We start from the raw sequence: 576,716 nt of genomic DNA on the forward strand, positions 1-576,716 counted from the left end.
TAATAAAAGGAAGCCTGTTTGATTTAAAGGAATTTCTAGATCATTTTAAAAGATTAAAATTTTGCTCTGCTGCAACACCAGCATTGCTTTTCCTTATTACAACTGAGTTCCACTTATTAGCGTAAGTAAGAAAAGGTTATTGTTGCTTATTCAGGGAAAATTATGAAAGGAATTAAAAATTTATGGAAATAATTTTTCCTAAGCAAACCTGAAAGCAAAGGAGGTAAAAATCTGGTAAAATTAAGTATTACCAATCCTTGTGTTCTGTAAACAAAAAAAATACTCCTTTCTTGCTGAAAGTAGGCTTTCTGGGAAAAAAAAATTAGCAACAGGTCAATGTTCACTATGTTTTAACTTGGAATAGTTCATTCAGTCCTTCATAATACTTTGTGGCTGCCAGCCTCTGGCCAAAGACAACAAAGACCTACTAGGCCTGTGCACATTACAGGTGTTTTAAAATAGTAAAGGTTCCCACCCATAAATACTACTTCTTCCTAAAGGTATAGGGAACACCCAACCCTGTCTTTACTGCCTGTGTTTCTTTGATGACTAGTATCGTCTCATAAGCAGTCTGGTCTGCTCTCACAAGAAGTAGAGAAGTCACAAGCAGCTTTTATAAATACGATCCTTTTCTTCCAAATAAAGCCCAGTGTCTTGTTTCACTGGTGTCCTCACAGTCTGGCACGACTCTGAGATCTGCTGGATCTGTAATGGAAACCAAAAACTTCATATACATTGGTTAGAATAAGCACCTATAACATAATTAGCACTGTAAATGATTACTTCATTCCCAGGGAATAACAAATGTTTCTGAATGCCTTGAACAGGGCAGAGATCACTGCATATAGAATGCAGAGTGCCCAGTTGTGGAGCAGGGACAGTATCACCAGAGTTCAGAGACTTTTCCTACACCATCAATTCATCATAGCAACTAATTGTTTCATTAACAGTTTATTTATGCCCACAGAAATATTAACAAATCTAAATGAATCTCAAAGCCATTTGTGGATAACCTGTAAGCAGAAAAAAATAATGAAGACCATCGAACAAAACCAGTCCTGGCAAGTAATTCAGACAGCTCTGCTCAGGGGTCAGTTTTGTTGAGAATGATGCTGTAGCACATATAGGTATCCCAGTTAGCACTCGTGTCACTCAGAGGCTGCCTATGCCTTCAGACACTCCAGGCATGCTCAGAATTAAATATGTCCTAGCACAGGCACAGCAGTCCACTCAGTGTCATTGGGTCTTGCACAGTCACTGCCTCACACATGAGTAATGTCGTATCTACTCCTCTATCAAGTCTTCATGAAAGAAGGAATGGGGTTTTTTTTCTGACTTCAACCTCATGACCAATTATGGCTTTCAGTATTGACTAAGGCTCATACAGTGTTATATCAATTTTGTTAATGTTGGCTTTGTTCCAGTTATACTTATTAGATTGGCATTTGTTTAGTTTGGGGTAACTGAAACAATAAATTTGTGAAATTCATCTTTCTTTAAGGTCATTTTCCTTACTAATGGGGGAGAGAGAAGTTGCTTTCCTTTCTCACTATGACTTTGCACAGATTTTAAAGAGCTCAAAAACTGCTGAGCGTTGAAATTATCTGGAACTATTTACAGAAAGCTCCGTTTCAATTTGAAGGGAAGTTTAGAATAATTTTTTATTTACTTGAATTATTCCTTGTATCACAGTAGATGCACAGGACCTGGACAGTCTCAAACACAGATTTGCTTCAAAAGAACTCAAAAGCATAATAAAGAACTTTGAGGAAAAAATAAAGAAAAGAAACAGTGACAGAAAAAACAATAATTTCTGGCAAGTTCTCAGAGCAGTTTTGTCCCTGCTTTAGACCTAGGTTCAGAAGGTGAATTTAAAATTCTGCATCCTTAGCATCAATATTCAGAAGTAATCACCCGAGTCCATGTGCATTTTTGTACTGTTTCAGTCTGGCAGCATGGAACCAGTAGAAAAGGTTTCCAACATGCAGGTCAAACAGGTGTTAGTCAAAGTATTTCTCAAAATATGTCTCTGCATGGTTTTAGAAAAGAAAAAACAGCTCTGAAGAAGAAAACACTGTAGACAAGAGTCAGGAAAAAACGTACCCACAAATCTAGCAGACAGGTTAAGTTTGTATTTACTATATTAGAAAATGAGTATGTTATTGACTAATAATAGTTTTCAATGAGAGAACTGGCTAATGTATTAACAAATTATCTGCGCTGATAAAATCAGAGAGAGTGATACCTGACGTTGGAGGGCAATGTGATGTCTAAGGAAATTTGTTCTAAGTATTTTTTGTGGCAGAGTATGTCGCTGAATTATATGAATTCACTTTTCTAGTGTAAAAACAGTAAGTTTCAAGTAGCAGCTACAGGTAATTAAGCACACAGCTCATTAGTACCAGTCCAAATGCTCTCCACTGTGAAGATAGAGGAGAACACCACTGCAGGTTCAGGCCAGCAAGCACAGAGAGAAGAGACCAGGAGTCTAGCAGAGCCTCTTTGCTGCTTCTTGGAAGGAGGAAGACTTACAAGCCCAGCAGCAGGAGGTCTGTCTCTGCGGCCCCGCAGTGCAAACCAGGTGCAGGCAGACTGCTCTCCTCGGCTGGGGAAGGCTCGCAGAGCTCAGCTTGCTTAGGCACACCCTTGACACTTAAGATTCAGCTCCAGATTAAAAAAAAAAAACAGAACAACTAAATTTAGGTGTGTACAGGCACACCAGATAAAAATTAAGGTGCCTAAACATAGATGTCTCTCCATGTGAGCTGTCCTAGAGTATATGAGACATCTGTATGGGGCTGTCAGAAACAATACAGGACCTACAGAGGTCCTGCACATCTCTCAAGCAGAATATCCCACAAAGCCTAAAATTACCTTAAACACCCACTGGGACAACAGGATCTCAACAGCGCTTCCTTGACTTCCATTGTTACTGATGGCGAGTCAAGACATCCAAGAGAGCTAGGCAGGGGACCTTAGACACCTAGCACATATGTAAACCCTTGCAGAAGGTGCCTCAACCAGCAGCTCAGTCTCCTACACCCTGTCCCCATTAGTGACAGCCAGCTGCTTGCACCCCTCTGTCATTCTGCTCACTGCACCAGCGGCAGCACTGGCATACTCAGCTTGGTGTGCAAGTGGCATGCCTGCAGCAAGCCTTACTAGTTAGTGCCCATGCCTGAAGAAAACCAACCACTTCCCAGGGCTAAAATACACTATTACTAATTAAGTGAGTTTGAGATATATTTCAAAACCTATTGAGCAGAAAGCTATGCTAATAAAAAATTTAAAGGGTGGACTTAATTCCCCTAAGGCAACACTTTCAGCTTTGAAAGAATCTAACTTTTTAGTCAATAGGTTCTGAAATACGTCTCAAAGTTGCTTAATTAGTCAGTTATAGCTGATTTTAGCTTAAAAAGGGGGCTACGGGGGCAGTCATCGAACAACTATGATAGGCGTGACTACGCAAAAGTGATGTTATAATGTTGATACGGAAGGGCCTCCGGCTAGTTGGTGTGTTAATTCTCTGAGCGTGCTTGTAAAGAGCTAGATATTTTCCAACAACTAAGAAGAGCTCAGGTTGTGTTTGCGTCTTAGTACTTAAATAAAAGCCTTACATCGTCTCTCCTGAAGATCTAAATTCCAAAAACCTGTCAAATGCTACATGCCATATTCTCATGTGGTGTAAACTTTAGCAACTCCTTAGCCTGCCACACAGCTTTCCCAATTTACATCACCTAAAAGGCCTGGCCAAGTGCCAAGATGGTTAGAAAAGCAGATCCTTTTCTTCTTCGGTTTCATTTTCATATACCTCTGCAATTCCTTTGCTCAGTTACAGACTAGAAACAGAAGAAACAAAGTACTCAGAATTAAAATGTGCACTTGCCCTATTTTTTCCTTAAGACAGCAGTGGAAATTTTGTGAGCTAGCCAGTCTTCTGAGACTTCCAGCCCAGTTTGGTAAATTCTTGAGTTTTGGATAATAAAATTATGAGACAATTCCCACAGGTATATTTTTCACCTTGTTAATATCTTTTATATGCTGTATTACTTTCATGTGATGTTTCCCACAGCTCTGCTCTGGTGAAACGTAGAAAATTCATTGAGTAACAGTCTCCTTACAAAAGCCAGCACTGGCACAGAATACATCTGTTAAGGATGAATCTGAGATCATCTTTCATTTAGTAAAGCACAGTACAGAAACACAAGGTGTCATTTTTGGACTCTGCAACCTAAGACTTTGAAAGTCTACACCTTGCCTGCTGGAAACCACTCTACTGTGGTCTATCTTGCAAATAAGCCTTGAAAATCCCCAGACCCCATTCACCAGGTATTTACATCAGCATGTGCAAGGAACACCTCTGTTGCGTTCTCTGACTCTAACACATGTGGGCTCAGCAGAAGACCACGTATGATAAGCCTGATATTTCTCAAAAGAGCAAAGACTTGATGACTGATACAAATTCTTCTACATCTATCAGAGGTACTTGATAGACTATCAGAAAGAAAAAAGACACAAACTTATTTCTCAAAACACCCACACATCCTTGCAGTTCTGCAAGGTGCCCCATCCTGGAGGCAGTCTGCCAGGTTGACATTGGTGTAAGCACTGCTCAAGGACATGGGCAATAGAAAGGGAAACACCCCATCTCATGTTGTTGCAAAACTAGACAGAAATGAGAGCGAAGGTGCAGCTGGCTAGCTGAAAAATTAAAGAACATAGCTCTTTCTATCCCTGGTGCTTCAGCGTAGCTCAGACAATTTTCTACGCAAGCCACCTCCAGTAAAAAATAAAAGAAAAAAAGAGTGACATAAAGCTCATTATTACCCTCTATGGAAAGCTTGGAGGTCTCCAGTCTCATATAGTCTCTCCTCTTCCTGCACTAGCAAACCTGGGTGCATCATCCTCCACAGGTGTCGGAGAAGGGGCAGAGCAGGTAAGGTAAGACAACATAGGTCATTACTGGAGGTCTTGCAGAGGGGTTGCCTAATTGGGAGGCACTAGAGGAGCGACAACAGTCTTGGAGAGTTATTTAAGGAACAGACATCCTTCTGAGAAGTGGGAGAGTGAACCATATCAGTGCATTTGTGCCTCAAAGAAAACTGGTGGACTGAAAAATGAGCTAAAAAATAGAATCATAGAATCATAGAATGGTAAGGGCTGGAAGGGACCTTAAAGATCATCTTCTTCCAACCCCCCTGCCATGAGCAGGGACATCTTCCACTAGACCAGGTTGCTCAGAGTTCCATCTAACCTGGCCTTGAACATTGCCAGGGAGGGGGCAGCCACAACTTCTCTGGGCAACCTGTTCCAGCGTTTCACCACCCTCATAGCGAAGAATTTCTTCCTAATATCTAATCTAAATCTGCCCTCTTTTAGTTTAGAGCCGTTCCGCCTTGTCCTATCATTACACACCCTGGTGAAAAGTCCCTCTCCGTCCTTCCTGTAGGCCCCCTTCAAGTACTGGAAGGTCACCCCGGAACAAAGGAAGTTCAATCCAGATATGTAGGATTTCCTGTATCTGCCCGTAACTCACATGTCTAAATATGCATAATGCCACATTACAGTTCAACTGACCAATCCCTATTCTTCATTTATTCGCAAGCATTTGCACTTGCTTCTTCCTTCTTACAATGTCCAGTTAAGCAAAATGAAGAACATTTTCCAACCTCCTGTGTATAGGTAACTTTTTGCATTAAATTATACTGCCATCAATTATTAAATGAATATTGTCATTAAATATTACAATGAAGAATATTATCAACATCGCTTCTGTCACAGATGAAAAAACTACATAGATGGATGGATGTAATCTGTTCATTGGTTTACAAACCCAGAGTTCTCTAGAGAGTGTCACTTATGACACAATATCCCCAAATGCTGGGTTTTGTGTGTGCTATATCTGAAAGATGTGCAAAAACAGATGTAACCAGAGAGCTCCCTTTGGTTGCATACATGAGGAAGCTTCACAGAGCAAGTTATTTTAGCTAAGGCTGGCTATAATTTATTCTGAATAAATTGCCTCTATATCTGTTTCAGGCAGCAGCGACATAGGAAGAACGTGAACTTTTTTGTTATATCAACTCAGTTTTGAGCCAATTTATGCTTCTTTTTGAGTATCCGCCATTGCAAACATAGAAGACATGTGGATCTAGATATTAGCACCTTCTAAAAGTTGGCTCAATAAAAGCTGTTTAGCACTTAAACATGGAAGCTGTTGTCAGCTTCACAGATGAGTAACTCATTCCAAATTTTGGAAATGGAAATTCTGATCTTATGTATACTTCAGGCTTATTAAGAAACTATATTTTCTAGACCACAATTCAGTTAAAATTAACTCCAGCTCCCACACTGTCACAATCCACACATGACTATGGAAGTCACAAAAAATGAATTTGTTATGGGTTCTTCTACCATAAGTGAAGGAAAATGCCCCTTGGAGCCCAGACACTTCATTCCAGGGAGCCGTGGCACAAAGAGAATAGCTAATCACACTGCCTTAGCTTGGAAAGATGATTAAAAAGAAGAATGTGTTAGACCTTATCCTAAGAAACACTTTTCCGTATTTCCTGTAATGCTATCAAACACTGCAACAGACACCGATAAAAAGATACCTTTGCATGTTTATTGATTCCGTATTTTTTTTTGTCCTCTAGACTTTAAAGAGAAATTGTAAGAAGAAAATAAAACCACCTCAGTGGACATAGCTTAAATCTGATTTGAGATACTTATTTTTGAGATATTAAACTTGAGAGTCTTTTTAATATGTCTTCTTTGCAATTTTTTTCTTCCCTCCAGAAAATCAGGTCTGCTGAAAAACTCTTGGTCGTTTTGAAAATGTGGGAATTACTTGTGCTATTCTTACCTCTATGTCTTCTGTTGGTCCAGATCTCACTTATTTGTATTTCCATGTGGTCTCATCACTACTGACACAAGGTCTTTTTCCCAGCCACACTAACCGGAACAACCTTCCTCTGTTTCTCTGCCTTCAAACCTACTTCTCTGAAATCCAGTCTGCAGAAATGCCTCTCCTGTTAATTTTTCTTATCTTAGCTCTAGCCCTATTTCTTATTTTTAACTCTAGCTTAATACAATCCTAATGAAGTTAACGAGAAGTCTTTCCTTTGACTTGAGCTGGACCAGGTAAATTCACAGTAAAAACTTCAGAGGAGATTATTCAAGTCTTCTAGCACACAGACTTAATGACTGAAAGTCAGTAACTTCACAGCTGAGATGTCAGCCAAGAGATTTCTTGTCCTCAGCAAGTCACAGCCTCAGGGTCCTAGTCTCCATCTTTGTTTGATAGGGCACTGGTTTATTATCATTACAAAAAGATGGGGTGAGGACATTTTAACTTAGCATACACCTGAGCAGCTGTGTGAAAATCTAAGGTGCTTTAGTGACTGGTAATAAAAATGTTTTTAATGCTATTAATAATTTATTGACAGTTGGCTGCCAGTCTCACGCTTTTTCCGCTAATTTACTCCAGATCCTTGCACATTTTGGTGGACTAGGGCCAGGACAGAAAACAAAAAAGAACAGAACAAAACCCATCCCTCTTGAACCCTCTGCCCTTTCCACTCTGAACGCGATCGTGCTCTTCTCTTTGCTGGGAACTGATGTTCACAGTGTGACTAAGAAAACGGTTCAGTCCTGAAAGCCGCCATGTGATTTAGCGAAACAAAGGGCTGACCTCCCCAGCAGCAGCAGCACCAGCCGCTCTTGAAATGTCTAAAAGGCAAATGCATTAGTATGTTCAGCCACCATGCTGGCTAATGACTAGACATTTTTGAACATATGGGATCATTATTCCAGCATATCATCAGTGAACTTTCCAGAAAAGCTAATTAAAGGGCCCTTTAAATGCTTACCACAAAGTTGGGTTTTATCACAGTTCCTCACTTGCATTTGAAGAATTAGCAGTTTTCATCTCCCCTGCTCTCTCCACCTTTCTATTTCCGGTGATCACTAAAGATGAGTAAAGCTAATTAAACAGATCTTTAATTTTTTAATCACAACTTACGTTTCATTTTATTTCTTATGCTGAAAGATTTCATTTCCCACTGACACAAAAAGAATTAAGAATGCACTGTGGCCAGTGTCTACTGATGGCTTGTCTTCCGAGCTACCTTCCTTCCTATACATCTCTACCGTAACTGCTTCTATTCTTTAATGGTTATTGCAAATGACATTAAAAGGTAATTTATAGATTGCAGGAAAGAAAGGTCATTTTCCTGGCCAATAACTCCTAACGAGGGGCAAAGTCTCAGGACAACTCTTCCTGCTGATCAGAATAATTTGCTAGATGTGTAGATGACCAAAATCTCCCACCAGACTGAATGTGGAAACAAGCTTTTCACTTCTTTGTGAAGCAATTTTGCTTTTAGGGGTGTATACTCTCAAGTTAAAAACAAGAACCTGCAAACATGAGGCAGGTGAAAAGACTAGTATCTATTTTTTGAACCCAAATCTGTGATATCTTTGAGAAGAAAAATCTTTCAGGATTTTAAACTGTGAATGGAGCATGGCCAGTGATGTGACGTCTAAGTCCATAAAAAATGCTCATAATGGAAGAGTGAGCTATTTAAGTAAATAAACCCAGCAGTGATAAATTGTGTCTTCATTGTTAGATATACCATTGCTTGTAACTTCAGCAGGAGCACGCATGCAGTTACTGAGCTTGTTGGATGCACTAGAAGACATTGGCATAGGCTGCACAGTGGATGGCAAGTGTGCCTTCCTCAGGGTGGTGTCAGGGGAAAAGGGTATCAGAATGACTGACAAAAAAGACATTTTCCCACCTTGCATTAAGAAATTAAAATTCTCTTTTGGAAGTTTCAAAAAAAACAATATTATTTTGATAGTTCCATAAATATGCTTTGCTGAGCCTTTCTACATGCCAGTGACCGCTTCCTATAATATGTACAATTCGACATGGCTACTCAGTGATATGCCGCAAATCCCAGAGTAAAATATGAGCTTCACGACACAGAGAAGAGATCGCGATCCCGGGGTTTCCCACAGCACCCATGTCAGCTGTAATGGGATAGCGACACGTAACACGAGGCAACCACTGCCACGTCCCCGGCAGCATGCGCAGCCACACCAGGCCATCTGCGTAACAAAAATGCCTCTGACGCTGGTGGTCAGGGCTCGGTGCAGTAAGCCCCAGGTCCTGTGAAATCAGCCATGCTATGGCACCGCACTGGCCAGGCTGCACATGGAGGGAAAGCGGTGTCAGCAGAGCAACACGCGGCTCCCAGGGCACTGCCACGTAACCTCGAACCCTGACTGGCATTTCCTGTGGAGCCACGCTAATGAGTGAGCAATGCTCTGCAAAGGAGCTTCTCCAGCAACAGAAAATGAGATAACAACAGGAATGCTGTCTCTCAGAGTGCCGAGGAGTATATATAATGCTTGTACTCATCCTTCAGATATTAGCAGAGAAATAGTTTAAATATCTTGCAGCTGGGTCTCTCTCAGCACATTTTTAAGTGGTAGTAACTTTTATTAGATATCTTGCAATAATAAATAACCATGAAAATAGACAAATTAAATGCTTGATCAAAAAAATCAGCTAATCATTTATTTAATACAATCTCTCTAGATTTTAATTTTTGACAAAAGTAATAGTTTGAGAAACCCTGATCCTCCATACAAATATTCCTTTAGAGTTGGAAAAAAACACTTTCTTCTGTAGTAATGCAATTTGTAAGAGCAGACCTATGCACATGCTGAAGTGTTTGTGGGACTGGGGACTAAATGTGTTAAAAAGAATCCGAAAGGATGGCACACATGCACCAGAAGATTTTGTATGTATTGCATCCTGTGGAATAAACATCCCTGTGTGGAGCTGCATTGCAGAAAGCTGTGCGTGGCAGATGGCAAGTAGACTGGAACATAATTCCCCCCGCCCCCACGCAAATGCACTGCCTGGTAAAACAACGACGCCAGTGTCCTGCCTGCTTCCACTTCAAATGAAGGTGATCATCCTGTAGAAATATCAGCATCCTTACCCAGAAAAGATCTAGCTGTAGATCAGAAGACATTTTGACAGGAAGCCATAATAGGTTTAGGACCAGTCAGATAGTAAAAAGTAGGAAACAAAATCGCTTCTTCCTTGTGTTGCTTCTTCGCTTGGTTTGTTTCCCTCGCGTTCTCAATCTTGTCTGCTTTGGCTGTGTCTGTCTCCTCCTCCCAGGGCAGGAGGAGTCCAGCAGGTCTTCTCCTCTGGAGCAGGTGAGATTGGTCTGATGTGTGCGCTCACCCTCCGCATCCCACAACGTCAATCATGTGTCCATGTATGTCACTAAGATGTACAGAAGGCCAAAATATTTTGCTGCTTATAAGCATAAAAATTTTAGCTATTCATGACAGGTCATCTAACAAATAAACGAGCCAGAGCAATGCTATGCAATATCAATATAGATCACGTCACAGTAAAAAATGTATAGGAAAACACAGAACTCCTCAAATCTGTATCCAGATATAGATAAACAGAATAATCTCACACATTCAGCAGTCAGAAAAGACGTAATCAAGGGAAATTATTTTCCTTGTGGATTGTCACACGTTTTTCTGACCTGTCAAATATCAAATACCTGCTGTTTTCTGATAAGCAGCGAGCATGCATCCTGATAGCGAGCGATGTTAAAATCTCTGTTACTTCGCAATGATCTGTGTATAATATGACTTTGCCTCCCAGAAGATTTTCTTCCATGTGGAAATGGAAACATGGTGACTCACAACTGCCCGGCCCAAGTTTGACATGGGTATGGGTAGCTCAGTATTTTTGTAGTTTTCAGAGCAGACTTTATCCAAGCTAATAAAATGCTAGTAAAAGTTTCTTCAACTTCACTTACCAATAACAAGATTCAAAAATGCAAATAAATATAAACATGAAGAAATTAATACTGGCATATAACTTGACACCTCAGCTCACAGGTCGGGCGGGTGCCGATGTGCCATCCTAGTCTCTGCCTTCATGGTGTTAGCCCTACATAACATCTATACGAAGCTTCCCCTGTCCCTCTGAGCATCCAGTAACCAATTAAATATTCCTTTGAAAATTAAATGATGGCTTAAAATACTGGAGCTAATCCAATGCACACCACCTGAGGACTGTGCTCACTAAGTGCCTGGAAAACTGGGGACGAATTAAAACAGCAGGAAACCCAGGTCATGGACCATGAGTGTGAGCATGTGTGGGGGGAGGAACATGGTGTCTGCAACCACTTAGAGACCTGGATGTCATTCTTTAGCTGCCTTTTTACCTGAGAGCTCAAGATTAAGACACCTGCTTTTCAGGTTTATATGAATGGCGCTACAGGCATGCTAGGGGCTTGACTGAGTTAATCAAGGATAGGCACTTGGTGCCATTTGGGATGCCTGGCAGTGTAAAGGCTCCAGCTGGGAGTCCAGAAGGGCAGAGATCTCCTAAAGGTCACGCAGTGGCTGCCCTTTGTGGAAGTCTCAGGTACCCAGAGGATCTCAGGCCACTTCAAACTCCAGACTGTAAGGAGAGTAGTTACCTCTCAGCCTGAATCCCAAATATATCTGCCTGTCTGTGTGCATTAAAACCAGAAGCACTATCGTGCTGCCTAGAGTACATTTGGTGAGAGGAATATTCAAAGACCCACAGTAGGACTAAGGAAGAATGAAAGCCTTGTTGCTTTGTGTGTTTGGCAAAAATAGCAGCCATTTATGAGAACTAGTAAGCGGAGTGTCCTCCTTCCCTCTTGGGATTGCATTCGAGGAAGAAATAGAGAAGGTGGGAGAAAGTCTGAGGTCTTCTACCTTTTGGGAGATACGGTTTTGTAACCAGGATACCAGTTCTTAAAATATCTCTGTTTAACAGAGATAATATGAATATATGAACTCACAGAAAAATAACTAGATTGAGTCCTATCCTACTTATTTGAATGATATTAAGGACATTGTCCTCTGTCTCTAGTAATCAGCTACAATCAATAATTTCTTTTGCTGAGAGATTTTTACATTGTTGCAGGACACAAAAGTGATACAGAGGCTCGCTAGGATTTATATGCTGCTCAAAGCCTTGGACATCTGAGACATCCACACAGACCTCGTAGATATGACGCACAACCTATGAGACTGGGAAAGGAGGATGACATTAGAGGTTAAATTCTGGTTGCACTGATTTCAGTGGCAACTCTCACTGACTGATGGTCAGGATTTCACCAAAAGAGCTTTAAATTAACACAATTAGCACGGTTGAAGAGCTCCCTCATTTAGTTGGCTAGTAGTTATTTCTGTCATCCTTTTTCCCTTTAAGACTAAAAGTAAAGATCTTCTGCATAATTTTTCCTGAGTCCTTCAGCAATGATCCCAAGCACCTATGGACAGAAATCACAGTCAAAGGATCAAATGCTACCATCACCACCTACTGATTCCCTGGAAATGCTGCACGGGAGAGAAGGTTACATGAGATCAAGGGTCTTGGGTGTCCAGCACCTCCCAAGAACTGCCCAAATACTCTGTGTATGCCTATATGTATATTCACATACTTGTTCAAATAATTCCCATTCCAGAAAGCATTTTGAGCAGGATGTTTTGTTAAGCAGAGTTTCCAGCATCTGACCGCAGTCCAGCATGCGCCTAAGTCTGCAGCACAAGAAAGAATGGACAATGAGGAAGGAAAACTTTCATTGAAAGACTTCTCTCTATCTAAGAACCCCTGTGGTTAAATAAAGCTCCATCTCTTGATATGGAAGTGTGAGAAGCAGGAAACTGTGTTAGAAGCAGATGCTGCATGGAGGCCTTCATCAGTTCGCAGGAACAGAGCTACTCCATGAGGCACCTGGTAGGGGCTTTTGTCCAGTTTTCATTAACAAGAATTCCAAGGAATTCATTCAAAGGGAAAAAGGAGGAACAACGATGCTCAAAACTGAGTACACAAAGAACACTAGTGTATTTTCAAAGCACAGATGAAGTACTGAATGCAAGCAAGTAGATGGGGTTGTGCAGCTTAGATGTACCACAGTACTCCAGATTGGCCCAAATCACTTCCATTAGGATTTCAGAGATAAATCATGCTCACATACACACCCAAAACAACACAATCTCTCTCATTCATCTGCCCATCTTCTTCTGGTCTGTTCCCCCAGTTTCCTATGAGGCTTTTTCTTCCCCATTTTGTTGAATAGAGAATGACCTACGTAGCCAACAATAAAATCAGATGGAGATGAAACTTATTGTTAATGATGTGGAGGCCAAATTATTATTTAACTTTTAAATATGAACAATACTTGGCTCCCAATCTCATTTAATCTTCATGGATATCAATTATATTTTGTCATTTCTAGACCTGTGAAAATTTCATTTCTCCAAATGATCTCAATAACTAACCCTCAGCCACTTTAAAAAAAAACCCTTCTATTCTCAGATTTTTTCAATATAGATTATGAAAACATTAGTGCAATGGGATTTATATGGCCTATTTGACATTCTTTTCTCTTTAGTTGGATATGAGATATTATTCAAAGCTGGGGCTCTTTCTAAATGCTAAAATATTTGTTGTCTGAATAAATCACCATATGTGTGAAAAGATCAGACATGGGTACATCTTTTGTATAGTAACTGTTCATTTACAATGCTATCAGTCTTGCGTTACATTATTTTTATTTTTGTCACAGTGTGCATTTCATTGCTGTGGATGACACTGCAATGTTTCAACGCAAAGAGACCTCTAGGAAAAGAATGCAAATATTTCTAAATCTCATATGCTCACCGCCAAACTCTTAGGAATGGGAAGAGTGAGCAGGACAAAGTCTTTAGGAGGGAGCTTACCTCTTGGAGGAAGTGCTCCATAGGAAGGTCCTTATCAGCCAGGCCCCATTTGCAAGGTGCTTGGAGGAAGAGGCTGCTTTAGGTGCCCGTATTCCTGCTTATAGGCTAGCACAAAGCCTTGCAATGGTGGTACACAAGAAGACCCACAGCGTAAGGATTATACTCTGCCCTGATGCAGTCCCTGGCCCCAACAGAAGCAGCATAAGACCTGCAGCCTTAACAAACCCAGGGCAGGTCTTAGTTCCCACCAGCCCACCCTGCCTTCCTCTGAGCAGTGAAAGAAACAGCCATCGGACACTGTGCAATACCACCAGCCTCTGCAGTCTCAGTCCCTGCTGGTTCCTGGCCCTGGGTTTGCCTCCTGACGTTTGTCTGCGATTGACTTCCCCACACAGCTGTAGAGCTGAATTCCCAGCCCTGAGTCCTGACACACACAGCCTGTTTTTAGGACTTAACAGTGGCCTCAGCTGGTGCAGAGAGGTGATGACTGGTTTTTTCCATCCACGGTCTGAATGAGCAGCTCTGAGTGAACAGCCTGCACAGCAGCTGTGCAGCCTGGGCCATCTCATGGGATGGGTTTTAATTTTCCCAGTCCCTCTTCATTCCACTCTCTTGGGTTTTATGCGGGTGGAGTTTTATTTCAGCCTAAATGTCTAAATCTGTTGCCCAAGACATAGGTGCAACCTGAGCCCCTTCCTGTATTACGTGTTCATCTTGCTGACCGCAAACACAATGGGTTTCATGGTGTTAAGGGCCACCTGTTGAACGTGTTCAAAGGCGTCCCCATCTACTTCCGCTCTCCACCGCCTGCTCTCCTGTCTGTGACTCAGGCGTCTCTCTCTGAGCCACTCGCCCAGTGTGTCGGGCTGCAATCATTGCAGCGCTGAACCGATTCAACATCTTGAAAAGCTAATTAACTTCATAAAAAATTCATATAGGCATGCAAATACTGTGGCCCAGATAAATAATTAACTGAACTCTTCCACACCAGCGCCAGCATGCTCCAAGGCTGCCCTCTCTTGCCAGGCCTGCTCAAAAATTATTCAAGACATGTGATGTGGACCGCGTTTGATGATTCTCTTCAAGGTGTAAACCTATGCGGCAGCTTAATAAACAACATACATTGCACAGTCAACATTCATTTACACATCTTCTGAAGAGATGATGCATGAAATAATCAGAAAAGTCAATAATGCAAGAAAAATGTATGGGCTTGAGAAAAGTAGCAGAAAATAAAATCAATGCCTTCCAGCTATTATCATCATGAAGTAGAGTTCATAATAGATAACATTAAGTTTGAACAAGTTGCATCATTCCAATACCTGCAATCAGCTGTCACTTCTGACAATAATTGCCAGAATTGTATTCATATATGTACATGCTAGCTCTACCTCTGCTGCTAAATGCATTTAGCTGAACAATCAGGGCAAACAATCTGACGAGCCAGGTATTTTATTATTCTGACATTAAAAAAAGGAGACTGCAGAGCCCATTAATCATGACCTGTATTGCCATGTACATACAAATATTGCACTGAAGATAGCCAAAAAGCTTGCTACAGACATACTGAAATAAGTACCGGAGGAAGATCTGAGGCAGTTGATGGGATCACCCTATCACTAGCTCTGAGGGATAAAATTCAACAGAAAGAGGTAGCTGACACTATCAGAGCACCTGAGCAACAACGACTCAGTCACACAGCATGGGCAACAATACACCTCAGCTTTGTATCTGGAGCTTTACATGGGACTTATCATATGGCTTTACATCAAGGATTTCTGATAGCCCCAGGATGCAATCAATAAGAAAGCAACATAAGAGAAAGCTCTGACCAGTAAGGGCTTGTCAACACAGGGAAGCTATTGTGAACCACAGGAGGGTGTGAATTCAGAGTACAATGGCTCTGGCCATGCTGGAAGATGATAGTCCGACACGGAGTAAAGTAAACTTGCACAACGCAGTCTGAGGGTGGAAGACATTTCTATACGGAGAGCTAGAGTTTAACATCTGTATCACAATAGCTCTCAAATCCACTTTTGAAAATATTTCTCACGGTATTTCAGTAGCAGTTTGTGTAACCTATGCCACTAAGTAAAACCAGGAGGAGTTGCCTTCGGTGCACAGGAGAGGCTGCCAAACATGGCTCAGGCTATTTGTGGAAGCAATCGCCCTGTCTGCTGCGCAGAGGGCTGGTAATGACAAACAGAGCCCCTTTGCTCCAGCCAGGGGGATGAATTTGGCTTCGGCTGCTCACGATCCAGCTTCAACCAATTGATAATTATTCAATGTCCATATAAAATACATTGGCAGACTCAATCCATCTCCTAACAGAACTGCAAAATGCTCACAAAACCACAACAAACAGTGGTTGTGTGCTTTTGTGAGCAGCAGAGATGCAGAGGGAGATGCGGTCCTCCTCCTTCCTACCAGGCAAGAGCAAAAGTAAAGCCTCACCAGGAGGTGGTGGTGTGGGGAGTCTATATCACTGTATCTACATTTCTTTTACCAGCATTGGGGAAAAAAAAAGAGAATAAGGATGACAAGGTGAAGGGAGCTTTGTGGAAACTGTGTCCTGAGTTGCAGTCAACGCAGTGAGCTGCTGAATGACCATCCCAACAAATTCATTTTCTAACCTTTTTTATTTGATCCGCAGATGAGAAGATGGTTTCAGCTGAGTTCTGTTTTGATTTTTCAGGGACCCATTCATCTCCCAAAAGTAGAATCCAAGCTCATAAAGCACAAACCCACACAAGCTGAAACCAATCAGTACCTTCCCCGAATCCCCGCAAAGCCAGGCCATTCAGTGCCACACTGCTCTGCCAATAATAGTAACAAGTAACACTACGCTCAGACTGTAATTTTTCATATTCAGTGTGCTGTTGTCATACGATTTACTGTGCTAGCGCTGAGAGCCATTGCCCAAGCCCTGTCTCTGCACTCCTCCTGATTTACTTAAATCTTTTTACTTTTATCAGCCACAGGGAATGGGGACACTTACATGTAACAACTGACAATTTGAACAGAAAATACAGAGAAAAGCTGTGTAAAGCAAGTGGCTGAGATTATAGCTGTTGACTTCTAATATTATTTGACAGATGAGACTGCTGCAATTATCCTCTGCTCATGGGTTCCATTACTGGAACAAGAAGCGCACAAAATAAGGGCAATTTCCCAAACAATATATAGGGCCACTTAACTTTGTCAAGAGCCATTTCTGCAAGTGAAGTCCTCCCTGGTTAAAGATACAAGGATAATGTGCTGGCAACTTCACATGAGCATTTAGTGCATTCCACGTTAACTGCCTTTTCAGTTGTTCTGTTCCTGCTCCGTTTGAACCAAATAGGATATTATTTCTAAAGGTATTTGTTTAAAGAATAACATTCTACTTACTGCTGTTCCCGCCCCCAGGAGTCTTTTTTTTTTTTTATCTTTTTTTTTTTTTAAAGAAGGGGTTTCAGAAAGCTTGTGGCTCAGCAGACCACTCTGTTTTTTTGCCAAGTCCTGCATCCCATACATCATCCTGTCCCTGTGCCCCCTCCACCTCCCTGCACTGTCAGGCAAGGCACCAGCTCCCCCTCCGATATTTCCCACTTTCTCTTTCTCCCTCTTTCTTCGGACACTCTCCTCCAGAGAGTTGCCCTGGCTGCCCCTCTCCACCTTGCAGCCCCCACCGTGCCCCTGCCCTGCCCCAGCCTGCTGCCACCCTCCCTCTCTCCTCCAATGGACCCAGGTCCAGCTGACACAGCTGGCGATGGGGAATGCCCAGCAGCGCTGGCAGGGGAAAGCTGCTGACACGGCCAAGCGCTTCCTCAGTAGCAAAAAATTGCCATTCTGGGGAAGGGGAATTTCTCACACAGACCACTCTGTATGCCCAAAAGTGAGCAAATAGTACCCAGCACACACATGTCAGTGCTTAAGCAGGTCTCAGAAGAAGGGTGCACGTTCAAGGTTTCCCTGAAGTAATATACAGCAAGGCAGCTGTCTTCTGAAGAATTCCTGTGCCAAATCTGGCCACTCTATCTAATCACTGGAGTGTGAATGAAGGAACATTACTCCTGCTTTAAGTTCAAACCTCAACACAGCCTTAGCAACAGAGTCACTACTGACGTCTCCATAATACATTTTTGAGGTTGCCCCATCGCTATGACTTGTGGAGCTATTAATAGACCAAAAGGAGCTTCTTTCTCCAGGAGGAAAAAATGCAATGAATTTTCTGAAAGCAAAGGTGAAAAAAAGATAATGAAAAGAAGAGGGCATAACCTGTGGCCTAGGCAATAGTTATTAATTCTTCCCTCCAATGCAATCTGGGCTGAACCAGAGTGGGAGTGAATTTTTTTTTCTAGCAGCCTTCCCCAGTCTCTCACACACACCCAGTATCTTCTCCCAGATGTGCCTGTGACCCGGTGCTGCAGACCCAGGTGCAAGAACCCCACAGGAGATCACTGCACAAACACTTTGGGCTAAGCCCAAGTTCCTGATCCAGCTCAGCTGGTGCTGATCCCCTTCGTTGGAGGACAAAGACATTTGTCGGTTTGGGGGAGCTTTATTTTTTTGTCCTATTCAATGTAATTCTGAAAGCTCTCATCAAGGTAACAGGCTTGGCTTTTCCTGAGTATTACTAAACTCTTGGTTTCTGCACTACCTTGTAGCAGTGAGTTTCCTGGTTCAGCCAAGAGCAGAATCACAGGCAATGTGAGTAAAGACAGACCTTGAACACAGACAGTAGAATCATAGAATCATAGAATGGTAAGGGCTGGAAGGGACCTTAAAGATCATCTGCTTCCAACCCCCTGCTCATGGCAGGGACATCTTCCACTAGACCAGGTTGCTCAAAGCCCCATCCAACCTGGCCTTGAACACTTCCAGCGAGGGGGCATCCACAGCTTCTCTGGGCAACCTGTTCCAGTGTTTCACCACCCTCATGGTGAAGAATTTCTTCCTAATATCTAATCTAAATCTTTTAGTTTAGAGCCGTTCCCCCTTGTCCTATCACTACACACCCTTGTGAAAAGTCCCTCTCCATCCTTCCTGTAGGCCCCCTTCAGGTACTGGAAGGCTGCTATAAGGTCACCCTGGAGCTTCTCTTCTCCAGGCTGAAGACCCCCAACTCTCTCAGACTGTCTTCGTAGGAGAGGTACTCCAGTAGTGCACTGCTACTCTCTATATCCAACAGCATGACTGCTCAGGGGAGAGATCTGGTGAGAGCAAAGATGCCATCACCTTCCCAGTCCACCCCAGAGGAAGGCTCAGACCCCCTTTCCCCAAAACACATCCCTCAGCCTTCACCAAGATGTGCCACCTAAAGGCATCCTTCAGGCTGTACATGCAAAATGTCCTCAGATATCTGGAAACAGATATACAGTAATTTTTGACACATTTCTATGAGGTGAATAAGATTTATGTCAATATTACAGAAGAGAAAATTAATCCCAGAAGTCAGTGGGAGAGAGAAGACAAGATGACAGTATTCAAATGCCAAACTCACAGACCCCAATAGCCTCTAGATTATACAATTTTCCTGTTGTTCAAATTACTAACTCGAGGCACCCAGAATGGAAAGAACAAAATACGTGCTGTTCATGAAATTTCTGCCTTTTACTTTCCTCCCTTCACCATGCCACTACATTTTTCCAAGAAGCGAGGTGGCTTTTTCCTGGAAAGTGACCTTTGCCAGAGGGCAGGCAGATGGCGGCAGCCACAGACAAGCCCAGTTCTCCTCCCCGACCATGTGTCACTCAGAAGCTTTGAAGATCTCTGTGCTGGAGACCCCAGGTCTCCTCCTGAATGTGGGTCACTGGCAGCACAAAGCCCTGCTGAAGGCACCCGTGTGTGACACAGGCCCAGCAAGGACCACTCCTCATCCCAGGGGCACAGCAATGTCCCAGTCTGTACTGTGTAATTGCAATAATTTGGGCTTCAGAGGCTTTTTTATTATTATTTCTTGTTCAAACCCTGAAGTCTTGGTCTCTTTAGCAAGGGTCTCCTCACAAAGACAAGCCCAGTATCAGAAAGCCTCAGATTTGCCCTCAGCTCTTCCATAGGCATTGATTAGGTGTCTTTTTTTTTTTCCTTTTAAAAAAAAATTAAAAAAGAAAAGAGACATGATTTAAAACTAAAATAGAATGAAGCACATTGTACAAAGGATTATTTCAAGTAATTCTCCTTGAAACTGTAACAAAGGAATGTTTCCTGGGGATTAAATGGACTGTCAGGTAATCAGAAAAGTTGTTTTAGGTTTTCCTCAGGAAGAAAAGAAGCATTTTGGATGGATTTTGTTTCTGGTGCTTTGTGACATTTGACAGCTTATTCCCTCATGTCACACCAGTTTATTTCATTATTCATAAACACGCTGAATGCCAAAATGATCTGAGAAGCTATGGGGCTTTTACGCGCTCAGCCACTAAGCCCTTTTCTCCCTGTCCCATTGCAAACACAAGGATCCAGCCCTCTTGCCATCCCTCCACGGGGATTTTTTTTAACCATTGCTCACGCTGCTACCTTGCTTTTTATGGGGGTGGGACTCCTGGTATTTTACACACTGTGCAGGACTCTGAGGTGGCCTTGAAGGGGAAATCACATTCAAGAGAGAATGAATTCGTTCCTGGGCTTGAAGCGCAGAGAGCCAGGACCCAAGGAACAGTCAGGGAGCCCCCCACACACACTCTGGGTGCAGTCCTTATTCCTCTGCGCACGGTACCTGGCGTGTGAACACTAAAGCCCACTGCCACCACCAGTCCCAGGATACCTTCCAGGCCAAGTCTCATCACACTCCTGCCTCTCTCGCTTCTGCGGGGGACAGGCTGCCCTTTCTCAGCACCAAGGCAGAAGCATCCATTTCCAGCACCAGACAGCTGCACAATCCTGCCTGACCTGCTACATAATTCACAGGGATGCCGTTAAATGATCCAGGTCTTTCCTGCAGGCCCATCACCAAAAGTCCCTACAAGTAGCTGCTCCTCAGCTGTTCCAGTCCACATCCACACCTGTGAGCTCAGCCCTCTCCACTCACCCTTCCCAAAGCCTTCAAGGGAGCAGGTGACACAACTTGGGGTGCAGATGTCCCCCACATCCACCACTCCACATCCAGCTCCACATCCTTTTTGTGCCAAGTGGAAAGAGTCCCCCTCCCGCTGCTTGGCCAGGCACATCCAGCAGCAAAGGTGAGCACAGCAGCTGCAGCAGAACAAGGCAGCCTGGACCAAAGGGAGGAGGTGCCGGAGATGCTCGCTGCCTCTGTGGAGAGAGATCCCCACCAGCTGAGGCATCTGGTCTCAGTTGCTATGCTGGCCTGCAGCACCAACATCCTTTTGGACTACTCGGTGCTGCCGGGTGCCCAAGCAGCAAAAGAACACCCACATCCATCTGTGCCTAAGCAGCCGGTTTCTGCTGTGGCAGTCAATCTTCTCTGTTGAAAAGGGTGTGGGAAAAGGGGGTTTAGGAAACACTACGACTGCACCTAGAATGGGGGCAGGGATGGCCATTGGTCCCACACTGGCTTTCCGGGTGTGACAAATCACTGCCCCCCCGTTTGGTAGTGCCAACCCAGGAGTGGAGTATTGGTCCCTATGCCACGAACAGCCTCCACTTCCCGTCAGCTCACAGGATGGGCCTCTCCGCATCATGCGTTATGCTGAGCCTGCTCCAGTCTGGGACAATTGCTCCTGCATGTGTGTCTTAATTTTACCTCTAAGTAAAGGAGCGGAAGATTTGATGCTGCTAATGGCCCTGGAAAATGATGATTTTTCTCTTTTATTCAGTGTAAGAACAGGGTATTCTTTTCCGTGAACTGCTTCTTTTGACAAGAATTTTGATTCCAATTATTCAGACACCTGCTGGTGTCCCAGCAGCCCCCCTGGCAGCAGTGAACCCTCTTGGGCTGAGCAGTTGAAGGAAATAAAGCCCAGAACAACGTTGTACAGGAGAAACAGTACACACACCAGAAAGCCGGAGAGCACAGCAGCAAGTGTGTTATTAGTCTGACATCGCAAGGGTCTGCTTGTTTGTTTGCTTTCTGCTTTTATATCCCGACGCTCTCTCTTGCCGTGCCACATGTTGAATTTTTCTTGATTAAGTTGAGACTTTTATTATGCAGGGTCCCCAGAAGAATTACAGAGGGGAAAGAGAAAACCAAACTGCATATGGCAAAGGCAGTGAGACAGATACTGGATTCTTCCAGCTTGAAATGACAGGCAGTACAAATAAAGCTCTTTTGTACCTGCTATAAGACATAGCATGTACCAGCCCATCTCAGCAAATACACCTTGGGAAACGCCAAAAACAGGATCAGAGATGCACAGCGAGGGAAATTTTAAAGCTGCCAGTGCACATTTCTTCAGATGCAATATGTTTGTAAAGTACCAAGCACCATGAAATGTTGATTCTGTGTAGTAATAATAAGTTCTTTGTTTATTGTATTTTTTATTAATACCGCCTGTATCATTATTATCACTATGATATCATGACAGCATCTCATACGCCTCTCCAAGTCTGTAACTTTAAATGCAACAGTGGCCACTGAAATTGTTCAAGCTCCTCTCAGCGCAGTGTGCAATGAATGGGATGGACCCTCTTGGCCAGATCACTGGGGCTTCATTTTCTGGCCTAGTTTCCCTCTTTCCAGTGAGGGTTGGGTTTTGCAAAAGATGGACAAGCCTCCAGACAGTATCAAAGCCACTATGGCAGGCTTTCCTCACTTGGAAACAGGCCTCAAGCAGACCTGTAAACTCTGTTCAAGTTTGCTTTGTGGTGCCAGAGCAGCAGAAAACAGCTCTAGCATCCAGCCTCAGGGGCTCAATCAGTTCTGTATGAATACTCATATGATGCAGTTATCATCGGCAAAGCTCATAGCTAAGCGCCTTGCCACCAAGTCTCATGGCTTTGATTTAAGAAGCTCCCAGTAATCTGGGACACTACAATTAACATATTTAATAGAGCGACTAATGGGAAAGAAAGAAGGGGGAAACCTGCATACAGCAGCTTATGCTGATGCTAGGATGGGAAAGGAACAAAACCCAGAAGTTTCAAACTACGAAAAGGGCACATTGAAACTGGTTAGTTTCTCCCTTTTATTCTGCACAACCTAAGGGAAAAAAAAGAATCACAGAAATTAATTGCCAGTAATCTCAGACAGATTGATTTATCTTTTCAAAGGTAACATACAAGGTTTAAACATTCACCTTGGGACATTTTGACAAGCCTGCTCATCAAAAGGCAGGTGATCTGCACTTTCTGGACACCAGATCCTTCCAAAATGTCTCACATGGTGGCACACAAATGATGCAAATCTGCTTTAAACACATACGTCTGTTCCCTACCTGCAGGAGATCACAAACTCTGCAGCTGGGTTTTTAAAATAGTTAGACAACAAATAAGGGTTCAATAAAGACATCTATAGATGTTCCAGGTAAGAAAATGGTAATGAAAGGGATCTAGTTAATAAACAGGATATAAAGAAAAGTAGAAGCAATCCCATAGTTATGAACAGACAACCTTATTGTAATTATGATAAATCAAACACAGCTCTTCTGGTCAGTTGGGGACTTACCGCATTGATTTCACTTGGAAACCAAGACCAGCTTGGAGCTGGCTTGGAGCAGCAGCCAACAGTCCATCTGATCAATGGCCAGGTAATAATAATATATTACATACCATAATTCTGAGTTGCAGTATTACAGTGCTACTACAATTGCCAGACACAAACTGTACCAAGATAGCTGTATGACTAAATATATATTCATCTTTTACAGTCTTTTACATGATTGTTTAATTATCCCCAACCCAAGTATTCTAAATCCAAGAAACAATTTCAAATTGTATTCAAACGGGTACCTAAATAACCTTAGTTCTGCCTTGGTTTTACCGTATGCAGTATAGCATATAGCACATTCATTGCATATGGTTATTATATCCAGTAAACATAAAATCATGACAAAGTCACTGTAGCAATTATGGTGCCAGATTAGATAAAATGACTCTTTGGGCAAGGTCTTCCAGCTTTCCAATATCATGTCTTCAGTTTATCCTCCATTGGAGAGTGAAGGCAAGCTGTCCTTAGAGAAGAGGTTAAGCCATGTTCAAAAGACAAAAAGAAGCAGTGGTCGTTTTTGCTTAAAGCATTCTGGAGTTTTATTCCTTCTAGAAACAATAGAGGAGGGAAGAAATGTTGAGAGATGGCAAGTCTTTAAGGAATTTCCTGCAGCAGAACATGATTTTTCGGTGTTGGCAAGAAACTATACTTGGCAAATAATGACACAAAATGGAAGATGATCGTATTTCTTTAACAACGTAACCTACAGACAAGAGAGGTTTTTCTGTCATTAAAATGTCATTAAATTAGGTGCTTACATAATCTGTTTATAATCAAGCTAGTTAATGGATTTACTTGTAAACTTGGACAATACATGAACTATTTAAATGGTAAGCGTAGCACTCCTCTAAGTTTACTTTAGTCCCTCTAAGTTAGGGATTGGGTGGATGGATAGGCTGGGCGTCTGGACTCCCTCACGGAGGACAGAAAGAGCAGCTCAGCAGTAGGGAGCTGATTTATTGGACAGGAGAGGGCTCTCACTCTCCAGACCTGACCAGGGTCCATATGCACACCTGGTTTTTAGCAATGTTAGACGCATCCCATACCTATTAATTAAGAGGGAATTATGATGTTTCCAATCCTTTGGCAGCAGCTTTGGTTAAGAAGTTTTCATCTCTGCCCCCACCAGCCCCGCTCATCCCTGCCATCTCCTGTACCCAAGAAGGGTTGGTTACACCTCTCCTTTGCACCATCTCAGCTAAGGCAGAGATATAAAATGATCTGGTTCAAAAGAACTTGTTTCCTATTATCCACCTATTTTTCTATGGACTTCCTAACATAATTTTTTTCTTAGCCATCTCATTTTCACTAGTCCAGGACACACCAGCAGTGGAACAGGCATGGCAGCAGAGGCAGCAGCCCCTTGCGTGGGGGCAGAGAGGGATGAGAGAGGGTGTTTTGAATCCACTGATGAAGCATCCGTAACACGGAGCCGCACCTTAATTCTCAAGAGGACACCACATTTTTGTGTTCATTTACACAACAAAGAGGCTACATGCAATACCCAACACCACCTACATCACAGAGCCACAGCATTGTCTTCACAGTAAGGGTAATTCGATCAGCCTCTTTCTTCAGTGTCCCCTTATCCCTGGTCCTCAAGTGAAAAATGTCTAAGAGAGACGGTGCACAAAGAGTCCTTCTCCAACTGGCCATCAGTGAGACAAGCTGCCACTGTCTTCTGACCTCCTCTGCACTGTTCCTGCCTTCCAACTGCTCTTTGTCACTTCTACAAGGTATAGCGTCCCTGGGCCTCTCCCACCACCCTCTGTCAGATCGTCCCTAAAAGCCTAGGGGCCAGGATATGCACATTCTTTAGCATTTCTGCATTGCTGCCTTGCTGTAGCGCACACTAACCAGCTTGGATTTTGCTGTCCCCCAGGGCACAGGAGCAGACCTTCTTCCACCCCGCCATCAGTCCCCTACCTGGATCAGACGGCTCTCCTGTCAGCTCTGTGCAGTCTTGTCCCAGAAAGTTTTATTCTAAAAATTTAGTAAAAGAGCAAAATACTTCCTTTGACATCCCACTGTTAACTTCGGTAGGGTAACTCCAGAGATGAGCTGAATACACTGGAAGAGGAAAAATTTAAGCAAAGTAGAAAAAAAACCCCAACAATTTCTCTACAGACATTTAGACACACACATACACATACAGTGGGATTTTACAACTTAATTTGCTTGTGAATGGCACTGAACTGATTCAGTGTGGTGCTACAGTACAAGTGTCCCCTAAACAGTAACTCTGTGCACAGAGAATTACGTTCGTTCGTGCTTCAACATTTTTGAGTTAAGATGCTTCTTTATTCCTAAGATTGTTGATTAGGCCCCTTTCAAAATCCGTATCCGCTGTCTGCGCCTTACGTGAATCATGTTCAGCACAGGGCATTGCTGACTCTCTGTCAGAAACAGCCTAGGAATAAAAGATCGGCATTTCAGTTTATTTTTCCTGCATCTTGTTAAAAAACGTACTAGGAATTTTGAAGAAACCTAATGCATAAATACATATTTTGTCTGATTCAATAACATATACAATTCAAATGACACCGCATTAGAAAACCAAGGGGCTGCTGTTATTCACCAACACTTTAAATATGAGCAATTTATTTCTTTACCTCGACATTATTCAGAGGGCCAAATCAGAAAGTGATGTACCATTACTTAACTGCCTGCCCCACCTTCCCCCCAACAAGCGACCCCTCTAACCGACCCCTCTAACACAAAATGCTATATCTTTAATCTTATCAACCATCACCTCTTCTGAGCAGTGAGGACAATAACAGATTGGTATTAGCAATCTCAGCCTTCTCAGACAGTTGGAGGTTTGCATATCTTAACTGATGTGCCTAATTAGATACAGCAGTGATTCAGCCTTCAGCTTCGGTTCTGTGGTTTTGCTTCCAGTGTGCATCAGCGTGCTTCGCATCACCTTGTGACTGAGGTGTTTACTCTTCATCACAACTGCTGTTATCTGTCAGAAGTGATACCGGACTGGCTTCCAAAGAATACTGCTCCTTCACTTATTTATTTGGAAGCACTTTCACTGGAAGGCTGAAGTTATCTTTGACTGAATGTTATTCCGGTGAAAGGTAATAGCCTGGAAATCTCAGTGTCTTCCAGCTCTGGACAGAAAAGTCTGCTGGGCTTTCTGGAGGTGTCACGGAGGAGTGCTTTGGCACATTATTCAGCCTCCATGGCTGCTCACTCTGCTTAGTGACAAGGAATGCTCCATCTCAGTGGTCGTAGGCTTGTGAATTCTTATCTGCCATGAACTGGATGAGATCTTTTTTTTTTATTAGGTGAAATGACTTTCAGTAGCTAGCAGCATGAACTAGAGATGAACTGCTGCTCTGGAGGAGAAAAGGTCTGTATGTCATTAACCCTGTCACCTTCTGCTGATATAACAGAGAATGTAAACAAAGAAATGTATCCCTGAGAACTAAAAATCTCGATGCTCAGTGTTTTCTCAGGCTTTATCCATAGTAGATTAGAAGAGCAAGAACATTCTCCACCAAGCTTCATAAGTGTGAAAGCCATGGTAGATAACACACTATATTTCCAGAATTAAAATGACAATAGTCCATAGCTAAGAATCGGGGAGCCACTTCTTCAGCTGGGGTAAAAAAGCACAGCTCTGCTGAAGGCAGAAGATGACACCTGCCTATCTCAGCCAAGGATGTTGCTCTTCAGTATCAAAGCTTATTTTCACTTCTACTCACCTGCCAACTACTACATTTAGTGCTCTGTTTTCCAGTGCAGTAGTAGACCCTTAAAGGAAGCTAGAAAATGCAACTCTATCAGTGATGTTTTCGGCTCTAATAGTAGATGTACAAGGCCCTGAACTCAGCTCTTTGTGAATAAAAAGACTTTTAATTCATCTTTAAGGAAACAATTAGAGATCATCCAGAGCATATAAATTAATCTGATTTTCCTTTCCTCTAGCAAGGCTATTATATATATCCTTTCTTTTTCGTCCAGGTTAGCTTCTATTTTCTCTCAGGTGCAACTGTAGTTTCCTAAGGCAATGAACTGAAAAAGAATCAGCAACATCTGGAGTTATCTGCACTTCTGCCAAATAAAATGAACACATCTGAAGAGGGCAGTTTCTCAGAATGAAAAGGGAAGTGATGACTAATAAGGAAACGCAGTTTGCCAAAAATATCTCATTTAGCCTTTTCTTAAATATATCAGCCTTGTAAGTCTCCCCCACCACCTAAAAGTCCTACTTGGCTTATGCAACATTAAAATTTGTCCAGAAAGAACAAATGTTTGGCAGTTTTGTTAGCTCTTTGGAGGTGCATGCAAGTTTACGGATCACTTGATGGTACCTGATAAACCATAGACTTCCCATCTGAGTTAACTTCCCTCAACTCCTTTTTCATCAGTAGAAAGAGGCAAGGTAGGATTCATCACACGTTTAACCAGACATCTAAAATAGTTCAGCTGAACTGCACCCTAAAAGCAGCAGTTGCTCTCATTTCACTGACAAGGAAGCTCAGGACAACTGCCTCAGCCATGTCATCTACATCTGTAGATGTCTAACATTAAGCGAGATGAGGGTCACTCCCCAATGGTGTCTTGCAGAATCATCCCCCATTGCATTCCTCCCCATCTTAGCTTTTCCTTGTTGTCTCTGCCACCCTCCTGGAAAGCAGGGGACTATCACCCATGGACAAGAGGGGCTATCGTCTTCCTCTTTAAGAACTTTTCTTTGGGGTCCTTAGTGAAGAGATGATATGAGCATAAGCATTTATTCAGTTTAACTTTCTTGTCCCTACTTCCAGGCCCTTAATGTTAGTCCTCTTTCCCATCCTGTTTCTTCTTGTCCCACCTTACATCCCATTCTCCAGTAGCCCTCCTTATTCAAGTCCCTCCAAAAAAATCATTCCTACCCTGTTAGATACATTAATTCTGACTTAATGGGACCACAGCTCTGCCAAACAGTTACTGGAACCACCCAAGTGTGCATCTTCCTTGAACAGCAGTTCTGGGATCTCATCATATACAAATTGTCCTGTCCTGAGTTTCACTTAACACCATGAATATGGACTAGACTCATCCCTCCTAACCATAAGTACTTGTAACGCCTGTGTTACCTGTGTAGTCATCTGGGTCAATGAAGCAACAATCCTCTGCAGAGGGGCCCTCAGATCTTGCACAGTTTTAATTGTCCAGGTGAAGATACCCATTTCTTTCACTAGTTACCTATAAGGAGGCCTAAGTGGAAGTATTCCTTGTTTTGGGTTATCTATTAAGTGCCAAAAGATAAACAGGGTGAACCCAAGCTTATATCTTTTCCTTTTATGGGTATACAAGTTCACAGTTTTTTCAATACTTGGAAATAATATATACAAGCAACTACAGAGGCCCAGAATTTTTAGTTGCTTCAGAGCAATATATCTTCCCTGAAGCCTATTCTTGCCCTAAGTTTGGAGATTCTTCAGCTGCTGTTGACGTTAAGGGGAGTGTGGCATCTGACAAAATTAGGCCTGTGGACATTACTGATGACCCTCACCAATCATCAATGCAAAGAAGGAAAAAATGTAACAAAGGGAAGGAAAAGGGAAATAAAGCCAGGCTTTATACCTTTACTAAAAGCCTGTAATATCATGCCTCTACTACTACAAAAGCCGAGGATGTTGCAAATCTGGATATACTCTCTGGAGTGCAATTTTCTTTTCTTCGATGCTGCTCATTCTGCTTGAAAGTAATCAAACCACAGCACTTTCCTCTTTTGGCCTTCAGTACAAACAGGAAAGAGATACATCCCAGCATGAAACCATGAGAGGTGCCTCGAGATGCCCATCTCCTGCTAGCTGCAGGGTGATGGGTACTAAGAGCAGGGACAGTCATCCCCAAAGGCAGAAGGGATTCAGAGATAGGTGAAAGGTCTTGGGGTGCAAGCCAAGGTCACCCTTTGGCAGCACCTCCCTAGGTGAGCAACGCAGAGCAGACATTAGTAACTGCCCCATCCTGAAGCAAATCTCTAGTCAGAAGGAAGACAAACTTGACAATTCTCCCCTTTGATTTTTTGTCATCTGAGGAATGCATGAGGAAATCACATGATCCATTTAACCTAACTCACATAAACTTAGAGAAGCATGCGGCTTGAATTTTATAGCCTTTTCTTATCTTTACTATTTTTCCTTCAAACCTCCACATTTCGTTGAGCTCTCAGAACAACAGCGAGGCCTGTCCTGCAGCTAATTTGAGGTCTGCCGATTCCCTGTGACTGCAAACAAAATCTGTAGCTTACTGGATAAAGTGTTTGGATTTCAAAAATAGTCAGCACAAATCCAATTAAAATGTTTCTTTTCTTTCAAATATTATATTGTTCTGAGCGTTTCTGTGTAAACAGGGAACCCTGGATTACATTCCTCTCCAGGGGATCCTAAATGTTTACACAAATCACAGTAGGCAGCATTACAACACTTCCAACTTTTGCCACATGCACTTTGTCTAAACTCGAACTCGGTCAGCAATCTGTCAGACTGCAAACTGTAAAAAAGAGAAATGAAAGGAAACTGTCTTATTTTTGTTGCTTTTGAGGATGTAATTCTGTTAACAGTTCTGTACGTCTTTTCCCCATCAATTTAATTACCGAGTAATTAATTCTTAGCAGTTTTCTAAAGACCAGCAAAATATCATCTGACCCAAAACATTTCACAGCGGGGAAAAAAGCCAAGTTAGATAAAGAGGAAATCCATCCTTTGGAAAAAATGGTGTTTAGAAGAACAAGCAAGAGTAGAAAAAGATCAGCTCTCCCTTTTCCTCAGCAAACACTTGTCGCTGCATGTCTGACATTTTAGATTTCACTTCTTTCCATTCCTATGCATCATGCCCCAGACTGATCTTAACTACAAACTGGTGATACTATATCTAAGAACTTACCCTTTTGTGCTTTTCCTTGCTTGAAGATATCAATGTCAAAGTGGCTGAGACACAGCCTTGGCCACGGCTTTGCCGTTGGTGTCATGCCACAGTCGTGGACCTCTTTTCAAATAGGCACACAAAGTCTAAACGTGCTTGGAGCTGCAACCGAGATGATTTAGCTTGTCCCTGAGGCCGAGGCAACTTGGTGAGAAATAGAGGGGTCTACATTAGAAAGCAGCAAGCTCTGGCAAAGATTACATTTATTGTTGCCGGAGATAACCCCAGGAATGGGTTGATTTTGCACCCTTTTCTGTGAGATTTTGTGTTGCTTCTACCAGGCAGGTTAGGACTGCCATCTGCTTACATTTATATTTTTATAGGGCCTTTTATCACAGGGCTCCCTAAGCACTTTACACACTTACACCTTGATTCTCTGTTATAACAGGAGGTGAGTTTAAATTAAAATAATGTGTAGATCGTAATCAAGGAATTGGGCTTTTGAGCCTCCTTTTTCACCTCTCAAGTGAGGTTGTTACAAAGCAGGTACAAAAAGCCAGGCATTTCAAGCCACAGAATGAAGATCAAGATATTTCTGAGAATGGAGAAAACAGAAAGACTTAGAATAAAGAAAGCCATGTTTTGCATGCATAGCTGATACAGCTCACAACGTAAAAGAGAAGCACATCGATGCCTTTGGTCACTGATGTGCAGAGAGGTAACACTGCTTGCCATGAAGAAAAGGAAGCATGGCTCAAACAAGCACCCATCTCCTTGTCCCGACACAGAGTTATTCGTGTATATAACAGGGAAGTCCGAAGAAAGGAGAAGCCTCCTTACAGCAAAGAGTTGCCCCATTTCAGTGAGGGGGAGCTGCTGTTCTCAGCTATTGCAGAAAGTCACGATGACAAGCCAGGAAAGGCACAAGATGCGACATGACCCCCCCCCACGACGGCAGGGTGTGTGTGACATTGCTGTGCTGCCCTTCCAGGGAAGGGGACCGAAGCCGGAGCAGCGCAGGAAGACGAATGCGGAAACTGCAGGAGTGGAGGACAGGAGTTTGTCTTTGGAAGTGCTTCCACAGGGTTAGCAAGTTAATTAGTCGCACAGCATGGGCCCAACCACCGTGCCATGAAGCTTTTTTTATTAAATCTGCTTATTTCTGGACCCACTGTTGCTAGTCCGACTGCCCCTGGCCAGGCCAAGCAGAGCGAGCGTGGAGCTCCTCTGGGCACAGGTGGACACCCACACGGCTGACACTTGCAGCTGAGCCAGCCACCCTGGGCTTCTTTACAGATAATGTGGAGAAATGTTTTCCTCAGGGAAACACTTCCTCTCTTCCTGAAATCGGTGGAAAATAGAACAAATGCTTTGCAACAAATAAGCACCTGTTTCACTTTGAGGTCAGGAGAAATGTTGTTTCTCTCACCCTTCACCCTGCAGAATAGGCCAGTGAATCCTCTCTAAGCAAATCAACTCCAAGAAGGAGCATTTTTTTTCAATATGAAGAGTTAAAATAAAAAAACTGAAGACCCTGTGAAAATGAGAGCTGATTGCATACAATTGGGTCTTCAAGACACACAGTCGCACATATGCTGACCGCTAGGAAGCGTAAGTAATCAGTTTGCACCACGGCACACAACTCAACTTCCCAGATCAAGGCACCTGATCCAGAAGGAAAGGCTGAGAAGCTGAAAAAAGGCTGGGAATAGGAAGTGAGAAGGCATGGGGTAAAGGACCACGAGAGGCAGAGAGAGCAGTGGAAAAATAGTATCAAAGACTGAAACAAAAGCAGAAGATGCAACCTTGGAGAAGTGGTTCATTCCCGACTCCTATTTTCACCCCAGGTTAAATCTTATCCCCACCCTCCCTGACCCTTCCTCCTACTCTTCCGTGGCTCACTTCATGCACCCACTGCAGCTCAGCTCACTCCCTCACTTGCACCGCCTCATCGCCACCCACAGAAAAATCCCCCAAGCATCAACCTAGGGTGCGTTCTGGAGGGAGGAGGGGGCCCGAAATAGCTCCCGCTGACACCCTGCCATTGCAGATAAATAACTCTGCACTCGCTGGAGCCGGAACTAGAGCCCAAGTCCTCTGGCAGTTTTATGAAACTCTAGCTGTTCCTTGCCTCTGCTTTTCAAAAAGTGCACAAAATGAAATGGCTCGTTTCGGGGCAAATGACACAATGGTGCTAAACGACATGATTTGTTTGTTTGTTTCATCCCAGGAGAGGAGGAGAAGGGAAGGAATGTATACTTGATGTGATCCAAACCATTTTTTGCTGTTGTTCTTTCTGCTAAGCTGAAAAAAAAAAAAAAAGGAAGAAAAATTCATCGCTCGAGCTGCCCTACACAAAAGAAGTTTGAGGGCAAAGACAGACGAGACCCTGTTTCTCTCTCATGACTCGTTTGACCCTCTGACACCCCAGCCTGGGAGGAACTCACTTACGAAACCCAGCGTTCAGAAATAAATTTAAAAAATAGCCCAAGCTGCCCTGCATTCAGGAGAAAAGCTGTTTATTTACTTTGTCTTCTCTTGCAGTGCCTGTGTGCTTGTGTCAGCGCGTCCTCTGAATTGCCCACTGACCTACATTCCCTGGGACGCGGAGCCGTGCCTCCCTGCTCCGGGGCTTGCTGGCACCCCTCGCCCCGGCCCTGCGCTCCCTCGCTGGGCGCTGCACCAGCTCTACCAGCAGCGCTGTGCATAAGTGGATAACATCTCGGGCCACTGAGGCATGCTTTTAAATGGATAGCCAGCCAAGTGTGTATTAATTAAACTTAAAAGTTCTATTTATTGCCAAACACAGGGGGATTACGCCGACAACAAGTGGCAGAAAGTACTCCAAAATGTTCTCACCCCTTTAATTACTGTGCTATACTTAGCCCAGCGAGCTGATGTATAATCAACACTGCTGTGCGCACTGTTTACAGCAAGCACTCAGCAGAAGCAAACTTCTTCCTCCACAGCCTCTCCGAGCAGCTGCGACATTTGGAGGTGCAGGAGAAACACAGAAGGCACCGAAGGGCCCTTTTATTTCTCTCGTCCCCAGCACCTGGCCATGCTTGCCACCCCCGGGGGGTCCCGCCGCCTGCCCATGCAACCCCCGGCAGCGCTTCCAGTCCATCGCACCAAAGCTCCCATAGTGCCCAACGTGGACCGAAATAGCAGAGCCTGCCACCATGGAAGTTTATTTCCACTGCACCACGCTTTGCTGCTGGCAGTTTTTAGAGCTGGGCATCTTAGGAGTTTGAATTTATTTTATGCTTTTATGTTCTCTGTGCTTACAGCCCATGCATTTCACAGGCGAGCCGAGCGGCCGAGTGAAGAAGCCAGGCGGACCTGGACTCCCGAAGGACTGATTCTGATCCCCTGAGTCTGTCACTGGGACAAAGCCCTTGAGTTCAGTGGGATCAGCACTAGATCCAGCAATGTGGATCTTTCTTAGGGCAGCTTGCAAGCCCTCACCAAAAGCGCATCTTCTTTATTAAAAATGAAGATGAAAAAGTCAGCAAAATATAGCAAAAATTTAATAGCTCAGTTTGAAATAGCCCTACTCTCACTCACACATACAACACACACAGAGTTAATAGCACTGACCTCTGTGCTCCTCTGTTTCCATATCTCCCAGCAGTGCCTTACAAGCAGTTAGGTTATTGCTGTCTCTTGCTACTCAACGTGGCTGCCTTCAGCACTGGCAGCTCATTTTCCTTCCCTGAATCCTTAACCCCCCAGTTCATTTCCAGGTGTTTTCATTGCAATAGTATGAAGAAGGCAAGATACGTGCACCTATGGGAATCTGGAAATGAACTCCTTGACTTTTGGGGGCGGTTGAGTTGATGGCAAGTTGAGTACAAGTCAACAGCGTGCCCTGGCAGCCAAAAGGGCCAACCGTGTCCTGGAGTGCATCAAGCACAGCATAGCTAGGCAGGTGATGGTCCCGCTCTGCACTGCATTGGTGCAGCCCCACTTCGAGTACAGTGTGCAGTTTTGAGCGCTTCAATATAAGAAGGACATCAAACTATTAAAGTGTGTCCAGAGGAAAGCAACAAAGATGGTGAAACCTCTCAAGGGTAAGACTTACAAGAAGAGGCTGAGATCATTTGTGTTGTTCAGCTTGGAGAAGAGAAGACTGATGGGTGACCTCATCACAGCCTACAAATTCCTCAAGGAGGGCAGCAGAGGAGGAGATGCTGATATCCCCTCTCTGGTGACCAGCAACAGGGCACGAGGAGATGGAATGCAGCTGCATCAGAGGAAGTTCAGATCAGACATTAGGAAAAGGTTCTTCACTGAAAGGGCGGTTGGACACTGGAGCAGGGTCCGCACGAAGTGGTCATGGCACCAAACCTGTCAGAGTTCAAGGAGCGTCTGGACAACCCTCTTAGTCATATGGTTTAGTTTTAGGTAGTTCTGCGAGGAGCAGGGAGTTGGACTCAATGATCCTTACAGATCCCTTGCAGCTTAAAGGATTCTATGATTCCTTGATTAGCAAGCCAGCAAAAAGAAAACCTTTCATCCTCTTGCATTTTCATAACTGATCACGATCCAAACAGCAACACGCATTTTCCATGTGACCCTGGGCCTATGTTTCAAAAGTCGTACCAGCTCCCAAGTACACAAATTTCCCAATCTGGACAACTTGAATAATACGAGGAACTGTGGGTAAATGAAGTCATGGTAAGCGTAGGAAACAGCTGAGTAAATCACATTACAGGACCACAAAGTCTGCCACTACTACCACACTTGTTACAAGCAGCCTCAGGCACCTTACACATTTAGTACCTCCACGCTCTTATATTAAGCAGCTCTTTGGACCGTACTTATGTTTAACCTTCACTAAAATGGCCTGACTCTGTCTTCCAGGACCTCAGGATCTCCCTCACAAGGCCCAGCAAGCTGCTCTTCTGCAAGGCAGAGTAGGCAAGGATACGAACGTACCCAGTTTCATGCTTTGGGCTTGTTTGTAAGCAAGATAATGTCTCTCTGACTGGCTACAAACAGCACCTGGGGAATCATCTGCAAGCCTAGGGCTGCCAAGGCAGAGAGTACTTTGGTCATTATTTCTTGTCAGCAATACCACCTGCCGTACTCTACCTCCAAAGGCTCTGATGCTCTGATGGAGATCAGGATGTCTAAGCACTTCAGGGTGATTCCAGAAAGACGGGATTTAGCAGCTTTCCTATTCCACAAATAGAATAACACGAAAGCCTTTTGAAGTAAAGCTGGTCAGAAATTTTCTGACCAAAAAATAGTGATTCATTCCTTCTCAAATGGTCACTGCTTTTCCAAACTCAGCCATCACCTCAGCTCTCTGGGAACCTCACTCCAGTATTTGGAGGTGAGCCTTAGGACTTGGGGTGCCGGTTCAGCACTCAGGGTCTCCTTTCCTGCAGAGCTGCCCTGGAGCCAGGGGTCTCCCACTGGCAGGGCTGCATCCCACTGTCCTCTCCATTCCACCGGCAGCGATAGAGCCTGCGGAGTTTTGGAAATTCTTCAGTCCTTCTTTGGTTTGCTTGCTTTAATACACATCACGTTTCAAAACAATGACATTTCTTTCAAACTGAAATCCCAATTTTTAGCCAGCTTTACGCTCAGTGTCTATATTGATAATCTCTGGGCCAAAAGGCAAAATTTGTAAGCTTCCAAATTACTTTGAGACATATTAAAAACTCCCTAAGACAAAGAGCTGGCAGATCAGCAAACTGAATATCCCCAAATTACACTGAAGTTCACGCATATGCATGCATGTGCATGTATCGCCTCACAAACTGTCCGCAAAGGTTCCCCGTCATAGGACCAGCGTTGCGTAAGTGGTATTAACACACAGAATTACTTTGTGTCTGCGTCTGGCACAGCTTTTGCTGGACAGATGACTCATATTCATTCTGCTCCTAATTGCTGAGTCTTTTGAAGTAAATTCTTACGCTGTTCTTTCTTTCTGTAATGGGCAGAAGATTAATTTCTTTATATATGGCGGTGTGTTTTCACATATGCCACTGCCAGGTGTTGCTGTGAACCAGGTGGCAGTCCATCCTGCTCTGAATCTTGACTGTGTTTCACAGGTTTCATAGGACTATGTCATGAAGGCACTATGAGATGCAGGAGGAAAGACAGTTCGCCTTTTCCTTGGAGATGAGCAAACACAAGTGCTGCCCAAAGAGTTGCTCTGTATCTGAGTGGTGATGTACTAAATGTACTCACTTGTCTCAGGGTTGTCTGCAGTGAGGGTGGTGGTAATGGTGGATGTTATCAGCCTCAGGGTGTGAGATGCACATAGCCCTAGAAGACCTTCCTCAGACATTTAGAAAGAGGTTTCACTCCCCGGGCACTGAGCCTGGCCAATATGCCAAAGACACCAGAGGGGCTCTGTATGCCTCATGCAGGTCTTCTGCCGGGCACAGCCGTGGGACCTGCAGACCCCCACAGCTGAGCTCAGCCCCCTCCGTCCATCGCTGTGGTCTTACTCAAGTGTATGCACATGGCCTTTAGGTTTGCAGTCCTCCTGTTTCCCCAGCGATCACTGTTCCTGCCAGTGTCTGGTTCCTTCACAACTCATTCCCTGCCTTTATGTCACCTTCAGCGCTGGTGCATCAGCCATGGCAGAGCAGCCAGCTCCTTGCAGAACCACCCCCAGATCCTGCATGTCCCACTTGTTCCTCAGGCCATTACAGAGGTGTCACGAACTGGACACTGAGTAGGGCAACACATGAGCCACACAGCACCCAGCACTGATCCAGCAGTTCCTGTGTGAGTGGTGGGCACTCTACAACCCAAATAAACAAAAAGTCTTGTGTATATACAACACACAAGTAATGCTGTCACTGATTTGCAGGTAAAATAGCAAAAGCACAGCTGGTTTGTTTTGTAACATTGAAGAGTGGCTTGAGATATGAATAAGTAGCTGTTTTGTTTCTGGTTTCACCCCTAGGACCAATGCTCCCTGATATTGATATTTAAAGAAGCACTTTCTTCAGCATGGCTACAACCCAGGCTGTGTGGTGTGGTGGGGTTTTTTTTCCTATGCTGGCTTCAAGCAAGCTGTGGGTGTCTGGGTGGGTGGGTTGAGTGACATATTAGTGAGGAAGCTTCCTCCCCTTTCAGAGCTACATGGAGAAGTCAGAAAGGCATCGTTTGAAAAAGTGACAGGCAGATCATGTCGGACTATTGCTGATGAAAAAGGGTTTAAATCCATCAAGAATCTTGAATTTGGAACTGCACTGCTACCTGGAGCAGGGTGAAGTGAACTTCACTAACCTCCATAAATATTATCTGTCTTTTAATTTCAGATTTGCTCCTCGAAAAGCCTTTCAAAATGTGCACTCCCTCTTTTCAGCTCCTGGCATCCAATCAAACTATCTATCTAACAACAAGGAGCAGAGGAAGTCTGTCCTTCGTCTCCATTTAGAAGTGAAAGATTCCCCGTTCCATCCCGCCCACCCCCCCACACTGGCTCTGAAGGTCTTCCAATTATCTCCTTTACCTGCCGCATTAAAAAGTAAAGCATATGAGTTGCCAGAGATACAGAGTCTGAGGACAAGCCACTGTGGCAAAGCCATGACATTAGAACAGATGGAAAACTTCTCAGGAACAAAATGTGCACAAAAAAATGGGTTCTGGCTTTGAAGTGTATATTCACGGTGGGTGCTTTCATGTCTTTTGAAAAGCCCTAGCTCAAATCTGACCTACTTAGGCAACATTCTTATTTATGTCTCCGACTAAGGAGCTGTATATTTAGCAAATGAGAGGAAATCATCCCCCTGTCATGTTTATAGATTGGAGCAAACTTTGCTGTTTAATTCTTCAGCAGATTTGTCTCCATAAAAGTGGATGTAATTTAAACACTGTTAAAAAAATCAATAAATTCCAGAATCGTAGGATAAATGGAATCATAATTTCAAATATATATATAGATATTATATATGTACAGCCATACATACAGAGAAAGAAAGAGAGAGCATTTATTCAGTAGACTGCAGTTGAACAGTATTTATTTAACTGGTTCAAGAGTAATGGGTAAGGCTGAGCAAAGGTGGAGACCGAATTATAAGACTTTGCCATTTTAATTGATGCTAAATGCTAACAATATTCTGTAAGATATAGAGGAACAAAGAAAATCTTAACTCTTCATAGACTAGGCAGGCTTATCTGGACTAAAACAAAAAGAAATTAAAATTAAAATAAAAGATTCTTAACTTCAAGAAATGGAAGCTGAAAGGCACCTCGGGAGGTCATCCAGTCCATCTCTGTCTCCCAAAGGCAAGATGAATTAGGCGCACGTTATTCTGCACTGGTATCTGTCTAACCTCCAGGGATGGACATTTGGTAAGCTTCCAAGCAGCCTATTTCCCCTTTTTGCAATTATCACTAGTAGTAGGATCTTGCTGGCATCTACGCTATGTCTCTCACTGTGGTTAAAGCCCATTACCCCTTGTCCCAGTAGACAAAGAGGACAGATTATTTCTTTCTGCTCTTCAGTCACCTTTCAAGACTTACCATGTTCCTTCTCTCTTCTTTAGTTTAGAAAACCCCAATTTGTTCAGTCTTCTCTCGTGGATCATGTTTCTAGTCAATCACAAGTGTGTCACCCTATCGAGTCACATTTCACTTGTAACCTCTTCTAATACGATCCCCTCCAAGGCCCAGATCCTTCTTTTCAGGACAGCTGCTCAGCCTGTCATCTGCTATCCTTGCACAAATGCCATTGAGTGTTCCTACCTCAGCAGAGCAGAACCTTGTAGCCATCCACACCCCACATCAGTCCTCCAACTTCTCCAGGTTAGTATGAATTTTGAACCCGTTCCCACCCAGCCCGCAGCCCATCCCAGCTTGCAGACCAAACAACAACCCTCTGCTTTCCACCATCCCACCCATTAATGACAACACCACATCATACTCTAGCCCAACAAAGATCTCAAAGCACCCCGCTCAGAATCCCCTTCCAGCTTCACAGTTAATCATCGGTAGCTGCTCTCTGACTGCAGTCTGCAAGCCACCTGTGCACTGACCTAAGATAAGAGTTTCTTCTCATCCTGTTTTCTCCAAGTTGCTTATGACAATGCCTTGTAAAACAGTATCAAAAACCTTATTAAAATCAGAACACGTGACAACCAATGCTTTTTTCCTACCCACAAGGTCTGTTGCCTTGTCTCAGAAGGAAAAGAGATTGGTTTCAGATTATTTGCTCCTGACAAATCCATGCTGGCTATTCTGCTCATATCCTCGTTACCTTCGAGGTGTTTACGATCGATTGTTTGATTGTTTGTTCCATGTATTGGCAGGTAGCTGACTTGACTACAAATCCCTGGATTCAGCTTTTTCTCCTTGTTACAGATAGACACTATCTCTGCCCTTTTTCCGTCCTCCAGAACCTCTCCTATCCTCCATGACTTCTGGGGATAAACACTAAACTTTCTGGGATTGTTTCAGCCAGTTCTCTGGCTCTTTCTACCCTGGGTTGAATTTCATAGGATCTGATGAATTCAAAAACATTTAGTTTATGTGAGTATTTTCTAATCTAATTTTTCTCTGCTATAGCCCAAACTATTATCCTAGAGTCACTGGCTGTATTAAGCTTCCAATCATACTTGAGCTTCTTAATGAACATTGATTCAGAAGCTGATAACACTATTTATTTCAGATAACACTATTTATTTTGGGGAAATAATCTAGTCTTTCACAACCTCTTCAGGCTAAATATTTCAGAAGTTCTCAGGTTGTTTCTCAGCTACCTGATGCTCAAAGGCCCCCTTTTCTAAATGGCAAGGAGTGCTTGGCAACTTACAAAACCAAGCCCAAAACTGAAGTTCTTACTTTGACAGAAATGGGGTATTTCAAGACAACTGTGATTCTTCCTGATCAAAGCTGATCTGAAAATACTAGAAGAATACTTACCTGGTTGCTGTTCCAGCTGAATACAGAAGGGCTGCGGTGTGCAGAAATGGAAGTAGGTCTTCAAAATCCTGCAACCCTGTCCACATTTCCACTGAGAGCTCCAAAGCATTCCTCTGCAACCCAACAATCTGGCCTACCTTAAACTCTGCTAATTCTCCCACCTCACCCTCTCCAGCCATAACATCATATCTATACTTGTCTCTTTAATACCTGTTTAGAGATCACCTACAAATCCACTGATGAAATTTAAAAACCCAAAAGATATATTCTCCCTTAAGATGGATTAAAACAGTGTCAGCTCTCTTGAAGTTAATGAATGAATACTATTCCTTAGAGCTGTTTTTATTCCTTCTGATATCCTAAATGATTCTGAAGCAGAAAGGGTAAAGTAACTGAAATCCGGATATGTTAGTTTCTGCTCCATTAGGAAAAGGAAAAATCAATTTGGCAAAACATAAAAGAAGAAAATCAATAGGGAACGAAATTTTATTTTCGGCTGAGGACTAAGAATATATTACAAACAATGGTAAGTGAAAATTTTTCATTGATTCGTATAACACCATTTACAAGCCCAAAAAGTGCTCCAAAGAATTATAGATTATCTAAATCTAAGGATCACTTACTGCCAGAATGCACATAGCTCTGGGGTGGAGTGCAGCTGCTACAAAATTGCACTAGAAAACACTACACCACAGCTTTACAGCACAAATGCTTTATCTGAAGATGCATCAAGGGAAGTTGAAAATGCAGAATGGAATTAACCAGGCTGGAATATGACCACACTGCAACTATATCAATCTCAGTTTAAGCTTAAACTCACAGAAGATAGGTCCATCAACCCATTAAGCAAACTTTGGTTCACAGAGTCCCTAAAATGCTCTTTGTCAGAAGCTAGGACAATATGCCAGAGGATGGGTCATTTTTTGTTTGCCCTATTCCTTCTGCTCTTTCCCTGGTCACTGTCAGAAACCTGATGACACTGGGCTAGATGGACCTTTGGTCTGACCTAGCATAGCTGCTCCTGGGTCCTGACTTAATATGCTGGGCTGTGAGCTACAGTGGCGCTGAAGCTCGCACAGCCTCGCATCTGCTGACTCGGTGGCAGGGCAGCCATTGCCGCAGAAGGGCAGGTGGTGCCACCGACCAGGCAGTCTTTTGTATTCTCCAGCATGAATCACCATACTCATCCGGAGGCATGCTAAATCCTCACGTTAAGCACACATTAAGTTGTTTCAGGATATGGGCCACATTTATAGCACTGTCATTAGTAGCAAGGGCTTGCACTGCATAAAATTACACAAAGTACCTTTTGTACCTCAAGATGTACTTAGCAAGCAAACTCCTAGGGGCAGGGAATGTACAATCATCTGTTTCTCTAAAGCACCTTATTCAATTACGGCAACATAAAAATGATTTATAACAATCTATTAAAAATACAACTCAAATGACTTATCACTCCTGGGGTCCTGGAAATATACTGTAGGATTTGCCATTTAATTTTAAATCAAATCTAGTGGCCAGTACCTCACATTTTAGAGAAGGATGAAAACTACCAATACACCTCACCAACTGCAAATGCAGCATGTCTTGAGTAACACGATCTTGGGTAATCACATGAGATATGACTGGGGGGGAAGAGGAAACACAGAAGAAAGCGGCAGACGTTTCTGCTCCCTGCAGTCTGAACCCCAACCAGTTCTTCTACTGATCAGGAAGCTTCCACCACTCCAGGGGCTGCTGCAGGGCAGGTGGGCAGGCCCACCAGAAACACTCACCATCACTGCCATCTCCCAGGGTGTTTCTTTTCCCCCTAGTTTTCTCTGGAAAGTCATGTTGGGAAAATCAAAGTCCAAAATAGCAGCAAGACAGAGTAAACAGCTTGCCTAAAAGGCCACAAGCTGGGCTGGAAAGAGATCCACAGAGCATCCTGCATACCTAGTCCTGAGCAACCTGCATTGCACAGGATGACCCAGAGCCCCGGAGGACAGCTGAGGTTATGGGTGGGGTTAGAAGAACAGCACCTGCTTCATCCCACCCAGTTCAACAACCCAAGTCTACCTGTCCCTGTGCTGAGAAGGACCAAGGAAATGTAATAAAAAAATCTCAGATTAGAAACCTGACCCCACTCTTCTCATCTTCAGAATAGCCAAGAGCTTATACAGAAGTCTGCATCAAAATCAAAACAGACACAATGTGCATCAGAGGCATGCTTCGTATTTGATAAAGATACTCCTAATTCTTACCATCAGCAGACAGGGATGGAAACTATTTGGACCCTGGGTCTGCCTGTTGTTGATAAAGCACGTTGATAAAGCTGTATTCATAGGAATGCCCAGGCCAGGGACTGACATATTTGCCAAAAATTATTTTCCTCTGCTTTTCCTGAGAGTCGCATCTACCAGCTCTTCTCATAAGCTGATAAAGCTGTACCTCAAAAACAATGCCAGAGCAGGTAAGGGAGGTTTACTCCTTCCCACAAAGCCACCGGGAGCTATCACAGAGCACGAGGTAAAAACTCACAACACACAGCTAATCAGAGATGTCCTCACCAGGTAAGACTAGCCAAGAACGTAACACCTAGGAAAAAATATTTTTAATTTTAACGTAATATTGAATAGAATTGATAGCTATTTCTGCACATGGAAAATGGAAGAGGCCTGTAAGAATACTAAATTCCTCTTTGTTTTCACACTTTTGTTCTACCAAGCCTCGGCTTCATCTGCTGTTTCTGTCTTCCACTGCTCCTTCCCCCAGTTAATGAACTCTGTCCCCATGGCTGGGAGAACTCTTAATAACATAGAATCGTAGAATCATAGAATCATAGGTTGGAAAAGACCTCTAAGATCATCAAGTCCAACCATCCACCCAGCACCACCATGCCTACTAAACCGTATCCCAAAGTGCCACATCTACACATTTTTTGAACACCTCCAGGGATGGGGACTCAACCACCTCCATGGGCAGCCTGTTCCAATGCCTGACCACTCTTTCAGTAAAGAAATTTTTCCTAATATCCAGTCTAAATCTCCCCTGATGCAACTTGAGGCCATTGCCTCTCGCCCTATCGCTAGTTACTTGGGAGAAGAGACCAACACCTGCCTCACTACAACCTCCTTTCAGGCAGTTGTAAAGAGCAATAAGGTCTCCCCTCAGCCTCCTCTTCTCCAGACTAAACAGCTCCAGTTCCTTCAGTTGTTCCTCATAAGACTTGTTCTCTAGACCCCTCACCAGCCTCTTTGCCCTTCTCTGGACACCCTCCAGCAACTCAATGTCCTTGTAGTGAGGGGCCCAAAATATCATTCCTTCATTAGGAAGATTCAGAGATAAAGGCCACTACTAGCATAAAATATGTTTCCTGTGCAACAAAATTGGCAATGCATTGCTTCCCATGGGTCTCCTTGCCCAATTCCCTAGCGATTAGCACAACACTGGTGACAGGTGATGCTCTTCCCACACTCAGATTTCCTTACAAGACTCCTGTGTAGATCCTCTAGTGTCTAATAACAGCTCACACTGTGCATTTTGCCCAGTGAGGGCACGGTCTCTTCTAACTAGCTGCCTTTTTTCAGAGAGCTTTTTTTCTTGAGACTACCTGCTCTTTGGTTATGTTTGGCTGAGGCTGGCCAACCAGTCCAAAAGTCACTGAGAGGACAGCTACACACCTCACCTCACCCACAGTGCAACACAGAAGCCTCATTTTCTAAGCAAATGAGGCTAAAAAACAAAGAGTGCAGCCAGACTCTTCTGGTCTCTCACTCCCTATGAATCTAATGTTCATTTTTGTTACAACCTCCTTCTGACAGGAATTGCCTTTATCTGTATTTTGTAAAGCTTTGAGCATATTGCCAACACTTTAATAATAAAATATCATAGGGAACCATATATCTGAATATTATTATGCAGAAAATATGTGCATGTTCACACAGACAGCAGATGTATAAAAATATTGAATATGCAATTTAAGGTTGTATTTGTGTGTAAGTATGTAGGTCAAACATAGGGCAAAGTCTTTTCTATTATACACAAAACCTACAAGCACACTGGACTGAAAGAAAGCACACAAACTCCTTTAATTCTGAATGCTAAAAGGTGCAAGTTCTAACTAGCGTTTGGATGGGTGATTTCCCCAGGGAACCCCAGGTGTCCTGGGCATGCGCCAAGCAGTTATTGCTGAGCACTGGGGCTGAGGTTCTCCTCATCTAACCTTAGCCATCTGTCTCTCCGTGGAGACTCGGGCACCTGCAGAGGGTGATACCTGGGAGGATGGGATGAATCACCCTGCCCAAGTCTCACTGCTGACTACAGAGGCAGCCCAGACTACTTGCTTTTGAATAACTACAGTTAGGTGAGATGAGTGCCAACCTTGGTGAATATTAGCCCGCAAATACCAAGTGAGTGGGAAGACTTCACGTCACGGCTGGATGAAAATAAGAAAGAGCAAACGATAAACCCCAGATTATCAGCTTCAATGTGGAAGCAAGAACTGGTTTACAATACCCGGAAACTTCTGCAACCGCATGAAGGGGTCTTCATAAGAACCAAATAAACATAGTTAAGGCAACTAACACTAGCATTTTAAATATATTTGCTGACAATGAAAGTTTGACATATTCTCCCTATATCTTTCAGTTACGGGAAAATCATGTTTATTGCTAGAAAATGGCAGAAAAGCAATTTCTGCTTTGGTACTGACTTGGGTAACTTCCCTTTAGCCACCATGAAAATCAGAATGAAGACCTAGAGGGAAAAACCAAATAAATCCACACAACTGGAGCTGCACTCTGCAGCAGAAGGCTCTAAATGTTCTATCTCCCCCACATTTCAGGCACAAAGTGTAACACATACGACCCACTGGGTAGTGGGTTTAAAAATTGCTAGTCGACCACTCACTTCTGCAGTGGAATTTGTTGGCTTTAGAGCAATTCTACTGGCTTCGAAGTTCTATTCCCCATTAGTGCTATCGACCATGAGATACTGTTAGAGGGTTTTTGTGTGCTTTTTTTCTACCTTCACTGGCTGGAACACAGCTTATCCCCATGTCCATTAAATATACATTTGAACAGCATTTCCACCTGCACTTTGTCACCTCGGGTTCTCAAGGGGTGTACCTCCACTTGGCTCTGAGCTCAAGGGCGCCCTTGATATCAGCCTGAGAGTGCCAACAGGCATGCTAATGCCCATTTGAAATAGCTTTTCCTTTGCCTCAGATGTTTTCATGCACTCAACGAATAAAAAGTCTCTGCTTCACTCCGTCTGCAGTGCTGTAGGACGACCTCACCTCATTCTGTCAGTGAGCTACAGTTGCTTTCAGGCATCTCCTAGACTTTGCTTCCCTTCCTGGAGTGTGTAGTCACCCCCACCACTTTAAGATCCAAGTTAGCCAAAGGCTGTGTGTGTGTGTTGATCCGAGCTTACCCTCTCGTAGACGCTTACCCCACTGCTGTTAATACTGTATTTCATTTCAAAATGTCCATGTTCCCTAGAAAATTTGAAACACCCTGTAATTATGACTTGCTTCTGAACATGAAAGAACTTAAATTGCAAAGAATGAACAAAAACCTGAACTTTCTGCAAAAGGAACTTTGTCAGTAACAATAGTTTGTTCCTCTGCTGTCAGTAAGAGGTGTCTATATGGGTCACTGAAGAAGTTCTTTACTGGGAATAAGTTAAATTCAGCATCTACCATCTTGTCCTGTGGGTGAAGCATGCTATCTCAAATACGCAATACAACCTAAACCGGGTGTCATCTTTTTTAAACTTTCTTTTTTTATGAATCGTTTCCAAGTCTTGGGGGTAGGACATCACGACAGACAGTTCCTCAACAAAGAACTGACTTGAGAACAAAAGCTATTCCTGAAGAGTTCCCAAAATAAAAGTGAGACAGATGAGTGAGGAAAAGTTGCATGGGTGTTTCTTCAAACAAGAACATGGTCAGAAAAGAGATACCAGAAAATGTAGATTCACTAAAAGCAAAATGCCTCACAAAATTGTCAGTTTTGCAGAAATTTGTTTTAGGGAAAAGGCACAAGAAGGCTCCAACACTGTGAATATGTCAGGTTTGGACACCTTCAGAGGTAATAATGTCAGTGTTTCAGCTTACAATGACTTCTCATTGCACTATACTTGTATAGTTTACACTCTAGAACCATATTTGATAGCAAAACCAGTACAGTTGAGTCAGAGTGAATCCTTCCTAGAACCATTAGGAATGGAACCATTTCCATTCCAACACTGCTTCAAACCTCAGCCCTCTGTTAACAGCTAAGTCAAATTTGGGAGATGCTAGCGTCCTTCTGAAAAATGGTTTCTGCTCAGTTTCCTTTTTCAATGGCATCTGGTGAATGCTGCCTTGCTATAAATCTGGACAAAAGCTGCTAAGTAGTTGTCCTGAAAAAGTACAAATAGTTAAGTACTTGGCTGTATTCTGGACCCTGGGCAATATCTTTCCGTATAATTATTTCTGCGGTTGTCATTAGCTCCGGCACTCTCGCTATTTATTACCATAGGTATTTCGAGACTCATAAAAATGTGATCTTACTCAAGGCTTAAGCAACACATGAAATAAATCAGCAGCACTGAACATTGGCTGACACTGGAAGAAACCTGGCGGGGAACAGCTGGATTGCTCTCTTGACTAAATATTTACAAAAGCCATGATTATATCACTGAGTGACACTGTGTGAATATAACAATTTATCAATCATCATGTTTAACTCAAATCCCTGCAGGAGGGGATGGCATTCTCTCTTAACAATAAGTATCTACTGTATGCTAATTAAGTGACTTATTTTGCAGCTAAGGTTACTTCAGGGATATGTGGGCTTTTTAACTACCCATTTCCTAAGCACCACTATTACTTCAGAGGCACAGAAAACACACAGTTCAGCTGGGCTGTCACCTGCACCGGTATCCATCCAGTAACACTGCTGGAATTACTTGGGGTGCATACCAGACCAGGGGCGAGCACAAATCAGCATACAGAGTTTATTTTGTTTTCCCCACTCCCCCTGCTGTTGGGTGCCCCCAGGGTGGTGAGTCCCACAGCAGCTACCCTCCATCCCACCACCACCGTGGGACCTGCCTCCCACCAGCCCCAGCCACATTGATCTCCTGCCTCCCACCAGCCCCATCAGTCTCCTGCCCTTGCACATCCTCTCCCAAGGAGCTGGCAGTGCTCACGGCACTGGCTGGCAGCTGCGCATCCAAGCTGGAACACCCGTGTCCCTAGGAGAGCCTTCCTGATATTTCTCACCCCACGTTCTCCAGGTTGGGCACACCTGAGTGTTCATTCACCCTGAAACAGCCTGAAGTTTCACCTCGTACCGTGGGGCTCCACAGCACCAAAACCAGCCTCGCTGACAGCATCCACACGAGTCTGATTGGAGCATGCAGGACAACCCAGCTCCCTGACAGCAGTGAATCTAGCTCCCTCAGAGCTGGTCAGCACTGACGGGGTAATCTCAAACCCGTAACTCCCGAAAAGGTCACTGGCTGCCGAATACAAGCCTACCTGCTGCAAGGAGAGCAGGGCTGGGACGTGAGGAGGCAAGCTGTGCCAAACTCTGGCACTGCCAGGAAACATAAGGATCAGGTTCACACAGATCAGAGCAGCAAGCAGACCTGATCAGGGCATCAGGAGGAGAAGGTTTCCTCAAAGATAAAGCCAGCACATATCAGACTGATAGGAAATGCATATTTGGGCACCAGAAACCTCGACCACATGGCAAGAGCTTTTTATAAATTCTTCCGCCTTCTGCTTCATGCCACATTAACTCTCGTGCACCAACAATGGCATGAGCAGTTCCACTACCTTCCTGTCTCCTTCAGATTACAGGTTTTAACATAATGCAAGAGAAAACATGAATCTCCCCTGTGCCAGTCCCACAGTGCAGACACTTAAAAAATTTTTCTTCAAAACGTCACACAGGTACATGGATAATGCAGCAGGTTTGTGTGGATCCCAGGCAAACATTCAAAATTAACAGGTGGCATCCACGGCTTACCTCTGGAAACTACTTTTAAACCTCGTCTTTCTTTCCAGGAATCGTTGCTTAAAAAGAACAAGGTTGGGGTGATGAAGTCTCTGTTCCCTTGAGATAGTGAGAAGAAAGTTTCCCTCATTTGGATCTTAGAGGTAGATTTTTCTTCCCGTTTTGTACATGTTGAGATTCTGCATAATAATTGTACTTTAGCCTTTGGAGCCCATCTGCCACCAAAGGGGAAATTTCACCTTCTTCCTTCTACCTACAGAGAGGTTTATAAATCAGTAAGCACACCGACATGGTAGTGCAGGACTTGGTCGCCCTTCCAGGAACCCTTAATGGCTCAGACAATCACAGCAAGCGCTCTTTTCAGAAACACGAGGAGGGGGGAGAGAAGTTATGATAAATTTAGTTTTCTTTTGAAGTTAATAACCTCCTACAAAGGCTTTTGGTAAAACACAGACACCTCAACATTTTTTTCCCCTTTCAAACAGCTTTTTCCTCTATTTTTTTCTCAGATGGTAAAATCTGAGGAAACCTGTCTCTTCAGAAGTAACTGCTTTGTGCGAATGACATCAGCAGACCACGAGGTTACCACTGGTAAGTTGGCACCCTGAGGGGGATGAAATGAAATCTCTTATCAGCCTACTTGCTCCTCTTCTTTTCTACATTTGGTGCCTTTTGTAATATGCAAAGCAAAGGGAATGTTTTACTCTCCTTGATATTTTTCACCTTTTTTTTTCTTTACCTCAGGAGAAGGAGCTTTCGTCTGCTTTCTCCAAAGTCTCAGCTGCTGCTTCAGGTCTGTTTTGTACCTCATTCAGAGGTGAATGACTTAGACCCCCTCCTGTTTCTGCCTCACATCAGACCTTCTCTCACCCACTACTGGGTTCTCCAGAGACTTACTTCATGCAGTTTGAAAACCCAAGGAAGCTTGCGTCCAAGGTCTTCCCAGGGGAAGAAGACCTCCATAATTGTGGCTAATGTTAGCTTTTGCAAACTCCTACTGCCACAGCTAAGGCACTGCTGTCTTGACTTCAAAACTGTGGCAGATACAACCTCTTATCAGTTTCCCAGCATGGATATCCTGTCACAGCTCGTCTCCTTCAGGCCTCTCTCAGGTCAGAAGATTTCAGAGGCAGAGACTGTTGGTGTGGAAGAGAGAGGATGAGGAGGAGACAATGGGTGAATGTGTGGGAAAGTGGCTACAGTACAAGGAGACTCCCATCCCTGCACATGAGGTTTCCAATGGGTGGAGTCAGTACAGCTACTACCTGCAAAAATCGAGGACTAACCTGAAAGGTTACCTCCAAGGTAAAGACAGCAAGAGGGAGGGACTAGAGCTTGATGCAGGAGAACATCTAAAATGATGAACCTACCACAACTCACTTTGCCATGGAGGTGTCTCCTGGTTACCAGCCATTAGCGCCCAAGGGAGTAGATGGCAGGGAGGGACTTTTTGCACAAGTCTTAAACAAGTCTCATGCATCCAGTAAGCACACATTCTCCTGCCTCAATGCATCCAGCAAAGCCAAGCAGCTTGTTAAAAGAAGAAACCAGGAAGGGCTGAACAGTAACAAACATTAGATTTCCTGGGGAAAAAAAGAAAAAGAAGTCTTTGCTGGAGACTGGCTGTCTTCATGCTAAGAATAGTTTAATCTTTCCTAAGCTAAGCTTAGAAACAAAGACGCTAAATCACTGCAGGATCCTGAATCTGGAGTACAGCAGGGGAGACTGGATGTCATCAGGAGGATTGCTCATATACTGTCACATGCAGCTCCTCAGCAAGTGAGGGAGTATGTGGAAGCAAGGAGAGGATGCTGGCCCGAGGTGGGCTGGAGGAGAACTTCCAAAAATCTGCAAGGGAAGATTAAAGGTTAAGGAGTGGAACTATACGCACAGACCTCTACTGCTTTTACAAAAAACATGCTTTTATAAACTGTGTAATAAAAAAAAGTCTATTTTCCTTTTTGAATAAAATGGTAAGAACAAGGTACATTCTGTTTTTGAAGAAGCTGTTTCTGAGTCACTACACCCACCTGACATCACTCGACACTCGCAGAGCAGAAGATGCCTGCATCCCCATGCACACTCTGAGAATACCCAGTGGTTCCCCCCAGGAAGAGGAGCAGAAATCCAGGCCCGGTTTAGGAGCCGTCAGTCAGTGAAGGACAAGAAAAGGTGTCAGCCACCTTGTAAGTCTGACAAGGGGAGGAAAATGGGCTTCCAGGCAAATGGGTAACTTCAGCACATGACAGAGACATGATAGAAAGGCATGAGGGATGAAACAGTGAAGACACTGTTTTCTGAAGGCTGACACAATTTAAAACAGAATGTTTGGTCAAATGTTTATCATAGTCTCTCCAAGAACCTCCACTGTTCCTGTTTATTAATTTTAATGGGATGGTATCTGAAGCTCCCAGTCAGAAGCAAGTCTCCTCTGACTCATGTGTGACAAAACGACGGGACCCTACCATGCACAGCGTACAAAGAAGGAAGATAAATAGTGCACCAAGAATAGATCAGCAGGATAAAACTATTCACATGAGTTTTGGAACCTTTGGGAGTCCAGATTTTCTTTTGCAGGAAATGATTCTGTTCCAAAAGACCTGCCTTCATTCCAGAAAAAGCCAAATATCACATCTGAAATTTCCCAAGCAGAATAAAAACCACTATAGTGTTGGTTACAGAGATAACATCAAGCCAAGTACATCTCAAATCTTGCTCTGAAAAGTGTAGTTTTCGATTAATCCATGCGTCCTGGCTCACCTGAGCAGTTCTGTGTACACTCATACACACATCTGCAGTTTTTAAAAATATAAATAGACATCCCCACCTGTCTCTCCATTTTGTTGCAGCCGTGTCCTCTTTATGTTTCGCCAGGAAAACATGTTTTGACACAAAAAAATATTCCCCACCTAGCAGCCTGCCTTGAGGTTGTGAAGAAACCTATGGATGCAACAGGAATGAAGCCAATAGCATTCCTGAGACACTTGGGAGAGGGACGTAGGACATACTCCTACAACTTGGAGTGTGCAACGCTCACAAGCACAGACTGTCAGCCTGCCCCTGGCAGGTTTTACCATTTCTGATGGCGACATGAAGGAAGACATGAAGATGTGGGGCTGAACTCACCTAGCTGTAACTCCCTGGAAGCCCAGGCAGCTAGAAGAGAGCACTAGTCATCCAGGCTCCCTTTATGCTCAGTGGAGAGCGAGCACTGACTCCAGAGAGGGATTCATCCCTTCCTAAGATGGATACCTGCAGCAGACGGGATGAATCACCCTCTGAAGGGTCTCTCTCTCCGCAAAGAGTCCCCCCCCACTGCAGAGGGGCCTCAGACCACGAGCCTGGATTTGATGCCTGTTACAAGCCAGATGAATCGAATCCCTCCCAAAGAGACTCTTTCAAAGCAGTGTCAGTGTCGTCTAAGGATGACCCAGCTCAGTCCTTTATTCCACCATGTGCTGTATCGTTCTGCCTCCTCAGTTTCTAACAGCTGGCAGAGAACGGGTTATTTTACAGCACTGGGAAGCACAGTGCCTCCATTGAAAAACTGCCTGTGCCAAAACTGCACCCCATTTTTGCAAGATGAATTATTGAGCCTTATTATTCTAGTTACTCTATCACCAAAACACTGCTCCACTGTTTAAACCTACATGACGTCTTTCTTGTTTTAACTCCAAAGTTGTGCCCAACCTGCTGAGGTTTCAGTGTAGTTTCACTATTTATTACTACATATCAAACACTGGCAAATCTTTGTGGTAAGAAGCAAAATCATTCCCATTTTTCTCCTGTCCTTCACTATAAGTCTGTCACATATTGGGAAATGCTGGCAAAGGAACCAGGGTTACTGTATTTTTTCACAGAGGTACGAGCTGCTAGGAATACATTAAATAACCCAACTTAATTTTACAAGTACTGGTCATATTCTTTGATATTTTCCACTTCAGGAACCACCTGGTTTCCTCAAGTCCAGTAAAGTAATTTTTTTTAATCTTCATGAATGCCAAAGGATTATAAAATGATTTCAGAGATTTAGAGGCAGGTAACTGTAGTGGATACAGCACGAGAAAGCCTGTCTTTCACCGTGAGTCCTGCCAGTGAGCTGCTCTCTGGCCTTGAACAAATCACTTCATCCCTCCTGTACTTCTGTTTTCTTGTCAATATTTTTGCCTGCTTAAGTGTGCGGTTTCTGGGACAACTTCTGCGGGTTTGTAGAGTGCCTGCCAGTACAGGATCCCAGCATCAAGCAGAGTGACAATGTAGTACAAAAAGAAGGACAGAAAATTTGTGAAGTATAGGGATTTGAAAAGAAATTTCTGCAATATTCTTTTAAACTCTGATGCTATCGGGGTCTCCAAGCTCTGAAGGTGTAGCAGTTTTTTAAAGGAATAAGTGCCTGTCATAGCTCATAATGGGGAAAAAGGTAGTCATCTGTGTTTTTATGACTGGCCTGTATTCTCCTTGCCTCAGTTATGTTTAATATCTGCAGAGCAGGTAATTTTAATAAATAAAAAAATAGAGAAAGGGAGAAAGTGTCAGCATGAGGCTGGATATGGAGTTATTGAGGAGTGTAAATGTGTCAAGGAAATCCCCAGTGATCCAAAGGGAATGCAAGTGGCTTTGCAAGCAGCAGAACCAAGCTGGAATAATTGTACAGGGGTCTTAGCTTTGCAGAAAGATTTTTATTATTCAGACTGTAAATCAAACCAAATTAAGTCAAACCTACGTTTCTATAGCACCTTTCACACCGGGCTCCCAAGGCACTTCACACGGAAGGCAAAGCCACTCAAGTGTTTATGACCGCAGCAGGTCACAAGAGCGTGCCTCAAGCCACAGCGCAGAGGCTGGGAGGACGGCAGCACTGGGCGATGGCCCAGGCTGAGAGGTCCCGGTGCCGCAGGGCCGGGCTCAGCACTCCCATCAGGAGGGCAAAGCCAGGGGACACCAGGCCGGGCACAGCCACGGCACACAGACCTGTACCCAAGGTGCAAGGCACTCGTAAGCCGTACCACCTCTTCTCGGGGCCTTGGAAAAGGCAAACTCAAGTAAGATGGCCACACAAGAGCTGGGTAACTGCTCCACAAGGACCAACACAGGCAGAGTGGAGAGGCTTTCCATGTCTCCTCCATTCCTCATCTACAGGGTACAGCATTGGTGCAAGACAAGGATGCCCCAAAATTGCACCAGCACGTGCAGCCTGGCGCCTGCAGCCAGCGGCTGCCAGGCAGCAGCCAGGTTTCAGGGCACACACTCTCCGCAGGCTGCCCACGCATACAGCCCACTTTGCAGAAGCAGAAAACTCTCCGGCCCTTCCCAGGCATCACCGTGGGAAAGGCAGCTGGCTGATGTGACCCCTCCACCATACCCAGACACCAGGCCACTCGCTGGACCAGGCTGGGTGGAAGCATGGGTGCAGCACCACCAGGGCAGTGAAACCTTCAGCTGCCATGGAACAGCTCTCTTTGCACCAAGATAAGAAACAAAAAAGCTCTTGGGTGCAAAAACTGCAAAGCCACTGAAATCCTTTCACCAGTGACTCAAGGCAGGCTCACCTTTCTAAGGTAAATTTCATCTCAGCTAATCCTATCAGTTAATATTGAAATCAAATACAATACAGTATTTGATATGACAGTCTCCTTCTTATGAAGTCAGCTGCAGCATTTTTTATTTGCGTATGATTTAATTACATTTTCATTCCGGGTCTTCCATTCCATGTATTGTGGGCAGAAGCACATGAATTCTGTATGACTGCAATGGTGGGAGATATTATAAAACTCAGAATAATGCTGCAATGTTAAGAAATAAGGAAAAGGAGTATTGCTGTTTTAGGAATGAGGCTCCAGGATGATGGGTAAAGTGAATGAACTGCACAGTCCCATTACTGTAAGATACAAAGCAACATTTCAGCTGTCCATATAATTTTCAAGATAGCCACAGTGTTGTTCTGTAAGATGCTTTGCCTTTTTTACAGGCTTGATCTAAACCAATACCTGGGAAGAAAAAGTTTGAAAAGAGCACAACAGCAGAACACCTCAATTCCAGGCAACATGCGACTATGGCATGGCTGGACTTACTCTCTACGTTTACAAGAGGTGCACTGCAGGTATGGGGTATCTCTGCTCTGGGTTCTCCAACATACATGTTTGCTCTGTAAGGTTCTTGCTCCCAGATTGACAAGGCATACTGGAAATCATAAAGAAGTTCTGCGTAGTCAGAATGGACAATACAACATTTGTAATAAAAGGAAACAGCCAAACAAACAGTTGGATTCTGTGCATTAGTGACCATTCCATATGGTCGATGGTTGTGGAAGGCATTAAGACCTCTCAGAGCCAAACACTGGCTTATTAGCGGAAGGCACACACACAACATTCAAGTGCAAAATAGCATCCCAAGCCACTTCTAAATAGCAGTACATAATGTAGAATAACCTCACTCTTTATCACTTCAATTGTAGCCATCAAGTGGGAGCTTGATGGAACAGCTGCAAGAAAGTGGTGATAAGAAGCAGCCCCTAGTTGTTTCACACACATGGGGAACGTTTTGCGCAGACTTGGGATACAAAATGTATTTCCAGATCCAGTCACTCATGTCCTCAAATACTGGCATGAAGAGTTACTGCTCAACTACAAATTTTTTTTTAAAAAAAAGTCTAAACTTCTTTTATGACACACGTTACTCATTTGTCTGCCACATCAAAAATTGTGAAGGGGAAGAAAACTCTGTATTCTTATATATCCAATTGATACAGTGGAATGGGCAGTGGGAAATATTTCTGGTCTTCTAAGTGCAGAAGATATTTTTCTTGTTCCTGGATTTTGTTCCTAGCTGAGTTCATGGTCTTCCAGCATTTACTACCTTCGTTTACCTATCAGTAGGCTGGACATAACGATAGCTCTGGTTCTTAATTCAGAGTTCATGTTTTCACAGTGAGCTGAGACAGAAAGAAGGTGCTTTACAAATGTAAAATATTACATTTTTTTCTCCAGTTTGCACAAGGTCTAGAACATTATACAGTAGCTAACATGCTCCTTGAACATAGTATAAACTTCCTTCTTTTCTGTAGCAAAAGAACATTCAGAAAGACAGATTTGCAGACAAAACCAATTCAAACAGGTCTGCCTCCCTATGAAGACTGAGGATGAAAAGCCAGTTTTGGTTATTTTGGTGTTCAAATGTTTCAGTCACAACAGTCCTTGACTCATGGGTCATTGGGCAGCACCTGTTGGATGGCATGGCACTACTAAGCTTTCTGTCTTTCTAAAATTTAAAAGGAATACAGTGTCTCCGATTCCTTCACAATCACAAGGAATATTTGTCTCTATTATCCTTGTTAACAAGAAGGTAAAGTCATAGTATGAACTTCCAAGTACTTATCCTTGAAAACAACTTTTTATTCATGCCAGACCTTAAAATGACTTGAAGTCAGTGCACCACTGTACAAAGCTTTCGGTGTTAATGTTTCACTAGTGCTAGGGGCATTTCATCCACTGTTGAAACTGTGAATACATGGAAGCAGTAAAGCAGGCCACAGTTGTCTCTGAGTTAGCCGCTTCTACAATGCACACGAAGGCTTGAAAAAGTTCTGGACCAAATACGTAAAACTGCTGCTTCCTCTGAGGACAAGGAAAGAAGTGATTAAGGCATAAACATGGAACAATTCCAATTAATGATGTAGATGAAAGATGTGAATAGCAGATTTCTAAGTGGTAAGTGGTTTTCTTCTTTGGAAGAAAACACAGAGTCTTGTATGTTCTCAACATCAGATCAGTTTTTCTTGACATTATGAACACCTCACACTCCTTTTCTGGAGCTATAATTCCAGCCCTCTATAGAGACGATATCAAGAAACTCTTCTTTTCATGCTCACAGGCATTTCAGCTTAGATACATTCACCAAGCAGACATGTGCCAGACATAGACAAGGTAGCACAACCCTCTAATGCAAATTCATACATACACATGCACACACACACACACACCCCAGAAAAGTTTCAGTACGAAAGGTGACGGAAAAGGAAATACTGCTTCTACACAGCAAGTTGATAGGCTAAACAGTTCATGCTCATTAATACTTCTGAGCTGGAGGGAGGTTCATAGCAAAATAACTAGTGTAGGTACTAGGAGAAATGACTTTCCAACAGCACAGGAGGGTTATGCAAGCCCATCAAGGACCTTATATGCACGTTTGCAAGGTTGAAGCCTATGCTCAAGGAGGCTTCACAGCTCTTGCTACCCAAACCAGCCCCAGAAACATTATAAAAGTTTCAGACAAAGGCAGATAAAGTCTCACATGTGTGTACAAGATCAGCAAGCTATGTACTTATGCTTCATGAATAAACCACTGTATATAATAAGCCGACCTCCACTACATAATTATCTCTACCTCTTTTTCCATGCAATGACTTTGCCAGATGAAAGCAAATCAGAGGAACTAGATTTTCCCATAGATGCTTCAGCCTTATAACAAGGAATGATTAGTCCCATCTTTCTCTTTCCCTGCTTCTCACAGCCCAGCACAGCTCTGCTTTTTACTGTAAAGTTGGCAGAGGGGTGTGAGTAGTTCTTGTAATTCAATCATCAAGCTTTAAGACTGCTTCCCAACGCTAAATGAAAGCCAAATCTCAAAGCTGCATGTGTCCTGTGGCCTACTGGGATCTAAATACAACTAATTTCTGTTGGCTGAACTGTAATAGTGAAGATTGTGAGTGCTCCGTGATGAAAATGGGGAGGCCTTATTAAGGCAATGGAAGTTATACCATGTGCAAAATCCTATTCCCCAGACCAAGGTGGAAATGCTGTTGTTGAATGTTGCAAGAATAAGACAGAGGAAGAGTATAATTTATGCATTATAATTGAAATCAAGGAAGCATTTCCTGCTAATGCTGTCATGCTTGCTTTGCAAGGCTAACCCTAATGACCAACAATTGTACTTTTTAATACAATTTCTGAAGCAAGTGGTGGCTAGGGAATAGTCCCATTGGAGCACACACCACACATGCCTCCCCTACATTTCTTCATGTAAAATTCACAGATGATTGCTTTGCAAGACTGTGGATGCACGACTTATTCACTCTGGAAGAGTGAAGAATCCCATAAAAGCATTTACTAATAGACTCTCTGGCAGGAAAATCCACCTCAGTGCAGTTCCAAGCCACTCTAAACTTTTTTTAATCACCTAATGAACAGTGTTTTCCTTTCGCTGTTGGGAAAAAAAAAAAAAGAACGAAGCAAAATCACTGTCCACAAATGTGGCTGAACTTTTTTTCAGTAGAAAGTAAACAGCCTGTGTCCTTCTAGTTCAAATAGGAATCGGACACAAATCAATTATTTCTTTGTATTTCTGACCCAGAAAAAAGCCATAATAAGAAATGTCCTAAGAAAACCATGCTGTCAAGATTTTCAGATCAAGAATTGCAGGCGCTTTAGCTCAAGGCTGAAGATGTTCAGGTGGCACATTTTCTTTGGGGATAATCACATGAAGCGCCAAAACCCATCACTATTTGCTGAAGGGATAAGAATGGTCACTTCTTACAAGTACTAGGCAGGGTAGTTTTGAGGAATGGGCTCATTCAGCTATAACCTATAGAAACCCTTAAATATCACACAAATGGAGCAAAAATTCATGGAGAACAGCCTGAGCCTTCCCATTCGCCTTTCTAATACCTTCAGGATACTACCAACAAGACATTTTACCTACTGGCTGGCGTTAGCTGCCTTCTCCTGCGCTCAGACAAGCTCTCCTCTCCAGTACTAGGGTCAGTCTGAGGAGGTACACTTACACACAAGGACCATCATTGCTAGGAGCCACATCCTCACATTTCCTTCCTTCTTATCACTTCAGTTTAGCCCTTTCTTGTCTCTCCAGCATAACTACTTACAGCAGAGTATTAGCAAATGATGTAGCAAATCAGTGACAAAAGCGACTGGTCATTAAAAGGAGGAGGCATCCTGGGTTTAAGCTCTAATAAGAGGGCATTAGCACTCTAATTACTGTCACATTAGGCCACATTAGTGCCACATCCATATCTGTGCCAGCCAACTCTTGGATACCCAAATCTTTTTTGTTAATTGTTTTTCATGATGCTTTTGTCCCTCATGATTCTCCTGACTGCAAGGCCGGCTAGTCAGGCTCTTCCCTCATTCCAAGCTCTTACGTGGAGAAGTGTGTTGGCTCCCAGCAAAGAGAATGCACTGAAGACAAAAAAATCCTAAATCTTCCCTAGTTCTTTTCTGTCTGAAAAACACACACGAAAGATTCATGGATACCTCCACACTAGTGTTGACATATCATAGAAAGCAGTAAGACAGCTAAGAGAAATTAGCTTTTATGTAGCTGCGTATGCCAAGACTAAAATCGTTTCCACCTCTAGTCACTAAGGGTCTTCCCAGAGTAAAATCCTTTTTGGATACTAAACTAGACTGCTTTTGATTTTATTCAGTCTAGTATAAGATCCTCCTTGCTCCTGAATGTAAAGATACAGGATCAGTAATTTCTTCATAGCAATAATTTCTACTCTGTGTCAGATAGGAATTGTTGACAGATGATGCTCCATCTGTCACAGTATTTTACAGTAACAAGCCAAAACACAGCAAAAAAAATACTGTAAACTGTACTGTTAGGAACCGCGGCAACAGAGCATCTTGGTTTCTTTGTAAATAAAAGTTATTAGAATGAAAAGGCCCCAATCCAAAGCTTGGATCCTGGGACAGGTATAGCTATTTAGTATCTTTACACAAAGGCTTTGAAATCTGATAGAGCCTAGCAAGGCACTATGTAAAGTAGATTTACACAGACAGACAACCACACGACTGCTGTCCTCACACTTGGAATTGGGCAGTGCAAGCTAGATCTCATCCAGAAGACATGCTACCACCCTCACATGGTGTCAAGCCCCAGCTGCCACCCTAGTGGTGTACTCTTACTGTCCTGGATCAATGTTGAAATGGAGCAGTCATGTAACGGTCTGTGTCTACTAATTCCAGCATGTGCGGGGCCACGTGTGCTCAGTGGGGTTAAGCCAACAAGTAGGGGGGGCAGGGATGGCAGATGATATGGAAAGAGAGTAACTTTGGGAGGGCCAGAGATTTGCAATCCCTGCAGGCACACCCTAGCAGCCGGTGGTGAGCAGAGCCTACGGTTCTCACCTTGTTCCTTTCTCCTCCTTTTCCCATTAGGGTGGTGATAGTCACAATGTATTCAGCATCTGGTTCCTCTGCAAGTGTATGGTCTTTAAAATGTACGATGTCTCTGTTTAACTTTACAGTGTGGCCCATCCTTTAATTTTAGTCTCGTTCAAGTTTCTAACCCCCACGTGCTTCCCCTTCCTTCCCAGAAAGTCAGAAGGTTGAAGGCAGAGAAGACGGATGATCCTGCCCTTGAACCAGCACTCATTTTCCAAGGCAGCTTTCTATCACAGGCTCCCTGCTAAAGCTGTTTCCCAATAAAACACAACGACGTGGACAGAAACAAAACAAAGCGCCTGATGCAGTAGAGCATACTGGAACATAATGCACAAATCAAAGATCGTTTCAAATTTAAAACTTCATGCAAGTCACACAAACCAGAATCACTCAGCTTTGCACAGTCCTCGATGCAGCTCTCTATACAAAAAGAAACAGAGCAAGACAGAAAGGAAAAAAAAAAACCTGCACAGAAAAAATTACATCAAACTTGATTTATTTTCTGTACTTGCTGGTATATTCTGGGCTTAATTCTTCTTGTATCACAACTGCTTTCCTCCTTTCCACCAAGCCCAGGCTGAATGGCACAGCTTCCTCAGTGTTTTCTCTGTGTTTGCTGGGTGAGCAAAGCCTTTTCATTTCACACATCATTTACAGCTCGCTGCTGTGATTTTAGAAAGTCAGTGGGCTTTTACCAAGCTAACAAGTGAGATAAACATTTTGTGTGTCTGCTAATTCTAAAAGTTCTGCAGATTTTCTGACAGTAGGTATGCTGAGCAGTCAGGGAAATTCATTGGTTTCATTTTGATTTGCACCACATGGCAAACAAGTTTGCCCAGAAGTCAGTAAATAAATCAGGAAGAAAGGGAGGGAAATAAAGAACAGACTTTTCACAGTCGTATCCTATTCCTATAATGCAAACCTAATTCCTTTCACCTTTCAATGCATTTTACGTGCCTCACTAAATTTATTCACTGGTTTGAACCAATGGAGAAAAGGTAAAAATTTATTTCTCTTTTTACAGTCAGTGAGCCAGACCTAGACATATTCTCCTGGTGTAAGAGAATGACTGTTCACTCAGCTACAGATACTGGATAATGCATCCAGCTGCCCAGCGCAGCCAAGTCAAGCTTATATTTTCAAGATCACTAGACATGAAAGACATGAGAAACTGGATGTCTAATCTGGATATACATGATTTTGTCTAGTACTCACCAAATACAATGGCAAAGCTCCTGTTTATTTTAAAGGGGCAGAACCAGAGCCCTATATGTGCATATGTAAACTGGGCAACTACATGTGCAGACAACAACATGATTTACAAAGGTAAAATATGGACACAAGTTAGGTGTATTTCTTTATGTATGTCCAGCTGTATGTCCAAAGCTCTTTAAAGTGTGGTTCTGTCTGAACAAAGGGAAACAGAAAAAGAGAAACAGAAAAAGTGAAACAAAGCAGAAAAATTGTGAATCTTTCCAGAGACCCGAGTCCACTCTTCTGTGCAGCCACAGATATGATCACTTACAGTCAATACACCACCTTATATTAGAAAAAAAAAAACAAAAAAAGGCATTAAAAAAAAGGTCTAAAAATTTTGCTGCGTGGTTTGTTGTGGTTGTTTGGGGTTTTTTTTTTTTCACATCAGTAGTAGCACCCTCCTATGCACAGTGAGCTTTGCCACTGCAAAATGACTAATTCCCTTCTGGATTCTTAGAATGTCGTCACCATCAAACCTCAATGAAAGAATTACACGTCTTACTTATTAACAACAAGAGAAGAAAGGGAATGGCAAAGCATTTCAACCTCCAGGCCAGTAACAGGCAAGCAAAGAGCCTGATTCTGCTACTTTCATTTAGCTTTATTTAACAGCATAATAAGGCATGATCATAGCTAGCAGAATTGGCAATAAAATGGCTATTCAAATTTAATCAGTATGGGAGAATAAGGACTAAAAAAAGGATGAGGGAAAAAATGGATGGATGCCTTCTATCTGGCATCGCAGTCCGGAGAGACTGGAAAGTGATGATTGTCTCATGTTCCTTATTTCACACAGCAATATGTTGTAAAGAGGATGGAACCAGTCACATATGTTCTGGGCCTGGCTGGGATGCGTCTGTTTTTTATGAGCATGAAAAGAATGTTTCTCCACATTAATAAGGACTTAAGGAAATACACTGCTACATCTTCCAAACCAAACAAGAGAAAGCCAGCATGAAGAAGACGCAACCTTCTGAAGCAAAGTTATGCTTAAGGCAAAACCTGAAGAAATTGGAATTGAGAGACCCCCCATAAAATTTAGCCTGCCATCCCCTTTGCCCTGGCAGTGCTCAGAGAAATGCCCATATTGCTGAGGGAAATCTCTTGCAAATACACCCCCAGGAAACTAAAGATCTAATTTAGGAAAATATTAAAAATCTCAGATCTTATACATATGCCTAAATTTAAGCATGTGCTTAAATGTGTTCCTGAAAGAAGCTCTAGTTGTGTAACTAGTTTATTTCCACTGTCATCAACCCTGAATAACTAAAAATTGAACCATCAGCAGTTTAGTTATATCACATCAGAGCTAATTTTTAAGTTTGTCTTTTGAAGGATGCTTGACTGCGGTATCTAAAACATCCAAGGTCTTTTTCTTTTGGAGAGACGAAATGTAGCAGATCAGGCAGAAATGCACTGGGGTCTCTGAATATTTTTGCTGTAGATTGCTGTGCAAAACCAATTATTTCATAAATTTAAAAAAGAATGTAAAGCAGGGTATTTCAAACAGGAAACAACACAAGTAGCACTGGTTTTGAGAGAAATGATCATGTTATTATGGAATACTAATCCAAGTAAGCTTCTTTATATTCCAAAATATTGTTTTATACATGGCATTTTGTATTCTTTTTGGTGTGTTTTTTAAAAGGGACGCAATATTTAGGAATTCAACTATTAGACCTCAGCAAGGCTGTTATCTCAGGAAGAGAAGGACTCATTGCCAGTACTTAAGACAACAAAACAGTGAAGTGAAAAATGCCTCCAGTGCCAAAGATATTTTTAAGATATTATTGGACAATGTTAGCAAAATTAACACTTGTAAAAAAGTGGAAAAGGAGCGAGAAGCAGGGCTCAGGCAAATGCTAATTGGGGAGTTTTTCAAATTCTAATTCAGGGAGGCAAAACAGTCTCCAGGGTAGAGCTCCCCTGGGATTCGGGAGGCAGGAGGTCTCTCCCCAGCCATCGCTCCCAGAATCCCCAGGTGAGCCTTGGTATTTAAAGCCAAGATGTTCCCTGATCTACGGAACAAGACCCATGAACTTTGTGCAGTGCTTTGAGATCTGCCACTGCAAAAGTCTGTGTCAGGGAAAGGTATTCCAAAATCTGCAAGTAGTTGTCCACCAGGTTATCGCATAAAATAGATCAGACGTTTCTACCGTCAGATTTTCTTTTGAAATCTGTTCATAATTTAAGTGTGCAATAGTAAGATGCCTGAGCCTTGCTCCATTACAGCCCGGAACCAGCAGGAAGCCCTCGTGGTGAGTTACTGCCTCTAATTTTTCACTTTAGTGTATACCAAATTCCCTGTATTTCAGTTGTTCTGAAGGCAAACATAGTAATATGTTTTAAATGGCATTTATATGAAGCCTTTTCTCTCCAAATACCTTTCCAGGTATTCACAGGTTGCACTTCATTACGTCTTTGGGAGTCAAATAACTGCAATGCCCATTAAAGGGGGCTGCGTGAATTCGGGAGACATAGCTTGCCCATATCCCCCAAAATGTGGGCCAAGGCAGAAATGGCTTCCAAACCTCTGAAATTTCCAGTGAAAGTATTTGTACAGTGAAAAAGCAGGAAAAAGCTCTGTGTCTCAGGGAAAAAAAAAAAAAAAAGTCTTTGTGGGTAAATTCAGGGTTGCAACTGTTAATAGTAGGTAAGAAATAAATTGCACAGGCCTTCATTTACACTGTGCAGCTGCAGCTCACGTCAGTGGAAGCCATCCACATACCTCGAGGACAGACTGATGCAAAAACCTCACACCTTCAAAGGCAGAGGAGTTTTTACTGGGCTTCTGGTAGCCCAGCTGGGCACTTGTGAAAATGTTATCCATAACAACATTTCTGCTGATGTAATCTGTTCGTGCACTTTTTTTTTTTTTTTAATGTGGGCACTTCAAACTTCAAGCAAAATGTACAGGTTAATTCTCCTTTCTCTTACTGGGATCTACAGTGGGTAATTTCTGAGAGTTCATAGCAGGGCAGAGAGAGAGAAATGGTAACTTCAAATTGCAGAAGAAACACAACATCTTATTTCTTAAAGTGAATGTGGTCTAAATGGTGATTCTTAGCTTTAGTGAAAAAGGTTCATTTTAAAGCTTGCCTACAAAAACAGTCTGTCCCCCTTCCTTATGGTAGTCTCCTTCTCCCTCATATCTTTCCAGCTGTGCTGAAGTGATGCATATTAGAACAAAGGTACCACTTATTTCTGGATTGAAAATTAATGTGGTCCCTCTCTTACGCATTAATTGCCAGGAATGGGATCAGAAAGAAATACTGACGTGAAGTCTAGATGTAAGAGTGCTAACGATAAATATTCCTCAGCTCTTTTGGCCTCAGACATAAGACTAAATGTCCCTATAACTCTTGACCTAATATCTCAGCCAAACCTATAGCACTGTGGTTTATAGTAAAAACAAGCTTCTTTTTTAGTTTCTACTCTTTTTCGCCACTCATTAGGCTTTGGGACTCTGAAATGGCCTTTGTTCCTGCCAGCAGTGTTCTCCCATCATCCAGATTAAGGATTCATGCACTTCCTTTACCGTAATGTGACATTTTATATCCAGTATAACCTTCTGACAATCGTGCACACTTGCTGTAGATGAGCAGAGATATTTTCCAATGTGTCTCTTCAATTATTAGCGTCATCTGTAGTGAACTATTCCTGTTTAATTGCAGAATTTGTCTCTGTTGTACTGTGTACAAAACACAATAGAACATTAATTTAAATAGCCAAAAATAATGTTTACAGCAATACAAAAAATATTCCAAAGCTGAGGGTGCTTTTTCAATTTGCTTCATTTGATGAGGTGATCCTTTTGCGAAGACCGTTAGACTCACAAACCTGAGGCACAGAGGGCTTAACACAGGAACAAAGATGAACACTCACACATCCATAAAAGAGTGGCACACCTCTGAATTACAACACAGCAAGTAACTCCACATCACAGGAAAATGTTCGAGGGCAAGTATTAGATGTTCAGCAACAGATGGATCAATGCTTATATCAAGCAATTTGGCAAAATCAAAAGTGGTATCTATCTGGGAGGTGGTACAGTTTACATTCAGGGTAGCAGTGTGGAGAGGCTGAAACTGCTGCATTCTCTTTGACTCCAGAGTCCTCGTCTTTCACCTTGAAGTGAAAAAGGCATCTTATATGCCTTTTTTTTTTCCTTCTCTCAAACTCAGTTGCCACATTTGAGCATGAAAGTTATTGTAACTTCAGCCTGATTTTTCCACACTGGTCAATTCAAGCCTCCCATGCCTTTAACAGTAGCTGCAGAGGAGCCAGTTTTGACTTCTACAGAACACAAGGGTTGGGCACACAATGACAGTGGCAAATCCCATATCACTGCGTGTTGCTGATGTGCTTGGGAGATAGTCTGGACAATATTCTACTTTCACACACACACACTCGCATTTTCCAGTCCTCTCCAAACCAAAAACCATTAACATTAAAGAACATACTAAACTGAGCACAGAGAAAGGCTTTTGAAAACACTGCTTTAACTCTTCAGTGCACCTTTTGTTTGTAAAATGGCAATAATCCTTGCATCGCTTTATCTAATTTTACCTAATGCCTCTCTCTGCAATATCCTGTAAGACCCAGGGATGACAGGGCCTATAAAACTATATTGTTACCCATTTTTCCTGTTAATGGAGTGCCACTTCTTCTGTTTGTTTCCCATCAGGAACATGGCTGTCCAATGTCATGTATAATGCATTTCTATAGCATGCCGCTGAGCAGCTCCCTTCTTCTGGCTCAGTCTCGCTTTGGAAAGAACAACTTGCCAGAAACCGCTAAGACCCTCCATACAAACAACCAGAAATTAAGGCTCTTCAGGGGAGCACATCGCTGCCTTACAGCAAGGAAATAAGAAGCTGAGCTACGGCCGCCCAGGAACCGATTGTCTTTTATCTCGGTTTAGTTGGCTATCCTCACAGCAGCTTTTCTATGTTTCCTATTCTCTAATTTTCATCCAGCAAAAGGGCTCCCATGGCTGAGGTACAAGGTCCTTGACACTCACGGCCTGTTAGCATCGTATCGCAAACCTTCTGAAGCACCACTGAGCGCCTTGTTTTCCCATCACCACCAAAGCAGTAATGGTCTCTCTCTCGCATGCATCACCAGCTAAGGTTAAGTGTTATATCTGTTTAATATCTCATGTACTTTCTACCCAGGACTCTCCTCTGGTGTCGAGGGATGAGCTAACTACTCACTTGTGTCTCCAATGTGTGTAAATTAGCATTTACACCATATAATTCCCCATCTGCACACACATTAAAGAGACACGTATTTCAAAGCCGCTCTTTACAGGACATTTATTGATTCACACCACACAAAGTCATCACCTCTCAGGGTAAGGGGTTTTGATTTACACATGACCCCACGGTGCACAGGGAGAGGTCAAGCTGCCATGAGCTACGATGCTGTCTGAAACCACCACAGCTCTGGAGGAATGGTGCTGGCCGCTCCCTCCAAGCTTGGCGCCTGCAGCCTGCTGCCAGGGAGGAGTGCAGTGAAGGTCACAGCCACACAGCCCTTTCGGGGCAATCCTTGCCATTGCCCTAAGGGAAACGTCCCTCTGGTCCTCTGTCTACAGTGTCTACCCTTTTCTGTAAGGACTTTCCTGAGCTTCACTCTTCCAACACAGCAACACAAGTTGCTGTATAGGTCAGTCATCACATGTCCCTCTCCGAGGAGAGGTTTAATAGTCCTCTTCTGACATCTTCTTTAATAAGCAGCCTGACAGGTTATACGGCTTCCAGTCGTTTTATTGCTACGAGCTGGGTAAAAGCTAGTGGAAGATGGTGGGCGTAACACTTCACCCTTTCATTCAGAATAAATTCAGAGAAGCCATTAAGGTTCTTTATGAAGCCAGATGTTTGAAACAATAATGATCTCCACCCCAAACATAACTACACGCCATCTCCCAAAACAAAGACATATGTGGACAGAGAGGTTTCACAGGCAATTATGTTGAGAGGGATTGTGCGTGACAGAAACAGCAAGACCAGAAAAGCTGAGGAGCAAGACAAAAAAAGACCCCATCACTATTCTGACAGAACGGGAAAGAATAAGCATCTAGATGAGCAGGGGCTGGGGCAGAGAGACCTGACCCTGTGTGTAAAGAGATTATCTTCTGCCTGATCCCCCCGTGGGTTCAAGGGAGCAGGTCCTCACACATTCTTTGCCATAATACAAGATGTCATCAAGACCACCTGATTGCCTCATCCATCTATCCTCCTAACAAAAGAGAGGCAGTACCCTGAACTTTGGCTAACTTCTCAGGTCAGATATGCATAACATCTAACCTAAAGCACTTTCAGTATCTATGCTCACACATATCATCTAATGAGTGAATTAAACTCAGACCGTATTCTGGGGGTTGGGGTTTTTTAACCACTACACAAGCTGTGCAAACCTCCACTGTCTCCCCCAGCCTGTACACACAATTCAGAGAAAAAACACCTGGCCCGGAAGGATGCTGAAGTCCAACATGGAGACTTGTTAAGTGTTTGGTGATCCCGGTTAATTTGCAGTCACAGTAAAATTTTGCATTTGCTGCCACAAAAACAATACGTACCTAATGGCTACTCAGATGTAATGACCGTATTCCCTCGCCAGTTACAAGCAATGGGTTACCATTTATTTAACAGACATTCATAATGGTCACATACAAGTTTTTAAGGTGAAAATGTGGAGGAGAGGGGAGAAAGGGGGACAGTCATTCTGCAAATGTATACTGTACACTCTTCGTGAATTAGCTGCTCTTATTGGTAGTACTTTTTTTAGCTGTTGGATGGATCTATTGCTATTCAAAGCCATGATATGACTGGTTCTATTCTTCTTCTTACAGCTCAAATGAGTGCAGTCTTAGGAAAGTAGCACTTTGGACCACTTTGTAGTGATAACAAAAAGGAGAGCGCATCCCAGCTTGCGAGCTATCCATGTACAACAACCGCTGACAACGCTTCTCCCTGTCTCACCACACTAGAGCTTGCAAAATTCCTCTTCTTCAGCTGTCCCAAAGCATCATGCCTTTCCCAGCCTCTTCCTACTCCAGTGCCTTCTCCCCATATTAGCCATCATGCTCTCTGCCCCTCTGCATCTCCTCCACTTTCTCCAAACAGCTCTTAGGAAGAGACAGAAACTTTGCTTTTCTCCATCCATCATGAGAGCAGTGCCCTTGATCTCTGATCCCAACCAGAAATAAACCTGTAACCTTTGCCTTTTTCCTCAGCGTTAAACTCGAGTTTCCCCATCCCAGACACCGCTCCCACCTGCAGTTCTGTGTGTGCATCTCGTCACTCCGCTCACTGGCTCCCTTCCCCGGCTTCTCCAGCTGCAGCCGGTTAAAAAGGAAGTGTAAGATTTTGTCTACAATTGATTTTAATTCTTTCCCTGGTGCTGCCCCTGCAGGCACTCGTTTGCCAGCCCAGCTGTGGCACCGAGCTCCATCAGCTCTCCCTCACACACATCCCTCCCTCAACAAGCTGTGACTGATCAGGGAGGGACAAACACACACGTACATTCGTATTCATTTCTTCACATGCTCTGGAGTTTTCTTACTGTATGACTCCTATCAGAAGAAAACATCTGCTTTGTTTGTTTTTTAAGGTAACTGTTTCCTCTGCAGCCCTGGAGATGCAAGCGCGGCAGTGCTCATCCTACTGCCAGAGAGCCTGAGCGGGGCTCCGACCTGGGGGTGAAACAGATGAGAGCTGTTGAGGTGTTCACGCAAAACGAAAATACAGAAAGCTTGAGAAAACAAAAAACAATGTTAGTGGAAGAGCTGATGGATATTTGAATACTCTTTTTGCTATAAGGCCCTAACGTGTTGTTTTGAGAGGCTGAATGGGAGGAAGAAATGCGAATTTTTGCTTCCAGCCACCAACTGTCCAGAAGAGTCACAATGATATGTGATGGATTTGGCTTGGACAGGAGTCTCGGCTTTCTTCTCTCCTGGTGCGTAACATTCCCCAAGTCCTCTCATGTGTCAAGTCACCTAATGGGTAAGAAGGCCACAGTGGTAGACCACACCTGGTAAAACATCTAGCATGGCTTTTGGCCTGCAAGATCAGCCCCAGTCACTCTGTTTACTGTCAGAGCCTCTCATTTCATGACCCCCAACCTAAGCCAAATGTTCTGACTTGAAGATCCTTTCATCCTCTGGTAGCTGCCTGCAAGGCCCAGCATCAGGATGCAGGCTACAAGTTATACGTCACGTCTCAAAGGAGTGAGATGAAGGCCACACAACGGAAAAGTCAGTGGTGTGTATCAAACCTGATTTAAGAGATTTCGCAGTGATATTTGAAATTGTAACAGCTAGGTCTTCTCCAGATAAGGTTTTCAGTAACAGTGAAACTGTATCAAGACCAGAAAAAGGTAACCCATAGGATAAACACATCTGCCATTTTGCAACAAAAAAATGAAGTCTTGATTACATGAGCATTACCCATGACAGAAGGAAATGAAGGCTAACACAAGCTGAGAACAGCATTCATAAACATCTTCTCTGTCTCAGAGTGAGGGTAAGTGCAGAGCCCTGGAGGACTTGTCAGTCAGTGACTAACCCGCAAGAGAGCAAGAACCAGGGAAGGTGCTCAGGAAACGGGTCCTGCAGACCTCCGTGAGGCCAGAGCTAGGAGCAATGAATGACAGGACAAAGCCTGCACAACAAAACCATGGGAGAGCAGCTGAAGGGTGCCATTAAAAAGCTGTGGATGGATGCATGGATGTCCAGAACACCCTACGTATTCTGAAACCCGATCCACAGAGCAAAAGAAAGTCAAGTGCCTGGTGATCCTGAAGAGAGGAGGCCAGAAAAGTGAGTGGAATAGCATAGAACTTGCTTTTCACAAATTGGGCCAGTGGAGGGGTGCTCAATCTGCTTTGTAAAACACATCATTTCTGTAACCGGATGGGGTAAACAAAAAGGTCTAACAAAAGCTTGTATTCTGTAGGAACTGATGATGCTACCTGAAAATGCTGGTATGACAATGCACCATGTCTCAGGCCAGTCCAAGACTTGGTCAAGACACAGGTTTAATATGGTTCTTATAATGGCATCACATCTAGCTTTACAAGTTGCTAAATGTTCTTATTTATTGTTGAAATAAGAAAGATTGTAAGAATTCATGGTGCTCAGCATGTGCCGCAATAGGGTGTACACATTCATTCAGTGCAAATGGTGATGTCTCCAAATAATAAACACAAACAAGTAAATAATTTTGCTACTTCATCTGTTGATCTCATCTTAGAAAGGGGATCTCACGGAGGGATCCCGCTGGACACTGACGGATCACCATGATTTAATGTGATGTACCTTATTCAGCAATTTGTCCAAAGACTCTCAAGAACCTTAAGAGCTTTAAAAAAGAAAACAAACTTTAAGCCTTGTTATATGGGAGCTGTAGTCATCTTGCTTTACTCCTTAGATCTTACTATTTGAGAGAGAAAAAATAAGAGACACGTTGGGGGAGAGGCAGCAAAAATAACAATTTGCAAATCTTCTTGCTGAAATGTATTTAAATCACAAATGCTGACATTTTACTGAAACTACACTTTTCCAGTAGGGGGAATGTAGAAGAAAGGAGGGCTGACCCTTCCTGTCTTGGACGATAAATATTAAATCTACTTGAACTCTAATAATTTACATAAGTTGAAGCAACAAACCGAAAAGGGCTGGCTGAACCTAAAAGAACTGGAACATTTCTCTGTGCTCTGGGAGCCCTTTCTTATTTCAGTGTGGCTCAGTGTCCTTGGCTACATTTTCAAGCTTTCTGAAGATGAAATACTGAAGCTATTCAGCATTTTGCTATGGTTGCAGAAGAACATGGAAAGAGGCAAGTGAAATTGTAGGAGCAGAGATGCCTTCTGTTATTGTGCTTAAGTTCTACTGTCATTCACTCCAATTTCAAAAAGCAACATTTGTAGCTAAAAGGAAAACTCTCTCCAGCACTTAAAACCAATCAGAAATAAACAGAAAAATATCGGGGAGGAAATACACAATCTTTATCTGAGGAGCAATTGCCAGCCTTAACTGCAAACGGGGAAAACTGATAGGTCACCCCTCAAATGAATGGCCATAAACCTTTTATCTGCTGGGAACAGTAATGACTGCCTGAATATGAATTAACTCTATTGCACGAAACTGAATTTCATGTTTACCACTGCCTGAGAATGAAAAAAGAAGGCAGTGTGTTTATCTACGAAGAAACTTCTTTAACTTTGAAGAACCACACAGCAAGATTATAATTATTAAAACGCTGGACCCAGCGAGATGCGGAGCAGTTGTCATTCCCACAGCAGTAGTTTACCACAGGGCACTTAAGAGGGTCAGCATGTCCCTCAAGACTGGTCTCTGAATTAGGACACATCACATCCTGACGTCTTCTGCTGAACCAGGCAATTGGAGCATGGGGATATATGTGTGCTAGGGAGGTAACCAGTATGGGAGTATCAGCTTGGTTTTCCTCAACTGTGGACTGGAAGGACGGGAATAGCAGTCAGTGGCTGGCAGGCTGAAGGAGTAAGTGGTTTACCCCATCCCTATGCGAACTCTTCATTATCATTCTACATTCACTGTGTGCCATACAGCTCCTGCCTGCTACGAACACCAATCTTATTTATGGCACATCATACAGCCCCTGCAGTAAGTGAGGTACTCTGGCCCTCAGTGTTTCATGAAAAACTGCCTTGCGCTGCATTAGCATGCAAAATGAATGAGGCAGGAGCCCAGCTCCAACATCTCCCCAAAATAATATGCGACAATGTAATTAAACTTTATTGTAACAATACAAGCGAGGAAACAGAATTAAGGCTGGGTAGGCAAGCTCAATTTTGTCATTTCCTTAGCCTTTGAGTGTCTGCAATTTGATAGTCTTGTCATGTCGGGCTCTTAATAGAATTTCGTCCATTTTTAGAAAATAAATTAAATGATGAACTTCTACGTTGTTCAGCTTTGCTAGGCCAGTACACAAGACCAAGGCAAAAACTTGTGCAACCTACTGGGCAAATTCACTGCTTCCATGATGGCTTTTCTATTGCAAGTGTCTAGTGGAGGAGCTCACTGTTCGTCCTCATTGTCTTGTTGGTGAAAGAGAGAGAGATTTCCTAAGCTACAAACGAGACCATGGTATCAGCGTAGTTTGGTACCTAGAAAGCAGAGCCTGCATACACAGAAAACACCTGTGACCACCAGCCAGTAACAATTAACTGCACCAGAAGAGCCGAGAGATACCTCAGAACCAAACACCAATCCATCCCCACATCCACCAGTTGTCTATAGGAACTGTCAAAATGACACAGTTGGAAGTGTCACTTTTTAAGAAATCTTTGCTCTTGTACCTATCTCAGCTTACACTTCCCAATTAAAAAATTGCTTCTGGGCTTGATATCAAATGCTTAAAATTGTAGCCAGAAACAGAAGCAACTCAAAATAACCCCCTTAGAATGGAAACTCTCATACAGCCTTCACACTGCTACGCCTGGAGTACTCTGCCAATAGATGCCTAAAAAGAGGGAGAGAAACTCAGGGTGGGAGTGAAGGAAAGAGGAATTAGACCGAAAAGGAATGAAAGGGAATCCCACGGGGAGCCGGCAGAAAAGCTCCAGACATTCTGGCGGTTCTGAGAGTTTGTTCCAGGTGGCAAAACAGACACTCACTTGAGGGGGACTTCTGATGAAAGAGGACCTGGGACTTCAGGGCACGGGCCTTAGGAGACCTGCAGTAACTCTCTGAATCTCTGCTGTATTGTCTGCTATGGCATATGATTAGCTTCCTGTGCTGTAGTGCATTGTAAAGCACTTTATAAAGCAATGAATTACACAGCTGAAGTGGAGTAACCACATGCAAGCAAATACGACAACCATTATGCTCTCAGCAACATCCCCCACGCAGCCACGAACATTTGCATTAGTACCAATTAATCTGAGGTGGTACAAACTCAGTGAGGCATAGGATTTGTTCTTTGGTGTGAAGGAGGAAGGGAGGGGAGAAAAATATCCTTTTGTCTTCAGAGAGGAAACATCTGTAGGAGTTTTCAAGGGCTTCGGTGACTCTGTTGAGCATGGCGCGGGGGAGCGTGCTATTGAGCACTTTGATCTCACCAGCAGGTGACACTGCAGCAAGTGGGAGCAGCTATAAAAAGTCTGAAGCATGCTAGGGACAAGTCGCACAACCGGCGGGCAAACGCGTTTTACGTGCATGACTCCCAGTTGCCGAGAAGTGGGAACATGCAGCACGGGCTAGTGTTTTGGTTTCAGCTTCTCGTTGTGTACTAACGTCTTCCCTTTCTGCTCGCTGCTCCCCACCACTGCTTTCAAACACCGGGGTGAAGCACAGCCAGGAAGGACACCGAGCCTTTTATCCCTGCTGCACGTGGAAATGCACATGACTAAAAGCAGCACCAGGGAAAACTGTTTAAACAGCCCTGCCCCTCGCTGCAGTCAGCAGGAAGGCCAGACCCCTTAACTTCAGTGTCGAATACCAAGAGGAGCCTACCAAGCACTAAACGAGGGGTTGTGCTTTTCCAACTCCACGTTTCAACCAGGCATTCTGCATGACAGAAAGTGTGATGATGCTGTTTGTGAAACATGTGGGTTCTCCTGTGATGTGTTTTTTCAATGCTATGGCGAATACAAAAGAAAGCAGATGAAATACTTGAGAATTAACAACAGATTTACCTCTCTAACCTCTCTGTCATGGCTGGAACTACCAGGAGGACTGACCCTGCTTAGCCCTGGGCTCTGGGACCTGTGTCACTAGGGGCCCAGGAAGATCAGCCTACTCCTACATGAAGCTCCAGCACCACTAAGGAAAACCCGTCCTGCAGCTGGATATCCTACGCACAAAAATTTGCAAGTGCTTACTTACTGAGCAAGGCTTTCCTCTGCAGATCCTGGTGAGGTCCATGGCTACTGCATACTGCTAAGGGAAGAGTGAAGGGGCTCTTATTTTTCTTCTTTTTTAGGTCAGTAGTCCCTCAGGTGCAAAGGGGATATAGGCAGGGCTGCCAAGTTTTGTTCAGCTCCCTGTGTGATTTATTGATTTTGTAAACGGGTTAATGAACTGATTCACCACTTTCTAGACAATTTGCATGCAGCCTTCAGTTGTACCTCCCAGTCAAGACACCCTGCTCCAAAAAGCTGCAAGGATTTCTTCCCAGATTTTTGCTGCTGTGCACAGGGGAAGCCAAGAGTCCTTCTGAGAGAGTCTAAACACTATTTGCAAGACATGATGGGAGGCTGCAGGGCACTGGCAGGCATAGGTGGGTACCCATGTAGGGTTTAACGCCAGAAGCATTTGTAACAGCTTGCACTGTCAGTCCTGCCAGTGCATGGCTGCTCTGCTCCAGGTGTTTGGTACAGAGAAAGCGGGTACCTGGTGCTGGTACCTGGCACGGTGTGGCCAAACTGAATACCTGTTGTCTTCCTGAAGCTCATGCGAATGTGTTAAAAACCAGCTGGAACATGTCAGACCACGACTGGGATGCCAAAACCAGGCTGGGCAAGAAGCACGGTCACAGGCAGTCCCAAATGGCTCCACAGATGGCTGACAGAAACACAAGGATTCAAGGCTCAGAAAGTGTTGATAAAGTGCTTCTACTTAAGCCAGTAAACCAAGGGATATGAATAACTGTTCCATAACATTTTACACACATCTTTGGAAATGTCTGGGTGGTTTTTTTGTGCTATTATCTGAACTAGAATGCTGCAGAGCATTAAAAGGATGCTCTCTTTGGAGAGCCAGAAGCAGTTTTAAATCTAATCACTTTAACAGAATACATTTGCAGCACTATACCCCCTCCTGTGTCCACTGCAAGTGCCCATAGTTTTACAATCACAGCTTCCCATCAATGTAGAGGGTCACACAGAGAGGGTAAAATGACAAGGATGAAGAAACTCAAAGCTGACTTCGAAATGAAAGCACACACCTAACATAAATCAGTCAAGAACCCTCATTTTTTCACCAGTTTCTTTGACTGGGAGCCCTTGGAGACATTATTCGTGACGACTGTATGTAAAAAGCCACGTGTTGTCTAACGTGTGACTCTTCCACTGAAGGTGTTCTCTCATTGACCATGAGATAGAGTGATGGACTTCAGACTGTTTAGCTTCTGCAGTGCAGACGTACCTTGTAATTTCTCATATGTATGCTGAAGTAGACAGATGAGGTTATGTATGCCCAATATGCTACTTCATGTACATTAAACTATCAGCATTACAAAACCACAGTGGAGATTGCCTGCCCTTCAAGTCCCAGAAAGAGAAAGAAATGGGCAAACAGCAAAAGGGCCAAGCAGTTTTTCTCTTCATCATTCCCACTTCCTACGTGAAAGTCTTACTGACAAAATTTGCTCCTAAATTGTGGCTTTTTGGAACAACACTCTCTAGTCACATAAGCAACACTTTATTTTTCCAAGTGTAGTTATTTAGTTTCTTCACATTTGAATTTTCATGTCACTTCTCTTCCTCTCTGTAGTTTTTGCTCTTTTAAACAGCGTGAACACGTTCCGTAATTATTGCTGACAGCCCAATATTTAATGGTGTTGAGCGTCTTTTACGGCACAGCGAGACGTTCGTTTGGGAGACAGCTGTCTCTGCTTAAAAAGTCACTGCCCCTTAACTATTCATCTCTGCCCCCACGACTCAGACGTGGCAAGTGTCCGTACCTGTGAACAGTTGAAACAGAGTCTGCTTCAACAGCCTGGAAGAGCCCACGGATTCAGTCACTGCACCTCGGCAGAGGGGAGCAGGAACAAATAGCTGATCAAGCAGCAACTTGTTGAAGCCCCACAGCTGTTTATCAAGCAAACATCCGACCGTGCCCTCGGAGGCAGCGTGGCGGCGCACACGGCGCTGGAAGGAAGGGAAGGGGTTCCCAAAGCCGGGAGACGCTGTGGGAACCGTCCCACATTCCTCCCCTGCCCCAGCTGAAAGCCGACCGCTGTGCCACAACCACGGCTGCTCCACTCGCTCGCCTGCTCCGGCTCCGAGCCACCTCCTGCCCTTCGGTCTTTTTTCCCTGCAAGCGCCAGAAGTGCCATTGCGTACTCAAAAGAGCAGCTGAACTTTTCTAACCGCTTTTATCTGCCGTTTCGCGGGAGCGCGGTCGATATGGCATGCTTCCCAGCTGTTTTCACAGAAGACCGGCCCAGGCAAGCACGGCTTTAGATAGCCTGGGTGTGACTGATTACCTGGTACACAAGTCAGGCGGTGATTTGATTGGCGCCAGACCCACGTAATGTGAAGTAACACAAAACTCATCTCTCACCATGCAGTACTTACCAGGTGAACCTTCATGAGGAAAACCTGCCTGGCCTGATAATACCGTATATTACCCCCAATAATTATGAGACTTAATACAAGTGCTGATTACCCACTGGGGAAGGGGAGGAGCGAGGGCAGCTGCAGCCATCTGTGTTTGTCTGCCTGAATGTTCCCATAAAATTGTTCCCAGAGTACAGCGTGCTCATAAGCGGCAGTCTTGAAAGGGCATCGGGAAACTATTCTGTGGGGCAGTGCGTTGTCAGACTACGCTGCCGACACTGCCAAAATGTTGTGAGCATCTTGAGATTCTTGAACTACAGCAAAAGAGGAGATGCGGAGTGTGTGAGAAACTCAGCCCTTTCCTTTGCTGAACAGAAAAACCTAAACCCTTGCCACAGTACTTTATATTGCAACAAAAACAACTAATACATTTCTGTATTGTCTGTTCTCTTGCTCTGCACTTCAGTGAAGTTAGTTTAGAGCAATTAGTGACTTTCCTGCACTGTCTGAAGGAGTAGACATTTTCTAGTCCTCTTTCAGCTTACTTACCGGAATTACTTTTTTAATTAATTCCTCCATTGTATCTGCACAGTACAAGACTGGCCTAATACTTTCACCATTTGTAAGTCAGCATATGATTTTAGACAATTTATATAATGCCTTAAGAAATCATAGAATCGTAGAATCATTAAGGTTGGAAAAGACCTCTAAGATCATCAAGTCCAACAGTCAACCCAACACAACCATGCCTGCTAAACCATGTCCTGCAGTGCCACATCCACACGTTTTTTGAACACCTCCAGGGATGGGGACTCAACCACCTCCAAGGGCAGCCTGTTCCAATGTCTGACCACTCTTTCAGTAAACAAATTTTTCCTAATATCCAATCTAAACCTCCCCTGATGCAACTTGAGGCCGTTGTCTCTCGCCCTATCACTAGTTACTTGGGAGAAGAGACCAACACCTGCCTCACTGCAACCTCCTTTCAGGCAGTTGTAGAGAGCAATAAGGTCTCCCCTCAAAACCTCCTCTTCTCCAGACTAAACAGCTCCAGTTCCTTCAGCCGCTTCTCATAAGACTTGTTCTCTAGACCCTTCACCCACCTCATTGCTCTTCTCTGGACACAAATGAAACATACCTGCTGACAGTATCCTATGCAAACACTTTGCAGGATTTTCCTATATCATTATGGTCAAAAAGGACCACTGTGACCATCTTATCTAGTCTCACCTACCATACAGGCGTGGCTTGAGTAGAGCAAGTCTTGACCTGAAGAGCTCAAATAACAGAGAATCCACTGCATCCACTGCCTTCCCTTAACATTGAAAAGGCATTTCTTCCACCCAACCTGCAGGAGAGTTCAGGAGCTATGTTTTCTGCCCTGAAAATACTTCGCGCAAGATCGTGTGTGTCACACAGCAGAGGAATACATCATTGCAACAGATTCCCCACTTCCCTTCACCTCCCGCCACACTTGCCTCCAACCTCGATTTGGGAAGTGTTAAATCCAAAAGTATTATAAAGGGTTTCTTTGACTCAACACTCATAATGTTTCACAGTGAAGACAATATTCAGCTTTTACAAAATTGCTCCTAAAATACAGAGTTGTAAAATTATGCTAGTCTCTTCTCATCTGGCTTTGAATCATCCCAGAGAGTTGTGTGGTGGAGATGGCATTTTGCTTTTACATCTGCAGGATTTTTCCATGAAGTTCTATATAAGTTTTTCATCAGTTTGCTATAGCTAGAACCAAACTGCACAGCTTTCTCCCTTCCAATGCAGGAAATTAATACTTTCATTTAATAAAACTGCCAAAGGAAATGCTAGGAAGTCCTCTTAAATATGATAAAATGCCCTAATAACATACATCTATAACGGGTGTTCCATTGTGAAAATTAACATTTGGAAACAAGGTCATTATAGAAAAAAAAATCCAGCAAGAAGAACTCTGCAATGAATCATCTTGAAAACCTCGACACCGTGAAGTGCTCAGGGCAGGAACCCCATGCTTCTGCCATAGCAATTCTGTGGGTAGCATGTGGTGTATATTAGTACCATTCTCAGCTGTGCCTGGGCATTTAGGAGTATTATCACAATAAAAATTACCAGCGCCATCACAGAGCTTTTTAAAAGCCATGGGTTTCACAAAGGAAAAGCTGAAAAGCTCCATGGGTATTCAGTTTACTCAGCAGAACAGCTGATAACTGATCCCGCAGTCCTTATTCAGGAAAGAATCCAGTTCCTAAGGGGAATTCAAGTGAGCTCCATTAGCTCAAATGCTCTTCACCAAATAACCAGTAGCCCCAGAAGACTGGAGACAGATAAAAATGCTCCCTCCTAAACCTAGCTGCCAAATGAAGCCAGCTGAAAATTTTCAAATGAAATTTCTACAAGGGCTTAAAATTAAAGGTATTTTTGTCTGAGTAGGACAGCAAAGTCATATCTCTAACAAGGCAAAGAGGCATAGCAACTTTTAAAGTTTTATTATTATCTTTGTCTAAATATCTTAGCATTGTTCAAGCCATTCTCCTTCCACTGCATGGGACTGCATTTTCAGAAACTGTGTTTTGCTGGTCTTGGTGCCTGGTCCAGAAACAAAATACCCCGCCAGAAGTAAATAAGTTATAGACATTTCCTAGCGTGTTATACACAGTATATTTCTGCAGTCTATGGAAAGAGGACAGCAGCAGTGTTGCAGGGCATTTAGGCTCATTAGTGTGGTTGGAAAGCAGGCAAAAGGAGGCTAGAGTTCAAACATTAAGAAGTGGCGGTTAAGGGAGCGTGCTTCCCGCCCCACTGCTGCACCCGCTCCTGCACTTCCCAGTCGTGCAAGCACACAGCTGATTTCACCGGCACTGACGGAACGGGCAAAGAGCAGTCTTTCCCAGAAAGCTGCAGGATTTAGCCCGAAAGCTGTTCTTCAGAGACTAAGTGAACTATTCCTTTTTTTCCCCGTGCATCATCTTCAAAGTGCAAATCAGTAGCAAATAGTCATGTAGGCCAGTCGGAGATGGGAAAAATTCTCCAGACCTTACAAGGGTGTCAAGTGCAGTTCAGAGAGGGCAAAATTAACGCCACCAGAGATGGCCAAAGTTCACCTGTGAGCATTTGTCTGATGGGTGACTGCTTCTTCCATTTTGCTTTTACAGGCTGTAAGGTGCACAGGTAAAATAAGATCATAGAGTGACTGAGATGTTTTGGCAAGTGTGGACAAACAAGGCAATTTTAAAGCTTTTCTGAGGTGTGTATAATTACAAGTGCATTTCAGATGTTGTTAATATGCTTAGGTGCTTAGGGAAAGCAATCTTACATGAAAGATAACCTTTTAATAGATTACTTTATTACAGCAGCACTCAGCTTCACCGCTACATTCAGGGTTGAGTTAGCCTCCCATGTTTTCTAGGGGTTTATAACTTAGCTGTAAAAAAATTGTCTGAACTGAATTTTCACTCCAGCTCATAAAATTTCAATGCTAATTGGCAAAAATACAAAACTGGTTAATTTTTTACAGATACGAATACCTACTGGCTAAGGAATTAAACAAGCTTTTTTCGGTTTTTTTTTTATTTTGGCAGTCACCTAACCTTCTAACCACTTCTCTGTAAGAAATATATTTGGCAAATGATTAGCATATATTGATTAGTTATTACACAGGAGAACTGTTCTTGCAGAGATTTTTTTTTTTAACTTAATCAAAGCTTGCATTAGACAACAGATTGCAAAAGCTCCAAAGGAACCATTAATAAAAGCTTTTTTTTAAAAAAAAAAGTGAATTTAATGCTTATGAAAGCAAGAGATCAGTGGAATTGGCCAGGGCCAGTGATGTACAGACTTCCTACAAGGCTTTGCCAATAAGTTACAGTCCTTGACTAAGACTTTCTTACTACTTATGTCGTGACTCCTTCCTGAGCAGGCACTGCTGTCTGCCACAGACCGCATGGCACGCCCGTGACATAGGACAAACAGTTTCTAGAATTACATTCCTAGCCTGGAACCAACCCTGCTTACCTCAGCCACGCAGTAGTCCTGCGTGACACCAGCGGGCCGACTCACATGGCTACATTGGCTCTTAGCTTCTCACTATGACTTCAGCTATCGCTTGAAGCCAGCTTCTCAGGACAGTTTGGCAAGCGTGCAGGCAGTACATCACGTGGATTTTCAGTGGCGCAGCTACAATACTTGATAATTCAGTTCTGCAGAACCATCCTGCTCACCTCCCTCTCTGAAGCCGTCTGTTTAAAATCAGTCGGGCTGCTGGCACAGGTAAAGCAAGCAGGATTTCCTCCTCAAGTTCTCCGCTTTCTGATGACATGGCTTGTCTTCTGTACTGTGTGAGGGAAACAAAACTCTTAGGACTTTTACTGGAGCTCTTTAAAGATCTTTAGGTTTTTACTTTCTCTCTTCTACTTATGTTGTGCATCAAATATTTTAAAAAATATTCCCCTGCTGGTGATATCCATTTCTGCACTTGTGTGTTGTAGAGTTTAGTGAAGACCACCAAAATACTACCACTTAAACACTGCTCCTGAACATACACATGCTTCCCCTGAGATAATATCTTAAATTTCCATACAAACAGCAGTATTATCTGACTACACTCAGATAAAATAAGCATGGTCATCTGCTTAACAGCAACAGTGCAGTGTGGGATAGATCTTGACCCCTTTGTTGCATGTGATGTCAAGCCTGTTTTGCATGCTGTCTCTTTTTTTTCCCCACTTCCAAGGTAAGGATGAGAGTAAAGTTTCTCCACCTTCCAGAGCTGTTGCCACGACTGATGTTGTCAAACACCATTTTGTGATGCTCAGATACCACTGCAAATACCAGCTAAGCATATAAACACTTTACATAGACATTTCTTCCCAACGCTTTGTCAGCCAAGAAAGAATAAGGCAGGTACAGCCTCTTGGAGCTTGTCTTTTCAGCTCCTTGCAAGTGTCCAAAAGAATCACTGCTGAGTAACTTCTTGGCTTCTTTGCTTCAAGAAAAACATGCTCACATGTGTCAATATGCAGACCTAACACACAGGAAGTCACACTAAGGCTTTTAACATGTATCATTAGCGGTTTTCATGTGAGTAGTGTAATATGTTAAATGGTACTCCAAGGGATCCATTACGTTCCACCAGTGCAGATTCACTTTCTACACAAAGGTTTGGCATGATTAATGATCTGTTATGGTCTATTGATTAAATATTACCTGTTACAGAATTGCTTAAATACATATTTACAAGATAAACTGGAACAGCTCACAGTCATTACAGTCTTTGTGGTAATTAATAGGAATGTTATGTAAATACACATTTAAGTGATTTATATAATAGGGCTCCAAATAAGCTGTTATAATCTATCATACTGTAATGAATTAGCTCCTTTACTGTAGGTAGGTATCTGACCTCTACTGGAGTATGAAAGACCTGCTTACATGTCTCGCTGCTCTCGCCTGGCTTCAGTAGGAAACCATGCCTGAAAAAGTTGCTACTGGAGAACAAAAAGAGAAAAAAAAAAGTGCATTAGATGTGGTGGAAGTGGTAAAACAAGCCCTAAAAAGCTCTGCAGTCAGCTTGGCTAGGGAATGAATGAATCCCACTTTGACTGCCTCACCTTCACCAGCAACAGGCCCAGGAAGGCTGCAGGAACAACTAAACCCCCAGGCAAAGAGTGTGCTGCGTAGGCAGAGGCTGCGTCTCCCTGAGGTGCCTTCCCTTCCGTCCCCTACCCGTGAGCACAGCAGTCACGTGGGAGCAAAGAGATGCAAGCATGAACATGGCCTAACTCTTCTGAGGAGCGTGAGGACCACCAAACTGGACAGGAGCTAGCAACCCGAGAGGGGTAAGCTGCTAGTGCTCCACGGGGCACAGCCACGCTGCGGTCCTGATGCTCGTAACGACAAAGCGTGGGGTAGTTTGCACCATTGTCCCTTAGCTGGTGCCCAATCCAGATACAGGTATCTCTCACAGTACTTCTCAGGAAGGGTATGGGAGAAACAACCTTTGGATGGGGACTAAATATAGGGATTTTCAGTCCCCTTCAAAAAAAAGAAATTGAGAAAATTACTAGATATCCCAGAATAGATGCCGGATTTAATTTTTAATTACAGCACTTGCCTTCAATTTGTAATTGTTATAGCTAATTGCATTCTCTAGACTTTCAGTATGCCAGCAAAATATTAAGTTACTTCTGCTAGTTTTGGAGTGTCTTCTTCACTTCACTTTGGGAGCAGCCTAACATGCAACAAGATGACTAACCCAGGCTCTCAGCTACACTCATGGCTTCTTAGGACCATCTTTGTTTTGTGCATGGAAGGAGTAAAACTATTGTCTATTCATTTTACTCCTTTTAATATCTTCTCCTTCAAAATATTCTCCCAATACATCCTCCAGACAAAGAGTCAAGCTTCCTCTGACCTCACAGAGTGTAGACAAAGACTTGATTCAGCTATTATTTACCTTGATGAGGCTATCTTTCATATGTTATTCAACTCACTGGGCAGGGACTGGAGCAAAATCATGACCATTATACCCTAATGGAAGTTGGACTTGGAGGGTCATTAGACCTTCTACGCAGCTACAGGTCTCACAGGCACAGAGGGTGAAGCATAAGCATATTTTGGCACAGCAGGGACACTCCCCCAGCCCCCAGGACAGCGAACTGAGGCAGTTCACCTGCACAATAATCTGGAAGACCCTGAGAAGGCCCACGTGTCTTTGGGTGTGCAAGGCAGCCCTGGGGCCATTTCTGCCTAACGAAAAGAAAGGAAAGATGAGTGGACATACGCCTACCTGCATCCACCAGTCACTGCCCACACTGTGCTGTGCATGCAGGACAGCAGAAGACACCTGCTCTTAGGGGTCCAGATGCAGCTCCTGGAGCAGCTCTGATGGAGAAGAAAGTGGTCCTCCAACGCAGCCACTTCTGAACTCATCCGAGCTCACCCTGGCGGGGGCAGGTTTGAGCCCTCAGATGTTAGGCAGGCACTAATGAAATCCATTAAACTGTCAACATTTAGGGAACACTGTTTTACAAAACCACTTAAACATACCACACAACAGACAGCTGAATTAGGCCTGTCTGCCTGTGTGGAGTCAGAAAGAGCCATGTTACTCTTCAGGGGATTGAAAACTACTTTGCAGAGCAGAGCCCTGTTTTTTTCATTGTACTTCTAGCAATTATTCAAATGTACCGAAAACGGACAAGTACATTTTTACTTCCTTCATAGTGAAAAAAATTAAAATAAAACCCCTCCTATCGGAGACAACCAGCACCTTCCAAAAAGAAACAAAAACCCAAGATGCAGGTACCAAATCGCCTTTGAAGAGGTGATAAGGGGAGAGACACCAGCAAAGGGGGTGAATGCCCGCGTGCCACTGGAGCTACATGGCAGGGAGTTTTAAGACGAACGGAAAGAGGTCACAGCCTATCGCAGGTGGGAGACAGCAACGTAGGCAGCCGGTGCGCAGGAGAAGCCACTTCAGAAAAAAACCTGAGGAGCCCCGGCCCCCCAGGCCCAGCAATGCCTGGACATACCCGACCCGCTGTCTGAATACGCTAAGGGAAGTTGTTTCCCAAAGGCTGTCTGTCTCATGGCTCATCTTCTACAGGAAAAGCTCAGGCAAGGGTGCTTTTAAGGAGCTTCCAACAACTCCAGGAATATTTTGGAAAATACACTCTGTTTACATAGAAATTTTCCTCTTCTCCTGTCCTGTTTCTGTCACTTCTCATTCATGTAAACCTATACACCAAATGAAGATGTTTGGGTTTTGTCCTGTATGGTTAATCTCACTACTGCTTATTCCTTTACCCAGAGCCATAAGTTTACCACCTTCCACAAACTGGACTAGGGCTGTTTCATTTTCCTGAAAGGTTGTGGATTTGAATTGACAGAGACAGAGGTGATTATTTAGACAAAGAACAGACATGATATTGAAAGCACAAGGCCAACATCAGTGGAGTCCTCATACCCAAATAAATCTGTGTCCTGAGTAAGGATGACCAGGAAACATGCTCTCCCATGATCAGGAACACTTGGTTTTCTGCAGTGGAGTTTTCAGCAGTGTGGCCATTTTGTGAGACATACACACAGGCACTGACCATTACACACTGGTTTTAGGTTCCATATGAGAATGACAGCCATCAACTAGCAACAACTGGTGGCCCAAGAGAAAGAAAGGTTTTATAGTCAGGCCCAGTCTCGAAAAGCATTCAGTCTTACAAGTCCTAACTTCTGTGACATCACTGTCATCTCCCCCAGCAATGAACAGTGACATCACAAGACAAGAATTAAAACTGCAGATCTACAATAAAAACCGTCAAAGCAGGTAAAAGAAAAAAAACACAACCAATTTTCATGCAAATTTCCCTAGTTATAACAAATGAAGGAAGGAGGAAAGCACAAAAAATAAATGATACATCTGCACAATTTGTTCTAAACAGGGTGTTTTTCAAGGCTCACCAAAAGACATCACTGACTCTTCAACATTTGCTTTCCCGCTAATTTGTATCCTGTCAATTTACATGCTGTTTCAAACACCACCTTTATTTAATAAAAATGCAAAGTACAATGGGGAGTTTATGTAAACAAGGTTGGCAAAATATCTTTGTAGGACATTCTGGAATGAGTCAGGAAATGAATGAAATAATAAATGAACATTTTAATAGTTCAGTGTAACTCGGATACAGTCTAAGCGAAACACTAGGCCTGACACTTTATTACCATATAAATATAAATATCCGTAGAAGTGGATTTTGACAGAGTAAAACAGTTTCGAATCAACTCTCTGGTGGGAAGCCACGTGCCTCCTAGATCTTTAAAAAAATCTGTTATGAGAGCACTACTAATTATTATTATTCAACAGTAACATCATAAACAAAATACTTTTACTCAAAAATCATTAAGCATTTAACAAAAAGTATGGATCGTTCTTCTTAGGTTATGAGTGGAAGATTATTGTCTAGATTTTGAAAAGCTTCTACTAATTTCAAATGTCTTAGCCAAGTTAGCATTTGAAGTTAAAATGACCTAGCTGGTCACAAGGCTTCTTGGAGTACAATAGAGAAAGAAGGAAAATTGGATTTTCTCCATGATGGATGAGACTAGGAAAGCCCCATGGGAATTATTGCCTAGTGGTTTTCAAAAGATTTGCTTTTTTATTTCATGATGGTGGACAAAGGAAGGCTATTCAAAAAACCAGCTTCCCTTCTCTGCCTGGTTAAGCTGTCCACAAGACTACAGTGCCCCATTATTTGGGTCCCCAAACTGAGATTCTTGTGCTGGATTGAAGTCAGCCCCAGCTGACTTGTCAGCAGCCATTTCAACCAAAGAATCCCTTCTACAAATATATCATGGCCACACATGATGTTCTGCAGATATAAAATTTACAAAGGAACAACACTTCTATGTTACAGAGGTCAAAGATGCATTAAAAGTACATGAGGGGGTGTATTACAGGCAGTTTTAAGCATTATTTAAAAAAAATAAAAACACCTTGTTGGACATTGTAGCAACTGATCAGTCATTTATAGAAACAGTTACTAGTTACTAGTCATTTGCTGGCCTTTTAGTAACTTTATACGTGTAAAGCCCTAATATAAGCTGTAGTTTATGCAGCTTCAAATTTCAAAAAATGAACATCATAAATTCTGTTCCCAGCTCCATATTTAATAAGCAAAAGGTCTCGTTTTCCAGATTGCTGAGTAGTCTGTAATTCTCTTCACTTCACTGGGAGCTGTTGTAGACTCAGCATTTTCCAAAGCAGGCTAATTATTTAGTTGCCCAAACATGATACAAGAAAACTAACTCACAGCTAACTACTACAAAAGTAACTGTCTTGCACAGAAGTGGACAAATCCTGGTTCTTCACAGGAGAAGGGAAACGAGAAATCCAGATCTCTGAGGGCAGTATGTGTGTCCTAGGGTATTATCAAGACGCATAGGCTGGGTCAGCAAACAAGTTAGCTGTTTTTATTGCGCTCTATGTTCCCACAGCCAGACTACTCCTTGCACCCGAACCAGCTGCTTTAAAACCACTGGAGGTGTCTCCATCCTGTTGCTCTGCCAGCTTGGCACACTCAGTGAGGGAGCGCGGGCACCCCTGAAGGGCTGCTCTGCTCAAAGGGAGCAGAAATGGAGACGACTTCACTGCCTCCCACACAAGCTGGTGCTGCGCAGGGAGTACATGGCTTCTCCTTTTAAAGACCACAGGGGATATGCTCGGTTTGCTCACCCCATCACACCTGTAAGCTGCCTTTCTCCTTCACAGACAAAATACCCGCATATATAACCTCTATTAGGCATTCGGATGTCACTGACATGAGGAGGAATAATTTGTCTCCTAAGCAGGAAAGAAGGCATTTCCAAGTGAGAATTTTCATAGCAAAATTCCTGAAAGCCTTGAAAGGACTGAGGAAGCCAAGTCCTAGTGGCCTTCGGGTTACTCTGAAACAGACTCTCAAAGGAGCTCAAATCTCAGACGTCAAAATAAGAGACAGGTTTCCAATAAGGCTCAGAATGCTGAGCTCATTTTAAAAAATCCTCATTTAATTCAGTGCCTGAATCAGAGTCCAACTCTTTCTGAGAAACGATGCCTATCGACCGAAGAATTTAGCATCGCTAACTGCTTTGCAAGATCTTCCAGGAATCTACTTTCCCTTCCTTGTGCTACCATTACTTCTGGCTTTAATGACAGACAGGTCATTTCCGGAGGAGGGAAATTCCGCAAAAGAATGGAAAGACTATTTTTTCACCAAAACGTAGTCCCACCCATGAAGGCAAAAGGTATCCCAAGCTGTGTCTCATATGGACCATCTGCCTGCATAGCACTGAAAAAAATCCAGGACATGTTTAGTGGAGGAGGGACACCCACTTTGCATTTGGGGGAAGAAGGGAGGGAGAGTTGAGACTGAATTAAGTGATCATATTATATTGCTTTACCTTACACCGAAAGTGTCTGCTGCCTAAGAAAACTCTGAAAATTCTTGCTGAAACATACACGAAGTCAGTTCTAAAGTGCCCTTTAAAGTGGAAGTCCTCCTTAACGATCTTAAAGAAAACTAAGTACAGCAAAGTTCCAGATGCTTTTCACAGACACAGATACTGTGTTTCCTCATTTAGTGTCTATTTTAGCACCGAGGGGGATGAAAAAGTGAGAAACAGTACACTTCCAGCAACAACTTCCACAATATCCAGTTTCCTTTTAATATCTGAAACAGTGTGGAGCACTTAGTCTGCACTGCTACCCTCTCCCATGCTATCTCAGTAGACACAAAAAGAAGTCCATAGAACAGAGCAGCTCAGATAACTGAGATTTCAGATACCTGTCAAAGTGGAGCACGGCTGAGTGAGACTGCTCAGGAGCACGGACAGCTGTCAAACAGCATGTCAGGCTTTTAATATAGATGCCCAGAAGACGAGGGAGCCATCACCACACGAGTCAAGTTCCACCTACATTTACCTGTTTGCCTGTAAATGCACGAACCCTGCCACTACCACTGATCTGGGCCTCAGTGCCATCCTCAATTACAGTCAAGACCAAGCCACAATCAACCATCAACTACAACACAGACACACACTCTTCTACAGGCACTGGTTCCCAAGCAAACATTAATTTATTCTGCATTCTCTCTGGCTTTGTCTGACTTTTATTTTTATTAAAGTTAACTGTGGTAGCTTTACCACAGTTTAAGCTAATGGTTAACCAGACAGATGAAATCTCACAAAATGTTGTTGTCGGACTGGCTCACTGAGACATGAGCAACTTCAGTGGAAGTACTGAGCCTTGAAGAAGACAGAGAAACGCCTTACTGCCTAACTCTGATGACGAGGAGCCTTCCTTCTACGCTTTCCTGCCACTAAACCCATGCTTGCTTTGTAAAGTTGACAAGTGATGACTGAGTATTAATAGGAAATCTGAGAAATCAGTTCATGTGTGTCCAAAGCCATGATGTAAACAGCTCTTCATATAGGAAAAACTAGCATCAAGCTCTGTATTCAGACCCAGACAACTGGATTAGTTAGGTGCATTAAACAAGTGCTAACCTAGTCATAGTGTAATTATGCCTTCATCTGTTTCCCCCTTTTTTATCTATTTGAAGTTATGGTTTTTCTTTCTCTCTGACAGAAGTACTCCAGGGAAGTTTGAAGCCTGATACCACACTGCTCTCCTGGCTTCAGTGGGGTCATGCCAGTGTAAAACTGGAGTAAACAGGTAGGAAGTCTGGTTTTTGGACACTGAAGTGTTTCTGAAAATTTGGGCTGTTTGGAGAAGACTGCCCATGAATGACTGGAGTAGGATTGCCATGAAAAAAGTTTTTTCATTACTATAACTTCATGTACAGTATAAGCTCATTTTGTATTACATTTCGTACCTGACACAACCCACAAAAATAAACTTTGTAAAGAATCCTTCTGGAATCTGAGCCATAATTAAAACTGTAGCTACCATGTGAACACAAACTAGGCCTGAACCCCAGTGCATTAGAAAGAAAGTTGAGAAACTTGTCTGAGTACTCCAGAAAATTCTTGGTCAAGCAAGTGGAAGAGAAGGGAAACACAAGGAAGCCCCAAAGGCAGACAAGTTCTTTAGGAATGAATAAAAGAGGATGGAGCTCAACTCATCCTCAGTCATAGACCTGGGGCTTGAATAAATGAGAAAGATGCCATGTCGGTAAATAGGATGTCAACTGACTCAATTCTAGCTCCTCTGCCCTAATTGTACGTCCTAATGTGGTCACTCTCTATCCACACACTTCTCTTTGAGCTACGTCATACAAAAGCATTTTAATAGATGCTTAGAGAAAGTTGCCACAGAGTAGGTTGGGCTCTATAAATTCGTCCCTTAGCATGTGGCAATTATTCTTCAAGAGAGGTATGACCTTGGATAGGTCACTTGGTCCATAAGACTCAACTTCCCACCCATAAAACTGGGATGAGAGTATGATTTCCTTCATCTGATGAGCAGGTTTCAGCTGCAAGCACTTTGGGCAGAAACCATAGCTTTGCCACATCCAAGCAAAATGGGGGCTCTACCAGCTACTGCCATAAATCCATCCACAGGCATGAGTTTGAAAGCACTCATTTATGTTTGTGATGACAGAGTTGTCTGAACAGATAACTTCAGATGAATGTCCTTTGTGTCCACACCTAGCCATTGACAAAACTAAGTCTAAATGATCCCACCTGTCCAAAACCAAACTCGTTACTTTTGTTAACCTGAGTTTTTGTATCCTTACTGCCCTACAGGGTTCCAAACATATTTTGGATTGGTTTTTACTTAAAATTTGACTTTCAGTCTTTTTTTTGCTTAACGTACTTCACCAGTTTCCACTTGCTGTTGCTGCTGCATAACCATTAGCAACAAACGGGTGTCAGGAGAGCTGTTGGACTCTACTTGTTGGGGTGCAGTGTCCCCTGGGCTTTGACAGAGCAAAACATGCATGCAGCTCTTAGAGTGATATCAAATATGGATCTTGCCACTAAGGTTTTGACAAGTTGCTTGCCCTTGCTCAAGCCCTATGTCTCTGTAAGTACACAGCATTAGAACTATGGAGGCTGCCACTTTCTTCCTCTGGGGAATCACCTGTACAATCAGAAGGAACATTTGCCATTACCATTACTGTACCTTCAAGAGTGCTGACATCCACCACATAACTCCAGAGGAAAAGAAAAAAAAATAAAGAAAAGGAAGAAAAGAAAATAAATAAAAGAAAGAAAGAAGGAAGGAAGGAGCTCTTGCTGGGACTCGGGAAAAAAAGGAGGATCTACCACTTATGGAAGTAAAGGCAAGCAACTCAAGTGGAGTACAGGGGTCTCGTTAGCTCGTGCAGAGAGGGAATTAGAAAGGCAAAAGCCCAGCTAGAACTCAGGCTGGCCACTGTTATAAGGGCCAACAAAAAATATTTTTACAAATACATCAACAACAAAAAGAGGGGCAAGGAGAGTCTCCATCCCTTATTGGATGCGGGGGTCAATATTGCCAACAAAGATGAGAAAAAGGCTGAGGTACTTTAACGCCTTCTTTGCCTCAGTCCTTAATAGTCAAATTGGTTATTCCCAGGGTAGTCAGCCCCCAGTGCTGGAAGATAGGGAAGGAGAGCGGAACAAACCTCCCATAATCCAGGAGGAAGAAGTTAATGACCTGCTATGTCACCTGGATGCTTACAAGTGTATGGGGCCGGATGGGATCCAGACAAGAGCGCTGAGGGAACTGGCGGAGAAGCTGGCCAAGCCAATCTCCGTCATCTATCAGCAGTCCTGGCTAACAGGGGAGGTCCCAGATGACTGGAGGATCACCAAAGTAACACCCACCTACAAGAAGGGCCGGAAGGAGTATCCAGGGAACTACAGGCCTGTCAGCTTGACCTCAGTGCCGGGCAAGATTACGGAGAGTGGTGGTGAATGGAGTTCAATACAGCTGGCAGTGGGTCATGAGCAGTGTTCCCCGGGGCTCAGGTTTGGGTCCAGTCTTGTTTAACAGCTTTATCAATGATGATCTGGATGAGGGGATTGAGTGCTCCCTCAGTAAGTTTGCAGATGACACCAAGCTGGGCAGGAGTGTTGATCTACTTGAGAGTAGGAAGTCTCTGCAGAGGGATCTGGACAGGCTGGATCGATGGGCCAAGGCCAACTGTGTGAGTTTCAACAAGGCCAAGTGCTGGGACCTGCACTTCAGTCACAACAACGCCATGTAAAGCTACAGGCTTGGGGAGGAGTGGCTGGAAAGCTGCCCAGCGGAAAAGGACCTTGGGGTGTTGGTCAACAGCCAGCTGAACATGAGCCAGCAGTGTGTCCAGGTGGCTAAGAAGGCCAACGGCATCTTGGCTTGTACCAGGAATAGTGTGGCCAGCAGGAGTAGGGAGGTGATCGTGCCCCTGTACTCGGCACTGGTGAGGCCGCACCTCAAGTACTGTGTTCAGCTTTGAGCCCCTCACTACAAGAAGGACATTGAGATGCTGGAGCATGTCCAGAGAAGGGCAACGAGGCTGGTGAAGGGTCTAGAGAACAAGTCTTATGAGGAGCAGCTGAGGGATCTGGGGCTGTTTAGTCTGGAGAGCAGGAGGCTGAGGGGGGACCATATTGCTCTCTACAACTTCCTGAAAGGAGGTTGTAGTGAGGCAGGTGTTGGTCTCTTCTCCCAAGTAACTGGTGACAGGACGAAAGGCAATGGCCTCAAGTTGCGTCAGGGGAGGTTTAGATTGGATATTAGGAAAAATTTGTTTACTGAAAGAGTGGTCAGACATTGGAACAGGCTGCCCAGGGATGTGGTGGAGACACCATCGCTGGAGGTGTTCAGAAAACGTGTGGATGTGGCACTGCAGGACACGGTTTAGTAGGCATGGTGGTGTTGGGTTGACGGTTGGACTTGATGATCTCAGAGGTCTTTTCCAACCTTAATGATTCTATGAGAAGGAGGAGAGGAGAGGAGAGGAGAGGAGAGGAGAGGAGAGGAGAGGAGAGGAGAGGAGAGGAGAGGAGAGGAGAGGAGAGGAGAGGAGAGGAGAGGAGAGGAGAGGAGAGGAGAGGAGAGGAGAGGGGGAGGGAGGAAAGGAAGGGAAGGGAAGGGAAGGGAAGGGAAGGGAAGGGAAGGGAAGGGAAGGGAAAGGAAAGGAAAGGAAAGGAAAGGAAAGGAAAGGAAAGGAAAGGAAAGGAAAGGAAAGGAAAGGAAAGGAAAGGAAAGGAAAGGAAAGGAAAGGAAAGGAAAGGAAAGGAAAGGAAAGGAAAGGAAAGGAAAGGAAAGGAAAGGAAAGGAAAGGAAAGGAAAGGAAAGGAAAGGAAAGGAAAGGAAAGGAAAGGAAAGGAAAGGAAAGGAAAGGAAAGGAAAGGAAAGGAAAGGAAAGGAAAGGAAAGGAAAGGAAAGGAAAGGAAAGGAAAGGAAAGGAAAGGAAAGGAAAGGAAAGGAAACCCCACTCAACACAAAAGCTTGAAGTTGGGACCTCAGAACCTGGGAACTGCTGAGCCATTAATTTCTCTGAAATGTCTCTGCCGTACAAAAAAACCCCATAGTCCATACGTATATAAGCAAAATATTCCCTTCAAGCTTCCTAAAGGAAGGATTGTTTTTTACTATACCTCAATGTGGTTGATTTTGTAAAACCCACATTAGAGCCTGAATTTTAAAAAAAAAAAAAAAAAGAAGAGAGAATGGCTTTGTTAGTTCAAAAAATACACAAGTTGTTGTTAGCAGGAGAAAAAAGTGTTTGCATTCTTGACCTTTAGAGAGGTAAGACAAAAAACAACTACTTTTTTATACTAATAGCATTCTGTGCCTGTCCCTTGTATATTTTCTTTTAAACTTGCCATTTTGCTGTTGCAGCTGGGCTTGTCAGTTTTCAGCACTAATGGGTTGTGATATGGTGTCAGGGGAAGTCAACAATCAATGCTGGAAAAAAGGGCTATCACTGCTGACACAGCCAAGGATGGAAACACAATGGCCTTCGTTTGGAGAGAAACAGAAGAAAAATCCTGAGTTATATCTTGCTTTGAAGATTAGTAGAGATTTAGCCCTCGCTGACCAAGCTATCACTTTCACCCCTTCCTGCCTCACCCTATCCTCCCACTGGCCTCTAACACTACTCCACACCTCACCCAAAAGACAGGATTTCAGTTTAATGAAAAAAGCAAAATGTTTTATAAAAAACGTTTTAAAGGACCATAGATCATTTTTTTGTTTATAGCTGTTACAGTTATTAGCTTTTAAAAAGACAAAAAAAAAGGCTGGGCTGCACAGTGCGTGCTTACGGAGCAGCATGGCAGAAAAAACATTTTTTATGCTTTTTCCACAGCCTCGGCATGAATCAGATCAGTGCTGAGCCCTCCAGCTCCAGCTGAACTCAACACAAGCAACGGACACTCAGCAGCTGTGAAATCAGGTGCCACGGACAGAATTATGAAAGATAGACAATGTTCAAAGTCATTCAACAAGAATAATGGCAATATTATTTATTTCCATAACTTCATGTCAGAAAACCTGACTAGTTTTAAGTCTCTCAGAGTCCTGAAGAGACAGGGAGAGAGTCTGATTATTTTAGTTTCCAGATGGGGAAACTGTGACAAGTACATTCTTTCAGATCACATCAGGATCTTACACACACAGGCAAGAACAGAAATCAGCAGTCATCAGCATAAATACATTACCAGACTTCACAGCTTCCTTCCCTCAAAACTGTAACTGTCCAGTGTCATTACGGATCCTTTAATATCAGTGGATAAAAGGTCAATCACAGATTTTCCTCTTCTTTTAATGAAAGAGACTGAGACTGATTTCAGAAAATTAAACTTCTCCAAAGCAGACAGGACTAACTGAACCTTGCCTCTTGCAGGCCAAGAAATTAGTTTCTCAAAGATATTTAGATATGCCTGACTCCACAGATAGCCCCAGAATATCTTTTCCAAATATAATTCCTTTTTCTAGCAAGTCATGGCCCTAAATATGGACTCACATTTACTCTTCTATTAATTCAAAATATAATTCTGGAATCACAGTCTACTTTCACTAAAAGCCAGTTGCACAGTGGGGTTTCTTCAGTTATGAGGACACTGCAGGGCCATGGCAATAAAAGCAAAGTGAAAGCTAAGTGTGGCTAAGAACAGAAAAGGAAGGAAAACCAGCAGCAGTGAGAGACCTGGGATGACAGTGGAAGGAATCAGGAGAAACCTCAGGAGATGTTGAGGTCTTTAGGGTGATTTGTCCCTACAGGCAGCATTTTCTTCTGCAGCGTTACTTTCTCCATCATCTATCAGACAAAAAGTAGAGCCAGGGAAAGAAACAAGAGGGAAAACATTTTTCACAATGTTTCTCCTCATTCCTGCTTCTTGCACTTCCCTCCCCTCCACAACCCTTGCTGCCAAAACCATCTGACGTCTAAAAGTTGTTTGCTGGCAATCACTATGTGCTGAATTCACAACGGCATTACTAAGCCATGTAATTCTAAGAACACTCCTACTACAGCACAGTTTTGACACCAGTACTTAAATAACAGCCAAAAGGTGCTTATTCTAAACACTGGTTGGCAACACATGTTTGTTTTGGCCAGAGCCACCAATGGCTCTGGTCAAACACAGAGCAGCACCTGGGCACCAGGCTGCCACAGGAGATCCTACAGGATACAGTACACACTGGAAGCACCTCAAAATTCATCATCTTGAATGCCTCCTCTCTCCCTGGGTGTCACCCTGCGCCAGGAGAGTGGATGCTTAAGGACCTGACCCCAAGCCCTTTGAAGTCAATGAGTCTCTTCCCGCTCCAGTGGGCTTCCAATCGTGCTGCTTGGAGAAGAGCTGAAGAGAAAGCGACGTCAGAGGCAGTTTCAGTAATGCTCTGCACTGTGTGTTTTTTTCATCATAAAAGTACAGAAAATAAAAATTAACTGATTTACATTCATGGAGTCTGTCTACGCAGTGGAGACACAGCCAGTCTCTCATGTTCAAAGCTAGATGAGGTCTGCAGAGAAAAGAGGAGCACAGCATCGTAAAACAAAGCGCTTAACAGATAACTGAAGAAAATAAGGGAAATGAGAGTGGTGTTTGCAAACATAAGCCTGAGAGAAGCAACAAAGCTTCACCCATCAGGCTGTGAGGGAAGGAAAATTATGACAACTTTAAAGTGAAAAAAAAATTTTTAAAAGTATTAAGACTAGAGACCATTTTGCACTCCAGGTTAATCAGCCAAAAGCAGACATTTCTCTCCCCGTATCACTGTAATTATTGCTACCTATGGAAACACAGGGAAGGAGCATCAGCCCCACCTGTGCTATGAAGGAAAAGAAGGAAAGGTCATGGAGCTAAATCCTACACACCATTTTAAAAAATGAAATGAGTCTCTTTTACAAAAAATCTAATTGAAATTGACTTGAAGCTGAGTCCTGTGCCCTGGGTGGAAGAGGTGGTCGAAGGACTGTAAGCAGTAGGTAGTGACGGGAGGTGATGTACTGAGCTAGTTTGCTGCAGGGGTATGCTTTGGGTCTGTTCTTATTTAATATCTCAATTAATGATCTGGAAAAGGAGGTAAATAGCACATTAATGAAATTCACAAATGACAATAAACCAGGAGGCTTGCAAACGTCAGAGAGGATAGCAATAATATAAATGGAAACTAACAAGATTAGATATGTAGGCAGGCAATAAAATGAGATTCAACTTGGAAAAATGTAGACTAATACACTGAGGAAAAATAATCAGAAACATGGGTAGTCCATGAGAAAGCAAAACCTGGACAGCATCTGTGCAGAAAGATATCTATGGGTGACACTGAGCAACAAATTGAAGATGAGTTCTCCAGGAGACATATCCATTTAAAAGACCAATGCAATTTTGGGCTGCATACACAGGAGAATAATGTCAGAAGAGGAAAATTATTGTCTATGCATCCGGGAAGACTTCTTCTGAATACTGCATCCACTTCTAGGCACCTCCATAACAGAAGGATGTCAGCATGCTGGAAAGGACTTCAGAGAAGAGCAACAAAACTGATTCGACAAGGAAGGGGATTGATTTATTAATCTAGGTGACAAGGGCAAAACGACAACTCTCTAGAAATATATGAAAGATGAACAGAGAGAATGGAGAGGAATTTCTTTGATGCTAACATGCAGTGGTGCAGCTAAATGTAATGGGATGAATGAAACTAAGGAAGAACAAAATTTGGACAGAGCATCAGGTGGTTTCTCAGAAACTGCGTGATTCAGTCTAGCGGGTAATTTTCAAATGGAGGATGAAAAGTCCCAATCAGAAAAAGCATTTGAAACCTGAGGGTAAAGCATTCAAAGGCAAACTGCAGTGCACAACTGTGCGCTTGCAGGAAGCCGAGCTACCTGGCCTAAGAGGTAATTTCCGTGTTTAAACTCCCCGGTTCCGCGACTGCCCTGACACATAGCCCCACCAGCGGCTTTTCTCTGTCACTGGGTTCCTACGCACAGTGGTATTTTCCAAGGGAATGCACATCACATACGCTTCAGTCCTAGTCCAAAGTCTAATTGCGGAGCGAAAGCTGACTGCCTGCATACAGTGGCTATTTAAAGTACTCAGAGACAAGCAGATGTGTGACTTGCTTTCATATAAAAAACACTTTTTTTTCAGCAGAGATGTTTTTTTAGTGACTTGATCCTTCAGTGTAAAGTTATTTTGTGCATTTGAAGGAAAATGTGATTATTTACTTGCTTATTCATGCCTACTGCCGTTTCCTTTTCACATTTTCCATACTGTAACATCTTTATTCATCCTCACGTAATGCACTTGCCTAGTTACAGTAGAGCTCTATTCATAGTGAAAAAGGAAGCTTTTCATGCTGAAGTGCATTGTAATGCTTCAAGACCCTTGTGTTAAAAGTAACAGGGGAAAAAAAGACTGAAAGTAGTAGCATGTAAGTTAAGAAATACACAGATACCATTTTCTTTTTACAGAAAAATGTGACTTTATCAATACAGCAATCTCTGTGTGTATTTACATGTACATACTTTACCAAGTTTCCCATTTTTATGCCACCCAGGTAAGTCCCCTTTTATGAATGCCTACCCTGGTCTTTACAAACACTGTTCCCGCATTCTTCCAAAGAGAACAAAGAGGTGAAAGGGTGTTCAAAGTTTTCCTGTCCTTCTCACTTCCCCGAGGGGTGGCTGGAGAGCTGAGGAAGGAGGAAAGCTTACTGAGAAGAAAGCTCCTGTTCTTACTGTAATAAAAGGTGGCAACCTTATCATGTATAGATGCTCAAATGATGTATAGACAAAGGATGTTTGCAGCGAAGATTGCCATAGGCAAAACAGCAGATCTAATCAAAAGCTCTACACGCATGGATGTAGCCAGCCGGTGGGAAACGAAAGCACTCGTAGTGCAGACTCTGGAATTGCTCTTCCGGCCCTCCACGGCTTCCCCACCGGAGCACAGGAGAAACCAGGAGCCCCGGAGTTTCGGACAGAGCAGCGCGCAGCCGTCGCACTGACTCTGCGACTGTGTCACAGAAAGCTATTAATGTAATAGTGGCTTTACTTTTTTTTTTGCACGGAAGCATGTGCTGCTAGCTACCTCCTCTCAACAAAGTCAGTAGAATGAGGCGGTGTTTGCATGGGAAGTGCTGTAAAAATAGTTCTATTGTACAAAATAAATTACAGACCAAACAGATATGTAAAAAAATATAATTAACCTTTAGAACATTGGCATTTTCAAAACTGTCAGACAGATGAATGTACATACGTCCTCAGGCTCTGAAAGATTACTGAAAGCCAGGACACAAACCAGGAGAAGTAAAGCACTCTCAGCCAAAGCTGTTGCAGAGCTCCTCCCTCGCACCACTGTGTGCAAGGTGCTAACCGAGGTGTCTGGGAACGGGCAGGGGCATTGCACAGTCTGTGTGCTCCATGGTCTGAGAACAGTGTGGCACAGCGAAACGTGTGAAGGTGCCGTGGCAGACACACCTTGGAATTCTTTCTGTTAATTTTTGCTAATTTGCCTGGGGGAGGAGGGTGTTTTTATCTAGCAACACAGGCATTTTAAATTGTGCTCTTTTCTGGAACTGTCAAAGAACAGACAGTCTGTAAGTCAATGCATGGGGCTTTTTTTGTTTGGTGCTTGGGTTTTTTTTCTGTGTGCCTCTGTCTCGTGCCCTTGCCTGCCTTGCCTACTTAGACTGTGAATTCCTTGGGTGGCAGGACACAGTACCAGGGTCTACACGGTGCCAAGCACAGTGGGATCCAGTTTTTACTGGGCTATGTGAACTGCCATGAAGCCACGACTAAACAATAACAACTTACCACACACCACTGCTGCAGAACCCTGCAGAAACCAAGGGCCAGAGACTCCAAGGAGATAAGCTGGCAGGAGGAAACCTCCACTGAGAGCCTCTGCCTGACAGGTGACAGCCTTTGGTTGCAGACACCTCTCCTCCTCCCAGCGTCCTCATCCTTGACATGTAACATAAAATGCATCCCCGGGCACAGACAGCAAAACTAACCTACCAGATCGACCCGGGCAGAAGCTCCAGCCCCTGCAGCTCCTCCAGGCGCCAGCACGAAGAGCCGTGCTCTCTGCCCGGTGTGAGACAGGCAACAGGATGCTTAACGGTCGACGCTGCCGTCTGAGTCAGACACATGAGCAGAAACTCTGTCTCTCCACATGCAACTTGGATATCTGGCAAGTCTCAGCGCGACACGTTTTCCTCTTGGCCTCCTTTCCTTATTTCTAGGCCCAGCGTTCATATTCAAGGGAGCAGAAGAGGGGGGGGGAACAGGGACGGGGAGGGGGGGCACAGCAAACAAAGAGCTGTAGCCTCCAGAGGCCCAAGGAAACCAGAGGGAAATGAAGATTTATTCTCAGAAAATATAAAACCTGAGAAAATTTGCTTGTCTGCAGCATAAAAACAGATTTGTAAGAGGTGACGGGGACTGACTAGCTCTCAGTATCACATCAGCTGAGGCAGGGAGGAGACATCAGGCAGGGGGCTGGGAAGTAGCAACCAGCTGCCCCATATGGTCAGCTCTTGGTAGGCAATTTGATTTTCATTTTCTCCGCTGATTGTGCTCATCCCTGTGGTATCTGGATGGAAAAACAATGGTGGAGATAATAGAACAGGATTGCCCAGGGCATTTTTAAGGGCTTGAGAGCCATTCATTCATAGATCAAATCTAGGCCAGGATGGAAGCAGGTAATCTGCTGACTGTTTGTTGGCTTATATGAAATGTTCCAGTGGTATTTCACAAGTATCCACATAAAAATTGAATAATTCACAACTTTCTTAGCATTCTCAGCAGATAGCTCAGCCTCCGCAGCCTCTCAGGACTCCACAGCCTCTTAGTACTAATGACTTAGCTCTACAAATAAATTTAAGCGCACAAGTCTATACAGGTTCCGGGTGTAATTGTGGTCTATCCCAAAAACGGTTTGAGGCAGTGAAGAGTAAGGTAAGGTGTGGGAAAGATCCCATGATTGTACCTGTTCTGAGAATAAAAGAAGCCCTTCATTCTCCTAGGCTATTAATCCGGTACCTTCTGTGAGCACAAGCCTAGAAGAGCTTATTCAGATACTCGACCTTCTGTTGTCTTCCATGTGTTTGCAGGATAATAACTGACAATGGCAGCTCACTATATCCCATATTCTATTGCATTTTGTCTTGCAGAAACAAGAGAATTTATTATTGTTGTCACCATCATTTTAAGATAAATGAATGTATCTATCAGGAGAAGAAATCCTTGTACTATTACGAAATAGTCATCCTCAAGTTGTCATGACCTCTAACACTGCCTTTCCACCAGTTTTCTCCAAAGACCACCGAAATAAAGATTAACTAATACACGGCCAAACACCTAGACAAAAATTCAGTCAAAAAAAAATCAGCCACTAAAGCAGGGTTGGTAGACCTTTTTGGTGTCTCCTGACAGATGCAAAAGAAAGGACGTTATACAAACTCATTGGTACCACTCACATATGTGCCAATGCCAAACCTGGCTCCGGTACCTATGGTTCAACGTCATTCCTCTCGGGAAGTGATCTTACAATGACCAGGTCTCACAGTGGAGTGAAAAAATGCATAACTAGAATGGAGGGAAATTATGACTAGTATTTGCCAGAACCCCCAAAGGTGTGCCCCAAAACATTTTTGTGTTTCCCATTTCTTATTCAGGACAGAGATCATTGCTGCTACTGCAATTCACCTGCTGATATGGATGTTCAAAGACCATTCAGTGGGACAACAGAGCCTACATTTACCTAGGAGTCAGGAGAACTCCGTGGCCTTAAACAAAACATCTGTGCTGGCTTTCCTCCCACTCTGTCTCCCCCTTTGAAAAGCTGCTTGTTAAAGAGTATCTGCACGATGCTGGTACCATGGTTCACACTCTGCATGGGACTTGTAGACACTCCTGGAACACGATTACCAGCAACAGTTCCGAATTACGCTGGAGAAGTCTTTAGCAGCAGCTAGGGAGAGCCACGGCAGAAGGCGACAACAGAAGAAGTGGTAACTCGGCAAGAAACTCGAGCCGACTGGAAGGTTTCCCATTCGGATATGGACGTGACCAGCACGGACCAGCAACGGCCGCTTTCTGTGACGGCAGGCAGCGTGTACTCCTGCCAGGAAGGTCCAGCCTTCCGGGTGGCGGCTCGTCTCCCTGCTCCTGGGCTGCAGTCCCCCTTTGTGCGTGTGCCTGGGTACACGAGCGCACGAATGGAAGAGGCCAGATTTGATTGCGACGTGCGGGGCGGGTGATTCAAGTCTTTGTGTAGGAAGTTGACTCATCCCCTTCTGAGCAAAAAAATGTCCGACACAATCGTAATGCCCTCTGTTTTCCGCGTAAGGTCAGGCAACGTATACCGAACCTTCCAGCTCGGTATTTCCTGAACAGTGAAGACGTGCTTAGAAAGTTTAGCTGTAGAAAACTGTGACGGCAACCAAACAGCTTTGCCCCTTCGTGCCGGGTGCCGCGAACCCCTGCGGCTCGGCAGCAGGCAGGAAGGGGGCGGGGGGAGAAGCAATTTGGCTTGGAGAGAGGCGGACGAGCGTTTTAGGCCTATTTACTAATGCCCCGGTAAAGTGCTCAGGCGCGGAAGCGCGGCGAGAACCGGTGTCACCGCTCGGAGCCCGCCGCTTTAAACGCGCGCGCTGCAGCCCGCAGCGCGGCACGAGCTGCGGCTCTGCCGACCGCCAAGGCGCGGCCGGGCGGGAGAGCTGGTGCTCGGCCTGACCTCCCGCCTCCCTGCCGGCTGCCTGCCGTGTTTGGTTACTTCTAAACACGTCGTGTACGTGATTAAAAAAAAAAAAAACACAAACAAACAAAAAAAAAACCCCAAAAAACACCACCAAAAAAACCACCACGTAGCGCTTTTGCTCAGCAGCCACTTCCTTCCAGGAGCCTACGGTCCTCTACGGACTGCCGTCACCGCGCTTCTCGCCCTGTCCGCCCCCTCCGCTAACGGGATGCCGGGCCGGGCCGCGAACCGGCGGCACCGCGGGGGCCGGGGGCTCGGAGCGCTCCCCGCTGCCCCCCCATCACCGGGGGGGGGGGGGTGGGGGGGGAATTCTTAGCATTTTTAGTTTTTTGCCAGTGTCGGGGAGAGAAGCGGTGGGAGGGAACGAGAACAAAAGAGAGAGATCTTTTTACCCGGGGATGACGTCAGTTTGATTTTACCGACAACCGCCGATGCGTGCGGAGCGGCGGCGGGCAGCCGCCCCCACCCCCGCCTCCCCGCCCGGCCCCTCTCGGGGACACAATGCCCGCCCCCGGCGCGGCTCCCCCACCCGCCGCGGGCCCGCAGGCACGGAGGGGGGGGACGGCCCCAGCGGGGGAACGGCGTTCGTTAGCGCGGCCTCCGATGGGACGCGGGCAGAGAACGCGCTCCCCGACCCCCGGCTCCCCGCCCGCCTCGGACCCCCGGCCGGCACCGGGGCGCGGGGCTCAGCGGCCCGGCGGAGCGGCGGCGGCCCCCGGGCGCCCCGCGGGCTGCCCGCCCCCCCGCGGCCTTCAGCGGGGAGAGCGGCCCCGCCGGCGAGCGGCCCGGCTGCGCGCAAAACCCGGCCTGGATCTGCCCGGCGCGCGGGGCCGGGAGGCGCCGGTCCCGGGGCGGGGGGGGGGCCTCGACGGCGTGAGGGGAAGGCGGAGGTGGCGGCGGAGGAGAGCCGGCGCGTATCGTCCCACGGCCGGTGGGCTGCAACTCCAGCAAGCCGCGGCGCGGTGGGGGCTGCTCGGGAGCGGGGGGCGAGGCGGCGCCTGCCCCGTGAGGCCTTCAGCCCCTTCTGTAAAATGGGCGCAAGCGTTCCCCTACACGCGGCGAAACCCGCCCGAGCCTGCGAAGGCTGGGACCCCGCGCCCGCCGGCGAGACTTGCGCGACTCCGTGGGAGCCAGCCAGAAGCCGCCCGGCCGACCGTTGCTGCTGTCGCTCGCCGTTGGCTTTCCCGGGGTTCCAGTGAAATGGGAGAGGTTTTCTGTGAGGACAGCGGCCCTCCCCGAGCTGTCTTCTCTCCTGTGCAATATGTTTCTTCCCTTACATATTAAATTTCATCCCCTAATTGACAAGTACACATCTTCCTTGGACTTCTGCCCGTTTTTGACACTGAGCATGTGGTTCTTTTTGAACAAGGTGTAGCTGCGATTTACAACAGCGTGCAATCTTTACTCATTTCATAAACGTGCTTTTCATAATATGGTGTTGTCAGGTCTCATGATTTTTTTGTGAGGCTGATGTTCTCTCGTAGAAATTCTGCAAAGCTCCAGTTCCACAAGTCAAGTAAGAATTTTGGCTCTTTCATCTGAAAGGAAAAAAGCCTGTTTCTGCTCCTCTTATTTGCAGCAGAAACTTACGTTGTGTGCTGTAGCAGCTCTGGAACCAAAAGGAAAAGAAACATAAATGTGTTATTACGACCATCATTGGTACAGTTTTATTTTGGCTCTCTCGATATTTGTGTCCCTGATTCTTTATAGCCTGGCAATACCTAATAGGAAACAGGGATAAACGGACTTGCGCAGCTCCGCTTGGATATCTCCAATATATTTTAAGGTGAGACAAATAAGCATTATTACTCACTGCTTACACCACTTACACTTACAACTGTGTCACACACGCACAGAGTCATGGTGGTTCTCTCTGCAAAATCAAGGTGTGTAGCTATTCGCGTGTTGCTCTGAGGGAGTGTAGTTCTGGTAGCTGAGTATATGATTCTGTCTGGATGATTACTTTTCTGTAAAAATAAGTCACGATTTTTACAGGTTGGTATCTTAGAAGAAGGCTGTGTTGTGCGAGGAGAGAGGCCATTTTCTCTGTAGCATGCCATAGCTTTTCACAGTTTGCCGTGGGAGAGATCTTCAGGAGTTTTTCAGCCCCTTTTTTTTCTCAGACATTTCCATGCAGAATCTGCAAGCGGAAGAGATGATTGCTTGCCGAGGTTTACTTTGCCTTATCTTAGTTCTCCATCATCGACAGATAGCCTGTTATATCTTTCCATACCTATTAAGCAATTTTTCCCTTACTGTTTTTTGCCACGAGAACATTCATCCGCCGCGTAGCAGTTCTGACTCCTCACCTTGCCACGGGCAGGCTAACGATCCCCACCTACGCGCGTACTCATACGCGTACTCCTCACCTTTCAGAAGACTCTTGCCGCATGCTGTGAGAGGGGCGGCCACCCTTTCTCACGGGGCTGCATTTCTGACGCCGCAGTTTGGGGCACCCGTCCATCGACCGCCTGAACGTCTCTGCAGTCGTGTTCCTGCTTCCCACTCCCTTGTGCCCCCCCGTTTGGCTGGTCGCAACGGCCGCCTCATCGCGGGCTCCGAGTTGTGCGGCAGAACCAGAGGAAGGGGTCGGTTCGCTCCATTGCAACCATGGCAACACTTTCCAAAGACGCAGCCTACAGTCCTTGCGAGTCTTCCAGTTTTCCATGGCAGCCTTGTTTCTCAGAGACTACGTCTACCCAGGAATACGCGTGTTGCAAAACCCGTAAGTCGCTCTTCAGTAAAATGCATCCTTCCCCTGTACAAAACCGTCTGAGCTTTAAACCAGAGTGGAGGGCTACCTATAATGCTGTGAACTTCATCTGAGAATTGAGCAAAAGGGAGAGGTGAAGAAGGTTCATTTAGCTTCTGCTTCAGAAAGGCCCTGTTCTGTTAAATCAGCCAAATTTTTAAAAAGCAAAAATTTCAGTTGTGTTCTCACTTATTGTCAAAGCAGCAGCGAAAAAAATACTCGTTGGTGTCTATGCTGCCTGTTTCACAAAGATACGCCATTCCTCTGAGGCCTCGCACTTGGACACCTGTGGGCCTAGGGAGTTTGGACGCAGACGGTTTGGTTTGCAGCCCTGCTGTAGCGAGCCAAATTCTCAAATCTAGGAGCTCCCGAATTTTAGGAATGTGTAAGTGTGACTTGAAAATTGTCTTGTATGCTTTAATAGGGCTTGCTATGCATGCATTCATATGAGAAATGTCAAGGGTTTGAAATAATGCACACAGAAGAGTGGGACTAAAACACCATGAGCCAAAAATTATTTTGTGGAAGAGAGAGATGAAGAAGGAAAACAAATTTTATGAAACCTTGCAGCCTATAGTATTGAAGGCAACAGCAGAGCTCCCGCTGCCCGCAGTGGTGGTGGATGTGGGCACTGACACCTGCAGTCAGTCTGTAGCCTGAAATAATACTGGATTCAGCAGTCGTCTTTTACAATGTCTGTGTAGATACTCACTTCCCAAATTCGAGATCTTGACCCATATTTTTATTCTGCATTTCTTCTGAGTTGAGCAGTGGAAAGACACTAGGCAGCCTCTCTTTCCCCTGATATGCATCATGCCTGGCTCGTGCAGCAGCGCCGTGCCGCAGATTTGTTCCGCAGGTACTACTGAGGTTTATCTGTCTTTTAACCAAAGTTGTTTCCACTGGAATATTTCTTTATGGAAACATTTCTATCACGATTAAGTCAGTAACAGATTATTTGACACAGAGCCTAAATTTTGCGCTAAACGTAGCACGGACCCTTTAAACTTACTTTATCTCACTTGTTTGCAGCCCTTCAGCAGGAGAGATTTCTTTTTCTCTCACACAGAACTTGTACATCACCAGCTTGTTTGAGAGCGGGAGATGTCGTTCCAGCTGGAGAAGTCAATGCTGTTGCTGTCAAATTAATTGGGAGCACAGTTGTTCTGTGTGCTCACACTGATTGTATGTGGGACATCTCGTTATACTGGGGGAAGTTTTGTTATTTTAAATTATGAAGGAGCTTAGTTTTCTTACAGTGTCCAGACTCAAGTCATTTGCTGGTGTGATGTGTTTTATTGTCTTTTGCTTTTCCCGAGGGAGAAAAAAGCTGAACGTCACTTTATTTGATAAAAGTCAGGATTCTTTCTAATCAGTAGAACTTCTGGTTAGCCAGCGCTGTGAAAGGTGTCCTTTCCACTGTACCCGTGTGTGCTGGGGAACACATCTGCTACTCCGGTACTTTTCGCAGTGGCACATTTTTGTCTAAGATGAAGAGGATCCACCAGTAAGTCCTGGACCGACAGACGTGTTCCTGAAGAAGAAATTACCCTTTCAATATATCCCCAAGAGCTGAGGTGAGGTATTCCCTCTGAGGGTGACGGAGCACTGGAACAGGCTGCCCAGGGAGGTTGTGGAGTCTCCTTCTCTGGAGATATTCAAGACCCGCCTGGACAAGGTCCTGTGCAGCCTGCTGTAGGTGACCCTGCTTCGGCAGGGGGGTTGGACTAGATGACCCACAGAGGCCCCTTCCAACCCCTACTATTCTGTGATTCTGTGTGATTCTGTGATTCTGTATCCAACCAAAGCATACTGTACATTTCTTGTACGTTGCAGCTTTGCCAACATTTGAATACAAGCCATAAATCAGTGGGAGCATAAATAACTTCCATTCAGAGAGATAGATGCTGTGGTAGCAGGCCAAATGGTAAGCCTTGTCAGTGCCTGCATTTTCACTTTATCGACCACACGGTATAATACGATGCTCCTTATTTAAATCCTCCATGCAGATGTCATATTGGGTTAATTGACAAGCAATTGGATTTATAATATGTATAACACTGTAGCATCCATTGATTCTTGGGATAGTGTGGATGTGCCTGTAGTGATCATGGGGTTATGATTCTCAGCGGCAGGAGATGAATAAGTCCGTGGGTCACAATGTAAATTTAAGCTGCCGAACGGTGAGCATTAACTTACATGCCAGTTTAGATTGATATAATAATTCTTTATAGGAATGGAGCATGATTGGCTGTAAAAGAGTTGTCCTTGTACCTGAATTGTTTTAGAGCTGCAGAGCTTTATGCTGAGTTAACAGCATGCTGTTAAGAATCAGTACCAATGTAAACACAGAGAATGATGGCTTTATGTTGGCTGTTATGTCATGCAGTATTTCACAGTTGTTGAAATCATTTCATTTCCAACCAGGTTGCTTTGGCTTTGTCAGTCCATCAGCAAAATCTGAGAGAAGTGCAGCACTGAAAATGAAATGAAACTCCCAGCTCTCCAGGTATGTAAGTGATGGCACTTCTGTTGAGCTGGAATTCTGTAAGAGTGCTTACTAATTTCAGATAATATAATACAAAGTAATTTGCTGTTTCACTTTTTTCTCTGAAGCTCATAGTTATATTGCTAAGCTTTTATATGAACTTACGCCACTCTAAGTCAGAGGGAGCAAGGAAAGGAGGGAAATAAACTAAGGGAAAGAGGAAAACAGGACACAGAAAGACTACAATGAGATGAGCATCGGGAAGGAGAAACAGGGGACATCAGAACAGCAAAAGATTAGGGAAGAAAGGGAAGAGTGTATCATAGGAGAGGCAAGAACAAAAACAAGGGGGATGTTACAAGTGTAAAATAAAATAGGGGAAATTAGTACAGAAGATGCAAAAAAGTAAGAAATATCTTTCATTTCTCGCAGGAATATTTTAGGCTCATTGGTAGCAATCCTCCTTCCTGCAATTCACTGCATTTGGCTCTTACCTTAGAAATACACCTCTATATAATGAGTTTCCCCCTTTCATTTTGGCACCTGGCTTGCTCTTGTATAGGACTAGGCCTCCAGAGGTCACTGAGGAGAATTGGTTTCTAATAAAGCTCCTCCATACCAGAGTTCAAAAGCTCTCCCACAGTGTAGTGCACAATGAAAATTGACACCGCCAAATGGCTTTAGTTTCCCTCTTCTCTCTCTGTTTTTTTTTAATGTTATGCACTTTTTTTGTCATCTGCATATCTGACTTTAATTTTGCTGCTGAATATTGAGCATATGGCATGAAGAAGTAAGCTATAACCAAATATATATGTATATATATATATAAAAACTACAGTGACATAGCTTTTTGTAAGGTGTTTTTTTCTGATTGTGTGAGAATAAGCAGATGTGAGACGCTTCCTCTGTTATGAACATTTATATGAGCTGTGTGGTCAGAGGTGCTTAGCAGTGAATTTGGCTCAGGGCAAGGGAACAACAGCAGTAATGTGAGGGGTGATTTACTCCTGTTAACACTTTTCAGAATTGGCAATAAAATCAGTTCAGTGCTCTTAAGATTGGAAGGGCTGGATTTTAAGCAAAATATGGAAGATATATTATCAACCCGAAAAGCGAGCGAGTGAAAAACTGTTTATTATTAATACTTAAAAAAATCCATATATATTTCCAGCAAGAGAATGATAATGAGAGGGCTGCTCCCTTTTCCTAGAAATGATTAAGTTTTCTTTACCCGTCTGGTTTGGCTGCTTTTAGGCTATTGCTTATGTAAAACAGAACACCTCCTAAGCCATTGTTTACTAAACAGAACCTCTGGCTTCTGATCTCACCCTACACAAGGAGGTGAATTGTATTCCATGTGAGGAGCTTTAAACGTGAGCATAATGGCAGGGGGATATTCACCGAAACAAAGATACAACACATACAGCAAGTTTCAGGTACTTAAATTTGAATTTTCATGGTTGAAAAGTAGAATTCAAACATGGAAAAAAAAAATCAACTTTCATTGCCCCCCCAGGTATTCAGTTTAGCAATTTATATTTTGCTTTTCTCCTCTCTTAGCAAACCCAGAGTGACGGCAGAGTTTGTTGACCAGAGGAGGACAGTTCTGCTCTGAAATGATGGAATGCTTTTCTGAGAGATCAGCTTCCAAAAGTGACAATCTGGGGGCACAGCAGGGACGCTGACTGCTCAGTCCCGAGTGCTTTTAAACGAGAGGGGATTCTCATAGCTCTGAGCCGGCAGTGATGAAGTCATCACCACATCCAGCTGTGCTATCAGTAAGATCGGTTGCTCGGCAGCATGGCTGTACCTGTGACATGTGAGCGCACAGGGTGCATGGCGTAGGCCTTAAGGGGTGTCCAGTCTTTCAGGCACACTGTTAAATTTGTGCTTCATTCCAAGGTGTAAGAATCTGATCTTCAAGTCTGCAGACCAACTCCACGCAAAAAGCAGCTGGTTTGTTAGATAGTGGTATCCGTCCCCCAATGTGCCATAAAGCAGGCCAAGGCCAAAGTGTCTGTATGCTGTAGATGGACAGAAGCAGCCAGCCATCAGCTGAGAGGAGGAACCAGCTCAGTCCCAGGAAATACAGATAAAAATGTAAGTGCAGTTCTTGCTCCTATAGGCACAGATAATTCATCTTGTCTGTCATATTCAAGCTGCTGAGAATAGCTACAGGGAAAGTGCTGCAATACAGGAATGACTCCAAGGAGTTACTGCAGTGGAGTTTGACCCACGCAGATGTGTTAGAGTTAGAAGTGCAAGGCCAAATAATAGAAAATCCATGGACAGTAGCATAAGAGACTGGACATAGTGTTGACCTGTTGGACACGGTTATTTGAATTCTGTTAAATTATTCTCTGTGATTTGCAGAGTCCCCAAGAATAAGCGGAGGTACAGACAAAATGAGGGCATGAATGGGGCCATTCGCTTTAGATCCTATGCTTTGGGGGTTGGCAAAGATCCCAACTCATTCCACCCTGAAACATACAGGGTCATCACCAAAACCATGCACCAAGCACATTGAATTCTGCGTGTTTGTCTGACTGTGAGATCTGCAGAGCTCCGTCTACTGATTGAGGGCACAGGGACAGCAATAACTTGCTTTGGGGAACTTGTAAGAGCCTCCCTCTGTTTACAGGTGGTCAGGGTTGTGTCACGTACTCTGAGGCTACTCCCTTGGCATTTGCCTGGCAGCCGTGTAGAAGGTAGTAGTGGTGTATGTCACAGCAGAGAACTACCTGCTTCAAGAAGGAGTGTGTTTTATGAAATTAGCCATTGGGATGTGCCAGAAAGGTGCTTAGCGTAGTCAGGAGGACTGGGCAGAAGCAAAGGGAAAATCAGTAACTTTTCTCAGAAATTATGAGGTAATTGCCTTTTCTCTCTGGAACCAGGCACGGAAGTCCCTGGCAGACAGCAATACTTCAGAAAGCTTTATAGTGAAAAAGCACTCATATTTCTTCCTGAAAGCAAAACAGCTGGAAAAAAGGATCAGCCAAAGGTACTTCTTCTAAGGAGCCCTTTGTGCAAATGTGCTTCACAATTAGACACTCAGAAGGCACCTAACAAGGTTGTCTGGAACCTATCTAAGAGAGGGACGGCGGGCTGCCTATTCTGTCCGTGGCAGAGGCAGGAATTGAGGCTCTCTCATGGGTGATCTGCAAATATCCATGAGAGCCCTCCTTTACACTGGGGGGTTAGAGGCCCAGTTAGTTAGAGAATAAACGCAGTATTTTGTGTGGTGCCATGTCACACGGAATATATTCTCCCCAGAGAGCCGTGCCTGGTACCTGTATTGTTTTCCTCATTCATCATACACCGGGTGTGCATTAGTGACAGCACCGTAGGAAATTGTATTCTTCATGCTAAATTGCATATATCTACCTGTCAGAAGCCCACATGTTGTCCCAATAAGGGCCAAGGCTTAACTGCCTCTTAGTAGTCTGGAGCAGAAGCGCACATTACACAACTACCCTCTGTGTTCAAACGAGCCGATACCTCAGACAGGAGCTGTTGCAAACCAGGATGGCAGCTGTCTGCAGATATAATCACCGCTGAAGACATACTGCCAGGGCTTCTGTGTCCTGGTTGCACAGCTAGCGGCAGAGCACTCAAATATTTCCAAAGCTAGATATGCAAATGCCTCTGGAATGAAGCCTTTTACAGTTCTGCTCTCATTAACCTGATTTGCATATGTAAATGACCTCTTGCCACATGATAATGAGGTCTGCTCATGCAGAGACGTTCAGCGTATAAGGAGAGGGTTTTCAGTGACAATTGGAGTATTTTGGCCAAAGCAGCTGGTACAGGGACAGGACCAAGAAAGAGGTAGACGCGGGATCCAGGGATAACAGGGCAGGAAGCAGAAGGAAGCAAAAGAAAATCAAATGTTGCAGATGCCTCTTCCAAATGCCAAGCGTATCTGCAGCCGTAGTGCCCCGTCCTTTGTGGGAGCAATTTCACAGAGGAGCCTGTGAAATGGGAGCAGCTGGAGGACACTGACAGTTGGGAAGTGACCTGTGGCTACCCGGAAGACAGCGGATGTCTGGCTGTCCTGGAACAGCAAGCGCATGGTCTCGCATTCACTGGCTGGTTTAAAGCAGCTTCTTCCAGCTACTCATGTGAGCACCATCACAGAGAATGGAGAGCTGCACAATTGGCTGGTGGGTCACTCCTGCTTTCAGAGCAGTCTCCACTCTAACCAGTTCTTTGTGAATTCCTCCTTGTCACTGGCACACTCAGCCAGAAGTGACATTTCTCACCACAATACGCTGATTAGCTTCTCATCAGGGATATTTCATACCTATGCCTTGTGTAGTGGAAGCAAGACAAAATCTTTCCTAAGTTACCCTCCTTGGATACTGTGCCACTTTTAGAGAAGAAAAGACTGCTCATCTCCCGAGATATCTGTCTTCCTACTCGCCATGTTTAACTCTTGGTTCCTGGTTCTGCTACAGGACAGCCAGCTGCTGAGGATTTGCTCATTCAGAGCTCTCCAAAACCTACCTGACCAAGCACCATCCTTATCCAGCTCAGAAAAAAGGCGTGATCAGTTCCAGTCAGACTCACCCAGTTCTCTCAGGTAGGAATATGGCCACCCTTGCAAAGGAAGAAACAGCTGTGGAGGCCAGGTCTTCTCAAAGCCAACTAGGAGCCAGTGTGTCTGGCAATCAATATCTGCTAATGCCAATAAAAAAATAAATAACTGATTCAGGATTTGCCCGCATAAAAGCTTTCATATGTCCAGTCAGTTGACTGCCAGTTTGTATGGGTACTTGGGAAGTCGGGTATGGTTGGTCTCTTTTCATCACTGGAAAAATAATAGTAGCCCGCATCAAATATCCAGGGCCCTGTTCATAGCTGGTAAGTAACCAAACTGCAGTTAAAAAAAATATATGGTAGGGATGCATGTCACAGTCAATAAACAAGAAGCTGTGTTCCCATCATTGTGAGCTAGCCAGAGTTAGCTAAATTACGTTAAAATAACAGTGAAGGCAAAGCAACTTGGATATTAAATTAATTTAGGAAGTTGAATTCAAGCCTATAGAGGAAATTAGTTCATCTCATGACTGCTTTTGGTTCACTCCCACTCGTACCGAAAGGAAGATAATGCATATGGGAGACAGAGAAACCTGACACACTTGTATTTCATTACCTGTCCACTGCTGACAGAACCATATGCAGCGTGACTACAAGTAATGGTTAACTTCAAAGCACTAAAAGCTGATTGTCGAACATGCCCCATCCTTTCTGCACATCAGTAGGCAGTTCCTGGAGCAGCCACTGGCCCAAGCCCAACTCATCTGTGTCCCACCCTTCACAATGGGGTCATTACATGGAGAAATGATGGTGTAATCCCTCCCCATCATGTCCACCAGCTTAAACGTGAGATTCAATCTTACTGTATTCACACAGTCAGTATTGTATTTCCCAGTCGGTAATATCATCCAGACTCATGACTGTCCCCTCCTAAAAAGCCTTCAGGTCTGGACCCTAATTTTCTAAGGTTACGTCCCAAAGCCCCCTCAACACTGAGTGCTCAGCTTGTAACAAAAGCAACAGTCTTGCATATCTATGCTAATATTAATTTGTTTGGTGGTTGTAAGGAAAGAATAGTGTGCAGAATGACCTACAAATGAGTAGTGTCTGAAGAGCATAGTCTGGGCCTGGTGGCTTATTCATATAAATAAATCAGCAGGATCTGGCAGAGCACACGGGGTCCTTTGAGTGTTTCTGTATAGCCTGTCTGAGCAACAAGCCCTTAACCACACACTCAAACAACCTTTGGGAGCACTCACTCAATTTGGGCAACTAACAACCTGTCCTAAAACTGAGCCTTCAAGCATTTGCCATTCAGAAAAGGCTGTCAGCCAACTAAGCCAAAAGCTCATGGAAATTCTCTCATTTATAAGGTGCCATCTTTAGAACACCTTTTGTTTAACTTTTAATTTTCAGTTGTTTAGTAGGCCGGTGCTTTTTTTCTCCTTGTTTGTAGGGACTTTAATCAGACAAGAGTTTTATGGGGCTATTCCGAGAGAAGGCATTAATTAATTCCAGACCTTTCTCTTCCTCCCTCTTTTGTTCAGCTTAGATACACCATCTACATACCTGTCTATAACAACTGAGGTAAAAATCCTACGAGACTTCTAAGAGGCTTGGTTCATCTTTCATCAGATCACAGCAGAACTGAACCATATCCTCTCGCTGGTAGTCATATTTTGAACTAGGCTTTTCCCAGTCTCACTGGGGTATGTATGTGAGCTGGAAAGCTTCACAATGCATTAAGATTTCATGAGGGCCTAATTCTGTTCTCTCTTACGCTGCTCTGAATCTTCAGTGCACAACGATTCCGCTTCAGCATCACGTAACTGAGAAAGCAGTAAGGCTCTGAGTAGCCATTCTCCACTGAATGGACCATCTGAAAAATGGTGTTCTAGCCACGCAATTTCAGATTTTCATCTTGAACAGACAAAAGTTTAGTGTCATTACTTCATTCCTATTAGATAAGTGTTTTGGAGACAGGAAAGACATTTTGGCTTACAGTAAAACCTTTTGTTCCAAATGTGCTCTTTTCTTTGTTTTAGGAAAAAAAAAAAAACACAACATGAAGAAAGCATTTTGAGAGATCTTACTTTGTATTAAATGGTCAATGTCTCTTCATTATTTTGGCAGGGCTAGGCTGCATCTGGTGCTTCTGTATAAAGTCATGCAAGAAGGCACAGAATTCTTCCCTTCTTGGTCTGTCCTGTGTCGGGATATAATTGCAGACTTTGTGCTTTCATGGGAGGTACCAGCTCAGAACAGGACCTGGACGTCTTGTAGACCTGGGATCAGAACAGACTTTTGCTCAACATACCACTATGCGAAGAGTACACATGACAAAAAATTACATCATAAAATCAGTTGCCTGCCCCCGCAAAGAGCTGTGGGCACCTCATTTTCTCCTATTCCTGTCTGTAGCATACAATTTAGTCACCAGAAAAATAAGTGCTGTGGTTTTAAGTAAAGTAGCTGATGAGAAACTGAGTAGATGGAGGAATTCTTAATTAAATAGTTAGACAAATAAGAGGGGGGAGGATTACATGACACAAAATGATGAACACAATAGCAAAAGTAGGTCAGGAATTTCTGTTCTCACTATATCGTGACGCAAGAACAAAATGACATGCAATGAAGTTCAGAGGTGAGAAATTCAAAACTAATGAGGAAATGGTGTCGTGTAACCAGTAATTCTGTGATGGAAGCCTTTCACTCCTGAAGTCCCTGATCCCAAGAATTTATCAAGTTTAGCGTTGAGACTAAACTGTCCAGAATTGGCATAGTTAGAGATAATGACAGCTTTACAAAGTAAATTAAAACTTGTTTCTTGTTTTAATCCAGTCTTCACTACGCAGGTGAACTCCTTCAGCTTTGACACCTTCCTTTGAGCTATCTGGTTAACGGCCACTGTCTGAGATAGGCCATAGGAGCAGCGGGATCTGAGTCAGCATGGTGATTGTTGTATTCTTATGTCCACAGAAAAGTCTCCTTTATATTTGGTCCAGGGTGCAGGACAAAGTCCCACCCCAGGGACATTTACAGGCTAGGCATGAGCTACAGCCCCCTACAAATGAACCTAGCAATGAACGGAGCTATCTGGCTGGAGGAGGAGTCGCCCCCTCGAACAAATACCGGCATTCTCAGTGAGATTTTCAGAGGCATCCATGTTACCTGTCTTGGAAAATGGGCCATCTGTCTGTTAATCTTTAAGCCACTGGGATCCTTCTCATGTCACCAGGAGCTCGAAGATCTGAGGCCTCATTATTGCTGCTGTTCCATCAGAGCAGATTTGCTTCAAATGCACATTTTTTCTGCACCTTACATATTATTGCAGACATTCAAAGCCAACTCTCTCAAGCTGACCCAAGTGTAGTATGGTGCCTTTAAATCTGATGTAAATCATAAATTTGCTGAGGACAAGCTGCTTTACATTTTCAGTAAACTTTTGGTTCATGTTTTTTGAGTGTGCTTTAGAGTTTTACACGCCTTCATCAAGACCAGGTGATTTGATTGTTTTCTATATTCATAGTACACCATTGCTTTGCCTGCGTTTTTACAGCAGCTATTAAAACAGATGAAAGTCACCATGTGCTTCAGAAGGATCGGGGTAATCACATCCACCAGTGAAATACATTAATTTTCAGCCCATTCCAGCACGAGACGCAAGAAGAAAATCATCACGAATCAAAACTACTGGATACAAGGGCTGGAGGTCTCTTAGAGCTGGTGATGACAGAGACTGACTTCTTGTCATAGTCGAACCAGAGCTACCTGATGAAACTGACAGCACCAATGTCAGTTCAACTGGCACTTAAATCCAGAGATTAATTCTATGTTCCTAAATAAATATATTTTCTTTCCTTCTGGAAAGAACCTTCCACACTGTGCAGCTCTGGGATTTACTTACGTGCAGCTTCCTGACATGGGATGCTGAGATGCAGCCACACAGTAAAGGAGTCTGCATTCTGTATTAATACGAAAGGGCGCATCTCAGCCAACACGAACAGAGTATACTTAAGGCAAACTAGGTTTGAATTTTACTTGAAGATTTTGAAAATGTCAGCATCTATCAAAGTAGGTATAGATTTGGGATTCTCTGTTGCAAGCACACAGTGGTGTCATATACTGAAAATACAAGCTCCCAACTGATAGAGAATACAGTCTTGAGCTTACCAGTGTTTTTAAGCCTCTTCCAGTAAGAAATAAAAGAAGGCAATTGACAAGGATCCAAACTACTGGATACAATTACAGCACCTGGAGCATAGAGATGTGAAACTATGATGATCTCATTACCTATAGGTATCAATTTAGTCACTCACAGTAATACCTCACCATGATAACTTTCTTTGTTGGCAGAAATTAAAGTTTGGATAAATTTTCATGTGAATGTTAATTATTTTGAAAATGAATTCACTTAAGAATAGAGCACTTACTCACACTGCCTGGCACCCTTTGTAAGTGCCTGCTGCCCTGGTGAAAGCCGAGACATTTAGGCTCTGTCTCTGCTGAGGAGCGAGTGCTTCACACAACATGCCTCAAAGTCCTGTTTCCACAAGTGTCCAGACCAGAGACTTAGCTGAAGCACACTGCATCTCTCTTCTAGTCCGTGCATTCAGATGTGCCTTCCTGGAAAATACAGGCATCAAAGTGACAGGAAGAGGAAGTGCCTGGTTCTGACCCTGATACCAAGTCAGGATACAGTTGTAGCGTGCACCTGGCCCTGGCAAGAAGTCCACCGCTTTTCATATAGCTATTGAAGTAAGCCTGGCAGTTTTTGTGATGCTAAGAGACATAGTCCTTTCCTCTGTTTCCTCACCCCCATTTCTGGCATGCAGTTGCATCCTCTCCACTGCACTACCACTTCCAGTCAACTGCCTACTTACTTAATTGGTTCCGGTCACTACGCTTCATCTTTTTCTTCTCAGTTAGTTCTCTGCCACTTTTGTGAGCTGGATGACTTGCTGACTGGACAGATGAGCACAGCACGGGCAACTGAGGGAGGACAGAACAGGGAGCGGGAGGAGGGAGGAAAGGAGCAGGATTTTCCGTCTTGGCAGCAGCAAGCTGTAGATCAGCTCACCTACAACATGAAACCTCACCCTACTACAGCTTTTCCTAAGGGCATGGCCAGTGGAAGAGCTTTCTAGTTTCACTTACAACTATATACCTCTCAGACTTTTCACCTTACGTACTTCTATAGTATGTTGTAACACAGCCACTTCATTTAAATCTAAAGAAGGTTTTTCCCCTTCCTAAGTGTGGTGAAAGCTTTGGAAAAACTTGTTCACAGAGGGGAGGAGGAAATTTAAAAAAAAAAAAAAAAGAGCAAGAGATGACACTGACCCGTAAAGGAGCAAATTATAGATGCTCTCCTTGTCCAGCATTTTAGAAAATCAAGGCTTATGTAAAAAAAATAAGGTTTAAAACAGCCCCCTAGCATTTCTTAACCTGAATAATCAACACTTCAACAGTAGGTCACTAGAAGTCTCGCTGACCTTGGCAGTCTTACAGGAGGGGGAAGGTGCATTTTCACACACCTCCCTGTTCTTCAGGAGGTTCTTCAGTATGAGGGAAACCAAACCGATCTTTCGTTAATAGAAGGCATACATATCTTTCCCTCCCTCTTCCCAGTCTTTTATGGTAATAGTAATTCTTGGTTTTTACAATGCTTTCCATTCCAAAGGGTCTGAAATCACTTTACAAAGTATTTACAGGAATCTCTTCACCACCAGTGAAATATTGCTAGCTCTGCAGCTGAGTGTAGCACCGTCTCCTTAACAGCTTTACAATGGTGTTACACTAAAATTTAGGAGGGAAAGAGAGAATCTTGTAGCCAGTTGAAAATGCTGTGAGGATTTATAATAGGTGGGTTGTACAAACTGATCTACCCTGGAAATCAGTTAGCACATTGTAGAAAACACTCCTAGCGGACAGAGGATTTTGAAAATTGGCAAGAACATGCTTCATTCAACTTTCTATGATTCTATGATTCTATGATTTGGAAAAATGGGACAGAGGGCAACCACCATTAGGGGGAGCTCTGTTACACACTCCCATGCGTTCCCAACCATCACCGGTTTTGGGGTGCTTTTTTAAACTTTTGCACCAAGTATCATAAACTCTAGCTCGACAATTTTAAAAAGATTCAGACCTCCAATTCTCTTTCATTTTAATCGAAGTTAAATCCCTGATTTTAAGGGATCAGAACTCCTTAGGCAGCTTGGAAAATTGCAAGGATGTTGTATAACAGCTTAATAACATGGTTTTGCATATGAGTAAACTCGGTGTTGTCCCAGATAAATACTATTGCAAGCACAGTCTTACTGATCATGCAATTAATTGCTAGAAGAAGGAGGTGAATGTGAGTTTCTAATTAGCTAACAAGTGTTTGAAAATATTTATTCTCCTGGTTCCTTTGATGCCCTTTCTTGCCCTTGCTGAAATTACTTGATAGGTATCTGTAGGGGGTTTTTTACTACCTGCCTGTATGAAGATGAATCTGTACAAGTTACCATTACTCCAGTGACAGTGCTGGTGGAAATGAAGGGCCTTCTGTAACTGTGTTGCCTATAAAATAAGCAGTAGTTCAACCATGGGCACCTGATCTATAGCATGTGCCAGGGGTTTTTTGTCTTTGATATTTTTGGTACATAATAGCAAGCTTAACTAATTCAGAAGGACTCAGCATGATGAACACTCAGTTGTTCTCTAAGGCATTATGAATAATCTACGTTGGCCAGTTCTTGGGATATTTACTGCACAAAACTTATAGATTTAGCTTAATCGAGGATAATGCTAAAAAAAAGCTTGAAGGAAAATAACTCAAGATAAACCATATCTCAGTAAAATACTTAAGTGTTGTTAAAAGACAATGCCAAACAGGGAAACAAACAGCAGCACAAGGTTAGAAGGCCTGCAGCGGTTTAAAGAGAGACTCTGACCAGAATGGCAACTGTTGGAGTTTTTTAACCCGATAAAAGCATCCACAGGCACGTCGAAAGATGTTAGTTTAGCCTGCAGGGTGTCAGGCCCTGGCCTTACAGTGAAATAAATGTATGCACTGATTTCTTGATACTTCAGCAACCAGTTATCTTCATTAAGTTTGTTCCTCCTGTGAAGCAAAAATAATAGCTTTCGTTACTGTCTTCTGCAGTATCACAGAATTTCACAGGAAAGAGACATAGTTTACAAATTGAGTTGGGAAGGTATCCTGGCTAAGCACAACCAGTATACATGGTGTGTCCATGAATCCCACCTGGAAGACACTAAATCCACGAGGCCAGATTTTTATGTGCAGCGTCATTCTCGAGACAAGATTTCAGCCACTGCATGTGCCAACTAGTTTTGCTCTCCACAGTGACTTTTTCCCCAAACTTTTTGACCACTCATGCAGCTTGTTTAAGATGGTTTCCAGCAATTCCTTTCATTTGCAAAGTTAAATATAACTCCACCAGTGTAAAGTGATATCGTAAGTAAAATCCAGCCTGCTCTAGAAAAAAAAAGAAAATGAAACCTGCTCTATAAAAATAATCTGTGCCTTCTGAGAGGTTATGGCAACAAACAGGCAACAGAGTGGTAAATAGAATGCCATGGCCATCTTCTACAACTCTAAGGTGAATTTCTGCCTTTGTGTATCCTCCTGAGTACATATTTGGTGATAACAGCTCTGCAAAATATTTGTAATGTCTTTGCTTTGGGCACCACTGATGTTATGCACATAGACAACCATCTGCACTTTTATTTCACAGAAGGTTCAAAAAAAGCGAGTGCCTCTGTTGTGAGCTGCATTATTGGTGAACAGAAGAATTTTCCAGCATTTCCATCTATGATTTCTAGTCCACATAAGATTCATTGCTGCTTCCAGTATACCTTGGGACTATGTCCAGCCCCAGAAATTACTTCAGCTGATCGAAACACCGTTCCATGAAATGGTTGCTTATCTCCGTTTCTGTCAAGGAATAGGAAGCAATTAGCACATTTAAGTGATATGGAAAAGCCACTCTAACCTTCAGATTGTGGGATTTTGAAGATGTCTTGAAAAGAGGATGCTCACCAATGAGAAAAATGTATGTGCATCTCAAAAAACTTTGTTAACCGTAAATTGAAAGATTTCACTAAAACATCCTTTTACAGTAGCTTTCTGTTGCTCTCTGTCTGTACAAAAATACAAACACCCATGCACATATGGGGGAAGGGAGAAATCACACTGCAATTTAGGGAGTTCAGTTACTCATTCCAGTTCATTCCATTCACAATTTTATCATGAAGGAATACTGTTTTGCAGAATTTTATTCCTCACCAGTGTTTCGATGTCTTCAAATGAGACTCATCTACAAGAATGTATTTCTAGTTTCTAGGCATGTTTCAGGTAGATTTTTGGAGTGAAGTAAAAAGGCAAAAATGTTTTTTCTCTCATTGGAATCTAAGTGCAAAATCAGCTTTTCTCTCAAGCACTGCAGATAATCATGAACAGCTCATCATCATGCCCACCAACAATCTCATTGATGGGCATGGGTTGTCCATTTCTAGAAAAGCTGAAACGAAGGAGATAGATAGAAATGAGTGGGAGAGAAATGTTTTATGTTGTTTTGTTTTCTTTTCTGCTAGAAACTGCTGTCTCTTTACATTTTCCTCTCCTGAAAAAGAGGTTGTGCTCAGTGGCTAAATCTGTCCTCTCAAGGGAGCATGCTTTACTACTGCAGCAGTAGAGGTGGAGGCAGCCCAAGCCCAGAGTCAGTCTCAGCCAGTAATCAGCCCTTTTCTTAATATCAAGAACTCAGTTCCAACTTCTTCTTGTTTTATTGCTATCTCATAACAAGGAAAAGGGAAAAAATAAATAAAGTTACAAAAACTGAATGATAAATTATGATTAAGCATATACAGCTGAGACAGAAAGAATTAATTACTTATTTAAAGATCTGCTAAGCTCTGTGCAGCAGTGTTCATGCTAACTTCTTATGCTGTTTTAACCTTCTTTGCTCTGATTCCAGGTCTGTAGCTTTGGAGTTTCCATAGTATTTTTTTTTTCATTAGGGTGTGATGACAACACCCATCTTTTCCTATCACAGAAACTTCCATCAGCCTTAGTCCTTTAGTTTTGCGCTATTGTCTTTTTCATCTGCTCACCTTTCCTACCACTTTAGAAGCTTGGCAGGGCACTGAGTAGGTGATGTAGAGACAGCTCTGAATTCTTCCATACCTCCTTTATTAAATGAAGCAAGATACTTAATTAGTTCATCATAAATGGTCTGGATGCAGCGTTCATCATTAAGTTTGTCAGCTGTCCACATCTGGAGGAGTACTCTAATGGCATTGCTTCCAGGGCCTACCAGCCCACAGGCTATGTCCTGTTATTCAGGGGAATTATGTCTCTGTGCCACTTCCCCTCTCTCTGTTCCCTTGAAGCTAGAATGTAAAGGCAACTGTGTTTTCCCTTGAACTTCCCTCAGAGGGGTATTTCCCAGTTGAGAAGAACTCAAGAAACATAATAGAGCCAGAGCTATATTATCTCCATGGAGCTCAAAAGCACAGAAGAAGAAGGAATCTGAGAAGTGCAGAGTCTGAGCAGGCACCCCAAAATGGAAAAGAAAATGACAAGGTGAGTCACAGAGACAGACTCTCCTGGAAACAGGCATGAAGTGAAATAACATAAGGAACCGGTAAGTGAATGCAGCCCACCTCCCAGTCCGTAAGCATTTCATTTAGCTACAAATGCTGTGGCACCCAAGCAGAATATGATATGACACAAATAAAAGCCTAGGGTTTGTGCAGTAATGAACAAATGTTATCAATAGTTTAGTGTCATGTGTGCTTAGTGACACATAGTACACATGCATGAACATAGTCCCAGATCTGGAGACCTAAAAGTCTAGTAAAGTTTCAGACTTTTGGTTTAGATGTTTATGTGAGTGAGTTTGATTGAGAAGCCTCTCAGGTTTTTGGGTAGGGCATGGTGGGGGTGGGGTGTGATGTAGAGAACAGAAATGTCTTGCAATTCACTACTCTTACTGTGTTTTAGTAGTCAAACTTCCATTATTAGGTGGAACATTTAATTGGGAGAGTGGGTGAAGTGACAACACAAAATCTGAACTAAAATATAGATCCCCCTGAAGACAGTGGGTAGAATGGGTGGGGAGGTCTAACAAACACTGACAGTCACACCTCCGTATGCTGTCTCTTCTACCATCTATATTCATCACTCTCATAAAATGAGTCTAGCTAGCTGTGGTGATAGTTGGGCAGCCCATCCCACAAGTATAGAAGTTGCAGCTATTTAACATGTGCATTTTCCAAGAGTCAGCACAGGGCTTGCATGGGTAAAGTGCAATCTATGTCACACATTCCTGCTAATGACCTAAAGGACTATGCTCTCACAGCAGAAGAAGGGAAAATTAATCTCCACCACAATTGTTCCATTTCTCAAACTTCTTTTCAGCAAAGATATAAATTGTGCCAAATATCTATCAGTTTTATGATGACAAGACCATCAAACTTGTTTCATTAAATACCCTCCCCCCTCTTACAACTGTCTAAACAAGATTTTTCCATTTAGTACCCTATCAATCCAGAGTTATGATTATTCAGTAACTGAGGGGATCTCTTGTGTTTAAATATTAATGTTTGTGTAGTTATTAAAGTATTTGATGATTTGTCCAGGGGCACAGTAAAATTAAATATAGCATGTCATTTATGGTAATACAGAGGAGAATAATAAAAAATCTTTTTCATTCTGGTTTTGTGTCTGGCTCTGCATCTTACTTTTACTGCTTATTTGATGGTTTGGAGTACTGTGTGTTTTTAAACCCTTCTAAATGTAGGATTTCAGAGCATATAGTTAGGAGCATATAAAAGATTATCTGCCAAGTTATTACTTTGTGTTGTTGTGTATGAACCGTTGTCTGACAGTTATACCGCTAAAGGGGAGGGCAGTTTTCCAAAAAATACTTATCATGTATTGGGTGTAGCAGTACAGTAAGCCCATAAACATTTTGGGAAGCTCACTTTGGTCCACGCTGTATTTGCTTTCAGAAATCCCCTCAGCCTAGCAGAGCAGAAATGTGTATATGTAATTGGGCTTTTCAAGTTATGTATATTTAAAGAACATAATTTAGGCACTCCACTGTGACTCCCTCATGCTATAAAGAACAAACGAGAGAGAGAGAGCAGGAGGGAGAGAGGCTTATTTGAGGCAAACACTTGACTGGCATTTCTATGTGTACAGGTGTGTAGCTTCTTCATGGATAGGTTTTTGAGGTGGGATAATGGAAAAAGAAGTGCCTATGTTTGGCCCATTCTGCTAGAAAACATCCTTCTGCCCATTTAAAAACAATAGTAGATAAAAATGACTTTCATAAGGTCACTCAGAAACAGAGCCAGGAATAGAAAGCAGGTCATATAAATCCAAGTCAGAGCACTTTCTATGAGACCAGACTGGTATTTCCTGCTGAAAAAAATGAAATGAGTTAAAATCTTGAATGACTGCTTTTACTGCACAACAGAGGGGGTTTGATTGAGGTCTCCTTCATTTTTTTTGTACAGGTCAGTGTAAAAAAATTCTGTGGCTAATGATGGACAGCTGTCACAGGATGAATCTCTTCTTGGTAAAAAGGTGTAGCAATCTAATATATTTTTAAAAATATGCCTGGCAAACTGAATGAATATAATTACAGCAGAAGCACTTGCTATATTTAAGGTTGATTTATTGTTTTCATTCTAAGCCTATTTTTAAAGCTGGTTATAACTTTCTGAGTGTGTATATATGTATGCATGTGTATAATGTGGCAAAGTTACAGTAAAACACCTTTGTTCATAAATTGCAAGCACGCAAAAGTCAGGGCATCCACTTATGGTTTTCAATGTACCAAAAATTCACCTGTCTTCTTAATACTCAGTACACAGAATTGCCATACTTCAAGTTAACTGTGATGGTAAGGCATTGAGTGCATTTTTTTTTCACTGGCTTAACTGGAAACACTTCACAGAAGGTTTGGGATCCTCATTATGTAACAGCAATTTAGAAAATTTTAATTAAGGATGTATATGCATGTGAGACATCCGGATTATGGTTCCAGTGCAAAGCCCACTGCAGGCAATGGAAGGACTCCCATCAAGTATATAATTTCCTTGATCAAAACCCAAGTGCTTACACTGGAAATAACACACAAATTAGGGTTATTGCATTTTTCAAAGGATAGATTAATCTGCACAGACCTCAGTGCTACCACAACAAGGCTGCTTCCCATCTAAAATGGGCTTGTATATGTTTACAGTACACCTTGGCGTGCAGTGTGGATATGCGCAACTAGTGTGCCCAGGCTGTCTGAAAGGGCTGGAATGGCAATATGGCAAAGTATCTGTAGCCTCAGGAGTGGTGTGTGGAGAGGGCTTTACCATGAGCAGTGAAGAATGGAGACCACATCGATCAGAGATGAACGAGGTATGTAAATCTTCACTCCCTCTCTGTGTTTCAACTGGGTCTTAAGGCACATATCCAAACACAGTGTTTTAGCTGAACACCAAGCAGGAGTGCAAGCTGCTCGTGCGTAGGGCTAAAACAGCTGCAAAGCACAGAACTGGGGTCCATGTCATGAAGGCCACAGAAAGTTCGTGTTAGAAGACAGTCCTCACAACCTCCTGTAGAACAGCCAAGAAACACAGGGCTTTCATCAAAGCATTTGAAAAACAGATGCTCTTACAGCCTTAGAACTGCAACAGCTTCTACCAAACAGCTCTATCAAAACACACCTGTCATCTTCTGTCTTGGCATTTCACTCCCGTCACCTCACTTCACTGTCACCGCATGTCCATACCTTGCATTTCACTTCAGACCCAAATTCACTTCAGTTTCTCTCTTCAGGGCTTATCCCTGTCTCATCCATCATGAATTCATATGGTAAATTACAATCCTTAGCTCTCATCTCATTTTTTACCAAAGGTGAAATGCTTTTCATCCCATTTTCTTACGAAGGTATTTTCCCCATGCCTCTACATCCGCATGTGAAGGAGACCTTAAAAACATCTGCCTGGTCATTTTGTCACCCTCCTTCAAATCATTCTCTTACTCTCACTGTTGCAATGACTAAAAAATTAACTGAGAATGCTTAAACAGCTGGTGTGCTATGACCACCACTTCTCATAGTAATTGTAATCCTCTCACTGTAACCTCGTGATGTCTCTGTCTCTTTGTTGCATCCATCTGTTGTCTCTTATCATACACTTGGACTGCAAAATAGCCTTTTTCACTCACACATACAAATTAACTTAGTGCCTTGCACCCCAGTATCCCCACCACCATCACTGCTGGGTTCACAGACTGTTACCTCAAGCACAACTAAATGATAATGATAATTTTTTGAGAAAATTGAGTGGAAGAGAATTATACACATACAAGTGATATATCTACTCTGCTTTCATATAAGAAATTACTAATTTTAGATGCATTTATGTCAGTGTATGGTATTCCAGACATATAGAGATACAGGCAATATATCAAACCTCAGTGCATTGATAAAAAGTTACTGGAAATGGGTGCACTGCACACCATTATATACCTCTAATATTTGGGTAATAATTCCCCACCTCACGAGGATGTTGCAAGGTTTAGTTAACAAACTAGTATTTATAAAGTGCTTTGAAGATTAAAAGAGCTATCTAAATGTGCATTATTATTATTATTAATAAACCGCATTCATTCAAACTTTTCAGAGTCACTAAGTATGCAAAATTTATCCTTTTTTTTTTAAACGTAGCAATGGAGTTCTCTGCATGCCAAGAAGGACTATGTGACGTTTTATTTGGCAAAAATGTTTCCCCAGAAGTATGGGCCCCTCCTCCTGCTACTTAGATATATAAGAAATGATCAGTAGGTTTTATTCAAGCTTTACATCTTTCTCTTTGTAGCCTCTAGAAACATCACCACCACCAAAGGTTACCAAAGAAGTACTGTCTTCTCTGTTGTAATTAGAGCTGTACTAATCCCAAGTTGTGATTCAGCAGGTGCAGAAGAGATTTGTTGTTTCAAGAACTCCTAGGAATGGAGAGGCAAAGAGTCATCATTCCACAGCTCATGCAGAGCAGTCATGAACATCCCGCCTCTAGAAGGTAACTCTCTCCACAGTAATTTCAAGTTTAGCCATGGGGGAACGACGGCATTGCAGTACGCATTATTCTCAGCAGAGGGTAGGTGATCTAAAGCTAAACGGTACAAGAAAACTGAAGCAAAACAATTTATAGCTAAGCGTGCACCAGCCCCAGAAGGAACTGCCCCCTTCCAAGCCCTTTCTAGCTTCTGCCTCCTGCACCCTCTGCTGCCATGGCCCTGTGGCTCAACTCCCAGGAGGGTGACAGCAGGCCTCAGGTGGATGTGTCCCCAAAGGGCAGTGACCAGAATGAGCTGCACCTCTGACCCCTCTGTTCTGAAGTTCAGTGTACAGTCACAGGGAAGTTCTGTGTGGAGGAGACACGCTTTTCCTCACCAGCTGCCTTTAAGCTCCAAACCTGGTATCCAGGTGAGTATCCTTGGTACTTCTGGAAATGTGCATTTGATCATGGTATTCTACTATGCAGCTGGGTAGCAGTTGGCATTATCAGACCTAAGCTGTCTAGACTAAAGCTCAGTGATGAAAGAAGCTAATGAAAATAAAGTATATTGATTAAAACGACATGTTTTGCCCTACCACCAAGGTTTATCATGACAAGAACAGTACAGTAATTTCCATTCACAGATAGGACACACACATATACAGAGCCATAGAGGAAGTTACAACACGCATATTGGGTAGGAAGAAATTAGTTGATCAAACCAAATGTTGGAGTGAGGACAGATCAAATGATGCCACATGGAAAATTATGGTTTGGAATGAAAAAGTGGTCCATTTAACAGTACATAAAGTCTCTGTAATATGCATAAAATCAGCAGCTAGCAGATGTTTTCTGACACAGTGCATCTGCATGAAACTGAGGACTATTCAATTCCACTGTAGTAGCAATGCACACAGCAGATATACTGGCAGACCCTCCAGACAGATGAAGGCAGCCCTTCCCTTCTTTAATAATAACAGTAAATAATAACTTGTATTAATTAGCAATTGGGAATTTAGTGATGGACTCAGATGCAGTTGTGGGAGGTATCATACAGAAGACGCAAGGAAAATCTAGCATCCATTGGTAACAGGATGAGGAAAAAAATTTCATGACAGCTCCCTGTTTGATAAGACCTTGCTTGAAAATATCACCTTGGAGGTTAAAACTCTCCATTCACACTTTGAGGCCAAAGGCAACTTCTTTTATATCTCAGGAAAATGTCTTTAGCCATTTTAAGTCTGCAGAAATGCAAAGGAAAATATTATTTCTTTATTTTAAAATAATATTGCATGTTTTATTTCATAGAGGTGGCTGAGTTTTGAGAAAGTACCTGTCCTGACTATGACAGTTGATTTAAAGAATGGATACATCAAAGACATTTTTCTTTCTTGAGGTTACTTGCTAGCTGGGAGCTCATGGAGGAAAATACAATATGGTCCTGTCTCAGCCTTCTCTGGTATCCTAAAAAGCCATTCATGCCTATCCATGACACAATATAGGCCGCTCACTGTAGAGCAGTGCAGGTCTTCATAATTCTATCCTTGTTCTTCGGTGGTTTTACCAGACATAGTAATACTTAATGACTGAGAGACTTAAACAGTCAGAATTAATGCTTAACTGGCCATGATTACCACAACTGATAAAAATATGGAAGTTCTCAATACTTTGAATTATTATTTCAGGTCATCAGCCTGCTCAGGCAGAGGCCAAGGTACAAGCATGACAGAGGTTATCTTAGAGTCCACCGCACTTGTGACAAATTGATTTATTTCAAATCAACATGTGAAGACTGAAGCCAATTGAATAGAGCGCTGCAGTGCCTGACTGGCCCAAACTCAGTCAAGAAGCATCCAGTCTTCCGCACAATGACATTGTGTCTTGGACACAGTACGGCCATGTTCGTGGCTTCCAAAGGATTGTATGCATCAGGGAAGGAGACTTTAAAAGCTTCCATCATGCAAAGTGCAGCTCTTACACTACAGAAATTGTGTATCTTCTTAAGCCACTATATTTAATGATTTTAAAGATTCTCATCTATTTTGAAGTGCTCTGTGGGACAGGTCAGAGAGAGTTAGGAACCTCTTCAGCCTACATAGACTAACATGACTTCTCAAGGCACCTCTCCGAAACAACTGTTGGCAACAAGAATGAGAGATGTCAGTAAAGGAAGCAGAAAGCTGAACATGGAACTATCTCCATTCTGAAAACACTGGAACTGTCGCAGATCTTCCTGCTATGAGACCACTTTTTGTCCAATAGACACAATGGCAGTACAATACTATAAATAAACAAATGCAATGCTAACTGCAAGATAGAAAAGTAGGAAAATCTGTGCATCACTGTTAAAGTATATTAGATATCATGGAGGTAAGTTGGATATAGCTGCCTTAACAAATAACATGGAGTAAGTTTTACCTGACAGTTTCACAGCAATGAAGAGAGAGAAGCTTTAACATGGGACAGGCACACCCCAGAATTTGTTGTCAGAGCTAGCAGTGAAAAATTAGCGTATGTAGAAAGCTCAGTTAAACTGAGCTTCCTACTAACTTTTTCTGGTTTGGACAACAATGTCTCACTTCTCCAGCAGTGTCTGCAGTATTGCCATTGTTGCACTGGCTGCCAATTGCCAAGGACTTTGTTAACAGAAATTGGAATCATTTTTACTCAGGACTCTTTATTCTTATTGAGTGTGATTTACTGTAGTGTTATTGAGAAGGTCTCATTGTCAACTGATCATATCTTTTCACAACCGATGAGATTACTGTCAGGGAGAAAGCTGCTCATTCCAAGCAACATTTGGTGACAAATTGATTACCGGCTGAATGCTGATACTTTACAAAAAGAGCAATCAATGAAATATCTGCCATTGCTCAAAGAGTCTTACATTAGAAAGGCACGCAAAATAATCACTAAATGATTGCGCATGGCGGCTGGGCTGGACTGTGTGAAATCAACTTAGACACACACAGGAGCATAAAATGTTTTTCACACACTTTGAAAGCCACAGTCTAAACAGCAATGACTGTAGATGACCGTGTATAATAACTGGGTTGTGAAGAAGCGTCTTGCTCTATCTCATTTTAAGCACAGCATACTCAGTACTGTTTACACTTGCAGAGTAATGGTTATTTTTAACCATCACTAATGAGCTGAAATATTCTACCCCACTATTTCACATTTAGTATTCCTTTTCAGATCTACCCTTCCACTGCCTTCACAAATTCAGAAGGCCCCTGGGAGATCTCTTCCTTGCCCTGCAACCATGCCTGCGGGACCTGCTGCTGCTACTCCTCTGGCACTAATTCCACTGACATCAAGGGACACACACATGGAAGTGCACCAGGACATGAACTCCACATCAAGAGAAATAAAGAAGGTGTGAAAGATCTCTTTTCTTACCCCTGCCTCCCTGTCTAAGCCATTGAGAGCTTTGCTCAACCAGCGCCTTCAGTCCTGGATGACAAAACAGGCTATGAGACTGTCTGCCAGTCAGACCAGGAGGCTACAAGAAGGGTTCCCCGGTGAACATTCCAGGCACAGATCCAACTGCTGTATCAGGGCAAAAGGGGAAAGACCCATCTCTGCCTGCTGCTGTGAGGAATCACCTGTTCACGCTTTTCTTCCCTTCCAGGAAGAAAGACTGCAGAAAAATACCCTCCCTCTTCCTTCTCCTCTTTTTTCTTTTACGCTAGAACTAGGTTGAGAATCTGGGTCTGGCTGGTGCAAGTTAATTTCCGTCCTTTTTTTTTTCCCACAATGAAAAATTAAGGTTGTTTACTTTGTTGAGAAGTATCATTGCCCAGTACTTGTGAGAAATGAAGCCCATAAATCCCCCTCCTCCCTAGAAATGGCAAAATCCATGCTGACTTGAGCTCTGGTTCATCACGGTCCAATGTTTAATTCCCCAATTTTAATACAACAGTGTAATTACCTTGAATTTTTTTTTTTTTTACTATTTGGGAAAATTAGCTAGCTAACAGCAATTAAACTGAACAGGCAAAGTTACAGAAGGTGACTCAGTGAAAGGCTCATCAGTGAAAGGAGTAATGCGGAGTGCTTGGGGAGTGAAGTGCAGGAGAGGCAAGGAGAGCACCTGCAGATTGTAACGGTAATGGCTGCAGGGGAGGCAGGAAACTGTGGGAGGAAAGCTGAGAAGTTGTAGGGTTAGCAGGAGAGGATGGATTTGAAGAGTCGTAGAGTTGCAATGGGTGCTCAAATACTAGGATGGGTCCTAGGAAAGGGTTTGAAAATAGAAAGTGCATTCAGTTTGTATACACAGCTGTTCCTAGCATGCCTCTGGAAAAAGGCAAGAGCAGGGTCAAAAGGTTGATGCGCCTTTTCATAGAGTATAACCATTTGTTTTAGGCGTAGTTTCCAGAAGTGATTTAACACTCCATTTAAGTGCTAGTTTTTAAACTGTAAATGGAGACACACCATTCTCCAGGAAAAGAAAAACATCAACAAGCAAGGAACTTTAGCACAAGGTCTGATCAGCAAGAACAAGGAGGAAGATGAGGACAAAAAGTCCAGTTAAAAGTTGCCTGTAAAAAGAGTAATGACAGACCTGTACACATTCACAGTGAAGACAGAAGTAGGGATGAAGAATGAGGGCCACTCCAAGAAGAATTCTTGGAGAAATCTGGAATAATCTTTAAATGAGGGATATATTATTGATTGTGAGTACTGAAAGCACAACTACAACTGTAATAGTAACTGTAATAGTATAGTTCTTTTCTTCCAGGTTTTTTTCTTCCAAATGTCCGTATTGTGTATTATCCTGATACACTAGCAGAAACAAAGAGGCCAGGTGATTAACCTGGTATCATGTACACCACTGATGGACCCAGACTTTGATCCCTGTACACAGGACTCCTGGTGTTGTCCTCTGTCTGTTTAGCTCTACTGCCGCGACATGGCGAGAGGCACTGTCGCACAACCCATTGAATATCTACCACTAGAAGCTGTATATTTAAAATTCTGTGGATTTTGAGTTTCTTCCATCTAGAAGAAAAGATATCCAGCAAGATTTTAGTTCTGCTAGTTAAGGGTTTCTTAAAAGTATCTACCCTGGATCCAGCAAGCACTGAAGCAGCAGGAGGTATTTTTCTCAGAAGGAGCTGAAAGTGCTGCACAGGTCTCAGTGGCTCCAACTGAAGCACAGCGATACGAAAACCATGTGGCACTTCCAGGTACTTGATGACAGATATTCTCTTGTGTTTGGCCACATACTTACAATACATTTATTCTTAGGATTATGTCATTGAGCATGAGCTGCTTTCAGCCATTAGATCATACACCTGGTCCTTCCTCAAATGCTGTTTTAACCATTTGCTGAAAGCACCAGTTGAAAGGATGATTTGACTAAGTGACTAATTTGACTGAATGCCTGTAACACTTACAAACTGTTTTAAGCCATTTAAAGAGCTTTGTCTGATAGATTTGGGCAAAAGCTGCATAAATTGTGGGTCAGCACAAAGCAGCAATTCACAGATCGGCCTCTGTAAAAAAAAACACACTATTTTTGGAGGCATTTGCTCCTGTACCAATTTAAGCTAGTACTATATCCTCTCTTTATTCTCGTGGATAAAATAGACAACATCTTCAGAAGTAAATTCATTAAAAAAATAGGTAAGAAGGGGAGATTTTCAAAGGTGCAAATGGGAGTTAGGTGCCTAAGTGGCCTTTATCGGGAATTTAATACTTGCATTCTCTGCTTTTTAACCACCATGCAAATAACGTACACAGGTACCTGGATAAAAAAAGTTTGAATGGTTCTAAGGAACAGTGGTTCCAGTGTACTCACTCATCACTCCTTTCCTTCACCCGAAATAAATTTCAGCCCATTTTTAATTTGGGGTAGTCATATTCTGCTCTGCAAGGGGATAAAAAAATGCTATCAGTTCAGCATCTGCGCTGATTTACATAGATGTTAACATCCGACAGCCATTTTCCATTGACTCCTGTTGGTTTACATAACTGCAGGAGATACAGAGTAACAAAGAATCAGGCACTTGTTTTAAAAACAGGCACTCCATTCCTGGCAGCGGGCAGGACAGCAAGAAAGCCTTTAATTTGAGCCTTTGAGTGTATCCACGCAACATAAAGTACAAGCGTGAGAGGAACATGCTGGCATTTCTGCATTATCCCTAACAGCACCGAGATGCAACAAGAAGGAAAATCTAAGTGCACGCTCATTTTATTAGAGAAACTTCCCACTGCAGCCAAATGAGGGTGCCATTTTGGATGAGTTGGTCCAGAGTACCCTTTCTGGATGGCCAGTTTCCACAGCAAGTGAGAAACTTTGCTGCTTATGTTGTGTATTATTTATACCATGGTTGTGCACAAAGGAATTCAGAGTGGTTTTACATGCTTGTATATGTAGCAATACTGAGTGACTGAAATGCAGAAATTAATTGTATCACAGAAACATCAGAGAGTAAAATTTTAAAAGTGTCTATGTTTAGGGGCTACATATGGAACAAGTTACGGATAGATTTCGGTAATATGGATTGTGAAGTGATTGCAGAAAATTTATATAAATTAATAAATTTCCCTGCCCAAACTGTGCAGAGAAGAATAAACAGATGTATTTAGCTGAGAGTGATATTTATTCTTTTTGAGGAGTCCTATGTATTCAAAAGTTAGGGGATGTATCTTATATACCACAAAAGCAGCCAACGGGCAATTGCAGCTCTTTGGTTTTGTTCTGTTGAATGAAAGCTAAAGGGAGCCTTTATTTTTCTATTATTTCTCATTTTCAGAAACAGTCTAGATGGAAAACAGTAGATTTTGTTCTTTGTGCAAGGGAAACATGGTAAAATCCAGGGCTAAGCAGACAGCTTAAAGAGCAGTTTTAGTTTCTGAAGTGATTGTTCCTCCCAAGGAAGACACAGGAGAGGAAAAATTGGGTCTTGACAACAGATGAAGTAGATTTCTAAAAGGTTTTTCCTTCCAGCTCAAATATTTTATGGAACTGGAGAAACGTCAGGCTCCACTTGTAAAAGGAATAAAATAGGAGGATAATGGATACAACAGTAAGAAAGATTACTTTGAGACAGTGTCAGAAGAAAGACTTGAAACAAGGAGAAGCGTCCCCGGTTAACCCATCCATTATTTTCAAGATCCCACCAGCCCCCAGGTTAGGCAGTTACCCTGTACCAACAGTAAGTAGCAATACTAATTTACCAGCTTTATTGTTCACTCAAATCATTAATCACTACAAAAAGCCTTAAAAAATATGGAGGATACAGAGGAACAGGAAACGACAGAGATTGTCTCAATATACAAACGACTGCTTGTTGTTTACCTGGCACCCCAGGTCCTTGTTATCAGCTGCCTCAGAGAGCAAGTGGGCTTAGATTCTTGATGCAGTTGTACAAATCGGATTTTGTTTTGGTACTGTTTCCAGCTGAAAGCACTTTCTTTATTCTAGTGGTAGGAGACTCTCTTCCTATTAAATGCTCCAATGGTGGATTTAAATATTTAGAGGATCCACATTACAGGAGAACTGTCTGAGAGCATCACAAAGAAACCATTAGTTAAATCCATTAAGGATCTACTTAAGTGGAATTCCCTGCTGTTACCTACATGATAGCCACATAAAAAGACACTGTGCAAAGAAAATGTTAGGGAAAATATTCTTCCTCACAGACTGTATCTGTAAAAAATCCAGTCTTACTGAGGGATCCCTTTTTTATTGTCTCAAGATTTCAGCTGGGAATTGATATTTTAGAGTAACGGGAACAATATGTCTCACTTTCAGTTGTGCTTTTCCCCCTCTCCTTTTCAAGTACACTCAGTTCGGACAAAACCTTTCGTCAGAGAAGAAGGTACGGGAATTCTTTTTGTTTTGGACACAGCATAAACCATCAAAGTTACATTCACTGTGCAAGACACATCAGGAATACAGAGAATCTTTATGTTGTCTGTTTTGAAATACATGTAAGCGGTAGTGGTACGGATAAGATCTTCTTTCCCCCAACTCCTAGAGAAAGGCACTTGAGCCATCTGAATTATAAAACTTACACCATCTTTCAGGTTGCTCTTGTTTTTCAAAAGGAGAAAAAAGCTTAACTCCATGAACTTGTTTTTCCATCCTCTACAATCATGGGTTTGATCCATGCCCAAGAAGGCAGTTATATTCCTCAGAATCTTTCTATTCTTTATCAGTTATGTAACATTTCAAATTTTTGAATGCTCAGGAATCTCTGATGTGATTTAGGCTTACGGATAAGATGAAGGCACTAGAAGCAGTACCTACAATGCATAAACATCCATATTGGTTGTAATATTTATATCCCTAATCTATCTGTAAATCAGCATATAGTGTCTCCGATCATTGATTTTCTCTCTGGCCCCCATTTTGAGTACATTTTATAAAACCCAAGAGAGAAAGCCCTGTTCTATAGCCAGAACGCTACAGTGCTGTTATATAGATGTAGCAAATTTCTTTCTAAGACATTAAACAAAATATTTCCTTTCTATCAGAGGGTGAGATACACACAAGTCTTGGTTCACTCACACGTGTAAGTGTACGTGCAGAGGACCACGCAAAACCAGTAAGCCCACTTTATCTTCTCAATTAGACTGGACCTGAGCGGTCCCATGTAGAAGAGAAAAAACACCTCAGCAAATCTGTTACTTCAGGGGTCAGCAGCCTACAGGAGGGAAGGAGCAGCGCTCAGGCAGTTTATCAGTGCCACAAAGCAAGGGCAGCAGCGTGAGCCCTGCCGATTTGAGAGAAGTGTCTGCAACAGGCAGTGGCTCCTGGCCTCAGAAGTCTGGACACTGGAGGGGCTGCCGCGTTCTGTGAGGGAAGATACTATCAACAGCCGGCCCGGAGCTTCACACCACTGTGAGCAGCAGCGTGTTCCCACATGCATGACACTCCTGTCCACACACAGAGCTACTACAGTAGGATATGGCCCAGTGTCAGGTACCATTGCAAACCCAAGGAATTACAAAATCAGGAGCCAGACCCCTTCCCCAGTCCACTATTATCCTAACTATGGGACTGAAGAACAAACAGTGACTGTCTGGGTCTTCTGGCATTCCGGCCATTGAGGGGTATAGTTCAGTAGCATTTCTAACCTTGTCACTACACACATAGAAACTTACTTTAAAAAAAAAGTAATAGAATTAAGATGTTTAATTTCTCAAAAGACTGCAGAACACTGGGTTGCTACAAAAGCATCACGTGTCACCACTGTCATCGTAACTTTACAACTAACTTCATACAGCACTGGCAACACGGGACAACACTGCCCTGTGGAGAAGCGCTATCATGACTTTTGCCTCGCCTGCTCCCGAAACCTGCATCAGGAAAGAAACAACGCCCAGCACACGGGGAATGGAGCAAAGATACACCACAGCCCTTCCATGCCTAGGGAGAAAACAGTTGCATTTTCATGGGGCCACACAATATTCTGAGAACTCTTATTACAGATGATTAAGAGTCTTGCTGTGTATCTACAAATTGAGCATTCAAGGTGTGATGACACCAATACTCTTGTGTGATCTCTCTATTGATTTTCCATTGATATTTGTAACCCTTTGAAAATCTAACTTCTGTGCTCTTTGTACCCCAAATAAAAATTTTACATCTTTTGCTGTTTTCTCCATTTATAATCCTTCAGAGTAACTTCAGAGTAATCAGCATGTGATTTACAACTCCTGTTCCTACAAGCGTTTCTCTACAGACAATAGGTTTGCCAAGTCCCACGATGTGGAACTGAAGCGGTGACAAACGCTTCCTTCCGAGCACAACAAGGGCTGTGTGTGCAGGTACGGGGGAGAACGTTGCCCCAAAAAATGAAGGCTGGAAGCCAGTGCTACCAGATCAGCAAGCGGCATGAGGCGCGCCACCTCCCCGCCGCTCCAGGGGCACCGGCCCGCCTGGCACAGCACGCTCCAAGCACGAAAAGGGGGTGAACGCCGAACACCCACGGAGGCCCTTAGCTCTTATCTCGTCTGATTAGGGTAGGACCAGCACGCGTCGGGAGGGAACGAACGACGGCCGGGGCAAGCGGGAGGAGGCGGCGGGGAAGCCCCTCCGCGCCCTTCCCGCCGCCGCCGGCGCGCGACATGGCTGCCGCTCCCGGCAGGCAGCGCGGCCCGTGCCTCCGCGGCGCGCGGGGCGCCGCCAGGCCCGCCAGGCGCGCGGCCACGAGGTGGCGCTGGGCGGAGCGGCGCGGCGTCCGCGTGCCCCGTCAGCGCCCGTAGCGGGCACGGCGGCCGTTTCGGTTAATTTGTTGTGTTTGTAAAGTGTTCTGGGCTCGTTGTGAGTCGCACCAGACTCAGGGCAGTTGTATTCCGCTGGACTGAATTAATTTAAAGATACATGTTGATTTACCCGCGAAACTTCGGATTCCATATAAATACTTCCTGTGTATTGTGACAGTCTGGGATCTATGTTGTTCACACTCCCAAAATCGTTGCGTTAAAATGACATTTTTTGTGGAGCCAATTTGCAACACATGAGTACAAGTGATATTTTAATTCACTGTTTCAGCCATCGTGGCTTGCTTTTTTTTTTTTTTCCTTCTTAATCTCCCTCTCGTCCGCCAGCAAAAGCAAACACAGCTCTAGCTGAGCAGCGCTTTCGTCTCCAGCAGAGGCTCTGGCGACAGCCCCAGAGCCCGTTCCTGGCCTCGGCACCTCAGCGCGGGGCTGTGTCACGCTCGCAGCCCCTCACCCTGCCAGGCGTCCCCCCCTTCCACCCGGGGCTCGGGCCCTGCCTGAGCTGCGCTGGGCCTTTGAACCCCCTCCAGCTCAGGGCCGAATGCTGGTGCACCCCTTGCCCCGTGCCCAGACCGAGCCAAGCGGCATCTGCCCTCCCTGGGCTGGGTGAAGAAGGTCGGTGGCAGGCAGCGCCGAACATGCCGGGCTGCAGCCCCCCATCACCGCCATGGCTGGCCCAGCACCAGCCCCTCTGGGAGGGAATCGGGGTCGGCGCTGCTCCTGCCTCCGCTGGCAGCTGAGCCCTTCTCCCCTGCCCGCGTCAGCCCAAATCCCCCGGGAAGGGCAAGCGAGAACGTGCAGTGACTGAGGCGAAGCGAGCAATTCGCCGCTCCCCAGGCTCCTGTTCCCAGCTGTGTTCATCTCCTCGGGGTGCTCATGCGGTTTCGAGCACCTCATGGAGAGGAATGTGTCCACCTGGGTCTTCCCCGGGCCGCCCGTGTGCCAGTGCCGTCCTTCCTGAGGCGTGGGGGCCAACCTGGGAGCAGAGGTTGTAATCTATTTTCCATTCCTCTGCTTCTCCCAGCCTCTAGCTGTGCCCGCCCCGGGGTGTGCCTGCACCCCTCCCAGCTCCCTCACCTTCCCGCCTCACCGCTGGTTCTCCATGTTTTCCCAGAGGAGGAGTGACACAGAGCACCACGCATGGCAGCTGCTGCGACGGGGCTCAGAGCAACAGGAGCGATGGTGGGACGGCTGAGCAAAGGGTCAGAGCTGCCTTGCTGGAAATAAGGAGCACAAAAGCCCTGTGGTGGGCGAGCACTGCCAACAGCACTGCGAGGCACGAATGGCACAACGGCGCAAGAGAGAGAAAGACAAGAAGCAGTCAGAGCAGCTAGGGCATTTTGCTTCCCCAAAACCCTCACCCCTCCCTCCCCACACGCGCTCCCTCGCTTGAAAACACGTCCCCCAGAATTGTTTCTGTAATCGCCTCCAAATTGTTTCTGGATGCCCTGAGGTTCAGCCTTTGAGTCCTGTTCCTTGGTGAGAAGAACAGCTGAGGTATGAGTGCTGCAGACGCAGTGAAAGCTCTAGCATGGAGCCAGTCACCGCTTCGACCAGGAGAATCGTTGCTAAAGCTGCAGATGCAGTGAAAGAGAAAAGCTGTGTCACAGTACTGGAAGGCTTAAAGAAGTTTATTGGGGGAAAACAAAAAAAGTGAGGACATGGAATATTGCAAAACTTTATTGAGGTGGAGTAAAGGTTGATTAGTGGTCATGCCCTTCCAAAATATGCAGCACCTAGACGTGAACTGTGAGAAGTAAGAGCTGCTGCAGCTCAGTAGAAGCTGCATCTGCTAGGCTGATGCCACAGCCGTGCACACCCACGTCCGAGGAACTCCCTGGAAATGGAGCCCATGAGCACAGCTGAGTAAAGAGTAACACCCACCTTCTGCACAGGCAAGGCTTGCAAGTGGGTCACATGGGCTGGTCAGGGCTGGCGCACCTGGCCTGCCCTTACAGACCAAAGCAGTGATGTTCCCTCCTCCCTGCTCATGGATGGAGTGCCAACTGTTACCAGCCTTCACCGTTTCCCCTAGGGTCTCTTCTCAGAGCTAGTTTATACCACAAAGGATTTTCCAGTATAGCTGCAATTACTAAAACCATGGGGTCAGTGCAATTTATTCCAGTGTCATTTTTGCCAGCATTGTTAAATCTTTGCTTCAAATGACAGAAACGGTTTTAGAAAAAGAACATTTTCGTTACTCATTGTTTCTTCCGACTTCGTTCAGCCTGATCTTTTCACACTCGTCCCTGACAAAACTATATTTGGCTAACAGATTTAGCCTGGACTTCTCCTGAAACTCTCTCTGCGCTCTCATCTTATTAGGTGCTGTCATGTACGGTGCCACAAAGCTGACAGTCGCCAGGGCCAGCTGTACACCCTTTCTCTGGCAGCGCCAACAAAATTGATCTGTTTAGGAATCATCGAGGGGAGTGCTTTGCTGTGAATGCTAAAATCCTAAGCAGTTTAGTGTGGATACATCTGTACTAGCAAAACAGTATTTTCTGCTAGTAGAATAAAACCATCTCCCACCACTGGCATAAAATATTATTGGTAAAAATATAGTTTTATGGGTGCAACTGTGCCTCTGCCAGAGGCTTCTGTTGACACAGCTATGCCTGTCAAGGCTGGCATCTCTTTACAGCTATGCTAGTAGATGTCAGTCCTGTGAATGTGATCTTGGTCTCTCCGAAAACACGTTCACCTCTTTTCGGCTCACAGTGACAACTCCATCCCACAACTGCGTTCAGTACAGTTACTCTTAAGACAGTAAATGCAAATGAAGATGCAAATACATGTTGTAATTCAAACCAGTGAAAACAACATCCTATTCTGCCGTTCCTTCCTTACAGCTACTTAATGCAGATTCATAAAATTTAAGGTCAGAAGATACCCTTAGGTCATACAACCTGAGGTATAACACAGGTCAAGTAATTTTATGTAATTAACCCTCATGATTCATAGATGAGCAAGCATCTTCTAGAAACCAATTTTAACTCAAAGATACCAAGTGAAGAAGTCACCATTTTCCTTACTAGCTTATGACTTTTACCTCACATTCTTGAATCCAGAGCCATAATATGATGTTTTGACCACAGCGATGCCCTCTTCTGTGCGGGTGTCCTTGGAGTTCCTCCCCTCTCTGATCCTTGATCATTCTTCGACTCCTTCTAGGTGCATTCTTCTAGGTAGCACTGTAATCCCTCCTCCAGCAGCAGAACTGCAATCACCCTTCCAGAGCAGCATAAACCATCAGGCTGACGCACCAAGACATATTCCCCCCACCTCCTGGTGTCCTCTGCAGGGAGCGGGAGAACACCCTTGTGACAGAATCTTGCTCAGTGGGTACTCTCAGCTCGGTGAGGGGAGTTGAAATACCATCAGCCGGGTGGTGTATATTTTTATTTTATATTTTCTGGCGGCCAAGTGTTTATACTGCGCTGATCTCCATGCTCTGCAAAGGTAAAAAGCATGCCTGGGCAATAACAACTCTGCATTTGTTAGGTCTGGGGGTATTTCACATATACAAATCTTAATAAGTTTATTCCAAAATACACAGAGTAGGGGTTTTGACTGATGTATATTTGTAGGTACAAAGGTACACTTCATATTAAATTCATATTATTAAAGCCCTTACAAGAGAATCAACCAAGCAGAAGATGACAAGCTTAAAAGAGATACCATTGTGATTCCAGAAAGACAAGAAAAACAAACAAAATTCCTCCTTACTTTCATTCTTTCTATCCCATAAAGTGTTTATGAGTAGCTGGGTTTAACTATTCCTGCCTTCACTGAAGTAATCAATAAGGGAACACCTTGTATAAAGAAGCATGCATTTTCTGCAGTTATAGCTAAACAGAACAGATTTGAACAAATTCCTAAGGATCCACTTTCATTATTAAAGAAGAGTCTGAATTTTCAGCTCTGCAAATAACCAACTGAATAGCCTGTAACTCGATTTTTATTAACATCCCGTTGTCTGTCACATACCTCAAAGTCCAAGTTTCCCTATGTATAGTGTTCCAGAGTACTTGACATCAGACAGCTGGCAATTTTCTCAATATGATGTATAACAAGTGACTTTATTGGGGTAATTTAGGACAGACCCTGTAGAACATGTAAAAGAGTTCTTGGCTGGGAGCTGTTTCTCCAAATCTATCTGAGAAATGGCTTGCAATCTTACTCATCTTCACAGGTGTTTGATGCCATTGATTTACAATTTTATATTGCAATTCTAACAGGTTAGCTGAAATAGAGCATACATGTATGAAGGACATTATTGAGTCCAATATCTCCGGCTCAAGAGAATGAGATAGTTCGCCTTCCCATTTAATCATAAATGTTTCTTTAGTGGGCAATAAAGAAAAAGCAATGGCTTTATACAATCACCCCACAATGTTCCGAGATTCATTGCTAAGGAATAAGATTTGCTCAGATAAAAAGGATTCTCTAATACAAGTAGATTTAACTTCAGACTGAATAAAGGAACTCCTGAACTGGAAGTAAAGAAGCAAAAAGGGAAGTCTAGCACGTTCCACCTTTGTTGTATTTCTAAGTGAAACATGAATTTGTTTTTACCGAAGGGTTTAAATAAATATTCCAAATAATTGAAATCAGTTGTTTCTGCAGTCTTTCGAGAAAATAGGAGCAAAATACACGATACACTTATAAAAAGAGGCAGATTACTTTTAAAGCTGCTACAGACATCACCCCAGGAACAGAGAACTTGGATTCAGCTCTGGTCCATAAAAAACACGGGTTTCACACCTGCCAGCTCATGACACCTCTGTTTTCAAAACCTACCTAGAAAGTCAGTTCCCCTTAGCTGAGTAATGAGCTGGATTTATACATCTGTAACAGAACCCACTGTACTAAAGCGGCTTGCATAGTGCTTTTAATGATTCCCTTTCCTGCCCAAGTAAATTTAGTAGTAAGTCTTTTAAACAGGATGAAGCACTGAATGGGGTGAAGTTCACAATAGTGAACTTCAAAACAGACATAAAATAGAGATCACCTAATTCATTCGTACTGAACCAACCTAATTAATCAGCAGTGCTCTTCAAGTACATGGCTCCACTGAGCTGTGCAAATAAGATCCCTGTATAAAAATGATACGTATTAAAATTAAATTGGCAAAGTGTTTAGTACCGGCCTCACTCTGCTCCTGCTGAACTTTAATTCTTCTGTCACAAGGTGCTTTGAAAATTCCCATTCAGTGGGACCAGCCCTTCAGTGAAGAGCAAAAAGGACAAGGCGATTTTGATGATTTTACATTATGTGGCCTTTCCCAGAACGAGTGCAGTCCCTGATCTCTAGCTGCTGAGAATCACCATGGATAGCGGTTCCCCAATTAGGCTGCTTTCTTCTTGGACACAGGCACAGTAAGTTTACACCCAGCACAGAATGGCGTGGCAATTTAAATTTAAATGTGGTTAAATGGAAACCACATTTGTCCAATCCTCTGGATGAGAAGAAAACAGCTGTAACACGGCAAAAAGATATGCACACATTTTAATTTTTTATGAAGTCTGCTGAAAAGACAAAATCAAGATTAGAAAAATCTTAATAGTATTTGTATATTACTTTCTTAAAAAGAGAGAGAACCTGGTATTCTTCTGTTCACTTACAATTTCCCTAAAATCCACCAAGAGAGATAAAATATTAGGAACGGTCTGTTTGGAATAAACAACAAATAGCAAAAAATTAATTAGTGTACAAAGCGAGCCTATTGTCAGTCCCTGAGCCTTTGCTGCCTCTGACTATAGCATCTGGGTTTGTTAATGCAGATGACTCACATTGTTAAGTCCTTGTTAAATAACTAGATGATATTTTGGATTAATAAAATGGTCACTCTAATTTTAATGACATTTCTTTTTAAATTTAAGCAAGAAGAAACAGATGTTTTAAACAGACCAATCCTCACCACATGGTAGCTGCTCAAGCCTGTCACTAAGTTTCATGGCTTAACAGGAGCAAGGACGACATGAATTAGTAACCGCTTCCAGGATCAGGCCCTTGACTAGCAACATACTGAGATTTTTTTAAAGCTGTGTATACTGAAGTAGTTCACATCCAGGATGTAGGAAAAAAATCTCCTCTTAGCTTAGTTTAGCTTGTAGCTGAATAAGAGAGCCCGCCATGGGGGATGCTTTTCTTGAGAAATGCTTTGCCCTCCTAACACGGATTTGATTGTGGCTTTGACAATCAGACGCGTCGTGGCGGAGAGGATGTGAAAGTGAAGCACCCGAACGGCAGTTGGTGGTGACGTCCTGTTTGCTGAGGACCGGAGCAAGCTCAACACGCCCGTGGGGACTGCGTCTGTAACCGACAGCTACTGCACCCCTCCGGAGCGCAGCCTTCTCCTGCGCCGGCTCCCTGGCAACAATGCCGTGGCTGCCCCTTCTCCAGCTGGCGTCCGGAGCGTCTTCATCCACACCAGCCTCTCTCCGTGAATCTAGAGGTCACAGGCATTTTGGCGGCCTCCTGTGCAAGGACCATTCGCACCTCGCATACTTAGGCTCACTTTTGCAGCCCAGAGGCTCCACTGAGCCGCTGTATGAGCAAAGAGGATGGACCAGCAGCCGTAACACAAGCCTGGGACTCTGGAGATGTATGTACAGTTCAGCACATGCTTCACAAATGAGCACCCCTGTGATGCAGTAAAAGTAACATAAATAAAAAATGGTAAGCTCCACACCCTGGAGCTTTTACTGCTCCAGGCCAGACATAAAAAAACCAGATAAACTCTCTTCACTTATGTGTAACTGCCTCTACGTCACCACAACCAACACTTAGGGCCCAAGTGGATGGGCTCCCCCAGTACATAAGAAGTTGTGCTTATTGAATAGGTCACTGCCACCTGCCAGCTACTTATATCTCTCTGCTGGAGTCCGCTGTCTCCTCAGATGTTGGCTCATTTCATCCTAATCTGAGTTAGGCAAACAGGTCTGAGCTAAAGCAGGTAGTTTGAATAGTAAATCTGGTAACCCGGCTCATTTAATCTGAAAAGGGTCAGGGAACACACGTAGGAGCAACTGTACCAGCAGATGTGAGGAGCATTAATACCTGGCAGGGACGACGCGGACAAAACATGGGGATGGTAACTTTTCTCACTGGCTCAGCCGGGCTTTGGAAGAGAGCACCTGTTTACGGTCGTAGGACATGCATTTCTTTCGACAGCAGTGCTGGTTAAACAGGTCCTGTTTATCTCCCCCTGCCTCCAAACCTCCTCTTCGGTCAAACAGCAAGAAGTGGGTAACAACGGCCTCGTGTGCTCTGCCCCTTCCCTCCCCCTTCCTGTTATGCCAGCACTACTGGTTGGACCGTTGGGTGAGTCAGTGCAAGGATCTGGATAAAAATAAGTTTTCTTTCTCCCCCTCGGGTTACCGGCACCCCATGCAGCTGCGCAGACCGTTGCACCAGCACCCCGGTGCCAGGTGGTTACGGCAGTCACCTGGAGCTGCTGGAGCTGGCCCTGCAGCTCAAACGAATGTTCACGAAGTCACCGCATTCCTCCCTTGTGCCTCACTTCCTTGAGGGCGAAGCGGGAGTAACTGGACTTCTCAGTTCGCAGGAGCGCTTAAAGGATAAAGGTATCAAAGCAACAGCTCTCAGACTAGGAAGTCTCCCCCTCGGGAAAGCACAGCACATACCAGGTTGGGTTGGAGAAAGCTCAGGGGAGTCTCATCTGGCCTCTCCAACCTCTTGCCCCCCTCATCCTCTTCCCACCGTCGCAGTTCCCCCCTCTCCTCACCGAGAGCGCTCACTTTGTGCCCCCTACGCAGAGGGGCCGAAGGCAATTGGCACTGGGGAGAAACTTGGAGGGCAGGATTCATCTGGAGAGAAAGCAGCAGCAGGAGTGATACTCAGGGGTGGGTGATACCGCGTGACTTACACTGCGAGAGGCTGAGCTGCAACAATTTGGGGTTACCCGGAGAGCGAACACGCGTGTGCGTGTAAAAGGGTGGGGAATGAAGATAAGGTGGGGGAAGGAGGGAGTTACAACCTATTACAGCAAAGGAGAAAGGTGGGGCTCCAGCTAAAAGACTCGGAGCTGCTGTGCTAGAGATTGTGAATGGTCAAATGCTACAGCAATGGGTCAGAAATAGAGTGCGCCAGGCAAAATGACAATTTTGTCACAATTGCAAATATTCAGAATTGCATACACACTATAGTCATAGAAAAGAAATTCAGCTCGCAAAGGCACAAAAAATTGTGCCATCTCGTATTGAAACCCATGCATTTCTGGCGGTACATAAAAATATCCTACAGACAAATTATTTTTCTTGGTGAAGACATGGAGGCCACAGTAATCTGTTCCTAGAAACAGCCACTGAGAAGTACTGCAGGCTATAGGTAATATTTGCATTGTGATATATAAAATGTGTAACTGTACTGCGGACAAAGTTTGAGAAAGAAAACTAGGGCTTTTTTTTTTTCCTTGGAAGACCCAGCCTGTTTACAGCTAAGGTAGCAATCTCCAGTATTTTATGAGTGTGAAAGCTGTGCGTTGTCAGTTTGACTGTTTCTTCGATGTATCAGTCAACTCTGCATGCTACAGCTGACGATGGAAAAGACCTCCGACCAACGTGTAGCTAACAGCAAATATTTCTTTTGGTTTCCCTTGTGTCTCTTGCACGTCAGCAAAGAAAAGATTTGTAAAAGGCAGGAGAACCGGAGAGAATCATTGGCAGAGAACTCTATGATCAGTGTTGTACTGAATGTCGTTTTAAGTTTTCTAATTTGTAAGTGAACGGGACCATAAATTATTAATTCAAAGGAAGGCTGGCCTTTTCCTAGATTTCTCCAAAATGCAATGATGTTCCCAGACAATGACGTAGGATCCAGAAATATTAGTGCAATTCAGGCTCAGATCTCACCAGTGGGCAAACCCAGAAATCAACAATCCCTACTGTTACTGCCAAGTGGAAGATTTTGTTTTGATTTAGAAAATTGGTTGGGCTGCTATCGGACCAAAGAACAGACTCAAGAGCTGTTTTTCTTAGAGGCCTCAGTCCACAGAAGCACTTAATCAGGGTTTAACTTTGAGGAAGTGAGTGATCTTATTGACTTCAATGGATGATTCGCATTTGTAAAATCGAGGTATTTAAACATTCTATTCAAGTGGTCTAAATCCAGCATGGAATAAAATTGCTAATGTTGCATTTCCATAATAAAATCGTGTATGACATTCTTGAGGTGGAGACGGTGATGTTTTGAAGTCCTTTTGTTTACACATTGCCAGAAGAAATTGATTAAATTGCCCAGGATTAGTGGCTGCTAAAGAATGGATTTTAATTAAATGGTAAAATGTGTCACTCTCGACACGTTTTAGGCCACAATCTGTTGGCATAAACTGTGTTTTTTCAAAGTTCATTATGACCAGCTACAATAAAATTATTACACTTGCCTACAGGCTTTACACCTAACAGATTCTGGCTTATCAGCTGGATATCAACTGCAATAGTTTACATATTACATTTGCGACTGAAGTGTAAATATTACGTAATAAAGAAAACACTACTATGTTATATTTATATTTATATGTTGACCACATAAGGGTTCTCTTAAAAGCAAAATCCCATTACTATAGCTCCAAATACCAAGCTAAAGCATAAAACTAAAGCTCTGAGCCGGCCGCTTACTTTTCTGTGATCTGATTCATGTCTTATTGAAATCAATTAAAAGATTTGCACTGACTTCAGAATGATTTCGATTGGATGTTTAACTAGTAAAAGAAGTGATAATTTAATAAAAGCCCACATACTTCTCTCTTTTTTCCTCATTAAATCTAACGCCAATCTAAAAGAAGGAAATTGAGAATTACAGTGGATTTGACAACTGTTTCATTGAACTGTGGAGTGGATTTAAACACAAAGCACAACAAGAACACAACAAAAAAGGGCGGGGGGGGGTGTGGTGTACATAGGGATTTCTCAGACTGTTGTGGGTACCCAGGTCAGATGCAACAGGCTCTTGAACCTCTGGCTGGACTTCGACCTCATCAAAAAAATTAGAGACAACGCTGTTTCTCCCAATACCTCTGAAGTAACACCTCACAGCTATTAAAACATTAGGTTTTTTTCTGTATCTCTCTTCAGTGTTACTCTTCGCGAGACTTCAAAGCCGCTGCTCTGACCAAGCGGAAGGACGGCTGCCGTGCTGCTGGGAAAGGCACCTCACTTCCATGGGGTCGAGCTACAGGCGCGTCTGACAGCCTAGAGCGTCTGTACGGACGTCGCAGCCAACGGAATAAAAAAATCACCAACAATAAGTTTACAAAATGATGTCCTTTATTCTGGAAAGGGATCCCAGAGCACCAGAGTTTATAATTGATTGGGAAAAAATCAAGAGAAAGAAACCACGCTAGGACAACTTTGGTCTATAGAAAATAATTAAATTGAAGAAACAATGAAAATGGAACTGAAGTTGAAACTGCACACTTGCGATATCAAATATCAACGCAATCATTTTGCAGCAGATAATATGCATGGCAATTAGAGCCTTTTTACATTATATTATAATAAATTCATAATTCATGCATACAACGAGAGCTTTTGGAAAGGAGCATTTGAATTTAACAAACACTACCACTCATCATCTCAGCAAAGATGGCAAAAGGAATTTCAACATTATTTGCGATCTAAAAAATTGAACCATCGTTGTTGCTTTGTGTTGTGCTTCCCTTGCACAGACTGCAGTGCCTTCTGTCTGCTTTAGGGTGTGGCATCTGCCATTGGGGAGGAAAAACTGGCATGTGTTGCCTTTTATAGCAGACTGATTTCATTGTGCCGAGGGCCTCTATTTTATAGCCTCTTAGTTCCAATCCTGTAGCCGAGTTGCTGAAACAAATGGGAGGAAAAGGAGTCAGTAGTATAAACTCTTCAGTTTAAAGCCTCATCCTTTTTTTTCTTTCCCGGGGAAAACAGTTCAAAGTAAATCCGCGTTAAACTTTGCGGGTTATTTTCCTGATCGGAAAGAGTTGCGGAGCGCGTCAGGAAGCGCAGCCAAGGCGCTATCAGTGCATCTTATCTGATTTTCTCTATATATATTTCTGCTTGAATATGGATGTCTTAAAGTATAAATGTGTAATTGATTTTGTATTTTATTTTGGAGTACACATGTAAATAAATACACACAAGTAGACACCTATATTTATATTTGCATATGAAAGACTTCAAAAAATCAACTTATGTGGTTTAAGGTGTATAATTAGTGTGCATTTGAATATAGAAAAGAAGAAAATCCAGGAGAAAATGTCAAAAAGGCTCACTAACAAAGATGTAGTATTCTCTTGGCAAAAGCTGATGAATGATTTGGCATGAATTCATCTTACAGTTCTGTTATTCTCTCTCCTGCAAAGATGATATACCCCTTTCTAGCAGTTTGCATAGAATTGCAATTTGTTGTTGTTACAGACTGTAATGACCCTTGGGTATGCACCTGATTCCCCCCACTAGAATTACTCACCATTTTTTTTCCCGCTCTGTGTTCTCCTGCTAGCCGTATAACATCTTTGCGCTCACAGAGTACCAAAAAAAAAAAGAGAGAAAAATGCAATTGTAACAGAAGCATTAGCAAGATGTACTTGACGAGCGCTGAGACTCTTCAAAACTAAGTCCATACTGGAAATCAGAATATCTCTTGACTTTTCAGACTGAACTAAAATTAACAGACACTGGAATCACACTGTTCATACATTTATCAATAATCTTTGCCTGTAATTCAACATTGTAGCATGAAGCTGCTGCTCGCTAATGTTTTCACAGCGGATTCAGAAAAGCCTACCTACTTATGACAGCATCTTTCCCGATACGCTGCGTTTTTCTCTGCTACTGTTACTGAAGCTCCTATTTATCCATTTTGAAATTTGAAAACGTTCTTGCCTTTAACAGAGCGCATATTCATTTAAAAGTGTGGTCTAGACCCTTACTATGTTGAAAACGTTCGCTGATACCCCAGTTTGCTACATTCATAGCCAAGTATTCGATCTCCCAAATGCTTTCGTTAGTTGAACGTAGCGCGTGACGATTACCTTTTCTTATCCCAGGGTATCATTCATATTAAGACTGTTATAAAAAACCCCTCCGAACCATTCTGAAGGATGGTTTGAAAATGTAGGTCAGCAGCTTTCCATTTGGAGCAAGAGTTACTCGGATGACGTATTTCGGGTCTTGCCTTACTACATTTTCACCAGTGTCTGGTGCGTACTGGAAACTACATTGTTGGGGGAAACAATCACGAGGCCGAAAACGTCTCGCTCTCCTTCATCAACTCTTCTCGATCTGTGTAAAAGCATCATCAGCGCAAATGACCGTTAGGATTCGGAGGCAGCTGGACAACGTGGACAACTGCCGCGATGCTGCCGCTGCAGAATTTTAGGTTAAATTCTACAAACGACCGCACACACAACATAAACCTTCGGGGGGGGGGGGGAGAAAAACAAGAGTCTTCTTTTTCCGTGGCACAGCGAACGTTTCCCGGCGCTCGGAACACAACGAGGCGGCGTCCGAGCACGGGGCCGGGGGGCAGCGGGCCGCCCCCCCCATCCCGCCCGGCCCCGGGCACGGCGCCCGCCACCGCCCCCTCGCCCCCGGCCGCGGGGGGGGGCCCGCCTCGCCCCTTCGCCCCGCAGCAGCCCCGGCCCGATGCCTCCCCTCCCCCGCGGCGCGCACACGCGTGGGACCCGGCGGCGGGCAGGGGGAGCCGAGGGGGCCGCGCCGCGCACCACCCCCCCCCCCCCCCCCCGCCCGCTGGGCCGCTGGCGGCGGCGGGGAGCGGGAGCCGGGGCCGCGCGGAGTCCAGTCCGCGTTTTGCGGGTGCGCGGAAGGAGCGGCCGGGGCGGAGGGGGCGATGGCTGCCGGCGCCGGCCCGCTCGCTCGCTCATGCCATGCTGGGCCAGCGCGGCTCCGGCTGCCGTGTGTCTACCCATATCCGGGTTAGAGAGGAAAGGCGGGAGGGAGGGAGGGAGGGAGGCAGGGAAGGAGGGGGAAAAAAAAAAAAGTTTCATTTAAACCCGAACAAAAAAACTTCCAACATGAAGCCCCGCAGCGGGAAGGGGCTCGGGCCGTGAGGCGTCCGGAGCGCCGCTGGCCCCCCTGGCGGGCCCGGGGAGGGGGAGCGCTGCGGCGCGGGGCGGGCCGCGGGGGATTCTCTTGGCTCAGCCGAGTCTCTTCCCCGGCCGCTTCTCTTTCTGCCCCTCTCCCTGCCCCCACCCACCCCGGCTCGCCCCCCCCCTTTTTAAGGTGGGGGTTGTGTTTTTTTTTATCTTTTTTAAAATTTTTCTTTTTCTTTTGGTAGTTACTGTTATCGGTACTAATTTCTCCGGACTCGCAATGTTGCGATGATCATGGCCGCGCAAGTCGCAGCGGCTCCGGCGGGTGCGAACAACAGCAAGGGCAAAGCCCCGAGCCTGCCGGGCGGCCTGGGCCCGGAGCGGGGCCCGGGGGGGGCCGGGGCCGCCGCCGCGGGGGCTCCCGGGCCGGGCGCCGCGCTGGGGGTCGGCGAGGGGAGCCCGGCCGGCGGCAGCCTGAATAATGTAGATCACCCTCTCCCGCACCGCCACAGCGAGCCGCCGAGCATGGCCAATAACGCGGCTCCCGCCGCTGCCGCCGGTAACAACAACAACAACAACGCCGGCGGCGGCTCCTCCTCGGAGCCGGCTCTGAAGGAAGGTGGAAGCTCCTCGGCGTTATCTTCGTCTTCTTCGTCTCCTTCTTCTTCCTCCTCCTCCTCCTCCTCCTCCAACCCGGGCTCGGCCATGGAGACGGGGCTGCTCCCCAACCACAAGCTGAAGAGCGTCGGAGGCGATCACCCCGCCGCGCCGCCCCACCACCACCACCACCATGCCCACCACCCGCATCACCATGCCCACCACCACCGTGCCCACCACCCGCACCACCACCACCATGCACTACAGCAGCAGCTAAATCAATTCCCGCCGCCGCCGCAGCAGCCGCCGCCTCAGCACCATCCCGTGCAGAATAACAACAGCAGCCTCGGCGGCGGCGGCGGCGGCGGCGGCAGCGGCAGCAACAACAACGGCGGTGGCGGTGGCGGCGCTGCTCAGCCCAGTGCAGACATGGAGCAGCAGCAACATGGAGGAAAAGACAGTGTTTTGGGCGCTCAGGCCGAGCCCCCCCAGCAGCCGCAGCAAATGCTGAATAAAGGCGCCGACGAGGAGGAGATGCCCGGCAAGATGGGCGAGCCCATCGGCGGCCGCTACGACCACCCCGGCTTGGGACCCCTGGGCGGACAGCAGCAGCCCCAGCAGCCGCCCCCGAGCGCTGGGAGCGGCGGCGGCGGCCTCGGCGGCGGCGGCGGCGGCGGCGGGAGCGGGGGAGGCGGCGGCGGCCCCTCCGCGGTGGGTGTCTCGGAGTTCAATAGCTATTATGGCAACGCTGCCCCTGCCCCTGCCAGCAGCGCTACGGCGAGCCGCGCCGGGCCTTGCTTTGATCAACATGGCGGACAACAAAGCCCCGGGATGGGGATAATGCACCCCACGGCGGCCCCCAACAGCATGGACCCCCTGCAAAACTCCCACGAAGGTTACCCCAACAGCCAGTACAACCACTACCCGGGCTACGGCCGCGGCCCCGGCGGCGGCGGCGGCGCGGGCGGCGGCGGCGGCGCGGGAGCCGTGGCGGCGGCGGCGGCGGCGGCGGCGGCGGCCGCCGGGGCAGGCGGCGGCGGCTACGGGGGCTCCGCGGCGGGCTACGGGGTGCTGAGCTCCCCGCGGCAGCCGGGCGGCGGCATGATGATGGGCCCCGGCGGCGGGGCCGGCCTCGGCAAGGCTGCTGCCGGCGCGGCGGCGGCGGCCGGCGGCTTCTCGCGGTTCTCCGGGCAGAACCAGCACCCGTCCGGGGCCACCCCGACCCTCAACCAGCTGCTCACGTCCCCCAGCCCCATGATGCGGAGCTACGGCAGCAGCTACCCCGACTACAGCAGCCCCAGCGCCCCGCCGCCGCCGCAGCCCCAGCCCCAGGCAGCGGCGGCCGCCCCGGGAAGCCAGCAGGCAGCGGCGGGCATGGGCATGGGCAAGGACATGGGCGCCCAGTACGGAGCGGCGAACCCGGCCTGGGCAGCGGCGCAACAAAGGAATCACCCGGCGATGAGCCCCGGGAGCACCGGGCAGGCCATCAGCAGGACGCAGGTAACCCCCGCGCTCGGGTGGCGGCGGCTCCGCGCCGGTCGGGGTCTCAGTTTCCTCGCGATTCACTTTCTTTCACTCCCCCCCCCAGCCCCCTCTCCTTTTTTGCTTGCTTTCTTTCTTTCTTTCTTTTTTTTTTTTTTTTATTTTTTTTGTTTTTCTCTTCCTCCGGGCCACTTCTGCTCCCCGTCGCACCGCCGAGCCGCGCACAATGCGCGGCCCCGCCGGGGCCGGAGGCATCGGAGCGCGGCTCTCGCTGCCGGGATCGGGCCGTTCCCGGACCCGGTTCGTCTTCCCGTCCCTCCGCCTCGGCGCGGCGGCGGCGGGGCGCGGGGCCCGGGCGGCTTGGAGCGGGGGGTGGGGGTGGGTTTGGTCACCGGAGTGTCGGGCCCGGGGGGCTCCCGCGGGATAACGTCCATTATCTTCCACGGGGCGGGTTTTTTTTCCCTCCCCCCCCCCGCCCCGTTCCCTTCCTCCTCTCCCGTTTCGCCGGCCGGTTGTGTCCGCACAGAGCGAGCTGCGCCGCGGCGCGCTCCTCGCGAATGAGTTTGGTCAGCGGCGGAGTTCCCGCAGCGGGATCCGCGGGGCGCGGGGGCCGGGCCCGCCCGCCTTTTTCCTGCGGGGCGAGCGCGCGTGCGGGGCGTGCGTGCGTGCGCGCGTGTGTCTGTGCCCGCGCCTCGGTCCCCGCGCGGCGTGCCTCGGTCCGGTGACCTTAGCGGGGGACTGGCCCGCCGGCAGCACGCGCGCGGCGTGGGTGCGCGCGCGCATCGCCGCGCGGCTCTCCCCGGACACGCGGAAATCCAAACCGGGGGGGGGGGGGGGGGCGGGAGGGGGGAAAAAAAAACACGTGGGGGAAAGAAAAATAAGAAAAAAAAAGAACGAGAAGTCCTTGGCGTCGGGAAAGGGGCGCGGGCACCCTGCCCCCCCCCCCCCCGCCCCGGCCCGGTGACTCCGCCGGCCGGCCGATCGATGGATCGATAGCGAGGCGCGGTGATGGCGGGGCGGCGGGCCGTGGCGCAGCGCCGTTCCGGGGCGGGCGCGGCGCGCGGAGCCGGGTAGGCCGTCCGGCGGCGGGCGGCCGGTGCCGAGGAGCGGCCGGGTCTCCTCCGCCAGGTTCGGAATTTGAATTGTGGAGGTAAACCGGCTGCAACCGTCTCCAGACAGCTGCCTCCGAGTTGACATCTAATCTGCCATCTGATTGGCTCCCCGCTCGCCATTGGGCACCTCGCGCCGCTGATGTAAATAGAGGCGCGGAGCGGCGCCGCCACAGAAAGCCCCCGCCGCAACACAGCGCCCGCCCGGCGCGCGGGGCGGCCAGGGGCGCGCGGGCGCCGCGAGAAGCCGGGGGCATCGCCCCCCTCCCGGCCCGCCCTCCTGCGGCGTCGTTACACGGCGCGGGGGTGCTGGGGTGGCTTTTTTTTTTTACACCCCCCAACCCCCCCCCGCCCCGGGCGTCGGTATATTTATTTATTTGCTCGGGTTTTCATTTCCGCGCTGACGGGAGGCGGTCGGGGGGCACCGTGTAACGACGGCGCGCGGGCGGGGGAGTCCGGGTCCCGAGCCGCGCTCGCGCCTCCGAGGACGTTGTGTAACGCCGCGGCTCGCCGATGTCGCGCGGGGGGCTAGGTTCGAAAGCAAGAGCAGCGACAGCAACGACAACAAAAAAGGTTTAATGCGTCCCCTGGTCCCGTTGCGTTCCCACCAGCTCGGCGCCGGACCCGCCGAAAGGAGCCGGGGCGCGCTGGGTGCCCGCCGCCGGCGGGAGGAGGCCGCCGCGTGGGGTGCCCAGAAGGGGAGACCGAGCCGTGCTGTCAGCGGCCGCGTTGGCTTCGCCTCCCAAGCGAGTCCCGAGATTTCGGGGGGGGGGGGAACGGCGCCTCTGCTTTCGAGGCGCTGTGTGAGCGCTCGGAGAAGCACCGGGAGTTGCTGGGCTCGTCGTCGTTCCTCTCCGCCGCTGTGAGGCCGGGCTTGAATTCTCAGTAGGAAAGTGGATTCTGTTAAATGGAGTAGTGCGTTACGATTTTATGGGTTTCTTTTCCCTTCGACAAGATCTTTCTATTAAGCACTGTTAAATCTTTTAATAGCTTTTCACAGCGAGGAGTGGCAAGAACAAATGCAGGTGTTACGCTTTTGGGGTCCTCAAACGGCTGGACCTTCACGTAAAGTAAGGAACAGAACCTGGAGAAAACGTCGCTTAATGTTGTGAACGGTGTGTTAATCCTGACAAGATAATAATAGAAGCCCTGGATGGACTGGCTCTGTGTGTGTTTTCTGTTTCCAACAGACCACTCCTGTCACGTTTCTAGTTTTTATTCCATTTCCTTTATGCGGCTTCCAGGGAAATGAGTTATTTTTTTGTGAGTGTTAATTTTTACCTGTTTTAATTTGCAGTGATAAAAGGGTCACTGGAAGCCGTAAGGTAATGAGGCCTCATATGCATAACCTTTCATAACAAATTTAAATATATTTGCATTCTCTGCTTGCTTTTGAACACAGGTAGTTCAGAATTTATGGCTTTAAAAGCTAGGAAAATCGTCATCGGAGTACTATTTCTTCACGGAAGAAACTGTTTGAAGTATTTTATTTTTATTGGAGGAGTGAGAGTAAATTCATTATGTCCTCAGTATGACCCTTAGAAACACTTCCTTACATTTACGGGTTTACATCCTCTTTCACAGATTTTTCTTTTTTTTTTTTTTTTTCCCCCGTAAGAAGTAGGATGCAGCTTAGAAAGAATATTCTGGCAAGGGCACAGTTTCTTTGGGGTTTTTATTATTACTACTTTTTTTTTTTCCCTCAAAATAATTGTCAGAAAGGCAAGTCATCAGTGTTCTTTGTATTATGGTTTTTCCATCTAACCAGTAAGTGATTGAGAGAAGATATTTTTTTAGACTTTAAATTAATATTTTTAATGTATAAAATAGGTTATGTCAAATTAAAAAAATGAACATTTACCATTAGCTTACAGAGCACAATTATTTTTTCCATTGTTTTTTGTTTTTAATTCCCATGTGCCAATCTCCAGGCATGCTGTATCATTAAGTAGAGAAATTGATTGCTTTTTGAAAGAGAAAACCAGACTGTTCAGTCCAGCGTTTGAACAGAAGGCTTCTCTTTATTTTTCTTAATAATCATCTGTGTGTACACTCTATATATGTGTATACACACATTAGAATATACTCACTCGTCATGTGTCTTTGCAAAGCAGATGATGATTGGCCCCCATGCCTGTAAGAAACTATTGTGCTGCGAACTGAGGAAGGGGACCCTCAGTAAGCTGCAGCATCTGTGATACTTGTTCAGGAAATTCTTGCTTCAGCATGGGTGATTTTTGTAATATGCAGAACTGTGGCGTCCCACTCTGAATTGACTTCTCTGTTTGTCCAGCCTGTTAAATTATTTAAGAAAATTCTGCTTCCATTTCATTTGATTGCCTTACCCAATTGTGAGAAGAGATGTAAGCTCAAAAAAGAGGCCTGTCGTTTCTGAAGAAGCACACGTTTTCAAAGCAGATGGATATTGCTCACGTGGATACATCGATCTGATTGTGGAGGAGTTATGTGATGCTAGTACAGTACCTCGTCATTCAGCTGTTTTGATTATTGATTAATTCCTTGGCAGTGTACAGATATTTAGAGTCCTCAGGCTCCTTTTATTCTTCACTTCTGATGTGCACTGCAGCAGCTTAACGCATTAGCTGGCCTCTGTGTGTGTGCTTTATACACATCCTTCTGCTTTGTGCACATGTGTGAGATTTACGTACACCTACACACAAAGAGAGAACCTGGGTCTTTTCAGGAGTACCCGCGTAGCGTAGGGCATATAGCACGCGTTAGGAAAAAGATCTGTCGAGCTGCTCTTAGTTTGTGTGTTTATCAGCCGTTTGTTTTGCAGGGGGGAAACTCGGAATATGCCCGATTCTGCAGCTCTGTGTATGCCAAATAGATTGCCAGTACTGGGAGTTCTGGCTAAGCCAGGGCTGGAGGATCATGTCCCGTGCCTGAAGGCCATTAAACAGCTGTTAGTGTGGGGAATAGATGCTTGATGTCTCAATGGGAGAATAAAATACATTTTTCCCTGTGCATTTTCAAATAAACAGTTTAGTATTCACATAGCTTCTATTTGGAAGTAGCAAATAGCAATATTCTCAGTTAGTAGCATCTATATATGCATTACGACCGTATATTTGACACTTTGTGGTTTGGTGTTCAGTTATTGGTTTCTGTAGTAGCGCTTATGCCTACGTGTTGAACAGCAGGACCCTGTGTACAAGATGCAATAAAGAAAGAAAGATGCAAACCTGCCTACTGTATTACTGCCCCTGTCGTGTCAGGATTCTACAACTAAGCAGTCGATTGCTGTCTCTTTGGCATTCTGATTAAAGTCTCTGTGGATGAAAACTAAGGCATTTAATCCATTGCCAAATTTTCTTGTTACGTAGGTAACAAAATTTTTGAAATTACTAAGCACGGTCTGTTGGGTGATGCTATTTCATTCTGAAACAGTATCTTAGTTAAAACTAGATGAAATTCAAGCAATGAAAACAAGTTTGAATAGCTACTGATAGGTCTTTCTTTTTCCTACTTTTGCACCTCGATTAGTTTATCATAGGTATACTGAAATTCTCATTGCTGATGTGAGAATGACAGTAGTTTATTTATGCTTGTGTCCGTAAGATTGTACCCGTGTCCCAACTAGTTACATTTCAGTACTTTTTTCAAAATGTGCCATTTATCAGGAGGCTTTGGAGATTCTCTGTGGATATGTAAAGTAGTGTTGCCACACTCGCTGCACATGCATGCTCAAGGCTGCAGAATTTCAGTAGCATGTGTTTGTGGTAGGCTAACTTACTGGAATACATGTTAGAATTGTAATTATTAAAGTACTTTGGAAAAAAACTTTTTTCTTTCGATTTTGGGGCTATTTACATAGTGCTAAATACATGTTTTGGTAGGATTGAATGAGGACTTTAATTAAACTTAAATTAAAAGTATACCTTAGTGGTTTTCAAATTTGTTTTGAAAACTAGCAATAGAAGAGTGGTGCTAAGCAGTGTTGGTTTTGTACTGCTTGGTGCTGAGAGAAGCAGGTAAAGGTAATACATGAAAATCTGGTGGAGCCAATCGTATTAGAGTAAAATTTATTTTAAAGAATCCTGACTTGTTAATAAATTTAAATATTATTGTTTAGTAAACCTGAAAGGTTTCTGTACATCTGATGTATGTTTTGCCTTTCAGATCGTAAGGTTGCTTTTTGAATTCCTCTGTTACCCAGTCGTACCCGTTCATGCTTGGTTTTACACACAAATGCTGATGTGCTGGCACAGGGCTGCAGTGGTTGTGTCGCGGGTGGGCTGGAGGATTTCTGTTGTACTTCCAGTTCTGAGCGTGTGGCATCCAGTGATCCACGAGGAACATGTCCGCTCCAAAAGGGCCAAACCCATCCAGGGTGGTGTTCCACTGCAGTGGAGGAATCCCGAGGGATGAATGTGTCCCAAGATAGCTGTGTAATTTGTGAACGGTGCGTTTTGGGGACAGCAGATGGCTAATTTGTAGAGGATTACTTTTAGCTACCTTTATTTTCTCAGTAACAATGTTCCAAGTGTGTTTGATCTTTACACTGTCTTTCTAGTGTGCCTTGCCACTGGAGTGAGAGACAGTTCTTCGTGCTGTACAGGGTGGGGAAACGGGGGCATGTAGCGTACACCTTCCTTCAGGCAGGCATGCCTTGGCACAGCTGAAAATAGAGGTCTCTTAGAAATAAATAGGGTCTTGGTGACATAACTTGAGCTTTTGAATAAATCCAGTCTTACTGTGAACACGCTCTGTTGTGGGAGAATTTAAGCGTTGCAGGCATCTATTCAGACAACCGAGAAGACGAATGACTGAGCGAAACGAGGGATTTGTCTGCTGTGTCAATATAGTCACCTTAAACTAAGGGCACCATCATCTAAAATTCAAGCGTTCCTTGCACTGTTTCATCATTACGTACTCAATGTCAGCTATATAAAGTCACCAGATTTCTTACAGAAATTATACTCTGAGGAAAATGGAGTTGAGCAAGTGCCCAGGAGCTTAGCTGGTGTTACAGAACTTGCCCTCTGATGAATACGATGTACAGAGCACAAGTACATGCTGGGGGGGTGCGGGAGTGCATGCACAGGCGTCCTTACCACCAAGGCCAGTTGTTTTATCTGGCAGATAAACTGTCTTGATTTTTACAGTGAACCATTTTGATGCAGAAATCACAACTGTTGTGCCTTGCTTAAAGATTGCTTTTCATATGGGAGTTGTTCTTTGCAAATATAAAGTACCTGTTAGCAAACTTTGTATTCCCTTTATAGGTAGCTTGCTTCATCCGAAGGCAACTGCAACTATTTAGAAAATTGTGTAACCTAAGACCATTATCCTCATGCTATTACAAAAAAGTTTAATTTATGTTTGTTAAATCCAATGTGAAAACTCTGTAAAATTTTTCAGTAGGTATGATTTGAAAGGGTGTTGATATATCTTGCATTTATATTCGATGTATAGTGGAAGCGTTAATTTCCTTATAAACTACCAAACCAAGTCGTGAGGCTGCTGAATTCCTGAATGGGTAGTGGCCAATTTGTAGATGTAAAACAGAGTTGGATGGTTCTGCAGTGTGTGTAAGGAATTGCTTTCATTATAGAGCTATCAGTGTTTGATCTACTTGCATATTACTTCTTGCATTTGAGTCATGGTGGGTTTAGTAACGATATCAGAAGGACTGAGCATGTGTAGAAGTATGTAATCTATTTATTAGTTTCCTTTCTCCAATTTCAAGAACTATTAGTTAGCTGATCTTTTGCACCTGAACTTGCCCAATTGCCAAATGGTGTTTTGCATTTAAGAATTCATTGCTATGCCTTGTCTTCCCCCTGTTTCATAGCCATCTCAGACTTGAAAAGATACTGAAGTAAGGTTTGTCATCTGATAAGTGTTTTTGAAGAGGTCCATCTCAGTGATGGGCCCTCTGACACTTGCGTCTTGTAGGGCTGTGTCACTGGTCTCCCCCGACACCCCCATCAGTCTCTTTCTGACCATTGTGGGGTGGGGAAGGAAATTTCTGCTAGGTTGTTTGTTTGTTTGTTTGTGTGTGTTGGGTTTGTTTTTTTTTTTAAGAAATTGGATGTACATGGGATTTTTGTTTGTGAACTGTTTTCTTTAGCATGTTGCTAAAAAAGGATGGTCATGAAAATGGGAAAAACTCTTAATAGATGACTCCCCCCCCCTTTTTTAGGGTGTAGTGTTAGTTGTGTTGCTGATAGGGTCTTGTAAGCTTCTACTTTAAACTGTTGCACTCTGGTTTTTTTTTTTTTCCTTAAGAGCTTTGTTTTGTATTTTTTTTAGGTATCCATTTACTCAGTAAGTCTTCAGTAACAGGGGTTTCTGTTGGGTGTTAGTAATTTTTTACCTGTATTAGTTACAAAATGGTTTTGATTCTGCCAAGTTACTGAATCAATTTATTTTCCCTTTAAAGACCATGTGGCCAGGTTCACTGTGAAGCTCTGTTGCTGTAGCTACATCGTTGGGATCAGGGAATTAATTGCATTGTTGACTAATAGCTGTTGTGGCAAACCCCTTTGTATTTAGCTTACCATTGGGGTGGTAGTGTATCTGCACTGGCAAAATAACAGCATTTAATAAGTAGCCTCTCCTGCGGGGTTTGCAGGTGAAGATAAACGGCTGAGTTTTTCGCAAGGTAGATAGTTCCGCGTGTTTTGGTCACGTTTTAAGGGAGGGCTGTCTTGCTGTTGCACCATCCCTGGTACAGCTGGCTTTCAGAGAAGGACCTGAAGTTTGAGCAAGGTTGGTTTTTGTTTGTTTGAGTGAAGAAAGAGAATTGGTTCAGAAAATCCCAAAAGGAGTGATGCTGTTTTAAAACATGATGGTAGTCACGTGTGCTGTTGCCAGTGTGGACATGGTTTAATTCACAGATTGACTGAAGTGGAATAGTGCCTTCTTTACACAAGAAGTGACTTCAGTCATGGTAAGTAAAGTGTGTGACTTCAGGAAAATGGTATTAGTAGAGGATTGGTGCAGGAATTCTGGATAGCCCTCTGCGGGCTGCGTGATCTAAAGGTAGCTGGTTTCACTGTCGGGTACCTCAGTTTCCCTGTGTTAAAATAAGGTTAGTATTTGCCATGTTTAATTATTTGAGTTGGATGTGCAGTTTTAATTACAGTGTCATGGAGAATAAATAGGCAGCCTAAGTACTTGCTGCGCGTGAAGATACCCAGCACTGTGCTGTCCTCTCTCTGTTTGTTTGGATGGGATCTGAGACTCGGTGTTCCCGACACTGATCATGCTGTTTGGTTAGCTTGTCAGACTTACTTGTTTGTAAGCAAGATACTGAAACATCAGCTCTGAAAATTTCTTTTGAAAGCACAAGGACAGGATTTGTAGTTCTTAAATTTTATTCTTTTAAAGTTAAAAATAAAGATAAGGAGGTTTGTTTTGACAGCATCAAAGGAATATGCTGGTTTATTTGCAGCCTTTGATTTGGGTGGAATATGTGGAGTTCTGTATTTTTTTTTTGTGTAACAATTTATGTTGTGAATATTTTGGATATTCTGTGTAGATGAAATGGTAGTATTGATGTCTTACTTTCAGGCATGATTTATGGAAAATAATTGCGCTTTTGCGATTTTTTTTTTTTAAATGCAGTGTTTCTTAGTTGCTTGAAGTTCCCAAGTCAAGAAAAATGAGTTATGTTCTTTAGAGCTGTTGCTGTTTTAAGATATTTACAGATGGTCATAGATAGAGGCTATTTAAGGAAGTGTTTCTGGAAAAATACAGGTAGGTACGTTTGAGGCTGCTTTAGTTGTGTACCAGCAATAGCAAAATAATTTTACTTGGCAGTCTGACTTGTATTTGAAAGTGCTTCCTTCCTATAAGCAGAAACGTGGACTTCTGCAAGGCAGAGAACTTCTGGGTGCCCTGCGCTTAGCGGTGGCGAACAGTGCCAGGAACGCGTAGGTAGCTGCTGGCCGGCTGCGTCCCGTTTCCCGCAGTTTGTTTCAGAGCTGCAGCCGCGCTCGGTGGCGGGAGGGGCGGGCCGGCGAGCGGGGCTTCCCCGGGGAAGGGAGGAGGGGAGCGGGCCGGGCGCCGGGGCCGGGGCCGCCGCGGCGCTGGTGGCGCCCGTGGAAGCGTCGCGCGCGACGCGAGCGCGGGCCCTTCCGCGGCGTCACGTGACCAAAATATTTTCGCCCTCGGCGCTGCCAGCAGCCGCCCCTTGCCGCTCGGCGGTCCCGCTGGTCGGGCAGCGGGCCAGGGCCGCGCCGTCCCTCACCGCCGCGGCGGGAGGGCCCGGGGCCCGGCCCGCCTCGCGGGCGGGTGGCGCGGGGCCGGGCTTCGCCGGGTGCTCCTGCTCGCTCCCGGGGAGTGACGCGGCCCGGTCGTGCCTGACCTGGGCCGGACCTTGGTTCGCCCAGCGACAGCCACCTCCCAGGGCCTGTCACCTGGCTGCCCTTCCCCTGCCGACAGCGTGTCCGGAGGTGTTCCGAAAGTGACGCTTTTTGACATTTAAAATTGTATTCCTCCTAATAAAGAGAGATTGCGTTTCTTTCTCTTGTGTGTTGTGTTTTTGTTTACAGTATATATACATATATTTCACTTTTAAGCTGTGTAGCTAGCACACATCACTTGTCATAGTGCCCCCCAGCCTGGCACAAAAGTAGTTTTTGCTGCTAACAAGCTGAGGAACTGCTACTTCAGTGACGTTTTTGGGATTTTGAATTTGTAAAGTACTCTTTTTGTTGTTGTCGAACACGTGGTATGCAAATACAGGGGAAAATAGTGCTACAAAGTATTTTGTTGTGGTTCTTTTTAAGTATTAAAAACACATTTTGCTTTTCTAATAAACCCCATAACCAGACCTTTTAATGTTTTGATATAAATAGCAATTACACTAACTGAGATCCAACCACAACGAAAAAAATGGCCTGTATAAAATCATTCAGAAGAAGGGCTCACGACTTAATTGAGCTCTTGCTTTAAAAAGGAGGGGCTGATCGGGCAGCGTCCGTAGCGAACTGTCTTGTGTTTTAGAACAGTTTTCTTGAAGTGCTCAAGATGTTGGCGTAGTTGCCAGCGTTTGAAAATAAAGATTTTTTTTTTTTTTTTTTTTTGAGAGTTAGCTAGGGTGACCACAGCTTAAGCTGTTGAGAGTTTTATGTGTGAATGCTGGTGATGATCAGAACATTTTCTGGGTGATTTGAGACCCTCAGTCAGTTTTAGGTTTAGGTACGTGGGTTGGTTGTCTCGTATATTGGGGTAGCACGTAGGGGTTCGGTTGTTCATGCGGAGCTTGCCAAATGCAGCACTTTGACCAAGCATCGGAGAGGGATTGCCTGCCCCAGGAAGACTTTGCATAGCCTTCCATTCCTCCTTTTTAGTTCTTCACAACTCATTTAAGTAATAATAGTAATAATAATAACAACGTGCACTGTTATTAGAAGGAAGGTCGGGGAGGGCCTGAGTGAGCTGTTGTTTTGCTCGAGTGTGGCTGGCAGAACAGCCGATGCGTTCCTCTCCTTTTTCTGGAGACACGAACACTATTATTTGTCAGCTCTGTTGTGGGATAGTGTTGCTCAAGGCCTGTCCTGCATTTTCTCCTGCAGGAAGTGAGAGATTTATTTGTGGATTATTTGCTGCTGTCTCACTACTTTCCTTCCCAAAGTTACATTACTTTCTTTTATCCAAATGTTGTCATCTTTCTTTTGATCCTTTGTCTTGTGATACTACTTTTTCCTCTGTAAATGTTATCTCCAAATTCATGGCCTTCTTGCTTTCCAAATCATTGGAGTGATGGAGAAGCCATGCTTATTGTCTTTTGCCGTTTTACAGTTGCGTGAGGGTGGGTAGTGTGACCATATATCCAGGGAGAAAATAGCTTTTGAGTGACCCGGGTACCCATCCCTCCCTGTGACTTGCGTTTGCTCCACTCTGTCCTCCAAGGAATCTGTGCACAAAAGAGTGACAGCAGGGGAAAGTGCATTTGCTGGGCAGCTTCCTGCGTAGGCTCTTCTACGGACTGGAGGGAAAGTTGCATTTAAAAAAAAAAAAAAAGCCACCAAAAAAATCAACTAAGCAAGCCCCCAAATCCAGGCAAGACTTCTTGGCAGTCTAATAGGAGGAATCACGCTAGTAGATATCTGTGGGTGATGGTGCTGGTTTGTTTTTAAGGTTCCTCTAATGCTGATCGTCCAGGTAATGGCAGACTTAGAGAAAAGAGGAGGAAAGAAGGAAACAAAGGAGACAAAACCAAGCTGGAATGTAAATGTTGACATGCACAGTTTCTTTACTTTTTACCTGGCATGGCAGCTGTAATTAAAAATCTCTCTTTCTATATTTGCCCAAAAGATATTTGAAAAGATGTCAGCATTAAAATGGAAATGTGGTGTTGCTATGTATGTGGAAAGTGCAGAAAGGACAGGAACTGAGGAGAGGAAACACTTTGCGTGTAATTGACTATATTAAGTAGTGGATGTAATGTGCTAGATGCAGTCTATGCGATTTTGTAGTACCTGATATTTCATTTAATAGATTTCTTTTCCTTTTAGTTTTCCTCAGAAGGTTGGGGATGTAGAGAGAAGCAGGCTGCCAGCAATGGCTGGTTGTTATTCTACTGTGTCGTATTTTCTTTGGGGGAATGTAGCTTGCTCAGATGGTGAATGAAGCCTGTTTAAAAAGTTAATTAAGGTTCTGTTGTTCTAGGAAAGTACCTTAGGAATTCAAAGAACAGCAAAGGCCAATTTCTTCTTGCATGGTAGTCTCCAAATTTTGTTGCTTTGCCGCTAAGATGACCTAGGATGCTTATTGGCAACAATTCTTGTCCCTTAAAAGAATCTCAGATTTACCTGTGATAGTTACTTGTCTTTTAGGTTTGAAAAAGCTGGGTCTGACTTACCCCTTTTGTTCCTTCTCTCTACTCCTACTTTTTAAAATTCAGTTTAAGGTTTTTCTTTGCTTGGGGTTGTCTTCATTGAAGAGATGGAGGAAGAAAGTAGATGCTTTTTGCTAGACTGCAGCTGGTTGTGGCATCATAACAGAAGGTTCAAATAATTATGATTTCTGATGACAGTTTTACTATCTTGAAGTCGTTGGAACTCGCATATGGTTGTCTGTCTTGCTCAAGGAAGTTGTCTTAGCCAGGGTGCCAGGAATAGGTAGAAATGTAGTTTTTCTCTGCAGAAGTGGGGTTGTATATCCTGTTGTAGACCGAAGAAGGCAATGAACATGACTTTTTTTTTTGTTCTTAGGGGTTTGTTCCAAATGTTTTATGTGATACTGAGCATTCAGTAGCATGTTTTGCCTGTCATTTTTAGATTAATACTTAGGAATAAGCAGAGAATATTATTTTAAAATCAGATTCATTCTTTAGAAGATCCAAGTTCGATCTTTCTTCATTCATCAGAAGATCCAAGTGGGTATTGCTTAAAAATGCAGCTTTCTTGGATATTAAGAATCAGAGGCTGAAACAAAGAGCAAATTAGCAGGAGAAAGGTTGTAACACAGAAACATATAGGAAAATGTGTTGAAATATATGGATGTGTGCCTTCTGTGTAGATACCACGGCAAGATTTTTCTGGGGAAAACTGAAGAAAACTTGAAAATCTAATTTGTTTACCTCTGCATTTTTCTGTAGCCTTTTGTTACACTCTTTTGGCACTCTTTCGAGTTGTGTGTTGCTAAATGATCTTACACCAAAAGGTGAGTCTAACGGTCCCTGAAGCTGCTCTAAGACTTCGTTTCTGCTGAAAGGACTGGTCCCAGGCTTTTATCAGCTCCCTGCTGCTTCCCTTGTGTCGTAAGGTGAGTTGCATCAGCTCGCTGATCTGTCTGGAAACCAATCCTGCTGGACAGAACCTGTGGATGGCGGTTAGCTCTCAGCCGGATCATCGAGCGGATCTGACTTGCAGCACAATCTTTCCAGCACGGGCAAGGGAGAGTGTGGCCAGTTCAGCTGAGGGTGGGGGTCAGGGCAGGACAACCACTTTTGGTGGTGGGACAGGCTTGTATCAGCTTAAACTCATCACGAGACACTATCTTGAGTGTAAAGTTACTCTGTAAATGATGACAGACATTTAATTTCTCAGCATTTCTCTGGAGCAGGGGATCATTGTTATCCCCCTCTTAAAAAGGAAAGAAGCTAAGGGAGAGAGTAAAAGTTTGTTGGGTTTTTTTTTTTTTTTTTGCCAAGGTGATAATTATACAGAATGCACTGATTGCAGTGGCCAAATAAGCCTTCAGTATCTTTGAAGTACTAGATTTCAAGGGTGGAACTAATCTAACCATATGTATTGTAGGCATTTATACCTGATCTTTTTGTGTGGGCTTTTCTTCTCTTTGGTGTAAAGAAATAGTCATTTCTTAGTGTGAATCATCTCATCCTAAAGTAGAGATGTAATGCAGGTCTAATGAATCATGCTCCTAAGGCTTTATGTGTTTTTTCCCTTGCTCTAAAGAAGTTTCAGCCAACAAGCTCAGGTGTTGATGTCGAAGGGCAGGTGAAATTAATTCCTTGCACTATTTGTAGTGTTTTCAAATCATACAGGTAAATGATTCCAGACTTCTGTTGAAGTTCTGAACTAACCTTCCTCTCGTTATCTTGCTAACCTGTTCAAACTAATGGTTTTAATACCTATTTCCTGTTAAGCTTGATACATTTCTTTTTTGTTGTCCTTTTTTTGTGATACCTATTCAGAGTTTTTCTTGCTGTTGCTTTTCTTTTGATATGTTAATTTTTTGCATGTAAGAACTATCGGTGTTTCTTTTCAAGCATATTTGCAGATGCGAGACACACTGGCAAATCTGAAAATATTGGGATGAATTTCCAGATCAGTTGACCTTAACGCTTAGGTACGCAATTTCCATGCAGAGGTGCAACCTTCTCATTTGGAAACGGGGTGGCAGTTTTGCAGTCTGTCAGAAACTCTTTGCTTGTTGCTGGCACTTCAGCTGCGGCACAGCGGGTTCCTCTGGGAAGGAGCTGCCTTGGTGGCGGCGGTGGTGGTGGTGGTGGTGATGGTGGTTCTCCTCGCCCGGCGCAGATGCTGCCTGCGGCTCGGCAGCCCTGCCACTGGTCGCTCCAGGGGCTCGGTCCGGAGGGCATCGCGCAGGGCAACCAACCCGGTGAGCGGTTTGGCAGGGCTGAGCGGCCGTGCTGGGCGTGGGGGGGAAGGGAGGGCCGCCCAGTTGGCGGGTCCCTGACGCCCAAGGGAGCTGGTGACTGTGGGAGCAAACACGGCGTGTTCGGAGCGCTGGGGATGTATTCCAAGACCAAAGCGATGAAACTCGATGTAATGCTGAGGGATGAAGTTGTTCAGAAGTACACAAGAAAACACAGGGATGCCCGTCCTGCGAAGTGCTCTTTTTCTGGCGCTGTGATTTTTCTTTTTTTTTTTTTTTTAACAGAATGGTTAAGAGGAAAAAAACCACGTTTTGCAAAAGGGATTTACCTATGAGTCCTGCAAAATGGTTACTGTAATCCTTAATTATCTATAGGGTTGCTTAACCTTTCTTAGCAGACTGTTTGCAATGCCCAAAATGAAGTCTTATTGCTATTAATAATTTCGCTGACATCTTTGTGATAGGGAGTCAGTGCTTTCCACTTTTTGGAGATCGGTGTAACCGATATTTTTGTTTGCTCTTTCCCACAAACAGTGACAATTTATTTGGCTTAAGCTTGGGTTTCTCAGCTCAACCTCTGAAAAGTTGCTTGTTTTTTCAAAAGATTCTGAAGAGTTTTTTGTAGTTTTATAGTTTCTGTATCTTTTATGGTTCTGTTTTATAGTTTGAAGTTCAACTAGTGGCATGTTTTTTAGATGTACCCCCCCCTTCCCCAGTGTGTACAAGAGGAGGAAGCATGGCTTCCTCAAGGTTGACTGAAATGTTTTAACTGCTATAGCAAATGAGGTGAGAATGAAATTGTCAGAAGGATAGAGACTAAATTATTGAAGCACTTGTCTGTTTAAAGTAGCTGGGGATGTACTATAAAAGGTGCGAGTCTAACAGTCAAATGTGTAAACAGCACCTTATTCCTTCCTTGTACCTGATTTCTCACCACTTGCTTTATATGATGAGAGCCTAAATCGGTGTGGGAGATATTGCAGCCATTCTCGAAGTGTTAGTTTATGATGCCTCCACCAGAAGAATAATCTATTGCCATGTAGGGTAGCAGAGAGAAAAGCATTTTCAAGGAAGATTAATTGAAGTAATTCATCACTTTAAAATGAAGAAGGTTCATCAAACAAAAATAAAAGCTAAGTATTTTATGCGCCTCTATTGGAATTTGATAACCATTTGTTTTGCTAGAAAATATATGTGGACTGGGCACCTATTGCTTGTCTACGTAAGGAAATTTAACAGTACGGCTATGTGCTATAATTATATGCTATAATTATGCCAATATAACTCCCTATGGAGACACTCTTATAGCAGAATAAGAGTTTTCATGGTTTATCTTATTCTGCTTCCAAAGCACATAAGCTTACATGGGAAAGGGTACTCTTATACTGGAGCAAGTTTCCACACAGAGCTAGTTATATTGGTATAATTATGCATTTTTTTCCTTCAGTGTAGACAAGTCCCTAGTGCCTTTTCAGCTTTGAACTTTAGTTAAGAATTTCTTGGTTGTGATAAGTGTCTAAGCATTTTCATAGTATATTTTTATAATGGGACTTGGGTATTTAAACCAATTACTTAGGCCAATTAACAGCTTCCTGGGTTGTGGATAACAATAGGATATAAAAAGGGATCAAAATTCATGTTCCTAGCTGCTTGGGTATATCTGCATTTTTTTTTTTCCCACCCCTCTGTGATTTTATAAGTACGCAGTGTACAGAGCAACAGGTGGAGTAGTATGTGGCTGTCTAATGAATTCTGTGTTGGACATGTTTTGTCTCCCGTTTCTCATTATTCCTCGAGTTTTTTTTGTGCTGTGGCTCTAATTGCATGCATCTCTCTGGATCACAGAAAGAAGCTTCCTTGATGGAGTTGAAAAAAATGCTTCAAAAAATGTTAATTGTTTGGAGAGTTGCTGAAATTTATTGATCTTCACACAAGCCAGTTAGGACCATAATTGTCTTGCTAGGCACAAGATGTACAAGGAGCTTCTCAAGTTGAATGCAAAGGGGAGGGAGGGTGTAGGTGTTCTTCTGATATGTGCTGCTGTCAGAGGAAGGGTGACGCTGTGTGGAAGATACGTTTGGTAGGGGTGCTCTTTCTTGGCTGGTTCAGTCAGAAGTGGGTAGCTAGAGAGGTGTTTACATGGACGGCACTTTGAAGTTGGCCATCTCCTTTGGTTCTCTTCTGCCCATATGTCCTTTGCTGCTTGGAATACAGCAGGCCTTGTCCTTACCTTCACACCTCCCCCAAAATAGGTATATGTAAACATTTCCTTACAATATTTTAGCATTTTCTGCAAATATCAACATAAATTCCTTAGAAACAGTTTTTCTTATGTGTCTTTTTTACTTCTTATGAAATGGCTGGTTTGAAAACATGCTGGTTTTGTCCTCTTAATTTGGTTTTGTCAGTATTTCTAGTACGTCTGTAGTGTTATAATGTCCATATTGTCTCATTGTGCTAGAAGTTCAGGATTATGACTTCAAATGAAAAGCAAATTGCAGAAACAGGAGAAGTGTTAAAAGAAAATGGAGATGATGTAATAACCTCTGAATTGTAGAAGAGCGTGGCTGGAAGGGACATCAGGCGGTCATTTAATCCATCCCTCTGCTCTGGGACAGGATAAGACAGACCTAAACCATTCTTGACAGATGTTGCTCTGTCCTGTAGTAGTAACACTGAGCAAAAAGGAATCATTTATACATACGCTCCCTTCCCAGCTTTGTGCAAGCTGAATTTGGCATAGAACAGGTGTGAGAGGGTATGTGGATTCATGCAGGATTACTTCAAGTATCCGAATTGTTGTTTCTTGTTTTTTGAAGAATAATGCTTTCTGTCAAAGTAATCTAATGATGTTTGTGTAGTTTTGTCTAGTCTTGTTGTTCAGGTGTATTTCTTCCTGAAATGATTCTTTTTCTGTGTTAGCTTTGTAACCAGTGTCTCGTCTTCTTGGGCATTGAGCAGTTTAGTTTAAAAGTGTGTAGCATTTCCTTTTCATACTTGACAGTGTTTCTGGTGTGTAATCAGTTTCAGTTTTCATTTTTTAAGTTCAATTTCTTTTTGTGTGAAAGAGCTGAGCAAAAAAAAACTAGGGGTGGGAGTGTAAAGGGAGAAGGGGAAGAATGTATTCAAGAAATCACAGAACTTGGCAGAAGAGCTGGGTTTAGCTGAAATGCCAGGTTAGACATGAAGTGGATAACGTGGCTTTAAGAAAAGATCTTTTTTATTCGAAGAATAAATAGAATGTACCTTTTGGAGTTTTGCACTTGGTATCTGCAGCTCTTTAATCCTAAATTGAAGTTTGCAAATGAGTGTCAGATGAATAACAGCTTTCTAAATTGAACAATACCTAAAAAAGGAATTGCAGATACCCTGTTGCTAAAATGAGTCTTTGGGCTTGTTTGCTCTATTTTGCCTTTTAGTTATATCAGCTGAGAAACATCTGTCTTTGCTGCTAAATGACCTCTTCTGACTAGGCCAAGTGATTTTGACAGAATGAACTGTCTGCAGCCCTCATCAGCTGCAGGAGGAGGCTGCTGAAATTTGCAGCCTTGGAGAACGGAGAAAGGTTAAATGTAAATACACTCAAATTGCTGTTGCTCTCAGAAATAGCTTACTCGGACATACAGGAAAGATTCTCCATGCCTGTACTGCTTCAGTGTTTATGAAGGCAGTCATTTCCTTCCCTTTCTGTCCATTTAATCTGATGGTTAATTTTATTTATGTTATAGATTTGGTAATTTTAGTAAATTGGGAATACTGTGTTTTGCGTTTTGCCCAAAGGGGGCTCATTAATCCTGAATATCCTCTCTAACAAATAAAGGAGTTTCTTTGAAGTGCTGTAAGGAAAGCTATGTTGGTGTTTTCATGTGGTGGCTGATGTGAGCTCTTAAAGACTGGGAAGTAAGAGGAGGGCATAGAAGTAGAAAGAAGCCAAGAGTTTTCAGGCAGACGGAATTTGAAAATAGTGGTTTCTGCTGTGGGAGAAGGGAGGAAATTCTATGAATACAGCATAGTCAGGTTTCCTGTTAAATTATGTTTTTTTGATGAGAAATACTGAAGAAGTGGATCAGCTTTCCTGCTTTCATATTTCTCAGACCAGATATGTCTCACATGTTGATTTTTAATTTAATTTTAAATGGTGTGATACTAGAAGAAAATCATGGTTGTATATTGGAAACACGTGCCACCTTTGTGTAGAAACTGAAAGTTCTGGATAGTGGGTGTACTAAAACCATGTACTTAACTCTGAACATGCAGGATAATTTGTTGCAGAGGTGTTCATACCGATGATTAATCATACTTCCCTGTTTCTGCACTTACCCATGTACATGTGTTATATGCATGTCAGACTGTGCTGAGATGCTCTAGGATGTCTCACAGTCTGATAGTGTTTGTGGAAGAATTTGTCCTTTTTGTAGCAATTGTGAAAAGAGCAGTGAAGATCTAGCAACTTTTGCCAGTTTTGAGTGAGAAGTAGGTGAACGCACTAGGGTTAAACCAGAACTTGAACTTCTTTAAACCCAGGTCAGATTTTTTTCCCAACTAAGCCATAGGGAACGTTGTATTAATATCTATATATGATTTTAGAGGTCTGTTTGGTAGAGTTCTTTGGGAGTCATTCTCAAATCTCTGCAAATTTTTAGATTGGTTTAAAACATGTGGGCAGTAGAGCTGATAATATTTTAAATCAGTGGAACTTTTCATTTTTTTGGTACCATTATTTATTTTGCTTACAAAATATGTTTGTACAAACACATATATGTTGATCTAAAGAGGAATATGGTTTTTTTTAGAAACTAAAGCTTAAACCAGAACAGATTCCATAGTAGTTTGAATTTTTGACTTGCTCTGTGTCTCTCTTAGTGTGGCTGCTGCATGCTAAATACACTAATACTTCTGGAATTACCCTGTTGCAGGGTGTTGTTGCCACCACCACCACCTTTAAAGTGAAATTTACAACTCTGGTGATATTTGTCCTTTGAATTTTCAAATCCAGATGAAGCGTAATCACAGGAGTGTTGTTTTGCTGTTGCAATATAATCTTTTTTTTCAGATGATACATGATTTAGTTGGAAACAAATTAGCAGCTATGCATGCCTAAAGAAAGCAATTTAATAAACAAGATTTTTGTAAGACCTAATCAGAATTGTAAAATGGTACTTGGGAATCAGTTACATTATACAAAAGAGCTGGTGTGAATGTAGGCATGTGCGTGAATTCATGGTTTCCAATCACATTGTTCTCTCAAGTAATACAAGGGCTTTGACCTTCAGTCTGGTGTTTCTTCTAATTTATTACTTAACTATTAAACGTTTTCAATCAGTAATGAAAATTTCCACTCATAACTGTGGTTTGTTCTGGTGGATTGATTTTAATTTTCATTTTAACTACTGAAAAAAGCTATTTTCTAATGCTTTAAATCACTGCTGCTGGTGATTTTTTTGTTTGTTTTTCTCCTTCCCAGCAAGGTAGTTCCATGCTCCTGACAGTGTCTGTGTTGATGAGGAAGATCATTATAAATGCAAAATAACCACAGCCAGGTAGTCACCAAAATTCTGTTGTTTCAGCTCGACAATGCGGATGTCTAGCCCCAGATTCAGTATCTGTGTCTAGTTGACCCTTGGACTGAGCTAACGCTGCTGGTATGTCTCTAACTGGGACGGTGGATTTTTATGATGTTCAGCCAGCATGATACAGGGACTGTTACAGAATGGTTGTAGATAAAGATGAACCAGCTAGCTTCCAGGTAACTATTAATATTTTGCACTATTTACAAGCAAGTTTTTAAAGCCTCTACAGGAAGCAGTTTTAACTTAGGAAATATGTTACAAGAGAAGCAGTTTCTTGGCAGTTGAAGAAGTGACAGGGCTTCTGTTAGAGCTGAGTTTGCCTTCTAGTTACTCTGATCCTAAATATATCCTTTAGGAATTTTGCATATATTGGCTGTAGCTAGGGGTTTTCCTCTGTTTTCTTATTTAATTAAGACCATTTCTTACCTAATTAAAAAGAAGTTAGGGCTGAAAAGAGAAAATGCTAGATTAGTGAGTAAGCTACCTGCTGTGGTGTTAAAAACCAACAAATACAGAGATTCAGTGCTTTACATTTCTTTTTAATCTCCTAATTTGTTATCACTTGGTGTGAGTAGGATGACTGATATTTTTCTTCTTTTTATGAGCTTTTTTTCTTCCTGGTGTGGCAGAGGAATATAGCTCTTAAAACTTCAGCAACCATTTTTTAGTGTGGCCAGAACTTTCTGAACTTCCCTTCGTTGCAATCTCATGTTGTGGATATGGAAAAGGGAAAGAAAAAATAACTGCTTTTGTTTGCCTGGTGGAGTTTTTCATTTGGTTACCTTTTTATGCCTCTCTATGCCAGTATCCTGTCTATTTTGTAAGTGGTTTTTGTGATTTTTTTTTTTCCTGATTTTATTCATTATGAATTTGGAGACCTGCAAAAAGAGAAGAAAATTGCATTAAAGTCTTCATACCAAAGCAGCTTATGCTGTGTGCATGGAAGAGAGTGGCAGGCCACTTTGCAGAAGGGAGTGGAAGATAATCTTTGACAGCAGTCTGGGATGAGAGTAGGAGGTAGAGGGTGGGAAGGGAAGAGGGGCTGTGTTTTCTAGAGTATCTGCTAGATTCTGGTGTTATCTGGGCTCTGATTTATTCTGAAATTGAGTTCTGGTGAGGTCCACTACAAATGCCAGTAGCAGGTATAATTCAGTTTTTCATGAGTTGTCATTTGAGGGTTTTTTTGTAGTAGTGTAATCTCAGAGCATGGCCTAGAAATTTTAAATATGTTTCGTTCAGGAGTACTTGATGAAATCTAGTGCATAGGGTTGAGTTTGAGAAGTCGAGGGGCTTATTTTTGGACTTACCTTAGAAATAGGTCATTTTCTCAAAGGCATTAATAGTGTTCCAGGTGATCTAGCAGAAACTTAAGGGGGGTGTGTGTGTGGTTTTTTTTCTGAAGAAAGATGATTCCAGACACGTTTTTCCTTTTGAAGGTAGGTTTCTGAAAGTTTAGAGTGCCTTGTTATATTTGAAAACCTTCTAGAGGTGGGGTTTTCTTCTCCTTTAGCCTAACCGTTTCTGACTCCTAGTCCTGTTTCTGGTTGGTAATGCCTGACATCAGTCTCCCCAAAGTCTTCGCGTCATGTTCCTTGTTAAGAGTGCATATAAAGCTTGTGATTATGAGAGTGAAAACCCAGTCACAGAAAGGTGAAGTGTTATGCTCGTGTTTGCCTAGCAGGTCAGCTGCTGAGCCAGGAATAGAAGGCCTGTCTCATGACTCGGTGCCCTAACCACTGGCCTGCGCTGCCTCTCCGGAGCACTGGTCTCGTCCAAGAATGGAGTAGTGATGGGATATGGAAGTAGCTACAGCAAGTACAGGAGCTGTGCTTCCAACTCCAGCAGGGCTTCAAGGCTTATACCTACCTTTTTTTCCAGGGGAGGAAAAAAGCTTTCTAAAGGAGCTGCTAGATCAGTTCTGTAAAGTTACAGTTTGCTTTGCTCTGTTTAATAACAAAAAAAATCTAGTTGAAAATAGCTTTCCAGAAGACTGTGGATGTGGGAAAAAAGTTCTATGTGTTTGACAGTCAAACTCTGCTCTACAAATAACCTCAAGAGTGGCCTGTGATTAAATCTTTTGTGTATTCAACAAACTCATTTTATGCAACCGCAACTATGATAAAATTGAATTAAATGGACCTGCCTCTAAGAAAAGAGACTGAATAGCTGAGTAGCGCATTATTCAATGAATGGAAAACGGGGAGGCTGGCTGAAATGGCTGGAAAGTGGTTTTAACATTCTATCAGGCTAAAGAGCAATTCTGTGAAATCACTGTATTTGTTTCCCCCCTACCTCCCCGCCCTCAATTTTTAAATAGCAGTGCTCTTCATACTGTCAGAATTCAGTGTTGTGACACCCCTACTCAAAAGTTATGACAGCAGTGTAATGACAGCTACTGCCTCTTGAGAATCAATCAGGCAATTAATTTTGTAAATGAAATGCTGATTATACAAAGCTTCACATGAGAGGCCCAGTGATTAAAATCAATTTAACAAATTGTTTCAGGTGGGACTTGATTAATAATTTGCCATAAATGTTGAGGATATATGACCAGCATACTTTTTTGTGTGTGTGTTAATACAGAAGTATATATGACACTTGGAGTGGAAAAAATCTGCAGCTAACTGTATGTACTTCTGGCTTGTGACCTAGTTGGGATTGGTTGTACCTTTTTGTGGGTACACTGATCTCCCCAGTGCCCATAATGTTACGTTCTCAGCTAGTGCTCTCTGCAGCAATTAAATGCATATAACCTTTAATTTTATTTTTGCTAATAAAGCCAAATAACTGAGAAAGTGTATTCAAATCTACTTGAATTTTTATTAGGTTTAGGAATATTTTTCTTTAAAATTTGAAGTGGATGTGGGATTCCTTTCATATATTTCCCCTGCCCCCCTTCTGTCACTTACTGGTTTTCAGGACTTTCTGCGTTTTCCCCTCCTACTCCAGTACTTCTCTGCAGGGAGCCTTCCTGCAGAGCTCCTCTCCTTCCATTTGAGGCTGCTCTCTGCTACTTGCCTGATGGACACTATTTTTAGTACATCCTTTTCTGTCCGTCTAACCCTGTGTTTGTGTAAGAGCTGTACAAAGTAGGTAAGGGATTTTTTTTTTTTTAGTTCCAGATGGCAGCCATGCATAGTGAGTGAAGGTGTTTACTTGTCTAGGAAGCCGAGAACCTCATTGCCAGGCAAAATAGAAGTAACTGGTATTCTGGGTGGGGCTTTTCTTTTTTTAACTTCCAGTTTTCTGGGTTTATGAATGGATTTTCTCTCCCTTGTTGAGCCATAGCGTTGGCTACTGAGGAGGCCTTAGGGCTGCGAGACATCCTTTGGTGAATCTAGCCCGAGAACTTCAAGATACTATCTTCCCTTGCTATCTGCCTTGCTGTCCTGCCAAGGGTTACTATTTCAGTAGCAGAAATGGCAGACTGACAACTGTGCCCATGTCTCACATGCTCCACTGCCAAAGCTGTTGTATTGGTGCAAAACCACCCTACACGGACAGTTTTAAGTTCAGATGCTGGACTGTGGGTCAAAATCTGGGATTGAGTAGGAGAAACAGCTGCAATCGAGACATGTTGTATGCGTACAGGTTTGCTAGAAGACATCTGTAAGAATCCCTAAGTTTTGCTGCACTAGGAATTACTTCTAACTTGCTGGGGAGCATTTTTTCTAGTAGACTAGAGCTTATTCATGCCTAAAGGGAGGTGGTCTCCTTTGTATGGAGCATCCAAGTTGGGGAAAGCAAATACAAAGACAGGAAAATAATTCCCCAGTACTCCTGGAAGAAGTCTGGAATTAGGAAAGTGGATTACGGAAAAAGGCTGAGTGTTCACGTGTGGTGGGGACAGATGTCACACCTTCACTTGACTCGGGAGCAGTCAGGGTATTACCTGTACACCAGTAGTTGCCAGTGACAAAGGCAACTTGAAAGGCAGCCCTTCTGAGCTGTATGGCCACGTGAGCTTGTCAGAAATGTGGGATTGTTCTGGCCATCAGGTGTGATAAATGTGTATAATTGCTTTTTGATGTCTTAACCTTTGCGTGCACTTGTAGCAGCAACTGAAGAGATTAGTTGTGTGTACTTCATTAAAAATGGGTTTCTCTGCTATGTTCATTGTGATTTGTTCTTTCAGTAGTCATTTAGGTTTATCTACAAAATAGTAAAAATAAAGAAAAATAAACTGACTTTCCAGTTGTCAGGTTGCATTAAAGAGGGCCCAGACGAAAACTGGAAAACAGGCATAGAGACATCCTTCTCTCCCACTCCTCAGAGACACTTGCTTGTGTTGCTGTTTGTAAATGTGCTAGTGGAGTAGTAGTTGTTTTTCGGTGGGGCATAGCTTTAATTTTTCTCTCTTTCTCCTTTTTAATTACTTTCTGTTTAGAGTGGGAAATTATCTTTCTGATGTCGCCCTGCAGCTGAAATCGGACAGTATGCAGAGCCTTTAAGACAAGGAAAATTGCTATTTTTGTTAAACCTCTGCTAGTATATGCTTCTTCATTCAGTGGATTTTCCTTCATCATAGGCTTATGTTGAACTTAGCTCTTTGTTTTTACTTATTCCTTGTTGTGTTTGTGCAACTGACATTTTTTTTTAAATTTAATTTTTAGTAAAGTACAGACAGTTATAATAGGAAGCATGTTTGCCAGTTACCTCTCAGATTCTAGTATTAACATAGGCCAGAATTTAATGCTCTTGATGAATACTTTTTTAGTAGTTTGTGTCTTTCTTAAATGGACATTTAAAAGACACATAACGAGAGTTGTGTTTTGATACTCAAGTTTTGTTGTGTAAAAATGTTGGCTGTGGAGTCCTTTTACATGTTCATACAAATGATGGCATTATCTTGGAATGGATTATCTTTTTCCCAGTTGCGTCCTCATGCCAGCTGTGTCATTGTATTATAGTGAATACTTGTGATTATCTCTAGCGATAAATTTGTAACTTGGTGCCTGACCTAGAGCTGAGAGCTCCATGCCCATCTTTCTTGGAATGTTGGTAGCTGATTGTCAGCTGTCTTTATTATGAGGTTTCAAGGCTTTGGTATTAATAAAGAGGCTTGGGGGTTTTTTTGTGTTTGTTTTTTTTTTTTTTTTTAATGTGGAGACAGAAGCTTTGGCTGCAGATCAATGAATAAACAAAGAGTTATTGTATTCAGTAGCTCTAGGAGTTTGAGGGCAAGCCTACTTGAGAGTGTTGAGTTCATGTTGTTTTGTTACAGGCGCAAATGATGTAGCATTAGTTGTTGGGATGCGCTGTGGCTTACAGTCCCTTTAAATTGTGGCGTTTGCTGTTGTCAGCCAAACCAAGGCTTCTTTCAATTTTTTTGTTTGTTTAAACAAACAAAAAAGCACACTTTCGCTTGAGGAGTAGTTACATCTCCTGTGAATACTCTTGTCTTGTAGTGAATTGCTGTGTCTGCCTTGTATTAGAGCTCTGTCGTCACATCTGAATCCTGCTGTGACCTTCGTAAAGTGTCTTGCACTCCTCTCTGCCTCGAGACTTCAGTGGTGGGGTTGTTTTTGGCATCTTTAAACAGTTAAGTCATATTTTGAGACTGACCATTGTTCATATTCATCAATGTCTTTCAAATAAACATTTGGTGTTAGAAGTGAATCATACATTGATAACTTAATAGAGTATGTGTAATGCATATGCAACGCTGGTAGTGTCCCAAAAGTTAGAGCCCATATGTCTTCGTCAGATTGCTGCTCTAGTTGCTCCAGTGTGCACCCTGCCTCAGAGCTAAGCAGAGACGAGGTATCTAGCAAAACACTGGGAGAAAATGGTCTTGTGTCGTGTCGCCCCCCCCCCCCCCCCCCCCCTTAGAAGAGGTAAAATTGAATCTCCAGGTACTTCAGGATGAGGTGATTTATTTGATTGTTTTGGCTAGGAGGAGAGCAGAAGCGGTGGTGATACTGAGTTTACAAGTGGATGTGGAATACTAATTTTTCCACTTCTGCATACAGCAGTGATGTTGAATTTATGCATTCTTTCACACAAAACATTGAAAAAAAGGAGCAGGCAACAGAAAAAGGTTGTCAGTTACTATTTGTAGGCAGCGTAGGCTTTTCTGCGTCCTACCTGAATGGTTGGACTGTCAGTCTAAAGACTGGGAATGAAACCTTGGCCCTGTTGAAATCATTAGCAAACCTTCCGTTGGGTGTTTTAATGCACTCACAAGGCGCATAATAGGCAAGGACTCTTATGAAATGCTCTGTTCGTACAAAGCCTGATAGTACGTGTTCAAATGAATCAGATACTGACACAAGATAGGCACTATAATAAAGGGGTTATAGATTACAATATTGCTGTGGACTGAAGCAAGGAACAAGACTGAGGTATTTTGAGGAACTGCAGATCTATGCAAAGTTTAAATGAAATGCAGCAAGTTGAAGAGGAGGTGCAGAATCAGAAGCAAAAGGCAGAATTCATTCAGGCTTGCCTGGCAGAATATGGCAGTAAAAATAGCATGGGCAAACACTAGCTAAACTGGTAAAAAGGTAATGTGTATACTGGGAGTAAAATAGCACTAGGGAAAAAACTGGACCCTTCTGTAATGGAAGGAAACGAAATAAGTGGATATTGATGACTGAAATTACACTAAAATAAAATTTAAAAAATAGTTAAAATTTTGCAGTACAACATGTAATGGAATTGAGTAAAGACACGGAAGATGTGAAAATACACACACCATCCGTTTGTGGTCATACATGCCCACTAGGCTTCAGAAGAATGTGATGCAGTTACAGCAATGCTGTCGTTTTTGGTGAATGTTAAAGAGCAGGTGTGAAGAGGTTGGTTGTTGATCCATACAGCGTGAAGAGGTTGATACTTGTCATGATCATCCTGTCACCCAAAACTTGTCTTTGAAATCTGTTGGAACCAGTGTTAAAGAAAATATGTGAACTTGTCAAAGGAACCTTCAGATAAGATTATAATACGTATTTCTCGACTAACAGCTCCTTCTGAATAACTTTTCAAAATGTTGTGGGTGAAAGAAACTCTTCCTATAAAAATGAAACTTTATGTTTAAAAGAATGCTGAGCTGAAAGCTGTGCATGGGTTAAAGATGGAAGACGTTACAATTAAACTTTTGCCTCCAGTGTACGGGACACAGAGTACTGGGTGAGCAGCTGTTTTTTCTTTCTGTTAAGTATATGGCTCCAGGTCTTTTCTCACTGTACACTGTTTTGAAGACGAAACTTGTTCTTTTGTTAGAGAGTTTTCTATGGTATTGATCATGGTCGTATTAAATTCTAAAATCACCTTTCTGGTGAAGAGGTGATGATGTTTTTCATTTTTAGAGTTGGGAAACTGAGGCATTGCTGTAGGAAGTTTGAGTGGCTTGTTTATGATGGCTGTAGATTAAATTTTCTGGACCATACAGCTTGTGAAAACACCTTCACAGCGCACATCTCATCAGATTCAAAAGCAGCTGCAGTTGTAGATAGGCAGCACTTTCTGCAGCTTAAATCCCATGATTTCAGGTCAGGAAATGAGGGATGCATTAAAACGTTACATTTTGAGATTTTTTTTTTGTTTCGGTGAAAAACTGTGGCAGAGGCAGGGGCGGACTGCAGTTCTGCCTGAGCAGCGTGCAGCCGCCTTAGTGGTGAGGCCGTCTTCTGCCTCGCTCGCTGCCCATGCGGGAGGCGCAGGATTCGGCCCAGCAGCGCGCGGCAGCCCCTTCCCTGCGCCGCTGCCGGCTGGTCCCCGGAGCGGGCCCGTCCGCTGCCTGCGAGGACAAAAGCACCGCTATTTAAAGACTGGTATGGTTATATCTGTGAAGGAGACGCGTTTAACGTTGCAAGGGCAAACTTAGTTCCAACAGCTCTTAACTTCTGCAGTGGTGATATTTCTTAAACCTGGGGAAGAGCGAGCAGTTTGGGTTTGGTTTGCCTTGCAGAAATGCGTTGGCAGCCCGCCAGTCACTGGTTGGTGTCTTCACCTTTAGCTGCGCTGCACAGACACTTGGGATCTGGTTGGAAAGGGAGTCAGGAACAGCGGTGGTGAGGTGCCACCCTCTCTGGGGACCGGCCAGTGCGTTGGATGGGATGTGCTTCCACACTGGGTCGGTCTTCTCCAGCCCCGAAGATGCCGAGAGTACGCCTCTATACTGCTCTTTCCCCGAGACTGTGGAGGGAGGAGGGAACAGGCAGCGCAGGTGGCTGGGGTTGATGTCTCTGGGTTGTCACAGTAGTTTGCATGGGGATATTTACCGCTTTCTGTCTAGCCCTCACATGTTCAGTATCTCCAGTCCTTGACCCTGTGTCTGCAGTCAGCTCTGAGTACGCCAGGGTCCCTTGTTACCCATACCCAGCAACCACAGCCCCGTTGGTGTCGGCATTGCGTGGGTCAGCTGCAGGCTGGAGTTACAGCGGTATCTCGGGCTCTGTATCCCTCCTGAAGTCAGCACACGCAGAGCCTCCGCTGCTCGGAGGTCGCCCGTCCAGAGGACGGAGGCTCTTCATCCATGTCACCTCCTGACCTTGTTTCCCCCTCTTCCCTTCAACTCTTCCTGCCCTGCTTCTGTCTCCACTGCTTTTTATAACCCATTGTCCTTCTTTGCTCGGCAAATTCGAGGTCGCCTCCGTACCCCCTTGATGGAGCCTCGGGGTGCTCCCGTTGTCCCCCCCCCAGGTGCTCCCTTGGCCAGGGCACGCACCTCACCTTCCCCCAGCGCCCGCTGTCACCTGGCAGATCAGAGTGCTCTGCCCCAAAGCATGGTATTCGAGAGGTATTTTTAAGTGTTTTATGTAGGAACATAAACGATGTATTTTTCTGTGACCTCATTCTAAGATGTAGCTGAACTGTTTCTGCTGAATTTTCCAGAGAATTTCAGCCTCGGGCATACATATGGCCTGGAAAAATTCAGCCTAGATGCTTGAAGTTTGGCAAAGTTTATATGCACCTGAAAATAGTCTTTGATAATGGAAAGTGTCAGACTGTTTTAGCTGTGTAGCTGTTTGCATTGTTTGTAATTATATTTAAATACTGCATGTGGAACAGAAAATATTACACTCAAAATTAATTAAAATTGATTTTGAGTAAATGTTGTTAATTGGAGTTGAGGTCTGGAAATAATACCCTGAAATAGAAGATGGTGGCCATGAACAGTGTTGTTGGGCTTCATGAGAATCTCGTGAAGGAAACTCAAGACTGACTTTGAACAAGGATTTATATTCGAGAAGATGAATGTGACAAGCGATGCACGGAATGAACATTAAAACACAGAAATAAACATAGATAAAGTATCTTGGTCTATAGGAGGAAATTTAATTTGCCTCCCGGGACCCTGTAAGAAGGAATCTCTGGTTCATCTGCTGAACCTTTGTGTTTGTGTTGCTTTTAGTTAAAAGGGTGGTGAGAGAGTGCATGATGGCCTAAAACGAAAAAAAAAAAAAGGAAGAGAGCGTTGTTACGGGTCAGGTGGCCTGGAGTGGTTGGGGAACCATTGATTTTGAAAAGTATGAAATATAAATAGTAAGTTACCAAGGGACATTTAGTGGTGAAAAATAGAAACTTCTAATCTGCCACAAAGAAGCCAAATAATAAAGGGAATTTTTGCTGAGTAATACTCACCCAAAAGTAGAAGTGAGTGTGCTGTTTGCTATGGTGGTAAAAAAGGGCAGTCCTCTTCTGAAGCGAGCGGAGATGTCGTAGGAGAAGGGGGTTATCGTTTCCACCTCCTCAGGTGTAGTGTGCCTGCGTTCAGAATGCTTCATTTGGCTTTGGTGGCGTTCCTGGCAAATCGGTATTGGTAAGGAGAGCCGGTGACACCAGTGAGAAGGTTTGAGTTACGTACCTGCAGGAAAGAAATAGTAAGAACACCACATTGGTGAAGCAGTGACTTCTTTGGAGAGCACGCACCTTGTGCATGTGGGGAGGGGGGGGCATAGTGTGTTAGTAGCACAAACAGCAATAATGAGAAGAAACGAGAGGTGTGTGTGATTTATTGTCGTAACAACTATTACATCAGAATATAATAGCCAGAAAGGAGGTGTAGAAGCTGTGTTACGTATGAGGCTTTAAAATGAAACTGGTCAACAGTACACTGTAGGAAAACATGTGCAGAATGTGCTCTGGGAAGGAATCCTGCTCTTGGCGGGGGGGCTGGCTGGCTGAATTAATAGGTCTTTTTCCCTGTGAGTAGGAGGTGGGGGATATGTCTCTTTCATGAAGACGAGATTGTGGTAGGCTTTTTAAAAGCTTTTTTTCCCCCCCTTTGTTCCGTGAATATAACCAGCGCTCAGGAATTTAAAAATGGATGTCATATCGACAATACAGTGCTGCGCTTGACAAAGTAGGATTTTTTTTTTCTGGTTCAGTTAGTCCTCAGTAATAAAACATGAGAGTAATACCACACAATGGTTGACACCCGTCCTGAAACTGTTACGGTGCTTGGTAAGTGCTGCCAAAAAGTCTAAAAATAAAACTTCCCTCCCTTGCCTCCCATCCCCCTCCATCAGTGACTGCAGTTTGCATTTTCTGAGGTCTATTAAGGAGGCAAATAAACTTTCATGTAAAATGTGGGTTATGACTTGCCTTATGATCTGCAAACTTACTAATGCACGCGATAGCAATATGAAAGCGATCTGTATGCGCTGCACTTCTTGGAAACTTTCTTTTCTTTCCACTTTCCCTTTTTTCAAGGTAAGGAAACAGACCTTTTCTCAAGGTTAAATGGCTTGCCCACTAGTTGTGTCTCTCTTGATAGAGATGGTTTTATTTGTGTTCACACATTAAAGTTAGTGATGCTAATTAGTTTACAACAGTATGCTTAATTATTTCTTAGGCTGAAATTTGCTGGACAGTTACCTTACTTCCTTTTTCAGTGGATAAGAGGCAACCTTAAGTATGAGTGCAGATTTTTTTTTAAGTGCAATGGAAGTCCCAAACTCGCTGCTCAAAAATTCGTCTAATTAATACAAGAACCAGAGTATGGTACTTTGCCTGTTCATACGTCAAGTCAATATTTGATGTATAACGCATTGAGAAGACGCACGTATAGTTTGCCCGCGGTAAGCATGACTATTCTGACCTTTTTCTCTCCATATCTTAAAAGTATTTCTTTGCTTGTGTTTAACAACAGGGCAGTCCGATGGATCCAATGGTCATGAAGAGACCTCAGTTGTACGGCATGGGCAATAACCCTCACTCTCAGACGCCGCAGAGCAGCCCCTACCCCGGGCAGTCCTACGGCCCTCCCGGCCCCCAGCGCTATCCTGTGGGAATGCAGGGCCGAGCCCCCGCCGCCATGGGAGGAATGCAGTATCCACAGCAGCAGGTTTGCAGAGGACTTTTCTGTCTTGCTTTGGCTTCCCTCCTGCCCTTCTCTCTTCCCTTCTGATGCTGGGGGAATACACAGGGTGCAAGAAAACAACTTCGGAAATAAGTATTTCTTGTGCAGAAGGAGGGTGAAGGACTGTTTTAAAAGTAAATATATTATGTTGACAGCGTGAATGTGTTCTGAAATCCCATGCAGTCAGAAGAAAGTTTACCTTGTTGCTGGTACCTTTTTGGAGAGAGAAGCATATCAAACGCCATCAGTTTTCTTATTTTTTCCAGTTGATGTCATTTAGCCTTGTATATTTTTAGTTTGGGTTTTTTTTTTTAAATTCTCTTTCTGTCTGGCTTAGATACATCTAAATTTAAGATGAAAACATAGAGCTGACATCGGTGCAGCAAGACAAGTGTTGTCCAGTGCATACAAAAGTGTTGCATATTTACAGCAGCTGTTTGTTGTTGTGGTGTTTTGTTTTCATTTCTGTAGTTTTGGTCCCCACCCCCCTTTTGGTAGGAGCCTCTAGCATTTCCTTTTTTTTTTTTTTTTTCCTTTACCAATTCTTTAAAGTCAGGATGTGGTGGTGTTTTTTTTGTATCAGAGGACACTTTTAAAGAAGATAAATTCTCAATGGTCATACCATATACTAAGGAAGATACAGTAGTTTTCTAGAGGGGAGGATAAACTAAGAAGTTAAGTTTTACTATTTTTTTTTTTTTTAATTAGGAATGTGAGTGTAAGCAGTGGGAGCTTTATACTTTGTTGTGAGCACAGCAGAGTAGTAACTTGGTCATTAATGGGAAAGAATGTTCGTTTTGTGCAATGGACTAGTTGCAGATTACCTTTTATTGTGTCATTTATTGTTAAATATGGAGAAGAAAAGGAAATTTTGGACTCCCTGGCAGATAGGTGCCTGGCTAATTCTTATCACTCATCCACCAGAATGGGATGTTAATCAGGCCATTAATTAAATATAACAGTTTCAAATATAGTAGTTAGGTGAATAGTACCATTATCAACAGTCTTAATTTTTATTCTTTTCTGTTTTTAAGTAGGTACTTTCTTGCTTATAAGGAAGAGATTATTTATTTTAGAATTGTCAGTACATTTGGTTGCTAGCTTCAGACAGCAAAGCATGTTGTCAGTCATAAAAGGAGGAATCGAAAAGAGGCGTTATTTTTCTTTGTGTGGCAGTAGCCAAAATGAAGTTATTAAAACATAGTTTTAGTTTTAAAATGGGTTATTCTGCGTTATATGGAGATGAGTGTTGAATTTTCACTTCACTTGCTAATTGCTTAATAATTGTAAATTACCCGTCACCTGGCACAGCGATTGGCTGCCGGCCCTATCCGTCTTCTCACAGCATTAATATAATTGGCTGAGCAGCAGCACAGTTCTGAGCACTAGTGCTCTTTGGGGAAAAAGTGAGAGGATAATTATGACATTGAATTTTTATTGAACGGACATCACCACCTAGTCATGATTTTGTTTTGGACAGCCTCCAAAGCTTCGTGTGTTTGGTTTGTGAACCTCTAATGATCTGAATCCAGTTCTTTTCATATTGCTCATATATTACCACCTTTCTATAAAGGATTAAAATGCAGGAATGCAGGTTTGTAAATTGAATTGCCAACTTACCAGCTGAGTGGTAAGTTGTCTTTGGCACAGGATGCCACAGTTTGATTCCTGGCTGGATTTTCACTCCTGTGACATGAATATTAAATAAGGAGAGCCTAGCTACGCTTGTTAAAATTGACTGTGTAGCATATAGCTACCTCTAGATATAACATACGTAAAATAAAAACTATTGCCAGAAGTTTCAGAAGATGAATCTCAGCACTTTCTGAAAATTGGAGTCCTTTACAGTGTCACACTGAATTTATCAAAACCAAAAGGCACTTCTGAAAACTTGATTGCTTGAACAATACTGGGCCTTAAACACGTACAGTGGTCAGATTTAAGTATTGTGCAGAGGTAGCATTGGGTAGATGGATTATGAGGCTGGAAGTGCCGCACTGTAGGAGGGGTGGGAAACATTGATGGAAGAGGTTGTTATTATTTTAAGTTATAGTCTGCTATTGCCCAAAGATAGCTGAGGGTGTCAGTTCTGTTTCCTGGGATGAAACAAGCAGGCTTTTTGTTAGACTGTGAAGATTTTTGAATTTTGAAGACCTTGAAATGGTAAGTCTGGCTCTTTGTCAGCGACTGTTGTGGCTTGAGGTTAGAACTATGGGACTTGACAGATTTTTAACTTGCGGGCTCTGCTGCAGGATGCTGCACATGAAGAAATAAAGATGAAAAACAACACCCTAATGATCCAGCTAAAATTAATGGAAGTAGTAGAAATGAAGATAATTGTCTAGATGTAGGTGGCTGGTCTATGTCATGTTGCAGCAGAGAATAGTGTGTTCCAGCCTGCAGCCCGGAATGAGCTCGTAGGAAGGGAAGCCCCTGGCATAAGCAGTGGAAGATGAAAGAGGATGAAAAAGATGAAATGTTATCAGGTGCAGTCATTCTGCATATCTGCAGCATGGGTGTTAAGCATTGCCTGCTAACCTGTTGAAAAAGTGATATCTACGTAATGCAGCAGACATTGTCTCACAGCTGCTGTTTGGTCTAGGCATGCTTGATACTGAACAGGAAGGTGCAAACAAACCCCTAGATTTTCTTAACATTCTGTGTGGATATCGCAGGATGTTGAAGAGAGTACGGAAAGTATGGGATATGTGCTGTGACATGGCTGCGAAGGATGCTGTGAAGAGAGAAACTGCATCTCTGAAGCATTTGAGCTTGGAAGTCATCTGTCATGAGTTATCAGCGATGAACCCCAGAACAAAACCCTAAGTCTTACATAAGGGGCAAAATTTGAAATACAGAAAAATCTTTTTGCATTACTTGCTAATATAACTAAAGATAAAGGGATGGAGATATGTATGTAGGCATGTAGGAAAGAGGTAGAACTGTGACGAAACTGATGGTGATCTGAGGTTTTCTCTCTCTTCTCCAACGTTTGACAACAGATATCCAGATTTATCACATGAAGATGGGTGATAGCTTATTGCAACAAAATACTAAGCAATTTGAAGAATGCTGCAGTATTTTGTCAAATTTTAAGGACATGTCCAGTTAACTCAGTGTGAGTCAAGTGTAGAAAGCGTTTGGACTGATTTGGGTAAAGTTGTCTTAATGGGTTAGGAAATCAAAAATAAATTATTCTGCACCTGTATAAAAGTGGAAGTATAAGAAAGGAAGGTGTTATTAAGAGTCATATACTTAATATAGGATTGCAGACTTGACAGTTTATGTCTGTTTTGTCAGTAGGCATAAATACGTATGGTGAATATATTACTTACAAAAAGATGTCTGTGTTGTTAGGAAACTTCTGGGTTTTTGTCTCTGTCCTGTCCTCTTTCAGTTGGAGGGGAAGGAGGCAAGGGAAAGCGGGGAGCGAGTTGACCTGTGCCTATGTTGTCAGTTTTCAACATGATTGAAACACAAGTTGCAACAAGGCCAATGTTTGCATCCCAAGGTTTTAAAATGCTGGTCTTGCATGTAAAGCTTAATATTGCTATCACATCATCTTATGTATTCTCTCTCCTGGTGCACATAGGATGAGTGTAACTTCAGGATTATTAGCACTCCTCACCCAGGGCTTCAGAGAGATCGCTGTATGTATGTAAAAACAGAAAGCATACTTTCAAGTTTAACTTTCAGTTTCTAATCTCTTAGATACTTCTTGGAATTACAGAGAGGTGATACCAAAATTGGAAAGCCGAGTATGCAGGGATACTTAGCGCCTGCAAACTTCAGGTTTGATTTTGCAGTGCATTTCACTATAGTGTAAGTAATGAGATCTGGTTATAAAGACAGTAGTTTCCTTTTCATTTAACTTCTTTCTCCTCCCCTCCCCCAGCTTTTGGACCTCAGTCAAACAAGTGGTGATGCCCTGATCAGTTTCTGGCTTTGGTTCAAATGCCTTGTCAAAGTGTTTCTGTGCTTTAGTGCTGTGTGCTCTAGGAAAGCCTGCTGCTACTTTGTACAAACGTTTTTGCTAGAACTAGTAATACCTCAGAGTACCTATTAAAATAAGTCTTTTCTGCCATTGTCTGATGGTGTTGCTTTTTCATGTCAATAGCATGTAATACTTTATTTTGTGCTGAATTGCATTGAGCTTAAAAATCAGCTCCTTGAAATACCCATGTATAGCTTTTGGAAGTTTTCAGTAAAATCTGAAGGCTTGGATTTATGAATATGTTTGAAGGAATTGAATGATGTGATGTGCCTGTTTAATCAGATGATCATTACTTAACTGATTTTTTTTTTAGGATGCATTAAAATTCCTTGTGTACTTGATGGACTGGAACAACATTTTATTGTGTAAATAGGATCGTGTTGCTATAATGCATAGTAAATGCTTTAGGAAAGGTAGTCATGTGGACATGTACAATAGCCATTCCTGATAGCTATTTGAAATGGAGTGTTTCAGTACTTTTTCAGTACTGATCATGCAGTTAGTTGCCTTAGTGGCTTGAGCGTGCTTGCAGTGAGGCAGTTATGAGGCTCGAGCCTCTGTCTATTCTTTCTCCCTTTTTTGCTATGGAAATACTATAAGATGAAAGGATGAGAATCACTTGTCCCTTTAACTTTTTTTTATATTCTTGATTTGCAGAATTAGAAAATAGATGTTGTCAGTGTCCTCATAGTTTTAAGAGTGGAACTGTAAATATTCAGAGAATCACCGAATCACAGAAACATTTTTTATTTTTTTAAATGTACAGATTATTTTAAGGATCAAGGAAAATATGCTGTTTTTTTCTTTTTTTTTTCTTACGTGGCAGGTTTCAACTTGGAGTAACCTTTTTTTTTTGAAGGGGTAGCAAAGTTGTAAAACCTCTGGGAATGTGCAGCAAGGATTTATTGTAATGGAAACTGCAAGTCAACCAGAACTATAGCAGCAGCAATGTGATTACCTCATTTAGAAAAAGGCTTACAGTGGTCATATTGGGTAATGTCCCAGATTGGAAATGTTGAATTTACGCCAAGGAAATCAATTGGCTCTTGGCTTGGCAGGTAAAGTTTTAAAGCTAGCAAACACAAATGTGTTTACTACTGGTGGCTGGTTGTCTGTGTTACTTTCTGAAATCGTTTTAATTCTGAGATTGAAGTATGCCCAGAAATTGAGGCTTTCTGTAATGTATTGCTCTAAACCATGAGCTTAAAATGTAGTGCATGCATACAGCGAATGGTAGTCAAGTGATACTTTTGTTGTCTTCTGTGTATATAATTGCCCTCATCAGCTCCAGAATACTGAGTAGGTTGCAGTTTTTGTGTTCCTAAGCAGCTTTTAGTACAGTTGATGTTAGTATTGGTTAAGGTAGCAGACACAGAAAATAAGCAGGTTTTCATTTCTTAGCCTATTTATTTTTCAAGAACAGAGAGTGAATCAATATGATTGAATCTCAAAAACAACAAGCAGAGGACAAAACATTGAGATATGTTGCGTTTTCTTAAAGATTGATAGGCGCATTTCATACATGCACATAAAAAGGGAGTGTGAAGCTTTGATCAGCGTGTGCTTCAGAAGTATGTTTATCCAGATTTTTGTTTGATTTGCCTTGGTTTTTTTTTTTGTTTTGGTTTGGGCTTTTTTTGTGTGTGTGTGTGTGTGTTTTATTTTAGAGTTTTTTTTGTTTGTTTTATTTTGTTTTGCTTGGTTTCCTGGGCGTTTAGTTGGAGCTCTTGCTAGTAGATTATGGACCTTCTTGGTAAATCCTGGAAAGCAGAAAGGGTGAAACTCTTAAAGTTGAAAAGATGAATCTTTTCCCAGCTTCCTCTTCTATTAAAAAAAAAAAAGTGTAAGAGCTTTGAATGAAAATAATTCCTCAGTAACAGTGTATTTGAATGATATATCTACCATCATGATGAACTGCTATAAACATCAGACAAAAAAACCCCAACAAAAAATAAGTAGAAGAAACACTTCCTGTAGAGTGTTAAGTTTGAATCCTTCCTTTTATAAATCAGAAAAAGGGGCGAGAAGTCACAGCTATTTGTCTTCCTTGTAAGGTCAAATGATCTTTTGATTGTCAAGTGTTAATAATTGCAAGGAAAAGTTGCTGCTCTTTGTCATGTAAAGAAACAGGATTTTTAAATTTCAGATTTGGGAAAATGCTAAGTACTGTGCTTGTGCAGACTGTAGGAAAATGTTTAGCGTGGTTCTTTCTTTTGGGTATACTAAGCCTCATTGACTAAATTGAAAAAAAAGGCTGCTACTTTAGTTCATGGCAGGATAAGGCTTTATGTTGTATTGTCTCCTTTAGAATTATCCTTTCTATTGAGTGTAATTCACTCTATAGAGGGAGGTGAGCACAGATTATAGATAATCACGGAATCAAATTTGTCATAAGTTTGGGGTCTTTATGGTAGCTTAGCTCTTCGTTTTAATGCTGGTCATCTGAGATTGTTTACCGAAGAAAATTCCTAAAGTGGCAGAATTGCATTATTATGGTAAATAGAAACATTTCAGTAGCTTCTATCATTTCTGTGAAACTGTGCGGGGAAAAATGTAGGATGAAAGGGAAACAGAACTGATCCCTCAGCTGGTGAGAGAAAGCTTGAAAATGAGACAGGGTCGACATTTTTATCTGTTCAGTTGCTATGTACTGATGTTCAGTAAATGCTAATTTCTGCATCCATCGTGGAGTAAAGGGCAGTCCACATTTGTATAGAAAGTGTGTAAGAATCATCAATGTACTATGCCAAATAAAATATATTTTCATCACTGCTAAATGATTGTATTTTAGTTTGAATATTTAGTAGCTGTAATCACATTTGTTATTCTGCTTGGAAGTGGGAGCATGAGAGGAAAACATGCAAACCCGATGTGTTGGTGTTCTGAAAAAAAGTCGCTGTTAAGGAAATGGCAGTTACTCTGTTGTTGAGAACTTGGTTTGCTAGCAGTATTAGTTGTCAGTCTACACTGGAGTTAGGTAGGAAATGGATTTTGGTGATCAGAAGTGGAGAACACAGGGCCGTTTGCTGCTTTGCTAGGAAGATACAGAGTAATTTACTTATGAACATCTCAGTTTACATGGCAGCAGGAGACATGAGTTTATTTACATTTAATGTAAAATAAGCCTCTTGATTTAAGAAAAGGCTACTGCATTACTCTATTCAACAGCTGCCATATAATGACTGTGCCAGGAGGGTGTTAAGGTATAGGTAAGGAATAATTAACTGTTACTCTTTAATGTTATAGTCGTAGTAGCTTTCTGTTAATAATATTAATCAGAGAATAATTGGCAGCCCAAACTACTCAAATGACATCCAGAGTCATCATGCGTGCGCAGGTCATGATTTTTGTAAACATACTTTCTGTAATGTCCCTGGGGGGGCAATTCAGCAGGGTTTTTTTTTGGGTTTTTTTGGGGTTTTTTTTTAAGTCTTGGTACCAAGTTTCTCAGAAGATGCTATCAGTTGTCCGTAAATTTGAACTTACTCAGAGGAAGCAAGGGGGGCAATAGAGTTTGCTTTTTTTAAAAATAGGGAGTGTGTTTCCCACAGCTGAAAATAGGGATGAAGATAAGAATGTGAAACCTGCCTGAAATCAGTGGGAGATGTGCTGTGACTTCAGTGGAGTTACGACTTCAATTGAGGGCCACGTTGTTGGGGCTGGGTGACTTGTCTGTAGTTGACAGCAGCGTAGGCAGAATCAGCCCTATAAGTCAGTTGAAGAGAATTTTGGAACAGGTCAGTACCCTTCACTTTGACCGTGGGACAGAGTCAGGTAGCTTTCTTCTTGGAACAGCAGACCTTTCAAGAAATACCTGATGTTTCAGTAGCTGAAGATTAGACTCCTGTTGCTACCAGCAGCTTTTTTTTTTTAACTAAGATTTATGTCCGATTTAGTTTCAGCAAAATTTCAGTAAAAATGAGTTTTACAGTAGCGTAGTAAGTACTGCAAAAAAGCAAAAGCATTTTCCATGCTTTTTTTATGTAGTCAGTCTTAAATGACGTAGGTCCTATGCAGTATAATCAAAGTTTTCTCAGCAACCTGCTTCAGTTTTCTATCACCTAAAACATTAAGATTTTTGTGGGAGTAGAGGAGTTATAAATTTTTTTTTTTTAAAATGAAATCTTAAATATGTTTAAGACTATTGACATTCTCTGTAGGTTCTATTTTCTAAAACTCATGTTTGTTTATATATTGCATTGCTCCTTTTAGCTGTTCTAACTGGGGGCATATAAAGATCCTAATGTAAGTACTTCAAGCTTTTGGTGTTCCATTGTGTTTAAAGACCAAAGAAAGAAAGGCTTAAGAACTTCAGGAATAACTTAAAGCTATAGCTCATTTAATTTTTGTAGGCTTTTATTCTTCTGCTACCTTGTATGACCCCATTTTTGGGTGCTTCTCTGGTACTTGTGCTGCTTATTCATTGCTTTGCCTAAAATATAACAAACCTGTTAAATGGTTGCATCCTTGCTGATAAGTATTTGGTCTCTGAGTCTTAAAATGTCTTTTGGGGATGAGGAAGAGGAGCAAGGAGAAAATCGGTGTCTGTTTTATTTCTTTGTACGCTCCATCCTTTTCCTCCTCTTATGAACGTTGTTTCTTAGTAATGCTTTTTGCGTTTGTGTGTAAAGAAAAACACCCATAACAGGTAATAAACAATTTAGTGACTGAACAGTATTAGAAAGCGTATTTGAATCTTATATTTAAATACACCTTTTGGAAAGTGAGCAGATTTGGCTTTGGTATATACATCAAAGGGACAAATTACGCTTGCTATTAGTTGGTTTCACAGAACAGCGATGAAGAGATTTCTATGTATTTCTTGGCAAACTGTAATACAACTTGTCTTTTGAGACAAGAGTCCAATCAAAATAAACAAGGCTTATATAGCCACTTAGGCAAGATGTTGTTTTAATTATAGAAGTGACATTACTTATCTTGAGTCTGTGTATGTACGTGTGTTTTACAGGCCATGTTGGCAAACACGTGTTTTACAGGACAGGTTAGCAAAACCGCCTTGTTCTTTTCGTGGGACTGTCGCGCTCTCTGTTTTCGTGCTGTGCAAGTGGTGCTCAGTGAAAACAAATACGTTAAGAGTCTGTGCCAAGACCAGATGGAGCCTGTGCACGGGGGAAGCAGGCAGGGCTGCTCAGCAAGGACCTCTGCTTGGAGCTCCTCCGGCCCCTCCTGAGTAACTCCACAGCTCGCCTCTGCTGTCCCTCCTAACTTTCCCAGCTGGCAGCACTGCAAATTGGAATGTGTTTTGACTCTTCCACTGTACTGGAGAGTATTTAAAAGGACGGAAGCAAATTGACTGGTTTTGTGTTTTTCATTGGTTTCGTTTTACTGCTGGTTGGCAAAACTGAAGAAAGTCAGAGGCCAAGAGGTCCCCCTGCAGATTTGGGAAGTGTGTACTTAATAGATTTATGGCCCTCTTACGTTTGGAAAGTTGTCCTAGAGAGGAAACTATTATTTCTGAAATGAACCTTAAGTTCTGCAGAAAATGATACTTTAGACCTTGCGTTCACCAAGGAAAAAAATCGTACCTGGTGCTGGAGAGAAGGCAGGTGGGTGTTCAGTCCTCTGAGGTGATTGTGTGAGAAATCCCATGTATCGTTCTCAGATTGAAGATTAAGTTTTATGACCTGAGTAAATTTGCAGTCTTGCAGCAAATGGTGAAGAGTAGATTCAGTAAATGCCAAGACTGTGCGGGTGCTTGGCCTTTCTTTTTTGATTTTGTACATTACAAGAAAAATAGTGTTTTCTAATATTGCTTTAGGCCTGTAACACAGGGGTTACAAGAGGAGCATAGCCACAAAAAGTAATTGAAGAATATCCAGGAAAAGATCAGATATACTTTGAGTGTATTTGGTATAGGCTTTTCTTTCTTCTTTCTCTTGTGTTTTGTCATCCCATTTTTCACTTTCACATATATAACTACCTAAAAATACTTTCCTATTCTTGGCATGCATTAAGATCTTGTATAGCAGAATAAAGACCTGACTAAATATCAGAACCATGTGTACTTGTGAGTTGCTGTGTTTCTACTGGAGTTGCTTTAGACTCGCTTGCAGGAACTCTGAAACTTCTGCTTTCTGTAAAGCTGTTTTTTAAAAAAGGGTATTTAATTTTTCTTTTTTTAGCCCAGAGGATAAAATTAGTTATTGTTATGAAACCTGGTTATGAGGCTGTTGTTTATAAGAATGTGGAAAGATGCACACTGCGTGTAGTGTTCTGCTTAGTGGAGACAACATATTTTTACTTGAAAAGTATTTTTTATGCATGGACCCGATCCTACATATTCCAATTCCAGCTGTAGGCAGGAATGACTGTGTCCTGAATCCTTCTACATAATACCTTTAACTGTCCTCAGGATTTTTATAAATGCTTGCTGAGAGAAAGGGCAACACACTTTGATGCTTGTTAATCCTGTAGTAATAATTTGTTGTGGTTTTGTTGGGTACTTTTTATTGTTTCCAAGATGCACAATTTCACGAGGTTATTTGTCATTTTCAGTAGTATCTCTGAAAAAGGGAGTAACAGAGTTTGGTAAAAGGCATGGAAAGGAGCAGGGGACTAGTAGAGAAGCAGTATCGGCAGTGCTAGTGCTGGTTGTACAACAAATGATCATCCGCTTCCCGTGTGTCAATAAAAATGCAGGAGAGCACCTTTCTTGACACGGGGATTGCTGAAACATCAGTGCTGTCTTTTTTTTTTGGTAATACTCCTGTGGATGTTTTTGCACAAAGTGGTATCTGTCAGAGCTTGAAATATTCTTGCACAGTTCCCTTTGAACAGGTAGCACAGGACAAGTTCTAGCACATAGCTGCTTGACATGGGGCCGCCTACCGCGGGGAAGGAATGCCTTGCTTACATATATCGGAGTTGATGTGCTAAGACCTTTGCCAGTCATTTTGCTGATTGCATACTGGGCTGTAAATAATTACTGAACTTCCATTTTGAATCACAGATTTTTTCTTTTTTTCTCCCCTGTTAAAGGAAGACAATACCAGTGGGGAATATTGAGGATGCCATAACAGTTTGTGATTAGCCTGGAGATATTTTTACAGTGAATGTAACATAAATCTGCACATTTTTATTGCTACACTGTCTTTGGTTTTGGAATGCAGTGTTTGCTCTCCCTGTGTTGCTTTCAGTAGTACTGTTCATCTAGTAATGCACGTAGTGTGCAATATGTCACATTACAACTGAAAACAAATATTGGAATGGCTTACCTAAAGGATGCAAGAAGGATACTAAATATTTTCCTGAAAGATATGTCTTTTCTTTGTTATTTTTGTACACTTGGTGAGAGATTGTAGCTGATGCTTGAACAGTGGTTGAACAAAGTGTAGTCTTGTTTTTGTGCACTTGCTGGAGTTCTTTATGCTGTTAACATCTTGTTTTGGAAATTGAGATATTCAGACACTGGAATGTGATATGCTGTGAAAATCCCAATTGTGCTGAAAAAGGCAGGATGAATTGGGTGATAGGGCCCCTGGAAAGGATGTGAATTCACTCTTGTCCCATTATTTTTCCTGCGGTTGAAGTCAGTGTAAGTGCCTATTGGAGCAAACAACATACAACAGTGTATTTGTGTGCGGTTGCCTTGAGGGATTTTTCTCCTCTTTTTTCCTTAAGATTTCCTGTCTTAGGGCAACTTTCTCTGTTTAGCTGCAGGTGAAATGAACTTGCAAATACATTTGTCAGCTTAGGCAGAGGTGTACACGTTTGCCCTCATCGCTACAGTAGTATTGTTAGTTACACTGTATTTGCTTGTGGAAAAATAAGTAAATAGCGGAAGCCTGAAACGTTGTGCTGGATAGAGCTGGTATGGATGCTTGGTCAGTCTTATGTTTGCTCTCCCCTCTGGTGGAGGAAACAGTTACTGGGGGGCTCCCTGTGAAACCCTGTTTATGTTTGGGAACGCCCCCACGAGCCGTTAGCTGTCCCGTTGGTTTGTATGATTTTTAGTGAAATTTGCCTACGGTTGTGCTATTTGTGTCAGTTTTGCCCTTGCGGCTGCAGTTTCCAGTGGGAGGCACAGGAGGCTTCCCATGTGGTGGGCAGAGCTGCCTTCCCAGGTAGTGGGAGAGGCTGCCAGCCCTTCCCGTGGTGACCCATCCCCTCTTGGAGGTACTTGGTGGAAACCTGCAGTGGTTATGAGCTGAGCTATCTCAAAGGTCTCCCTTCTGCTTGAGAGACGGTCGAGCTCAACAACAGCGACAGTAAGGCTGTGGAAAAATCTGAACCTGTGTTACAAGAAATACATCTTGATGCAGCAGTCATTTTGATAGCTATTGAGAGAAGAGTTGCCGTGTGAAAATTGGTGTGCAAAAGCAAATCTTAAAAAAAAAAAAAAAAAAAAAAAAAGTTGATAATATTTCTCGTGAACAAAACTGGTGGCAGTACTTGACTGGCCGTTGTGGTCTAGCATCTTTGCCTGGACTTGACTCCTTGTCATACCTTTGGGCACCCTACAGTACCAGTAATTTAGAATATGATACTTTCTGAAACGCTGCTGCATATTGAAGCAGTAGCTTCTTTTTTTCTGGTGTAGAACAAAATAACAGGCTATCTCAGAAATTCCAAGGTAGCAGAAGTAAGTGGACTAAATCCATGCTATGGGATTGGAGTACTTTGGAGCTGTGATGCTTGAATTTCTCCCCTGGCCAGAAAATACACCTAGACAGGCTTTTTGTGACCTAAAGAAAGGAAAGTACAGCTCACACTCTTGGGGCTCCTAAGACTCCCAGAAGATGATGACCAAGGGACTTTCTGAAGTTTCAAAACTTCCCATTAGATTGAAGAAAACCCATATTTTCCATTTATTGCAAGAAACCTATCCCTTTCCCCTGCGCCCCAGCCACATTTGGCTGTCCTGTTGGTTGGCTTTGGTAGAAGAATTCACGTTAGTAAGGTAGGGTTTTGATGTTAGTTGCCAAGAGGCTTTAAAAAACCTTTTTATCAAGTTGGCATGCTCAAAAAAACTTTCCTTCCCGATAAGCAGGACAGAAACAAAAGATCCTGGAAGTGATGCACTGGTAGGGTGAATAATTCAGTGTAACTGTTGGGGTTTTGGAGAAGCTGGTTATTGTCTGCAAAGGGAAGGGAGCGTGTTCTTTGACTGGGCTTCCTCCAGTAGCCAGCGAAGTGATTTGCTGGGGGGCACTTTGGCTTGGTGGGGTGGAAGGGCCCTGAGCTGGGGCAGCAGGGGTGGAGGGTATGATTACAGGAACACGTAAGCACAGGTTGAAATCCAAGTCATGGGTTTGTGGACAAAGGTGATCAAGGTACCCAGACATGACGGGGAAGGGGGAATAACCTATTTAAATTGCCTGTACTCTGATGCTGGCAGCTAATAAACAAGAGGAGCTGAAATTTCTCATTTACGATTATAAATTTCATCTGCTTGGTATTACTTGAAATCTAGTGGGAAGGTTCACAGGACTGGAATGTTAAAATAAATGGTTATAACCTATTTAGAGAGAACTGAATTGGTAGAAGGGGAGGGAGAGTGGTACTCTATATCAGGAGCGGTATTATGTATTTCTGAATCACTGAATACTCAGAAGCAAATGGTCTTAAATGCTTCTGAGTTACTGTCCTGGCAGAGAAGGCAGGAGATGAGGACACTAGCTAGTACCCACTAGGTACCACTGAAATAAAGTAGAAGCAGGATGGCGAGTCCTTTAAGAAGGTTACTTGCATTGGGTAGAGCAGGGGGAGCCAGGGACTGAACACCTGCTGACAGTGTTGAAACCCTTATGAATTTCTGTTAAAAACTGTGTGTGTAAACGCAGATGACAATTTGTCTCAAAAAGCATTGTATCTGGCACTGAGGAGTTCAAAGACAAATGAAGAAGAACTGATCATACAAGTAAATTAGTATTTATTAGTTGTAAGGACCATAGCCTGATTTAACTATGTTGTATGCAGAAAGAAATGAGCTCAAATAAGCAACAACATAAAATCTATTACCATGGATGCAGATACGTTGTGTGTACACACAAACATGTGTCTGTTACTTTCAGAGGGACAGCAACACAAAGATGCTCATAAGCTACATCGGCTGGGAGGATTTTGTTTTCTGTAGACGATGCTTGGAAATGGTTTAAAAGTTTTTTTTACTAAAAATTGAGGAAAAACTTAATTCTCTCCTTCTGTTTCTGTCTCCAGCATCTATCAGAACTTTAGAACTAGAAGCTTCACCTCTTGAAGCTATTTCTTGTTTTGTTTAATAAGGATATTTTGAATGTGGATCAAGTTTGTTTTAAAGTGGTTTTTATAACAAAGACCCATTTTAAAAGGAGTCAAATTCCTTCAACTATAAATGAGCACTAATTGCAAATTTAAAAAAAAGATCGGGTAAGAAAGAAATGTCTGTTTACCACTTTTCTAATGTAATAAGCATGTTAAATTTACGAACTGAATAAATATTTGCTTAAGTACATAATTGCTTAAATAAGTGTGTGTGGACATTTAAATACGTTTTTCTGGTTAGCAGAAAGATTTGTCAAGCGTAGTGCGAAAGCTAGAGCTAATAAGAAGACAAAACAGAACAGTTACCAATCAGTGAGACTAAACCTTTCTTTAAAAAAAATAACCAAAGAACTATTAATGCAACACAAGATTAAAGTATATTACTCATACCACATTTTCCTGCTTGCCAATTTAAATGAAGATAAGAGCATACTAATATACAGTAGTTTGATTTGAATATATCCACTGTGATCTAGGAACTAAAATGCAGGTCTCACTTACGGGATATTGCTTTCTCCTGGAAAAGCAGTGACAGAGAAAGCTTTGAAAGTTGTGGTAGATAATCAGTTGAGTGCAAGTTCCTTGTGCAATCCTGCAGTTTAAAACCATTATTGTGATACTTGGCTGAGTAAAAGAAAGTGATACTGGAAAACTGAATCTGGTTTTCAGTCCCTCAAAAATGGCTAGTGGAGGTGGAGCTCAGATAAAAAGCTAGGATAGCTGCAGTGAACTGGAGAATGTAAGAACTGGAGATTGTAAGAATTCCCGAGATCTGAATAACATTTTAGGTTAAAAGGAGGTGGTTCGGGTCTCTTGGCCTGAATCTGTGTATAAATGAGTATGTGGAACAAAAATTTTAAAGAAGAATTTTTCAGTCCACCGTACAGGTGCGTAGCATGGGCTGTACTTCCACAGACAAGGAAAGCACATTGGCTGGAGAACTGTGGCCGCATGCAGATGCCCTGTAAGGCTTGCTGTCTCCCTCAGTTGTTGCAGAACATCTTCAAACAATCAAAATAACCCCAAAAGATCTGAAAATTAACTTGCTCTTCAAAGTATTGAGTGACATGAATGAGAAATCACTTTCTTTCTGCATTATTGTAGTCAGAGTATTTGTTTTTCTTGCTGTAGTGAATCTCATGTTCCAACAATGTGGTCAGTTTATTAAACCTGTAGCACATAGATACGCCTTCAGAAACTAGGAACTTTAATTACTAAAAATAATGTAATGCGGTTCTTAATTTTGCAAAAGTGAGTGCTTTTGGTGGAGATGGGTTCTCTATGCCTGAGATGTTTGCCATCAGGCAAGAAATTAAAATGCATGTAGAAGGTATGAAAACGCCTTCTGGAGATGGAAGGCATTCTTCTTCTAAAGCACCCCAGGTAAACTGCAAGAGTTCAGAAGACACAGAAATGCTATTTTGGGTCTTGCTTGGAACCACGAGCAGGATAATCATAGAATCATTTAGATTGGAAAGGACCTTTAAGGTCATCGAGTCCAACTGCTAACCGAACACTGCCAAGTCCGCTGCTAAACCGCGTCCATAAGCGCCACATCTACACGTCTTTTAAAATACCTCCAGGGATGGTGACTCCACCACTTCCCTGGGCAGCCTGTTCCAGTGCTTGATAACCCTTTTGGTGAAGAAGTTTTTCCTAATATCCAATTACCTAAACCTCCCCTGGCACAACTTGAGACTGTTTCCTCTTGTCCTGTGGCTAGTTATTTGGGAGGAGAGACCGACACCCCCCTCGCTACAGCCTCCTTTCAGGTAGCTGTAAAGAGTGATAAGGTCTCCCCTCAGCCTCCTGCTCTCCAGACTGAACAACCCTACATAAACCAACTAAGGAATACCTGCGTCCTCCAGAAAAAACTTACTGCTGAGACAGCAACAAGCTGGCAGGCCGGTCTGTGGGCTGCTGTGGTCTCCGCAGCATGGGCGAACATGGCTGCAAGAAGCACTAACCAGCCGTAGCATGTAGGGAGGACTTCTGAACAGGAGAATCAGTGAATAGGGTACACACAGGTTTTTCTCCTGAATTTGACTTGGTTCGTTTCTGTAAAGCCTATTTAAACTGTGAAGCTGCTCTTTTTTTGGGCTGTTCTTTTTCTTCTTTCCCAAACGTGTCCCGCTGAAGGTCCTTGAGAGTTTCTCCAAGGAAAGAGGTTAGGTGTGGCCTTGCAGGTTTTACTGCATTTGTGTGAGGCACCTCTGGAGAATGAATTTTGCTTTTTTTATGTCGTTCAGCCATCCATCTTGATTCTCGCTGCTTGTTGTGAAACCAAAAATGTGCAAATAAAGAAGAGCTTACTTTACCAAATATCTATGCAAGAATGTGTGCAAGTGCGCGCATACTAAGCACTCCTCTGTATCTGTTCTTCTCTGTCTTGGCATGCTTTGAGAGTAAGGGTCTTAATAATGTTTGATTTACAGTTTACTTTCCAAAATTGACCACAAGGAAGCAAGTTAAACAGATTCATAAAACTATACAGTAGATTAAACTGTGACTTAATCATATCAATTTAGTCTGGCTCTATTAATAGCTAATAAATGTCTTTATATTTTTTTAATGCCTGGGAGGCATGTTACAATATACTCCAGTTATTATTTCAGATAATAACTTCTAGTTCTTCTAGACAATGAATAGACAGTTATTACTAAAATATAATTCTTCACTTTAGAACTTTTGGGGGTACCTTGAGAATAAATTAAACTTAATACACAATTTATTACAATTTTGTATGCAAGTTTTGCTTTTAATAGTTTGGTTTTCTTTCAGATTTCCGTAAACCTAATGAAAATGTAACTGTAGTTATATGTTTATGATAATTTCATTTGTGTGTGCTTTTAGTAATGCATGTATACTACATACTAATGAGCAAATGAGATAACGCATTAGAGTTGGAATATAGAAAGAATCCTGGTAATTAGGATGCTTGGGTACAAATTTTGACTCTGCTTCTGAACTGTTATGCTAATTTATTATAAAATGCATGATACTTGCAAATAAATGATAAAATACCTACCTGGTGCTGCATATTCAGTAGCGTTTCATCCAAACAGTGTTTATTGAGCAGAAATCATGTTCTTGCGAAATCCAAGTTTTAAATGTGCTGGAGTTGTAGCACACTTTGAACAAATGTGCTCTTACGCATGAGGTGGAAACACTTGTGCTGTAGACGCAGCAATTAATTGCTTTTATCTCATCACTTAATTTGATTTGGGGGGGGTGTGTGTTTGCCTGTTAATACAGTTCTGTCTTGAAATCCTTTCAGTCTCAGTTGACACCAGGTTAAAAAGTGCCTTGTTGCCATCGTGAGAAACTGCCACCCTCCAGCTCCAGAGTTCTCAGTTTGTTTACAGAGTAGTGGCGGTTTGTTGCATTGCGTTCAAGTTCATGCTGAAGACGGTAGTGTCATGGGAGAAGGTCTGGAGTTGAGCTGGGGGTGTTTGAAAATGAGAATGAGCAGGGGAAGCAGGAACCAACAGACACACACACAAGGGACAATACGGCCAATGCAGAGAGTCGGGTAGGTGTCTGCTGGCGTGTAGGACAGTGGGGTCATTAAACTGGTGTGACTGCGCTGGAGAGGAGCGTTGCAGTGACTGTGATGTGAACTGGCAAGGGCGTGGATGGGATACGTAGCTGTGCAGGCAGAGGAAGTTGTGAATTTTAGGTGCTGTTGTTCTGGATGAAGCATCAGGGCTTGGTAACAATTAAGGTCAGGATTATTGAGGTAAGAGTGCTCACTGGTTTATTTAGGCATGATTAGTCTTTCTTCCACAATTTACTGACTTAGGATGTTTCTGTAACCCTGGAAGATGGGTATACTGGAGTGGGCATGTGTGTGTGTAGCTTGTTAGAATCGTATGTGTAAAAGCAGTATTAAAAAAGTTTTATTTAGTTAAGTGGGCAAACTGTTGTGTGTTTCCTCAAAAACACAGCAACTTAAGCGTAAAATTTGTAGCAGTTTCCATTTAGTTGTCAGTGGTAGGTTGTTATTTACTCACCTTTTAGAATAGGTGGCAGTCCTATGACCAGAAGGGCATCTTGGCCTACTGCATAGATGAGGAGAATTGGGAAGGGTGTGTGTGGGCATCCCCTTCCACCAGCCATACTGGTGACTAGTAGATCCTTAAGAACAGTTCACCATGTGTTTCTGTCCTTTCTTTTCATCTGGTCTCAGTTTTGTTGACTTTTGTCTTTGACATAATATATATATACACACACATATACATAGATATATTATATACACACATACATATATATATGGTGGTATATGTACTTCCATATCCAGAATCATCCTGACAGCATGGATTCCCGGGCAGTGGTAGGCACCGCTCTTAGTAACGGCACTGGCTGTTCGTGGCTCTGTCAGCCGTAGTGATGCTTTAAATCTGGGATTTGCTATGACAAATACAGACCATGTATAGCTCACAAATCCACCTCTGCCATGACCCCAGATACTGATTTATTTGATTGGACAGTTGGAAAACTATTCAGAATTATCTGTGGAGCAAGCAGCATTTTGAAACCAGTCTTTATTAATATTAAAATGCTTTATTGCTTCTTATCGTAAAAATAATTTGGAGTTTGAGGGTACATCTGACGTTACATAAACCTCTAGGTAGTGGTGGGTGTTTGAACAAATTTTATGCAGTCTACTTATTCACTTAAAATTTTCAAAACAAGTATTCAAAAGCTGCTTCGTTTGAAAGGACAGAGTTCTCACAGCTTACCGAGCTGCACATTTAATACCAATGAACTTCAAAGCTTTTGCCAGGACAAGTGCATGTGTCTTTGTACTGCTCCACAATTTGGTGGTTTAGCTTAGAAATAAATTGTAAATGTCAGATCAGAAGAAGGGCTTGTGTGAGCGTAAATTTGTATGTATGATGGTGGTTTTTGTTTTCTCCCCCAGCTATGTCAGTTAGCCTAGTAAGACATTCTCTCCCCCTACACATACTTTGCTTTATTTATTCCATGTGTTGTTATTTGTTTATTTCTGTATTTATTTTTAAGTGTCGTTTGTATTCCAGTCTGAATGTGCTTGAAAATTACCATCTGCTCTCCTGCTATTTAGATAGGGCATGCTACAACTGAGGTGAAGAGCTGTCACGTCAAATATTTTCATTCCAGCTTTCGCTCCTTTGATATCGAGTTACATAACTGCAGCGCAGGACCATTTCCAGGGATTCCTTATTTTCTTTTTAACCCTCCCGTGCGTCCTCCCAGTCTTTACTGGGTTTTGCTGCATTTTCAGTGTTTCCAGTGTGAATGCAAGTTTGTGGGTGTAGGAGGTGAGGGTTCAGCCCCTCAGAAAGGGCATCTCCTTTTGGCTAAATGCTAAAATTTAGTAGAATAAGCAGGAATAGAAAAACAGAATGTGCCTATTTATAGTGCAGAACACTTAGATACAGATACAACATTGTAGGGGTGGTGTGGTTTTGGGGTTGGTTGGTTTTTTCCGTTTTCCACAATTCTTGTCTTCTCTCTAACAAAGCAAAGTATAAATGGGTCAATAACGTGCAGAATGTATTTCCTGTAATGCAGAGGTTTAATCTCCTGGTGTTTTGGGTTGGTGGTTTTATTTTTTTGCTTGGGTTTGGTTAGTATTTGAAGTTCAATGAGTAGAGGAGGTGGAAACTACTCTCAAAATTAGACAATTATAAAAATGAACAGATCATCTGTATTCACGTTGGCAGTTACTTTGGGTTGAATGGGAATAAACTGACAGAAGATGGTGTTTGGAAATGAAACATGACAGGAAAGCAGTTAGCGCAAACTGCCCAATAATTTCTCATACTCAGGAAAAGAGTGTAGTTAGAGAGCAGGGGTTGTACCAATAAAATAGCTGTAAGATAAATGAATGGTCTTATAGTGCCAGGCAGTAAATTTGGTGCATGTCATCTGCCCCCTCCCCGCTGGTTAATTTGGTAACAGGGTGCGTACTGGCACAGGCACTGAATTCCAAGTGTTTGTATCTCCTGCGAGGTGGAGTTTATTATCCGACTTGTTTTGACCTGCTGGAGCTCTGGCGGGGCAAACTGCTGTTGGCTGCCTCCCATGTGAGACCCCTTGTCCTCTCCGTGGGGTGGTGGCAGCCGGTTCCGAACCTCTGGGCTTCCCAAGCCATCTTCTCCTTCGCTTCTCAAGAGTGACGGCGGTCTTCTGTGTGATGTGGGTATTTTTATTCTGCTGCTGCAGAAGTAGTGGATGCAATAAATGTCTTTAGTTACCTTTACGTGATGGTTTCTGCATTCTTGTGGCTTACACTGGGGGGATCTTGGCTTTCACTGGTGACTGGGTGCATCTTTTATAGCACTGTTGGACACCGTGAAGGCTCTGGTGGCAGGTTGGTGCTGGCCGAGCCTCTGGTGCTTCCGTGGCATGGGCGTCCCTCTGCTCTGTCCATTAATGCACCCCTTGACTCGTCTGAGCTTGGGGAGTCGGGTGGAGGGGCCAGGCGGCGGGACAGGGCTGAGGTCATGAAGCTTCCACCAAACCATGTGAGATCATGAAGCTTAAACCAAACCATATGATGGGGATAAAACATTTCCCCCCAGCCAACCCCCCTTTTTTTTTCCCCTCATTTAACCTTCTGGAAAAACTGTGCACTAGAGATGTTTCAGCTGAAGTTGCACTCTGTTAGTCATAACTGTAATGTGTCATATCAAACCCTGGTGTGCTGGCTGTGACCTCAGGCCTGGTAAAGGATGCACGTGTCTGAGATGATATCACCCATATGTATGCATGCGTGTGTGCGCCATGTGCATGCTTTCTTTACAGCAGTAGATGAGACGTTTTCCTTGCCTGTGACTCCAGAGCGCTGGACCATGGGTGCGGTAGTAAATTCAGAGAGGAGAAGCATGGGTTTGTCCTGGTTTGATCCTGTTTTCTGAGCCACACCAGGAGGTTTTGTTCCAGCTCAAGGGTGGCACTCTATTATTTCAGCTTGAGTTTTGTTTCTTCTGTTGGTCAGTTAAAGCATTCTGGGGGACAGTGGAAACCCAGTAACATACCCTTTTTCTCTGAGGTTGCCATTCCAGTACCACATACGGTTGTGTTGAAGGCATTGCCAAAATCTGTTCTAAAAGCGGTTATGTATTTTCAGTATCACCTTGAGATTGTTCTTTCACAGGAAACCAAAAATATTATTCAGCCTCTCTCAGTTGATTAATTCTCTATCTCTTTTTCTGCAAGAGGAACAGAACATGGGAAAAGTACATGCCCAGCTACTAAGAGCTGGGGACTGCACAGCAGAGCCAGGTTTATGTTTTCTTAAAGCTAATCCGCCTCCTCTTAGCAAGGACTCATGTACTTGTGATAATTGAATGAGCTGCAGGGTACGTTGGGATTTGTAGTTTTGCAGTGTTTTGTGCTCTCAAGATTAATAATCTTACAACCTTCTGAGGGAGATAAAGAGAAGATGTTCTCTGACAAATTGTTACCTTGTATTTCAGAAATGCGCTTTGAGCACTGAGCGTACCTTCAGTTCATCCCTTCAGTTTTTACCTTGATATCCTTAGTAATGGCAATATTTTAAACATCTAAGCTTGTCTTTCTCCTTCATCCCTCCTTGTTTTCTGCAACTGTTTTGGTTTGTTTTGGAGATGTTTCACATACAAGACAGTTGCATCTTTCAGAAGACTGTTCTTGAAATACAGAACTTTAGGAAAAAATATTAAAAGTGTTATTGTTTGGTTTTGTAACCATCTAGACATGCAGGGCTCAAAGTGAACAAATAAGATGTCAGCCTTTTATGTCTGAAGGGTGCTGGCAATATCCTAATAACAGGGTTTTAAAGAATAATTTATGTAGTCTCTAACTTTCAGATAATTTTTGGCTTTCCTCTGCCAGTGCTTTCAGCAAGCTTTTGTTATAAATTTATTGAATTTGTTAAATAATTGGGTTTGGTTTAGCCACTGCAGGAAGTTGTTACTGAAGAGCTTAAGTAGTCTGAACACTCGAATCTAGTTAGCAGTAAGAAGGTGACCATCTTTCTTTCTCATCCGTTACCCTCTGCATTTACACCAGGGAGCTGCAGAGGTTTTGATGGCTTACAGAAAGGCTACAAGTTCTTTATTGTTTCTGTGCTTTTAACACATACTTAAAAGTAGCTAAGAATACATACAAGTACTTAGAAAAATGTAACTTTAGGCTGATTGGCTGAACCAAAACCTCTTGCTGCCTTATTTGTTTTTCTTAACACCTTTCACATCCCTGAAGGCACGTTATGACTTTGCAAGCCGGATTATATATGTGCATTGACTATCCAAGTGCTTCAAAAACTACAGTGTGCTAGACACGTTACAGCGTATTTGGAAGAGAAGAAATGGGAAAAATATTTAGCAAACTAAACTGGTAGGAGAAGATAAACGGATAAAATGTAATTCTGTATAGGGAGAATTTGTTCTTAAGCGCTGAGGCTAAGCGGTGGGCTTCATCGCTCTGCTCTATGCATGAACGAAATATGTAATACGCTGTCTCTACTGATGTAATAATATCTGTCAGCTTCACCATATATTTTATATATTGTTATGAATTACTTAAGATTTTCAGATGAAGGACTAATTACAAAATTCAATGAGGATGTCTATATTAGGTGTAGATGTGTATATATGTATTTAATGTATCTTGGAGTGTTTTTTTAATGCTTCTGAGATTTTTTTTCTTAGGCTTTTTACGCTTGGGTAATGCAAAATACAGCCTGCATCAATCACATCGTTGTTACATGGCATTTTGCTGGTGTTACAAATCTGAGTCAGAATCAGGGGGGTGTGGGAAGCAATTTCCTTAATTTTGGACAGTTTTCTTTTCCTTGCGACACGCTGATTCAGTTTGGATCTCGGGCTTTCCCTCTGGATCAGTACAGTGCCTTGCTAATTTTAGTGGAGCTGAGCGGTGATTCACTGAATGGGTGGGAGACTTGCTTTTAGTTGTTGGGAAGGAGGGGAGGAGATGTAGTTTGCCACTGGTTTAGTGCGCTGAAATGGCTCAGCTCAGGGCCAGGCTGGTGCCAGGGCTGTGCAAAAAAAGAAATGGGTAGTGTGTGCCGAAAGGGTGGAGAGGAGGGTGAGTCTCTGTCACTTGTCCATCAGATTGGCTTGCTTTGCTGCATTGCCACAGTCTGTAAAATCTGAAAATAAGCAGTAATTTGCTAGTCAAGGCTCATGCCCTTGAAGAAGACATCTTGGTAGCTGTGACTGGGTCTGCCAAAGCTGTGTGGCGATGCCTTGTGCCCTTCTGTTCAGTGGCTCCATTCTGGACCTAATAAATGCTTGAAAGAAATTGAGAAGTTTCCATTATTTTCTTCTGGTTTTATAGAACAGCATTTTGTCAAGATGCTTTGTCTGACTTCTCAAGCCAGATGTATTAAGAAGGACAAAGACTGACTGATAACTGTTGTAAAATACATTAGCATAGGATTTTTCTTTGACAGTCCCATTTGTGAGAAGTAGTGAGGCCTCTGCACAAGAAGTTTTGGCTTTAATTTGGCATGTTTTGGCAGCCTGTTAGAAAAGCATTGTTTAGGTAGGCACTCCTAATAGAGAGGCTACTAAATCTTTTCTTGCAAAGAAAATGTGCTGTCAGTGCACTGTTACCTTGTGAACTTGGTCTCTGCGCAGGAGGTCCACTCACTAAAATGTTGTCCGCTCCATCCTGCTATTTGAAATGGTTTTTTCCTCCTTAGTCCTGTTAGAGAGAAAAACATGTACAACACTGATCCTGAAGGTGAACAACAAGAGTAAAACCCCTAGCAGCTGGCCGTCTTGCAATTGTCTTTGTAGACGTGTAGTGGCTTTTGTACAGGGCAAAGAAAAATTGCAGAAGTCACCCTAATGACAGAGATCTGCTACCAGCATATGATTTGCTCCTCTGTGTGTAACAGCAATAGGCAAACACAGGATCATTTCATTAAATTCATGTATCTGTTAATTTTCTTATGCAGTAGTACATGCACTGTAATCTAAGTTCCTGTTTGGGCACTGTTTGGAAAGCTTAATTCTTTCCCTTCACATTTCCAAAACAAGTCTTAAGAATCTAAACATCAGGCAGACTGTTATTCGACATAAATTTGTTGTCATATTCCAGATCTGGCTTGGATTGTGGCAGAATTTATTTCATAAAATCTCTTCCTAATTCTCATTTCTCTTTCTTTTTAAATGGCACCACATTGAATGTTGTCCAAAATCTGACTCACCAATGAAGTAAGTCTTCAAAAAAGACAGATGGAGAAAGCAAATGTTGTTAAAAATTTTGTCTGAAGTATTATATCTGTGCTAATAGTCATCTTTTATTATAATTCGTGTACCGAGTTTGGTTGGTTTTGAATTTATTTTTTGTTTTTCACCATTTCTTAAGGGAGAGGTAGCATGTAGCTGTACAGTGCTGTGGTTTTGGCTATACTGTAACCAGTATGTTCTCGTGGAGTTTCTCAGCTAAGCGATATGAAATGAGAGATTCTGTCTTGCAGGGGAATAGATTTAGAAACATTCTTCAAAGAGATTTCAATTCCTCTGCTACAATTGTCACCTTTGTTTAAACTGCAAGCCTATATAATTCTTTGCTGAAATTTGTGGATATCTTAACTAAAGCATCTCAGATGTACACAGTGTAGTCTCTATTAAATCTGCAATACTGTGGGGAAAAATATGATTGAGATTTTAAGTGGTGGCAGGAAACTAGTAAGACTTTTGTTCTTGTTGCAATTTGTTTATTAGTTTCTCTAGACTCTGTACATACCTGTCTTTATTGATGTTTAAAGGAAGCACAGTAGGATTTTTCTTTTATCCATCCAGATAGTGTTTTCAATTAGGAATATTTCTCAACTGTGATGTCCTTTTCAATTATAAAATAGTATTCTCCTTTTATAGCAGAGTATTAAATAAATTTAAAAATAGGATCAGCATGACTGAAAAAAGATCTGTTCGTCAAGATTTATGTGTGTGCATACAGAAATACTATATTTCTGAGTACAGAAAATAATATGTCAAATCTGAGCCACAAAATAGGAATGTAGATGGATCCTTGCAGTGCATGTATTTTATTGTTACTTTCCCAGTGATTTTTCTTTCATGTGGATTGACATAAAGACAAATATGTACTTTCCTTTAGATATTAAACCCGCTATCTCACCTGTGAGGGATTGTAAAATTATATCTCTTTAAAAAGAGAATTCATCAATCTACAAAAAATTGCATCTTCAAAGGCAAGGTCTTTCTTATTTCTCTATTCCTAAGTGTATTCAGAAACAAAGAGAAAGCTACAGGGTTTAAGTCAGTCGGAAGGTTGCATCAAGTGCCGGGAGTCCTCTAATTCTGCTATAAAGTTATGTAGTACATTTGACATTTTTTTCACACTCTTCTTTGGACATACAGTAAAGAGGCATTTGTTTTGTGAGTATCTGTTCAACAAGTGTTTTTTAAAGGACCTACATCAAAGGATCTTATTGCAAATTTAAAAGGACGGAAAGGTTTCTATGGTGCCATAAACAGTATAACAAATAATTTGTTCTAGAAGCAGCCTGTAAAATTGGGTCTTTGGGGTGGGGAGAAATGTTTAATCTGCGGATATAACTGGTAGTCCTTAATGGTAATTAGTAGCTATTGAAGTAAGAGTTCAGGTAGAACATTAATTAAAATAATCCCATCCAAGCCTTGCAATAATAGGCACTGACTGCCATCTATACATGTAGGTTTTTTTTTAATCGGGTCTATCAAACTATCATTAACTCTCTGCCTAGCCTATATTTTCACTGCTGTTTTACATGCTAATACCTGAAACCTTCCTCCTTCTGGGTGAATGCCTAAGACTTATTTGTCTTCCTATGGGACTTCAGTGTTTTTCTCGTTGGCTCTGAAAGCAGAAATACAGGGTGTTTTTCCAAGTGTACCCTCAGTCTAGAAACAGCTTTATAGCTGAATATTGCAGTTAATGATAAATTAAAAAATATATTTGAAGCACAGGCATTATTGCCTTGTTAATGTGGTTCCCTGTGTCCACCCCCTCTCCAGTCATTGTCTTTCTGTCACTCCATTAAGTACCGCTCGGTCATCAGTTAAAAAGACACTGAAGATGGAGTGAGTGCAGTCCTGACTGTTTTTTTGTCTTTGTTCAGCTAGATGAAGGGTGAGGACAGTTGTTCATTTTTACAGCTGTTCACAATGGTGGAGCTCTTACCATTTCCATCCATTACACAAATTGGGTCAGAGAGTAGAAGGGGATGCGAGCAGTCAGATATTGTCCTTAGAACTTGAAAAAGAAATCCTTCTGTTCTTTAAGTGTGCGCTGGTGAGTGTTAGATGAGCTGTATTTATTTAGCGTAATACCCCTTTGGTTGAGAGTTCAGATGATATTCACGCAGAGGCTTTGCTGCCCTGGGGTAGGAGAAGCAATAGCTTGTGAGGAGGCTTCATTCCCCTCGGAGCTCGGGGTTTGGCTGAAATCCCCTTGTCTTTGAAAAACCCCTGAGCTGTGCAGCCCAGACAGTTTCACCAGTCCTACTCAAGTCTTCGGTGCCTTTGGTTTCAGGGCAATTTTGGAAAGAGAGGGTACAAGCTGATTTAGTGAAATCGTAACTCCGTTTTCATTAATTTTGTAAGGGTGGTGTGTTCATTTCGTTGGTGTCTAGTTGCTTGTGTTCCAGAGAAACAGAGCTAGGAAAGGCCCATCAGTGTTCTGGAGCTCTGTAGATGGGAACAGCATTTTTCCATGTTGAAATGATCTTAACATCCCAGAAAGTCATGTTCCACTCTGACTCACTTCAGTGTGCATCTGCATACAGGTTTACGGACTCTACATTAAACAGACTGTAATAAGATGTATAAATTTAACTTGCTTATCCTTGTGCTGCACAAGTCTGCTGTCAGTCCATATTAATTTTATCTCTATTAAGTGCTTATTCATTTCGAGTATTTCCACATTTTTCCTAAGTAAGATGGTATATTGCAGTGCATTAGTTTGGATACCTGTAAGCTGCTGGAAAACCTGGTGAGTGTAGTTTTCTGCCGGGCAATGAATTTTTGTCATAGTTGAAGTATCTTCAGAAGAAAATTGATTTCAAAAGAAGTATTTTGGAGGGGGGAGGGAGTTGAAAATTTCTTTTTTTTTTTTTTTTTTTTTTTCAGAATAATGTTTTATTTTCAGTGATTTTTTGAGTTTATAATTTATGTCTTGCATGTTCTGGACAATTATAGTCAAATCTAAATATTCAATTTTTTTTTTCCAGTTTTGTGTTTTTACAGAGTGGTTTTTTTTTCTGTGTGTATCTGTAAAAATTGCTTTCATTCTGAGTTGAAAACTTCCAGAAACACTCTTAGTAATTTATGCCATGCTTTGGTATTGCACTTTATTTAAAAAGACAAAACAAAACACCCCAGACTAACCCTCAGGAATTTTCACATCTCCATATCAGGCACTGAAATCTGCATCCATGTAATAAATGTGAATAACGTACTTTTCTGAGATGTTAAAAATTTTAATTTTGGTCATAGGCGTAGATTCCTCCCCACCCCCCACCCCTGCACTTTCCTGAGCTCTGAAGACCCTATTAATCTTCAGCCTTACTTTCCACATTCCCTAAGCCTTTTTGAAAGCTCCTGCATTTTTGAATTGGGAGTTGTGTCTCGGTTTGTCAACTTCCCCTGGCACGGAAAAGTAGGGACGCGTAATGGCAAGGGGAGAGACGCTTTGCTTACGGCTCGGAGGGTTTCTCTCCATTAGCTGTGCTGCCTTCTTTTTCCTTGTCTGTGGTAGGGTGGGCATTGATGGATCTTTTAATATGAGTATCATCTTCCAGCACAGAGCATGGGAATGGATTAGCCCAGAGGGTACGAGAGTCATTCTGTAACGTAGTATTTGAAGGAGGACATCACTGACAATTCTGCTCCATATCCACCTTTCTTGTGTTTTGGCAGCACTGTCCTCTGTGTTTTGGTAGCTTTGAAATAATTTTCTGCTGTTAGATTTTAAAATAACTAAGGAATACATTTCATAGTCTTTGATTCATTCACTTTTCATCTTATCCAGGTGACATACTGCTTGCTTCTATGAAGAACAATTACAGAAATATTTAAATAGATTTGTTTGTGGTTTTTGCTGAGTCAGAGGGGCTTTCTTTCCATGTTTTGGTGTACATTGTCCTGAAATAGGTTCTTAATAGTTAACTACAAAAAAGAATGTGGGAGGATAGTAGTTGCGTGTGTTCAATTGAAATTCCTGCTAGAATATGAAACATTCAGGCAAAACAAATTCAGAGGTGAAAAGATACTGCTGGGATAAACCTTGGGCTGAACTTAATATATGATAGTTTACTGCGATCCACCAGGTGAGGTATTTGGAGACATTGAAAAGAAATAAGAGGTGGCAGATAGTGGTGGTGTGCTGGAATTTTTAAGGAAAAAATTGGTTTTGTTATTGTTTTTCCTAACAATTCTTTGTTGTCCTAAAAAATATTTATTTTTTTCAAGAAAAAGCAAATCAGCTGTTAGCTAGTAAAGTACAAACTCAGCCACTTAAAAAATAAATTGTGTGTGATTAAATAACTCTTAGTAAAGATTATTATGGATTGCTGCTCTTGTGGGGTAGTTATTTCTTGGTTGGGAAGACATTGTCACTGGCTTCTGAGTTGCAGTAATTAATAAGGATCCTCGACCTAAACAGCTATTTTGAATGGATGCCTAATGAGAATCTTCCCTCCCAGTCGTTTTGGTTTATTGTTGGAGCATGTTGCACATCCCAGTGAAGTCTCCCAAGTCTTAGCCCTGATGATAGCGGTAGTACCGAGAGGGTAAAACAAGCGAGAGAAGGAAAAGTACGGTACGAACAGCAGAGGATCCTGGTGTTACAAAAATAAATGCAAAGAGACCATGTCGAGGGAGAGATCTGCAGAGTGAAAAGAGAGCACGGAAGGACTGAGAAGAAAAGTTCCCTTAAAGTCAGCAGAAGGTGCTGTCGCTGGTGGTACCCTGGGTGGACGGGGGCTGTGGGGAGGCTGCAGGAGCCGGCTGGGTGCCCCTCCTCGCCCCGGAGACCGCCTGCCAGCGGGCAGGGGCTGTGGGGTGGCCTGGGTGCGGGCCTTCCTCTGCTTTTGCCTTTGCAGACCGTGCCGTGCAAGGCCAGTGTTCGTTACACGCGGTGATGGTGAACATCTTGACGTGCGTTTATTGACCGAAGCCCGGAAATGGCGGCCCCCTGAAGCCGGGAGCTTTCCCACGGACGGGTGCCATCGTCGTGGTGTGGCCTCGTGCCAGGAGGGGACAGCTCGCGGCTTGGGCAGCGTGAGGTGGTTTGTGAGACCTGGGTTGGGTTTCAAAGGATGGTGACTCGCCAGTCAAAGTCAGTCCCACGCTTTCTTGGTGTGCTCTCGTCTGCAGTTCGGGTTTTTACTTGGTTTTGTTGTTTTGTTTAGGTCTGAGTTGAGTTGTTCAGTACAATCTCTTGCCCCTTGAACAAGCCAGGCTGAAAGCACTGTTTTGTTAATATTACTGAGGTGTTTTACTGCAGTGGTGGCAGTGATTACAAGACTACTACATTTTGGCTAACAAATGCAATAAATGTGATGAAAATCCCCCTGTGTTTTACATTTCACTGCTTAGCATGTTATATAAACATGTTAAACACTTCTGCCTGAAGAACAGCTTTCCACAAAGGCAGAATGTATTTTCCGTGGCACTTTTTAGAATTACTGTGGGAAACGGTAATTCCTGCTCACGTGTCTCTCCCCACATATCTCAGTCTGCATTTCCCGGTGTTTTAAAATACACGTATTCTTATTTTCATGCGGCCCTTTGAAGTAAGATTTTTCAGCGTGTCTTTCGGTTTTACGAGGTGAGAGGCTGTTCTTGGGAGGACCCGGCTTTCCCGGCTCCGGGGAGGTGGCGGAGGCGCTGGGCGGGAGCAGCCGGGTCCCTGCCGGAGCGCGCCGATGAGCGAGCGCTAATTTGGCTTTTTGTATTCTTGTCCTGTCTGTTTGTGGTATTTAATGCTCTAACATCTCCCTGGTTGGGTGAACCCATATGTCATTCAAATGGGAACCCGTGCCTTGCCATTGGCCTGACAGCCGCTCAGCCGTGGAGCACAATGATAAAATTATGAAAACTGTGTCTCTGCTCATTGGACCAGTGGAATTTACAAGCATTTCTCCTGTGTGCCTAAACACTGTGTTGCTGTGCCTTGGCTCGCACAGCAGATTTTTCTGGATTATAAGCCTTGTCAGTAGTGTGAAAGCTCACTTGTGTCTCCCCCCCCCGCCCCTTTATTTGTAGATGTGTTCTCCTCGCTGACAAACTCAAAAGTCAGGTGCCTCAATGCTTTGATGGTTGCAAAAATAAATATTTTGTTTGTAAAAATAAAAGCAGAGAGATTTTTATGATAAGCAGGGTTTTGCTGCTGTTTGGTTCTGTCAATGTGTTTAACAGTCAATATGAGAATTGTTATTTATATGCAGATGCTGTTTACTTCAGTGTTATTTATAAAGCAATACTGTGTGGTGGTAAAGCCATGTCTGTAAAGTCTCATGTTTTTGCTTCATGTCTCCCTTTTTGTGGTATGGTACACATTACTGATACATAATTCAAACATAAATGTTATTTGACATGAGGGAATAAAACTATTTTCAGCTCATGAAAAAACCCCATTAGTATAAACTTGAAAAACTCTTTTTCAGCATCACCACTGTTGAACTGATAGCACATTTCTGCTGTAGTGTAGCCTTACTTTTTTGCATGTGGTTGAAGTGTCATGGTAATAATCGATTCATCTTATAAAAGTTAGCGGAATACACTCACTAGTACTTGGTAGTGAAACCAAACTCTGCAATCCTAGTGTAGTAGCAAGGTATAACTTTGCTGAACTAGCCTTGGCTTCTGTTTCTGTATATCTTGCTTGCTTTGTGTACTCTGTTATTGGCAGAGTTTAGAAACCCCAGACAAGTTTCTCAGTAATTAAAATTATCAGTGTTCCCCTGCATCCTTATATTATCAGAATTTGCTGCACTTTCCGTGTACGAGGGATGCAGTTACTGTTCAAGCCTAGAAATAGTGCTGAATGTCTATGGCGGTATACATACTGAAATATCAGAGAAAAATTAATTCCCAGGCTAATTATTGCTTGTTTCTCTGATAATGAATTTGATAGTGCCTCTATGTAATTTTTATACTTTTTAATTAACTGGATAAGCTTAACAGTGGGAAAAATGTAACGAAGGAATAGTTAGTATAGTTGAAACTGGGTTTGGTTTTGCATTTTTGTCTGGTTTCTCATTTTTTCTTTTTTTTTTTTTTTTTTTTAATAGAAGTACTGTAGTCCATTCTTATTTTATTGGAACTCCCTTGCTTTTGACAAAAGTAGCAAAAGACACCTGAGAGTGGCCAGCAGGAAAAACTGGTTCCTGATTAGTCTTCCAGTGAATCGCAAATTCCTTGTATCATAGTTTGTATAGTACCTTTCCTGACTATCATCATCAGACAAAAAGCTTGTGGAGCTCCTTTTAGTCTGACACATTGCAGCGCTTTTTCTGGGCTTTCTGCTGTCTTCTTTGGGCTTGCTGGTAATAGTGCAACTGTGGGGTTATCTTTCATGATCTATGAAAATTTTGAAAACTGAAATCTTTATTTTCTGTTTGCCAGCAAAATTATGTGCTGCTTTGTGAGATGTAGACAAATCCATACTCCTTGCCCCAAGGATATTGCTGTATGAATCCCTCGGCTCATATGTTCATGTGTGCATCACTAGTTAACGCTAGTAGCTTTGGTCCTGTTAAGCTCAGTGGCACTACTCGTATGATTAAAATTTAAAAATGCATAGCCATTTGTAGAGTTGGAACCTGAATAACATGTAATGGAAATAAATAAGGATGTGGATGGGAAAAGATGTATAGGAAAGGTTGAAGGTTTTGCTGAGTTTGTAGGGCTTCTTTGGAAACGTATGCATTTCAACTGGGACTGACTTCATGATTTTATTTATAATATAAACTTTAATAAATTATAAGACCTATATAGCAAGTACTTTGAATTCATGTATTTCATGAATCCAGCTGCAATGTGCTTTGTGAGGCTCTGCAAAGCCCTGCACTAGATTGTGTGTCTGTCCTGTTCATGTGCTGAATTTCTTTCCTACTCCTTTTATATTACTGCACTTGAGAGAGTTTTCACTTGCTAGTTGGAACAGAAGCTGAAGGGGATCTTTAGGAAAGCACAGTCAAGCAGACATAATAAATTTTGAAAGGCATAAAAATCTACCTCCCAGTTGAGGGAGGTAAAGATTTACAATACATCATAGAAATACTTTTTTTGATAGAGCAAAAATCTTCCGACTTTGCAAAGCTTTTCTTACTGCAAGGCAGTGGAAGAGCCACTCGCAGTGTAAGAAGTTGTTTTCTTTTTGACTTGAGGATGAAATGAGATTATTTTCAGATCAGAGTAAAAGAGGCAATGCTTTTAAATAGGTGCTTGGCTAGGTTTTTTCTCTGATGCACACAGCGGTTACATCGGATGCTAATTATTTGATTACATGCCTTTTCTTCTGGAGGGACACTGAGATACGCTACACTGAATCGGCTGCCTTTCCTCAAGGGAGCAGGTCCACAATGGAGTGCTTCCGGGGAGAACAACAAATGCTGGTGAAACAAACTAGCACTTAGTTAAAGATAGCATCCAGTAGTGTATGCCTTGTATGCCTTATGGTGTGAGGGTATAAAATTAGCTGGTTTTAAAGGGTCCTCAGTTGACAGCTTCCTTTAAAAAAAAAAAACAAAACCAACCACCCCCCAAAAAAACACCACTAACCCAAAATATAAAATAAAAAAATGTTTTCTAAACACTCTCAGATTTCCAGGCCAAACAGATCATATATATCTTTAAGTTTGAAGACAGCTGCTTCTCTTACCTTGATAATTTAATGACATTCACCACATACTGGAGCTGTTGAGAGAATTGGATTATAAAGATTTGTAGATCGCTTTTAACAACAGAGACTATTAATTTATTTTACCTTTCTGACATTCCTGTTACTTTGAAATGTTTCTTTTTAAAGAGCTGTTATATTTTTATCATAAAGCATTCCTGCTTTCACTGCAAAAGGGTATTTATTACTGCTTCCCTTCTAGGTGAAATGTGATGACATCATCTTTTGCCATCTATTTTAAATGTGGTAAAAAGGAATAGGTTTTGCAAGCACACTGCTATATGTGAGGAGAGGAAGAAAACAGGTGGACGCTGGAAGTATTTTGTAATGGGGTCTTACCCAAAAGAGGCTTCCCTTACTGTATTTTAGTATGGAAATTTACTTGTCTAAGTGAAACTTGCTAATTTCACCTTTTTAATACCCGAGTAAGACTTTTCATGCTATTCCCTTCCTTAGTAATATATTTTTACAGACCTTTGAAGGTATTTATGGCTGCTGTATTTGTGTGGGCTGTTTGGGTATTGTTACTGTTCTGAATGTTGATACTAGTTTTGAATCACAAATGTTTTGCAGCTTTCTTAGCTTACTAAATTTCTTGAAACATTGTTATCTTGGTGAATAAATAGTAGCACATGGCATAGTTCCTTGTTTTATCTATTTTCTGTAAAATTAAGAGAGTCTTGATAATTTTAAACTGAGGGGATTTAGTTTATTTTTATGTCTTGATATGAAAGAAAAGCTGAGTAGAAGCGGAAGGACTAGACCAAAGAAGCACAGATTATTTTATGTTGGGTTTTTTAACTGTTGTTTGCATTTAATTGGCAATGCTTCTATTCCTCTCCCTTTCCTCTTCCCGTCCCTTGACGCCGTCCCCCCAATTTCTGTGCTGCATATTTAAGCCAGAGGTCAGTTTGGCTCCGTGTATAGTTTAGAATACGCTGCAACTGAACTGCTAAATGGAACAACAGCATCAGCACAAAATGCAGAGACCATATTAGGTCTGGGAGGGTGGATGTGCACATAGGTTATCAATAAATACCCAAATCAAAGTGAGCTTATAGATGTGTTTTTTTTCATAGTGAACCAGCAGTATTTTTGAGCTCCAGTCCCCTTCTCATCACAGAGTAATAATCCCAGTTCGTGCTGTTTGTGTTTTCTCCTTTTCTTCCTTCTAACTCCCATAGCACAGCTTTTTCAATCCAGCATTCACTGCACATGTTCCAGTCATGAGGTTACAAAGCTGACATTGCAGTCTCAGCAGAGGTTATCTCTTTAAAATTCCCTAAAATTCCCCTTTGGCACATCCAGTTTGGCAGCTGGGTTTCTGTAGGAAACTGATGGAGCCACCCCCTCCCCTTATGTCCTTTATAAAAATAGAAATCTATTAAACCTCTGGCCAGAAGGGCAGATGGGTAAGTACTGCCTCCAAAGCAGACAGTGCTGCTTCCTAAGCTTTTCTCCTTAGTTTTATACTCTACAAAAAGTCATATTTATACACTTCAGAGCCAACTAAGTAGTGAAAATACCTGCTTTTAAAATTTAAATGCAACTTGCCTCTTGTTCTTCAGGACATGTGAACTCTGTGCTCTGGAGGGTTGATACAGCCGCTGAGAAATATTGACCTGTTGTTTGAAATATTTTTAATAGTTATGCAACTGCAAAATCAGAAGCTTAGTTTAATCTTAGAAGCTCATGCCTGAACAATGCTGTAGCTGGTAAACTGGTACTCGGAGAAGGATTTGCAAAACCAAATGGGAGGCTTAAATATCTTAACCACCAACATAGAGAAGTGATCACTGGCCTGGTAATATTCAAGAACTGATCTAAATGGGCATTGCCCACTTGCATTTTACAAGTGGCTTTCCTGTCATGCAAATTACATCCCTGAAATCTATTAATTACTTGTTTCTGCTTCCTTCAAGGAAGGAAAGGAGAGAGAATTGTGTGTGCGTCCCCCTCCCCGCATCACTGCTTTCGCCTTGGGTGTCATCCTGGCTGAGAGCTGCAATGACTGCTTTCCTGCTTAAAGTGGGTTAAATTTAATGGCAGAATTTAAGTGTCTGAGTTTGAGGAGACCCGAAAAGCCAGTGTCCTACCTGAAAGTCAAGGAGAGAGGCTCCCTTTGTAGCTTCACTCACAGCTGCAGCTTTCTCATGGCACCTGTGTCTTAGAGGGCTCTGCATGTCCTGTCTTCTGGAGAGCTGGAAGGTGTTACTTGGCATATGGGGTGTTTTTTTGGAAAGTGAGAATTGTGGATTTGGGTTCACAGGATGAGGAGAGCCCAGGAAAACCAAAACCAAAGACTGCAGTTCAACAGCAGCCAAAGCCACCCAACTGGTAGCTGCAGTGCCACTTCTCTTGCGTCACCTCTGGGTTCATCCAACCATGTTGAGTGGTTTCTGTGTGCTAAGCCAGCAGAAGGCTGTCCGTTAACTTTCTGCTGCTTTAGTGTGGTGGAACGGCTCCATAGCGGATCGGACCAGCTATGGGGGACTGACACGCTGAGTGAAGAGAGCAGCCAGTGGGACTTCTGGAGCAGCAGATAGATGGGCTTGGAGCTGCAGACCAGCTGTCTTGGTGCTTTAGCCTCTGGAGCATTATATCAAAGGTGGACAACCCCCACTGTGTCCTGCTGTCTTGCTAGAAGAGGCGATCTTACTTTTTGTGGTGCTTGCTGTCGGGAGACCCCTTCTTTTTGCAGCCCCTCGTTGTGCAGAGATGGCACTGGGCAGGTGGGAGGCAGGACCCCACTCAGTGGATTAGGTGAGGAGCTCGGGAGCATTTCTGCATGGAGTATTTCATGTGGAACAGCTTTGAATGGCTCCCTCCTGAGAACGTGCTTTTTCCGTCACCTTTGGAAGAGCTTAGCACTCTATTGGCCCCTCTGGAGAGCAACTGCTATTTTGACTCGCTCTGCCTGATGCTTGTGGTCTCTCTTTGGGGACTGTGACCCCTAAATAGGCTCTGCTCATCTCTTTGCTGATGGTCAACAAACAGTGACTACATGCACCTGACACCTGATGCTAAATCCTGTATGAGTTGCACAGAGCATTGCATTTTCTCACTGTAAGTTACCATGATTATTTTCTTGTTCTTATTGAGGAAAATCCTTGCTAACACAGCCTCACTATTTGACCATCTTTGAGTCAGCCTGAAGGCCTCTTCTTTGTATGTTGCTTTTTAATGCAATGGAGTGTCTATCTTCTGGTTACACTTACTGGTTTTGTCATTCCTAATTCCCCACCTCTTATTTATTAAGACCTTTTCATGTGTTTTTGTCGTAGGAAACAACAAAAATAATTATGTCCTTATCCCCTTCTATGTCCAATGGAGTTGGGGGGAACAAATGAAAAAAATACACTCTAAATTGTCCTAATAAACTAAACAATGCAAGAATCTGCAAGTTGATCATCAGTCTGGGTGAAAAAGCATAATGCATTGTTTGAACACTGGCAATCCATCAGATGAGTTAACATAGATTTTCCTTCTCCACTACATGTGCAGAGAAATTTATATATCTAGCGGAAATATGTTGACCGTCACCTCCTGCAGCCCTTTTAGGAAGGCAGCTTCTTACCAGTGTTTTGTAAGGAGAAGTGAGAATGCAGAGGACTGAATACTGAAAGAGCGCGTGGGGGGAGTTGCCGTTACCTTGGGAGTGAAACGAGGAAGGTGTAGGGTCCTCACTTGTGTGGTGCAGGGGTCCTTAGTCACCTTTCTGAACAAGCTTAAGCCTGAGCCCCTTTTGTGCTTAGCACTGTAAGACAGAGGCTACCTGGGACACCTTCATTACACAAAGGCCAAATGAACCATTCCGTTTTCTGCTTGTCTGTTAGTTTTGGCAAGATGTGCTGCACCAGACAGGTCCCACCATTCTTTACAGTCTGGGTGTCTTGGAGTAAAAAAAACCCAAGTTGATTGGTTTCTTTGATTTTAACTGAAAGATTTCCCCGTAATGCAGCTGTTTCGTCAAAAGACACTCCTCTACACTTTACAGTTTTGGAGGTATTGAATGTTCCTGATGGATCCTTTAAAGTGTTTTAAAGTGCGTAATTGGGGCACTTGAGCATAAAACTACAATTATGCACTTGTGTGTTAATTTTGTGTACGGATAGATATTACTTCAGTCTGGCCATAAATGAGAAGGAAGCATTTTATTGTGAATGTAAGAATTTGTTTTGTGAACGCTTAAGCAAAGTAGATTTTCAGATAATAGCCCAGAATGACCAGACTTGGGGGGGAAGGGGGGCTTAAGCTTTCAGGAAAGGGAAGGAGCATGCATGGATATACCAGAGATGCTTGGGTGCTTTGAAAGAATAGTAGGTATTATAGATATTAACTGATGGAGCGCGATATTTGAGTTAAGGTTAGTTGCAATGTTAATTCAAAAAAGATTTCTGGCAGGTTGGCAGAATGAATGACTGAGCTTGATGGTTGATTCTTTATAAGTTTTAAAGGGGGCTGTTTTCAGTTAATCAAAACAGGTCATTTTTGATAAGTGATGTTATGACTATAAAAGTTACTGTTTGTTTTTCTGTTCCATTTTGAGGATAATGCTATGTGAATTGGATTATCTGTATTCAGATACTTACATTTAGCAGATGTTTCTAAGACTTACTTGTGGTAACTGATGAGAGGAATAATTTACAATAATCATCTTATTTTGAGTGTAATAAAACTGTAATTATTTAAGAAATTATGATGTGCTATATGGTTTCAGCCATGAATTTGTAATATTGATGTCTTTGATGTTTCTGTCAGGGTTCTTTTAATGTTTTCCAGTGCTAAGTAATAGTTCAAATTGAATAATAGCAATTGGATAAATCAAATATCTAAACTGTGGCTAGAAGGAGGGGTTTAAAAGTTTTTCTTTCAAAAATACTTGAAGCAATATTTGAAATCATAGCTGTATTACAGTTGTAAGATGTAGTGATTGGACCGTTACGTAAGTACTCTGATTTTAAGAGGCTGACTTGTTTTTTATCTGTTCCCAATAGAGAAAGGGAAAGAAAAGCCAGCGCAGATAAGATTTACAGCTTCCTCTTTCTTTATTGTTGATGCTGTTCGGTCAAACTCGTTTGAAGAAGAAGGGTTTTGGATAGGTGTTGCTTTGTATTTCTTATTTTTTCTAAGTAAGCATAAGTACCCCGGAGTGTTTGCCTGTACCGGTAGGAATGTTGTGGTTGAGGGGACTGTACCACAGGAATGGGATCCTGATCTTAGGCAGTTGATGCTATGCTTCAAGATAATAAATTATGCTGGGCTGCTAGAGACTTAATCAAATTTTCTTATCCAGTTGGTTCAGCCAGTCATTCTGTTTGCTTCAGGATTCCTTGCTGTGGGGATTTTTTAGTGTCTAGATGAAAACTATGATTTTGGTCCTGCCGTAGCCGAAGAAACTCTCTCAGAATTTGGACTGTACAAATGACTACTTTTGTCGCAGAAATTGCTGAACCTAAATGATAGCTGTGGGAGGTCATGCCTTTTTATTTGGTGTGTTGACCTCGTATGCTGTGGACACTATTTGGGGATTGAAATCTGTAATGAGAACACAAAGAGCTGTGAAGCTGTTCTCTTGTAAAGCTGCATGTGCACGGCACGTTTTTCATGTCTGGAAGTGCGATATCCCTGAGAGAAGGGAAGGACTGGAACTGGAGATGGCTTGCTGCTGGTGCCAGCAGCCTGCTGCTCTGCTGTTTCGGGGTTGGGCCCTGGGGGCAGAGCTGTGGAGGCTGGCTTGAGAGTGGTGATCTCCTCAGAGGTGTCTGGGCCGGAACCGGAGAGGTTCTCTGTTGGACGCCACACATAGGGTGTGCCCTTGGCTGTTGACCTTGTGCTGAGACACTAAATGGAAGTACGTTTAGAGCAGCTCCACATTATTAAATCACAGGATGGTTGAGGTTGGAAGGGACCTGTGGAAGTCATTTGGTCCAAACCCTCTGCTCGGGCAGGGCAGTTGCCCCAGGGCCATGTGTAGACAGTTTTTTAATATCTCCAGGGATGGCAACTGCTCAGCCTCCCTGGGCAACCTGTGCCAGTGCCTGGCCACCCTCACAGCGAACAAGCATTTCCTGATGTTCAGAGGGAACCTGCAGTGTTTCAGTTTGTGCCCACTGCCTTTGGTCCTGGCACTGGGCACCAGTCAGAAGAGCCTGGCACCATCCTCTTTGCACCCTCCCTTAAGGTGTTTACACACATTGATGAGATCTCCCTGAGCCTTCTCATCTCCAGGCGGAACAGCCCCAGCTCTCTCAGCCTTTCCTCATAGAGGGGTGCTCCAGCCCCTTAATCATCTTTGTGGCCCTTAGTTGAACTCTCTCCAGTATGTCCATGTCTCTGTTGTGTGCTGAGGAGCCCAGAACTGGACACAGTACTCCAGCTGTGGCCTCACTGGTGCTGAGCACCTCGCCTGACCTACTGGCAGTACTTTGTCTAATGCAGCCCAGCATGCTGTTAGCCCTCTTTGTGTGTAGGGCCCATTGCTGGTTCATGTTCAATTTGCTGTCCACCAGGACCCACAGGTCCTTTCCTGCCAAGCTGATTTCCAGCTGGGTGGCTCCCACCATACAGTGGTGCCTGGGGTTGTTCCTCCCTGGGTGCAGGATAGAGAGTGAAGAAAGGAGAAGAAAAGCAGCTGTTGGAGAGAGAGGGTGTGTGCTGTGAAGGTCTATGAAGCCCAGTAGTCTAGTGGAGCTGAACAAGTTTGGGTGGGAAGAGGAGAAAGGCATGGCTTGCTGAAGAGTACGCAGCATCACTCCCCGTGGAAGATATTTTATATTCTTCTCTTGCTGTTTTTAAGAGGTACAGTGAAGGGCTCTGAGCTATCTCAAATGATTTAGCTCTGAAAGCCATCGAACTTAGGAATGGTAAAGACAGTATTCATCAAGATAGGTATCTTTGGAGGAGCACAGGAATGAATTAAAAAGCACCCTCCTCTCTTTCAAGAGGCTGGAAGAAAGAAGGAAATCTCAAGGGTATGCAAGATATTGGGGAAGCGATGGTAAACAGGGTGTGTGTGCATTCTGCCGTTTCGCACTACTGCAATTAAAGAATAATGCTTGCATTTCTTCCAGCCACCACGATTGTGTGCCAGAAGAAACGTAGAATGAAAGCTGGTTCACAGAGGGATTTTTCAGTCTCCAGTAGTTAAGCGTTGGGAGTCTCTCTGTGTATAAATGCATAGAAATGGAGGATTACTCATGCGGTTAGATTACAGGCTATTCGCACTCAACCCATACCTCTCATTTGTGTTCCCTGCTTTAGAAGGTTTGAATGGCATTGCAAAACTTGCTGAAGGAAAACCTTTATCGGTGTTTTTTTAACCATATTTTAATTTAATTACCATTTGAGAAATAGTGGTCAAACGTGTCACCAATTTCATGGAGAATAAATGGCAAATACAGGATTTTGGGGACCAAAGAATGTTGTGTAGTCCATTCATAGATGTACAAGAAGTGTCCTGTGATAAATGGTTTGTTTTGTGATCAAAAATCAGGTTAAAAACAGGCTTTTTCAATTTTCTTTAATGGCTGGCATTTTGTAGGTGAGTTTCATGCTATTAGTGCAGTGAGGGATGAGGTTTCCTACACGTGTTTTACTGAAGCACCAACCACTGGAGATACCGTAGGGATCAGGTGAAGCTCGCATCATTTTTGGCAGTTCTTGATGTGCTTTTTCTTATGTTGGTTTGTAAAAGAAATCTATTACTTAAGCAGATTACATGATCCCTTTTAATTGTTTTGATTGCTTTAAAAAAAAAAAGGAAGACAGTGTAAGAATAGATGTGACTCATCATTTAAGTGTATGTCTGTATATATATATATACACTATGATTTCCCTCTATTTTTAATACAATATATCAAAATAGCTCTTCTGAAAAAAATGTTATTGCAAATTTTCAGTCTTCTCTATGGTATGGCTCTGAGGGGATGGATTATAACAATATGGAAATCTCTTACTAGAGATTATCATATTTTTATCCCTTAATTTGCAGAAAGGACCAAATGTTGTGTTAGTTCAAACTATAACGCAGTGTACAAATCAACACTATCAGGCTCTTGTGTAGCAAAAACTTCTTCCTATTGTTTCTAGACTCAGCTGTTTACCTCTCCCTTGAAACTAATTTTAGCTCATCTAAACCATGCAAATTTTTCATTTTTGTTTGTTTGCTGTTTTTAGGGGAAGGTGGGAGTGGGAGGTGGTTGTGATATTGGCATAGATTTAGCATTTACGGCATAGGTAGTTTTCATCAATTTCTGACAAGGGAATCAAAGTGTTCTTTTTTGGAAGGAGAGATATTGCTTTTCCTTATAAATGATTGACTATTTTGTGGTAGTAGTCTTTATTTATTTGGCTCTCATCATGAAGAATAGCAAACTTATTCAAAATCTCAGTACATCAAAAATATGTCAATACATAAAACATAAGTACTATTCCATACTACAGTCTATGCAAAAAACTATGTTAATAAGATGTGAAGGTTGCACAGCTACGAAGTCAGAAAACATAAATGATAAGATTCTAGCAGCCACATTAACTGAGCCACATTTCACATCCTCTATATTTTATGAAATGCCTTTGACAACATAAATCAGAAAGAGAAGGTATTATATATGTGCAACATGGCTTAGTTAATGTTGTTTTTGGAACCCTAACATCAATATTTTCTGGCTGGAGAGTTTTTTAATCATGTAATCTTAGTAGTTTTTTACATTCTACTTTTTTATAGTTTCTCTTTTTTAAAAGTGAGGAGAATTGCCCGTACTAATAATGGGTTAGCTCATGTTGCTTTGATTTAAGCTACAGTAAAAAGCAGTATATAGAGAACACCTCATGACAGGTACATATTTGATGCCATATACATTGTGCTGACAACTGGTGTAATCATGTTGCTGTGCACTCTTTGAAGAAAAGGGGACTACAGCCATGTGTTTGAAGTCCTGTCCTTTCTGTCCTGCACATTAACAGTAGTGCAGGGTATGACTGCATTGCAGACTGCAGTGTGTTGTAAAGATACTTGCGCTACCTTTTTAAATGAACTGGCTTGTGTACAAAAAGCAGCCTGCCTACAAGAGTGTGGACTTCCTTCTGACCTAATTCACCCTTCTATGGAGCATGGCAAATTAGCCCAGCACAGCTTTTGGTGTAGGCTCCTTCTGATATCTGAGCTAGTTTGCAGATCTGTGTACTGCACTGCAGTCATAGACATACATTTAATGACTCTGCAAAATCCACTGCCTTGCAAGTTCTGGAGCGGGGATTATTGTGCTGTGACACAGAATCATGCTTTTTATCCTTTTGCTTCCTTGCTCTGGGTCACAGGGTGGACCAGTGTGAGGCCCAGTGTTAATATTTTAAAGGCTCTTAATAAGATTTGAAGTTCATACTCCAGTGTGAAGGCAAGCAGTCTAAGAAAGACAGCAACATAGGTGAACGTTGTGACCAATGTATTGTCAAAAGGTCAAAGCTAAGTGATAAGAAGTAATAGAATTTATAGAATATATGAATAAAATGCCTTAGCATCAGAATTTCTGATTTACCTCTGATTAATAGCCTTGACATTAACACCTAGCTTTTTATTAGATTTCGTTTTAGAATTTCTTTTCTGTCGTTCAGTGAGAAGAACTTGCAGCCTACACTAAGACTGTGTGTGCACAAGCACACTGGGGGCGAACGTGGTGATTTGAGGTGAGACTGCTGCGCTATGATACAGTCTTCCACTGAATGTGTGCAAGAGGATTGCCCTATGCTGTATAAGCATATTATATTTTTCTTCTTTCTGTAATCTAGTTAAACGTACAGATGAAGACCTGGGCATATGTGAACTCAGAAGTTACAGATATGAACAATTTTTTTTTTTTTAAGTACCTGTAATTGGACTTAGTTGCTCCGTAAAACTTTTTATTCAGAAGTATGGAGAAATGCGTGGCTTGAATGTTTTGGGGAGAATACTTAAGTTTTGGCAGAGGTCTGGCTTTGGAAATCTAAGACCGAAGCAGTAGATGTTTCAGAAAATGACAAGAGTTTTATTTGAAGGTTTGATGGGAACTGTGTGACAACTTTCTTGATAGTCGTTACTGAAGTAACCACTGTAAAATTAAAAGAGTTAGAGCTAGATTTGGCTATAACATTTTATTGGCTGGATGACTGTGCTGTTTTACTCCACATGTGAAGTGCCAGGTGATTTTTTTTTTTTTTTTTTTTTTCCCTGGGAATCCCACTCACTGTACATTTTGTATTCTAATTAGTATGTAATCACAGTGTTATAGTTGCTAGGAAAGTGGAATGTTACTGATGGTTACATTTCTGAAGATGGTACTTGTTTCAGGTCTGTTTCACTGTTGCTCAGCAAAGTAGGACAGGGGATCGGGTAGTGTCACCTTTTCTTCCCACTGCCACCCCTGCTTCTGGAGTTCAGCTTATCTTCTCTGCTTAAGTAGGGCTTAATGCTAATCAGGCCAGACACACCCTCCCCCCCTCCCCCCCCCCCCCCAGGTTTTTATGTCATGACACTGTGGTTCAAGAGTTCTGAACTGTGCTATCGCCTGCTACCAGCATTACCCGGGGTCTGCCTTACTTTTTGGGCACCAGATTGCGGGGAGAAGCAGACTGATGCAGCCAGGACCCTTTCTGTGCAGTGAGTATGTCATGGTGGCTGGCAGGTTCAGGTGGCTCCCAGAGTGACTTAGCAGAGCTTTGTGTGAAAGGGGACATGTAAAGTTTCTGCCGTTACTGACTAGATCTAGCCGTTAGGATGGCTTAAAAGTGTGATAGCTGCATATTGCTGGTATTATTAATGTACCTATGCTGACACACTAGTTCTGTTACATTTTAATTTTAAAAATCATTATAATGACTGTAATGCTGTCTAATGATCCTTCTCCTTTGACATTAGTTATGGATTATGCATGCAAAAATTGCTTAAAACTTCCGTTGCTATCAAGGTATTACCTGGACAAAGAATGTCTGCCACAAGACCCCTTGTTCAAGCAAGAATTAAAGATAATGGGCTAAGTTACAGGTTTAATTGGATTTCTCCCACCTCTTCATTCTGGCTGCCAATTTTGTTCCTCTTTTATTCTCATCCTTTCCTTGTTCGCATTCAGTGTGGTTTAATCACTGATGGGCAGTCATACTTCTCCCAAAACAATGCTGTTTGTACTGTGCAAGTCAGATAGAAGGCAAAGTAATTATTACAGTTTCTGTGCTTGCCTATGAGTAGATTCAAACTCGGGTCTGTTCTCTTGAACCATCCAAAGAATGCGTGCGTTACCACAGGCATGCTGAAGTTTCCCAAGTTCTCATCTCCTGTGTTGTGTGGCCACAAAGAATGTGAGTGTAAGGGAGAAAGGGAGGGAGGGATTACCTTATGAAGAAAGAGGATGCTTGGGTCATTCACTCCAAGTGTTGCAAGTAATTGGCTTCAGATTTGTTTTGTTCTGGGGAGATTTTAATTAAGCTTTTTTATATGCTGTTTAATAAACATTTGTCCATAAGCGGTATCCTGTGATTCCCCCATCACTGAAACAGGAGGATTAATTTGCATGTTGTTGTTTAGTTATTTAAATAGCCACAGAAATGATACTGAGTGTTCAGCTAAGGCAGCAGTGATGGGTCTCTGCACTGAAGACTATAGCATCTAAAAGTACACACGGCATCAGGATTATTGTTGCACCTTTTTTTTTTTTCCCTTTTTAAAAACAGTTTGGATTGGGAGGATATGGAGGAAAATTGCGACCTAAGTAACTGATACGTAAGGTCTGAAGAAGAGCCCGTCACCTTTTTTACACCAGTGTCTGGAAGCAGATTGCTAGGGAAAGCATTTAAGAAATTGGAGCAGTCTCCCAGCTTCTGACAATCAAGATGTTACTGCATGTGTAGGTTGCTTACATTTGTTACTTGGTACCTCACAGACCACATTTCCCTTGGTTTCTCACAGGACACAAATGTGTCTTGCGAAGAGGTGGTTAGAACATAGGCATGGCTGTATCAGGTCAGATCAAGGGTTTGTGCAGCCCCGTATATTGCCTGCAGTGGAGGCTTTGATTGGATGCCTGGAGAAGAGTCGGAACAGAGCAAGCCTGTGATGCTTCCCCCATACTCTTCAAGCCTCCAGCTATTTTTAGTTCAGGGGCTTCCTGAGCCAGATGTGGCTCTACATATTTGGTAACCCTCAGAGGATGTATCTGTTGTGAACTTGTCCAGTCTTTGCTTGAGCCCATGTAAGCTTTTGAAACCTTGATTGGTAAGGAGTGTCAAACATCTGCTAGCTTTGTGACTAGAGAACCTCTCTCCCCCTTGGTCTGAAGCTTGCTTCTACCATTTAATGCTTCCTATTTGTTGTGTTGGACAAGATGGCTTTGTGGATTTCTATCACATTCTTTCTTCCTGGTGTCTTTTCCATACACAAAGGTTATAGCTTCTTCGTATGGAAATTGTTTTGTACCTTTGATTCTTGTTGCCTTTCTCTGAACCTTTGTGTTTGACACTTCCTAGTAAGTCCAAGAAGTCGGTAGAGAGACATTTTTCATTTGCAAAAGCTGTGTTGATGTTTCCTAATTCTGATCTTCATTCTTATCTATCCTGTTTTATCCAAAACATGCATTAGTCTTTCATAGTCTTAAATTACTCAAATCTTTGCCTTTTTTTTTTTTTTTAAAAAAAAAAACCATACTCCAATTCCCACCCACCAAGACAGCTCGAAGTTAAGAGGTTATGTACTGTCATTAGTAATTCAGCTATTTCATTCTTGAATTTTAGACCTCTGGGGTGATACTGGAGCGTTTCTTACTGTTCATTTGTCAGTTTGTTCCATGGATAGTCCCATCAGATTCAGACGCGTTCGAGTCCCTCACAAAGGAGGACTCCACCATGGGAACCTCCGAAGGTATTTCCACAGTGCACACTAGTGCAAAAAATTTGTTAAGCTTCTCTGTGATGGCCCTGTTTTCTCTGAATCTCCTTTTATACCTTAATCATCACTTGGCACTTCAAACTCTCTGGCAGACCTCCTGCTCCTGATGTGTTTGAAGAAATGATTCATTACTCATTTGATTCCTTTTTCTAGCTGTTCCTCCAGATCTTTCTGGCCTGCCTGGTTACATTTGAAGTGCCAGAGTTTACAGTCTTCTCTGTTTCCCTTGTTTGGTCTTGGTGTCGCCTTACTGAAGGGTGCCTTTTTGCTTCTAGAAACCTGTGATGAGCCATGCTGATGTCCCTTTGCTCTGCTCAAGTCCTTCGTAATAGGTGGTGAATACTGGTTCTGTGCTTTCCATGTGGCTGTTGTTAAGCAGCTTTGATGCTGCCGGTCAGATTTTATTTCTTGTAGCTGTCTGTTAGAGCTTTCTTTTAACAAGCTTTCTCCTTTTTATGTAGTTCACTTCTTGAAGTTAAGCACAACAGTAGTAGATTCCTTGGTTTTTATTGTTCCTGTACAGATGCTCACTTTAACTGTGTTATGGTCACTGATGCGTAGTGGTTCTGCAGGTGTAGGATGCAGAAGTAGGTGATACCTTCTGCTCGGGGCTGGGCCAAAGCCAGTGGCTCCTCATGCAGGTTCCCTAAACAGCAGCGCCATGGAATAACCTTTGGCAGTTGTCTGATGCTTCAGTCTCTGCTGCCTAATCTGTTTACTCAGTCTGTATGGGAGGAGTTGAAATCTCCCTCTATACAATCTTGCACCGTGTATTTGCTGATCTCGCTGGGTGGGCTGCTGTCAGCATTGCCATAGTCCGGCCATGCCTGGTGGTCCCAGCACTCACTCTGCCTGATCCGACCAAGATCCAGACCTCTTCTGCTTGGTGAGGTGGAGTTTTGTTTTGATTTGTTTCTAAACTCTGTGTAGCATATAATGTTACTTTGTCATCAGTTGTCTTCCCTATGTATTTGTATCCTAGGATAATGCAAAATAGCGACCCACTAATTGTCTCCCTTCTACCAGATTTCTGATATGACTACTGCTAGCGCTTTTGTAAGGTCTGATGTTCTAGTGATCCAGCTTTCCTTCTACTCCCCCCTTTGTGTACAAGGCAGAGTATTGTTGGATTGTCTTCTTGCCACCCTATTTACTCTGCAGTCGTCTCTGTGTCTGTTTCCGTTCTTTGATTCTTCTCGACATCTTTACTTGATGACCCAGAATCTCCATTCCATCTTCATTCGTCATAGTAATGCCATGCTTTTGAACCACGTATTCTTCTAAACCCCTCTCTTCAGTTTCAGATTTCACTTTCTTGATCTTTAGGTACCAGCAACTTCGCTCCTATAGTCAGGTGAGCTCTAGCCCTCCTGTACGAGTATCTTTGTTCCAGAAATGCTTCAGTTCCTGATGAATCTGATCTCTTGCTTTGTCATCATCCTATAAACCGAGCATTCAAGTTCTGTTTTTCTTCTTCTTTCCAGAAGCCCATATTTTGCTGTCAGGATATCTTTCCTTCTCTTCCTAGTGTTCCTGGGACCCAGATGGACCACAACATAGGTTTTTCCACAGCATTTCCTAGGAACCAGTCCAGGCTTTGTGACCTTTGCAGCTAATGGGCAAATCACCATGTGGTCTTCTGTCAGATCGCAGACTCCAGCTGTCTGTTTGCCTGGTGATATTCCAACACACCCTTTTGAGTTTGCATTATAACTGCTTCATTTATGCATCAGCAGGGAGAGTGTATTTGTCAGAAGGGGTTACTTTGGTCTCAGAAACATCTGACTGCCTGTGGAATGATGGTGAAGGATGGGAGCGCAAGCGAAGAGAACAAGGGCGGAAGTGGGGTTACAATGCTGACCTTAGGAGTTAGCAAGAAGTAGGACTACCAGCTTCTGCCAGAAGTAATAGGAACAGATCAATCTGTGATAGTAAAAACAACCTACAGGCATGTTTAAATTTGACTTTATATTGTTATCGCCTAGCAAATATTACTGCATTGTTGAATGAATGTAGTAAGTTAATTACAGGTAGAACAGATACGTGTTTACATGTTGAGTAACCACATTTATTGGTGTATCAGAGACTCAGTGGGAACAATTCAGAGATCAAAGCATTTCAGATGTGCTTGGGTATCCAAGACATTTGCTTAGGGCAAGAATGTGCAGGACCAACGGGAGGCCCATTCTAGAAGGGAGAAGTCCTGTGTTGCATCTGTCATTCATCTGAAATGGTACTAAATACCAGTGTTTGGGGAAAAATGGACTTACCTAGAAACAGGCAATATAGACACAATGTCGGGAGCTTGTTGAAGGTGTGCTCTTTCAAGTGTCCCAAGAAAATGTGAGTGTCTTTTGATAGAAGGCTTACAGACTAAACTGATGCAGAAAATTCCTTTGACATTATAATAGATTTGCTTTTGGTTATAACTTAAATTCTCAGTGTGTCGGGGTGTTCTTACTGCATGATATATGTGCTGATTTGTCTGTTACTGGGACCTGTAGCAGGTTATTTTGTTGCACTGGTGTGTTGTTTTTATTTTTTCATAAAAGACATCATAGTAAGGTGGCGGAGACTGAGAGACTGAATTCAACAAAAATAAACCTGCTGAAACACCAAGGTTGTTTTGTGTAAAGCTTAAACACACACGTATAGACAAAAGCTAAAGACCTGAGGGTTGTGGGCAAAACATTTCACAAAAATTAGTACTTTGTTGCTCAAAAAAAAGACATTTCTCTTTCAATATCTGTTAGAGTTGTGCTTTTTTTGGTGTTTTTTTGCAGTTGTACTTTTGGGTCAGCGCATTAGAAGGATTCCTCTGTCGATTTGCCCCAGTAGTGTGCCTATGGAGAGCAAACATTTAAAATAACTACTTCTGGTTTAAGGCCGGGCATTATGGGGTCGTGATGTTTGGAAACACAGCATTTTCCTTAGAAGCTCTTCCTGAAAAGAGTAACTATACAGAGCACTCGGGCTTACTCCTCCAGCTCAGGCAAGAGGATCTAAGGGCTTGCATGAACTGCCGAGTAGAAGAGGAGGACTTTTGAATTGAGCGTGTAGCTGAGGATGCCGCTTCTGCTCGGGTTGCCATCCGCATGTGACATAGCTCGATTGCATGTCCTCTCGTGCCTCGACTCACGTTTTTGCTTTGCTTGGCTCTTCCAACAGATCCCGCCTCAGTATGGCCAGCAAGGTGTCAGTGGCTACTGCCAGCAGGGCCAGCAGCCCTACTACAACCAGCAGCCGCAGCATCTGCCGCCCCAGGCGCAGTACCTGTCGCAGGCGCAGCAGAGGTACCAGGCCCAGCAGGTAAGCACCATCCCCCGCTACTGGCAGTCCTCCCGGAGCTGGAAGTGTAGAAAAGATCAGTGTGAAATGACCAAAACCCCTTTTCCAGAGAAACGGTGTTAAAAACAAAATTAAATAAACACGGAATGAGATAGCATCCTTCTGAAAAGTCTTTGGGGATGCACACACTTTCAGGCTTTATTTTGTATCAACTTTTTTAATAAAGCCTGTGTATATACCTCAGCAACTACAAATTCTGCTTTTAAAAAGAAGTAACAGTTTCTTGATCAGATGTCAGTGGAGGCTGGAGGTTTTCCTTGCTTTTGTTTGGTTTTGTTTTCCCCTCACAAGGCAGACATTGAGAGCTCCTGCATCTAACACGGTCACTACTGTTCTTAGTGTTATTTCATTTGAGGATAGATGAGTTCAAGGCATTTTGGAGCTGCTTTGTCAAGGGAGCTTCTTAGGAGATATTTTTAATTGATATTACAGCCATTAATTTGCATGTTGTTAGTTGGCACATCCAGTTAGTGAAACTTCATAATTCAGTATCCATTCCTGTTCTGAAATTGTGCTTTATGTGTTAGCCATTAAAATTCATTTAAAGTGATTCTGTTTTTAACTAAGATCAGAAGTCATAGTGTATGGGTCTACTTCACAGGGCTTGAGAAACACCTGGATTTTAGTGTGTATGCTCAGTTCTATCTGCAGTCTCAGCTCTGTTAATCACAGGGAGGTGATCTGGAAATGGAAGGATGAAACTAAAGCATACTTGCCATCCTGGGAAATCTAACAAAAGTGAGTTGCTCAAGACTGGGTATTCGTGGAAGCATCAGCACTTGGTGCACATCACTGAGCTATTCTGTCAGGCATGGTTGATTAACGTTTTGGGATAATGCTGGTGCAGTGTAGAAATCTTAGCCTAAAATAAAAATAGTGTGTAAAATAAACTAACAAAAGATGCCATAAGTAGCAATGGTACAGGAGGCTCCCCTCCTTTGGTTTTAAAATAAAGCTATGATAATTTCACTGTGTAATTACATGTTAATTTTTCTTCATCTACATTTTAAAATTCCATTGAGAATTAACTTTTTTCATTAGAATGCTGGATGGTTTATGAAATAGAATTCTTAATTGTATCTGTGATATTCTTGTAAATGTCACCACTTTCCATCTTTTGGATTATATGTAACTGCGACTTTAAAGATTGCAGTTATATCTTTAAATTTAATTTTCTCTCTTTTTACTTCGGCATTAAATGCTTGATTTCTCTATGACTTGAAAATACTGTTCATAAGCATCTTGGTAAAGTCTTAGCTGATAAAGTTCTAGTAATACAGCCTATGAGACAGAAGAAACACAGCTGCTCCGATGTCTACATACCACAATTTGTGAAATTGAAATGGTTTTTGTGTGGTGGTTTTTGGGTTTTTTTTTTCTGCATTGGACGCCTCATCATATTCTAAATACTGTCAGTTGAATGGATTGAGTATTTTAATTTAAAGAATATACAAAGCATACCAACTATAGAGGACTTATGAAATAACAAGATACTGATTTATCTCTTGATACATGTTCCAATTACATCATTTACTATCATAGCCAGCAAAGTGAAGGTTTGTTCAGTGAAATGAAGGGGTATCATAGAACAGGATAAAGGCAAAATGAGAGTAAAGCCTTCCATATATTACGCACTTCAGAGAACTGGGATGAAGAGAAAGGCAGGGACAGGTTCACAAGCAGAAGATACCGCCCTCGATATAGCCAAATTTCTTCTTTGAGAGTACACTGAAGGAGTATGTAAATCCGGGCTCCAATGGTGAGACAGGTATCTCAAGGTCAGTAGTCCTTTTTGCCTGAAACTGCAAGTTCAGGTGATACGTTAGGTCCTCACCAACACAGCCTTGCAGCTGGTAATCGCAGGTGTGAGAATCGCACCTGAAACTCTCTGTGGTTTGTGAATGGTTGGTTATCCTGTTCTTCATTAGTCTTCAGCCTCTTAAGTTTTGAACTCTGATCCCAGGTTCTGAATTATACAGGGTTTTCTTGGAGTGTTTGTGTGTAGATGGGACTATTTCATGTAAATAATAAGTAGTCCTTCACACCTTGGTGCTTGCTCCTTTTCTTTTACCTGTTGCCAGATTGGTTCAGTGGCTGCTTTTCCCCCTGTCTCAGGAAGGGTCATCAGGTAAACACCTCCTCTCTAATGTTTCTCTGTAGAACATCACCACTGTGTTCTTTGCCATTCTTTGGGATCTGCTAAGCTAGCAAACAAATTCTGTGATTATCCAACAAATATGTGATTCTGTGTTGGTGTGATTTAATATTGGCTTTACATATTCTAAATAGAATTTTAAAACAAACTACAAAACCATGTAATACCTGTTGCACCAGTTGGTGTATCTTTCCTATTTCTACTCTTAAAAGTATCGGTATATCCTGTTTATATAATCCTGTCAATTAGAAAGCTGAGGTAGTCTCAGTCACCGTCTGTGATCCTTTCTGTCTGTAATCCTTGGTTCTGCTCTTTCTTGCAAATGAATTTCCTCCGTGTTTTCTGTATTCTTCTTTAACCATTTTCTTGTCTTTTTATATTGGTTTGGTTGGTTTTTGAACTCGACATTGGTGCAAAGTCCTAGTTTTGAATGGTCACAACTTTGAGGGACGTATAAAGTCAGTTGTTTCAGGATGTTGGCCTCAAGGAGAGAAGCTGCGCTCTGAGGATGTTTTTGCCTCATGCTGGCTCGCCAGAATTATGGGAAAATTTCAGACTAAAGTGTTTTTTTTTTCTGGAGAGCGTGGCTGGATCGTGAAGCAAGAGAAGATCACTCTAATAATATTGTAGTTGTTTGTGGTAGCCCCAGCTGTGGATCGGGACATTATTATTCTGGTCGTTCTCCAAGTACATAACAAAAAGGTGGTCTTTGCCCCAAAGAGTTTACAGGCTGTTCTGTGCCTGATGCGCTGGAAGCTGAGCTTGCTTGTAGCAGGGGAGCAGCTGTGAGGTGAAGAAGTTTCGTATTCTGTTTTAGGGTAAATAAGCCATCTCCGTGATTGCTGTCTTTGTGATGTGAGTGTGATTGAACCGTTTTTACTTCAGGATGGAGAAGAGAAATGCCAGATTGGAGAAGGGAGGTTTCACAGCAATTTGCTTTCTTTTCTCTGTCGTATTTTCTTTATTTCCCTTGTAGATTTATGTCAGTCTACTTGTTTGGGAGATTATCAAGCTGAAATTAGTGTTTATTCTGCATGGATGATGGACTGTTTCTTGCCACTGGTTTCCTTTTGTGTAAAACGCTGTAGTGTGATGTAATGAGTATTATGGGGAGAAAACTGATAAGAAATTTCGTACAGATAATGTTTTATTTTTGCTCTTTTAGACATAATGTGAGCGAGCTTCTGCAGTCAGGTGTAACTCTTAGTGTTGTGCCTTGGAATTGGTACTTCATTTCTCACGTATTGTGGAAGTGTGAAGCCATTGCTCCTTTTCATTGACTCACTTCAATTCAGTATGCAATCTTGTCAATAAAAGTAAACAAATAAAATAATTTCTGGGACTGTTCCAGTGACTTGTGACTTTCCATTCTTCTAAAAAGCGTGAAGGGGAAGGAGGAGAGTGGGATTTATTTGAATGTTTGAACTGTAAGTTGTTTAGATCTTTGTTAAATTGATTGCATGGTGGGCAGAAAGGGAGTTTCATAAGAAGTGCTTTGATAGCAATACTGGCATAGTTTACTATAGAGCCATATTGTAAGCCGGCATCAGTCATCCCCTCTTCATATCAGGAGCCTGCTGTGTAAAAACCATTAAAGGAAGAGCTTTGTTTTAAGTAAATTGATTGCAGTAGCAGATTCATTGATCATTAGATACTGCCAGTAGATGTAGATATCGCCTTGTGCTTTTTTTTTAGCTTTTTACCTTTACTGCTCTTTACAAGAACAGAGAAAGATGTGCTACGCTAGTACAGTGTTGCCCTTGGCAGGGTTTTTCATCTTGAAATTGCATATAAATGAATAAATGCTTCAGTTGTTTTTGCAGTTTTAAATCTTTTGCCATAAGTAGAAGTGATATTTTGCTCAAGAATGTCATGTAATTGCAAACTTAAACTGTCATCATTAAACATTATTTTGTTAAGATAGTGTGATGTATATTTTGGGTTATTATGCTTTCCAATTGGCTTTTAAACAGCCATGTTTATATATTTTCTTGTTTTATGTAACGTGTTCATATGTATCGAGAGAAGATCATGCCTTTGAGGTTTAATGTGTTATTTTATGAGTTGGGACCGTACCACTTTTGACAGATGAAATGGATCTGCAGAATAATTATGATCTTAGTCTTAGTTAAACAAAAATAGTTGTTTTATTCTACATCTGCTACTGTTACCCTGATGTCATTTTTTGTCTTAAGTATTCCTGGAAGCTTTCTGCTTGCGGGTTTCAGAAGAGTGGGGTTACGCTGATCCCTTTTCTCGCGTGCGGGCACGAGATTCAAAGGAGAAACGCGTGGCAGGTCCTTGTGGTGGGGCACGCGCGTGCACCCTTCTGGGGCGCTGGTCCTTCTGGTTAGCAGTGTGCACGAAGAGGCTCTGGGCGTGTGTGTTTTTACACCGTTCCTGTGTGGTTCCCATAGTTTCTTTTAAATGCCTGAAAGAAACAGTCCAGTAGTTCAGGCTCACTCTTTAGTCTGTTTTTATTTAAAAGGAAAAAGTGTTTTATGACAAGCAAACAACGAGACTCCCTCACTGTCTGGTTTTGTTAAAATGTTCTGAAAGCTGGCCAATACCTTGTGTCCGTGCCCCGCCCCGCCCCCCCCCAATAACTTACCCACTGGTAAGAGCTACTGGTCATGAGATTTTTTTCAACCCCAAATTGTCATAGGACAAATAAAGAGTAGAATAACTAGTGTGATTTTTTTCTGAGAGTGGACTAGGGGGGTGAATGCAGTTCGGGCCAGTAAGAACTGGTGAACCGTTCCCGTAGTCCCAGTCAGGAAGGCATCCGGAGCAGGAAGGCAGCAAGGTGGGTGCATCTCTAGTGGTGCCCCATTTTGTCTCTGTGGGCCGGGGGCTGGGGACCACGTACGCTCCTGCAAGGGGCTGCGGCTTCTCTCCAGTTCCCTGAGCTGGGATCGATGGAGGCCATAAATTTCAGGTTTGTTCCTGAACTAGTAACTGTGGTTTGAACTCGTCTCAGTCGCAAGCCTGAGACAATGATGAAAATGTTCTTATGCAGACATCTGCTTTAGCCTTGAGTCAGTGCAAGGTAGGACAGATAAAACATTACCCGATTTGAAACAGTCATTGAAAATGCTAACAAAATGTGAAACTAATTAATCTGTTTTCATGTCCAAGCTGTATGACTGTCATGAAAACAGAACAAATTGTATTGTGGCAAAATGCATCAAATTATTAAAGTGATTTTGGTACAAAGAGGATGAAGTCTTGTTTTTAAATTCAGTGTGAGCTGCTAAAGGTCTTTTAACAGTGTGGTAAGCAGCATGTTAATTAACATTGTCAAGCTGTTTTGGAGTGTAACAGTGTACAAAAATACTGTTGTTGTAAGTTAGGAATAGTTGTGTTACATGGAAATACCAAATTCATTAGTAATACAGACAGTCCTCAGTGCGTCCAAATTTGTTTTATACCTCAACGCGATTATTCTTTTAAATAAAATCTTTGCTTCCAACTTACTAGAAACTGGCACAGAATTAGCAGTCCACTGTACTGTAGTTTAGTGTTTACTCCTGCAGAATTTAAACTTCTTCTAGAATATATGGGGCCTTGCAAGTAACATATAGCTACCCATGGCTTAAAGTTGTAATGGGTATCGTTTGTCCTTCTGTCCTTTTAAGTCTTGTGTCTGTAATCATCTACCACTAGATGAGTGGTTGCACTTAATATTTGTTGTGTTATGAACCACGGGAAATCTGGGAAAGAACAAGCTTGTCGGTTAATCTGACATTTGCTGCCAGGCATGTAGGAAGGCATAATCAAATTTAATGTTCAGAAGAGATTGTTGCCTGACATCATTGGCAGTGGCTGACACAGCTACTTGTTGTGTACCATAAATCCTTCATGGCTTCTCTCGTCTCAGCAACAGAGGTTCATAGTGCCCAGTGTATCTTCACGCTGTCTTGAAATGGTGGGCTTGTTTTTAGCTTAGAAGCAATTATTTTCTTTCCAGGGTAAAGAGGTACAAGGGAGAAGTGATTTCTTTGAACCATTCAACCCCAGATTCATGGCACTAAGAAATTTTGCTTCTGGTGGGTGCTTGTTAGTTGGCTCCTAAAAACCAGGGCTGCTTGTATGTAGTGAGCAGAGAAATGCCTGACAACAAAATGTCTAGGTGGAAAGTCTCATACAGGTATACGTACTGCCAGCTTTTCCAGCCTCCTTTCTTGCAGAACCTGAAATTAGAAGCAAGGAAAAACAACAGTATAACATGAAGGCATCCATTTTGGTACGCTGAAGCCTTTGTTGCCAGCCTGTTTCAGAGATATCAGAATACGTAGGAAAAGGCAGGGTTCAACCTTGACTTTTTGCATCTGTAATAAAGCCTTGCTGGACCTGGGGGGAGGAGGGAAGGGGAGCAGGCTTACAGCAACTGATTTCCAAACTCACACACTGTGACTTAAATCCTGGCTTCTAGACAAGCCACCAGTGACCAGCACCTCTGAAAGGCAGTTGTCACCTTACCTTGCTGAACACTGAAGTGATTTAAAAAACAAATAAACTCTTGAAATAGTTAGGAACTGCACTTCTCTTGTGCATAAAACTATAATTTATCTTTTTTGAACCTTTCTTAAGTGCGTGATGTTTTCAGGAAGGGCAAATGAGGATTGAACCCGAGTGATTTCAATGAACATTTAACTGATTGAAGTCTTTTGCCAGTTGGTTTTCTGCTTTTATAAAGTCTTACTTCATAATCATGGTTCTGCTATAATAGCAAATAAGTGTTAAGCGTATGGCTATTTATCTGTGTGGCGGAGGTTACTTACTCAGCTCAGGAGTTCAGTGAAACCGTGATTCCTGTTGTGCTACAACTTCTCCCAGCAGTGGGAATAGCTGATTATTGTACATTTGGGGAATGTTCTGTTTGCTCAGCATTGCTTTCAGCATTCCAGGACATGTGTCAAATCTTTCTCTCTTTCCCTCAGTGATTTATATCTGTATTTATAAGATTATAATAGGTGCTAGCTTGTCAGACTTGGAGGATGATCTTCCAGAGCCAAGTAGCTAGCAGGACCAGAGTCAGGCAGAAAAAGCAAGGATAATTGTCTGTAAACTCACACCTGAGTACGAGCACAAAATTGAGGGCATAGCACGGAGCAGCACTCTCAGCAGCGCAGGTTTATTTTTGCTGAAGGCATGTTGACCAAACCCAAAAAACTGCGTTCGGCTTTTGAGAAGACTCTCTTGGCCCTGTTACTTTCAAGCGAGTGTTCACAGACATGGTGATCAATTTAGCCAAATAAAATTTGTCTATGAGGTCTGAAGCCTTTAAAGTTAGCATGTATAATTACCCGCTACACGTATCTGTCGTTGTGGTAACATGGATTTGTTAAGTGATATTACTGGGAAAGTAGAAGTATTTTATCTTGCAAAGTGGTACTACTGCTTATGTATAAAATGTAGAAAACTTGTTTATGCTTCTGTTTTACAGTTTTCCAAAGGGCTGTGAAAGTATTTGTTTGCCTCTGTGTTGTCGTAACAATTGTGTGGCACCTTCAGTTTCAAGTTCCCTCGTTGTAATTAAACCTACGTTCTTTTGCTGAGTTCATCTATTAATGTTTTTCTGCCGAAAGGAGGCTTGCTGTTTGCAGCTAGAAGGAGGAATTTTGAAGGTCGGCTTTCTTCTCCTGAGAAAGCAGCAAGAGCAAGAGCACCTCTTGAGGCATCTGCTGTTGCTGAGGGTTTGATGGTATCTGGCCGGATAGTCAGAGGAGATGGGTCAGAGCAGGCTGCAAACCTGTTTGGCAGGAATGTTCTTGACCACCTGTACCCTGCTGGTTTTTAATTTTTGTCCCGGTTTTGTATCATTCTAAACCTAGTAGGCATATTGCAACTCCTGTGCTTGTATGATGAGCAATGCAGAAAGGCCCGAGTCCTGGCGAGTTTTTTCATGTACTAAGATGAAGTTAGCATACAATATCATAAAGAAGCTCTGGCAATAAGAGCCTCCTTTCAGCTAAATTGGAAAGAGAAAATTTCGTCTGGAGGAGAGAGGGAAGTCCTATTTTGCTCCTTTTTTTTTTAAGTGGTCAGTTTATGTACATGCAATCAGTTTGTGGATTTAGCGGGCAGCGTCCCACATCCGTAACAAGAGTCTCTGCAGAGCATTCCAGTGCAAAAGGTGGGGATGATGAATCTTTTTTTTTTTTTTCCAAACTAAAAACTTCGATATTTATAAGTAAATAATTCTGAAAGGAAACATTTTTCATCTGAACTACAAAAACTGTGTAAAATCTAGCGTGGATTTAGTGTGTTATGCATAGAGAAAAGTCTTTTTAACAAGTTTAGAAATGCAGGAAGATACATGTGTTCAAATGTATTTGTCAAAGTTCTCAAATCAGTGGTTTGGCTTTGATCCACAAAATATTATTACTGTTGTTGTTGTGATGGTGGTATTTAGAGTTTCTAAATTCTGGTTTCTCTCAGTATTTAAATCACAGAAGGTTAATTAAAGCAGTTCTTTATTTTGTGATTGCTTGGGAATATTAACCTCACAAAGCCTGCATTAAATCAGTGAAGTGATAGAATTGCATTTGCTTTGTAAAATAACTCTACAAGAGCAAAGACAAAGCCATTTATAGTTCAGTGCCATTAATGGCTTGGCATTTAGATATTGGTGTAGGAGTCTATTAATTAACTTGATAGTCAAACTATTGGAATGCAGGCTGATCAAAACTTATTTTGTTTTAGGAGATTAGTGATCATAACTATTGTTGCTCCCCTTATCAGTCTCCTTATTACTCAATGATGATTTTCTTTTACTGTTACTCTGAGAGTAAAATTAATATCCCAGAAATTCTTTTTTCTGTACCTTTGAAATTTAGCAGTAAATTAAACAGAATACTGAGTTTATCAAAGGATACCTGATCATGTAATAGTCTTTTACTTTATGATCCATTAGTCTGATGACTGTTCGTAGACAAAGTTGTCTACACGAATGTTTTAGAATATAAATGCACAAATCCTGTTTTAAGAAAAATTTAAAAATGCAAATAGTATAGTACTATGAGTTAAGTGATAAAGGTGCAAAGTCTGAGAAGTACTAATAAATCTGAGTGGTAGGTTTTTTTGTTTGTTTTTCTGTTTGGTTTTTTTTTTAGTTCTGTGTGAGCAGTATATATTCCCAGTTTTAGTGGTCTTGTAAATTACACCTCATGGCCAGTTGCAATGCAGCAGTATTCTCTTATGACCTTTAAATTAGCACACATTATTTTCCTCAGAGGTAGGCAAAATAAGATTTGGGTTTTTTAATGTTTCCTGGTATAAAATTTACCATTGTAGTTTTTTTGGCTGCCCATATTTTCTTTAATAATTGAAGATGTTCAGTGTACATATATTTAGTTTTGTTGTTAAGACAGTGTATTATCTGAATATAGGTCAGCATATATTTTATATGTGTTCATTATTCTTTCTGGTATTTCCCTTTTACTGCATATCTCTCCTACTGTAGTAGGATTTAGAACACGTTTTGGAGCAAGCAGCTGAAATCTTACATGGTGTTTTAGTTGTCACAGTCAGATATGGACAACAAAGAATGAAACAGCAAATCAAAGTAAAGGAGATGCCACTTAAAAAACAGGTTTACCTTTACATGTTGACACAACCGCTTGGTGTTTTTGTTGTGGGAAAGAGAACAACTGCTGGTCTTGGTAGGCTGTCCCTCAGTAAATCAAGCTCTGCAAGAGCTTCCCTCTCTTCGTGTCTTCCTCGCACTTCTCCCTGATTGTCAAGCACCCATCTTAGCTATCTTCCCCATGCATGTTTTTGGGTAGAAAATTAAATAACTAGTTCTATGTGTTTGGTTTTTGGGTGTCTGCCTACAGAATTCATAAAGATCACGTTCCTTCACCCTTACAGAAAAGGGACAGATTTATCATTGCTTTATTACCTAGCAGTCCTTTACCAACTTCTAATGAAAGTCACTGTTTTCCTGTAGCGGTCTTAAAGAGTAGTCAGTGGTCTGGTCTCAGAGTTTTAGGTTTTCATAATTTATTTCACTTGTTCTGTCCCCCCCCCCACCCCTCCCGCCGCTGCTGACACCAACCCAGTTGGGAATACTTTCTTTCAAAAAAAAACACTGTTGTGGTGATGGTGGTGAAGATTTTTCTGCCTCAAAGGTTAAAGCAATGGTTTGCTGCTGTTGGTTTGAATTGTTGTATTGTGCAGTCCATTGAATTTCTTCTGCTGCTGGGTGCTTCCTTCTGTAAATTATTGTTGTCTATCTTCTCCTTGGACTGAGGTATTTTTCCACGTGGTGACTGGATTTAAAAAGATTGTTGCACTGAAACTCTGTGTCTTCACAGACTGCAGATGAAGAGAGGATGGTAATGCAGCTAATTCTCTACGTCCAGTAGCCCCAAATGTAACATGCTAACGCTGCCGCATACTGAAAAATTAGGTTAACTGAAACAGTAGTAGAGAAAACCTTCTGTACCAAAATTATTACAGACTTCTTTGCATCTGAACTTCAGTTCCTTCTCTTGTGATTCTGCTGTTGATAAAACAGTAGGTAAACCTCGTTTCAGTCATTCCTTTTAAGAGACCTCTGTGGTAGAGTATTAGGGAATTAAGTTAACAAACAAGTGTCACTGGATTGTGATACAGATGTTGTCTACAACATAATACAGTTTTATATTGCGGAGGGGGGGGGAAGAAACACACAAGACAAACCTCACCATTCTGGTCTTTTTTTTTATGTGACCTCAGTGATGCTTTGGGTGTTGCTTGCAACCCTTCCTGATGGGTTTGCGGGTTTTTCATGAGCCTTTAGATGAAGTCCTGGCTTTTATCTCGAAGCGCAGTCACAGACGTGCCCCTAAGAAAACACTGAAGAAATGTTTCCCAGTCTCAAGTGAGGAAGTCTCATCCTCGGGTACCTACCTCAGTTAGCCTAGAGGTAGCAGCTGCTCTCGGTGCAGCTTTTCTCTTTATTCTGTAAGCTGGCTTTGGGCTCTCAGCTCTGCTGTAAGCTGTGGGCATTTCTCTGACCTGGTTTCTGCCAGTGAGCCGTATGCTTGGGCGAGCTTCCCGGCGGGCAGCAGGCAGTCCGGGGCAGGCTGCCGGACCACGGAGACCCCAGCTCCCTGCTCTCGCAGCAGCCGAACCGAAGGAAACAGCAGGTTCTAAATCCTGCCTGCCCCTCTCCTGTGTTTTGTGGGGTTTAGCTCTTTTTTCGGGGTGCAGAGCTGTTTCTCAGCCCCGCTTTGCATCTCGGGTTTTGCCAGAGATGTGTTCCTCCCGGAGTTTTAGGAAAGACTAGTTTGGCAGGGCAGGATGCTGGATGGCACAAAAATCTGTAAGTCATCACACTAATGTGGTAGTCTTTCCCAGGTGGCTGTAAAGAATAGGATATGTAAAAACTGCCAGGGCTGCTCTTCTTGGTTTTGTTCCCCCCTCCCCCCCCCTTTTTTTTTTTAAATATAGCTTTGTCAGTGAAAGGATAGACAGGGAGAGGAAAGAGTGGGTGTAGAAAATAAAAGCGTAGTCGGACTGCCCAGCCTTGTGAGGCTTTTTAGGAAAAGTCCAAAAAGCTCTATAGACATGGGAAAACTTATGGAAATAAAATGCTTGGTTTACTTGTTATTTCTGAGTTACATTTCTCATATTACCTCTTCGGGTTCTGTCTCGTCTCTTCATTCACACTGGAATTTTACATCTGTAGAACAAAGAAACTACCTTTTTTCCCTGCAAATGAAGAACTGACAGCTGTTTATCAGGCTGTGTGATGTGCAACAGTCATGTTTTAATACGAACATCAAACTCGCCTATTTTTTTTCATGTGGCATGTTATGAGTATGAGAGAAGAAAACTAGAAGAAATGTCTTGTTTCTGATTAAATCCACTATTGATACGCTCTGTGATCCATGGAATGCTATAGGGGCGGAAAGAGAATAGCAAGATAAGGGTTTTTGAGAGTGATTTCATTTTGGAGCTCTTCCTGCATCGCTTGCTTAACGTGGCTCCTGAAGGCCATACAGATGAGACACGTGTGAAAAGGGACTTGAGCGTTTGGGAGGAGAGACCCTTCTCTCCTGTGAGGTGACTCAGATTACCCATGTGACTGGAAGCTGTGCTGTCCAAACAAACAGTGTTCTTCCTGTAAGATGGGCGAGGGTTTTGGTTTTTTTGGTTTTTTTTTTTTTTTTTTCCTGACCCTATCTGCATTTAAAATGCTTTTAGTGTATTCCACAGGGTAAAAGCTTCCGTAGCTAGGTAGTCTTGAGTTTCTAATAAGTTTCTGAGAGGTTTGGTGGACTGAACCATAATAATGTATTTGCTTACCGAAGTTAACTATCTTTTGCAACAACTGTCATCTGCTACGCGAAGTGTATTTTTTCCTTCCCCCTCCAGTGTCTCAGGACTTAACTGTCATTCTGTGATAATTGGGATCCTGAAGGGAGAAAATGGTGTTACCATTGTAGATTTTTTTTTTTTCTTAATAAGCTTAGAAAAGAGATCTAGGAAATAGTAAGTTTTAGAATGAAACTGCAGATGTCTTGGAAGGGAAGAGGTTAATAGCATTGAAGAAGAAGATGAAATGTCTTGCTGACAATGTCTGGTCTACACCCGAGGCATCCAAACTGGCAGATTTTCCAAATTTCTCCAGGTATGTGATAGGATTTTTCTCTGAGGAGTTAGGTATGATTTTTGGATGAATTAATCTCCGTTTGGAAAAGGAAAGGGCTATTTTGCTTTGGCACATCTCTGAAGCTCTTGACTCCCTCTAGTACCTGTAATGAAGGTGAAGACCGAAATTAACTTGGTAAGGCAAAGTATCATCTTTATTTCTGAGGGCACAATCCTGCCCTGGCTTGACTGTGGGGAGATGATAACTACCTGAAAAAAGAGCAGTTGCTGCTTGCCAGCCCCACTGAAGCTACAGTCAACAAACAGCATCAGCATGTTGAGGTGGAGGCCAGGCTGTTGCTGGCTGCACTTCAGGACAGCTGTTTTCCCTGTCTCTATTCAGGTTCCCATGGTGGTGGTAGGGGGTTGGCCAGGAATGATTTACATATTCTGGTTATGAGCAGTTTTATTCACTTCATCACATAAACACAGACTAGCACATTGAAGGGGATTACCAGACTGCGCTGGTAATCCACCTCTGGTGGTTAGCACTTTCTTCTTTTTTGTTCGCCTAATAGGTGCTGGGACCTACCAAACAATTTTTGTGCAGTCACCTGTTCCCTCTGTGCAGTAAGACAGTTGCTTGCTGATTTGTGCACAGTGCTTTCCAGCTGTAAGACACTAACTTCTCTTTCTTCAAGGCTTTAGAGTTTGTTTTGTTTTGTTTTTTTCCATTTCTGATTCATAAAATTCAAGACATATATATGCACTTCATCTTGACCCAGGATCTTTCTGCAGGAGCCCACCTACATCCTGCAGGACCTCCGCAGATCATCTGCCCAGGATTCAGCAAACCTCTCTGCTCTTTAGTCTTTAGTGGGTTGTTCCGCACAGGGCTGCAATCTGTTGGCTGCTTGCATTGAGACTCAGTGTTGCCCGTGACCCTGGGCATAACATTTTCTCTGAGTGCAGCCTTAGCTACGATATTCCTCTTAACAGGTTGGCTGTCGTTTATTGTCAGTTTTGTGCTGCCAGAGCGTGTATAGCCTGGGAGGTTGCATGTGGGTGTTAGGGTTGGGCTAGAAGTTGGCTGTATAGGGTTATGTCACCATTCTGGTGAGTAAATTTTTTTTTTTTAATTGTAGCTTTTTACTGCAGAAGGTAGAAAGAGAGGAAATGTGTTGGTGTGTACTCACCTACACAGAACAAACAGATACTTGGCTGAGTGATAACAAGGAATGTCCTTCTGTAGCCCCTAACACATCACTTGCCTTCTTTCTGTTCCATAGTATCCCTTTGGAGATGAGTAAAATAATCTTGTGTTGTAGGGCTGTATGCTCCTCTTGGCTGCTGCACTGGGTCCTGACTTCCATTCTCAAGTGGTCTGGGGAAAAAAAAAAAAAAGAACATTTGCTTTGAGTTTTGGTGCTTTGACATTGCTGTAGAATTCACTGCTCTCACACTTGAAGTCTTCTAAGGATCAACCAACTGAATCAAGAATGTGAGCTAAAATATTTTTTTAATGAGTTTTTCAAATTGAAATCTAGTATATTATTTTCCGTGAATTATTTTCCTTCTGTTTAACCATGATGGTACTTATCTTCCTGGGTGGTCATGTTATCCCTCTGAAATTTGCTGCAGAAGAAGTGGATGAAGCCTGAATGATATTTCTCACCCGGCCCTTCTTTAAATGTGGTTTCCCCCAAACATTGGTGTTTTCATGATGCTTTCATTTTCCCTTAAAAATAATTTAAACTATTTAATAAATAGATCTTGTCTTCCTTGGCAGAACTTAACAACAAACATGCATTTCATCTACATGGTTTCAAATATTACCAGCACTATATTCATTCAGGCTTGCAGAGAACATGTAAATATGGACAGAGTTGCTTGTTTTAAGCTGGATCCAGCTAGGCAACGAAGGCATGGCACTGGTTTGCCCTGCACGCCAGAAGGGAAAGGGTTGTTTCTCCATGGCCCACTCGGAAGCGGTGGCCGCAGCATGGCTGGCTGGGGCTGTGGTGCTGGGCTGGTGGCCGGCTGCCATGGGAGGAGGGAGGTGTCCTGCCTCACAGTGCTTATCCAACCCTTCCCGAAGCCAGCTCTGCCTAGCAATCCGCCGTAAAGCTGGGGGGAAAGGGGTTACTCTTCTGGCAAGTTTCAAGTTGCACCATTTCACAGAGTGGTCTAATAAAGACCGCTAACACAAACTGGGAGGCGTGGGGGGTGTCGAACTGCAACACTTGGGGCAGTAGAAACGAGGGGTCTTTGGCTTTCTTGCAGGCTGGTACGTTGGCTCACTTGGTTGCTTTAAACCTCAGCGTTAGTGAAATCCCGCACCAGAATTAGAGACTTTAGAAGTTCGTAAGATGAATACAGTAACAGAGAGTAAGAGGGAAGAAAATACCCTGTTTCTTCCCTTACTCCTCAGACTTGAGCTCCATGTGCCAGGGCAAGCTAAAAGTGTATGCAAACAGGAGATAAATAATAGTCCTAGCTCTGTGGATGATAACCAGTTGGTGATGGTGGTTGTTGTTGTTACAATAACCCAAATATAATAACTGTATATGGATTGATTTCTGGTTAGGTTACCCAATGCATAGTTCTTAAGCTGTGTATATGTAGGCATAGTCTTTTTTTATCTTTTTTTTTTTTTTTGGTCTACCTGCTTCACAGTATGAATATTTTGTGAAAACAGTCTAAACTTGAGCTATTTGGAGTATGAGTTTATGACTTGCTGGTTATTTGTCCCAGTGCCTTTTCTAAAATCTGATGGGGGAAACCCTGCTTTTAGTTGTTTTACAACTTTGTTGACAGTTTGTGCTATAACAGCTATGATATGATTGGGTTTGTGCCAAGTTGGTAAGTTCTGAGTGGAAACTTGTAGCCTTCTGTTTATAAAAGCCTGGATTTCTCTCTTACACACATGTTCTTCTTCTATGGGAGGAAGGATTTTCTGTGATTCATAAAAAATCATAAGTTTTGCTTTGAAAGCTGAGGTCATTGATGGATAAAATAGTAGGAGTCAAAAGAAGAAAAAAAAAACAAAACAGTTGAGGATCTCAAGAGAAGATTGAGCCCCAGTACCGATGGGGACTCCTTAGCCACGACTGCAGCACAAGGCATGGTAACGTGTTCCTCTTCGCCGTAAGTTCCCTCTGTTCAGTCTCTGATAAATCCATTCCTACGTGCTAGAAAGAAGAATGACCTTTCAAAACTGAAAGTGAGAATTGCCAATTCCATGCGTTTTTTCAGTGACGGACAATTTACCCTAATACTTCTGTCCTTATTTCTTATTTGTCTTTCAGAATCTGTTGTATCTATTCTGTAATATGCTGTATGTTAGCAGAATTTCCTAGTGCGGAACTGAAGAAAGGCAGCAGGGTTTTTATCTCCTCTGTTTTTCAGTGAAAATGATATTAAGCACTATTTTGGTTACACAGCCAACCTCTTGGTGAAATATGCTATTATTTAATCCTGATTATGTTTAGTATATAAACAGACTGTTTTTATTGGACAATGGATATGTATAAACACATAAAATTATACACACAGCCCCATGCATATTTCATCTGGGAGATTCCCGTGCCTGCAAGTTACTGAGAGCAAACTGATTCTTCACTTCTCAAGAGTCGCTTTCCAAGTTTAGAGTGATCCAAGAATCTAAATGGCTTTATGGAGAATATAAGAAAGAGTATGTGATCTCAGTCCCATTTGGAGTGCACAGGGATCCGCATCATGACAGACACGAATGTCTGCAGTATTTGTTTCCAAACCCGATCTAGAGTCGAGCAAAAATATTTGATTTTTCCACAGTTGGAAAGGAAAGCGCTATGAAAACAGTGCATTTAAAAAGACGGAGGGTGTCATGTCTGGGGATTTTAATGTGCTCTTCAATGTATGGAAAGGTATTTCATAGACAGTCTTCAAATACACAGGTAAAAGTAAATTCCATTCAACGTGCAGTATTTCTCATGAGAAGGTGTGCTGACTCCTCTATCTCTTGCTCCGGTCCCCCTGGAAATTTCAGTAGGAAGCAAGGTCAAAATTTTGCAAACGTGGGAAGAACCATGCTTGGTACTTTGTAAGGAATTAATGGCGCTTGATTTTTTCAAAATACGAAACATGTTTTGCTTCCCAGCAAAATCCTGTAGTGTCTTGTTTGGAAAAAGGAACAATTGTGTTTCTAAAATGACATCTACTAAATTGAATATTCCATTTATACTTTTTCACCACTCTTGGTATTTCTGGGTGTTTTTTGTTGCTGTTGTTTTAACAAGTGGTTCTTATTTGGTGTGTTTTTTTTAAGAATTAGGAGGAAGAGAGTCGAACGCTGAACTGGCGGTTGAAATCTGGGGTTGCTGGGTTTGTTGTGGATGCCCACACAGTGGCAGCCCCCAGCACGCGTGTGCGTGACTCTGTGTGTGCGCGCGCGCACGCGTTTGTAACTAAAAAGGAAAGCAGAGGTTTGCTCATTTGTTTGCCTATTGTGAAGCTGTCCTGCACCTTTCTGCTCCTTTGTACTGGGGTGAAGGCTGCTGAATGGAGGCCTTGTGCCATTTGTTGATTTTAAACCTCGCTGTTAATCCACAGGAACCTGCTGGTGTGCGCAGCAGGAGAGCTGTGTGACAAGTGGAAATCTGGGCGGGGGGGAGCGCGGGGGGTCACAGGGGATAATAATCATTCAGCCATCAGCCTTTGTCACCCTTAAGCCTAATTGTTACCCTCTGCTGGTAACCACATTGAAGTGCTGGCCTTTTAAGTGTTTCTTGATTTTACTTGGCACGGGCTTACAGATAGGACCGTTTATTGCCGGGTTTACATCGTATCAGGTTTGCTGGTGTTTGTTTTATTAGCCCTGCTGAATCTTTTGCGTCCCTTCAAATAATTCGGGGGAGTCCAAAGCAATGGAAGGGGCCGAGTGGAAACAGTGTGGTGGTTAACAGATTCCCCTCTGTCAGGAGCAGGGCTAAAAACAGAGCCGGGAAGCTCTCCCGCTCTGCATGGACGCTCGGCTGTCTGGACAGCAGCGAGGTGATGCTCGGGCTGCGGTGGGCTGGGGCCGCGGGCAGCCTCCTCGGCCCCTTTGCCCCAGGGACGCTTGTGGGCTCCCGGGTACGTCTCTGCGCTGGAGGTGTGCGGGTGGCCGAAGCCAAGTGGGCTGGTCGTAAACTCGGGAGGGGGAGAGGAGAATTACTCCATTTAGAAACAACAAAGAAAAACCTCTAAGGTGCGCTATAAATTCTAGCAGTCGGGAACTGGTTCTCCATCTTTCCCTGCCAGCTACACGTGCTGAAGTCGGTGTTGTGCTTTGTGTTGTTTTCCTTGAAGAAGTTGGTGTAGAAGCTGCTGTAGAAGCTGAAATGGAGCTCAATTTAGAGCTTTGCAATGGGCAAGTGTCTGTATGCGTGAAGTAAGTCTGTGTCATGGGATGGGGGATGACGGAGGGGAGGTTGTTTCGTTGCTCCCCCTGTCCTGTGTGGTGGGTGTTGTGTTGGGCCATTACCCAAGGCTGCTTGGGCTTGCACGGGAAGGAAAATCCCCAGCTTGCTGGTACGGGCTTTGGAGCTACTTTTGATGAAATACACTTTCCTTCTAATCCCTCGGACAGAAGGTGCCTCCAGCAGATGCACCCAATGCGTTTTGTGCCACAACCTGATAGGCAGCGTTTGAAAGTTGTGCCGGTAGTAGCAATGGTAAATCCAGGGTTGTTACAGGAGTCTGATTACGTAGCGTGATTACAATCTTACTTTCAAGTCAGTCTTCCACCTGGCTCAGTACTTCATCAAAAGGCTTGAGCATACATCTCAGAGTAGGTCAATGTTCTGACCACTTTGTGCTTCACCATAAAAGGGGGTCGTTTAGCAGGTGTGGTTTTGTGTGTTCCCCGTGTTCCAGCGGTATGATTCCCTGCTGTTTGTCAGCATGTTGCTCTGCTCCTTGGCTTTCTTTCTGAACAGTACAGGTCACAGCGGTACCGGTGTGGGCTTGATACTTCCATTGAGAAGGTTTAACTAGTAAAAACTTCTGATCAAAAAAACGATCAGCACTCAGCTGTTGCATTTTCACCCATCTGTGATGCAGATTTAATTGTAATTACTGAGTCAGGTTAATAATTCTGTTACAACTGTTGTTGCAGGACATGTCTCAGGAAGGCTATGGAACCAGATCTCAACCCCCTATGGCCCCAGGGAAGCCTAACCATGAAGACTTGAATCTAATTCAGCAAGAAAGACCATCGAGCTTACCAGTAAGAAACTAATGCTTGTTACAGTATTTTAAAATGAAAGCACTTAACGCAGGATTGCATTGCATCTGAGTGGATAAGAAATGCTGAAAGAAGAAATATTAAACAAGATTGATCACAAGCAGTTTTTCAAAATACGGTGAGGACAGCTTGTATATGAGTGGACTGAGTTTAGGCTTGTTCTGGTTCAAAATAGCAATATTTGTGCCCATGCATGTTTTGTGCTTGTGCACATGTGTATTTGTATAGAGGAAATGGATTGATTTTTTTTTTTTAGCTTTAGGAATTCCATACTTGCACAAAACAATCTGGTGAGGAAGAGGCTTTTCTTTGTGCCCTTTTCAAAGGATTTCAGTAGATTCTGGTTTAGAATACTGATGCCAAGAGTTATTTGTTCCAAACCCGGAGCATCAATAATGAGTTTGACGTGTTAATTCTGCTACTGTCCATTTCTACAGAAATGTAGAAGTGGGAATGATAGTGATACTTTGTCTATGCTGATGTTTTGGTTAGGAGATTATTTTGGACTAACATTTCTTAGTTTTTCTGAGCTCTGTGCATTGTGCCGTGGGGGAAACAGCACAAATTAGTACGCTTTGCAAAGACACTGCAGCTACTTCCAGTTTTGAAGGTCATATTTCACCATGGTGGACAAAGTATTCCTTGGCCTTGTCTCTCTGTGCTTCTCGTAGTTTGGAGATTTTCTTGTTTGTTGGTAGTAAAACAGCATGAATTTAAACCACCTAGAATATGTTCAGCTTAAATGATGAGAACTGTTTATAGACCTCTGGCTTGGAATAATATACCATAAACATACAGGGTATTTCCTGCAGTTCACTGGGTATGCATTCATTTCCAGTTAGCAGAGGGATCTCTCTGAAGAGTTTATGTTGTCAAGACACCAAATGTATCTGTAAAATCTGGTAGTACATTGTACGTCTGGTACATGGCACTATTGTCAGCCCCTAAAAACAGGGCAGTGAACATCTTCATAGCATTTTAAAGTTACGTCTTTGGTACCTAGGAGAGTATACGCGCCACAAATTCTTTACATGACATTTGAGAGGTGTATGTCTCAGGAGACGCTATGGAAACTGGTGTGAGAAGAGATATCCATTTGCTTTGAACTAGTATTAATTTGACAGTTTTTCAGGAAACGTTTTTTAAAACGTTCTCTGAATAGGTCTCAAAAATGAATGCTGGCAATTGCCTTAAAAATAGTAGCTACTGTGAACATTGAACTGTTTTGGCAACAGCTACCTACTTTAAAAAGCAGTGATACTAAAAGGGACTTTTTACCTCCCAGTTTTTAATGAACAGCATTTGTTAGAGTAAAGAGAAGTAAAGTTATTTATCAGCTAATGTTCTACTAATTTGCCTGTGGTTTTTCTTAAATAATTGTCCTACTTTTAATCTATGCTCTGTCCTAACTCCATCATGATGATACCTAAGCAGAGTATTGGTTATTATCTGTGTCCCTGAGTGTTTGGTATATTTAGTAGCTCATTATTATTCTAGGTATGAGTAAGCTGGTAGTATTAACAGTAAATGTTAACCATTTTGGCCACACTGCTTGAACTCTAAGTTGGTCCTAAGCTGTTATTGAGACACTTGCTTACTGAAAAGCTTTGATACCTAACTAGAGAGCACTTCAAATACTCAAAACCCCTGCTGTTTGGATATGGAAGAAAATGGGAGATATTACCATTTTGTACTTTGTTTTGGTTTGAGGTTTTTTGTTTTGCTTTTCAAATTTTCAAAATTGTTTTTCAAATTTAAAAACAACTGCAACCTTTTGTATGTGGCCACAATGCTTTTTTTGGTCATGTGAATAAACTCCCCATCATCTTACATCCAAGGAATATGTCTTAGAAATTAGGAACAATCCTTACATTTAAAGTATGGTGAACACGTTAAATGCTTTAATATAACTCTATTTGAGATATGGATGGTTTGACCATAGAAACATATTTTTCTTTTTTTTCCCCTGGGGCAAGTGTTTTCTGTATTCAGTTTTGGACTACTTGTGAAAACCTGTGATCACTGTCCCTTGTTTAGTATTTCTAGTTATAGTGTCATTTTGGGATGCTAAATATGGCTTCTTAAGCTTGTTTTCAAGATAATGCTGTTCTTGAGGGCAGTCAGTAAGTCTTTGTACAGTGAAGCTTGAAATGATAGCAGTGGTGTTACGCTTTTAATAAAATTTTGTTATGTTTTTTTCGTGGTATTCTGGTATTTATACAATTTGCCCGTTATCTTTTTATTTCTTAAGGGCATTGTGTAAGATCACAGCAGCTACATAGCAAGCTTATACAAGTGTCTAAAAACAACAAAAGAGATGTAATGCTAAGTGGTGAATGGTGTTCTCTGATGTGACTTTGAAAAAAGAGTTTCCCTTTGATGGAAAGGGATGAAGAGGAGCTGGCCACTTTCTGCGGCACTGAATGCTGGCTTGTGTCATCCTTTGGGGGAGTTTTTTCAGCAGGTTTGTGTCACAGTGAGCACTGCTAAACAGCTCAATAGTTGTTCCATTTCCTTCACACGTTGTATATAAAAGTCCTGGCATGAATGTTCCCATAAAGTTCAAAGTGGACAAATTTGTAATGTGGGTTGGTAACAAATGGCTACAAACAAAATATGGCTTTATTAGCTACTTCTAATGGCCTGTCAGTTTCTATACAATGCTTGCTTTCCTCCTCCAAACTGCTCTGGTATCTGGAGGGTTTGACCTGTGGGTCTCTGGCCATGTGGAGTCACTGAGAGCCCAAATGAAAAGTTATACAGAATAGTGCTCCGAGCACTTTTGTTGGGGTCACAATTAGAAGGAAATCTCAAGCTTTTGAGAAAACATGGGAGTCAGGTACTCTGTGAAGGAAAGGAAGTCATAAACAGAAACTGTTCCCTATTAGAGCGGAGGAAGAAAGGGGGAGAGGCCTGAACGAAATTGTCTGGAGAACAGCTACTACAGAGTGTATTTATTGAGACTTAAGGGATAATAGCAAAATACGTATTTCTGCTATTGTGAGCAAGCTAGAGCAGACTTACGGGAAAAAGCTTTCAAGTGATGTATCTGCAAATTTGTAGTTGCAGTAAAGGAGCTTTTGTCAGCAGTAGGCTGTGTGTGTCTATGAAGATGAATCCTTTATTTTGTCTTTAATGAGTAATTTTGTAAATGTTCACGTTGGATTGTGTTGGTAGAACGAAGAGCAGAAAACTTAAATGAATTTGATTTTTTATTGGCATGAGTATGAAAGTAATTTCAGATAGGCATTGGTGTTTTTGCTATTATTTTGTTTTGTGTTAATAAGGTCCTTTTTTGCCCAGTGTCAGGTGTGCTTGCTTGAGGTGTGGGGTCAAATGGCCTACCCAAGGTTGCCATGCGTTTGAAAGACAACGACCTGTTGGAACGGGTCCAGAGAAGGGCCCCAAAAATGTTCGGAGGGGTAGAACACCTCTCCTGTGAGGAGAGGCTGAGAGAGTTGGGGCTGTTCAGCCTGGAGAAGAGAAGGCTGCGGGGAGACCTTATTGCAGCCTTCCAGTACCTGAAGAGGGCCTGCAAGAAAGCTGGTGAGGGACCTTTACAAGGGCATGGAGTGACGGGAGAAGGGTAGTGGCTTCAAACTGAAAGAGGGTAGATTTAGATTAGATATAAGGAAGAAATTCTTCACTATGAGGGTGGTGAGGCACTGGAACAGGTTGCCCAGAGAAGCTGTGGCTGCCCCCTCCCTGGCAGCATTCAAGGCCAGGCTGGATGGGGCTTTGGGCAGCCTGGTCTAGTGGAAGGTGTCCCTGCTCATGGCAGGGGGGCTGAAACTGTAAGGTTGAACCTGTAAGGTCTCTTCCAACCCAGACCATTCTACAATTATGTGATCTTGCCGGAAGGCTCTAAGATGCTGTCATCCTGTCAGCTGAGACATGGTGGCACAGGAGATTCCAGTGTTCACAGCTGGGCCTTGCAGCAGTTGCAGAGCCCCAAACAAGCAGAAGACAGTTCACTACTTTCTGGAGGCATGTGGGAGGGTGGGCTTGTGGCGGCCCTCAGCTACATCGGTGCAAACTGTAGAAAAATCGTGGCCTTGGTCTTGTAACTTAGCTCAGGTTCATCTTGTGTTTACTGGAGGTCATGCAGTGTTGAAGGGGGAAGGCTGTATCTGGAGTTGAGAGAATCAGTGCTTTACTAAGTCACTTAGAATTCTGATCTCGTGGATTAATTCTATGACATCACTTATTCACTGGGTCTTTTCATGGAGGCAATTTCTATGCAGAACAAAATAATAGCCGGCAATGGAGGTAGAATGCCACTTCTGTCCTGTGCAGTGCTGTGACCTGAGAAGTTTGATTGTGGTTCTACAACGTCTATAGTTGTATGAGCTTTGGTGTCAGGTGGGTCTCAAATAATACATACTGTTGCTTGGACAGATAAACTTTTTAAGATGTCAGTTGCCTTGTTTCATTATGCTTGGTACTGTGGAAAACAGTACATCAGCAATCCCTTCCTGATTTTATTAACCACTTCACAGTTCTGTTTTATCTCGTTTTAATGAGCCTCTCAAGGATATTTGAAGTGCTGGACAGTCATTCCTCTGTCAAGACACCTTTTTCATTGTAGAAGGAGGGTACTAAATTAGATTTCAGAGGACTTGAGAACTCGTAGTGAACTAAATGCAAGGCTAGATATACTTGGCTCATGGAACAACATCATTTCAGATGCATCTTGATAGATGCAGGCTGTGAGGAAAATACATGGGATGGTTTGGGAATCCACCTTCTCCATCTCACTTCTAGAATATGAAGTAGCTTGGAACATCATCTCGAGCAACAGCGCTCCCTGAACAAATGCCTTTAATGGCTGAAGTCTTAATAGGCCAGGAAAAGAGTTTCCAGCATTATTTGAGAAACTGTGGTTGAGAGTTAGCAGGAGATACCTCTTCTTTTCTCAGAGGTTAAACTACTGGGACAAGGGACTCCGGTGACTTTTGTACACAGCTTAGTCCAGTAAACCCTCATCATGATCAGGGTTGTGGGCACTACCATAATGTAAATATTAGTTCCCACTGTAGCCCCTCTGGTAAGGATAAATCAGTACTGAAGTAGACCTAGTGCAGCAGCCTTTTTTTTGTTTTGTTTTGTTTTTTTAACTTGTTGGATTCTTTGCAGGTATGCAAATTAGAAAGCTTAATCTAAATGGAAGTGATGTTTTTAAAATCCAGAATATTGCATTTGACTTGAGAAAGACTCGGGGGGTGAAATCCATAAATGGATTCTTGGTAATTCTTGGGAGGCAAATACAGCTGCCAGTTGATAGATGCATGTGTAGTGCATGGTAGCAATGCTGTCCTGTAGTTATTCGCTTCTATTCATGTCTTCATCTGAAAATAACTGTTTGGGAGTCTGTTAAAACCATGAACGAGAAGGAAATTTGAGTATGTAATACTTGTGAATTAAATTTTCCATTGTTTTTACATCAAGTAGGATAAGACTGGTATGCCTCTTTCCCACTTTCTTTTTTCTGCAATGTTGTAAAATAACTGAATGATCTTGTTTTCCTTTGTTTGGGTCAAGAAATTTTAGCTGAAAATTGTTACTCTGTGGAAGAAGATTATTGACTCAACAAGCCTTCAATTTTCAGTGAATAACACTCCCACCCTCTAGCTTCAGGAACATGTGGTGCATGCATTCTATTTTAAAGTACAGACTGTAATTTAAAACTGAGGCAGTTTGATGCCCCACTGAACTTTGTTTAAGCCTGGAATAAAAGGAAAAAAGCTTCAAGTTGCAAAGAAGTGACTAAGCTTTCTCAAAGGCTTTTCTTAGCCATTATGCACAGAGTTGGAAAAAGCTGCTGTTTTTTCCAAGTCATTTTAATTCTAGAACAAGTGCAGTTGCTAACTTGGGTTTTTTTTTCCTCCTTCTCGCCATTCCATGTAATAAACCTGTAGTTAGAACAAGTTTCGTACAAGACGTATGTGTAGAGCTATCAAGTATATGTATTTCAGCGTGTTTCTGAGGTGCAGAACATGCGCCATTGTTGGTGCTGGTGTGCATACATGGTCTGTACATGCCTCCTGTTTGTGTCCTGCTGTCGGTGGTGAAATCATGGGTCAAATCCCATGCAAGCCACCGCAGCGCCATTGAAGTTGGTGATGTTGTCAGGGGGATGAATTTACGCTTTGTGTGTGTGTCGTTGAAAATCTTGGTCCGCTCAGTGTCCCTGCATGTTTTGCCTTTTACTTCAGCGGAGCCAGGATTTCATGTAGGTGATCAGACTGATTCGTTGTCTGAGAGTCGACTTGTACATTCAGTTTAAGTCCTGGTTTTGGTGAAAAGTACAATTAAAGTAGTGCAGAGCAGCCCTGGGCGTATGTTGTCCATGTAGGGTTAAACTGAAGCATGGAAACCAAAATTGCTGGCTCTTGAATGAAGTATTCTTGGTGTTAAGATTTGTAATATGAAGAGAAGGTCCTGTTGTTACTCATTTGTGTTTTCTGCTTTACAGGATTACTTGGTCTTGCTTGATAGATTGATTGTATTTGTTTAAAAAACACTGTTAGGTTGTTATTGAAGTACAAAAAGTAATTTCACTAAGTACTGTAAAAAGGATACTTGGCTATTCTGTCACCTTTTCCATTTTCAAAATACTTTAGCTTTACAATGTTTACAATATCCCTGTAATAACAAAATTACTAATTTAGCATCTAAGAAAATTTCCAAATGCAAAAAGAAATGTTTAGTCTGACCTCTACATGAATCTTAGATGGGAAGCCTGCTAAGGGATTGTAGATCCCAGTAGTGGTTAAGGTTGCAAAAACTTGTGTTTAAATAGGCCAATGCTGTCCTAAGTGGAACATTATAAAGTATTAGTAGCTTTTTTCCTGCAATGTTTTTTGAAGCCATGAGGAGTTGTGTTAATGTACTTTATACCTCCAAATCCCAGGACAGTATTGGTGTCGATTAAAGAACTCAAAGAATTAAACTCAAGATTTAATTTAGGTGGTTGAAGCATTTATTTTTTTTTTGTTCCCCTCCAGTTGTTCCCTGCCCCAGAGGCTGCTGCCCGCATAGCCGAGGCGATCAAACTGTGCTTGTGGTGATAGCCCCTGAGCCTCCCAGGCTTGCAGTTTGAAATGAGGCAGGCTGAAAGCCCCCAAGGTTACTTTAATATGCGAGGATGTAAACTGTAGTAGTGCGGGTGCCCCTGCACCCGTGGCTCAGATGTACCTGCTGCAGGGGCAGGACCTGCACTACCTGTCCTTTTAATCTGCCTAAACTTCCAAGTCGATGCCTTTAGGTTCTGCATTTGGTAATCTAACTCTGAAACAATAGGAGTTTTTGGATTTGGGGATTATTTTTATTTTTTGAACATTTTTACACAATGTGTGTGCATACATATAATGTGTATAAAAGCATGTATGTCTTATCTGCTTGGTTATTTGTAAACTTTGAGTTGACAGCATACTATAAATTCCAAAGCTTAATATATTCACTGGTGCATGTCTTTGTTCATGCCTGTGTGAACACTGGGATTACGATGCAGAAAGTAAGACAAAAGAGTATTACTCACTTAAATACCATTTCAGGAAGTACCTGAGACACTGTAAATATTTTTTCTTTCTTTTATTTTTACCACAAGTATTCTTGTAAGATAGGAACTTTTTTTTCCAGAATGACTCCTTTACTTGTGCTCGCCAGCCGTTGTGAAGTGTGACCTCAGCTTCGTAACCTTGACTAAACACAGTAACTCATTTTGACCGGCAACATCTGAAGCCTAGCAGTAGATGCCTTTTCTTTTCCTCCTACCATCCATTCCTGTTTGCTGGGAATGTGTTGGCTTCTGGTGCTATTGTTGCAGCTTTCATGTTTAAAAAAAAAAAAGGGGGGGGGGGGGGGGGGAAAGTTACTGGTCTTTGATGTGAAGCTCACTTCTGAGCGGTGCTGGTCAGCTTGCTGTTTCTGCCTAAGCAGATGTTTGTGCAGTCACGGTCAATAGTGTTAAGATTAGGCCAGGTTTCACAGTGCTTTGTCTGATTGTTTATGGTGTATCCGTAATTGCTGGGGATTTTAGGTACCATCATAGCGCAAGTCAGAAGTGTTTGTAATGTATTATTTGTTTCGTAGTACTATGTTGGAATCCCAATGAAGTCAGTCCTGTAGCATGTGAAACTATTCAAGTTTTGCTTTATTTTTTTGAGGTTTGAAACAGGTTTTTAAATTTCTCTCAAATGTGTTTTCTTGAAACCTAGTGTCTTGTAATGCTTAAGCCTCTGAAGCCTTCCTTCCTTTGCTGGAGCCACACATCTTGGATTCACTGTGAAGTCTTCCCTTGAAGACAGCGATTCATGGTGGCTTTTTATAGAATCTGTGCTATATTGTGCTGCATGTGAGAGGTGCTTCTGAAGTGTATTACATGTAAATAGGCTTCCAGTATCAATTTACCTTTAAAGAAAAGTGTATATATACACTCACTCCAAACGAGGAGAGTTTCCGCATTTGTCTTTGGAAGGCACTGTACTTTAACTCACTGCGTCAGTTTTCCGTAACGTCATGCAGATTGTTCTGTGCCATTTCCCACACAATTCCAAACAGGGTTCTGCTCCCACAGGACTTTATAAAGAGGGTCCTGTTTGAATCGGCAATGTAATTTCGGGGGGTGAAGCATCATAGTGTGTCAAAATCAAGATAGAAAAGCTGGTAACATCGGGAGAAGGCTACTTTCGGTTCCCCGTGTTGAGGCTTTTGATCTCTTTCCTTCCATGCAAACAATTGCAGGTGACCTTTTTAATCATCTCAACCTGTGAAATGAGACTTATTGTGTTAAATTAGAATGAGGACCTGAATTTTGAGGCACATTTGAATAATTGCGTTAGTATAGGAAAATATGCCATTCTGGATCATTTACTTCACATCATAGTTAAGTGGCATGAATTTATAACAATGTATGGTGGGTGGGGTTTTTTTCCCTTCGAGGCGGAAATTCACTTAATAGTCTATCTTCCATTATCATTTTGGGAAGTAATATGAACATAAGCATACATGAGAGTTTGTATTTATATGTTTGCATGTAATAATACATTATGCATCAGTAAGCTTTAGTAAGGTTTGCTGAATACACAATAATGGACCTAGTTAAGAGAACAAAGCTTGCTTCACACCGTAGCATAAGATGTACATTCACGTGTACATTTATAGTATGATGAGTTTTGGCAATGTGTTTTGCACAAGAGGTAATGAAAAATCTAGAACATTATTTTTTGTTTCTTAAACTGAGAACTATACAAATGGCTAGTGCTTGTTTTTGAAAAGTATAGAAATAAAGGAACTGGATCTGAGATTTTTAGACTCCCTTGTTAAAATAACTTGGCAACATTGTATAGGTAGGTAAAATGGTGTCTGGATTGCGTACAGACATTGGCCCTAGCAAACTAATTCATTATGGCCTGGGATGAAACTTATTGCAAACTGTTATCTTTTGATTTTAGACTTTTATAGTGAACGGAAGGCCTTACCAGTTTTTCGTATGATACTGCAGTGGAGATGGAAGAAAAACTCCATATTATCTGTTTTGCTTATTTAATTTACAGACCATGTCAAGATTTTAATAATAGGGCTTAATGAAAGCTTCATAAAAACCTAATTTTTTCCATCCTGTTTATTGTATCATTAGACGCCTACATGAAAGTAGGAGAAAAATAAAGTTGTTTAGTGCAATTTTCAGCACAGTTCTTCAAGATTTATTGAAACAAGGCTGTAAAATTTTAGAATCTGTGTTTGTTTTTTTTTTTTTAATAAGTAACATCTCATAGCTGTGGGTTCATTTGGATTCTGTCATAGTCCATTTTCTCTCCATCTTCATTCCTTTCCTTTGTTTTGTTTGTGCCTTTAAAGAAGACTTAGGAAGACTGTATATACACAGTACTGGTGTTTTTAAATGACTGCTGATTCTTCCTGCATGGCTTGTTAGACATTTTGCCCCATTGGAAATCACACTAACAGCCTTTTTGTTCCTGTTCTGAGGTATGACTAAGTACAAGAATTTTTTTGGCTCTGGAAGTCTTCGGCTGCTTCTGGCCAGAGGGTCATTCCAGCACCTAGACCGCAGCGTGGTGCGAGAGGGGCCACTTGGGCTGCCTGCAGAGTTGCCTTTCTCTTCTGCAAAGGAACAGAGGTCAGATATCAGGCCCTATGAAATGCTGAGAAACGTACCCATGCACATCCTCACATATACATGCAGACGTTTTAGTTCTATAATTTTTGCTGGTTAGAACCAGTGATTTCCAGTTCCTGCTTTTTAATGCCTGTGTTTGCAGAAGCACAGGTCAGACTGAAGTCAATCCTGTAAATCCTTTACCTTATTTTTGCCAGAAAAACAAACTTTCCCCTCCTGTATAATAATTTTGATCACTTGACCTCCATTGCCATGGAGATGTGATCAGAGGGCTATAGTTATGTAGCCACGCAGGCTGAGAACTACCATTTGTCACTTAAAATGTGCAGTGAAACTACAGATTTGAAGAGTCATTAAAGGACCTATAGACTGACACGTTTTTCCCTCACTGCCCACATCCATTAAAAATGTAACTTGGAAACAAAATGTGATCAGCTATGCAAAGGGTTTTAAAAAAAATGTTTATTTAAAAGAAAAAAACAACAAAAGCCAACCTTCTTTAGTCTTTAACTTTTAAAATCATTACTTTTCCAGCAGTGTAAGACATTCTGTATACCCTTCTATGCATATTTGAGTTTCTCACAGACTCCTGATCCGTGCAAACTTAGTTTAGACGGCACGGACTCCGTTTTGTCGAAAGCTGAATTTTGTAGCCCACGGAACTCACGCATTTGGGATTAAACAAGCGCCGATGGGGTAGCTGATGCTCCTCCAGGTTCAGCGTGGGGCTGATGGCTTTTTCGCAGCTCCTGTCTCCTCTCCAAGGGGTTCACAGGGTAACGCAGCTGTAGTAAACCGAGAGGGAGTATGTTACTTCTGCCTTGGTTTCAGCACAGCGCTGCGATGCTGTGGGGAACATGGCACCTGGGAGGAGAACTGCGCTCCCTCCCGAAGACTCGGTGGAGCGGATTTAGAGAGCGAAACGCATCCGAGCTTGAAGTCGCTCCTTCCTGGGCAGCGCGCCGGGGGAGTGCTAGACCAGGAGGCCCGCTCCATAGGTTGATTTCTAAGGGGGTATTTTTGTCATGCTTAATAAGGGCGTATTGGTGATGGGACAACAGCGTATGAGCTAAGTTAACGTCTGTTTTTTCTGCGCTGCTATCACTCTGTATTGCCGGTATCCACGCAGTGGCGAAGCTCGCTTTCCGGGCCCTGCCCTGGGAGGGTTTTCTCCACTGAACCCATCTTGCAGGCGCCCCTGCTCTCTTCGCGTCGGACGAAAAAGTGAAAACGACTTTTTGTTGTTGAGGTTGGAACGACGCCATAAAACGAAAAGCGTCCTGGTTTAGCGAGCTCGGGTTCTCCCCTCCTCCTGGCCGGGCCGAGGGGCTCGGCCTCCCCGAGGAAGGAGGGGGGAGCAGCGGGCCCGGCCCCCGCCGCCCTCCCCCGCCGAAGATGAGCGCCGGGCCCCTGCTGCCGGGCGCGGAGCGGGCAGGGCCCCGCGCCCTCCCTCCGGCCGGGGCCGGTCGGGCGGCGGTTCAGGCCGCCTCCACACCGTCCTGGGCATTCGTATAATTGATCGTCAGCTGCCGCCGCCCGGGCAGAGAGCTCCCACCGCTCCCTCTGGCTGCTGCGGGGCTGAAATTACATCTTTGTCTTTGAAGTCGGGCGCACTGTTAGCGTCGCCATGGCGACGGGGCGGGTAATGGCCTCCGCCGAGCGGCGGCTGGCGTTTAGCGCCGAGCGCGGCCCTGCGCAAGGCCTCGCTCTCCGGAGCGGTGTCTGAACTGTCCCCTCTTAGAAAATGTTTAAAATCGCTTTTGCACGTGGCCTGACCAGATTAATAGTCATGGTTTATTTCGTCTTAACTGCAAGGATAAAAGCGTTATTCCATTAAACGGGTAGCTTCCCCCCCACCCCCCCTTGGTTTATGCATTATTAACACAAGCTTTCCTGTTTTGCTTGTAACATTTTATAGGCTCTTTCAAACATGTAGTCAGATTTGCTCTGTTGCTCTTTTATTTTTCAGGACTTAACCCTTTCTCTCCTTGATCGCATCTTCAAAAACTCAGAGGCAAGCCTCTAGCAGTGCTGGCAGCTCCCATTTAATCTGTTTCAAAACAGAAAAGGGCTTTTTTTTCCTTTTGTACTATTTTTTGAAGAAGTCTGCTTTTTTGAAGCATTCTACAAGGCAATGCAGATGGATCTGTTCTTGTCGTTTAATCGAAGCAGACACCGGCGTCAGCACACGTGAGCCTTGATAGAGTTGTGAAGGGTTCGAGTTGAGGAAGTGTTTTGGTCTTGCGTTTTGTGTGCTCGTCTTTCCCATGCTTACTGTTGTCACCCCACTCTCTGTACATTTCGTCAGCAGCCTGCGAAAGAGACGCACCTTGTGGTTGAAGGACCAGGGACCGAAAAATCCAGAAAGACCTTGGGGACATGATATTTACCCCCACCGCCTTCCTTGTTAACACCGAGCCGGTGAAATGCATCTAGACAAGTAGAAGTATTGTTATAAACACAAGCTGCAGGCTTTGTTTCACTTTTCCAGTGCTCTGAAATATAGCTTTCGTTTTAGTCTCTAGCAGGAGGCATATATCCAAGTGCAGTCAAGTGCTGTGGATACAGGGTTTCAGTTGTCCCTGCTGACACAAATGGTCTCTCTCTTTTAAAAACTTGGAGGCTAACAAGCAAACCTAGATTTCATAATTTTCCCCCCCCAACTGTGAATTTATTGTTACGGGGTGCTTACTGGCACCTCGCTTTGTCCTTCTGTGTCTATCACAAATGCTGCTCTTTGCTTCCAAGGACATGTCAGGAAAAGGCAAATGTTCTTCAAGTTTTGTCCTTTTTTTGTTGATGTCATGTAGCCGTGTTGTAGTAAATGTAGTAAATCCTCTTATAGGATGGACTTTCACCTTCTGGACAGTGAACAAAAACTTTGGGATTTATTTCACCTACCCAAATGGGCTGTAGACTGCGCTCAGGTCTCTGAGCAGGGAGGTTGTGTGTGCAGGGCTCCTGCTCTCCCCCCACGCGTCCACCTTCAGCACTCAGTGTCTCAGAGCTCTGCATTTGTTCCTGCATGCAACTCCAGACACCTTCGGTGAATAGCACTGCTTCTAAAACTCGAGTGAAATTCATTTCCTACCTCAGGGAGGCCCTGGGGTAGGTGAAAGACGGATAGTCAACCCAGCTCCCTGACCACCTGAGACCAGCATGAAGCCCGTGTCTACTCTCAGCCAACAGCAGCTGCAGGCTGTGTTGCGGCCCAGCCTGGAGTTTATGTGCTGTAGTGTTGGGGAATGTGGCAATAACATACACTTTTTAAAAGTTTTTCTTTTATATATATACAGTTTTTTAAATTCTGCCTTGGTTTGGTTTGTTTTTTTTACAAAAAAGGCAGTTCTGGCAAATCTGCTCCCAGGTACGGCTACGGTATTGTACAACTGCATATGCTAAATAGACTGGAGTAGCGGTTTACTCTCATCTCCTGGTTTTGTGGGTATGAATTTTATCCTTTAAGTTGCATTCCCCTTAAATCTGCAAATTCTGGGAAAAATTAGAAAAAAGTTTACATTCCATTAATAAGAAATTACTAATTGCTTATAAACCAGGCGTATCTTTATCTGCACAGGGCTTTTTAAAGTTGCTGCTTAATCTTTCTTCTTTTTTAATCACTAAATAAATATGTCTTAGCAGTCGCTGCATGTGAAACCAAAACCTGGATGTGAACAAAAAGCAAACACACTACACTAATTTTCATTAGCATATCCTATCTCCTAGAACATTTATTTTTTCATCTCCTTGTAAATTGATTTTTCACGTGCTTGTGACTGATATTTGAACTGTGTGTTTGTAGTAACGGACTTATGTAAAAGCCAGGTCCTGGATCTCCCAACATGAATATATTACGGAGGTGACCTAGTGGGTCCATAGTTAAGGTTGCACAGAGTTTTCACTTAAAATGATGTTTAAATCCCTTAATTAAACATTAAAACTCACATGAATTCTCAAACATGGACTGTTTCAAGAAAGAGGATAAACTTTAATTATTTAGGTACTCAATGTTCTTCTTAGCACTGTATTTGCAGAATTCAGAACAACTTAAAATTATTCCTTCCTTGGGTTTTTCCTGAGTTCCTAGTATTTTCACTTTCTCTGTTATTTTTTTAAAATCTTTTGGCTGAGCCTTTCATTGCTGTGAGTTGTCATAACTCTGACTTCATAAAATTATGACAATTTGCATAAAGTAATTTAACTAAAACCAGGTCAGCTTTAATTATAATAATGCATGATACAGGAGAACAAATAGAAGACACAAGATGAGAAAACTCTGTATGTTATAACAGTGTTTTGGTTATTTATAGCTGATACTAGTCTTTGGCACCAATGATTTGGAGTAAGAAGAAAAGACTGGAGAGCCTAGTTAAAGGAGGAATACTGCATGGACGCAAAATCCAGACTCTTGCTTAAACACCAGCAACATCTCTTCTGTACAGGTGGTTATTTCCGAATTGGTCAAGGAACAACAGCTACAGTAGTCCCAAATGGGTGTAAACTTCCCTCAACTTTTTCCCTGCTCCTTATTCCTTCAGGACCCGGTTCAGTCTCTTCACTGATTTCAGTGAGCTTTGGATTAGACCAATTAATTCTTATGTTCATTCTACCCACTTGTCACCCTGTTCCTCCGTGTTAACGTCTGTTTTGAGCTTTTTTCTTTGGACAGGGTCTGTAAACCTGTTGTATACAGCTGTGGACGCTGTACTTGTAGAGACCAGCAGATACAGCTGGCCTTGGTAGTGTTTGCAGCCTTCTGCTGTAGTCACATTCTTCAGCACAGGTGGAAGCCTTGCTGAAAACAATATATTTGCAAACCATATGTAAATGAAGAAAAATTCCTTCAGACACAAGTGTTACATGTATAAGTAGTATCTGTATTGAGACCCCCCTAGCCTCCAGCTATTCCTCTAACTAACTGGATATAGGGACAAAATGGAGGAGAAAACTTTACTTCTCATTAGCTTATGGTCTGTGGAAAGTTTTTTGTTTGAGTCTTTTAGGTCAGGATCTGTGTTTTCCCATCATTTTCAGCTGACTGACATTGTGGTCACATGCGCTTACTAGTTCAGGTCTCCTGTCCATTGAAACACTGAAGCTAATACTTTTCAATTATTTTTTGAAAGAATTCTTGTCCGGTAATCATCAGCAGCTAGGGTCTACAACAATACTTACATGTGCAAGCATTGTTTCAGAGTATGCTAGTTCTTGAATTGTTGAAAACACATTGAAAAAACAGATCCAAGCACAGTATATACATTGTGACAGCAAGGGGTTAAAGAGATATAATTATGCATTCTTCAGTAAGTGTTCTGCAGTCAGCAGTACAGCAAGGATTTTATAGAAGCTTAAAAAAAAAAAAAAGACAGCAGAGGGAGAATATGGAGAGAAGGTCAGCTCCAAGGATTCTCCTAGGGTTTTCTCCTGTTTGCTTTTCCTTTGTGCCTTATTATACTCTCTCCTGGTAGAAACAGAAGAAAGCTTTATGGACTGTTGGTTCCTCCTACTGATGGGCTATAGTTGATCCCTTTGCTTTATGGTAGTGGTAGAGGTGAATTTATGGATTTAGTGTCTGAAGGAGTTCTGAGCCGTCCCAGCGCTTGCCATGGTCCTTGTACATTCCCCAGCTCTTGGTTATTGCAAGGAGTGCATCGCAGCCCTATGAACAGGGAGCATTTCAACAAATGCTTCGTCTCAGCTGTGGTTCACCCATTCTGTTTGAGAGGATTTGAATTTCCAGGAAATCCATTTACTGGAAATAGTTTGGTTTGCACCTTTTCGGGTGATTTGGATGGATGAACGGAAGTTCTTGCACAGTCAGTACTTCAGGCTGACCTGACTGGCAAAGGTAAGCTTTCATCACTGCTGACTAAGCCTTTGATGGACCAAGAGGGGAAAGTGGAATTTTTTTTTTTTCTCCCCGCCCTCCCCCTCATGGTCATTGCATTGTTCTTCACAAGTGGAACAGGAGGTTGTGGAGTGTTTTGGATCCGTTTCGGTAACAAAGCAGAACATGTAAAATCGGCAGGATATTTGGGATATGGGCTACCCCCTTATTTCCACCCTGTGAGTTAGCCTGAGGTTGGACTTGCTGAGTCACTCTGTATACCAGATACTTTTTTTTTTTTTTATTGAACTAATTTAATTTGCAGTTGGATTTCAACATAATAGCAAAGCATTTCTGGCAGATATTTGTGTGTTTGGTAATACGGCAGTCTGCGAAAGTTGTTCTCCCCCCCCCCCCCCCCCCCCCCCCGTCTTTCACATAATACAATTTTCATTTTTGAGCTTGATACTTTCCCTGTTTAATTACGTGGGAAGAACTGCATACAATTAAATGAATGGGATTTCTCTCATCCTTCCCTAAAAAAGGAAAAAAAACCCACCACGCGCACCCCCAAACTGTCTCTTCTTTTGAGATAAAGATCCTTAGCCTTGCCCTGACCTTATGGGGACAGGGTTTTGTGATGGCCACAGCGAGAGGGGAGGGGGAGTTTGTCAGTTTACATACTGATGTGGAGTTACTTGCAGCAGGAACCCTCACATTAAGTTAGTTAATTGCACAGGTCTTCTGAAATGCAGCATTAGGGAACAGTTGACCCCTAAGGACAACTGAAAGTTTTCCTCCCACCCTTGTTAAACGCCAGTTTAAAGCTATTGATATCCTTCCCCTAGAAAAAATAAAAGTTAATTCCTATCATGCTTCTCCTTTCTTTCTCTCTTTTAACTTCCCCCCCACCCCGTCCCTGTGTCTTTATCGTTTTAACTGCAAAATTCTGAAGGGATCGCTGTGAGGAGGAAGGATAGTCTGGTAAGTGTATTTCCTAAAGCTTCTGGCCTTTCAAGGTTTCTCTTACGGTAAGGTTGAACTGTGCTGACGACTTGGATTGAGACGACAGGGGAGTAGTGTGCAATACTTTCTGCTTCCGATAGCTCTTTGTTGATCTAAGAGAGAGCACTTAGAGAGTGGTGGGTCATTTATGTGATTATGAAGAGCACTTGGTTCTCTCTTATTCAAGATGGAAAAATAATAGTTTTTGAATAAGAGGTCGCTGTCAAGATGACATTGAATGTGACTTTTCTTCCCTCTTCATTCCTTCCCCCACTAGAAGAAAAGCAGCACTGGAACTACTCAGGATAGGGCTGTTTTTTTCCAACTCCATATGACTTTCTCTTTTCTTCTGTTCTTTGTTCATTTTATTCCTTACCATTTCCTCTGTGTGTAATATTTATACTTCTTGATGGTGTCTGGATATTTATGGTAACTAGAAATTTAAAAATAGATGTAATGCATGTAAGGTTCTATGTGTTGTTTTAAATTTTGTTTTTCCACTTTGCAGAATTAAGCTGCAAATGTGTGATGTGGTATCTGCTTGGGTGACAGATGTCCGTTCCTGAATGATGCTGTGTTTCCTTTGTGCTTTATTTATGGAGTGATTTGCTTCTAAAATAATCTCTTAATCTTTTCCAAACTACATTTCTGTATGTGCTCTTTTTACATATGCCATCATTTAGGGTAATGGGCTAAAAACTGAAATTACTCCTAAATGCTTTGTTTCTAAAGCTAATAATAGTGATATAACACTGCTGTTTTTGGTTTGATGTGTCCTTTCAGAACTAGGTTAAGTGTGTAGCTTGGTTTCGCTCTGGTGGTTTTTTTGTGTGTGTGTTTCCTGTAGCACTGCCATAATGAAATTGTATTTTAATTTCATTCACTTATCAAATGAAAAGACGACACTAATTTGTCCTTTTTTTATGTTAGGTTTGCTTTTATACCTCACAAAAAGAGCTGTATCCCCAAATTAGGCCATGATTGCTTAGAGTGCAAAACATATTTTATGAAAATAATTAACAGTTACTCTAGGGTTAATTTACTTAAACCACTGTTGAACATCAGTACACACTGTAGTTCATCACAATTTCCTTCTAGTAAACTTTACCAAACGTCGTTTCAGCTTGGGGAAGGGCTGATCAGTGAAATATGTGCAATTCCTTACAGCAAGGAAGACGTGTTTAGATTCTCTTACTTGCAGTCTAGATTTAAGTATGTATAAAGTGTGCTGAGATTTTCAGGTGTTTGTCTGTTGACACATTGAAAAGAACTCAGCTGGAATTTTGAAATTCTGATTTTTAGAAAGCTGAAGTTGTTTTGCAGCCAGTTTGGGGGAAGACAGAGTGAAATATTTAGTTTGTTTGCTTTCTAAACTTTTTTTACCTTTTTTTTTTTTTTTAATGTGAGTGTTAGAAATGAACAGGGATTTGAATTTCTGATCAAGACACCTCAAAGTTAAATAGGAAGTGCTGAGAACTTCCATGATTTATTAGTCAACCATCCGAAAATCACAGAAAATTCTGTGCACGCCTGAAAAAGCGTAGGGATACCATGGACCTTTGATTACCAGACCATGGAAATTTCTGAAAGTTGGACTTGGCTTCTCATAGAAAGTAATCTCGCTCTTGGATTTAGATTTTTTTGGATGGTAGTATGCCATGGGGTTTTTTATTACAGATGAAAGCTCAGGATCACTCCTGAGTGCAGATGATGAACACTGAGCAATCACCGCTGAGAAGAGCTGTCGATCTGGCTCTATCGACTGAAATCTTCCTGGCGGCACCTGCTGTGCTGCAGCCCCCGAAGTCCGCAGTTCTTCTGGAAATCCGCTGGGTTCTTCTCAGGACGTTATGTTACAGAAACTTGGCCTTGCTCCTTCTGTGGCCGCTCAAGCGGTTTGATGCTGGAGCGAGTTTCAGTTCATATCAGGAGTGGGCTTTTGGAGCAGCTTTCCCGGTTGAGCCTCGTTACTGCGCTTCGATTCATGTTACCCAGCAGGCAAGGAGCAAGCTGGATTCCTTTCGGATGAAACAAAACTGGAAAACGTGCCCCAGGAGCCTGCCTAATGCACTCCAGCTTCTCGTGGGTTGTTGGTGCCTGGGCTGGCCCGCAGGGCAGCCCGGCAACAGGGGGCTCGGCATGGGTGCCAGGGGCTCGGCACCAAGCTCTCAGACTGAGCCGCACCGCTGGCTCTGGCAGGCGTAGCCTTCCCCTTCGACACGAGGTGCTGCCAGGCCGCATCTGGGTGTTTCACATAAGGTCTGGATCCAAAGTCCTTTGAAGTCTTTGAATGACTTCTATTGACTTTAACAGGCCTTGTGGCAGGCCCTAATGGTTTGGTTGTGATCTGAAAGGGGATATTCAGAGATTTTTCTATAATGAAAGATGTTACCTTTTAAAGAACCGAGTTCAAATAGTCTGATCGGTTCTCAAATGGAAGTGAGCTTCTTGCTATCTCCTGGAATCCTTTTGTCCCTGTCAAAAAAAGAAAGTCAGAAAATTAGTGCTTGTTGCTGAAGTAAGGTCCAAAGTTGAAACTGGCAGAGGAGTTTTGGGTCGTGGATTGAACTGTGCTGACAAGCAGAAGAGAGATTTGCATGGTGCAACTGTCTGCTCCTCGCAGAATTGTGCGGTAAGCTGCTCGTTCTCACCAACAGTTGCTTTGCTCACAGTTTTGAAGTAAAAAGGCAGGAGAGAAGAAGGAAGAACTCAACTTAATGCTCATTCGTACTAATATTGTTATGAGATGAGTGATGCCATATGTCTAAAAACAGCACTAATTAAAAAAATCTCGAGTTTGTTTTTAAAGGCAAGGATGGACTAGAGGACATTTGACTGTCCTACTAAATTGAATAACAAAGCTATCAATTCTTTCAGTTTCTCTCATGTTCCTCTCAAAACTTTCTTCCAGAAAAGTTTCTCAAATTAATTTTTTGTGTACAGTTACATTTTTTTATCATGTAAGGTGTTCTTTGATCAGTATCCAGAAAAGCTATCCTTTTCCCACTTCCTATGAATCCTTTTACGTGAGGTAGGAAATCAAGTTATTGCTTTAACAAATTAATGTGAACAGCTTGGAGCTGTTGAATTTCTGCTTCTTTATTTACTTGTATTATTTTGTTTACTTAGTCTTCATCTTCCCTAAATTACAATAATCTGTACTCTTTTTTTTCTTTCCAAAACAGGTGTATACTATGATAATGATGTTTAAACAGTGTAGGAACAAAGTGTAGCTCCATTTCATCGTTGGACGCGGGGATCTAGTAGAATGTGCATTTACAATTACATGTAATTGTGTGTGTCTTCCTCTAATGGCTTGTCTTAATATTTTTATTTGTACATGTGCATGGAAGGGTTCCTCTGAATTTGTACTGGGACTGATTTATCACAGTTATCCTTGTTTTACATCTGTGTAATTACTTTGAAATCATTGAACTTACACTGATAGAAAATTGCAGTAGTGGTGAATTAGGGTTGCACTTTTGATGGTGCTTTTTATTCCAGTTGAAATACTCTGCTGATCCAGGTGAGGATGAAATGTAGTACCAAGCCGCGAGACGTTTCACTGATTGGGTTCATGCTGCTTATCTGTCAGCACTTCCATTCTTAGGAGCTCTGTTTAATACCATTATTTCTGTGTGCCTTGGAAATGCAGAGGAATGGGGAGAAAAGTTAAAATTCTTGGCTTTTCTAGTATTTATGTGCCAGCTGTAGCCAAACAAAGTGGTCCTGAGGGTCTCGCAGTGTATTTTTGGTAGAGGCATTATTCTTTCCTTCATCTTTGAGTACAACAGTGGATTAGCTTTAATAATTTTTCTTTTTTAATAAAAAGGAGATCATCTTTAGACTCTACCCATTTTTCCTGTCTGCTTGAAGCAATGCATTAGATGGTTTGTGTCATCAGAAGGTTGGAGGGTGCTGGTGGCATTCAGAATAAATAAATAAATAAAACGCGTGAACAGGGCACGCCTGCAGTTGTGTTTCTGCGAGCCGCTCGCGATCCCCGTGTTCCTCTCATCTCTGAAATAGGGACCTTGGAAGTGATGGAAGGAGGCTGGCTAGTAGTCCTCAAATAAGCCAGGCCCGCATACCGTCCTTTTGTTCTGTTTTCAAAAACCCCTGCACCGGAGGGAAGCAGTCACAGAGCCTGCGTGCTGTCGTGCGCCTCGGGAGGACGTTGTTTGGCGCCAGGGCTGGTGTTGCCATGGTCTCGGCTGCGTGGCTTTCTCGCTCACCCTGGGACCTCCGCTTCCCTGGCTGGGAGTCGTCGGGGCGCTCCCGGCCTGAGCTCAGGAGCCTGTGCGGCTGGACGGGCGCCGCGCCACCGCCGAACCAGCCTTTCCCCCCTTCCCTTCAAGATGAGGAAAGCAGGTGTTAAGTCTCATTTTGAGAATTTATTGTTATCTATTGCTGACGCTTTAGAGACCACTCTGCTTACCCGCCTAATAGCCAAATGCAAGCTAATAGTCTGTACAGGCCATTGAAGCCTAAAATCCTGCTAATTCCTTCCTCTAATGAATAATCGCTGATCTCTGTGTGTGCCTTGACTACAGAAGGGCTAATTATGAAATTCGTTGTAAGGAAAATTTCGAACTCATGATTTCTGTGCCTGGGATTTGTAAATAAATAATGTGTCTGCATGTATACCATGTACAAAGTATAGCTTTCATATGTAAAGTTAAATATCCCTGAAGAAATTTAGTTAAAATAAATGAGATTGTAAAACATTTCTTTTGCTCGGTGGATTAATCGCTCATAGTTTAGGGAACAGGTTGCCTGTTCTGTATGAAAGGTCATTCGTTTTAACCCTTAGGAGAGACATTGTTCACTGTGCTGGTGAGTAAATTTGTTAACAGCTTTGAGGAGAGAAGCTTTTTGCTGCTGCAGAGCGGGAGCTGGGATTCTGCGCTGGGGGCTGGAGAGCCTCCTGCTCTCCCCAGCAGGTAATTCGGGGAAAGTGTTACCATTCCGTGCCTGCAGATGTATGGGGATGGTAAATCTGGTTCTTTGGGTTCAAAGAATGCTTCTAAGAAACAAGTCTAGTGATCTTTTCGTTTCAAATTTGAAAAAAAAAAAGAGAGAGAAAAATATCTAAGCAACCGAGGTATTGGGGTAGAGATGTTGCATAAATTATAACGTGCACCAGAGGACGCAGGATGTGTTCATTCCCAAGCTGCATGATTATTTCGTGTTGTGAAGGGTTAGCTTTTCAATTGCAAAGCTTAATCACTTTTCAAATGAATATTTCATAACAGTTATTTTTTCATCAAATATACAACGGCATGCTTATTTTGTGCCTCGTGGTAGACATTAGTTTTTTCAGCAGCTTTAAATTCCTTTTATTTCCCCTCATCTCCTATTCTTTTTGGCCATGCATGGGCAAGAAAATATTTGTGAATGTTTCCTGACGAGTGGCTAATCTTGTGGCTGAGAGCTAGGAAGAACCCAGAAGTTTTAGTAAAATTAGTCGCAAATTCTTAAAACATTTTAATTTATTTCATGCTGAGTGCTGCTTATGTGACTGATTTAAAATATTTCAAACTTAGTTGAAAATGAAAACGCAACTGTTAGAGACCTCCGCCACTACCAGTAAATCCTGTTTAGTGATACAGCGCAGCTGTAGTACTCGCTTACTACTTTTTGTTCCTGGATGATGAGCGTTATCATAAAAAATGTAAGCAGTTGATTACCCTTAGTACAGCTGCTTCTTGCTAGAAGAGTTGGGCAAGGGAGATCTACATCATTGCGTATCTACCTCTGTAGTGATCTGCATAGATATTGAGAGTTTGGCTAGCAACGAGGTGGTGCAATTGCCCCGTTACGTATCATTCAGACTCCGCATTGGGGGAGTTTCTTTAGCACTGCTGAGTTGGCGCATGTCTGCTTTCTGGATCTCAAGTGCTTTGGCAGATGGGTGAAAATTAAACAAACTTAGAGGTTTTGAATTATACTAATGGGCCAGACTGCCTTGAAAATAGGAGAAATGCAAAGCTTGACCTTAAAACACCCTCACTTTTTTTTCTTGTTCTTTTATTCAAGAATTCCGTTGGTACTCACCTGTCCAGTCTGTTCAAAATTAAAATGTATTTTTCTTTGAAGTATGCAATAGAAGAAATACTTATAAAAATACCAAGTGTTGTTTTGACTAGACAGACTACTTATTTTTCTTGTCTAGTTATTTTGTTCTCATACTTTACAATATATTTCATAGTGCGCTTTGAAGCCTACAGAATATATTATTTGTCTTTGTCCCTTCAAAACAAAAATTACATATGTCTAAAACTCATTTAATCGCATATATAAGGCACAAGTTAGTCTGCGATTGAGTAGTGCGATGCATTGTGTCTGCACCCGTGTATGCTGAACCAGTGGTATGAATGTAAAAGCTGTACACAACTGATGCTCTGTCTAGAAGGAGTATTTTAGGGGATTTTCCAGCCAGATACGGGTCTCTGTTGGACAGTCGCCTTCAAAATTTAAGCACGCTCAGATCTTTCAGATCTTGAACAGGTGTTTAATGGCAGTTATATGAAAGAGTTGTCTCCTGTGTTTGCCCTCTTTTCCTCACGTGCAGCGATGCCATATTTACCAAGATGGCCTACGTGTTTGTGTGTTTTTTAATCAAGTGCAGGATCTAGAAGCTCCTCGTGACACAGTTGCTTTTGTCTTGTGTTCTGAAGTACAAGTCACTTTCTTTTGTCCACATGGTTGAAGTTGACTGTGGGACCGTTTTTAAAAGGTAGTATTTTTTGTCTGTGGTTCAATTTGCAGTGAATATAGAAACCCGGGACTGGTTGGATACTTTCTGAACAGCGTAAAGTCTGTACTGTTAAACCTCGTTATTATATATGCCTGCTTGGAAATTTTTTCTTTCTCTCTCTTTTACATAGTATCTTGTAACAGCCACTTGTATTTCTGTACATGTTGGAAAATAGTATTTTATATGCTAAATCTACTTATGATCTGTAATTTTCTTCCTGTATGTTATGCCCTCTAGTTCTTTGGTTATTTTTTTTTTCCACTTTACAGTTATTTTTTAAATCTATGATTGTCTATATACTTAAACGGTTTCTGAACATGAAATACAGAGATCTCTCGGTGTCTCAAACACAAATACTTTTCCAGTCAAGCACATAGATACGTGATAAAGGCTCAGGAATTACTGACTCTTTGAACTTCCTATGTGGTTGGTGGTCATAAGCTGCAAGTCCCTAACACACCATTAGTGCACACTGTCACATGGAGAATTCATGTTTCTTCAGAATTTCGGGTTCTTTGGGGCATAAAATAATCTGCAGAAATAGTTGCCTTGCTATTAAGAATTAGGTAGTGTTGGGTTGCTGCTGTTAGTACACAGATGATATAAACAAAATGGAGTTAATCTATATGACCTAAGAGGGAGGGAGCTGACCTCACAAACATCAGCGAATTTCTTCTCACAACAGTCCTGGGAGGTAGGAAGTTGTATTATTACTATCCCTGCTGAGTATCTATGGCACAGAAAGATTAATTGATTTGCCCAAGGTCATGGAGGAAGTGAGAGGCAGAGATAGAATTGCATCCAGATATTCTGCATCCCAGTCAGATTGCCTTAATCGCAGGACTGTCACCCCTTAATATTTGTGATTTTTGTTTGCTTAACTAGGTGCTCTCCCGTGTGGTGTTTTAAAAGCCTTATTTTACCTTTTTGCAATCCTTACCCAGTGTGCCTTTTGTCCTGAGTAGAAACTTAGTGAAAAGGATTTTTAGGGACTTCAGGTTTAAGTGACATCTGTTCTTTCATATGTATTAATTCTAAGGTTATAGATAGTTGCACTTTGTTTCATCAAGTAAATTGGAATGCTGAGAATACAATATCAGCAAAATACGCTGGGGTTCTTTAATTAATATATATTTTTTCCCCCCAATGTTTTTGTGGTAGGGAATTCTTCACAATAAATGATTAAACTGTCGAAAGAATATTAGCTGTTAGCTGTGTGTTGATTCATTATATGCCTACGTGTGTTTGGAGCCATTGTGCCGCGCAGCGCGCGGGAGGTGGGGCTGTCCGAGGGGAGCACCGCAGTGACCATTAGCAGTTGATTAAAAGGGAAGTGTATGCCGGGAGGAACTGCTCATAAATTATGTCCTTCCAGCTGGAGTTTATCTGTGCGAAAGGAGCTGCCAGCATCCTTATTTGTTCATTTGGCATCTGAAAACGTGCGCGTAGTCAAAAAGCATTGGGTAGGAGCCTGTAATAAACGTCTGTGCGCACACTTGCCTTGTGCGTACGACGGGTGCGTGGGCTGCTCATGGGGGCCTGCGTCCTGCCATGAGCCCGGCGAGAGCAGGGGACACGGAGCAGCTGGTGGGACTGGCCCGGGCGCTGGGCTGCCCCGAGCTCCGGCTGCTTGTGGGACCCTGCGGGAGGCTGTGTCTTTCCTGCCCAGACAGTGAATGATTTGGCTACAGGGAAATCTGCGTTCGGTCTTTGCAGCTCGTGGTCAAAGTGGGTTTTCAATCGCTAGCCCAAGGCACGCACTTAATACATAGGGTGCCTTGATGTGGTGCCCGGCTTTCCCACAGACACGTTTGAACCTCAAAGACATCTCCTAGCTCTATAGATGTTAGAGAACAATAATGTAGAATGATTTCCCCCCCTCCCCACCTTCATTCAGTATTTATATTCAGTTTCCCTTTACATTAAAAAGAAAGTACTGAAAAGTTACATGAAGTGAATTCCAGTCAAAGGTGTGTAACGTGTGTGAAGGAAATGAAGCTTAGATTTCAAGCGGTGATCAATGAAGTATAGTATTGTATGATCATTACCGAGCAATAAAGCAGGGAAGGAATTATCACAAGGATGTATATGCCATTCATCATACCCTTTTAACACCGCTTTTTCTTGCTTGCTTTCTTTTTATTGTCTCCTATGTTTTATATTCTTTGATCCTATATATGGGAACGAAGTTCCCTCCTCTTCTCTGACATTTTCACCCACTGTTATACAGTGTCAGCTTAGAAGAGTACTTCAGGGGAAGAAAGTCTATATACTCTATGCTTTAAAACTTTGAATAGAGTTAAAATACCTCATGCTCTAGGTTTTGTAAATTTTGTGAGAAATACTGCTGTGTTGTGTTTATTTTGAGTGCCATCAGCAAGTCAGTGGCTTTACTGGAAAACAAATGTATTGAAAATTAGAATAACATGTCAGCATCACATTTTTTCCTCTAGATGTGCTGTAACTGAAAAATTTTGTAGTATCAAAACATATTGTACCTTACTTGGTATGGGAGGACAATGGTGGGAGGCGTCAGGGTTTCTTTAATTCTGTTTTCTTTGTGCACTCATCAGTGCCAAGATTGCCAAATGTTTATCCCTGTGTATCATACAAAAGGAGTTAACTACCTGTTAGGAGCTGTGTATGTAAAGTGGCTTGAGAGCCTGAGATGAAAGAAGCAATGTTATAGATGTCTTCTTAGGGCCTCTCAGGCCAACCTTCCCCAAATTTTGGCACACTTTGGTCAGATCTGATGTTGGTGCTGTCCAGTGAAACTGGATATCAGGCCCCAAAGGGATACATCACAGCAATCTTTCTGTGGAGGCAGTGTGGTTAATAATAATAAACAATTTTGGGCTTGCAGCATAATCTTAAGCAATACAAACTGAAATGAAAATCATTAAAATTTGTTTGACAGTGAGCAAATGCACAAGTCTGTTCTCAGAAGGAAGGGTGACTCAGACATATTCTTGAATTGATGTATCAGGTTCAGTGAATCCTAAGATTTGACGACAGGTCTATTAAGGAGAAAAAACGATAATTTATAATTTCTGGGATAAAGTTGTACTTACTGTTATACCCTAGAAGTTTGTTTTGGTTTTTTTTGTTTGTGGTAAATAGCATATAAAAGATATTTACAGCAGCATTTCAAATGAACAGAACTTAGAGGAATCTGCCTTGAAATGTGCTTAATTAAGATGCAAAGAAATTTATCTCAGTGCAATGTGTAGATATTAATCAGCGTAGGTGGAAAATGGGAACATACATGATTAGTGATAGTATTTTACCTTCAAACCTTGAAAATGGCTTAAAATGAAACACTCTTAAATCCCCTGTCACCCCCAAACAATATAACAGACCATTTTGACTCTCTAATTACCAAGCCTAATTTGTTAATTTCAAAGGGGAGCACAGCAGCCTATAAAGGCTCGCAGGACTCTTTTGAAAAGAGCTATGCAGTATAATTAAAATGATCAAGTGGATCTAATTCTGGTTTCGGGGGGGGGGGGAGTCTTCCCTCATAAGGTTACTTCAAATTGAATTGGAGTTGGCATATATAGCCTTTAATGAGGTAACATCCCCAGATAAAACATCTGACTTGCTGTTTATTTTAGTCTACGTTTATTTGCAGGCTTTTGTAGTAGGAGAGCTCTGTCTAATGGTCCTACCAACCCGAGTGCTGCTTCCAGCGTAGCAACTGGCCTGCTCCACAGCTCTGGGAGAGCGCTGTGCTCTCGATGGCGAAATTGCTTTATACGTATGTTTCTGATGCATCCATCACTCTGACAATTATGCTTGAGAAAAAGCAAAATGCAGAAGTGGTGCCCCTTGTGTCCCTTTCCATGGGTAGCAGTGGTGAAAGCATTCAGGCAGACATTTCCTTCTGCTGCTGGCCTCCGCAGGGTGGCTGTGCCGTAGCCAGTTAAACTGCAGTCGGATTTTGGGCAGAATTTTCCTAGTAAATATTTTCCAGACATATTTTTCTGGTCTAATACAGATGTGATTTCCCAGTGGACACCCATCTTCCAAAGGGTTACTGTTCGTTTAGGGGCTGCTGGTGCCTGGCTGGGGGGTGGGTTTTAGGGGTGGGTTTGGCTATTTGTTGTTTGCGGAGTGAGAGGGTGTTGGTTGGTTTGATTTAGTGTCCCCTCAATCACCCCAACTTGGGCTAATGAGTAAGCATCATTCTGGGCTTTAAACTCCTGTGTGAAAATGGTTCTGTCTGTTCTGTGTTAAATACCTATTCTGGATAACGTCCTAATCAAAACAATTTAGATTGGCTACAGTAGGAGGTTTCTTGTTGTGCTTTAACCCTTCTGGGTGTTTTATCTTCTAAAGCCCTGTGATAATAAAGCCATATGAATCCTCAGCTTATTATTCGTATTCCTCAGTGTGCCACAAAGGAGGCGTTATGGAGCGTTGTGTTTTAAAATAAAATGTGTGCGAAGGATGACGTTTTCCTAGCAGAGAGCCTTGCTGGTGGATGCACGTGGCAGAGGACAGCGGGGTGAAGGTGCGAGTGGCCACCCTGGGGACAACGTCTGGGGGGAGCAGCGCAGCTCTCTGCTTGTTTCCGAGCAGACCCTTGCGCTTCCACCCCCACCCTGTGTCGGCCCATCTCCTGATGGAGCAGGTGGGCTGTAATTAAGGGATATTTGAGCTCCGAGGAGGCAGAAGCCAGTGCCTGACAGGTGCTTCCCTTTTCAGCTTGGCGGCAGTTTTGTGTGGAAAAGCAGTACTAATTCTGTGACCAGTTGGTATCACCTGGGAGAGCAGAGGTTAATGTTTCAAAGGCGGAGGAAAACCTGTTTGTATGCAAGTGACATTGAAAGGAGATACGAATATTTTAATAGCTGTGGCCAAGGCCGGTGGGTTGTACTACACGCACATGTTCCATTTTGGCTGGACCCCTTCTGAGTGCCAGTTGTCTGGACTGTGGCAGCGTAGCAGAGGTCTACATTAACAAGTCCATTATAGTGCTCCTCTCTTCCTTTTCTCATGTCCGTAGTAAAACTTTGATAAAAGAAGGGGCCAGAAAGAATTTGGTAATGATACATGCCTTCTTATTGTAATCATCTTAGCAAGCCACAGTTGCCTGCAATGTCTAACGCGATTGTAAACAGATACTGTATTTCTCACGCAGATCAGCAAATCATCAGCAGAATTACCAGCGTCTGTAAAGGTTTTTGGATTGTTCCTAATATTTTTTTGTTTCTGTTGATCTTGAACAGTGTTAGCAGCATTTGCAACAGAAAGCAAATCAAGAATAAGCATGAAAAGGAACCCTCCTGCTTATGTAGTGGGTTTTTTTCCTTTCCTGGCTTGCTTTTATTGTATCATACACCCAAAAGACACAGTTAAAGAAACAGTGGTTCTGTTGACAGCATTCTGAAATAATTACTTTCTCACTGCTCAGTAAAAAGTTGGAATAGGTGGCTGCAGTAAAACAAAAGTAAGGGGGGAAAATATTAGTAAACATTTCTAATATGCTAGTCCTGCATCCACCAGCCATTTATTAGAAGCCTTTGATGTCCACTGTTCTCCAAATTATTCATATAAAATGTTGGAAAAGAAAAGCACAGTTGGATGGAGATGGGAAGTGCAAATTACGAAACAAAAGTATAAAGTATATCTGTATAATTCAGTAGATACAATATTCACTGGATTTATAATTTGGCTGTAGACCTGTAATTCAGTGCAATGTAATTATTTTGTGCAGTCTGTATTTTTTAATTTCTTGTGTGCAATTGGATGTAGGTAATAACAAGAATAATATTCAGGACTCTGCTTCTTAATGGTGTAAGGCCGGTACTTGTTGATAGGAAAAATGCAGTGTAGAACAAGCGAATTTCACTAAGATTTGAAATCTTTTTTGTTTTGTTTTGTTTCCTTAACATGTCTAGCAACTACTGAGCCAAGTATGTGGAAGCCTTTACCCTCCTAGGTCAGATTCCAGCAAAGCCATGTTGCTTTTATAGCATAATGCCATACGGCAAACTGACTCAGCTTTAAGCGCTGCATATGGTCCCGAGGGGAGAAATTACCCATCCAAATGACGGGTGGATGGCAGGCAGGCAAGTTAGGATGTAGCTGCAGTGTGCTCATATTCTGTTTCACTAGGGCTGCAAACATTCAAAATAGCTGCTTGGTGAATTTGAATTTGATCCTCATAACAGTAAGGAGCATGAGGGGATTGGAAATAAAATAAGAACAATAGCTATTTCTCTTTACACTGCTTCTGTAAAGTACTTCTGATACATTGAAGGGAATTAATGTCTTTTGGCATGGTTTATTTCATTTTCCAGAGTGGATCTGGTAAGTGAATGGGAATCAAATACAATTATAATAGCCCATTTCTCTTTCCTAAATAAAGTTTGGAATGCTCATATTAACTCATATGTCAGTAGTTGCTTAGCTCACATGAGTTAGAGTCAGTTCATAATAGCTAGGAATTTGACTTTATTTTCTCATACTAGAGGTTTTCTTGGGAACCTGCAGTGCTAAAGAATCCTGGTTGGGTTTCAGTCCACATTAAATGAGTAGAATAGCGGAAAGTAAATTTACACATTCTGTACTTTGAAAGAAAGAAGTAATATCAAACACTAAATGAGGTGTTCCAAGACAGAGAGAACATTTCGGGGAAAGCCCTAGCCATTTTGTTAATTTGACAATTCTGTGATATATACTGTAATTACCATGAAATTTGAGTAAAACTGGTAATGTTGTTTGATAAATCTATTAGCTGAAATGCGTTTGTGGTGGTGGCAGCCCTGCAGTCTTGTAGTGCTCAAACACTATCCCTCATCCTACCTGGTTGTGTTGTTTTGTTTTTTGTGTGTTTTTGTTTTGTTTTTTTTTAATGACTGTTCAACCTTCTTACTATGCAATTATAATTTGGGTGAGCTGACAAGGTGCTTATTGGCTGTTGTCTAAAGGAAATTATACTTCAGTGAGTGGCAGTCGGTGCAGTCACTGCAGGGCTGAGGCTGCAGTCAGGGCGTTTGGTAGAGGGCTGAGACTTCAAGTCTGAAGAAAGCAATGACGTTCTTCAAGGAGGGCTGCTGAAAGTTGAGAGATTCGGTGGTGGCACTGCGATTTGCTGTCCTGCATCTAATCTCGGTGGCTTTTCTCTCCCTGCCTGGTCCTCTGTAGCCGTCTGTGGGCCAGGGCCCAGGAAGCCTGCTCCTCGGTGCTGGGGTCTGAGAGTCATTGTGGTGGTAAACCCTCATGAAGCAATGGGATGGATTGTGCCGTGTTTCCTCCTGTCACAGGCAGGACCAACTTTTGCAAGTCATCTTTGCTTTGAAGAGCAGTTTATTGAAGAATTGATACGCTGCTTTGTTTTGCTTGCACGTGGTTTAATTTCCTGCTCATCCAGTCTTGATTTTTATAACCAGGCATACCAACAAGTGAAACCCTTGGGTTCAGTTGAAGGTACAGTGATGTTGACTCCTCCCAGAATCTTGGAAAGGGTAAAAACAGTAGAGTACGCTCTATGCTCTTTCAGGCTTTTAAGAATTTGTCTGGATGTGTGAGTAGTGGTGAAATGTTAAAGAATTTACATTACCTATTGAGGGACAGTGTATAACATGCTACTCATATTGCCTTGGATTTTTAACTAGAAAAACACTTTTTGCATTCCATGGGTGGTATGATCTTGTCAAATCCTAGAATTAACTGAGGTTGAAGATATTTCTATTTCTAAAGATTTATACTGAAATGAGAAATTTATAGGTTTTGTAGGGAATAACACAGGTTTCAGTGCAAGTAGAGCTATTGTCGTCTTCGTAGTCTTGAGTAAAGAACTGAGCCATCCTGGAAACTTCGTGAAGAAATGGATCTAATTGAAAAAAATATTGTACATTTGGACCAGCTTTCTCAGTTTTCACTCTTTATGAAGGTAGCAACCTTTTCCCCAAATTTCATATGCTGTTTCCAGTGAAATAAACAACTTTCTGAAATAACAGCATCATGTGCAAAATAGATTTTTAAAATTAATCTATTCAGAGAAATGTTGTTTATTTTGATAAGCAGAATCTTCTAGCCACTGAAGTATCAAACCTAGGCTGTAATAATTGTTCAACACTCTTTTTTTTCCCTCCCCAAGTTGCACGCTCTGTGGTTCTTTCAGGTGCTTGTGGTACGTATTGTTGCGACTGCAGAGTATTTAGATTCTCTCCACATCTGTTGTTGCATTGACCTCCAATATTATCTGTACCTGTTCTTCCTTTGTGGAAAAAAATACTCAGTTCTCTAATTTCAGCATAGCACCAGCTTCAAGTAGTGTATTTTCTGCTTACTGAAGTAAGGCTAAAAGCTGATAAGAGAAGTCTTTAAAATCCTATTTTAGACTGAGTACTAGATTATATGCTTGAGAGGAAGTGAATAGGTATCTTTTACTGATGACAACCAGGACAGATGGAATTCACTTTCTAGGCTAACCTAGTTTTTCAGGTTGCTTTCAAAAAAGCACTGCACTTGGAACCATTCAAAGACATTACTGACCAAGTCCATGGAAAGGAAATTACTTGTATAAAGGGCACAACAACGAATGACTGTTTAAGAAAAGGAAAATGCTACTGGTTTTTTATATTTAGTTGTTTTTTCCTTGATTTCTTTTACTGCTTAAACCTGCCTCATTGGAACTAAGAACATCTCTAGACTGTCCTGGGCTCTGGAGTATTTTATTTAAATTTTAGACAGATGGTGAAGGGAGAGGAGCAACGCTTTCTACAGAAGTTGCAGAATGAGATGGAAGAATTTGCTAGTTCTGGTTTAATATCTGCAGTGAAAACTTGTTTGTTTTAATTTCCGAGCACTTTAAAGTTCCACTGGGTTATTTAATATCCGGTAGCAATGATTTAATGTACTCATAGAGTACTTGATGCTTTTATGTACTGGTTACTGTGAGCACTGGGTGGCTGGTAACTCCTTCCTCTTTCTCACCATAAGAGCAGGCTGGTAATTGTCTGAGCTTTTCATTTGCCTGTCCATATTTCCAGTCAGGACACACCTGATCAAGGTTTTTTTCTGTATTTGATTTACAAACCCATGTTTCTGACGGTTTGGGTACAGTTAGCATTACACAAAAGGCATTTTCTATTTTTTTGAAGAGACACTGCCATTTCTTTCTGCAAAGGTCTGCGGGCTGTTTGGACTCTGAGTTCTACTGCGTGTCTGCCTTCTCCCTTCATTGTTAGTGGGAGCTGGAAGAATCCTGATAGTATCTCTGTACTGTAGATACTTACTCCTTTTGACCTCTTCTAAGGCTGGCAATAGTGTTCCAAAAATCCAGCAAACCTGGTCTTTTTCAGGAAAGCGTGAAATTATTAAGCTCATTCCTGAAGTGTCTTGCATAAGTAATAAAGCTAGGCTAGTATATGTTTTCAGGGAAGATCCATCCTGGAAAAGCACATCTCTGTCTACACGTCTTCTGATTGACAGTCTTGCATTGTAGGTGAGTCTACTAGATTTCTGCCCTTACTGTGTGGTCCTTATCTTCAAGGTGTTCGCACGAATGCTGGACAGTTGTGCTGCCAGACCTCCATCAGATGACTTCTAGTATTTGTTACCTAGAGGATGGGATCTTGAGCAGGCTGCTTTGATGGTCAAGAGAATTAGGAGCCAGATTGTCTGGGCCTGGTGGTGGATTCATGAGAAAGTTCTTGTGTGTGTGTCTGTAGACAGCTCGTTTTTTACCGATGTCAGTAATTCCCTTTTGGACAGGCATTATGACCATTGGCGGAAACGTGGGCATGCTTTTCTGCTCGCTTCCTCGTGAGCTTTCCAAGGTGGGGTTCCCTGTCACGCCTCGGTACCTGTGTCTCAGCGCTATTGGGAGGAAGGCGAAGCAGTGACTGACTGACTTGAGTAACTGGCTGCTGTGCAACCGTTGTGATAACAGTGCTCGAGAGAGGAATGTGCTTCTATGTGAAACGCTTTGCTTGCCAGTAGACTGAGAGGAATTATGGTTTACGTGTAGCTGACCACAGATTTCAGTTTGGGGGGCTGAAGAGATGATTTGAGCTGGAGAATTATGTAGTGGCTTTTAGGCGTATTGGGAATCGTTGCATTGACATTTGCAGGCTCGGTGCTGCCCAAAGGATCTTCCTCACCTCGAAGCAGGGATTGCACGAGCATCCTTTCTTGCTCAGAGGGGTAGTTGTGTGTCTGTGCAAGTAAACGAAGCAAGGGTCTACAAATATCTTTCTCAAGTTGGGTTGCTTGTCTGTGTTGGACAAATTTGAACCTTCCTGTTCCAGGAAAAGAATCAATAACATAAATTTAGGTAATCCCCTCTTTTAAAACTTACCTGTTTAGATGATGGCATGTTTGGAAGAGCCGAACACCCCCACCCCCCCAACAAGAAAGGGAAAAGGGACTGCTTACGCAGCCCGAAGCAAGATCCCTATTTCCACTGGCCATTTAAGTAACTTGGCTGTTGAGCTTGTTTATGAATATAGAAAGGTGAAAAGGCCAGGACTGCTAGTAAAATCCCTTTTTCTCTATTGACCTTGTGAAAGAAAGGTATAGTAGGTCCTGTTTTGTTTCAGTCAAAAGGCAGTCCTCCCATGCTCTGCCTTAATCCTAGCAATGAGCTCTGTCACAGTCCCATGTGTATCGGGCACATAAGGCAAACTCACCTAGGATGCTGAGGGGGGGGAAACAACACCAAACACCCCAAACCCTCCTTTTTCATCCTCTCTGGAGGGCTGGGAATAAATGAGAATTTTGTTAAAGTAGATAGCTCTGTGTCAGTAGCACACAGGCTGCTGGGCCTCTGCTAATACTGTTAAAATAAAATACCTATCTGCTGCACCTACTTCACTTCCTGTAGGCTGAAAAAAGGGAGGATTTGTATTAAAAATTTAAAACCCCAAACAAATAAAAGCCCAGAGACGTTTCCACTGGTTGATCTGTGTGTATGTTCCGTGAGCACTTGTTAGTGCTGACATTTCCCTGTGTGAATATTTTATGTGGGCGTTGTACAGTGGCCAACACTTGAATTTGCTTTCCTGTAGTTGGTACATTTTACCTGTTCTCCTCAAATTGTATTTTTTTCCCAAGACAGGAGAAGGAACAATACTGTTGATGGGTGCTCCGGCAGTTGGCTTTGCTGTGAAGCTACAGAGGGTTGTAAGAGCTGAGCGTAATCCATGTAGCTGCTTTGCTGTTCCCGGCCTCTGTATTTTTAGACTGCGGCTCTCTGTAAATTCCATCCAGGCAGTATCACTCAGAGGCAGGGCGCAAAGAAACCTTCTTACCAAATATGTGGGTTTTTTTTCAGACTTCCATTTCCATCCGTACAAGGACCTTTTTTTTCCTTTTTTTTTTTTTTTGTGGTCAGCAAAGCACTGTGAATTTGTGCTAGTGCATGTTGAGCCTTTTGTGTTTCGAGATTTTAAGCTGTGGGGTATTTTTAGATTGAAGAGGTGGACAAGAGCGTTGTCTCCTGTTCAAATGGAGAGGTTCAGCATATGGTTTCACTAGTTACAGATTTACCACAGGAAGAGGTAGGTAGGGCTAGCAGATCAGTGCTAGCATTATCCTAAATACTTAGAAAAATAAATGGCAAAAATAAGAGAGAAATCTGAAAATTCTGAGTAGTTGTGACAATTTATATAAGGAAATTTGATCTTCAGAAATGTAAGGAAACACACGCATATTTTCTAAAGACAATATAAACCCTGGAAGAAGCAGAAATAAATCTTTGAAGTGTAATTGCAAGGCAGTCTTCTCCCATTTAATTGATATTTAAATATTGGCTAACATGGATCTTTGCCATTTAACTGACATTAACGACCTTGGTTAACTTGGTTTTGAGCTTTTTATTTTATTACATTGGTTTGTTTGTTTTATGTTAATTTCACTTTAGTGCTTGGATCCTTGTAAAATACATTTTTTTTTCTTTTCAAAAACAAACATCAAACATCCAGAATATCTGTTTTGTTTTAATATTTAAACATTTACACACATCTTGGGCATAATTGTATATGCATTTTATAGCATGAAAAAGCGAACCATATTGATTGTAAATCCTAAACATCTGCACTGCAAACCAAAACCATACTTTTTTGTGCACCTTGCTGCTTCTGAGTTTTTCTTCTCATCATACTTTAAATACTTTATTAAGTAATTGCTGGCATTACTTTTGGCTTACCCCACACCTTTTTTATTTCTATTTTATTCCTTTAAACAGTTTCTCTTCTCTCTCCATCTGTTCTCTGCATCGATAACTTGTTTGGAATAAGCAAAACTTAAAATGGGCTTTTTGACCCTGGCGCTGTTGCTGCTGTGATCACGTAGGTGCTGTGAGCGGCCCGCAGCAGCTGGAGAGGTTCTGCTGGGGCATCCGTGGCCTCTTCAGCATCCGTGTCCTCCCTGCTCCCGCGGGCGGGCACACACCTTACCGTGAGTCAGGGGCTTGCGATGGGTTCCCAGATCCGACGGTGGACACATGGTCACCGTTGGTACCCTGTGCTGTCACTGGAGCCCTCACAGAGAAGGGTGGATGACTCTTGGTACATCGTAACTTGTTCACACACCCGTGCTTTGCTTTCCCAGGCTGGGCGCTGGAATTTAGTTAGGTGACTGCTAATTGTCTTTGTAATCGGCAGAGAGAGGAGTGCTTTTTGCCCTGAATGCCGTGTACCACCTCTACTGCATTAATGTCAGTCAGCTGTTAATGGTAGTCGCAGCTGTATTTTAGATGCATTAGAGTACCATTGGCAAAAGGTTTCCCCCACCCCACAGGCAGTATTCTAGTTTTTCTGTAAAGCAATCCATATGTTTATTTTTCCTGGTTTTAGCAAGCTTTGAAATTGCCGCAGTATTTTAATTAGCTGGGAAAGCGTTCACTGCAAAGGAAATGACTGCACATAAAGCTTCTTCACATCAGCAGCAACGTTCTGCTGCCTCAAGACCCCTGGATATGGTGCTCATTGTGCTGTCCAGTGCGAAGAAATGTTCCAAAATTTGCCAAGCAGAGCAACTAAACACAACCTCGTTTCTTTTCTCTCTGTCCAGTCATTGTCTTTATTCATCAGTAATCTCAACTGGGGTTGAATTGCTGATTGTGTATTTGCATCTTCATTCAATCTTTTACCAACTGTTCTTCACCCAGGGTTTTGGGGGGCTTGGATTTTTGTTTTTTGTGGTGGGGTTTTTTTGGTTATTTTGTTGGGTTTTTTTTTTTTTGCAATCATATGTCTGGATTCTTGTATACAGCTGTAGTTACAAGGCACAGTGAACTTACAGTGAGAGAGAGAGAACATGTGTGCTGCCACCGCTCATTTGTTGTACAGTTTTGGTTGTGATGGAATACCTGATTCTCTGTCATTTCTCTTCCTGTCCTCCTTGTGATCTTCCACAAGCTTAGTCTATTAAAATGACACAAAAAGACGGTTTTGATCCATTTAGACACTCAAGCATGAGGACGTCACGTTTGGACATGTTGAACTAGCTGTTGCAGCAGAAGAGTGATGGAAATCAAGGACCACTGCAGGCAGCTACATCATATAGGCCTTTTCATAGATTGATTGAGCTCAGTCTTAAAACTGGTTGCCTTACCTGCACCTGCTCTGCTCTGTTTGGATAGCTGCTCCAGTATTTGCCCAAACCCATCTCTTCAGTGTTTTTGCTTTTCTTTCTATACATTTGTCTTTGAAGTAGACTATCTGCAGCCTTCACTGTGAGCTATTGTCTGTCACCGCTAATTAGGCTTCCGTAACAAGCGGGGATTAGAGTGCATCTGGACTTTGAGCATTGTAAGTGATGCAACTGCGTTGGTCAGCTCTGGATGTTTGATGTGTCAGTGGGTGAGAGCTGCTGTATTTTTTGTTGTTCCTCTTTTCTTGTTTCCGCATGAAAGGTGTGTGTTTTTCCTCTGTGGAATTTGTTGGCCGTCTTTGTTAATGCTGACGTCGCTTAACTAGGTCAGTGTACTACAAACAAACATTACACGGCAAGAAATGTGGACTTACAGATGTACCCTGCACTTAATACCTCCTCTCCCCTCTCAAATCCAAAACAGAACCCCCAAACCCTTCCATTTGAAGTTACTTGCTTGGCAGCATTCATAAATTCCTTCAATATTCTCTATATTGTAGAATTCTAGAAGTGCATGACAGAGACCTACAGGATGACGCATTTCTTCAGAAATCACTTAGGCATGGGCGTTGGGTTCAGTCACATATCAAAAACTACATTTATAAATGACACATAGAATTCGTAAATACGTTTATAAAACATGGGGTTCAGGCTTAACTGATGAAGTCCCACAAGTCTAAGTGTGGAATCCTCATCACTGTTTACCTTTTAAACTGGTCTTTATCTGGTCTAGAGGGTTTTTAAAATAATGAAGTCTTGGGGGAGAGGGGTTTGCGATGAGCACTTTTTTTGTTGAAAACAATTTTTGAAAGACTATTTCTTTTTATAAATACAGTATTTTCAAATGCTTTTTACTTACGCTTTAGATGGCTGTGTTTTTATTTATTTAAGTGTTGCTTTTGATTTTGAACATACCATCAAGGATTTTGCTGTTTCTGGTCTGAGACTTAGAGTTAAAATAAATTCTTTACTCCTTTATCTTGATTTTATGCTTACTGGAAAACCTTAATGACAAATAGGTTTTATTTTTTTGGGAGATACTTGGTAAGTTTTGTATACATTTTGGTGTAATTTGCGGAAGCAAAGTCAATTTGTCTTTAGAAGTAGATACTGGCCACTTTTGCTTATGGAGTTGGACACTGCCTGAATAGATTTGTAGTCTTATTTTCCATATATTGAAGACAGTTATTTCATTTAATATTTGGAAATTGCATCGTAAGAAAGCTGTCCTCAACATGTACTTACATTGGAGTACAAAAATCACAGTGTTTAAATGTAAATAAAATAGCCAGTTTTGAGCTGGGTGAATAATTCATAAACTGTTTAGACATCTTGACTCAATGAAAGTTCACACAAGTTTCACTGAAGTATTTCTTACTAGCTTTCTTTTTACTTAATGTTGTATTTTGACTTTTATGCACTACGTATGTTTGCAAGTTAAGGAAGTTGTGAAATTGGTTTGAAGCTGCATTCACTGGTTTGGGACTATATTTTTGGGATCGCTGACAGAAATTAAAAGTGCCGATGTAAAGACTTCTTGGTTGTTGCAAGGTTGATTTTGAGTTCTAATAGGAATTTACCTATGAAAATAAGAATTGAAGTTGATATTCCCCACAGTGCACAAGTGTAACTTGTGTAAATAAAGTTCTAGATACTTTGTTCACTCAAAGATAGGCAGCTTTTTTGAATTGCAGAATTTTTTTCTCCCACAGTGAAACAGCTTTAGACTTAGGTTGGAATGTACTTTTATGTGACTCCCCTTTCAAGAAGCAAAAGAGGGGGAAAATTTTACATACCAGGGTGGCAAATTGTAGCATTTCTTTCTAAATATTGTTCACGTTCGTGCTCACAAAAAAAGAAGTGAACAATAGACTCATGATAGGTAATATGAAAGAAACTATGTATATTGTTATGTAGTGTCTGGTACAAAGTCCCTAGCAATGAAGGCAAAGGCTGCCATTGACTCCGCTGGGCTTTTATCTGGCTGTAGAACAATCTGTTATGAGAGTTTCTTTCTTAAATAGAAGCAGTGTGATTTGCTTTTTTTACACTGCTGTGCATAAGTGTAGCACGTACTTCAGTGTGGCATAGGCAACAGTAAATTTTTTTTTCCTGGCAGTAATTACGTATTTTCCTTTTTAAGATGATTTTCTATTACTGTGATTTTAAGGATTTTTAATTTTCATGAATATGAATTGCAGTAACAAAAACTGTTAGTGTTTTTGGTTTTGTTGAAACCCTTTGTCTCGGACAAAATACCAAATAATTTTGGAGTAGGCACATGCTTCATGACTCGGAAGGACAGTATCTGCCTCGCCAGTGGAAGTTCCGCTTGCCGCTGGGTCAAGTTGGGGCATGCGTTTTTTTCAATGGCTGTGACAGTTTTACACATATAGATCTGCAAATTCCAACAAAAATGAAGCATTTTACCACTCGCAGCCGCACTGCAGTAAAGCAGGTCCCTCTTCCAGGGTGGCTCGCCTGGCGTGGCTTCACCTGAGCAGCGTCCCAAACCGCACACGCGTATTCTCCTACGCAGAAGGGGCAAACACGCGTTCTTTGCATCCACTGTGGTGTCGGCGAGTGCGGGCTGGGCTGCGCAGGAGGCCGGCGCGGGGGCCGCCGGAGGCTTTTCCAGTGGGCTCCCATCTGTCAGGGCTGCGGGCTGATAAAGCTCGCGGCAGCTGGCTGGGCTCGCCGCTAATCCGTTCATCCCGGCTGCGGATCAGAAGGTGGCCTGTCCCCTCTCCGAGGCCTGCCCGCCTCCGAGAGCTGCCGCAGCCCCCGAGTGGTCCCACCGGACCTGCCGGCGAGGGTAGTGCTGGGGTACAGGCAGCCCCAGCGAGGGGCACACGTGCCGGCTCCGGGGTGTTGTGCCGAGGACAAAGCCCATCGCCCTCCGACCGACCGACCGACCTGTGGTGCCTTCGTCAGCGACAGCACGGTCGCAGCTGAAGTGCTGGCTGGGGGTGGAAGGTGACTACGAATGCGTTACTCAGGGAGGAACTGTGAAGTCCTGGAATACTTTCCTGCGTGTAACTACAGGCCACTGAGCAGAGTTAAGCCGCTCGGAGCTCCAGATGGCACAGACGGCTGTGAGAGACCTCGGCTCTACGTGATCTTTCCTACCGCTTTTTGGTGTAGGCTTACTATTACTGTTACAAGTAACTTACACGTATAGCGGTTATTTAAAACATGTAGTAGGTTGCATTTCCCTCCCCTATCAAGGCTACGTAGCTTGTTAACTAACAAAAGTAGCGAGATAATTCCTGCCCTAAAAATTTGCAGCCTTTTGTGCACAAAATCTGTCATTGAGCCTGGAAGGTCTGAGAGGAGGATTGCTGAGAGCAGGAGACGCAGCAGAAGATAAAGAGAGAACAGGAATAGGAAGAAGACAGGGAGCGTACGTGTGGCAGTGCAGCGTAAGAGCCGAAACGCTGTAAAATGGGCCGGTAAGTTAAGATCTCATGGGTGGGGGATGTGACGCTTCAATCATCTGTTGGACGTAGTAGTTCCTTCTTACATTAAAGGGGACCTGAATATTTTGGGATGCTTGTGAAACACAGGATTACCAAGGACCCAAACAATAAGAAAGGTGTAGGCAGGGAGCGATTAACTGGCTTGTCCCCTGTTGCAGTTCCCCGGTCAGTAGAAGCAGCACATTCTCAGCTACCGCGTGCCTCTCGCAGCTGCGTCAGTAGATGCGTAGCTTTTCTGTTTGTTTGACTTCTCTAAAAACAAAAGCTAAATCCTGGAATTCACAAGGTAATTAAACAGCTCAGAAGAAATTGGTTTTATCCCACAGAAGAAGTGCCTGTGAGTTTAACAGAATCCCAATCTAATGACTGGCATTGGTTGTAGCGAACACCTTTGGGGCAGTCCAGAAGCAAAATGGACACACTGCTGCTGCTTGGTTTGATTCCCCAATTGATGATTGACATGACCTTCAGTGCATACAGCATGTTAGAAGATGCAGGACACAGCAATTTGAACTGACGTGGAGAATGCAGCGTAAACAACACAAGAACTGCTCGGAGCTCTGTCACAAGCTTTTTACACCAAAGTTTTGCGGCAGAAAGTTGCAGAGGCTATGAGAAAAGCAGTATCATACTCGAAACTATCTTTCTTTGAACTGAGAGGTGGCTCATCGTTATAGGTGAATTGCTTTAAAAGCATATTTAGGTATGCATACATATACCTATGGATACGTATGTATATGTATGAGTACATGTACAATAACAATAAACTGATTTTGTTCTCCTTTTTTTATGATGAGAGAATGTGTATTTTAGGTAACTCTAATAAAGGTGTACTCTTCAGAAGGTGTATTTTAGATAACTCATTGTGTTGAAAACCTCAGAAAGGAAGACTCAGTTGTACAGAAAACATAAGCAGAGCAAGCAGTGCAAAAGCTTGGAGCAGAAGCTAGGTTAGGAAAATCACATTCACAACGCAGTTGACTGGGCTCTGTGGTTTTGTAGCTCTGCGATGAACCCAGCTCTGGTTTGCTTCAAAAACGAAAATCTATCTAAAGTACCTACACTGCAGTCCAGACTTACATGAACAGTTAAACTCTCAATACCTTAAATACGCTGTGGAAACATGGATAGATGGAACCGAATGTTAGATAAAATTGGATTTGGCATAGTAAATTTATATAGACTTTTTAGGCCTGTGCTATTTCTGTGGGCGCTGTTCTGTTTTGAATCTAATTTTAGTTTGGAGAACTCGTTTGATTTCCTTTTTCACATCCATATGTGCTCATATGGTGAATTTATAGTCTCTTTACTAGGTTTTCATTATGTTAACTCTAATTATTATAGCACTATAGAAGCAGTGCCATAGTTCATATTGAGATACAAGTTCTTGCGTTTAGTCAGTAGAAGTATTTTTTGTTGTTGGTTCAGTTAAGCATTCCGATATCAGGACTTAGGAGTTCAAAACGGGATTTTTGGGGGGGTATGTAAATGGCTGCAAAAAGGAGGCATGGTAAAATCTGGTCGTAACAGATTTTTTTTTTTTTTTCCTAGATGAATCAAATAACTTAGGTTTGACTTTCAGTAAATTTCAGTAAATTCTAGCAGGTAAATAGAATTAATATGAATATACTCTGCAGATGTTGAAAGACACTATGTAAATAATAAAGTTTTAAAAAATTTGATAACAGCATCCTGAAAATACATGTTACCCTGTTCCCTTTTAGTGATGTGGTGGCTCTCATACATCTTTTTATACATGCGCATAAGGTCTTTCCCACTGGGCATGTCCCTATTCCTCATTTGTCATTACCTTCTGTCTTTAAGGTGAGGCTGGAACAGGAGCGGCAGCTCCAACAGTGGTTTTTACTTGGGTATGAATTCAATGCCAAGGATTGAATTTCAAGTGCTCTGTGAAATGTCGTGTTCTGCGGAGAGTCTGTTACGAAAAGTGCTGGATTTGTACAAATACAGCTTGACAGTTACGTGTTTCTCTAAAAATACTGGCTACTTTCTCCTTACTTCAGCTGTCTTCCTGGCTCAGTGGTATTCCCCTCCCCAAGGCGTCAGTCTTTGGTGTGAAATGCTGTGTCCAAGGCTCGCAGATCTCTCTTGGAGAGATGACAGAGGACTGGAAGCATCTCTCCCCGCGACACGTGGAAGAAGTCAGTAGAGGGATGGGCACCGAGAAGCCGCGGGATGAGAAGGGTTCAAGTGGAAGGCTTCCAGGGTGGACAAGAGAGGATGGGAATGTTTTGGGCTTTCGTGAAACCCAAAGGGCTTCTTGGAGAAGGGTTTGAGCCGAGATCCAGCAGCAAAAGCTTGTTTAGAAAAAGCGGAGGGTGAAAGTGGAGGTGAGGACATGGAAAGGCATGGTGAAGCACAGTCTCGCTGATGAAGGAGAAGCGGGAGATGAGGCACTAGTTGATTAAATTTTCAGGTAATTTTATTAGTTTCCCATGTTGTGGGAGAATAAATTGTATGTCTGTTGCTGAGGACTCCTGTACGATTGCTTTCTAATATCGAGTAATTCTTCTTTGCCGTCTCTGGCCTTGTGGATGTTTCTGCGAAACCTCTCCCAGTTGTGCTGCCACCAGCACTTACATCCCAGAGCTTTTATTGAGTCGTTTTGTGACCTGCCATAAGCCGGCCACGTGGCCTGGCAGTGGTCATGTAAAAGTGCTGCCTGCCCCAGGATTCCCACCACGTGTAGTGTGACGGACACTGATTTCAGTAAGAAAATGACCACGTGTTTGCAGTTTGCCTCAAGGCAGAAGGCAGCATTTTGTCACATGTTTTGTAGTGGTATTTTGATGCTCCCATGGTTGTATGGGTCATTTTTACAGTTAACTCTGGGATATGCTACAGATAAACATTTGTGTCTAGTGCACCTCTGTGCCACCACGGCACTCTTTCTGGCCTTAGAGCTGCTCCTTCCTCAGTAGTATATAAAGAAAAGTCATTATCATCAGCTTTTCTTTTGCAGTGAAGAAGTAGGTGCAGGCAAATAAAACATAATTGCATAATTTGGTGGGCAGGCTTTGACCTGAGCTTAAAGGCTTAAAGGACTAGAATAACCTACCTATTGCTGTGTTTGTTTGTTTTTTTAATTAAAAGCGTGTGAATGGAAGATGTATCCTAGCCTGTTGCATAATTAACGAAATGTGTTTAACCTGAAATATAATAGACAACATAAATGGATGAACAGAAGCAGAAACAGCAAGTCTTGCAAGGAAGTCACCAAGGACTTGTGTTGTTTATTGATATTTAAAAGGAAACTGATACAGTAGAAATAGACTCAGTTTTTAGCCTGAGGCTGAAACACAGATCTTTTCACCATTCACAACTTTAGGAGGATACATTTGTGTCTGCAGCATGCCTTTGAGGAAGGACAGAGTGAAGTTGTATGTATCATTTTTATTTTACTTAAAATATATTTTTCCTGTAGAAGTATAGGCAGCCATATTGTGGAAATAATACTTATAATTCACGTTGTATGTTGCTAGGTTTGCGTAAAATACCCTCTTAGCTTCTATTTCCCTGTGCCTTTTTCTCTGCTGCCTCCTTACTCTTCAACCTCCCCTCCCACCCCTAGCAAAAAAGGAAAAAGAAGAGAAAAAAGCAGAAAGAAACAAAGGAAACGCAGTTAAGTTGCTAATGCTTGTACATTCACTCTGAAATAAACATTATGACAAGGTCACGAACAAACACAGGCACAGCTCCTTGATGATGGAGTAGCTCTGCACGTGGGACAGATGAGGAACCTTTAAGCTATAATCACAGAATATCGTATGCGATCTGTCACTTGACTCTGCGCATAGCACATTGTGTTATTTCGCTCTGAACAGGGACCTGCTTGCGTTGGGTTCCACGACTGGAAGGTTGCACCATTACTTAGGAACTTTTCCTCTCTTGCAGCTTAAGCGCATGGTAGAAGGTGTTTATCTTCAGTCATTTTAATTTAGGTGGTTTATGTGACTGTAACTTTTTTCATAGGTATGCTTTATCTGTAACTAATGATGTATATAAGATATAGCAGTCTAATTTTTCTGCAGATTAGGAGTAGCACTCTGTACAGCAATAGTTTTGGAAACCATTCATAAAACAACATCTTGTATTTCAGAACTGGTCAACTTCTGACATCCTTTTTGCTGCCCTCGATTATTATGTTATTATCTATAGCATCTGAATTCCAAACTGTTAAGATTTATTATACATTGGGAACTGATGTGGATTAAATGTGAATAACTACATTTTTATATAAAATCTTCTCTCTTTCCCTGCAGTGATACTGTGTAGTAAGTGCATACCGATTTTATCACCGGAGACCGAATTTTTCAAGGAGAACATGCAATGTCGAACTCATGTGTCCAGCACACCAGTATCAGAAGTCAGTCTGTACATGTTGTCTCCCCAAAACATTTTTTTACAGATTTGATTATTTCATTAGAGTTACTTCATATAAATAATGAATACCTTTTTGATGCTAGGTTGCCCTACAGATAATTCTCATAAACTACGAAGTGTGTGAGATACCTAAGGCAGGTAGGTACTTGATGGAGCTGAAGAAGAATAGAAGATTTAAATTTGTTCTGTGTTTAGAAAAACTAAGCACTGTAATTTGCACATTCAGGTTCAGGATAATGACGCTTGCTGCTCCGATTCTTTGTTTTTGAGGTAAAAGGCTGGTTCATGTCTTTTTGATCTTGAGGTTTCTGATTTCATACAGCTATGAGAAAATCTCCAGATGCTTTCTTTGTCTTACAGTGAGCAAGACCATTTCTACTTCCAAATTGTCTTCTTGTCTACTACAGTGAGCACCTTAACAAAGCTGTCCCCTCCTCAGGGGAATTCACTATCTTCTTCACTTTATCTGAACGACTGCTTGATGAAAGAATCCTACAGCCTTTTTGTAGCAGCATTTTATGCCTTTAGAGCTGGAGGTATAAAGATGAATGCCAAACAGCAACAGGTTAGCTCCATCCAGGCTTTACAGATCATTTCGGAGAACCTGGATTCAGTGGCTCAAAGGTCTTTGTGCAGGAGCACAGGTTTTAGACTATGTGTTGTTTGTCTTGGCATCTTGACTTTCCCCCCCCCCCCCCCCCCCCCAATCGATATAGTTCTGAGCAGCCCTTCTAAACCCTGTAGTTTCATAAATGGACATGAAACCTAAAATCGTGGTTTTAGACTGTTTCCTGATCTGTGAGGAATGGTTCCCTTAGTGTGCAAAGACGTCTCAGTTAATGGACAATGGGTTCACATCCCAGCAAGAAAGTCAGTTCTTCAGGGCTGGACAGCCCTAACACTGGAAACCTTTTCTTTCTGGGTTCCTGAGATTTGTTGTGACAGATACTTTGGTTTTTAACAAGGGAGCGCATTTTGGCTGTGAGCATACAGGGCTGAGGGAGCAGAATTTTCTTATCCTTGCCTGTGATGACAGGATCACATGAAAGGAACAGGCATTTCCAGCTTATTTTAAAAATGGTCTGGTTTGTGCGGTGATGGATAAACCCACCTCCAGGTACTCTCTTTCAGTTCTCTTTGGTCTGCCCTTCAATCCACAAGAATCTGTTTCTTCTTTACCTTACTGCAAAGGTGACGCTGCTTTTGCAGTTGTCTTTTCCAGGAAAGCAGAGGAAATCCAGGCCCTTGCTGCTGATCCTTCCCAGACAGTGCTCTGGCTGGACAGGGTGCTCCTGTGCCCTGTTTGGAGTTTCTCCACAAGGTGGTTTTTTAATTCTTCTTAAACCCAGCTGTCCACCTGTGTGTTTTTAGCCAAACCACTTGTTACCAGTGCCAAGGCCCCTCTCCACATCTGCCATGTCCAAAGGTTCGGTCTTCCTACAGCGACGAAGCAGATCAGTCCGTAAGGATATTTGTAACAAATAACGCAAGGACAAAGACCATAGCCGTATCTGTGCGGAGACTGTTCAGCTGAATAGTCAGATGTGTTAAAGTCTCTCGTAAGATTGGGATGGAGTTCCCTTCTGTCATCGGAGTGTGCTCAAGCTACCACTCCGGCCTCACGGAGGAATACCACCATTCCTGATGTCCTCAAAGTACCCGCCTGGAACTCCGTCCGAAACCTCATGGAGCTCAGCTCCTGCTGGGCGCCAGCCCGGGCACACAGGGCGCTCTGGGAGGAAGCTCCTGCGGCGGTTCCTGACCTGAAAGACTCTGGGACTGCTACCACGATTGTGAGCCTGAATGGGGCTTATTCTTGGACCTCTCTGCGTTTGCCCTTCAGGAGTATAAATACGGGTTTGAAAACAGATACTGCTTACTGGTAACTGATGTTCTTTACAACGCACAGCCCACGTGAACATTCACATTCTGCGTTCCTCCCCTCCCTTCCCTTTGCCGCCTGAAAGTCCTTTTGAAACTCCTATCTTTGGGACAGTGCAGTCGGATTAAAAACTGGCGTGGCACAAAGCATGCTCCAGCTTACATGCAGAGGAGAGGAGGCGTGCGGGAGGACCACACTGGTATGCCAGACAGGTACTGGTACAGGGCATCCGTTCCTGAGTGACGGGGTGTATCTGTACCTGCCTTGGGAGTCTGCCTGTGAGCTGTGGGTATCAAAGAACTGGACTTGCAATATATAACCTTTCTTTTCCTCTTGAAATCTCTCTCTTCTTTGTCTCCCATTAGCTTCAGTGAAGTTTTTCTGCATTCAGATTTTAAGTTCAGGCAAATCTGTCATCGATTGTTAAAACGTTCAGTTGATCTTAAAACAAGGTTCTCTCCTGTTCGGGAACACACCATCCCATTTACTCCAACATGCCTAGCCATGTTCTTAAGCTTCGCTCATGTTCTTCTAAATGAAAATGTCGCGCTTCCTTTTCTGGCAAACTTGTGAAACTGGTCAAACTAGACTGACACAGCAGCATAATACTACACTCGCTACTTCTTTAGCTTTGTAGACAAAATGCAACCCTAACAGTGCCTGTGTCTGGCTCAGGGTAGATTAAAGCATGTGCTTTCTTGTAGGATAAATGATGTGGAAATCTAACTCACCTTGATGTGTCCTCTCAGTCTTTTTCTTTCTCTCTTTTCTTCCCTTCCTCTCTTCTTTTTTCCAGTGCTCCCAGTCTATTGTGAAAATAGTGAGGTGAGTTCAAAGAGATGAGACTCTTCTACCATGTGGAGCGAGCAGGGAGTGATAGCTGGGGGAATGGAGAGGTGAAAACACACCAAGTATTTGTGTTGAGATGGCAGCTTTCTCCTCTAGGGTTTTGAGCCTGCAACAGATGGGAGGAGATAGCCCATTTCAGGAAAAAAAATCCTAGTATGGGTCACTGGAGACCCAGTGTACTCTGGAGTGGTTTGGGATCTTCAGATTTGTTGCATTCTTACTAATGGTATTTACAGAGTTTTCGTTTCTGACAGAGAAGGTGAAGGTCAGAGGAGCGATTATCATCTGCAGCCCCCTCATTTCCCGTTTATATGATAGAGCAGAGCGATTCCTGGATTTCATAAACTGATACTAACCCATTCTCAACAATATATAGTTAATTTCTTGGTGATCTGTCTGTCGTCTTCCTCCAAGACACTTCCTTAATGTACCCTCATGTTTCTCTTTGTCCTCTCCCGCCTAGCGACACATACCTTACATGCACATTTGTGTCACACAGCAATACAGCAGAAATAAGCGTTAGTGCTGCATTGATAAAATAAGCTGAGATGGCCCGTCTAATTACAAATATCCTTTGTAAACATAAGTATTTAGGAATGTCAGCAGTTGCTTACTTAGCTGAAATATGTAGGAGTGTAGTGTGGAGATTAATGTTTATAATAATATAAAAATGGGGGAAGGGAAGGAGTAAAAAGCAATGTGCAGTTCTGAGGACAGACTCCAGAACAAGTTTCTGAGTGGAACAGTAAGTGCTGGCATGTGGTGATCAACATGGTGATGGCAGTGACACAACTTATGTTTAATTGCCTGATTCACAAACTGCAGAATGACCATGAAAAATACATGCTAGGATTATGAAGCCTACTGTAGATATATTTGTCTTGTAGATAATAAAGAGAAAAGGTAGATTTTTGCCTAATGCCAGACTGCTTAAAAAACAAAGCAAACCAAAAAGGATGGGTAGATAGGAAGTGTATTGAATGGCAAAAATAGTATATTTATATATTTAAAGTATATGCAAAAAGTACTCTGCCCCCCTCTCCCCTATTTTCACTTTGGGTGAAAATAGTTCACTAGTAAACAAAAAAAAAATCTCAAGTTTTCAATCCTGTGTTTTAGTTTATTAAAATTTATAAAAGCTAAATAGTGTTTCTTGCTGTTTGATTCACGTTCCCAGGGCTGGCTTGTTTATCCCCAGGAAGAGGTGGGAGTGTCTCTTGGGATGCTGGCTTCACAGTCTGAGTCTGGGAACAAATTCATCTAGCACAGCACTCCTAAATTAAAAGAAGAGTTACTGGTTGGTGGTTATGGAAATCTGTTTAGGTGAAGATATACCACAGAATCTAAATTTAATTTGGAAATTACTATGGGCAGGCGCGATAGCACTAATACTGAGGGTGTCTGGCATTTCCTACTGTAAGAGCCTGTTTTAAGTTGCTTACGGATAGTTTTTAAGAATGTTGAAAATTTCATGAAAACAGCTTTTTTTAAAAAAATGGGTTTAAAGACAAACGGGTTTGGATAGATTAAAAAAATCCACACCACAACCCCTGCTCTTTACACAGACCTTGCAGTCCCATTGTTCTCAGCAGAAACTTAAAAACGAGCTGCTGCTGTGCTTGGCTTGCAGGGTGGGTCCCTTACCGTTGCCACAGATCTTCCCGTGTTGCCCACACGTGGAAAATACGAGTTCGCAGCGCTTGGTCCAGGTGTGGACCTCAGCTCCTCACGGAGCCTTTCAGCATCATGCTCTCGGCCCTGTGAGCAGCAGTGGGCTGTGCCTGGCCGTGGAGAAAGCAGGCTGCTCTGAAAGCAGAGGTGAGGCGCGAAAGCTGAGCTGAGGATGCAGCACAGGGAGATGGTTAGCAGCCGCAGGAGGAGAGCGAAACTCCTCGTGGGGTGAGAAGAGAGAATGACCGATTGGAGGAAGAAGAAACCAAGGTCTGATGGGGAGCCATGGGGAGGCTGGAGCTGCACCGTGGTAGGACAGGACTGAGCAGGAGATAAGCGTTGGAGGAGATGCTGGTGCTAGGGTAGGGCAACGAAGGCTGGAGGCGATGCTGGTGCTGGGTGAGGCAGTGAAGGCTGGAGGTGATGCTGGGGTGAGGCAGTGAAGGCTGGAGGTGATGCTGGTGTTGGGGTGAGGCAGCAGAGGCTGGAGACCAAGATGGGGTGATGCTGTGCGGGAGTGTGACCTGGGCCCTGGGGTATGGGGGCTGCAGGGAGAGCAGAGGCTGGGAGGTGTAGAGGTGGAAGTTCAGAGGAGGGGAGAGTGAAGCCGTGAGGTTTGCCACAAGAATAAGACCTAGAGCTTCACATGGGAAAGGTAGCAGGACTAGGACATGAACAAATGGGAGGTGACAGGGGAAGATAGGCCACATCTGAGTTGACATCGACAACCTCAGTTCTCACATCTTAATTTTTGATCCTATGTTTGTGACCTAATACAATGTTTTAACATACGGGGCTCTGAGTGTAGGGATGTTAAAAATATCTGACCTTGGAAGAACGTGGAATATCCTTACTGTATGAGCTTTAGTAAAAACACAGCCTGTACTTCATGAAGTACATACTTCAGCATCTATGACCTTCAGTGCTCATATTCTAAACAATCATGACACATCTTGAGATTTGTGTAGTTTTTTTAGAGGAAAGGGTTCATTGAAATAAGCTGACTACAGTCTGAAGCAAATATCTATGAAATTTTCCCTCATGAGAACTACACGTCATTTTTCTATTGCAAAACTTCAGTTTTGGTTGGCTGTTTCGATGAAGGTGCTTGTGAACCGACGTAGAGGCTTAAGTTACGACGAACAAGGTTACCAAAAGACTGTTTGAAGGTGGGAAAGCTGGGTGTTCGATGTGATTATTAGGCGTATTGGTACTGTTTTCAGAGCTAGCGATGAATCTTACTTGATACCATGCTCCTCCAGCTTTCAGTATGACTTTGGCACATAAAGAAACCTTTTGTAAAAGAGGTAGGATTTCATGCAAGCTTTTTTCCCTTCCTTCCAAATGTTAAAATAGCTCCTTTTGCTTCTTAATAAAAATTTTAAATATCTTAAATATTCCACTGGTAGGCTGTTATTCACAGGGGGAGCCAAATTAATCTGTGCTCCTAAAAGCTCATTGAAGCAAATACTTCTGTCAGGAATGAATTTGAGCTCAAGGGTTAACTGCTGTCTCTGTTAACACCTGTTATATAGAGTAAAGGGAGAAAACTTGATCAGTTTTGACTACGGCCTTTTATATAGCAAGAAGCTCTGCCTTTTTACAGGATTTTTTTTTTTTTTTAACACACCTTTAAAGTACCTGACTTTAAAGGGGATATCCAAATGTCTCTCTGTGGAGGCTTAAAACAGCCTTTGTGGAAGTATTTTGAGCAGTGCTAATAACAATGGTTTCTGGCAATTGCAAAATGAGATCTGGCCAATTTTAGTAAAATAGCGGCACTAAACCCACCGAGCTTGCTTTTGAAATGGTGTTGCAGTTTGAACTGAGTTCAAGTGATGTTTTGAGAACAGTTTTGCACCTCGCTGGAAATGATAGACAGCTGCTAGACGAGGTAATGATCTGTCTTCCTGCTTGATGCCTGCTTTTATCAGTCGAAGGCTTTTCACTGAGTCAGATCTATTGATTAGCATTAGTTTACCTCTCGGGAAGCCTGCTTTGCATTGAAATGTCGTGGGCTTGGGGTACTAAATGCATGCCAAGCAAGAGCTTGAACTCTGTCTAACGCTGCCTCCTAAATTACAGGTTTGCTGAGTGTTTAGCAAGGGTAATAGCTTTGCAGACCCCAAAAACATTAAATGGGGTCATTTTTTGTCTCATGTGAACAAATATTGGGGAGAAATAATGGGGTCATAGGGAAGATACCCTGCACTTTGCTTTGCTTTATGGGAGTACAAGTTCATGGAGTTACAGCATCAGTGGAACTCCAGAAGGTTGGGGTAGAATCTCTGCATCACAGTAACTGGTGTGTCTGTATTCAACAGCATGATAATGGCAGAGTGGGAGGAGAAAGATGAGCTACATCATTACTATTAATGAAATTAACTTACCCCTTGGGGAAAAAAAAAAAAGAAAACATGGGAGCAACTTGAGGAGACAGGAATTTGGCAGAATGCAATGTTTTAATCTAAAATAGTAGGGGCTTGTTCTGTTTTTCCTATTTTGCTTGCAGAGTTCCAGGTGCAACACTCTAAATATATATGGTCACTTTGAAAGCAGGAGCTTAACTATAACGCTGCTCAGTAATTATGCTAACTGCATTGATGGAGGTTAGCAGAAAGCTAATTGTAACCTTGAGGAGGAGGAAAACAGTCTGGATATATTGAACGGGATTTTTAACAACCCATTATTTTATATTTGTTTCCACTTTTTCATTATGTATTGAAAATCTAGATTTTTTTTTTTCCTAAAAGTTTCTGGAAATTTTATTGTTGTAAGAAAGACTGGCATGTAAACATTGATGTTCAGTGATTTAATCTGATGCTTCATCTTTTACTTTATTGTAATTCTCGTGTATTTTCCAGACGGTTCCCCCCCTTTATTCCCTTTCTGTGTTTTCTGTAACATCTTTTTCCAGACAAGTTTTTATACTTCACCATGCCGTGATAAACATTAATGGATTGGGTCAGTGCCTAATGTCTACTTTCTGCACTATTTGTTAATAGGAAAGTAACATATTTCTAACATTTCAGTTTCTTTCCTGTTACAAACACAGAACATATTTTGTTTGGTTGATCATTGTAAGAGATTTACTTGAGATACACTGTAGGTGATATTGATTCCTTAAGATTTCTGGTACTGTCTGATTCCACCCCCCACTCCTGCAAACCCCAGGATTACAATTAGCAATAATTCAGAACACAGGTTCAAAAACCAAAACAAAAAAGCAATTTATGGTAAAGCAATTCTTGAAAATAACACGGCAGTGTCCTGTGTGTGCGATGTTTCTTTTATGTGTTTGTACCATGTTATAAGCTATTTCGAAGAACAGTGCTGTATGCTGCACAAATGTGCAGTAATTGCTTTACAAAAAAATGTTTGCTTCTGTTTAATACCTAATTTTAAATAATAAAGGACGTAGTGTTATTTAGCTTGGAGATAGTCATCTGAGAAAGGCAGCCATTCATTTCAAAGAGAAGATGTGATCAAACTAGGGGAGAAAAGGGGAGGGGAGAGCGTCTCATGACGGTTCTTGAAAGAAGATGCATCCCGTTCTGTGTATCTGTAGAGAAAAATGAGCTGCAAATGCTTAAATTTGCTAACAGCTTTAAAGTAGAGCTAATGTGTGGCATGCCTTGGCAAGCTGTATCTTGCCAATTTTTCTCCATCCCCTCAAGCATATGCCTTGCTTGCATAACCAGTTTTTTAGCCACATGGATTCAGTGTTCCACAGTGCAGATTTATCGCTAATACTAAAAGAACATTCATGTTAAGTTGTTTTGAATAGCAAATTCAATCTAAAAAAAAAATAAAAAATCCTGGATATTACTTTAAAGAAGTGATCTGGTGAGCAGTGTGGGTAGGCCACTGCGTGCGTCTCCCATCTCTGCATTCATCAGCTCTGCACTCTCACAAAGAGAGATCTTTTCATTGTGGTGAAACTCCCTCCACATCTTAAACCACCCCTGAATGGTCTTCAGCTTGGCCGGAATACTAAAGGCCACATGGCCCTATAACATTTTGTTAATGCTCTTCCAAATCTCAGTAAAAGCCTTTCTTTACAGCAATGCTAGTATCTTGCCTGAATAAAATTAAATTTTAGTTCCTTGAAAGAAAATGTTATCAGCCTTCCTAGCAGCTGTGAGAATTGTGCTATGCTGATTAGATGTGACACATAGAAGAAAAACTGCTCGAGCAAGTGGTATTTGTGATTCAGTAGGTGACACTCTCTCAGCCCGTGCTGAATCAATGCCCCAGCAGTGTATCAGGGGACAAGTACACCTTTCGCTGGCCCTGTTCTTCAGGTGAGATGTAAAACCAAAGTCCTGGCGGCTTGTAGCCATGACAGGTTCCACAGTAAACTGAAACAGAAGATACGAGGTTGCCCCCGCATCCGAGTTTGATTTACTGATGAATAAATGTGATGGAAAGTGCCCCATGGCAGGCAGGTATGGTGCTCTTTCTTCCTTCCAGACGTTACATGCAGTTACTCGGTGCCACTAGGCTCCAGAAGAGGAGTTCCCGCAACAGTACAGCTAGCAGCGGCGATGCATCGCGCTGCTTCCGAGCAGTGTGTTGATAAACAGGCTATCCGGTGCGTCCAGGAAGGGACCCGGGGTTCTTGTATTGGAGAAGGAGGCTGAACGGTTTACTCTGGGGTTGGACAGCGGGTGCTGTTTTTAGGGAGTCGAGGATGAAGGGTTTCTGCTCTTAAGCATCAAGAGTTCTAGGTGCAGCTACTGCTTTTTCCCATGACGTTACCTTTCAATGAAGTTCTTGGTATCTTCAGTTCTTCATCTGTAGAAAACTGGTCTAAGAATTTAATGTGAGCCTAGGTTTTTTGCATTTGTATAATCGTGATTTATTAATTCATAAAATGGTATATGCAGAAACAGAAACTATTCTAAAAATCCTTTCTCATGTACTTACTTTAAAATTGATAATGGAGTTTATATGCACTTACAGTTTTTCAGACCATTATATGGAGTGCCACAAAGCTCCGATTTGGGTTTGTTTTTTTTTCCACTGGAAAAGTGTGAGAATGCTGCTAGTTTTAAGATATTCAGAAACTGTGTACTGAATTACAGTTGGTAGTATTTCCAGAATAGCAAAAGACAGCTGAATTATGTATTTTGTAGGAAGCTATTAATCTTCCTTGGGAATACCATACGCAAGCGAGAATACTTCTAAAAATGACACAGAATGTACATACCATATAGTCAAGAGGGGAAGGCTAGTATGAGTTCAAAACATGTATAATAGAAAAGAGACTCGTACAGAAGATTACATTCTCACACATTACAACATTTTACTATCTCAAAGATTAAAGGTTATTTTTACATTTAATACAGAGCATATGTGACTTACAGTAAGCAGAAGTCTGTATGAGTCTCTTTAGAAATGCACTTTAGTAGTGTCTCAAAGAATTCATCAGACTTGTACGTGAATTTCCAAGAATGTTACTCCTTTCTCTCCCAGAGTCTGATGCCACTGGGCTTTTTCTACAGTGGAGGATGAGTGGACTCCTTATCCTGAACCCCATTGTTGTTTTTCTTGAGCTAGGCTTAAATCTGGTGAACAATACAAAAGGCACTTGCTGAGCTGGATTTTTTTTTCACTCCTCTTAAATGTGTTACTGCCAAGATGTAACTGTAGTCAGTAATGAAAAATTGAATGTTAAAACAGAGTGAGCCATGGTGAGTGATGTCACCCTGAGCTCTGGTTCCATAGTCATGGAGGTTTTTCAGACATACTTCTTACATAACTTCTGAAAGATGTTACAGTAAAATTTTCAGATTTTGTCAAATCTGACTATAAGGGAGCTGTGGAAAGAGGGAACAAGTGGTGGTGGGGGGGGGAGAGATGAGGTAAATTATGCTTTCATGTGAACTAAACCAAACAGGTAAATGGCTCTACTTATGCCCAAATTGAAGCTGTTTGTGTTTATTAAAATCTAAAAAGGGAAAAGAATCAAAGAATGTCCCCTTTCTTCTTCCACCTGCACACCTACTTGCATCCAAGTGTATTACCATGGTCACGGTATTGGTTGCTTCATAGTAAGAGACTGAATAAAAGCATGGTTGCTCTTCCCAGATCAATTTGAAGCCCTAAATTGCTGTCTAATTCTGAACAACATGCGTGCAGTACCCACCCCTTGTCCATGAGAATAACCATGTGTTTCAGATGCAGCCAAGCTTCCCATCAGTTTAGTTAAAGCAGCTTGTGCAAATTTATCTAAACCAAGCGTGTGTATAAGCGTGTGCATGTGTGAAAATGAAAAATCTTTTCTCTGAGCGGCTAATCCTCAGTGGTGGGGGACTAAGCACGGTTTCTGTTGTGTTCTCTATGAAAAATAATCAGTGGTGTTTCCCTATAGGCCACTTTCCAAATGCTGGGGAAGAAAGGAAACATCATATTCCTTTCCCTACTGTCTCTTCTTTTCCAGCATTTTGTTATTGCTGCTGTTGCTGTTAACGAGTACAAATAACAATGTTATATTATTTGGCTGCCTTGGCTTTTTAGGAAATCTGCAAATTATGAATAATCTCTGTTCTTGAGCATTAAAAAATAAACAACAGAAACAAAAAACCCCAACCCAACAAAAAACCCAAACCCCAAACAAGCAAACAAAACATTCCGTTTGGTTATCTGTTAATTGCTCTGTTTTTTTCCAGGGCCTGAAGAAGGCCCCAAGGCTAACACACCACTTTCCACTTGCAATACGTGTCTTACAAGCCTCTCCCTATTCTCTTTCCATTTTCTTGCCTAGTTGCTGATGCAACACAACTGTAGAGTTGACTTCTTTGGGGGCTGTTGTGTGGGAGATACCAAGGTGAGATTTTTTTTTCTGTTAGGTTTGTTTGTTTTGGCTTTTTTTTTTTAAGTTAGTGAAGTAAGGAATTAAGCCTTCCAAAAAAGAGTCTGATAAAGGGCAAGTAGGCTTCCTGCCCCCTGTGATTTTTGGAGCATGAAGGCTCTAGAAGCCAAGGCATAGCAAGACACTGATTTACGTCGGCTCCTTCATGTAGGACAGACAAAACTGAAGTTCAGAACGGAGCGCTCTCCAGAGCCCTCAGCCCAGCAAACGATGAACAGTTATCATAGCTGGTTCCATAGAAGTCGGTCTGTAGCAGCTGGAGGTAGAAGTCAGGGTAAATACTAGTACCATTTAGCCCTCAAAAATTGATTTCATGACCGCTGTACAACAAAAAGTGTAGAATAGGGGAGGTTTTCAGGTGTGGAGATTGTCAGAATTTTAAACTGTTAGGGAAACACTGTTCTTTGGGACCTTCGGAAGAGTACTTACAAAATTCAGAAGAAAGTTACTGTCAGCAAGTTTTCATTTATTAATTGCTTATATTTACAGCTCAGATACTGTGGTTATACTGTCATTTCCAAAGACAGAGTTATCCAATAGCCTGTTATTTTGCACCGAAAGTAAATATTTTGTCCTTTTCTGTTTGTGATTAAGTTTGTAACTTTTAATATAACCTTGTTTATGGGAATATATTTTCTAGCAAATGCTGCTGAAAAGTGAGTATGAATGAGTTGCAGTCTTCCCTTAACCTTTCTTCTCTTCACTTTCTTCCTACGTTAACAGACTATCTTATTAGGTGATGTGTACTGGTCACTTACGTGCACCAGCTGGGGAGCGTGTGCGAGATGAAACTTGAGGTGTTGACTTGAAGCAAACTGGATCATTAGCAGAACCTTCCTTCCTCATTTTACTCTTCTAGATGCCTGTGTGAAAGGAGAGGAGTTGAAAAAAGAATTTTTCTTCAGACTTTATTCACTGAGACACTGTAACTGTGCAAGTACCATGAGGTGGGGGTGGGGAGTGTGTGCGTACGCATACATGCACAGACACAGAGAACTGGAGAAGAAAGATGGAAAATTCAGCATCATCACATCTTGCAAAGCTGTATTCCATTGCTTTAATACGTACCAAAGCATAAAGGCAATGCAGGTATTAAGAGATTTAATAACATGGTGTTGGATGTCACTTTGAAAATACCACTTATTTTAAACATAACAGTTTTTGTGAATAACTGTGAAAATTAGTTTTCCTGTCTTTGTGACTGAAAGCTGACTGGATTATATGATTTGGGGCCTTCTTAATTAGTTGGAAATATGCTTTTTCCTGTATTATGCAAATAAAATTTTACACAGGTTTACATTAAGGCCACAACATACAAACTCTGTGGAAAGCATGGTGTTTTGCTGATTTTTGTAAAACACAGCAGCTTAGTGCAGCTGTCCTAATTTTTCATACTGCAGAGATGCAGCGTGGAGCACTGTGCACTGGGACGCGCACCCTTTGCAGGCTTTGGCTCGTTGCTAAAGACGATGCTATCTCTGTTGTAGAACCCTGTGGATCTCATTTTGCTCGCATGTGGTTTTGAGATTTTGCCTTCGTGACATGGAGGTCGGGACGTTTTGTAAGCAAGGTAACGTGGACTTTGGCAGTTGGTACCGAGAGGCAGCCCAGGTTTGAGTTCTTGAAGAGTGAAGGGTTGTACATCACGTTAGCTGAGGTCTGTTGAGGAGAACCACGTAGATGTGCACGTGTGTGTTTATACGTAAAACTGATTTACCAATAATCTAACATTCGCTACTGTTTGTGTTCGGACTGAGCTCAGAATTTGCATTGAAACGTGGGTGCGACAAGGCTAGGGAACAAAATCCAGACAGGCCAAATGGAGTTAATTTCTGTAATTGAGACTCAAAACCCCTTGTATCTGCAACGTTAGTGTCAGCTGCCTTCTGTGAAGACGAGTAAATTATGTGCCCTGTAGAACAGAGATGATTTTCCACTGAAAGGTAGTTTGTGAGATCTAAAGGCAAATTTCATGTAAATCTCCCTCACCTTTGTAGTCATCATCCTTCCCTGCCTAAAATACCCTCCAGCTCGTGAAGTGCTTTGAATGGTAGTTTCTGTTAAAGAAATGCATTAAGAAATTATTTTTATATGTATATATATAGACACACACAGAGATGCTAATACTGTGGAGGTGAGAAGACATCTGCCTGATAGCTCTGAGCTGTCATAGTTGGATCTGAATTAACACCGCTTCTGTAGTAAGTTGTCTTGTACTTCATTCCTGTTTTGAAGAGCTCGTCTTCATTATTAGCCCAAGAAGTCTGGCTGTATAGTCCAAAAGGTTTTTTGCCCCTTTAAAATAGGATTAGGTTAAACTCATTGTCTTCATATTCAGCAAGTCTCCTTCCTTAAAAACAAGCAACACAAGAAAGAGCCAGAGCAAGTTTTTTCTTCCTATTTAATTTGACCTATCAAATAAAAAAGTTATTACAGTTGCTCTTGATAAAAGTAGAATTGGGATGGGGGCAGTGAAGTTAAAATAAAAATAACGTTTGTTAACTGTTTATAGCAACTCCTATACAATGTCTCTCAGTGGATAGGAGTGATAAAGCTGTGCATTTTTTTCATTTTAAGATATGAAGTTAATTAATGGCTTCAGTTTGTCTGAGGGTTTTTTCTCTGACAAACTGAATTTTGTAAAGGAATAAAATACTTGCAGTCATTCAAAAAAATTGGTAATACTTTAAGAGGTATTTACCTTACCTTAGAAATAATGCCAAATTCAAATTTGGGGAAATACCATGATTTAAACAGTCAAATTGTATTTTGCACTTAGTCGATCAGTGCATGTTTAACTAAGGTATTCCCAACATTATTCCTCTAGTAAGGCAAGTGCGAATGCGACAGCGTGACAAGTTCTGGTAGTGGTCCATTCCTTCTCCTAAGGTGAAAGTTAAGATAGTTGTTTCATCTCAAATGCCAAAGTGACTTAACCTGTCAAACTGTGCTTTCCAAGACCCAAAGGCTGGCTTTTCAGTAGGGGGCTTCCAGGACATAGACTCTGTCCAACACAGAGTGTAGTCTTCGCACACACCCCCACTCCCCAAATTCTTGGCATGTGCTTTGGGCTCTGTGAGCTGGTAACAGCAGCACCAAAGTGTCAGGGTGCCAGGTTCGGTGTTCTCAATTGTCGCTCTGGCCCAGCTCAGAATCGGAAACAAGTGACAGGTGCAGGAACTGTGCTGCACCTGGAATCCTCCAATTCCCACCTAAGGTCTGCTCAGAAACAGGTCCCTTGCTCATAAAAGGTATCGTTATGTGTGTGTATATATATGTATGTATAGGGGAGTGTGTATGTGTGTGTATATACATATCCATATCAGTATCTGGGTGGTTGGCTTACAAGGGGCATTTCTGAGGGAACAATATTGAGTGCTTTAGGACTTGTGTTCATGTTCTTGCATTCTGGGACCAAATGCGCGTGTGCAGAAGTCCTACCTTGAGATGCCATTTCAGAAACACCTGTGAAGTCCACTCCCGCTTCTGTCTTTTCCAAAGCAAGGCAGCATGCTGAAAGAACATAAAAAGAGCCAAGTTAAGCTGTAGGTATCTCTGCTGCAGGATGTTGCATATGCCAAAAAAGCATGTGGGTTCAAAATAAAGATGGGACAAAGTAGTAGAAGAAAACTCCATCAAATGTTATTTAGTACAAAAATGTGTGACCTCTGGTTCAGCAAGCCTTGAATTACAGATCACTGAAGATTGGGAATACATCTTAAATAGATGTATATAGCCAAATAAACCACATCTTTCAGCTTGGTGGGTGGCTGAAATTGTGAGTGAACCCATATGCAAGCACAGAAAGCCAGAAAATTTTATTTCCTCAGCAGTATCTGCAGAGGAACAAAACAAACATGACCCTGTTTCAGGTTGCTCTGCCCAGTATTCTGGAGTACTTGCCTGAGCTGAAAAGAAGTGGGCCTCTGTTAAGTTTGCTCAGGTTGCACTTGCTCTCCCTCTCTGCCTGGAACTCACAAGTAGAGATTTTCTCAGTGCTAATTCACCCCACCCTGCGGAGATCACTGGAGGAACCGTGCAATCTCTTTCTCTGGCTGAGGAGTAGGTTCTTCAGTGGAATGTCAGCATCAGACTTACCTTCTGGATTACTCATCTGCTACAGCCACTGTCCACCTACCCTCTCTGTTATTTTTGCAGAGAAGGGCACAGTTGTTTTCATGTCTATGTAATCTTGGCCAAAAGGAAAGGAGAGATCCAGGGCCTTGTGGTGGGCTCTTAATTACGTAATTTTCAGGACAGTGTAACTTCTAGGACACAGCTGAGCTTTCCCCTGCGGCCATGTCAGAACTCCATTTGAGTCTCTGCAACTTCCCTGCTGGTGTTCTCCTCTAAAGGCTTGAGGCTTCCTTTTATGTCATGCATGTTTTGTGATCGAGACATAAAGAAACAAAATACTCTGTGAGGGCTCCCACAGCTTTCTGGATCTGTGACAAGAAACTCCTAGTGCCTGGTGCTCTCGAGACAGAGACTGTCACGAGTTGAATGATGCTGTGAGGGTCAGTTAGGAAAGTGGAGGGCACGTGACGACCCAGGCGTGCTCCACCATAGCTCAGGCAACGCCAGCAGATTTTCTCTCTTGGGTTTTTTCCGACTTAATACCTAGAAGTTTCTTTCATATGCTTACCAAGCTTTGCACCCTCTTGGACCCTGGCCGGTCAATGCTGGTCTGGGGAGAGCAGAGCTTCAGTCTCCTATGGGCTCTGAAATCCTCCTTTAGGTAAACGGTATTTTGTGGGAAGTAAAATTTGGAGCTCAAATGGACAGGCGTTTAAAGGAGATGGAAAGGTTATTTACTTGTTAGCCGTTCTCCCTCTAAGGTCTGTTGTTATTCTCCTGTATTTTTACAAACTGTCCTCTCCCTGGAGTCCCTTAGGAAAAAAAATCTCAGGTTATGAACTGAAGGGGAGGAGCATATGCCATGGATTTCATGGCCGTATGCAGGGCACGTGGAGGAGGTCATGTTTGTCTCCCCCCTCTGCAGATACTGCTGAGAAAATAAAATTGTTAGGCTTTGTGTGCTTGCATATGGTTTCACTCACAATGAGAATGTACACATAGACAATATTTATACGAGAACAGTTACCTATAAGTGTAAAACACAGTTAAAAACAATTATTGAAGAATTTTATGCTTGAGCATTTTCTAATAAAAGCCATGTTTATGAAAGGTTGTGGGGAACCTAATGAAGGATATTTCATTCTGATGGAATAAATTAGCTTTGTTACAGGTTTCATGTTTCAGAAATTGGTCCCATTGTGCTGTGGAGCATGTAGAGTTCTGTTTGTAAATCTCTTGATGCATGGTAGAAGATGAGAACTTCAGCAGGTTGTTGAATCGCTGAGCTGAAACTTCCTTGGGTTTCCTCATACTGATTTGGGTGCCTGGCTTTTGTACAGTATTAAAACAATCCCAGTTTTCCAGTCCCTGAAGAAGACAACTTCCTCCAATGACTCTGAATTCTCACCTTTGCCTACATCTACCATAACAGGATTCTTTTCAGGGAAACTTTGTTAGGGAGAGTGTGCAGCCCGTATAAGGATTTTTTTCTTGTGTACAATGGATTGGTGGAATCAGCAAGTAAATTGTGTGTTGTGAGGGGTTCCCACCCCCATATGAACAGTGGTGATGATGCCAGTTCAAGCTGGGGAGAAAAAGGGAAACACGCAGGAGCAGTGGCTAACTGATCTCAGTGTTAAGTAAGTCTCTTCAAGTGCCCAAGGCTGTATCTGCCTAACCTATGTACTGCTTGACTGCTGATCATTCATTACTGAAGAGTTTCAAAATACTTAATACGGAATTGTAAATAACCCATTTCCATATTGTTCTCATGTTTCTTCTTTTCCCATACCTTTACTGGATGTTGGTTTCCAATGTTCACTCTGTAGGGTGAAACAAGCATCTTCGCTTTTTGCTTGCGGAACTGTTATCCGGTCCGTTAGTTATTAGTTCCCCCACTACTAGGAGCAGTGCCATGCCTTTCAAGCAGTTTTCTTCTGATACAGGTTGCATTTGGAGGACTGCATTAGCTGGCATAGTCTCCCGTTTCAATCTTGCTTTATTAAGTTGATGATATTGGGACTGACACTCTGCTAATGACAATTTCATTTAGTGGTAAAAGGAAGGGAATGGAAGGCAGCGCTCATCTAATCATGCAGGCGTTTGTCTGAGTTGGCTTCTCTCACATGTTCTGTATTTTCATAAGTTTTAAGAAGATTGGACCAGTATGTCAAATATTTATGCATATATACCTTATTTTCCCTTTCAAGTGTTAGTTCCAGAGCGTGGAAGGAGATGTGAATAATTCCTATGAGGCAGTACAGGCTGTCTTAGAACTTTTCTTTAAAAGCATTTTTTCAGAGCTTTGTGATTGAGTGTGTGTTAAATGTTGCTGTTGGATTTTGGAAGATTTGGAAATAGAGATTTAGTTACCAGCAAGGGAATTTTTCTTGCTTTTCTAGAGTTTTGGAAAGAGTATTTTCAAGGAATTGGGGTCACTTTCTGCTTAACAGGAACTGAAAGGATGGCATTTGAGTTTTATGCTTTCTGTCTTCTAATGGTCTTGTTGGCAGTTCTAGAAAATCATACATACAAAGCATTAGTGTTTTCATTTGAAAGGTCATAAGCCAATATAGTCTGCATACTAGATGTTTGGTTTTTCCAAGTAGAAACAGAGCGTTTGCTTTCTGTCGTCACATCTGCTGCTTGCAAGTCATTCTGTCTGAATTTATACCTGTCCCTGTTACCTCACTGATAAAATGCAGGTGTTCTCTTTGAAACGATGGTGGCCATTCATTTGTGCTTTCTCCCCCTATGTCAGAGAAGCTTACTAGATTTTTCTTCCACCATGTCTTTCAGTTCCTGAAGCTTCCTCCCCTCGCCCCCAGCACGACCCTTAGCGCTGACCATTAGTTGCGGTGGTCTCGGGGAGCCTGCAGAGACATACGACGTGACAGATCATCATTCCTGCACGGCCTCCCAAAGCAGTTACGGGGAAGGCGAGTACGGTGGGTGAGATGCTGCACTGTGCCTTTAAAGGCTTGTAATCAAAGAGCAGCATTCTGAGCAAGTTAACTGCCATGAGGTAATACGATGAGGATGAGATAATTCGGATTTTTCAAACAATTTAGCAGGTCAAGGTAACCCATACGTTCCTGTAGGGATTTCAGCTTTGTTAAATGATTTGAGGACTACACGGTTGTGGCGAGAAATTTTACCTTGCGTTGGCCCTCCTGAACGCAGCGCCCAACTGGCCCTTGCTTGGCGCGTTCGTTCCCTGACTGCAGCGGGGCCGGGACAGGATTCCTGGAAGAAAACCGTAAATTGTCTCCTGCAATCCGTATGCCTGGGAGGCCTGCTGGCAGCGAGGAGCGCTCTGCTTCCAAAGCTGCCACAGCTGGGCAGCTGGTTTCTCCCTGCGTAAAGGACCTAGATCAAGCTGGAGATGTTGTTACCTAACGATTACAGCAGGGCAGTGGGTTCTCAGGTTCTTCTGTGGACGTGGCGGGAGGAGCGATGGCTGCTGCTGCCCTGCGTGGGTGCGGGAGAGGCCGAGGCCTCGCTCCGCTGGGAAGCCGGGCTGCCCGCTCCCGGGAGCGGGGTTTGCATGGGAGCCTGGTGGGGAGGAGGAGGGGAGGACGGAACAGGGACCGGAGTTTTGTTTCTTGGACAATTTTTTTGAAAAAAAACCACCAAAACAACTACAACTACAAAACCCTTCAGCCTCTACATTCCAGTGCTTGTAGGGGGGCATTTTTTAGCTCTTGTAAAATGGATGGGGAGGGATGTGAGAACAACGATCTGAGCACCTACTACAGGTTCCCAGACTATAGGAGATGTATGAAAAGAATCCAAAGTGGTTTCCTAAAAGTTTCATGTCGTGTAAAGCTTTTTTTTTTTCCTTGTTTTGAGCCCGGACAGAGGATTTTTGAGTGCTTCCGCTTGGTAAAACTGACTCCAGTTCTGGCAGAATGCAAGAAACAGGATTATTTTTGGCATTTCTCAATAATCTTTTTTCCCTCTACTTCTAATACTACTCTTTAGAGCCACCCCTGCGCCTTGCTCAGACTTACAGAAGAGTTCATTTCAAATCGTGGGAAAAACAGCCCTTGTACAGTTAGGAATAACATTTAAATTACGTTCAGTGAGGTATATACGCACATGCAGGCCTTACCCAGTTTGCCTTTTCTCCCCTTTAAAGCAGAGGTGATTTTTCTTCTTTAATTCCTTTGTGGGAAAACGTGCATTAAGTGTGATTAAATGTTTTGGGTCAGTCCTGACAATTTGTAAATGGTAGGCTTTGTTTTCTGTTGGGGTGGGAGTTGTTTATATCAATCTTTTTCCAGGGCAATAACTGGAACCGATCTAAGTATCAGATTCAGATAGAGCTTGGAATATTTTCAATGCAATTGTCGTGTAGCTTCTGCAGCACTCGATACCATCGTCCGATAAGTATATACTCCCTTTCTAGTCTCTCCGTATTTAATGTTAAGTAATTGCGCCAGTATTTGGTTGTAATCACTTTTTTTGTTGTTGTTTCAGAGATAGAACCAAAATTTTCAAACCTAGGTCAAATTTAGATACGTAATGGCCTAATTTTCAGAGATGTGAAATTAATTGAAAATGTGAGTGCTTATCATTTCTGAAAATTAGGCTAATTATTTCGGTGACTAAATATGAACATAGGTACCTAAGAGCAGGCAATCAAGTTTGAAAAATTTGTTACATTAGCTTTTATATCTCGGAATCAATTCCTTGCTTGTCTACGGTGATCTCCAGTGCTGAACATCAGTGAAATTAATTTGTTGCGGTGCCTGCACAGGAAAATGGACATTTAAAAAATAAACAGCTACAAGCGATTAAAGTTTTCTCTGACGCTTCCAGTATCAGAACAAAGAGCACGAGTGCGTCTTTGATCTTCCACCTTTGCCTGCTGCCGTCCGTGAGCCCTTTATTTATACCGAACTTGGCAAAAGTCTCTCCGGGCGCGTTCTGCCGGGTCTCCTCTCTCTGCCTCCCGCCCCGCCTTTAACTCCGCTTGCCGGGGGCGGGGGCCGCAGCCGGTTGCGCCAGGCCTGCCCTTCTCGGGCCCCGTCCGCCTTGGCTCCGCGGCCTTTACGGTTGATGACTCTCCACGGGTAGCGGAGGCCTCACAGAGGCAGCGTGAAGGCGAACCTGGGCCTGCGGAAGGGCCGAGGGGGGGGAGCGGAGAGGGCGGCGGCGGCGGCTGAGGGGGGCGGCGGGGGTCTGGCCGCTGGTAGCGGTTACCTGTGGAGGAGCCGGCCCCCTCGGTAGGCGGGGGGCAGGCAGGAGGGGACGCCCGCGAAGGGGAAAACGTGGCGGAAAAGTGCGAGGACTCAGTTCGGCGGGGCTTTTTACCCCCCCCCTCCCCCCCAGCTGGCAGGATTAAAAGGGATTTTTGGCAGACGAGGCGAGGCACCCCTTGACAGTTCTGAGCCCTCGCGCACCAGCCGCGCGTCTACAGAGGTTGAAGTTTTGAAGAAAACAAACCCCCGAGCCCAGCGAGGGAGCGGGATTGCGACACCGAGCGCCGCCCGGGGAGAGCTTCCCGGCAGGCCCCGCGGCCCGGCCTCGCCTCCCCCCGCCGCTCCGCTCCCCCTCCCCCGCACGTAGGCGCTTGGAAGGGGAACGAGGAGAGAGAGGAGAAGGGGGAAAAAAAAAAAAAAAAGCCCTTCCAGCCTGACTAGAAAATCAGCCTTGTTTCCTCAGAAACCGCAGCTGCTGCGAGCAGCAAACACGTCAGGCCGGCCCTCCGACACGCACAGATGCGCCTTTGTAAATCCCCATAAATGCTGAGGAGGGCTGCGTGCGGGGGGCAGGCGCCCTCCCCGCGGAGGACGGGGCCGAGGCAAATGGCAGGCGGCTTCTCCTTGCCGAAGGCCGCCCCCTCCCCCCGGCACTCAGTGGCCCTTGTTTAATTCCTCAGAGCGGCTTAAAGAGCAGCGAAACATGGAGGCGGCCCCGCTGCGGAAACTTGGGAACTCGTGGAGCGGAGCCCGCTCCTCGCAGGCCCGCCTCGCCCCTGCCTGCGGGGCTGAGCGCCGGGGGGACTGCGGGGCCGTTGGGGCTTCTCTCCCCCCTTCTTTATTATTTTTTTTTTTTAGGTCGTGTGTCGAAGGGATGGGCACCGAATACACCGATCTTTTCCTGAGAGCGGGAGAAACACGGGGGGGGCGGAGAGTGTGTTTCTGCTGACCTGGGAGAAGGCTTAAAATAAAACGTTGCGTTCAAATTTACTGTAAGGCGGGGAGCGCTGCCTGCCGTGGCCTGGCCGGCTGCAGCTCCACCCTCGGCTGCGCCCCCTCCGCTCCCCTCGCCCCCTTCTCCTCCCGGCCTCTTCCCTCGCTCTCCGCAATGTAACTTTCACGCCGGATGAGTCGCAACTCGCTCGGCATAATTAGAACGAGCGGCTGATGGCTGAACGGCGGTGGAAAATAAGGCCGGGGGGGGGGCGGGGGGAAGCCGCGCGGGCCGGCGCGCTGCTGCTGAGGCAGACAAAAACAGGCCCGGGCGCGCGGCGGCGGGGGAGGGGCGCGCGGGCCGCCATTGGCGCGCGGCGGGGCGCGGGCGCAGGGCGGCCCCGGCCGCGCCGCCACGACGCCGCCGCCGCCATTTGTTTCCCCGCCGCCCGGCCCGGCCCGGTGCGGGCCCGCGGCCCCGGCTGGCGGGAGGGCCCCGCTCGGGGCCCTCCGGGGGATTTCTTTTTTTTTTTTTTTTTTTTTTTTTTAATTTTCTCTCCCCTGGTTCTTCTCAGCCCCGCGCAAACGCGGCTCGCGAAGCACGCACCGCCCCCCCCACCCCCCCCTCCCGCCGCTGTTGTTTACTTCCTTCACTTAACAATGGCTTTACGGAATTGTTTCACATTATTTTGGTACTTCCTGTGAATCTGCCCATGGTGGCTTACTTGGAAAAATATTTCTTCCCTTTAGCAGAACCCCGGCGTATCCCGGACAGCAGGAGTTCCGCACGGAAAGACCTACCCTAGCGCAGGGCTTGTTTGCGTTTGGCAGTTCGGTTGTGAGCTGGCCCAGCTGACTTCTGTTTGTTGTTTTCTTTAATTAAAATCCACTTTTCTTCTGGTGTTTTTTTAAAAATCCACTTTTCTAGGGTATGGTTTCAGGGGCAGAGCTGAAGTTGCCCCTGTAGCTGCCAGCAGTCGGTGACCTCCTCCGCTCTGCAGCTTGGGCTGCCCTTTGCCTGGGGTATAACTCGGTTTACCCTGCTAAGAGCCGAGCGCTGGGTGAGCCCGTGGCTGCTGGGGTTACGGCCCAGGCGCGGGGAACCGGCACCTTCAGCGCTTCGGTGGTGACGGACCCAGCCGCCTTGCTGATTAACGTGACAACGTTAGAAAAGACAGAGGTGGCGTGTTTAAAGCTTCCAGTGCATGTTATGCGTCCGACTAGACTTGAAGATAGAGCCAGTGGGTTTTTTTGAGCATGTTTATTTTTATGGCGAGTAAAAATAAAGGATTTTATCGCTTTGACAGAATGATTTGGTAGACGTTCAAGCAGTTCTTGGTTCCAGGAAGCCATTCCCTGCTCATACGGAAACAAGTTTTAAAATTGAGCTCTACCAAATAACCTTCCCCCCTTTCAGAAAATACAAATGCAAACTGGGGGGGAAAAAAAAAAAAACACCAACCAAAACCGGGACTCTCCTTTTCTTGCCTCCCCATCTGCTATACTCCCCCCCCCCATGAGTGGGAGGGACAGAAGTTGTGACAGGGCAGGTACTGATTAGTTGGCGTCAGTCTGCACAGATTAACACCTATTTTTAGGTTTTTGAACCTCTTGAGTAATACTGGTTAAATTGGCACAGGTTAATAAGTTGGGGTCCGCAGAGCCTCTTAACTGTTCACTGTGAAATCTGAATTAAAGCGACAGCCTCACTTTGTCAAAACGATGAGGAAGGTTTATACACCAAACGTTGCCGCGGTTCTGCTGCGTGCCCATTTGTGTGTGTGTAGGCACACAGAGCGTACATGGGTCTGGAAAACAAAAATTGAAATCAATTACTTTGGGCATGCTAACACAGACAGATGCCAAGTTAGAGGATATTTGCAGAATACATCAGCAGCGAAATAGGCTCTGAAAGGAAGCATTTTTTCTTTTCATTTTTTAATATAAATGTAGCATTTAAAAATAAAACTTAATCTTTGTTTTTTTCATACGTTTTCTCTCTGTCCTCCCCCCATTATATCATTATACTGTTACACTGACACCCACTGGTAAAAGCTGATCTGAGATCACGATGGTAAATTGAGCCTCTTGATGAAGGGACAGCTATTACTCAGGAATGAAAAATAAAATGAGGACTGAAGAACAGCTTCTTCTTCCTCCTCCGAAAGAAAAAAAAAAAGCTTGGCAATGGTCATGATTTGTATTTTATTTTGTGAGGAGTTGGTGTGTGGATGCTCCAAAGGTAAGAAGGGAGGCCATGGTGGTTTTCTCTAAAAAATGTAACAATGTAGAAATAACTGCATTAAAAGCAGTTTCTTTGTAGACGTTTACATGTTTGAGGACAGACAACAGTCTGGCACAGAGCAGAACAGGAGGAATTAATTAGTATGTTAGTAACTGCTGTGTTTAACGCTGTTTCCCAGGTGAAACGACTTGAAGAAAGCCAGAAATCATGGTCATGCTAGAAATACATTTGTGTGGGCACGGACCTGACTGTATCAAAGCGGAGATGAATGCCAGCGCTGTGCGAGTCTTATTTAGTCTGTTTACCATTTAATTCAAAGTTGTCAGTGGTCTTGAAAGCCACTTGTGTTGGAGAAACAAGGCTCATTTTATTGAAATCTACCACGGCACCAAAATCTGGTTTGTCAGAGTGTCGTTCCATAGCCCTGCCTAGCACAAGAACAATACCACGCAATTACACTGTTTCAGGCTCTGAAACAGGCTTTCTTCCAAAACACCCTCCCCTTATATTATTAGACGTGTTGCTATTAATGAAATGATTGATTGAAAATCTTCCTGTGTTTATGTTGTTTGGGCAGCAGTAGCTTGGATTTCCCTTGTCTAGACTAGAATTGTATCCAGTGGAGATGCATGGGACAGCTGTTTGTAAACTCGGTGTGAGACGTAACAAATGAGCCGCAGCTAAACCTGCCCGTGACCGGCTTCCTTACAAATACAGCAATATATGCTTGTTTTACGGGAGAAGGCAAGCCTTAGTAGAAATACATACAGAAACAAAATGGACTCCACAAAACGTAAAAGTGTTGAGAAGACCTGCCAGGGCTGTGCAGTTCAGAAATTAGAACTCTAGCCTTTCACCTTCCAGATTGTAGTTCAAGTCTTTCTTTATATTCTGAGTAAAATGAGCTTGAAGTGAGTATAAAAAGCAGGCTCCAGGGTTGCCAGCTTGCTGTTATAATTGATGCAGATACCGTAATTGGAAAACAGGGTGAGTGCTGGGGTTTGGCTCCTCAGGAGAAGTTACGAGAAATATCTTTACTCAGGTACTTGCCACATCCTCTTTTAGGCTAACCCATGCAATACATATGTGCATAAAGAAGAAATCTTTAAAAGAAATGATCGTTGAAGCGGAGGATTTGTACAAGGTTCTCGTGCCTGAACATGTACTGCTGCACTGAATATTACCTTATATGCACACCGTTGTACAGAAATGCTAAGTTTAGAAAACTGCACAAGGCTGTTAGCGATTGATTTGTTTTGCTGTTTTACTTTGAATGATAATAAAAGGGGGGGGGGGGGCTTACTTTGAAATTGAGACAGGCTGGGACAAAAAGCTAGCTTATATCCTGTAATTATCCAGAAGCACCCTTGTAGACCCAGAATAAAACTCACAGAACAGGCATAAAGCACAATGAAGAATCAGTGTTTGTGAGGAGGTGGCGTGTCGATAGCCTGCCACATCCTTTCTCCTCTCGCCCCGAGTGTCCTTCTTGTTCTGTTTGTGTGAAGAAACTGCAGCAAACAAATAGGGAGAAAAGAGAGGCCAAGGGGGTGGCAGGAAAAAAAGTACATTTATAGTTCATATTGCAATATTCAAACAAGATACTAAAAATGCTATAAACCATTTTATAGTCATTGTTTATGGACTTCAGAGTTTTTAATATTCTAACGTGTAATTGAATTCTGAAGCCAAGATTCTGTGATTAATCAGGCTTTTACAAGTGAGCTGCTGTTTGCTTGGGGTAACTGTGAGAAGAATTTGGACTTAATTTTTTTTTGTTTGTTTATGGGTATAGCAAAAAAGTGAAACGGTGAAGCAGTCTGCAAAGTTATACCTTGTGCACTTGCTTGGGTGAGCAAGAGTCCTAATTTGTGTAAGTAGCTTGAGCGTTTGAGGAAACCTAATTGTTTGATTCCTGGATGCAAATTGGGGCTTTGTGCGTGTGAATCGTGGAACGTGTGTTTTGGAGGACCTGTTTTCAGGGCTGCCTGGGTGCTTTTTTCTCTGTTACAACAGATAGAGAACTCGAGTAAAATGGAAAAAAAACACAAACGCTTTGTCAGTTTCTCAAGGCTTTTATTACTGTGCACCCTACTTAGGACTGAAGTGACTCCTAGGAATGTTTGTATTTTCGCCTGCCCTGTTGAAAGGTTCGGTGTAAAGCCGGACTAGATTTGAGAGCCAGTTTTTCTTTCCTTCAGTTCTGAGGAACTGTTTTGCTGTTGTGAGCTGTAACAGTGTGGAGGAGTTATGGCACTGGCTGGAGCACTTGTTCTTTCCCAGTAAACTCTTAAATCCTCATACCAGAAGGGTCAAAAACTGGCCAGCTGTGACATCTGAATAATTTTTAAAGCAGTTAATCCAGTCAGAGTATTTATCAATCTTCGTACCTCGTGGGGAGGCAATGGGGACGCAGCCTAAAATAATTGAAGAGAGAAGCTCGGGTCATTGGCAAAAATAATTTGGTTCAGCTGAGTCTCGTTCCACAGATTTACCTTTTGAAGTTACTGTGTGAAATACAGAACATTACCCAGAGGATTCCTCCTGCCTGACTGTTTGGCAGGTGTGTGGATACTTTGTTGTGGAAACCCCCTGTTCCAAACCTGTGCTCTGGGTCTGATGATGCCTGCGTCGATTGTCCGGATGTTGTCAGTAGCAGCCACCCGCTGTGTATGGCACGACACTGGTACAGGAGAAGGGGACGTCAGGAAGAGCTTTCTGTCTCTCTGGGAAGGTGGGGACCGGGCTCTGAGAGCCTGTTACATCCCTGCTGGCAATTGCCTAGGCCACTTCCCTGCATAATTTACTGGTGCACGGACCACTGTGGTTCTGTTGTTGATCGTGCCACACTCCTATGGCAACAACGTTAATTTAGCTGAATATGCAATGTCAGACATGCATTTAGTATGTCTTAATTATCTTCAGGGAAATACGTTTCAGCCTTTTTTTGTATAAAGGTGGAAGCTTTCCTTGCTTTTAATTGTTGCTCCTCTCCTTTCTGATATGTTCTGATTATTTTTTTTCCCGTTGAAAATGAAAAGGGTCATTTTTGTGTTAACCGCTTTTCTCAAAGTCATGCTTTAGAAAGTCCCGATTCACCAGTCCACCAGGGAAGGCGGAGAAGGGGGAGCAGCATAGGTATAATAAAGAGCCAGTTTCTTCTCCTGACTCAGAACTAGGTTGTGAGTGAGTAGAACTGTGTACAATCTAGTTAATAAGAACATAAGCTGTATGTAGGGTAGGTCCTCTGGTGAAAAATTTTGCCTTGGTGGGACTTTCTTGCTTATTCGTGTTTTATTCTGAAAAAGTACCCCTTTTTTCAGATAAAGCAAAAGGAAAAATAGAACAGTCCTTGTAGGGCAGGAGTTGAAACTAGCGTGGAGATTGTGCTGAGTTACAAAAAGGAGCTCAAAAGGGTGTTCTTTTCCTGTTATTTTTGAGATTCAGCTAGGTTGTGTAAGTTACCCGTTCTATTAAAATGAGGAATAAAGAATGCAATCTACGGCTGGAATTGGTTGTGAGACACAGTAAAGGTTTGGAAGTTAAAACCACATTTCTGAAACACAGTGCTCCCTACATTGTGTGCCGCCTCGCCTAAAAAAAGTCTTTTTAACCCACATACCCCAAATAGTACTGTCTAAGGTGCAGGAAGCTTTTTCTCCTGAGCACAATAGGAATATGTTGAATCTTTTGAAAACAGTTTCTGTTTTTCAAACACCTTTTCTTTTTCAGCATAGATAATTAACGCCTTCTTCACAGTGCTCGGTGCCCTTGATACATCTGTTACCTTTGACAGATCCTTTCTGTTTGCCACCTCTTCCTAACATGCTTCCAATATTTTCAGCACAAAATAGCTTAGTGTCTTTGATGTCGGTTGCGTACGGGCTCAATTAAATAAGGAAGCTGCTGACAGAATCGTGTAGAGTTGAAACTTGAAGCTTTGTTTCTCTAGAGATCTTGTCCTTGGTCACTGATTTTCAGTTTTTGCTGCAAGTTGTTTGGCTTCTTTTAGGCAAGACTGTTGAGTTAAGATGTGCGGCTTTAGCTAGGACTGTGTTTGCTTGCACTTTTACAGGTGGTGTGTGCAGTAACGGCATGGAGCGGTGGGACGCGGGAGCAGGGGAGTACCCTGCAGCTGTGGCCTTAAGCGGCAAAACCCCTCCCCACTGGTGAGGGTGGCTTTCAAACATGCCTTTCTGGAACTTTCTGGACCATTGAGAAGCATTACGGCACGGCAGCTGTTCGGTACCACCCCCTAGTTGCTGGCGGATGGCATCTCGCGCCTACGCCAGCAAACCCGACTTTGTCTGAGAAGGGCTGTTGGGGGGTGCTGGGGCGCCGGTGGGTTGCTGGGCTGCTGCAGTGGGAACCTCCAGCCCTGCGAGTAGAGGGCAGCGACGTTTTAACCCCTTTTTGTCTTCTCCCTGGCAGGGTCCCTCTACAGCCTAACAGTGCGGCTGCGCACAAAGGCGGCTGCTGTAGAGACCCTTTGCAGTGGGCTTCGGTAGGCGAGGTTTTACGATTCCCAGCTTTGGAAATGCGGAATGAAAATGAAATCGTGGTGTTGGAACAAGAGAGTAAGAAATACAAATGGATTAGAAAAGATGCAGACACAATACCTAAATAAAAGGCTTACCGGTGGCAGTAATTGTTACTGCTTATGTCACATGGTATAATGACAGTTTTCAGGATTTCCCATATATTAGAATGCATGAGGATGAAAGGTTGGAGTTTCGTTTTTGTAATATCTACCACTCTTTTCTTAAGGGAAATTAAGCAGAGACTGCTCTGAGATTTTGGTCTAAGTACAACAATCATTTTGATCTCTACATTGTCAAACAAATAAATATCAAAAGCTAATTTTCAGTGCAGTTACTCTGTTCCATTCTGGTGTGAAAGAACTAATTGTATGTTACACGTCTTTGCATACATGTGTATGAAAAGCAGTATGACAGAAAAATACAAAAGATTTGAGCTATGAGTATACGTTTACAGAGGGAAAATGTGCATGTGTATGGGTGTATGTATACCTGTTTCATCTCCTGACGACAAGAGCAGATGAATGTGTTACTGTCATGACTTTGCCGCTGAGCAGCTGTTTATACAGTACCTACAGAGGAATAAGTTACCGCAGAATTGTGAGGGATGGGAGCGTGCTCGCAGACGGGTCTCACAGGTTCCCTTGCAGTGAGCATGCGCTGAGCAGAGGTGTGCACAGTCTCAGATGTCAATTTATCTGGGATTTGTAACAGTTGTTTCCTGTTGCAGACCTAAAGACACTTGTATCTTTCTGTCTTTTTGAGGTTACAGGAATTGCCCCCTAGCACACAACTTTTTTTCTCACGAGTTGCTTTTAATATGTGTAATTCTCTATCTCACAAGGCTGATGGTTATTGCTTTTAGTTAGCTAGTATCTAGAGTCTAATTTTTTTGCTTCTTAGGGATTGGCCTTGTTCCCAGGATTTTGCAAAATATTTGCAATGGGAGACTAAACCAGCAGGTTAGTCAATAGCACGTCCAAGAATGTGTGTTGAGCACAGTGTTGAAGATGTGAATGATTTTTTGTTGTTGTTGTAAATCAGCTTCCCCCAAAACACTGGCATTTAAGAAAAGGTTTAAAAATATCAGCAGGGCAGATCTGTTCCACTAAACAGCTTTTAAGAACATGAGGCGTCATTGTGTTTTATCTCGAACACTGGCTGACCAAGTACAGAGCTGCTTCAGCGAGCTGCGTCCTTGAGCCACTGTGTTGTCTGTACATGCTAATAAGGAGAATGAGGAGAATTAATAAGCAATTTGAGCTGCAGCATAGTTTCTTGAAACATCTTTTCAAACCTTTTTAGCACAAAGTAGCACACAAAGTTATTCTATCATTTAAAAAGAGATCATTTTGTTATGGAATTTGTGTTTTTGGAGCTAGAAGTTGTGGTTTCAAAAATTAGAACACTGATCTTTATTGTTGCTAGACCTGGTGAACTAAGAGATAAATGACTGATACCACAAAGAACAAGCAAAATAAATTAAAGGGAAAGTCTTAAGAAAAAGTGGATGCCAGATTTAATGAATAATTGACCTGAACTGGGTCACATCGTATCCAGTTTTTGCACAGGTCAGACTGTGAGGAGATGGCATTTACTTAACCGAGAGGCCTGGAGTGAGTAGTCTCAATGGACTTTGTATGGAAAGTGAGGAAATCTCAGCTGATCTAGCCTTAATTCACGAGATTTAGACTGTGCGACTACCATGCCTTTATTTCAGGCATAGATTCAGGGTCATAACAAAGGTGTGTCTTTGGCGTGTTTGTTCAAGGATTGCCCAGAGAACATGCCCAGTCCTCCCTTACTCCAGACCTGAAACCTAGCCTGAAGTACATGCATGCTTGCCATTAAAAATAAACAAAACTGGTGGCAAGTAGCAGGGAAAAAGGGAAGGAAGGGTTGTCGCCATGACCAAAGTTTATTCCTGCAGTTCTGCATGCATTAAAAGCGGTGTATGCCTTCAGTAAGCCCTTGAAGAAGTGCCAGAAACTAGTGTGGGTCGTGTAGGTTTGTCCCTGCTCCAGCGAGGACAACCATCTTCTACAGGTGCTGAATCCTAAATTGTGTTAAGAGGAGGGCAAAGGGAGGAGGTATTGCAGCTAGTTAGATATGAATGGCTGTAGCCGTATTAATATTTGAAATAAACTTTCTAAGGACTTTGCAAAATGAAAACTGGATTAACTTCTTGTCACCTTTGTTTAAAAAAGACGAGTTCGGAACTGGTGTTGTGTGGGTGGTTAGGCTGATGGGAAAGCCATAAAAGCTGAGAATCTGTGCTAGAAAGGGGTGATGAGGGTATATCTGCACCAAGCACTGCAGCATCCTCCATGTTTCGCGCTGGCCAGGCTGGTGTGTGGAAACAGCAGCTGGAGTTACGTTTGCGCTGCTCTGCGCCCGGACTAGTGAGTCCCACCTACAAGTTGTTGGGACTGCAGAGCCTCCCCCCACCCGCCACCAAGTCCTGTGTAAGTCGGAGGGCAAACACGGGTACAAGAGCAAACAGTTTGATTACACTGGGCTGTGTGATGTGGTTTGTCTTATCACGATCGAGCAAGAGGTGAATCCCGGCGGCGAGAGGGTGGTTTGACGGTAGTTCAGGAGAGAGCGCCTGTATTTCCTCATTCTTTTCAAATTTCCTTGTCACAGGGAAGAGAGTCCTTTCTGATCTGATTGATCTTTCCTGAACAGGGAAAACAAAAGTGTTACAAAATGCAGGCATTACCATATACATTTATTTTGTTTTAAGCATATTTTAAAATTGCCAGAGGCATGCCTTTTCAGTAAGCAGGCAGTTGGCAAAAACCTTCTAGGTATTAGAGAAGCCCTGTGCTATAATTTTCCTGGAATAATAATGTCAAACAAATGACAATAGAATGCCTATAAAATTTGCAGCCAGCTGGGCAGATTCTCGTGTGTGACCCACGGAAACTGCAAGTGCCCGTGCAGAGCATTTTGTCTTGATCAGAGCTGCTCCAGTTGGCTGCGTTCCTTGCCAGAGTAGCTGTAACCCCCTCACCTGCCAGCTGCGAATAGCGGCTCCGTTAAACGAACTCTGAGGAGCTCCGACCCGAGTCTGAGAGCAGCATTATGTGTGTGTTGTATTGGGAGTTTTTGCCTGGGTAGTTAAATGTAGATCTATGATCCTTTTCAGCTTTAGTGTTAACAGGATATTATATGGGAATCAGCGTGCATCAGAAATGGTTATTAGTGCTTCTTTTCGGATTCCCCCAGAAAAGGTGGAGAGGGATTCTGTGACCCGTGTCTTTTGCGAGGCAATTGTTTTGTCCTTGCGTACTAGCTACCTCACACCCTGTTGTTTGGGTAACGGTCTGGGTGTTAAGCATAGCTGTAATTTCTCCTGTTAACGATATTCCACTTCCTGGGGCTCTTGCTCGGTTCCAGCTAATCCTATCTCAGACAAAGTCTCGATGAGACAAGAAGGAGCTGGACGGGGCTGCAGGCCGAATCGATGCCGAGTAAGGCTTTGGAGAAGACCAAATTACAGTAATTCCCTGTGTCATCTGATCACTAGGTTGTACAGCTCTGTTCCAAAAAGGTGTTGTTCAGCGTTGCTCCTCAAGGTTTTGATCTACGTTTCAACTCCTTTTCTTTTTGACAGGGAGGTAAAAATGACTCTGTGTATGATTTACTGTAAGTCTCTTGGTTGCGGTGCAATATTGTTTGGAGCTGTATGAGTCCTTTGTTGAAGAGCAGAACAAAAATACTGAGTAAGTCTCATTACTTCTGACAGACACTCAGGGCTACTCCCCAACTTGTTTCAGTGTACTACACACGTTACTCATCGGGGATCCTTCGGGCTGACGTGAGCGCATTTATGAATTCTTCCATCTTGTAAAATAAAAAAACCCTATTCAACGCTATTCTATTCTACTATTAAATTGTAGAACACTACATCAGCAGTAGTGGTTTTGACCACAGCTGCCCATTTTAGAGACCACATAGGTTGTCTAGGGGGGTGGGAAGTTCCTCTTGTCAGGCGCTGGGGAAGACCTGCAGGGTTTCTCAGCACCATCCCGGCCAGCCAGGGGGGCTGCGCTCAGACCGGTTCCTGGTCCCCGGAATGCCTTGGCCACGGCGCTGGCAGGGAGCGGGCTCTGGGAAGGCCGAATTCCCTGGGCAGGACAGGCGTGCTCCAGCTGCACAATACTCCGGCTTGAACCACTGATTGCGTCTGATGCAGCTGATGCTCAGTGTGTGATTGACACGTGCGCTCTCTGGAATACTGCCCCATCGTCTACCCCAGACCACCTATAGCAGCCTCCTAGCCCAGAATTGCAGGGCACTGTAGCGTGGTTTGGGTTTGAGTATCAGAAGCGAAAAGGCTGTTTGATTCTTTAGGTACAGTGGGAGAAACACCAGCGAACAGTGAGTAAAAGTTGCCTTTCCGTAGAAACAAAATAGAGGGCAGACAGGCCCTTTCAGCTGTAACGCTGCACTGTGAGGGGTGGGAAGCGGGCTGGAGCAAAGATTCAGAGCAGTGCCCAGGGGAAAGCGGCTGTATCTGATACATATATATATATGTATATGTATACAGGAAATCCACAGTGCTTCATTTAAGAACCAACACCCTTTTTTTAAATGATGCAGTGAATTTCTCGTCGTAAAAGAACCCCCCAAGATAATATATTTACATATGGACAGTCAGACGACTAAAATAGGAAATGTTTAACTGCCACAAATAATTACATGATGAGAAGTTCATAATTAATGTCTGATTATCCTGAAACAATAATGAATCTCTTATTCATTTTTTTGTTTATTGGAACGGAAGCGGTGTATTTTGAAGGTGATGAAGAGAGAGGTGATGCTTGCTGGATTCTTAGGGAGGTCTTCTCTCCTGCTCGGGCGGCGTGGGTGCCGGCTGAAGTACGCTCCCGTTCCCACTAGAGGGGGGTCCTCTCAGCCCAGGCGGAGATGGTGCCTTGGGGCTTGTTTTTTATTATTTTTTATTTGAAACTCAGCATGAGGAAAACCTCACGTTGTCCCACATCTTGTTTCAGTACTCTGTATCATGTATCTTACAGTGTCAGCAGTTACTGGTCTCTTACTGATCTTAACTGCGTTTTGTACGAAATGGTGGAAACCGAGACGAATGGACTAACGCGCTGGTAAACGCAGTAGGAACAGAGACCACAGAGGATGTTTTATTGCATCGTCTGCAAGGTGAGGACAGGTATTTAGCACAGAAGCAGTGTGATCACTCTTGGAACAACAGAAGTGGTGCTATCAGACCTGTTCGATAACATTTTTTAATTAGAATTATTATCTGCACCAGCAGCTGCACTCTGAACCATTCTGTTGTTTCTGCGAGCCTTAGCTTTCTAAGCATAAAAGAAATAATTTCTATGCGTAAAAGAGGACTAAGAGTATGTTACGTCAGCTTGAACTTCTGCTTTCCCCTCCGATGTCACAGTTGGTTCCTCTTCTCGGTTTGTTGGTGAGAAGGAGGAGGAGGAGTGGGAGGCTCTGCCCACTCTGTGCTGGCTCAGGTCGGGGGTCCCTGCCCCCCGCCGTGCTGGGCCAGGGGGAGCCTGGGGCAGGGGGCCGGTGGCTCCATGGACCCCTTCACCCAGCTGGGATAGCGTGGGGGGGGAGAGGAGGAGGAGGGTACCGCAGGGCCAGGGACACCCAGCGGGCTGGGCTGGCCGGGAGTCAGCAGCCCGGCTGGGTTCGAGGGGGCAGTCAGAGCGGGACCCGCTGGCGGAAGGGCTCCGGTTTTCCTGGCCAGTCTCCAGGACGGGAATGTAGCAGAGTCGTACGCGTTAATGGGTCTGGAGGTACTGTCTAAGGTATGTGACCGGCACAACACCGGACGGAGAAAACTGTCCGAGTTTTGAACAAGGTAGTATGGATTTTGGGGTCTGTCTAGTTACGGTAGCTGGATGTTGTACCGAAACACTAAGCCTGGTGAAATTGAGCTTCACGGTTTAGATGGGTACCACATTAACCCTAGCCAGCCTGCTTCTGATACTGGAATGGCTTTCTCCAGAAGTCACTTGAGCGTCTGAGTAGGGTGCTGTATTGTGACAGGCCATCGTACTGTTACTTCCAATCCAGTGGCTGATTATTCTCTTCTTGGCCTTGGGCAAGTCACTTAACCCTCTGTCTGTTTCTTCATCTGTAAAATATATTATGGATATTTATCAGTCTCACCAGGACTGATTGTTTAATATTTATAAAGTGCCTAAAGGATTAGAAGCTTAATATAAGTAGCTAATACATATCATTTTAGATTGATCTTATTTACTTGGATTTTTTTTTCTGCCTGCTATTGAATGAGGTGCTATTTTGTAGCCCCTTACTGCCATTCCTAATCAGCTGGACAGATCACAATTGGGTAACTTCAGGTTCATATTCTTCTTTTAGGCCCAGTTCCTATAAATGCTTTATCTCCTTCCCCCTTTTTTTTCCCTCCTTTTTTTAATTTAGAGATGAAGAGATACCATATGTTGCTAGATCATGACATAAATATATGTAAGTGCAGCCATCATTGTTAGTTTATCGGCCTTTCCATTATAAACCCTCTTGTTCAGGGGTTTATAACTCTGGCATTATAACGTGCTTCAGGCTGAAACCTGACATTCATTTTTTTCCCTCTTGATTTGCTTTAAATCCTTCACTCTTCTTAAGTTAAACTGGAGATTAGATACATTAGTTATAGTTATACTAGTTGTATAAATTATAATGCAGCAGTAGGCATTTTAAATAGGATGTAAATCAGAGAAATAGAGAATTTCCTAGTTGTTAAAACTGTGAGCCTGGGAGTAGAAATCTGGGGTTCTTTCCCTGAGTGTGTCCCTGGCTCGGCACAGGACTACTAAGAAATTACTTAACCTCTTTCCGCCTCACTCTTCTGCCTGTATATTGGCATGATGACATTTCTTACTTCACTGGTGTATTGGGATGCTTAATTAATTAGAATTCATAGAAGCACTGAGATTCTCGGGTGAAAGGTGCTGAAGTGTGAAGTATTTTTAAGGAGTCTGATGGAAAATCAACGTGGCTGCTTTTTTGCGCCAGTTGCCCGTTGTCGCGATCGGCGCGTATCAGCTCTTAGAGCTGCACGGTACGTGGCAACCCGCGAGGAGCTTGATGCGGAGCACCGCGTGGCGACCTAGCGACTTGCTTTTTCCAACATGCTTTCAGACATTCACTGTGTCTTGCGGCCGGCGAGTCTCGGCCTTTGCCTGGAGAGTTTGTGTTCCCTGAATTCTGCAGTTCTCAAAGAATTCGCTGTGCTCGATACCGGACAGGAGCCTCCAAGCAAGGCCGCTGCTGCAGAGTTTCCCTTCAGCGCTGTTCCGCAGGAGTACCCAGCCTGATCAGGAGAGAACGGGAGGGGAAGAGTTCAGATATTTCCAGCCTTTTTTTACAGGGAGTTGTTGTGGCAGATGATTCTGGTTGTGCTCCAGCAGCTTTTTGGTGTAGCCGAAACTCCATATGGAGAAGAGCGTTCCAGCTGTAGTACAGTAAATTCTGGGACACTGGCAGATCCTTTTTATGCTGTTTAGGTTGAGAAACCTTGTTTGTGTGGTGAGGGATGCTTTCTGAGTTTCCTCTCAAGGATTCCTGTTGGCAGCTGTTAGTTCAGCATGTCTGATCGTGTGTCGGTTTCCCAGGGTTGATCCAGGCTGGCGTCTTCATTTGCAGATCTCCTCTTTGCCTGGACTGTGGTGCTGTGATCAGGAGAGAGAGGTTCTTGGTAGTGGCTAAATTTGAAATGATCTTTCTCCTTATAATTTCAGGTTGAAGTCTTGGCCTCCGAGGATGCTACATTTGGACACAAGGTGTGTAGTTTGATGCAGTTTTGTTATACAGGTCCCATCAATTTAAATTGTTGGGTGTGATGTCACAGAAGACAACAATTTTCAACCTGAGAATTGAGGACCCTGTGACTTGCATCCACCAATGCAGAAACTTTCCCTTACACGTGGTAATCTAAGAACGACAAACAGGCTGTCTTAATCCTGTTATTTGGTATAAAACCTGTGAACAAATCTTACTTGTGGAAGCCCGTGTGGAAACGTGGAACGTCGACTTTGTAGTAAAAGATCGGAGTTGCCCAAGTGCTGGATTTGTTCTTCTTCCACAAATTTGCAGCTCAAAAATTGTAGTTGTTACCTGCTTTGCGGTCTGTTGAGTAAGCCACTTTGTTCATGGTCCTTTTTCACAGTGCATCTCAAGTAGAAAGCAGTACGCTGAACAGCTGCATCACCCTGTGTTCAACTGTAGTCCAATGCGTGGCACGCAGCATGTGTCTTGGAGAGACCACTGTAGACCTGCTCTGCTGAATGGGTGGGCTGTCTCCTAGTTTCTGCTGGAGTTTCTCTGGCCGGTGAGCCTTGTGGTGACGACCGTAGTTTTAGTTGAGCGCTAATAACAGATGATTCTAAGCAGGGCAGATTGTGTGTAGGCTATATCTAGTTAGCTAGGAACAGAGTGGATGGGGGGGAGGGAGAGGAGGAGATTGTAGGAACAGTAGGCTAAATCATGGCAATGAAGAGTTTCCTGCTGCTGAAGGCCCACATGCTGTGATACTACTGCAGGTGAGAAAATAGCCGTGCTATTACTATCAAGGTAAAAAAAAAAATCAAGAAAAGATGAAGTGAGTTCTCCAAGTTTATGCAGGATACCATAAACCAAATTAATCCATGGGAAAAAAAGTTTTAAAGCACCTAAATATTCATGATGCCAGAATTTACATTGTGTCCATATTGTACATATTTGTGCTGATATATGATAAAGTGATTTAAATAAATTATTAAAAAACAAACACAGCTACTCCGATATTATTGGAGGTATTTAACATATGGTAGTCTGCAGTATTTTCTGTTTTTTATTTAATACCCCACATGCATACAGAATATTCTTTGAATATTTAATAAACCTGGAGGGTCAGCTCTTGTGAACTCATCTCCATAATCCTTCAGACTAGGTGGGTAAACAGAAATATTACTGAAAATTATTGTAGCCAATCGCTCTCAGAACTAAAACACTGTGGAGGAGGCTTCTTATTTTTTTTTATTTCTAAACTTGCAAGATGTTTTTCAGTCTTGGAGTCATCTTGATGGACATCCTTTGAAACTCTTTTTTTATTACAAAAGGTTTTAAGAATTTTCTGAGCTCTTAATATCTTCCTCCAGAGTCCCAAGCAACTTCTGTAAGATTCAGCTTCAGAACCAACAGAGTCTTTTCACTCTCTTAAAACGGTAACTTTATGTTGTATAGTGAACTATATATGTGTTGGAATGTCATGTAGTTTTTATCAATCAAAAAGAAAAGTAAATATATCATCCCAAATTTGTTAATTCCAGAATTTATCTTAGTTGTCTATTTAGGCATGCTATGGAAGCATTTTCCCCCTTAAGAAACACGTCCTCTACTGTCTGTCTCAATGACAAATAAATGTTAGTGTCTCTGTTACATGAACCAATCAGTTGGTATATGCCCACGGAGAATGTGTATAAGCACAATTTCAATAAGCTGGTATGGCGAGTACCAGATAACGTAGTTGAGAAGGATGTGAGGTTAAGAGTTTGTATGATATAATGCTTTCCTTGATACCAACTTTTAGCCTGAATTTCCTTCCAGGTCTGTTGGAGACTGTTGAGGGGGCTGTCTTTACTGGTTTGGGTGCAGCATATGCCTCAGCTTGAAATGTTGTAGGACCCTTCGATGTGCATAAGCAGCAGCATAATCCGCTGCAAGGGATGACTCTTCGTTTGACTATATCCATTCCACCTATCCTAAGACACTTACCACTTAGTTTTAGATTTGTTGACAGGCTGTGTAGCCTGTAGATACTAGAATACTGTTTTTAAACAATGATATTCCTAGACTGCTGAGAGAGCTTACAGTGTTATGTGTTAGTCTTAAGTTCTCCATTATTTCAGTCTCACGGTAAATATGCATCCTGGCAGCGAATGGGGCTGTTTCCCAGGAAAACGCTCCGAGTGAGACGGTAGAATGTTGTTCAGCTTCACTGTAGTTGTTATCGGTGAAGTGAAGATCTGGCTAATGTAGTCGGCCCCTTGGATAGTTGAGTCTTTGATAATGATGATAAGTGCATGTAGAAATCGGCTACAGGATGCTTGTGATGCAAGACATGCATATTGACTTGGACAAAATAATTGTTATTTTAGAAAAGAAAATTAAAACAAAAGCTATTGTTTCACACTGTCAAAAATACTCAGGGAGGAGGCACCTGGAAGTGCCAAATCTTATCTTCACTCCGTACACACAGAACAGGTGCAGACTGCAGACCGGTAGCAATAGTCCTTCAAAATGTTCCCTCCACCTCACCTTTTTAATTAGAAAACAGTCTTCTCAAAACAAAGGTACAGTATAAGGGGTTTATTGGAGTAAAAATTACATTTGAAGATGAACATTTTTCATTTCTTTGTTTTGTGCTTATATGAGACCAGTACTCTTTAATGGGCCATGAGATGTAAGCGGTTTTTCAATCAGTTTAAGTGAAAGTTGTTGTTCGATGAGTATAAAGCTGCACAGATGTGACAGCATCGCTGTCCAGACCTTTCCTCTGGTTGAATAGTGGGAAGCAAAAGCATTCAGCTTTCTTTGCAACTAATTTTACAGAAGGGGGAAGCTATTAGCCGAAACAGCTTTTTTTAAGATGCTATATGTGACGTTCGGTTTAATTTACACCTGCATTTGTGTGTTTGCATGCATGTTTGTTTCTCAAAGAAAAGAAAAAACCAAAACATCCATCTTTTGACTGAGCCTTCTGCTTCAGTATTTAGAAGGCTTGTGATATATGCGTGGTTGTGTATGGAGGGACGCAGGGGAAATGACCACCTAGCAAATCATGAACAGCTGATGGGTGATCTGGAACAGACTTAACAGTTAATGCCTGGTTCACTCAAATTCTGCCGGGTATAAACTTACATATATAGTAAGTTTCTTCAGAACTGTCGTTGCCGAGAAACTAACGTAGAGTGAGAGCAAATAGATGGAGTGGTATCTGCCCAAGTCTGCAGTCAACACACAGGAATGTATTTCAAAGTTGGAAACTTCCTTGGTCCCATTAATCTTCTTGAAGCCTAGTGATGACATGTAAAATACTAACAGTACCAATTTATTTTGTCTGTATTTTAGCTGAAATAGGAAGATACATTTTAGCAGATGGGACCAGTGTTCCCAGATGGTAGAGAAAATTAGGAGGGATACAAAGATGTGAAAAATAAATAAATAATAATAAAAAAAGAATAAGGTGCGCAGAGCAGAAAGAAAAGGTAAAAAGTTTACTGTTTTGAATGATGCTGATTTAAACACCAATGCAATGAACAAATAAAAATAACAGTGCCTGACTTTTTAAAATCCTCCGAAGAGATTTAGATGCTCAATTTCCATTAGAACATTTTAATCCCTGAGGTAGAATTGAAAATCTTAGTCTGAAAGGTTGGTTATTACATACAGATTTAAGCCACATGTTATTGTTGTAGGAGCCGCATGTTGGCATCGGTTGGAATTACGGTTTCGAATGCCGTAGCGCGTACTCCATCCAGACAGGCCACAAATGGTGCCTGGCCCTATCTGAGAGTGAGATGCTAGACTTGCTAAATGTCTGCACTCGGTTTGCTGTCCTCCTCCTTCCCTCCCTTTCCCTAAGGCTTTCACTGTCGGCGTGTACCTGACCCAAATAGCACGGGGTAGAGGCGGCTGCCTGCAGTTACGCAGGGTGAGCTCACCTCGGCCACGTGTCTCAACCTGTCCGTGGACGCGTGGAGGGCCATAAGCTCTGCTGGCAGGGACGGGCGCGGAGCTCGCCTACCGCAGCTAGAGCCGAGGCGCGGCGAGCCCCGCTTAGCGCAGCGCTAACATAAATGCGTTTGTTAATGGCAGTCCAGCAGCTACATGTCAGAAGGCTCACAACTTTGTGCAAGAGGAAAAGAGACACTTATGTTCCCACAGTGGGGGAGCTCCACCGCGAGCAGGACTCTCTTATTTGGTAGTGAGCTTTAATCCTTCCATTGTGTGTCGTTTTAAGCTGTGTTGTGATGTAATTGGCTTAATCATTACTATTATGTTGCTTTGCACAAGTTAAGATTGTAATTTGACATATGGAAATAAATGGCAGCTGGATTAGTGATTTGCAGGTGTCATTTAAAAGCGGGGCAGGGAAGAAAGCCTTCCATATTTTGCAAGCGGCGTGTTTGCTAACGTACAGAGGCAGAATTAACTGCACAACTGCATCTCGCGCTGCCTTGAAGCAGGAGCGAGCTTCACCAGTTCATTTTGGGACTGTACTGCTGGGGTTGAGGGAAGAGAGTCTCATTCCCGATGGATGTGTTCCCTGTAGGAGTGATTTTGCATTTCCTTTGCAGAAGACAAATACAGGAGAAAAGCTTTCTCTTTGATTGAGAAATCAGCATAATGGAGACACAGCTCTGCTAAAGAAAGGCGGCGAGGGTGGCATTTCTGATGTGGCTGTGTCTGCGCGGTGGAGCTTTCAGCGTTGTTCGTGGAACTAGCCGTATGTTTGTTTTGTGACACAGCGTAAAGTGATGACCTCGTCTCCAGAATTTAGTAACTCTGAAAGTTGTTGAGGGAGTCTGTTCCTAAGTCTTTTTAAGGATGTGCTTCTGAGATGCGTTTTTTAAAAATGCTCTTTCTCTGATACAGGATACATGGTTTAAAGAATCAGTTGTGCTTAGGACTAACCCACCTTTTTTTCCTCCCAAACATGCTTCTTTTAACTTGAGTTTGTTAAGGTGTGGGGTTTTGGGTTGGGTTTTTTGGGGGCTGGTGGGGTTTTTTTTGCTTGCTCCACCTTGCAAAAGCTGCTTTATTGCACACTCAGCACATCAGGGTGCGTCTTCTGTAGCCCACTTATTTCCATGGTCCCATACCCCAGAAGTTCAAATCCCAAGAGGAAATGTGGCTACACAGTGTAGCTACGTGTCAGCTTCCTGGTCTGAAGCGTAGCACACCGAACAGGATACAATGGGTGGCTGGTTGTGAGTTGTGACTGTGCGGATCTAGAAGGAAACTGTTGCTCTAGTGGTATCTGTTACACAGAAGCCTGGAGCTACCAGGTGGAGTAGAGATGCCATTTGAGAAAATTGAGAAAACCTGTTCTTGTGAAATAGTCTCTGAATTTTTTAAAAAAATTGTATTAGCTTGATTGCAACAAAATAGTACTTACTTCCTGGAAAGAAGGAGAAAAGAAGCCATTGAAGGAGAAGAAAAAATAGGCATTAAAAATTGTTTTCTTTTAATGCATGCCTTGTTTAAGGGGAGCTTTCTTTTGTTGAAGGCTCTAAGCAGCCTCTGCTTCTGCCATCTGGTGGTTACTAATAAAAGTTGCGTCTTCAAAGCCAAATTAAATTGTTTTAAAGCCAATTAATCCTTTTCAGAAGAGGATGTTTTCAAGTGTCTGAATTATCTCTGTCTTGATGTGTTGACACTTGGAGTGACTGTGCGTGTGCTTAGTATATGGGAAAATATAGAGAAATGAGTTCTCATTTACATCTGTCTGTGCACTGTTGACTTAGGTAGGGATCTGGGGGCTGTAAATAAGTTTTTGGAATTGTTTCGTCTTAGAAAGAATAGATATTCATATTAGCCTCCAGTAACTTCTGTTTCGCTACTCAGAGCAGAGTTGGGATTACATGCTTCCCCAGTTCTGTTGTTGTTTTCTTTGTGGAGTTGTTTCACCTGAGGTGTTCCGATGACTAAAAGGATTTTCCAACCTTCTTTCTTTGAGTCATTTTCAAAGCTGTGTTTTAGGATTGCTGAAGTCCTCTGAGTGCCCTCTGCGCTGGCTGTTTTCTAAGGGTAGAGAATGGCATTCTAGCAGGGAACGAGGTGCTATTTTAATATTTCTGTGAACCCCTTACAGATGTCTTAAAGCGTTTTTAAGTAGTTATGACTAAGTAGCAGCAACTTGGACATGTTTCTGCTTGGACCTGTGCATATCAGTGCTGTGTTATTCTGGACAGTCTGAAGAACGTGCAAAACCCAGCAATTGTGGTGATGTTTTAGAAATTTCATCTACTTAATCAGTAGTTCTTAATGCCTGGCAAGTTTAGGCTCAGTAAATATCTGTGTGGTTTGGGGTTTTTCCCCCAATTAGTTTTATAGAAATCAAGAGACACACTGAGAGATTTAGAGCCGTAAGTTCCGCTCCATCCATTTTACAGGCCTGACTGTGGTCCAGCTTTGTCCCGAGCACTGCGGGCTGCAGAGGAGTGTGTCTAATCACCTTGAGTATGGTATGGAGGGTGAAACTGGAACAAGAATGCTGTACCCCATCAAAATCCGTTCCAAAGACCACCCGCTTGTTGTGGTGCCCCGACCCTCACTGCTCACTCCCGCTTCCCATATAGAGAGGATTTTAAAGCTCTGTGGGAGGGTGGAAATAAGTGAGGGCTTCTTAGAGGTCCTTGTGTAGTGGAGCTGGATCTGGACAATTCCAACACAATCTGGGATGAAGAAGAAAAGATGAAACAATACATAGAACAGGAAAAAAAGTCATACATTGGCTGAGAACCCCCATATGTGGAAATGTCAAGACCCACTGGATGTGTGGAAGCAGTTGGTTCTTTCCTTCTTGCACCCTGTAGCCCACTCTCCTGGACTGTAGTCTAAGGAAAGACATGGCAAGGCTTTTGGAAGGAGCTGGCTCCTGTGGCAGTGTCCCTGTGCGGGTACAGCATGTCAGGCTTTCTAGAATACTCCCTTGTTTCTTCTCTCACCGGTGACCCAAACTAGCAATAAGTACATGTTGAATACCCCTTTTGAGTGTGAAGCATCTCACGATGCATGCCGAGGAAATACTACTGGTGGCCTCGGGGTTAGACTTGGGCAGTCTGCATGGGTGTGTGGTAGCGTTTGTCTGACAAAGGTCCCGAGCGCTCAGTGGCAAGCTGGTGTGAGCGCAGCCGGTCAGCATCGAGCGTGGTGCTCTCCTCGGCACCCTTGAACGTCGCTGTGGCATGGCTTGCGGGATTAGCGCCAAAAACGTGTCAACTGCTAGCTTTCTTCCTACATCATCTCTGCTTCATGGGCATAGATAAAACGTGATGAACAGCCTTCATCTCCAGTACTGCATCAGGGTATGGATGGGACCACACTTTGGGGTTTGGTGGAAGCTTGAAGCTCCCACCGCCTTGCTGGGAGCACCAGGGGGCAGAAAGCAGTGTGCAGTTTTGCGAGACAGATGTGTATGCAATTCATGGCAACTGTTTAGTATTTGTTCAAGTGATGTCCATAGGTAAGAAGGCTTGACAACTGGCTTTGCTCTTCTGATTGCTAAGTGTCCCTCTTCAGTGAGTTAGTTCTGTGCCGATTTAGGTTGCCACTTTGCTGAAATTAACTGCTGCAACCTTGAACCGCCCAGCTCTTTTGTTGGTGACAGCAGCAGTAGTCCATACTTTCCCCTGCTGCTTCTTTGAAGAGATGGTCTGTAGTATGGTTCGCCCTTTCCAAACTCCATAGAAATGCCCAAAGAGCGCAGAGTTTGGTACCGCTTTCATGGTGGGAACGTGCTTCGCCCTGAGGGTTTGACTGAACCCACCACTTCACGCTAGTCACTGCGATGCAGCGATAGAAGTGACCACTGGGAAAAGTGAATTTATTTTCTCCGTCTTCCTTCTGTTCCTCGCTACGTTTGTACATGGTGGGAGCTCTCAGGCTGCGCGGTCTGGTGTGCCTGGGCTGGCTGCCCGCGCCCGGCTGGGTGTGCTGCTCGGGGTCCTCCCTCGCTCCGCTGCTGCCTCTTGGCCATAACCCGTCCTTTACACTTCTGCATGGTCCCTTTGGTTTGTACTGCTGGTTTGAGCTTTGAGGGAGTATCAGCTTTGCGGAGAAGTCATCTTAAGGATCAGAACACAAGGTTTGCTTGTAAATACCTGCACATTTTAAATAAACGTTAAGGCAGGTGGTCTCTTTGTTTGGGGGTGGGAAGAGGGCAGGACAGACTATTTGCAAATAGTTTGGTGTTCCGTCTTGATTAGGAGAGCAGGTTAGACCAGATTTCTTTTTCTTCTGCAAATTCTACCTGATTACGCAACTGGTGGGACCAGAACTGCTCCCTCCAGCAACCAACCCCACCTTGCTACAGGAAGCACACTCCTGTTCCCATTGCGACTTAGAAAACAACAACAAAGAAACCACAAATATTTTTATTTTTTAAAAACTACTGTTCATTTGTTTGCTTTTTTTGCATAGTTTTAGTTTATAACAGCATGAAATACAAGTACAGAAAAAGATTCAGATTTCTGCTATGTGGCTGCTTCCCCTGATTGCATAGTCGGCTTGTTAAGACTAATGCTAGGTTTGCAGGACAGAAATGGCAAAGAACGTGAGAAAGTTGTTGGGCAGAGAGATGCGATTTAGGTTTTCATATCGCCTTTTTTCCTGACAGAAGGTCAGGTGTGTATCGTGCTTTGGGGCTGTGCTTTGCTCGCAAAAGGACTGTTGGCATGCCATGGATTTCAAAGGGGAAGAAGCGACAGCAATAATGCAGAGTCTTAGGCTTTTTACTGAATGTACATTTCTTTCACAAATACCACTGTTTTGTAACTTTGACGTTTCAATTATTCCGTTGTTCATTTTTGAAGAATTTCTTCTTGTGAGGGTTTTCTAGTGAATTGGGATTTTGATGGATAATTTTATTGGATTAGAATGTCACTGGGAAATCTTGTTTTTCAATGTCATTTCTTTGATTTTCCTTGGTGAACAGTTAATTATACTGAGTCTTGGTATTTTTCTTACATAGGAAACCAAGAGTACGGACGACTTTGGCATGATTTTCATACTGTTGCAGTGCTTTAAGTTGTTTAATATTATACACATGTAAACAATTGTGACATATTTCTAGGGTAACAATCATTCTATGTGTTTTATGATTTTACTACCGAATCCTCGCCACTACCTGAAATAGGAAGCAGACAGATTTACAGTCTCTTTAGTAAAACTTGCCTTAATATTTTAATCTGAAGCAAAATAAGCATCATTCGTACCATTCAATTTAATGTGACTGTCTGTTTTCATTCCACTGGCTGATTTTTCCCACTTTATCAAGATCTGTTTGAATCTTCCCGAGCCTCCTGTGGAACTTCCTCACGGTGTTATTGCTTGTGTCAGAACCGATGTAGCGATTACCTCGTAAATGTAATCTGTATCTAGAGTGGTTTTACAACTGAAGTCCTTGTGCAAGGACTGTGCTCCGATGCAGGGATGTGCAACTTAGAAACACTTGTGGGAAGATCAGTTAGAACACGTAGTAATGTAAAAATTAATAAATGTGTTTTGAGAAGTGTGTTAACTGCTGTTTATGAAAGAAAGCAATGAAGTGAATCGTGGAACTGGCTTTTGTCGCATCTAGGTAACTAAACATCATTATAGCACATGTGATTGTGTGCAAAAGCTTTACAGTAATGTAGGTATGGCTGTTTATATGCTTATTAACTCGTAGGTTTGTAGCTGTGGTGTGTGCAGAATGCTGCCAAGGTCAAAGTTGTTAAGCTACCCCAAATAGTACTGAGAGAAGGAATTATGTTAGCTAAAGCTTTCTTATTTCCTTTAAAGTCTTTTTACCAGCAGTGTTGTGGAAAAGGAGCTTGAGGAAGAAATTCGGGGATGCTGGGCCTGGCAATGACATGAAATTAAGGAAATTAAGTAGGATTAGAATTGGTGTCTTTGGTGGAAAAAGTGTTGAAGATTGTCATGATACTCAGGATCCTGTGTGTTGCCTGGCTTAGCTATATAGAGATTTGAAAGTGGAGAAGTTCAAACTTGATACAGTGGGCAAGGAAAAGCTAATGGAACACATTAAAAATGCAAGCTGACCTAGATATACTGGTGAATGGTGCCATGTGGTGTGCAGCTTTATATGGCAGGCTGCAGCATCTTGTTGACCAGAATAAAGCTAAAAAAGATGAAAATACTGCACTGTCTAGAAGTCCAAAGAGAAGATAGAAGAATTGGGCCACCCTGTTCTATTTAATAGGTGATGTTAAGAAAAAACAACACTACTAGAGCTTTTTCACTATGAAAGCAGCTATTGATTTCTGTTAAATGTATACAACGTTTGTTTAAAAAAAACCTACAGAAATTACTTCTAGGGAATGATCAATGTGCATGCTCCATCGCCACGAGTGTGTGTCTGCTTTCTGCTCTCCTCTGTCTAAGCTCCCTGTACACAGAAGCCTGGAAGATGGAAGAAAAATTAATATTCTGTTAAGACTTAGTTGATCAGAACTGAATTCTTTCTTTCTGGAAAGATTTCAGTATGGGAAAGGGTAGCAGAATCCGCCTGTTAATCTTGCGGTACTTTTAATTCCAGATTAACTTTGAAGAACTATTTTAAGAGGTGTCAAAGTATCAGAAAATGTTAATATGATATGATTTTTCAGATAATGAATATTAAAATAGCTTTTAGCTGCTGTTTGAAAGATGATGGAAAGTCATTCATTTTGGTACTCAGACAGTTTCAACATGGAATGTTATCTTAGCTTATTTATAAATACCAAAAAAAGCTTGCAGAGGAAATGTTGACCTACCCTCCCCATCCCCCCTTTCATCTGCCTTAGCCTCAGCTGGAACTGCATGAATGCAGGCATATATGATTGGGATATTATATAGGACTAGGAGGTTTAAAATTTGATATTTTTTTTCTAGGGCCATGAGTTATAATGTGTTTTCATTTGGTACAATAATAATAAGAAAGGCTTGCATGTACCTGTTATGCATTTGATTCCTCCCTGCAGTGACTCATTGTGGATCTCTCTTACAGCTAAGTGCTTGTTCCTTGTGATCAGAGGAAAATGCTACACACCTTCTGCTTCGTGCCTATTAAATTCAAGTTTCTATTGTAGGCAGCATTACACAGCTATCTGTGAGAATTAAAGGGCAAAAAAAATCAAGAACAGTAACTGAAGTGAAAATTTAAACAGCCATTTTGTTCCCCCTCAACCCTAATACAAATTTTCAATGCATTTCTGTTTTCACACTTGCCTCTTCCAAATTTACAAATTTTTCTTTCTCCCTGTTCAGAGCACATGCCTTTGGTACCCTGCTGAAATTGGTGACCATAATGGCCATTGCTCTTTTCTCTCTACTGGAACCTAAATGATGGAAACTAATCTTTTTAATCTTGCTATATTAAACATAACACCTAAGTCCTTCATCTGGACCAGTATTTTGAGTTGAAGAAGGGATTGCTTCCTCCAATTCTGTTACCATTTTCCCCCCTCACCTTCTTCATTCCCGGAGGGAATGGTCTGGAGACCGAAGTGTCCGTGTTCCTGGGAACAGAAATAGATTGTTCCATTCATAATTTAGTCATCTATTTCTGTTTGGCAAAGTTAAGCACATGCTTAACTTCAGGTCTGTGATTAAATCTCACTGACTCCAGTACTGCTTAAATGCTTTGCAAAACTGTGGCTTTTATTCCCATCTCACCATCGCACCATTCCTTCTGTCTCCTTGCTCTTTTTTTTTTTCCTCCCCCCCCCCCCCCCCCGCGCCATGCTGCAAGTTGACTGTGCTTAGTGTCAGCAGTTTATGTTCTGCATGTTTAATGAAGGCCGTGGCTCGGCTCGGCGTAGCCCTTCCCCTTACGCTAACAGAATTTTGATAAATGAGATTTCCTTGTGTGGAGAGCAGAGAAGGGGCTTTGACGGGAAAAGGCAAGGCATGAAATCAGCAGGTGTCAGGGTGTGCAAATTATAGGCATTTTAAACCAAAAACAAAATAAAGATCTTGTTATGACTAACTGTCTTAAAAATGTGTATCTTGCTATGAAGCACAAAAAGGGATTTAACAATATACTAGCAAAACAAAGGTAAATTCAGTAAGCAGTAATCTTAATCAGCATATTTTTACCTTTTTTCTCCGTTTTCCCTGTGCCTACCACCTCGATCATCAAAGTCTGCTATATAATCAATTGGATTACAATAATCATTGTTGAATTTAGCACATGGAAATACGTTTCGGTTGTGGTTTATATCCTGCATTGATCTAAACCATTAGATATCTTCTATTTTATGCCCACTCAAGTTACTGACTGCAGCAGAAGAACAGAGGTAACTAGTTGTGCAGATTAAAAGAAACTGCCAGCAGATATTGCAAGAAACCTTTTCAACTGAGATACATATCTGTGATCCTTCATCCATTTTCAGCTCTGTTTTCATTTTTCTGATACTGCTCACTGCATCCCCTCCCGCCTTGCTCTTTCAGTCTTTCTCTTTCATGCAGATTCAGCTTGTTCAATGACCGATCTCCAGACTATGTTGCTGTGTAATTTAAAAATACCTTTTTGTGTGTTCACAAGTGCCAATGAGGTATTGGATTGTTGAAATAACATCCAACTCTTCACTGGAAATCATAATCTGACACGAGTGATTGAAGGCCAGAAATGGATCCTGCAGACTTAAAACTGGAGCTATTTTATTAACTTACATAACGTTTCATAAAAGTTTCTGCATCTGTAGTGGATTAGAGATGAATTGTTTTTATTGGAGAGTTGAAGAGAAAGGACAGTTGGTATGGTTATAATAATTAATAAACACAGTTAATTACTGTGCTGGCTCTGCAGTATGTTCAGAGATTAATTTAAATCAATTTGTGCTTGCTTCTATTAAAATACTCGAAACTATTTTTATACCCACATACACAAATATAAAATGTATATACACAGAGCTGTGTATTTAAGTATGTATGTATAGGGGGTTTTTTTATATATCTGTATTTAGTTAGGTTTTCTCTCTTTTTTGGCAGGATTTTTGCATGGTTTAAAAGCAGGGGGATAATTGCAGATCGTGTGATTTTTTTCAAAAGTCGGTTCGTAACCATACCTGTGTGGTATTTCTCCCCATAATGCATACGAAGAGTTCCCCAGGACTTTCTGCTCACCTCCAGCCGCCCTCCTTCCCCCTGTCAGCCAGGTGCCAGCGGGGCCCCTCCACAGTCGGGAGAAGCTCAGTGTTGCACGTGATCACCAAGTGGCATGTTCTGGTGTGCACACTTTCTCTTACAGAGAGCATACTTTTTCTTAATTACTAAGATATACTCTTTATTTTAATTCTATCTCATCCTAAATTTGTATTTTAAAAAAAATTGTCATTTCTTTTCTAGATGTTCCACAGCAAAACAAGCACAGTTGCACAGGCAGTGGCTTCCAACAGCAGCTGTAGACCTTAGGCTATGTTGTACCTCGTCCATATTTTACAGTGTAACTTGTAATACACCCTTTTAAAATCCTAAATTCCAGTCTCTTAGCTCCCTTCGATCACCAAGAGTGTTTACAGACTTGTCTGGGAGGTGCTGGTGACTGGGTGGCAGGCAGGCAGATTTCATGATTCCTGTAAACTGCAGCCAGGAAAGGTTCTTCCACAACATCTGATCAGGTCTTTTGGGCCATTGGGCGGATGCGATTAGTGTCCCTTCTCTGAGGTTTATTGTGCTCAGGGCAGAAGGGTTTGGGAGGGACAGTGGAGGAGCTCGGTGTGGCCGTGGTGCTCCTCTCTGCAGAGAACCTTAGGTGCTCCAGCAACTTCTGGGCCTTGGTGCATCTCATTTTTGTGCCAGAATGACAGTCACAATTTTAAAGTGAAAATATAGGAATAAAAAAATAATGTGAACCACATTATCATTAGGCATATGTGTACACAAATGCACGTATAGCACAGGTCCAGTTGCTGTTTGAGATGTGCAAAGCTGTTTTATTGTAAGTGACTTGTTCCATGGTTCTTCCATTAGCTTTACCAGGGAGTCAGCCGTATTTGAAGTAACCAGTGGGCTCATAGGCTTCATTTCAGGCACCTTTTTCTTCTGGCAAGCAAGAGCTGGACTGAAGACCATCTCTGAGTTTGTTGGGACCATGCAGAGGAGCAAGTTGGTGCTCCGTGGCGAGCAAGCCGGGCAGTGCAGGGCAGCCCCCTGCGCGTGCGTTGGCAGCAGATCTGTCTGCCACGGCCCATTACCATTGGAATTGATGGCAAAATAATTTTTCTGCACCACAGGTTTGATTTCAGTGGGATCAAGCTAGGACTTGAATATACACTAAAATACATCCTTCCCAGAAGGGAAGTGCCCTCGTTTGTTTGGATGGTGCTCATAACATTTTGGGGTTACTGGAGAGAAGCTGCATGTGGGTAATGTGCTATGCCGTATCTCCATCAGATATGGAATAAATGGTTTTACTTAAACAAAGAAAACCTGTGTTAAACAGGAAAAAGAGAGCTGTGTCCTTTCTGCATCTGAGAGTTCAACCCTGTTTGTTTTCCCAGTAAGTGACGCCAGTGAAGGTTTCCTTTCACTCACTGCCACTCATGTCCTTCAGACTGCTGGCCAGAGTGTAATCTTCAGTCCAGAAGAGAAATGTTTCAAACATATGTAATACATTCTTTTGCAGGAATTCCTAAAATATCAGTTTACCGTGTGAAATAAGGTAATTATGAACAAGAGTTTATATGACATCACTTAGTTCCCCCCCAGCTGCGACTGTTGCCACAGTTCTCTCCGTGTTGATCTTTACTGTGAATACACGTTTTAGCAAAGAGCATTGCTCACTCAGATTTGGAGATTGGTTTATGATATTTTACTCTGATCTAAAGTAATTATGCTCTAAACTATGACAGGCATTGTAATTTGGAGATTGCATTCCATACATACCTTTCCATCATGTTCTGGCAAAGGCCATCCTTCTGCTAAATCTGATAAAATATAAATTTCAAATCCCAAATGTGCACTCACATAAAAACCAACCATACCAAGGATGCCTGTCGCTTCATGGTGTTGGCCGGGGTACGGGGTGGTTTACCTTTACACTATCAGAATGCAAATTACTATGTGATAAACTGCAGCATTAACCTTACCCCTGGGGGAATGCTGGCTTCTCCGAGTGCACTCTACGCTCTGCGAGCTGCGTGCCACAGCTCTGCCGAGGCCAGGGTGCCACACCGGGCAATGTGCTCCTGCTTAACCCTAAACAGGTCAACAGCCCCCAGTTAAAGAGCTTTTCCAAATGCAGAGTTATGTGGGGCCTGAAGTCTCCCCAGAGCTGGGGGCCACAGCGTGCAAAATCTGAAATGAACTTCTGGTGAGGCACAGATGATGGCTATGCTTAGGAGAGGAGAAGGGTTAACCTTCTCATTTTTCCAATGGCACATCTTTAAGGTAAAGAAATTAAAAAGCCCATGAGGTCTAGACAGATTTCCAGATCTTTCTCCTGGTTAAAATTGACTCTTCTTATTTTAGTCTTGTACTTCCAATTTTGCTCTGCAAAGTTATACGAGTTCAGCATGTTCTAATTTAGCAGTGAAAGATGGCTTTTGCTACACTCAAATACACGCGATCATCGTAGCGCGGCCTCCTTGCATACTTCAGCAGACTCGGACTGTCTCACTCCAGGGCTTGCTTCCCTCAAGGCTCATCTAGGTGTTTTGATAAGGAGATGAAAGGTGCAGAGAAGGGCTGGTGTTGAGTGGAAGTTCATTGTCTTGATCTTTGATTTATCCCCTCATCTAGATGTAGAATATCTTACGCCTAAATATTTTAGTAACTTAGAGGAAAGATCTCTGAAGTAATACGTTTTTCTAAATTTAATTTTCTAAATGCCAGCAAGCTCAGTACATTCTGGGACACGTAACCTCAAAGCGCGGAGAGTGTGAGCGAGCCACTCAACTCTGCAAATTGATCGAACTCCAGTCGGTAGATGGAAGTGTACCTGGTTGCGTATGTATACTTGTATAGGACACTTGGTCTAGGAGAGAGTGGATTTGCTTTGCTAGGAAGATGTACAGTAAAAGTGACTGTGGCCATTTTGACATCTACACTAATCAGTTTAAGAGCAGATTGCCTTGTTTCTATAATTGGTTTTGCCCTGTTGTCATTTTCTTATTAAAAAAAAAAAAAATCAAAAACAAGAGACACCTCCAAATAGCAGGAAATACGGTTCGAATGCAGTGTTACCACTTAGTGTTTCACAGTTACGGCTCCCAACTGAACGCTGAAGTTTGTGCTAGGAGACGTATGTGGAAAAGCTAAGCTGGTTTTCTGTCAGTTTTCAGATTTCTGTATGCATACACTCCAAATTTTCATGTCTGCATTGAGAAGGTCTTGCAAAAGGCTGATGTATATGAAGTTCTGGCTGCATGTCTGTAGAGCTGGAAGTAACAAAATCAAAGACTCTCTGTACCTTGGGTCCATTTTGTACGTACCAGCCGTATGGGTAGTGGTAATACTAAACTCTTCAGTGAAAATAAAAGAAGATTGAGATTGTTGCTGTAGATTGACAGCAGCTCTGCTTGTCACTGCTGAGCTATCGGAAAGAGCAGAATAAATTCAGGAGGAGCATTGCGGGTGCCAGTCTGCAGAGCTTCAAAAGGGCTGTGCAAGCCTCTGGTGCAAGTCTCCCTCCCGAAGCTGGCACCTGCCGCAGCGGAGCAGAGGAGGAAAGCTCCCATTTTCGAGTCGTTGTGCAACAGTGGCAAGGCAATTTTTTACAGTGAATTTGGAAAATTAGTTTGATATTTGAAGTATATTCAAGGTAGTGTTTCTGGGTTTCAAAATGGTTTGCTTTATAATAATTCCTATTTATATTTCCCTAGTAATTGACCATCAAGGAATTATTGTTAAAGGGATTACAAATCGTTTCTGTTCTTACATACACATGATCTTGCAAATCAGAAAGAAAGCAGTATTTTAAAACAGAAGCTGTTTTAAAGGGGATCTATGTTAGCATTTTTGTTCTGTAGTTGTATTTCATCATTCCTGAGAAAAAAAATACTTGTTAATACCTGGAACAGATCTGCAAGTAAATTGTAAGGCAGTTGATGTGATGAGCAGGTGTCTAATTCCAGAATACTGTTCGGACATTATCCAGGTTATGGAATATTTTTCAGGGAGAGACTCATAAACTGTTTTTAGTAATTCCATTTAGAGAGAACGCTCTTTGTGACCATTCTTTGGATTTGGTTACGTTATTGATTCATCTCATTTCTTTAACATTGTTTATGGAAGAAAACGGTAGAAATTTTGTGAGCCTGTCTTCAAGATGATGTAAGTTACATAATAATGTGCATTTTGAAAGTCCAAGATAAGCAAAGATCGCATCATTTCCTTGGTATCATACGTATACTAAGAAATGAAATAACCGTGTGTGCCTGCTTTCAGTCATGCACGTATAGAAAGGGAATGAGAATAGCTATGTGTGGAACTGATTGCTTTCCATCTATTTAGAGTAATTCTTGTGATAAAGGGAACTCTAATCCCATTTTTGAGACCGAGTATATTTTTCTTACAGTCTTGCAAGCAGTAACTAGAATGCAGAGTGTTACATTCTCTAGTAAGATCTCAAAACAACTGTGTTTTCTCTTGGATGGAAAACGCTGTTACTTTGGAGACACTTGTATCCCAGTGTTGTAGGTGTGGTTGTGCTGAAAGATCCATGGAAAAAACGAGCTATCGTTCCCATTGATGGTATTATCCAGCTAGTGTAGGAAGTCTTTTAAATTAAAAGAGGTTGTAGTAGTTCCTAACCTTCCTCTCAGATTTGAAGATTTTGGGGCTGGAACAGTGCGTATTTTCCCCGTCCAGCCCCCCACCCCGCAAAAATGAAGGAAGAGGAACATTTGTTTCATTCCTATTCAGAAAACAACGTTCTAGGGAAGACATTTATCCTCCCAGCTTTGTCTCGGTGCTTCTGTTTCACTCCAGAAAAGTAGTGACGGAGTGTTGCAACGACATTACATCCATGCAATTTATCAAAGCTTATGGGATTTTTACTTGGGTTACAGAAGGCTCATTAGTTGTCAAGTCAATTGAACATAGGTCATAATTATTACACTATTAGGGCGTTCTTGAAAAAGATAAATAAGTGTTAGGGCTGTAAGATCTGTTGGAATGAAAGAAAAGTATTTTAATAAAAATGTCAGTATTGTAACATTCCTCAAGTTGTACAAAACAAATGCGAACCTGACTTTCAAATAAATTATATTACTACAATGATGATGGAAGTTCGGTGATAAAGGGATACTGCTGCCTAGCTTGTTAAACATAAACCAGTGCAGTTGTGAAGGAAGGGGCTGTATTTCTGTCTGTTGCTCTAGGACTGCCCTGACTGAGGACATGGAGAGTTTGCATCCAGGAGAGACTTTGCAAATCCACACACTTTCAGTAACCTTTTAAGTTCTAGTTAGAGTAGTAGGTTGTGGTTCCCTATTAACCATTTACTCCAGAGAATACATCTTCCAGTCAGTTCTTCGATTTATCTTGTGTGCCTTTTCTGTAGGCTGTTCTTTTGCATTCAAATGCTGTGGTAATGTCCACTACCAGCAGAGTAATGTTCAGAGAAGCAAAGACTAATTTACAGAATTCTCCATCATCGCTGTAGAGCTGAGGTTGGTGATATACTCACGCTTCCCTCCCCACCCCCCCTCACCCCCCCATGCTTTTTCTCAGACTACGATGTTGTGTAGTTTATGTCTGTCTATTTTTATAGTTTGGCAGACAAGCATTGTCCAAGGGTATGAGAATGCGTCTCACAATGTGCAAGGCAGCTGCAGCTTGTCACATTTGCACTTTCCAAACCTCAACACAGAAATTCCCTTGCTGGATAGAAATTTGCATGCAGCTTGAAGGCATTAAAGTACTGCGTCTCTAGGAAATCGTGGTGGAACTTGATCCATTTGTTGCTTACAGAATTGTGGTTGTGGATGAAAGGAAATGTTGTTTCTGAAATTCAGTTGTTCCAGATAATGTAGATTCGAAAATTTCTTTTGAAGCTGTTTTTCATTCCAGATGTTGGTGGAGGGGTTTGTATAGAGTGTTCTCCTTCCATGTGAAGTTCTGGGACCTTGTCTTAACAGCTACTGTTTGCAGAGCCTTGCATATTCCCTGTGGAAATTTCTTATTTGCACATGATTTTGGATGTTGTTATTAGATGAATTATCCTTTTCTCAAAAATATGAACTACAATATGTGTCTGGTTGTGCCATCAAGTGGGTAATATGCAAAACTTAGGCTAAGGTTTTGATGATACTGTGTGACGAGCCTGCTTTGGATTTGCTTCCTCGGATCAGCCGAGATCGGTCATGGTAGAACGTAACGTTGCAGAATTTGAGTTGTGGGGTTTTAAGGATCATATTTGTGTTCTTTAGGTTAGGTACCTACTAAGAGGTCCTTTGACAGGTGTTATTGCAAAAAGTGTTAACTACCCCTGGCTACTTACCAGAATCTACCAACCTACCAGCTACTTACCAGAATCCTACCAACAGGTGGAAGTATACTGCAGTACTCCAGACAATCGCGGATCATAGTTTAAAACATGGGTTCAATTTGAATTTGAGCATCTGGGTGCAAGTTTACATTCTTGTATCATGATTTTTCTGTAAAAGCAGCAAGGGGGTGAGGTGGACAGGTCCTAACCTGCCCCAGCCAGGTCTGCTGGAATTGGGCAGTAAAAGCCCTTGGTCCCTGTTGGTGAGGCACGTGGACAGGGCTGCTTGCACCTCCAGATACCTCACCAGTTCCTGGGAAGGCTTTCTGTCACAGCCTGCCAGTTCCTTCACTTTTTGGCTTTTCCAGATTTATCCAGAGAGAAATTAGGAAGACTTCTGCAATATGGAATTTGATCTTAGCCAGCTTGTTCACAGAGAATTTGATTTCATAAAGCTGGATGTTGGTGTTTGGGAAAATGGAAAGATAAAAAAGAAGAAAAAAAGCAGAGCAGATGCATTTCTTAGCGCAGGGCAATGTGAAGGGCAGTGTTGGCGAGGCTTGTTTGGTGACGCTGTGCTTCCCTTATATTGCAGAAATGAAGAAACCTCTTCTCAATAGCTATTGAACACTTTTTATGAGCAGTACAGACGCTGCAGAAAGAAAGCAATGTCTGTAGGGCTTTATAAAGATTCCTGCAACAACATCTAACTTAGTTTTTTTTTCAATATAACCTGTAATGACCTACCTGACCGGCCTTCATTCAGTTTGTTGGGATTTATACAGAACAGGAGGAGTGAAATCAGCAATTGCAGTAGAGAAAGTTTAAAAAAAATAGCTTTTTTTTTTTTAAGTCTTTCTACTGGTTCAAAGCCAAGCTTTAAAGCCAATTTTTAATGGCTTTTTTTTTCCTGTTGATTGGCTTCTCCCCAAGTCACATCGTTTTCAGTGAATCTGTTGAGAGTAGCACAGTGCCTGACATTACAAGGGTAGGAAGCTGGAATCTGGAAAGAGTCCTCTGTCTGTTTGTATGAAGCAAGCAGGCTTGGGAGGTGATGCAACAGAGTAACGCCGGGATTTTAAAAACGGTGATAATTTGATTTGTGTAGCCATTCTGTACTTTCTTTTTGAAGCAAAAGGGAGAATGAGAAATGACGTAAAACGAAAGGAGTTGGAAGGGTGCAGTTGATGTGTCTTTTGCTCGGCAGAGGCAGGCTTTGGCCCTGGGAAGCTGCTCAGTGGCACAGAAGAGAGAAGCAGCACGGAAAGCTGAGTAATTGCCACGTCTTCGTGGACACTCAGCTCCGTTGCAGGGAAGAAAGGAAACACAGATCCTCCGCCGACATTTCCAACGTCAGACAGCCTTGAGCCTTGCTTTCCCTTTCTCATGTGTCCTGTGGCTACAGCAGCTGGTGTGTGGAAGGAAGGTGCAGATCCGTAGCGTAGGGCTTGCGGAAGACATGGGATAAGGAAGGCATGTGTCTTTGTCCTACAAATACACCAGCTTTTGTTCTTTCCTCTCTGGCTTCCCAACAGTGGCTTAATACCAAATTGTTCATGTAGTTGTGCTGCACAGAACAGCGCTGGCACACAGAGCTATATAATGAGACATTATACAAGAGTAATTTCAAAATAATTTGAACAAAAAAAGTCCATGTCTTGTTCAGCTCCATTTTGAGAAGCACGGATGGGAAGATCACCACTGATCAAAAGTATTTGGTGTAATTGTGTTGACAACAAAGGGATTGCAACGATGTGGAAATTTGAAAGTGCTTTAGAGAAAGTGGTTATTGGGGAGAAGAGGTTAGGAAGAAGATGAAACGTTAAAAGCTGTTTTTAAATGATGTTGTGTTCTAGCTAAAATAACGAGTAAGTATCTCAATCATTACAAGGAGGTGAAAGCAGCCTCCTCCCTTTAGACTGAAACAGGTACATAACTTGCCTAAACTTCATTCCAGAAAGTCTTAATTTTCCCGATTTGTGCTATTTAACCTTATAGTGGGTAGGACTTGTGGTTATGCATAATCCTATCCAAACAGCAGGAACACGCTGCATTATTGATGGTCTGGTTATAAGTCTGTTTGCCCTGTTTCTGTAGTAGAGTTTTATTCTCTCTTTGGGACTGCCCTGGTAAATGACAGAGAAGTCATCTAAATGTGCACAGCCAGAGTCTGCTGCCAATGGTGGCGACAGCACAAATTTAGTACATCACACTTAGTTTCAAAGAAGAGAGTTTGGCTGTTGGATTTCAGAATACTTTCCCCATGTTTGTAATACATTTGAAAATTTCAACTGTGCTGAATGAGTATTGTTGAAAATTTTCTTTTAAATGCATATCCTGATTTCCCAGGGTACTTCTCATGCCCTGAACTTCCTGCTGTTGAGAAGATCCCGGATGGCGTAGGGCTGATGCACGCCTGCCCCGTAGGGTGAGCAGATCCCAGGAGCACACATCGGGCTGGGATGGTCCCACCATCCATAGGCGGCTCCTCCATCGGAGCATGGCTCTGTATCGCAGAGCAGGGAGGTCTCGGAGCAGTTAGCTCACCTGAGATTAACCCTGCACCACCGGTTTGGGAGCTGCTGGAAGAGGACCCGTCCAGGAGCCTGTTGCTCTTAGGTTGATGTAATGGCCGTGGAGAATTTCTGTTAATGTTCTCGTTTGCTCAGATTGAATGCAGGAGACAGCAACCTGATGTTAATTCACTTGTGTTTCTTTGTTTAACAAATGGAACGTTTGTTTTATGTACAGAGATATATATGTAGGATTTTAATCTAGATGTATTAAACAGACAACAAATAAAAATTACGCTTTGTGGGCATCTCGCTAGTATTGAAAAACAGAAGGCTAGTGTCTGCAGTAAGCAGCACCATCTAAAGCAGTACCTAACTGTGTTAGATCTCGTAAATCCTTTATACTTAAAGGAAAAGAAATTCTGCTTGCTCCAACATGAAATGTAAAACTTTCCACCTTGAGCAACAAACCCATCTGTCGAAGCTAGTCGATAAAGCAGAGCCTCACTGCACGATCTGGAGGGCAGAAAAGGGCCGTGCTATGTTCCAGGCTCGCATTACTTAGCGATAGTCTTGGGGTAATATTTACCAATGCGCGTGGTCTTCCTTGAAGAAAACCGAAACAGGCTGCGTGTGTGTGTGTGCGCTAAGTTTAGCCCCGAAGAAGAAGTTTGAAACGGCAGAAGGAAATGGAGACCTGCCAAGCTCGCTGGCTGGAGTCATGGACAAGAGCAAGGCCTGTCTGAACTGCCACTCAGTTTTTATTCTGCGAGTTTGCAGGGTTGGTGATTAGAGTGGCTTTCGCCCAATTATGCTGTGATTATTCCGCTGCACTGTAATTGACTGGGGAGATATGCTAATACCTGTCATTTGGGATGATAAAAGATGAACGGAGGACGCAATGCATTATTTAGCTGGCTGTGTGATAGATGAGGGATGCGCAGAGTGCTTTAATTGCTGAGAAGAGAGGTTAAGCTGAACGAACGGATGAATTAGAAATGAGGTTTTTTATGGCTTGTGGAAAAGTGAAATAAAGGGAAATGTGCTTTAAAACTGTAGCAGCAGATAGAAGCAAACACAACAAGACGAGGTCTTTTAGGCAGCTTACTCTCTTAATTTAAATGTATAAGACAAAACACGGCTTAGTGTTCAGTAAATAATAATAACAATAATGATGATAAGAAATGCTCGGTCAGTTCAGATCCTTGCCAAAAAAGTCGATGCTAAAGGAACTGTTTGAGGTGGTATTTGATGATTTGGAACCTTTTCAATTTCTATTGCAGTTCAGACCTTTAGAACCTCATTTCTAAGGGCTGTGGTACCACTGCTGAATAGTGTGTTTTGTGTGCCTGGGTCAGATACAGATTTACATAGATTATATCACGCATACGTATACATATATACACACACACAAAATCTCTCGAGGATATGTGTTATACAGTTAATAAGTGCATAGAGAAAGAAGTGAGATAAAATGAATATTCATAATGGTTGGATTGTAGCGAAACAATTAGCAGGAGTATACAAATAACTCACAAGTGACAAAGCTCTTACCCTTTTGGGTGGGAAGGTCATTAGAAACTGTATCTTTAAAAAAAAAAAATTAGCTAGTGAAAAACAATGAAGGCAACTAGTAATTTTCCCGTTGTGTCATTCTTTGCATTTACACGAGCCTTTGCCTGTGGTTTAGAAAAACATTTGGAGTCTGTTCTGTGAAGGCGCGTGTGGGATAGGTTTTTGGGAAGGGCTTCCAGTTTGCGGTTTGGTGCGTGTAGCCTGCTAGCAGGCAGTTCGTCATCGTGATCCAGGATTTCGGTCACAAGCAGGACCTTCTCCGTTTGGTGAGAGGCTCTGTAGGAACAGTGAGGCTGCCAGTACTGTTGTCGAACAAACCCTACAGAGTCACGGAGAACAATTCCCCATGATCACCCCGTTGCATTTCGGTGCTCGTGTTCTAGCAAAATAAAAGGCTTCTGTGTGTTTTGGGACCGAACCTTTAGAAAATGGAGGAGATTATCTCAGGTGTGGTTGACTTATCCCCGGACCTGTCTTAACTGCTGGGAGGCTGCTACTTGTCCATTAGAATTCCTTCTTTTATTTATTTTTCCAGAAAATACTGGCTCTCGAGTCACTATTATTGAATGATAATGGATTTGTCTAGAATATCATGCCTCGTGAGCTGGATGCCAGCTGGAGATGGGTGCGGTGCTCTGCCACTGAAGTAGAGTCAGCAGGGCCCAGTTGCTCCCCCAAATGCTGTCGTCTCCATCTTCTTTCGGCCGTTCACCAAAATTTCCTTGTGGCTGCTTTTAATCATCTTAGTCGGGGGCTGGCAACTTACTTTACAGCTCCTGCAGTCTGTTGTGAACTTAATTTTTTTTTTTCTTAAGTTAGTTTTAAAAGAGCCGTTTATAAGGCAGTTTGCTGCTTTTATGGAGCAACTTATATTGCTGTGTGCCGGTTAATATAATTTTTGTAAAATGACCTCTTGGATTTCGAAATGCAAGTGCTTCTGGTTGCACCTTAGCTCTTTTCCAGTAGTTGAATAGATGCAGCTCTCAGAAAAGCTGTGCATCTTTGAAGAAAGCAGCAATAAAATGCTCTAACGTTATTGTTTTATGGAGTGTTATATAGAAAAATCTAACTTTTAAAAATCCCTTATTAACCATTTTTAATGTTATAAGAGAAAGTTTGTTCTGCATGACTTGATTTGTAATAACATATTTAATGTAAAAAAAGTGCCCTTTTCCATCCAGAGAGACCCAGGCACTTTTGCTTCTTGAGGTGGGATACCCCCGACGGCAGCCAGCGTTGGGGCGTGTGGCCGACGCTTGGCACACTGCTGGGGTCTGTAACATCCCTGCAGAGACGACGGGAGATAACGTCGTAAAAGCGTCTCCTAACGTAGCAGAAGCTCTGCTGCTAGTCTAGGAGCACGCAGACGTGGGGAGGGAGGTCATGGAGCGCATGGTGTCTCCTTGGGGTCCGGTAACTTCTGACACGACAAATACCTTTTTTTGGGGGGTCGAAATCCTCCTGCCGTTTTTATGGTTTGTGGCCTTTTACAGTTTTCTCTCGCTCTCGGGGTTGTGATGGACCCCTGCAATTAGGAAGGCAATGGGGCCCAGCCCTGCTTGTTTGCAGATAGTGTTAGCACCCTGGGAAATGATCTTACCCAACCGCGTGTCCGCCGTCGGCTATTCATCTGCTTCCGTGGAAGTACGTGTAAATACAATGAAGATAAGACTGCTAACTTTTTTCAGTCTTTTCTAGTCCAAATTCCCTGCAAAGCGCTATTTTCGCTATTATCCCGTATACAAAGCATCTGATGACTTCCAGTGTGCTGTAACTATGAAGTCAGCATGCAGTTTAGAGGATTTTCGTACTCCTTGAACAGTAAATTTTAACTTGCCCAGGAAAATAAAAATCACTTACGATACAAGAGCAAAGTATTGCTGAGAATGAGGATTTTTTCAGCACCCATCTTTACCAATTGTAAGATTTGTCACCATTATATGTATTCTGTATATATGTGTGTGTGTGTTTACATAAACAAGTAAATATGTATGAATACGTGTAACACTTTTAAAATTCATGTGTTATATGAACACAGAATCCATACAGTTAATTTCTGTATTGCATCATGATGCAAATACCTATCTATCAGAGAATTTTGGCTTGTTCTGCTGTGCACTAAGAGCTACCTACAGTAGGTGCAGATGGGTAGATTAACTTAAAACAAAAACCAATATACCTGAACTAAACACCTTGCTTATGATGAGCTGAAATGAGCTGTAGGAAGGAACAGAGTGTTAGTTCATAATAGTTGATCTTTGTTATTTTTTGTTTAATACGTTGTTAGGTCAATTGGAAAACACTACTCCTCAATTGTTGCTTGGCTTAGTGCTACTTCTCTACATGTAAGTATCTGTAATTTAGATTCCGAGGCAAAAATAGCTGTATTTTGTTACTGATAAAAGATGAAACATATTTGACTGACGTTGCTGGAAATAAGCGATAAGAAACTTTAACAGATCTATCAATCAAAACAGCAGTTTTATTTCTTGTATTATTAGCTCCTGAGGCTTTGCTGTAGCGCGTGAGAGGTAATTTCTTACTGTAGGCTTTTCTTACTGTGCACTTGATGTACTTCTGGGGTGGGTGGTGAAAACTGTACATTTTATTTTGTTTTCAGTGTTTCAGTCATAAGGTTTTGATGATCTCAGCTTGTTCCTTTAGTAGTTATGTCTGGGTATGATCTAAGGAATCGTGGAAACCCACTAAGGTGATAGGAAACAGAGGTCAGGAGAGAACAGAGTAATTTTTTAGACTTAAAATCACTGGGGGCAGGAGGGGGGCAGAACTGCTCTTACGATGCTTTATGAAAGCAAACCAACAACAAATCTTGAGAATTTCAAAGCAACCTTTCCTTCTCATAGTTTTCCATCTGGGCTCTATATACATTCTGCAGCGCTGCTCTAGGCTCCGTTTGTGAAGTGCGTTATGGATTACTTGAGTGATGCTTGTGATGGTTTTTGATCCCTAGATCAATCCTGGTGATGGCAGTTTATTGAAGCCTCCAGTGGGTGAAACACGGGACAAGGCAGCAGAAGCTGCTTTGATAGCGCCTGGGTAGCTCATTAGAAGAGGGAGCGGTGTCATCCACAAGAAGCTATTTGGAAACCACAGAGCGCAGAACTGGGAGAGCACTTTCCTAGACTCATCTGGCAAGAATGTGCACCTGGTGTAGATTTTTATTTAGAAAGAGAGAGGGAATTCGTCCCCTGCCCCATTTTTTTCAAGTGATTTTAAAAAGCATCAGCCCAGAGCTCTCCAACTTTGAATTTCAAATTATTCAGCTGTATAAAAATGAATAGACACTGCTATGTCTAAAGCCAGGCGTGTGGTTCCAGGGATTTGGACATGATTTGGATAGAAACCTCTGTGTTCATGTAACTTTATGTAAATACGCACACACACATGTACACAATGTACACACAAGAAGAGTTTTCTTATACCCAGTGGAAAAAGGCCTTTTGTGTTTCCTGAAAGGAAAAAACTAGTATAAAGCATCAGAGGCTAAGCCCAAGATGTGGGATAGAGATGTTATTCTGAATTGGTAACAACTGAGCAGCTGTGGGTTAGAAAGGAATGTATAGGGAGAGTAAAAAATAACCATTCATGTCCAGCTAACAGTACCGTTTAAAATTTGGGGATTTGGAGGACAGTGTAGTGTCTTGCTCTCCAGTAAGAGCACTAAACTTCGTACTTTTTTAGAAATGTCGTTCTGTGTTAAACATATTTCAAAGATTACTGAGTGACTTCAGACTCACTGAGTAATGTCGATGAGCAGTAGTTGCTGAGTCATGATACAAAGTTAGCATTTTGGTGGGAGACTGAAGGGAGTATGACCAGCGTATGGCCAAAAAGATATTCCAGCAAATCTAAGCAGACGGGCTGGGGAGCAGAAAATGCTGCTGTCTGGAGGTCTGAGATTTTGAGTTCTTATTTATTTAAAATGTTTCAGAGGTAATAGAACGCTTTCTAGGAGTCTAAATGAGATGTAATGAATTTGATTTCAGGGGGAAGGGAATTTATTTCTGTGGTTTTTGCTTAATCAACATCTACTCTGCCACTTCACATCATCTTCTGTCCTTTCCAAGTGAATTAGTTCTTTGGGCAGCACGTTAAGAGGAAGTGTATTGTTCTTGGCAGGGCACTTGAATTTCTAATTACCAGATTCCTGCCTTAATTGCAATTACCTGGACACCCAGGCAGGGTGAACTTTTGGAAAAGAATGTAATTAGTGCAGAAGAAACCTCGCTGCCAACTGCTTGTCTGGATATCTACGCCGAGCAGAGCCTTGATAAGTTCACATCTCTGCAGACAAGCCATCAATCCGTTGAGATGCGGCCCAAATGTTGTGCAAGTCGGCTGCAAGGTGCGTGGTTGTTGTATGGCCTTAGACACGGTGTGAAGTTAAAGACAACTATTGGCTTATCTGTTCCCATCTGAATGTAGGGAGGAAGAGCCACTGCTCTGAGAGCAATGTCTTTGTTTTTGGTGGGTATTCACCAATAAAGAGTTCAGCAGATGCAGAATTTGTTTAAATAAATGGCAGTGGTAAACTATGGTCTGTGTGAGATAAATGAGGTGCACAAAGAGTAATTTAATTCAAGTAAAAATAAACAAACTAGATCATTTCTTTCGAACAACATTTGTAGTGAGCTGTTCTTTGCATACAACTACACAAGCAGATTGTTGCCAGCCCAGAAGAAATCATGCAAAACCACAGTTTTGAGCAGAGGTGGAGCCACAGGGAGGGCAGCTGTGAATGCAAGTTGTAGCGTATCCTGATTGTAAGCTGAAATCACTTGGCTTAAGGGCCTCCGGAAAGGTTTGCTGCATCAGGCTTTTATTGTCAGCTCCCTTGTGTTGACTTACAGGAAAATTAAATGTAATTGATGAAAAATAAGGGAAAAGAAATTAAAGAATTATTACTTTAAAAATTACTGAAAACCATCTTTCTGTAATTGCAACTTTTTAGTAATTCAGCTTTCAGATAATGTTGCTGATGAGGAAATTGAAAAAGTTCTGTGTTAAAATGTTTTTTATACTGGGCTTGAGTGCTTTGGGGGGCTTTGTTTCTTTCCTTGATCCCTTTCAATAACCAAAAGAAAACCCCACACAACACAGAAACGTTGATGTGATTGATCCCTGTGAGGTCAGGGATGGACAGACTTTGTCTCGGTGGTGGTAGCCAGTTGTAGCATACCAGTGTCAGTTACTGGTGGACTGAAAAGAAGAGAAGCTCTCAGATAAGTGCCTTCTGTTTGTATAGAAGGAGTTGTAAAACTGCTTTGTTCTTTCAAAAACACAGTTAAGAGCACTTCAAACGAGCTGCTCAAATGCTAGGCTTTCCGAGCTCATGTAATGGCGGAAGGGGGATAGTGGTGTAAAGCTCTTCCAGTTGCTTTGAAAGAACACAAGGGGTAGAGGAGGTGAGGGAGATGGGCTGATGAAGCCCTGGTGAATAGTTAACTGGTTTAAACTCAATTACTGGGGTGTTCAAGTCGTTAACAAGTACGTCAGTATGGTGTTTATTAACAAAAGTTTTCCTGTCACGTACGGTGTGGTTGGCAGCAAGAACTTATTCTCAGCCAGCCTGATCGCATAGTCAAACCCTCTTCAGTCAGATCCCAGGGGTTGTTGCCCATCCCTCACTTTTGCCAAAATAACAGCGAGAATACCAAAGGCTTCAGGAGGTGATTCACAAGATTCACGGTCAGCAAGCATGATGGGCTTGATGCTGGGGGGTTTATACAGGTTGTAAATCTGGAATTTGTGAAGAAAAGGTGCTTTTAAAAGTTTGGCTATAGCAATGTTTTCATTATCATTTTTTCTGTCTGCTCCCTGTTTAAATATGGCTGTTCTCAGTCTTGCCAATCATACTCTTTATTTTTTTTCTGACTTGTATTGTTGGAGAAAGTCACATTAGAAAGGTTTTGAGTTGTTTTCTTTCTGTTTTAGCAAGAATATAGATTTATATGCCTCTTGTGCTGGAAAATAGGACACACGTATTAGTATTGGGTGGAATATTGGAGTGAGTGATACTTGGACACACAAGCAGACAAAAGTTTCAAAGACAAGTTGTAACAATATGAAGTCCCTTCTTTTCAGGCTTTGTGGAACTCTTGGAAAATTGGTATTTTTATGGGATCTCAATCACTATTAATTTTGAAACGCCTTGACAAGGGGCATGATAACAAATGTATTTTGAACGTCGGATAAGCAGTTTTCTCCTGTCCTTTGAAAATAAATAAGGAAGGGAAACCTAGATGTATTTAAAGCATAATATAGAAAGAAGACAATTTGTCGCTGTAGGATTTCTTCCATGGTTTAATTTTGGTGGTGTTATAACTGTAGCACCAGAAGAGTTGCACATGTGCAGATAGCTGCCCTCCCTAGTTGTTACAACTAATCTGAATTCACTAGATGAGAGCTCAGTGACCACTGGCCATGGCCATGGCTTCTGAAGACTGGCAGTTCACATGGCCTTGCCTGGGCGCTTCACACAGGAAAGCGGAGACCTTCTTCAGTGTTGAGGACGACTGGCAGAAAAGGAAATTTGCAGCTGCTTTAATATATGCATGGCAGTGGGTGGATGGAAAAGCGGTACTTGTAACTGGTAATTTTGCAGTTCCCTATAAGGGTAAATTAAGGCACAGGTTCCAGAAAGTGAAAGTGGATCTGGATAATCTTTTACTTCTTAGTTAGAGCAGGTCTTAACATTTCCGGTCAGAGTCACGGTGCGTGTAGTATGAAAGTAGTAAGAGGTACCAAAAGCTTGCTTGGGATCAAATAGTGAATCCCTTTGGCTTCCCAGTTGCTCAGAGAGAGCGAAAGGCCACCTCTTCTCCGGACGGACGGGAACTGTGTGTCCTAGGATGGTTGCTGGTTCTGCACCTAGGCTGGAATACACCTCTTAACGTGTGTATCTCTGTGCCGCTAAAGTGAGCAGAGTAGACATTATGATTTGCACTTTGCTTCCTTTTGTTTTGAATTCAAAGGCCATCCCTAATTGATGGAGGTTTCCTTTATGATGCACTTATTCTCAAATCCATCATGCAGGGCTTGCGCTGCCCCTTGCCTTCGTGGATGCGCTGGTCTTTGACCCAGAACTGGTAAATGAACCCTGCAGGGAAATCATTAGAGAATTGGAACGGTTGCGGTGGAGAGACCAAGGGTCAAACCATTACCTCCCCGTAGGACCGTCGACTTAAATTAGACTTCTTGCTTTTCGGAAGCAGGTCAAGTGTCAGGGACGGCTGCAGTGGTCAGGTACAAACCGATACAGATCATGGACACAGTTTGGGGTTTCTAGCTGCAAAAATTAAGGCTAGGCAGGATGGATTTAGTCTAACGATGCCTTCTCTGTTTCTGTCCTCCTCTCTCCCTTTAAAAAGCAAAATTAAAATCCTGAGAAGTCAACGGGAGCCAACACTCTGACATTAATGTGCTATTTGTGATCTTTTGGCACATTCATAATTTTTTGGAGTAGTTGGTTCAACCTTTTTGTCTTTCCTTGCAGTTTTCTTTGATTGAAAAGTAACAAATGATATTTTGTAACAAGAAAATGCCTCCATAATTCTTATGAGAAATATACCTCCTGTTCTTTTTTCCTTTCCTCAACTGCTCTTTGCATAATTTTTTCACGCTCTTAAAAACTGTAAAATGACCTTTTTCAGGCTGTACAAAATAAGTATTTCCTGCTTCTAGAGGAAAAACTCCACAGTAGTGCATCTATGGCAATGAAATACACTGCTGAATATCAGAAATATTTAATGATTTAATTTAGAAATCTGAAGCCCCTGAAACATAGTGTTTTATAGAACTCCAAGTGTGTAACTATGTAACATATGTTTAAGACGTCAAGTAATGCCAAAAAAAGCCAGGGATGTCGTGCCACAGAAATACGACCACAAACACTGAAGAACAAAAGAGATTGCACTAAAAGAAGGAGGGAGAAAAAAGAGGAGTCCGTGAAACCTGAAGGTCTTTTCACTGCGACGGCAAAGCGCTGCAGAGACCCCTTAAAGACGCCCTGCTCCTCAGCTCTGTCCACCGCCGTTCATGGCACTCAGCGCTTGGTAGATCTAAGTCATTTTCTGCCTTATGGAAGGAATTCTCCCCTTCTGAAATAATTTACAAGATGCAAGAATTAACACAAATGCGCATTTGAGTGAGTGGGCTGAAACCCATCTCTGCTTTTGAAATCGGTGGCAGAGAAGTGTTTCTACAGAAGTAAATGTGTTTTGATCAGGGAAGATAAATTAATTGCAACGTGTCTGATAGGTAAATGTTTTAAAAATATTAATAAGAAAAAAATTGAGGAAGAAACACGTAAGTACTACTTTGACTGGGGTATCCTGCTCTGCAAAAGACCCATATTTGAGATCCACAGGTGAGGAAGACTTGGACATCTCTGAAGTCAACGTGAAACTGTTGACCGCCTGCAGCTGCAGAGCGGCAGATTGCGCGAGGAGAGCTGTGCGGGGTCGCAGATGGCCTGTGTCATGGCTTGCGATTCGCAAAGCGGGCTCTCTTCTCGGCCTGGGTCTCTTGTATCTTACTCTAGGGGTAAGGAGGAACAAAAATGTTAAGGTTCATGCATTTATCCTTTGAATATAGTTTATTATGGGCCTTTTTTTTTTTCCTTAGCTTATGCATTCGTTTTTTGTTAAGTGGAAGGTTCTTGTAATTATGATGATGTGTTGGTAAGAAGGAAAAGAGAAAATCTGAGTGAGGAAGAGGGAGATTGTATTTTATCAGAGGGCCGGTGCACCCAGCACGGCTGGCAGCGCCCTGCCCCAAGGACAAGCCCTGCCTCGGCACGGAGGCCGAAGAGGGCCGTCTGGCAGCCTCCAGGAGTCAAGCAGGGAGATTCTCATTCACGAGGGCTGTTCCAACAGCCCCTGATGTTGGCAATGATGAATGGTGTGCAGCGAAGGGCTGCGCAGCTGAGAGAAACACTGCTTGGAACATGGCTTTTCCACTGTAGCGCATCAGGACGAGCAACCCGGCTTCCTTTGATAGCAGGAGATGGGGTAGGAAGCAAGCTGGAAGGAAAATTATTTTCCCGACCTTCTCACAAGAAAGCGTACGAGGCACGGGGGCTTTTGCCTGGCAGTCATGTAATTTCCTTTAAAAGGTGAGACTTCGAGATAGCACCGATTGTAGTAACGATAATGTTGGTCAAATTTTAGCCCACTAGTCAGACACAGCTGTTTAACAAACCAGTACATCGGTGTTCAGCACAGTTCACAACAGGGAGCAGAATTTGGGGGTTTTTTGGCAGGGGAGTAATTACATTCTCTGCCACCGCTCTCCTGTTGGAGGGGATGGTGATCAAGCAGTGTTCCTCTCGCTGCCGGGCGTTCTCTGGTATCCCCTGTATAGCATAAGGCCTGTTATTTTACTTAATTTTAATTTAATGATGGTGTTTCCAAGGTCGTGAACCTTTGAGCTTTGTTCACGTCTTTACATATATATATTCCAGCATAATAAGTAAAAATTAAAAATATTCTGGAGATAGCATTGCTGATCTATAAATTTCCCCTAATATTCTGAAAAGCACTACACATGCAACTTGAAATCGGTATGCACTACATGATGGTGTTATTTATTCAAACTGCATCTACTTTTACACAGAGCTCACTTTTCACTCGTGTGTAGGTATGGATAGATAGAGATAGGTAGGTATGCGTGTGGGAGGGGTGAGGGGCTTTCACTTGACTGTTTGTTAACTTCTGACAAGAGATGAAGGGCCAGCACTTGAGATCTTCAGAACTTTTCCCTCTCTTCTTTGCACATTTGTACCCTCAGAGTTACTGGTACTGCCCACTCGCCATTTCAAAACTCAGTGACAAAAGAAAGTTAACGCTAAGTGTCATTTTATAATTGCAATAATGATCACACAGCTGTGCTTTCCTAGTTGTGTAATGCACGTCAGGATCAGTTTAGGAGCTCGGCCTCATCCCCTGCCCGGATGCAATTCCGGTGACCGTTCTTGCAGCAGGAAGGCTCCCCTCGCTCGCGGTGGCCGCAGCCTGACGGAGGAGGCCGGCGTGGAAGGGCGTCGTGGCCCTGGCTGAGCCGGCGCGGGGAGCTCACGTGGGTGCAGGTGGACAGGGCGGCCGCCGGCAGCACGAGCGGCTCGCTCATGCATGCCCCTCTCTGCGCAAAAAATAATGATAAAAAATAACTTATGTGTGCCTTTCTTCCTTGAGAAATGTTGTCTTTATTTATGAGCATGTGAAATTCTGAGGAGGAGCGCTTACACTTAAATGAACCTGCGCGCAGCCCATAGAAAAGCAAGTGCCCGCAGCGCTAATAATGAGAACTGACAAGGCGATCCTGCTGTGTTTATTTATGACCTTCTGCCTTTGTTAGCTCTTGTGAGAAATTCCTCTCTAACCATAACAATATTGCTGGAGCTTGGCACTGCGCTGAGGAATCCGACGGCGCCCCGAGGCTGCTCACTGGCACGGGTACAGCTCGCAACAGATTGGCACGGTTGTTGAAATTTTCACATGTTTTCCTTTTATTTATTTCTTTGCTTGACTCATAAGGCTGTTTATTCTGACAAGCACCCTTTGGAAGTTTTCTGGGACTTTGTGAAGATCCCAACTTACTGATTTGCTTTTTTCCCTCTTGTTTGGTGGTCTGTCTGATGATGAACTCAGAGTATCAAGTGAGCTTTGGTTTTAATAGTTCCATCAAGCAGATCTTCTTAGAAGTTGTGAAATAAGTAGGGTTTTTTTAAAAGAAAGACAGCAGAGTATAAATGCTGGCCCTGTTTGTAGTCTTCAGCATAAAAGACTGCAAACGCGGGACTGGGACAGGTGCTCAGACAACACTGCAGCAAAGCAGCACCAACCTTACAAGCCCCACAGCAAAACTTTCATCAGGTTAAGAGCCTGTTCTTCTTGAGCTATACCTCTTACAAACCATGCCTTGGCGCAGATGGCTGGTTTCCCATCGTTCTATCATACGCGTTCCCCAGAGGACCTCTCGGCCCTGCTCCCTAAGCTGTGTTATGTTGCTCAGACATGGATCTGGGGGATGGAGAATCAGCAATAGGTAGGGCTGCACCTGAAGCTCTGGCAGGGCTGAAGTCTCTCTTTGCTTCATCTTGCAAGGGCCAAGATACAACCATTGACAAGAGCTGCAGTTCTGCAGGTGGCTGCATGTGATGTGAGGGTTTCTGTGGTGGAACAGCAGGAGAGGATGCCAAAGGGTCACTCCCTTACAAGGTCGTTGCAGACCCTCTTTCAAAGAAGCTTCCACATGCAGCCCTTTTTCCCCACCTTTTCTCTGTCACGTTACCTGACATATTTTTTCCCATCGTATAAGAACACTCAAAATTCAGTGCAACTAGAATAGAGATCGATGGGGGAAATAAGTTCTCTGTTAATCTGTTTACAAATGCTTCATACCATTGGCTTCCAAATGCACTGTCTCCATGGGCCACGGTACTGCAGTGGTGCTTGCTGGAGGGAGGCCCAGCAGGGACCCGGCCTGGCAGGGGCTGGAGAAGGGCAGCCTGGGTGAAGGGCTGGGTGAAGCCCCATCGTGCGAGGGGGCAGGACAAGGTCCTCTACAGCCTACTGTAGGTGACCCTGCTTCGGCAGGAGGGTTGGACTAGATGACCCACAGAGGTCCCTTCCAACCCCTACCATTCTGTGATTCTGTGGGAGCACCCTGCTCGGTCGGGCTCCACTGAGCACCTGCCCGTTGTGGTCCATGGAGCAGCAGCCGTATTTTTGCCAGTCACAGTTGCTGTACACTGAACATCCTACCCGTGCTTTCTTGGAATTTTTTTCAGAGCGTTTTTATTAGCATTACATTGAATTGGTAGTTCTGTGCAATACCAACCTCCTCCCTTCAAGCCAGTGAAAATTTTGGAGGAGCAACCTCCTGAAAGTTTGATCTAAAAGATCTTGGGAGTCCCTGTCTTCTCTGTGGTAAGAAAAAGCTGCGACTTTGAAGCATGCTCAGGCACTCAAAAACTCACTAAAAGCTGGCTTTCACAACACTGTGGAAATATTTCCTTTCTATGATTTATTAATTAAAGAACAGTAGTAATTGGTATATTGCTTTTTCTGTAGATTGCGTAGTCTACATGGTTTAACACTTCTGTAGTGCTTCTTCCACATTTCCCCTTATTTGTTGGAATTCAAGAGCGCAGCTAAAATTATGAACTTGTTGGATAAGAATTAGCTTAATGCACTCAACGATCGGGCAACCATTTCATTATCTTAGCCTCGAGATACCTCTTCCCACCCCAAAAGCAAAGTTTCTAAGCCGTGGCTGAGACAGCATGCTTAGCAGTCGGCACGGGAGGGAGGGTATTGGCCTTTCAGAACTTTTTCTCAAAGCTTAATTGAAGCATTGGAAGTTCTCCTTCCTGCTAGGGTAATCAAGACATTATTTCAAAAGAAATCTGAGGCCGAGACACTTTTCTAGGATTTCAAAAGCCTTTTGAAATTTGTATAGAGGTTTCTGAAACGTGAGTTCTACACGAGTCTGTTAAAGCCGTATCATCTCAAAATATCGCGTTCCCTTGCCACTCAATTATTTTGCACAATAACGTGCCCAGCCAGCACTGAATTACTGCGAGGAAATTCAGAACTTGGGGTGATGAGGGAGTCTGGCTTTAGCTGGCATGTGCGAGAAACGATCTGAAAGTTTATTTTCTGCTTTATTACCATCTTGGATTTCATTTCCCAACCTTTTCCCAGGTTACCGGAAAATGAAGAGGTGGGAGGGGTTGAGTGAACAGCTCTTGAAGCGTAATTGTTTGGTTTTGGTGCTGTGGCCCATAAACCTCAGAAAGGAGTAAGCAGCTTGTGTGTGTGGCGGGGGATGCGGAGCAAAGCGGAGTCGGAGCCATCGCAGCCCCGTTCGTCTGTGCTTTGCTGGTTGTTGGACTACGCCGTTGGGGTCGCGTTGGCTTCGGAAAAAGGGAAGAGAAACAAAAGGAGGAGGAGGAGGAGAGATTCTTGCATGATGCTGAGAGGATGAGTCTGGGATGGCAAATTCAGCTGAGTTTACTGCAGTAAATGTTACGACACACATTTCTGCCTCATACCCCAATATAACACTGCATATCCAGTTTCTTCCAGTTTTATTGAAAAAGAATTAATTAATTAATATTGTTCTCTGAGGCAAGTCACCTTGTTTAGTTTCTTAAAAAGGAAGCCTTTCTGTCATTTGTCACTCTTTTTGGTGTATACATTCTTCTGCTCCTTTCAAGAGGTGGGAAGTTATTGAAGCACCTGTGTTTTTGAAGTTTAAGATGTGTCTGCGGTTTATTTACCATCTTATTGAATTGTGGTGTTTGGTTATAGGGTGTTGCGGGAGAGAGAAGAAAGAGACACGGTATAATGCATGCACAAGCCCTTAACTAATGAAAAACTATGTTTTGTAGATCCTTATTCCCACGGTAACCAGGTGGGACGTCCTCTTTATCAAACTATAACTCTACAAAGGTTATTACTATGCCAAAAAAAAGCCGCGAGTGCTGTAGAGCACAAGCTTTTAAACCTCGGGCCTACGGGTTTATAGGTTCATCAGTTCTTTAAGCCCTTTATCGTGGTCGACACGTAGGTAGCCTTGGGCTGTCAGAACAGGTAACTTGTTATCAACTTGCCTAATTTATTGTGGGATGAGATGTGCTTGCAGTGACGTTGGGCCACTGATTGTTGGAACAGCACTTTCTCTGTTCTGTCAACTGCGGTCTCCAAATCGGATAGTATTGTAGATCCGAAAATTTTAACAGCATGGCTGATGCCGTCTGAATGCAATCGGGGGTAGTCTGAGAAGCATGTGTAGAAAGATGTTAATGTTATAGTTGCAAAATAGGTATGTTGTGACTCATGGTATGTCTGCAGTAGTAAATAATAATGTACGTTAAGCCATGTGAGGTTGTGTGGTCATGTTTAAAGAGCTTCTCCTACGTGAGCTGCCCTGCGTACATCTATTGAGAATCTCCGCACTGCAATCATGTGTGGGTGTACTGCAGGATAGACACAGTGAGAATTTTATCACATTTCACATTATGGTGTTCCGAAGTGGTGCTTGCTCCTTTTTGCTTGAGCCACACCTGCAAAATCTCAGGTTTTTGGATATGTAGTCTCAAGATAGATGGTTTGTGACTGCATGTACCCCAAGTTTCCAGAAGTATGGTAGCCAGAGTAAATGGAATGAAGGGATTAAGCAGTCATTTCTAGTGCATATTGCTGCTGCTCCTGCTAAAATTTTAGGTCTCTCTCAGATCTACTGACCCATATGTTCTTTTGGTAATGTCTTGTTCTTCTTTCTCATATGCTTTTGCTCAAATCCTTGTCTTTCTTGTGTTTCGGTAGTCCTCTCCTTGCTTACTTTGTCTGATTTCTTTCTACATCAGCTGTGAAAGTAGAACAAGTAGGTAACGGGAGGGGGGAATGGCAGGCACGTGGTGTTTTCCTCATGGCTCTGTGACGCTGGATTCAGCGTGGACAGGAGCACAGCTAGGAAAGCAGGCTGGACTGGAGAGCAGGGGTCTCTCTCCGTGGCCGTCCACATGCTAAGCTCACTGCAGAGAGGGAGGAGGATGGCGATCCCCAAGACAACAAGCTCCAGAGGGCTTGAGACGTTCCGGATCCGTGCGTGTTTTCCGTCAGCCAGCTTCCTCTCTGCTTTATCCTGCCGGTTTAGCCTGTCTGCTCCCTGAGGAGGTAGCTGTAGGCCATGTGATCTAGAAAATGGTCGTAGTCAAGAGAGACGCAAAAGAAGGGAGTTGTTATGTCTCACCTCATTGTTCTTTATCTGAGAAAACCTGAATTTTAACGGAAGGTGTTTCGTGTTTGGGGATGGTTAAGATTGGCACTGAGGAGACTGTGGATGGGAAGTAGTCTGAGTACAACTAAGTTTTATTAGGGTGCTGTTAGGCAAACGCAACTCTTTTTTCTTCTTCATCGGGGCAATTTGCTGTGGTTTTCATTGATTTGGTTGTTTTAAATGTTGATGATTTATTGATGATAAATAGCTGATGCTGTAGCTACAAGAGTTGTTGGCTGAGAATTTTTCTTTGCTACAATACTGAAGAAACAAATGGCTCCTAAGGGTTTGTGGCTTTTTGGTTTTAAATTTTATTTCCAGAAATTCTACGTGCTAAGCATTCTGCTTCAGAGATAAACAATGAAGTTCGTATCTTGAGAGATGCTGTGTTATTGTTTTTCTGTTCTGGAGATTTACTGTTTATTTTTGATATAAAAAAGTATTGTTGTCAGACAAACTGTGTGTCTTACCTGTTTACAGTCCTTGTTAGACTTTGTCAGTTTGCTTTGATAGCACATGGGTCATTAGTGTTTATCGTTTGGTACACGGGAGTCCATGTTTGTAAACTAGCGACTTTTTTTATGGCATTGGGAGATTTCGTGGTGCAGCTGGAGACCTCAGGAGCCCCCTTCCTGTCAGCTGCCAGGGAGCTGCGGACCCCGTGATGAGTGGCACTCGGCTCGGGCAGGGAGGCGTGCGGCTGTCTGGGCTCTCGTCTGGTGCCTCGAAGCCACCGTGTCAGTTCTGAATCTCTAATTGCCCGAAGTTGTTTTTGCAGTAAAGCTCTTGTCTGGACGAGCAAAGAAGATCCTGTTGCGGATCAGTGTAGGCACAGAGTGTGACTATATCCATCTTAGCAACTTCTTCTCATCCCGTGTCTGACAGACACGGGCTTACCGTGTTCTGTTCTTGTACACCTGTATCCACAGGTCAGCAATTTTTATTTTTAGCTGAGGTTATCTTACAAACACAGACCATTCGCTTGTTAAACAAATGTCGTAAGAAATTATTCTTTCTTTAAATGAACTGGGGGTTGCATGCTGCAGTGAGATGCCTTATGCAGCAGAACAAAATCATATTCCTGGTTAGGGTGGCAGTGCTGCCCAGGCAGCCGGGAAGGCCGGTTGCGCCTTGTGACCCCGGCGGGCTGAGCTGTCGCGGTGGCGGTTGCTGTGGATGCAGGGGTGCGAGGCTGTGTGCCCGCAGCCGCAGCATCCCCTGCGCAGCCTGCCCGGTCCCGGCAGCTCAGGTTCTTCGTCTGCGGTCTGAGCCGGTGACGCTCTGCACCAACGCATCAGGTACGCTTTGATCTTCATATTGTACAACCAAGAGTTACCTAAAAAACGAAAAGAACGGGCGAAAAAAAAGGTATGACTCTTTCTTTGGTTCTGACTTTGCAGGGAGTCCACATCAGATCCCTTATGTTTGGCAAATGAAACATTCCCCAGTAAATGAGTGTTCAGAGGAAAACGAAGTCCACAGGAAAATTCATACCAGCTTTAGTGAACCTGTTTTAAAAACAAAAAAGCAAACCATCCTTTGCTTTTTCCCTGCTCTCGGCAAGTATTTCTTTATTAGGACTAACACTTTTCTGCACTTCTAATCAGGGGGATTTTTTAAGACTAGGAATGAGTTTCATATCCAAATTATGAGTAAGAACTGTCCAAAACAGTCATTTGCTTAGCGATTAGGTAGTAAGCTGTGACTAGAATCTGGTTTTCCAAGTTGGCTTTTTGTGGATAATTTCTTGAAGACTGATGTATTTCCAGGATCCCAGAGGCTTAAAGACAGCAAGCAGAGCGCTGGCATTGCGTTGTTTGCTTATGCTTTTGCTCAGTTGCCTGAGTGAGTATAGGGCTTTTGGGGAAAAGATTTTGCGTCCTTGGGGACTTCCCTGCGTAACATCTCAGAGAAAGTATTTGATCCTGATCGGAGTCCTTGCAGCACAGTTTGGTCGCTTGAGTTATTTTGGGAAGCATGTGAGGTCTGCAGAATGAAGGGAATGTGTTTCCCCAGCAAGTGGTGCTTTGTCACTAAATTTAGTGCAAGAAGCTAGTGTTTTTATCATATACTTAGAATTTCCTTCGTCTAGAGTATTGCATGAATAGTTTACCACATAGAGGTTAAAGTTAAAAATTTGGTTAAAAACCCCAAAATACCTAGCGAGTAGAATAAAGTAAGACTGAGGAGTACCATGACTAACTAAAAACTGCCTCTACCCAACTCTTGTCAAAGTTTGGATTTACTTTGCAAGTAAGTTTTTAGTATGAAACAAATCCTCTCCTTACAATAGCATGTTCTGAGGTAGAATTCCACCTGTCAATAAAAATCGAGCTTTTTCCTCAAGCAGGTGTTTGAAATGGAAGTGATCTTGTCTACTTTTCCTTCTACGAACCTTGAATTAGCAAGATTTGGAGAATACACCTTGTTTTCTCTCCCCAAATTCATTTCAGCAAGGCGTGTAAAAGGCACTTTGGCAAAAATGTAACGGCAGCCTCGCTGCCTCGTGTTGAAGAGGAATTTTTCTGAGGATGTGCATTAGGTCTGTTTGATGTGCTTGGCCAAGGGTCGCAGCGTAGCTGGTGTGGAAGGAAGACACCCATGCAGAGGTAGCAGCCTTTGAAAACGAGAGGGTTTTCCCCGTGGTCCCTGTCGGTGCTGTGCCCGTGTGTTTTTCTGGTTGCGCGGGTGGTGGGAGGCTCTTAGCTCGCTCGCTGCCTCGACAATGTGACCAGCAGGGCCTTTGGAAGACTTCTTGAAACATGCTATTATAGGCTGCTTTGTGATGAAAAGAGGTCTTACAAATATCTTGAAATTTAAACAGAGCTATTGTGGGTTTTCCCTTTGTGTGCGTGTGTGTGTTTGTCAGCCAAATCATTTGTTCAAAGTTAATCTCAATTACAGAGCATATTGTTCATAATCCCCCATGGCTCCAAAACAATAGCAGAGTGTATGTCTGCTTGAATATATATTTACATACTTACACTTAAAATATGTTTGTGTGTCTATGTAATTCTACTTCTGAAGCGGCGATTCGTGTGAAGGAGATGGATATTTCCTGCCAGATCCTGTCTTTTGAGCAGCGCCATCCTGCATCCTCCTAAAAATACCGCGGGAAGAGCTGAATGGAGAGAGCCAGGGCTTTGATCCCGCGGCCGGGCGCTTGCTGCAGTTCCCTGCGCGTAGCCCCGGGATGCGTGCTACCGAGGCGGGTGGTAGGGTCGAGTCGGGGGGTTTCAGCTTCTTGGAGGCCGGGAGGTTTTGTAGGTCTGTAATTTTAATGCCAACAGAATACCTCTGCTTTTCTTCTACTCCCTCAGTGTGAAGGAAGCGATAGGCGATAGCTGGGGAGTTTAAATAAATCCCGGGTCGTGTATGCTCCGCTCAGTCCCTGCAAGGGAGCCCCAAACTACAGTCACCTGTCAGGGAACTTTGGGTGGGCTTTAGCGGAGTAGGAGCTCAGTTAGCAAGGTGCTCCACACTTTCCCTGTTTACTGATTTCAGAGTAGGTGCTCAGCATTTTTCAGCTGTAGGTATTTAGCAAGGGATCCCGTTAGTAAAATCTTGGTTTATGTCTGCTGAGACACTCTGGAGCAAAACCGGCAGCTGCGTGAAGTGTTTGCTCATGGTCAGTGCTCTAATGCTGTCACACTCTGTGTGTAAAATTATAGTGGTATTATCGAGTTACTGTGGTCTCCTTTTTGCTGTTTATTGATCTAGGTGCATTCCTTGAGTAAGTTAACATTATTATACTATATATGGGTGTTTGTATTTTTTTCTCTTGTGCTCTCTTTGTAAGTAACTTTGGGTTTTCTGTCTCTGTGCGAGCAGTTTGCTTCCTTCTACCCCTTGTGGGCCGCGTTGCAGTAGTAAATTGGTGAGCGTCTCTCCTGTCAGTCTGATAAGATCGTACCACCAGGAAGGCGTAACATTATAATCCCATGCACAATGTGATCCTGTTCATTTTAGCTCTTGTACTTGTCAGAGGGACAAGTAGAAAGGTTGTGCATGGGTGGAAGGTGAGGCTAGGAGTGAAGGTAGTCGGCGATAAAACACTTTGCTAAAAGAGATAAATCCTGCGCAGGGACATTTCAGTTTATAATCAAGGTATTATCTAGAAATGAACTTTGAAAGCTGGCTGGGATGTCCTGAGCAATACAGGATGTTAAAGCTGACAGAGAGAATACAGAACTGTAATACGGATTTATGGCAGGGGAAAAAATTGTTTTGTCCTTCATTTTTTCTTAGATTTGGTGCCGCATTTGAAAATACAGTCATACCAATACCATAGACAAGAATAATAAGATTTCTCTACAAGAAACATCTACAAGAAACAGGAGATTTCTGGTAATTCTAGACTTGCTCCGTTTTACTGGAAGAAACGAGTGCTTTCCAGAAAAGGCCTCTGAAAAGAGGCAAAATTTAAGGCATGCCTTAGGGCACGGGGACTTCAGCCCCTTAAAAGAATCCCAGCAATTACCTAACCTGCCAACTTTCCAACAAGATAAATGGAAGCACTGTAGCTTGAAGGTGCCTTGGTCTGAATGAGATGCAGTAAGTAAGGTCTCTCTGTTCTTTACAGGCATCATAGATCTGATAGTACTTATAAAAGAAGAATAGAGTTGGTGCCCTGCTGACTAAATTGTCCTCTAGAGGAGTATTAGTTACAGAGCTTCTTTGTTAACTAGGCTGCACGCTTAAACCACTGTGAATTTCTCTTATTAGTAGGCTTTTTAATAGCTTTACGTATGGATATGCTAAGTAAATGTAAGTATAGCCGTGTAATTTATGTATAGAATGTGTACCTGTACAGTATTTTATATATAAATAAATGTTTGCAATGTGGAAATTGCACATGACTTCATTACTGTTCTGTTAAACCGAGGTAAAAGCAAGCATTAAAATACTGATAATAGGAGAACAGTAAGTCGACTTTGGCTCTTTCTGTCCGGGCGCTTCACATAAAGTCTTTCTTCTCCTTCTCTTTAATTTCCCAATTAGCTTTTGTGGATAACAGAGGTGTTTCTAAAGCCTTTGTGTGCTGGAAGTTTCCCAGTTGCTCGTCTACTCAGGCTTTCTACCTTAGAAGACTAGGTAAGGCCACAGAGTGTACGTTAACAAAAAATACAGAGTCATGATCTGCAAACCGCCCTGCGCGGAACGGCTGATATTTCTCGTTTTAGCCTGCTGTAACACAAGGTGAGGGCTGTGTAGCACAGCCCAGGCATCTGGATAGGCAACAGCCTTTCGTGCCGTCCTGAGGGCAACCTCCTCACCAGCTTTCTTGACAGGTCTGATGAATGATTGCCACGTAGCGTCCTCAGCAGACGAGTCGATTGTGAAGTTCTCCAGCCCGGGGAGGCAATCCCAGTGCTGAGGCCGAGCGCCCGTGGGGAGCCAGGGCACGGCCGGCGCTGAGCCCGCCTGGCTGCTCCCTCTGCGTCTGCTGGGCGAGGGCGGCCCAGCTTCGCTCTGCGGATGGGCTGGCATCGCGCAAGCTTTCCTCCTCCTTGTCCGCCTTCATGAAGGAGTTGCGTCAGGTTGGTGAGGAAATCCCTGCAAGGCAGGCACTCGAGGAAACGCCGGGGAGGCTGGAGAAGTCGGATGTGACCTGGTGGGGAAGTTGAACTTCATTCCTGTCCCCATCTTCTTCCCCACGCGCACGCTCAGCAGGCTGGGAAGGTGCTGTGGGGAGCGGTCAGGTCTCGCCTTGATCTCTGCGCAGCAGATCATTTCATCACGGACAGTGCTAGCTGCTTCGTGGCTTTTTGTTATTTTGGCGTGTTCGTTTTTTCAAACATTTCGTGGCTTGCCGAAACAAATGAAAGCTTTCATCCACACAAACCTTTTAAAATCTTTGTTACTCTAAACGTAAAAGCCTGTGTTTCCTATATCTTCTGTCAGCTGGATGCCTGCCTGTCTATTTTTTTACGCAGGATTTGTATTCCTTTAGAATAGGCTCTATTCTGCTACATTCGGTTTTCAGGTGTTTATTATATGCTTTTCAGCAGCATTTGTTTTATCAGCACTTCCTGCAGCATTTGTTACACATCATGACAGCAGCAATTTGATTCCATTTAGAAGAATACCATATTATGTATGGAAAGCAGTAATTGCTTACCTGTTTGCCAGGTACCTTCTACTGTGAAAAATCTCTAGCGTTACTCTATACAGTATCAAGCAGTGTTATTTCTTGTTTACATTTTCTACAGTTAATAGTTTTCATAAAGAAACAACGAAAATAGTTCATTGCCCATTTCACAATTAAATTTCCATTTGTAGGGATTTGGAAGTCTACTCTTGAGTGAATGCGGGGTCCACACAGAGACTGAAGTTTCAAACTTCATTTTTGCTTTTTGTATGCCTGATGAAATACACGTACAATTTAGTGCTTGTCAGAAAAAGCCAAAATAACCTCTGGAGAGAGTTGTGCTGGAAGTATTCGTGGAAATTCATTGGAAATAAGGTCTGCGAGGTGTCCTGCAGAGACCTAAGTCGGATGGGTTGTATTTATTACCTTTATGCACAAGGAGGAATAGCATGTAGCATTCTAGGTGGCTTCTAGTAAATGTTAGTCGTGTTCAAACTGTTAATCCTACTCTTTCCATACCTTAGAAGACTGAGGGTATCTGTCTGTTAGGGGAGACTGGCTGTGAGCCTCCCTCGTAGAGGAGGTAGTCAACGTCAGGCAGGACTCTTACTGTAAATACACCCCTTTGCATTTTGCCCAAGTTCTGTGACTTCTAAAAAGAATTGAATTTTTTTCTTAGGAGCGTAAGGCAGCAGTGAGGCTTTGGTTCCTGAGCTCTTTGCTCAGGCAGAGCCCATTTCTTTTTGTTCTACTCGGACGACGGGTCCTGTTGTCTATGGTGCAGCCACTTGCATGTGCCAAACAAGTGAAGCCAGTATTAGCCAAGGTAACACACGCCGTCATCCCAGTTAATGGAAGCCCCAAAGGCCATTTAATGACCCGTTTTGTGAGTGAGGTAGCTCTCTGCCTCTTGTTTGCACCTTAATTCGCTAATATCAGTAGTAGCTTGCTCCTTACCTTGTGCCTTGCCAATAGTCATGGAAGCACAGCTGTCTCTGCGCTTTGCAGTTTGCATGAGATTTTTATGCTATGCTTAAGAGTGAACATTTTTCTTGGCAACTAAGGGGCACGCGCTTGTTTTGTCATAGCATTCTTTGTTTTTCGTATCTGATTTTATAGTGATTTAAAAAACCAAATTGCTCTCACAGATCCAAAGACCAGTGTAACTCCCGTGCTACGGCTTTAGGGAGTATGCCCAGCGATTCCTAGCTAGAATTCAGATGTGCTTTGACCTACGGAAGAAATTTCTAGTCGAAAATGCGTCAGTAACAAACTGAAATGGAGCAACCGTTTAGTGCTGTGTTCAAACGAAATTGAAGCGGAACTGTGAGTTGTGCGCTGGTGTTTGATGGCAGTAGCGAAGCAGCCTGCCTTGCTCCGGGGTGGCCGGCGGGTCCGGTGCTGCTGCCGAGGGCAGGGCCTCTGCTCGTGTCTCTTCTGCAAGGTGACGGAGCTGCGGGCGAGTGTGAAAAGGGCTGCGTGCCTTACACCCTTCTTCTCTCGTTTTGGTGAGCATTTAAAAATGAAGTGTATAAGCTGTGATTGTAACGGTAGCAGACCCCAAAACGAAAAGCTGTGAGAAAGTGAAACTGATGTATCATTTTCATTAGTTTTAGTATGCTCAGGCAGAATTTCTGGGATTAATTTTGAAAGCTTAATCCAGATGGAAAAGGTTAAATTCAATGTTGAGTGAGTTTGGTTCCAATTCATTTGATGCCGTTGCTTGTTCTTTTTCTCAAAAGAATTAGAGATTAAACAGAGAGTTGTACATACTATACTCGTTCTCTACCATCATTTAGCTACATGAACCAACGTTAAAGACAGCCTCTCGGATATCTGCTGCAACAAGTAAACAAATGGACCTCATCGCTGTGCCAGCCCTCGAGTCCTGCGGCCCGAGTATTAGTTCATACGACTACTTATATTCTTTTTTACTCTTTCCTCAGGATTTATCCGGATCCATTGATGACTTGCCAACTGGAACCGAAGCGACCCTGAGCTCAGCCGTCAGCGCGTCGGGCTCGACGAGCAGCCAAGGGGAGCAGAGCAACCCTGCACAGTCTCCGTTCTCCCCTCATGCGTCTCCACATCTCTCTGGCATCCCCGGGGGCCCATCGCCTTCCCCCGTAGGCTCTCCTGTTGGAAGCAACCAGTCGAGATCTGGTCCCATTTCTCCAGCGAGTATTCCAGGTAAGTTTGTTCCAACAAAAAAATTTAACCAATCGATGGGTTTATTAAATAAATAAATAAATACTCCTGTATTCAAAATTCATTTATTTTCCTGAGAATCCTGCATTTTCAGGCGTTTTTCTGAAAAACATACATACATAATGCAGGGGTAAATTCTGTCTAAACTTCAGCTGCCAAGCCCTCGGAGTGCTCAGGATTCCGAACTTGACTCCACATGCGTGTTTGATAAATGTCTTTATCATTGACCAATGTGAATATTTGATAATAATTTTTGTATTTTTTTCGTGTGTCATCTATCCGTCACATATTTCTCTCTTTTATTTACAGGGCCCCTTTTTTGGTTTTAATGTGTATTTTTGTTGGTTTTGGCTCTTGGACTTGTACAGTGGTTTCAGAACCACAGGGTGAGGCAGAGATTTTCCAACCCTGTATTATGATAATGTAATTTTGGACATGAGTACAGAATATTGTATGAGGTATTTCTTAATATTTGCAAAGGTCAACAAGTTACTAGGAACTCAGCCCCACCAGTAATAATTGAAATGTCAGTTGCTGCTCTCTTGTGCTGCATGGAGTATGGCACGCAGTCATTCAGGTACATTCAGAAATTTGTGGGAATCTGTTAAGATACCTAGAAGAAAAAAACAGGCGTGCATTAATTCCAGTTCTTACCTTGTCCCCACCCATCTGGCGTGTTACTTGCAGGGAGTCAGGCAGCAGTGTGTGTTTGGTACTTCAGATGAGTTTATTCTCTTTCTGATGCTCAAGGTTTTGATTATTTTCTGACATTTTGAATACTAGGGGAATTCCGTAGAGCAGACAGTGCTGACATTACCCCAGGGATAACATCAGTTGCTGACAAAACCACAAAAAAATCCATGTGGAGCTCAGTTAAAAGAAACAAAAGCAGTGATGCCTTTTCATTAGATGTGCTGTAATCCTAATGCAGGTTAAAATTCAGTGAGTAGCGTGTGTATTTCAGTATTCAGTACAAAGGTATCTGTGTAAAATGTATGTGCCTGTTTGTATACAGAGATTAAACTATATAAGCAAAAGGGGGAGTAAGCTCAGTGCACGCAGGAATGTTGCATACTAAGTGTGGCCTGAACCTGTCGAGCCCTGGTGCTGCGTGTGTGCCCTGCAGTGATTTATTCCTTCTCCAGGCACTCTGACCGGCCACACGTGCTCAGGTCGGGCAGGAGCAGCGGGGACAGCAACAGAAGCAGAGCGTTTGCGTTATGTGCAGTACGGCAGCTTTGTGTTTGCAGCGTATTTCCCAGTACGTGGCGTAGAAGCCCATCCCTGTTGTTGTTGGGTGAAGCCAGGTAGTCCCCGTGGCTGGAAGGGTAACATTTTCCCACAGTCTGATTCAGGCAAGCAGACGGATTGGCATTTTAGCAGCCTGGTTGCTGAATAGGGAAAGAACATTGTGACATTGAAAATAGCTTTATTGCAGCCATGGTAGATAAGGATGGGGACAAGACAGTGTGTAGGGGAAAGTAATAGCTTTTATGAAACCAGTTGATCCCAGTGGGGTAAAAATAGAAGGGGTGTGGACCCAAAAGTCAGAGTCAGAGTCACTTCATCCCTCCCATCCAAGCTCATTTTTGTGGCTGGCCTGGTGAAAAGTATTGCCTCGTCGTACAAACCGTGCTACCATTTTGCACGGTGGTTCTCTGGTCTGCTGCGGTAACACAAAAGCAGCTCTTCCTCAGGAAGGATTTTTATGAGTGGCGCTGAATCAGGATCGCTCGCCGCTGTTTGCCCTGCGTGGGCAAGCTCCTGGTCGCTGCAGCTCTTTTGCTAAAGGTGAACTCCCAGGGGCGAGCTGACGCAGCGCTCTCCAGAGGGGTGAGAGCGGGAGCATTGCTGCTGCTGCTGCCGCCGCTGCTGCTGTGTTTCTCAAGCTAGCAAATGACACGAGCAAGGCTGCTAGTTAAAACCCTGCGAGTAGTGGGACGCTGTCGGGTACTGGGGCTTTCGAGCTGCAGGAATCAGACTGTGCTTTCACCGAAGTGTGTTCCCACCGCTGTGCTTCATGACTAGGACTTTGGTAGCTTTTTTCATCAGCCATGTTCACCAGACCCTGTGGAAAAGCAGCACAGGGCTTGTTTTCATTTCTGTGGCTGTTTGCAGCGTTCGGGTTGGGGCCGTTTTTAAACATAGATTGTGTAGTACAGCGTCTCGCCTTTAATAATTTCGTTCGCTATTTTCCTCTCCGTTCTCACCCTACCCTTGTTTGTTCTGACCTCATTCCTCTCCTATTACCTCCTGCGATGTTGTGCCACAGCTTCTCCATGTGACATAGATTGGCTCTTTCAATCATTCTCTCTCCAGCAAGTCATTGTAAAATGAGCAGCTGTTGTGTTGCTGATAGCTATGGCTAGGGAAAGCCAAAATGTTGCAGGGGGTTCTTGGTGGGAAGGCCGTTAAAATAAAGGTGTTGCTTTCCCAGGGTTTACTGGAAGAGAAGCATCCTTTTCCCAGTGCCTCCTTCCTTGTGACAAAATTGAAGACTAATTTAACATCAAAAGGGCAGACAAACAAACAGCCCCCTGTTAAACCTCCCGAATGGCTGATTCTCTTCCCCTGCCTGTTTAAGCCGTCTCCCCACCCCACGGCCAGCCTGCCGCCCCACGTTGCTTTCTGCCGCACGCATGCCGCGCATTTCCCGGGGACGGGCTGGCACGGGCAGCGCTGGCATTGGCACGTCCCTCGCTCAGTGGGCATTTCCTTCCTCCGCTCGCTGAAATACTGGACGGATATTTCATGTGGTGAGCGGCGCACACACACACACACACACACACAGAGCCTTTGTTTCCGTTCGCGTTGCTGGAATAGACCAGGGAGATTAACCCCTAAGAGCAGAAAAAGCAACTTGGGCGGGTTTTGTTCAGAAAGATAGTTTCCCTTCAGAATGGAAACGCTTCTCGTTCAGACGCACGTTCATTACAGGACTGAAACCCTACTCGTTTATGATTTTGAGGGATTCAAAATGGCATTCTGATTTCCTGTTAAGGAGATGGTTATTCTGCTTTGCCAGAAATCCTGATCTCTTTATTTTGTAGCCATCTTCATAATGAGGGCGCGTGTTCTTCCAAAGAATGAGATGTGATGCCCTGCGCTGCTTTGGGTCTTGAACTGTGCCTGATTCAACCCTAAGCCATTAGTGGAAGCTGACGCAGCACATCATCAGAACACACTGCTGTTGCCAGAAGATTTAGTGGCTGTTAATTTCACTTTCCTCTTCTTTTTATTTTTTCCCTTTCCCTCCCGCTCCAACCATTCCAGTTTACTAACAAAGCAAAAATGTAAATAAGCTCAGCTCCCCTTTCTCCCCCCCATCCCCAATTTTGATCTCACTGGCCAAAGGCTTTGGTCAGCTCTTTCTCCCTTGTGGTGTAAGCAGCAAAAATTTTTAATATTAAGAGTTCTGTGGAAGATTGCTGATAGGCCAAGAATCCCTTAACCCATGATGGACAAGCAGATTTTGTACGAGTGAATCGATTCTATTGCTTTTAAACCTCTGCAGCAATTTTTATAGAAGAGAAGGCTACACGATACTAATAATGAATGTGTCTTTAGAAATATATGGAAGTGTATTTTTCACATAGATCCATATTTTGACTTGCACTTTTAATACGTTACATTTACTTTTTGAACAAACAAGCTTATTTTCACGGTGTTAAGCATCAGCTGCGTTGTTGTTTTATTACAATTATATTGATGCCTTCTTTCACCAAGGAGCTTGGATGCAGCTGGAGTTGTAATTTCCAGGAAGAAATCCATGTGTGGGTACTCTCACTTAGGAATGTTGTTGCCGGTCATCTTTGTCAGTGGGTGTGTTCCATTCAGTGATCAGCTGTACTCTCTGCAGACCTGGAGGTCTTCCCCAACTGCGTCGATCACTAGCTTGAAGTCCAGGACCCACCAGAATTACAGCTAGCACTCCAGGCAGAGAAGGAGCGGAGGGGAGCGGGATGCCCAGAGAGCGCTGTAAGAGGAAATCTTGCCTTGGTGTGCATGTTAGTCAGTGGGTGGATAGACTAGAGTGACTAAAATGCTGAGAGAAGAAATAAATGAGCAGTAGTCTATCATAGTCCAAGAGGACATTTTAGTGCAACAGTCTGAATAGGAGTGATGCTTTCTTTCATGCCCTGTGAAAGGAGAAGCCTAAGAGTTGAACTGTTTCCAGAAGTGGCTGCAATAAGACAAGCTGATCAGACAGATATTCTTTTAAACAAGAATTTTGAAAAATCTTTTGCTTGGGATTGAGCTATTCTACGTGCTTACTTCATTGACCACCACTATCAGTATGTTATACGGCATGGACTCTTCTCAAATGCTATTTGAGGGAGAGAAGACTACCATATGAAAGTGAATTTGTAATACTATATTTTTGTTGAAGTTTTACAGATGCGCTAAAATAATTGCAGAACAAGAAAGCAGATTATATCCTTGTAAAATGGATGTGATCCCCCTGTCTAGAGAGATTATTTTAACACATCTATCAATATTTCCCCCTTGGCTTCTCCGGAGGCAAAAATCTTGCAACAGCTTGTTGCAAGGAAGATGCATGCTGTTCATTGGCATCCGGACCAGAAAAAAACAAAACACAAAATGCCATTGACGTAGCTGTGTTCTTAATCACTGCTAGTGCACAAAACCTCTATTCAGCAGTTTTACAAACTTAGAATGCTTGCAAATGAAATACTTGAATGTTTCACATAGCAGTAGTTTAAAACCCTTTCTTTTGAAGGGCTTGAACAACGTTTAGAGTTTCTCTGTCTTTTGACAAAAGGGAAATAAGCAAACTGTAAGGCGCTCTAGCTCGAGGCATTGCTTCTAGCATATGGAGCATCTAACCTGTGATACCTATTAGAATTCAGCCCAGGTCACAACTGATGAATAATCTGTTGTCTTAGGGCGTTGTGAAACAACTGGATAGTCTCAGTCTAGTTTCTTGAGGAGAGCCGGTGCTGCAGAAGCGCTGTCAGAACTGCTGTGATACTCGCGGTCTGGCCGGAGGGGCTGGGGGGATGTCCTTCTCCGCAGAGGTGGTCTTCCCAGAACAGGTGCAGGAAATGAAATGAGACGGAGACACGCTGCTCGAGTTCCTCCGGTTAGGTTTTCCTGACGACGCAGGGTTTCATGTTCCAGCACCACCAACCTGCTGGTTTTCATCAGCTCGGAGTTAAGCGTCAGATAGAAAGATGATAAATCACCAAAATCAGCATGCCCTGGGTGGTTGGGTTTTAGGCGTAGTTTTTGGTCTTTAGTTTTAAGTGTTTTCAGCTGCTTAATATCCGGTTTATCAGTGTTTCTATTTCACAGTCACAGATTTCGGTTTCGGTGTTTAATTGCTGTGTAAGCCAGTGCCGAACGTCTCTGCCCCGCGGACTGAACACCCCGCAGGGTGCGGGGAGCGCGGCACCGAGGGTCATCCAGGCCCCTGCACAGGCGTCGTGCAGACCTCCCCCGGACGGCCCCATCGGTAGCGCTGGCGGCCCCGTTGCTGGGCTCTGCCCCGACTGTCCTCGGCGCGGGGTCCTGCCCGGCCTGCGCTCACCAGCCTGGCGATGGCCGAGCGGCCGGGGCAGCAGCGTACGGCCGGCCGCTGCTTGCAGCTCTGCCCGTCGTCGGAAGCCCCGTGCCCATGCAAATCCATGTAGGGTATGACGGCTGTTGAAATCCAATTAAAATCTTTACATAATTATGCATGTGCTCTGGTTCACGTAACAAAAGTCAAATACACTTAACCACAGCCGCCAAGATTTGACAGGTATGTTTGTTGTTAGTTTTGGATGCATACTCTAAGGCCATCCTTGGACAATTATTGTTTACATTTAGTCGTTAACCTGTGCATTTCTTTTTGACTGCTTTTGCTCAGCTCACTTGTGCTTTTGTCAAGAAATTTAACATGGTGTATATGGGGTTTTGAATATTTGGGGTTTTTTATTCTGTCAGTCGTTACTTGGCTGCACAAACACAGATTCTTTTTCCTTCTGTGTGTTGCCAAATGGGGCATTAGTTTGCATATTACCACAAATTAAAAGGTTGTCTTTCACTCCCTCGTCCTTTGCAATACTAAGCAGTGATTGATAAGCGAATGGGAAAAGTCTCTCGCGTTTCCATCAGTGTGTTTTTGTTGTTGACAGATGGTTGTTATACTTAGATAAAATGGAGCATAAATGCCGTAAGTGGCTTGGTTTCTGGGATGGGATAGGCTGTTGCAGTTCTCAGTTTTTCAGTGGACTGTGTGTCACTGCCATTAGAGATATTTAAAGCAGCCTTCATGCTTCATAGTTAGTGTCAGACTTGACTAGACGGATACGTGGTGTGTCCCTCCTTAGAAGAAGGAACCTGAGCAATTGCAAATATGGCTTGAATTAATTCTAGGCCAGCTAGAAAATAGCCATTTAGCCTCAGAAGAAGAACATTTTCACTACCTCCAGATAATAATTTTTTAAATAATTAATGAAAAGCAGGATATTCTCTCTCCTCCTTAGGGACAGAATTCATGCAGGTTGTGCTGCGGCTTGAAAGAATTGAACGGCCCTTTGACAGCATCGCTCTGTGGGTAGATACGGAAGTCAAATTGTGAAGTGGGTTTTTAGAAAGCAAATACGAAATAACAACTCTGGCAGCGAGTGTTTCTGTTTGCTCCCCATGTCTGGATAACAGTGGACTCAAATTATTGCGATGTGTTGATTGATTACATCCGTTAAGTTTCTTAGTAATCAGTTTCATCACTTATTCTCAATCCACGCTTGCACCTTTGATTTCTCTTCTACAGCAGGGTGATGTGGGTTGTCGTTGACTAATGAAGAACAGAATTGGTTTCGGCGTGAGACAAACGGAATGCCGACACCAATCCCAAAATGCATTAATCTTTAATAATCCACATCTGCATGTTTATAAATGATATAACCAGGAGTTGCTAATGTTGATACTCCCCCTTCCAAACTGAAGCTGACATAGAATTTGGCATTTGCAAACTGCGTGAGAGGCACGTGGCCACGCGCGGTGAGTGTGACCTTGCGGAGGCAGCTCGCCGGATGAAAGTTCTCAGCTGATTAAAAATACATGAAGAATTGCTCGGCTTCTGCACCGGTCTTTGGAGCTTATCGTTGTCGGGCAAGATGAAATATGGCATGATAGATCTTGTCTTCGGGAAGATCAGACCCACCAAATGGTTTTTGGAAGCGGGTTTGCCTGAAGGTGCTTTTATCCCTTATGCATTCAGCTTGCCCTTTTCTCCCCCGGCCCTGAGAAACGTTGAGAGGAGGACTGTGTAATATGCAATATAACGCAATAAGAAAACCGAGATTGTCTAAGAGTTTGTTCCTTTGGAGGACAGTATTAATGAGAGCACACACATTTTGCTACTAAAACACCCATTAATCACAGGCAACAGACTGGTATGAAAAGCAGGAGGCAGGGCTAGCAAAATGGTTCATTGCCACGTATCAGCGCTGCTCCAGTTTCCACCTGCTTGCCTGAACTTGAGAGAGTCAGGAGGAGCTGGAAGGAGTGAAACTCCATCACTGCTGGTCTTTTGAGTTACTGCCGCCTGATGAAGAATACTTATTCTGAGCATTTCTTACGTGTAGCTGGATCAAGGGAGAAGAAATATGGATAAGAAACAGCAATTTCAGTTCACATTCACCCTTTCTTTGGTATATTGCATGTTTTCACGGTGCAAATATTCTAAATGAAAGTTGATATATGATTTTGTTAGAATTTAACGGTGTTATAATTAGGAGTTAAGGGTTTTATTAGGTGGCAAGTACTAGAAGTGTATGTCTGCTACATTTGTTGTGCTTCTCAGGCTCTGAAAAACAGTAGACACAATGAGGAACAGCTTAGAGAGAAACTCTCCTTGTAGTTACAAATGGAGTCTAGAGAATGAGCACTGATAATGAAAAATTCTTCCTTTCGGAACTTGGATTCACTCCCTAAATCTAAGTCTGAAGTTTTAAGTTTCAGGTGTGTGGCAGGATAGGTTTCATTTCTGGAAGGAAGAAGTAAGCCAAATATAAGGAAGAAGTACTGCCCTGTCGTTTGTTAGGAGCTTTTAGATATATAGCACTCGCATCAATTACAATTTTACATGCTGGTTAATTGACATTTTATAAAGAAATTGAGAATGGTTTTTTCTCTAGCCGAAGCATATGCTTTTTGCATTAACAAACATGTAATGTCGTGTCCCACGTAATTACAACTGACTGAATCCATGCAGCCCTTTGCAATCTTCTACTTCAGTCTAAATGCAAGCAAAACTGTCGTTTTTATGAAGGGCTTAAAAGGACAGAGTAAAACAATATGGTATAATTACAGGGTTTGGATCATTCCCTAAAAAGCATAGACACTTTTTTCCAACGGTTTGCACAAATTTAAGAAAATGTAATTTACGAAATCTAAAAGCAATTCAGAGGCCCCGTAGAGGTGCGAGAGAAAGCGCCGGGCAGGCTGCGGCTGCCGGCTCTCCCAGCCCCTCTCATCCCAATTCACGCCGTCGCTTTGGAGGGATGTGGTGACACAGAGTGCAAAACATGTGGAGGGGCGGTTAAATGAGACTTTGGGGTGGGGGGGGGGGAGAATGAAGTCAGTGGCTGAGCTTTGAAGAGGTCTGTCTAGTGCAGAGCAGCGAGCGAGTGGGGAAGAAAGGAGCAAGCGCCTCGTCTAATCTTTCTCCTGGGGACCCAGGTGGACAAATTGGCAACCCTGTTCACAGCCCTCCCCCCCCCCTCCTTTGTAGCATAAGAACTGCTAATCGGATCCATGCTGCTGCAACTGTGGTTAGTTATTAACAGAATAAAAGCAGATTTCTTCAAAAGAACGGGTTGGGGAAAACGGCTATACAAAATTGCAAGGTTGTTAGAATCTTAAATGCACAGCAGTCGGTTTTTCCCTATTCTGAATTAGGCGATGAATACGGGCTTTCATCTGTCACTGTGCCCGTTTCTTCAGAAGGCAGCCAAACATTAAGCTTCTCAAACAAAAAAAAGAAAATTGTTTGAAAGAGGAAAAATATTGGGGAGCAAGAAGAATAGGAAAACGAGAATGAGAAATCAGGTTTTGTTTTTATTAATTGGGCCTGGTGAGAGAAATACGAGCTTGCCTGCTCTGTGCAGTTCCTGCGTGCCAGCCGCTGTGAGCCACCATTTCTGAACGCGGGGATTAGAAAAGATTTAACTGGTTGCTATCCTGGGCTGCGCCATTCTGGGTTGGCCTCCAGCAGAAATACCCTGGGCTGCGAACTCTCCCGAGCTTAATGGAAATAACGCACTGAACGAACACGGAGTTAGGCAGAGGTGAAAGGAGAAAGAATTTGATCTCACAGAATGAAACTTCTCATAGCTGTAAAGTGGAATTACAGGTCTGGGGTGGGTGTTATGGAGGATGGAGAAGCAGCAGTCCCTAGATTTAGACCGATTTATGCCTTCGCTTATATACATAAATAAATGACGCAGCCTTAATTTTGAGGAGCTCAAGTGCCTGCCTGGTTTGCAGGAGGATTTTGGAATTTGTTGGAGAGGAATAGTCCTCAGGCAGACAGGTGCTTGCTGTGGCCTCCTGGAAATCCGTTCATTATTCGGGTGAGTTGCAGCCTTTTGAAGATTTCCATTGACAGCTTGCTCTGGGCTTGTTGCCAAAATCTCAAAGAAATGCTGTGGTGCTTCGCTTCGGCCCAAACGCAGAGGTGACTGCTGGATGGGGCAGGGGGGAAGCAGACCCACTTACAGTGGCTGCTGCTGCTCTCCCTTCCTCTCCCAAGCAAAGTGAGCGTTGGCCTTGCAGGGACAATATATTTGCTCTCCTGCCCCTTGCCGCTCAGCCCGTTGTCAGTTTAGGCAGTACTAACAATTATTTCACTGTATACTCCTGACTGTTGGTTAAAAGTCTGCATACCTTACTCAGAGGGTACAGAACCTGGGGGTAAAACTTGGATGTCTAATTTGGCAGACCGCAGTTTCAGCTACTTAATGCTTTTTTTAAAAAAGGCCATAATATAATGAATTATTCTGTAGTGAGGGTGACATTTGGATGGTGTTCCATAAGTAATACCTTGGGACTACATGCTGAATAATGAGGATGAAACAAAATATTGAATGGCTACCTCATCCTGTCAGTGTCAACTCTGATTTGAATTAAATGTTATATCATGTCAAACAAGTAGCTTCTGGTCATGAAATTAAGATGTTTATGCTATTGGATGTGTGCGGAGAAAAGTCAGAGCTAGGCCACCTTAGCTCAGTGTTGCATTTTTTTAATGGAGATTTGAGATCAATTTAGCACTTAGGTTACAGTGACATCTCTGGAACTCACTCACAACCCAGTCCTTGATATGGTAGGTGTGACAGAAATATGAAAAAGAAGGTGTAACTTTCAAGGTTTAGTAGTCTGAGAGTTACATACTTTCATGAGAAGAGAAGTGGTTTTTTACCTTTAGTTGATTTTACATGGATTGAGAGTGATACTCGTGTATGTTAGGGAATCTTGTGTCTTTGGACCACAATGCTTTTGTTTTAAGAGGTAATATGGAAAATCAGGACCAGGCCCAACAACAATGTTGGTAACTTTTTGTAGTGTGGAGCATCCATAAGTCTGGCTTAAGTTGATAGTCTTCACGTTTGCAGATGCTTTGCGTTGCTGCAGCAGAACAAATCAGGCACTTGCGTTCTCACCTTCAGCAAACCACACAGCCAGCTGCCGAAAGTATCCCAAGGCGGGAGGGCTCCGGCCTTAGTCCCGAGCTCCCAGGTCGGAGAGGTGGAGATCATCTGGGTGAGCAGGCAGCAGTGGATTGCCAGCATTGCTGTTGCGTAGCAAGGGGTTATTAGCTGTGACGTGGTGCTGAGTAGAGCCAGAACTCTGGGATCTAGCGCGCTTGACTCTGTGTGTCCCCCACATAGTGGTTCAGAAGGGCCACGGGCTGCTTTCTTTCCTTTGAGGTCATTTGTACCTCACTTCCAATTTCCTGAAAAGCTCAGTTAAAACAATCCCATACAGAAGCCTATTTATGATCTTTCATTTCTGATGTAGGGGTCTGAGACCCAGAATGTCCCTTCCGGTCTGTGAGCCTTTACTGTCACATCGACTGTGTGACATAATCCCATTATTTTATCAGGTTTCATCTTAGTCACTAGATTTCCTGGACGTCATTATTCCTAAAAGGAAGTTGTTTCAAATTCTAATAATGTTTTGATTATAATCCTAAACATCATGCTCTTTTTCTTCCCTGATATTTAGCCACAAATATATTTTTTAAAAAGAAGTGACAAAAATCACAGCTTTAGTTTTTGCCGTGCTAAATAATACTTGCACTTTCAGCCTCTTGTCACATGCTGGTAGCTCTTCTTGGTTCCCATTCCAGTTAGCATTAGGCTTTCTGGCTTTGTCTGTGTGAAGGCTCACCAGTGACACATCAGCAGTGGCGTTAACGTTTCCTTACCTCCACAAGAAACAATTCTCCTAATTCATCCTAGTAATACATCTGTTTGATTCAGGGTGATATCAAATGCCTAGTTATAACCCTTTGTAGGTTATAACCATTTGCAGGTCAACAAATAACGGTCAGATTTGCCTTCCTTTTCTTCTCCCATTTCTAACCAATAACCCTACAGTTAGAAAAGGCCTGTTTCTGGTCTGTGAGTATAAATGTTTGCATTTTTGCTACTCCAGCCCAAAAGGTGGTCCAGTTTCTTAGACAGTATTTTGATCATCTTCTGTATTGACTAAGATTCCCTACTTTGTAATCAACCAATGTCATTAATCCAGTCCTAGCTCTTAATTCCTACATTAGATCGAGAATGGCCCCAAAGACAACCCACAAGATCTCTAACTTCTGCCTTTCCTCCAGCCGGATATTCCCCTTTCAACACAGGCTGTGATCAGTGCCCCGCCCTCCTGTCTCCCAGTTCCTCACGCATCTTAAAATTCCTGTGCCGATATTCCTCCTTCCCTCCTTAACTAGTAATTTTCCAGGGGGGACCTGTTATCACTGCAGTGCGTGCTTGATTCAGTTGTTCAGGCACTATTCTGTGAGGTATTGTCCAGCTGGTACAGGGTACCACTGCTGAGCATCCTCCAGTGTCATTACAGTGATGGGAGCAGAGAGCCCGCAGCGTGTTTCAAAACGTTACTGATTTGGGCTGTAATTCATCACAAGGACCCCTCTTCAGCAGGATATAAAAAGTCTGCTCTTTCTTGCTATGTTGGCTGTAAGGAATTTACGTTTTACTCTTTAATTGCAGATTTCATGGCTGTCAATCATAATGTAATCGCCATTTAGTACTTTTCTCAATCCATTTTTTCCAAAGGTGCAGTGCTGTCCCTCCTGACTCTATTTCAAGCATAGATTTTTAAAGTCTCATGCAATATGTTTAAAAGCGTTTCTAATTTAAAAAGTAGAAAATCAGCTTACAACTGTGCTATTAAGCATTTTAAAATTCTCTCACCTCTTCAGTGGACTTTTTTCTCTTTTTAAGTAGCAGACATGATACTAGGTACGCTACTGGTTTTGGTAGTTTTAACAACTAATTTTACAAGATAGCTATATAAATTTGAATACTGTTTTGTTCCTCTGTTAACTCTAGGTGAAAGAACTAGTGTGGCAGCATCTGTCCTTTTGACATGCATTATTGTGTTTGCTGTGATTGTGCATAATAAAAATATTGTGAAACATCAGTGGTATTCACTTTGCATAAGTTTTGGCAAGTGCAGTATCTCACCGATGTGACAACAATACTATAGAAAACATGGGAAAAGGTCATCCCTGCTTAAACCTCCATCTGTGTATGATTGGGTCAAAGGAGCGGTAGTCTGTCAGTGAAAAAAATTGTTGGCTTTTTCTTCCTGTCTTCGGTAGCTGTAGAATTTACGTTTAAAAAGAAAAGAGGTTGTTTTTCTTTTGTAGAAGTTCTCATTCCCTAATAAAATACAAAAGTCTGTTCATGTATTAGTTAAAGTGTCTTCCAAGAATCCCAACTACAACACTGGTTGAAAGAGAGAAGGATTAATATCATTTAAAGGAAAGAAATGGAAAATCTTTAAGGTCATTTCTTTTCATGACAAAGAAACTTAAAAAGCGTGGCAGGCAGGAGCTTCAAAGGTTTTTAAAGTCCTGTCATCAACTCCCAATCAATAGGAGTTAGATACCCAAATTAAGAGTTCAGTACAAGTCTTCAAAGGTATTTGGGTGCTTAACTTCCTTTTACCTTTCAGACCGCTTCTAAGCATAAACTGGCAGGTCGACTGAAAACATTTTGGTGCGGTGCTTTCATGTCCAGCACCTGGATAATTTGTAGCACCCCCTATTAATTAGCATAATGGACACTTCTCTCACAAATTCATTACTCGTTAGAATATGTGTAGAGTTGGTCTTGTTTAGGAAATTGTTTTCCTGTGTGAAACAAAAATTTTGCTTTAAAGTTTTTTTAATACAGAAAAAAATCAGAAGTAAATTTTAAAAAAGGAACTAATAAAATAGCGTTAGTGTTTACAGAGGCTGATAATTTCAGTGAACCTGCAAAACTCCTGAGTCTGTATTCCCAAAGGATGCAGATGAAAACGATTTCTTTGTGACATGCTGTACACACGCTGTTCTGGGCTTTGGCTTTCCCGGTCCGTGCTTGCACATCTGCCTGTGCAGGATAAGGCTCCTGCCAGATAACTGAAATTATTATCACTGTAATAAATTAAAGACCATGTATAAATGTATACAAATGATGTTGCCTAGCGTAGATCTTCTGTGCACTATCAGTGTCTCCCGAAGTTGGCCAAGCCTCCGCCTGATCCCACTGGGAGCTGCGTGGTGCAGTCAGGACCACCCCTGCCTTTTTTTTTTTTTTCTTCCTTAAGTGTTAGTAAAAACCTCAGATGGTTCAGACCTACTTGAAGTATTCTGTCTGATAGCGGTGCCGTGGGGCATACGCAGTGGAAGTGGCAGTGCCCCACGTTAACAGGGAATTGCCGTTTGTTTACAGCCTGGAGTCACTGCATCCTTCCTGTCAAGCAGAACGCCTTCATTATGATGCAGGCGTTTACCGTCTCCGCAGCCCGCTCTTGAGTGACATCAAAACATAAGCCAGAATATTATTGTCATATGCCTTAGAGTCCGTGAATGGGCCGTGGATCCCAAAGCCTTGGGCGCTGAGTGGCATGTTTGGTCTGCTGGAGGAGCAGTTCTGCCTCTGGTCCAGCATTTGCATCGCTGAGACAGTTGTCACAGCTGCTCCCAGTAACGCTGGCTGTCACGTTTTTTAGTGCAAACGCTCCTCATCTGAATAGCTGGGCGGTGGTCACACTCCACGTCTGATGGATTCGCTTTCTGTTCTCTGTCAGTCTGGCCTTTCTTTAGAGGGGGTGCTGAGAGGGGGTGCGTTGGCGCTGGGAAGCAGCCCGGGCAGAGCACACACATTTGCTTTCCTGCCTTTCTGCCCAACCTGGGGCCCTTCATCGCTCCAAATGAAGGGCAGCCCAACCGGGGGCCCTTTATCACTCTGGAGGAAGAGGAGCCCCAGCTGCCCCCCACCATCCCGGCTGCCCCCCACCATCCCGGCTGCCCCCCGCCATCCCGGCACCAGGGCCGGCCACCGGGCCCTCACTCACGCCGCTGCCGAGGGGCGGCTGCTGGGCAGGAGGAACTGAGTCTCAGAGGGTACAAACCCTGTAGCCTGTGTTTTTATCCTTTCCGTTTCTTTCAAACGGAAAACAATCTGAGCAGTTTCGGGGGACGAAGGCTATAAATCTGTCTGCTGCTATTTATACCGCGCTCATCGCTGCAGTGTCTAAATGCTTAAAGGATGTATTTGCCACCTGACCCCCCGAGGTAGTCTTCAAGCCGCTTGGGCTGTCGAGGGCGGGCGGGCGGGCGTCAGCCCAGCGGCAGAGAGGAGTCCCAGGAGAGGGCCGAGCCGCGATGGCCCTCCTGCTCCGGCTGTCCGGCAGGCTCAGGGCCGCTGGGATGTCGTGCCCAGGGACGGTGGTAGCGTGGCCATCCCTGCTCCGCACGGTGTTGAGTGGTGACCCAGGGAGCGGCTGGCGTCAGGGCGATGAGCAGCACCTTTGCTTTCCAGTAATGCTGAGGAGGGAGCGTTTGGTGTGCCGAGCCTCACGGAGAGCGCTGGGAGGGCTGCGCTGCTTTGGGCGGGTAGACAGCCGTGGGTAAGCTGTGTGGGCGTCTTTTGAACGAGGCCATAAAAATGGGTCTGTCTGTTCTGGATGGATATTTTAATAAGCAAATATCTTCCCTCTGCTTTTATTTGAATAATAGGATACTCCTTTTCTGTCTGATCTCTTTCAAACTTGCTTCACTTTCACCACGTGCACTTACGTATTATTCTTTATTCCCATATTCTACACGGACATTCAAATAATATTAAAACCACTGATTCATTGAAATACTTTTTAAACTGTTGTTGTTAGTCATTTTTGTATTGACTGAATTTTTCATTGGCAATATTCTTGGCAGCAGTCCATGTCTGCCTGGCTGGAGGCCAGTTTAAGCTCGGCAGGATGAGCCCTATTGTTCAGCAGACTTGGATTTTGTTAAACTCTCTAGCAGAAATATGTGTCAGGAGATTTGCAGCTATAAATTGGATCATGTCGGTGAGGTTGGGAACTCGCTCAATACGAAATTGAACATTTCGCCATGCCTGTTGCTAAATATGTTTATGCATGTTTCCTCCATGGGTTTCAAAAAAAAAAAAAGGGAAAAAGTAGAAGAAAAACTGGAAGAAGCTAAAAAGCTAGGCCTGTTGAGCTCTGCCTTCACCTTATGCAGCTGGTACTTTCTTTGATGTTGAGTGGTTGAAAAATGCAGCAGGCTTGGGTTTGTGCATTGCAATGTTAAAAGCAAGTCTGTTTTCCCTTTTTTCTCTGTGTGTTACAGGCAGTCAGATGCCACCGCAGCCTCCTGGCAGCCAGGCAGAATCCAGCTCCCACCCTGCCCTGAGCCAGTCACCAATGCCACAGGACCGAGGTTTGTTAGGTGTTGGGGCTTTGCTAGTTGGTGCCAAATGCAGCCTTCACGTTCAGTCGCACATTAGCGATGTGAGATTTCCTGGCATTTGTTTTCTTTTCCCAGAGAAAATAATGACAGTCCTCATTGTAAAAGGCTCGGGGGGTTTTCCTTGTCTGGGGAAAGAGCAATTGAATAGCAGGTTTTACCAAAATATAGTTGGAAACAGGGCTTTCTCAAAATATAGTGAATGCCCAGAGTATAAAGACAGTTTGCTGTAAATACTTGATTCGTATCCTAGAGAATTCAACTTTTCTTTATCTTAGAATTAAGATGTATAGAAATAGTGCTAGCTATGAGCACTGCACTTTTGCTGCTGTTCTTAAAATTCTCATCTCTGATGCCTTTGCATGGACATGATAGCTAGTCCTCCAGCCAGTTCTAGAAATAAAAATGTCTTTCAATATTAAGGGAACTCAACTAATTAGGTCAAACAGTTCAAAGATTTGGCAATCTTACAAGGGAAAACCTTGCAGGCAACAGCCCTGTTCTAAAAGGGTGCTTCCTAGCAAGTGCTCACAAAAATAAACTGAGCTTTTTTTTTTCTTAATTGTTACCATTTATAGACTTTAAGCCCTTTTCCTTTCACCTCCTTCCTCCGTAGCTCATGATGGATAGTTTTCACAACTTTGTTGCATGGCCATACAATCAACTGCTGTAAACTGGGCATCCTGTCCATGCAGTGGTTAACATGTGCCAGCAACAAGCTTGCAAAACAGACACATGATAACTGTGATAAACATGGAGTTATTTATGAAGTGCCCCTCCTAAAATGTCTTGCTACCAGAAATACTCCAAGTAGCGCCATATGGGGATACCATAAATACTGCAAGTTTTCTCACAGTGGAACGAGTTGAACTCACAGAATGACAAATTTCTGGGATAGCATCCAGGAGGAACTAAGAGGGCTCACAAAGAAGAGGAGAGAGAGTCTTAATTTTTGCTGGTTTTCTGTGTTGGATGTCCCCTCCACCAGGAATACTGATTAATGAGAACATGAAACACACAACTCCACACTCAACTCGTTTGTTTTGTTTCCTTTTCAGGTCATTCTTTGTGCGTGGTTGTTAGTGCAGGGACTTATTCTCCCCTTAAAAAATTTTTAGAGTAATGTACGTGTTTGGTGAAAAGTGGATGGCCTTGGTACCCAATACAAATGTATGATGTTTTGTGGGATAGCATGTCACAAGGCAGTGGGACTGGATCAGGTTGAGGCTTTGAAGACCCAAGCGTCTCAGAAAGATGTGTGCTCTCTTTGTGGCAGAAAGATGCCACTTTCCCAGTGGCACGACTGGGTCTTGGCGCAAAACGTTAACACTGCCCAGCAATAATTATTTCTGCAGTCTACGTTCCTCACCTGGCTTTGATGGGCGAGTTAGGCAGATCTGACAGAGCTGGAAGGATCGAACCTCTCTGTTGCTGCCGTAGAACAAAACTGGGCATCATTGTGTGGTCAGAGGAGGCAGAGGAGAATGCAAAAGGAAAACAGAGAAAACAGCTGCCATAACTGGGAAGTCAAACAAGTAAATAACAGGGAGAGAAATAAAATTTACAGACTGATTTAGTCTGGTTCTTCCTTTGTGCTGGGGGATGAGAATTGTGGGTATGTTCGTAGAGAAAATGTATTTGGGAATGTTGCAATTTTTGCACTCTGCGTATGCAAAATCTGGTGTAGTATGCATGATCCTTGTGACCCAGCTTGTACGAGAAGTCCATTTATTTCATACAGCAGATATGAAATTTGTTACTAGCTAGGTCGTATTGATTTTGCAGAACGTGTTCCCCAAAGCTGCTCTAAAGTCTGTGCTATACGCGCATAAACATGCGTGCATTCCCTTTTGCGCCCTGCCATTGATTAGAGGCTCCTTTGAAATGGAAAACTTCACCTTTTAAAAGGCTGTTACGTTAGTTGATTCCTTTGCTTGCTTGAACTGGTTTCCACTGAACTTGAAGAAAGGAAGGAGGGGGAGTGATGGGGACTCAAAGGGAAGGTGCTTGTCATTTACTGATAAAAACCTGAGCAGAAAATCGTTGCTGCTAAGGACGCCTGATCCATAGGCATCTGTTACAGTAATTTAAACTCTTGGCTTACTGATACACTTTCTTCCCAAAAAAAGAAAAGAAAAAATGATACAGACAATGAAAACAAAAAACCCAGAGACTCTCCATAGGATAAGGTAATGTTTGTTTTAGCACTTTGTGTAACATTTCTGTCCTTGTTTAGAGAGAATTGAATGAACATAAGACTACTAATCATTTCTTGAGCAGGATCCTCTGCTCTCAGTACTTGAAAAAAAATGTTACTTACCAGATATTGTGAAACTTGATTGTCAGATGGAGTCTGAGCTGTAGCACTTCTGGATGCTAAGCCACTACCTTGAACCATTAAGTTTACACTTATTTATTTTATTATGAAAGTGTTTGATTATATTTTACCCTACTTTCAATGGTTACTCAGCACCCAGCTGAGATTTTTATGTTTGCCTGCCTAAGGCTATACATTCCCTGTCATGTACAGTGCAGCATGAAGCAAGGAGCATATTTTCACATGTACATTCTGCATGTGGAAGGAGGGGAGTAGTAACGTAGGTACATATGTACAGTAATAGGAATTTCTTGGGGGGTTGGATTTTCTGTACTCTCAGCTTGCTTTTTATATAGCTTATTTCATACTTTTTGTAATAGGCATAAAAATGCTTAATTTTTAAAAATAATTTGAAAATCTTTCATGTCCTGCTCAAGCTGTGGAACATGTGGACCTGTCTCAGAGTAAATGGAGCATGCTGTTCTAGGCAGCCCACTTCTGTTCTTGTCCCAGAATCAGTAACTGGCCGTGGCTGTTTGATGCCCAGGCAGTGAAACTTTTCCAATTCTACCTACATGTGCTGTCTGCCTAGGCAATAAGAAATTGCATGTACTTTTACGTGCATAAGCTATGTTTCAGCTCACGTGTCCTTGAAAGTGCTGGGACTTGAAGTATGTCCCATACATCGTAATGGACTGTCGGAGCTGGAGAGCTCTGGAGACAGAGGGAGCAGGTTGTGCAGGGCTGGGGTCAGAAGTCTCTTGGAGAAGCAGGAGTAGCCATGCCCGCCCACCTACATGTGCATTGAACTGCTGCTGAATCCTGGCAATTACCGTTACTTGGGGATGCCACGTGAAAATGTAGTCTAATTAAGCTAGTCATTAAAACTTGCAATGCTTTGGGGCAGAAAGGGGATGCGTGGTTTGCTCTTTGTTTCTGATACAGCTGCTCCAGACTTTTCTTTACTATATCTAAAGTAGGGTTTTGATTTTTCATGTTTATTGAATAAAGTCAAAGCTTTTTAGAAACTTTAGTTACATCAGCCCCCAGAGGTAGGGCAGCGGTGTTACCACAGCTGTCATAACCATTTGGCAAATAATTGAGGTACACAGTCGCTTGAGTTCCCTATATTCAGCTGTACCTACTTATCTCATCTGTTTGGATTTTGGAAGCCACACTTTGAGGATGTGCTTAGTAGCCAAAACTGCTCAGTGCGTCAGAAGTTATTTGTATGGATCAAATAGAAACCCAGCATATCCAAACTGACCCCCTAAATTGGTTTCCTGAGGCTGCAGCATGAAAAAGAAGCCTTCCAGCCTGGCCATTAGTTTATACTCCCACTCTTACGTTTGTAACCTAGTGGAGATGTCCGTCTGCATAGAGGAATACTCACCTATGCAAACACTAATAGGACAATATGTGTCGCAATGATGTTCAAATAGGGACTTTTACCCCTGCAGAAATGAATGGTTCCTTACCTAATTTTGAAAAAGCTTAGGAAAGTTACCTACTTTTAAGTAGCATTTTTCATGCTTATCCAGTTGGATATGTACATGTCGGGTTTCAGTCTTGTATTAAAATAGTGAATTGGGAGCTCCTGAAAACCGTTGAATTTAATGGAAACAGTTAATGACTTCACGTTATTACTCTAGCAAGCACTCTCATAATGGGGATACTTAAAGAAGCCTTATTTATTAGTGCAAATGTATATGGGTCAGAATTAATTTTTAAAAAATCTTTAATTGTTTTCCCCTTATAATTTTCACAGCGGTGCGCAGTTAAATATTCATGATAATGCTGATGATATGCTAAAGGTCTGAAATAGATCTGGAGTCTCAAAATCAACACAGGTTATTTAACCCTTTTCATCTAATGCACCATTGGGGACTTGCTCAGTGAAATCCCAGAGCACTGGAATAATTAGAAGATAGTAATGAGGATTTAATTAGTCCTTGAGATATGCTGAAATAGGACCACTGAGAACTTTTCTGTTTGGACATGGATTGCAAGCAGAATTGATGCCGTTGCAGCTGCTGTGATGTGCTGGAAAATGTATTCTATTGCTGGAGGCAGTTTCATGGCACCATTCTGTGCCTGTCAGATCTATGTGGAAAGTGCCTGGAGTAAGCACCTCCAAAATTGTTGAATAGTAGCCTTCCTCCTCTCCATCACCTCCTCCCAGTACCTTTTCTTTTTTCTTTATGTTGTTCTTTCTGTTCTAGCTTCATTTCTTTCTGTTGTTGACATGATCCAGATTTTGAGGATTATTGTACAGTGTATGCTCTATTAAAAACATACCACGGTCGTGGACAGGGAGTAAGAAACTGCAGGCTTGTAGGAGTACAGGTGTTATACTGAGCAAAATTTGGATCCTACTGACACAACTGCTCGTGAGCTTTATCCTCAGATCTAGTCCTTATTTAGTATTAGATCTTTGCAGAAGTGATATTTATCAATAGCTGCAATGTAGTAAATTTAAATAGCTTTTTTGGCAGTCAAGATGTTATCCAGCAAGAGGCAGTAACAGATGGGATGTGATCAGGCATTTTGGTGTTCTCTTTGTGCTTCCCTATAAACACTAAGTAGCAACTGAATTCCTGTAACTACAATTTCCTAATTTGCCCATTAGGTTTCATATAGGTATTTTTCTCCCTTTTAACTGTTTTCTGGGCATGCTGATTTGTATGCAGTCATCACATAAATTCCACTGTTGTGTCTTTTCTTCTAAATAAATATAAATGTTTTTTGTTTGTGTGGAAGATGCAGAATCACTGCAATCCAGTGTTTTGCACCTACAATTCCCAGTCAGATTTATGGCTTAATAATGACATTCGATGACAGAGATTTTTTTCCCTGAAATCTATTTTCTTAAAAAAAGAAACGAGAAGGAAGAAAATAGATCAAAGATTTCTTATTGCAGCAAAAAAGATACTGTAGTTTGCTTTTAGATCTTAAAAAGGCTTTTTCCCTGAGAATACGTTTTCTGCTCTCATTTGGGGGTTTGGGATCTATTCAGAGCACCGAGGAGCTAGAGAATAAAATGATTCTTGTCATTAAAATTCTTCTGCTTGCCATGTTAACGATGACACCACTTAAGGTTAAATCAGACTTGGTAATAAGTTTACTTGATGTAGACTGAAGTGTTTCAGGCTCTTAAGAAAGATGCTTGAGACATGCACTGAGTGCAAAGCCACAGGTACGTTCGAGTGCCTCTTCTCCACAGAGCGTTCTCCAAGTGGGTCAACGTGGAGGAGCTGAGCTCCAGCTGGTGCGCAGGAACACCGTGCCAGGCTGCAAGGAAATCTTCATGCCTGCAAAACCGGGGTTAGAGGAACTGTGCCCTCAACAGCCAGAAAAGTATGTCATGCAAGGAGGAAAAGCAGGTTTTAGTTGAAACCGTCACACGTCTTTACGAAAAGTTATTTCATCGCAAGGCTGGCTCTGTAAAACATCTCTTTTCTGTCTCAAGTCACGTGGTGAAATAGGAACAGGACACATGGGAACATACAGAGCTGATCTGTACGTGAACACAGAACCATGCAGTAGAGCTGTGCACTAAACTTCTTTGGTGACTCAAAAAGTGATGTTAGTTTCTCAGTTTAGTGAGTACTAAACTTACCAACAGTCTTTAAAAAGGATCAGGCCATCATTGGTTTTTACCACTATTTTTAATTTGATTGTAAAAGTGGGAGTGTAGTGCACTGAAAGTTGGTCTGACGAGCCGGTTTTTGAAATGTATACACACGGTTTTCTTTGCTATTTTAATTGCCGTAGCACCCAAGCCCCCCATTTTTCTGCCTATTTGTATTGTACTACATCATGTAGCAATGGACAACAAAAAAGATTACAATACGTCTACTTTGATTAGTAATCAAGATCTTTGGGATAAAAGGTTACTGTTTGTTACTCCGAGCTGTGGGAGTGAGTAGTTTTGTGCCTGTTTGTCTCTTGAGCGTTGCGGGAAGACCTGCTTTTCGTGCGCAGAAGTATCAGAAATTAAGTTAGTCTGCCAAACCAGATTAATTCTAAACGAAATTGGTCGCCATTTCAGGACGCTGTTTTCAGTCTGTACTTGGATTTCAAACATATACCAGCCAGTCTCAGCTTTAGGTTGATCTGATTAGTTGTGGCCTACACTAAATATACGGTAGTATTGGCCATCTGCAAGAATAACCAAAGGAGGAAAAGATATGATTTACATGTCATAAGCCACGCTGCGAGAGAGCAAAACTGCAGAAGTAGGATTTGAAGTAGATAATAATATCTGTACAATCAAAACCCAGAGTCAGGCCTCACAAGTACATTTTGTATACTAGCAGCTGGTCATTGCTTTCTTCTTGCTGATGTTAAATCTTGTTATACTTGGGGATGAATCTTTATTTCATTTTTTAAACTAAATTGGGGATTCTCTTTTTGAGATTAGGGAGTAGAATTGAATTATTCTGAGAGAGTTTATATAGTTGCCAGCAGAGAGACTTCTCAATAGAAAAGTTTCCACTGACTTCATTAGGCAGCCGTCAGATTCCCTGCCTCTGGGCTTAAGGAGCGAGAGAAGCCACAAGCAGTCAGTGATGAAGAACTTGACAAAGTGACACAGTCGATGTTCCTGTCGCCAGGCTTGATGTGAAGTTCCTGGGTATGATCCCTGTCCCTGGGACAGCTTCCCATCATGGCCTGTAAACCGGGAGCCGTCTGTGGTCTGCCTGTTCAACAGCACCATCATTTCCAGGACACTCTGCTCCCTCAGTACCTAAGTTAAGCTTTTTATGAAGCTTCTCTAAAAATAAAGAGCTTCTGATCTAAGACCCTTTATGTCTTTTTAAGTTAATATATAGGACAGTGAGCTGAAATCTATATAATGTATATATTAATAGCTAACACTGGATGGTTCTTGCCATCCCAAAAGGCTGCAGAATAAACACTCGTCAGGGAGCAGCTGCAAATCAAGAAAGGGCAGAACCAGTTGAGTCATAATTCATGGTAAAATAAGACTGAGACGAAGGAATTTTGGGATTGAGGACAACACACTGATTTTGTATTTCTGAAAAAAATTACGATTTATTTTATGTGTCTGCAAGACAGAAAAGGCACATCGTGTGTATTTTAGTCTTGTCCACAAAATCCATATATATTTCATGGTATTCAATATATTTATTGCATTAAAAAGAAGATCTGAGTTGATCCGTGGAACCTTTGAACAGGATTCTCTAGGGAGGGTAAATTTTTCAAACCTGAAATTTAGACCCTTAAGCCTGCAGGCCTTGCGCATTACACATTGAAAAATGCCGTTCATTCTTTGCTCTCCTCCGTGATTTTCATAAGTATGCATGTTATTAGGGAAACTTAAGACAAATGTTGATTGTATAAAGCAAGCAGTCTCCTAAAGGTTTTCATGTTGCTACTCAGACCAGCAGCCCAAGCTACCTACTGAAATTGAGGAGTCGTTTCGGGGGCAGTTGGCAGGGCGGGGTGGGGTGCTTTTGTACTGCAATTCACTGTTACCCTGATTTTCTGAGCACCGCAGTAAAAGCATCTTGCATAAGGCATGTTACAGTAATAAATTACATATAAGATGGTGGGTGACCAATGTTTTTTTGGTCTGTCTCTGCATGAACATCTCCACAAATGTCTTTCCTTCTCTGCCCTCAATATAGCACTTAAAATTTACATCAGAGAGCGTTACGCAAGGTTTGCATTAGGAAAGGTTGGATATTTCTTCCCCAGCTACCATCTGGGTAATCTGTCTGATCCTTCCCCAGATTCTAATTTATCAATGATAGATTATATGAATTTCAAGGCTAGGCAGTAGCAGAGGGAGGTTTAGGGGTAGGAAAAATTTAAACATTATTGCATGCTATACATAGACTGGGTTTTGTAATATCAGAGAGAGAAGCAGAGGAGATTCAGCCAGTTAACCTAATAGCACAGCTGGTAAAACACTAGGGGGTCTGGGTTAAAACCTTAGCTAGGTCATTAGTTTCCATCTTCCCCAAAGCTATTCACATTGTGAAGAGAAGCAGTCAGACAAATAAACAGTGAGGAGACTGCAAGATTCATATTAAAGCATAATAAGAAAACCCTTTAGAAAAAAAAAGTGCTTTTTCTTAAACAGAGCATTGATCCTTTTGTGGAAAGGAGAAATACTGCAGTGATCTTTGCAGGAAGCCCCGATTTTACTAAGGTGATGTTTTCCATAACTGCTATTGCACATAAGCAAAAAAACATCCCTTGTTGAATGGGTGTGAAGAAATGTGGTGGTCGTTCTGCAGATGTTGGCAGACGCCAGTGTGAAATTGTCCAGGTACCAAAGGGAAACAATGTCACTGTTACTCTGGCCCAGAGATCTTTGGATGTTTTTCATGGCACCCTGATGGACTTGGAGAAGACAACAAGGTGGGCTGAAGAAAGAGCTCAGTCTAGAAATTAGGGGCGGTGAGGTGTGTGGTTGATGGGGAAACAAAGAACTTCCTCCTAAAAACTCTTTGGGACTTTTTTGAAAAATAGATTGCGACTGAAAAAAGAAATGAGGATTTTAAAATCTTTCTTTAGGTTTTATATGAGTAAAAAACTTATCAAGAAGTTTATTAGCCTTCTTGGTAGACGGCAAAGAAAAAGCCTCTTGATTACTCCTATGGCAGTGGTCTCAGTACATTTTTTTTTTTATGTTGCTACTCTTCAGTTGCCCAAGTTGCTTATCAGTAGAAGTGTTCACTCAGTACCAGGGATATTAGCAAAGACCTGATGTATTCAGTACCTAAGCATTACCCATGTCAGTGCTGCTGCTTGGGACACATTTAACGGGTTCGCACCAGAGCCATCCAAAGACACTGTATTGGTGCAGTGCTGTAGCATAGCTGTGCTAAATACGGATCAGAATCTTGTTTGCCATCTGTTTGTGAAGGTGTGCGATTTATTTGATTCTTTTTTTCTTTTATAACCAGCCAATTAACTGGGCAGGAATATTGAGAATTAGTATTTGCATCATCTAAATGAGGTTTACACTGCAAGCTGATCTACTCATGCTCACCAACCCATCACCCTGTCCTGTGCGTCACTGAGTCAGATGTTTCGTATATGACAAATGTAGGTTTCATGTGTGCTGTCACCAGTACAGCTGGGCATATTTTAGTAAGGCTGGCTTCTGGAAAGTGAGAATAAGAGCTGAAGAAAGAATGTAAAGAAATCTTGTGCTTGCTTGCTCCAGAGGCCAGTTTTCTTATGCCACCCACATGGTTTCACTTTATTTACTTGGGTTGTATTCTGGTACATGGATCAAACCTTATTGCCATTATTTGTTTAAACTTGTATAAAATTTTTGACTGCTTAGATTTTTTCCAGTATCTGTATCTCTCTCACTGTGTCCTTTTTAATGTGTATTTAAAGTAGCACCTTAGGGAGGTACCATGCCATTCTTTGCCAGTGACAGCAAGTAGTGCTGGCCCCCCATAAGCAAGGGCACAGCGGTATTTTCTTAGCTCCTACAGTCCATAGCCTGCTCATCTCCAGGCTTGACCACACCGTTGTCTTCAAATGTTTGTTCCAGTACCGTAGACAGTCTGTGCAGATAACCTCGGTGCATGTTTAGGGTCCCGGTATGTCAGGCTTATGGGAGAGTAACAGACTGTTTCAATTACTAAAGCACTTCGTTAGCGTGTGGCACTTGCGCTGTTGGATGTTTCCTCGCAGAGCTCTGAGATGCTGACTGAGGACATGTTTAGCTGGGCGAAAACCCAGACATGGCTCACCAGTCCCCAGACTTTGTGAGCTGTCCTTGCCGTCTGAGACGGGTGGGCTGGGGAGAATTTCAGCCCGACTGTGATGGTCCTGAGCATCCTGCTGTGCTAACAGGTTGCCGAATTTTACTATGTCAACTGCACAGAATATTGGGGTTTGTTTTGCTTTAGCCTGCCACTTCTGTCTCAGGGTTGTTTACTCATGGATGAGCTACATTTGGGAGTCGCCGCTTGAGATCTGTCTCAGTTCTGTTGTATTCTCTGGTGAAAATCCTGAGATAGCGAATGCAGCCCGAATGGCTGTCTGAGGAAGGAAAGTCTGCCAAAAACTGTGTCATGGGTGTGCAAACATTTGCTCTTTTTTCTCAAGGGTACTGGCCAGTGCCTTGCTAACGTACGGAGCACTGGAAATTTGTGTGATTCACCGCACACACAAGTTTTTCCTTTGTAGGTAGTGGAAAATATATCTTTGCACAAATGTTATTTCTTTGAGCTGATTTGTAAGTAGATAATTTTGTTATTTTTCTCTCATTATTTGATGTTTAAGCAATGCATCCAATCTGTTTCTGCTTTTCTTATTCCATGATTTTCAGAGTAATAAGCCTGTCTAGCCCCTTCTTTAGCCTCTGCTCTTGACTGAGGGGAACTTCCTTATTCCTTACTCAGAAGGGTTCCTTGATTGTTTTGGTCCCGCGCTCTGCCACTAACCATGCCTCTCTGGAAAGAGCGATAGCCTGATGTATTTTTTCTTGCATAAGTTCTTTTTTACAAAGTACCGTTGCAAGTTGCATCTTTCCTCATTTTTTATTTATCAAGTGTTTAATTTAATGATGATCTGCCATCGCTGTAAACTCCAAGGTTTTCCTGAGCTTAAAAGGAGTAAGTGTTCCACATGTTTTCAGGTTTAATTCATTGACAAAAATCAATGCACTACTCCTGGCTAAATCAAAAGACCTCTCACTGACCGTGGGTTAAGTGTGTGCCAGCAGGCAGTTGCTGCCCGTCAGCTGATACGCAAGAACTTGTTACTTTGCAGTCACTTCCTTTGTGTTTGAGCTCCTGCTATCCTGGAAAGATGTTTTCATATTCAAGCCAAGACTTAAAATATCAAAAGAATCCATTCAGATTTTACAGCAACACCCAGCACATTCGGCGGTGTTTCTCGTGGTTAGTGCTAAGGAGATAGTATTCAACAAACAGATCATTTTGTATAGGTCAGTGTGCAAATGTAATTAAGACAACCTTAGTGCATAATTTCATGAAGCTTTTGTGACTTGCTGTTGTGTATCTGTTTTGTGTATACATATGCATAAGGGAAACCCGAGATTTTAAATGAAAGGCATCATAAATGGCATTAACTATATGATGTATAATTACTGGCTGTTAGTAATGTATAGGACAACAGAAGCTTCGTTTTTGTCTTTTCCTTTATCAAAGGAGCAGAAACACTTCCATCATAGGCATTACCTATTTTATATTTTTTTCTGTATTTTGCTAAAAAAAAATAAAGAAGAAAAATATACTGCTGCCTGGCCATTTTTAAACCTTGTATGTATGTTCTATTTGAATATGCAAACATATTTTATTATAGTTAAGGTGTGCTAATTGTTAATAGTGTGCTACTCTTCATTTAGAACTAAAAAAAAGGCAAAGATGACTCTACAACTTTAAGCTGGATTCTAATAAAGACAACCGTTCTTTAGGTACGTAAATGTAGTATAAAGAGTAACTAAGAACGAAGAGAATACTTCTGGCAGGTTCACTTTATTCAGCTACTCCTGAAATAGCTTAGTTTGCCAAAATCCACTCAAGTGGTCTTTTCGTAAGAAGTCTCTTGTTGTGATGGCAAGTAAAGCATCATCTGTACCTCTTTTATCACTAATATTAAGGGAAGGGAGTAGATTTGTTTACTGAGCATGTTGCCATTACAATTTTTATAGTCTTAACTCATAGCTGTTTCTTAGCAGTTTATTTAAAAGACAAAAACCCCCACCTTGCTGTCACAGAGGCTGACATGTCAGATGCAGTCTCGCTGTTTAATCACTCCACTGCCTTTACCCCAGTGCAGCTCTAATGTAATCCTGCTTCCCTTCTTTACAAAAGCAAACTTTATCTCAGATCTAATTTTCTGGAAAGAAAATTTATTTCTTTCTGTATCGGTTATAAAATGAAGTTGAACACTAGGGAAAATGCGTGTAAATAAGGAAAAATGAATGTATGCCAGCTGCTCCCTTTCATTTCTGATAAGATTTCTAGAATTGATGTTGTTTTCTCTTTACGATGCAAGAATGTTAACATCTTGACCAGGAACCCATTGTCTCTCTAAGACAGCTGAGCTTTCTGCAAATACTTGAAACACTTCAAACTCATGCACCGATCTCTGAGTGTTCACTGGGCTCTCACGATCTCTGAGTGTTCACTGGGCTCTCACGGAGGTGGATGAGGATAGACTCCTCTTTGTTGTAGTGGAATCCAGATCACAGTAAGGACCTGATCTGACCTTCTTCTCCACATCACGTCTGTAGCTGAAATGACTCCTCTGCTCTCTGGAAAGAAGTTGCAGCATGTCCTATTTTAAGGCCGTGCTTCAACGTACCTTACAGTGATTGAAGATGATATGGCACAGATATTCTTCCTGAATTTCAGGTTTCCTTTTCCTTAACTCTTTACCTGTCCATGCTCAAGAGAAAATAGCAAAGCCAGCCTCATTTGAGAGGGATCTCACTCACTCTGGAATGATGAAACTCACGCCTCGTGTTACAAGCTGTTAAGGAGTCTGTTCCATTCTTGTTGTGTTAATCAATATCTCTGTAAACTACGGCCAGAGTATGAGTTTGAGTAGCATCACCCAGTTATCTATGCTGTTGAATTGCTGCTGTGCCCCACGGCATGGTTTTGGCCAATGCCTGTGAGCACTCCCTGAGCCACAGCCCCAGACACAGACGAGGCAGAACAAGGGACTGTGCACAGGAGTCATACAGATTGGGCTACCAGAACTGAGGGGGAAGGTTTAGCTGGGTGGACACAAGCAGGCCACACCGCTCCCCAGGCCAGGGAATGGTGCCAGCGTGTGTTATTTATGACTGTACACATAGCCAAGCAGTCCACTCCACAGCGTCAGAAACAGACTGGGAAAAGTTTTCTGAAGAAGAGGTCATTTGAGTGGAAACATTTATTTCACTTATTACTGTAGTCCCTTCAGGAATCCTTCTGACAACAGCAGAGCTGGCTAAAACTGATATTCTCCATGTTGTGCATTAGACGTTAGTCCATGTTCTCCATTAGATTCAACAACCAGCAGTCCCTCAGCACCACTACTGGAAGTTGCTACAACCCATACCAACAATAGCTTTTCAATGTGTCATCCGTCCTAATGGTGTTAAGAAAAGTACTGCCTGTGATAATAACTGGGCTGAAAAACCTTTATCACTAGCACAACGTTCAGAAAGTTATCTCATATAGATTAAAAGGCCCATGGCGAACAGAAAACCCTCACTTCTCTACTAGATACAGGAGTAACTTTACTATCTTTATAATAAAAAACTTAGCGTGACCAGTACAAAATTTTTCATTGAAATGGATCCCACGAGTGTGATATATATGGTGTATGTGTGTCGGGAATGCGAGCGTTTATTTCATACAGACGTACGATTGTATTAGGTTTCTAAATTAGTTACAGCACTGTCGGCAGAAGACGTAGGCTTTGTAATAAGATTTGTGCGCAGAGTGGAACTATTTTAGGAATTGAGGGGTCTGTTTCAAAATAAAGCGAAGTGGAGAAGGGCATACGAGCTTTGCTTTGCAGAAGTGGGGAGTTTTCTGAGCAGGGCAGACCAGTTCCCAAGCTGTCGTTTCGCCCTTGGCAGTTTGCTGTGCCGCACGCCGGAGCCTGCAGTCCGGCTTCTTCCGGAGCCAGCGCCAGGCTCCGACTCTGCAGTTCAGGTGTCATCAAATCCCTTGTCCTGGGGCTTGCACAAAGATCAGGAAAACTCTGTGCATAGTCTGTGAAACCTTGCAGTTGTTAGAGTTTTAGCATGCTGTGTTTTGAGCTGTTCTTAGCATGAAGGAACTGGGCACAAGGGGATGCAAGATCATCTCTGCTCCTGGTTTTTCTCCTAATGAACTGCGGCATTGAGCTTGTTGTCTCTGTGGTGGGGTTTTAGTGGGTGGGTAAGTACACTACGTAGCAAAGATGCGTGGAGGGCTCAGAAACAGTTTGCATGTGTTTGGACTCGAAGGCTGATCTCTGGTAGAGTGCACGCTGCCTTGCATTTCTGCGTCGTGGACGCTGTCCCCTGTCGCACAGCGCTTTGCCACAAACAGGTGCGCAAACAGGGAGGCCGGCCCGCAGGAAGGTCGACCACCCGCTGTCGCCCGCCGCATCAGTAGCAGCGGCGCTGGGAGAGGAGCTTACCGGGCTGTGCTTGCTGAGGCTGTGGTCCCCGTGGAGAGACCCGGTGCCGCTTGGTCGCGGGAGCCGTAGCACCTCAGTGTTCTCAGTTATGAGGTTGATGGCCTGTCTACATGTGGCTCAGCAAAAAATACCTCTCTCCATGAATCAGGCGCGGAGCGTTTGGTCAGTGTGACATTTGGTGCTAACCGCTGGGAGGACTCCCCAGCCCTTTGGGAGAAGGGTCCTTCTGCCACCTCCCTCTCCTCCTGTCGCTCACCCATTCCTGTCCGTCTTCACAGCTTGTCTTCGCCTCTCTCTCCTCTTCTCTTCCTTCCTTTTGTCTCCTGCCCCGCAGGGCATGGGCGGCAGCGTAGCGGACGCTGTCCTTCACCACGCTCCCCTTTCGCCTCAGAGAAACAGGAAGACGAAATTTAGTATGCAAGGAGAAGAGAAAAGAAAGCAAATTTCTTCCAGAAATCAGACCTTGCTGACTCATCAGCACGTCCTCTGCAACACTGAAAGCAGCCCTAAAACCTTTCAGGGTAAAATGTTAGAAAGCCGGCATCCCTGCATAGACCTTTCATGGGCAGGGCTGCAGGACCTTTCCCAGTTCATGAAAACTTAAAAAACCTCACCACAAAACCCTCATCTTCTCCTGTTTAATAGGCTTATTTCTGTTCCTTTATATGAACCTTCTAGATTTTATAGCATTTCACTAGGTCCCTTGCTGCAGTGTTCAAACCTGAAATTAAATCGGGATTCATTAGTGCATTTACGAAAGGGAAAAAGGAGAGAATGCAGGACAGGTGTGCTGGGGACAGACCAGAAGAAGGACCTAGAGCACAAATACACACTGAAACAGCTTTTTTTTCTGGCTGGTGTGACCAGTCTTCACATACAGGGAATTTTTAGATCCTCAGAGTTTGTGGGCAATAGGAGCATTCACAGTGGATTTCTAGATGCTGAAGCTATTCATTTTGGTAGCAACATATAATTTTGGAAGTTATGATACTCCCACCATAAGTCATCAGGCAAATTCCCTACTACTTACTAGGTAATGCAGGTGATTGCCTTTAATTTTTTTTCCTAAAGACTGTTGTAATTTTAAAATCAGCAGCCATTTGTAACTAAGCATGACTGCCCTGTCTTTCTTTTACAAGTAAAAGTTTTTGAGACTTGTGTAAAGGTTTTAATTGTTGAAATAGCTTTGCTGACTCAGAGATGCATTTGTTTCTGTTTGTATGAACAATAGGAGTTGTCTGGGTGTCTTTAGTCTGAAAATAACTGAAGAGGATTGGGGTTTTTTAATGTCAAAGATTTCTTAAATAAAGAACAGTTACTAGAGTATTAATTTTTGCTTTGGCGCTTTTTTCCCTTTAGGTTTTATGGCAGGCATACAGAGGAACCCCCAAATGTCCCAGTATGGACCTCAGCAAACTGGACCTTCCATGTCACCACACCCCTCACCTGGAGGCCAGGTGCATCCCGGAATCGGTAGCTTTCAGCAGAGTAATTCAAGTGGTACTTATGGGCCTCAGATGAGCCAGTATGGACCACAAGGTAAAATGCTTGCTGGTAATACGTATGATAGTTTATATATATATATTTGTACAATATATATATATAGTGTATGTAGGTAGGTATATGATTTCTGCAAAACGAAACAAAGCTGAAAAAATACATGCACACAACACCCTTCCCAAGAAAAACTAAACAAACAAAACTGTCATTCAGAGGTGGAGCTGCACCTTGTGGAAGGAGCTGCTACTCTTATTAGCACCTTTCTCTGTATAAAAATAGTGACCTTAAATTGGGCAAGGAAATGCTGAAACTGTTGCGTTGCCAGGGCCATTGTTTAGGAGCTCAATCATGTCATCTCTGCGACGAGGCCGCGTTCGACCAGGCATGGAATAAGGGTCACAACACCGATCCCAAAACAGGACTTCTTTTCTTAGATGGAATCCCAAGGCCAATCTGAAATTGAGTGGTGACTGTGAGGGTTAAAGTCTTCTAATGAGCATAATAATACAGTGGCTACTGTGGGAATATAATATTGAGCTCTAATGCATACGGTTTGTGAATCTTAACTAACCCTTCAGACTGAGGGAGACAGTTCCTTTTATTTTGCTTGTTTGACAGAATCGTTGGAGGACTAAAACAAAAATAGAATACGCAATTTCTGCCCCTGGAAGTTCACTGCGTACAACCTTGAACTTGTCTATTGTCTTGCTTTTGATCAGTAACCTTTATAAAGTATGCATCTGTTTAGGGGTTTAATGAACTTGAAGTCAAGCCACAGAAGGGGCAGTATTTTCTTTAGAGGTACATAAAGAAGCTTTTCTATTTCAGCACTTCCTACTACTGCTTTCTTACTTAAAATCCTCGAAAAGGACTGGAGCCAGTGATGGGAAATTCTGTAAGGGCTCGGTGGCTTGCCCATGCAAGCAAGGATGGTTATTTTGGTCTCCGAAGTTTCTGAGAACTAGTTCTGATGTTTGTTGTCAGGGAGCCTTGCTGCCCTGCGCAGTGTTCCTTTCTGTTTCATCTCTGGGTCACGTTTGTTGTAGTGTTCTGAGCACAGGGCTACAAGCCAAGATTTCCCGGTTTCTAAATTTGGCTCTGCCTTTTGCACCATCTTTCAACTTAGGCAAGTAAATTAATTTCTCTGCTTCGCTTTCCTTAACTGTAAAATGGGGCTAGTAGTGCCTTATAGCCATGTGTGAAGATTAATTACCTAAATCCAGGTGACTGGTTCTTTCCTTTTATTTGGAAAGCACTTTGTGGCCATAAAATGCTGTCCAAGTGCTTATTTTTATCTGCACAGTGAGCAACTAGCTTAACTGGTAAAAATCCAGTGGATTTATGATGTGCTATCCTGACTTCCAGCTGTACTGCTGCTGCTGAAATTCCGAACCATGGGAATAGTGGGTGTCAAGTGCAGTAAAACATTAGCCATCCACACTGATTGAATGGAAAGGTTTTTGTACTAAATCAATGCATTTAAGTAACACGCCGAATACTACTTTCTTTTTTGCTTGAGTTCAGCAGTTCTTTTCCTCTCTCTGTAGATGAAAGTGCCTATGTAATGATTTTATGGGTCGCGGTCAGGAAGAAAAGGGCTATTAAAAAGTGAACTTGAGGGGCAGGAAGAAAATGAGCATCATTGTCATTAACAGGCAGTTTCAGAAGGGTCTGGTGAATAGTGTGATGGATGAAAAGCGTGTTCTTCTGCCAGCTCTTGGAGAGTACCGGTGATCCCATGCCGTGGTCCTCGTAAAATTAGGGCCCTGCAGACTTTCAGCTCCACAGTTAACAAACAGAGCAGAAGAATACTACGTTTTCACCAGGCTAATGTGACCATTAATAAAATCTGGGGATGAAGATGGTGAGGTTTCAAAGTCATGTATTTACCTGGATTTAAGTTTTTTGTAGCATTTTTCGTTTTTAATGAAAGTAATCTGCAATTGCATCTCTTAACATACCCTCTTACACAGCACAATTATATACCGGCAATGATGAATATATAATAATGTACCCCATTTGCCGTTTATTACCAAAATAACAAATATATTAAAAATTACCTGGGTTGCAACTGAGTTCTTAAATTATTAAACTAAAATAATTCTCAAGGATTTTATTTGTTCTCCATGTTTTGTTCACACAGGCCTTCCTCCAGAATATTGTTAAGCATAGGCTGAGTTCGACAGGGCTACTTGTATTTTTATGTGTGTGTCACAGTATTCTGTGACATTAAGCTTTTAGTATGAATGCTAGATTTCACTATGTGCTGTCCTCGAAACCGTTGCTCAAGGCTAGTGTTCTTTCTCTGCAGTGGAATTGCTCATCATAGTAAAGACTACACCAGTAAATTTGGGTTGGAGGAGTTAGCCCACGGTTCATGAGAGCGGAATGATCCATTTCATGCATATGGTTGATTTATTTGGTTTCCATGTGTTTACATGACACTTAGATCTACGATAAGAGCAGAATATATTTCTCCAGGAAGCAGTTGTGTACTGGGGACCTAGTCCAATCCAGTGAAACCATTTCCTACAAAAACAAAAAATGGCTTTGGCTCCACACATCTGTGTGTCTGCGATACGCACAGGAGCACGCACTACCGAACATTAGTTTTAGTTTTAGTTTTGTATTGAATCCCAGCAGTTTCCTGTCCCCAAGAATGAAAAAGAAAAAGAAAAGCAGAGCAAGAACGCAAGTTGTTACTGAAAGAAACAGGCTCTTTGGGTTGTATTTGGACAACATCTAGCTCGGGGGCTAATGAAGCTCTGGTCTATGACCCGAGCATCAAACTGCTGCCACAGCAAAATGTCCCTTGAATGCACTCTGGAGAGCAGTCAGATGCTGTAGTCAGCTGGGTCTTTTAGACTGGGGCAGAGAAAACCTTCCTGTGGATCAGTAAAATGTGTCAGAAATACATCCCATCTCCCTAACTTTTCCTTCTCAATTCAGCAGTAAAACTGTTCTGTTTCGGTATAACAACGAGAGAAACCAGTACTGAATATGTTTGAACCACAATGCCAGAACTTCATAGTAAGTTAAACACCATTTTGTTCGTGGTAAAGTAATATGAATTGAGTATTTGAGCTTTGTAACCTTTAATGTTGGACTCGTTTCACAAAAGCACTTTGCTATCTAGTTCCCACTGATTTAATCCTAGATTTTAATTGAAGTGGTATCATTTTAAAGATGAGATGCCCTGTGCATATTGACAGTCTGGACCTCCGAATCCAGACCCACATATGCAACAGCCTGTGGACTTCAGCCTTAAGTATCAACTGTATATACCGAAGTCCCCTAGGTAAAACAGTTTCAGAGGAATTCAGAACAGTACATTTAAGTCATCTCTACAAGAAAAATTTGATGGTTAAGTGCACATGTGAAAAATTCTAAAATTATTTTAAGATACTGTTTTTACTACTGTGAATCTGACCTATGTCTCAAAAGCAGAGAGCAAAACTAACAGGTAGTTCCCAATTTTCCCCCTCTTCAGCTTGCCTAGAAATGGCAAAGTATCAGAGCACTTTGTTCAGCAAACCTGGACAAAGTGGACCAGAGTTTCAGCAGTGAGTATGAACATCTGTCTTTGGCAGGTTGTTGGTAGGCTTTTTTATATTTTATCTTCTTCACACCGTTTTTTTTCTTTCTGATTCCATTGACTCCTTTGTTTTTTCTCGGGCATTTGAGATGTCGGCACTCTGGGTACAATTCTACTCTGCCGAGGGGGAGCTCGAATCAAAAATCCCTCAGATACGGAGGGGAGGAGTTGTTCAGCAGTATTGCACAGCCGCTGTTGCCAGGCTTGTACCCACTTGAAAAGTGTGGGCTCCTGGACTTGGCTGCCTGACACGTCCAGCTGATGTGGGCTGGCCTAGCATCTGCTGCATTCATTGTGTTTAATGCTGCATCCATCTGTTTTCTGTCAAAGCCACTGCCAACAAATTACTAATCTATTAGAGAAACATGGAAATAAGATTGCACTCCTCATTCCTGGCAATTCCTCTTGTATTTTAGTTGGCTTTTATTTTGCCTTTTTTTTGTGGTCTGGGAAAGGTATAAGAATAGCTGGTACTTGAGGTATTGAGGAAATGCTGAGGGGAAAAAAAAATGTGGAAAAAACATTGAAACTTGTTTTCCTTACTGAAAGGATACCACTTCCCTGTGCTCTTGGACATGTATCCCTGGAGATGAATGATTAGGAGTTATTTTAACTGAGCCACATATTTTTGTGGAGAAGATTCCACTGGTTTTTCTGTTGTACTTACACTGGAGAAGCCAAAATATGAAAGAAGAGATTTTTTGTCCCTGTTCAAAATAGCATCAAAACAGCAATAGTATTTAGCATTGGTGTTTGCTTCTCCAAGCACCCTGCTGAACCGCACTTTGTAGACCCTAACTGACAAAACAAATTGGCTTTATGTAAATTGGACTGACAGTAGCTCCCGGTGATTATGGATATCAGGTCGTCTAGTCCAGGGAGGGAATTTGCTTGACTTTGGGAAGTGGTGTTTCTGGTAGCATGTACATAAACCGTGTTAACTGGCTGTGCGTAAACTTTGAGTGCGCATATACGGCATCTTGCTGCATTACGTTTTTCATGCACAAAGCAACTGGAAGACCAGAGCAACATCCAGGTTATGTCACACCTGCAACACTAAGCAGAGCAGCGTGGAACTGGTGAACCCTTCAGATTATGATCACATACGCTGGATCAGAAGTGTGGCTTAAGCAGGTCTCAGCAACCAGAACTCTGCCTAGGGACGATGGCTCGCTGAACAGAAGATAGGTGGCTGCCAGCGGCCGAGCCTAGAGGAGGAAGAGAAGCAATGGGTCAGTCTCAAGTCAGCGGAAAACTGAATCTGGAGCCTTTCATCTCTATTGAACCGCATATTGGGGATCCTTCTGTGGAGGGCCCCAGGCAGAAACTTGGTTTCTGAAACAGGAGAGAATTGTTGCTCCATTTCCTTGGCAAGTGTAGGTCTCACACGTTCTTGCTGAGGAGAACTTGTAGCAGAGTGAGTCAGTTACCAGGTGGGGAGGAGGGGAGGATTAGCCAAAGCACAGCAGCAGGAGCGTATGGATTAATTATGTGTGCATTCAAATGATGGATGAATATATTTATTTTAAATACAAACAGGAGTTGCATGCCACCAACTCCTCTGCCTGGTAGCTGAGGCCTGAGGAGAGACGTGGCTGATCTCCACGTTCAGAGGAAGAGTCCAAGGGCTGCTGCCTTTGAATGAGCGTGGGAATATCTGAAAGCAGTCAGGAAACTCAGCTCTGTGGCATCCCACGGGGAGGGAATGGGTTGCGTTTCCACTAATCTGGATGAGATGGAAATAAAGACAAGTCAAAACTGATGGCTGAAGTAATGTGATCTGTTTCCTAAAATACTTTTTTATCATATCTTTATCTTTTTTTTTCTCTTTCTCATGCTGCTTGGCTTTGTTTCTGTAACACTGAATGCTGTACACTCACTTTTTCTTGAGTTTTCAACACGATAGGAAAGTCGGCACTCAAATGAGTTAAGCTGCTGCAAGCGGAGCAGTTTGCTCCAGTGACAACGTAGACTGGGGTCAGCTGGGTTTCCATGCCATCCTGCATAAGGCACCTGTTTAGATTAGCATCTTTGTGCTATTGCTGATTACTCTTATAATGCTAGTTTACCCAGAGGAGGTGAGCTGTAAGCTACCACCACTTCCGCTGACATAGTCAAACTGAACTTACCAGGAAGGCAGGGTAGGGCAGGAGGGAGCGGGAATGTTTCTCGGGGCCTGGCAGCCGTCCTCACCAATCCATGCCAAAGGATCTCTGACACAAACGGGCAGAACAGTTAGGAGCAAGAAGCCAGCCAGAATAGCCTGTCGCTGAAATTGCAGAAAGATGAAGAATGAGAACATGAAATTTCAAAACTAAGATTCTCCCTTGAGCTTATGTAATGGGTTTCTTACATGCCACGTGTCTCTCTACTGCATAAGGCAGCTTTGTCCTGTGTGCTATGTTGTTAACCCTCTGGAGGCTGTGCTTTTCTGCATTTGCTGTTGCCTCGTGACGTATATTAGGCAGAAAATGTTTGAGGGTGCATGAAAATCAGGTTCATAGGATCATTCAGGTTGGAAGGGTGCTCAGGAGTTGTTCTTGGCTGACCTCGTATTCAAATTGGGGCTGGATGTAAGATCAGAGCAGGTTCCTCATGGCTTTATCCAACTGGGTCTTGAAAACCTCCAAGGAGGGAGTCTGTACAACCTCCTTGGGCAGCTTATTCCACTGCTTGTCTGTCCTCATGGTGAAAAAGTTGTTCTGACCTTGAGGCCAGCATGGTTCACTTTAGTTCACATGTGTATGTTCTGCAGCTGCTGACTTCCTAAATAGAAATATTTGCTCAACAGTTTGATGTTTTTCTCTGTGCTTTTTATCATTTTGTTCAGGAAACTACTCCAGACCACCGACGTACAGCGGCGTGCCCAACACAAGTTACAGTGGCCCAGGACCCGGCATGGGTATAAACGCCAACAGTCAGATGCATGGACAGGGGCCAAGCCAGCCTTGCGGCACCATGCCCCTGGGACGGATGCCATCAGCTGGGATGCAGAGCAGACCGTTTCCTGGAAACATGAGCAGTATGACCCCCAATTCTCCTGGCATGTCTCAGCAGGGAGGCCCCGGGATGGGCCCACCCATGCCAACTGTGAACCGTAAGGCACAGGAGGCGGCTGCTGCAGTGATGCAGGCTGCTGCAAACTCCGCTCAGAGCAGGTATGCGTCCAGGTGAAAGGAGTTAAACGAATAGGAATGTTCTTGTTGTCATTTCTGAAGTAATGGCGCTGTGTAGGTGTATGTATGTGCATTTCTACGTGTTGTGTCTGTGCCCCTGTCCCTGGGAGGAGATGACGTGTGGGAAGAAGAGTTGCTTCCTCTTAAACGTAAGGGGAAAGCATGGTGTCGTGTGTTTGAATTATCCTCTTGAAAAGCAGCTGTGACAATGGAGGTGATGGCCACTTCCAGTTTGGTTCTTGGCACTGTAGGCTTTAGGAGAACCCACAGGGTTGCAGTGACATTAGGAGTCAAAAACATGCCCTCTGCAACTTAAAAATAATTAGCTGGAGAAGTATTTTCGATCTCTGGTAGAGAGAGGGCCAACGTGTCCTTAGCAGCTTGCCCCTGCCAGGGAGTAAGGAAGCTTATGAAGCTGCCCATCGATTCTTGAATTTACTGCCCATGTTGTGAGCATGGGGGGATGCGTGAGGCGTGCAGAGAGGGAGAGGAGTGCAGGCTGAGGGGAGCAGCTGGAAGGGAAAGGCAGAAGGAGGCATAAAACCAATCTGTAGTTATCTGGAGTTGGTATCTGCCACCTATGCATCCGTAAGAGAGAAGGTGCAAACAGGGTTGTAGAGGTTGGAGCCATCATCTCTCTTCTTGTCTCCCCTTTGGGCGGCATAACTGCATGTTGCTGTTTGTGCATAGACTATGGAAAAGGCACTTTTCTGTCCGTGGTTATTCTTAAGATGCCTGAATACTTGCAGCGAAATCACACTTTCTGGGAAATTTTTCAGATGAAGTAATTTCCACATTTCCCTGGACTCAAATAACTCCTGGTGTATTTATTATCTTTTTCTGTTACGAGAAGTTCCATTACATTTGAGCTGGTTGCAGTCTTCTGGTAAGCATGTTTATATGCGTATGTGTGTATTAAGCATCCTGCATTTATTTATGCATGTGCATACACAGACACACATATAGGCATTCAAGTATTTGTCATTCAAGACCATTTCTGGACACTGGAGTTGCTCTAATTCCAAGGCGGTCTAGAAATAGGAAGCTAGTGTGTCCTTGTATCTGTTGCTTTCTTGTTTTGCAAGTTTGGAAGGCAGGTGGCTTGTAGTGATAAGCAATAGCAAACTTTTAAGACAATAACCGTAAATTTAGTGTACTTCATGTTCCTGTTCAGTGTAATAGAACCACACTCCCTTAAAATAGACCGTACTCAAGCAGATATCTGTGAACCAGCAGTCTCTAGCTTGTGTTGGTTTTTTTAACGGACTTGTCTAGTAGGATTTACAGAAGTCTGCTGCTGTCTGTCTGGTTTAGGCTATAAGCTGATAGGTCAGGCACAAAGGAATAAATGGGCCATCACTGCAGCTGCAGGAACACTTCATTATAATGATGTAATGAAAGGGAAAGCTCATGTTTGTTGGACTTTACAGCAAGAAAAGACTTTGTGTTAAGCGGAAAGTATTTGTGATTCAGCTTACACTTTGGGCATAGTGTGTGGTGTTTGATGAAAAACTAGGTTAAATGATTACCCCTCCTATCTCACACCTTCCTCTTGTAAAACGGGATTTGGTTTCTAGCTTTGCCTGGGCAAACTGCACCATTTCAGAGCCTTTTCGTCACGTACTGCCCATTCCAGTGATCCAACACCTGTGGAAGGGCTGTGCAGTCATTGAATGGCTATCACGTATACTGGCAAAAGGGCTATTTATAAACTGCGAATTGAGCAAAACCTGTCACACCCCTCTGATGCCAGGGGCTTGCAAGCACACTGTTTTGCTCTTTGATCTTAAGTCAACTGTAGGGGAGAAAGTGCAATGGCTTTTGGCTATTCCTGCAAGTCCTCCGTATTTGCAAGTGGAAGGAATGTACTTGACAGTAACTCGTGTTTGTGATACAGAGCAAATCCATAGAAGCTGTTCTTTTGTTCTGCTTTAGGCCACAATACATTAGGTTGCCTGCTTATCCCAGCCAGTCTGGGCCTGGCGGACGCCCCATGTTTTCTTCACAGCACCCCAGCTATGGCAACGCTCAGGCTCCCTTGATGCACCAGCCTGACCAGTATGGGTAGGCAGCAATGTACACTGGACTTGCTGTGGGACCGTGACAATTTTTTTAATGTTTATGAACGTGCTATCTGGCTACTGAAGGAATATAAAAATCATGTGAAAGATACACAATTACTTGCATTGTAGAGGGGATTTTAGTTTTTTGTTTTACTGACGCCACTGAGACAGTACGATGTAAATCTGCACGTCACTTGCTCACACACCTGCACGCCTTTTGGCATGGCTCCATTTCCTTGTGCCTGAGAGGGAAATGAAGAACTTCATCACTGAGAAGGAACAAGATCCCTCCTCCCCCTGACCCAGGCATCGTCTTTCTCCCCTCATTGTTGGTGTTCTTGTCTCACAGCAGTGCTGTGCAACCCTGTTTTCTTGACTAGTTGGTGATACTGTCATTGCTGCCTGGGCAATGAGCTGCAACCCCCAAAGTATGATCCCTTTCGGAGAGGCGGTCTACTGCAGGAGTGGTGACAGGGTTTCTTAATGGGATTTTTCAAGAAAGTTTTATTACGCTGTAATTGAGTGTGCATGCATTTGAAAAATTTCAGTTAGTCACTAGAACAATTCTGAGGAGCACTAAGTATCCAGTGCAAAACATTTGCCTGAAATGCAGCTACTGTTTTCTCACTGGAGTCCTTCACACTGTGATTTCTGTAACCATCATATCATGAATTACAGCGCTGGGAAAAAGTAGACTGGCTCCTAGCCTGTTGCTCCCTTACAACCAAGTCCAGCTTCCCCTGAGATTCAAGTTTCATGGACTTCCTTGCCATCATGTTATTTCAGTTGTTACCTCTGTAGGAAATCTATAATACCCAAATTATGGCGGCCTTCGTGATTATTAACAAGTTTTAATTACCAGTTCTTTGTAGCTGCATTTGTTTTGGTGTTTTTTTCCTTAATAACATCATTCATATATGTGTGTATGAAAAAGTACAAAGCAAAACAAAAAATTAGAACATAAGTCTACTGGTTCTCCTCTTCAAAAAGCAAAAATTAGTGAAACGGGAGAGCACTCACACCATACTATTTCATCTCGCTGTAAAGACATCCACTGTTATTTGCCAAAGTGCATGAATAGTGTCCAGCCTTTTTCTTTGAATGTCTTGAGTGTATAAGATTCAGCTGTGGGGTTCAAAAACTGTTGGATTTTTTTACTAGAAAACACATGCCTCTATGTAGAATTAAGAGGAAAATGAAATGGTTGTGTCAGAGTCATGGTTACACAGCAGTGTTTCTGTACCTGTTGGTTGTGATCCCCTTCAAGGTCAACTTGTTGAATCAGTAGCCAAGTATCAGTAGGGGAGAGAAATTCATCTTCAGCTGTTAATTCACAGGATCTATCCTTTACAAGTTCAGGAGTCTCATTTAGACATGGAAAGCTGGTTGCCTCTGCCTTGCCAAGCCACAGTGAGCAGCTGTGTAAAAAGAATTTAAGTGGCATGCATCAGAATAAAATCACTTCCACTGGGGCAGAAAATCAATGTTCGTTAACCAGGGCTGGATGATCGAGATGTGAGTGTCAGCCAGTTATACCTAGGTGTTATCCTCAGTGCAGACCACCACCCTTCTAATTAGAGAAGATAAAATCACATAAATATAAGTGGTGGCTGTGGAAGATACTAGGTTTACACCGTTTGAATTAGCCTTTGACCTCACCTTGGTCTGCTCTATGATAAGCTTAGATTAATTTCTGCAGCTATATGATACCTTCCCTGTAACCTGAAATCTTACGATGTGCTAGTCTGTCTCGTGCACGCAGGCCAGTGTTTCCCAAATGGTATCTGGCATGTCAGTCTAAAGAAAAGAAAGGTGTTTTTAAGACCTCTTCACCAAACCAGCAGTATCTGTGGTTTCATGCTACCCAGGATGTTTCAGCTTAGCCTGGGTAACAGTTTACAGCAGGCAATGCTAGATAACTGCGTAATACCCTCTATAGTAATTCCCCTTATTTTCAGGTAGACAGCGTGAAGGAACTGTAAAACAGTGTTTTCCTTTTTATATATGTCTTGGTCTCAGCACGCCCATTGACTGGGAAGGACTCTGAGAGTGTTGAAGATCTAATGCATCCACTGAACTCCAAGGAAAGATTTTCATAACTTAGGTTGGTGTTGGCCGAGACCCCAAGGGCTGGTTCTGCTGCTGGAGGTTAGAACCCGGTGGAGGCCTCTGAGGTCCAGGTGGCTCCAAAAAATAAAGTCTTCTATCACCCTGTAGTTCTTACAACAATACATGTATTTATAGTGGTAGGTAAGTATTTATGTGTGTACAGACCTGCAACACAGTAAGCCTTCAGTAAAAGCAAACAATTTTAAGCAGACGAGATAGCATTTTCCCTGTTGATGTGAAAGGCAGCAAGTTTAGCCAGTATCTTCTAGTACCAGCCTATTTTAAGTTTCTTGGTTTGTAGGTGCCCAACTTGAAATTTTTCAGGACTGCATGTTCTCTGTCTGTGAGCTTTGGTTTCCTACAGTAAGTGTCCAGTAAACACTTTTGAAAATTAATTATTAGGTTGACACCGAAAGTCAACAGATGTTTTTGGAGCTAGATGCTTGTCATCATCATTTTAAGCATCTCTCATGATAGCAGTGTCATTCTGAGCATGTCTTCTTAGCAGTTGAAAGTTTGACTGTAATATATGGAAAGAAAAATGTAGCTGTGAAATAGTTGGCTTACAGACTGTTAGCAGTGCGGCCTTAGAAAGATGTAATTCAGTACTGGCTGGCTGTAAAATGCACGTCCAACTGGATGCTAAAATGAGCCTTTTGCTGGTGCAGCTACAGTTATTAATACCTGAACTAATTACTATAAAATGAGTTTTGATGTGACTGTATGAGGAGCAATCCTGTCTTGGAAGGGAGCCGCTTTGACCTAAGTGTACTGTACCTTAATACGATTCTTGGGATTGCACGTTACAGTTTTGTAAATTAAAGCAATTTTTTTTAATAGATTGAATGAATTTAGAATTCAGCATCATTGATTTTAGAGGAGACGATTTAGACATAGTAGTTTATTAAACTGTGGAATTGGGATCCAGCTTAGCTATTTGTAGCCTCTGACCATTTTAGGTCACTGGGTTGCTAAATTGAGGTAAATCATTATCGTCCTCTGCTCCCCGTGCCACCTGAGAAATGCTCAGTCTCCGTGGTGTTCCATTGCTTTGTGTGGTGTTCCATTGCTTTGACATACTTTTAGGCACTCTAGAATGTGGTTCTGGTTCTAAACTGCTTAAGAGTTAGATACTGCAGCCTCGTCGTGGTGAGGCTGGAAGAGTTTAATTAAGTTTTCATTCGGTCCTGAAACTGATCTATAAAAGCTGCGCTGATATTAGAGAATTTCTGTTGTACAGAGAAACAGTCCCAATTAGCGTAAACGTGTTTAAAATGTGCATTCTATGTGTCGTCTTTTTTGTCTGTGTGCACGTATACATGCACGCTTGTGCACATACAGGCAGACTAGCCTTCCATCAGCATTTCTCTCCTGCTATGTATGTATAATTCATATTCCATGTCGCTGTGCCAGCAAAGCACTTTTTCCATATTATTTTCTCCAGCAGCAGGGTAATGCAGCACTGCTGATGGACTGGAAGGTACTGGTGAGGAAATATCGTAATGGACATGATGCATTAAAATGTCAGAAGGAAGAAGAACAAGGCGGAAATGGGGAATAAATTTTTTAAAAAGAATAATAATATAAATAAAAACCAGAACTCCTTTAGGTGTTTTACATCCTAGAGCCTGTCAATTTCTATGCAGTATTTTCCAGTCTGGCCCTTTTGATCTTGAAACTTGGGTTTAAAATTCTAATTGTGATTTTAAAAGCTGCGGTTATGTAGCAGTAAGACTTGAAGTGCTACAGTAAAACTCACCATTTTTAATCCCTGGAGAGAGTGTATATTTTCCATTGTTTTCCCTTTTGCCCTTAAGCTTGGAGGTGCTGTTCTTCTCTGCTGGGAAGTGGAGTGGAGTGCAGGAAGGTTAAGTACTCATTCAAATTTCTTTGCTTATTCAAACCAGGCTACTCCTAGATGAAAGGCTGCCAACTGTGAAATCCCCAAAGTAAACTAGGCTAAGATAGGACTGGTAGCCATAATTGGAGCCAGCGCCCTGTCTACCTTATCTGTTGCCTTTGAAATAAGCCCCTAGCAGAAAGGCTCTTTCTGCTGGGTCTTTCGTTTCACATTGAGTCACAGGGAAGGAGTTGCTCCTGTTCAGATCCAGGCCATTCACCATGCTCCAGTCACAAGGTGTCTGGACATTTCCCCTCCACTGCGCTCCTCCGAACACTCCCAGGCTTCGGATTTCCTTCGGGGATCTTGATGGATCGCCCTGAAATGAGCCCCGCTTTGCTTTCTGCTGTGCTGTTGGAATATCCAGGCCGTACGTTTCGGTCCATGAAACGACATTTGGCTTCCAAAATGAAAAAAAGCCCACGTATAGTTTCAGCTGGCCGAAGTGGGGTCGCTGCTTGGCCTCAGTGACGGCATGGTGTCTGTGTGAACGCCGGAGAGCCGCTGTGCGTGCCCCACCCCGGGCTGGAGGCCTTTCAGTGACGGGTGGAACATTTGCTCTCTACGCCAAGTTTCTGTGTGGTTTGAGGGGTTAAAGTCCAAATACTAATGCTTACTGTAACTGTAATTTCTAAGGGAGCTGTTAACCAGTATTGACATACTTCTCTTCAAAAGGACCCATGCTTCTTCCCTCTGCATGAGAAATAGTCATTTATATCAAGCTGATTTTTTTGTTCTTTCTTCTTTCTGAAAGGGCACTTCCTTTCCTCATGGTTTGCTTTTCAAAGCAGAACCATATACGGCTGTTTTTTTACAGTGTATTAGGAAGGGTGAAATACAGCTTAGCCTATATGTATTTATTATAGTAAAGAGAGAGCTGAAAATCACACTTTCGTGATTATTTTTTTAAATGGGGATGCATTTTGTAGATCTCAAAATTGCTGATAAAATCATTTAAGGATTGGAAGAAACTTCACATGCTGAGCTAACCAAAGCTGTTTCTTGTGGGAGACTAGGAGAAATGTATTTTTATCTGGAATTTTGTTTTACTAAAAGGTAAATCCATCATTTTGGAGCCCTGGATGTCACCATACTGCAGAGCTCGTGCAGGCAACCAGTGATTTGGGGAGGCATTTTTTTCTTTTTTGATTACTCATCAATCAAGTGGACTGCTGTATGCTGTTTGTGCCATTAGAGATTAACCGCAGACCTCAAGAGTCCTACTCTTTCCCTCCTTCGGAGAGCAACTGTTCTTAAATTGTGAAAGCGGGAGCATGTTGGGAAGGAAGGGTGATTTTTAGAGTCGTGAATGAGAATTTTCATTCATCTTAGAGATACGTCTAATTTGATTATTATTGTGTCAGGATTATTTTTGCTTTCATTTGGTTATTTAGGAGAGCTGTTGTCCTCTGTAAAAGTACTAACTATTTTGAAACAAAATTGCAGTGTAGGACTCTGTGTAGTTTATTAACATTCTGCCTCAGAGTCAGATGTTACATAGAAATTCTGTACCTCAAAAGGTATTTTTTAGGGCATTTAAGAATGCAGTACTTCATTAACTGTTACTGTATATAAGTAAAGAACAAGGGAGGACTTTAGACTGAGTACTCTGGGTGGCAAGAAATGTTTCAGATGAGGAAACTGGATTTTCACAGTCTGTCTTTTTGCCTATTAGCCAGAAGATCTACTAGTTTAAATCACAGCACTAGTTGGAAAAAACCCCAAACCCTACACAACAAAAAAACAGGAGAATAGCCATCTGTTTAATGGGACTCATGAAGAAAGCTGATGCCATGACTGCTCAGTGTGATTTGGCACATACGTTGTGGAAGTTCAAGACTGTGATTGAACAGCCTAAGATTTTTGTGACAGAATGGGAGAGACATAAAAAATAGTAGGAGGGTTTCAGGTTTTAGAGCGGTTTTAAGGTTTTAGGTTGTTTTACAGTGGTGATAGTTGAGAGAAAATTAAGCAATTTTTTTTTAGCCGTGCTACCTGGGGAAATATGAGTGGGAAGAGCCCTGCACTTTATCGATGGAGTTCAGGTGGGAGCATTGGTTCTAACTGGACATACAGGTAACCATGTAAGAATCATATAAAATAGTAATATAACAGCAAAAACATTTTTAAATGATTGCCAGCAGCCTCACTGACACATTAAATACCTGCTGCGGTTGTCACAGTAGGTTTCAGGCATCTTGTGAGCCAAAGATGAAGAAACGAGCCAGCTGAAAGCACACTGACGTATGCACCACATTGCTCTTGTGAAACTGTCTGGAGTGCCGAAGTGCTGAGACTGATGGTAATAGTGGTAGTAATAATATTGATAAACATATAACAGCTCCAGGCTATTGGGCAGAGATAGGTAAGTGAAAATGTGTCTGTTGGGAAATCCCTTTGGAGAACTTCCTCGGCATGCTGCTGCTGCACATGCACAGTTGCATTCCGCGTGCTGTCAGCCAGATGACATTTTACTATGAAAAGATACACTGAAGAGCTGGCATGAAACGATCGGGATTTTATTAGATTTTCAGTTGATTGCCAGCGCAGTGAGCTCCGTGGAGCTGCAGTGGTGCTCAGAAACAGTGCGAGGATGTGACTGAGGGCAGTGAGAACGTGGTGAGAGGCGGCAGGAGGTCTGCAGGCCCAGGTGGAAGAGGAGGGAGCTCAGGGTTTGAGCCTCTCCCGAGGCAGTGCCCCGCTGGAGGAAGCGGCAGTGGTGAAACACACCGTGTGTCCTGAGCCTCCGGCAGCATTTTAGCACCGCGCTTTGGTGACCTCCTGGCTCTTGGTGTGCTGGGAACAGACTCTTGCCCGCTTTCAAGTAATCTTTCTGGGAGAGAGTTCATGGGGCCTTCCGACTTTTTAATTCAGCTATTTATAAACATGCACAAAAATAGAAGGTGCATAGTGAGAGAGTCATATGAGTCATTCCCATTTTGATATCGAGTCACACCGGGCTCAATCACCGTTCTTGGCGTTCGGGTTCAGACTGACTGCATCGTGCCATACAGGGCAAATTTTTCCGCTGCAAACCCAGTTAATGCATGCTCCTGCTTGCTGGACAGATCACAGCAGCCCTCTTTTACCAATCACACACTCCACTTGGGCTAAGAAACGCATCTCCTCCATGCTCAGATACTGTGTCTGACGGGGACAGTGTGCGAGCAGCTGCTGTTTAAATCCATGTTGTCAGGAAGGTGGACAGAGGTCACTGAGAGCGGAGCTTCGATGGGACTACGAGCTGTTTGACTTGGCCTGCTTTGCAGTAGTCCCGTGTTTGCTGTCACACAGCATTATATTGTATTTATCCAGTACAGGTTACGCTGGGTGCAAAGGGCTGAGTACGAATAAATTCAAATGCGGAGGTCTTGCTGCACTTGTAAGAATGCTGCACAATAAAGGCATTTCTGGGAATCCCTGTGGGTTTGAAGACTGGTGACCAAATGCTGTGGTTACTGCAAAATTCAGACCAAAAAAACTTTAACATCAAAGGAGCTTTATAAAAACAAAATTAAATAGCTGCAATGTAAAAACCAAACAAACAAAAAGACCAAAACAAAACCCAAAAAAACCAAAACCAACCAACCAAAAACCCCCAACAACAACAAACAATCCCTACAGTATTTCACTAAATATCCCTCATGTTTTTCAGTTGCACACCTTTATATCGTTAGGATCAAATGAAGTTAAGGATTTATTTTTCTGCAAGCTTGTGCTATGTTTTCCTCAATGTATTCAACTACTTTGTTATTCTTCTCGCCATATTTTAGACCATTATTAATGTTGGATCTCTTCCTCAGTATTTGTTATCTGTAAAATGGGATAGGGCAATTTATTCTGATTGCAGCGTGCATTCAGCAGCACGAATCTTTTGTAGCTGTGTTGTTATTAGCATCAATACTCAGGAATTACACGTCTCTTGCGTTGCTCTTCCAGTGTTTGTTGTGGTGTGACGCTCTTTTGTTTTATTGAGCTTTGAATGACTACCAATAATGTAGCCTGTCGGGCAGATGTTTTCACTGGAAAAACGGTTAATGTGATGACAATAACATGTAAGCAAACAGTAAGGTTTTGGGGCTGCTTTTCTGAAGGGCTGGGCATTGAATCAGCCTGGTAGCAACAAGTAATTTTTAAGTTGCTTCTCCCTCCTTGATTGTTTCTTAGTGAAATCTAAGTAATGGTGAGGATGCTAATGGCACAAGTATTTGTGTAATCAGAAGAAAAAGAATATATTTAGAAAGGCTCTTTCTGTTATTCTTCCAAAATGTGTCTTACACAGTAATTTTTAGGTCAGTCAGACGAAGACAACAACAGTGTGCTCAGCTAGACTGCAGTGGATTACAAGGTGATGTGCTCTATCACATAATTATGATGCTAGAAAATTATTCCCCATTTTAGCATTGCCATTTAGGCCTGGGGAGAATGGTTTGATGTTGGTTATGTGTGCCTGATGTCAGCAGACACACACACACATGCGACACACACGCACTCTGGTACAAATCAGGATGCTTTTTCGTTTATGTTTCCTAGTGTTTCGTCAGTGCGTTTCAGAACTTTGGCCTCCTCTTTTTGCACATGCACACACACCCAAGTATAAAATTTTATTTTTCCTTCTAATCTGGAAAATGGAAAAAAATCTGCTGGCAGACCCAACACCTGTCACATCACCAGCTTTCGTGGTTGCTTTTATAGAACTTCATTACTGTGAGTGGTGAGCTTCCGCACTGAACAGAGGAGGAAATGTAAATCCAGGTTAGGACACTTAGAGTAGCAGCTAACGGGAGAGGGGTACTTAGCTCTCAGATATGGTGATGTTAAATTTGTTTGTTTTATTTACATGGGAACTGCTTTAATGCCATTTTATAGCTGCTAAAGCTGATATTCAGATTTCGTGTGTCTTGGCCTTTGCTAACCACGCTGCTGCACCAGTGAACTTCCAGACAGAGAAAGTAAGCGCGGTTGGGATTTATTTTCCCTTGCTCTCTTCTCCCTCTTCCAGTTCTCCCATATCCCCTGACAACAGAAATGGTTTCACTTCTCCAAGGAAAACCATAATGTAGCAAGAAGGAAGATCTGTAACAAGAGAGCGTATATGTCTGCATGCACGTGTTTGTGTGTAAATTCTCCAAGGAGAAAGCATTCACGAGTCTCACTCCTGAATTACTCTCATTATAATAACCCATTTGGTGTCAAAGTATGACAGATTATAAGCGCTTAAGGCTAGTCCCAGCTCAAGACAGATTTAAATAAAGTACTTCTGGTTATTGTGCAGGTCAGTGTGTTTAAATAACAACCCCCCAAATCATACTTTGACATTTAAAAGAGAGAGGAAATATTGTCATGCTGCAGACCTGGCACAGATAAGCACAGGGCAATTTGGTCAGTATACTGTGATTTGTGAGCGCAGCCTAACACAGTCATTTTCACTGTTTGTAATCAAGTAGCCACCTTAGCAGTGTGTCAGCATTAAAAAAAAAAATGTTCCTTTTAAAATGTTTACACAAATTACTCCCCTGAGGTGCTGCAATGCATTCGCTGCAAAACTGATGTAGGTTAAAGACCCGGAGTAGGAATGGCAAACTTCCATGAGTTTGTGGGCCTTTTTTTTTTTTCCCACCAGCCGGTTGCTCAGACGTCCAGGTCACGGTAACAGGATAATTTTTTGGTCCGGTGCCTAGGGCAGGAGAACTGGGAGAAATCCCTACGTTACCTGGGTGCTGTGGGAAGTGTCAAGAGGCACAGTGCAGAGGTGCCCAAACAATAATCGGTGCAAGGCCACCGGGACGTGTGAGGTGTGACTCGGTGGCAGCTCTTCCCTGCGTGGGCTGCGTGCCGCATCCCGGCTCCCGTCCCTGCAGCGCTGCTCCCTCGGCATCGCCCGGCTGTGCCGCACCACTGGGCTGGGGCTCGCCCAGCTTGTGGCCAGGGTGGACGCCTCGGAGCCTGGACCTGCCTGATGGCAGAGCGCACGACCGGAGGAGCTGCAGGAGGGCACATCCCTGGCAGCACTCTGCTTTTGAGGCTCCCCTGGGAATCCCTCCCTTCCTTCGGGCAGATCTGACTGAGAGGCCCCGCATTCGTGCTGGAGGCACCTTCCCTGTGTTCACCCTGGGAGCAGCGGCTCTCTGAATGTTCCTCTCTGCTCCTCCTCCTGCATCTCTGTTTCATCTCCCTTCTGCGGAGCACCCGTCATCCTCCTGGGCCTAGAAACCTTCGACACCTAGTGAGGATGCTCCCAACCCTTGCTGCTTTTTCTCTATTTCCGTCTATTCTTCCCTCCATTTCCATCTTTTCTGCCTCGAACTCTGCTCACCTCCAACCCTTCTAGACCCTCCCCCCTCTGAACCCTTCTGCTGTTCCCTATACATTTCTGTGCTCGACTCGCCCCTGTGCTCAGGCTGCCACAGGGCTCATTACAGAAGCTGGATCATTTTTTCTGACTGCGTGAAGGGCTTTGCTCCAGTGTTACAGGTTCAGATCGAGAGGAGAGCACAGAGTGTCGGATGCATGCCAGAAGATCCACGGCAAGTTGTAGAACTGGATCCCCCTGCATACACAAAAGCCTGAGCTTTGACTTGTTTCCATACAAAAAGTTGCGTCTTTGTTTTTTGTGCTGCTTCAGCATAATCCACTTCTATTGTTGTCCATAGCTAAACCACACCTGCCTCTGAACTCAGTTTTGCAATTACTTCAAATTTGTTCAAATCTGAGGAAGAAGACAGTAAAAACCTTCATCAGATGGCAGCACTGAGGAGGTACTAAATGACATACCAGCAAGTATTAAACACAAGGGATGCAGAGTGACTTCTGTGTAGCAGCCGGAGACAACACACTCACTAACCTATGAGTGATTTCGGGTCTAATTAAAGGAAGACATCTCAGTAGAAGAGACACTGCTCAGCAGCTGTGATCACTCCTGTGCTCTTTTGTATTGTCGGTGCTCTTCTTTCTTACAGTTTCTTTGTTCTGCTTTTTAACGATGACCAGATCTCGCATGTCATCTCCTCTCTTTAAATACATGGACTTCTGGATTAGCTCAGAAGACACAATTAGATATGATGCTACTTGTTTTGCAGAGAAAAGAGATTAAGTGCGGATTAAGCTTTGGGTAGATTGCAAATGAAGGAAAACAAAAGACCAGAACAGGACCTTCTTAAAAGGGAATGTTTGACCAGTTATATTTTGGACCCAGTAGTACACCAGACTAACAACAGCACAATGAAGCTGACAGTCTAGGATCATAGGGTCACTCAGGCTGGAAGGAACCTCAAGATGTCTCTGGTCCCACCTCCTCCTCAACAGGGTCAGTTTAGAGCTCAGGGCTTTATCCAGTGGGGTCTTGAAAACCTCCAAGGACAGAAGCTGCCCAACCTCTCTGGACCACCAGATGCAGTGCCTGACTGTTTTCGCTGGGAAAAGGGTTTCCTTACATCCAGTCTGGACTTCTCGTGTTTTAACTCTTGCCTGTTGTGTCTGATCCTCCCACCATGCCCCACTGGGAAGAGCGCGACTTCATCTTCTTGCCAGCGTCCTTTTAGGTACTGGAGGCTGCTGTTAGGTTCCTCTCCAGAGCTGCCTCTGCCCCATGCTGAGGCAAAGCCCTCATCCTGCAGACCCTCCAGGGCGAGTGCTCAAGCCCTGACCATCTAAGGGGCCTTCTGCTAAACTCACTCCAGTTTCTCATCATCTTTCCTTTCCTGGGGGGTCCAAAACCAGATACAACACTCTAGATGGAGTCTAATGAGTGCCGAGTAAGGAAGGGGTGATCAGTTCCCTCCATCTTCCGGCTGTGCCCCTGGTCACGCAGCCCGGGGTGTTGCTGGCCCTCCCTGCTGCCAGGGCACTCTGCTGGCTCAGGCTCCCTCCCTGTCTGCCAGGATGCGCCGGGGCTTCACTGCAAAGCTGCTCCCGCATGTCGAGCCCCAGCCAGCTCTGCCGCAGGGGGCTCATCCTTCCCAAGTGCAGGTCCTTGCACTTGTCCTTGTTGACTGCCATAAGGTTCCTGCCAGCACATTCCTCCAGCCTGTCTAGGTCCCCCTTGGGTGGCAGCCCTTTCCTCAAGCAGGACAGCTGAGTCTGGCATTATGTGAGTGCTGAGAATTACTAAATTGTCAACAGAGTAAATAAAGTACAAAAAGCAAGCAGATTCTCCCCCCCCTTCCCACTTTTAAACTCATCCATTTGTTGAGTGCTTGGAGAACTGCTTGCAGCAGTAGAGCAGAAAAAAGAAATTTGTTGGTTTAAGTATGGTGCTTAAGTTGATAGCATAATCCTGCATTTGTATTAGCCCAGCTGCTTTTTCTTCTTAACAGGGAAAAATATGTGATCTGGGATCATGGTATTGGAGGAGTTAGAGCTGGAAAATACCTGACAGGTCATCTAGGTCATACGTAACACAGGATTTCTCTGACCAGTACGTTTTCTAATGCGTTGTCTGTGTGCAGAACTGTCAAGTACTGGGGTTTCCTTCACTCTCTTGGCAGGTAGCTGCATCTCACCGTGAAGACATTTTTTGTTATACTCAACATAAATGTTTCTTTTCTTAATGTCTTCCTATTATTCCTCATTATTACTTATGTCATCCTTAAGCAATCCAGCCTTTGGTTTGTGTGGTAAATATTGCAAAATCGTAGACTTGACTGGGTTGCTTCTGCTATAGAATTCAGCCGGTCAGTTGAATTTTTGCCATTAGATGTCACTACGTGTACAGCAGACTATTTTTAAAAGACTTGATTTTTATTTCCCAGAAAAATGGAGGAGGGAATTGGGAAATGTAGGAGAGAGTCTGGTAGTACTCTCTGAGACAACTACTTCTTAAATAGTGTGTTGGATATGCCTTTACTAAAAGCAGCACAGAAGGAAACATAAGATTTTTGACTTAACTCCAACTACCAACAGATGATGCTGTGACCTTAAGCATATATAAATATGTTTAGCAGCTGCTGTGTAACATATTTATAAGTGTTTAGTGACCTGGAGGTTAATCAAAATGAGTTTGGTGATCTCAGCTCAGTTCTTAATGGACTCCACTTCATATTATAGCACTGATGCAGCACAATTTGTCACAGTCGGCAGTCTTTACTCAAAGGAGACCCACTGTGGAGTGAGAATTAAAGGCTGAAGTAATACCTGATTATTTCTCCCTAAAGAAACTTTACATTCCGAGCCCTCCTAGAGCAGAACAATATGCGGAGGAGCTCTGTACTGCGTGCTGCACCCAATCTCAGGATAAGAGAACGTTTGCTCTTGGGGGATGTCGCCTTTCAGTGTTACTGCATTAGCTCGCGCCTGCTGCGGTCGGTGCTTTGATAGAGACCGGGGAGGGACAGGGTTCTGCCAGGGATGGTGCGGAGTCTTTGCACTTGCCAGGCTCTTTCCAGAGAATGAGAGCTGTGTCAGTTCCAAGCTTGGCATTACATGGGAGGATGAAAGGGGAAGGTATTGCCTGGCCAGATTAAATTTCGGAATTAGGTTCTGCCATTCAGGTCTTTCTGAGTACAGAAGCAATTCTTTCAGACTTTGGCTGTTTTCATGCTCTCCCAGCCAAAGCTAGTATATTCCTTTTATTTAATTTCCACCCTCCGTCTAAACTGGAAATAGTTTCCTACTTTTTGATTTAAAGCTGTTGTACAGCAGTGCGCTTTCATGAACTACAATTGAGATTGATGTCCTAGTGGGTAGCATGAAATAGGTTGTACCTCAATTTGAGACAGCGAACTGCCCCACAGCTTAGAAGATATACATGCTACAGGAAGTAATAGTATTGAAATATTAGTAGGTTAGGACCAATTTCAGCTTTACTGTGAGGTGCATATCTCCTGTGTATTTTTAAACCAAAAGAAGGGCATTAGAGAGATAGATACCTGTAGAGACTTCTGTCTTTTCCAGAATCCCAGCCCTCCTCCATAAAAGAGCCTTTCAAAATCTGTTACTTCTTTTTTAAATTGTAAAAATGCACTTGCACACTTTCTTCATCTTCACTAGTAACTTTACTCAGTAACCGAAAGGACCTTGCTTATCCAGCATAGAAATAATATTTCAGTTAACTGCATATGTTGAAATACAGCGATTTTCTGCTAAAAAAATGGGGGGTGGGGGTCTTTAAGATACAGTATTTACATAAGAAAAACTTGATTATGTGGCTGAAATCTTTTAAAGTTGTTGCCAAATGCTCCTGCTCTTCTCTTCTCCCTTTGTAATTTTCCCTTGGAGCATGGCACCACTGTGCATTTTTAATCTTTTCCCTCCACTACTCATTGCAAGCTTCATCAGGGAAATGACATTGTATGGCAGTTGTCTCCTTCATATCAAAAGAAAGCCTTTGCCTCTTTGCAAGAGTGAAGAAAAGTTTGTCTTCAGAGAGCAAAGGACAAAACTGACTTGGAAAAAGATGCTTTATTTAGATAACACGTTCTCTTTCCCTTTGAAGAAATTCACAATGTGTCAAGAAAAATTAGGCCAAATAGTGCTTTAATGGTCTTCCTCCTGTACCTCCTAAAAAAGAAATCCTTTTCTACCAGTTGCGTTAAGAATCTGCCATGAGTTTGGGGAAGACAAGAAGCCGCTGAAGTTATTCAGAGTTGTTGGTTTGGGAGTTGTCTTTTTGTTTGAATACTGAATGATAATGAAAAGTAGAATTTATACCAAAACTCCATCTTTCTACAAGGACATGCAGCTTTCCCTGCCTGTAGGATAAAATCAAAGGCTTTGTTTTTCGTGAGGAAAAAAAAAGCAGACAGGTACCAAAGCTATGTAAAGGGGTGGTTGCTTACTTTCTTGTCTCCTTTATTTGGAAAAACAGCATAAATTTGCAGGGGGTTCATTGAAGAAGCAGCTCTGAGTTTTCTGTTTTCCTATGTAGGCTATGAATATACAAGTAAGTATATTTTTGCATGTGATTTATTTAGACATATGATTTTATATGCATAAATCTATATCTATATACAGATAACATGTGCAGTCTTCAACTATACCAAGAAAAGGTACATAATTGTATTATGGATTAAAAGAATAAGAAGTTATTTTTGAAGTTGGATCAAGCATTACGTTGGGTTATTCTGCTTACTTAGATTGGATTATTTTCTTCCTTGTGGCTCAGTTTAACAATCGAATTTGCTAAGTCAAGTACAAAGTGTACTTAGATACTTTTTAGGATTTAAGAGTAGATAAGATTTAACCTTCAAAAATATTTGGTCTGAAGATGATCACATCTGAAGATGTGGAGAGGTAGCTAAGGGCTTCGTTCAGGGCAGTTTTTCAGACAGACTTGAGTCTCAGTAATGAAAGCATTATACGATTAATTTTCAAAACCAGAGTAGTTCTGCTGAGGTTTCCTGTTTCAACAAGATGTAGAATGTACGTGTTTTTTTGAAAGATTGGACGTAGGTGGCATGTGCAACAAAATGAACATTTTGTTCAGTGCTGCAGTCACATCTATGGTCACTTTAATGGTGTTTGCTAAATGACTATGACTTTGGGCCCAAGATCAATACTGGAAATGGGAACATCTGTTGTGTTATTAAAATAAAAAAAAGCTGTTTTGAAGAACAGAAGCGGGAAGTTACGTGTATAGGATTTCACTGGGAGTTGTGAGAATGCCATTTTTGATCATGAGTTATGCTCAGGATAAATGCTGACGTGCAATTGGATGTCTTCTTTGCACCCTGGGGTTGGAAGTGCTTTGCAGGAAGCGAGGGGCGCATGGTAACATCGGATACAGGCATCTGAAACAGATTCCATGGTACCCATTTTTCTTCTGGTCATTTCACTGTTTTTTAAGCTACAGCAGGCAAGGATTTCTGTTACATGGTCAAAGCCGCAATTCACTGGAATTTTTTCATGCCAACCCTAGCTGCTGATTTTGACTTCTGATCACATTGCTGTCTACTCGTAGGATAAATAATACGAGTTGTATTTTTCTGCTGATTGGTTGTGACGTGTGAAGACACTGTGTACATCTCTTGAAATTTGTGTTCAGTCCTATTCTGTCTCAGCTACACGGTAACTAATTCAAGACTAATAGCTCCCCATGTAGGTAAAATGAACTAATTGCGTGCCTTCTCCTTAGCTATTTGCAAACAATAGGAAATGTACTCTGTGACAAACCACAGCATCTTCAGCAGTGAGGTACGTGATGAGACATCGTGTGTGTGCTTTTTCTTCTCGCAGGCAAGGCAATTTTCCTGCCATGAATCAGAGCGGCATCATGGGATCCAGCTCCCCCTACACTCAGCCGATGAACAACAGCTCTGGCTTGATGAACCCGCAGGCTCCTCCTTACAGCATGACACCTAACATGGTGAACAGTTCAACAGGTAATGGGGGGGAATCTTTCGTCAGTGGCCTTCCCCCGTCAGTCTGCGTAACGGTGCCAGCCCTGGGCTGGTGGCAGAGGGAGAGCCTTCTTCATTCAGTTCACCCCTGTTGGATAGTTTGGGGTGATTGGAAACTAGGCTAAGGTATTCACATTTTTTTTACAGTAACTCATACATTTTTCATTAAGACCTTTTGCACAGCATGTAGATGGGTACAATGTTTTGAACAGTTCCAGCAACACTCGGACCCAATTCGACGTAGGTGTTGACTAGCGAGTATATGTATATTTGTGTGTGCATGTGTCTGCAGGAGAGGGAAGGAGAAAAACCTCATCTTTTAAGAGGCTGCTGTTGCTTTTCAATGTCTTACTTCCTGAGATTGCAATTTCAGATATTTAATGTGGCACTGGTTTAAAAAAAAGATACACACCTGCTCTGACTTGAAGATGCTGTAAGTTGAGCACTTGAAATAATTACTCTGTTCTGAAAACATAGGCTATACGTACTGTTTCCAAAATTCATGTAACTGTATATAGGGCTTCTTCATTTACTTACTTAAATATCAGTATATGAAATGTAATCATAGCTTCCTTTTGCAAAAAAAAAAGCATATTCAATGTAGCTGCTGGATTTATCCTTCGTATCATGACTTGTGAATTTGGAATTATTTGCAGCTTTGTGTGTGACTATGAAGACAGGTGAATGTAATTCTGTGCAAATGTGCTTTATAGTCCACATTCAGCTTGAACTCCTAACAATTATCCTCCATCAGGGTAATACTTCAGTAAAGATCAATTCTTTGATTGGGGTGCGTTTGGATGGAGTTTCAGTGACCCTGAAGTGGATCCTCCAAAAGACTTATTCCAGTCATGGAGTTTCTGTGCATGCTTTACTGATTGCATTAGCCCTGCTTGAAATGTTGGGGGGGTTGACGTTTTCCTGAAAGCTTGATATGTTGTGCTAAGGTGATTTGATTTTGTTTCTCAGTGGGCTTTGTGTCTAGTTTTGTTTATTTCTTTAGAGATGCCTTACTACTTAAACTGTGTCTTACCAAGAGCCTGTGTTTCAGTATCTTCCTCTCTGCTCTACTTAGCTTGTTTCGTTCCTTCATCCTTTGTCTCCTGCCCTGTCCTTCCTCCCTGTTCATTGTGTACGTCCCTGCTTCCTGGGCAGAAAATGGCCACTGCGAGGTTCTAGCGTCTGGTATGTCCAGAGGTTTTCTCTCCTCTGCATGGGAGCTCCTGAGACACTTAACAGTGTCTTATTTTTCAAGAATATTATGTTACTTTTTGGTTAGCAGAAGAAACAGAAAGGAAGCTGTTAATCAGTAAGATTTTTTAACAAAGAAAATAAAATAAAAGGAAAGAAGAGAAAACCAAAACGAAAAGGTTTTGCCAGTGCTGGCTGGGAAGCCATTGGTTAGTCCAGACAGCACACTTCGCTGTCTGGATGAAGAGGGAAAGCTGCTGAAAAGACCATTAGATAATAGCTTGCTTTTCCCTCACCAGAGCTGTCCCAGGTAATATTATGTTTTGTTTGTGTAGTTATGTGTTTTGTCTGGCTTGCTGAAATAAAATTACTTCTGAGCATTGAAACTGTGCTATAAATTCTGTTTTGCTATTAGCAGAAGTAATTTTTCCCCCTTTTCCTTTGGCCCCCAGAGCTGCAAAAATAACCAACAGCAAACAGATGGCAGAGTGCCCTGCCTAAGAAGATTTATGTATTCCTAAGGAATAACCAGTTTAAAGGAAGATTCACAGAGGTTTTTTTGTTCAGATAATTCAGCCATTCGTTATTTCATACAGTGGAAATCTGTTCAATGCAAGGCCATTTATCCTAGCAGTCTTTTGTATGGGGTAGTCATACTCTTTTTATTGTGTTATGCATTCTGAAATATTGGATTTTTAATAATTTAAACATTTATCAGGGTTTTTTTCTGCCAGTGCATTTGCTAGGTTTTCTTTTGTTCCAGTTTTATTAATTCAAAGATTACCCAATGGAAAGTAAGTAGGAGATGAACTGGAGGAATTCAGTGCACCTCTTTTCCTCTGTGTGTGAGCAGACGTGCATCGAGATTGCACTATATTGCTTTACGGGCCGGCCTCCGAGAGCACACAGGTGCTGTTGGTACAAGGGGAACAAAAAGAGAAAATGAGGTGTGAATGTACTGCTGGGGGCACGAGCAGTGGGAATGCTGCTTTCCCCCTCTCCTGCCTCGTCCGCCTGCTTGGGTCAAAGAAACGAAGGGCTGAGCTGAAAACAAGTGTACGTAGAGCACTTAAAATGGCAATGTCTTGAGCTGGGGGAGCACTTGAGGGTCAGCTCTGGCCCCGCGTTTGAGGAGGCGGAGAGCTTGCAGGTGATGCCTGCTTACGGGCTGGAAAATGGCATTTTCTGTGACCCAAAGGCCACTTCAGCTATCTGGCTCTCAGTCCGCCTTCCCTCTAGTGTAAAGTCACACATCTGTCGGATAAACCAGGGTTCAGTCCCTGTGTTGGGCCAAAACCAAGTGCAACTGAGTGGCTGCTGACAGAGTCAAGCGTGGGCATTAGTGAACTTGCTCACGTGCACTGAGCACGAACAAGTGTGGTTTCAGTTAGAGGCCAATGAAAAAGTAAGGTAAGCAATAGGGAGAAGGGGGCTTCTTGGTTGTCTGGGTTTTGGAGAGTGCAGTTGTGCTGCATGTTTTGAGGGAGAAAGGTAGGTTTTGGTTATATACATTTTAATCAAATGCACTTTTACATTTTGCTCTCTAAAGTAGAGGGAGATTGCTGATGCTGTTTGGAATTGTTTTCGTATGGTTTTGGAGCTTCAGTACAGCTAAGTATAACACTGGTTTTGCCGCACATTTTTGTTAGTATTTATAACTCCTTATTACCAGTTGATCCTTTTTATTCTTTAGGTATTTTAATGTCACAACTGAAAGGAAAATCATGTTGCAGTTCTGCATCCTGGTACTTTGACTGTGGATCAAACGACAGATTGCCAGCTTCTGCTGGTGTAAGAGCAGTTTAGGAACACAGAAATTACGAGATCAAAGCAGATAGATTCTCTGACAGAGTATCCCATCCATAACAATACCAACAGCTTCAAGAAGAAGTGCCAGAATCCCTTCACAATTATGGAACAAACTGTTCAGCAAAATTGTATCACCTCCACTGTCCTTTTGTTATATGAGTTCACATTTCGCATATGTGTTTTAGATTTATTTTCCCCTATTTTTTAAATTCAGGCTTTAAAAATATGTATAATAAAAGGAAACTTACAAACCCCAACATAAATAAAATAATAATTTCATGCTGTGAGCCCTGTTAATTCTAGTGAAAATTATCTTTAAAAATAAGTAATATGGAGTTTGGATCTCACAGATTTGTGTATTGTGCTTGCACAGAAACTGGCACTCATAATCTTTGCTACCTCTGGAGGTGAAAAAAACAATAAAAAGGCATTAATCTCCTTACTGCCACAAAAATCCTTTCCTAATTTCACTACCTCTGTGCTACTGAAACCTCCCATTTTCTGGATATGATTATTCCCCACAAATTTTTAACATTGCAATACTTTACATAAAACATGAAGTTCTAGGAAAAGTTATTTGCACGAAACGAGTTAAAAGGATGCTCTTTAAAACAACCTTAAAATAGATACAACAGTTACCTTTTCATATATATTATACGTCTTTGTATTTATTTGGATGAACCTGTGACAGAGAAAGCAGTGATATTTATGAATGTGAAGCCTTTTTTAGAAATCTTGATTGGTTTTCTCTGTTTTACACGTTGGTTACATTTTTATTTTTGTGAAAAATGGAAACCTCCATTTATAGTGCTGTTTTTTTGCTCTAATGCGTGTTTTCATACGAGCTATTGTATAATGCATGTTTAAGTAAACTTTCTGGAGGGCATCAGCAGTTGGTAACAGCTGAAGTATCCCATCACCTATACTCCAAACAGGCGGTGACCGTAATCCAATAGTCATTGCGTGACTGTGAATCAAGCCAGCTCCTGGCATAGAGATGCCCATGTCCCCAACCATGTGCCCTTGGCATCCCTTGGACGAGACCTGGTAGGCAGAAAGGAGGTGTGGCACCGAGGTCCTTGGCGGCCCACTCACCCCTTTCAGATGAGGTGCCCAGGCACCCTGGGCTGTGCATCTCTGCAGATGGGGACAGTCATTTGTGGTAGGACATTAGGCAGTGCCGTGGTCCCTCTTCCATTTTTCCTGTGGGCATAAAAGCAGTGGGGATCCTCTTGCCAACTCCACATGAGTCACATACTCACTGCTATTTCTTTTTCTTCTTTTTCTTTTTTTGGAGGGAGAGTGCTAGGGCTGGAAGGGAGGAAGAATGTCTTTCGAAGGATGTAATACTCTGTTTTGTAGAGTGTGACTTGTTATTGCACTAGCAATAAAGAGAAAAACAATGTTTGTGTATTGCTGCTCCTACAGTATTTCATCATCTTCTGGGACTGATAGAGCAGCCTTTAGCAAAAAAGAATACTTTGCTGCAGTTTTACTCATGTCAATATCTGCCTTTGAGTACATTAAATTCAGCGTGGAATAGTTAATTCAGGACCTTGACCCATACTTGCTTTTTGAAATCATTCTAGCTCTTAAATTCTTACAATAAGCCAGAGGCTAGTACTTGAAACCTATTCACAGTACGCTACAACACTTTTTGAGTCAAGATTTCCCTGTTATCCTCCTCTCTAAAATGTTTTATCCTTTGGTCTGCACTTCACACGCAGAATTATTAGCACCTGTGTAGAAAGAGACAATGTCTTATTTTAGCAGTTTCGTGACAATAACAGTATTTCACTGCTCAGAAAGGGTCAAAACAATGCTCTCGCTGTACCACTTTGCTAAAGAAAGTGGAGGAATGTCTGCTTGCAAATCGCTGGAGAGTACGTTTGCAAGAAGTTACGAAACAGCATTTCGACAGTGGATTCAAAAGTAGCTGCAGAAACATCTTAGGTGAAAGCTGCAGGGAAACCAGAGAACCTTGAAGTTTGCTGGTAAAATCCTTGCAGTTTTCCTCTCGTAGATAGAAAGAAAGGATATAGATGAAGTAAACAGTTTAGAACAAAAAGTGAAACAGCATTTGGGAAACTTTATTACATTTTTCATAATTATCTCCAACTCTTGATAGTTATATTTGCGTTTGCCAACATGAAATATTCCAAAGCCAAAAGAAGTCAGTATTTTGTCATTCCTTAACATGATTAATGCAGTCAGAATATGTGTGGTAATTTGCAGACTAGAGTTACTTGCCATTTGCATGAGGTGTTAACTTAAACCGCCCTGGAAAGTGATTTTATGAAGGAAATCTGATGGAAACAGGACTACCAGGAGTGGGCACAATTATTATATTCTTTGTAACACAAATACGATGTGCCAACCCAGATGACAGTGAGATATCAGCAGATTATTTAGGCATGCAGAAGCCTGGTGAAGAAGCGTGATTGTTAACTTTGCTTTGTTTTGACCTCTCTAAAATTGCTTTAGAGGGGAAGGGTCGTCTTTGGTTGCTTTGAAACTGAAACTAAGACTTCTTTTTTAGCGCTTTCGCAGTATGAAATGTGTTAACTGTTAAAATGGATTTTGTATAACAGTTCTGCATCCCAGTTTGAAACCAGACCGTGGCATACATTTGACCATTTTGTACATATATTTTTTAAAAATCTCTAAAAGAAAAATAATTTTTTTTAAAACTGTGGAATTCAAAACTAAAATGTGTTAGGTTGCCATCCTTCACTTCGTGATGGTCACAAGCTGCCCCAGCTCCTCAGAGTCTAAGGGCAAAAGGCATACAAATCAAATGCTTAGTGGATGCTGGCTTCCCAGTATCATATTGCTTGGCTGTTTTGTTGAGGTTTCACACACATACATAAAAATAACAGCATTTTTAGCTGATCCCAATAGATTTTTCTCTGCAGCTGCATCACTTGAAAAAGGCTTTTTGTTCCAGTCCTTGAAGTCCTAAGTATTGCAAGTACTTTTTTTTTTTTTAAATCTCAATTATGATTTATGTGTTGTGATGACTTTAAGGGCTTGATTGGACTACAAATGTGCTTTGAAAAAACAAGAAAATGCACCCATGAAAAACATCAGCAGTTCAAAGCTGAATATTGAGCGTACAGTTGTAAACTGACATGGCACATGGCTGGGTAGGTTTTTTTGGCAGACCTGTAGTCTCAACCTGCAGTGATGCTAAAGATATTAGCAAATTAGCACTGCAAAGCTTGCCAGCGTATTCGCCAGAGTCCTGCTCATGCTCTCACTGCTGTAATTAAAACTAATTATTTTATAAAACATAGTAATACATGAATATGTGCAATAATCATTTTGTAGTGGGCAATCTGTGAAGTATTTTTAAAGCTTCTTTTCCCCCTCCTCTCTTTGGCTTGCTGTGCAGTGTGCCTGCTGCCTAGCGCGAGCCAGCATTGTCATTTTGCAGAGAAGCACGCTGGTCTGGTAATGATCAGAATTTATTTTTTTTTTAACAGTGATGCTTTGCTGATTCTTAGAGGATGTAAGTTTGGGATATGTATTTTTTCCTTTTTATTGCCTTGTAGGTTATTGTGTCCTCTGTTTTTCTTACTTCGGATCCTTCTTTGAAAGAAGGACATGGGGGGGGAGGGCGGGGAAAGGTCGAGGAAGGGAAGATAATCCAGTCTTTTGTAAGTGCTGTGCACGTGGGTTTCTGCAGGGAAAGAATCACCTGGTGTCTTGCTGTTGTTCTTTGGTTATTTGCATTGATTCAGTGTCGTGGCACCGCCTAACATCTGATCTGCCCGGTATTTTCTGTCTACTTATGTGAATGTTTCTCCTTGCATCTTTCTAGAAATCCAGGAACCCAGCAGCTTTGCAGCAGTAATACGATACTTAGCACTTGCATCTTCAAATAAAAAAAAACCTTAAACTCCTCGCACCCCTGGGAAGCAACTGCAGGCCATTAGCACAGAAAGAGATTTGTGCGTTCGCTATAGTCCCACCTCATTTTGACAGGAGGGAAGAAGTTGAGTGCCGGTCCTCCAACAGAGTGGAGTTTACAGCTTGTAATGCTGTAGTTAAGGCTCACAGTGGCTGAGCCATTCACACTGAAGTCAGTAGGGGCAGGAATTATCTGCTGGACACCAACCTTAATACAGACGTGATTAGGAAATTCAGCCGTTTTCTCAGATTCAACATTGCAGGCAAAATACACGTCATTTCGCTTACATTTGCATGTTGCTACGGGGAGGGTGCAGTAGTTACTAAAACAGACCGTGGTTCTGTTAAAATGTAGTGATCCAATATGGAGACAGTTGAAGACCACCAGTAGTGAGAAGAATGAATTTTGCTTTGTAAAGTGGTGGTGGTTGCTGTTGCATGGTGCTTATATTCTTGCCTCGTTCGTTCTCTTTTATTTCCTCACTTCAACTGCAGAGGTTTCCAGGTTTCCGGACACAAGGGTAACAGGACAGAGGTGGGATGACCTCTGCTTCACGCGGCACCGCAGTCTTGCAGCAGGGAGCGTGTTTTTTCCTACAGAGCCAAACCTAGTCATGTTTAACTGTTTCTCCTGTTTTCGATCAGCACCTATGGGTCTTGCAGATATGATGACACCCGGTGAGTCCAAACTACCCCTTCCTCTCAAAGCGGACGGCAAGGAAGAAGGACCCGCCCAGCCCGAGAGCAAGTCAAAGGTATTTACCGCCTCCGCACGTGGCGTTGGTTCGGCCCGCAGGAGTCTGCTGTGTTGTCCTTCATCTTCTGGTTTTGGCCTACCCACTTCTGTTCTGTCCTGCATGCCTTTCCATTCACGTGCAATCTCTTTGTTTGTTTCTTTTCTTTTGGTTTTTCTTTTTTTCTTTTTTCTTTTCTTTTTTCCTTCATTGTGTGGATCTGAAAGTTACTAGTTCTTACGGCATTTTAACTTGCGGGGGCAAAGCAACCCAAGCCAAAAGTTGCGTGGGGATTCGGCTGTGCCAGGCGGGTGGGAAGGAAGGGTCTTGCCGGGTTTCGATACTTGCAGCCATTTTTCTCTGCCTTCAGTTATAGCTTCCTGTTTTGGCCGCCTCAGCAGCAGCAACATACTTTAATATTTTGCTTTCCTGCCTTATTTGATAAAATAAGGTGAACAGCTTGTTTTTTTTCTTTCTTTCATAAGGGGAAACCCATGCTTAGCATTCCATGTGAGCTTGAAATAAGCATGGTGGCTTAGCGACTTTAGCCAAGCATCCAGCAAACTTTCCAAATTATACTAATGAACAATGTTGTTTTAATACCTTTTATATATATATATAAATATATTTATATATGTGTGTGTTTTCTGTATGTGTCTCTCTGTTTATATATATTTTATATATAAAAATTGGTCAGTCTGTTAAACTGGATGTATTTTTTTTGTTTTTAATAAAGTTTGCCCTGCCTTTGTCATATTTTTTTTTTTATTCCTCTACCACAGGATAGCTACAGCTCTCAGGGTATTTCTCAGCCCCCAACCCCAGGCAACCTGCCAGTCCCTTCCCCAATGTCCCCAAGCTCTGCTAGCATCTCCTCATTTCATGGAGATGAAAGTGATAGCATTAGCAGCCCAGGCTGGCCAAAGACTCCATCAAGCCCTGTAAGTGGCTCTGGTTTTTTTGGTTTTTGTTTATTTTTTTGTAATTAATTATATTTAATGCTTGCTTGTTTGTTTTGTAAATTCCTTTCCTTCATTATTTATCCACTAAACAGTTTTCTTTCTTTATAACACTGGGGTACAAATTCTGCTCTCGGACACATGACTGTAAGTTCCACTGCCTGGCTTCAGTGGGGCCTGAGCATGCTTATCCAAGGGCAAAATTTGTCCCTACAGTACTTTGAAATAAGAAAGAGTAAAATTGCGTGCATCATGCAAGTGTGCTGTCTGGTAATACAGCAGTTGTTGTGAAGAAAACATCCTTCCTGTAATGCATCAGCTTCCAAGCATGCCGACTGTGTTGTTAAGGACAATTCCGTTTCTGTTCCTGGGCCCAAACTCCTTCACACAACTGACTTCACTCTGGTTGCTGCACTTGTCTTTACTAGGATTATTTAGGTAAAACAACAAAACAAAACAAAACAAAAACAAGAGATCTTCTCCCCTATTGAAACTAAGATCTGTCAAAGTTTGAATTGTAGACTCAGCACCATGAAAAAGCTGCCACGTATACTTTTGGAACATCTTTAGTTTTGAATGATGTGTTTGGAAATACAATCATTAGGTTATCGGGGCACAGTCTAAAACAAAATTCTTTCTGATTTGCTTCATTCAGTTATTTTGAAATAACCTAGATTGTGGGTAGGGAAAAAAAAATTATACGTGCAAGTTTTTAGTAAAATATTATTTAGATTAATAAAGTTTAGTCATTCTCATACAGGTTGTAAAGAAAAACCTGAGAGAGGTCTGTGGAGCTAAAAATAAAGTTCATCATTTGTATATCTATTTATATATACACATAGAAAATCTAGATATGTATCTAGAAAAGAGAATAGAGATATAAGCAGATATGGCCTATGGGGAGCAAATGTCCACTTGGTCATTTTTGCTTGTTTTTTTTCAATTAGAAAAATATATGTTGTTCCTCTTTTTTTTCTTTTTACCAAAAGTCGTAATGATCATAATTTCTCTGTAGAAAAATACTGCGGTGTATTTTTGTCAGGAATATGAAGGGTTTTTTCCTGATGTTAATGTGCACTTAAAATAGCAATAATTCTTTGATAACAACTTAATTTTCACAACGTGATATGTTGAAGATTATGTCTCAGGACAAACATACGGAGGCCAATTGGAGTGAACAAGGTCTCCCCATCCAAAAAACCAGCCATCTGGGGCAGCACAGCATGAAATGCACCACATTAATGTTTTGATGTTTATTTGGCAGTGACTTTGAGTCTCAGAAGGCAGCTGGTGTTGCTCGTTCCCACAAAGTCTCATCTTTGCTTAACAGCATTTCTGTAGAGGGTGGTACCAACAACGGTGTTAGTTTTCTCTGTAGCGATGTTTTGGGTATTGCTTGTTTGGGCGGTTTTCTGGAGGGAAGCAAGAGAGTTCTTGCACAGGCAGTCTAACAGATCGAGTTCTTCCTCTCCAAGGCTACCGAATGGTAATGCGTTCCTGAGCTCATTGCGTAAACCGCGTAACAAATCCTAGAGTCATTGTGAACATGCATGGAGTTTTTTCCGTGTAAATATGACAAAGCGTAGTGTTGGGAAGAATAGATGGAGGAAGTTTGTGCTTTCGGTTTCTGCTTGCGGTTTCTGCTGAGTGTCCTTCCGTCCTTCCGTCCAAATGCTGCTGCATCTTAACTTCAGTTAGCTTCTTGGTGCACAGATGTGGATAAAGACAGTGCTTTGGAACAATAGAAAAATAAGTGCTATAAATTAGCTGATCACTTTTTGCCTGTGAAGGCCAGTGTATTGGATAACCTCATCGACTTCAACAGCAGGCTGGGACGATTGATTGCAGGCATTTCCTTACACTTGAAAACAGCCTGAAATTGTTCATTGAATCCCAAAGCCGCTTCATGTGCTACAACTTCTCCATTCCAGCAGAGGATAAAAGCAAGAGTGAGTGGTCTGTAATTCACTTCACAGTATCCCTGTGATCCTGCTATGTGGATCTTCTCTTTCAGCGGTTTTATATGGAAGTGAGGCATGAGAAGGTGTGGAGAAGGAATTGTTGGACACTATGTTTTAAGGACGCTTCGGGTACATAGATAGAAGAACACTTCTGCTATGCTAATTTTGCAGGTCATGGGCATCCCCAGCAGTGGCAAGGTGGCTTGAAAATTCTTTAAAAGAAAATTTGCAAGTGTGGGTGTGAACTATGCAGGGTTCACTGCAGCATGAATAAAGTAGCAGGTTACAAAAATCCCGTAAAATGCTGTTCGCTATCCATAGGTACATGTGAACGTGACCGTGACTACACTTGAATGGTACTGTGTCTCCATGGTGCTAGCTGTGAGGGGTCTGCAGAGCCCTTCAGGAGTAAATCTTGACAGAGGATTGCGTCCTTCAAAAGCCTCTGCCAGAAACTGGACTTTGGCAGTTTTTGCTGCCTGTGTATGCACGCTCTGTAGTAAAGTAGGTCTAGGTAGTAAGTGTAATATTGGCAAATTCTTTACCAAACTGGGAGATGTAAACGGTAGATAGTTTTATAAATAGAACTGCTTAGAGACGTGTACAGAAACAACGACCGACTGCTTTAATATCAAAAGAACTCCTACAGAAATTTGTGTTGCTCTGAAGGATTCTGCAGACTCACCATACAAGAGTTTGTGTATAACACAGTTTTAATGGGTGATAGGTGTATTGAAAATAAAGTATGGGGTTTGTCAAATTTAATATGAGAATTGGCTTTGGTGTCCACATATTTAGATGTGGGGTTTTTTTAAGTCACCCATTTAAACATGGCCAGCCATGTCGTGGAGAAGACCGCTGCAGATTGAGGGCAGAGTAGGATACAACTAAAGCGGTAAAGGTATGTGCCACAGGCTTGGACCAGCATTCTTTTATCACCAAAATTATCAACAAACTTAACAGAAGAAAAGCTCATGATCTGTATTCTTCCAGCCTTGCCTGGTACATGCTCATTTTAGTTAACAATCTGCTAATGGGATTGTTTTGTAATAAACTCTTATTTTCTGAGGGTTAACTTTTAGCTATAGGCAAATTTAAGGTTTCAAGCTGAACCTGCCCATGTGGAACTGAAGTTTGTTTGTGTGTAGACTAGCTTGCACACATCTGTCATTTTTATATGTTTACTTTTATAAAAATAGAGAAGAGAAAAAGATCTTTACTCTTGAGGAATAGCATTCTTCCTTCCAGTGCATTCTTCTAAAGTTAACGTTTCATTTTAGAAGAAAATTGGACCCATTTTACAAAGCATGACAACCTGAAAGCTCGCACAGTAAGAAACAGTTCTTACCTTCTGTAAGCTGTGAAAAGTTTTCCTATTATACTGTCGTTTTAGAGCCTGCTGCCACACTGCTGAAAAGCATCATTTGAGACGTATAGTAGAAAAACCCAGAATGAAAAATTCTTAACTGGTTTCCGATCTGCTCTGAATTTGATTTGAAAAAAGAGAATCTTACTGTATATAAATGAAAATGTATTAACTGATAAATCTGAAAATTCTTAATTGTGAACTGCCATAAAAGTGAAATAGAAACTTTTTTGTTGCCTCATATCTTAGAATATAAGCATCTAAAAAATTTTCTGGGTAAAAGTTGAAATTTCCCACCTTCGTCTTCATGAGAGTTCTGTGGCATCATACGTGTCAGACTAAAATTAATGCTGATGAGCAGCAGCAGAACTTTGTTCTTACTGCAGTTGTTAGTGGGGTAGCTCCAGCTTATTTAGCTGTTCAAGCCTGTGTGATCATATATCTTTCTCATTACAAAATCAGATTAGTAGCAACATGACTCGCCTACTTCCCTCTTTCCACCCACCCCTCAAAAAAATCTTTGACTGAGTATATTTGTTGAAAAGAGTTAAACTGATTTTCTTAAACACCCAGCTACATGGCAAGTGATGCTTCAAGTAAACTGGTTGCCATGACAGAATCAGTTTGTGCTTTCATTGCATAATCTACAGGACTCATGTCAAAGTACTTTCCTGCCAGCCACTTAGTATTGGTAAAACAAGTTCAGCCTTGACTCTGACTTCAGTAGGAGTCGGAACACAGCTGAATCTGGCTCAAGTAAATTCAGGAGTGCACCTTGTTTCTAAGTAAGAAAGGTAATAATATCTGTCTGTAGGAAAGACTACTGTGAAGAAGTTACAATAGTGGGAAGCAAGGCAGAAAACTTTACAGGAGGCTGTTTATTTAATTAAAATGAATATCCATTCACTGGAAAGAACAGCGGTGGCTCATGGAACTGCTGGGTCACCCCCCTTGGCTTCACGTCTCTTTTCTCCTGGCTCTCCTCCAGCGTTGCCAAGTTTCAGCTAATGGCTGGAGGGAGATACACAGCCTGTCATATTTTCCAGGCTAACATACAAGATGAATGGTGGCAGTGCTTTTAAAATCATTGGCAGTTGGATGCTACCCCACTGCATCTTTCATGGTGTTGAGTGCCAGTCCGCACCGGCGCGATGTGGGGACGTGGACAAAGTGGATGGTTCTGTGGCATCTGTGAGGTACCGCTGGGGTCTTCTTTAGAAATGTTCAACTAGAACTAAGGTCCTGTTTACTTCAGAATAGTGCTGTCTGCTGTTCAAAGTGAGGAAAAGGCAAAGGAGGGAAAGAGTGATTGACTAGATGAATTTAAAGAAGAATTTTAAGAAGTGTCTACTGCAATCAACAACCAAGTTGAGGATTTTACTGAACAAACATGAAGGATATGTTTCCATTCACGTATATGGCTCCTGTCCCGAAGCTTTGTAGCAATCTTTTTCTCTTGTTGAATCTGAACCACTCCCATCTTCCACTGCTGAGCAAATCACTTCACCTTCTGCAAGCAGCAAGGTCTTCCTGCAGCAGCAGCAGCAGCCACTGCTCTCTGGCGTCGGACCAGAGGCAGCTCGGATGGGGTGCAGCCCGTCCACACATGGCACAGAGCCCAGCTCACAGGGTTGCATTGCACAGAAAAGGTGCAGTGAGAAAGTACACCTTGCGCAGCAGCCTCAGTGCTTTCTGCCGTCTCCACATAGGGGAGAAAAGGGCATCAAGGTAACGTGAGCTTTCATTCCCTGTAAAGGCCAAATAGCAGCAGGAAAATGGGTTCACTCCTGCACTTCCGCCACATGAGAAAAAATTTGGCTGTTTCTGCCTTTTTCGTGTTTCCTGGTGGCGGTTCAGCTCTGATCGCTGTGCATCCCTGCTTTTCCCCAGGTCAGAATACACATTCTCTTTGCAAGGTAGGACGTGCGAGATGGCTGTCTTCTGCCCTCTTTCAAGGGAGGAGGATATTTTTATTAAGTCTCTTTTCTTTCAACTAGTGGCTATTCATAGGCGTTACTGGCTCAGGAAGCTACTTGGAGGTTCTCAAAGAGCATTGCCAACAGGCTCCTTGTACTGCAGACGCTCTCGCTCATCTTGCTTGTTGGTCAGCGGTGGTGTGAAGGGGTAGTAAAGCATAACCATTTGCCACTCTAGAGAGAGTACCACTCCTCGGTGTACTACTTTTGTGCAACTCCTCTTCTGGAGAAACACTTTCAGGTTTTCTAACCCCTTTTTGGGGGCAAAGGGGAGAGGGTTGATTTGGTTTGGTTTCAGGATTATGCAAACTTGTGTGGGACAAACTTGTTTTCAATTTTACCCAAATTATTGCTTACAAAGCACTTTGAGATAAGTGGATGAGAAGCACTATGTGAGAGCTAGCTCTTCTTAGATGACATGAGGCAACATCAGAAACTTGCCTTCTGGGTTCCAAAGTTCTGATCAGTGAAAAAAATATGAAAATGGGGAGTTTGGGCCCTTTATTTAATAAGCTGAATTTTCCGTATATGGACAGAATGTATTGTTTGTGCCTGAACTAGTAGCCTTCATTCCTGACTGTTGTGTGATAGCTTTAGTTTGTTTGACATCTTCTCTTTTTCAGTGTTGTGAGTTTCTTACTTTCTTTTCCCTTCCCCTCCCACCCTTCCCCCAACTCTTTTTTTTCTTCTTGCGATTTAGAAGTCAAGTTCCTCTACCACAACGGGAGAGAAGATCACAAAAGTCTATGAACTAGGAAACGAGCCGGAGCGCAAGATGTGGGTAGACCGGTACCTGACATTCATGGAGGAGAGGGGCACACCCGTGGCCAGTCTGCCAGCTGTGGGCAAGAAGCCCCTGGACCTGTTCAGGCTCTACGTCTGCGTCAAAGAGATTGGAGGTTTAGCGCAGGTGAGAAGAAGTGTTTGAAAGTGAACCTTTTCAAAAGGCGATACATATTTGCATCTAGAGTATTTCCTGCTGGTTACGCCATTACATTTTCAGCCCTGACAACATTGTTGAAGAAAATAGAGTTTCGTGCTTTAATATTTGTCCGGAGTAGATTTTGGGCTGCATAATTGCTCTACAGCTCTACAATATGGATCAAAATTGACCATTGCTGTAGACAGATGTTACCTGTTCAGGGGAATCCAGTACTGTCACTAAGAGAAGAAAAGAGGAAAAGGCCATTGGATCAAAGTTATGAGTAAGAAACACATGATAGAGCTGAAAGGAAAAGGAGTGTTTGAAATCCATCCTTCCCAGATAGGGATACTGCTTCTAGGACAAATCAGTTCATCTCTTCAGAGAAGTGGCAGGCGTATTCTTGAAACACAGCCCTTCGTCCCAAACCTTTCATGTCTGGGCGTCTCTGTACAGTGCATTTGTTTCTGAGACAAGGACTGTGCTTTTCCTGTGTTTGGAAAATGCTTAGAGGGTATTTTGACTTGCCTTACAAACATCATGATCACAAGGAAAAGGTGAATTACTTAATTGAGATGAAGGAAAATGAAAGCAGGAAAAGCTGAGAATAAAAAAGTCACAGATGGGAGAGAGAAGCTTTGGTTTGTGTTCTTACCAGTTAACTGGAAGTTTTGCAAAGGGGTGTTTGGAAATGACTTGTAAGTTCTGTAAGACTGACCACCACAGAGCAAAATTAAATGTTTCGTTGTCTTGCACCATCAAAAGGAAAAGCCGAAGATAATGGTCAGTATTTGCAGCCTTAGATACGGTATTCAAATCAATTGTCCTTGCCTGATGCTTCTACAAATCATCCCTTGCATCTAGGGGATCATTCTGGCTAGGTACTAGAAGCTACCCTGAAGTGCTGAGACCCATAATTTCTGTTTAAGAACGTTTAGGGGTGTTCAGTGCTTTGCAAGATGACGTCTTAAACATAGCTGTGTAGGTAAATATGTATATGCAATATTTACTATAAAATAGATAATATTTAATACTTAGGTATAATTTTACACTAATTACAAAATCTGAACTCAGAAATATGGCAAACAAATCAGATCCTGAGAAGGAGAGCATATTTTAACAATCGGTGTGATTAGTTCAGGAAAGAAATATCCAGCATCAATTAGTACCATTTTCAATGCTATTTTGAATAGTACACCTCACCACATAGGGTGTGACTATTGAATTACATCATTGGACCTTCAAGTCCAGCGATTTTAGCTGTTCCTGTTATTAAAGGAAGGCAGAGAAACCTAATATAGTTCACCTTGCCAGCTGTTAAATGCTGTATGTGAGTAAGAGATGTTATCCTGACATTTTTAGTGATCAGCTCATGCCCCCCAGCATCATAAAGATTTGATTACTTTTAGCTCAGAAAGCTTATTACAGGTAAATCGTATCATGCAGCTGCTCTGCCTCATACAGCATTGTTGTGCCCATAGCATGACTCTTAGCATCAGAAATTAAGCAAGATAGAGGGCAGATGGGATGTTCTAGAGAGTCATTCGTGTTTGCTTATTATGGAAATTTATTTTATTTTGGGACACTCAGTGTTGATTTTCAGTGACAGACATGATGCATTGCCGAAGAATAGACGCTGTTCACTTAGACTGAGTTTTGAAAGAGCTTGAGTTACAAATGTGCATGCATCAGTACTGGTAAAAAAGAAAATAAAGGCTCCTGGCTTTGCCGGTGTGCCCACACGAACGATCACCATGTTTATCTGTTTGGGGCTACTGAGAGGTGCAGAGCTTTGCTTGCTGAGGTTTATTGAAACGCATTTGTGCGATGCGCTCCTACAAAGCTGTTGCTCCAGCTGCTGCGCTCCCCATCTCATGGTTCTGCCCGGGGAGCGGCAGGGAGTGGGGCTGTGCGGCAGCGGTGTGTATTCCCTCTCTGAATAGTTGCAGTTGACGGGGTCCCAGCATGAACAGACCAGCTGTTGGCAGTCGTCTTTTGAATGCCGCTAGACTGGGCGCTTCGGCGTGGACGTTGCTGTTGGCGTTACGCAATGTGTTCATTGCGTGCCGCTTAGCTGTAAGGCAGTAGGCACGAAGGGCCGTGTAACTGGGTTTCGAGCCTGAACAGGGGCAGTTTGTGAAAATCATGTCTGCTTTAACTCCTGGGTCCTTGCAGAATGTACCAGGGAAATAAAAGCACTTTGCATAGCCATGCCAACCTGCTTGCCATTAATGCTATCCCCAAAAGCTCTTTGGTGACTGGCAGCAGTTACAGTGTTATTAAACACTCTCAAAGTAAGAAATGTTTTCTTTGCTGGTAGGCAGGCTCAGGAACGGTATGGCTAATGATAACCTTTGTAGCTATACCAGTTAAGTTGGAGTCATTAAAATCTCAGGCCTTAGGACAAGTGGCAGGCATCGTGGCACGCAAGAATCGAGATTCTTCACAAACAAAAGCTGAGATGCTCAGACGTTTGAAGCCTGTTTATTTCAGTGCTGCCTCCCCTCCTTGGATCATACCTAGCAATTGCACGAGTGGTTGAATGAACTCTGGGTCATCAGGTATTACAGCGAAAATACTGGCTGCCATGAGTGGTACAGCCGTGCAAGCCAGTGGCATCATCCAGGATGACAAATGGACTTTGCTGTTGTTACAGATCAGCTGTGTGTGAGGAACTCAGGAACAGAGTCTTTCAATATTCGCAGCCTCACACGACAAACAAGACTCGCAGCAGAGCTGTGCAGTCAGCACTGTAGTAGAGAGTATTGCTGGACTAGCCCTGGGTGTTTGAAGTCTGCCTTAATTGATTTAAGGGGCCTCGCTTCACTCTGCCTCTCATCTGGCCAAAGGATCATTGATCTGCCCCTGCAAGAGGCCCAAAAGTGAACAGACTTGAACCAGGAATTAGAAGCTGCACGGTTTGACAGCTGGTGGCTATTTTGGAGAAAAATTTATTTTTCGTATTGATGCGCAAGCACTTAAATTGCAGAATAATACTGTTATTGCTTTCTAAATCAGTTTTTAGAAGCTGCTTTTTAATTAGAATGGGGTGGGTGTGGGTGGGTGTTGGAGAGAGGGAGAATGAACGTGCATTTGCTTGGAGATGGATTGCTAACTGAAGAGCAGAGGCTTTGGAAGTGTGCAAGGCATTTGAAAGATGCACCATAGAGAAGACTCTCCACAAGCGAAGCTTTTTATGTAGCTATCAGCAGGTTCCTTAATGGTTTTATAACTGTAAATGCTGTCTATACATTACTGTGTGTGGGAGTAATGAGCATTAGTTAAAAGAGGAAAATAAAAAAACTAAACCAAGACAGTAAGTGCTTTTTTATTTTCTTTTTTTTCCCCCTCCTTTTCTGTCTCCTGATTTGAGCAAACCACTTTGCTGCTAACCACTGATTCTGCCATTTATTTTGCTAGGTTAATAAAAATAAGAAGTGGCGTGAGCTGGCAACCACCTTGAATGTTGGCACTTCGAGCAGCGCAGCCAGCTCCCTGAAAAAACAATACATTCAGTACCTGTTTGCCTTCGAGTGCAAGATTGAGCGAGGGGAGGAGCCCCCTCCAGAAGTCTTCAGCACTGGAGATACCAAGAAACAGCCTAAGATTCAGCCGCCATCTCCTGGTAAGTCAAAAAAAATGCAGCCTCTTACACAACCATTTTTTGAATGCAGAAGATACTCGCTAGGTTACAGTTTATGTATTTAGAAGCACGTCTTGCTAACAAAGATAGATAACATTGTTGGCATCTTGTTTTCAAAGTTGGAGCTAGCTCCTGAGTGAAGTCAGATTTAGCTCTGAAGGGCCGTTGGCAGTTTTCCGTTGCCCACTGTAACATGTAAAGACGTGTGCGCCAGTGTACCCTTCAAATTCAGAGTTACCTTGGCATAGTGAAAAGAGCAGCATTCGGCACGGATGTGCTTGCGCTGTAAGGCACGAGGCAGCCAGTACTGAAAGGAGCATCTAAAGATCAGATTCTGGTACTTGCACTTCCCTTGCTGTGACTCTGAAGCTGCATTTTCGACACAACTGTTGGTCAGTGAAGCTCCAGTTGTAGTCAGGATGGCAGATGCTGGCCTGATCAGTGGGTCTCAGGCAGCTGCCCTGACACTGCTCGTGCTGAATGCGTGGCAGATGGAGGGACATGAGAGCGTGGTGTATCCCCACTGCCAGACCTCGTAGGTTGGAGGCACGCTTTCTGTTCTTTTGTTGCTAATCCTGTATGTCAGATGAGTCGTTAGCATAGCTGTCTTTATCTTCTCATCTGAAAAACTGAAACTGGAAATGCTTGATTTTGGCTGTTGTTTCTGCACGTACAGGGTGGTGTTTGAAACCACACCATTTTCTTTCTAAATTAATTCAGCTGAAGACTCTCAAGACTGGATAGTTACGAATGATATTCAAGGCAGGAAAATTCTTCAATTGTAACATTTTAACTACATAGGAAAAGGTGTAGTAGGTGTTAGTGTGTGATGTTGACTTCTGGACTACGCTTGGGAGAGGAAATACTTCCTTTTATTTGCTAGTTATTAGGCTTTTCCGACCAACAAAATAGTTTTGGTAATACCTACCTTCACAATTACTGTTACGCAGACCACCTTCTTTTATTGCAAAGAGAACAGAATTCCTGGAATGCTTACAGCAGTTTCCTGCATTAGAAGGCAGTATGAGGGATGTATTAAATACCTTAATTTCTGTTAGTGCAGATTACTGGTTGAAAACGGGAAATGGCAAGTCAAGGACCCAGCAAGCTCTCCAGGCAGTTTGCAGGCTGCATGGCTCCAGTCTGAGAATTCCTATCATGGATACCAGAAAATTGTAAAGACCTTTCTAATCATCTAATACTGTTCTAGCTTTTACAAGATCATTTGTTATGACAGTGCTTTGTCAGTACAGAAAAAGATAAAGGCAATAAGGCTTAAATCTTTTTCAGCCTGATGTATTCAGTGTAAGGATTTTGGGGAGTGTTCAGTTAACATCTTCCTAGGTACATCTCTTTGTGCACCCAAAGTACACAGAGGAAGTGAAGCCAAATGTTTACCTGTCTGAAATGAGCGCAGAGTGTCTTGAACGTGCACCATTGCAAAAACTAAAAGATGTTGGATGTGCCTGTCACCTCCTGAGAAGGCTGGTAAGGGGAGCTGAAACTGTTAGACTTGTTAAGGAGAGTGAAGAGGAAATTCATCTGTTTCTAAAACTGAACAGCAGTACTAAAAATGAAAGAGTGTTTTGCTTTGCTCTCTCCTCCCTTACTCCTCTCCCTCCAACACTGCTCTCAGTAGTTGGTTCAGGGATGATCACAGTAAAGTGGCTGAATTTTGGGGTGAAGAATCATTATTTAAATGTGTAAACCTGAAACAAAGGAATAGAAGCATCAGGTGTACCACTTCTAGAGGCTGCTTTTGCATCATGACGCTACAGATGAAAATGGCAAAGACCAAGTTTAAATTTATCATAACATTCAAGCAAGCTGTCTATGAGGAGAACTGAAACTATTTTTCTGAAATAAAAACACAGCAGGACATAGAGACTAGAAGAGGGAGAAGCAAGCAAAGATCTCAAGGTTTGTTTTGTTGGCGAGAAAAGAGCTCGTGTCACTGAATGGACTGCACTTCTGTACAGAGAAAGGCTTTCCCAGTGTGTATCAGCTTTAGTACATGAAATCCTGCTGAGGTATAGATGCTGCAGAGACTACAAGCCTGTTCTCTTTAATAGTCAGCTTTTTTTCTTGCTCCTTTTCCTTTAGTGTATACCAACATTAACATTTTAACTGCACAAAAGAAGTAGAGTTGTAGATGTACTTTAGATAATCTGTTACTCTGGCATTCAGAGGGAACAGGAGCCTCCAACTTGCTTTAACCATGAGCCTCTGTTGTGCAGTTAGTTCACTGGAGACAGAGCCACTTTAAACCAAAGCCATTCACAGAGAACTAGTGACAGTTATTTGGGCGGGAGTGAATTCTGATAAAAAAGCAGGGGGACTGGTCTCAGAGGGGAGGGCGTTGTGCTTTGTCCAATTCTAACCAGCTGACGCTATGAAATCAGGGTCATGAGAGTTTAAATATCAGCTCATCTTCATAAAACTTTTAAAACTAAATATTTCAGTTGCTCATAAGAATATGTAGGGAATATATAAAAGCATATATAGGGACGGGAAGCCTTCTTGGTACAGGGAAGAACGCAGTTTCTATATAGACGTAGTTCCCAGGCGGATGTTATGCAAGATGGGAGCACAGTGACATGCAGTTCGGAGCAAATCAGTTGTTGCAGATGTCCCGCAGGCAAGGGGTGGTGATGTGACCCCCTCACAGACGACCTTTAGGATGCAATCATAGAGGGACTGCTAGGAGACACACTGCAACAACCAGGGTGAGGAGATCACCATAGAAGAACCCGGTCGAGGAGAGGATGCAATGTGTAAGTCAAATGCATGGGACTGGAAGGCAGTGGTCTGGGCCCGTGTGTTGGTCCATTTGCTTGTAGCGCTGTATTTGGGATTCTCCCATCACTTCTGTTTCTCCAACATCATTAATAAGGTAAATAGTGTGTAAAGGAGTGAATAATTTAGTGCTATGTACAGTGCAATTCAGCATAGCATCAGCAATTATAAGAAGTTGACAAAAGGAGTGTGGGTAGAGCAGCAAAGTGACAGCTGGTTGGCTTTGTTCAGCAGAGGTTTGCACAGCAGCCAGGGTGTTAGGGGCAGGATTACCTGCCTATTTCACTAAATGTTCTGGATTCATACTACTGTCAGAGCCTCTTCTGTTCTTTCGTAACACTCACAGGGAGAGGTGAGGGCCTGAACGCATTTTAGGGTGGCTTGCACTGCTCCGAGGCTGGGCAAGTTGGAGCCATGCGTGTGGCAGGCTGAGGCCTTTGTACCACAGCTTAAACCTGTCTGGGTCAGATCGTGCCGTCAGCGGTGAAGACCAGCAGCAGATCCCTAATGACAGGCCAGCTATTAGAGGACCCCTGTTGGCCTCATGTCCCGATTGCTGGGTCCGTGCCAAGGTCCACGTCAACTGCTGACTGCTCTTCTGCTGCGTAGAAGATCCCTTACAGAGAGAGAGGTATTGTAGGTGGTTGTAAGCATGCTTCTAGGACTCCAGTGCTTCCCAGAAGTGAGCGCAAGGGCAAAATGCTCTTCCTGTCATGTGTGGTTGATAGTTTTGACGAAAATATACACAAATTATGTGGCGAGTTCTAAACTGAAAATAGTAAGGGGGGGACATTATGCTAAGCACTAATGGGTGCCGGAGAGCAAATTTCAAAAAAACATCAGCACGAGGGAGATGTTCTCCATTGCTGTACTCTAGCACTGTAGGTTCTTAGCTGCGGTACGCGGTTGGGCATGCATGGCTCCCAGAGGTTCATCCTGCGCTGAGCGAGTGGGATGGCCACAGTGGTGCAGCTGAGGGTGCTCCTCAGTAACGCTCAGCAGCGGGCCCCCGTGTCAACGGAGATTTGATTACAGCAGACCTGGAAAACTGTGTTGGGAAGAGGGAGCAGAGCGCGCCAGGAGCGTGATCCCGGCGTTTCCTTGGCAGTGGAGAAGCGAGACTTGGGGAGGGGGCTGGCGGGGGGAGGCGACACGCTGCCGCACGACGCAGCCGTTCCATGAGCGCGTCTGTAACCAAACGCATCCGTCTCTGCTGGCGGGTGGCTGACTCAAGGGCTGTTATTAGCAGGCAGGTGATGTCATGGCGCGTGTCATGAGGCCAGCCAGGGAATCCCCACGGAAGATGGATGGCCGAGGGGTCGGGAGGGTGGGTGGGGGGCGGACGGGGGTGCCCCCATGCTTGCGCCCGTGCCCGCCCGGGGGGCCCTGCCGCAGCCAGCGGTCCCCAGCCCGGCCTAACTGGGGCACGGGGTTCGTGCTGGGTAAATTAGCTTCCCAGCGTGGCGGCTGGCTGTTCACTCTGAAGTATGTGAATGTACTTAACCTTCAGTAACCTTTCCATTGTTTACTTTAGAGTATACATTTGTAGCTTCTGGCAAAAGGTAGGGATATCCTAGAGAGCATGTCAGGCCTGGTATTAATGGAGTTTCAAGAGCTTGCATTCTTCTTTTCTTTTTTTTTTTTTTTTCCTGAAGGGAAAAAAAGTGCTGGCAATAGAAAGGGGTTTTTTCCCCCCCCCAGCTGCCTATTTCTGTCCTGGTAAATAAAGAGTCTTTCCTGAAAGCAGTACTTACAGCTATGCAGGCTTTGTGAGCGAAATGCCGTGCTGGTGCCATAATTCCATGCTGCCAAGAATAAGGCATGCTGTGGAGTGAACTGTGGAAGAGTTTGTAGGACCTCACCTTCTCACTGACAGAAATGTTCATTTTATTACGTTTTGGATGGATTTTCTCTCATTAAAAGCATATTCTTACAAATCTCTCACGATACTTAAAAGACAAGTGTTGCTTAGACATGGACGTGAGATGAAGAATTCGGCAGCTATGTACACACAGGTTTTTTCCTGGACATCCCCAAGTCAGCTGCAGAATCATGTAAGCAGGGAGTACCTGTTCTAAAAGAACATTGTTGTTTGTCTTCCTTCTTAGTTCTTTGTTTAATACTGAAGCTTACGAAGCAGTTGAAAAGATGTGGTTTCTATTTCAGTATGTCCAAAATCAAAATTAAACATCTACCATAAGAAAAACCCTGCAAGGATTTCAGAGAGCAGCTTAGCAAATGTAAAATTTAAGGTAAAACATGAAAAAGGAAGATGGTGCTTTCTTACAGAGAAAAAGGTTGTTTTCATGTTCTTTAACTAGAAAACATTGCTAGTAGCAATGTGTGTAAAATCTATGTGTGAGAGAATGTACCCAGTTTGCGTTGAACATGTGTGCGTGCAGACAGCTGTGTGCACGTGCTGTACCCAAAAACTGTTTGAAGTGTGTTGCTCTGATGCAAAGTCAAGTGCTCAAAGGTTAGGAAACGCCGAAAGTGAGATGTAATCTTTGCAACCTTGATTATGTTTCCTTGTGCATATACAGTTCAATACACTCTTAATTACACAGTCACATTGAATTTTTTTCCATGAAATGTCCGTGTCATTCAGTGCCTGGAATAAATATTGCTCAGTGAATGAGGAGCTATTCGCTATTTTGTGTTATCCTCACTTTTCAGTACACAGCTCTTACTTGTGCTACAGTTTGCCACCAGACTCAGACAGAGTTATAAATTTACTCCTTTTTTTTTTCTTGTCTTCACTACAACTGTATTTGAGGGCTTTAAAAAATATTAGTCAGCCTTTGTAATACCCATCTGAGAGGGAAAGTGGTATGATTCCCATTCTACAGAAGAGGAACTGGGCTACCAGGAAATTTACAGCAGGAGTATCTGCTAATTCTGGGTGCCAGTTTTCTAAGTTGTGCCTGATGTAGCCCTGTATATGATCTCATCTGTTGCCCTACATGTTCTGCACAGCTGGAAAACAGCATTTGGAAACAGAGTCTCTGAGAAAAGGAACACACATCTGAGAACCTCTTGTGCGAAATTTAACTTCACTCATCTGCCTAGTATCAGACTCTTCCCAGTGTTGAACTCTTTGTCTCCTTATCCAGCTGCTTATGGTTCTTTCTCTGTACTTCGGCTCTCGTTAGGTACATTTTCTGGGCTTTCTTGGTGTTCTCTGTTGTGTAGTACCATGTCCCTGCAACTTCAGACTTCTCAGATTCTAATCTGATCCCAGCAGCATCTGTAGCTCCTTTCCAGGTTCCCAGTTCCCTTGTCAGTCACCTTTCCTATTGATAGTCAGAAACCCTGTTACCTTGCTTTTGCTTGCCAACCTCCAGTTGTAACCACGAGAGTTTGTGTGGGGTGGCTTCCTCCCTATGGGTTCTCGTGCTCAGCTCCATGTTCAAGACTGCTCAGATGAACCCGGGAGCTGAATTACAGTGAGAGTCCTGCTCACCTCCGGCCTGAAATAAGTACAGACAGGATCTTCAGAAAATCAAGTGAATGTATACCAAGCTAATAGTGTCTACATACAAACAGGTACTTTTCACAAATTTATTTCACCAAATCAGAATAAACACTGGAACAGCAAGAGTACTGTCACAGGCACGTCCCCAACATTACCACCAAGTCTCTTCTTCAGACAATGAAGAGACCACTGGTGCAATATGTGGAAAAGGTGACCAAATGTCTACTTGGCTTGGAAGACTCACAGAAAAATATTTCTCTTTTGGAGACAACAGAAGAGGACCATATAATTTTGAAGGCATATTCTTAAAAAAAAGCTGGGCAGTTACTGCTGAAAATTTCCAAAACAAAATTAGCTTGACAGGAACATCCATCAAGATGACCTCCTGATGATTGGCTGAAGCTTGGCAAAGGTACTGAAAATCTTATCCTACAGGAGAAAGTTATATTGCTTAAAAAATTGTACCTGCCCCACCAACACTAACCATTAAGAGTACATGCTTACCTTATTCTTTCTTAGGGAATGTGCTATTTACATTGATGCTATTACTTAAATATAGATGAACTGAGCTGTGAGTGTATGACATAGAAATAATTATCTTTGCAGTTGCTTTTAGGTCATATCCACACTTGGGCTCTTCTTGGTAGCTGATGACCTAACCCAGAGATTAGAATGCTTGGAGTCCCTATTCTGTACAAGTGTCCCTGACCCAATGGAGGTCAAAAGCAAAGCATATTAACAAAGCATTACCAGAAACTTTGCACTTCTCAAGATAGTATATGTCTTCCATTTTTTTGAGCTGTTTCTAAGCAGTCATTTAGAAAGAGGTGGGGGAAAAATAACTAACTCATAACCACCACCCAGCAGATAGAACTTTGACTTGTAGCTTCTTAGTTGGACATATTATTTTTGCTTTTAAACCTTTCCTTATCGAAGAAGATTTTATAAAACACATTTTTATTCATAACATTCTATATTCATGCAGCCCATAAATACTGAAAAAATATTTTAATTGTTAACTTTAGGTTTACTGTAGATGAGAATTAGGTTCTTGCTCAGGTGGGATAGGGAAGAAGTTAAGTGCTGCTTAATAGTCCACCATGAGAAAACATGCAGGGTTAGTCAATATCGTATTTTACAGTAAGTATATGGGTGCACTACGTTGTTTACTTACATGGTTCTGATACACCAAGATGGTATGTGACAATGGGTGGCTTAACTCAGAAATGCTTTCAAGCTTTTTAGAAGTAATCTGGAGTTGTGTTTAAAGCTCAAGGGCAGGAGAATGATCCTGGCTCACTCGGGTCATATATACAAACAGCTCGTTTTATGTGAAGATGATGATTTTTTTAATAATCATATGGATTTGTTTTATTATAGCACTAAAGTCTTCAGTCAGCTATAGCATTAGTTGTTGCAAATGTTGTTGTTACTGTATTAATGCAATCAGAGAGCTTTTCTTGAACTTTTTTTGAACCTCATTACTGTTTGAGCATAATCCAAACATGCCTCAGAAAGCTGAAGACAAGAACAATGTGGTCTACACAATGTGGATTTTACATATGCACTTGCTACTGAGACTGATTTCCAGATAGTGGAACATGTGTTACAGATATAAATGAAACACATATAAAAAAGGTGTTCTTCAGTTAAAAACAAGCTCTGCCTGTCAAGATGATGAGTGTTCTAGGATTCTGAGTCAATTATAAACTACTCCTTCTTTCACATGCAGAAGAAAAGCCCATACTGCTTGTTCCAATTTTCCCTCTAACAGTAATTTATAAAGTTTTGTTAATTGCTTGTTGAATGTAGATAGTCAGGCACTATAAAATGCTTACAAGACAGTTCATAAAAAAGAAGGACCTGTCAAGCCAAAGCCATGTCTTTCTGAGTCTGTTAGATTTGTGAATTTTTTTCTGTTGGTAATTTTTTTCTCGATTGCGTCTACAGATTTGAATCCTGCAGATTCTCCTCGGGTAGAATTCCTGCTGCAAGGCTAGTCAGATCCAAGGCTTAGATGTTGTTACTAATTCCCACTTGCCACCTTTGAAATCAGAAAACTACCACATTAAATCTTTGGGTTTGGGGTTGTTTCTGCTCTGTAGTCATATGAAAATAGTAGCTTCAGTGTCTTCTTTAAAAGAAAGATGCATTTTGTCATTAACTTCTATGATGTATTCTTTTAATGCCCTGATTACTGCTCGGTCTCACTGGAATAGAACAGTACATGCTTTTCTATGCTTGTCACATCAAGAATATAGGTATTTACCATGGTTAAGGAGGACAGTAGCGCAGGTACTCTATCGTTTTCTGAGATCTGAAGATAGAAGTTTTTGCAGATGAAATAGTTGCTTTGCAGAATTGACCAGGTCTTGTTCCATACGCTCTGCAGTGACCCTAATTACATTTTGTTAAGCTGACCATTGCTATTTTTACAATTTTATGAGGACCGTTAGCTATAGCCTCCTCTTCAAAATCTACTTTCAGTGATTGCTTTCTTCTTATCCCAGATTGCCTTTTGCATTTCTTAAATACAGTCTTTTGCCATGCTGCCTCAAAGATGGCATAGGGTTGCAGTGCACCACTGATCATTTGCCATGTTTCACCATGGAAATGTCTGCCTTATAGTAGTAAATGAAATTATGAGTTTATATTAATACAGCAGTTTAAATTTGTGAGGAAAAGCTTTTGGCTGAAATTTGCCTTATAAACCTATATGTTGTGATAGTGATTACGTAAAGCAGCTGTGCTGAAGAACAACCTTCATTTACGCTGTTGTAAACCATAGACAATTAACTTTGTATCTCTGACCTCCAATTTAAATGATCCTTCATCTAGATGATTTCTATTCATGTTGCTTCAGGCAGCAGATTAAATTCATGGTTCTAGGAAAGATGATGGCTATTACTGCACAGCATATCCTGATCTCAGAGAATTTTGGGGAAGTTCTGAAGTACTGAGATGCATGGTATAAGCAGGTTTATGGGGGAAGAAAGCAGTTTCTCTCTTTGGTGATTATTATTTCCACAGGACTTCGACGGCTACCTTTTAATATTTCGTTTTTCTTTAATTTCCCAGCTAATTCTGGTTCCTTACAAGGCCCACAGACTCCACAGTCTACTGGTAGTAATTCCATGACAGAAGTGCCAGGCGATTTGAAGCCCCCAACACCAGCATCAACACCTCATGGACAGATGACACCTATGCAGGGTGGCAGGTATGAAAAGGGCTTTGCTTCTTTTTTTGTTGGGCTGTAGTTCTACAACAGTTTAAGCCAGTCTTTCCCTTTCCCAGCTGCTCGGGCACTCGTCTGATGCTGTGGTGAACTGGTCAGAGCCTTAAAAGCAGCAGAAAATCATTTCTTTTTGGAGGGGAGAGGGAGAAAGGGAGGATGGAGTAGGAGCTGCATTAGCTTTCTAAACACCAGTGAAGGATCAGACAAGTACCAGTGTGAAGGAGGGCGTGTGAGTATGTGAAGAGTGGGGAGGCAGGTGGAACCCAGCAGCACCAACTTGGAACGACAGTCTTCCTTTCCTTGCTTACCCTGTCCTCCTCTGGTATACAGGTCCAGACATTCACGCTCAGGAAGGAGGAATGTGTGATTTTGAGGTGCTACTTAAATTCAGATTATGAAAAGCGTGTATAATAACGGTGGTTGAGATAGCAGAAGATTCAGTGGGATGGACCGAGATCCCTTTTCAGTTCTGTGTCCCATAAGTCACACAGAGCAGCTTAATCTGAAGTGAAGCCTTCTCGGCGTTCGTTAAGAATCCTTCGCCCACTGGAGTCCAGCAAAAGAGGTTCTTGTTGACTTCAGCAGGAATATAGCTGAGCTCTGAACTAGGTACAGAGTCACTCCCAACTTAACATACTTAGGTTTTGGGTTTTTTAATCATCTTTAATTCAAACTGATTTTCTTTCACTATGTAAAAAATTTTCTTTTGCGATAAGAATAGATCTGATAGTTATCAGGGAAACTCCATTTTCCAAGCCAAATTTGTAAGGGCTTTAGAATAAAGCTGGCTGCAGCCATAAGGGTTAGTGCTTCTCCACTACAGTAAATGATATTTGGGAGGTAAATCAAGTGTTGCTGTTTAATCTTTCCTCTAGTAGGAGAGCAATGGGGTGCTTGGTAAATTTGAAAGGTAATAAATATGAAACTGATAAAAAATAATGCTGTTTTGACACAGCATGTAATTAACCTGTGGAGCTTAATGCCTTGGGGTAGCGAGACAAACAGCTTAGTGCAATCTCAGAAAAGTTTAGACTTTTATATAAGTAATAGCAACACACACAGTTGAATTAGATTAAAAACCCAGATCTTTAAGGTAAGTAGCCAAATGAGCTTGGGGGGAAAAATGGGTAGTTTTTTTTAATGATTGTCCATTGTAGAAGTTCTTTGCATCTTCCTCACATATCTACCCTGCACTGATCACTGCCACAGCATCATGGGCTAGGTGTATTATAGTCCAGTCTGTTTTCACAATTCTTACGAATACATGATGATATTAATGCCTCCTTTTTCTCACCTGCTAGAAACAGCGCAGTTAGTGTGCATGATCCCTTTTCGGATGTAAGTGATTCAGCATTCCCGAAGCGAAACTCCATGACGCCAAATGCACCATACCAGCAGGGAATAAACATGCCAGATATGATGGGAAGGATGCCATATGAGCCGAATAAAGATCCTTTCGGTGGAATGAGAAAAGGTATTTTCATTGTAGAAGCTGAAGTGTTCTGCCTACTTACACATAATTCAGATGTTCCGGTCATCAGAATGAGCTTTTTTACTTTGCTGATTTTGCCACTGTTAAAATGGTAACCTTGTAGCAAAAGGAGAAGTGCAGTGCAATTGTGTTTCATTCTGGTCCAGTCATATCTTGCCCTCTCAGAGTCACACTTTATTTTAGACAGAACAGAATCCTAAAAATGCTTGTAGGAAGACATGGCAGGAGATGGCGTAAATTCATAGGGTTAGATTTTGTCCAGTGCCGTATGTTTCTTGAAGGTGGTTAGCTACTCTGCAAATCAGATGCTGGACGTTAGTGTGAATGTGAAGTGGTGAAGCAACATGCCTGACTGTAGTGGGGCTGAACTGGAAATTCACTGTGCAGAACTGAGCAAGTCTCCCAATGCTCTCTGTCTCAGTTTACATATTTTTCAGGATAGGAAAGCTGATTTTTTTCTCACTTGGACAGCCCCTGACAAAAGGTGATAAACACACTCAAAGTTTGTTTATTTTTAGAAAGCAAAAATTAAAATTAATGTCAAACCTGACTCTTGTCCTTTTGGGCACTTAACCTACAGATGGTTTTGTGGATATTGTAAAACGTGCTTAAAATGAATCAAACTTGCATGCCTTGTATATAGGAAAGTGGGAGGAAAGAACACAGGCAGGGTTCACAATGGCTGCAAAGTGAAGAGTGGATGGAGGAGATGAAATTAAGAAAGCGGAAACTGAAAGGGAGCAAAAGGGAGGAATGGGAAGAAGAGGTCCGGAAATAAAGATATGTGATGAAGTGAGGAGATGCTTTAAAAGAGATGGTTAATCTGATGTGATTTTTTTTAAACCTTCCCTTTAAATCCTTTTGCCTGTGCTGTGGACACTAGCATAACACAGTTGGAGGAAGGGAAGACCCTCTCTGCCTTAGATTCACTTCGGGTTTTATATCCTTGTGAGATTAAGGGGGTTTATTGCACTTTGTCATATATTTCACATTTATCTTGTTGAAACAGAAATGTCTCTGTTCAGTATCTACTAGGAGGGACTAAAGGATAGAGTCTCTTCCTCTATTTGCTTTGGGATTTATATCTGATAATAGTGGTCGATGTGCCTTTTCTTGGACCTGTAGAATATGCCCATCCTGCTCAAGAAGCTACATTAGGATACAGTATCCTTTCCATAACTAAATTGTGGTATACGTATGTGTATGAGGGCTTTATGGAAAAAAGAAGCGCCTGATTCTGGCAGCTTTGTAATCCAAACTAGGAGATTTGCTTTCATCTGTTTTCTAAGGTTTATGTTTGCATTTGTATTTACCATTGTTTGGGGTGGAAGCAGCAAGAGCGAGTTCATCTTCAGCTGTGAAGACCACAGGGAAGAAGCTGCCTGGTGCCTCATGAGCTCTCTTCCATATGATATTACTTTCCTCTCTTGCAGCTCCTTAATATTATAACCATCATCTTGGTAGTAGTGCTGCTTCATGAGTTTTCATCAGACACCAGCTAATTCTCCTTGACAGTTTTAGGGATTTGAACATTAATGTAAAATACAGAATTTAGTAGAAAGATATCTTCAAACACACAGAATAATATATTTAATTTGCCTTACTGTTGCAGTGCCTGGAAGCAATGAGCCTTTCATGACCCCTGGACAAATGCCTAACAGTGGAATACAAGATATGTATAACCAGAGTCCGTCTGGAGCAATGTCCAACATGAGCATGAGCCAGCGACAGCAGTTCTCTTATGGAAGTGGCTATGACAGGAGGTGAGTCAATCTTCAGGAAAAAGCAAAGCCCATCAGTGAAAATGATCCTCTCTCCCCCCTTCTCATTTTCCCATTGCACCTTGCAGAGAACATAGCAGCCTACGTTTCCTACAGCATCTTTCTCAGTCACTGGGACTCAAACCACTGTTGATGACTGAGTCTAGCTGTTCACAGAAATTAGTAGGGAGGAACTGTCACACCTTAGACGTCACTCAGGCTGCAGCAGATCAGATCGTGGGTGGTGTATTTGACAGCTGCCTTCAGCTGTCGGCTGGGCTGGGCTGTGATGGCATAAAGTAGTACTTGAGTTAGTCTTCTGGCCATGTTTTCACCTAAACAGTTGTTGGTGGGCTTTTTATGAAAAAGAAAATGCACAGCCTGAATATGTCTGGTTTGTGGTCTGTTAGTGAATTGCCTTTGGAGAGTCTGGAGTCTGTTGTCTGAGCTGTAGGGGCACCAGTCTTTGCAGTGTGTCCATCAGGACCCTCATAAGTTTGTCTTTTAGTGGAGTACACAAAACAAATTTGGTCCTCTTCTGTTTATCCCGGGAAGGGCTTTGGGAAAAAAAAGATCAGTAAAATCACTGGTGTCTAAGCATTGGTATAGCAAGCAGAATGGTTTGGGAATGTTTGGATGATATGAAATATTCTGGTAGGTTTTGCAGCTCTGACTGTATTCCTACTTTTACTTGCATTAGGCTGTGTACTTTAGCTTCACTTTTTGTTTCCTAATGGTAGCCAAAGTGGTGCAGTGTAGGTCTTTCAGGTGTAATGGTGGAGTAGTTTTCAGTCGGTAGTTGGAAGTAGTAGATGTGTAGAGTAACACAAACGTAATCATGTTGTTCAACAAGTCACAGTGCTGGGGAGTCATTGAGAGTAAGGGTTCCCGTGGAAGGTGATAAGTCAAGAGAATGTTTTCTTTAAGGGGTGTGTTTTGGTTATTTTGTTGGCAATTTTGGAGAATAAGTGCTTTTTACAGAATGAGGTTTCCTTTGTCATTTTTTTAGGTCGGATCATGGGCTGGGTCCTGAAGGCAGTATGGGACCACCTGGTCAAAGCAACATGGTGCCTTCAAACAGTGACCCAAGCATGTACTCTCCTAATCATTATCCTGGCCAGCAAAGGTGAACACTGATTTCTCTGTTTGTAATATCTGCAATAACCAGCTAACAAGTGCTAGCAGCCTCTGTGAGAGCACATAGACAGGATATGTGGCCTCCTGGTGTGTTAATTCTGTTTTGTGTGTTCTTACTTAGGCTTTTACCGTTGCTTCAGTTTCTTGGGGGGGCGGAGGCTTGGATGAATTGGTTGACTTTGTGTAGCCATAGAATGAGAGATGTTAGAAAAGGAGTATACATCCTACCTTGTGTATGTCCCTGCCAGCACTGAACTAGAACATATTTTATAGGCCCAAGTTCTCCAGAGCAGCATTAAATGACACCAGTTCTGAAGCTTCCACAACTTCACCTGGCTTGTGGTTATCCTGTGGCTAACAAATTGAACATTTAGAAAGTGTTCCCTTATGCATTAACGTACATGTGCCTTTGCTCAGTTTTATCATATTGCATGTACCATCTTGGACAACTGTAAACAATTCCCACCAGTTATGTTTTTCTTTTAACTGGCATTAGGTAATTTCTCTCCATCTACATCATAACTTTAGGAGATACGGAACAGCTATTGCTTTCACTCTGGTCAACTCTCAAAAAACGTGAACTTTCTATGCTTTTGGAAAAATAAAGTCCCATTAATTCTTTTGACGTGTCCGCTTCTCAAGTCCTGTTTGACTCTCCCTGATATGTTACTTCCGTAATTATACTCGAATTGTAGATGTGTTCTCACTGGTAGTGTACAGAGAGGAATTACTGACATATTGGTCTGCAGTACAGTGTTATTTATCAATCTTTATAATTTCCAAGTGCTTAATTTCAGCAACCTGAATTTCATTCAGATGTGCTAAAAATATTGCAGTTGCACTGTAGTGCTCCTCACAGGTCTTAAAGGCTACAGGTAAGTTTCCAGGTGCAACACTACTCTGCCTCTTATGTGTATGCTTCATTATGTAAGCTTTAATTAAGAATGACATTGGCAAAATTATGAGTACTGTTTTTACTCAGTAATGGTATATTTAAATGTTACACATTGTAGTGAAATTTGTACTCGCTTTCTGTCACTGTCAGACTAAGATCACAATTTCACTTCAAATCAGCGGTTAACCATTGATTATTATTAAATAATCCAGAAGGTATCTGACTTGGAGACTGACTTGTTAGAACACAAGAATCTTGACTTGCAGACTTTGAGCTGTACATCAGACACTTTTCCACCTCAGATGCGTTCCCAGCGGCTGCAGCTGCCTTTCTTACCCCTTTGCTGGCCATACCCCTTCCCATTCCTGACTGCTACCTTTAAATCTCTCTCTTGCATCTTCACTGCTGCTCCTTTCTTCTATCTGCTTTATCTCCTTCCTTTCGTTGCCAGCTCCAGCAGAGCTTGCTACATCAGGCTCAGGACCGTACCACAATGTACCTTCACCTTGTTTCCAAACAGCAAATGGCTTCAAGGTGCAAGACCATCAGAGTGCTTTGCTTTTCCTGGTGGCTTGGAAATTCCAGCAGCTCTTAAGTGTTGATCTGAATGCTTCATTTTAGGCATGAACCATATGGGCAGCAGTATCCAGGACAAGGACCTCCCTCAGGACAGCCACCATATGGAGGACATCAGCCTGGAATGTATCCACAGCAGCAGGTAGGAGAGGAGACAACAGCTATATTTATAACATGTATTTAATAAATATCACCCCGAAATTGTGTATACATTAAAAAAATTGTTTATACAAGAAATGTCTTTTGGCAAGAGGAGCACTGTAGTTCTGGTCAAAATCACAGCCCATATGGATAAGCAGTGTATGAGCAACTATAGGAAAATGTGTTCATTACACTGGAAAAGTGTAAATTTTAACAGATGTTTTGTGGCTTTGGATGTGTATCAGGTCATTGTCCCAAGTTAATAACCAGCAGACTGGGAAAGTATAATTCATAGGCTAGTAAAGTCATGCTGCCTCAATTCCAGAAACAAATAGGAAAGCTGCTTGGCTGGCAGGTTGAAGGGCCTTAACTTAATGTCGTGCAGCCAAGTGAACCAAGTAAAACGTGCAGCACTCTCAGTTATTTAGAATGCTGTGGTACCTCATGTGAGATGCCTATGTTTGATATAGATCAGATGGCATATTCCCCACGTGTTCTCTTTAGTAATAATACTGTACAAATACATGAGAGAGAACACTATTAGTGTTAAAAATAGTTAAAACATTTGTATATTCCAGTTTCCCCAACTGTGTAATAACTTTGAAAATACAAATTACCTTAATTAATGATATTTTTTTGTTAGATGTATTACTAGTACCTTGTGGGCAAAATCCCATCTGAAAAGTCAATAGCAAAACTCCACTGACTTCAGCAGGATAGAGTTCCATCCTGCATGTTATTAATTCATTGCTAGTCGTACAACAATTAAAGCTGAAGTTAGCTTCCAAAATAGAAAAACTTCCCTTATAATACAAAAATTAAAACGTAAGCTACTTTTCAGCCAATTTCAGACAGTCGTTTTCAGTTTGGGATAGAGTTTTACTAGGAAGTTCAGGGGAGGGAAACCTAAAAGAGGAGATCTTAGGTTGCACTGTACTGAAAACGTATATAAATCTAAATTTCAGAATTTCTTGTTTATCTCTTTGGTTCATAACATCTCAAAAATAGCATAATCAAAAAAACTGTTTTGTTGTTCTTTATGATAAGCGTATGCTAGCAGTCTAGGTGATTTAGTGAGGAAATTGCAAAGATATAGAACAGAACAGTTTGTGATACTCCATACTACTGTATGCAGGGAATATATTAACTACGTGTTCATTTAAGCAAGGAGACGGCTAGAATTGGTGACAATACGTTTGGCCCTGTCCCTGGTGCTGTGCATGGGCCTTGTGCGACGACTCTCAAACACAAAATGCATTAATGCAAAAAAGCAGTGAAGAGTGAAGGGCAAGGATCCTGGCCTCGGCCTCTCCCTCCCACTCCCAGAGGATTCCACGTCTTCATTTCGCTAGAGATTAGGTTGCCACTAGCTTATTTTCAATTTCCTAAATCTCACTCTATAGCGGTGCAGGAAGAATGTGAAAAATGGCCCTTTCGAAGCTTTATCTACAGCCTGAAGGCTGAGGAATGACCTGGGAAGGAGGTGCTTGGAGCGTGAACTCCTGGGGCTAATGAAGCACTTTGTGCCAGGGTTTTCAATTCCGGTACGAATGTTCAAACCCTGAGAGCTATTATGCAGCAGGTGACCTGTGTAGGTGTCTTTTTGTCTTCTGCGAGGTCTCAGAATTCCACATTCCCGGTGGAGAGAGACACACAGTGTGCAGCCTCAGTCGTCTGCCGAACAGCCGCCTCCGACGCCGGAGGTGGAGTTCAGGCGCATCACTGTCCTCAACACCGGGCACCATTAGCCATGTTGCCACTGCAGATACAAGAATACTGAACTGCTTCTCAAAAGGCACATGCTTCATTCCCAGGTGTCTACTTTAAGCACTCAGAGTCACCGTGGCAAAACAAACACCACCTTTTTAGGTGTGGCAACTGCCAAATCAGTTCTTAATGTATAAATTGGCCCCAAGGGTGGAATTTACTACAGCAAATAGTTTATGTAAGGCTGAAAATAGGTGTATCTCAGATAGCCAGACAGCTCTATAACAAGTTTAAAAAAAATAACTTTCATGCAATACAGTAGTTGTGGTTTTATGTGCACCAAAGTTGGAAGATGAGTTTATGAATCCCAGAGCTGTTCTAACTGACCCGTATTGAATACATACAGATCTTTAGCTGATCTTAACTCTAGTACATTAGTATACATTGTGCAGTGTGACTGAGCTACAGTTTCCGGGGGAGCCGTAACTTTGAATTTGCCGTAGATCATATATTCAGAAGTCACCCATTTAATTCACATTTTTTTGCTTCAGAGCACTCAGTGTGGTTTGAACTGTGGAACAAACTCCCACAGGAACTAAGGACCGCTGCAAACCTTGCCATCTTCCCCTCAAACTGCAACATGTCTTTTTTTGTTCTGCTGTCTTAAACATAAAAACATACAAGCTTGTATGATTTAGAAACAACTCAGCTCTCCCCAAGGTAAAACAGCTTACGTCACTTGAGAGGATGAGAAACAAAGAGGGAATAAACCATAGGTGGCAGCTGTTAGTTACATTGCTTAATTCGTTACTGATCAGCAGGGTGAGAACCTGCATAAACTAGAACAGAACGTTTGGATGTGACCATTTGCTGTAATAATCTCACAGTAAATTAAATATGATTAGGATGATTTGGGAAGAGGGATGGTTGCCCGAACAGTACTGTGTTCCTGGGAATTACACAGAGCACAATATGCAGCAGAATGTTTTCTCCTACTAATAAATTTACTGTGTGTAGCCAATGCCTTATCATAAGATCCAGTGTTTCAGACATGCATGCTTGCAGCGTATCTTGTTATTTTAAGAGTTTATTCGGTGCTTGTCTCTTGAACAGATTCACTGTTTTGATTTTTTTTTAATTTTTCTTCTTAGTAGACTAAGCATAAAAAAGAAGTGAAAATGTTTTAGTTGGTGAGGACCATTGCCTTTTCATGCATGTCTGAAATGACCAGTGGAATTTAATCTGACAGATAGGAAAGGAAAGGGAAAGGGAGAAAATGAGAGCAAGCAGAAGAAAATTTAGCCCAGGGATAAGTTTCCTTTTACTTTGGTATGAAGTTGTAAGCGCAGCAAAACAGAGGCTTAAAAACAAAGCACTGAATCAAGCCTAACCACAGCACTGCGTGCCTGACTCTGGAATCAGCACGATGCCTCTAGAACTAAGCGCCTTCAGCTTTTTTTAAACGAGCTTTCAGCCAATGTATTTGTATTGTGTATGGAGTAAAAGTGACACATCTTCTTTCCCAAATCTGTTTTCAGAACTATAAGCGACACATGGATGGCATGTATGGGCCTCCAGCCAAACGCCATGAAGGGGATATGTATAACATGCAGTACGGCAACCAGCAGCAGGAAATGTATAACCAGTACAGCAACGCTTACACGGGGCCTGACAGGAGGCCCATGCAGGGACAGTATCCCTATCCGTACAACAGGGAGAGGATGCAGGGCCCAGGACAAATGCAGCAGCATGGAATACCTCCCCAGATGATTGGTGGCCCCATGCAGTCGTCATCCTCCAGCGAAGGTCCTCAGCAGAACATGTGGCCAACACGAAATGATATGCCTTACCCTTACCAGAATAGGCAAGGTCCAGGAGGCCCTGCACAGGCCCCGCCGTATCCAGGGATGAATCGCACTGATGATATGATGGTACCTGACCAGAGGATAAACCACGAGAGTCAGTGGCCTTCTCATGTCAACCAGCGTCAGCCTTCTTATATGTCATCCTCAGCCTCCATGCAGCCTATCACTAGACCTCCTCAGTCATCCTACCAGACGCCACCCTCTATGCCAAACCACATCTCTAGAGCTCCAAGTCCAGCATCCTTCCAGCGCTCTTTGGAAAACCGTATGTCTCCAAGCAAGTCTCCTTTCCTACCCTCCATGAAGATGCAAAAGGTTATACCCACAGTTCCAGTGTCACAGGTCGCAGGACCTCCACCCCAACCACCACCAATTAGGCGAGAAATTACCTTCCCCCCAGGCTCTGTAGAAGCATCCCAACCAGTCTTAAAACCAAGACGAAAGATTACCTCAAAAGATATTGGTAAGCATTAAAGCAAAAGCCAAATACCGAAATAGGTTGGTAGAAAGGGTCTTTGATTTTCTTTTACATTTTAAGACTATTTTGACCAATAGTTAACTTCGGTAACTACAATATGATTGTCTTCATTAAAAGTGTGATAACACATGCGTCGGTGAGGAAGACCGGTAAAACTCATCCCAGCCCATCTGACATGAAATGAGAGCAATGTTTTATATGGAGACCAAAGGTCTGCAGAAATGCATTAAAAATGAAGCTTGCCTCAGATTTCCAAATGATCTCTGTTGAAAGGTCCTTCAGAATGTCTGTTAAATCACCAATACAACATTTAGCTGAACAAAGCTTTCTGTGTTTTTGTTCCACAGAAACTCGTGCTCTTCTGCTGTGTCTCTGCCTCTCTTGAATGGCCCGCTTATTCATGCTGTATTATTTGTCATGTTTGTTCCCCCCCCGTTCTTTCCCACCTATCTTCTTATCTTGATTTTCTGTTACATTTCATACATTCAAGTTCTCATACTTCAAGTTCCCACACTCCTGACAGAGTAATCTACCGTTATTTACCAATTGTTTGGTTTAGTCAGCTCCTCTAAGTTATTATTTCAGCTTCAGCAAAGTCAGGAAGAACGGCCCTGTTAAGATATTCCCCAGTATTAAGGCTGAGCAGCGGTTACAGGACTAAGTGGTGAAAGGAGGGTCTTAACCAGTGTTTCAGTAACTATTTCTTTTAAATTCTGCATCCTCAGAATGTCACAGTTTAATCTTTCAGAACTCATTAATAGTCTCCGAGGATGCACTAATACTGTTTTATGTCTCTCTTTTCTTTCTCCAGTAACTCCTGAGGCCTGGAGAGTGATGATGTCTCTTAAATCTGGTCTTTTGGCTGAAAGTACCTGGGCGCTAGACACTATTAATATTCTTCTGTATGATGACAGCACTGTCGCTACTTTCAACCTCTCTCAGGTAGGTGGGAAAGCAGTATACTTCTCAACTTTCCAGGGAAAGAAAGCTGAAATAAAATCTACAAAAATGCTGAAGTCCTTTATAGTAAATTATAATTAACATGAATTTAAATATTGCAGAACTTCCCTTCTTTATGATTGGTAACAGTAAGAAGCCGGAGATAGCTTTAGGTTGAATAGGGGAAATAATAAGCCTTAAAGAAGGGTATCTCTTGCAGAAAGAGCATGTAGGGATGTAAGAATTTTAGCACTGACAAGTAAGTAAACTTACTTAACTTCTGTTTTCATAAAAGGCTTTGCAAAGCTATATTAAACTGATGTGAGGCTGTCTTTTGGTGACACTTGTCTCATTCAGTAGTTCCATACTAGGCTGTAGGATTTTTTTAATTTCTTATTTTCTGTTTGGTTTGTTCTTCCAGTAAATTAAGTTTGCACAGAAATATCAGATTGACAATTTAAAGGCTAAAATCCACTGTCTGTCCACAGGATGCAAGTAACACGGGATTTAACAGTGTGTGCTTTCACCTCTCTACCTCCAAGCATTCTTCAGCCCTACTCTAACCATTGGCCTGTTAGGTGGTAGTAACAGATGGCATGCTGATAATGCACACCATCTAAAATTTGTACAAATTAAATATTCAGTTCTCTGCTCCATTCATTCCTTGGTTACTAATAGTGTAGCTCATAATTTTTTAAATATAATGACCTTTTTTTTTTAAATACAGACACAAATGGTACATTTCATCCCACCTAACTTTAGAACTAGGGATTATCTATAGCATGATTCATCTCATCCTGAAGCAGAGATCTAAAATAGGTCAGATGAATCATACCCTAGAAGTGGCCTGTAAAAGACCATTGATTATAAAAAGAATCTAGACAATTAGGTTAGGTGTGTAACTGTTGCGGGCGTTTGAAGCTAAGTGAGGTGAATCTCCTCGGAATTCTATTGGAAATTGCATTAGTGCACCCTGTGCAAGCTGCATAGAATACCAGCCATATTTTAAATGTTTTGTTACTTTTGCCTTGGACTCTATTTCCAGTGGCAGGACTCCGTATGATGACTGATAATTCCTGCAGTTCATAAGCATCAGTTTGTTCTTAATTCTTTGAGGATTTGGCAATCGTAAGAGACTAGAGAATGGACAAAAGGATACATTTTGCTGAAAACCTATTATCCCACAATTTAAAAAAAGAACACATTAAAAGTCAGACAATCAGGCTGACTACATCATAACAGCAAAGAATTTTTAATAATAAAGCCACTGAGGGTAAATTAATACAAAGTCCAACTGCTGCCTTTCCATAAGAAAGTGATTACAAGTTAATTAAAAGGATTAAACCTAAACGAAAACTGTTTCTGAAGGGTGATTTACAGCACCAGGCTCCAATAACAATTTTTAAATATTGCCAGGGAAAAATGGAACTGTTCCAGTAGAGATGGGATATTAATCTAGGATGTCAGTACCAAGACCCTGAACTGCAGATTCTTACAGGACAATTGGGTTTAGAGACTGAGAGACGTAGGAGGAGAGGAAGAATTGTAAACTTTAGGCATCTAATAAAAGTACAAATCAAAAAAACTTAAGTGCATTAGAAACTTCAGTGCTCTGTCCAGAAAATGAAGAATGCTAGACACTTCCAAGAGGACAGAACAGCTAGGCTAGATGTCTACTGTAGCTTAAAGGAGACATACGAATAAAGTTCTGCTGTACTTCTCATAGCCGTTACGGTGTAAGCAAATGGAGCTGTGACAGTTTGACATTATATACTGTTTGGACAGATGCTAGAAGAATTTCCTTTGATTAACTTCTGCCATGCAGGACCTAGGCACGAGTCCACAGCAGGAGGAGGGAAACGCAGACGTATGCATCAGTATTCCTAATAAAATTCCGTGCAGACAAAAATATTTATCTGATTTTTATGTTCTTTCTTCTCCCCTCAGTTGTCTGGATTTCTTGAGCTTTTAGTAGAATATTTTAGAAAATGCCTGATTGACATTTTTGGGATCCTTATGGAATACGAAGTGGGAGATCCAGGCCACAAAGCACTTGATCACAAAGCAGCCAAGAAAGATGATAGCCAGTCGTTGGCAGAGGATACTGGAAAAGAGGAGAATGACGAATGTATTGACTGTTTTGATGAAGAGGAGGAGGAGGGGGATGATGAAAAGGTAGAAGGAGAAGAAAAGAGCATTGTTTTTTCCACTCCTGGTGCCATTGCTGATCCAAGTGAGAGGCCAAAACAAGCCAGTAAATTCGACAAACTGCCAATAAAGATTGTAAAGAAAAATAATCTATTTGTTGTTGACCGATCTGACAAACTTGGACGCGTTCAGGAATTTGATAGTGGACTTCTCCACTGGCAGCTTGGTGGCGGTGACACAACTGAACATATCCAGACTCATTTTGAAAGCAAGATGGAGATTCCTCCGCGCAGGAAAGCCCCTCCTCCCTTGAACTCTCCAAGCAAAAAGAAGGGCCTCGAGGGGAAAGGTGAATCTGAGGAACAGCAAGACAAAAGTATAACAGCAACCATTGATGATGTCCTCTCAGCTCGGCCAGGAGCATTGCCTGAAGACTCAAACTCTGGTTCCCAAACAGAGAGCAGTAAATTTCCGTTTGGGATCCATCAAGCCAAAAGCCACCGGAATATTAAACTGCTAGAGGATGAGCCAAGGAGCCGGGATGAGACTCCTCTATGCACCATAACTCACTGGCAAGACTCCTTGGCCAAACGCTGCATCTGTGTGTCAAATATCGTCCGTAGCTTGTCTTTTGTGCCTGGCAATGACACCGAAATGTCCAAACATCCAGGCTTGGTGCTGATCCTGGGAAAGCTGATCCTTCTTCACCATGAGCATCCAGAAAGAAAGCGAGCGCCGCAGACATACGAGAAAGAGGAAGAGGAGGACAAAGGGGTGGCCTGCAGCAAGGATGAGTGGTGGTGGGACTGCCTCGAGGTCTTGAGGGATAATACATTGGTCACATTAGCCAACATTTCTGGGCAGCTAGACTTGTCTGCTTACACGGAAAGCATCTGTTTGCCAATTTTGGATGGCTTGCTGCACTGGATGGTGTGCCCGTCTGCGGAGGCACAGGATCCTTTTCCAACCGTGGGGCCCAACTCAGTTCTTTCGCCTCAGAGACTTGTGCTGGAGACCCTGTGTAAGCTCAGTATCCAGGACAATAATGTGGACCTTATCTTGGCCACCCCCCCATTCAGCCGTCAGGAGAAACTCTACGCTACTTTAGTTAGGTACGTTGGGGACCGCAAAAACCCGGTCTGCCGAGAAATGTCCATGGCGCTCTTATCGAACCTTGCCCAGGGGGACACATTAGCGGCAAGGGCAATAGCTGTGCAGAAGGGAAGCATCGGAAACTTGATAAGCTTCCTGGAGGATGGGGTCACCATGGCCCAGTACCAGCAGAGCCAGCATAACCTCATGCACATGCAGCCTCCGCCTCTGGAGCCGCCTAGCGTAGACATGATGTGCAGGGCAGCCAAGGCCTTGCTGGCCATGGCTAGAGTGGACGAGAACCGCTCAGAGTTCCTTTTGCACGAGGGTCGTTTGCTGGATATCTCAATATCTGCTGTCCTGAACTCTCTGGTTGCATCTGTCATCTGTGATGTACTTTTTCAGATTGGGCAGTTATGACATAAGTGAGAAGCCAAGCATGTGTGAGTGGAGATTAGAGGGTCACATATAACTGGCTGTTTTCTGTTCTTGTTTATCCAACGTAGGAAGAAGGAAAAAAAAAAAAGAATCTTTGCTCCTCTGCCCCATTCACTATTTACCAATTGGGAATTAAAGAAATTATTAATTTGAACAGTTATGAAATTAATATTTGCTGTCTATGTGTATAAGTACATCTTTTTATTTTATTTTTTTTTAACCAAAGTTGCTGTCTAGTACATTCAAAGGTCACACTTTTTTTTTCCATAGATTATCCTTTTCAATGTTCTTTTCCATGTTTGTATTGCATATTTTTTGGGAAGCGAACTAGTGACTTTTTAAAAAAAATGTTATGGCAAACCATTGTACGATGGAAAAATACTCTCACCACTTTGAAACAAAAAGGTGAAAAATAACCAACATACCAAGTTCCTGTGTGTTTTATTTTTTCAAATAAGGAAAAAATAATAAAAAAAAAAAAACTTGTATACCATCACCCAAAGCTCTGTGCAATAGAAGATTCTAGTGATGTAGGTGTAGGGGATCAAGGAGGGTGTCAGTCAGTAGTCAGAACACAAAACGATACTGGTTTCTCCTCTGGAGAAATGGTTACTTTAGGCTAGGAGCAAAACAAAACAAAAAAGTCAAGTTAAAAGATTTCTAAACAAAACCTGATGATAAACATCAATTGCTTCCTCACCAGAACTGTCTTGTCTACATCTGTTTTTTTTGACCTTCCACAATGACAGTTCTTCACAATTCCTTTAATCATTTTTTAAAATATTTTTTTATTGCCTAAGGGCCGTGATGTATATAGAAGTTGTACATTAAACATACCCTCATTTTTTTTTTTAGTACAAAGTTTTTAGTTTCTTTTTCATGATGTGGTATCTACAAAGTGATAGTAGAATTATTTTTTCTTTCATTTGGGCCATATCTCCAAAAAATAATAAAAAAAAAAAAGAAAAAAGAAAAAACCCAACACAGAAAACCAACAACTGAGGGTAATGTACAAGTTTCTGTATGTATAAAGTCATGCTCTATTTCGGGAGAGCAGCCGATCACAATTTGCTTTATAAATCAAGGTGTGGAAATGGTTACGTATGGATTGATTTAAGAAAATGGTTACCAGTCTACAGATAAAAAAATATATACAGGAAAAAAAAAAAAAGGAAGAAACACAACTTCAAAGATTTTTCAGTGACAAGAATCTGCATTTGTATTTCAAGATAATGTAGTTAAAAAAGAAAAAAACTTGATGTAAATTCCTCCTTTTCCTCTGGCTTAATGAATTTCATTTATTCAGTATAAAATCTTTATATGTTCCACATGTTAAGAATAAATGTACATTAAATCTTGTTAAGCACTGTGATGGGTGTTCTTGAATAATGTTCTAGTTGCAGTGTGGGATATCGGAAAGCAAACTAATTACATGAAAGAGCAATAATGCTTATTCTCTTTCCCTTGCTTTATTATTATGACCTTCAAAAATATTACACTGTTGTATTGCAGCAACTTGCTCTCCTTTTAGAAAAGCCTTCTCGCATCACAGAGAAGTGTTTTTAATGATTATTTATAAAACCACGGAGCCTCAAAGGGGAAGGGGTGGCTGGCAAACGATAGTTCTGACTATGCAGGTATCCAGTCTCTGTGCTGTGTTTGGGGGACTGAAGGTGGATGTTAGAAAAGTGACAAAAGATTTTGTTAAAGCAATAACCAACTTGAAGAAATTGATCTGTATTCGCTACCTGTAATTCTCTCTGTTGGTTAAAGGTGCAAATACCCCAGTGATGTGGGTATTTAGAATAAACACCCACCCACTTCTCGATACTGTATGTGTCATTGCATACTTACGTGGCCTCTCCTCCTGGGAGTCCCCCACTGCAGTGGATCAGGCTTTAATAGAGCACATCCATCGTTACAATTGGTGGGAGACGGCCATTCCAGTTTCAGGAATTACCTGGTTTCAGATACATCCGCTCTCACCTGGTGATACCTTGTTGCTGAATATTGCTCGAGCACTAATTTTTGCAATTTCATCTTGGATCATTGACTTTGTTAGTGTGATCATAAAAAGCTAATAATAATCAATTTCCCTGGAATTGCCACGTAATTACACTGTTAGTGGATATCCTCCTCCCCTCTCCAATAACAGTACGGAGGTACTTGAAAATTACAACCCCCTTTGGCATACTGCCCGTCTTGTTCGTATAGATTGCTAGAACATTAATATATGTAAGAGAATTTCAGAGACAGGTGAAGTACATGCAATTATAAGCCAAGTTTGAAACGCGACTCCCTGGTGTCATGAAAAGTAATTTCTCCTCTAGCTTTTCTTATTCAGGAGTCTCTCCACTCCCACATCACCTGCTGCAGTGGTCTGTCTTTCTCTTGCGTATCGCTGCGTTCAGAAATACGTGGTGAATTATAACCCACTTGTAACTCTTCATCACAGGAGGCAATATTTCAGGGACGATTTTTACAGCTGAACACTGGGCAGCATGGAACTAGTATCCCTTACTAAACTTGTTTCTGGCCAACGTTTTACTGCGTGAGATTACCCCGTGGATACAAGCAAGCTGTTAAATAAACCCTCTGCTGAGCGATACTCACCCCTTTCTTGTCAAGGACGAGGAAGGACATATGTTCTCTTTTTTTTCTCTTTAGCATTCAGACCCAGAGTCTTCTGGGGGAAACTACACCTGTGGCAAAACGCTGTGAGCTGTCAGAGGCAGTGCCTGACCGTTATTCAGGACTGCTGCAAGCCTGGTTGAACAACATGGGGAGGTGGGGGAACCCCACCCAGCTAGCCAGCCAGGCACACAAGGTCCATAGGTGTGTGACGTGGCTGCCGCTTTCCAGCTGGGGGAAACTGGAGGAGTGGAAAGGAAAGGTTAGTAATACAGATTCTGCCTGAACGTGAGTTTATGCTGTTACAGTTGGAGTGCGTGATCTAAGTCACTAGTTAGTGTTACAGCACATTTGTCAGAAGAAAGGTGCCGTGTAAGAACTCCAGTTCCCTCTGTTGTCTACATATAATTTCACCTCTCCCACAATGTCCTGTTCAGCCTTTGGAGAAGACCTGTTCATGAGCCTTGTGAACTTAGCATGTTCTGACTGAATCTGAACAAGTTTGAGCTGTGGTGGTAGTGTTCCTACAAGAGGTATTTTGGTTTTCAGTTTAAAAAAAAAACGCCTGTGCATTTTTGTGCAGATGTGATACAGATACTCTGTAGCGAAGCTCAGACTAGTACCAACAAGAAGTTGCAATATTAGAAATTCTAAAACTGCAAGGAGTTATTTAGGGGAAAGCAGCCAATTACTATTTTAGGCAATAATCAAACACAAGTATTTTACTAATATACATACAAATAAGCTACCTGTTTCTTTGGCAGGCCCAAGCAACTAATTGCTTATAGGTTGAAAGAGCAAGCGTATGAGATATATGGAGTCCCTGGATCTTACTGACCTGTAAAATCACTTTAGGAGTTAAAAGATGCGCATCACCTTTGGCGGGAAAAAATTGGTTGCTTTTTAGCATGATTCCCTACACTATCCTTTCAAACAAACAAAAAAACCCAACACATGAAAACATCCTGCTTGGAAATGTGAAGTTTTCGACTATCCGAAAGGAAGGATGCAAGGATGCAGAAGAAAATTTCATCCACATGCTTAAAAGCCTCTGCATTTTCTCTTCCGTCCTCTTTTGCTGTTTTACACCACGATCAGTGAACGGTGTGCCATACATCACTGCTGTGAGACCATGATCTTTTTGGCCTGGATACATCCAGAAGAAAGATTTACTTGAAAGCGTGTGCTCGTCTCCCACATTAATGACCCCTATACAACACTTTTACAGTGCAGTGCGGGGTACACCTCTTATTCTGCAAACAATATGAAAACACCTCTTAGTAATAAAGAATCAAGTGTAGCTGTCATTTAACAAAAACACTTCCATCCAAAAAAGATCCAGCCATTGCAGGGCGTAGGTTCTTTGCAGCCAGTGTTTTAACCCACCTCATTGTGCCTCACTCATTCTGAAGCTGCTGTTGAGTGTTACTTAGTAGCAAAGAAAAAAAAAATCACTATCATCTTCTCCCTTCCCCCCTGTACACAAGGAAGAGTTGTAAACATCCATAGTGCAGATGCCCAAGCTAACTTACAACTGAGCTGGCACGCGAGAGCTTAACTGAGGTGGCACACAGTCCACCCTTTCAAGAAGCTGACTGTAGGTTCCTTACTCTGAAGTAGTAGTACTGATGTACCTAAAAAATAATACACACCTATTGCCCAGACGCAGTAGTAACACTACCACAGAAGTCAGTCTTTGTGTTTTAAATAGAAGCACGCTCTGAAATTTTGAGACGAGTTCTCCAGAGAGCGATGATGACTTCTATTTTTATCACCATCAACCTGGTAGTATCAAATATGTGGAAAGCACACACACACAAAACCACAAAGCAGTCCCTGCTGCAAAAAGCTAATTTTCCAAGTCATGAACAAGTAAATGCCCGTGGAGACAGACATGGGAAAATGGAAACAAAAGCAACGGTAAACTGAAAAGGCGGGTACTTCTCTTGTAGCAGAGTGGAATTATGAAGATCTAGAACATGGCCCCATACCACCTGCAAATTTAATTTTCCTCAGAATATTTTCTGAAGTTTCTGGAGGCTTCCCCTTCTGGTTTCTCATTATGAAATCTTACATTTCCCGTGCCCAATTCCTTTCCCTCCGTCTCTCATGGAAAGTTTTTAAAGATTATTGACTCTGAAGAGAGGAGAGAAAGAAGTACGAACAGAGAAAAGACATGGCCATTTGGAGAAAGGAAGAGACAACACAAACACAGAGCTGAAGGAAAAGCGTCCTGAGGCTCTGGTGCATTGCTCTATTTTTACATTTGGGTCATTCCAAAGAAATTAGTAATTAAACCAAGCTAGGGGAATTTGGCATTTCGTTGGTGGTTGCTATGAAGGAAAAGGAAGCAAAAAGAGATTTTTGAGAGGTAAGGGGGGGCGAGGGAAGGGAAGGCAAAGGCAAAGATGAGCCTCCACATGCAGACTGGTAAATTCAATTTTTCCTTAATTACATTTACCTTTCAAATCCCCAAGACAGCAGGAATGGGGAAGGATTAACACTGTCTTCATTGTTAATTTCACCCCCAGTTGCTTATTTGTGCACTGTCAGAAATGGGTTTTCAAAGTCTGGCCTTCCTTTCTGTGCTTGTCAGTAGCTCTGGGTACAGGACACAGCTGTTCTGGACTGCATACCAAATCCAGCTATTCACAGGCCTAAATGACTTGATTTATGCTTCTAATTACTTTGTCTAAAGAAAGTCTAAAATGTATTTCATTTCAAGGCTGTTGTACAGTGTAAGAAACTGTTTATACTTCACATTGTTTTTAACTGGCCTATACTAATGCGATGAAGGAACAAGATCCTCATCCAATGCCTTCAACAGAGCTACCACATCTTACCCTGCATTTCTTAATTTACTTGGTCTGTCATTACTTAGTATACATTGCATTTCCATTAAATAAGGATAATTATTTACATTGAAGGGGTGATGGGGTGGAATTGCCTAGCTAGCAGAGCAAATCCCTAATGACTCAGGCATCTCTACAATGTTTATCCAGGTCTGCAAAGAGACTCCTGAAGGACAAACATTCTGACTCCACTATGGAGTATTTTTAAAAGTCAGGTTTACATATTATCATATCAGGAGAAAGATACATGATTATCTAACATGAAAAACTGTTAGACACCTGCTAGAAAAGGCTTGCAGTACTCCACGATGCAGTTCTACTTTACATGTAGCAATTTGCTTATCAGTTCTACATATACATCTGCAACAGCGAAGAACAAAGAAAAATAACTGAATCTAGTACATGTTTTACTGTCAAATTACAACCAAAAAACTGTGAAGTCAACTGTTAAATCTCTTTTTTGCTGAGATAATTTGAAAAGAAACAGTGTCCCACTGGTTGTTTCACCGCCACTAAAGCTTACAATTGACTCCTTCTAGAAGTTTCTTTTTTTTTTTTTAAAAAAAGAAAGGTGAAGCTCTGTGCAAAATGAAAAACAATGACAGAAATACTGAGATTTAAGCACAAGGCTTCATCAGCAGAACTGGCACTATACATTTTACATGCAGTGAGGGAAGACAGACTTGTAACAACAGGTTATTTGTTATCAATATCCTGTACCCACCTAAAAAATTGTATTGCTCTGTATTTCCATCCATTTTATATAGTCATGCAAGTTTCACTGGCACATGTCATAACAGAGTAGTGCAGGAAAGTTTTCTTCTCTCTTGTTCTTTTTTTCTTTCCTAAGATTTACTCCCTAAGTCTCTTACGTTGCTTCCTTTTTTTCCCTTATGCGTTAGTACCAAATACAGAGCCCTGATTTTTCAAAGAACTGAATAGCCTGGGTTTTGTCTATTATTGATACCTTTTAGTATACAGAGGGATTTCTTCTTTGTGCTGGATTGTATCACCAGTTCTTGAGACGGCAGCATCTCCTGAAGGTTCTTGTCCTGCAGGGAAAATTGACTTCGGTGGGCTCACAGCCTTAACAGTGTGGAGGTGGTTGAGATCTGTCGCAAAGAGGTAAAGAAGAGAAAAAGGCTTCAAGTTATACATTTGATATTTCTATACCTCTTCAAAAGATGGGCATGTTGCTTACGGTAAGTGTGAATAACCAACCTTTTTCAGCTTTTCTATTATATAGGGTCTTTTGAGTAAAGAGAGTTTTTTTAAAATATCAATAAAACTGCCCGTTCAAAAGCACTTAGGTGCATGAGCAGTGCACCCTGTGAAATAGCATTATGGCCTCCAGAACGTCATCTCAGCAACAGCTCATCCTCATTCTGTATCTCAAGTGGATCATGCATATTTATCAGCCTAGCGTATTCCAGCCTTCCACAGCATGCGTATCTGGTCTAGGAAAGGCAGCTCACAGAACCAAAGCACTAACTTGTGGGCCATCAGCTGAGATGATAGATTGTGTTCCTTCTGTATGGCATCAAGAAGAAAACACACCAGTCTATAATGTGTATGTACAGATCATATCCATTAAAAACCTTCTTTTAAACTTTTTGAACTTCTAAACCTGCTTATTTTACCTCCAGCTGCAGCTAGGTAGGTTGTTCTGACTGTGGCCTTACCTGAGGAGCGTGCCATTCCTGCCCTGTGCCTCCTAGAAGTTATTACCTCTCTGCAAACACGGCAGCAGTGCTGCTAGTGGTACTGCTTCTAAACTAGTCCAAGCAAAGTGGACTATGCATTCAGGTGTTTGGTTTGCTTGGTTTTCCACCCAGAACATTTTGACAGCTGCTATGACCGTACACTCACAGAGTTAGTCACCCATCACACTACAAGCAATGATTTCTTGCTGGCTGCAAACTCTCCAGGAGCTGGATGATTTGATTTATCTCCCAGAGCATAAGAAAGAGCCGACGTGCATTGGACCTGCAGCCTGACTGCCCAAAGCGCAGCACAGCTGCTTGCCCCAGGTACGGGCAGAGGACGCGGTGCCAGAGCGATACACTCACACTGAAAGGGCACTACAAAATATAGTGATAAATCATTAAGGAGGTTGCACAACTCCCATTAAACTCCTGTAACAGGCAGTCTCACCTGCACTGTTTGCTTGGTTGTTAGCATCTGGCTCTGCCATTTGTGAAACTCTGCCTTCTACTACAAGAACAGAAGAAAGGCTTCTGGCTTCCCTCCTGCCTTGGGCAGGGGGGCAGCCGCAGGCGATCAGTCCGGCACAAGGGTGCTGCAGCACCCGAAGGCCACGCATGCGGCTTTGGGCAGCAGTGCCAGCGCTGAGCAGGCACAGAACCCGACAGTCCCCTCGTTTGTGTGGATTTGGCGTTTCCTCTCCATCGGCAGCCATCTTTTGCCTTGGGACTGAAAGCGGTGGTGGGATTCGGAGGAAGGGTTGTTCCCAACTTTCGGCTTTTAATTCTTTAGTAATGAGGTGGGAGATGATGAGGAGATGTGGAAAGACATGGGACCCCATTCTCTACAGGACTGTCCCAAGCACTCCTTCCACCCCTGCTCTCCACCCTTCCTCCTTGAGTCCCGCAGGCTCCCCCCTTACACACGCAGCCTGACCAGCTGCGAGGGCTGCGGCTCGGCAAGACGGCAGCCCCGGCGGCTGGCCCGGCCCTTCCTCCCCACTGGAGCCCACCTTCGAGAACGTTCTGGGCCCGGTGGCAAGTGGGCTCCGGCCGGTCTGTGTGGGGAACCAGGGGCAGCCGAGCGCCATCCCGCAGGCAGCCCCTCCGCATGCCGGGCTGCGCTTTGCCTACCCTTTTGGCTGCGTTCAAACACATAATTCAATTACTGTAAGCTTAAATTTATTGTTTAAAATGGTGCTTAGGTTTAATGCTTTTTCAATACTTCTTTGTCATTTGAAATCAATTCATAAAAGTCTTTACATGCAGTATTTAAATTAACTTTAGTTCGAAGCCTTAGCAGAGTCAATATTTAGCCAGTTTCTGCAATCTGTCCAAGTCTGTTTACACAGGGGAAGCACTGCCGCGGGTGAGGCCGGGGCCGCCATCACCAGCTGTGGGGCTCCGCTGTGCCGGCTGGGGCGGGCAGCGCGCTCGTGGTGCTGGTGGCAGTGGTGCTGGTGGTGCTGGTGGCAGTGGTGGCGCGGTCCTCTACCAGCACCCACGCACCACCACGCACTGCCTGGCTTCCTAATGCCCAGGTATCCTGCAGCGTTTACCCACCTATATGACCAAATGCCATCGGCTGAATAACGTTGCCGATTTCCTGAGAAGTCGGTTGTACTTTATGTTTTTCCCCACCGAGAGCAGAATCAAGGTAATTTTTGTCTGGTGTGCTCAAAATGGAGAGGAGGATATAAAAGCCTATGTATATCTTTGAATTAATTTTTTTCCCCTTTCACAAAGATGTGTTATACAAGAGTTCTGTTTATGACCAAAGCTTTTGTCATCTGTCTTTGCTAACTCAGCGATTAACACACTATATCAAGCTTAAGCACATATAAGATCAGCTTGTTCTAATTTAAAAAAAATCTTTTAGCTCATACTGAAAGAAATATGAGTAGTAGTCATTCACTGAAAGAACCACTTTATCATCCTTAAAATATTAAAAACTGCAATCTCACCTCATGTTTATAAGTATCTGGTAATACATAATTTTTTAAGACCCTTTCAGTGGCATGGTGATGTATTATAGACACACTCCTTCCTTTTCATGGAATCAAAAGTTGAAAAAAATATCTGGTGTTTTCTAATTAGTTTGTAGGCAGTGATATTTCTGTATCTTCAAATTTTTTTAAGAATCTTTTTTTTGCAGTTTCAGTGCTGTTTTGAAAATAATCAAATATATTGTGGTATTTCTATGGTTGAAGGCGTCTGATGGCTGCAGACTAAGATATCAAGCACTTTTTTTTTTTTACTAGAAAGAAAATAACATAGTCACAGCAACATACAACATATAGAATGATAGAAATTTTTTAAGTAGATAGATAAAAACTTGCTAAAATAACAAAAGTCTCTGTAACACTTAGATCTAAGACTAGATGAAAAAGCAGACTGACTGCCTGGCTTGATGGACACGCTCAAAGAGTTGCAGTCAATGGCTCAATGTCCACGTGGAGACGAGTGACGAGTGGTGTGCCTCAGGAGTCGGTACTGGGGCCAGGCTGAGGCAGTTGGGGCTGTTCAGCCTGGAGAAGAGAAGGCTCAGGGGTGACCTTATAGCAGCCTTCCAGTACTGAAGGGGCCTACAGGGAGGATGGAGAGGGACTTTTCACAAGGGTGTGTAGTGATAGCACAAGGGGGAAATGGCTGTAAACTAAAAGAGGGCAGATTTAGATTACTTATTAGGAAGAGATTCTTCACCATGAGGGTGGTGAAACACTGCCCAGAGAAGTTGTGGATGCCCCCTCCCTGGAAGTGTTCAAGGCCAGGTTGGATGGAGCTCTGAGCAACCTGGTCTAGTGGAAGATGTCCCTGCACGTGGCAGGGGGATTGGAACCAGATGATCTTTAAGCTCCCTTCCAACCCTTACCATTCTAAGATTCTATGATTCTTCCACCACAACTTAATTTGAGAGATCGTGAGCTGTTATGAGTCTGTCTTCACATCTCACGTCAGAGTTGTGCTTAGATGTTCACTTCCAGCCACATGCACTGTATGGGCTGGCCTGCCTTATAATGCTCTCTGCGAGGCTTTGCATCACACTGAGCCTCTCCTTAACTCTTCCTTTCCCTAACCAAGAGGAGGGTTGACGAGAGTTTAAAAGACTACGGGGCAGAAGCTGGTCTGTGGCTTGGCAGCTGCTAATAACTATGGCTGTGTTTGCTCTTACAGTGCTACTTCCATTGTTCAGTTAAATGTGTTAACTTAAACCATCCTTGCAAATGGCATCACCATTGAAGTTGTGGGTTCTTTGGACTTTGAATGGGATAACGCATCCTTCACATTACGAGAACTTTTCTGTATTTCATTAATTTGTTATGGAGTAAGAGAAGGCTGAATTAATCAAACTAATGTAGAGTAACAATAAGCAGAAATAACTACACTGAGTTTTCAGTACAGAAATTTCAATAACTGAGATTTTCGTAACTTCAAGTGAGATTTATATGATTCTGACTTTATTTACCATATTCCAGAGAGTTTTTTCAAGCTTTGAAGCAAGCCTTGTGTAAAGGCAGGAGGTTGTTTTGTTAAGACACAGGTTGCAAGGTAATTTGTAATTTTGAAACACTGTTAAGTAAAAGTACATTGCTTCAATGCTGAATAGTAATAGGTAACTTGTCTATAACACAATACTAACCGATATTTAATATAATACAAAAAGATGGGAAATTCATCAAAATTATAACCTACATCATTTTATCAAAACTAAAGATTTCAAAGGTATTAAACATGACCAAACCAAAACAGTAAATTCTGACTTTTTCCCATAATAAAAACACATTTGAAAGCAGTAACTGTGTGCAAAACTTCTCCATTGCAATGAAAGTTCAGTCCTCGATTGAGAAAACACAAACTTTCAGCCGGAAAAAAGTGCGTTGACTAGCTCTCAGCAGGGACAGGCATAGCAGAAGGAGATAAAGGACAGCGTGCTGGAGAAGCTTGCTAAAACCCCTTCGCTGGTACTCCCTAAACAATGATAAACTCTACTTCAAGCAAAGAAAACGCAAATGAAGATTACAATATTCTCAACAGAACTAAGCACACAATTGCCAAGGCATCACCATTTTTCTAGCAGTTTCTCATCAGCTCTGTGAGTTGTACCTGTCTTGTTAGCATAGCAGTAGGTAACCAGCCGTACCTTTGCTTCCCCTAGTTGCAGCCTTAGGGATTCCGAGCTTTGCAGTTCCCTGCTGGCAGAGGCTCTTGGTCTGATTGACACATTCACTCAGTTCTGCCCTGCCATATATTTTAGTTTAGATGACAACATTCATACAAAATCAATCAATAGCCTCTGATGCTACTGAAGTTATGCTAAAATATGCAACATGCCATGACAAAGCTTCTGGTTTGCCACTGCCTTTCTGGTAGGCCGTAGGTACTCACCTTGCATAGAAACTTCTGCACAGCCACCTCCCACACTGGCCTGGAAGCTGCTGGAAGCCAGTTTGCTCACATGCTGCTCGGAGGCTGCAACGTGGGGCCGCTGGCTGGCTGCCTGCTCCCCACAGCCTGGGCACCTGCAGCAGGTGAGGCTCCTTGGGGCACACCAGCATGGTCCCTCAGTGGAACAGGATCAGCTGGGGGAATACTCTAATGGACAGCAGGGAGGGCTCAGCACCGCAGCGAGACTGGGTGCAGCCAGGCGTCCGTTGACAGAAAGAAATGGTCCCGAAGGGCCTGGGGGCACTGGGCAGAACCTCTGTCTGCACAGAAGACCGTGGAAAGCTGGTGGACTGAGAGCAAAGGTGTACACGCTTTTCCTGCGTTGCTCCTCTGCTGGAAGGACCTGTTCTGCAAAGTCCCAGGGCACCCAGGAGAGATGCTTACTAACACTTTTTATTAAATCTGTCTCACCTGGCAGATCAGGTTTTTCGAAAGGTTATCTTGTTTAATGTGGATGAAACTTCTCCCATAGTAAATCTACGTTTTCAAAGAAACAGGAACAATTTGGAGATGTGGAATGGGGCCTGGAAATGATGAAGATCAGAAAAGTAACATTGAGATAGGTTGTTGCAGACTCAGGAGCCAGCTCAGGACAGCATCAAGCTCTTACTAAAGTCATAGAGCTGCAAGTGGAACTTAGACGTATTTTTGCATTTCATCATATGCTTAAGGGACTTCCTGAATTTCTGCATCACACAGAAACTTAACAAAAAAAAAATTTTCCTAGTGTTTTTGTGCCATCCTTCTGCCCACACAGGTAACAGCCATGGGCACTGAATACCTCTAGATACCCAGGCTTTAGAAAGTATTTTCCTGTTATTTGGAGCTAGTATTAAATGGTGTGATGCAATAAAACAGCAAAGTTATGTCAACATGGGGTTTTTGCATTTTTTTCAATTGCTGTTTCTGTTCTTTTTGCAGACTTTTTAGAGTAATTATATCAAAAGTGTAGAAAGTAGCACTCTCAGTGTGAATTGCTTGCTTCTGGCTTCTTACTTCTATCTTATTTTTCATTAAAATTCAAACAAACACAGCTGTCATTTGATAAGATACTTACCATACAAAATAATAGTAAAATCAAGGGGAAAAAATTCTTTGAACCTCAACAGAGAGGTGAGAATTTGACATTATTTTTCTCTTTGGTTTGAAAGAAAATCGCTTTAGAAAGAGAAAGGAACGTCAAAGGAAACTTCAGTCCAACAGGCTTTATTTTTTTTTACAGCATAAAAATTAAGTTTTCAAACTCTTTTTGTTCTCGTCTAATACATTACATTTGTTTAAATAACTAAATGTATAAATAATAAACATTTTGTAAGTCTTCTTCTGAAATAGTGATATTGAAGGAAAATCTTTGAAGTGTGGATAGTTCCCCCCCATGGCCTCCTCCCCCCCAAATCTTCTTCAGATCTTGCAGAATGCTTTGCTGATTCCCTAGAGGCACTTTTGGTCCATTGAAGATTCTAGTTAAAGTAAAGAAGGATGTTGAAATGTTTTAACTGAGTTTTTGGGGTAGCGCTAAATTAGAACTGTGCATCTTTCAGTTTCCCAGACTTTCACTGCTCTGTTCTTTAAGCTTCAAAGTTCTATTCACTGAAGAACTATTCATAATTTATAGGTCGACTGAGGATCTCTTTCGCTGATTTGGGTTTTAGCTCAGGCAATTGGAAGAGACAGATGTTATGAGCAGAATGTACGTGTATGTATTGTTTGTGAAAAACACCCTGAGGCAAGGTCTTCAAGCCTGGCTTAGGTTAGTGGGCTTCTGCTTTGGAAAGCTCACCCGGAGATATCTGAAAGGTACTCGACCCTTTTGGCAGGTCAACTGCTTTAAAACATCACATATTTAGTGTCTAAAAAGCTTTATGAAAATCTTGGCTTCCCGGGGATCTAGTCCCAGCATTTACCCACAGAACAGAGTCTCGTCGTAAACGTTGCTGTTTACCAATAAACATACTTCAGTCACAGGAGTGAAGAGTCAGTGTATGGATTAAAAGTGAATTCTTGCGTCTTTATTTCTCCTAAATTTCCTGATACTGTTGGCAGTGTTACAACATGGGGCCGGGGCATGGAGGAGGAAGGAGGTTATGAGATGTGAACTCCTGTTGTTCAGGAACTAGGTTCCAGTCATAAAGTTCTTGATTCTTCTGAGTAGGTCAGATGCCTGCATAAAGCCCCATTTAAGTTAATGGGATTCTGTATCGGTCGATGGACCTGCATTTGTACATCAGTATCACAGGATCAGCGTCTGACGTTTCTGCTGGAAAAAAGGAGTCAAGTTGCTCGGTAGTGCTAACGCTTTCTAGTCACTGCTATCTAAGTCTAATTTGATCAAACTAGTGAAAAAAGATACTTTGGGCTGTTAAACCTTCTCAGCTTCCCAGGTCCAGTGACCTGTGCTTTCTCACACTCATGCAAATACCAGCAAGCTGAGCTTTGTTATTTACTGGATTAGATATAATTTAAAAAAGCAAGAAAATTATTGTTATTTAGAAGTGTCAATTTAGGAAGGCTTTTAAAAATAGTGTCTATAGGAACGAGCAAATGCATAGCATGTTAGCATTACTGATCAGTTTAAAACCTTGAGTACAATAATCCATTATTTTAATTAGTTTTCCAAATTGCTGGCAAAAATAAGAGAGGGATGCTGTCTGCGGAGAGGTAAATGCTTCCTTGTAATTGTTTTGGATTTTGCTCTAGCCTTTAATGAATTTATTCTTGTAATGACAAGAACATTATTTTTATTCCCGCACTTATGTTAGGGAGTTCACATGAAAGAACGAGGCATCTGGGAACTCAGCAGAGTTTTGCTTTGACAAATGACCTCATTGACCACGTTGACAAACACCGACTGTACTGACAAATGACCAAACCACAGATGTTCGTGTTGCATGCAGCTCTGATTTAAGCCATCACTACCCACCAATTGCCTGTTGCTGCCCCTTTCCTGCGGCTCTGCTGGGGAGCTGTTTGTGTGAGCTCTGCCTCAGCTGCTTCAAATAAAACGAGCCAGGAAAACTAACACTGCGTATTTCAATGGGTTACACTAGGTTGGCTGATTTTGCCTGGATCAGATGACCCCAGCTCTCATACAAACTGCTGCAGCAGCAGCAGAACGGCAGTGAGCCTTCCAGATCAGGCAGTTGACATACACCGCCAGCCTTCGTGACTGCAGTGTGGTAGAGCGAGAAATTCACCCCCACCTGTTTCTTCTAGTGACCTTCCCCGCCCTTCCCCGCTAACCCTGAAATACCATTCACACCGCCCGCTTCCCGGAGGCAGGGATTCTCAAAACCAGAGGCCACGCACTCCTTCTGCAAAGCACTACGCTTTGCTCGCTCCTCTTCATTTCCAGTGGATGCGTTCAACATGAAGGCAAACACCATGTTACGTACTGGCCTAACGATTCCTTTAAGCATTTGCTAGTGGTTGCCGCAGGGACCTGCCAAAGTTCTGCCTGCTGAGAGTGCGGTGTAACAGTAGGTTACGTCGTGCCTTCCCACAGCCTCTGTGTGTGTGGCTGTGCGCCGTACAACCTGCAGCTGTATTTCCTCAGGAGGGTAGGCAGGATTTGTCTGAAGGGGCCACAGGGGTCCGGGTAGCTCAGAGGGGAAGGAGGCCTGGGTAAGAGAAGTTTCCGCTCGCCTGTGGAATGAGAAAGATGAATCGTAAAAGGGGCTCTGGGTCAGCTGAGGTGGGAAGTGGAAGCAGCAGTGAGAGTGCACCAGTATTTTGATCTGAGGAGAGAGGACGTTCCAATTCCTGAAACTCACGCCTTCAGTATGCCACCACATTGCATGCATTTATGGAGCACCATACAGCACTCGCACTTCCTCTCGATGTCGATCCTCCGACCCACCAAGCTGGCTTACCCAGTGCGCGGGGTGACAGAAGAGGAGAGGCTGTGGTACTGCGCAAGCTCGTGCCCTCCCGCAGCAGCACACCAGTTCCTTTCCTGCTCTGTGACGGGAGGCACCAGACATACCGCCCCACAAACCACAGTGCCTTCACACGTGTCTCGAAAGGTGTGCGAAAGGAGGCAGAACATGTGAAAGTGAACGACAGAGGGAGGTCAGTCCCTGAGACTCCCTCTTTGTAAAAATATGGGCTTCATTTTCATAGTGTCCCTGAGCAAGGAGTACTTTGCTCTGAAAATAAACAAATTCCGAAATTGCCTTGTGCTATGCAAAATGGTAGTGTAACTAACATCGGCCTTAATGCAAATTCACTGAAATCTTTGCTAAGTTTCCCAATGGCTGCTTTGCGATAAAGCAAATGGTACAGCTAAAAGTCTTTTGATATTCATTTGAGCATTCACATAAGCACCAAAATGAAAGCCAGCTATTCCATACATTTTCTCAGTTTAAATATAGTAATTTTAGGGTTTGGAATTTTTTTTAATGTCTTCTCAATAATTAAGAATTTTCATCAGTAAGTAGTTCTTTCATATTAAAGAAAAGGTTGGTTTGGATATAAACAATACCCTCCAGGTTTCAGAGAGGGCTCTGAGTTTCGGGGTCGGGGGGAAGATAGACAACTGCTGTCTGGGGGAAGGAGAGAGTAGACTTGTGATACTGGAGAAGGGACAGTGCTAACATAGCTAGGGAGAAACGCGTAGGAAAATAACATGTGCATGAGAGAGAAATCTGCTTAATGTTTGTCCTGCTGGTTTTGCCCTGTATTAAATGATTCTGTGAAATCTCTGGAGCAATGGCTTTTTCCCGTGCTGTTTAGCAAGAGGTCAATGATTATTAAAGCGCTGTGTCTGTGATTTTCCTGCAAAAAGTCCCCCATTCTCACCTCAGTTGCTGTTGTCTGAACTCTGTTCTATTCCAGCATCCTGCTACCCTGTTTGTCTAGCTCATGGTTTAATGCCTGTAGGTGATTCCTGCCCTTCACAGATTGCATGAAGACAGTAAAATTTTTCTTTCCCATTCTTGCTTATTCGTGACTTTGCTCAGAACAAACAGTAACAGTACAGATCATTGCAAGTCTTGAAAACAAAGCATGTCAGAAATTAAATCAATGCAAATAGTCTTTCTGTGGGAATAACTCTCCTCACCTCAAAGCAATTTTCAGCCTTTCTTTGTATTTATTGATTTTTTTTTCCTTCCACTGTTACTTTGCCCTGTCATAATGTCCTGTTATTCTTGTACTGTGTTTTGACCTAATTTAGGACAATATTCTGAGAGTCTGAATACAGATATTCAGGTGTGGTACCAGAGGGTAGAGCTTATTACTGAGACTTCTTATTGCAATGTGTTACAGAGCGCACTGCGTGAAAATAAATCTTCCTTTGCTTCTTAAAAACTGTGTCAATATTAGGGGTTTGCAATACTGCAATTACTTCAGTGCAACATGAATTTCTCTCATATTCCAAGTCCTACAGGATGTAGGTACAAGGATCCACGTCTTGTTACTGGATAGTAAAATACTATTTGCATATTGGGCGGATATAAATAATAGATGACAACCTTTCAATGACTTTTTCCCACACTAACTAGAACTGGCCTGTATCTATAGTCATGGGCGTCTTCCTTCGTCTCCTTCTGGTGACAGAACTACTCATCTTTTTGGTTCACTAACCTTAACAATATGCAAGAAGACATTTGGAAACATAAGTGCCTTTCTAAGCATACATAGCATATCATTACTCTGAAACTGATTTCACAGCGCATCCGTAATGTGTGATATCACAAATGTTCCACTGAGACAGACTATTAGAAGAGAAAGAAGGTTTTGCATTGACATTAATTTGAGGAGAAATGGGAGTCACAGGAATGGAAGACCAATAAGAAAACAAGAAGATGAGCTTAGAGACTACAAATAGATAAGCCTTGTGAAAGACTGGGAGGAGGATATAGTCCTTCTTTCTCATGTGAAGGAATAAACTGAAAGCAGCCTTTAGACCTTTAGAGATCATCAAATGCACAGGCAGTAGTCAATAGGAGGCTGGAATTTACCAGTGTGGTATTACACAAATTTGCTACTTTTCGTTTGAAGAAGCTCCAGAAAAGCTCTGATGGCAACCGCTGTCTGTCCTAAGGCATTTAGAAAGGGAGGGATGTGTCACTTCCAAACAGTTCCTAATTCGGTACCCCCCGAGCATGAAGAAATGAAATACTGTCTGTAAGAATGTGTGGCTCCTGTTGCTTCATTTGCACACTGCGCAGGTCTCAAATCTGTTAACAGAGCTTCAGGAAATCTTGAATTTCAAATGTCTGACTGCATTGAGCTTTGCACTTGACTAACCAAGTCAAACACTGTCTGCTAATCAGATTTACAGGTGTGAACCTGTCAGCATGTGGGGATGGGCCAAATAAACATGCAAAGAGATTCAGATAGCTGCCCAGCAGTGTCTGAAATTACAACCTGACGGAGAAATCTGAGTATTGGATTCCTAGGCTGCAAGCACACCGATACAGGGATTGAGTGAATTATCTGTATTTTCTTCCACCTATTGCACTTCTGATAACTGGTACTCTAAAAATTCTGTCCCTTGGAAAAAAATATCTTAAAGTAGTTCATATTCTTGGATAATCTGTACTTCCAAGTGACATGCCCAAAATCAGAGGCAAAAGCAAAGAATTATTGCCAAATGAGGAAGAGGTTTAGGGGATTAAAAATTGAGACACTATTAAAGAAGAGACACTCTGGGATAAACTTCCCCTTCTACTGTTTACACACAAACATATTACCTACACAGATGCTGACTAGGGTTCAGCGATTTTACAGATACCCTGGAGTTTATATGTATGACAGTATGATAACTAGTTTCCATCTAGGTATTTCCATGCTTTTTCTTCTTATGTCTTCTCTTCCTAACTGCATCTCATAAAAACAAGAGTTTTCTGCAAACAGAACTCATTTTGTTTATGTGCTTTGGACATTTAATCGGAGTTTGGCTTAACGAGGTTGCAATCATATAAAAAAAAGTTACTGTAAAACTTTTTGAAAGCAAATCAAGGCATATTTACCTTCAAATACTTACAGAGGCATCCATAAATGGTGTATAGCATAGTACCCCAATTCAGACTCCATCTATAGTTGCCTTTGATCATACTGTACAATAAAATATGTATCTTTTAATAACTACACATTATTAAATATCTCATATGTAGTCTGGGGGACAACGTTGCCTTCCTGCTCCACATGTGTCACAAGTTAATATTTTAGGATGCTGATCTAAGAAGAGTAACAGAAATGTAATTTAATCCGTAAGGCATTGAAAAGTGCCCCAATCTATAACCAAAAAGATTAGATACGTTTCTGGGTAAAATACATTTCTAGAGAATGTTCCTGAGTGTAGCTGTGATTCTGCTATATGGACAGACCTTACAGGTGAGACAGATAGGATAAAAGACACCTCCTCCGTATTTATCGTAGGTGCGAAGGTTTTAACTCTTCTATGCCTACATACAATAGCATGGCCCAGAGTCCACTATGTTTTACTTTATTGTTTCATTCACTGTAAAGTTGCTTTTCCTGAAATAAAAAGGAATTCTTACTCTTAGAACTGTCGGCAGTATTTAAATAGTGAATTCTTCTAACGTAGGCTATCAGCAGTCCAGGCAGCTAGCTACACGTAGAGGCAAGTGCCTTCCAGCATAGAGATCAAGAGATAAAGATGGTCCCAGATCAAAATACATTCCCTTTGCACTCCTTCTTCAAGTCTAGTTACCACTGGTAGAGGCTGCAATAGAACAGGGCCACCCTTTGCACGTGATCTACAGAAAGGTTATTCTACTGCAAACTGCAAAATCTGAACTACTGTTTTCAAGAACAGTTTATACAGAGCCCATGCTTTGCACTGTGACAACCTTTTATGGGACTTTTTTACATACAGAATTTAGTCTGCTGAGATCTGGGACATGTCAGTATCTCCTCCAGGAAAATGATAGATTGCAAGTTTAATTGAGGAAGACTGACTATAAACTGATCCCAAGAATTACTATGACTAATTACTATGACTAATTACAGTCCTCCTTTTGTAATTAACAAACTCTGAAATATTTTGTACTTTAGGTGCTTGCCCTTAGTTCCAACGAAAAAATTTATTATGTTGTCTGGGGACACTAAAATTTATATTTAAAGGCACTAATACAGTCTATTAACGCAGTTATTATTTATTGTACAATTACTTGATAGACATTTTTAAGCATAATGTTTTTATGTTTGGGGAAGTTGATAGGAACCTGGAGATTGACACTGCTTACTTCATATTTCTCCATAGCATTGGGGCAGGGAAAGGGTGGGAAATAAGAAAACCTTATTTCTTTTCCATATGTAAGTCATAAAGAGTGCATGTTCACTGCTTTTTCCAGTTTCTGACACGATGGGGGAGAGATCTATACAAATTTGTGGGTAATGAAGAGTTCTTATTTTAAAGCAAATATACTATTTCTAACACAGAAAAGATGTGACACGTTTTGAATATTCATAGCAAATCATGTCCTGCCTTCCAGATTATGCATCTCTATTAATTTAGTAATGTTACAAAAGGGGTAAGCGAGGACTTAATTTGACTTGCGATGGCCAAGCAACCCCCATTAAAAGAGTTAATAATAAGACATGGCTAATTTGTGATCAATAATTAATATGGACGCTGTTAAAATAATACTTTGTTGAAGTGTTTATCTTGACTGTATTAACTGTAATTGCAGCTGGCTAAAATTCTGTAAGGGCTAAAATTTCACAGAATCACAGAATGGTAGGGGTTGGAAGGGACCTCAGTGGGTCATCTGGTCCAACCCCCCTGCCAAAGCAGGGTCACCTACAGCAGGCTGCACAGGACCTTGTCCAGGTGGGTCTTGAATATCTCCAGAGAAGGAGACTCCACAGTCTCCCTGGGCAGCCTGTTCCAGTGCTCTGTCACCCTCAGAGGGAAGAAGTTCTTCCTCGTGTGCAGACGGAACTTCCTGTGCTTCGGTTTGTGCCCATTGCCCCTTGTCCTGTCGCTGGGCTCCACTGAAAAGAGCCTGGCCCCATCCTCCTGACACCCGCCCTTGAGATATTTATAGGCATTTAGAAGGTCACCTCTCAGCCTTCTCTTCTTCAGGCTGAAGAAGCCCAGCTCCCTCAGCCTTTCCTCGCAGGAGAGATGATCCAGTCCTCTAATCGTCTTTGTAGCCCTCCGCTGGACTGTCTCCAGTCGCTCCTCATCTTTCTTGAACTGCGGGGTCCAGAATTGGACACAGTACTCCAGATGGGGCCTCACTAGGGCAGAGTAGAGGAGAAGGAGAACCTCCCTCGACCTGCTGGCCACACTCTTCTTAATGCACCCCAGGGTACCACTGGCTTTCTTGACAACAAGAGCACACTGCTGGCTCATGGTCAACTTGCATTCCACCAGTACTCCCAGGTCCTTCTCCACAGAACTGCTTTCCAGCAGGTCCGCCCCAAGCCTGTACTGGTGCATGGGGTTGTTCCTCCCCAGGTGCAGGACCCTGCACTTGCCCTTGTTGAACTTCATCATGTTCCTCTCTGCCCAGCTCTCCAGCCTGTCCACGTCTCGCGGAATGGCAGCACAGCCCGCCGGTGTAGCTACCACTCCTCCCAGTTTTGTGTCATCAGCAAACTTGCTGAGGGTACGCTCTGTCCCTTTATCCAGGTCATTGATGAACAAGCTGAACAAAACTGGGCTGAGTACTGACCCCTGGGGAACACCACTAGCTACAGGTCTCCAACCAGACTCTGTGCTGCTGATGACAACCCTCTGAGCTCTGCCATTCAGCCAGTTCTCAATCCACCTCACTGTCCACTCGATTTCTTTACAGTGTCTTTCCTTGGGGGTTTTGGGTTTTTTAATGCTCAGTAATGAGACTGGGTTTTTTGCATGTTTTCCAGCAATCCATTCACAATTTGAAAAGATTCCCATTTCTTTTTCTGAAAAGAGAATTTACTGTTCTGGTGATTTCACTATTCTGTTCTAGATACCAAATCCTCACAGCTACAGTTTTCCTCTTAAGGCTGTGAACACTAAGGCACGGTCATTTCCCAGGATATGAGTTTCAAGTCTGAAAAAGTCTTTTCTGCTTATCTGGAAGGGGAGGTGGAAAAGAAGAACCATGAAATATATTGAAAGTGAATATAAAATCCAGAGTACCTGTTACCTGAACTAATATATGACACTGAACCGCTGTCCTTGCTTCACTAGTTTACGGTAAACAGCTGAATCTTACAGTTTTAACTGCATAAACTGAAAATGCTAAGCCAAGTGAAATCCCATGTGACTTGGACCTTGGCTGGTATCATGGTGTCATCAACTAGAATTCCTTCACTGGTTTTACAATAACATATTTTTCTCCAAGCTGTAGTTTCTGCCATCTGATGGTCAGCTTTCTTTTTAAAAGTCAACTTTTTCATCTTGCAGTTGTTGAAAGAACACAACAGAATCCCTACTTTACTGAAAGACTTCTCCCAGATTATTTTTATTTTTTAACCTAACAGTCTGTAATGCAGTCTTATAGTTTCTTGGAACCCAACTTCATTCTTCTGTTTTGTTGTTTTGTGTTTTTTTTGTATTTGCTATTTTGCTTTGCTTTTTATTTTTTTGCTGTTTGATAGTTCAGTTGGGTGGAAATAATCTTGTTGATTTGGTTAATTTAACAGAATGGGTCAAGCAGCGAGAGAGCAGAATGAGTAACTGTAGTTGTATCTTAGAATTTTTCTAGCTATTAATAAATCTGATATCAGCACAAACTTAGTTTATTTCAAGCAGTGTATTTACTGAGAGTCTCCATCTATGCAAAGATCCTTCACGCATTTACAAAAGGCAAGATGTGGAGAGGCCTGAGAGGAGCAGAAAATCATTGATGAACCTGTAGTCTGGGGTATACGATTGTAAGTGAGCGGGGAGCATGGAGGTGCACATCACAGATGGATGTGTACGTTATCACATGGAGCTGCTAGGCTGGTGGCCATCCCCAGTGCTGGGCAGCTGGCCGTGACTAAGGCTGCTCCTCAGGTCTGTGTGCCAGCATCACAGGCCACTCTGACTACTCTGATACAAAGGTGACCATGCGCTACCCCTACCTAACTAGCAGAGTAGGAAAGAGGGAGAAAAATTACAAGAATGAGCAAGGGTAGGGAATGACTTCCAGATGAGAAATAGCTAGACTATATTGATTCTGTCTGGGAAGCAATGACTGAAGATGGTGACAATCCAGATCCGTGAAACTGCGAGAGACACAGCAAAGCAGACAAGGAATTGTTGCTTTTTCCAATCCACGAAATAGGTGCTGCTACTGGAACTAGCAAATGGCTGGTTGAAAGCAACAAGAAGAGACACTTTTTAAGAAAATGTTATAATCTGGAGCTCCTCCTCATGCAGAATTCGGAAGGTTATAGGTATTTCAAAAGCAATTATCTTGATTCCTACTAAAGGAGTTTGTGATACTACCTCCGGCTTTAAAAGTACCTGTGTTCTTATACTGTGCTCTGGGCATCTGCCGTTAAGAGACAGCATTGCATGCTAGACAGATTTCTGTTACATTCTCTCCATGCTGCTTCTCTTAAGGTGCAGTTGTAGCCTGCAGTGGAGACACACCATTGCTGCATGATGGTAACTACAGCCTCACAGGGTTTGACACAGGCTGCCGAGCCCATCAGGGATCCTGCGAAATGTTTGGCAGCTGAAAGCTCTTATCTGCAGGGGTTGCAGTCAGCAGGCAGGTCCAGGCAGATGTAGCCACGGAGGGAGAGCATCGCTGGCCTGCACTGGTGCCGGAGGCTGCGGCTGCGGTGGTGGGAACAGTGGAATGGTGTGCGTGGTGGCACCCCGGCCGGCTCGGCCCGCAACTCGCCGCTGTAGCACAAACCTCCAGCAGCAATGCGGAGACGGGCTGAAGCGCGAGCGTGCATTGCATTCTGTGGTAATCCATGGCAGAGGGGTGAATCCAGACAAACACTGGGAATAACACCTGAAATTGCTGCAGCTAGATTGTCAGGCCTCATCTGTCAGCTCCCTTACGTGCACGACTTTGTAAGAGCGCTTGTCACAGGACAAGATCATTACTGACGCAAAGTTTCAACGTTGCTTCTGCTGTGGCTTATAAAGTTTTGAGTGCTCCAGGCAAAGGGCTAAGTCTTCAGATTGTGCACTGCTTTCTGTTGTTTTTCACAGGATGCTGGCTTACCTTTAAGTAACATACTGCTTTTCTTTGTACGTTCCTATCCTCCACAGGCAAGAATCTAGAACGGCTTTTTCCAACACCTAGGTGTATTTAAACTATCCACTGACGCTCGTGCTTACAGATCAGCCGTGATTTTCTTTACCGCATGGTACTTGGGAGCAGGCTATTAATGACTGTAGACTGTACTGTAGGGAGCATGCATGCTTTCAGTTCTCTTGCACGTCATCAGTTTTCGTCTGATTCTTCTGAGAATCTATAATGCAAAAATTCACTTGGTTGATTTTTAACCTTATGAGCTCATATCTCGTTTGAGAGATAAACAGTGCCAGAGCCTTACCACAGAAGCTACTGTACATCATTCTCTCCAGAATGATACCAGTTTGTTGTGACACAGATTTTGGAAGAGTCTCAAAGTTAGTAAACCTTTTAAATGCATTTTAGTAGCCATATTACAGGCTCAACATCTGTGAGAAGACAAGTTATTAAGGGACAGACTTACCTGGCTGAGCTCCAAAACATTGTTAGACATGTAAATTGCAGACAGAGACTGTTTCATGTATTTTTTTTCCAGGAAAGGCAGAAATAGCTCACTCAATTATTTTTGTGATTTTTAAACTATTCTGTATTGCGGGGGGGGGGGGGGGAGAGGGGGTGGGAGGTCTGGTCATCTCTGCACAAAGCCAAACTACCTCATTCCTGAAATGTCAGGTTCCCTGTTTCAGAACCCAAGTCGTCCGTTGAGTGCATCACCTTGGGCATCTCCTTGAACCCCATCTTCCTGTATCCCAAATGAATACAATAGTTACCTACACACAGGATACTCAGTTGATCCATACAAATGTGTTATTACCTGCTCAGTATTTATTTTGTTATTGTAAAAGCGATGACATTAAATTTAAAGTGCTTGGTGATAATTTGTGTAACTAATTAAAAACTGGGGTGGGTTGTACTGTTTTTTTAAATGCTTAATGAGTCATACAAATGCTACCTCCATTCATGAAAGCAAATGCTAAAATAAATAGCTTCTGATAATTTATGTTTTAAAATAACAAAAAGCACAAAGAAGTTAAGTGTCAACCTAATGGTAACTTTGAGTATAAAACAGTTTGCTGAAACCAAGAAGCAATTAAAACATACTGTTTTATAGAGTCCTTTATAGCAAGATAGGTTTTATAGATCTACGTGTGCTTTTTTTGGAGGGTGAGCCACAGTTCAGTTTTGCCCAGGAAATAACAAATGGTATTAAGAACACATCAAAAGTGCAGCTGTTTGCAGGAGGTAAGTGTGTGGTGTTTTGGGGGGAGCAAGAGGGAGTGAATAAATCCAGCACATGAAGCTTGCCTGTACTAATTTGTTAAGGAAGGGACTGCTCTCCTTTCCGGGCCTCCAATGTACTCCAGTACATACATACTTTTCATACATACTGGCTCATCTGAAGTGTCCTTCTCACACAGAGGGTATGGTTTTGAAGTACTGCCCTGCCTCAAAGCTAGGCTCTTGCCCTTGTCACCTGGTGCTTAAGAGATGCACTTTTCCTTACTACTAAAAAAATTAAATAATTGTCAGCTGTGCTTCTCAACAGATACATAAGAATAATGATAAATCTGATTATGCTAATAAATGTGAAAATCACACATAAGCAGCAGGCCAGATATATTTCCTTTTTATTTTTCCCATTTAACACATATCTCATCCATGTTGGGAGCCAGTGTTTTCTATGAATTTATACTTTTGGTGTATGCTTTACTTGATGGGACCCATGCCGTAACAAAAGAGTTTTGAGATGAAATCATATATAGTATGTAGCTGAATACAATATTGCTGTGATGGAAAGTGTCAGTGGCTGCTGTCAAGCAAGCCTGTGAGCTCTAGGCTGTGGCAGCTCTAGCTAGAGGTGTGCTAAACACCCCTAATTCTTGCTAAAGGGAGGGCTTGATTAAACCTCTTTATACAGTGAAATAGCTAGAAAAAGTAGGAGTTTCCTTCACTAGCGAAAGGCTTCATGTCAGGGCCTGATTCAAATTTAGGCTGTGTGCCGTGAGGAGTTCTCCAACTACAGGTAGAGATATGAGGTGCTTGTTTGGCTTTAACATGGAATACAAGAAGAACATTTTCCGGGGCACTGGGAAGACAGATTTGGCAATTGTGAGTGTGAATATCACCGAGGTTTGTTCTGTGCTTGGAGATACAGGGTTGTATGTGTTTTCAATAACTCAGTAAAAGTGCATCAGAGAACAGACCTGATCGCGTCACTCCTTTTCCCTTTAACAAAAGTGTTTCTTGGTTTCCTTCAACTGCCAACACTAACATGTCCCTTGGGCCAAACAGCATGTGCAACTGGCAGAGCTTACTTATGAATTTTCAGACAATGAAGGAGCATCTCTCAATAATTTGTGTTAAAATTAATTAGAAATGTGTCTGCTGATAGCAATTAGTCACTCAACATGAGATTTTTTTGGGGACCCCCTAATAACCTTCACAGAGAGTATTATAGGCTTTCCACACTTTCCCTGCAATTAAAGCTTACTGAGCACTGTGCATTGATCATATTTTAGACCCTTAGCAGGGAAAATATGGAAGGAAAATTTTCTTATTTGTTGGTACACACTTCTGAAGTTTCCTCCTGCAGAGGCTGGCATATCATATCCATAAAAAACACCTGATCCTCTCTCAAAATCATTGCCATCTCCTAGTTTTTCCAATGGTACAAAGACACCTGCCTACACACTCAGGGTGACTTTTCCAAAACTATTGCCATCACCCACTTTTCTCCATGGGACGTGGAGAACAGTCCTTCCTAGCAAAGACTGGTCACTCTCTCCATTTACTCCTTCTTGATGTTTCTCTCCAGCACGTGGTGTCAAAGCCACTGCTATGCTTCCCGGAGACAACTTTACTTTGCTCCCATTGCTTTGAGAAAAAAAAAGATCAAATAGGGTGACCAGAAAGAAAAATAGGAGGCAGTAGTCATTTTGAAAACATCTTTTGGAAAGAAAGCAGTTCTTGAGATTTCCTGTACAGACAAATTTATGAAGATGAAAACCCAAAACTAGGACACCAAAATTCTTCCACTTTGACAAACTAAATAAGGAATAGAAGAAACAACTCTTTAAAAATCTTTCTTTCAGAAAAAAATAAATCACATACTCTGATTTAATCTTACATCTTTGATACGTTATACTTTATCACCAGTATGTACTTCCAGGCTTGATTCTTTCTTACTACATTGATTGTGTATTATTTTATGTTTTTAGTTTAAAAGTTCTATATTAGACAATGTAGCCCTATGCGATTAGATATTGCCATTTACTTTTGTTCCCTAGCTACATTAAATCAAAGAGATGCCTTATTTTCATCTATGCCACCATTCCTTCCTACCACTTCAGCAGATTGCTGTCATAGCCAGACCTGCAAAGAATTAGGTAATGTGTGGACCTTAGTCAAGGCTACTATGAACTTCTGTAGAAGCATTCAGATAAAATTAATAACAGTACAGTAAATTATGTAGTACAGTTGTTTTGGTTTGGCCTGGATAAATGCCAGGTGCCCACCAAAACTGCTCTATCACTCCCCCTCCTCAACTGGACAGGGGAGGGAAAGTATGATGAACGGCTCATGGGTCGACATAAGGACAGGGAGAGATCACTCACCAGTTACTGTCACGGACAAAACAGACTGAGCTTGGGGAGAAAAGAAAGTTTAATTCATCAGCAATCAAATCAGAGGAAGATAATGAGAAACAAAACCAGATCTTAAAACACCTTCCCCCAACCCCTCCCTTCTTCCTGGGCTCAACTTCACTCCCATTTCTCTCCCTCCTCCCCCCGAGCGGTGCAGGGGGATGGGGAATGGGGGTTACGGTCAGTTCATCACATGTTGTCTCTGCCACTGCTTCCTCCTCAGGGGGAGGACTCCTCACACTCTTCCCCTGCTCTGGTGTGAGGTCCCTCTCCTGGGAGACAGTTCTCCACAAACTTCTCCAACGTGAGTCCTTCCCATGGGCTGCAGCTCTTCATGAACAGCTCCAGCGTGCGTCCCTTCCATGAGGTGCAGTCCTTCAGGAACAGGCTGCTCCAGAGTGGGTCCTCCACAGAGTCACAAGCCCTGCCAGCAAACCTGCTCTGGCGTGGGCTCCTGTCTCTCCACTGGCCTGCAGGTCCTGGCAGGAGCCTGCTCCAGCATGGGCTGCCCACAGGGTCACAGCCTCCTTCAGACATTCACCTGCTCTGGCGTGGGGTCCCTTCCATGGGCTATAGGTAGGTATCTGCTCCGCCGTGGACCTCCATGGGCTGCAGGGGGACAACCTGCCTCACCATGGTCTCCATCACAAGCTGTAAGGGAAGACTCTCTGCTCCGGCATCTTGAGCACCTCCTCCCCCTTCTTCTTCACTGACCTTGGTGTCTGCAGTGTTGTTTCTCTCACATCGTCTTTTTCCTCTCGCTAAACTACCAGTCCTGGGCTAGATGTTCAAAGAAAGGTTCCCCTCTACACATCATGCCACTGATGCTATGTGGAGTAAGTAGGTTGCATAATCACACAGCGGGCCTGAATGGGAAACCCTAGTTGACCAGGAATTCTGGAAGTAATCATGGACTGGCCAGAAGGCAAAGACTTCGGAATGTCACCAGAGAAGGAGGTGACGCATGCTGAAGAGGCTCCACCACATAATAAATTACCAGCAAATGAGAAGCAATATGCCCTCTTCAAAGGTGGGTCCTGTTACATTCTGGGAAAGCATCGAAGGTTGTCCAGTTCTGGGCTCCGCAGTTCAAGAAAGATGAGGAGCTACTGGAGAGAGTCCAGCGGAGGGCTACAAAGACAATTAGAGGACTGGAGCGTCTCTCCTACAAGGAAAGGCTGAGGGAGCTGGGCTTGTTTAGCATGGAGAAGGCTGAGAGGGGATCATATAAATGCTTATACATAACTTAAGGATGGGCGTCAAAAGGACAGGGACAGACTCTTTTCAGTGGTGCCCAGCAACAGGACAAGGGGCAATGGGCACAAACTGAGGCACAGGAAGTTCCGTCTGAACACAAGGAAGAACTTCTTCCCTCTGAGGGTGACAGAGCACTGGAACAGGCTGCCCAGGGAGCTTGTGGAGTCTCCTTCTCTGGAGATATTCAAGACCCACCTGGACAAGGTCCTGTGCAACCTGCTGTAGGTGACCCTGCTTTGGCAGGGGGGTTGGACTAGATGACCCACAGAGGTCCCTTCCAACCCCGAAAATTCTGTGATTCTGTGATTCTGTGGAAGGTGGCTGTATGGAGTCCTACACAACAAGTTGCTGAAGCCGCTGAAGGAGAAGGTGAATTGAGCCATTTTGCAGAGGTGAAAGCCATCCAGCTAGCTTTAGACATTACTGATCGAGAAAGGTGGCCAGTGCTCTGTCTCTATACTGACTTATGGAAGGTGACCAATGCCTTGTGGGGGTGGCTGCAGCAATGGAAGAAGAACAACTGGCAGCGCAGAGGCAAACCCATCTGGGCTGCCCCACTGTGGCAAGATATTGCTGCCCAGCTAGAGAAGCTGGGTGTAAAAGTCTGTCACGTGGACGCCCACATCCCTAAGAGTCGGGCCACTGAGGAACATCAAAACAACCAGGTGCACTGGGCTGCAAAGATAGAAGTGGCTTAGGTGGATCTGGACTGGCAACATAAGGGTGAATTGTTTATGGCTCAGTGGGCCCATGACACCTCAGGCCATCAAGGAAGAGACGTGACATATAGATGGGCTCCTGACTGAGGGGTGGATTTGACCATGGACACCATCGCACAGGTTATCCATGAATGTGAAACATGCGCTGCAATCAAGCAAGCCAAGCGGGTAAAGCCTCAGTGGTATGGAGGACGATGGCAAAATATAAATACTGGGAGGCTTGGCAGACTGACTGCATCACACTGCCACAAACCCGCCAAGGCAAGCGCTATGTGCTCACAATGGCGGAGGCCACCACTGAATGGCTGGAAACCTACCCTGTGCCCCATGCCACCGCCTGGAATACCATCCTGGGCCTTGAAAGCAAGTCCTGTGGTGACATGGCACCCCCGAAAGAAAACTGAGTTGGACAACGGGACTCATTTTTGTAACAGCCTCATAGACACCTGGGCCAAAGAACACAGTATTGAGTGGGTGTATCACATCCCCTACCATGCACCAGCCGCTGGAAAGATCGAGTGGTACAATGGGCTGCTAAAAACCACTCTAAGAGCAATGGGGGGTTGGGACTTTAAAAAACTGGGATGCTCATTTAGCAAAGGCCACCTGGTTGGTTAACACCAGAGGATCCACCAACTGGGCTGGCCCTGCCCAATCAAAACTTCCATGCCCTGTAGAAGGGGATAAAGTCCCCACAGTGCATATGAGGAATGTGTTAGGGAAGACAGTTTGGGTTAGTCCTGCCTCGGGCAAAGGCAAGCCTGTCCACAGGATTGCTTTTGCTCAAGGATCTGGGTGCACCTGATGGGTGATGCAAAAGGACAGGGAATTCCGATGCGTACCTCATGGGGATTTGATTTTGGGTGAGAATAGTCAATAAAATGAAATTGTATGATGTTAACTGCTAAATGACCCTGTCACTGTCTGTTATCACTACTATAATTGTTATATGTTATATAAAGGATATTACAGTGAGAATCAGCCAGACTAATGGAGGATGGACTTTGATGAAACCTAGCAAAGCACAGCAGTGATGGGACTGGGCGTGGCTTCAACAACTGGCACCCAGCAACTTCATCAAGATCAGCTTACTGAGCAACTGAACTTTCTTCGTATATCAGTTCTCAGAAGTAGCCCAATTGTTACGGAACAGGATACATAAAAAACCCCTCTATAGTAAACATTCTTTTCCATTATTTTGTTTCACAGTTCAGGTACATAGATCTAAATTAACCCGTTCTGTGATGACACTCACATTACCTTCAGTTCCCACACTGAAGCACAGGCTCCATCCGTTATCGCCATGACTGTTTTTTAAGCAATTCCAATTTCAGAAATCCACACATCTGTTATTTAGAATTATAAGCATGGAAAAACATTAATTTAGGTTTTTTGACTTTCTGGAATACACTTTTCGCAGCCAACTCAGGTATTTTAAAGCAGAATCTAAATATGTGACTTTAAATGGTCACACCTATCCTGCCCCAATAAATTCCCCAAACAGCAGTCAACTTGTTCCTTCTAATTTCCAAGATTCATCATCTATGATAACCTAACATTACCAAGCTAAACTAAATCTTGCCAACTTCCTAGTAAATTAAACAGAAGCTACAGTTCTCTGTCTCACTTACAGGGACCGTCCTTTAACCCACAGCAAACGGAGGGCAGAGGACAGAAAAGCAGAGTAAACTGGAGTCCAGCTGTTTGCGGACATCCCCAGCACAGGCCTCAAAGACTGAACAGGTATCAGCATAACCTGTCATCCCCATAAGCTCCCTTCAATTCTCCTTAACAAATTCAGTGTGTCAAATGATGGACAGAATGAAGGACGAAAATCAAGGCAAAATGAAATATCAGGACAACTGGAAGGAGGAGAAACAGTATTAGAGAGAAAAGGACGATAATCGAAAAGACCAAATATATGGATCAACGCTAGTGTGATAGAAAAATTTTTTCTAATAGTGTAAAGTAATAAGGTCTAGTTAACTACAACCAATGAAAGTTTTTCTACTTTTAAATATAAGTATTAGTTCTTAATGTTATAGTTTTTACACCTCCAAATGGGTTGAAGTCTTTATTTCGAACATGAAGGAAAAGAATGACCTTTTACAGCCTACTGGCATAATATTGCTAACGGGTGTCCTGTCCTAAGAATATTTCCCATTGATTTTAATGGCACTACTCAGATGAAGAGGTTTATATAAACGAATGCAGGTTGATACATCTGAATCTTAAATTAGAAAAGAACAGAATGAGACAAACAATGAAGCGAGTTAATGAGCATTATAAAATATCTGAAGTTAATATTTTTTTCCTAATCTCCTATTGTAAGAGTAAGAAAGGTATCTTCTGCCCTGCTAGAAATGTCAAATATCCTTTTCGTAAAACAACAAATATCCTGCTGTGTAGATTAAAGACTTTTCATAGAACCCAGACGATTCAATGATCCATTCATCTTGAGGATTTTGGAAAATATTTGTTTGCTTCTTAAATTTTGTATTCTAACTCTTCATTCAATTGTCTTTCTGTTTTAATTCCTAACCTAGTTAAATAAAACAATTTTAAAAGGTTTTTATGTATTTTAATAATAGCTAGATTTTTTTTTTTCTTTTAAGAAAATATTGTCCCTGACATCCTTCTTATGGAAACGAAGAGCAGAGGACAAATTACAGCAGCTATAAATCAGTTCTGTGCTTTTGATAATTTAATACATTTTTCATGGATTGCTCTCTCTGTTTGGCACCCTCATAACAACTCAGTTGGCATGCAGCTTTGCAATCAATCTCATCTCTTTCTCCGCCCTCTCTTCCTTCCCAGTATCATATACTTAAAAGGAGTTTAGAGTCCAAGAAGTGTTTTGCCAGGTGTACAATCCAAAGACTCATCTTTTAATCCCTGACATTAACATGATCTCAATTCTGCAGATTAAAATAATTTCATTATTTTATTGTATGGATAGAGCAATGAATATTATTGTAGGGTTAGTAACTCTAAGTGGCTATGCTGATGAGCTAACTTAATCCTTTGGAAGGGGATAATAGGGTAATAAAGCAGAGCGAATAATCTTAGTCATGTCTCTCTGGTATTCTGACAATTGCACCCTGTTCTAAAGCAGCTTCATGCAAAGCCACCAAAGAAAAAATGACTGTCATCGTCAACTACGCAGATGAGGGAAACGTCCATGGCTGTGTCAGTTATTTTAATGAGTCACAGGAGGAGGGAAAGTGGACGAACAAATTAAAAACAGCAGTATTTTTCTCCCTTCCCCCCAACAGAAGAAAGTGAGAATAGTTGCAATTTCATTTGCTTTTAAAGCACAGCACTTGGGTAATAAACGTCCCCTGCAAATGTGCTGAGCAAACACCTCCGCCTTCATCAATATGCGGGAGCTGTTTATTGCCTCATAAACTTGGAAGCAAGTGATATTGTCTCTTAAATCAATGGCTGCGTGGACATCCTAGGCACTGTAGGAGAACAGTACATCCAGACAATGCTGATACTTTAATAAATGGTTCTAGTAATGACTGAAAGGTGCTTCGTCGCTACTAAAAAAGTTAGCCATAGATTAAAAGTATGCCCAGGACACAATGTATATATGTTGTCATAGGGATGTGTGTATGTGTGTATCTCATGATAGTTTTAGTTACTTTGGCATAAAAACTTACTACTCCATGAAGTTTTGATTTAAATGCAGTTTGGGCTGCCAGTACTAACAGGGTCAAACATGGTTTAAGCCTAATTTATGCACAAATCCAGTTTCTAAACCTATAGGGAAGACGGCTTGGTTTGTGAAACTGTGTTGGCTTTGTCAATTGCAAACCAGATTAAAGAGCCAATAATAATCTGAACTCCATGGCATCTGTTTTCTGAAGATTATTTATAAACACTACAGAATTAGCTGACATGGCACTGTAAGTTTCTCATCTGCAGTGTCTCAAGCTGATCCTATCTTCTTTATCAGAAAGGAAGAGAATACACAGCTGGAAGGCATTGCTCCTGGTCTGCAAGCGCTGGTGTTCAGGGTAGGAAGTCATTGTAGGAGAAGCTGTGACACAGATCAAAGAAGGGCTGACTGATCCAGGACTGTGTTTCGCTTTCTGCGTATTTGCAGTGTCTTATTGCAACAAGAAGGACTAATTGCTTCCTGAGCAACCATAACTTTAATGACAGCAGCAAAATGCAGTAGAATGTGAATTAGACTTCCATGTAAACTGTCTATCTGACTACACACCATGGGTCCCAGGCAAACGTGAATGGCTTTTGTTGTTGTCCTTGCTGTCCAGGGAAACTAATTTAGCTGTAGTGTAGGCACATTTACACTTGTTGCTGTCACATCTTCTCAAGGCAGTCATCCCTGCTGCTAGAGCATCCCCGTTTTTGCACAGGAACACCACAAAGGCAGTGAAGGAAAAAGTATTCCTTCTCAACCCCTTCTCATCTTTTATGCCAGAATGATTTACAAATACTAATGAAGTACTAAGTGGATGTTTCCCATCTGCAGATTGTTCCGGGCAGACCCTCCTTTGTGTATCTAAAGGGAGAACAGCTCTCTATTTGAAATCATCTATACATGTTTGTTTCTGGAGTATTTTCTCCTAATGAGTTCCATTTCTGAAGATCCCACGTATGTATTGAGTGCCAGAACTTTCACTTCAGCAAGCAACAATATACTGCTGATGATGTCCCAGAGGAGCACTGTATAAACTCTTTACCAAACCTATGTAAAATTCTGATTTTAATCTTTAACTTCAAGTCCTCTTTGAATTAGCCATGTCCATTGGGGCATTAGAATTGTTTTCTAATTAGCAAAACAGTTTCTTTTGTTCAGGCACCTGAAGATCTGAGCGGGCTTTCTTCAAACTCTGCAAAGCAAAAACCTGTTTTCACTAAGTGAAACCATTAGCTGCAAAAGGTAAATATTTTGCCAAACTTCGGATCTCTCATAATACAACAGGTTAAAAATAAAATAAAATTGTAATTTCTGGGTAAAGTCTGCAGTATCCCAATTCAGATTTCAGACTCTTTTTAATGACATCATTACTAGCTTTCAAGCAGTGCTCAGAAAGAGTGTAAAACAGCTGAATAGTCTTATACCGCTGTCTTCCATATTGTTAAGAGGTAATAGTGAACAGAAAATTAAGCATGCGTATGTAACATAACATAGTTGCAATGAAGCGTAGCATAATTTCAGGCTGCATGTGCAAATGCCTTGCATCACCGAGCCCTGTCTTAATAGCTCTCTCTGTGCAGTTCTGTTGTAGCCTGGCTAAAATACTAGGTATGCGTTTGATTTAGCGCGTTGCTAGAGTGCAGTAGATAAACTAATGAAAATCCAGAGAAGGACAACAGGAAGATGAACTAGCCTGGAAAAAACAGCAGAGCCAAGTATAAGCAACTTAGTGAAAGAGTAACCAAGATGAAATGTAACAAGTTGTAAATGTTTATAGGATGTAAATGCTAAGGAGAAAGAAAAATTACCGTGTTGTAAAGCAGAGACAAAGTCAAGAAAAAGACATTAGGAATAATGGAGTATGCTCCCAGAAGGAGTAGCAGAAGATCTATCCACTGGGAATTTAAATTAGTTTTGACAAGACAGTAGAAAATTAATATCAAATGCTGTTCTCTGTTACCAGGATTTGGTTTTGGCTTCTCCGTGTTGCTGCCTCTCAGGAAGTTAAATTAATGCTTTATTAGTGCTTTATTAGTGCTTTCTCACTACGGAGAAGAAAATAATAAATTTCTGTTACCTAGTGAAGCAGAAGTCTAATATTTGTATTTCTGCTTGGAGAAGCATTGCAAGATTTTTAACAGGTGAAATACTGCTTTTCACATAAGCAGAGCTGCTCCTGGTGATGTCTCCTCACCCTGGAGAGGGCAGTCTCCAGGCAGACTGCAGGCGTGGCACCGAAGATGAGTGCTATAAATGCTGAATATTTAAGAAGTACATATGTTTCGTCCTTTTTGAAAACAAAATGTATTTTATAGGTAGAAAGTGAATAGATGCAAAACTATGACAATATTGTTCCAGGTTCCCAAGCACAAACACAGGCACATCTCTCTTTCCAAAGACACATCCTGAGCTTCGCTCTTGCCTGTCAAGGCCCTCAGTTCAGTCCACTTGGTAGCAACAGCTTCTACTTTGACTACAATGGCTCTAACTGAGTTCTCATTAACCATATCCTCCTTTTCACCTCATCTGCCGTCCCTGACAATTCTGATCCTCATCTGTGCCTTCTTCCATCCTATCTGGATATGCTTTCTCCTCCACTCTTTCAGCCACGGTCCTTTCATGATACTGCTCTACCTGTAGTTTTTCTATAACTCCTGCCCTAATATTCATCAGCTTTCCACATTTTCTCCTCTTTTACTTTTTTAAACCATCTAAATTAGATACATTCACACCAACAGCATTCAGTCAGCTCCCTTTTAATTGGAAACTAGCTGCACTTAGCCCCATAGAATTTAAGTGGCTGTGTTGCCTTTGACTTCAGGGAGGGCATGATTTCAAGCTTGCACTTCTCACATTTCTTGACTGTCTCAAAAGCAGGAGACTGTGACGTCTCTAGGCAGTACAAATACAGTGATTTGTGCCATGCAAAATGCTGCCTGCTTGTAAGATTGTTACTTGCTTGGCTTTTCAGTACTACCAGAATACTTTGGCAGGCTTTCTGCTAAGGTTAACAGAAGTTAGATAAATAAGAGCTTGGTGCACTTAGATACTTTATCATTCCATAACATGTCTTGCTATATCTGTGTGTCCAGCCAGAATAATGTTGGCCATGTTCCTGTCTCATTTCTAAATACTGGCAAGTGAACAGTAATCAAGGTATTCCTTTTAACAGGATTAATTTAAGGCTAAATGGAGCTCTCTACTCCTTGCAGCTTCAGGTCCTTCAAAAATGAGGCAACATTGAACTTGGGAAGAAAAGTAGTAGCACGATAGGTTTTCCCCCACTACCCTTATTTTCCATCTTTTTTCTGTGTTCTTTATGGAAACCTTCCCTCCTCTTCTTTTCATAATTGTTACTCTACCTTGCTCTTCCTCATGCTTTAAGGCTCTGTGATATTCATCCGATTTCTCTTCATTCTTGATGCCTGATTTCTCCTTTCTCTGGCCGTAGCTACCATCAACTTATCTCTTTCTCTAACCTTGAAGAACAGATTAAGGAGGAAGTATAGAGTCAATAGATGCTGAGTATAAAAACTGAAAAAGAGTGGTTGTAACTCAATCAGAGAAAGAGGAGAATGAGAAAGAATAAAACAGAAAGTGGTTGAGACACCCAAAGAAAGAGAAATAAAAATAACACATAAAGGAAGAAAACAAAGAGGAAAAGAAAAAAAGGAAGGAGAGGTGATAAAAGTGGGGACGGTGATCATAGTTTGTATAGAAGAAGTGGTCAAACTTTATGCAGAAGGAAAAAAAAACCCCAGAAAATCATGGAGCCCCCTTATTGGGCAAAAGAAATGGGGCAGGAGGAAAGAAAGAGGTAAAGAAATCAAAGTTCAAAGTTTTTTTATCACATTGTGTTTCACAACTTGATGGAAAAGTTACATACACAAGATCCATACAAGATAATAGGCATGTATACAGTCTTAAAAGATTTAATTATTATTTGTGTAAACCACACATATAATTTTGTCCCTGATTTAACAGTGCACTTCAGCACTGGCTTAATTCCCATTAGGTCAAGCAAAACTAAGTATTTTACTGAAAATGAGCCATAGCTCCCCCCAGATTACTCAAGATGTGTTGGTTGAATACCCTGTGCTGAGGGTGCAGGATTTGCCTTGTTCAAATACGAGAGCGATGTCAAGGCTTCTCAGTGATTTTAGCAAAATAAGTAAATAGGAAAGGGCTTGAAGGAAAAGGTGGAGCTGGGCCGGATAGTCAAGGGTACACCTTGCTGTTCATGTAGCCCCGGGGGAATGTTACTCTTTTCTTCTTCCTCACAGCAGCACGTTTTACTCCAGTGTCTCCTCGGTGGCCGATCTTGCAGTCCAAAGCTCTGACATAGCTGAAGTAGAGGGCATTTTACTGCCATATTGTGTCCCCGGCCATCTGCTGCTGTAGGCCAGCCCTATACAGCACTACTGCCTTGGTTTCCTGTGTGCTCTCATCCAGCTTTTGTTCCACGAGCCAACAGAAAAGCTGTGCACCAGATCTGACAGTCCCGGGGAGCGCTTACTGCACTGACACAGAACTGAAGCTCACTGGATCCTTATCCAGCTGAGCACTAACACAGCACTGAGTTTCATTTTCATCCGTGTGGCAGTTGGAGTCCCTTTGTTACCCAACAGCCTACCGGGGATGTCACTGCCCAGTATTCCATCTCTACATGTGCTCTGGGGTTGTCATACAGAGACCAACCAATGAACTATTTGCGATCCACAGTTACTCTGCACATGAAGTCATGGTCTGCTTTTCAGGAATCAGTCTGGTACCTGGTTTAGTCTGGTGTGATTTGTTTTTTCAGGCTGGGTTGAGCAGAATTGGGAGCTGATTTTGGCAGAGATGAAGTCACAATCACACCAAAAATTAATAAATGAAATTCCATCTATTTATAGCCAAAAAAACCCATCATAAAGATGTCATAATGGAATTCCACAGGGCAGTTCATGCACTAACCTCACATACACCTCAGCACAAGCATTGCTAAGAAATTTCTAAATGAATCAAATAATGTAAAGTCCTGGTTACCACCTGGTCACCCAGTGTTCACGTCAACACCCACAGGAGTGGAGGGTCACTCTGTCCTCAAGTCAGTATTTTCTTCCTATTCTGAAGTGAAATGAGGGTGTCAATTTTATCCACTGGTCACCAGTTGACTCCCTGGAAAAACTATAGCTGTCTTGGATGCCTACTGATCAAGAGCTTTCACTTTCAATTGAGCAGAAAGGAAGTTTTTCAAAGGACAACAATAGAGATAAGAAATCTCCTAATAAAGATTTCACTTCTCAATGAAACAGGCATCCAGGCAGGCAGGAAGAATGCTGAAGGCATACAGGCAGCAGATAAATCCTCCAGCTCCACTTTCCTTATCCCATCTCTGCCACACAATGCATTGAGTTGTCACCTGCCATTTGTGTATTCATTCTAATTCTTTCTGCCTTGTTATTCTGTCAATTTCTTAATCTATTTACACTGACTTTATTTTCAGTGTGTCTATTGTGACAGCAAATCCTAGAATTGCCTTGGGTGTTGTCTGAAAATGGCCATTATCAAATCATAATGCCTACCCAGATGAGGAACTGTAAAGGCCCTAGGCATCAGTAGGAGTCCTTAACAGCTGCCTGCAGTTTAGACCTGCATATCAATTTCCACCTTGGAGGATCTGCTGCAGTATTATAAGGTGAACAGGCACTGGGTGTATTAAAATTCGGATTAGTGGCTCAACCAAAACGTTCATGTTCCCTCCCTCTCTCTCTTTCTCTCTGTCGCTCTCTCTTTTTCCACATTAATAAACTTGCTATCTCCATCTTTTGTTGGTAAACTGTATAAAAATGCAAATGATCCAGAATCCAATTAATTTCTGGAAGGTTGCAGCTGTTTTGGGCCCTATTCACAAAGACATGTGGTGTGTGTGCGTGAGTGTGTGTGTGTATGCATGTGTATGCATCTGATTGCTAAGAAAATCAGGCCTTATTATTGAAGCCTTGACTCTCAAAATTTGAGCTATTGTTCATTGCCAGTGCTGATGCAAACAGATAATTTCCAAATTGTATTCCACGTTTATTAAAGTGCTAGAAAATGTGGCTAATTTCAGACAAAGCTGAGAAAAGGTGGAGCTTGAGAGCTGAAATAGGAGATCTGGGAAATCTGTTTCTATTACAACAAAGAAAAGTTTATCTAATATCTCAAAAAGCATTAATTACTGCGAGGCACAGGCGAACACATTGTGGATTTCTTCATTGGTTTTGTCATTCTTCATTGCTTTATTCTACTACTGTGAGTTGTTTGGCTTCATTTTGTGTTTCGGGTTTTTTTGCTTATATCTAATGTGTAGTTATGAAATTGAGACTATCCTGGGAATATTTTTCATTACCCCAGTTCAGGCTTCGAACAGAAATTTATCTAGACTAGACAGTAGGAAGCAATGTATGTAATTGTTCCTATCATTGGTTGAACTTGGGCAAGACACTGAGGACTGATTCTTTAATCTATATTTTTTATATTAGGGACCTCCATTTATGACTGCCCAGTTTGCACTTGCAGCTGGAAGCACAAACATCAAAGCACACAAAACTAACAACGTTGTGAGCATGTAGGACTTGATCTCCTATGTATCCCTTCCCCCACATTAACAGGTTATCCATAAGCAACAAAATCAACAGCGTCTAATTTGCTATTATATTTATGTCTTCATATGCTCCTGTTTGCCTTCTTTACTGTCTAATATCGGTTAAGCATATTTCTGTCCATGGCATTTTAGTAATCTCTCTCCCCTACCGAAAGAACCTCAAAGGAGTTTAGTGTCCATGAGACTTCTTCCCCTGTGCCCTGCTGTCTACTTGTTTTAAGTTGGCCAACAGTTCAAAATTTATACAAGCGAAGGGAGCCAGGGCTGACGACAGCATGATCATATACAAGGCTACAAAGAGGACATTTTTCTTAGCCGTAAATAACCTGGGAATATTATTTCATTTATTTTTAAAATAAGGGTTTGGTATTTTTCTACAACAGTCACTAAAGAAGCACAGATGCTGCTGGCAATGAAAGGTGAACTTACAGACATAATTTGCCATTTTTATTGTGCTACAAGCATTTGCTGAAATGTTAGCCATCATGGAAAGCCTACATTTAAGGTACATAGCAGCCTATTAGAAATATGTAGAACAAGCCCTCCTCAGTTTATTACAGTCAGCGGTTTCAGCGGTGAGTGCATACAAGGCTAAATTCAGCCTTGTGCAGAGAGCTTGTGTCAGGTCAGAGCACCATATAAATCCCACTTGAGCTCTAAAAATAGAATTCCAAAGTGGAATTTAAAACCTTGTGATGGCGTCTGGGACAGACAAGAATTTAACAAAGAGCAAAGAGGAGACAATTTTTGCCAAGGTTGTGACACCTGCTCTAAATACACTTTTGCAAGCATGAATCCGCAGAGGCAGCAACCAGGCCAGTTTCACCAAGCACAGCTATTCATTGAGTAATGTGCTGAGGGGCCCTGACTAATAAGAACAGGCTCCTCTATGGGCAATAAGCTGAAGGCAGCTCTCTTCCCTGGGAAAGAGCCAAAGCTTTTGATCAGATAACTGGGGTTTTAAGTTTAATATTTTACAGTGAGAGCTTTTCTTCTTTAGGCTTTGTTGTAACTGATAATGCAGAGAGATAATGCATACTGGGAGCGCTGATAACAGAAAGAATACACAGATCTATAGCAGGAAAAATGGGAGAGAGGCTCCCATCTCAAGCACTGTTCTGGAAAGACTGGGAGGAGAGAGAGAATCAATAAGGTTATGTGTGGATCAGCTGTAACTGCTTGTCTTGCTGCCAAAGAAACACTGCATGTTAGAGTCTTGCAGGTGAGCTTGCCATTATAGGGCAAAATCAGTGTGGCAGGCACTGGGTCTAATCCTTGTGTAGGATACCTCACTTTCACTATACCTGTAGTAGTCCCTTTGAATGAAGAATAAGAAGGGTTCAGGCAATGTCTTGACTCAGCAGCCCCAAGAAAGCACCAAAGATTTCCCAGAGTAACAGCTCTGGTGCAGACACTGGGAGAGGTAGCAAACTCCCCTGCTGCTTGCCATAGTTAGAGCACAGAAATTATTTCACAAAATTATGCAATATATAAGGTCATAAAACTGAGAGGGTCCTTGCATGCAAAGAAGGAGAATTTAGAAGAGTGTAAGTAACAGCTCCACCTGGTGATGCCATCTTTATAGCAATGTATTTAAGTCTCTTTTATTTATCTCCCCCCAAATCTTCTTTCAAATTTAGATTCTTTTCTTCTTTCCCAGTTGGCTTCATTATCTGAAATAATTCCGATTTCATTATAGTGAACAAAGTATAAATATTTCTTTAAGGTAGTGACTACACTGGAACATTATGGGAGAGCCTGGCAAATTGTCCCAGATCACTAGATAGGGTGATCTCTGTCATAATTCATTTGAGAGTAGAAGGAAGAAAAGTGTCTCTCTCTGGTATAAGAAATGTCCTGTTAAAGTAATCAAAGAAAATAAAGAGATTGATTCATCTGTTAAGAAGAAATACGTGAAGCTATATAATTCTTTTAAAGGGCCTACTTCTGCAAAGTGTGCATTGCTTTCTGCCAGCTACTAGTTATCCTTAATCTGTATTAACATGATGTTTGAGATACCTACCATTTGTCTGAATCGCATGTGTGTGTTCTTCATTCCCTCATCTTTCCTCACTCATCTTAGTCAGTCAAACACATTTTTAATGTCCCCGATGTGGCAATCTGTTAGCAGAATGTAAGATCATATTAAGAGCCGTTACTAGTAAGACCAAAAGCCCATCTAGCCCACCACCTGTCTCCGCATGATACTTGCTCTTGCTGCTCTCCCAGACTCCAGCTGTGTTCATCCTGAATAGATGTGGTCTGTACTTTTGGTAACTCTCAACAGATGATTGATCTACTTGTTTAGTTTCCCCTTTTAGTCCACACATCCACAGCATCATCAGGCAATAATCTTCACAGGTCTACCACCTATTCTACAATGAATAAATTGTGTTTCTTTTGAATGTGGTTCTTATTACCTGCATATGATGTTGCCTGGTTCTCATGTGGGATGGGTCAAGATTCAACATCTTCATCGTGTTCATGATTTCTCAGACTCTCTGTCCTATTCTTACAGGTCATCCTTTTTCCAGGCCAAGGTCTGCTAGCATTTCCTGTTGTAGTTGCGGAGTAGCTTCTCTTAATGTGAAGGCTGCTCTGCACCTTTGATAGTCTTTGTATCTTTCTTCTGAAACTTTCTGTTTTACCTGTATACTTCTTAAAAGAAGGGGACCAGACAGTATTCGGCACACAGAATTCAGTGTAGAGTTGAGTGATGGTTTTCTGCAGCAGCACAATGATGTTCTCTGTTTCGTTCTCCATTTATTTCCTCATATTTTCTAACATTTGACTTGCCTTCTTGACTGCTATTAAGCATCAGGTTGACATTTTCATAGGACTATCTATCATAACCCCAGATCTATCTCCTAAGTAGTAATGATCAACTCCATCATATTAATATGTGGAGTTAGAATTGTTTTTCCCTTGTGCATTGCTTTCCATTTATCTGCAGTGAATTTCATTTGTCATTTAATTGCCCAGCCACTCAGCCTCATGAGGTTCCTCTGTCAGATTTTTTTGGTCACTGCTTGCCCTTGCTGTCTTGAATAACTCTGTATCGTCATCAAACTTCCTGAACTCCCTACTCACCCACTTTCCCAAATTGTTTATGAATGCATTGACTATGCTGAGTGCCAGCTCAGATCCCACTGGAACTCCAAGGGGGGAACACACTCTGTTGCAAAAACTATCCATTCACTTTTCCTCCCTGTGTTCTGTCCTTTAACCAGTTACTTAACCATGCGGGGACCTTTCCCATTAGCCCCTCAATGCTCGACTTTCTTAAAACCTCTTGTGAAGGATTTTTTTAGAAGACCTTCGGAAATCCAAGCAGATTATGTCAACTGAATTAACACCATCCATATACAGGTTGATCTCTTTAGAGAATTCTAGTAAAATTTGGAAGACAAGACTTTGCATTGCAAAAGCCATGTTGACTTTTCCAAGTGGACTAAAGTTATTACCTGCTTTTTCTTAGGCTGTTGCTAATTTTCTCAGTAGACAAATATGGTGTATTCAGAGTTATTCCATGGGCTAGTAGTAGATTGCTTGGTATATACTCTATTTCGATGTCGAACCCAGTACTCTGCTACTTTATGGATGCCACAAAGATGGATAGTCTAGTCAGGGTGAAGGAACTACAGGTATTACAGCACTCACTGCCTGGGGGCATGTGCACTGGTGATCCCATGTCAGAGTTGCACACATCCCTACACACCAAGAAGATTGTCATCTCAAATAACTTAGTGACTTCTGTTACCATTCAGTTTAGCAATAGGACAGTGGTGTGAAAGGTGATGTAAAAATCTACCTAAAAAGGTTTTTTGTAATCCATGCACCCCAAGTGTTACTCTAATTATTTCTGAGTATTAAGCACTGTCACTTTGTCTATTTACCTTTTCCATTTTGCATAATGCAGCAATAACCTATTGATGTGTCATTACATAAGTTTAGCGCTAGAATCAAGTCCTCTTGGTTAAATCCACCATGATTTTATTCAGCCTAGTAGAAAAGACATAGGAACGGTGATGAAAAATACCAAGAAAGAAAAATAGCAAAAAAAAACCCCACACGTTTGGAGGGTTAGTTCTTTTTTCTGTGTGTCTGCACCCTGTTAATATGCTGTCTCCTGCTAGGACATAGATTCATTTACCGTTACAGTGTTCTAGCATGATTACCTTTTTTTCCCCTCAAAAGCCACGAAAGGGCTAAATATAGATTTACTTAAAATTCTAGGGAAAGAGGCGGTCCTCGCCCTAGACACAATTGTTCTCTTGATTTTGAGAGCGTTACCACTAGCATTAAACGTAATTTACTTTATCTGATGACAGTTTGCTGAACAAGATCTTAGGTTTTAATAGGATCAGGACATAGATGGTAAGTAAGTGGAGAGAAAAGCATTGTGGGTGGAATTCATCCCACCCCATTACCCCTTCCTTAACTAAGAACAAATTGAGCACAAAGAAGAGATTACACCGTCTCCAGGAGGTGGGCCAAGTTAGAGGGCATCAGCACATCCAGTCTCCAGGCTGAAACAGAGCCTGACACCCTGCTGCATTTCCCCTGGTGGGCTGTTGCCCTGCTGCAGTGCAGTTGTGAACTCATTACTCAGATATATGCTTCTCTCCTCTCTCTTCACCACTGCGCTCCTAATTACCCTCTAGTTTATGATAGCTGGTACAGGCTCATGCAGTTGCTCAGGATACCTGTTCTGTGAGCCATCCACCCTTTACACAGCAGAACCTTTTTTTTTTATGTCTCATACTATCACGGGTAAATTTTGTAGTACGATAAAGCCCTTCACCAATCAAAGCATCTAGTGTTAGAGGAGAAATTGGTTTCTCATTCAGAGTTATGGGACTATTATGACCTCCCACATTACTGCTGGTTCATTTGCAATCAGCTTTTTCATTATCTTTCAGCTACACCGGACCAGAATTATGTTAATTGCCCATTAACTACAGTTGGGTGATTCATTTATTCTTTTAATTTAGAGTATCGAAAATGGATCTAACCTCTATTTTGCTTTTAAAACTTTCTGATACAATCTCTCCCATTACTGAGTTGAAAGTGAAAACAAGATGTCAATAAAGCCATGTCCTTCACTTGGGTATGGAGCCTCCAGACAGCACGAGATCCTGTATTTCTCACAAGGTATTCTGCAAAGAACGACAAACAAGTTTATCAGAAGAGTTAATTTCTTTTTCTGTTTTTTTTTTTTCCTGCCCTTTTCTGCTGGAGTAGATTTTCTTGCATGTATGCTGGAGTTTCTTAATTTAGTTTTTCACTTTGTTTTTTCTGCCTCTTAAAGGGATTTGTGCTTCAAGGTTTAAACCACCCTCTACCTAGCAGAATTTTGGATAAGTCTCCTGTGTGGTAAGCTTATCAAAAGTCTGTGGAGTTTTCTGGAGTTGGGATGGGTGGCCAATCTCTCCCAGAATACCAGTTCCAACATTGTTTTTTCCTTTCAATTGTCGGGATTCTTGAGCTTTGTATTCTTTTGCGGCGGGAGCGGTGTGGGGTGCGGGTGTGTAGTATTTTTCTTTCAGATGTTTTTTCCTTGGATTCCTTAGCATTGTGGCCTGGGAGCATTCTCATCTCTATTCACTATAACAGATTGTATATTAACTTCAGATTTCCCCTGTAGCAACACATAGGTGTTTGTGATAATTGTTGAGTTCTCAGTGGAAGTGTGGCTCAAGTCCTACAAATACTTAAGTATAACTTCACTGAAGTAGCCTAATTTGTATGACTCCAGCACTTACATGAATGAACGTGTCACTTAAAAGGATGAACATATTCATCCTTAGGTAATTGTAGACTCTGAAAGAAGAACTTTCTACATTTCCCCGTTTGTACTATCATCATAATACCTAGTAACCTGAACCAAGGATCCAGATACCACTTCACTCAATGTTGTGCAGGTTAGTAAGAAAGAAAAAACACAGAGCCTCTGAGAACTTATACTCCAAGTGTGATAAGACAAAGGAGGTGACAGAATAGGTGGAGTGGTTTGGGAATCGGAGAAGCACAAGGCAAAAGAGGGCATTTGTACCCCGTACGCTGGAATGTAGTCGAGAGGACTCTGGCGTGGGGAGCCCCAGAGCATCTGAGAAGAAGAACAGGCTGAAAGTAGGTTTGAGGGAAGCCAGGTGTCAGTGTGGGATGGAGTCACTAGGGCAGCTGGAAGGCCTGGGGCAAGTATAAGAAACTTTGAATTGCAGCAGGAGGAAAAAGGAAGGTCACATTGGGTGACACGGGTGTTCTGGTGTAGGCAGGGCAAGATTTCAATTATTATTTTTATTGGACCAAATCAGATGAGAGTTTGGGGGCGCAGGTGCACCTGCAGCTTTGAAAAAGCTGACATCTGAGCATGTCAATTTTTCCGTTTTTTAGCTGGAGTTATTCTGCAAGGAAAAGTGAGAAGTGAAAGGAGGAAGCATTGGAGTACGAAAGAAGCAAACAGGCAGTGCTTTACTTTATCGTTCCCAGGGGATTTAAAATTACTTAGGTTATTAGATTACAAATACTATACACTTAAAACAATAATTTTCAACAGAAACTGCCATAAAATGGATGCATTTTTTTGAATTACATAGATAGATATATGTATCTATGAAGAACGTCTAAATTTTACCATATATAAAGTCAAACTTTGTCTTCCTTTTTTCATGCCATCCTTTTTTTCCCTTCCCTTTTTTAGTACTTTGCTTTGTTCCCTTTTTCTTTCTGCAGGGTTTTGTTTCCCATCTTTCTTTAACATCTGTTTTCTTTTCAATTAACTTCTGATTTCCTCTTTCTATACATCCTCAGGCCCTGACTTTGCAAACCCTTGTAAAAGACTGTTCACACTGAAATCAACAAAATTTTTATCAATCAATCACATGAATACAGTTAGTGTTGCAGGATTAGGAAGAAAATATCACCGACTCACTATTAAACCCCAGCTTTTCAACAGAATTAATGGAATTATTTTTTTCTCAGAGAAAGATTTTCAGATAAACTGTAACTGTGTAGACCTTTATTTTTCTGAACACTGAAAGATTGCTGACACAGGCAAGTAAATTTTTGAGGATTTTTCATGTCAGTATCTTTTTTATCAAAAAGACACAGAGCAGAAATATATTTTATGCTATATTCAAATTTCCACATGTTGCATGTTTTCTCATGATTTTGCAGTATGGCAAAACCCACAAGATCAGTAAATCTGATAGTCAGTGTCACAAAACCATACATAAAATCATAGAATCATAGAATCATAGAAAGTTTTGGGTTGGAAGGGACCCCTAGAGGTCATCTAATACAACCCCCTTCAGCGAGCAGGGACACCGCTAACTAGATCAGGTTGCTCAGAGCCCTGTCCAACCTGGTCTTGAATGTTTCCAGGGATGGGGGCTTCACTACCTCTCTGGGCAACCCGTTCCAGTGTTTCACAACCCTCATTGTAAAGAATTTCTTCCTCATACCTAGCCTAAACCTACCCTGTTTTAGTTTAAAACCATTACCCTTCGTCCTGTCACTGCTGTCTCTACTAAAAAGATTGTCCCCATCTTTCCTATAGGCTCCCTTTAAGTACTGAAAGGCTGCAATCAGGTCTCCCTGCAGCCTTCTCTTCTCCAGTCTGAACAAGACCAACTCTCTCAGCCTGTCCTCATAGGAGAGGTGCTCCAGCCCTCGGATCATTTTTGTAGCCCTCCTTTGGACCCACTCCAACAGTTCCATGTCCTTCTTGTGCTGAGGGCTCCAGAGCTGAACGCAGTACTCCAGGTGGGGTCTCACCAGAGCAGAGTAGAGGGGCAGAATCTCTCGACCTGTTGGACACGCTTCTCTTGATGCAGCCCAGGACACGGTTGGCCCTCTGGGCTGCCAGCACACATTGCCGGCTCATGTCCAGCCTTTCGTCTATCAGTACCCCCAAGTCCCTCTCAGCAGGGCTGCTCTCGATCCTTTCATCCCCCAGCCTGTATTGATAGCGGGGATTACCCCGACCCAGGTGTAGGACCTTGCACTTGGCCTTGTTGAACCTCATGAGGTTCACACAGGCCCACCTCTCCAGCTTGTCCAGGTCCCTCTGGATGGCATCCCGTCCTTCTGGTGTATCAAAAATTCACAGATTTGTTCTCTGCTCAGTCAGCTTCTACCCATTACCATGAATTATGTCTATAAAAAGCAGGTGTGTCTCACACACTTGTGGGTGGGCCTTAGTAGTCCAGAGGTTAATTCAGCATCTTAAAACATGGTGGTTGCTTCCAGCAGTCCCTTTAGCGTCTATTTATACAGCGTCCCTTCCCAAACTCTTGATCTCCTAATCACAGTTGTTATCTTCTTGGTGAGGGTACCAGCATCTCTGTATCGTGACTGGAACATCCAAGCCACTTGCCTGCCTCCCAGCATTTTTTTAGTGCATGGCATCGCCCTATTTGTAAAGTTAAGCAGTATCACATTGCAAAGACATAAATTCAGACAAAGGGACAGCTAGAAGGAAGGAATACCACAGATAAGCAGAGTAGCTCCAGTGTTGCTCAGCCTCTCAACATGAGCAAATTTCTTGCAGGTACCCTATATTAATGCAACCAGATTAGATTACTGAAAGAATGAAACTGCAAAGATAAAAAATGGAAATAAAATTAGGCTCCAAGAGTCATACTAAATTTGGCTGCTTTTGCATGGATACGTTGTTTCCCTACTCCACTTTTTAAAAGCCAAGGGCCTAGAACTACTTGATAACGCTGCTCAGGTGTGTGTTTGCTGGAACACTCCTTGTCTCACTGCTTTTATCTGCACACAGACACACACACACGTGTGCTCAACACCTGCTGAACTGAGGTCTCACTCCCTGATTGCGATTGATTGATTTAGCCATTCCTGAACTGTCTATACTTAATCGTCACAGTAATCAATGTTATAAGACTGTCTGTGTTTTAAAATATGCAGAACGCGCCATACAGAGAGAGTTCAAGTCAACTTTGCTTCTGGAATCTCAATTATTTCATTGCCGGTAATTTTCACTTAAACACGTCATCTTAAATCTTGACTTTATGCTTTGAATATTTTGCTTTTCCACGTTTTATTAGCTGTTCAGGATCGGGTGATTAGTTCGTTTGCCTGTGAACTAGTCAGAAGGGAAAAGGCTGAGAGTCCCAGTTTTCGCCAAGGATGCTGCAGAAAGCGCGAGTTCGGCGACGCAAGCATTTTTCCACATACGAATGCTCCCCTCTGCTGGACAACCGCTGCGCTACAGCGTCCTTCTCTCCGCTGTTACTCCTCCGAGTACCTTCTCGCAGCCTGACTGGAGGTGACGACTGGGGCCGGCTGTCTTGAGCCACCACTTCGCTTGCCTCGATGGCAGCTGCGGGGCTGCCCCGGCTGGCCTCCCCCGGGAGAGGTGGCACCGGCTGCTCCGCAAGGCTCCGAGGGCGAAGCAAGATGCATCGCCCCTCGTGCGGGCTTCTGCAGTCGGAGCACGTCGCCCTTCTCCCCTGCTGCTGTGGGGCTTTGTGGTGGGAAGCCTGGTTGCTCATCTCCGAGCACAGGAGGCTACTGGCACGTGGCTGCTGGATGAATAAAGTGCGCCAGACCTCTTTCAGTACCTCAGCCTAAATTTGATCCTGTAGCTGGGTAACGTGGCTGCCCGAGATCTGTCCCAACGAGGAAGGCTACCCTGTGCTTGCAAGAAGAACCACCACACGGCCCTGACGCTGCACAGAGCTCTGCATACCTTCATGGCCACCCTGCGCTGTCAGAAGCAGCGGATCCAAATGCTGACTTTCCTGCATCTTTCTTCACTTGCATGGGAAGGATCTGCTTGGGTCTAACTCCACTGCCAGTTTTCATTCTTTCCCTTAAGCCTATCCCCAGTCTGTCTTCTTGGCAACCTATCCTTCCCAGGGTGGCTCTCTAGTTCAGGAGCAAAACAAGCTGTGTGGACTTGCGTATAAGATTAGTACCAGCCATTGGGATTTCTAGCTCTGACTTTCAAAGATTTCACTGTCCCTGAATTAGGTTTAAGCAAGATGACTTTTTAGTCGTAGTTCAGTGTAAGAATACAGTAGAGCCCGGAGAGAATGTAACGCAATGCCATCAACATGCCAAAGAGCCAAAAGAAAGTGTAATTTATGCCAATTTGCACTACCTTGATGGATAAGCCCAGCAGAATATATTAACAAAGGATACATCTACAAGTTTCTGGTGCCATCTGCTATAATTTAATGTATAATTATGCATTTATTACAGAATACTAAAGGATGGTTTAAAAACCTATAGAACATATTACAGAACTACAGTAATTTCTATTGATCCCAATTATGTCTCATAAAGCTCTGTTAATCTTTTTTTTTTTTTTCTTAAAGTGTAGGCTGTTTTCGTAAAGGAGCTTTTGATTATGGTTTGCAGACTTCATAAGCAGAAGGGCTCATATCACAATCAAGCCATATTTATCCCACTGCTGCAATATGTATTGTTCATATTGGGTAGAAATAAAGCGAGATATTTACTGTATGAAGACTCATTACATGCAAAGGTACAAAATTCAGCTTCACATTTTGTGAGAAACATAGAGCAGCCAGCTTTCTTACAGTACTCAGATCTGGGTTTTGAATCAGTCTGTGTTTTTTAGAGTTTGCCTCATAGCCCATATGAAGCCTGTCATTTTAAAACGGCATAAAATATGGAGAATTTATATTCTTTGAGTGTTAAATAAAAGGTGATATGGATTAAACCACAGGAAAATGTACTCTAGCATCATTAGAAACAGAATTATTTCTACTTCCCCTTATAGCTTTATTTTACTGGTTTTAATATTCTTGGTTTTATCTTTGCCAAAGTTTGTGTTTTCCTTTGATTTACCAAAGTACAGGAAAATAAGTACTTCAACCTTTCCAAAATGACTGGCACATGCAAAGAATCAGCAGATTCAAAAACTTTGAGTGATTGCTTCTAAGATGTAAAAGAAGTTTTCTAGGCCTTTTAGCTTTAAGTTGAGCAAATTATTATGAACATTTTATACTAATTTGAGTGTGGTAAATTTTGATCCTTATTTTTTATCTCCAAAGCAACAAAATACAACAATGTATTACGATGCTTTGTTGCTAACTGCATAAAGATATTCTGGAACCTCAAGTATGCATTGGGTAAACAAATACATTCCACAATACCTTCAATATTTAGAAATCTGTAGTTGATAGATGCAAAAATAAACAGTAATAGACATACTACACTAAGACACAGGGATATAATGTGATGAAGAGTGAAGAAGTGTTTTTAACAAAATATTAGAGGAAATCAGAATAGGAAAACTTTTTTTTTTTTCCCCCAGTGTTCAGTTTTTCTTTTTAAGTCATTCTGAGAAAAGATGGCAGAAATGTTACCTGAAAGTGTAGCTCCATATGTTTTTGCTATGGATGTATTCATAGCCTTTTAGCACAGACGTTTTTTCTCATGTCTAACCTGAAAACAAACACATGAACGGTTTCTTTTAAATTCTTAGGTAATACACACCAGCATTAAAGTCAGACCAGTTTATACCAGTAGAGTATCTCTTCTGGCTTATAGTAGCCTCCTGCTTCATTATTTTTCATTGTTAAAATATCTTTTCAAGCAGTATTTTTAGTGAAAGAAAATAAATACATTGACACAGAAGAGGCCTTAGGAAGTCATTAGACAAAGTCGTGTTTCAGAACAAAGGGGTGAAAGGTAGCTATGAAAGGTAGCTATGAATACATTCAGCCTGGAAATTAGAAGACAATTCCCAGTCATAAGGGAAGCCCGTTCTGGAACAGGCTTTCAGTGGGTATAGTGAGAACAGCAGCAACTACATTCCTGATTTATGAAATGGAGAATATAATGTGGTCCTTGCAATCACAGGGTCTTGAGAAGCCAGGAGGTCTCTTCCACTGCTGTGTTCCTTCAAATAAAGTGTATATTTGTAGTGAGAGCAGTTGACTATAAATGGCCATGAAAACTTGCTGACAGAAAGATGGTTCTAACATTTAATGCTGGCACGGTATTTCTCAACCTCTCCCTCCCTGTGGTTTTCCATACTGAGACCCTCCTCTTAGTAGGACGAGATTCAGGCGTCTGTGGATCTTGATATAAAACCACAGCTCAGGCCATTGGACTGTGATATACTCACCATAGCACTGGAGAGTGCTAACGGAGTATCTCCTCATTACAGAATTTTTCTCTAATTAGTGGGAATTGAAGGTTTTTCTCCTAGCAGTCACTTTCTGAACACCAGCTGGTAGAAAAAGCAAATTCCTGACAGTTGCCTAGAATGGCCCTCCTGTGGCCCCGAGATACATCTCCTACTTCCCCTGGATTTCCTGATCCCCCCTGAGTCTTGGCAGCACCTCTGGGACCCAGATTTGGATCCTTATCTACCAGCTTTCCTTTTTCATCTTTTAAAGTACAAAACCTGCAGGATTATGATCAAACCAACTGTTGAGCTAACATTTTGGTTTTGGAAGGTACTGGAAGAGACATCCCAGATGTGATGCAGAATAATCTCATGTCCCGTAATCAGATAAGCTGTAAAACCTTGATCTGGATATTCATTTCCTCCTGCGGCCCATTTTATAGTGGCTGCAAGATATAAAAAAGGTGGAGTCTGTCTTTATAATGTCTTTCTTTTTCCCCATCTGCATTCTAGCAGATTTGAGCAGGCCTAAAGGTCACTCTGCATGTAGCCACAGTAGCTTTTTAAAAATCTTTGAATGCTAATCCAGCTCTGAACTGCTTTACATTTGCATATTTGCTTAATCAGAAGTGTGTAAGGTCAGCACGGGAGCTTTATTAGGATATTCATGGCTAAAATTGCTCTCCTCATCACTTCTCTTAGAGCGCTCAGCCAAGCTCTGCATAGGTTACAGACCCCCCTCCTGCCCCTGCTGGGAGTGGCAGTGGGGATAAAAACAGATCCAGAAATAAGTGGGGAGGCTGAAACCTTCCCGCAAGTAGCGGGGCAGACGGAGCCTGTGTCATGCCAGCCTTGCTTTAGGCTGTGCTGTTTTAGCTATTGAGCAAATCAAAACAAGGTCTATTTGAGAAAGCAGAAGGGCAAATCTGCAAAGATAAGGAAGCTAAGATCTGCAGATGGCTGGAAGCAACCTGTTTTGAAGAAACCTTAATTGCTAGACAGCAATGAAGAGAGAATGCAATGTCTCTGGGGCTGGGTTCAAATTTATGCCCTGGAATATTCCTTCCAAGGAAGCAGTATTCTTCAGAAATCTGCAGCACCGCCTAATAACTGACTGACTCCCACTCGTGTAGCTGTGCTATCGAACAGACCAATGTCCCTGACCAGGCAGCGTTGCGTGAAACAGCAGCCTCTGCACATCTTGCCTTTTAGTATGTCGGTGGGTCTTCAGGAACAGATAATGTCCTCAGTCTAATTATCTCTCACATTTCCCTGCTGCCTTTCTAAAGAGTTTTGTCTGACTGGGGTCTTCATTTAATCCATATTCTCCACCCATTGCAAATACCCGTTTCTTCTTTCCTCTGCTGTTTCTACCTCTATTTCTTCTACCAGCCACTGGTACGAAGCCTAACAGTACAATTATTTTATAGGAGAGAATGTAGAGCTGGGAAAGAGAAAATGCTAACAGATATATTAAAGAAAACAGGTACATGCCTATTTTAGAAAACTTGAAACTTCTGAATGTCAGGAAGTAGTTGTGCTGCAATATATGCCACACAAATGTCCGACCTTTCGTACCTCTACCTGTCACTTGGGAGGCATACATCTCGCATGTTCGTTTGGCTGGCAGGACGCAAAACGGCATTCTGCGACACTTCTCTTACTTGTTTTACTATTAATCACACACAGTGACTTCTATTATACAATGCAAAATAGCAGAAAAACTCTATTTCTCTCCAGGTCCAAGGAGTATCAGATACATATCCCATGCTTAAATTTTTCCTTACCGTGAGAATAGACAACCCGTTTCTTTTGTGACAACTAGGAGTTGCAGGAAAGCTAGTTAACGCTTTCAACGTTGTATTTCAGAATGAATAGGGACTCCAGGGTTTAGAGCCACATTAGGGATAACTGCAAAGGCTGTTTTGTGAGGATGTTTGAATACCGTTTCCTCAAATCGGGGAGTCGTCAATAGCTTTCTATTCAAATTCTAAGAAGGTGTTACAGACACTGTGGAGGCAATATAAGAAAACTTGTAGTCCTGAGAGTACAAAGCGTATTAGTAGAGTTGAGAGGAATTGCAAAACATACATGTAGAAAAACTGAGCATCTGCTAAAGATGAGAAGGCTTTTTAAATGGAAAGTGGCATAATGGTAACAGATGGCCAGCAGGACAATGTAAAAAAAAAAGTGAAAGTTAATTCCAAACATTGTCTTACAAGATGAGGTTCTGGTGTTTATCACATAATATGTTGGTCAGATTTATTTTTCAAGAGTTTCTAAAAATTAATTATTGTATGTCTGCCATTGTCACGTCTTTCCCTCTTCCTCACCATTCACCCTTCTTCAGAAGGCTTATGTTTCAGTGGACCAAGCTTTGCCCGTCTTTTGGTGAGATTTCGTTGACTGCGGAAGGTTTTGTAAAAAGTGATTAAAGCCTGCAGAATTTAGCTCAGTGTGAAAGTAACCATACAGAACTGTAATGGGTTTTCCTGCTCACTAAGGTCATGATTTTTACAGTCAAAGGCTCCAGATCTATCTTCACCAAGATCATGATGTGCTTGGCATTTCATTGCTGTTCAAAAATAGTCTCCATCCTTTCCCCACCTTGTGCACTGTGCCAGCACAAGCTGAGGAACCGTGATGCACTAGGTCAGGGAACCAAAACAGCTGCGAAATAACCCTCTGGGGAGAAATTCTCTTTCAGCTTGAATCTTCTCCTGATTTGCACTGTCACTCAGCTGCACAACTGATGCTGCTAGCTCAGCTGAGGGGATGCCAAAGGATGTGGCTGCAGCAAGAGGAGGCTTACGGGCTACTTTTTCCTGCAGCCATATCCCCTTAAATGAATGTCCCATTCAAGCCTCGAGTGAAGCTAGCAGGAGGTTTAATAGGAATAAGCAAATGGTTCAAGCTTGGCACACCGCAAGAGACAGGTCGTAAGTAGAACTAACACAACTCTGTTCTAACCCAAATCCTATCTTTTGTCAGAGCCTAAACTTGGAAGCAGTCTGTTTTCTTAACATTTGAAGTGACACGTAATAGGAAAAATCATCTTTCTTGAGAGATTTTGACCTTGAAAATATTTGGGCTGAAGCTTTTGCAGTTTGTGTGATTTTTGCCATTATTGTGCTCAGACTGTCTTTGTCATTTCTTGAGTTTGAACAGCCGAATCCTAGCTGTGAGTACTACCTGCTCACCCTCCGGGCACTGCCTCCCCTGCCTGGGAGCAGGGACAAGCTCTCCACATCTGACTGACGCAGCAGGCTGGATGAGTTGTTTTCCATACAACAGGGTCTAGATTTATGAACCTTTAGTTTTTGATAGAACTGTTTCTTTATCACAATAAATTAACAAAGAAAAGCTTTAGAAAATCTGAAGGATATTTTTTTCCCCTTAGTTTCTTTGACTATAAAGAAGTATTCTTAGCATGTAATTATGGGATCTCTGGTGATCAACAAGACATGATGAAACATTGCAAAAAACCTCATACATCCATTGTTAATTAAGCAAATAGATAAAAACTGAAACTCTACTGTTAGGTCAAATTTTTTGATAGTTGGCTTTAGATGAAAAACTCTCTGGTATCACTCACACAAGATGATCCCTAAATTTTTTTCAGAGGGAATGTGGGCTTCTCCATTAAAAAAGCGTGGGCAATACCACCATAAGCTGCTTGTGTAATAAGGGATTTTTCAGGAAGATGTCTTTAGTTTAATGGTAATAGAGCTTACAACAGCTAAGGATCTGTCAGCTCATGAAGTATTCTGTCTAGAGCTTAGCAAGGAAGACAGTTCTGAAATAGAAATCTTTTGATCTCAAAATGACAAGACCTGAATAGTAAAACCCCCTCTCATAAGAAACACAGGCTGTAATTACGGCACATTTATTATTTAAAATGTTCTCGAAAAGTCACATAAAAGCTGTTAAAAACAAAGTAAAGCATTAGGTCAGGAAGTGGTCTGTAATACTGAGAACATTTTTTTAATAAATTTCTGCCTTCTGCAAGTGTTTGTTTGCATTAATTGCCATGCGATATATGAAATGTTTGGTCCAAAAGGGTTGATTCTTTCCCTGTAAAAATACATTCTAATTTATTCCATTTTGTTTTAAAGAAGACCCTGTGCATGTGCAAAGTGTCTGACGAGGCTCAGGTCTTTCTCGTCCTGTACAGTCTCCTCTGTGGACAGCTGAGCTGTATTTGTGCCTGATAGCTAGCAAAGCTGGCAGAGTCACTGTGAACATGTTAACCACAGCTATTATAAACAAAATTCTGCAATGTAACCGTCTCACAGCAGACATCAAATAACCCAGGAAAACAAGTGAGCTGGAGCTTAGTCATATTTGATAATTAATGTGTGATGGTTTCCAACCAAAATTAATTTAGTGATGGAGTAAAACATATGGAATGTGCTTAAGCTTACATCAAAGGCAAATATTGAATACATTAGGATACATTATCTCTACTCTTTCTGGAGTACATTATGTTCTATTAATATGTGATGTTCTGAATTTCTGCCTGGGCTTCTCTGAGAATTCGTGTGATGGCTCACAAATGTGTTCCCCAGTGCCCTCCTCTCTAGCACTCTTCCAATTCAGCTACCATTTTTTGTTTCAGATGAAGCATTAACACTTATTATCTGTCAGTGGAATAAAAAAAGAAAACAAAACAAAACCAAAAAGACCCAACAACACTTTTTTTTAGATGAAACATCTTTCCTGGGTGACACTTCTGATGTTATCAGCAGGAAAAGCCTTCAAAGAAAATGGGTATCAAGTCTGAAACATTACACAATGCTGAGTTGAAAGACAAAGTGTTTTCTGGAATTTTAATTTTTTTTTTAAGCAGCTGCCTCTAAGTGAACACAGCCATCACTGTTATAAAATATTCAAAGCCTCATACATATCAAACAGAGACACAGTTACTAGGGCAAACAATCTCACATATCTGCTAAACAAACACTTGGAATTTTTCCTGAACCCACTCTAGGTCCTTACAATGCCTCTAGTTTTAATCGATTTTTTGCCCAGTATCCATTTATTCTCTTTTTTATGGTAATTTTCAACTTTCCAGGACCCTGCTAGCTTTGTGGGGGAGCGGGTCGGCATGCAGTCATGGGAGCCAGAGATTAAAAGACTTCTCCGTGTTAGGTCATTAGCCATTCCACTTGCTGAACCGTAGCTCATTTTCCCATTCCTAATTGATCACTTCATTGATCAGACATTACGGAGATGGCTTAGTAACCTAAGCCTTAGCTTTGAAACACAGTAGAGACGGCAATTACCTGGAAGTCTTCAAGGGTGCCTGCAATTTTCAGACAGTCGGAGGCTCAGTTAATCAAAGATTCTGGCTAATGGAAAGGAGGGAGAAGAGCTATTTCAGCTGGGTTCCCTAAGGCCAGGATTTTCAAGAGAGATCTGGAGAGACAACAGAAATGTGCCTATAAAACTTCCTGTGCAGAAGTCTTGTCGGGTACCGGTGCCTCTTTAGAGGAGACACAGAAGCCCCTGTCCTGAAGATAGGTTGGCGTAACCGAGAGTACAAACCACCTCCTGAGCCATCCCCTGCATCAGGGCTTGCTGCAGCCAGGAGTTTGAAATGGTTCACAGAAGGCTGTTCTGCCGCTTGCGATCCCACACACACCTGCGTGAGCCGAGGATTCGGTTGTCACGCTGTGCACGTGTGCCAGGATCCCCTGCCTGCTCCTCTTGGAATCCTTTATAGGGCAACAGCTTCCAGGGATGCAGACAGTCTCGAACTGACCACAGGCAGTGGCTAACTGGAACTAAGGTGGTGACCGGGACCGAGGTAACATGCTGACAGGCTGCCCTTGTAGTTCCATGACTCCCTTAAAGATGCCTCTTTCCAGTTTAGATAAACGTGCCATTAAAAACTGAGGCCTTTACTATTTTCCCTGATGTTACAGATCCTGCCAAATAATGTGTTATTCTGTATTTGCTAATTATTGCCCTTCTGTCTGTTAATATACATCATGCTATGGGTCATCATCTACTCTGAAGACTGGTTTTCAGTGGTATGCACATTGTGGTATAGAGGGTAAGATATTTCCCTTTGAAGGCAGTTTATAAATCTTATTGGGCTTCTTCATGATGAAAGGCACTATAGATATATAAGAGATCAAAGCTGTATAAAGATCAGTGGTATTTGTTTGCATGAGGTTTCTCTTTCTGTTCCTTCTGAGGATTCTGAGCTTCAAAGTTTCAGCTTTAAAGAAACTCAAAACCCAAAAGAAAACCCTAGTAAAACCCATCATGTTACAGCTGGTTTGAGGTCAGGCCAGCCAAGGGCCACAGGATTCTGACACGGACTCAGAAGCTCTTCTCCAGCCTTCTTCTATCTGCCAGCAAAAGCCAGTGCAGAGAAAATTTCTGGTCTCTCTTCATGACAGTGAGGGCTCAGAACAGTAAGTTTTGGAGAGGAAGAATGCTGCTTAACACCAAAGAGTGGAAACCAGCTTAAAACGTGTTTCAGTTGTGACTTCTCAGTCTGCTAGCAAATTATTAGAATTTGTACAGTAGCAATTGGCCTCAAAATTCAGATTAATTTACTATACAGTTTGGGGTACATTTTTTAAGGTGCATTTTAATTTTCAGTTAAATGTTAAAGTATTGAGAGTTTCAATGTATGCTTCTGCAGATATCTATAGGAACTGAGAATAGAAATCCAGTACACTCATTGAAAAGCATTGGCTCCAGCTATTACTGGCTTTGACTGCATTGTACTTTAATATCAGATTAGTGTTCAGCATAGAGTAAGTCATCCCTGATATGTGAGCTTTTATTTTTCAACAGGATCATTGCAGAAAATTTTCTTTACTTCGTAGTCTGTTCTCATAAATGACATCAAAATAAACCTGTGACCCATAAAAAAACAGCTTTCTATATTAGAGCTACACTATGGTCACACAGAACATACAGATGTATTACATAATGTACTAAGCCAAAACTGAAAAAAAAAAAAAATGGCAGGTGACCCTATGTGTCCAATCTGAAAATCCTTCTCCTTTAAAGGGCTGTATTGTCTGCCTATCACCAGTAAAGCTCTCACTATGAGCATCCAAAATCCACACATTTAAAACCACTTGTCTTTTTTTTATTTGTATTCTTTTTAAAGAAAAAAAGATCTTAATGAAAGAAGCAGAAGTAATAAAGAACTGGTATGGCTCTACGTATGTCTCTGTAGAGCAACGGAGTATGAAAGCAAGGAGCTAGACCCAGACATATGCGTGAATCCCAGACTTTCTGCATATGATCTACACACTACTCTGGAGATTAGTTATACCAAATAATAAACAAGCTGTGTAGTCAAGCAGAGTAGAGAAAAAAAACCTGTCCAGTACACTTTATCAATATGAAGTCATAGCCCAACAGCCAAGGAGAAGGACAGGAATCAGGAACTGAGTTTAATAAGTTGATATCGCTTGCAAGAACTCCAGAGGCCTTACAGAAGAGACAAATGTAAATTAAGTCCAGTGGCACAGGATTAAAAAAACCCTCAGTGTTGGGGTGAAGATGTTTCTTTTTGTGGAGAATATAGGAAAAGTTTCCGTACTGGAAGAATCCAACCAACCATGAAAGTAAATGTTCCCATTCTGAATTATTTACCCTATTTTTTTAGTAAGGAAAAATATATACAAAGAGCAAAGCAGAAAGCATAAAATTTGAAATAGGTCTGCATGTCCCAGGAGGCTGTCCTAGGACACATCCCACGCAGGAGGCATCCCTCTCCACTGTCAAAGCTGTCCTCCTTTATGTTAATTATTCTTGAACTTTACCCCTTCCTATCCCAAGTGAATAGCTTGGCCACAAAACAGTCGTATCTGCTTTTCAGTTTCTTTCTCTCATTCTCTCCAGTGTAATCACTGTTGTACTATTTACATTAAATGAAACAGCTTCAGCCAGTGCTAACGAGGCAGATGGTCTTCCTGCGTGTTCCTCAACACTGCATATGCCATAGTGTTCTGGTTTGGGAAACTTTCCTGTGGTTGAGAAGACTGCGTTACAAATTCCTGCTGCCTGTCAGGTCACGTGGCTTTTAAAACTGTCCCACCAGTTTAGTATCTTAGCCATTATTAAATTAAGTAGAAGAAAACATATTTATCTCTTACATTTTGTCTAATGGCCGTACAAACCTCTCTCGTGCTAAGCATATATGCATCCAAATGCACACACATGCATGCGTCCAGATATTCAGGTCCTGACCCTGCTTCCAACACCCAACTCATCCAGCTTCATGCAGGGATCCCGCCAGCGCCAGGCTGTGCTGCAGAGCCGGTGCCACCAGCTGCTGACACCCTTGGGAGAGACGGCGACTGCTGCACCTCCTCCCTGGGAGAGGAAAGCCTGATGCCGCAGGCGAGTGCCGGCTGGCTAGAGCCAGGGTGAGCCGCCATAGGGGAAGAACTGTGCCCAAACCCCGACTGTTAAACATTAACTATCTCCTCCCTGCTCTGCTGAGGATCAGAGTAACGCATCAGACTGGGAGCAGAGCGGGATCCCCAGCTGTCGGGCTAATGAGTAACTGAACCAGTTCTCCTGAAGCTCTAATTGACAGCAAAACCTCTTTCATAGAAACAAGTGTTCAAATAAATCTGATGATTTTTGGACGTGGAGGATTAAAAATTTCTCTTATACTTTCCGCAAAACAGTCTACAAAGGATGATTTGTTTGCTTCCGGCATTTCAGGACTAGTCCCCAAATATGCTTGACTAAAGTCTCTGCAAGTAGCTTTATTTAGATGTGAAAGGAAAAATAAATCATTTCGTGCACTCCATTCTAAGTTTCTAGCGCTCAGTGCCCATGAAACGGGTTGCTTACGAGGAGATAATGTCTTTTTTGTACCTTCCAAAGTCTGTGAACAATGTCTTCCTGGTTAATGGGTTGATTAAAACTGTATATGCTCCAGAAGATAAATATGATTATTTATCATACTTGCCCAAGATAACGGCAGTAAAGCAGGCAAGGTTGAAAGTCTATATGATTTCCTCTCTTCCACACCCAGGGACACTGAGCACACAATACACAGATGGCGTGCCACATAAAGGAGCGCATTAACTGTTCAACATCTTTTCTTCCCATTAACTAATTTAACAGTATGTCCCTGCTACTAAAGAAAGAGACAAATTACAGAAGACCTCTGTCAGCTTAATCCCAATTGCTACAATAGGCCATTTGCCCAGACGGGATTCTTTCCTGGCGTAGCAGGCTCAAAACATCTAGAAATTCGCCAACCACCAGCCCAGACTCTCTCAGTGTTCATTCAGCTCTTCACCCTTCGCTGAGTTTCAGGCACGCAACTCTCTCGAGGTTGTTGAACGAGAGTCTAAATACTGAAGGCTACTCTGCCCTGCGTGTATGCTAGGTGACCTGAATTTTCTGAAACAATGAGCTCTTAGGAGCCTGGTTTGAGTCAGCTGGTGCCATCGGTGACAAAAATCACAGCAAAAGCCCCTGAGACTTCTTTGCCAGAGTGGACAGTGGACCAAATTAAACAAGCATTTCCAGTTTGTCTTCATTTGCCACCTTCTACAGCAAAGGCACTGTTCCTGCCCTTGGGGCTGGTGGTGCTGCAGAGGCTCCTGTGGTAAGCACAAGAATGGTGGAGTCGCCTGCCCATCACCGCTGCTCGCACAGCCGTCTGCCACACTGATCCTTTTTTATCACCATTTTCCTATTTCTCTCGTCGCTTCTAAGCAACGCAGCAGTATGGAGGGAGCTCATGTACTCGTGTTAGCCTTCAGGCTAATTTTAGGAACACACATGGCCTCCATTATTCCTATAAATAAACGTGACCAGAAAGTTGGTGAAAAATCAGTAAATGAACAACAGAGGCCCACTGAGGTGACGTGAAACAACTTGACATTCGCTGCGGCTGTGTTACGTTACCCACTTTACAGAGCAGCATTGCAAACACCTCCTTATTTTAGTGTAACTCTTTGCACAAGAAAAGTTGGGAATGAAAATAAACTTCCATGTTTTATTGTTACACTGCCTTGATGCAGAAAGAGAGTAAGCAATTTTTTAAATAAAAGAGAAAGCAATTAACGAGTGGCTGGAGCCACCAACTTTTTTTGTGCCAGTCTACTTCCAGCACTTAAGTCTTCAAACTTGATTTATTTCTTTTATGTATATTTTCTATTGTTGGATTTTGCCTAATTTTGTTTGCTCTCTAACTGTTCACGGTTTTGTTGTGATTTCCAGTAACTCTTTGCCAAATATTTTCATGAAGGGAAAAAATGAACCATCACAGTATCAGCAGAATGTTCACCAAGTGAAGAGAGGTGCACAGTGCAATAAAGAAAATCCAAGATCTCCCATGTTTTTCACATGCCTTGAGACTTTATTTGCTTTCACATTATGCTTGCACTCTTCTACACAAACCTTTATCTAGAGAAAACCCATTTCCAGCCAAAAGCACAGAATAAAGCTTGGAATAATATGACGTAAGAATTCCTCTCTCTGTGGAAGATGTTTTATGTTCAGCCTTATGCCTCAGTACAGATCTACTTGATCGCTCTGTACTTGCCCCGTAAGTGTGAAGCTATTTTGAACATGTCTGTCTGTGTATTTCACTACATTAGGATTTTTTGAGGAGCATCATCTGGTATGTCCATATAACTGGGCACCTCCAGATCTAATTCATCCTATCAGTCATAAGTTTTTTTTTTTTATATAATACAGTTCCACTGATCCAATAGCTAATTGTTACCAGAAGGGAGAGCTCTCTTGCGCCAGGCCAAGCACTTGTCTTACCCTCACAGCTCTGAAGCTCTAGAAAACTACTCGTTTTTCTTCCAAGTGTCTCCTGAACTGTGTTCTCATGCAGTCAAGGTGCTGATGGGAGGTCAGCAAGGGTCGAGTGGCTCTTTCCATAGGCAGTCAGCAGGCTGGTCAGGTCAGATGCTTTGCACAACTCCAGAAGCGGCCGTTCATTTGAGTACAGTGCAAGTCGCCCTCTGACCAGTCCTGTCTTTCTCTATTAACTGTGCAGGGAGCTTTGGATGACTGATTTAGGTGAGTTATTTAATCCAGATAAAGACAGATTACCCGAAGCCTGCCTTTGAAACTACATGTAAGTAACCTTAAGGACATCAAGTGTTTTGCATTTATTTAGTTCAGTTTAGTACTTGACCAGTTGTAACTATGTGGCTACTTGTTATACTTGGTAGCTCAGCACTAATATGCATAAGCATGTAAGCATGTATGTAGGCAATACAGGTATCACCATGCACACAAACTACCAGAAATATGAAAATAGTACCATTTTCCATGTGCATATGATGGCAGTATTCACCACAATTTATTTAATATTGGATTACAAGCATGAAGCCGGGGAAAAGATGTCAACTATTATACTTCAATTGCTTTAAAGATATTATTTTAGTGCTGTCATGTTTCATAGGAAAACCATACTTCTCTATTATTCATCTGACATTTAAAGCTTTTTTTATGTTCTTTCCTAAGAATATAAAGACTTAATCAGAAAAGACAGGTTTTAAGAGGACTTTATTAAATCCGACAACTAATTGGACTGTGTGCAATTAATAAAAAAACTGACAGTTGAGCATTCAACAAAGGATTGTTCACTGATAGCACTTTTTTTTGTATTTGTGCGTTTTCACAGATCTACAGTTCTGCAAATACAGTGTTTGAATAAGACATTATTCTTCCTAGTTTACGCCCACACTTCATGAGATTACTGCAGTGTGGAAAATGACACATTGCTTCTCCTGGTAGAAGAGCAACAGGAACCACTGAAACACAAAAACCGCTAGCCCTGCCCATACACTTTCTGAGCCGAAAATATTTGCGTAGGACAGACTATCTGTCTCACTATTTTATACCTTTCCACTTACAACTTGAATTGCTATACAAATATAGTAGAGACTTTAATGCGAACTATCAGATTCGCTGTTGTAGGATCCAATAAAAAAAGCTAATACTGAGCAAACAGTGCACTTTGTAGAGGTCTCTTCCGATGCTCTACAGAGGAGCTCAGTAGGTCACTCCTTGCATATGAGATGTTTTAAACTTTCCCTTCAGATATACAAAAATAGTTTGGTTTAGATACTTTCTCTGTTGCAAATTTAAATATCACCTTTATTCTTAGAAGAGCACACTGTATGCTTTACCTTCAGGCTCAGTAACAGATCTGTTATAATTGACTTCGTTGTTATATTCCTGATGGCAGGCGCAAATGTCACCGAAAGTACTGTTCTTTGTTTCCTAGAGAAATTTCCTAAAACTCCTCTTAAGAAGCAGAATGGGATAAGAGTTTATTGGGGTTTTGTCCTTATACTTACTAATGAAAATCTGTTTCTTCTTTAAGTCTTCATAACAGAGAGTCTTTTTTTCAAGCTGGATCCAACTTACCTTGGAGGGTTCGTTTCCTCATAAATCAACTATACCAAGCACGTTGAAAAGTACAATATAAATTGTTTTGCTTTGTTTTGGTTTTAGTTCCCTTGCTGTTAGATGCTAACTGTCATCCCCAGCTTCAGAGAAGTCAGCAACGTGCGCAGTCTGAGTTTTCTTCTCTGTTTTTCAGATGGGACACTTCTGCTACTTCCGCTCCTGTTCTTTCTGAGACATCTCCAAATGGCTCTGAGTCCTTCACTTGGACTTAAGTAAGTCTTCCCACTCAACAGCGGACTCGCTATTTTTAGGAATTGCTGGAAAAATTGACTGCATTTTAGTTTGGAATTCTTTCATCTATAAAAGAGATTAAAAAATAAAATCAGCTAACTGTTCATAATGAGCAAATAAAATAGCACCATGAACCCCGGGCTTGTTCCACAAAATAAGCTGTGTGAGATAAAGAAGATGTAAAAAGACTTTAAAAATAACAGTAAATTAAGACTTTCTCTCTGATTATGTTGTTTCAATGATCAAAGTGAAAAAAAGTATGAAGAGACCCAAAACAATCCCCCTTTCTAAAGCCCCACACTGGGCTGGCTAATTTGGACCACTTGCCTGAATGATTCACTACTGTTACATGAACTACTATATATACACATGCACATTTAAAATGTTTTTGTTTAGAGGAAAATTACCTCAATAGAATGTGCCCATATTTTGACTGCAGTGCATTTTTCTACACTTGTAATGGATTAAAGGCCCAATAGTTATTTTCAATGACGTTAACACAAGGATTAAAGAAGAAATACTGGTCAGTCCTGACAATTTAGGTTTAGGTTTGTCCCACCATTAGGTGACAAAACAAAGTCTTGTTCAAATTTATACATTAGTTGGAAGGAAAACAGGATTCATAATGATAAAAAGAACTGAGCTTTTCTTTCATTGTTGTTAAATTGAAATGCTGTGAAAGAGGAAGTTTGCTAGTTTTATATTCTGTATAATGATACACTAATATCAAATGCCAAATCTGTATCTATGATAAGGATTTTACCACCAATGTCAGATTCAACAGTCCTGGCAGGCCAGAATTGAAATTTAATATCTCTAAAAATCACTTATGTTTGAAGATAATATTTAGATTTAGCAGGTTTCTTTCTTCCAAGAGTTTTACACGTATTTTTACATATAATGTATGTTTAAAGTACAGGCATGGAAAAGTCAAATCAGCAGGATGTACAGGGGAAGTCTTGGACTGCTATTTTTAGGAAGCTGTACAGAATCTATGACATTCGCGTAGAGAAGACAGGATGTGGTATTCAAGCACTGGATGCAATGACCTCTTGAAGACCAAATGCTGTCTCAGGCAGTACGTCCCATGGAGAGGTTCCAGGAAATCTAGATATTCTAAACAGTCACACAGGCATCTTCTCTAATCTGCCTATATTTTGTGTGCTATGGGTCATCAGTTTTTTTACAAACATCTTCGGGCCATTTTCTGTTCAAGTCCTTCTGCGTATGAGTAGTTCTGACAAAGAACTGGTACTTCTCTAGAGAAATGTTGCTGGAATGCAATTATTCAAGTTACAGCCGGTACAAGGAGTGAAAGGATTTACAAAGCAATTGCCAGTCTTTTACTAAGACAATAACTAACTATGATGGATGAAAGCATTTTAGAACTCAAGTTTTTGTGTAAAAATGCCTGTGTACTGCTAATCAAATAAAAATACATGTTATATAAAGTAGAAGGAAAATTCAGAGCCAAATTATCTTTTTTGTTTTATCCTGATTGTGTTCTTCTGTAAAAAATAATTCACTGTCTGCTTTATATTTTATTGTGATCAGATAGCTGTTTTGATTAATTATTCGTTCTTGGTTTTTTAAAATCTTGGCAATCTCCCACAATCGTTCCTAAATTAATACTTTTGCTTCTTATTTAAAACTGAAAAGCCCTCATAGACAGCTACTATTTCCAAGTATAATAAACACAGGTATCAGAGCTGATGTAGGGGAACAACCCAAATTACATTAAATAATTGCTGACAATTAAATACAAGTATTTACAGTAGGAAATGCTTTAAGACTTTTGGCTTAGCTGTTTTTTCCAGTCCACTGTAAATAAGTTACCCCAGTCCGCTGATCTGCAGAAAGTATTCACATTTTTTACTTCCTGAAGAGTGCACCAACTCTCCTACTCTTTCGTCTCACTCTAAGTATTATCCGGGTGTTTGGTAACACAGGAATGGTCAGATCCTAACCGGATGTAAACCGCTCTAGCTCAGTAAGCGTAACTGGATACAAAACATTTTATACCAGCTAATCACCTGGTGCAACGTGGATTTTTTGGCTGTTTCTAAACTCAGATTTCTAAATTTCTTTTGGTGTCACATTTAAATGATGCACTCATAAGTCCTGCAGGACACCTCTGTCACTCCACTGAAGACACACAAACCCAAAGGAAAACCAAAGACAATTATATAAGTCCTCCAAAAAGGAGGGGGGGGGGGCGGGGGAGCCATTCAGAAAACTACAGGGCTCCCTCATTCTAACAGCTACCTTGTCATTACTAACGTGCCACACCCTAACCCTCAAATGCAAAAATCAGTCTTGTCACAGAATCGCAGAATGGTAGAGGTTGGAAGGGACCTCTGTGGGTCATCTAGTCCAACCCCTCTGCTGAAGCAGGGTCACCTACAGCAGGCTGCACAGGACCTTGTCCAGGCGGGTCTTGAATATCTCCAGAGAAGGAGACTCCACAACCTCCCTGGGCAGCCTGTTCCAGGGCTCCGTCACCCTCACAGTGAAGAAGTTCTTCCTCATGTTCAGAAGGAACTTCCTATGCTTTAGTTTGTGCCCATTGCCCCTTGTCCTGTCTCTGGGCACCACTGAAAAGAGTCTGGCCCCATCCTCCTGACACCCACCCTTGAGATATTTATAAACATTTCTAAGGTCCCCTCGCAGCCTTCTCTTCTCCAAGCTAAACAAGCCCAGCTCTCTCAGCCTCTCCTCGTAGGAGAGATGCTCCAATCCCCTCATCGTCCTCATAGCCCTCCAGTAGCTCCTCATCTTTCTTGAAGTGGGGAGCCCAGAACTGGACACAGTACTCCAGATGGGGCCTCACTAGGGCAGTGTAGAGGGGAAGGAGAACCTCCCTCGACCTGCTGGCCACACTCTTCTTGATGCACCCCAGGATCACATTGGCCTTCTTGGCAGCCAGGGCACACTGCTGGCTCATGGTCAACCTGTCGTCCACCAGGACACCCAGGTCCCTCTCCACAGAGCTGCTCGCCAGCAGGTCCACCCCAAGCCTGTACTGATGCATGGGGCTGATCCTCCCCAAGTGCAGGACCCTGCACTTGCCCTTGTTGAACCTCATCAGGTTCCTCTCTGCCCAACTTTCCAGCCTGTCCAGGTCACGCTGAAAGGCAGCACAGCCTTCTGGTGTATCTACCACTCCTCCCAGTTTGGTGTCATCAGCAAACGTGCTGAGGGTACACTCTAACTCTTCATCCAGGTAATTGATGAAGAAGTTAAACAAGACTGGGCCCAGTACTGACCCCTGGGTGACAACACTAGTTACCAGCCTCCAACTAGACTCAGCGCCGCTGATGACGACCCTCTGAGTTCCGCCATTCAGCCAGTTTTCAATCCACCTCACCGACCACTCATCCAGCCCACATTTCTGAGCTTCCCTAGGATGATGTTATGGGAGACCGTGTCGAAAGCCTTGCTGCAGTCGACGTAGACAACATCGACGGCTCTCCCGTCATCTACCCAGCCAGTCACGCCATCGTCTGGGAAATAAAATACAGCTCTATTCTAAAAGAAAAAAGTTATTTATTTAGAAAGCACTAAAATGCTGCTAGCAGCTGTGGATTTAAGAATATTCAGATTTTTCTCCCCTCAGAACGCTGATTTATGCTCTGCAGGTAAAAGCAACCCATTTCCTGGAAAAGCAATTTTTCCTTAACAGGTGGACCAAATCTGAAATATTCAACGTCTTTCTTTTGCTTTTAAGACTCCCTGAGAAATTTCCTCAGCCTTGTCTTCTCAGTTTTGAAGCTTCTTTGTAAAACCACTTCGCAGGCGATGCCAGACTCAATGGCTCGTTTACTACTTCCTCTTCTGCCAGCATCTATGCCCTTTTCCATAAGTCCCTCTGCACAAAAAATAGTTTTTCAGTGCAACTCACAACTTTAACCATGTTTCGTATTTTTCCATAAACTTTCTTCCTTTATGATTCCTGGACAGTGAGCTATTTTCATAAATCATAATGCCAAGCTGATCACCACTGTGCATTGTCTTCTCAATGTCATGCTTCAAGTTGTCAGCTGTTTACAAAGGACATTATCTACAGCGACCGGCACGAGCCTCACTAACACATAACTTCTTCACAGTATGTCTAAACGGGGCCAATTTCTTCACGATACACTTCACAGTGACTACCTCTTACTAGAAGCTTTCCTTTCTATACAAATATACAAATTAAAAGATAACGCAGCCTAATATTTCTCTCCACAAGTTTTTGAGTTCTCACTAATCATACAACAAGCAACATAATTAGTACTAGTCACTAGTATTTTCTAATCACTAGTCACTTCTATTTTCCCCGCCCCCCTCTCTCCCCCCATTAAGAAAGTGCAGTACAGTACTTCTTTAGGGCTTTGATTGGGACTTCTAAGGCATCTCCCCTTTCTCTCCTGTTCCACTAGTAACACCAGCTTCTGAGCCTCCTCCTCCAGTTCCACACTGGTGCTTGTCGCTACCCTGAACGTACGTCCCAATCCCAGCCACTGGCCTCCTCGTACTCAGGGCTCCTCTGCAGCTCACTCGCCACACTGCCTAAAAGCACAGAGACGACTTTGAAAAACAGCTGTTCTCTGACGTAATGGAACCAGCGTATACACACACAAACAACCACGGAAACCGCACCCCCAAGTTCCTATCTCTTCTCTCCCAGTGTCAAAGTCTGCCTGCTCGTGAAGCATTCCAGCATCAAATTTTAGGCTGTGACTTCTTTCAGTCAGAGACTATGAGCTCAGTATCCTGGGCCTCAACTAGCCAAATTCTATCTAACATATTTATACATTTAGGACTAAATTTGGCCTCCAAAGTAACCCGCACTGGCCTCAGGGTTGTTCTTGCTTGCGTTTGGTTGACAGTATCATACCAGGCCCATTGCAACTTCAGAGGATCCTTGTAGCAAAAGTAAAATCTGTTCGCTAACCATGTAAATTAGCTGTCCTTCAACGACTTGGGTTCACCAGCGTCCAGTCACCTCGAGCTTCTGGTGCAGATGATGAATCCAACTTTATGTTCTATTAATACTGCACACTTCAGGCGCAAGAACTGGGCCCTTGCCTTTACCTGCTTTACCTCTCAGGGGACCAGCACGCTTCCTGGTGAGGGAAATGCTGCAATTAGGAATCCATGTCTTGCCTTGCCTTTTCAGTTGACAGGCCACTCGGGAGGTCTCTTCTCCCCTCTCCCTCCTTGGAAATGTTCTCTGTTTCCTCCAGGTTCCACAATACACATGCCAGGGGTCTCAAATCAAAAGGCGTTAATTTAATTATGAAAGCTAATGTGCTACGTACTAAGCACTGGAATGTTTTGAAATAATTCACTGAAATGGCTGCCTCTTTATTATCGTCAGCCACCCTGACACTGGGGTACTTGGTTCAACTGCGATAATGTCTTCAATTAATAGTGCAGTAAACCGAGCACTAAAAGCTGAATGTATTTTACCTTTCTGCTGTCTTCAGTATCACAGGCCACTCTCTTAGCTGCTGTTTCTGAACCTAGTGGTACACGAACGATTTGTAACACTTTTCTTGATTTAACATTCCAGCACGGCCCGTTCCTGCAGGCAACTCTCTGAAGTGAATTTCACTCAAGTGAATTTTATTTTTTTTATCACAGATCTTGCAAAGCTTGAAGTTGTTTTTTCCTGCCAAATAAATTACAGTAACTGTTCCACCTCTGTCAGGCTTCTTTCTAAAAGGGTATCATCTACCTTACTGCATTAGATAATCTGTAATAGCTACAGATCGCTATTATTTTCTTATCTTAACCTAATGATCCTTCCTCGGGTGGCAAAAATATGGGGACCTAAAAGCATCTTCCATTTAATAATCTCTTTTTAATGTACATCGTTGACAGAATGTCACACAAAAATTGGGATAGCACTATTACTGAGAGCACTTATGTGGCCGTTCATATTAAAATGAATGGAAGAGGGGCTAAAAGAGTCTATTTGAATCCTAGAATGAAAGTTTTACGAAGAAATGTTCCCTTTAATGTCTGACATTCATAATAGGCCAACCCAGATTCTAGGAATTATTAGTTTCCTATTTTAGTACTCATACCAGTAAGAACTGCTTACATTAGCTTCCAAGTAAAATGAGGTTAGATAACCTGAACTGGAATATCGACTGGCAGAGGCATACAGTATGCACATGCCCCGTGTTCTCCTCTGCCGCTTTCCATTTCACAAGCCACGAAGCTGAGATGGGCTGCCCTGCATTTAAGAGTATCAGAGAGGACTGTTCTTGCCATCTTTTCCCAAATCTTAAAATGATTGCTGCTGCCCTTGTTAGAAAACAATTACCAAGGTCTGCATACAGAAATAGCAAGTTATTTGTAGAAAACGGCACACACCGAGCCCTTACAACACTTGAAGAGCTGGCTGCAGGCGATTCTCCGATTCTCAGTGTAAAATGGGGTGATAACTGTGGGCCACCCTGTGCCGGTTTGCACAACGACCTCTAAAGTAAAGGTGGGAAACAGAGCCCTTGTTCAGATTCTTAGATCTTATACTTCATTGGCACAGGCATTAAGAACGTTCGGATTATTCAGAACTAGAGGTCTACGCAAATGGTCCTCAGAGGGTCAATCCTGGCAGAATACATCCTAGTACTTAACGATCTTACACTACACTGTCATAGCACACTGTTCACAATCTGTTTGCTGATGGCACTGTTTCAAGCTTGCACAGAAAAAAGCAGCAGCAGAATTTTGTGAAACCATCTAGAGAAGTCAAGAGCCCATATTAACCCCCTGTCCGACGGAGACTTGCACGCATGCTTAACCTTATGCAGTGCTGAATACTCTCTCTGAAATCAGATGGCCATTTACAATGCCTAAATTTAAACAAACACATAGACATATTTTTCCAGAAACCTATCCCGACAAATCCTGTGTAATTGGGTAAAAACACATCCTGCGCTTTGTAAAAGAAAAACAACATGAAAATAACCTAAGTGAACTTTACAGGGGGAGAGGGAGAAGATGGCCACTGTTTAGAGCAAAGCTGTTGCAGTTCCCAAACCATTATACATATAAAGTGGCCGCCTCACATGGCTACTACATGTTCTGTCTCAAATTACTTGTGGACTCCTGAGAGCCATCAAGTGACAAGGGTCAGGCTGTCTCTTTTCCAATGACTGGGTCACACGAAGGGATAAAACACATTAAATACTTTCCTCCTGTTACGTTTCCAAGCGTGCAGCAACCACATTACCCATTCATAAATGAATGCATTTCACAAATGGGAAGATAGCTGGTCTACATCACAAATGTGTCTTCCTCGCCCCATTTTGTCTAGTTTAGTTTCTGCACGGATGTCATTTAGCTCCCAAACGTGGGGTTGTTAACTGGTAGCCTGAAAGTATCTTTCTATACATCTTAAAAGGAAGAAGATGCCATTCCAGTAGAAAAGCCTAAAGAAAACAAAATTGTTCTGGTTTAAGGCTAGATTATATTTAATACAAAAAAAGGCAGTGATTAGTTCATTATGATCCATGGGAAAGACAGCTATTAATTTATATACACATCAAGACAGTAATTTTGTAAACTACAATCTGAAAAAAAAATCGTCACCTCCTTAGGTTCAGAGATACAAGAGTATCCTTCAAAACTTTGTAAATTTCCACGTTGATCTTTCTGAAACAATATGCCAAGGACTTCAGTTTTTGTAGCATATATCTCAACATAGATGAAGTCAGTGTCTCATTCTCAAGCCTGTTCTCATTGATTTCAGTGATGCTGCACATCAGGCTCCAAAATACAAGTAATAGCATAAAGTTTGGATTACACCATCTTTTTGCAAAAGGTTTTCGTGCCATGCAGAAAAATGGAGTGAAATACTTTCAAAATCACTGAGGAAGACACCATTTATTTGGAAATCTGGGTCCCTGGAAAGGACATCCACATGACTAGTCTATTATGGCGCATCAGTCACTGTTCCTTAGTCACCCTGGGGAATTTGAAAATTAATATTAATTTAAAAATCAAAATAGCTAAATATCTAAACATATAAAGCAAGTTGGTTAATGGATCCAAAATCTCAGGATGAGTGTCCCAACTCCACAAGCTCTTCTGTGCTGCAATTTGGATTTCTGAATTGAAGCAAGAACATCAATTGTCTGCAAGCATGCAGTTCCTGAAAAGGGCAACCTGAGTAATTTTTTCCCTCCCTATGTCCAAGAAGTCATGATATGTATCAAGTGAGATTCACAGCTGGGAAAAGAGCCCGCACAAACCCAAAACACTTCAGTGACGTGTAAGCCTCGATGCTGGGAGCGGGGCTGAATTCCACGCAGGAAACCTGTCCGAGCCAGCATGACACCCAGAGCCAGACAGGGACGGCTGGGTGCCTCCAGGCAAGCAGAGCAGCTGGGGTCTTGGACCACAGAAGGGTAAGGCAAGCATGGCCATACCACCACACTTAACAAAGCACGGGAAGATCCCATGGGACCAAGACGTAGCACGAATAATTCGCACCTACCAGATAAGCTTTTATTCAGATTTTAGTGGCACATACGTAGTTCAGAGTTACGTGCAGCTGAGAAGTGGATCAATCCACTCATCCACTTACGGTGACACGGAACTGCTCCACAGAGGCAATTTCAGATGAATGGCTGAACGTTGTTTTATTCTTTCTAGCTTCTTAACAGGTTGGTGGCAGCCAACAGCTATGAGTCTCTTCCAGGACACAGCAGCATAATTCCTCAAGACAGCTACAGTTACAGCCTTCCCATATTCTTGAAATACTTACAGCTGTCCCCATTCATAAAGCAGATCTAGCAGCTTTCCAGTAGGAAAATGATGATCTTATTCCTTGAATAAGCATTCTGCCTTCTCAAGTTTACAGTGAAGTTCACAGGTTACTTTTTTTTTCTTTACTTCTTGGATAAAATACTAGCAGCACATATGTGTGGAGGCAAGTCTTCTCCACACCAAACTAATTAGGCAATATAAGCAGCACAGAAAAACCCTGTATAAACAGGAGGAGGAATTGCTAACTTGTACGAGTACTCCATTTTCTTTCTAAGAGCCTGAATTTAAAGAAGTATTGAGGAAATAAAAGAACGTTAAAAAAAACTAGGCAGATTTGATTTACATTGAAATGTATGATCATGAAATAGCAAGGAAAATATATGTTTTTATTATGCAACCAAACATAAGCATGATAAGGAATAGAAACTTAATGAATAATACTTGGGTATTAAAGAGGATTAAATACAACTATAATTAAAAACTAATAACAACAAAAAAACCTAGGAATGAATCTTGGATGATTCTAGGAGATATACTCCTTTTATAGCAACATTTGCTCATTTATGAAATAGCATAAAAATACCAGCCACTGCAATATGCCTATACTTCGTTGATGCCTATAGATCTTAGCACTATTTACAGATGCCAATCCCAATAATTTTTGAAGACTATGTCTCCATGTTCTCATTTTATTTTTTAAATTAACCCACCCTTAAAGCCAATACTCCTTTGTATTTGTACTGTACCTGTGACTACAGTCTCGCAAAATTGTATCAAATATCTCTCAACATAAGCGGGAGGATGTTATTATTTTCATGTTTAGAAACGGTGATTTAGAGGTTAGATTTCCTCCAGAGACAAGTAACCCGCCTAGGAAATGTCCTTACCAACAAAACCATGGCAAGCATATGTTCTCCGCATTGCTGTTAATTGTTTTAGATGTCTCTTCACAGTTGTGCAATTGTTTCAGACTGTTAATATTTTAAAGGTTAAGATCAATGAAAACTAGGGTATTTCATTATAAGTCACCATAAAAATGATAAACTAATATTTTATAACTATATTAGTCACAAATTACTAGGCATTTCTTCTCACTATTTTCCCAGCCTTCCACGGAACAGATCTGGAAGCAACAATCAGAATCTCACAAACCTACATATGAATCATCCTGGCCCTTTTCCTATAGGAGAGAGAATGCTTTTATTTCTGAGGAAATAAAACCTAATTTATTGAGGGCATGAAGTGCAAAACAGCTCTTAAAGTATAATTTATCTTGTTTGTTAATTGTTGCATGCTTCAGTCTACAAGGGCTGAGGGTACTGTTCTGCTTTTAAAAGCAGGCTCATAATCACTGATATTTAAAAAAAAAGAACATCAGGCATTCATAGGTATGTTTTAATATCTGTCAAGTATTCTATAGCTGCAAGTTTAATTAAAAACAAAAACATGCTTCTTTAAAACACTGGTTTACAACTCTACTGTAACTTATAGAAAATTGTGAAACTAACATTTTTCCAAGCAACAAAAAGGTGTGGTGGATCCTAACACCTGTAGAATAGGTAAAGAAAATAAGAAAGGTTTAATTTTTGGAAACTTTCATGAAAATACTTGCTTTGGTCAACTGTAACAACAGGGGGTTTAAGATAATTTTGAATTTTTTACTTTTAAAAATTTTTACTGAATGAAACACCATTTGTTCTTCAAATGAAAACTTAAAACTTCATTGAGCATTTCATATGGAGAATGTTGAAAGGAGATGTTTCAGCTACTATTCAACTTTTAAAAAAAAGTTAAACAACAAACTGTCCAAACCCATTCTTATCTACAAAATGTATTTCAGTACCTCAGTGTTTTGCATCAGAAAAGTCAGCCCACTGCACCAGGAGCGGGCAGCTACAGAGTTCTGAGGTTGCAAGCTCAAAACCCTGTAAGATCATGCCACGGAAGATAACGCCATGACGTGGAAGCTGTTAAATGTTTGCATACTTGTTAAATATTTGTGTACTTGTTAAAAAGGTGCCATTTTGTTTCAAGCCAGATGTCAATTATTAAGCTCGTGTTTAACATTGCCCACGTCCTTCTATTTTGTGAAGCACCTCAGAAAGGAAGGCTGTGGGTGCGTCTGGACGAGCGCTGGGGTTCACAGCAGGAGAGCTCAATCTCCCAGTTGTCCACGCTTACTGGGCATGAGTTTGTGTACTGCTCAACAGTCTCACAATGCACAAACTGGGTTTTTCTAGGGTGACACAAAACCGAAGAAGCATTCTAGGAGTGCACATAATATACTTCAAATGCAAACAGGCATTCAAGCCATGGGGCAAGGCCAGAGTCCATCCAAATTTTTAAAAAACCCTGGAATGGTTGTAGGTGGCAGGTCCTCAGCCCCCCATTGCTTCACTGCCCCAATGCTGCTGGTTGATGATACTTGCTAATACAGACAGAGCTTCTATGCCTGGAGATAATCAAAAGGTGAACTGATGTTAATATTTCCCTAAGAGACTGCAGGAAGCAAAGTAAAAAAGTCTGACTGTTACTGACAGCTAGTTATTTTCTGCAAGAGGTACAATATAAAACTAGATAACCACCATCTCCTAGGTTCCAGAAATGAAGATTTCTCTTTTTCATTACTGAAAAATAGAACTTAAACTATTACCAAACCAAGTCCTCGCTGATCCATCACTTCTCTGTCTTGGAATAGGAGTTGACTGGAATTTAGTAGGGTTTATTACTTACCAGCCTATCCCCAGATTACAACAGTGGTAACTGCAGTCAGGGGATATTAACAACCCAACCTGAGACAGCGTAAAATCTTTTATATCCCTTACCAAGATATAAAGATCAGTTACTTACTATTACCCCTGGGTTTTCACGCTGGTATAAAAAGCAGCGGACTGTAAAGCTACAGGGAACCGCCTTTAACAGTAAAGCCATTTAAGTGCTGGAAGTAGGCATTGTCACAGCACTGTTTTAAGAACCAATAAACCACAAAGATTAAATAAAAATCTAGTATAACCAAAGCTGATGCATCACCTCGGTGTCTGGAATAGTCCTTAGCAATAACTTGCTTCTACGGCAAACACCGGCTGTCTCAAAAGGAGTCAGGATAAGGCATCCTGAACTGTGGCTTCAGCTTCCTTCCACGACACAAACTGCAAACCCATCGCAATGCTGCTTCAGAATGACGCACACAGATTAACGACAGCGATTACAGCTCATCAAGGAAATACCGTGCCAGTTTGCTCTTGTCGTTTCTTCTCTGACTTTGCAAGCGATGACATGCTAACTTAAACAGTCATAAAGCTTAGAGTAACACATATTTTTATCAATCACTTGCTGGCCCGTCGATAATTTGTGCTCGTAGGAGACACATCCCTGAACATTAAAAATCATAGCGTTTCGGCAGCGGCACCAAGTGAAACCACTCCTTTGGGCTCTAACTAACGGCAACACCACTGGCCACTACTTGTTTAAAAACCCGGGCCGTTATAAACCGGCCGCAACCGCCCGTCCCGTCGGTGTCAAACACAACCCCGCGCCTCCCCCCGCGGGCGCGGCGCCTGTGCTGCGGGGCCCGCCGCGCCAGCAGGTGTCGCTGCGGCGCAGCACAGCCGCCCCCGGCCCGAAGTAACCGAGCGGCGCTGGCGGCGGCGGCGAAGGACCCAGATCTTCGCCCCCCCCCCCCCCCCCCCCCCCCCCCCCAAGTAACCCTAGAAACTGTGGCAGCACTTTGCTGTCTTCGTGCTACCCTTTGCGGTGTGCAGGTGACGCCCACCACCTCCGCCTGCGGCCACAAGGGATTCCGGGCAGATCGGGCTGACGGGGTGAGGAGAGGGTGAGGAGAGTTCCGCCACGCCGACCCAACTGCCCATCGTTTCGGGCCAGCGCACAGCTAACGCGAGCAGAGCTCAAAGCACGCAATCGTTCGCTGCACTCCTCCAAATCCACCGGCCAGCTTTGCTCTCCTCCGGCGCTAAAGCCAGCCCGAGCTCTGGGGTACCCGAACTCCAGGCGTCCCGGCCAGCCAGGGGCGGCAGGGCCCAGCGGCTCTCCCGGCCAAGCCAGCCACGCTGCAGGATCTCCCAGCTCTCTTGCTCCCTTTGGCACGATTCCTGCCAACCCATCCCATGATTTTCCACGGTGGCTTCTTGTATTTTACTCCTGGAGGTGACATAAGGCCTTGAACAACACCTGGTGACTCAGTTTAACTTGCCTCAGAACTCCCCTCCACACTCTGCAAGTGAAGGTCAGTCCCACCAAGACAGGGGCAGGGACAGAGCCGGCGATGGATCTGAGAACGCACTGGAGTTCACGTGCTCCTACGTGTCACAGAAGCAGCTTTCTTGTTTGCGAAACAGAAGCGTCTGCAGTGCTTGCAATCAGAATTTTATTAGGCTTAACAATCTGATATCAAGAGAAACAATTTAATATCACGAGACTATATTAGCTGTCACTAATTTTATCAATATTGCCAGTAGCTCTTAAGCAAACGAAGCTGCTGCCCAGCAGGGCCAGGTCGCTGAATAGGTCCCAAAGGCAGCTGGTTACTGTTAAAGGCAGTAAGGTGAAGAGGCTGGGCAGACCCTCTTCTCTTTGCCAGCTGCCAAAGTTTTAGTTACTAAGTTCACACAGACACCTGGCATCAAAATGAGCCAAGCCTCCCCTCAGGTCAGGTACAGTACAGCACTTTCAGAGGCTAAATTCTGCCTTAAGTTCACAGCTTTCAAATCTGGACACCTGATGCTAGGTTTGAAATTGTAACTCCTACAGGTATTGGGAACCTGCATGTACTCCAGAGCAACTGAACTCGCAGCGCTCAACCACACTGAAGACATTTTTATTCAGGAAAATCTGTAAGAGCCTCTTTTTAAAAAAGTTTAATTGAACTTAAAATGTTCATTTGAAAATGCTGAGCCTAGTGTAAAATCTACGGTGTCTTCCATGGTCTGAACAGATTATGTGGAAAGTCTGATCCCACAAATCTAACTAGATTTATTTTTGTGGCTAATAATTATTACACACAACATACGCATCTAATACATGTTCTTAAAAAGCAGTATTTTAAATGACTGATTGTGAATCTATTATCTCTGCTTACATGACAGCAATTAAGAATTTTCAAAAGCATCACAATGTTCCCCCGAAATAGGAAAATAAATAAACAGGCCCTTCTTAAAATAAGCATATGTTTAAGAGTCCAGAACTAATACTGTACCTGCCATCTTATAACCCTTATTTAATTTCATCTGTTCAGGAAGATGATATTTAAGCACAAAAATATTCTCTTTCAACAGTCAGTGTTTGCTCCCGCGTGTTATGTTAAAGCAGTACGCAAAAAGTGTCAACAACAATCAAAAATCAAAGACGACTTATTCTAGAAATGTATTGTTAATGCCAACGAACCTCTCCTCTTTGGTCAGAATACTTCATTTTAAACATACATCTGCTTTTGTACCTCCAGCAATTTTAAACATATATAAATATATATATGATTTTAACAGATACACAGTACAAGAGGAAAAAGAAATGTGTGACAGGAAATTTACAAATGCTAATTTTTGATTCTGCAATAATGAGTAGCACTGCTGTACAGGTTTCCTCTCTGCAGTGGGAGTTTAAAAGTCTATAATGAATGCAATAAATATGTCAGCAGACAGCAGAGAGTGAGCTGTTCAAAATCACGTGCAGACACAGTCTCTTGACAGAAAACTGCTTCCTTCAGTGCCTGCAGTTCCCACCATGCACTACAGTGAGACGTAAGCACTCCACAAGCAAAACCAATACCAACTGGCATTTGCAAAAGCCTCTTCAGACACAGTTTCCTCTGCCTCCTTTCAACACTAACGCAATACAGAATACAGTAAGGTGCAGCTTTCTGACTCGGAACACTCAATGAGTCTCTAAAACGCCCTGCCGTGTGCTGTATGCTTCCGACACAAGAGCCACCGCTGTCAGGTAGCCAGAAGCTGCCATCAGACCGTGACATGTCCTGCGGCTTGGCCATGCTCCCTGTCAGGCAGTCTCAAGGAAAGCAGCCTTGCAAGGAAACCAGGCAACTGTGGGTCTAGGCCAGTACTTCTCAAGGAAGCAAAAATTGAGCTTACCGAGAAACAGTTAACGTGAAATGCAGACTAAGGTCAGATTGTGCTTGTCCTTTGGCAGCACCAGAAGTACTCTGACAGAACAAAAATAAGAACTGGCAGCATAGTGTGAAATGAATCTTTTGGCTGACAATATAACTGACAGTAAACCGAGTGGACTGTTGCAGCTCAGCATGCAGAGGGTATAAACTGGTACTCCCACTCTTCCTCCTCCTTCGCTGCCATTCCACTACAGCCTCACTGGGAGGACTCAAGCTTAAACAAAATGTGTTGTAGCTGCCTCCTATGTCCTGCTATGTTTTTTTGACATTCTGCCTTTCTTTACTGGCTCCTACTGAGAGTCAACATCAGAAACTAAGGAATAAGAGATTGTGTAGTGCTGTATGTTGGGACCCAAATCGTGATCTACAGGATACATTAGCAGAGTAGACAAGAAGTGAGACCTCAAAGGTATTAATGAGAACAGTACTGCGGTGGAGTACTATCTTCTTCCTTTTAGTTTTGGGAGACACTCTGCTGAATATATAAATAATTTGCCATTGAAGGTAAAGTAAGTCTATTCATTCCAGGTCCTAAAGAGGATGCAGACAGTTCTGCCAAACTTACAGCTGCAGGGGACTCTTAAGTCATGGCTCATTACAAACAAAAATGCTTACACAAACTTTAGTGTTCACGCTCAACACTGTGAAACACTGGAACACAAGCTATTTGCTAAAGATAGCCTTAGCCTCTTGGGACATACAGATGCTTCCCAAGCTTCTTTGCCTTGACGTGGCATGTCATGGACCACCATTCTATTGCACATCAAATTCAATCTTCTGCCCCCGTGACCCTTCCAGAAACGCACTAGAAAACAAGCTGGTTTCCTTTCAGTTTTTCTTAAGTCCCCAGAGTCCTGATGCAAAAAATGGAACTTGGACAAATAAACGGACTGCTCTAAAAATAGGATTCAGGGGTAGTCTTCAATTCAACAAGCAAAAGATATAGAAAGTTTGAAGCTACTATTTTAGTCTCTAAATTAGAACACTGGTTCTTTTGTGAAGAATCTGAAACATCTGTGCAAATAAACATAAGCAGGACAAAACTGTTCCTCCCCCAAAATTGTCTCCTCCCACAACATCCCATTTTTTGCAAATGTAAGAACGCCTTCCCTGTGTGCACACACTCCGGTTAGTCACTCTACACGTGGTGAATGAAGGTGTAACTCCTAGGCTGAAGTAGTGTAGCGCTGTCAGCCCAAGATACATTACCCAAGCAAAACCACGGTATTTGAGGTGAGCATACTTGCTACTTACACTGTGTACACCCAGAGCCTTCCAGATGGCAAAACTGAGCAATCCAACTCCACACCATGCGTAGAGTGAGCCCCATCCTAGGGCTCGTAAGGCCAGTGATGAACCACTCTCTGGTAATGAAGCTGTGGCAGTAATCCCCTAGAACCAAAAATAAAGTGATCAAGACAATGTGAACAATCACTGGAAAAAAAATATGAACTAAAAACATTAACTTGGTTATCCAGAATTTTTCCTGACTTGCCAGCTGTACTAGTGTGGCCACAGACCCAAAGAGCCAAGCCAGGGGGTGGGTGAGCTGCCTTCCCACCAGGAGCTGCTTTCTTGGTTGCCAGTACCACCCAGGGATGATTTTTATTACCCAGAAATGCTGAAGTCAACTGTTTCATGGGCGCAAGGATCCAACACTCAGTTATCCCACCATTCAAACTACAAAACTGAATCAAAACCAGTCACAAGTGACATCAGAACATAATGACTGTACATCATTGATTTTGGTACTTTTTCCTGGGGGTACTGGGTGGGGTGGCGCACTTGTCCCATGGGTCTTTATCTGCCCTCCTGAAAGAGCAGATTAGGAAACTGGAGGAACATGAGCAGCTTCCACCTTGGCACAGAGAAGGTGTAACAGTGACTGAGAGACTAATTTCAAGGGGCTGCAACTCTGAAGGAGCTCTGGAAACTATTTAGGAAAATTTTGTAACAAGCAAACAACGCTGAACCCATCCCCCTGCGAGTTCACCAAGTGGCAACACAGAAAATGCTCTGCAGTCTCCATACTTCCCATTTTTGTCAGAAACAAAGAGAAGGCAGCTTTAACCGCTTGTTAAGATACTGCTGCATATGAGTCTGCCATGAGACGTGTCCTGAAAACACAAAACACTCTCACTTGGAAAAGCCGCCTCAGGCCATGAAGAACAACGCCTCAGCCATGATGGGGTCCCAACCATGATGAAACCTTCTCTGTCGCAGCACACACATGCATATTGCAGCTACCAAGGGCACAAGCCACACACTGGCTGACATCAATCAATTCGCACTGCACGTTCACCATTAGCCAGCCGTTCTTATCTCACAACGCCCACCTTACTATAGGTATTTGGTATAGGACTGCTTCGATCTGTGCAGCCTGCAGCACCAGTAGGACAGACACAATCCTCTTGCTCAAAGTGGTGAATGTCAGCAAGAGGGCTTGTTTTTTTCCCCAAAGGATAACTGTTCAGTTCTTCACATGGAAACAGATTTCAGATGGTAACTGTTAAAGACAGTCCTTGACACAACCGAACAGTCCTACTTACTTACTGGGTATCTTGGGAAAACAATCATTGCTCAGAGGTAAACATAAATGACAGTGCAAGTACATAAATATATTCAATTAAGAATTATTTCATTTATAGTCTTAAATACTGAAAAGTGAAATTAACTTGTGGAAGGATCCAAAAAATTTTCCACCAAAACATGCCAAAGAGCTGCACTTTTCTATGCATCACAAAAAGTAGGGGAAAAAAAATTTTTGTATTTTTTTAACAGTTCCCTTTCTTCTTTGATATAATTAAACATATGTAGTGTCTATCACTATGGTATTTGGTTAGTGAAATAGTACCAGTAGGTTTTTTCCTCTCAGCTTTGCATTTACTGAAATGTTAAAATGATCCTCAGACAGCCCTCAGCATTAACACTTCTTAGGATTTGGCTGTCGGCACAGTTATCCAAGGACAAATAAACTTTTGCAAAGGGCACAAGCAAAATGTATCTTGATCCTTACTTATTCTGATTTGGACATCCCAAAGTGGAAGCTGTTAAGAAAACATTGCTCTGCAAGCATGCGTGTATACACATATACGCACACAGACACAAACAGCAGAGATGTCTAATCACACTATTATACCAGGTCCTGTTATTTCCTTACCACAGCTAACGAACTATCATAACTCTTTCAGTAGAGACTGCTTTGAGTACATTTAAAACGCTGACGATTATTTCTGATGTTTTTTCTGCTCCCACAGTCTAACCATATACAACGACATGCAGAAAAAATTTCTCCCATTTGGGAAATGAATGGACAAAAATATCCTCTACACAGAATCTTTAAATAGGAGTCATTAACTGGGAAAATTGCTGGCAAAAAAACCCCCACACAAACGCTATTTAAATGCTTGATTGCCTCAGAAAAAAAGTGGTAAATGGAAACTATTGATCTGGTTTTACTGACAGCTGTCAAACAGCGTTCAGTCACAGGCTGGTTCCTTGGGGTATTAAGTACACAGATAAGGATTTCTGTAAACAACACTGTTATAGATTATCAGATATGCTGTTCAGAGCATCAAGAAAGCTGATTAATGAAACACTGAAAAATTTAAAAAGACAAGAGGAGCATGGGAGAAAAAAGGTGTCACCAACAAAAGAACATTTTTAAGAGAACTGAGTTTTATTTACAAGCCTGTTATTCTATGCACAGATTGTTTTCTCTTCATTACTGCTCCTATATTTTCTTAAAAAAAAAAAATCTTTAATTCAAAAAATAAACTACCAAACAATACTTGAGTCTTTCTAAAAACCAGGCCAGGAAAACATAGGGCAGAATTAGCCAATTTGGTTACCAAAGTATATGCTTGATTTTCTTTTTTCATTTCCTGGAGGACATAAGCAGGAAGTGGAAGAAGGAGAAATGACAATTGTTTTTTTCAGACACAGGCCTCAATCCTGTAACTATTCCCTCGTGGATAACAGTGTGTCTGAAAGGAAGCAGTGCCTAAAATAAATGGTGTGTTCAACTGTTTTGGTTGATTGTATTCAGCATGTTCACTGTTTTGTATGACCTCACCCACTGTAAAATTAAACACCTGGATAAATGCTGGTAAAAGGGGACATTTACCACAAGGAGGCTGCTGCATCTGAGCATTTCATTTTAACACACCCCAATCATTTCTTAACTGAAGATCTCTGCAGTGGTTCATCAGTTTCCAGTCAATTTGGACACCACTCCTACAAATGCTTGTAACATTTACTTTACTTCACTGCCGTGGAGGAGGTGCAGCAACTGCAATTTCAGCTTTATCTCTTGCCAGTAATGCTGATCCTACTCTGCAAGAGTAGGGTCTCATACTGTTGCTTGCTGAAAGTCTGAATGCAGTCATGAAGCCATAATGTTGTGATGCTACAGCTTCCCCTCAAAATTGCTGTTTTTTTCTCCCATAAAACTATTTAAATCTGTCCCAGGCTGCATTATGTTTGCTTCCTCTTTCTACTCTGACTCGCATGCTGCCATTTCACTGACACAAAAACTGGCACCAGACACAAAAACTGGCACCAGCCAGACAAGAAGCTGAAAGAATAGGTCTCGCATTTCTTCCCGACACTGAGCATCAATTCTCATTCCCTCAGACCTTCCCCCCAAGCTTGTACAAGCACAGTCACTGCAGTCATGCAGTGAAGGGGATCAGAAGACTGATTTGGACTAAAACCAATGCAAGAAGAACAAAAACAAAAAAAGTAGAATTAACCAGTATCATCTCACCAACCCAGCAGCACAAGTGTTGGTGCCTTTACAGGGGCAGGAATGAACTGCCGGAAACTAAAGGCTGGTAAGATTACTTCTTTCAACAGAGATGATGGCTGATGTTTGCTTGAAGTACCTGTCAAACTATGGCTTCACCTTAACGTGGATAAAAATAACATTTAGGCATTGAACATCTAAGAAGGATGCAATCATCTAGTTATCCATAGTTACACTTTTATTATTATATATGATGTTATTAAAAATGAATTGCAGTAATTAACTACAAATTTAAGTAAGAACGCTACTGCAAAACTGTTTACCTCATTGGTACCTCAGAGAGCCTCTACAGACAACGAAGTCATTCTCAAAGTCTCGCCTTCCCTTTTGAAACTGCTCACCTACAAGCACCTTGACAAAAAAGCATCTGTCTACACTTTGCAGTATTTTAGTTGAGGGGCCCAGGAATCACAGATTTTTGCTAGCAAACTGCTGTAATTCATTTGCACAGATAGCAGCAGATACAGGTTTTCAGCAAAAATAGAAATGCTATGTATCACTTGGTGCTGTTTCAAGCATATATATTCTGGGATGTCAATGCAATGTCACTCTTGATAAATTTCACACTGGTAACAGGACAGCTCAGACAGCCAAGAATATGCACAAGCTGGAAAAAATGCAACGCTCAGGAAAAAGGAAGTTTAAAGAAAAAAAAAAGTTAAAAAAAGAGGGAGAAAACTTCCTTATTGTCACATATTTCTATAGCTTGTGAAATAACTTCTCATGGAGTTTTATATTTTGTCTGCTTCAAAAAAGAAACCCATGTTTATTGTTGCTGAAAAGGCAATGAATGAGTTATGCCACAGCAGTCTACAGAGGAAAATAGGATGGCAAAGGAAGGATCTCATGGTCTTTGACCACAATAGGAGACTGTGAGTGATCAGAGGCTCTGACAGGAAGTGCAATGGAAGAATATTTTTCTGTTGATATACCTTGTTATTGAATTAACGTTTTAAAAATAAACACAACTGATCAGTTCTCAGCTCCCTAAAAGCATCTGTAACATGTTGTGTTTTAAGGGCTCGGTGGAGACAAGACTGATCAATTTTAGGGGCCTATTTTTTGACATTTTCGGCAGTAACAAAGTATTCATTAGGAAAAAAGCGTTCTTCCAATGAAATATGCTGTATTTCAGATGAATATACCAACATGATATAATTGCTAGCTTTGCTTTGCAATTTTTTTCTTCAGAATGCTCAGATGAAGTCTGTCAGTAATTGCACAAGATCAGATTATTTTTGGCCATCAGATCTCATAATACCAACCCACTATTCACTCTCCTCAGTCCCCTTACACAGTGGGAAGGGAATGGAGAGCTTAAATTTTGACTAAATGATTCCACTTACGTATTCCATGGCTTACAGGCTTTCTACCTCCTCACTCCCATCCTTACTGCAGTCTCCTCGCTTCCCGACTCACTGCAGCACTGTGGGACCACACGGTGAACTGGGTCCCTGAGGTGATCCCGGCTCATGACTGAAGTGTGTTCACATCACAGAATCAAAAGAGACCACCAGTTACATCCCATTATACAGCAGTATTATGATTCCACCTAACAGTGTAAGCTTCATGTATTTCAACTAATCTCAAGCACCAAAGCATTTAACAGTGCCACGTCTGAATTGATTTTTAAATTAATCCTCCCCCTATAGACTTCAATTAATTCTAGTGCTCTTACTGTCAACTTTGTACAGCCAAGCTTCACATACATCAACATTTCCATATAGCATTTGACACATTCTTATTTCCTGCGTATCACAACTGGAAAATAGTTTAAAAGGAACACACCTTACTGAACCAGTTTGGGTTCTTCTTTTTTGTCATGGCAAGTGTGGTACCAAAACCCGCTATCATTCCTGCTGTAGCAACAGTACCTAGAAAAATTCCACCTGACAAGAAAAGTGTAAGAAATAAAAATTAGGGGAGGAAAAAAAACCCCCGAACAAACCGCAAAACCAAACCTGTTTTGAAAGTAAAACCTGAAAAATAAAGATCTGTCAGCGCACGCTGAAAGGAAAGCCACAGTTGTCTACATCATTTACATTAACTCAATCTGGCAAGAAAGCAAGAACGAGTATTTTGAAATAAAGCATTCTGAAAATGAATGGCAAATGTATATATTTTCAAGCCACACACGCAAAAATCATTCAAATCCCAGGATGCCTTTTCACAGTACTTTGAAATTTCTCTCTCACTGCTGAGCCAGGCTACTAAAATCGTCCTGTTCTCTGGCTACGCCTCACCCTTCCCCAAAAGGAAGATACAACGCTTTTCGTTGCATCACTTGTTATTTCAAATGCCCACCTGGAACTCCACCAGTACCTCTGAAGACCATTCCATAAGCAACGCTCGGTCTTCAGCTTTCTTTGGTTTATGTTCTAATCCTCTACTTAAGAAAGTGACACTAGCAGAAAGCTTTCCCAGGACAGAAAGCGTTCCCCACTTCTTCGTTCTTTCAGAGCGTTTCCAAAGTCGCTTGGGGTCCCTGGATGCCTTCTAGTTCTTGCATCAAAGGCATCTGTTGCCAGACCTGCCCACTTTTAAGAAAAAGGCTTCCTACAAACGCTGAGTGCACTGTACAAAAAACATCTGATTCATATTAAAAATCAAAAAAAGTCAGGGGGTTACAAGTCCTTCCTTTGCAGCTATTGATACCCAGCCTGTTTTACATCTCCTAACACCAGACAGGTAATTAAAAAACTGGCCTGATTGGGAAGTAAGAAGCAAAACATGTTTCTGCTAGGTCTCACTTGTCAAAAATTAATTATCCTGTGACTGGGATGGAGAAGTTTGCTGCACTGGTGTCAATGAAGCCTACAACGCGCCTCTTCCGCCCGGGAGCAGCAGGACCTCACACGCCGCCCGAACTCTGCACGCCCGCCGCGTTTCACATTTCAGCGTCTACTGACCAATATTCCCCCGGTTTAAGGACAACAACTGGCCTCGAACCACCTTCTCCTCAGCGAGGAGCAGCGCGATGCTCGGCCGCCCGGGAGCGGCGGGAAAGCACTCCCAGGGGTAGGCACAGCGTGTGGCAGCAGGGAACGCCGCGCTCCCCACCACCCGCAGCGGGTACAGCCCCCTGCCCGCCGCCTCTCCTCCCTCCCCCGGCACCTACTCACCGGCGCTCGCCGGCCGGCGGGACCGGGCCGCCCGGGCCGGACAGCGGCGGAGCTCCGGCCTCCGCTCCGCCAGGGGGCGCGGACAGCCCGCGCACCGGGAGGGAGGCGCCGCGGCTGTCACGCCGGCCGCACCGCCGCCCGCAGGTGCGTGACTGCGGGGGCCTCGGCTCCGCTGCGAGGCCGGGCTCCTGCCTCGCCTCAGCCCCGCAGCTGGGGCCCAGCGCGGCAGACCTGCTCGCTCTGTTACCGCAGCTCGGCCTCAGGCAGTCCGCGGCGCTGCCCGTAATCCCTGCGGGCCGCCTCTTTTCCCAGCGGCTCCTACCGCCTCCCCTCGGGGCGTCCCGGCAGGGCTGGGCTCGGACCCCCGTCGCCGCTCGCAACTCCGGCAGGGCTGAGCCCGCCGCGGAGCGAGAAGGCGGGCGGCGTTGTCGGGGCTCCCTCGCTGCGCCCGGAGGCCCGGGCCAAGGCCGTCCCCGAACGCCTCGGCGCCTCTGGCAAGGCTTCGGTCTACGGCACGGAGGAGCCTTCCTGCCGCCCGTGCGGCGCGGCCGGGGGCGGCTACGGGGTCCCGCTCCCGCTGGTCCCCAACCCGTGCGGGCGAAGGCGGGGGGGGGGGGGGGGAGCTTTCTGCACCTTTGATTAAGAAGAGCTTGTCCTGGGACGCGGCAGGGCCCCCGGCCGCCCGGGGCAGGGGCAGCCCGCGCCCGGGGTCCGGTAGAGCCGCCGCCGCTGTCCCCTCCGGGGCGTCCCCGCCGGCAGCCGCCCCCATGGCCCGGGCGCGGGCGGAGGACGAGGAGGCTGCGGGCCGCAACCCGGAAGCAAACGGAGCTGGGCTGGGACACGCAGCCGCCCTTCCTCCTCCTCCTCCTCCTCGGCTGCGGAGCCGGGCGGGGGGAGCCCCCCACCACGCGGGGCCTGGCGGCCGCTGTCGCCCCCCAGCGAGGCCGCAGGAGGGCGGGCGGTGCGGCGGGGAAGCCGGGCGGCGGCAGCCGGTACCGCGGGGGGCCGAGGCCGGGCGGCGGGCGCGTCCCCGGGCGCTGGGGGTTTCACCTCGCTGCTGTTGCCTTCGTGCCGCGGTGAGCGGGTCCCGCCGGAGGCGCGTTCGGTGTCCCCGGGAGCCCGGGTCACGCAGGGGAAAAATCGGCAGAAGTTGTCAAAGCCCCTTTTAAATCAAATGTTTTGTAGCAGGCTCATAAAGGGCTTTTTGTTTAAGTCTGCGGGACAGGTGACGTCATGGACCTCATAAAACCGGGAGAAATTCTTAACGTCCCATGAGTTTTACTAAGCCGTATCTTTATGAAGGCTGTTGCTCTAAAATAATTTGTTGTTGTTGTTCCAAATCCTCATTCTCACACATTACGTAAATAATTCTTCATATACATCTAAATTCTGTCTGAAAGGAATCATAAAGTAACACTACGAGAACCATAAGTTTATGTTTTCTTGCATGTCTGTGCCGCAGTAATTCTCAGCTGCTGTTGCTGATGGATATAAATCGCCATTTAGTTATCTATCACTATTGAATGTGTTCCCTTATCAAACAGTATGCTAACTTGCCAAGATTCATTATGGGCAGGTGAGGTATATTCTTGTATGTAACAGTCGGTACTTCAACAGCAAGCAAATAATGTAAATAAATCCCAAACAAGTGCTTTTCCCCCAGCTTCCTTCTTTGTATATTTTCATCATCATTTATAGTCGGTATCTAAGGGTCTAATTATAGGGGCTTGGGTTGCTAGGCAAAAATTTAGTATTTTGGGAAACTTCCTGTTCACAGTACTTCTGAAAACCAATCCAAAGCCGTTTCCTAGTAGTCCCTCTACTGTGCGAGTTAAACAAAATTTTTACCCAGTTAAGAAGCAGTTGTCGCAAAAGAAGTAGGCGTTTCCTCTGCTGTGTAGCTGACCCATCATCACTAACTCCTTTTTTCTAATCTGGACAGCACCCAACTGGCTTCCAGTCTTCTTCCCTCCTTTGGAAAAAGCACCCCAAAATCCTGTACATGTTTTGGCATAGCATTAGTACTGTACTTCTTTGTGACTTCGCCAGAAATACTAATAAAGCCTCCTGGAAAAGCTTATAAAAGATGGTCTTAGAATAACTGCACAGTGACAGTATTAAAGGAGATGATTACTTTTTATTTTATCTTTATGCTGAACGGTATGGGATTAGGTACAGTATTTAAATGCTATCAGCATGCATAAAACTAAAACAACAGCATGCATGTCATTTTGATTGTAAATTGTGTCAAGATCACCACTGCATCTGCTAGAAGAATCCTTGAACTGTGAGAGATAATAACCTATTTTTTGTGTCTTTGATGATAAAATCCTAGATTTTCTTCTCAGGATATTTTTTTGAGTTCACATCAATCAAGACGTCACTTTCAAATCTTCTCTGGAACTAGGAAGAAAGAGAAGAGAAAATGAATAATGGTGTTATTTAATCCTGGTTTGAACAATGCCAAGAATCTGTCTTTAAGAGAGTCAGATCAGATCTGTCTCTATTAGTCATTCAGAGACTTAAAGTAGGGCATAAAACCCATAAAATCCACTCTATCTTACTGAATAACTTAAAATTCTTAGTGTTGTAAAATAAAGGGTCCTGCTTTAAAAAAAAACAAAGAAGATATGTTCAGCAGAATTGTGTCTGTTTAGGTTACAATATTAATCTCTTCTTGTTATGTTATATAATTTAACATAACTCTTTTTGTCCTAGTATGTATACCTCATCCAAGAGCCTTGCGTTTTCTCTCGTTCCTTCTCTGTCACTGTTACGGTACACATGCAAGCATACCGATCCATATGTGGCTACTCAGAATTAACCAGTTATCTTTTTCTAAAATTCATTTAGCTTTTTCTACAAGCAGACACATTTTTGTTTGAAAGACAGATTTTAATGATTCTAGTATCAAATATCTAAATCTTCATAAAATGAGGGCATGAAAATGCATATGCAAATAAGTAGGTTATATAGGTGATAGCAGAGTTGAAAAATACATTGCTTCTACTAATTCAGCTTGACCACAGGTCTGAGCTCTCGTAGCTATGAATTTGGACAAAGCAACAGTAATTGCATGACCAGGTTCAGGCACATTTACTTTCTGTCCAGGTTTGCAGTAGCCAGGATGCCCTGAGTTTCACAGAGAAGCAATTGTGGATGGTGGGCTTCCTTCTGTGGGCTTCCTGGTTTATTACAAAAAAAATGGTGAGCCAAAAGCAGACAATGAGAGGCAACCAAAGTTTTCAGCTTCAATGTATGTGTAAATCTCCACCTGTGATTCTGAAGTTATGGTTAGGATTTCTACATCAGTCCCTGGGTTTTAATGAAAAATTGGGTAACGCTGTGCCTCTCGTGGAAGTTCATAAAAAATGCACAGTATTGGTAAGGGTGAAGTGTGGAAACAGAATAAGCAAGAGCAGAGGGAAGAAAGGAAATTTAAGAAAAATACAAAAGAAACAGGTTTGCATAAGAGATTTTTATAACCTTTGCGAATGCATGGTATTCCTGCCCATAAGCAGCTCTATCAAGAAATGAAAGCACGGTATGCAAACTCATAACATAATGCTGCAAAGTATTTCAGCCTTGACCTGTGTTTCTCCTGCTCCACTCCCTGTTCTGTGCAGGACTGCACAGTGATGCCTGGCCATCGCTGCTGTAGGCAAGTTTCACTTGAGGACCAAGCTTGCAGTCGAGGTCTTGCAGAGGAGGAGAAGCTAGTTTGTAAGCTGACTGGGACATAATAAATGCAGTAATTTGATACATTCACTAAATCATCTAACTGTCTGATATTATATGTCCAAAACAGTCTTGAGTGCCACTGCAGAAAAAATTGGCAGCTGAGGCACAGAATCCTGCTTGGAGTTAGAAAATCCAGTTCAAAACTTAAAGGTGGTTGATTTGAATACCGTTTGAACTGACGTGATCGGTAACAGAACTGGATTATGTAAAAGAATTTTGGAAAGAGCCAAACACTGCTTTTGGAAAGAGAGAAAATTCAGCAGTTGGGCTACTCTCTGACTCTCGGGAGAGCTGAGCTTTGCTCTCTGCCTGGCTCACTGGGGTCGTTTCCTGTATTTATGGAAGCTTTGCTATTCCTGAAAGCACCGTGCAGCCTCAGCACTGTATACAGCCCGGGGCATGAAGAAACCGGTTACCTATTTCCGAACAATTTTCTGGTCGATTGGACAAGAAATGAAAGTGTTCTGCAGCTATGATTTGGTTTCTGCAGGAACCTCTGTTTTTACAGTAAGCTGGTTACTGTTGTGCATCACTTAAAAAGCTGGTGTCTGATATTCCCATGTTGAGAGTAAGTCCTCAGGTCTCTTGTCTTGTATCGCAGAAAAAATCTGGTCACTGAATAATGATTTATAGACTTTAACCATAGAAATAGTGACAAAGTCTGTTCATTTGTCAAATGTAAAAACAATTATAAGAAGAGCCTTGCATTGGAGAATCAAAAGACACTTTAAAAGTATCGGTTGAGCTAACTTCAAAGAATTATGGGAGAGGTATTTTTTCATTTGGAGAAGATGAGGAAATGAATCAGTTTGCACAAAGTTCTGCTGTAGGTCTCCGGCAAAAGCAGGAGCTGAGAGGCTGGATCTCCAGATCCCGGTCACGTCCCCCAGCCCAGAGCTGCCTTTCTAAACTGCAGATTACTTCGGCAGAAGATGCAGCGCTTATTTTTTAATTTCACTTTTACATTTGGTTATTCAGCAGAGCATGTCATGTGTAACTACGGACAAGATGGAGTGTGCCGGCACGCTGCACTGACACCAGAGCGGCATTGCTTTTTATGGGCAGAGCCTGGCTGCATTTCAGTAAATGGCAAAAGTCCCATTGGCAGTATGGCCAGAGTTTCAGTTATAAATCCCAAATTAGCACTCATGAATGATGACATTATGGCTGGTCAGAGGCGCACTGCAAATTTCAGAGCTGTTGACAACACGTGTCAAGGCTGTCATATGCCTTGGATGGCATTTATCTGGCGCCACAGAGAAGAGAACACTTACGGAGGGTTTTCTTGCACATGCATCTATCTGCTTGTTTTCTGTTCTTATCCTTTACTAATTATATGATTTATTACCTGCTCAGTGTTTACGATATGCTCTCTCTGCAAGTAAAATATGCCCATATCTCTTTGGCTCTGCCCACATTAACTAGAGAGGCAAATCATAGATCCTTTCCCAATTCCTGTAGTATTACCACTGTCTTTAGAGGCCTAGCAAAAATGTTTACAAGCTCTTTTTTATTTTTTACTGGGTACCATGTCTTTAATGGTCTCAATATGTATTTTGTTATAGAATAGTACTCTACCAACTTCTAATAGTTTCTTTGCTGTACCGTATTAGAAAAGCTTTCTGTCAGAATTATTTCTGACAGAATTCAAAAAAAGAAACAGCAAAAATTAATTATCATTTCCATGGTGTTATGACAGCATGGCCTGGTACTTGAAGCTCAGCCACTCTGCCTGGATGCTGCTACCTGGTGGTCCTGCACCCCTGGTTAGATCGACCAGGTGACCAGTTCTGCCTGGTGACAGCCTGGAAGCAGGATTTTCTACAGAAAAAATCTGCTCCTGGCCCACACAGCCAGAATCGGAAACTTGCGACATTATGGTTGGCAGGACAGAGGAGGCCTCTTGGTGACAGTCCAATATGCAGAGTTGTCCATCCTGTGTGTTTCCTGCTGTGGGCTCCAGGACTCCTCCACAGCTCAAACAGGTCCCTGTGAGGATGGTCAGGCTGAGATCAGGCTGCCCAGAGAGGTTGTGCAGTCTCCTTCTCAGGAGGTTTTCAAGAGGATAAAGCCCTGGGTGAGCTGGTCTGAGCTCACAGCTGAGCCTGTTTTGGGGAGGAGGTTGGACCAAGACCTGGACGTCTGGATAGACCGCCCCACAAACTAGTTTGTGGGCAAGGGTAAGTTCAAGCTTGGCCCACTTGTACATGGCTCTGAGGTGACACCCCGGGCCACTGTGGCTGCGGGGCAGGAGGGACACACTGCTGGCGCGGGCCACCGCTGGGCAGCAGAAGCCCCTCAGATGCCATGTTCAGAGACTGCGGCACCCGCCCCGCACCACTGGCTGTCCTCGTGCGGCCAGCGACACCAGTCTGGGGGCCCTCGTCGGCGGCGCGTGCTGCAGAGCACCCGGCGGAGGAAGAAATTGGACTGGCGTTTCATTTACTGTGGGGAGGTGGCCAGTATAAACTTGACTCGTGTAGTGCATCACCTGCTGAGAAATCCAACCGTACAATTAATTGGTATGAATATGAGATGTATACTTCCCCTAATCAGCTTCAGTGCAATTATATCCAAAGGCCCTTTTTGCGGTCGTTGACAGAGCTTAATTGCTATAGTCTAATATTACAATTAAAAAAGGCCTGGAAGGGGAGCTGAATATTAGGCTTCTGATGAATGATAATTATCACTTTGTGTAGATGGATGGAAAACATTTCTAATTAAATTATTCTTGTAACATAAATTAATAGTGTGATCTGGATAAAGTACTTCGGATTTCACATCTAGAATATTTCTAGAAGCACAAAGTTTGTGCCAGAATTTCAGTCAGCAGGTCAAATTGTCTTTTAAAAGTACCTGACTTTTCAGTCAATTTAGCAGCTTATCATAGGTTTCTGCAGTGAAGGTGTTCAGCAATGACAGAATGATTCAAACATTGCATGGAGAATACAGTAAAAATAAAATGAAATAAATAAAATAAAATAAAATAAAATAAAATAAAATAAAAATAAAATAAAACAAAACTGTGGAACTAGCATAATCTCTTAGTTCTACAAGCACGGGGGATTCACCATCTAAATAATAGGGATTCGTAGTGTAACTGTCCCACATTTTCTTCCTGCATTAATTTAATCTCAGAGGATTTTTGTAAGACATAAACCATCAAGCTAATACTCTGAAAACAAGAAGGCTCATTAGCAGCTCTAGGGAAGGGGGTGAGATGGGCAAAGAAGGTGCAGGTCATTAAGGTTTGAAGGAGAAAGAACTATGAAAGTTGTTAAGAAGAATTACTCGACATGCAATCTGTCTGTGCTCCGTAAAAATCCAATCATTTTTGTATACCTCACATTTCTTTCTCATTAGTGAGACCTGCAAGGAATAAAGTAAACAGGCAAATGTAAAGGTCTCAGCTGAAAGTGTCAGACTGCATTTCAAGAAGTGGATTACAATAATCATTCTAAGATGACCAGTAGCTTCATGGCCTAATACATGCAGACACATTAGGTGTTGACAGCAGCCCTTCCCAACAGGCCTTATTAAACATTTGCTCTAAGTTTCTAGAGCAACTGTCCATAACTCCAACAGGGTGTTTCTGAAGGGTGTAAGTGGGAGATAGATGGCCACTTTCTGTCAAAAGATAATGGGAATTTTGTGTCAAGGCACTCTCCGTGCATATGGAAGACTGTCCCTGCAATTTTCTGCATGCGTGCCTTCTTGTGTATGCAGTACATTAGTGCTTACTGTATGTATCAAAATTTGGCACTACTGTATCTCTCTAAACATTGTGTTAATCCATCTGTCTGTCACTATGGCAACAAGGCTCCCTATTGATGACTGAAGAAGAGCTGAACCATTAAAACTAAATAAAAAAAAAAGTGAGCAAGGTCGCTGGGTGTAGCGCTACAGGGACACAAATGGTCGAAAACGGGCTAATTAATAGTTTCTATGCATTCTTTTTATTCATGGTTATAGATATGAAATACAGCCTATTGCTAAAATGATCCTCAAATCTGATCTTCGCTTCCTCACATCTATTTATTCATATTCTGCTGAACTCAGTATTAAAAAATGCGTATTTTTTCAGAAATTTACATATTCTGTGGTATATATTTGTCCCAGAGGGTGTAAAAATGAAATAGGTATCTTACAGATACCAAGTACAAAGCAGATTAGAAATGTTGCTGAATATTGTACTGCACATATTCGCTCTCCCTCTCTTGCTTCCAGGCTTGTAACATTGCCAAAATAAAATCAGTAAAGTGCACACATTCATTAAAGGATCAATGCCTAACTGAGAACTGTTAGTTAGTTGGACCTGTGATGTTTTGAGAAGCATAATGTTGTGGAAACTCTGACATGAATTGCTGAACTTCATAAATCATTCTTGGACAATGAATTTCCATTTTTTATTACACTGGCGCCATGCATGCTATTAATGGTAGACTCGAGTTTATAATTCTATTAGGTTATAAAGAGGTCTTTGGTTTTAGAGCAGAAATAAACCGCTGACATCTCATCTCCTTTTGCATTCATTGGATGGTGCCTTTTGTTCTCTGGAAAAATGCTGTGTATTTTCTTTACCCTCTGCAGATTTTCTTTTCCAGGCCTCTTTGCTTTGCTCACAAGGTTAACGCTAATAACAGCTACAAAGTGGGTAAAATGAGGGACCAGTGAAAGACACAGGAGTACGGCGTTTCAAAATGCTTTGCCACATTCACTGAACTGAAAGTATGATTAATCTTTTTTTATGTCAAGATTTACAACTCTTTGACATCTGGTTTAAACTATGGCCCTGATCTTATGATAAGCCCTTGGGTCAGGAGGTAGCTCACAAGGGCATTGTATCAGCCCCGTGGAAGGCTGGCTGGTTGGAAGGTCAGATGGGGGCATTGCTCTGTCTGTGCATGGCAGGGGAGGTGGAGTTTGTACACGTGCACGTATGCATATGTATATCAGGCAGATTTTATTAAATCTGATGTCCTAGTGGGCAAACATGGATGGTTTGCCCTGTCACAGGGTATATGAACTGCTGGAAGAACTGGAAGGTCTGCTGAACCTACTTGGTAAAACAAGGAGGCTCAGTTGCTACCAACCAGCCTGTGGTTTCTGATTCACAGCTGACATTTAAAATGCTTTCAGCTCAGCAAGAGGCTAGAGGAACCTGCAGGTGTGGAGGAAAGCGAGCGAGCGAGCTAGCTCCTACTTCCCTCCCTCTTTGGTGAAAAAAGGTGATCCCTTGAACTGATAGAAAAGAGTACTCCTGTCTGATATGAAGCAGGGGGGCAAGAAAGAAGTAACAACTGAAGAAAGTCTTCCTAGTTTTGTCTTTGACAGAAAATAAAAGATTCATTCTGAGCTTTATAAATGCCGTGGTTGTGGCATGTGTTGCCCTGGGTGGACAGAGACACGACAACATGATCTGACCACAAATGTTTTTGGGGGTATAAAAGTGGCACTTGGTCATAGAGATGATGACCACCGATGATGTACGTTGTGATCTAATTTGCCTTTGTTCCAAGCAGTATGTAACCTCCACCACTGGATCCAGCAGGCCTTCCAAGACAGTGGCAGCCACAAACACGTTCTCTCAGTGTTGCTCTAGTGAGCTAAGCTTTCTAAGATTTTAGACCTTTGTTGATCAATACAATTCATTCTGCTTTTCCAAATGTTAAAACAACAGTGTGATATGTTCCCTTGATACACTGAATTTCAGATAGTTTGTTATACAAAGAATCCTACAGTGCAATCCAATGGCAATCCTAGGGACGGGAAGAACTTTGCTCTTTACTTACAAAATTATACATTTTAGTACCTTTTAATTAAAGTGCAAAAGATTGCGTTAAAATTTTAAATTTAAAAACCTTACCTATTAACAATGATTATTCCCATTCTAATCCAATATTGAAAGGAGAGTGTCTAACAAAATGGTATTCTTACTTTCATGATTTTTAGAAATTTCTCTTTGATTTTCTTAAATTGAATTTTGCAAGATCTGGACAAGATCCTTTGTCAGTCCAGTGAATTCCTTTCTTTCTTGAAAACTCAATCTTCTAAACATTTCCTTTTCTTCAAAACGTTACTGTAATAAAAACTTGGTTCGAATCCTCACCTAGCACAAGAGAGTTACTTCCTTGCCAGCTGTATTTCTGTCTTGAAGATACGTAGTACCTATGTCCTCTTACTCCAGACAGCAGAAATTTGAGTATCTATAGAGGGCATGCTTCTGCACTCCCCATACATTTGGCTTTTGGCTGCTATTGCCATAAGATGTGTTAAACTCTGTTTCAGTTCTCAACCGCTCAACAGAGACAAAGCATTTAATGATCAAAGATTTTATTCAAACAACACAGTTTTGGGCCAGCTAGGATTCTTGCTACAGCACTCCTATGTTTGCAGCTGCCTCGTGCTGATGTCCTCTCCCAAAGTTTAATTTCATCCATGTGCTGTGTGAATTGTGCTCCATACACATATGGAAGCATCGTAGGTGCATTTCAGATAAATGTTCAACCTAACAGCTGCTGAGGATATCTGTCAGGCACTTGCTGGACTCCAGCATCTATGTGGTCGGTTCCCACCTGGAAGAGAAGCCTCTGCTTTCACAGTATCTCCCAATATTGCAAACAGCATGTTCCAGGCAGGTGCCGTTTTTCAAATAAATATAGAACTGAAGATCTCCCTTCTCTCCTTCCTGACCTTGCTGTGATATGAAAACCTCTGAGCCACACTGGGGATTCAAAAGACCATTGGTTATCGCACCCTTGCATCGCTGCAAAAACCTGTTTCCTGCACTTGGTGATAAAGCCATGTGAAATCCCTGAATCATCCTGTTCTCTTTCACTTTCTTTACTGAAACTGAGGAAGATGTGGGCAAGATGTTTGCATGGCACAGTACAAAGCTCTTGATCTGCTTGCTGCCCAGAGCAGGCTGCCAACCTGTGACAGACAAGTGCTATTAAGGAGGTGGTGGGTCTTGATGGAGATGGGAGATGCACCAGCATCTCACCCACTAGCAGGATCAGAGTGCTTTATTACTGGAATGACAGGTTCTTCAAAAGCTGTTCAGCACCTTCTGACTTTCACCCCTGTTAAAACCTCGTCCAAGGAGGAGCCACATGCCCTGTCCGCCCATCAAGCTACAGAACCAGATCAAGCAACTTCCAGCCTGAGCATCCCTTATTTATGGTGGCCGAATTAAGTGCTTCTCCACTGAAGTGGTCTGCATAGCAACACTAGATGAAGCCTTAACATGTAAGCACTTGGTTTTATTTAATTTGAGGGGTTAATTATGATGAACTCTTCTACTCATGAGAAATATTTTTATGTACAGATCTACATGTATTTTACAACACTTTTTTTTTTAAAGCTTTCTGCTTGCCTTCTGTTTTGAGTAAGGGCTTGGAAGGCAAGTATTTCCTTCCATCATGTCAGCTGCACAGCTGGCCTCCTGGAGAGGGATGGCAGGGAATGTGGGCTGCTTCTGTCTGGAGGGAATATGGGGCAGGCAGCAAAGCGGTGAGATACTGTCAGTCTGCCTGAGAGAGCTTGGGTTTTGTTCCTGTGTGAGCCCTTCATGGCACAGGCCTAACCGCTGACCTTTGCAAAGAGCAATTCTCAGCCTGCCAACTTCTCAGAGGCAGGAGAGGAGTTAAACTTCTGAGGTGTTAAGAAGATGGAGGGTTCTATGCTTTGGATAGGTTGGAGGAGAGGAGAGAGAAACTGGTGCTTTTCATGACTTTGGAAGGAGATGGGAAAAGGAAGGGGGGATTGGGGTTTTTTTTGTCTTTTTGTGTGGAGAGGAAACCCTTGCTTTTATCTTCTTGAGGAGGTACAGAGGAAGGAAGGAAATCAGTGCTTTTTTTGGTGATGGTTGATTATGGAGAGAAAAATTCTGCCCTGTGAGCACTGGTTTGAACATTCATTAAACTAGTGCCCTTCTGGCCCTACAGACCGAGGTGCTGCTTGAGGCTGTGTTGTTGCTATCACACATTTGCCTGCCAGGGCTCAGGATTGCTTGGAGGCAGCAGCAGTGCTGAGATGGATATAGAGAGACTGAAAGACATAATCTTATGGGGCTAATCCACACTGAAGGGTTCACCAAACCCCTTATAAAGAGATGGTGTGAGATGCATCATGTCACAGGGATTCTCCCTGACCATGGGAAATTGGAATCTCTTGTATCCTGGCAGGCCATGTAGTCAGCAAGCTGAGCGCACAGTCCCTTCTCAACACTGCATACGTGCAGCTTGGCTGGGTATGGGCACTTCATGCAAAATAAGCTGCAATGCCTGAAATAAGCACAAGTTCTCCAGCCATGCAGAAGCCAAGGTTCTGCAGAGGGGCAGAGAGTGGTAGCTACCCTGTCTGGAAGAGTGGAGAGTTGACAATGACTGATAGTTTTTCTCTTAGTGTAGTTGTAAGACCATGTAGACAAAGCCTGTAGGAATGTGAATCCTGTCTTTTGTTCCCTGCAGCGAGGGAGTCCACACTGGGAAAAGAGCTCATGCTATTTTCAGTGTTGCTAAAGATTATATGGGGATACAGGCTGTGGAGAATAGCTTTGAAGATCTTGGCTATAAACAGACCCACCTTGGACGTGCTGAAGCTAATCTGTACCCGATGCCTCCTGAATATGCATGGTGCCCAGAATGCTAGTGCTGAATGGCAGGTGCTAACTCT

The 576,716-nt window shown here is 42.6% G+C and overlaps 2 protein-coding genes and 1 long non-coding RNA gene across 10 annotated transcripts; 1 reads left to right on the top strand and 2 right to left on the bottom strand.

Moving 5' to 3' along the window:
* The first annotated feature begins 147,937 nt into the window (after positions 1-147,937).
* On the top strand, positions 147,938-478,777 carry ARID1B (AT-rich interaction domain 1B). 8 transcript variants are annotated; one of them, XM_075413854.1, is made up of 21 exons: positions 147,938-149,792; positions 180,614-180,808; positions 230,071-230,211; positions 249,129-249,239; positions 330,527-330,568; positions 376,902-377,145; positions 393,044-393,133; positions 408,984-409,163; positions 415,550-415,877; positions 434,139-434,284; positions 441,860-441,969; positions 442,731-442,889; positions 448,911-449,120; positions 452,553-452,757; positions 462,125-462,263; positions 463,583-463,755; positions 465,386-465,536; positions 468,187-468,283; positions 471,528-472,317; positions 473,144-473,274; positions 475,219-478,777. In XM_075413854.1, exons 1-21 carry the CDS (start codon positions 147,984-147,986, stop codon positions 476,929-476,931), a joined length of 7,164 nt encoding a protein of 2,387 aa, XP_075269969.1. In that variant the 5' UTR covers positions 147,938-147,983; the 3' UTR covers positions 476,932-478,777. The 8 variants fall into 8 exon arrangements, with proteins under 8 accessions (XP_075269969.1, XP_075269971.1, XP_075269964.1 ...); XM_075413849.1 differs by lacking the exon at positions 330,527-330,568 and adding an exon at positions 466,543-466,659 and having other exon boundaries at positions 148,184-149,792; XM_075413856.1 differs by lacking the exon at positions 442,731-442,889.
* A 41,865-nt stretch (positions 478,778-520,642) lies between these two features.
* On the bottom strand, positions 520,643-537,203 carry LOC142365575 (uncharacterized). The gene is made up of 3 exons (XR_012766494.1): positions 536,929-537,203; positions 528,033-528,111; positions 520,643-521,825 (listed from the first exon to the last, which is right to left on the bottom strand). It is a non-coding gene; the product is annotated as an uncharacterized LOC142365575 (long non-coding RNA).
* A 3,105-nt stretch (positions 537,204-540,308) lies between these two features.
* TMEM242 (transmembrane protein 242) lies at positions 540,309-565,090 on the bottom strand. The gene is made up of 4 exons (XM_075413857.1): positions 564,933-565,090; positions 562,966-563,066; positions 557,625-557,762; positions 540,309-541,531 (listed from the first exon to the last, which is right to left on the bottom strand). Exons 1-4 carry the CDS (start codon positions 565,066-565,068, stop codon positions 541,433-541,435), a joined length of 474 nt encoding a protein of 157 aa, XP_075269972.1. The 5' UTR covers positions 565,069-565,090; the 3' UTR covers positions 540,309-541,432.
* Between the last annotated feature and the right edge of the window lie 11,626 nt (positions 565,091-576,716).

The sequence above is a fragment of the Opisthocomus hoazin genome, chromosome 2, assembly GCF_030867145.1.
Source record: "Opisthocomus hoazin isolate bOpiHoa1 chromosome 2, bOpiHoa1.hap1, whole genome shotgun sequence".
In the NCBI taxonomy this organism is placed as follows: Eukaryota; Metazoa; Chordata; class Aves; order Opisthocomiformes; family Opisthocomidae; genus Opisthocomus; species Opisthocomus hoazin.

Bases quoted from the DNA above. Each gene is read 5' to 3' on its own strand.
- ARID1B (XM_075413854.1), top strand. From the start codon at position 147,984: ATGATCATGGCCGCGCAAGTCGCAGCGGCTCCGGCGGGTGCGAACAAC. The intron at 149,793-180,613 runs GTAACCCCCGCG...GTTTAACAACAG, and splicing joins AGGCCATCAGCAGGACGCAG to GGCAGTCCGATGGATCCAAT. The intron at 180,809-230,070 runs GTTTGCAGAGGA...CTCTTCCAACAG, and splicing joins TGCAGTATCCACAGCAGCAG to ATCCCGCCTCAGTATGGCCA.
- TMEM242 (XM_075413857.1), bottom strand. From the start codon at position 565,068: ATGGGGGCGGCTGCCGGCGGGGACGCCCCGGAGGGGACAGCGGCGGCG. The intron at 557,763-562,965 runs GTGTGTTCCTTT...TTTTGGTTCTAG, and splicing joins ACCCAAACTGGTTCAGTAAG to GGGATTACTGCCACAGCTTC. The intron at 541,532-557,624 runs GTAAGTAGCAAG...TCTCTTTTATAG, and splicing joins AGGCTCTGGGTGTACACAGT to ATGAAAGAATTCCAAACTAA.